Below are 487,587 nucleotides of genomic sequence, written 5' to 3'. Positions count from 1 at the left end.
CTAACTGAAGTTGTGCTTCCCTGTGTGGTCAGTGCTTAGGACATTGATCTTATCGCTAAGCATATTTTTTGACAAAGCATCTCTGAATATAGGTTGCCATTTCAGTCGCAATCCCTAAAAATGATTCTGTATCTTTATTATTTGGTTACACATTTTTATATAGTCTTAATTACAATTTCTAAGGGTTCAAACAAGGAACTGCAAACCTATGATCGGTGTTTGTGATAGTTAAGTCTTTATCAATAAGAAATTAACAATTTCGAGCTGACGAGAATTGTACTATATCGGAAATCTATTCACGTATACGCATTCACTTAATTTCGAATTAATTTTCCCTTTTTCTTAATGTACAAGTTAGTATAAATGCTAATATCTGCCGTCAAAAAATTACAAAAATTGTAGAGCCTTTAGTTTTCTGGCTACTATTCTTATGAAAGCGGCATCGTTTTTGAAAAATAAAGACTTAAAAGGCCGTCGAGTTGGTCGAATGTCACTATCGATAGGTCGCAGGTGGGGCGCGCCCCCGCGTCGACGCAGTGGACCCGTCCGCGCTTCCTGTTTGTGTTGGGCGAATATCGAACGGCAGGGGCAGTCGGTGTGTGCTCGCACGTGCAGTAGGCTTTTTAGCCGCTGTGCCTCCATCCAAGCTTCACGCCCCGGCACCAACGGCGAAGATATTCTTTCGCGCCGACTACGCACATACCAGGTAAATATACCGTCCCGCTCGCTGTAAATTCGTTGGCAAGTTAGCATGCAGAAGCGCGTTCATGTTAAAGACAACACACGACGTTGCTCGTCGAACAGTTTGAGAACGAATGCGTTTAACACCGTGACAACCACTAATTGTTTCCGCACATAACACAAAGTGTCGGCTTCTTTCCCTCTAAAATGATGCCAAAATCTACATCTCCTCCGAATCCCTGAGACTTTACGCGGCACTTCGTGGCTATGCAATTTTTCAAAGCAACTCTCTTGTACCGCAACCTTGCAAACACAGGTTACTGTATTTGAATGTGAAAATACGAAGACGCTTGCTGGGTGCTTTCCAGTCGAGCAGTGGTTACGCCCACTCGAAGCGTCAATGTGTGTATGTGTGTGTGTGTGTGTGTGTGTGTGTGTCTGTCTGTCTTCACTGACGTGTAAATGCGGTCTCCACCTGTTCACCATACTTCAGGTAATTTCACTCAGCTGTCAATGGTGAACACGATGCACTGCTGGATAGCACGGAATTTCAACCATATTTTATCATAAGAACTTATACTGTCATTAAAAAAAAAGAAAGAAAAAGAAAAACTTTCGCAACGTTTGGTCTTAGGACGCTTCAGTGCAAGATTTGGAATGAAATAATACATGATTCCCCGTATAGTTCTATGTTGTCATTATCGAGATCGAAATTACGATTTTGCCGTCCATTTGAGACATTAGAATATTCCGCAAATGTGCAGTACACTTCCTCGCGTAAACACCAAGTACAAACAATGATTTCTTCGAATCCTTGCAGAGATTTGCACACTGTCTATATTTTCCCCACTGTTTAGTATGCAGTAGCTACAGCGTTTCATTTTTCTATAAACTGTAAGGCCAAAACATTAATTGTTGTTCGCAGTATCAAATTTTCGTGTCAGGCTGGAGTTGTAAGTACTTTGTGTCACGCAAGAATCATAAATACTTATTTGAGCAATCTGATTTCGGGTTAACTTAATTTATGAAGTGTTATGAATGTTTTTTTTCTTTCAGTTACCAGCATGATGCTGCTCTTTTAATTGTATTTCGGACCAGACATTGTTGCTAAATCCTTTCGTTCAGACTGTCTGCTGAGCCTGAATGAATTTCGGGAAGCGCTTAATCTCAATGGCGGCATGTCAGATGGCAGCACCAATGACTGTCCAGTAAATTCTCTCAACGGATCAGCTGACCTACCACTGACACAGATTGTGTCTCTCAACCACCTATACGTCGAATATGATTAACTATACTTTATAATTCGCTCATCGATACTGAAAACGTCTGTGACGTTGCCTTGTTCCAAGATCGATTAAAATGAGTCGAGAAAATTACTGAACTTTAGCCGAAATCACGTGAGACAGTGCATATGGTATCTGCGACAGGTTTTTGGCTTTTTTTTTCGAGCGCCGTAAATATTGATTAGTACGCTGATACGTGAACAAGCATTGGGAGGAACGCTTGTGCCTCTTTCTAGCGAAGCAGTTGTGCGGTTTGTATTAAATTGGTGGTGGTAGGAATAAAAAAATCCAAATGTAATTAAGAATGACAGTATGTCTTTTTTATTAGGAAATATGGAACTGTAATTTAAGTATGTAACATATCATTCGGGGTGGTAGGAAGCCGAACAGACTAGCAGATGATATGACACAAACTGAAATTTAATGTTAGAAGAAACATTCTGATAAAAACATCTTTTAGAGCCATTATTGGTCATGTATAAGGTAATTTAATTTCGTGAATGAAGTACTTGCTATTCCCCTAACTGAATTTTATATTTATGTAAACAGCTTTATGTGTTTTCTTACACTGTATAGTGTTTGAGGATTATGTGAAAAATTTATTTTTAAATGTTTTCGGCGTGGATGGTTATTCTTGGTTATAAAGCTAAAGAATATAGTTCTTTTCTGTCAATTATAACTAACTGCTTAGTTGTTCTTTAATTGCGATTACTTTATGAAGCATTTTTAGACTGATAATGATATGCGTGTTTGGGCTCAAGTCAGCCCATCCAAATATTTTTGAGGCTATTGTATGTAAATTTGTAAAACGGAAAAGAGTGAGCAACAATTGAAACATAAAAATGCACCCTCTCCTCACACACACACACACACACACACACACACACACACACACACACACACACACACATATGCAAAAGTACTGATTCATAGTTGTCCGTTAGTGATACTGAATCTATAACAGTTTTATTAATTATTTGAGTTTCCAGATATCTCTCATAATATAGTAACACTGTAGAGATAGTTCATCTACATACAACCTTCAGCATGTTATAGATAAGTAATTGCAGCATTTTTTTAGTGTTCCAGTTGTGTCATGTAAACACTGTAACATTTAGTAACAGTTTCATTTTTTAAAGAAATTAGTTTACAGCTTCTATTACACATCCTAATGACGTATTTCTGATATTGTTACCTTCTTCTTAGTTTTTCATGATGCTCCAGAAATTCATGTGTCTCACCACTTTTCTTTTATTTCACTTTTATTGTTGCCACTGAATTGCTTCAGCTTGATACAGATGAAATAGTAGAATAAAAGATGGATACGCAAGGCTATCCTGGAGAATCTATGAAAGAAGACTGCTTATTCCAGAAAACAAAATTCTCAGATTTGAAGCTGAGGTAAATCTGTAGTATGATAACCGTAAAAAGCGCTTGCAGTGGAAACGGATCACGTAAGCCACGAGCATTGTGAGTTAATTGTGTCTGACAATGGGAGACTTCTTAAAGGCTTTAAGTAATAAGGATGCGTAGTCACTACATACATGACATTCCATATGGATTCTCTGAAGCAAAACCTTTGATTGGTAGAAGGTTGTAATAAAAATCCGCTTCCTAAATTTGGAAAATAATATTCTCAGAATAGAACTACAATATTAATTCATGTTAACTAAAATTTATCGAAGCACCTGGTTTCATGTGAGTGACTTCAACAGCCTCTAGAATCTTCGTAGGATATTCATAGCCGTAACTGATAATACACATCATTGACTGTTAGTCTTCCAAGACAACTGAAAGATAGTCAGATTCCTCGGAGCTAACAAAACGGATAAACTGAAAGAGTATGTTTAAGAAATTAAGTGAATAATTCCAGTCGCAAATCTTCTTCTTCTGATAGAGTTACAAAGCTGCAATGGCCTTAACCTCTTCAACAAGGTTCCTCCATTCTACCCTTTCCAGAAGGCTTCTTCAGCATTCTCTAACTCAGAGATCTTATATCTACTTCCAGATGGTCTCTCCACGGCTTTCGTGGCCTTCCTCTTTCTCTTCTCCCAGTTAGCCTCCACTCGAAAACCTTTCTAGTTGTTCGTCCAGCAGCCATCCTAAGAACGTGTCCAAGCCAGACTATTCTCCTAGCTTTTATTGTTCTGACAATGTCAGTTCCTTGTATGAGGCGACCCAGCTCAGTTCGTTCTAGATCTCCAGAAACCATTTTTATCCTAAATTGCCCCATAGATCTTGAGCAGCACTAGTTAATGTCCATGTTTCCCACGTCCGTATGTTACAAGTGGGCTGATCATGACCTTATAAATTTGAAGTTTCAATTGTGTATTTAATATCCTAGAGGCGAGTAATGTCTTAAACTTGTGGAAGTATCTATTACCACTTGGGATGCGCTGTTTTATTTCAGTTGACATGGAATTTGCCCTACTAATATTAGATCACAGATAATTCTGCGTGCTCAACATTGAAACCAGCTGCTGATAGTTTATCAAAGTTATTATTTCCCTTCCTGGTGAAATTCATGTATTTCGTCTTCTTTTCATTAATAGAAAGGCCTCCATGTAGTTTGGCTTCTTTCAGATCACTTATTGTTCTCTCTAGTGAAACTCTTCTTTTACTAATAATTGCTACATATTAGCGTACGAACATATCTGGGTTGACTTAGTGCTGACGGAACCAGATATTTGAAGCTTTGAAATGGCTGCTTCAAGAGTCATATTAAAAAGCATTGTACCTAGGGGATCCCCTTGTTTGTCTTCATTACTAACGCTAAACCATTTACTGAGTTCCAGTCGTGAATAGACTTCATTAATGCGTAAGAGCATTGATGCGCAAAGGACAGTGAATTATTAAATGGCCATACGAGATAGTATCACGGAGCGTAGTGAAGTAGTCTGCGCCTTAATGGAACTTCACAAGAAACGCTACTCAAAACTCGTGGCTGTCTCGAGTTGCTGAAGTGTGATCACGGGCTAGGCCTTTGAAAGGAAAGGAAATGACTAATTGAAAGAGTCTAAGTAATGAGTTATTTACTAGTCATTCAGCCATAACTCAGTATTCGTTCCCTTAGAATTTGCAAAACCATACAGAATGGGAAGCTTAATGCTTGCACCTTTACAACAATACCTTCGTGTTTCAACCTGTGTTGGCTTCATTGAAAGACGCCACACAAGTACGATGGAACTAACGCAAATTTTTTATTTCTGGAAACGAAATTTGTCGCACGGAAGATAATGAATGTGGAGAATCACTGTCATAGTCTGCCATATATCATACATATTTTCCAAGAAAAGATATTTCTATTGCTTACCATTGCTGTATAAATTCGTATATTTTGTTATATGATGTACTGAAGTGCTATGTACATGAGAAATTACACAAAACTCGTCCTGTATCTGGAATTAAGACTCTTTCTATTCACGATGCAGTACGCAGACTAGCGGTTCATTACAGGTACTTTATTTATATTATACATAATATAGTTGCGTGTGTGATTCGTTCTGCTAATTTCTATCATAATAAAATTCACTTTCAATTCGATACTTCGTAACTAGGAGCTTTAATGCTGCATATCAACCCGGTTTATGAACACCGTAAGCTCAAGGTTACAAACTATACAAGTGGTAATTCAGGTTACACTGGCGTAAACGTAGATCCACCACGTTATTGATATCAGTATGCTGTATTTTCTTTTGATCACCACGAGAGGCAATCGGAAATGCACGTAAATTCCATTTAAACGCTAAGTAAGCTGTACAGTTATTTGCGCTTATTTTTCTCGTGTTTCTGTCTTCAGTAGTATGTCGTATTCATTTGAAAGTCTTTCTTCCCTAAGAAACATAATTTTATCTCTACTTCGAGTTTTTCTCTTTTTCAGTGCACCGTGTTTCCTTTTGCGACATTCCATCACTGTCTATAAATTTAAGCATGCAGAATTTTCTTTTATCGTAAATGGATCATTTCGTCCTTCTTTTCTTTATATTTTTAAACTTCAAATTGCACCTGATCGTTATCTAATTACGACCTAAATCAATATCTACCAATACGTTTACCCTTCTAGCCAAACAGTAACTTCTGGATGTCAAAGAAGCACAGGTAGGCTGGGTTATTAAACTCTATCGATTTCTCCACAATCTATCAAAGTGGAAACACCATCTATTGTGCTCCTGTCAATTATTAATGCTCGCACTCGTGCCACTTATTTATTTCATAAATCTGGTGGAAGGTACACTACAGTTAAAATTTCCTCGTGGAAACACTCTTCTTTATCTGGTGACGAAACGAGTGCTGTGCGCTCTAATATTTTTTTGTGTTGGCTGAACTCCGGCCTGGACCGTTGGTGAAAAATATCATCGTGTTACAGGGTTTCTTACTCAGCTGTAATGGCACCTCATGCGTATGAAATTATATTTTAGCTGCTTGATTAAGATAAAAGCTTTTAAATAAAAAAATTGGATCGCATTAAGTTGTTAGAATTTAAATATTTTGTAACAACTTACATGCCATTCTAGACTCTTTTTATTTAAAAACTTGTATTCTAATTTCTGATCGCTGTTTCCCAGGAATGATGTTCCAAAAGATGTTTGATTAAGCATTTCTCTCTCCCTTAACTACGTATTTTAGAATGCAGCTGATAACTTGAAATAAAAATTACTTATTTTAAATTGCTCTCGTTTTCATTGCTTTATATGACCTGTGTGTCACGTGTCCCCAAATAGTTTCATCAGTATCATAATCTATGTAGCTGCCATTATCATTTTTTTCCCCTCAGCCCTTTACATTAATAGGAGAAGCTACTGTTTCTATGCCTTGATTTAGGCACAGATTTTAGTAACTTATGTGATGAATAAACTGATGAAAATACCGGGTGGGTACGAATAAAGTGCAGCTACTCACAGGTGTATAGTGTGGGCTGTGATTACCTTGTAGCAGCAAAACTTTGTAGATATTCTAATGCGTTAATGCGGAACCGATTAACTCTGGAAAAATTAGTTCCAATTTTGGCCACCAGGTGTAAATCTGGTGCTGTGAATTAAAGAAAGACGTACAGAAATACGTATTTCCCTGAGTAACAGATTAGGAGCGGGATGTGGGCAGGAAAGGTCAAACAAGAAACGAAAAATGTTGATGTTATTATTAATTGCTGCTTGCAAAGTTTGTTCAATATGAGCATCCGAGATGTCGACGAGATGCTGTACAGTGCGAGATTTGCACCTGGTGGACAAAATTGGAAATAATTTTTTTCGGGTGTAAATCGGTTCCGAATTAATGCGTTAGAATATCTAACAAGTTTAACTGCCTTACGATAATTACAGTCCACACTATGAGTAGCTGCAGTTTAATTATAACCACCCAGAACCTTCTCTGAAGTCTCCCTGAAGGCAGACTCTAGATTTTTAAATGCGGTTCCTTCAGCAACCTGTAGTATCTGTCGTCTAATGGGAGAAGGAAATAAGATTAAGGTTTAACGTCCGGTCGACAGATAGGTCATTAGGAACGAAGCGCAAGATCAGATTATTTTTAAGGATGTGGAAGAAAATCGGCCCTTCAAAGGAACCATCCCGGAGTTTTCCTGCAGCGATTAGGGGAAATCACGGAAAACCTAAATTTGGATGATCGGATTTTAACCGTCGTCCTCCTGAATGTTAGTCCAGTGTGCTCACCACTGTGCCATCTCGCTCTGTGCTCGACATTGGGATCATTAGGGGGAAAAAACTGCTGTAGAGTTACCAGAGAGAAGTTTTGTAATCGCCCTCTTTCGTAAATAAGGTTATCTCCCTAATGAAGATTTTAATGAATCTCAGCCTAGTATTTTGTCTAGAAACAGATGTGTATAGAGGCACTTGGAAGTCTATATAATTACAAGCAACCGTCCGTCGTCAACCTGTCTGGTACAGCGCGTCACGTGATAATCGAAGGAACATTACAATGGCGTCGCTGCGTAGCAGATGGACAAAGCACGAATTCAGTAGATAAGGAGTCACCTAAAGATGTTATACACAGCTATGTGAAGAAGTATACCATCGTGCAGATCGTGAATTCCATCCACAAACACATTTCATCCATTTTCTCATACGACCAAATGCGCAAATTTTCACATGGATGGATCAGTGAATGGTAGTGACATTGTCATAACAAATCTTAAGTGTATTCAGCCGACGATTACATGGGAAAGCTTGCAGACTAGTAAATCGGGTTCACAATTCGTGGAATATTTTAGACGAGGCTAATCGTGTAGCTACGGTTACCGTCGGCCTGCAAAAGAACAACTCACGGGGAATGGCGTGAAGTGGGCCCGCGGAACCTGGTTGTGTACTCTTTTCTTTCTCCGGACTAGCATGGTTCACGAGATGTAATTGTGAGTCTGGCAGGTGCCACCACAAACCTACAAAGGTAGCTTTGCTAAATGGGCACAAACTGCAGGAAACGATCGCTGAAAAGATAAGGAGCAGAAATAAAGTTCCTCAATTAACTGCACTTCATGAATTTTCTAGCGCTGAAATTATTCTCGGGACCCTAGGGCTGGTTGAAAACCGAAGTTGAAAGCTTTGAGAAATTTAGCGGTTCATGGAACGTATTTCTAGAAGGAAGATTTGACTACATAGGAGGGGGATTGTTCATTGCAGCTGAGAAAAATGTTGTATTTGTTGAGGTCGAATTTGAGTGACAGTGAAGTTATGTGGTCGCGTAGCTCTAGGCGAAATCAAGGTAATTGTTGGATGTTTTTATCGGCTACCCGATTCCGTTGTGACAGTTTTCGAGTCATTCAAACCTAGTATACTGTCAGCATCGTAGAAATGCCCAGATCATGTAATGTTAGTTGGAGACGACTCTAACCTGTCGAGTATAGCCTGGGAGGTCTATGGATTCATTGCAGGGGTACAGACAGATCTTGCGAAGAACTTCGAAGTACTTTTGAACACGTTTTCCGAAAACTGTCTGGAACAGCTAGTTCGACAGCCCGTACACGATGGAAGTATTTTAGACCTTGTAGCTACAAACAGGCCACGATTTATCGACAGTGTCAGTGTACAGACAGAGATTAGTGATCATGATGTCATCATAGCGGCTGTGGTTACTAAAGTTTATAATCCAATTAAGAAGGATAGGAGGGTGTTTCAGCTAAAAAGAACAGACAAGCAGTTGTTAGCATCTCACTTAGACAATGAAATGACATCATTTTCGTCCAGTATGATGAACATAGAGGAATTATGGGCAAAAGTTTAAACGGACTGTAAATCACATTAGGGACATCCATTACGGATGTTTAAGAACCCTTGCCTGTTTATTCAGTATAAATACAGCAACCAGTCACTTTTTTGAAATAGTTATTGGTTCCATAAACCGCTTTACGAACCTTTTCGGACTCGTCTTCATGTAGTGCACGGAATGTTACATGACTATTTTAAAGCATAATGCTGGGTGCTGGCTCTGTGACAAGAAGATGGAACATGCTTTAATGCAATGCCATGAGTATTGTTTATATGGTGATTTGGATCCAAAAATGTATTCTGTACCTAAAGCGACAGTGTGGGTGGCTTTGTTGTTAACACCCATCTAACAGCTTCCATTGTGATGGAAAGCTGCCAAGGTTTCCTAGTTACGGTGTATATACATACATATCCTGTAAAAAGTGAGTGACGTTTTACCTACTGTCCATCACAATGGAAGTTGATAGATGGTTATTAACAAACCCACCCATACTGTCGCAGTAAGTACAGAATTCAGTTTCGGATCCAAATCGCCCTATAAACAATACTCGTGTCGATGCATTAAATCATGTTCCATCTTCTTGTCAGGGAGCCAGCACCCAGCATTACGCTTCAAAATAGTCATGTAACCTGTACGCAACCTAAAGATAAGGCTCAAAAGGTTCGAAAATCGGTTAATGGAATAAATAACCATTTCAAAAAAGGATTGACTGCAGCTTTCTGTATTTATATAGGATTGTAAATCGTGCAATGGAGAAGTGAGTGCTGAGTAAGTGAATTAAGGATGAACAAGATCCACCACGTTTTAACAACGAAATTGGGAAAATTGGGAAGCAAATGCAGTTGCACTATCGGTTCAAAAGAGAACGCACAAATGACGACAGGCAGAGGTTATTAGAGATTCGTGCGTCTGTGAAAAGATGTATGCCCGAAACATACAAGAACTATCACCTACCTTAGCAAAATATCTGCCCGAGAATCCGAGGAAATTCTGGTCGTATGTGAAATCGATAAGCGGATCTAAGCCTTTCGTCCAGGCATTCGTTGACCAGGTAGGTGTGGCAGTAGAAGACAGCAAAAGGAAAGCCGTAGTTTTAAATTTCTCTTTTAAGAAATCGTTCACGCAGGAAGATCGTACATACCGTCATCTGGCCATTTCCGTATGGAAGACCTTGTAATAGACATCATGTCGTAAAGAAACAACTGAATTAGTTGAAGGGTGTTTTACCCTATTAAGTTTTACAGAGAATGCTCTTCTGCATTGACCGCTTACTTATCTTGCATTTACCTCGCACCTCTCGCCCAGCGCAAAGACCCAAGCGACTGAAGAAAAACTCAGGTGACTCCTGTGTATAAGTGGGGTAAAAGAACGGACCCAAAAAACTACAGACCAATATCCCTGACATCGGTTTTCTGCAGAATTCTTGAAAATATTCTCAGCTCGCTGCTGTGGCGTACGGGAAGGCGTCGGAGTTGAGTGATTGCGGGAGGATAAAAGATGACTTAGAAAAAAATTCTAGTTGATGTAATAAATGACAGCTGGCTCTAAAACGTTAATGCAGATGAATAGGAAAAACAAACCCGTAGAGCTCGACTACTGCATTAATAGTCATGTCGATTAGATATATCTATTCGTAAAGTTGCAAAGCGATACGAAATGGATCGAGCATGTAAGGATTGCAGATGGGAAGGTGAATGTTCCACTTTGGTTTATTGGGAGATTTTTAGGAAAGTGTGGTTCATTTGTAAACGAGACCTCATATAGGACACTATTAAGATCTATTCTTGAGTACTGCTCGAGTGTTTTGGATCCGCACCACGTCGATCTAAAAGAAGGCATCAAAACGAATCGGAGGCTACATTTGTTGCCGGTAGGTTCCAACAACAAACAAGTTTTATGGAGATGCTTCGGGATCACAAATGGAGGAAAGGCGATGTTTTTTTTTTTTTTTGCGAGGAACACTACTAAGAAAATTTAAAGATTAAAGAACCAGCGTTTGAGGCTGACTGCAGAACTATACTACTGCCGCTAACGTACATTTCGCGTAAGGACAACGAAGATGAGAGAAATTAAGGCTCATGTAGAGGCATATAGATATTTGTTTATCCCCTCGCTCTATTTACGAGTGGAACAGGAAAGGAAATGACTAAGAGTGGTGTAGTGTAGGCATCATACACATCATACGGTGGCATACGCAATACGTAGAGGTAAATATAGAAAAGGACATACAGAAGGAAATGAGTTCCAAGGGAGGTACACTCGCTTGAAGGTGGAGATAAAAGATCTTTAACGGTCACCGCGGTATCAATACCGGGCAGGTGATCTGCCAACATGGGATGAGCCAGACGACCGTCTGGAACATTTTCCACAATTGCCACTTCCTCCGTCACATACGCCTGCAGGCCTTATTACGTGTGGAATTGCTCATTAGCATCGTTTCAGCCTCAATGTGTGGGTGAGGATTATTGGCCACCGTCATCTGGTCATCCTACCACAGCACCTGTGCGAATCAGCCATTGAAACCCACAGTGTCGAAGATTTTTTATCTCCAACTTCAGCTAGGGGCACCTCCCTTGTTGCATTTCCCACCATATGTACGTCTACATATGTATTCCACCAGCCATCCTATAGTGCATGGCAGAGGGTACCTTATATCACTGTTAGTCATTCTCTTTCCTGTTCCACTAGCAAATAGAACGAGGGGGTAAAGGACTGTATGTGGCTCTGTATGATCCCTAATTTCTCATATCTTATCTTCGGGGTTTTTAGGCAAAATGTATGTTGGCGGCAGTACAGTCATTCGGCAGTCAGCTACAAATACCAGATCCCTAAATTTTCTCTATAGTGTTCTTCGAAAAGAACGTCACCTTTCCTCCTGGAATTCACGTTTGAGTTCCAGAAGCATATCCGAAACACTTGTGTGTTGTTCGAACCTACCGGTAACAAATCTAGAAAACTACCTCTGAATTGCTTTGATGTCTTCCTTTAATCCGACCTGGTACGGTTGCCAAATGCTCGAGCAGAACTCAAGTATAGGTTGCACTAGCGTTCTATATTCGGTCTCGTTTACAGATGAAGCAGACTTTCCCAAAATTCTCCCACTCATCCCAAGTCGACCATTCGCCTTTACTACCACAATCCTCACTTGCTCGTTTCATCTCATATCTCTTCGCAACGCTACGCCCAGATATTTAAACGACGTGACTGTTTCAAGCAGGACACGACTATTGCTGTATCCGAACATTACGGATTTGTTTTTCCTGCTTGTCTACATTAATTTATATTTTTCTACATTTGGAGCTAGCTTCCATTCATCACACCAACTAGAAATTTGTCTGGCCATCTCGTATTCTTCCACAGTCACTCTACGTCCCGTACACCACACCATCGTCAGCAAACAGCCGAGATTGCTGCCCATCCTATCCGCCAGGTCATTTATGTATATAGAAAATAATAGCGTTCTGTCACACTTCTCTGGGGCACTCCTCACGATACTCTTGTCTCTGATGAACACTCGCCGTCGAGGACAATACATTGAGTTTTGACACTTAAGAAGTCTTCGAGCCACTCACATATTTGGGAAACTATTCCGTACACTTGTACCTTTGTTTGTAGCGTACTGTGGAGCACCGTGTCAAATGCTTCCGGTAAATCTGGATACATGAAATTTGGTTGTTGCCCTTCATCCATAGTTCTGAATGCGTATAATGTGAAAAGGGAAAGCCGAATTTCGGAAGAGCGAAACTTTCTAAAACCGTGTGATTCGTGAAAATAAACTTGTTAGGCCTATATACGAAATGAGGATGCGTTCAAGGATTCTGCAGGAAATCGATGTTAGGAATTTTGGTCTTTAATTTTGCGAGTCCGTTCCTTTATCCTTCTTCTACGCAGGAGTCACGTTTGGTTTTTTCCAGTCACATGGGACTCTGCGCTGGGCCAGAGATCCGTGGTAAATGCAAGCTGAGTAAGTGGTTAGTGGCGAAGAGTACTCTTTGTAAAACCGAATTGGAATTCTATACAGACCTGGCGAATGTATGTTTTCAATTACTTTAGTTGTTCTCTACGCCAAGGATGTTTAGTACTATGTCATCCATACCGGAGTCTATTCGACGGTCAAACGACGGTATGTTTGTACGACTTTTCTGCGTTAACGATTTCTTAAATGAGAAATTTTAAACTTCGTCTTTCGGTTTACTATGTTCAGTTGCCACAACAGACTGGTCAGTGAGTGACTGGATGGAAGCCTAAGACTCTCTTAGCGGTTTTACATACTACCAGAATTTTATCGGGTTCTCGGCCAAATCTTTTGCTAAGGTGTGATGATGGAAGTTCTTTTGTGCTTGATGCATAGCTTTTTTTCACAGAGGCACGAACCTCTACTAACCTCTCCCTGTCATCATTTGCGCGTCCTCTTTTGGATCAGGAGTGCAACAGCCTTCGGTTGCTCGGCACTTTTCATATTTCATTGTTAAATCACGGTGGGACTTTTCCGTCCTTAATCCACTTACTCAGCACATACTTCTCCAGACTACGATGCCTTACGTTCACTGTCATCGGTCATACATCGTAAATTCTCGATATGACCCCAATTGTATTAAATCAGTTTCCAGAACTTAAAAGAAAACCTTGAGGACTTCACTTTGATAGTGATGATGCGGTGCAAGCAGAGGTGAGGTTGTGGCTCCATCAACAAAGTCAGACTGTCTACAGTGACGGTATCAATAAATTGGTCTCTCGTTGGGCCAGTGTGCCTACATTGAGAAATATGGTTATTAAGAACCATTTCCTTCCTTTTTGTAATGTCCAGGGGACCATCATGAATCGCGCTGACTTCAGTGTAATTATTTTCTTTTAATAAAAGTGTCATTTCTTTTCGTCTCATTATGTATTTGTTTCAATTATCTTCAGTACTATAATGTAGCAGGTCTTTCTACGTACCATCTAAGTTTCAAAGAGCTATGTTGCTTTGCAATGACATATCATGCGAAAGTTACTTCTGTCTTCGAAGTTATGCATACCTGTGTACATCTGACACTATGACACTCTGTCTAAACAAACCAGTTTCGAAATTTGCCGTTGTTCTTTGATCTTTCTCTGTCTTATCAGTGAAAACTGATTTAGAAATGTCTCAGATAGAGGAGCAGTACTATACTGTGCCTCCACGCGTCCTGCCTAAATTATTGTAGCTGACCTTGCATCTACGTTATTGGGAGCTGGCTTCTCGTCCTATATTTGGCTTTTAGTGCTCTCTGTAATGGCTCATCGCTGCTACTGTAATCAGGCAATAACAGTCCTGCCTGTTACATTTGCTGATATTTAGAATAAGTTGTAAATATATACATAAAACGTTCAAAAAGAAACGAGCCGGAGGCATAATTACAGAAACCAGTACCTGTATGTTAGAAGCACTGACTCTGGCTGTTGAGACACTTGTCCCGCTGTGACACAAGGCAGTGAATGGCTGTCTCCTAAAATTTCCGGGGCTGCGATGTTAACCATTTGCGCACCTACAGCTGGATGTCGTCGTTCGAGGTAAATCGTTTGCCCCTATGCTGACGTTTTTCTTTGATCAAGGTAGCCCCCTTGTGATTCACTTCTTGCAGCACGGGACAACAGTGAATTCCCAGCGTTACTCAAAAACCTTGACCACCCTTCGCCAAGCGATCAAATCGAAACGAACAGGTAATCTCACACGTGGGGTCATTCTGCTCCACGACAATGCAAAGCCTCAGACGGCCAACACAGTCGCGGCACTCTTGCAGAAATTAAAATGGGAGGTTCTCGGCCACCCTCTCTCCCTGTGATAAGGCCATTTTTGGTCCCCTTAAAGAGGCACTGAGGGGGCAAACGATTTGCCTCGGACGACGACGTCCAGCTATACGTGCGGAACTGGTTAACATCGCAGGCCCTCGAATTTTAGGAGACAGCCATTCTGCGCCTTGTGTCACAGTGGGACAAGTGTCGCAACACCCAGGATCAATACTCCTAACATACAGGTAATGGTTTCTGTAATTATGCCTCCGGATCGTTTCTTTTTCAACTCCCCTTATACAATTATTACTGCGTTCCTCAACAACAGCCTCGGGGGAGGGGGCTGTTATTAACTCAGTCATTTATGTTTAGGGCATTAACGGTCAAATGACTTTTTTTAAGTACGCCCGACACTTATTTCGCTTATGATGGTTTATAGTCATTGAGACCGACAAATTGGGTACTGTCGGTTAAGAGCTGCCCTCATATTTCATAAACATGTATTTAATTTGCCAAACTACGAAGTCTCGCTTCTTAAATGCACTGACTGATCAAACGTGATCGGACAACCTATTAATGCAGAATGAAATTTACACTCTGCAGCGGAGTGTGCGCTGATATGAAACTTCCTGGCAGATTCAAACTGTGTGCCGGACCGAGACTCGGGACCTTTGCCTTTTGTGGGCAAGTGCTCTACCGAGTGAGCTATCCAAGCTCGACTCACGATCCGTCCTCACAGCTATACTTCCTCCAGTACCTCGTCTCCTACCTTCCAAATTCACAGAAGCTCTCCTGCAAACGTTGCAGAACTAGCACTCCTGGAAGAAAGGATATTGCGGAGACATGCCTTAGCCACTGCCTGGGGGATGTTTCCTGAGTGAAATTTTCCCTCTGCCGGAGAGTGTGCGCTGGTATGAAACTGGATGGCAGATTAAAACTAAAGCTAGTCCATTTCAGGAATGTTGTTGTCCACAACTCATTGCCTCACAGATGCTGCATTATGACAGGGTGCATTGTTATGTTATGCTGATGTAAACAATAATCGTCTCCGAAATGTCCCCCCCCCCCCCCCCCCGCACGCAGTACATGTCCTTACGCACCATTGACAGAATACAGCTGATACAGGGTAATCTGCTGGCAACAGGGCCTGTACACGTTGCAAACTTACACAACTGTGCTCTAGCAACAGTCACCAGACAGTCGTACGAGGAATATTCACTTGCAGCGCTAGAGGGAGTTGGGAAGTTGTGTACGGAATCCAGACTCTCCTGCTGTACATATGGGATTGCAGACCTTGGTCGTTCCCTCTGCAATCCATGGGATGTAAACTTCCCATGAGAGCACAGACGGCCATGGAGACGTTCAAATGTCTTCCGATTTGGACATCTTCACTGTGGGTACCTCGCCTGGTAAAACGACGAGCCAGGTCATCATTACCGTCAGCCTTACCATATATCTTAATATACGGTAAGGTATCTGCTTTCACCTCATCTGAGTACTACATGTCGAACACCAAATACAACATTCACATACCCTTCGAATCGTAATTAACTGTTCTGTTCATATCTTCTATCAGTGCAAAGACCTGGTTGAAGAAACATGTTCCACTGTCCAGTCACCTCAATGTTACCATCTGTCAGAAACCTGAATAACCACCTTTTGCTTCGCGGATCGCTGCGAGGCGTGCAGGAAGGGAGTCGGCGAGATTCTGAAGGGTACCAACAGAGACGAGGAGCCATGCCGACTCCATTTCCATGGTCAGCTGCGCAAGGTTTCTCGGTTGAGGATCCATGCTGCGACAGCCCGATCGAGGTGGTCCCACATATTCTCGATTGGGTTTAAATGTGGGAAGTCCGATGGCCAAAGGAGTAATTTAAACTCATCCTGGTGCTCTTCGAACCACGCACGTACACTGCGAGCTGTGTGACGTGCCACATTTCCTGCTGCTAGATGCTATAATGCCGAGGAAAAATAAAATGCTTGTAGGGATGGACTGGTCCTCAAGGATAGATGTGTGATCCGTTGTGTCTTACACAAAGATAAGATCACCCAGGGAATGCCATGAGCTCAGAAGCCTTCCTATGCTTGTTCCAGGGCGTTTACTTTCAGACGTTTCACGCCGTATATCAACCTGCCAGGGTAGCCGAGAGAACTAAAGCTCTGCTTCCTGGACTCGGGAAGGCGCGCCGGCCCCAGACCGAATCCCCTCGGAGGACTAACGACGAGAGCCTGGATGTGGTTTTTAGGCGGTTTTCCACATCCCACTAGGTGAATACCTGGATGGTCCCCACGTTCCGCCTCAGTTGCACGACTCGCAGACATTTGAACTATTCCATGGCTTGCACAGCATTCTATCCTGGGGGGTATGGGGTGGTGACAGGAAGGGCATCCGGCCACCCCTTAAAATTAACATGTCACGCCCGTTTAACCATAACAGCAGAACCCACAACGTCGGGATTACTACTTGGAAAGAGCGAGGTTCATGCCGTAGACGCCCACGATCGTGTGTCCCATGGAGCATAAAACGTGATTCATCTAAAAAGGCCACCTTTCGCCACTCAGTGGACGTCCAGCTGCGTTATTGGCGTGTGAATTCTAGTCTTCGTCGCCGATGAACACCAGTCAACATGGGTGCGTGAACCAGGCGCCTGCTGCAGAGGCTCATACGCAGCAGTGTTCGCAGAACGGTGGTTGAGAAGACAGTGTTGATAGAACCCTTGGTTCAACTGGGTAATGAGTTGCTCAAAAATTATACGTCTATTCTCCATATACACTACTGGCCATTAAAATTGCTAGACCATGAAGTTGACGTGCTACAGGCGCGAAATTTAACCGACAGCAAGAAGATGCTGTGATATGCAAGTGATTAGCTTTTCAGAGTATTCACACAAGCTTGGCGCCGGTGGCGACACCTACAACGTGCTGACATGAGGAAAGTTTCCAACCGATTTCTCGTACACAAACAGCAGTTGACCCGCGATGCCTGATGAAACATTGTTGTGATGCCTTGTGTGAGGAGGAGAAATGCGTACCATCACGTTTCCGACTTTGATAAAGGTCGGATTGTGGCCTATCGCGATTGCGGTTTATCGTATCGTGACATTGCTGCTCGCTCTGTCAACAGAATTCGGAATTGGTGGGTTCAGGATGGTAATACGGAACGCCGTGCTGGATCCCAACGGCCTCGTATCACTAGCAGTCGAGATGACAAGCATCTTATCCGCATGGCTGTAACGGATCGTGCAGACACGTCTCGATCCCTGAGTCAACAGATGGGAACGTTTGCAAGACAACAACCATCTGCACGAATATTTCGACGACGTTCGCAGCAGCATGAATTATCAGCTCGGAGACCATGGCTGCGGTTACCCTTGACACTGCATCACAGACAGGAGCGCCTGCGATGGTGTGCTCGGTGCACGAATGGCAAAACCTTATTTTTTCGGATGGTTCCAGGTTCTGTTGACAGCATCATGATGATCGCATCCGTGTTTGTCGACATAGCGGGGAACGCACATTGGAAGCGTGTATTCGTCATCGCCATACTGGCGTATCACCCGGCGTGATGGTATGGGGTGCCTTTGGTTACACGTGTCGATCACCTCTTGTTCGCATTGACGACACTTTGAACAGTGGACGTTACATTTCAGATGTGTTACGACCTGTGGCTCTACCCTTCATCCAATCCTTGAGAAACTCTACATTTCAGCAGGATAATGCACGACCGCATGTTGCAGGTCCTGTACGGGCCGTTCTGGATATAGAGAATAGTCGACTGCTGCCCTGGCCAGCTCATTCTCCAGATCTCTCACCAATTGAAAACGTCTGGTCAGTGGTGGCCAAGCAAGTGGCTCGTCACAATACGCCAGTCACTACTCTTGATGAACTGTGGTATCGTGTTGAAGCTGCATGAGCAGCTGTACCTGTACACGCCATCCAACCTCTGACTCAATGCCCAGGCGTATCAAGGCAGTTATTGCGGCCAGAGGTGGTTGTTCTTGGTACTGATTTCTCAGGATCTATGCACCCAAATTGCGTGAAAATGTAATCAAATGTCAGTTCTAGTATAATATATTTGTCCAATAAATGCTCGTTTATCATGTGCATTTCTTCTTTGTGTAGCAATTTTAATGGCCAGTACATGTCCGCAGCCGTCGTTCAACTCTGTCATATGTGGCCCTCGGAGCATAACAGTTGCCTCGGCGCAGGGTTTGGATAGCGCCATTTTGCCAGGCACTTTGTACTTTAACCAAGGTGGCACGTGAACACCTGAACAGTTTACAAACTTAGCCGTTTGGGAAATGCCTCGTCTTGACGTGAAGGCCAATGACCATATTCTTTTGGTCGTCAAACAAATCACTCCATTTCCGCATTGTGACAAAGATGCACTATTTACCTCGTTCCCCCGACACGCTTTAGATACCATCCACTACTAGTCCTGCCACATGCCGCCCCTGAGTGCTTTTGCACGTCGCCGTCGAACATAGGCCATGGTCACATTAATGTGATTTGACCATATGTAACTGTTTTGTAGACCGTAAATCGAAACCGAGCACTTCCGGACACATGATCTAATAAACTTTTTGTCTGCCTTGTGATGGGGAATACGAACCTGACATTATGTCCGCTATTGATGAAACTAACCGAACAATGAAAAGACATGAATATTTTTTCTAAATCATAAATCGCTTTTGAATGTAAATTTGTTGGTGAGACGTGTAATACGTGTGAAACGTCTAGCAGCACGTGTCAGAATTTGACAGCAGTAGTATCGTGTTGCCTCATCGTTCCGCAATGCTGCCACGCTTTGACCGGAATCCCACGACTAAAGCGAATATGGAATAGATGTCCTCCATTGCCATACTCGAAGTCATGCATGGCTGTAATGGCTCCACGAAACTATGGAGCTAAAGGAGAAACATCATGTTCGCTGGGCCAGGCAGATCGTACAGGTACGCCACGTACCTTGAGCTAGGAAGGTGTTAAACTGTTGCACTAGATAACAAGCTCTCCTGGGCGCACACTCGCTAAAGCACAGTTATGTGTTGTCGAGACACTGGCACACCATCGCTCACGACCCATTACGACTGACGAAGTTTGGCGTAGAAATGAAGCAGCGTAAAATATTCTAGGCGTATCTGTCATCCAAACTCAGTTAAACTCTAGCCTGAGCCAGGCTAGAGACAGGCTGCCAGAGTTGGATGCACCATGGAACAATTTTCACCCTTTTGCCTGTAATAGAAGTTTAATAGATTTTCTTATTCAATTTTGAAATGATGGCATTCAGTGCAAAGTGAAACAAAGACTGCTATGTGCGCATTCGCACCAAAACGGTTACAAGTAAGTCAAAGATTATGCAAAACTTTTTTTGATGTGTGTGGTAAATATTCGCAGAATAAGGCGTATTTATCTAACTGGAACGGTAAGGTTAGTATCGTCGAATCAAGCGAATGTGAATGATGTATTCCTTCGAAGAACAAGTCGATATGCTTCTCATTTACGGAGAATGCCAACGAAATTCAGTAAGAGCTAGAGATTTACACGCTGCAAGATATCCTCAACATACCCAACCTACACGTCGTATATTTAAATATGTGTGATAAATTGAGAACAACTGGATCTTTAACGCATCGGAAATGTAAACGACAAAGGAAAGTCACTAACGATGAAACGGAAATTTTTACTCTTGCCACTGTGGTTCGAGATCCTTGTGTTAGTTCGTGTCAAATCGCAAGGGAATCTGGCATGAGCCAGCGTAGTGTTGTTCGTGTTCTGCATCGTCATAAATATCATTCTTACCATATCAGTCTCCACCAAGAATTAACTGGTACGGACTGTATGCGTCGCATTGATTCTATCGATGGGCTCAACTTCAGATTCAGAGGGATGATACATTTATTAATTTAATTTTATTTACTGACTAGGCTACATTCACGAACCATGGAAAAGTTAATTTGCAACACATGCATTATTGGCAGCTGAAACTCCTTGTTGGTTGCGGCAAGTTGCACACCAAAAACCGTGGTCGGTGAATGTATGGTGTGGGATTCTGGAGGACAGAATTGTAGGCCTCTATTTCATCGAAGGGAATCTTAATGGTAGGAAGTACACCACATTCCTGCAAGACATATTAGGTTTGTTATTGGAAAAAATATCTTTAGGAACATGGAACAGAAATATGGTATGAACACGATGGGTGTCCGGCACATTTTTCGCTGATGGCTAGAAATGCGTTGCAGAGGCAATTCCCAAATCGTGGGACGCGGAGGAGATGTGTCGTGGCCGGTTCGTTCGCCAGACTTGACGCCTCTGGATTTTATCTTGCGGGGATTCGTAAAAGACTTTGTTTGAAAAGACGTTCCAACCACACATATGCGAGAGAGAATTGTCAGAGCATGTGCATCGATAAGTGCCAGGTGATAAGGAATAACACTCAATCCATAATAAAAAGATTGCATCGCTGCATTGATACCAGTGGTCATCACTTCGAACACTTTCTCTAAATGGATGTTCATGCCACCTTTGTGACCGTTGACCTTCAAAGACCTTACTGTTACACATCATTGGATTTGTCTCGATAGCCGCTATCAGAAAATAAGTACCAAACTATAGCATCACAAGCCGGCCGCTGTGGCCGAGCGGTTGTAGCGGTTCAGTCCGAAACTGCGCTGCTGCTACGGTCAAAAGCTCGAATCCTGCCTCGGGCGTGGATGTGTGTACTGTGCTTAGATAAGTTAGATTTAAATAGTTCTAAGTCCAGGGTACTGATGACCTCAGATGTTAAGTCCCATAGTGCTTAGACCCATTTGACCCATTTTTTTTCCTTCAGTTTTCTGAGGGAAGTATAGCACACTTCAAAGTTGACCATTGCACCATGAGGGAGGACATCAAACGGAATAACTCCTAGAGGACCGTCGCCGTGACTTTACCTGCTGACGGCTGAGGGTGCGGCATTTAACTTTTCTTTCGGGGGAGACATGGTACGGTGCTACTCCATGGATTGCCTTTTTGATTCCGGTACGAAGTTATGCACCTATTTTTCAACGTCTATGACGATGTTCGTCAAAAAATCGTCACAATCAGCTTCGTAACGCTCAAGCAGTTCCGAGCAGATGGTCCTTCGTTTCTCTTTATGTTGCTCTGTTTGGTGGCGGGGAGCCCAGCGGGAACACATCACTGAGTAACCCAACTGGTGGACGAGTGTGTCAGCACTCTCAACAGAGACGTCACGTTGTTCAGCGAGGCCGGCCGTAGTGGCCGAGCGGTTCTAGGTGCTACAGTCTGGAACCGCCCGTCCGGTACGGTCGCAGGTTCGAATCCTGCCTCGGACATGGATGTGTGTGATGTCCTTAGGTTAGTAAGGTTTAAGTAGTTCTAGGGGACTGAGGACCCCAGAAGTTAAGTCCCATAGTGCTCAGAGCCATTTGAACCATTTGTTCAGCGAGGTGTTTGATTGTGATCCGTCGATCACCTCCAATGAGGGAGTCCGCACGTTCCAGCGTTGCAGGAGTCAGAGCTGTGCGCTGCCGTCCGACACGTGGGAGATCGCACAGCTTTCCGCTATCTTGAGGTGATGATGACAGACGCCTTACTTGGAAAGCACCTCCTTTACAGACGCCATTTTGAAGGCTACGTATAGCGAAGCCATCTATTGGTAATCCATGTCCAAAAACAAGTTCCACATTTTTTTGCAATTGAAATTGGCTGAGAAAAAAGATGCATTACTTATTGGATGCCCCTCGTAAAATTTTTATTATTTTCTATCCTTCCTTGTGTTTTAGTTTTAATGGCCAGCTGTGTATTAGGGATACTTTAGTCAGATGTAGTTTGTTGTTTCCTTCGTCCGTTCCTCTGTGAGTCAGTTAGTGTACACAGTTACGGGGAAACCATGGGGAGTCGTGTAGCTTAACGCGCGGTCTGAGACTGGGACTGTGAAACGTCTCCTTCGAGAGGCAGATTGTGCGATAACTGGGAAGCACCGTATCTACGCTGTAAGCAGGATCTGTATGCATTGCATATCTAAATCACAGAAACTGTTATACCACTGTTGTTGTTTCAGTGGAACCAGCTGATGCATTTAAAAACTGATCCTCATCGTCAACGACGAGTACCGTGTTTCCCTTATCCTTGCAGTAAAGCACAGCGGGTTTCATTGTTGATGTATTCACCAAAAGACTCGAACGCCTAGCTCTTTCTAAATTGCAAAGCAGCCATCACAGCAGTTCCTTCGGGAAACCTCTTGTCTGAATTTACCAGGACTAGGAAGTTATGTTTCATTAATTCGTCACTTGCCGTCCTCAAAGTACTTGTGCTTCTCCGTCTTTCACGATTCGTTCGAAAAAACTACGATCTTCGCTGCACCGGACTGACGGCTCCCAACTACACTCAGCATAAAACATAGGAAGACACTTCATTGTTTAAGCATGTGTGGAAAAGAATTATTTTGTTAAGAAATACTCAGTTTGGAATTTATAGTTAGTGTGATGTTTATCTACAAAACGTGGGGAAATAAAGTCACAACAAATATAGAATAAATTAAGGCAAGGTTTCATGAGAGGAAACAACACGCACAGCTTTTAGGGGTATTTTAAGATTGGCGTCTTTTGGCTTTAGCGGTTCTACCGGGAATAATCACTGAAGCAATCTGAGTGAAATATATTCGCATACTTTTCAGACTCCTCAGATGTGCAAGTTCTCTTGCTTTGTGCATTAGGTATAGACAAATGACTGTGCTACATTAAATGTAGAGGAAATATTAAAAACCTCAACTTCTGTACATTATTTCACAAAAATTAAAAGCAAAATATCCATTGTACCAATGAGTTCGATTATACGTACTCATCTTACAACATCGGTACTACTAATCTTGGGATAATATCGATGACGCTTCAACACACGATTGTTCGTTGTTCGCTGCCCGTGCCTCCATTCTTTTTTTTCCCCTTGTTCTACTGCAAAGTATGCCCTTATCGTCAGAAAGCGGGTGGTCTATTACCTTCCCGAAAAATCTTATAAGAGCTTCATGCAGCCTGTAAATAAACACACAGGACAACCAATTATTCACTTTCAGAACAATTTAAAGCCATATTTACTGTTAACCGACCGTAATCGAATATCAGACCAACTGGGTGGTTGGATTGGAGAGTTTCTAGGAAATACAACTCAGCATGTCATTCCGAACAGAAAGAAGCTTTCAGACGTGAAGTAACTTCCGTCGTGCCCCAGGAGAGCATTTTCACCATATACGAGGATTGGAACTTTAATAGTGGCAACTAATTATTTACAGCTCGTACAAAATAGATATGTGTTTTAAAGTTTTACTGACCTTCAAAGTAGTAACCAGCGTTGTATATAACCGATTGCCAGCGATGTGGAAGTCATAGGACACTCTTAGCAGTACCAGTGCTGTTGACAGTTCGAGCGGCGCGGTCTATTGCCCGACGAATTTGTAGCAGTTCTGAAGCGAATGCCTTGAAGTGTTTCCTTCAGTTTAGAAATCGAGTTGAACTCATGAGGGCTTAAGTTAGCGGAGTGCAGTAGGTGGTATAGCACTTAGCAGCCCCATCAGTCAGACAAATCAGTAACAGCGTGTACTGTACGTGCTTGAGCATTGTCCTGCAAAATGATGGTCAGGTCCTGCAGAAAGTGTCATCACTTCTGTCACTATGCTGTTCATTTTTAGAACACAACCCACGACCAGCTCAGAGACAGAAGTGATATCTAGGTCACACAAAACTACTTAATAAAGTTACTGGTTTGCTATCAGACGGTGAATTAACTTTCATGCACGAAATTGGAATCAAAAATTTGACTGAACATCCGAAAGCACACAATTGATCAATCACTCTAAGGAAACCTGAGAGACCAAATCACTCAACAAAAGCTTTGGAACATCTTCGTATTTGTGAACAAATATGGGCTTCGATTCAAGTAAAGCGACGAATGTAATAATAAGCCTTATGGAACACATAAACGCCAGCGGGTGTGGCCGAGCGGTTCTAGGCGCTTCAGTTTGGAACCGCGCGACCGCTACGGTCGCAGGTTCGAATCCTTCCTCGGGCATGGATGTGTGTGATGTCCTTAGGTTAGTTAGGTTTAAGTGGTTCTAAGTTCTAGGGGATTAATGACTTCAGATTTTGAGTCCCATAGTGCTCAGAGCCATTTCAACCATTTTTTTTTTGAACACATAAACAAAATGTCACTGTGAAATAATAATACAAAAATAAGCGAATTAAAGGTAATCTTCCAATATGCACATCTATGAACATTTTTGAACTAAAAATATTATGCTACATAGCATTAAATACAGCTTTTTAAAATATTTATTTCAACAGTCTCGGTTGCAATTAGTCATTAGTAACTACGTGCTAGTGACTAATTGCAACTGAGACTGTTACAGCAAATATTTTACAAAATTTGTACAGTTGAGGCTTGTCTCGTTCCGGCCGCAGTGGCCGAGCGGTTCTAGGCGCTTCAGTCTGGAACCGCGCGACCGCTACGGTCGCAGGTTAGAATCCTGCCTCGGGCATGGATGTGTGTGATGTCCTTAGGTTAGTTAGGCTTAAGTAGTTCTACGTTCTAGGGGACTGATAACCTCAGATGTTAAGTCCCATAGTGCTCAGAGCCATTTGAACCATTTGAACTTCTCTCATGAAAATATGTCATCCGTTATTAAATACCGTGTAGCTGTACATCGTCCATTTTAACATGCACGGATCCCCTTGGATATGGGGGTCCGCGAGGTGGTTGACAAGTCAGTGTTGAAAATTGCACAGCTCTTCGACAACAACTCTCCTGTGTTCATCCAATGTTTAAGGAGTGTTTCTACGACACGCTGCAGGTTTCAGCTGGTCCCAAGAATGCACAGTAGAGTTCATGTACGCACCGTTGGTCATTTGCGTCATTTTGTTTCTGCTTCCTTGGTAAAGCTATTCAAGTGGCGGGCGTGATGTGCGTGTGTATTACCATCTTGAAAAACGAACACATGTCCGAAATGTTGAGCATAGATCTGTAAGATGGATCGGAGGGTCCGGTTTTGATACTATACAATTCTCAAATTACCCTCGATAGCAACGAGATATAATAATCCGATATCTATACATGTTTGCAGCGGGAAACCACTACCTCCCTTCTGTATCCCAGGGACTGCAAGCCAGAAACCAGCATTTGTACTTCTCCATCTCCATGCTCTTCTTCGAAGATCGTTGGGCGTCAGCCAAATCCTGCACTCGTCGGTGAAGGGATCACGACGCCATTGATCTAATTCCCATTCTAGATCTTCCCTTGCCCACTTTCTCCGCGCAACCTGGTGTTGCGTGGTTTATACTGTTGTTAGTTATGGACGGCAGGCCAAAACGATCGTGTGGGGTTGGCTCCCTACTGTCTTGTTCGGCACAGTCCTCTTAGCTACCCCCAAAAGATCTACACTATCAGATCAAAAATTTCCGGAAACCTATTAGTTGGTATCAATATGGGTATGCCTGCCCTTCGCCTTTGTGGAGGCTTCAACTCTGGTGACGTCTCGTTCAGTGGAGTGTGTGAATATCTGTGTAGAAATGGCAGCCCTTCTTCGTCAAAAGACGCTCTAACTCATCCAGAAGGTCTTCCATTCGGTTAAGGTTGGGACTCTGGGCAGGCTACTCCATTTCAGGCTTGTCCTTGTCCACAAACTATTCCCTCACAGATGCTGCTGTATGACAGGGTGCAATGTCACACTGATACAAACAGTAATCGTTCCCGAACTATTACTCTACTGTTCACAGTACACAATACTGCAAAAATTGTTCATATCCTTCCGCATTTAGCGTATTTCTAAGCGCAATAAGGGGACCACACTCTTGCTACAAAAACACTTTCGTAACACCACCTCCTTCGTATATAGCTGTTGGCTCCACACATGATCACAAGTAATTTTCAGTCAGGTATTCGCTAACACAAACCCCTCCATCTGATTTCCACAGAGTACAGCGCGATTCATCACTAGAAATCACTTGTTACCAGTCATTCACTCTCCAGTGGCCTCGCTCTTTATGCCGCCTCAAGCGTCGCTTAGTACTGACTACAGAAACGCGTGGCTTGTGAGGATAATGATCAACCATTCCATCGCATTCTTTTTAACTCCCTACGCACAGTCGCTATGCTATTAGGACTTTGGAGCTCAAGAGTGATTGCTTAGGCTGATTTCATGCGATTTTTTTATAACTACCCTAAATATTGATCGACGGTCCCTGTCAGTCAGCACATGAGAGGACTGCCTGGTTATGGTTTGTTTGGTTGTGGTTACTCGTTCGCGTTTCTTCCTCACAGTCACATCATAGACAGTATAGCTGGGATGAAATGTACTGATTTGTTATTTACATGACGTACAGTGACTAATCCATGTTTTGTCCGCCCGGCTAGCCGAGCGGCCTAACACGCTGCTTCCCGAGCGGGAAGGCGTGCCCGGTCCCCGGCACGAATCTGCCCGGCGGATTGGTGTCAAGGTCCAGTGTGCCGGCCAGCCTGTGGATGGTTTTTAAGGCGGTTTTCCATCTGCCTCAGCGAATGCCGGCTGGTTCCCCTTATTCCGCCTCAGTTACACTATGTCGGCGATTGCTGCGCAAACACAGTCTCCACGTACGCGTACACCATAGCTACTCTACCACGCAAACATTGGGGTCGCACTCGTCTGGAGTGAGACGTTCCCTGGTGAGGGGGGGGGGGGGGGGGGGGTCCACTGGGGGCCGAACAGCACAAAAACCCTGGGTTCGGTGTGGGGCGGCGGTGGGGTGCGTGGAATGCTGTAGTCTACTGAGGGCTACGGTGGGGACGAAGCCTCTCCGTCGTTTCTAGGTCCCCAATTCAATACATACCTACATACAAACCGTGTTTGAAGTCAAAAATGGTTCAAATGGCTCTGAGCGCTATGGGACTTAACTTCTGAGGTCATCAGTCCCCTAGAACTTAGAACTACTTAAACGTAACTAACCGAAGGACATCACATACATCCAAGCCCGAGGCAGGATTCCAACCTTTTTGAAGTCAATGAGCTCTTCTGACCGATCCATTATGCTGTTACTGCTTCTCTACTGACAATACAATACTATACTTTCCACCTCCTTTTATACTGGCGAATCAACCTCTCGTGTCATTTAATGGTCAATTACGCATTATATGGGAGTGTCCGGATGCTTTTGATCACACAGTGCAGACGTGATTGGGCCGGAAACATGATTGACCAACTTCCCTTCTGTATCCGAGGGACGGCATTCCTGAGACGAGCAGTCGTACTTTTCCACCTCCTTGTTCTTCTACTGCAATCGTCAGGCCCCGGATAAGTCCTGCACTCTTTGGTGAATGGCAGGTCTTCCCCACCAATCTTCTTCGCGCACACTGGTGCTGGATGGCTTGAACTGTTGTTCATATTGGGCAAGAGGCCAAAATGATCGTCCTGTCTTCTCTGACACAAGTCTCCGAGTTATCTCCAAAAGATCCATATCGAATTGCTGGATAGTTGATTTTTGGGGCAGTGTGACTCGTTGAGCGTTAGCAGTCATTACAGTCTCACTTAAACTTCTAGAGCTACATAGACACTGAAGTATCGGCACATACGCATATTCCTCTGCTGCTGTACGTGCAAATTTGTAGTGTTTCCATCACATTTCTTAACTGCATCCTTTCTTATTTCTAATGAGTCGTTTATTTTGGCTGTAGTAACGTACGACGTTGAGTCGACCTTTCTACATAACCTGTTTTATCCAACAAAGGCAGACAAAGTTACGGCTAGAGAGCGAGAGCGCTATTGCACTTGTTTTCCAGAAACAGTGAGACCGAAGAAGGATACCGTTGGGTACAGAATTTCCAGCCGGCCGCTGTGGCCGAGCGGTTCTAGGCGCTTCAGTCCCTAACCACGCGGCTGCTACGGTCGCAGGTTCGAATCCTGCCTCGGGCATGGATGTGTGTGGTCCTTAGGTTAGTTTGGTTTACGTAGTTCTAAATCCAGGGGACTGATAACCTCAGATGTTAAGTCCCAAGTGCTTAGAGCCATTTGAACCATTTTGAACCATAGCTCCCAGGTTCGGATATTCTGCACATTTAAAGGGAAACAATGGACACATCAACTGGTAAAATCATAACAAGGAAAATGGTTGGTTTACGCTTGCACCTAGGGCATACCACGCCAAGGAAACCTTGAGACATCCAGACGAATGTTCCGAGAGGCCTCCCAACTTCAAACATTCGAATAACTTTGGGTCATGAGTGTATCTCGGTACTCTTCTACAGGGTAAACCAGAGCATTACTGACAGAATTTCTGAGGGCGTTCAGGGATATATTTTAGTATTTTCGTACGATGGATCCACGATCTCCTGTAGCTCATTATGAGTATATTGCATTTCGTTTGATTTCTTACCATCATTTGTCTTTGTATCCTTCTTGTACTGGAAATATCTGTAAAACAGTGCAAATATGGACGTCGTAGGCTGTATGTCTTGTTTGGAAACAAGCTAGTTCCACACATTCACGGTACTTGCTGTTGACAACAGTAACGCCTACTTAACTCTTTACCCTCAAGCTTGCATTCAATTGTGCCTGGTTCTGTCTCGGATTTGTGTTTTCGGCTGTGTTAATTGTACGTTAACAGTGATACACAGCTGTAGGAACAGATTTGCCGATGAAGACTTGGTCAATATTCACTTCGTGTGTTGGTTACCTGAATGCAATGGAAGAGCGGCACAACGACTTAATGCAGAGTTGGTCCCTCACAACACCATACTTTTGCATCTTCGAGTTGTTGAATTACTCTGTGTTTTATATTGTACGTTGAGATGCTTGCATTGTGAAGGTAATTTCAAACTCTAATAACTTGGAATTACATTCTTACTTTTAGTGAGTCAGTGGAGACCACGGGTCCCTTATACCAAAATACTATGAAAATATCCTTAAGCAACCTCCAAACGTTTGTCGGTTGGGCTAGAGTTTACCCTGTATAGAATCGAAATAAGACATTCTCAGACTCAGTGTACATCTAGCAGACGACGGAGATACGACTGTTGTCAAACTGGAATGCGCTAAATATTCTCTATACCAAAACATATCGTGGACAAACCTTGTGAAATAGCGGATACCTCTGTCAGTCAAAATGAAACCCTCATGCACCTAAGCAGTATTAAATTAATAATGCACCACACATTTTGTCTCCCAAGCTGTTACATCCAATGTTTTCAAACATAGGAGACAGTGGAATGTGAATGTCTGAACATTTGTTTTGATATTGCTGTAAGCTATTAAGTTAGTCGGTACGTTGGTACTTGAACCGACAACAGACACGCACAATTTCTTACCGAAGTGCTACTTGCTACTCTAGAGGCTGTACCACTTGAAAGACGAAGATGTATCTGGTTTCAACATGATGGGTACTACCTTACGGTTACGAACACGCTCACCCAGCTGTTTCTTGACCGCTGTATAAGACTGCTAAGACTTTAACACATGGCGCCAGACTTTAACGCGTGCAGCGTGTGCGAACCGCTGGAGTGACAGAGCCCGGCCTATCACTCGGGTTTGCTCGATCCTTCTTGGAAGTACGCGGAACGGCGTGACACTTCATTTAGCATTGCGGTGCGGCATTTTTCGGTCGGCGCAGCTCTCTGAATTCGACAGAATCGTTGCGTCATCGTTGTTTACCCTTCGCTATGTGTTCTTGGTATGAAGGACGTTCACAGGTCCAGTGGCTGTTTGCGCAAAAAGAGCCAGTCTATCAATCTATCGTTACAATCCTTTGAAATGAATGGGAGTGACAGAAGAGAGTGATGAGAATTCTCAATTTGCGTAAGCGAAGGGTACAGCTTATTTGCTGTGAAACTACATTACAGTATGATTCAGCGAGAATTTGAAAATTTAGATGCCAATGAAAGAGCAAAAAATTACAATCGGCAGATGGTATTAATTGTTCTGCATATCAAGAAGTACGTCGTGCAAAATTTTCAGGCATGAAGCACCCATTGTTCCATTGTCAGTTGCGAAAATTTTCAATGGAAATGAACAAAGAGTATAGAGACTACATACCGGCTGATCAAAAAGTCAGTATAAATTTGAAAACTTAATAAACCACGGAATAATATAGAGAGAGGTAAAAATTGACACACATGCTTGCAATGACATGGGGTTTTACTAGACCAAAAAAAAGCAATGTTCACAAAATGTCCTACAGATGGCGCTGGACAGCAAAACGTTAGTGACTGCATGACAATCGTGTATAAAAGGAGCTGTAATGAGAGAGAGAATCAGATGCGCCAGCAGTCGCAGAATGTTGACGTTACCTGAAAAGGCGCTTTTAGTGAAGCTGTATTATCAGAATGGGGAATGTACAAGTTGAGCGTTATGATCCTATAGCCATAGGAAGGGGATTCGAACGGGTAAAGGTTCGTTGACAAATGCAGCTGTGACGAGAATGATTTCGAAGTTCGAAGCCACGGGTTGTTTAGACGATAAACCCCGTAGTTGCTGACCGAGTACAAGGCGTAATACTGCTGAGACAGTTCAGGAAGAAATGGAGAGTGTAGCGAGTTCGTCTATGCACGGGGAAGTCAGCGCTCGTGCAGTCGCTCGTCGCACCGGCATTCCGTACACTACTGTTTGGTTGACACTGAGGCGTACCCTCCGATGCTATCTGTACAAAATCCATCGGCATCATGAACTGTTGTTACCTGTCGATTTAGTGAAGCGGAGGGCTGAGTAACGTGTTGTGGACCAACGAAGCTCATTTCACGTTCCGAGGGTCTGTCAACGCCCACAACTGCAGAATTTGGGCTACCGAAAATCCTAGAACTGTCGTGGAAACTCCATTACACGACGAGAAAGTCACGTTATGGGTTGGATTTACCGCATCTACCGTTATCGGGCCGTTTTTCTTCGAGGAAATGCGTGATTCTGGTTTTGTAACTGCTACCGTGACGGGTGAGAGGTACTCCGGTATGCTACAGAATCGCATCATCCCCAGCCTGGCTGATAAACACCTGCTGGAACGTACGATGTTTATGCAGGATGGCGCTCCACTCCATATTGCTAGACGCGTGAAAGATCTGTTGCGCGCGTCGTTTGGTGATGATCGTGTGCTCAGCCGCCACTTTCGTCATGCTTGGACTCCCAGGTCCCCAGACCTCACTCCGTGCGATTATTGGCTTTGGGGTTACCTGAAGTCGCAAGTGTATCGTGATCTACCGACATCTCTAGGAATGCTGAAAGACAACCTCCGACGCCAATGCCTCACCATAACTCCGGACATGCTTTACAGTGCTGTTCACAACATTATTTCTCCACTACAGCTATTGTTGAGGAATGATGGTGGACATATTGAGCATTTCCTGCAAAGAACATCATCTTTGCTTTGTCTTACTTTGTTATGCTAATTATTGCTATTCTGGTCAGATGAAGCGCCATCTGTCGGACATTTTTTGAACTTTTGTATTTTTTTTTTTGTTCTAATAAAACCCTACGTCATTCCAAGCATGTGTGTCAATTTGTACCTCTCTATCTACATTATTCCGTGATTTATTCAGTTTTCAAATTTATACTGACTTTTTGATCACCCGGTATATTACTACAAAGTAAGTAGTGTAAGTCAAGGGGCATACCTGGAACGATTTTTCGATTAATAGCGTGTTATTGTTGAATTTGTGAAGGAAAAAGGAGTGCGGGAACGAAAATTAGAACATCCAGAATGGATTGCAGACCACGCATTTTAAGTGGACTTGACTGCACACTGCCCACAGTAAAACACTGCATGGTGACTTCTTTTTGATTTGATTTGTTGGGAATGCATTTAAAAAGAGAATCGACTTGTAGAAAGGACACAGTCTGACAAAGACACTCAAGCTGCCTAGGCTCACTGGCGTTCAAGAAAGTGCGAGGTTTGAAGAACATAGTGTGGCCTTGCAAGAATTAAACATATAATATTATAAGGATTTAGACTACACTGTCAGTCTTACATCTCTTTTCGAGGTGTTTTCGAAACCGTTTGCCATTTCAGCGGAAAGCGCCCTGTGCATGTGCAGACATAACTAATTTACCTGCAAGGTAATTTCAGTTTCAATGACAAATCTTTTTACGTTAAAACTGTTCCAGAACATCTACATCAGTTACCTCAGGTATATTTACCAAATCTCCATAATGACGCTGCAAAACTGCTACAATATGTCGATCGACATATTTGCGTCGAAGAATTTTTTTTCCGTTATGAAACTACACTGAAGCGCCAAAGAAACTGGTATAGGCATGCGCAGTCAAATACAGAAAGCCGGCCGCTGTGACCGAGCGGTTCTGAGCGCTTCCGTCCGGAACCGCGCTGCTACCACGATCGCAGGTTCGAATCCTGCCTCGGGCATGGATGTGTGTGATGTCCTTAGGTTAGTTAGGTTTAAGTAGTTCTAGGTCTAGGGGACTGATGAACTCAGATGTTAAGTTCCATAGTGCTTAGAGCCATTTGAACCATTTTGAACCAAATACAGAAATACGTAAACAGGTAGAAAACGGCGCTGCGGTCGACAACGCCTATATAAGACAACAAGTGTTGGCGCAGTTCTTAGATCGGTTACTACTGCTACAATGGCAAGTTATCAAGATTTAAGTGAGCTTGAACGTGGTGGTATAGTCGGCGCACGGTGGGACACAGCATCTCCGAGGTAGCGATGAAGTGGGGATTTTCCCGTACGACCATTTCACGAGTGTACTGTGAATATCAGGAATGTGATAAAACATCAAATCTCCGACATCACTGCGGCCGAAAAAGATCCTGCAAGAACAGAATCAACGACGACGGAAGAGAATCGTTCAACGTGACAGAATTGCAACCCTTCGTCATCACGAACTTCCTTACGAGACAGCAATCTGATGTTCAAAACGGGGAAATCTTAAGTTCTAAATACTAAAATTTCTTCAGAACTACTTATCGGAATTAACAGAGCGATACTCTGTAGAAATCGTCTCTACGTCGTTATTAGCACAGATTACTGTAGTCCATTTAAATACGAGAAAAATCGAATATGATATTGGTATCCACCTAATTATTGTTTCTGTGACAAGAGACAATAGGGCACTTAGTGACGACTTTTATGTAATTCAACTGGGTGAGAACAGAATTACGATTTAAGCTCAAAAATGGCTCTGAGCACTATGGGACTTAACAGCTGAGGTCATCAGTCCCCTAGAACTCAGAACTACTTAAACCTAACTAACCTAAGGACAAGTTACACCGGCCTGCTGATGAAAATTGAAAAAAATGCAAAAAATCAGCCAGGCAAGAGGGAACACTGACTTTTAAAAATGAAACTGATGTTGTTGTTGTTATTGTGGTCTTCATATGTTGTGCAAGCCTCTTCATCTCCGAATAACTACTTCCACTTACATCCTTCTGAATCTGCTTACTGTATTCATCTTTTGGTCTCGCTCTACAAGTTTTGCTCTCCATATATCTCTTTGGTGATAAATTGCTGAACCCTTGATGTCTTGCAATATGTCCTATCAACCGATCCCTCCTTTTGGCCAGGTTGTGACACAATTTTTTTTCCCTTCAGTCCTATTTAGCACCTCGTCATTAGTGACGTGGTCTATCGACCTAACCTTCAGCATTCTTCTGTAGCACCACATTTCAAAAGCTTCTATTCTCCTATTGTCTAAACTGTTTATCGCCCATGTTTCACTTCCATACATGGCTATAATCCATAGATATACTTTCAGAAAAGACTTCCAAACACCTAAATATATATTCGATGTTTACAAATTTCTCTTCTTCAGCCGAGAGGAGTGGCCGCGTGGTTTGAGGCGCCATGTCACGGATTGCACTGCCGCTCCTGCATGAGGTTCGAGTCCTCCCTCGGGCATGGGTGTGTGTATTGTTCTTAGCATAAGTTAGTTTAAGTTAGGTTAAGTAGTGTGTAAAACTAGGGACCGAAGACCTCCTTAGGAATTCACACCCATTTTCTCTTCTTCAGAAACGCTTTCCTTGGCATTCCCAGTCTAAATTTTATATCCTCTCTACTACGGCCATCGTAGGTTATTTTTCTGTCCAAATAGAAAAACTCGACTACTACTTTAAATCTCGAGTCCCCTAATTTAATTCCCTCGGCATCACCAGATTTTATTCGACTACAGTCTGTTATCCTTGTTTCGCTTTTGTGCTTTTTTGATTTTCGTCGCTGGTGACCATGGACGGCGCCGTAACGGCTGTACGATACGTGAATGCCATCCTTCGACCGATAGTACAGCCATATCGGCAGCATACTGGCGAGGCATTCGTCTTCATGGACGAAAATTAGCGCCCTCATCATGCACATCTTGTGAATGACTTCCTTCACGAATACGACATCGCTCGACTAGAGTGGCCACCATGTTCTCCAGACATGAACCCTATCGAATATGCCCGGGATAGATTGAAAAGAGCTGTTTATGGATGATGACACACCAATCACTCTGAGAGATCTACACTGAATCGCCGTTGAGGTGTGGGACAATCTGGACCAACAGTGCCTTGATCAACTTGTGGATAGTATGCCACGACGAATACAGGCATGCATCAATGCAAGAGGACGTGCTACTGGGTATTAGAGGTACCGGTGTGTACAGCAATCTGGAAGACCACAACTGAAGGTCTCGGTGTATGGTGGTACAACATGCAATGTGTGGTTTTCATGAGCAATAAAAGGGCGGAAATGATGTTTATGTTGATCTCTATTCCAATTTTCTGTAAAGGTTCCGGAACTCTCGGAACCAATCCGATGAAAAACTTTTTCTGATTCGTGTACTTGCTCAATGTACAGATTGAATAATATTGGCGATAGACTACAACCCTGTCTCATTCCCCTGTCAACTTCTTCTTCCCTTTCATGCCTCTCGACTCTTATAACTGCCGTTTGGTTGCTGTACAAGTTTACATAGCCTTTCGCTTCCTGTATTTTACCCTTGCTACCTCAGAATTTCAAAGAGAGTATTCCAGACAACATTGCCAAAAGCTTTCTCTTAGTCTACAAATACTATAATCGTAGGTTTGCCTTTCCTTAGCCTGTCCGCTAAGATAAGGCACAGGGTCAGTATTCCCTCGCGTGTTCCTACGTTTATCCGGAATCCAAACTGATATTCCCCGGGGTGGGCTTCTACCACTTTTTCCATTCTTCTATAAAGAATTCGTGTAATTATTTTGTAATCATGACTTATTAAACAGATAGTTCGGCTTTCTTTGGAATTGGAGTTATTACAACAGCCTTGAAGTCTGAGGGCATTTCGCCTGTCTCATACATCTTGCTCACCAGATGGAAAAGTTTTGTCATGACTGGTTCTCGCAAGGCTGTCAATAGTTCTCACTGAATGTCATCGACTCCCGGAGCCTTGTATCGAATTGGGTCTTTCAGTGCTCTCTCCGATTCTTCTCGCAGTATCATGTCTGCCATCTCATCTTCATCTACGTCCTATTCCATTTCTACAACATTGTCTTCAAGTTCATCTTCCTTGTATAGACCCTCTATATATTCTTTCCACATTTCAGCTTTCTCTTCTTTGCTTAGGATCGGTTTTCCATCTGAAATCTTGATATTCATAATCCGCTTCCCTCTTCTCCAAAGGCCACTTTAATTTTCCTGTGGGCGGTATCTACCTTTATCCTAGTGAAATATGGTTCCGAATGCTTACATTTGTCTTATAGCCATTCCTGTCTAGCCGTTTTAGCCGTTTTGAACTTCTTGTCAATCTCACTGTTTAGACGTTTGTGTTACCTTTCGTCTGCTTATTCAATATCTCATGTGTTATCGAAGGATTTCTACTAGACCTTGTCTTTTTACCTTTTTGATCCTCTACAGCCTTTACTATTCCATCTCTCAAAGCTACCTATCCGGCTTTTAGTATACTCCTTTCCCCTATTCTAATCAATCGTTGCTTATTGCATGCACTGAAACTCTCAGCAACTTCTGATTCTTTCGGCTTATCCAGATCCTATCCCATTAATTTCCTACCTTTTTGCAATTTTTTATTTTTAATCTAAAGTTCATAAATAGTAAATTGTGGGCAGAGTCCACATCTTAATCTGGAAATATCTTACGATTTAAAATCTGTTTCCGATTTCTTTTTTGTGTTTCATAATCAATCTGCTACCTTTTGGTGTCTCAAAGTCACTTCCATGTATACATCCTTCTTTCACGATCCATAAAGCAAATGTAAGCTATGACTAAATTTTGCTCTGTGCAAAATTCTATTAGGCGGATTCCTCTTTCATTCCTTTTCCCTAGTCCATACGCACCTACAACTGTTCCCTTTCTTCCTTTTCGTACTATAGAATTTCAGTCCCGCATCACAATTAAATTTTCGTTTCCCTTAAATATCTGAATAATTCCTTCTGTCTCATTGTACACTTCTTCAGTGTCTTTATCGTCTACGGAGGTAGTTGGCAAGTAAACTTTTAGTACTGTGGAGGGTGTTTCCTTTGCGTCTATCTTGGCTGCAATAATGCATTCACTATGCATTTCATAGTAGCTCACTGGTATTCCTACCATATTATTCATTATTACACCACCTTCTGCATTACCCCTATTTTATTTTATATTTATAACCCTGTATTCACCTGACAAGAAGTCCTTTTCCTTCTGCCACCGAACTTCACCAATTCGCACTACGTGTAACTTCAACCTATCAATTTCTCTTTTTGAATTTTCTAACCTACCTAAGTGATTAAGAGATCTAATATTCCACATTCATAGAACACTAGTTTTTTCCCACCTGATGACGACATCCTCTTGACTAGTACCCCCCCCCCCCCCTCCTGAGATCCGAATGGGGGGCTATTTTACCTCCGGAATATCTTACCCAAGATGTTGCCATCATTATTTAACCATACAGTAGAGCTGCATGCCCTCGGGAAAAATTACGGCTGTAATTTCCCCTTGCTTTCTGTCGGTTGCAGTACCAGCTTAACAAGGCCGTTTTGACTGATGTTACAAGGCCAGATCGGACCACCGTCCAGACTGCTGCCCTTGCAACTGCTGAAAAGGCTGCTACCCCTCTTCAGGAAATACATGTTTGTCTGCCGTCTCAGCAGATACCCATCCGTTGTAGTTGCACATACCGTACGGGTACCTGTATCATTGAGGCTTGGAAGCCACCCTATCAACGGGAAGGTAGATGGTTCATAGAGTGTGGATGAAGTTGGTAAGGAGCACAAAATAACAGGACAAGAATGGCTAGAGGAGAAATTCAAAGATACAGAAGCATGCATGACTGTCGGGGCTATACAGAGAGATGCTTATTAAAGTTTAAAAACCCCCGAAGCGACGTAAATGACACTGAGACAAGTAATTTAATATAAGGAATATGGGACCGCAAATGACGGAAATGCCCCAAAAGTGGATGACAAGTGTTGAACACGTGACGTCACCAGATGCAGTCAAACAAAAGCTGTTCTTTTTTTGAGTTTCTTTCCTTTAGATCCTTCTATTTTTGTTCGCAGACTTTATTTTGTAAAGAAAACGTTGGCCATTGCCATTTACTGGTAATGACGCATTTCGGTGTTGTACGGTACTTTGCAATAAACCAGCAGAGACCGAGAGACCGGCAAATAAAATAATAAATCTTACTTCAATCAAAAAAGTAATTGTCTAACGCAACGCAAAAAAGCACTGCCTGCCGGACACAAGACTCGAATTCTGAGCCCCACGCACTGAAGGTGCGCACGTAGTCCCCCACCCACACCGTTACGGGTTGGGATGATCAGGTACGCAGATCGATAGGCTCAACAGGTGCACATGCGCAGAGGTACGACATCTGGTGACGTCACATCTTCAAACTTTGTTATCCACTTTTGGGGTATTTCCCGACATTTGCGACCTCATGCGGTTTAAATTAAATTACTTGTCTCGGCGCCATATACGTCGCTTCGGTGGTTTTGAAGCTTGGGACTCGAACCCGGATTTCTCGCTCATCGCGAGCGGTCGTCTTAACCACTTAGGGTATCCGAGCACACCTCGAGGACCGGCAAAAGTTTTCATGTGTCACAAACAACTGACGTCAATCCGCATTCGGAAAATGCGAATCCATTTCGCTAAGAAGGAAAGGTTGAAAGATGAAAATAAGACATAGGACTATTTAAACGTACGAAATATGAAGACAGTATTATACACTGAAGCGCCAAAGAAACTGGTATATTCATACAGAGATATGTACTAAGACAGATACGGCTCTCCGGCCTAAAAACGCCTATATTAGACAACAAGTGTCTGTCGCAGTTGTTAGATCGGTTGCTGCTGCTACAATAGCAGGTAGCGATGAAGTGGGGATTTTCCAGTACGACTATTTCACGAGTGTACCGTGAATGTCAGGAATCCGGTATAACACCAAACCTCCGACATCGCTGCGGCCGGAAAAAGATCCTGCCAGATCGGGACCAACGACGACTGAAGAGAATCGTTCGACGTGACAGAAGTGCAATCCTTACGCAAATTGCTGAAGATTTCAATGCTGGAACATCAAGAAGTGTCATCATCTTGCGAACCAGTCAACGAAACATCATAGAAATGGACTTTCGGAGCCGAAGGCTCACTCGTGTACCCTTATGACTGCACGGCATGAAGCTTTACGCCTCTCCTGGGCCCGTCAACACCGACATTGAACTGCTGATGACTGGACACATGTTGCCTGGTCGGACGAGCCTCTTTTCAGCTTGTATCGAACGGATGGACGTGTACGGGTACGGAGACAATGTCATGAATCCATGGACCATGCATGGCAGCATGGAACTTTTCCAGGTGGTGGGGCCTCCGTAATGGTGTGAGGCAAGTGGAGTTGGAGTGATACGTCTAGATACGACTCTGACAGGTGACACGTACGTGATCATCCTGTCTGATCACCTGCATCCATTCTTGTCCATTGTGCATTCCAGAAGGCCAATGCTACACCCCACAGGTCCAGAATTGCTACAGAGTAGCTCCAGGAACAATCCTCTGAGCTTAAACACTTCCGCTGGCCACCAAGCTTCCAAAACATGAACATTATTGAGTACATATGGGATTCCTTGCAGCGTGCTGTTCAGAAGAGATCTCCACCCCTCGTGCTCTTATTGATTTATGGACAGTCCTGGAGGATTCATGATGTCAGTTCCTTCCAGCGCTGCTTCAGACATTAGTCCAGTCCATACCATGCCATGTTGCGGCACTTCTGCGTGCTCACGGGGGACCTACAGAATATTAGGTAGGTGTACCAGTTTCTTTGGCTCTTTAATGAAGAAAGTAAAGCGGAAATGGCCGAAGATGAGATGGGGGATGCGTTTATCGGTGAAGAATATGACAGCACTGACATACCGAAGTCGAAACAGGGCACCTGAGGTTGACAGCATTCCCTCTGAGTTATTCAGATGCTTGGGATAGCCAAACGTGAAAAAACTGTTCTAGATGTTCTGTAAGATATGAGTGAGGCGAAATACCCTCATACTTCAAGAAGACTTAAGGACACTATTTCCAAAGAAGGCAAGTGCTGGCAGGTGTGAATGTTATCGAACCAAATGTTGACCCACATATTAATTTTTTACGCAGTGTCAACATTTGTAAAACTGTAATTCCTCTCTCTCAAACTCCACCCTATGGGGAGGGAGGGAGAGTTTTAGTTTTAGCGAATGAAAATTTACGAAGTAAATAAGTATTTTTTATTCATCCGTAACCACTTTCCACGCAAAAATGAGAACATAAATTTTCTTAAATTACAGCGCCAACCACCAAGAATGAAAAGAAATATTTTAGACAAAATGCACGTAGTTTTTTATGTAGAATCTGATTCTGCAATAAAAATGGGGGTTCCTATTTGAAATTTTAAGCAGATGTCCCCGTCGAAAATAATCAACTTTGGATTCTACACAGTTTTTCGTGTGAAGCTTATTTTTCGAGTTATCCTGGTTTGTCAACCTAAAATTTACACCATGTATATACTTCTGTACAGGGGAGATATTTTACTTGAAAGTCGCTTATCCGGTGTCGACTGATAAATACGGTATTTTAGTGGTTGTGTTATTCCGAATTACGATGCAATGTTCTTTGGGACATGCATGTATGTATACCGACACAGGGTAACCGACTTTCAAGTAAAATGTCTCTCCTTTACGGGAATATACATAATGGATGTACGAATACAGTTTTTAGACACATGGTTCACGACATATGAAAGTTTCGGTGGTGTTCGGATAGTCTAATGCTCAGGCGACGTCTCACGATAGGTAGGAAATGTGTGTTCGAGTTCCAGCCCGGCACAAATTTACATTGTCGTAAATCCATTATAAACGTGATGGTTGTTCACATTCACAACTGTGAATACATTTCTTGAACTTATCTTAGAAGACAAGCTCACTGGTCGAAATATTATTCACCCACTTGAAAGAGAAGACTGGCCGCTTTGGAGTGCTGCAGGTGGTGTGGATCTTTTACCAGGTGATCATGTGACCCTCCACCAGGGCCGTACCGTGACCACGGTACGACTGATCCAAACCAAGAGCGCAGGCGCAGAGGGAGCGCAAAAACTGACTGAAAAAAAGACCAAGGTAGGCGGTTTAAAAATTTAGCGGGAGCGGTACACGAGACAAGGCCCGGGACTGCAAAGGCACGCTGTTGTCGATGTCAGGTGTCCAAGCAGCATCGTAAATAAATGAGTACTGCCGAACAGGCGTCACATGGGTTGTGTGTCAACAGTGCACCAGGTTCACGCCGCTACCAACTACGCAGCTAACTCATGTTCAACAATGGAGTTTTGCAGAAACTTCGTTACGATATTGTAGAATCTCAAAGTTTAGTAGGTGTTTGCTGAGGCACAAATGCTATTTGACTGGAGGCTTATGATTTTTGTCGAATTCTGCCAGGTGAGGACTGGAGTGAATCTGTTTAAAATAGAACGCATAAAATTATTTGATAGAGTAATACATTAAATGGGGAACGGATTTTCTCTCACTTTAATTTCCTGTTAGCAACGTTTTAAATGAGGACTCCCCACCTTTTAAAAAAAATATATAGCAGTATTTGGTGTCAAATATAGCAGAAATATCTATACAACTAAGCAGGTTAACGAAATAGCGGCTTTCAAATTACAGCAGAAAAATCTGATGAAGAGCACCTGCACATCTTACCATTTGCATATTTTGAAGTTTTGTTTCAAAGTGTGGGTTATGAGATGCTTACCCAAACACTGCAATAACTCCGAAGATATTTGACAATTTTAGTGATCGCAGCACCTTTTCAACTTAGTGTGTGCAAATTAAAGATGATCAGAAACCATTTAAACTCGAGTATAGATTGAGCGAACTGTCACATTCAGTTGTTTTATTGATAGAACACGTCACAGTTTCTAAATTTGACTTCAGTGACATAACCAAGGAGTTAGATTCGCTCAAACAAAGCAAATAGAGACTAAAATTATAATAAAACATAAATTTTGGAAAGGAATATGTTCTCAACTGTTATTCATAAGCCATCTCGTTTATTTCCCATTAATAATTTATGTTCTATTAATAATTTGTGAGCAGCAAATAAGATCTGCTATTTTCGACGCCAACAACACGCCAAAAATACTTCGCCACAGTGGAATAATAAAAATTGAAAACAGACGATAATGTAAACTGTACCTTGAAAATCATGTGAACAGCCGTCTGATGATGAACTTGCCAGTTCGAAACCGGTAACGGCGCTATTTACCTAAATAAATAGCAGTATTAATAGTGGCTGGTTGCTGTTTTCCTCTTGGCAAGAATTAACCTACATTAATTGTACACAGCCACGGTCTCACCATGTCAGTTTTAGACAAAATAGCATAAGTAATTTATGTTACGACGTAACGAGAATGGTTTTATAGTTTCCCTGAAACGATACTGTGAATTCTTTTATAAACCTGATGATGGTCAGACGAATGAAACTGGTTGTGTAAATAAAGAATTTTACCAGCAGCTCAAGGCTGTAATATGAAGTTTTTCAAATGAAAAATAAAACAGATTTTTAACTTTCAATTTTTAGAAAGTTTAAATAATTTGTAACTTATTTACAACAATGATGCATTTAATTAATTGTGTGCAGTGTTTATCATTTATTATTGTGGTCTTCAGTCTGAAACTAGTTTGGTGCAGCTCGCCCTACTAGTCTATCCTATGCAAGCCTCTTCAACTCCGCATAACTACCACAACCTACATCCATTTGATCCTGCTTACTGTATTCAAGCCTTGGTCTCCTTCTACAGTTTTTACTCACCAACCCTTACTGCCAATGCGACCTACCAATCGATCCCTTCTTTTAGTCTAGTTGTCCTCGAATTTCTTTTTTTCTCCATTTCGATTTATTTGTTGTCCTATCTACTCATCACATCTTCAGCATTCTTCTACAGAACATTTCAAACGTTTCTACCTTATTCTGGTCTGAATCGCCTTTCTCCCACGTTTCATTTCCATTCAAGGCTACACTCCAGACAAATAACTTCAAAAAAGACTCCCTTAGGTTTATATTAGATGTCAAAAAATTCCACTTTTTCATGAGAGCTTTACATGCTATTACCCGTCTACACTTTATTTTTTCCATACTTCGGCCATCTTCAGTTATTTTTCTGCCCAAATAACAAAATTCATATACTATTTTAGTGTCTCATTTCATAATATAATTCCCTCTACATCGTCTGAGTTACATTCCATTCTCCTTGTACTTGCATGGGTGTTAATCTCGTATTTTATTTTCAAGACACTATTCAAGTCGTTAAAATGCACTTCCATTCTCAGATGATGCTTTCCTTTCGTTTCCTTTGAGTCGTATACTTGCAGACTGGTTTCTGTATAAGTTGTAGATAACCTTTCGGTCCCTGTATTTTATCACTGCTACCTTTAAAATTGAGAAGAGTGTAATCCAGTTCACATTGTCAAAAGCTTTCTCTAAATTTATATGTGTTGTAAATGGAGATTTACATTTTTTTCAGTCTCGGTTCTTGAATCTAGAATATGTCTTAGGCTCAGTATTGCCTTGAGCGTTTCTGTATTTCTCTGAATCCCTAACTGTTCCTCCCCAAAGTCAGCCTCTGCCAGTTTTTCATTCTCCTGAAAATATCTCCTATCAGTATTTTGTAACTATATCTTACGGTTCGGTAGTATTTTCACCTGTTAACACATGCCGTCTTTGAAATTGGAATTATTAGGTTCTTCCCGGGTGTGAGAGTTTCGTATGTGTCATACATGTTGCATACCAGGTAGAGTACTTGTGTCATTGTTGGTTCTCCCCAGAATCTCAAAAATTCTGAGAGAATGTCATCTGCTCCAGGGACTTTGTTCCCACGTAGGTCTTTCAGTGCTCTGTCAGATTCTTCACGCACTGTCATATCTCCCATTTCATCTCACCTACTTCCTCTTAACTTGCTATAATATTGTCTTCAAGTTCATTTGCTTCGTAGAGGTGTTATCTATATATACCTTCTTTGCATAGCACTGATTTTCTGACTGAGCTAGTGCTATTCATACAGTTGCTTCTTTTTTCACCAAAGATATCACTAATTCTCCTCTAGTCCCCTATGCTTCTACGGCCTTGCATTTGTGCTCTGCCCATTCATACTTAATACTTTTGTTCTTTCTCTCAAATGGTTCAAATGACTCTGAGCACTATGGGACTTAACATCCGAGGTCATCAGTGCCCTAGAACTTAGAACTACTTAAACCTAACTAACCGAAGGACACCACACACATCCATGCCCGAGGCAGGATTCGAACCTGCGACGTAGCAATCGCGCGGTTCCGGACTGAAGCGCCTAGAACCGCTCGGCCACCGCGGCCAGCTGCACTTTCTCTCAGTTTCATTTTTAGGCGACTGTATCTATTTCACCTGCTTCATTTGCTGCATTTTTATATTTTCTACTTTCGTCAGTTGAAGAAGTCGGTGGAAGAAAGTGCTAACTCGTAATTTAATTAGGGCTAATTTAACCATGTTTTTGTTATGTCTTCAGGTGCACCTCATTCTGGCATGAAGCAGATCCATATGTATCTCTACAAAGTGTTGTCTGTTATACGTATTGCTTTCTCTTATTGCATTTATAATCTCGTATTTGAATTTAGCCTAACATATAACACGCACTAAACAAATTACGCTCCTGTGGGTTAGTACCTTCTTCCGCCGACCCCTTCAATTACGCTTAATATCCAAGGATTTCTACTAGGTCTTGTCTTTTTATCTACTTTATTCTCCGCTGCCTTCACTATGTCATCTCTCAAAGCTACTCATTCGTTTACTATTGTATTCTTTTCCCCTGTCTGAATCAAACGTTGCCTAATGCTCCCCCTAAAACTCTCACAAATCTGTGGTTGCTATAGCTTTTATCCACGTCCCATATCCTTAATTTCCTACCATTTTGCAGTTCGTCCAGTTTTAATCCGTATTTTAAAACCAATAGATTGTGCTCAGAGTTCAAATCTTCTCCTGGAAATATTTCCAGTTAAAAATCTGTTTTCGAAATCTCTGTCTTGCATTATGTAATCGATCTGAAACCTTACAGTGTCCCTAGGTCTCTTCCACGTACACAACATCTCTTACATGATTCTTAAACAAAATACAGGCTATTATTCAATTAATCTCTATGCATAATTCTAACAAGGCGACTTCCTCTTTCATTCCTTTCCCACCGACCATGTTCTCCTACTATTTTCTTGTCTCTTCCTTTTCCTGCTACTGAATTATGGTTACTCATCACAATTAAAATTTCGCCATCTGTAACTATCTAAATTTTCCATTTATCACTTCATACATTCTGTCAACGTCTTCACTATCTGCGGAGCTAGTAGACATATAAACTTATACTCATTTCTTTTTTTCTTACTAATTATTAGACTTACTCCTGCATTACCCTTCTCTGATTTTGTGCTGATAATCTTGTAATGACTTAACTAAAAGTCAATACATCTGACTTGCTCATTCTAAATAATCTAACATACCTGCCCTAACATTCCACCCTCGGATCCGTAGAATGCCACTTTTGTTTTTCGATGAGATCTTCCTAAATAGGCTTCGTCGAGAGCTCCGGATGGGTGCTACTTCACGTGTAGAATATTTTACCCGAGAGGATACCATCATGATTAAACCATACAGCGTAGCTGTATGCTCTCGGGAGGGAAAAGGGACGGATGTAGTTTCCCCTTACTCTCAGCTGATAACAATACCGACGCAGCGAGGCCATATTGGCTAATATTACAAGGCTTGATTAGTCAATCATGCAGACTGTTGTCCCTTCAACTACTGAAAAGGCTGCTGCTCCTCTTCAGGAAACACTGGTTAGTCTGCCCTTCTCTCTCTCTCTCTCTCTCTCTCTCTCTCTCTCTCTCTCTCACACACACACACACACACACACACACACACACACACACACATTGCACCTACAGTACGGCTTCTCTATCATTTCATCTATATAGCTCATTTAAGCAATATTTTTTAATAACGCCTCATTTTTATTCCATCTACCTTATAAATTACAAAATTTTCTAACTCTATGTAGGAAAATTGCAGAAATATAGTTTTTTCTGAGGGGGAGGGTGTGCTGGTTTGGCAGTTCTGCAAAGGGGGTAGGATCACCGCGGCACAGTTCTGCCCTCCACCGCTGACGTATGTCGTGGCAGTGAAGCAGCGTGTGCGTGCCAGATGGTTGTATGGGATCAGCGTAGTAAGATGGTCTGACTTGGAGACGAGGCACAATGCCAGAAAGCAGCTATCTTGTTTGAACGTGCCCATAACCACACCGCGAACGAAGCTACCATTTTTTCTGGTGTATGAACGAGCACTGCCCAAAGTGTTTACAAGGAATGGTGCACCCTTCGCAGTAATGAAACATGGAGTAAGAACAGTGGTCGCGTACTGATAATGCGTCACATCTTTTTCGGATGCGCTTATAATATTCACGTGTGATTCAGATTCTGGAAAAATTTGAATTCTAGTAAAAAGCTCTATTTTCTTGAATGAAATTTTTCCCTTGCAGATGATTGTTCGCTGATATGAAACTTCCTGGCAGATTAAAACTGTGTGCCGGACTGAGACTCCAACTCGGAACCTATACTTTTTTTTTTTTTTTATACATACAACAGCCAGTTCTCTGATCAAACACGCTGAGCTACCGTGTCGGCTGCCAACTGAGCTACCCAAAGTACGAATCACGCCGCGTCCTCACAGCTTCAATACTGCCAGTTTCATACTATTTTATTCTTTCCTGTTGACTCATAAATTTCACACTATTTTCATTTCAAGTTTCTAACTAGAATCAGAGTATCGTAAAATTGTTATTACATCTCTGCACCGCGTAAAATCTTAAGAATGCCTCTGTAAGCGCTATAGGCTATAAAATAATGATCGCCTTAATACTACTGTATCAGGACATTACTTTTGGTTGTGGTACATAACAGAAGCGTAGAAGATCGTCATCTAAGCTATTTTATTCTCATGTCCTGTGTAAAAAACTGTTTTTCGCAGTCACCGACGAGCCAGTTGTGCAATCTCATTGCTGCACACTGGCGCTATGCCCTGCATCTGCAGTCTTCCTATAAATCACTACATTATCGCGAAACGGCCTGTCAGATTACAGACCATCTGCTTTATCATTTGTTTGCTAAGTCCAGAATGTTATAATCGTTAACAGAGATTACACTTTTTACCTCTCCAGCTGTCTGTCCGAAAGTCTATACGCGTTTTATCCATTATAATTACTGATTTCCTGACGACTTTAAATGCATTTCTGTACTTTTCTGCAAGCTATGATCCCGCACGAACTTGTAGTTAGATATGTGGTCTTTTTTTTACATAGATATATACACTGCCCTCCATAAGTTTGGAAATAGCATGCTGCGTATTACGACGAAGCAAGATGGAAGTGATCTGTGTGATTTATTGGCTAGAATATGGAATAGCAAGCTCAAATAACGGTTAATAATGACACGTACAGTATTGTACACTTAATTATTGTACATATACATACATATTGGAGCCTACTAGTATGGCTCCGTTTTATGCAAACCGACGTTACCTGTCCAAGTGGTTCTACTAAACACGCCAGGTGGCGCGAGTAGACAGCATGGCTATGTACTGTACGACGTTTACATTTCTGTTCACTTGTCGTTTAATTTGCGTAAAGGCATAACACGCCGCGAAAGTAATTGATAATGGCCCCAAAGTGCCAGATTCCTTATGAATCTCGGGCAATGATAATCACTTTGCACCAAGAAGGCAATAGTGTTCGACGAATAGCAAAGAAACTGATGATTTCCATCAGCGGAGTTGCCAAAACCATACACCGGCATCGAGAAAGAGGCTCCTATGGAGATCGTCCTCACTGAGAACGCCAGGAAAAGTATTTGGTAGTGACTAGTAAACGTAACAGATTAAAAACTTTCCGTGAATTGACTGCTGAAGTAAACGCAACGAAGGATACACCGGTGAGTGAGTCAACAATGAGACAACGCCTGGCAGCCAACAAACTCCGAGGTTTTGTAGCAACAAGGAAACCACTGTTGCGTTCTGTCGACAAGAAGAAAAGGCTTCAGTGGGCTAAGACACACCAACATCGGACAGCGGGGGATTGGAAAAGAGTCTTATTCACTGATTAATCTAAGTTCGAAATATTTGGAAGTAAACGCCGTCAATTTGTACGCCGTTTACCCCATGAACCTCAGTGCGTAATTCCAACTGTAAAGCATGGGTGGGGGGGGGGGGGGGTTCTGTGATGGTATGGGGATCCTTTGGAGGGAATAAAGTCGGTGATTTGGTGAAAATATATGGAAAACTGAACCAAAAGGATTATCATGCCATTCTCCAGCGACATGCTAAGACATTTGGTTTGCGTCTGATTGGGAAAGGGTTTGTCTTGCAGCAAGACAACGACCCGAAAAATACGTCTCGCTTGTGTAAGAACTATGTGAAGGCTCTAGAGGTTCGTAAAATACGGAATGACCGCCCCAATCAAAAATTCAAATGGCTCTGAGCACTATGGGACTTAACATCTATGGTCATCAAAAAAATGGTTCAAATGGCTCTGAGCACTATGGGACTCAACTGCTGTGGTCATCAGTCCCCTAGAACTTAGAAATACTTAAACGTAACTAACCTAAGGACACCACACACATCCATGCCCGAGGCAGGATTCGAACCTGGGGCCGTAGCAGTCGCACGGTTCCGGACTACGCGCCTGGAACCGCGAGACCACCGCGGCCGGCTATGGTCATCAGCCCCCTAGAATTTAGAACTACTTAAACCTAACTAATGTAAGGAGAGCACACAACACCCAGTCATCACGAGGCAGAGAAAATCCCTGACCCCGCCGGGAATCGAACCCGGGAACCCGGTCGTGGGAAGCTAGAATGCTACCGCACGACCACGAGCTGCGGACCCGCCCGAATCCCCTGATTGTAACCCAATCGAGCTGGTATGTGATGAATTGGATAGGAGAATCCGAAAACGGGAAATCATGACTGGGTCACAATAGAGGGAGGTCCTGCAGCAAGAATGGAGATTAATTCCAACTGAAACCTTTGCAGAACTGACGGAGCGCATGCCGTGAGTGTGCAAGGCAGTGATGAAAGCAAAGGGTGTCTATTTTAAGGAATCGAAAATTTAATTGTTGCATCTTCCTGTGTATTATTTGAGCTAAATAAACATTTGGAAAACAACAAAATGCATTTTTATACTGTATTTCCTTTCCATTGACTATAATTACTAGGTATGGACGGCAGTGTATAATCTCTATTTGTGGTTGAGATTCTACATGTATCTGTCATATTTGAACAAACTGGTCGATTAAAAACGAAACAGAATGAATCAAATTTTGATAATTATTATTCGAACAGCCAGTCATTCAAAACATTGGAAATCATCGTTGCTTTAGAATACCTAACATGAAAGGCGGTCTGCCGATTACCTTTGGAATACAACAAAACTTCACCGTTCACCGTTTAAAATATGCTCTCTTGTTTATGTGACAACTGTACAGGGAGATTAGGGGTTATCGTCCAGTCGGCGTAGAGTTCATTACAAGAGGAGCAGTAAAACGTCCACAAAATGGCCCTATATTTTCCGAATACGGCTGTAGCGTAGTAAACACGATATCACCTCGTTTGCTGAATAAAAGTTTCACCGCTGACATGTTAAAAAAATTCGAACATTTGACCTCATCCGACGGTAGTATCACTGTCAACGTATGGTCTCAGTTCATGAAAGACTGCAAAAAGTGTCAGAAGATGGATCCCGAATACCGACCCTATGGCCTCTTCTCGTCTTATTCACGAAACTCTGTTGATAAAAATTTCATCCATCCCCAAGACTCTAACCAGCTACCTTCTGGTCGGGCGGGACTGCAATACTGTTGCTACCACACACTTCCCTTTATTTTTAAGCTTTCCATCTCCCGTTATGGCCCATCCTTTCTTTCTAAAAAAATTCTTTCATCGGATAGCTTCTCACATTATATTCTTCCACATTTTTTTCGTTTACTCTCGTCTACTTTTCTTTTTCTTAACCGAATTCTCGAAGTTAAATTTATTTGTATTTAAAATGGAAAAAAGAAAGAATGTCAATTCGTCAGGATTAGCATACTCTTTCTTGTCCAGCAACTGCCATTAGCGGTCAAAGGTCGTCTTCTATCGTCGTTGAATTCCAGCTTGTACCCCCCGAACAAAGCAAACCAAGAGATGTTCTTAAAAATTTTGGAACCGCTCAAAGTATTTTCTGCCGCATACTTGTCGCACGATCCAATACTGCTGTTGCAGATAAGACCAAAAGTCCAGTATTTCTGGAGTGGCTGTGGTTACGGGATAGTGAGTGAAATGAGCCACACACCAAGTTGACGACCTCTGTTTGGTTTCTTGGAACATGTGGCAGTCCTTCTGGAGAATGGTATTCAAGTCTATGGTGGAATGGATAGTTCTGGTAATTAAAGCCGTTTTTTTCCCATATCCAAGTCCAAACTGCATTTTGGCCACAACAGTTGAGCCTATGTGCGAGCATGTCCGTAACTGACACTTTCTGCAGAAGGGGTCTTGTGTTAAATTGATGAGTATCTTCTCTCTGGTTTGAACGTTCCTATAGATTACGTTCGACCAAGTGGATTTGATATATGTTGATGACAAATTCGAGACCAACACCAGAGACGTCGCTGCGGACGTTACATTTAAAATTATGGCGTACACCTTCTTGTGGAACTGACTATATGTCCGAGTAATGTTAAGCATTCGACGTTGAAATGGAGAGCCGTCGCAAAGGTGCTTCCATGACTAGAGAACATAACGTCGCTGATAGTTGGCATTCCTGCCTCAGACCTCGATGGAAGTTTACGAGAGATGTGTGGGACTTAATTGACCCTAATTCTTTTTTTTTTTTTTTTTTTTTTTTGAACAAGCCCCCATTATAGCCTGCTAATATATCATGTCACTTGTTCACTTGTTTAATGTCTCCCCGACTAATCGCTATTTTGTATTTTTTTCTTTAATTTACGGAGAGCCAGCATAGTTACCAATCGTTTCAAGTTTTGGTAATCGGCTCCTACGAATCGCTTTTGCGTGTCATGCTTCCTCAGTCTTCAGTTGATGTCAAACATTTCTTACCGTTGCTGCTGACTTGAAAATATCTCCCTGCAGGGGAAGTGTTGAACGCACTTGGTGTGCACCCGTTCCCGCGTGTAGTGGAGATGGGCAAAGCTAGCAGCGTGGAGAAACCGTGCTAGCTCGACCGCCTGTTCGGAAGCCCGAGTCCGCCCTCTTGACGCCAGTGCTGCGTCAGCTAGGACGTCGCCCGGTAGCCACTTCCCCAATTACTTCAGCCGCCGGCAGGATTAAAATATACTCTCATCTTCGATCCCTAGCCCCTCGCGTCACAGTGCCGCAAGGTATTACTATAAGCGCTTAGCTGCATAGCTTAACAACAGAATTCTAAGAGCGTTAAGGTAAAGGAAGAGAAAATTAGTGTCTACATAAAGTATTTAAATTCCATCTTTGCACGTATAAGAAAATCCTTGTTTTTGTCACCAAACGCATTCCGTTTTATTGAAATAAAACTTCATCAGTGGTCTGTACTGAGAGATATCTACAAATTGTCTTTCTTTCTAGATCGAAAAATTGTTCGTTAAAAAACATGTTGATTTTACTTACGGTATTCCTTGGGCGGTTTTCTCTCACGTCAGGAAACCCCGTCTATTTTGCACGTTTTTGAGTTATTCCTTCTTTTGGAACTGTCGATTATGGTCTAATACCATACTTCTTCGCAGAAGTATTATCGTTTCTACATGTGAAACGCGTCACAAAATATAACAAAAAAAGAGTTTAAATTTCATACGTCCGCCATGTTTGAGGAAAATTTGGCTGCCATGTTTTCTGGAGTAAAAGTTATCAGCTATTATTCCACAGCGAAGGATCCTGACGCACATTGCTATTCAATAGTGAATCGTTATTTAACTCACATAACAGGTTTCAAAAGGCAAGTAGATAAAATTTTCTAGGGAATGTGACATACTAGATGACACCTTATACTTCAGAATTAATGGCAGTTAAATTTGCCTAAAATATGGCGGACGTATAGCGACTCCATAATATTTAAGGTATCTACTATGACTAGTATTGTCTGTTTCTCTCTTTCTATCCACATATGCCTCGTGTGCTTTGCGTAGTGTTACCTACTTTACTAATAGGTTTTTCTTGATCTAGAAATGTACTCATTTTCTTTTATTCTTCATATGTATTGTCATCTAATCATGTTTGTGTGTATTTATTTAATGTGTTAGAGAAATGAAGGTGTAGTGATGGAGTTGAAGTTTTAAATGGCGAGTAGTTGTCGGTAAGGGGCGGGGGGCGGGGGGGGGGGGGGGGGGGAGACAGGGACATGGGCAGAGAGGGGGGATGATTGGTCAGTGAATGCAAATTCGTGGAACGGATAGTAGTGTGTTGGAAGAAAAGGAGCTAAGAAGGAAGAGGTAAAATAAAAATAAAAAGGGGGAGAGACAGTGTGAGAGAAAATGAGGGATTGGAAAGGTAGGATTTTTATTGCATTATGTGACTTTTTCGATTAATTTATATAGTGACTGGTTTCCAAAATTTATCTGTTGAATGAGTAACTGTTTATTCTGTGTCAATTCTTTCTGTAAATAAAAGTTTTCTTGAAGAAGAAGGAGGTGCCTGTCCTTAGTGATTTTTATGATGTTAATATCTTTCTCTACTGTGCTTGGTCTTGGTATTTCTGGTTAAGACGATCTGAAAGTGTTGTGTATTTCCATGTCCTGAAGTGCTCTTTACGTATTATGTCAAATGTACTGCCAGTCATCCCGGTGTAGATTTTCTCACAGTCTCCGTTATAAGAGAAGGAGTATATTTCTAGATCAAAGAGACACTAGCGACAAAGTTCGTAATCCTACACCAAACGGACGAGGCTTATGTGGCCGTAAAGATACGCAGAGTGTGGTGAAACATTTTGGTGGCTTTAACATCGTGAAATGCATGGCTCTCCGAGGCAATATGGGATTAGACCAGAATCAACAATTACAAAAGATGGAATAACTCAAAAATGTGCTGACAGACGGCGTTTCCTTATGTGAGCACAAACCAGGCACGAAGTACCGTCAACGACAACATCATTTTTAACGAACAGTTTTTCTATTTAGAAAGAACACTAATTTGTAAATATCTCTCATTGCAGACCACTGATGATGTTTTATTTCAATACAAGGACTGCCCTGAGTGGCCGCGTGGTTTAAGGTGCTGTGTCACGGATTGCGCGGCCCCTGTCGCCGGAGGTTCGAGTCCTCCCTCGGCCATGGGTGTGCTTGATGTTCTTAGTATAAGTTCGTTTAAGTTAATTTAACTAGTGTTTAAGTCTAGGACCAATGACCTCAGCATTTTGGTCCCTCAGGAACTCACAAACATTTGAACTTTCAATACAAGGAAACACGTTTGGTTGACAAAACACGCAACTTCTTGTAGTTGCAAAGACGGAATTTAAGTACCATCAATGATTATAAACCAAATACTGGACAGCCGGCCGTGGTGGCCGAGCGTTTTTAGGCGCTACAGTCTGGAACCGCGCGACCGCTACGACCGCAGATTCGAATCCTGCCGGGCATGGGTGTGTGTGATGTCCTTAGGTTAGTTAGGTTTACGTAGTTCTAAGTTCTAGGGGACTGATGACCCCAGAAGTTAAGTCCCATAGTGCTCAGAGCCATTTGAACCATATTGAACTACTGGACAATATGTTCCTACAAACGAAGAATTAGTGTAGAGCGTACCGTTGACGTCGAAGTAATTAGAAAACTCGGACTGGACAAGAATTAGATAGGAAACCCTCCCCGCCCTTTCCTAAGGAAACATCAGAGCAGTTACTGCCAATAATTAAAGTAAACTCTCACCGTTGTCGCCCAGTCCGCTAGCACACGCCTCTGAGATAGCGCTCGACTGGGAGGTAAGCCGATTAGAATCCTGGCAGTGGAAAAAAAAAAAAAAAAAAAAAAAAAAAAAAAAAAAAAAAAAAAAAAAAAAAAATCTGCGTCGGTATCTGGCCAAATGGCTCTGAGCACCATGGGACTTAACTTCTGAGGTCATCAGTCCCCTAGAACTTAGAACTACGTAAATCTAACTAACCTAAGGACACCACACACATCCATGCCCGATACAGGATTCGAACCTGCGACAGTAGCGGTCGCGCGGTTCCAGACTGTAGCACCTAGATCCGCTCGGTCGCCGGCCGGAGTGGCTGTGCGGTTCTAGGCGCTATTAGTTAGGTTAAATTAGTTCTAAGTTCTAGGCGTGTGATGACCTCAGAAGTTAAGTCGCATAGTGCTCAGAGCCATTTGAACCATTTGAGCCGCTCGGTCACTCTGGCCGGCGGTATCTGGCCGACAAGGGGAAGGAGAGGTGGTGGTGGAAAGTTCTTGATCACCAGACTTTGCCCCAATATCCCGGACTAAATTTCAAATCTCCTCATAGTGTATTATGAAGTGAGGGCATGTGACATTGTGAACAGTGATCCGTCCGACGGATAGGTTTGTTAAACCTGACGGCCTCGGTGCTATTCGTGAGGATTAGACTGTGTGTCGTCACCGGGTTTTACCCTCTCACTTCTCTAATCATCATGCTACACTAACATGACGTCACTCTACACACACCCTTTACAGTCACCCATGCTCTACGCATACACTTAACACATTTCCCGAAGAAAGGTGTAAATTGAGATGGAAGCGATGAAAAATCTTTTTAATTAGATGGCTAAACCTACCCTTCACCGTCTCCCACCAAACCAAGTCATACAATAATCAATCATTTAAAATAAAGCATGGAAAACCAAAATTTGGATAGCGAAATGTCGATTTGAAACCAGTTCCTCCCGAATGCAAGTTAAGTGATTTGAAACCATAGCACCACCTTGGTCGGCCAGTTAGAGGTTCAGCTTCTGGTTCCATCACCATAATTTTGACTTAGGGTTTTAACTGAAACACTACTGCTTACTTTGTTATAGCTGCGGATCAAGTTATCAACCCCCACGTCTCTTCATTTACCCTTTCGTGCGCCAAAATAGTAAGAAAATTCGAGGGGAGTTATGTAAGTAATCCAATACTTCTTTTTCACGGACAATTTCTGTTGAAAAAATTAGGAATTTGTTGCTGGACGTCGTGGAATCTTCTTGCTTCAGCCCCAGTAGTTTTATTAAGTTCCGATGGGTGACGGCCTTCAAAATAGGATCCGTTCCAAGCAGAGAGCTGTCTTTTGGAGGAAAACCAGAGCATCGCAGATATTCATAGGCACTTGCAGAATGTGAACAGAGATCTGACAGTGAACAAAAGCACGGTGAGTCGTTGATCGAGGCGTGTGTCGCCATCGCAAGAATTTCGCGCAAACCTGTACTATCTCCCTCGTGCCAGCCGGGCGCACATAGTTGTGACGCCTGCAATATTGAAACATTAGGGCACTCTCATTCGAAGTGATCAATGGATGACAATGATACACCTCGCTGCTTAACTGGACGTCTCTGTTGATAGTGCTGACACACCCGTCCACCCGTTGGGGCTCTCAAAGGTGTGTGCTACTGGGTTCCTCGCCGGCTAATAGAAGACGGTATAGAGCAGCGAAGGATCCTCTGAGCCGAACTGCTTATTCATTACGATGCTGATCGTGATACTTTTTTGTCAAACATCGTCCCAGGCTATGAAAAATGTGTTCATCACTTCGAACCGGAAACAAAACAGCAAATCACCGAGCGAGGTGGCGCAGTTGTTAGAACACTGGCCTCGCACTAGGGTGGATGACGGTTCAAACCAGCGTCTGGTCACCCTAATGTAGGTTCTCCGCTATTTCCCTAAATTACATTAGGCATATGCTGGGATTGTTCCTTTGCAGGGGCACGGCTGATTTGCTTCCCCATCCGTACCTAATCCGAGCTCGTGAACCGTCTCCAGCAACCTCGAAGTCGACGGGACTTTAAACACTAATTTCTTCCTCCTTCTAAAACGGCAGTCCATTCAGTGGCGTCCGCCACTAGTAGCTGAGTGCTGCCGGCACGGTAGCTCAGCGTGTTCGGTCAGAGTGTTAACTGCCCTCTGCAATAATAATAATAAAAAAAACCGAATTAATGGATCAACGACGAACTGAAACGGGTGTCTTACAACGTCCGCCCCGAGCAGATGCAACGAACTAAAACGAACAAAATAAGATTTAAAAAAGTGGTCAGCGCGATGGAATGTCATGCCTAACGACCCGGGTTCGATTCCCTGCTGGGTCAGGGCACTTGGTGTTGTGTTGTCCTTATCATCATCATTTCATCCCCATCGACACGCAAGTCGCCGAAGTGGCGTCAGTTCGAAAGACTTGCACCAGGCGAACGGTCTACCCGACGGGTGGGCCTAGCCACACGGCATTTCCATTTCCATTGAGTGGCACCACACCACCTCTCCTCCGAAGAAAAAGTTCAAAGCCGCACACTCATCTGGTAAAGTCATGGTGACAATCTCTTGGGACTCTGAAGAGGTTATTCTGTTTGATGTCCTCCCTCATAGTGAAACTATCAACTCAAATGTATTGTCCTATCCTCAAGAAATTGAAGAAACGACCTAAGTATGTTTAAGGCAAAAAAAATCCAAACGAGCTTCTCATTCTCCATGACAACGCAAGGCCTCACATAAGTCTGCGCACCCGAGAAGAGCTCACTAAACTTCGCTGGCCTATTCTTCCTCATCCACCCTTCAGCCAGGATCGTGCACGTTCAGACTTCCCTATGTTTCGCCCAATAATGGATTCACTGTGCCTGAAGTAACATGGGGTGGTTATTGATGCAGCAAGACGTTGACTGCGATGTCGACCAGGAGAGTGGGACTATAAGGGCATTCAGGTCCTCCAACTAAGGTGGTGTAAGGCTAGGCTGCCGCGTGTTCGGAATTGTGTTGAAGAATAGGGTTTTGTAGCCAAAAGAATGGGCAATAATATGGTTTATGGGAATCCTGAATAAAACCAACCTGCTTTCAGAAAAAAATGATCTGTGGGTGCTACGAATGTTAACTCAAAATCATTTAGTATGTCATAGCTACCCGAGTAGCTCAAAATAATGGGATAGTGACATATCATTTTCGTCATGATGTGCAGTTAGTAACACTAAAAACTGTAGCAGAATATACACTTCATAAAAACATAAAAAACAGTAATACTGCTCGATGAATTAAGATTAGAGTAAGTTAGAGAAACCTTAAAGTGCTTTTCAATGAGCCCAATTACATCTCTGAATTTCACGAATTTCTTGATACGTTTGCACAGATTTTTGTATAAAGGCTTATAAAACAAAATTTAATGCAATACCAGGAAGTCAGCAAAGAAATTTGGGGTCACTAAAGGAATCAATCCGTCTTAAGAACGAAAACGGACATCTACAGAACCACAATCCATTTACAGTTTAAGTAGCAACCAGTCACAAGTGTCGTTTATAAAAGTTTATTTAACTCAAACCGTTATCGGTTTCGGATTTATTATAAGGGCAATCAAAAAGTTTCCTTTTGAGGGCGCTGCTGCAGCGTGCATGCAACGTAGCGCGACTCCGATATAGGAAAGGGATTAGTGTGGCAGATGTGTCTTTCCGACGTGCTTCAGATGTCGAAACGTGACCTGTAGCGACGTTATTTAAAAAGCTTCTAAACGTGCTGCTATTCTTTTCTTCGCTGCCGAACGACAAACAGCGGTAGACATCCACCACAGAATGAAAGTTATATACACTACTCGCCATTAACATTGCTACACCACGAAGATGATGTGCTGCAGACGCGAAATCTAACCGACAGGAAAAAGATGCTGTGATATGCAAATGATTAGGTTTTCAGGGCATTCACACAAGGTTGGCGCCGGTGGCGACACCTGTAACGTGCTGACATGAGCAAAGTTTCCAACCGATTTCTCATACATAAACATCAGTTGACCGGCGTTACCTGGTAAAACGTTGTTGTGGTGCCTCGTGTAAGGAGGAGAAATGCGTAACATCACGTTTCCGACTTTGATAAAGGTCGGATTGTAACCTATCTCGATTGCGGTTTATCGTATCGCGACATTGCTGCTCGCGTTGGTCGAGATACAATGACTGTTAGCAGAATATGGAATCGGTGGGTTCAGGAGGGTAATACGGAATGCCGTGCTGGACCCCAACAGCCTCGTATCACTAGCAGTCGAGATGACAGGCATGTTATCCGCATGACTGTAACGGATCGTGCAGCCACGTCTCGATCCCTGAGTCGACAGATGGGGACGTTTGCAAGACAACAACCATCTGCACGAACAGTTCGACGACGTTTGCAGCAGCATGGACTATCAGCTCGGAGACCACGGCTGCGGATACCCTTGACGGTGCAACACAGACAGGAGCGCCTGCGATGGTGTACTCAACGACGAACCTGGGTGCACGAATGGCAAAACGTCATTTTTTCGGATGAATCCAGGTTTTGTTTACAGCATCATGATGGTCGCATCCGTGTTTGGCGACATCGCAGTGAACGCACATTGGAATGGTGTATTCGTCATCGCCATACTGGAGTATCACCCGGAGTGTTGGTATGGGGTGCCATTGGTTACACGTCTCGGTCACCTCTTGTTCGCATTGACGGCGCTTTGAACAGTGGACGTTACATTTCAGATGTGTTACGAGCCGTGGCTCTACCCTTCATTCGATCCCTGCGAAACCCTACATTTCAGCAGGATAATGCACGACCGCATGTTGCAGGTCCTGTACGGACCGTTCTGGATATAGAAAATGTTCGACTTCTGCCCTGGCCAGCTCATTCTCCAGATCTCTCACCAATTGAAAACGTCTGGTCAATGGTGGCCGAGCAACTGGCTCGTCACAATACGCCAGTCACTACTCTTAATAAACTGTGGTATCGTGTTGAAGCTGCATGGGCAGCTGTACCTGTACGCGCCATCCACGCTCTGTTTGACTCAATGCCCAGGCGTATCAAGGCCGTTGTTACGGCCAGAGGTGGTTGTTCTGGGTACTGATTTCTCAGGATCTGTGCACCTATATTACGTGAAAATGTAATCACATCTCAGTTCTAGTGTAATATATTTGTCCAATGAAAATCCGTTTATCATCTGCGTTTCTTCTTGGTGTAGCAATTTTAATTTCCAGTAGTGTATATGTGAGGCAGCACGTCTGTGGAAAACCGTCGTTGTGGAATTGTGCGTTAAGGAGTGCTGCTGCTTCATGACAACCCACGTCCCCATATCGCAAATGTCGTAACACAGACGATACGCCAAGTGGGAGACGCTCGAGCACCCGCCCTATAGGCCTGATCTCTCCCCATGCGATTACCACGCCTTCGGTGCCTTAAAAAAGGTCGACGATTCCTGTCGGAAGAGAATGTGCAGCAGGCGATTGCGGACGTCTTCACGCACCAGCACACTGTGTATTACCAAACGTATATCTTCAGCATGGTAAGTCGGTGGGATGATTGCCTGATTAGCATACCGACTCTGAACTGTACGCCCTTCTAACGGAAACGTTTTGATCGCTCATTACACAAATTCATCTTCAGATGCCTCTTACTGCCCTTGTGCCTGCTGGAGCCTCGTTTTGTGTTCGTAACTGCTGCGGTATCCTAAGATAAACTCTTTATCTTTCATCCCCAGGAGACCTCACCCTAAAATCTACCCCTGCAAATGACCTCAGTTCGGCGAGGAACAGAGCAAGACTGTTTCTTCAGGCCTGGTATACTTAACTGGTCCGAGCCACTCATTACTGATTAGATCCCGTGGAGTTACGAAATTACGGAAATGTTGATCCTACGTTTCATCCGCTGTTCTAGATTTTCCACTCATTTTCTACGGGATTAAGAACGGGTGATTTAGCGGGCGAGTTGAGATGCGATACACTGCCTGATTGTTCGTCAAACCAAGAACATATTCTTACAGTCCTGTGTCATCTGGGAAAAATGTTCAAATTTGTGTGAAATCTGATGGGACTGCTAAGGTCATCAGTCCGTAAGCTTGCACACTACTTAACCTAAATTATCCTAAGGACAAACACACACACCCATGCCCGAGGGAGGACTCGAACCTCCGCCGGGACCAGCCGCATAGTCCATGATTGCAACGCCCTAGACCGCTCGGCTAATCCCGTGCGCCATATGGGAAAACAGGAGGGTCCACAGCATACATATTATGAGGATGTAGAAGAAAGAGCTACATCTGCTTACCAAGATGGTTTCGAACAGCATCCAGGTTCATGTTTACGCTCACATAACAGTCCAGTTTCTGTGTTGTTTGGCCAACTGAAAAGGTGTTTATGTTCCTTTGAGAAAATGGCCTTTTGCGATCACTGGGGCAACAAAAGATACCTGGCGATTGGAAAAAGCGCACATCATTCCCGTTTTCAAGAAGTATCGTGGAACAGAAGCACATAATTATAGATCTACTTCGTTGACGTCAACCTGTTGTAGAATAATGGAACATGGTTTATGTTAAATAATTATGTCATTTTTGGAGATCGTAAATCTCCTGAATAAAAATAAACATGCATTCCGTGAAAACAGAGATTATGAGAAACACAGCTCACTCTGTTCCTCCATGGCGCTGTAGACAACGCGTTCAGGCCGATGCCTGTTCCTTGATTTCAGGAAGGCTTTTGACTCCGTCTTGCACTAACTTTTAGTTTGAAAAGAAAAAATACGAACTTTCTGGGAATCGGACCAGATCTGCGACTGGATTCAAGACTTTCTTGCGGACAGAAGTCAAGAAGCCGGTCTTAACGGAACAGAATCGACAGGTGGAGAGGTGATTCCTGGAGTACTCCAAGGAAAAGTGATAGAAACGTTATTGTTAGCGATGCATATAAATGATCCAGTAAAAGCGTCGGAGCTCTTTAAGACTGTTCGCAGATGATGCGGTTGTCTATAAGAAAGTAGCAACGCCAGAAGACGGTATAAAATTGCAGAATAACATGCACAGGATTTGTGAATGATGCAGTCTCTGGGAGTTGACCATGAACGTAAATAAATGTAACATATTGCGTATATTCCACTGCTTTAAGACTACACTATAGATGACAAATTGCTGGGAACAGTATATAACGTAAAATATTTAGGAGTAACTATCCAGAGAGCCCTTAAGTGGATAGGAAAAGCAAATGCCAGACAGATTCATAGAAAGAATCATAAGAAGTGCAGCTCATCCACGAAGGAAGTGGCTTACAAGGAGCTTTTTTTATTCTTTGAGTATTGCTCATCGATCTGGAATCCTTACCAGATAAGACTGATAGAAGAGGCAGAGAAGATGAGAAATTTACTATTGAAATTTCGAGACAGTACTTTCAGGGAAGAGTCGGACAGCATATTACTTCCTCCCAAATACAGTTCACGAAATGACCACGACGAGAAAATTCAAGGGATTAGATCTAATACAGAGGCCTATCGAAAATCATTCTTCCTATGCGCCATTTGCGAGTAGAATAGTGAATGGAAGTGGGTGGTGGGTGGGAGAGGAGGGAGGGGGGGGGGGGGGGGAGGGAATCAGTGGTACCAAAAGTAGCTTACGCCACACACCGTTAGGTGACTTGCGGAATGCGATGTAGATTCAAATATACATGACTACAGATGCCCACTGCGAGTATTTCCCTGGTTGTGATAGATCTGCATCCATTGACGGCAGAAGTTCCTGCCGTTTCTGAAAACCATTGTCAGTGATAAGATGTGACACTCGCCTTCGCTTCTTATCTGTTACGATCCTTTTATGATTACTGTCTGGAACCGCGAGACCGCTACGATCGCAGGTTCGAATCCTGCCTCGGGCATGGCTGTGTGTGATGTCCATAGGTTAGTTAGGTTTAATTAGCTCTAAGTTCCAGGGGAATAATGACCTCAGAAGTTGAGTCCCATAGTGCTCAGAGCCATTTGAACCATCTGACTACTGTTCCTACATTGTTTTCCATGGTTTCGAACAGTACAACCTTCCATATAATTACGTTGGACAGTCCACGTTGTTACTTAAAAAACTGGGTAACTTCATTCACAGTTTTGTCGTGGGCACATCCAAACACTAAAGCTTCTTGCTGCCGCGCTGTGACGTTTCCATGTCGACCTGTCTGATTCCATACAGTAGATTGTCACACACACACCACTTCACTGCCATGACATACGTCAGCGGGTTAGCGTCATACGAGAGCATGATACCAGTTCTACACAACTAGCAGCATTCCAGAGCGACCAGTGGGCCCTTTCAAGGAGGTGATTAATATTTCGTCAACTGACCTTACTTGATCAACCAATACACTTCAGTAAAATTACTTTTCTAAAAGATTAATAGCCCATTTTGGAGACATGTAAATAACTTACAGAAACATATAATCGCCATTTGACTGTATAATATGCTTTATTACACGATGTAGATTGCAGTCTCAGGCAATTTTCAAGTGTTGCAAATGTCAAAAATCATCTGACTTGTGTGGAACACACGTAATCGTCAAAATATATATCTTCAATTATATAAACCTGAGGTTTCGTAAGTAAAAGTGAGAAATTTTTTGGTATTTTAATTGGCTGTCGACTTGCAAGTTCTCACTTTTACTTACGAAACATTAGGTTTATATAACCTAAGACACATATTTTAACGATGACCTATGTTCCACACAAATCAGATGATTTTTGATATTTGAAACACTTGAAAATGGCCTAAGGCTGAAATAGAAATCTTGTAAACATCATACAGTCAAATGTAGGTTATATTTTCCCGTAAGTTTCATATGACTGTGGCTCCACATGAAAGAAAAATTATCAACATATAAATAAGTAAGTGAAGTCCTACGGTATAATATCGGTTTTTAATCCTAGAAAATAATTAGAATTACGTTTGGGAGTCACACATGTTGATCGTCTAACCATGCGTTTAAATACCTGAGCCTATAGATTAAAGCGTGGCCATGCATTAACTCACTAATTAAATCGAGTGTAGATTTGTAACCCGCCAGGTTAGCCGAGAGCGCTAATGGGCTACTTCCTCGACTCGGGTAGGCGCGCTGGCCCTGGATCGAATCGCCTGGAGGTTTACCAACGAAGGCTGGTGTGCCGGCCAGCCTGCATGTGGTTTCTAGGCTGTTTTCCACATCCCACTAAGTGAATACCAGGGTGGTCCTTACGTCCCGCGCACTGGACTCGCATCCGGGAGACGACGGTTCAGTCCCGCGTCCGGAAATCCTGATTTAGGTTTTCCGTGATTTCCTTAAATCGATCCAGGCAAATGCTGGGATGGTTCCTTTGAAAGGGCACGGCCGACTTCCTTCCCTGTCCTTCCCTGATCCGATGAGACCGATCACCTCGCTGTTTGGTCTCTTCCCTCAAACAATCCAATCCTACATCCCGCCTCAAGTTACACGACTCGCCGACATCTGAACACGTTCGCACTATTCCATGGATTACACTAGGCGCAGGCAGCTGGGGTACAGTAATTCTGTCCTTGGGGGTGCAGGGTGGCGACAGGAAGAGCATCCAGCCACCCCTTAAATTAACCTTACCAGATCCGACCCTAACCATTGCGACCCTGTGAAACCGCGGGACGAAGGCGCAAGCGAAAGAAGAAGAAGACTTGAGTGTAGGTTTTTAGTAATAGTTATTTAATATACATTTAGAATGAAAAAGACACTCCGCTCTAAAAGGTCCAGCTTCAACAAAAAACAATAAAATACGCAACTATTAATCTTTCTGACAGTTTATCTGAAGAATTAAATCAACTGAAAGCCACCAGTGGCGTTTTAAAATATTGATGAAAGTTACACTCCTGGAAATGGAAAAAAGAACACATTGACACCGGTGTGTCAGACCCACCATACTTGCTCCGGACACTGCGAGAGGGCTGTACAAGCAATGATCACACGCACGGCACAGCGGACACACCAGGAACCGCGGTGTTGGCCGTCGAATGGCGCTAGCTGCGCAGCATTTGTGCACCGCCACCTCAGTGTCAGCCAGTTTGCCGTGGCATACGGAGCTCCATCGCAGTCTTTAACACTGGTAGCATGCCGCGACAGCGTGGACGTGAACCGTATGTGCAGTTGACGGACTTTGAGCGAGGGCGTATAGTGGGCATGCGGGAGGCCGAGTGGACGTACCGCCGAATTGCTCAACACGTGGGGCGTGAGGTCTCCACAGTACATCGATGTTGTCGCCAGTGGTCGGCGGAAGGTGCACGTGCCCGTCGACCTGGGACCGGACCGCAGTGACGCACGGATGCACGCCAAGACCGTAGGATCCTACGCAGTGCCGTAGGGGACCGCACCGCCACTTCCCAGCAAATTAGGGACACTGTTGCTCCTGAGGTATCGGCGAGGACCATTCGCAACCGTCTCCATGAAGCTGGGCTACGGTCCCGCACACCGTTAGGCCGTCTTCCGCTCACGCCCCAACATCGTGCAGCCCGCCTCCAGTGGTGTTCAAATGGTTCAAATGGCTCTGAGCACTATGGGACTTAACATCTATGGTCATCAGTCCCCTAGAACTTATAACTACTTAAACCTAACTAACCTAAGGACATCACACAACGCCCAGCCATCACGAGGCAGAGAAAATCCCTGACCCCGCCGGGAATCGAACCCGGGAACCCGGGCGTGGATCCAGTGGTGTCGCCACAGGCGTGAATGGAGGGACGAATGGAGACGTGTCGTATTCAGCGATGAGAGTCGCTTCTGCCTTGGTGCCAATGATGGTCGTATGCGTGTTTGGCGCCGTGCAGGTGAGCGCCACAATCAGGACTGCATACGACCTAGGCACACAGGGCCAACACCCGGCATCATGGTGTGGGGAGCGATCTCCTACACTGGCCGTACACCTCTGGTGATCGTCGAGCGGACACTGAATAGTGCACGGTACATCCAAACCGTCATCGAACCCATCGTTCTACCATTCCTAGACCGGCAAGGGAACTTGCTGTTCCAACAGGACAATGCACGTCCGCATGTATCCCGTGCCACCCAACGTGCTCTAGAAGGTGCAAGTCAACTACCCTGGCCAGCAAGATCTCCGGATCTGTCCCCCACTGAGCATGTTTGGGACTGGATGAAGCGTCGTCTCACGCGGTCTGCACGTCCAGCACGAACGCTGGTCCAACTGAGGCGCCAGGTGGAAATGGCATGGCAAGCCGTTCCACAGGACTATATCCAGCATCTCTACGATCGTCTCCATGGGAGAATAGCAACCTGCATTGCTGCGAAAGGTGGATAAACACTGTACTAGTGCCGACATTGTGCATGCTCTGTTGCCTGTGTCTATGTGCCTGTGGTTCTGTCAGTGTGATCGTGTGATGTATCTGACCCCAGGAATGTGTCAATAAAGTTTCCCCTTCCTGGGACAATGAATTCACGGTGTTCTTATTTCAATTTCCAGGAGTGTATTTTTTCTTTACAGTTCCTTGTATACCATAGGGGGAGTCTTGAGTAGTAATAATTAATTAATTACAAATCTGTAATAGGTCAATATTTTGTCACATCAATATATATTTATAACTTTGGTGTAAATTATGCTTTCCACACTACAACGTTTATCGTGAGTATAATTAGCAGAACACACAAGCAATCAAATTGATTTAGAACTGGAGTAGCTCCCGGCGTATCCAAAGACGGAAAAAAGAAGCCAAAGTTGCCCAAGAATGCAGTGGAGATGGGAAATGGTGCTTAATCAATAGCAGAAAGACAGAGACGATTACAGTAATTAAATCAAACGATTGGAAACTTTGTAACACAGTGTAGCCTTGCCCCACTTTTCGCCTCCTTCTAACAGCTGCCTCTTGAGGAGAGTCCACTCAAAACTTTAGAACAATCTGCAGCCACCTTGCACAACTAGCGCTCCGTTTTAATTAAGAATGTGCCTTGATGTGCTACTGTCAGCTTCGTGGGAGCTGAATGTCCAGTAATGAAAGAAAGGGGGAAGTTCGTGCGATGATTACTTTTTCTAGAACCCGTGACAAACATACCTGCCGCAATGGACAGATTGACAGATTTGGCCACAGGCCCCTAAAAGTGGGGCTTTAATCTATTTATTTTCTGCTAATGTAATTCACCAGGAGACATAGATTTTCGTGTATACCAATCCATATTAATGAAACACCCCATTGACGTTCCACTAAAGAATATGTTTCTAGGAAAGTGGCACTAGGCAGCTTCCGTTTAATTCAGTTGAGCAAACTACAAAATATTTAGAATTCTTCGTCGTTAAAACCTTTACCACAATTACGACATCCACAACTATTTTGATTAAATCTGTGGGATGTAAATTTGACCTGATCATTTGACGTAAGATGTAAAACGACGGCTGATGAGGCAGGGAGGCAATCCAGAGGTCGATCGAATCCGCGAGCCGGGCGACTATCCTTTGCTGTGGTATATCAGCCGCCTGGGAACGCGTAGGCGATTTCTACATCCTATTAACTGAATGCCAGCCTAGTTCATTATCTGTCTCAATGACACAATATACAAAGAATTAAGTGCTAAAATACACAGGCCTTTTCGAAGATGAAGCTGACGTTGTGATATCTAGAACTGCCACGGGACACTGTAATACGTCCCATATTAACGATGAGCAAATATTCATCAGGTGCAGATCCTGGAACGCGAATAAAAATAGAAAGAAGAAGCTAACAAATGCAGCATTTAAAGCACCACAGAAGACGAAACCCCAAATAACTGCTCTTATTTTCTTTTTTTTTTATGAATAAACTGTCAACATTCCTATGCGTCGCAATCTGTGGCACGAGGAAGTGATGCATGAGAATTTGATGAAAGTCGAAATTCGCTGTATAATTTATTGTGTAACATGACATTTAGGAAGTGGTTTTGGGCTATTTCGCGTTTCAGTGTCTGATGTTTCTCATCAGACACTGATATATGGTGAAATATCATCCAATAGTTTTCAGACCTTACTACTGTAGACAGTCTACTTGCTATGTATTAGAAATGTTTCTGCAAAAATAGGCATAATACTAGGAAAAAATGAGGTTAAAGTGATCTTTTGCTATCTATTAAAAATCTCGGGTTTTTCGCTTCTGTGATCCGTCAAATACAGCATAGAGTTGCCGAATGCAGGTGGTCATAAGATCCCATGCGAGTGTGGCAAATCATATGCAGGGTGTCCCACGTTCAAACGGTTCAAATGGTTCTAAGCACTGTGGGACTTAACATCTGAGGTCATCAGTCAACTAGACTTAGAACTATTTAAACCTAACTAACGTAAGGGCATCACACACATCCATTCCCGAGGCAGGATTCGAACCCGCGACTGTAGCAGCCGCGTGGTTCCCGACTGAAGCGCCTAGAACAGCTCGGTCACCTAGGCCCAGGATCAATGGTCAATATTCTGGTATATGAAAGGAACGCTCATTTGAAATAAAAACCTTCATATGGACATATGCCCTATTCCAAATGGTTTCAAAGATAGAACAGATTTAATGTACAATTTCCAGATGTATGAGGGAATATTTCAGCCGCACTTACCCTAATCGCCTAATTGGTCGTGGCAATACAATGAATTGGCCACCAAGATAGCTAGACCTTATATCACTCGATTTTTGTTTATGTACTTAGATAAAGTCTGAGGTGTACAGACGAGCGCCGGCCGGAGTGGCCGAGCGGTTCTAGGCGCTACAGTCTGGAACCGCGCTGCTGCTACGGTCGCAGGTTCGAATCCTGCCTCGGGCATGGATGTGTGTGATGTCCTTAGTTAGTTAGGTTTAAGTAGTTCTAAGTTATAGGGGACTGATGACCTCAGAAGTTATGTCCCATAGTGCTCAGAGCCATTTTTTTTGTACAGACGAAAGATGAACAAGCGATATGGACTGCTTGGTCGGTTCGTGGATGCTGTTGCCATAATTAGGGAACACGCAGAGGCACTCAGACACACGTTCTGCCAAGAGTGCGCAAATGCACTCAAGTTGAAGGTGGGTTATTCGAACCTTTATTATGAACTTTACGAGTACAACGGCTGGGATGTGACGTATACGATAATGCTTAAGTTGAATGTGTTTAAAATATGTATTTTTCAGCTGATATTTGGTAAAATGTATGTTGTAATGTTTACTAGCTATTGTACATGTGTAAACCTGACAGAGTATTGAATAATATAGAGTAGTACCATCTACTGCAGGTCATGGCACATCGCATTGTCCACGTCGACAACGACAACACCAAAGTTGCTGATCTCATTTAGTAGAGGATATCTACATGCGCCATGTGTTAGTGAACTGTGCTATATTCGTTGATATATACAGAGTCTTTCTAAATCCCCATTAAAATGAGTTGAATGTATAGAGGATGCTGTGTAGGTAATGATTCTTGAAGAGACCCAAACCCAGAGGTAAGCCTTTCGGTACACAGGAATAGTCACGTAAAACGATACGTTCCTCTCTACCTCGTGTTCACAATGAAGCAGTGATAACAGTTTACTTGACTATGGTAATTATTACGATGATTTGTAACCAGCTAGGCCACCTCTCTAATGAACCGTGGACCATGACGAAGTAGAGTGGGCTTGTGCCTCAACAATACAGTACCCGTAAATGTAATCACATCGAAGGGGTATCTGAACAGAGGCCAGAACAACAAATGTTAGCTGAAGAGTCGCAACATGGTTTTGAGTTCTTGCCGGGGCAACAATTTGAATGACTGACTGATATGGCCTTGTAACATTAGCCCACATGGCCCTGCCATGTTGATGCTGCGGAAAGATGAAAGCAAAGGGAAACTACAGCTGTATATTTCCTGAGGGCATTCAACTCTACTGTATGGTTTAATGGTGTCCTCTTGGGTAAGATACTTCAGAGGTGAAATAGTACCCTGTTCACATGTCCATGAGGTACTACTCAGGAGGCTATTGTCATCGGGCAAATGAAATGTAGTGTTCTGCTGCGCACCGCATAGAATGGTGCATCCTTTAACCCGATAGGTAGGGCAGAGAATTTAAATTAGAAATGCATACATTGAAATTATATATAACTGAAAGAGGCGAAGTGCTGTGGCAGAACGAAAAGGACTTCTGGTCAGGTGATTACAGGATTGTTGTTGTTGTGGTCTTCAGTCCAGAGACTGGTTTGATGCAGCTCTCCATGTTACCTTATCCTGTGCAAGCTGCTTCATCTCCCAGTACCTAATGCAACCTACATCCTTCTGAATCTGCTTAGTGTATTCATCTCTTGGTTTCCCTCTACGATTTTTACCCTCCACGCTGCCCTCCAATGCTAAATTTGTGATCCCTTGATGCCTCAGAACATGTCCTACTAACCGGTCCTTTCTTCTCCATGGATTTTAATACATACTCAGAAGTTTTCTTTTGTTTCCTTTACTGCTTGCTCAATATACAGATTGAATAACATCGGGGAGAGGCTACAACCCTGTCTCACTCCCTTCCCAACCACTGATTCCCTTTCATGCTCATCGACTCTTATTAATGCCACCTGGTTACTGTACAAATTGTAAATAGCCTTTCGCTCCCTGTATTTTACCCCTGCCATCTTTAGAATTTAAAAGAGAGTATTGCAATCAACATTGTCAAAAGCTTTCTCTAAGTCTAGAAATGCTAGAAACTTAGGTTTTCCTTTCCTTAATCTTTTTTCTAAGATAGGTCGTAAGGTCAGTATTGCCTCACGTGTTCCAATATTTCTACGGAATCCAAACTGATCTTCCCCGAGGTCGGCTTCTACCAGTTTTTCCATTCGTATGTAGAGAATTCGTGTTAGTATTTTGCAGCTGTGACTTATTAAACTGATAGTTCGGTAATTTTCACATCTGCCAACACCTGCTTTCTTTGGGATTGGAATTATTATATTCTTCTTGAAGTCTGAGGGTATTTCGCCTGTCTCATACATCTTGCTCACCAGATGGTAGAGTTTTGTCAGGACTGGCTCTCCCAAGGCCGTCGCCGTCAGTAGTTCTAATGGAATGTTGTCTACTCCCGGGGCCTTGTTTCGACTCAGGTCTTTCAGTGCTCTGTCAAATTCTTCACGCAGAATCGTATCTCCCATTTCATCTTCATCTACCTCCTCTTCCATTTCCATAACATTGTCCTCAAGAACACCGCCCCTGTATAGAACCTCTATATACTCCTTCCATGTTTCTGCTTTCCCTTCTTTGCTTAGAACTGGGTTTCCACCTGAGCTCTTGTTATTCATACAAGTGGTTCTCTTTTCTCCTAAGGTCTCTTTAATTTTTCTGTAGGCAGTATCTATCTTACCCCTAGTGAGATAAGCCTCTACATCCTTACATTTGTCCTCTAGCCATCCCTGCTTAGCCATTTTGCACCTCCTGTCGATCTCATTTTTGTGACGTTTGTATTCCTTTTTTCCTGCTTCATTTACTCCATTTTTATATTTTCTCCTTTCATCAATTAACTTCAATATTTCTTCTGTTACCCAAGGATTTCTACTAGCCCTCGTCTTTTTATCTACCTGATTCTCTGCTGCCTTCACTACTTCATCCCTCAGAGCTACCCATTCTCCTTCTACTGTACTTCTTTCCCCCATTCCTGTCAATTGTTCCCTTACACTCTCCCTGCAACACTCAACAACCTCTGCTTCCTTCAGTTTATCCAGTTCCCATCTACTTAAATTCCCACCTTTTTGCAGTTTCTTCAGTTTTAATCTACAGTTCATAACCAATAGATTGTGGTCAGAGTCCACATCTGCCCCTGGAAATGTCTTACAATTGAAAACCTGGTTCCTAAACCTCTGTCTCACCATTATATAATCTATCTGATACCTTCTAGTATCTCGAGGATTCTTCCATGTATACAACCTTCTTTCATGAGTTAGCTATGATTAAGTTATGCTCTGTGCAAAACTCTACCAGGCGGCTTCCTCTTTCATTTCTTACCCCCAATCCATATTCACCTACTACATTTCCTTCTCTTCCTTTTCCTACTCTCGAATTCCAGTCACCCATGACTATTAAATTTTCGTCTCTCTTCACTACCAGAATAATTTCTTTTATCTCATCATACATTTCATCAATTTCTTCATCATCTGCATAGCTAGTTGGCATGTAAACTTGTACTTCTGTAGTAGGCGTGGGCTTCGTGTCGATCTACATCTACACATCTACATCTACATGACTACTCTGCAATTCACATTTAAGTGCTTGGCAGAGGGTTCATCGAACCACAATCATACTATCTCTCTACTATTCCACTCCCGAACAGCGAGCGGGAAAAACGAACACCTAAACCTTTCTGTTCGAGCTCTGATTTCTCTTATTTTATTTTGATGATCATTCCTACCTATGTAGGTTGGGCTCAACAAAATATTTTCGCATTCGGAAGAGAAAGTTGGTGACTGAAATTTCGTAAAAAGGTCTCGCCGCGACGAAAAACGTCTATGCTGTAATGACTTCCATCCCAACTCGTGTATCATATCTGCCACACTCTCTCCCCTATAACGCGATAATACAAAACGAGCTGCCCTTCTTTGCACCCTCTCGATGTCCTCCGTCAATCCCACCTGGTAAGGATCCCACACCGCGCAGCAATATTCTAACAGAGGACGAACGAGTGTAGTGTAAGCTGTCTCTTTAGTGGACTTGTTGCATCTTCTAAGTGTCCTGCCAATGAAACGCAACCTTTGGCTCGCCTTCCCGACAATATTATCTATGTGGTCCTTCCAACTGAAGTTGTTTGTAATTTTAACACCCAGGTACTTAGTTGAATTGACAGCCTTGAGAATTGTACTATTTATCGAGTAATCGAATTCCAACGGATTTCTTTTGGAACTCATGTGGATCATCTCACACTTTTCGTTATTTAGCGTCAACTGCCACCTGACACACCATACAGCAATCTTTTCTAAATCGCTTTGCAGCTGATACTGGTCTTCGGATGACCTTACTAGACGGTAAATTACAGCATCATCTGCGAACAACCTAAGAGAACTGCTCAGATTGTCACCCAGGTCATTTATATAGATCAGGAACAGTAGAGGTCCCAGGACGCTTCCCTGGGGAACACCTGATATCACTTCAGTTTTACTCGATGATTTGCCGTCTATTACTACGAACTGCGACCTTCCTGACAGGAAATCACGAATCCAGTCGCACAACTGAGACGATACCCCATAGCTCCGCAGCTTGATTAGAAGTCGCTTGTGAGGAACGGTGTCAAAAGCTTTCCGGAAATCTAGAAATACGGAATCAACTTGAGATCCCTGTCGATAGCGGCCATTACTTCGTGCGAATAAAGAGCTAGCTGCGTTGCACAAGAGCGATGTTTTCTGAAGCCATGCTGATTACGTGTCAATAGATCGTTCCCTTCGAGGTGATTCATAATGTTTGAATACAGTATATGCTCCAAAACCCTACTGCAAACCGACGTCAATGATATAGGTCTGTAGTTAAATGGATTACTCCTACTACCCTTCTTGAACACTGGTGCGACCTGCGCAATTTTCCAATCTGTAGGTACAGATCTATCGGTGAGCGAGCGGTTGTATATGAGTGCTAAGTAGGGAGCTATAGTATCAGCGTAATCTGAAAGGAACCTAATCGGTATACAATCTGGACCTGAAGACTTGCCCGTATCAAGCGATTTGAGTTGCTTCGCAACCCCTAAGGTATCTACTTCTAAGAAACTCATGCTAGCAGATGTTCGTGTTTCAAACTCTGGAATATTCCATTCGTCTTCCCTGGTGAAGGAATTTCGGAAAACTGCGTTCAATAACTCCGCTTTAGCGGCACAGTCGTCGATAACAGTACCATCGGCACTGCGCAGCGAAGGTATTGACTGCGGCTTGCCGCTTGTGTACTTTACATACGACCAGAATTTCTTGGCCACAATAAAGCGTTCACTATGCTGTTTATAGTAGCTCACCCGCACTCCTATTTTTTATTCATTATTAAAGCTACTCCTGCATTACCCCTATTTGATTTTGTATTTATCACCCTGTATTCACCTGACCAAAAGTCTTGTTCCTCCTGCCACCGAACTTCACTAATTCCCACTATATCTAACTTTAACCTATCCATTTCCCTTTTTAAATTTTCTAACCTACCTGCCCGATTAAGGGATCTGACATTCCACGCTCCGATCCGTAGAACGCCAGTTTTCTTTTTCCTGATAATGACGTCCTCTTGAGTAGTCCCCGCCCGGAGATACGAATGGGGGACTATTTTACCTCCGGAATATTTTACCCAAGAGGACGCCATCATCATTTAACCATACAGTAAAGCTGCATGCCCTCGGGAAAAATTACGGCTGTAGTTTCCCCTTGCTTTCAGCCGTTCGCAGTACCATCACAGCAAGGCCGTTTTGGTTTGTGTTACAAGGCTAGATCAGTCAATCATCCAGACTGTTACCCCTGCAACTACTGAAAAGGCTACTGCCCCTCTTCAGGAACCACACGTTTGTCTGGCCTCTCAACAGATACCCCTACGTTGTGGTTGCACCTACGGTACGGCCATCTGTATCGCTGAGGCAGGCAAGCCTCCCCACCAACGGCAAGGTCCATGGTTCATGGGGGGGATTACAGGATTAGCAACATAAAATTAAGTATATGTAGCGCAGGGATATGTCTAATAAAGGTTAAAGATAGAATTTTGGGAGAGTTACTATTAACAGCAGAGTGAACATGTTGTCGTAGTCAAGAATGTTCCAAAGATCACAACTTAATCACTGCTGACACTTGGTTAAATAATATAGGTGGGAGAGATCTGGAGACAACGGATGGTTTAAGTTCAATTATGCAGTGGTAAGACAGAGATTTCAAAACCAGATTTTAAACTCCGTATCTTTTCTGCGTACAGATATGGACTGCGGCTAATATCTATTGGTTAAGAAATTCAGATTAAAACTGCGAAACATTCATGAAAGTAAGGAATTGAGGAGAGGAGACATTTATTATGTGACTGAAGCAGTGCCTATCGAGAGTTTCAAAGGGATCAGCAGGTACCTAAAGACTGAAACAAGACAAAGGAATAGGAGACGAACGGGTAGCTTTGGTAGACAGTATAGTGAAGGAAGCAGAGGGACAACTAGGCAAGAGGACAAGCAAAGCCCAGTAGATATCCTTGGCAACGCACGAGATAATTAATTTTGTTGACGAAGGATAAAATTATAAAAAAACAGAAAGTGGAAGGGACAAAAGAGAACAGATGTCTAAAAATGAGAGTGATAGAAAATGCAAAATGGCAAAGCAGCAAATGCTGAAGCGGAAATATAAAGCTGTAGATGGGCGCACGGCTAGGGGAAAGATAGATACCATTTACAAGAAAATTAAAGAAGCAACTGCAGAAAAGAAGAAGATTAGCGTTTAAAATCCCGTCGAAGACGAGATCATTGGAGAAGAAGCACAAGCTCAGATTGACGAATGATTGGGATGAGAATCGGCTGTGCCCTTTAAAAACAACAATCCCGGTATCTGATTTCAGGAAATCACGGAAAACTTAAATATGAGTGGCCGAAAGAGGATCTGAACCGCCGTCCTCCTCAATACTAGTCCAGTGCCTTACCACGACGTCAGCTCCCTCGGTTCGGAGAAAAAAGAGGCAACTGTGTAAACACCAAAAGCACATATAGCAAACCAGAACTAAGCAAAGAAGAGAATTGTGAAAGATGGAAAAAAACATATAGAAGGGATATACAAAGCAAAGAAACTAGGAGATAATATTATGGAAAAGGAAGTAGATGAAGATGGGATGAAAGATTGGATACTGCAACAGGAGTTTGACAGAGTTCTGAAAGGATACATCTTCAGGCATCAAGGAATAGTTAATTGGGTAACGGAAGAGTGTGTGTTGGATAGAGAGACGGGAAAAAGCACACTGCGCAACAGAATTAAACGGCAACTTTTTCGAAATTTCGTAATTATTTCCTGTTGCGGCTTATAAGTTTGAAATTTGGTTCAAAGGTGCCTGCAATGGTACAAAACCCTAGTGCCCTGCAACATCACCCTCGGGCTCGGCGCCACTCAAACAGTAAGGTGTCAACACATGTGAAAAAAAGCCACACCTCGGAAATTAATGTGAGATGTAAAGTGTGTTAATGATGTCACTTTTCTCACCAAATTCTGCTCAACGCCACAGTGGACATGTCACAAGGCGCCGATCAGAAACGTCACGAAAAGATCTCAGGATGTGGCGTAAAGGGCGTCAATGAAATATCCTATTCCGTCGAGGGGTTGATCTGCACACATTTTGCTGCCTAAAACTATAATTCGCAGTGCGTTGAGCAACAGAACGACATTCTTGACAATCCCTGACACTGCTGATACCCCAGTGACGCTTCAACACATCTTGGGCCAGCAACCCCGTGAATATGATCGCACACCTTTGGAGTGCCATGCGGCCGCAATATTTGCTCTGGCGTACAGTGTGGAAATGCAAGAGGCACTTCAAAACCATTAGAAGAAATTTGGATGCGATCCGAAGCAGGAAAGGGTGCTTATGCTTTTTCGGCCATACTGTTTTGCGCACTCGTGTAGTGTTATCACGGAGGGTGTGACATAATGACAGGCGTGAATCAAACGGCATAGGGTCCCCCTAAGACCACCCAGTTCGACAACACCTTCTGTGCCACCCACCCACGTTTGTTGAGCACTAAAGATTTAGCTGTACACAGAAAACCAACGACGAGAGTCCTGGGCGGCTGCAGGTAGGCAAACCACTTGACTCCTCTCCTTTCCAGCGTGCATACTACACCACTGGCCATTAAAATTGATACACCAAGAAGAAATGCAGATCAGAAACGGGTATTCATTGGACAAATATATTATATTAGAAATGACATGTGATTACATTTTTTCGCAATTTGGGTGCATAGTTACTGAGAAATAAGTACCCAGAACAACCACCTCTGGCCGTAATAACGGCCTCGATACGCCTAGGCATTGAGTCAAACAGAGCTTGGATGGCGCGTACAGGTACAGCTGCCCATGCAGCTTCAACACGATACCACAGTTCGTCAAGAGTAGTGACTGGCGTATTGTGACGAGTCACTTGCTCGGCCACCATTGACCAGACGTTTTCAGTTGGTGAGAGATCTGGAGAATGCTCTGGCCAGGGCAGCAGTCGAACATTTTCTGTATCCAGAAAGTCCCGTACAGGACCTGCAACATGCGGTCGTGGATTATCCTGCTGAAATGTATGGTTTCGCAGGGATCGAATGAAGGGTAGAGCCACGGCTCGTAACACATCTGAAATGTAACGTCCACTGTTCAAAGTGCTGTCAATGCGAACAAGAGGTGACCGAGACGTGTAACCAACGGCACCCCATACCATCACGCCGGGTGATACGCCAGTATGGCGATGACGAATATACGCTTCCAATGTGCGTTCACCGCGATGTCGCCAAACACGGATGCGACCATCATGATGCTGTAAACAAAACCTGGATTCATCCGAAAAAATGACGTTTTTCCATTTGTGCACCCAGGTTCGTCGTTGAGGACACCATCGCAGGCTCTCCTGTCTGTGATGCACCGTCAAGGGTAACCGTAGCCATGGTCTCCGAGCTGATAGTCCATGCTGCTGCAAACGTCGCCGAACTGTTCGTGCAGATGGTTGTTGTCTTGCAAACGTCCCCATCTGTTGACTTAGGGATTGAGATGTGGCTGCACGATCAGTTGCAGCCATGCGGATAAGATGCCTGTCATCTCGATTGTTAATGATATGAGGCCGTTGAGATCCAGCACGGCGTTCCATATTACCCTCCTGAACCCACCGATTCCATATTCTACTAACTGTCATTGGATCTCGACCAACGTGAGCAGCAATGTCGCGATACTATAAACCGCAATCCCGATAGGCTACAATCCGACCTTTATCGAAGTCGGAAACGTGATAGTACGCATTTCTCCTCCTTACACGAGGCATCACAACAACGTTTCACCAGGCAACGCTTGTCAACTGCTGTTTGTGTATGAGAAATCGGTTGGAAACTTTCCTCATGTCAGCACGTTGTAGATGTCGCCACCGGCGCCAACCTTGTGTGAATGGTCTGAAAAGCTAATCATTTGCATATCACAGCATCTTCTTCCTGTTGGTTAAATTTCGCGTCTGTAGCATGTCATTTTCGTGTTGTAGCAATTTTAATGGCCAGTAGAGTAGTAGGCAGCCAGGTCTCTCCAGGTTTTCTCCGCGCAGGTACATTTTTAAAGTACTCAACAAACGTTGGAACAAGGAATTGACAGTATTGCCGAAGTGAGAGGTCTTAAAGCGACCCTTTGCCGTTTTGTACACACATGTGTCGATGTCACACCCTTCTATGATCGCATCACAGGAGGGTGCGAAGCAGAAGGGCTGAAATGCATAAACACCCTTTCCTGCTTTAGATCGCGTTCAAATTTTGTCGAATGGTTCTGAACAGTCCCATGTTATTTCACGCTTTTAAGCAGAGCAAATATTGCAGTCGCACTATACGCCAAAGGGGTGCTGTTATGTTCAGAGTTGTTGCTAGCCCCTGGTGACTTTCTAGAAGGGTTGACGTGTTCGTGGGGTGTCAGCAGTGTCAAAGATTATCAAGAAGGAAGTCTTGTTGCTCATCGCACTGTGAACTGTCATTTTAGATTGCAAAATGTCTGGGAATCAACGCCCCTAAGGACGGGGTGGTTTCACTGACGCCCTTTACGCCACCCCTGAGCGCCGGTGTGTCTGAAACGTTTACCTCAGCCACACATAAGAAAATCACGTGATTTCAACGCTAGGAGTCTCTGTTCTAATCTCCATCACGGAGGCGTCAAATGAAGTGGAAAAATGTTGATAAGAGAGGGTGCGACGACCTTCCCTTCCTGTGCTACGTGCACGGCAGTGTTGCACAGAATTGTGGTGGAATTTGGTTCCAATGTGACATCATTAACCCACATTACACGTCTCATGAGCTTCTGAGATCTGGCCTTATTTTCGCAAATATCGACACCTTGCTGTTTGAAGCGTCGCCGAGCCCGAGATTGACGTTGCAGAGCGCCATTGTTTTTCAGCATTATAGAGGAAGGTTGTAGGCACCTTTGAACCAAATTTCAAACTTACATGTCGCAATGGGCAATAATTACGGGGTGTAGAACAAGTGATCCTAAAATTTTGTTGCATAGTGTATTACATAAGGAGGTCAAAATTTGACTGCAGTAAGTAGGTTTAAATGGGTGAGATTTACAGTAGCTCTGCAGAGAGGAAGAGACTTGCATGGGATAGACTAGCTTGTAGAGCTGCAACGAACCAATCTTCGGACGAAATAACGCAACAACAACAACAACCAAACATGTACTGTGGTAACTTTGTTCCGCGTCAACCCACGTGTGAAACATATACTCATGCTCATAAATTAAGGATAATTGTAGAATGTGATGCCACACAACGTGGCACTACACAAAACTGGCGCTAATAGCATAAGCACATAGGGAACACACACGACACATATCTTTAAGTCCACGGTATTGGCGTTAAGTTAATAAAACCTTCCCGAAACACATATGCTACAAAACGCCACTGTTTCCTGCGTGTGGACCCCGATATCAATATGGGATATGATCACCATGCACAGGCCTCACAACGGGTTGGCATACTCTGGATCAGTTGGTCGAGCAGCTGCTGGGGTATACCCTCCCATTCTTGCACCAGTGCCTGTCGAAGCTCCTGAATTGTCATAGAGGTTTGAAGACGTGCAGTGATACGCCGACAGAGAGCATCCCAAACGTGCTCGATGGGGTTTACGCCTGGAGAACAGGCAGGCCACTCCATTCGCCTGATATCTTCTGTTTCAAAGCACTACTACACGATGGCAGCTCGGTGGGGCCGTGAGTTATATCCATCAGGAGGAAGGTGGGACCCACGGCACCCCTGAAAAGGAGGACATACTGGTGCAAAATGTCGTCCCGATACACGTGACCTGTTACAGTTCCTCTGTCAAAGACATGCAGGGGTGTACATGCACCAATCATAATCCCACCCCACACCATCAAACCACGACTTCCATACAGGTCCCTTTCGAGGACATTAAGGGGTTGGTATCTGGTTCCTCGTTCACGCCAGATGAAAACCCGGCTAGAATCACTGTTCAGACTATACCTGTACTCGTCCGTGAACATAACCTGTGACCACTGTTCCAATGACAATGTACTGTGTTCTTCACACCAGGCTTTACGGGCTCTCCTGTGACCAGGGGTCAGTGGAATGCACCTTGCAGGTCTCCGGGCGAATAAACCATGTCTGTTCAGTCGTCTGTAGACTGTGTGTCGGGAGGCAACTGTTACAGTGGCTGCGGTAAGATCCGAGCAAAGCTACCTGCAGTACTCCGTGTCCGTCTGCGGGCACTGATGGTGAGATACCGATCTTTTTGTGGGGTTGTACACTGTGGACGTCCCATACTGTAGCGCCTGCACACGCTTCCTGCCTGCTGGAATCGTTGCCATGCTGTTGAGATCTCACTTTGTGGCACACGGAGGGCCCATGCTACGACCTGCTGTGTTTGACCAGCGTCCAGTCGCCCTAGTATTCTACCCCTCATAACGTCATCAACATTTGTTCTTTGAGCTATTTTCAACACAGTCACCATTAGCACGTCTGAAAACGTCTGCACACTTACTCGCTGCACCGTACCCTGACATGCACCAACACACCTCTGTATATGTGGACTGCTGCCAGCGCCACCGTGCGACGACCGAAGGTGAAATGCACTTCATGGTCATTCCCCGAGGTGATTTAAACCCGCAAACCGCCCACCGGAGCATTGTTTTACCATGTATCAGCATTACCCTTAATTTATGAGCATGGGTGTACATATGTGTCACACTACACTTTCATTATCTCTTCTTTCAATGACTATTTGTTTTCTGTTTTCTACTGAAACTGAGAATATCGTTGAACTAGGTGTACCTGTTTGTAAATCGTATCGGACGACACTAGAGAATGTCGAAAATATGAAGATCAACGCTTACTGATGAGCAAAACAAGCGATACTTGATGACGTCTTCGTTAGTGAACGTTGCAGAAAGTCAGTCAAAATCCATAAGTAACAATTCAGGTTTTATGAAATCAAAAGTTTTCTTTAATGTAAAGAAAAGAAATGACATACAAACATAAAATAAAAAGAAACCTGAACTATATACAGTGTTCGGCCAAATACACGAAACAAGTGGAAATAAATAGGCATTATACTTCAAGGTAATGCTGAAAGGAAACTAAAAAAATTATAGAAAGTGTTCTAAGTTGGAGGAACAAGACTCGTGCATAAGTTTTATCATCAACTTGCGCTCTCGGTTGCAGATGCCTGGTGTTCTAGGAACGTTTTCATGAGCCGACATATCATGTCAGCTAATCCCCCGCCTGATTCCTCCAGCATTTCACAAACTACGCTCTCCAAAAGCCTTCAGGGAAATAAGTCCAGGCGGCTTGGATCATTCGATTGATGTGATAATGAGCCACTATTTTCGATACTTTGTAGCGTCGTTGAATAAGATTTTGGACCCGATCTCCTATGTTCAGTTAGCTCTTTCAGGCACCCTCTACAATAACTCGATGTTTTTCAGCATAATTCTAAAACACCCTATTTATTAATAGCGGACGAAAGGTAGGGAGCATAATGAAAGGTTAATGGTGGAAAATGATCCTATAGCGGATATGAAACGCCTGTCTTTCACAGCGTTTTGGAGAGATAACTTATATGTCTATGCGACCTGTCGCACCCCTGAAGCCGCGTAATAAAAAAAAAAAGGCGTTATCTGTTAATTTTCTCCAGGAGGAGGATCAAATTTGGAAGGCGTCTTGTTACGTTAGTGACAGCTGCTCCACTGGCGCTTCTTTTGCTGGGAAATAAGGATAACACAGTATTGTCCAGAACAGCATTTATTCAGCTTGTAATAAGAGAGTGTGCGAGCTTCGTTCCCACTTCCTTAATTCTCACACTGGCAATTCTAATAGCCTAGCACGGGAATGTCAGCGGTTGTAAAGTGTTTCCTGTGATCACAGCCACCGTGTGATTACATTGTTTAACCACGGGTGTCAAATTCACAGCAACAAAGCCGGGTTAAATTAAAGTTAAAACACAAGTATTTCTACTTCATGGTGTGTTGGCACAGCAGCCACTTATGTAGAATGTGGTGAAAACAAGTCTTGGTTCCAGAATTCATTTTATTGCTTCATTTACGTATTTCAGGAAGCCTATATGGCTCCTGAAGGGCCTTCTCACACTCACATGTTTAGAAAAAACTCTGCAAACAAGGCCTATCCCAGTGTCACCCTCTACCGTTGGCGGTATTATACGTCAGTATGGAGGGGCACGAGGTCGTCACACCGTTCGCCCTATCATCAATGTCTGCCTTCCCACACCAGAGCCACTAAACCTCCTTCAATACTAATGGACTGATGGTTCCATGTTCCAATGCTACAGTCTTGCAGCAAAGGAAAAGTTCTTAGCAACACTGGAATTCATCACCTAGTAATCAGCGCGGAGGTTTGACGGAGGCAGACTGTGTGTGCAGAAGGATGAATTTTTCTTGTTATAGTTTCACTGCAGTAGTCACTGTAACACATGGTGTGACCCGAACAACTCTTCTTCACAGCAGGAGATTTCTCTGGAGAACGAGCCTGTTACTTTCATTTGAAGACTGGGTGACAGTACACGTTGTTACATTGCGTAGTTACATTACTGTGAGTTTACGAGTTTTACCTGTTTCATTGTGAGCAGTCATACTGGTGCCCACAGCAGTTATGGAAATGAGTTCCCTCAGGCGGAGCCCGCATACCTCGATAAGCCTAATACAGCTTTGTTGGACTAAGGTTACTCTAATGAGTCAATCGCCACAACACCCTTTCATCTTCTCGACACGTTCGTACGACAAGACCATACCATGATTTTTGTGCAGTTGCTATTTTTCGTGGTTTCGATAAGGAAATCAAATTACCATTCCCTGGATTAACAGGATCTGACCGCTATGCGCAACATTTGTCGATGAAGCACACCCCGATTCTAGAAAGGGGCACCGTGCTTTTCTCCTCAAAACGAAAAATAATTTGTTGACTCCCACGTAGACAGGAAGAAATTGCCATCGTAATAAAATAATAGAAATCGGAACTTGTAATGTTACGCGTATCTAGGCGAGCTAATCGGCAGCACCGGCCGATGTGACCGAGTGGTTCTAGGCGCTACAGTCTGGAACCGCGCGACCGCTACGGTCGCGGGTTCGAATCCTGCCTCAGGCATGGATGTCTGTGATATCCTTAGGTTAAATAGGTTTAAGTAGTTCTAAGTTCTAGGGGACTGGTGACCTTAGAAGTTAAGTCCCGTAATGCTCAAAGCCATTTGAACCATTAATCGGCAGCCTAGAATTGCTACGACGTAAGATGAATGTGATGCATAGCTGAAAGCTATGGAGCCCAGTTCTCAGGGAGCGCCGCAGCCAGCCCGGGCAGTTGAAGTTTCCAGCCAGCCAGGTGCAGAAAAAATGAGTGCGTCGCCGGAAACGGGTAAATCCCAGAACTGGAAATTTGAACGGATGATGCTGGCACTGCCTTTGCGCACAATATGCTGTAGGAAAGGGCGAAGTGGCAGACAATGTTAAGAATGGCCGCGTTACAGCTCTTAGAGATTCGACAGTAACCCACATCAAATATTAGTGCAAATCTGCATACATTTGCGATCTAAGAATAATGGAACGCATCCAATGACACAATAATACCTCAGTATCTTTAAAACTGCAGAAGTTAATGTCTCACAGTGAATAAACATTTTTACAGTGACACTCTGAATTAAAAACTTTTAATCGCTTCATGCGATTTCAACAAACTCCATGTCAGATGGTAGCATTGCACTATAGCTATTATCCCTGAAAGCTACGTACCTGTATCTATTTCATTTCTTGATTTACGACGTCTTTTACACTTTTTTCAGTATAAAAGTGTGTATCAGAACAATATATTCTCCACATTTACACAGCAAATGAATGCAACATGAATACCGCTATCTTGTCGTACTTGTATTTTCATATAATAAATAGTTTACAACTGTACCTGTAACTTTATTTAAATGTTGGTTGCAAGTGCTATTAATAAACTGTGCTAATTTAAAAGTGGTCAGCAGACACCGCAACTGTAAAGAGAACCAAAAGACGCCTCTGTCAATGAGGCATAAATAATTGTTTGAATAATATTTCGCGATAATCTGTAATTATATAACGTGATCGCACTTGCGCAAGAATACTGGTTTATTTATTTATAAACAACTATTACTAATATTTGTAAATGATCTGATTGTAACCGAATGTTTATAACGTTTCTTTTATTTAAATACTGTTTTAATATTAGTTTGGTGCGGGAAAGTCGCCAAGATGAGTTAAAACCTGTATGTAGAACCTGAGAACGATGTATTTTTTTATGTGGATGACCTTCAGCCAATGAGAGTTGCACACTGGCGGAACACTGCTGAGATCAAGTCGGCACTGGGACTATCCAAGTGAAGCTTTCAATGGAGCGATTCTCGACACTTCTACGCGACTTCTGGAAGGAGGTGGACATGCTGTAGTAACGAGTGGTTTTCAGTTGTGGAGGTGCTTGATTCTGGGTGGGGAACGGCCGTTACCATACTTTAACTTCTGAAGGGACTTTACATTTCGAGAGTTCTGAATGTGTTCCGGAGTAGGACTCTAACTTTGCCGCTTGATTTGCGGAACATAGAATACACAGAGTATGAGTTAATATTCTTCTTATTGAGTGTGTTAATGTGTGAATCATCATGTTGAACTCAACTACTTTGAGCTGGAGAATCTTTCGTGTATTGTGATCACGAAATGGACTTAGTTTTTGTAAGTCTTTGATCACTGTGTAGTTAGGGGATTTTGCTAACATACTCGTAATGCTCTCAACGAAAGTGTACTGCATTTGATAAGGATACTTTCTGTTTGTATTTTAACTGAATATCGGAGGACCACTTCCCGTTTATTTGAGACGTCCTTTCCTGAACAAACATCATTCATCATAATTCTTTACCGTCTACATCAATTACAGACATTATAACAGAACCCTTGTTGTTAAATTAATCATTTATTTCTGAGTGTTTTAGTAATTCACAATTCTAGCCAATGCAAATACTATTTGACTGCAGGATCACAGCTGCAGGTAATTATTTGCAGCGAATAAGATGCGGGGCATGAGAACAAACGTGCGCGGATCGACCCCGTTACAACACCAAGCTATTCTTTTTAAACAGAGCCGTGCATATCCCCAGAACATGAAGTATGAGTAACCGCAGGTGAAGACGCAACTGGTTTGCTCCTATGGACTAGAAGGGCTACACCAGCAGTAACCCTTAGGTACCGTCGCAGACTTCAGGAAAGACTTAAGTTTTAATTTTCCCCCCAAGTGCTATTTGAGAGTGAAACGGTCGAGAAGAAAGAGGTTCTGCGAACCCTCTGACTAGCACATAAGGGTGAACTGCAAATAGTTACATAGACAACAACACAACTATATCTAAATGTATCTCTTAACTTCGGAATTCTGGGTTCGGCAAACCTATACACACCGAAAACAATCCGAGGCCGCTGACTTAACGCTAGTTTTCTACTCTGTTGAGATAGCGTCGTCATCCTAAAGCGAATTATTTCTTGAATGCAGTAGAACAAATTTCTTTTGCGTAATGTATATGAGTCCCAATGTTAGTAGCATTCTTATCTTATGGCAGTGCTATCAGTGTCAGAGGTTTAATCAAACTAGCCAGTCGTGTTCCAATACGGCCAAATGTGTTACCTGTGGCAGGAATGCCCATGAGGGTGATTGTCCAACCCCATCCCCTCGTTGCATCAACTGTATGGGCGACCACACTGCTTCCTCTAGAGATGGCCCTATTTTTAAAGATGAACACATTATTCAGGAAATCCGAGTGAAGGAAAAGGTGTCTACCTTTGCTGCTCATAAGATATTCGCTAGTAGAAAGCCCACTGTGCTCCCAGAGGGTAAATATAGCACTGTCCTCGCCTACCCTCGACCTACTAACGAGGTAACCACGCAGACTTGCATCGTCACATTGGCCAGCCCAAAGTTCGCCTGTTCAACCTCCCCAATATCACCCATTCACTCTAAAGCTCAACCTTCATCAGCTCCAGCTAAATCACGGGCCCCAAAATCGGGTGCCCGGACTTCCATAAAAGAGCCTACTCGTGAAGATAGTTTACCTACCCAAACCTCACAGCGATCCATTCCTCCTCCATCTCAACGTCCTGCTTACAAGAAGGCTCATAAGAAAACCAGTTCCTCTCCTTCTACAGTGCCACCTAACAGTACCCGCCATCGGCCGTCTTCCATGTTGTCGAGACACATCACTGGCAGCCGATCAACCAGCCGATCATTACCGGCAGGAGCTGCCCCCAAACAACCTATGGATCAGAATCTTCTACCTCTGGCTGAGTGCCATTCCATGCCACTGGCCACTGGCTCTCAGTGGTTGCTGAGTTGATGGCAAGTGTGGTGAGACTTTTCCTTGTCTCTTCCACCCTATGTCAATTATCCATTGGAATATCGGTGGAATTAGCTCCGATCGGGATGAACTGTCGATCTTCTTACGATCATAATCCCTGGTCATCTTCTGTCTTCAGGAAGCAAAGCTATGTCCCTATGATTGCTTTTTCTTCCCTAATTTCCAATCAGTCCAGTTTAATTTCCCCTCTGCTGCTGGCTCCATGATACTATCCATTATCACCCAATCCACTTACACAGCTTCTTCCAAGCTGTTGCTGTACGTCTTTCCCTTTCTGGATTCACCTTCTCTCTTTGTACCATACACATTCCATTACACCAATGGAAAGAGCCGATCTCCTTCATCTTCTTGGTCAGTTCACACCCTCCCTATTTGCTGGTTGGAGATTTCCACGCCCACCACCTGCTTTGGGGATCTCCGCGTCCTTTCCCGAGAGGCTCCTTTACCACGAAGCGGATCTTGTTTGTCTCAACACTGGGGAACCTACATTATTGTCTGCCTCCACGTCAATCTACTCTCATCTGGACATTTTGGTCGGTGTTATTTGGCTATCGCGATGCTTTGAATGGTTCGCTCTTGTTGAAACACACTCAAGTGACCATTTTCCTTGTGTCCTTCGAGTACAGCCACAACTGCCATATATGTGCTCAAGACGCTGGAAGTTTTCTTAGGCCAACAGGATACTTTTCTCCTCTCTAGCAACATTTGATGACCGTCAGTTTCCTAGCATCGACGATCAGGTCACTCATGTTACGGAAGTTATTCTTACAGCTGCAGAACGTTTAGTACCTCGTATCTCCCCTTTGTCCCGGCACCAGCCAGCTCCTTGGCTGAACGAGGAATGCTATGACGCAATATGTGTGCGGAGATGCGCTCTTCACGTTTTCCGCCATCATCCTACGTTGGCCAACTGTATCTGCTATAAGCATTTACGTGCGCGATGCTGTCACATCATACATGATAGCAAGAAGGCAAGCTGGGATTTATTTACTGGCTCCTTTAAGACCTTCACACTTTGGAATCGAAGTCAATGGATATCCAGCACGTCCAGTTTTTCCCCGACCTCTGGGATAACTGTCGCGCAGGGTACCTTAGTGAACCCAGTCGCAATCTCTAACTCATTGAGTCGATACTTAGCTGAGATTTCGAGCTCTTCTAATTACCCACCAGCCTTTCTCCCAAAGAAACGGATAGCGGAAGAGCGACCTCTTGTTTTTTCCTCTCAAAAACGCGAAAGCTGTAATACCATTTTTTCTATGTGGGAACACAGACATGCATTCTCGTCCTCCCGCTCTTCTGCTTCGGGACCGAATGGTATCCACGTCCAAATGTTACTGCATCTATCATACCCTAGTCTGTACCACCTTCTTCGCCTTTATAATCGACTTTGGGTCGACAGTACCTTTCCCAGAAGATGGCGGGAAGCTATCGTCATTCCTGTTCCGAAACCTGGAAAGGACAAATATCTCCCCTCCAGCTATCGCCCAGTCTCTCTCACGAGTAGTGTTTGTAAGGTTTTGGAGCGTATGGTAAATTGCCATTTAGGCTGGTGGCGAAGTCCCGAAACCTTTTAACAACTGCCCAATGGGGTTTCCGAAAGCGTCGTTCCACAGCTGACCATCTTGTCGCTCTCTCCACTTACATCACGAACAATTTTCACGGGAAACGAAAAACGGTAACTATATTTTCTGATCTGTAGAGGACATGCGATACCTGTTGGGGGACAGGCACCTTCCACACACTGTTCTCTTGGGGCTTTCGATGTCAGCCACCCCTTTTCATCTGTGAATTTATGACAGAGCGCACATTTAAGGTGCGAGTGAACAATACTCTATCCCGTACTTTCTCCCAAGGAAAAGGGGTGCCCCAAGGCTCTGTACTAAGTTTTTTACTGTTTGCCATCGCCATAAATCCAATTATGAATTGTCTCCTTTTTTATGTATCGGGCTGCCTCTTTGTCGATGATTTTCCAATCTACTACAGCTCTCAACGGACCAGCCTTCTTGAACGACGTCTTCAAGGATGTCTCGCTCGCTTCCACTCATGGAGAATCGAAACCAACTTCCGATTTCCTACCAGTAAGACCGACTGTGTAAATTTTTGGCGTCGTACGGAGTTTTATCCACCTTCCTTAAAATGTTCAAATGTGTGTGAATTCCTGAGGGACTAAACTCCTGAGGTCATCGGTCCATAGACTTACACACTACATAAATTAACTTAAACTAACGTGTGCTGAGAACAATACACACACCCATGCCCGAGGGAGGACTCGAACCTGCGGCGGGAGGGACCACGCAATCCGTGCATGGCACCTCAAACCCCGCGGTCACTCCACGCGGCCCGCCTTCCCTACATCTACACCCTGTTGACCTTCCGTTCTCGGACGTCGCCAAATTCTTGGGACTTAAGTTTGACAGGAAACTGTGCTGGTCTTCCCACGTTTCATATCTTTTGGCTCGCTGTCTGCGATCCCTCAACGTCCTCCGTGTTCTGAATGGTACCTCCTGGGGAGCGGACCGAGTGGTCCTCCTCAGCCTATATCGTGCCTTAGTTCGCACGAAATTGAACTATGGAAGCATAGTTTACTCCTCTGCATTGACGTCTATTCTTTGGCTTCTAGATTCTGTCCACCACCATGGATTGCTTTTATTGTCTGGAGCTTTTTACACTAGCCCCGTGGATAGCCTTTATGCTGAGACTGCTGAACCTCCGCTGTCCAATCGGCGAGCTGTCCTTCTGAGTCGTTACGCTAGTCATCTGTCTTCCATGCTTGCTCATCTGACCCATGTCCTTTTTTTCGATGCCTCCTTAGATTTAGCGTATGCAGTCAGCCCTTCTTTTCGAATACCACTAGGAGTTTGCTTCCGTCAACTGCTGCATTCACTTTCCTTACAATTTCCTAAAACTTTCTTGACAAGTGGGGGTACGACGCCACCATGACTTCGGTCCCGGACCTGCCTTCTCGGTGACCTTTGTCAGCTTCCCAATGATAGTACCCTCCCTATAGTACACTCCTGGAAATGGAAAAAAGAACACATTGACACCGGTGTGTCAGACCCACCATACTTGCTCCGGACACTGCGAGAGGGCTGTACAAGCAATGATCACACGCACGGCACAGCGGACACACCAGGAACCGCGGTGTTGGCCGTCGAATGGCGCTAGCTGCGCAGCATTTGTGCACCGCCACCTCAGTGTCAGCCAGTTTGCCGTGGCATACGGAGCTCCATCGCAGTCTTTAACACTGGTAGCATGCCGCGACAGCGTGGACGTGAACCGTATGTGCAGTTGACGGACTTTGAGCGAGGGCGTATAGTGGGCATGCGGGAGGCCGAGTGGACGTACCGCCGAATTGCTCAACACGTGGGGCGTGAGGTCTCCACAGTACATCGATGTTGTCGCCAGTGGTCGGCGGAAGGTGCACGTGCCCGTCGACCTGGGACCGGACCGCAGCGACGCACGGATGCACGCCAAGACCGTAGGATCCTACGCAGTGCCGTAGGGGACCGCACAGCCACTTCCCAGCAAATTAGGGACACTGTTGCTCCTGGGGTATCGGCGAGGACCATTCGCAACCGTCTCCATGAAGCTGGGCTACGGTCCCGCACACCGTTAGGCTGTCTTCCGCTCACGCCCCAACATCGTGCAGCCCGCCTCCAGTGGTGTCGCGACAGGCGTGAATGGAGGGACGAATGGAGACGTGTCGTGTTCAGCGATGAGAGTCGCTTCTGCCTTGGTGCCAATGATGGTCGTATGCGTGTTTGGCGCCGTGCAGGTGAGCGCCACAATCAGGACTGCATACGACCGAGGCACACAGGGCCAACACCCGGCATCATGGTGTGGGGAGCGATCTCCTACACTGGCCGTACACCTCTGGTGATCGTCGAGGGGACACTGAATAGTGCGCGGTACATCCGAACCGTCATCGAACCCATCGTTCTACCATTCCTAGACCGGCAAGGGAACTTGCTGTTCCAACAGGACAATGCACGTCCGCATGTATCCCGTGCCACCCAACGTGCTCTAGAAGGTGTAAGTCAACTACCCTGGTCAGCAAGATCTCCGGATCTGTCCCCCATTGAGCATGTTTGGGACTGGATGAAGCGTCGTCTCACGCGGGCTGCACGTCCAGCACGGACCCTGGTCCAACTGGGGCGCCAGGTGGAAATGGCATGGCAAGCCGTTCCACAGGACTACATCCAGCATCTCTACGATCGTCTCCATGGGAGAATAGCAGCCTGCATTGCTGCGAAAGGTGGTATACACTGTACTAGTGCCGACATTGTGCATGCTCTGTTGCCTGTGTCTATGTGCCTGTGGTTCTGTCAGTGTGATCATGTGATGTATCTGACCCCAGGAATGTGTCAATAAAGTTTCCCCTTCCTGGGACAATGAATTCAGGGTGTTCTTATTTCAATTTCCAGGAGTGTATATTTTCAGGCATTTGCTGCTCTATACGCACAAATGAGGGATGTCACATTTATTTACACTGACGGCTCCAAGACCACCTTTGGTGTCGGCAGTGCCTATGTTATTGACGACACCCCTATTATTTCGGCTACCCAATTGGTGTTCGGTTTTTACTGCGGAGCTTTACGCTGTTCTCCATGCTATCCAATACATCCGTCGTCATCATCAGTATGTTATCTGCTCGGATTCGCTCAGCTCTCTTCTCAACCTCCAAGCTCTTTATCCCGTCCACCCTCTGGTCCACCGGATTCAGGAGTGCCTCCATATGCTCCACTTTGGGTGCATCTCTGTGGCATTCCTTTGGATCTCAGATTATATTGGTATACGCGGAAACGAGGCAGCCGATATAACGGCAAAGGCTGCTGTCTCTCTTCTTTTGCCCGCTGTTCGCATGGTTCCCTTTGCCGATCTACAGAGCGTTTTATGTCGTCGTGTCTTTTATGGCACACACATTGGTCCGCACTTCAGGATAATAAATTACGGCACATAAAAACCTCTTCCCTGTGCTTGGACCTCTTCCTCCCTGCCTCGTCGTCGAGAGGAGGCAGTTTTAACTAGACTCCGGATTGGGCCCTGCCTTTTCAGCCATCGACGTCTTTTAAGTGGCGATCCTCATCCGCTTTGCCCGCACTGCTCTAAATTATGGACGGCGAGACACGTTTTACGTCACTGCTCCCGTTTACAGCTGTCGACTGGTATATATTCCCTTTTAGCAGATGACGCGCTCTCAGCCGATCGCGTCCTTGAGTTTATAAATGTTAGTGAGATGACATCGGTCGTTTGAAGCTCTTTTTGGAGAAAACAACCGCACTTCAAAAGCACTTTTCTAAGATTTCCTTCCGTTTTTAGTCTCCCTCCTTCTTGAGCTTCGCTCCCATTGTTGCCGATTTACATTCCTGTTTTTACCCTTCACTAAGCCACAGACTGGGAGCTTATGATCATAGCTGATTTGCGCCCTAAAACCATAATCTAATAATAATAATAATAAACAGTAGTTCAGGTTTATATGCCAGCTAGCTCCACAGATGATGAAGAGATTGACAGAATCCATGATGAGATAAAAGAAATTATTCAGATAGTTAATGGAGAGGAAATGTGTAAATGGAATTCGGTACTAGGTAGAGGAAGAGAAGGAAAAATAGTAGAAGAATATGTACTGGGACCAAAGAAAGGAACAGCCGCATGGTAGAATTTTACACAGAGCATAATTTAATTTTTGCTAACACTTTGTTTAAAAATCACGAAATGAGGATGTATATGTGAAGAAGACATGAAGACAATGGGTGATTCCAGACTGATTATACAGGATCAGTAAGCTTAAACTTGTACCGCAAATATTGCGGAAATGGAAAGTGCTATTAATGAGCGGTGTTCACAGAATGGATTGGTAATCAGAGCTCGTCTTGTTAGCGAATCAACAGATTGTAATACTACTTAGAAAATGTATTTTTGTGCAAACATGCACTTTCAAATGGAACAATGTCTATTGTTATTAATAAATGAAAAGTTGAGTAAATTAGAATGTAAGTGGTATCTGCTGCAAGATTCTAGTGCGAGTCGCCCGCCGGTGTGGCCGAGCGGTTCTAGGCGCTTCAGTCTGGAACCGCGCGACCGCTACGTTCGCAGGCTCCAATCCTGCCTCCGGCATCGATGTGTGTGATGTCCTTAGGTTAGTTAGGTTTAAGTAGTTCTAAGTTCTAGGGGACTGATGACCTCAGATGTTAATACCCATAGTGCTCAGAGCCATTTGAACTATTTCTAGCCGGCCAGAGTGGCCGTGCGGTTCTAGGCGCTACAGTCTGGAGCCGAGCGGCCGCTATGGTCGCAGGTTCGAATCCTGCCTTGGGCATGGATGTGTGTGATGTCCTTAGGTTAGTTAGGTTTAATTAGTTCTAAGTTTTAGGTGACTGCTGACCTCAGAAGTTAAGTCGCATTGTGCTCAGAGCCATTTTGAACTATTTCTAGTGCGAGTCGTTTACGAGATAGCGTATTTTGAAAATCTTCCACGCCGCCACTTGTACAATACCTGTGGCAGCACACACTAGTTATGTAGATTCTGACCAGAAACGAGACAGTTTACCATTACAGTTTGCGTCCAAAATGACCACTGCCAACGGCAGAACACGCTTCCAGTCTGGTATGGAATTACTTCTGCACACATGCTAGCATTTCAGCAGATATGTCCGAGCATGCTGCAGTAATACGTCGTTGCCCTTGTAGACGCGTGTTCCAGCTTTCCCCACAGAAGAAAAGTCTACAGGCGTCAAATCCGGGGAACGAGCCTGTCAAGGTATAGATCCTCTGCGTCCTATCCAACGATTTGGAAACAATTCGTAATAACATTCTGTAGTACTTCGTACACTATGGGCTGGACAAACATCATGTTGGTTCCACAGGTTCCTCCTAGTCTGCAGAGGAACGTTCTTCTAGCTTCCGTGGAAGATGGCCAGTTAGAAGACTGCAGCACTTGTGCGCGTTCGGTGTTCCATCTATGAAAAACGGGCCTTTGAGCTGATGGTTCACTATCCCACGCCACATAATTACAGTCCATGGACGCTGACGTTCCAAATGACGACGCCAACGGGGATTGTCAACACGCCCATAATTGCATGTTTCGGCGGTTTACCTTGCCATGATTGGCAAACTTGGCTTCATCACTGAACAAGATAATGATACATCTGGAGTATCCTGTGTTAATGCCCATGTACAGCAGTTAACACGATTCTCATAATCGTTTTCATACAGCTCTTGATGGAGAGAGATGTGATAGGGTTAGGTTAGGTTAGGTTAGTGGTGTTTAACGTCCCGTCGACAACGAGGTCATTAGAGACGGAGCGCAAGCTCGGGTTAGGGAAGGATGGGGAAGGAAATCGGCCGTGCCCTTTCAAAGGAACCATCCCGGCATTTGCCTGAAACGATATAGGGAAATCACGGAAAACCTAAATCAGGATGGCCGGAGACGGGATTGAACCGTCGTCCTCCCGAATGCGAGTCCAGTGTGCTAACCACTGCGCCACCTCGCTCGGTGATGTGATAGGGATTGGACCTTTGTCGATGGAGAATGCGTGGGACACTTGCCTCATTCATGCCACTTAATGCAATTTCGCGGGAATTAACGTGCCGATAAACTGCAACAGCAGCAAGAACATTAATTTCCCCCTCTACTGCCGTCTTTGTGTCCTTCTGTTACGTTGTCTAGGTGCTATACTACCACTTTCACGTAACTGATTGACGAGGTTGGTAGGCAACTGCCGAGATGCTCGACGTCTATTGGGATATCTTGGTGTATACATCGCACATAAACGAACTGTATTCTTCCTGCACTCTCCATACACCGTGAGCATATCGTCTTTTCCTTCATTGGTAAATCCCATCGTTCACTCACCACCAACTGCTTGGACTGTCACACCAACAGACTAACAATTAGCAATGCACTCAAAGATCACACAAGTACACTGTAAGCAAACGTAACAACATCGTACCTAGCAACTACGCGGGTTAAATGGCACAAACAAGTGTCGATGTGGAAACTTTACAATATATGATATGTCGTTAACGACTCGCACTAGAATCCAGCAACAAACGCCACTGATATTCTAATTTACATTACTTTTAGTTTGTTAATGTCAATAGGCATTGCTCAATTTAAAAAAGTGTATGTTTGCACAAAAAATACACTTTTAAAGTATTATTACAGTCTGTTGATTGGCTAACAATACGAGCCCATACCTACCAATCCACTCGTTACAAAAAGGCACATCAATAGCAATTTCCCTTTCAGTAATATTGCCGATGCAAATTTTAGATGATCCCCCTGCATATCGGAAAGACAAAAATTTCGCAACCAGGTTTTAAACTGAGGGATATTTTCAGGGGCAGATGTCAACTCTCACCATAATTTATTGTTTATTAACTGTAGATTAAAACGGAAGGATCTGCTGAAAGATAGGAAATTGATGAGGTTGACTTGTTTAAATCGAAAGAACCAGAGGTCGTTGAGAATTTCAAAGCGAGCTTTAGGCGACGGTTGACTGAAAACACAGAAAAGAATACAGTACAAGACCAATGGATAGTTTTGTGAGATGAAATAATGAATGAATCAGGGGATCAAATACGTAAAAAGACAAGGTGTAGTAGAAATCCTTGAATTACGCAGGAGATATTGAATTTAATCGATGAAGGGAGAAAATATAAAAAAGCAGCAAATGAAGAAGGCGAAAGGAAACACAAACGTCTAAAAAATGAAATTATCAAGAAGTGCAAAATTGCTAAGCACGAGTGGCTAGAGGATGAATGTAAGCCCATGGAACGGTGTATAACTATGGGAAAATTAAAGAGTCTTTGGAGAATGGAGAGGCTGTCGTATGAATATCAAGAGCTCAGACAATAGAACGGGAAGAGTGCCAAAGAAAGCAGGCGGTGATAGGTATGAGTATTACCGAACTATGACTTTAATAGGTCGTAGTTACAAAGTGCTGATGCGTGTGTTTTACAGAAGATTGGAAAAACTGGTAGAAGCCCACCTCGGAATAGATCGGATTGGGTCTCGGTGAAATGTTGGAAAACGCGAGGCAATAATGAAACTACAGCTTATCTTAGAACGTGGGTTAAAGAAAAGTAAACCCACGTTTGTAGAATTTGTAGATTTGGAGAAAGCTTCTGACAATGTTGACTGGAAGACACCCTTTAAATTTCTGAAGGTAACAGAAGTAAATTACAGGGAGCGAAAAGTTATTTACAACTTGTACAGATACCCTTGTCTCTGATGAACACTCGCTGTCGAGGACAACGTACTATGTTCTTTTACTTAAGACGTCTTGGAGCCACTCGCATATCTGTGGACCTATTCTATATACTCGTACCTTCGTTAACAGTCTGCAGTGGAGTGCCGTATCAAATGGTTTTCGGAAATCCAGAAATATCGAATCCTGTCTTAGCTTGCAGCGATTTCCCCTTGTACCAATGGTCTAACGAACCGTGTCTAATGTTTTGGGAGGAGGAACGGTTATCCCGTGAATGGTCGACTTTCTGTGCATGGAATGTCCTTTGCAGGTGGTCAGGCAGCTAGCCCACCTACATAGGCTAGCTCTCAAGTTGCTAGCTCATTCATGTGGGGTGCCTCACGCAAGCAGCTGAAAAGTATCCTATGTTAAACATAGTTTACAATTCCTTAGAATTACTTGCATTTTGGAGATTCAGTTTTATGCTAATTTATTCTCTGAAAGTTAGTTGAGAAACCGGGAAATTAAGCTATGTAATAACATAAAACTTTAGCCACAAATTCTTTTAAGGGGCGGATTTGCGCCTGGATTTAAGAGCCAATGAAATAGTGGTTGAACGCTCAGGCGGAACACTTCTACGAAGTTAGAATAAAGGTTTTTCTATTAAATACATCAAATAAATGAACATGATGTCGGAAAAAACTAAAACTAGTTCATAAACCCACATGCGAATCTTAATTTCTTTCTGTATGTCGTATCTTTGCATTCTGGCCACACCCATCGTTACATGAATTTTATTGCAAGAGGTTTCTAGTGCTAAATTCTTATTGTCTACAACATTATTCTTAACCGTTATGCTCAATATGTGGTGGTATGCTATGCATTTTTACCCTAATGTAACTGGATTGTAGTCACTGTTGCATTTAACTGTTTTCTTCATTTTCAGAGTATCGCTTCGCTCCGGCAGCGGGATGAAAATTTTCATCAATTAATGAGAACGTCTCCAAGGAATTTCAGAAATGTCGAAACATCGGCCTGTCAAGGATAATAACAGTGAACATGTTGCATGTTTGCTGCAGACTGTCATCGAGTAGGAGCCCCACTTACAGGTAATGAACACACTAGACAAAATTTGTGCAAAATTACCTCACCAGTAAAAATTTAATGGCATGTGACAGCTATTTGACACCTTTTTATGTGAAAACGATCAAGGAGATTAATCAGAGAAGTTTCCATAACATTGACAGAAAAGCTGCCTATTGGCTTCTGTCTCGGGTTCTTCGGCCGACGTGCGTCTGATGATTTTACTGACGTTTCGCCAGCACGAGTGGCTGGCATTGTCAGAGCTTCACCCTCCATTGCTGGTGGTGAAGGGAGGGTGAAGCTTTGAAAATGCCAATCACTCGTACTGGCGAAACGTCAGTAAAATCATCAGACGAACTTCGGCCGAAGAAGCCGAGGCAGAAGCCAATTGGGAGTTTGTCAACAAGGGGACACGAAAGTCTTAACAGTTTTGTACTGACAGAAAACCAACAGACGTGCGCTCTGAAGCTTAATCTTTCTTCAAAAAGATCTGCTATGACAGTCGTTTGCTACCTCATATTAGTAGAAGGTGTACAACTTTGTTTCCGCCGTTTTCCCCCAACATTTGAGGCTTTAATGAAACAAATTGGTTACACATGTATCATTCAAAGTATTTTCCCATCGCTAGCCACTGCTTTCTCCTATCTTTCAGGCAGTGTACGAATCCCGCGTCGAAAAAATTGTTCATCTTTTGAAGTGACCCACGAATCGATCCAATTTGTAACTTCTTCATGAGATCGGAAGTGTTGGTCAGCCAGGCCATGCGTCATTGATCTAAACAGATGGTTGTCAGAGGGAGCAATGTCTGGAGAATACGGCGGGTGAGATAGGACTTCCCATTTTGACATTTCCAAGTACGTGTTGACCTCTTTTGCAACTTGAGGTCGAGCGTTGTCGTGCTGCAAAATCACTTTATCGTGCCTCTCACTACAATTGCGGCCATTTGTCTTTTAATGCTCTGCTAAAACGCATTAACTGCGTTAGATAACGGACACCTTTGATTGTTTCACTTGGTTTTAACACCTCATAGTACATGACTCCGAACTGGTCCCACCAAATGCACAGCATGATCTTGGAGCCGTGAATACTCGGTTCGGCCGTCGACGTGGAAGCATATCCGGGATATTCCCATGAATTTTAGCGTTTGTGGCTATCTTAATGAACCCATTTTTCGTTCCCAGTCACAATACGATGCAGAAATCTCTTCCGTTTTTATCTCTGAAGCAACTGTTCACAAATACATGAACGCCGTTCAACGTCTCTTGGTTTCAGCTCACAGGGGACCCACGTTCCATTTTTCTTAATCATGCCCATAGCCTTGAGACATTTGGAAATGGCTTGCTGTGTGAATCCCACCAATCGTGCCAATTCTTCTTGAGTTTGGCGCGAGTCTTCACTCAGCAATGTCTCCAATTCTGCATCTTCGAAAACATTCTCTCTTCCATTACGATGCCGGTGACGTTACAACCACTGTTCTTGAAGCGTTGAAACCACTCACGACACGTTATTTCACCAATAGCGACCTTACCATACATGCTTGAGAGCATTCGATGAGACTCAGGCGCTTTTCTTCATACTGGAAGAAAAACAGTAACACCTCCCGCAAATGACGAGAATTAGGCTCGTAAAATGATATTTTCAATCAAGAAAAGCTTCCAAATCGACTAATGTTTGAATGAGGTTATGTTGCCCAAGGTCCTAGCTAACTGCCTGACGTCTGTGATCCGTTTCTTTCGACCGCTACTTACCGTTGTCGCCACCTATCGGCAAACGGAGGAAGCAAAGTTATAACTAGTGCTAGATCCTGGCTATACAAAGCATGTCGGAGGGATATGGAAAATAGTGGAGTCACCAAAATGCAGAAACGGAGAAATTTATCTGATTTGCAAAAGGGTACAATCGTTAGCTTTCGGGCCAAGGGTGGAAGCATTTCTTAAACGATTAGGTTTCTAAACTGTTCACGTGCTACCGTGTGTGAAGTACGCTGAGCGCCTCAAAATGGCCCTATCCAAAACTGGCTCCAGCCGCTGTGGCCGAGCGGTTCTAGGCGCTTCGGTCCGGAACCACGCAGTTGCTACGGTCGCAGGTTCGAATCTTGCCTCGGACATGGATGTGTGTGTTGTCCTTAGGTTAGTTAGGTTCAAGTAGTTCTAAGTCTAGGGAGCTGATGACCTCAGATGTTAAGTCCCATAGTGCTCAGAGCCATTTGAGCCATTTTGAACCAAAACTGGCGCCGAAGCAGATGTTCTGCACAACGGGCTATAGGTGGCAGGGGTGAACGACGGCTGCGGACATGTATACGGGCGAACAGACGTGCAACTGTTGAGTAACTCACCCCCCGGATGAACCAAGGGACTAGTAACAGTGTCACAGCGAACGTAGCTGCGTATGGGCCTTTGCAGCATGCAACTTCTCCACGCAATCCATGCCGACTTCTGCTCATCGGCGACGAATGCTTGAATTTGTACGCCATTACCGTAACTGGATGTCCAATTTGTGCCAACAGGTGGCCTTTTCAGACGAATCACATTTTCTGCTCCATCGGACCGATGATCTTTGCATGTATACCCAAGCAACAATCATCGGAAGGGTCTAGGCCAGAGGAGGAAGCGTTATGGGCTGGGGAATGTTTTAGTAACATTCCCTCGTCATTCTGTAAGGCACAACAGATCAACACAAGGATGCATCTGTGCTTGGAGACCATGTCCACTTCTTATATAGTTTGTTTTTCCACAGCACTGTGGCATCTAGCAGCCGGATACTGCATCGAGTTACACAGCTCACAGTGTAGATACGTGGTTCGAAGATCTCCAGGATAAGTTTATCGTACTCCCCTGGCCACCAGACTCCCCAGTCTAAACCTAATCCAGAATCTGTTGTACCAGCTCGATCGGGCTTTACGCGCCATGGGCCTTCACCGATAAACCTAGCGCTGTAGGCGACGTGGCTCCAGATCCCCGTCGGTACCTTCCAGAGCCTCACTGATTTTCTTATTACACGTACCACAGCGATCTGCTTTGCATCTACATCAACATCCTTACTCCGCAAGCCACCTGACGGTGTGTGGCGGAGGGTACCTTGAGTACCTCTATCGGTTCTCCCTTCTATTCCAGTCTCGTATTGTTCGTGGAAAGAAAGATTGTCGGTATGCCTCTGTGTGTGCTCTAATCTCTCTGATTTTATCCTCATGGTCTCTTCGCCAGATATACGTAGGATGGAGCAATATACTGCTTGACTCCTCGGTGAAGGTATGTTCTCGAAACTTCAAAAAAAAAAAAAAAAAAAAAAAAAAAAAATGGTTCAAATGGCTCTAAGCACTATGGGACTTAACTGCTGTGGTCATCAGTCCCCTAGAACTTAGAACTGCTTAAACTTAACTAACCTAAGCACATCACACACGTCCATGCCCGGGGTAGGATTCGAGCCTGCGACCGTAGCGGTCGCGCGGTTCCAGACTGTAGCGCCTAGAACCGCTCGGCTACTCCCGCCGGCCGAAACTTCAACCAAGCTACTGAGCGTCTCTCCTGCAGAGTCTACCACTGGAGTTTATCTATCATCTCCGTAACGCTTTCACGATTACTAAATGATCCTGTAACGAAGCGCGCTGTTCCCTGTTGGATCTTCTATATCTCTTCTATCAATCGTATCTGGTACGGATCCCACGCCGGTGAGCAATATTCCAGCAGTGGGCAAACAAGTGTACTGTAACCTACTTCCGTTGTTTTCGGACTGCAAGGTGGTTTATTCGTGTTTTTTACAGGGGGTCTTATTACTGTGCTGGACAGTGTAGATGTAGTTGTAGATGTAGACTATACATTAGCTTGAAAGCTTGTAGTTGTTTATTTGCATTATCAACCTTAGAAAAAGAGAAATGCACTTAAAAATTTTGCATAGTACATGATGGCGTAAGAAATTCGTAGTAAAACGTGAGATTTGTATGCAACGAAGATACGTAATGACCGTTCTTTGAACGCAACTTCCTGAACCGTGATAAGCACAAATTATCTCTGAATATCTAATACGCATTGGCGGAGAAGAGACCAGGCTGTTATACACCGTTATTTCAATCTAATCGCATGTTTCTAATTGCATTCCAATTTTCAAGACGAAGTATTTACATTACCGATCTCTGAAAACCTCAGAATCGTAACATTAGAAAGTTTGTTCGATGTTATCATTTACAGCCATCATCTCAACAACGAAACAGTACAACTCGGCAAGAACGTTAGCTCTTGTTAATCTTGTTATGATGCCGTGAAACAAGTAAAGTAATTTTACGAAATCGAGAAGTATTTCGGAATACAACCGCATGGTCTATATAGTCACGCGTGACAGAAGTGATCAACATTTCATTTAAGTGCGACATTATCTTCTTGGAAGACGATGTTCTTCTCCACGAACAACATCTATACTAAAGGGAGTACTTCGTCATGCCCTCAATATCCTTGGTCGTAATCTGTTATTATAATAGATCAAGAGGAAAACTATGAAACTGAAACTCATACCATCACACATACACCCTCGCGTTTGACGCCAGTAAGTGTGTAATCCACCACTAAGTTCCTTGGATGCCTACCGCACTATAAACTCGATGTGTTGTTGAAAACAAACAAAAGAATGGTGCATTGGACCATACTGCTCTCTTTAAACCATTTTTAATTCACATTACATGATATCGACACTATTTGCTTCGTGCTAAAGCGTTCTCCTTGGTAAGCTAATCAAAGACGATGTCCTGCAACGCATCGCACACACTGCCCTGACTTTGAAACATGGTCGGTGTTAAGTCCCAGGCGATAAAAGCGACCGATTGGGGGCTGAGAGAGGCACCAGAGTGCAAATTTTGTACACAGTGTGTACCAAAAGTAGTAACGAAAACTGAGACGAGTGGAAGTATACATGGGAAAGAGGGAAGAGACGCCAAATGAAATGCAAAAACGTTCTTAAATCGGCCCTCTCTTGAAAACTGCTGCCGCCTTTGTTTCACGTCCTCTGAGTAACTTAATTTCTAGAAACCGCCATGGCTGTTAGTCAGAAATTTCTACCACTAAACCTCAATCACAACCATTTCGCCACACGGACATGTACAGGGTGATCCACACCACCCGCACAGGCATGTTTTCTTGCATAGCGGCGTCCTTTGTTTTTCGTGTAAAGTGCGTATTAGGCAAACTGATAAAAGCAGACAGTATATGGTGACTGTAATATTGCCTGCACGTTGCTATAAAATGGAGAAAACGAAACTAACTTCAGAATTTCAAGTGAGTACGTGTGAAAAATTCGTAGACCTTTGGAAATAGCTCTCAAAACTGTTGTCAAAAATGTTGTTTTATTATTTTGCGTCATTTCGGTGATATAAAAAAATTGTTCTTTGTGCTAACGATTCGAGAAACGATTAAGGACGGCAAAGAACAAAATTAGGGTAATAGATGTGCTTTTAAATTTGAATAAACCCTATTTACTGATTGAACACAACAAATTACTAGAAATTATCACGTTTTTCAGTTTAGGCTTACTGTAATAGGTGTTCAAAATGCTTATCGCCTAGTTCTAAGCTCAGCAGCGCCTGCCTTTATGCACACTGGCTACCCTTCTACCCTTAAGTATCTCGTCATCTAAGGGAGATATCATATGCTTCGCAGTTTCTGTCTTTAACGTCATCTCCTATTGTATGACGCTATTGACACTTAATATCTTCGAACTGTACCTAGGAGAAATAATGAACAGGATTTTAATCTGGCTACCATAGGTTTAAAGTTGCTGAATCTCCACTACCATGCCATCGACCTGATAAAATCTGATTTGAATTATGCCTGGCCATCAAGGAAAAATGTTCTGGTCACCGATCTTACTGTAACGACGTTGGCAACCATATTGCTGTTGGAACGTGTTCTGGCAACTGTGTCATAGTAAATTGTAGAAATTCAGAGTATCGCTCATCATGTTATTCTTCATAAGAAACAGGTCCTATAACTTTCCCATGGATGAATCCACAACAAGTAGTTACGCTCCGAATGTGCTGGTTGCCTTGCTGACGTAACCATTGATAGTTTTCTACTAATCAATAGAGAGCGCTGTGGATACTTACCTCGCAATTAGATCATAAAGTGGCTTCGTCAGTCCATCGTATGACAGTCACGAAGTCAAGATTTTATTTACAAGTCTGGAGCAGAAGGCGACACCTGAGTGATGAACATTGTTGTAGATGTGATAAGGACGTAAACAAGTATGTAGAATTCTCCAGGCGGTACTTCTGCTCAGCCTGTTAATGCCGTGTTATTATTCACGTAGGAAAAGGTCTGTTGAGATTAATTGCAGAAACAATATCTCTGCCCTCTCTGACACGCCTTCAGACACGCTTGTTACGATTCTGCACCTGACCATCATAGCGAATTATTTGCCTCCAATCGTCGAAAAAATGTCGTGGTAGGCATGGAAGACCTTAATACCTCTCTGCATAAACCGGATGTACTTATAGGTAATTCTGGTGATATTCCCCATGTACCATAAGCACACCAAATGATTCCTCGTTAGAATATGCCACTATTGAACGAATAACACACACTGCTGAAAACTCTGACAATGAATCACCAAAACACTTCTTGTTATACATGAGTGATGACAATAACAGCGAAGAAATGAAAGTTACGTTGCCTCGAGTCAACAGTTTCTGTTCGGTTCGGTTGACTGGTGTGGTGTGGTGAGGTGTGGCGCGTTACTACAAGAGTTTCTTGATGTTTTTGAGGAAAGGACTGAAAATATAAAATAAATTTTTAGTAACAAAATGTTCTGCTTTGAGAGCTATTTTCAATGACACTAATTTTTTGCCAGTATTCTTGTTTGAAATTCTGAAATTGCGTTCAGTTTCTCCATTTTTCAGCCTCTTCTAGGCAAGGGAAGGCACACCATTCTACTCATCCTTACCTGCAAGAAGCGGTCTGCAGTCGCTAGCCACACAGGTACACCATACACGGCGAACAGCTCATCGGTTTTATATTCCATATACACCGTCTGATAAGGAAACCAACCAGCGTAAATTAATATGACGTGTGTCCTTTATAATGGTTTGAACCCTGCTGGAAACGCTTTCAGTGAGGTGTCGAAATGTCTGTAGAGGAGTGGCAGCCCCCTCATCCCCAACAGCAGAAACCACAAAAGCTAGTGCGTTGGACGTTGTGATCAGGAGCGAAGTCGACGTTCTGGCTCATTACAAAGCAGTTCCATTGGCTTCAGATAGGGACTCTGGGTAGATCATTCCATTCCAGGAATGTTATTGTCCACAAACCATGGCTTCACAGATGTTGCATTGTAACATGGTGCATTGTATGTTGATTCACTCATCATTGACGAGCTGTACCTCTGTTGGACACAGTACACAAGGCTCTAAAATGTGTTCGTATGCTACCGCATTTAGCGTTTTCTTAATGGTAGTAATGGGACCACACCCGAACCACGAAAGACACTCCAATACCATAACACCACCTACTCTGTAGTTCTCTGTTGTCAATACAAATGATGGCAGGTAATGTTCTCTGAGCATTTGACAAACCCAAGCTCTTACATCGGACTGCCACAGGGTGTAATGTGATTTATCATTTCAAATCATTTCCAGTCATCCACTGACTAGTGGCATCACTCTTTAGACAATTTCTAGAGTCGCTTGGGATTGACTACGGAAATATATGGCTTATGAAGAACTGCTCGATCATTGTATCCCATTCTTTTCAAATCCATACACAAATTCAGTGTGCTAACTGGATTGTTTGTAGTACTTTCCAACTCACGAGTGCTTCCTTCCACCGATTTCATGCGATTTTTTACAACCATTCGCCACAATGCTCTACGGCCCCCATCGGTCTGTTCACGAGATTTGCATTGTCTTGTTTTACAGTGGTTCTTCCTTCACATTTCCACTTTAAAATCACATCATTAACAGTCGATTTGGACAGCTTTAGGACGGAAGAAACGCCCCTGCTGGATTTATTACTTCAAAATGGTTCAAATGGCTCAAAGCACTATGGGATTAACATCTGAGGTTAGCAGTCCCCTCGACTTGGAACTACTTAAACCTAACTAACCTAAGGACATCACACACATCCATGATCGAGGCAGGTTTTGAACCTGCGACCGTAGCAGCAGCGCGGCTCCGGACTGAAGGGCCTAGAACTGTTCGGTCACAGCGGCCGGCTGATTTATTACTCACGCGACGTGCAATGACTATCCCACGTTCTAATTCGCTCAGCTCTCATGACACATATTTTATACAACAGAAGGCGGGGGGGTCCCCTCTCGTGGCATCTAGTGGTTCAAATGGCTCTAAGCACTATGGGACTTAACTTCTGAGGTCATCAGTCTCCTAGAACTTAGAACTACTTAAACCTAACTAACCTAAGGACAGCACACACATCCATGCCCGAGGCAGGATTCGAACCTGCGACCGTAGCGGGCGCGCGGTTCCAGACTCTAGCGCCTAGATCCGCTCGGCCACTTCGGCCGGCGACATCTAGTGGTGAATTTGCGTTACGTAGAGGTGTCCACAGAACTACTTAAACCTAACTAACCTAAGGACAGCACACACATCCATGCCCGAGGCAGGATTCGAACCTGCGACCGTAGCGGGCGCGCGGTTCCAGACTGTAGCGCCTAGATCCGCTCGGCCACTTCGGCCGGCGACATGTAGTGGTGAATTTGCGTTACGTAGAGGTGTCCACCGGATGTTGTTGATCAGATAGTGTCTCATAAACAAATACACTTTCATGAAACTTCCTGGCAGATTAAAACTGTGTGCCCGACGGAGACTCGAACTCGGGATCTTTGCCTTTCCCGGGCAAGTGCTCTGCCAACCTAACCTAAGTCATGTCTCCGCAGTACCCTTTCTCCCAGGAGTGCTAGTTCTGCTAGGTTCGCAGAAGAGCTTCTGTGAAGTTTGGAAGGTAGGAGACGAGGTAATAGAGGAATTAAAGCTGTGAGGAGGGGTCGTGAGTCGTGCTTGAGTAACTGAGTTGGCAGAGCACTTGCCCGCGAAAGGCAAAGATCCCGAGTTCGAGTCAAGGTCCGGCACACAATTTTAATCTCCCAGGAAGTCCATATCAGCACACACTCCGCTGCAGAGCGAAAATCTCATTCTGAAATACACTTTTACATTAACCAGGCTTCCAGTTTTTGGTCTAGGACATATTGCCCCAGAATTACAATTGAAATGATTCCCAGCCCCCGGTTCTGACCAAGGTTTTCAGGAGGTTTCTCTTGGTTGTTAGGCAAATGCTGAAACTGAAAATGCCCTTCCAAATGATCTCAATGGGGACTCTCCGTGCCTCACTATAGGCTCGCCTGAAATTTGGCTGGAAGAAACCTGACTTTACCTAGCCTGCTCCACCTAGGAAAAGAAAAAAAGATAAAAAACAAACGAAACGGATAAAGTTTGGAAGTACCTATACAGCAAGTACCAGGAAATACATCGCCTAATGTTTTGCAAGCTAACTAAAAATGGTTCAAATGGCTCTGAGCACTATGGGACTTAACTTCTGAGGTCATCAGTCCACTAGAACTTAGAACTACTTTAACCTAACTGACCCAAGGACATCACACACATCCATGCCCGAGGCAGAATTCGAACCTGCGACCGTAGCGGTCCCGCGGTTCCAGTCTGTAGCGCGTAGAACCACTCGGCCACATTGGCCGGCCAAGCTAACTCCTTTTAGCGTAATAACAGACGACAATTTCGATGCGTAAATCATAAAATCGTAGCCATCAATGTTTTTTTGGTCTTCATTACTTTATTTTTAGCACTTTGCGGCGATGTATACTACACCGCCAGCTGCCATTTAACACTCCACTGCGTCCGCAGCTCGTGGTCGTGCGGTAGCGTTCTCGCTTCCCGCGCCCGGGTTCCCGGGTTCGATTCCCGGCGGAGTCAGGGATTTTCTCTGCCTCGTGATGACTGGGTGTTGTGTGATGTCCTTAGGTTAGTTAGGTTTAAGTAGTTCTAAGTTCTAAGTTCTAGGGGACTGATGACCATAGATGTTAAGTCCCATAGTGCTCAGAGCCATTAAACACTCCACTGCACCTGCTGTGTGACATCAGTCAATGCATTCGCGCTTACAGAAATGTAGACACAACACGTACATGTCTCAGGCGTTCTTTCTGCCATCATGAGTGACTGGGTACAGCTGACTGGACTCAAATTGATCATAGGGGCCCACAAGTTCGAGGATTTCGTCAGCTATTTCATAGAAGTAATGAAGGAAGGTCATTAACTTCCAGCTGCGGCATTAAACTTGACAATAGTGTTAGTAGCCTCCATAGTCATCCATCTGTGATACACATTGTTTACGCAGGAAAGTTGTAAAAGTCTGCATTTTATCTGTTTTGGCATTACACCTAGAAAATCACTCCGTCATCAACATACATCTGCATCTATATACATAGTCTGCAAGCCACCGGTTGGTGCATGACAGAGAGTACCTTTTACCACCACTAGTCATTTCCATTCCTGTCCAACTCGCAAGTACAGCGAGGGAAAATCGACTTTCTATATGCCTAGGTTCGAGCTGTAATTTCTCTTATCTTCGTGATCCTTACGCGAAATGTAAGTTGGAGGCAGCAGAATCGTTCTGCAGCCAACTTCAGATTCTGGTTCTCCAAATTTTATCAGTAGTGTTTCACGGGAAGGTCGTCCCTGGAGGGATTTCCATTTGAGTTCATCCACCATTTGAATTCATCTCCATAATAATTTTATGCTTATCGTACCTTCTGGTAACAAATCTAGAAGCACACATATGAATTTATTTGATGTCTTCTTTCAATATGACCTGGTGTTTCTGTGTCTTGCTTTAAGCTGACCTGGTGTGAATCCAGAACACTAGCACAGTAGTCATGAATGGGTCATGCTAGTTTTCTGTACATGGTCTCCTTCACAGATGAACCACACTTTCCTAAAATTATCTCAGTAAACTGAAGTCAATCATTCACTTTCCCTACTACTGTCATAATGTGCTGATTCCATTTAATATCATTTTGCAACATTTGCCTAGATATTGAATTGATGCGACTGTTTCAGGTAGCCCACTACAAAAGCTGTATTGAAATGTTATGTGATTGTTTTTCCTACTCATTCACATTAACTTAAATTTTTCTACATTTAGTGCAAGCTGCCATTCATCACATCAACTAGTAATTTTGTCTATTTTATTGTCACTCAACAACACCTTCCCTTACACCACAGCAAAACTTTCTTTTTGTAATTGGTGTAAAACTGTATCCTACACTGCATTTTACTCTATGCAAAAATAATAAAAAACCACAGGTTTTGGACTGACATGTTTTTTGGCTATTCAGTTTTTCTGAAATGATTGCAATCAGTTGGGTGTCAGTTAGATGGCTTGCATGTCCATAACCAGTTCTCTAACTGGGAAAAGGGGAGCCACAGTGTAACGCTGAATCTGAGCCACTATGTGGCAGTGAAACTGTTTTCACATGTTAACTTTAATTCATCATTATTCAGACAGTTCGTACAAAATATTTATAAGTTACATACAAAAACCTTCCTCGTGAATTACTACACACTGTAGTGAACACCAGATCAAAGTCTGCACATACAGAAAGACCTGCGAAGGCAACTTCATATATATATTAATGTGTTGTAACTGAGCAGTAAACAAACAACATGAGAATATTTTGGTATTTACTTTCAAAAAAGTATAAAATCTACAGCAAATTATCCATCTGTAAATGTGTACCTAATTGAGCATAATAACTGTATGTATATTCATTTTAGGTGGTGAACTCAAAGTACTATGGTAAAACTAAATAATCCACTATGGATTACATCCGTGAATTTGACATACGTTTGGACCGAGAAATGTACTATGCCGGTGAAAGCCTGGCAGGACATGTTGTACTTGATACAATTGAAAATTTCAAACTAAGGGGTAAGTTAATGTTATGCAAGTGGTAATATTTAGTACAACAGATAATGCATTGCATTTTATTTCCTTCTTAAAAAAAATTGAAACACCATTCTGTACATGCTACTGAATCCTAAAATGTTACACTCTGTTTCTTGCACTGTGGAAAAAATAGAGGTGTATATAAAGATTATAAAGTTATAAGCAATTTTTCTTCAAAATTGCAACATCATTTTTGTGTAAATACATACTTCCATTATTCTGGAAATGTATTAAACCAATAAACCATTTGAGTTTTTTGCATAATATATGCCTCTGCATTACTTAGGTGAATATGTTATCATTCAACCTCTATTTAAAAACAAAAATATATATTTTCTCTGTTTATTTCACAAAATGATACTTCAGTATCTATCACTTACCACTTTTCAATTACATTTCAACAGTCACTTACAGCAAAAAATTTATTTTTGTACTTTCATATGTTAAATGCAAAAAGAGGAGTGTGTCTATGTTGTGAGTAATCTGTAGTGCCACAATATCTACATTTTTCTTTTTTCAGCTGTTCGTGTTGTCCTAAGAGGAAAAGCACATGCTGAGTGGAAAGTAGTTGTCAGTGGTGACAGACGCACAGTTAAGGATGACCAGTATTTTCTTGATGATCGTGCAATTATATGGGGAAAAGGTATTAGAAGCTTACAGCATGAAGAGCATGTCACCTAAGTTTTCATTCTCACAGTTTTCAAATTATCATTCAGAATGGAGACACTTCTGGAGTGAGATACATATAATTTTTGTAGAGTAATGATACACATCTAAAATACAAATTCTGTAAGCTCTAAAACAAAGTAACTCATAGCTTGCTGTTTGAAATATTCACCATTTTTGTGTGGGAATTTATTGTAACAGAACTACAACACATCTTTTTATGTGTCTGACCTGCCTGTATAGCATAACGTGCAGTGCACTAGCTTATGTGACAGGAAAATGAGCCAGACCAAGATCAAATCTGCGCAGCAGACTGACAATTGGGGTTGGCACACCAGTCATCATGAGTGTGGTTTCTAGGTAGTTTCGCACACTCATTTAGGAAAATGCTAGGTTAGCCCTCACCTTCTATCCCAGACACATGATAAACAAACAGTTGAAATATGATCACACACTCAGAGGAAATGATGATTGTAGTATCACAGAAGCTTCCAGACACAAAGTTAAATAAAAATACATTTGTCAAACTTAATTACAGTGTGGCCTGTCCTAGATAGGTAAAACACAAATAATAATAAGAAGAAGATGTGGTATATGTGTCTCTTGACAAAGACTTTAATTAAGATTTGTATAGAATGCTAACAATGAGACCTATGTGAATTTAGAAATGAACATGATTAAACAGAGACAGTTCGCTACTAATGTCTCCATATGAAATTGGGATTGACTTTCTGCAAATTATCTGCCTCACTACCTGATCATTCTGTCATTCATGATAACAAGGCTATATGCTTTCAAAGATTTGATTGCCAGATTCCTTAATTTATATCCTAATTTAAGACATCTGGCATGTATGATGCCTGCAGTTTGCAGAAGATTATGTTCTAGTATCACTTCCTGACATGCCATTAATCCAGAACTAATACTTTTACAGTTGTGCAGCAAATATTTCTTTAAGAGTTATCTGTCTTCTGACTTCTCTGAGATCTCCATTGCAATTCCCTCCATTATAAAAATCTCTTTAGTTCAGAAAAACACCCACACCCAATGACCTAATTATTCACTATGTTTTTCCCCACAAGTTTTGCCCTCTATAACTCCCTCTAAAACCACGTAAGCTATTCCCTGATGTATTAGCACATATCCTACCATACCATTATTTCTTCTAAATTTTAGACCATTAAAATGGTAACATCATAAACGCATCATGGGACAAATGTCATCTTGGCAGGAATTCTACTACATGCTTGAATGTGTAAATGACTACCGTTTCTGGGAAACCACACAAAGTAGTTAGAAATGATGCCATACTCATTCTGTATATAAAGAAAGATAGTACAGTGGGTCTCTCTACATATTCATCTACATAGGTACTCCGCAAGCCACCATCAGGTGCATGGGAGAGGGTGCCCTGTACCACTACTTGTCATTTCCTTTCCTGTTCTGCCTACAAATAAAGCAAGGGAAAAATGACTGTCTGGAAGTCTCCGTATGAGCCCTAAGTTCTCGTATCTTATCTTTGTGGTCCTTACTTGAAATGTATGTTGGCAGCAGTAGTATCATTCAGCAGTCAGCTTTAAATGTTGATTCTCTAAATTTTGTCAATAGTGTTTCTTAAAAAGATCATCACCTTCCCTCCAGGGATTCCCATGTAAGCTCCCAAAGGATCTTCATAACACTTAGGTGTTTTTCGAACCTGCCAGTAACAAATCTAGCAACACACCTCTGAATTGTTTTGATGTACTCCTTCAATACCAGCTGGTGAGGATCCCAAGCCCCTGAGCAGTACTGAAGAATGGGTCACACCAGTATCCTATATGCAGTCTCCTTTACAGGTGAACCACTCTTTCCTAAAATTCTGCCAATAAACCGAAGTTGACCATTTGCCTTCCCTATCACTGTTCTCACAAGGTCATTCCACATCATTTCGCTTTGCAGTGTTATGCCTAGATATTTAAACAATTTGACTGTGTCAAGCAGGACACCAGTAATACTGTATCCAAACATAACATGTTTGGTCTTCCTACTTATCAACATTAACTTATATTTTAGCTCATTTAGGGCTAGCTGCCAATCATCAGACCAACTAGAAATTTTGTCTAAGTCATCTTGTATCTTCCTACAGTCACTCAACTTTGACATCTCACTGTACACCATGACATCATCAGCAAACCACCACAGATTGCTGCCCACCCTGTCAGGCAAGTCATTTATATATATAGAGAACAACAGTAGTCCTATCACACTTCCCCGGGGGAATCCTGATTATACGTTTGTCTGTGATGAATGGTTGCTGTCAAGGACAACACACTGGGTTCTATTATTTAAGAAGTCTTTGAGCCACTCACGTATCTGTGAACTTAGTCCACACGGATATTGGTCTGTAATTTTGCAGGTCCATTCTTCAATCTTTCTTATATATTGGAGTCACCTGCACTTTTTTCCAGTCACTTGAGACTTGGCACTGGGAGAGAGATTCCTGATAAATGTAAACTAGGTAAGGGACCAGTGCCATAGAGAACTCTTTGTAAAATTGAACTGGGATTCCATCCAGACCTGGTGATTCATTTGCTTTCAAATCCTTCATTTCTTTCTTTATGTCAGGTGTGCTTATTACTGTGTCATCCATATAGGAGTGTGCCCAATGGTCAAATGATGATATGTTTGTACAATTCTCCTCTGTGAACGGTTTCTTGAACATGAAATTTAAAACTTTAGCTTTCTTTTTTCTATCTTCAACTGCCACACCAGACTGGTCAACAAGGGACTGAATGGAAGCATAGTGATTTTACTTATGGCCAAAATTTCCTCAGGGTCTCTTCCATATCTTTTGCTAAGGTGTGATGGTGACAGTCATCATATATTTTACACATAGACACACGAATCTCTACTAACCTTTTCTTGTAATTGTTTATGCATTCTCTTTCCAACTGAAAATGCAACAGCCTTTGCTTCCTCAACATCCACCAGATTTTGTTATTAAACCATGGTGGACCTTTTCCATCCTTAATCCACTTACTAGGCATATAACTCTCCAGACCATGATTTATAATCTGCTTAAACTTTGCCCATAATTCCTCTACACCCATCTTACTGGAACTAAGTGATGTCAATTCACTGTCTAAGTGAGATGTTAATAACTGCTTATCCACTCTATCTAGCAGAAAGGCTCTCTTAGCCTTCTTGACTGATTTATTAACTTTTATAATCATAGTTGCTACAATGACATCGTGATTGCTAATCCCTTTTTGTATATTGACATTGTCAATAAGATCTGGCCTGTTTGTAGCTATAAAGTCTAAGATATTTCCATTGTGTGTTGGCTGACAAGCTAGCTGATCAAGACAGTTTTCAGAAAATGTGTTCAAAATTATTTTGCATGATTGTCTGTCTGTACCCCCAACAGTGAATCCATAGACACCCCAGTCTGTACATGGCAGGTTAAAGTTGCCTCCAACCAATATTGCATGATCTGGGTATTTACTCCTGATTAACTGTAGACTTTCATTGAAAGCTAAATTAGGTGGCCAGTAAAAACATCCAACAATTAACATGGTGTCACCTACACCTGTTATATGTGACCAAATGACTTCACTGTCACACTCATTAGAAATCACAATAGATCATTATTATTTTGTGAGGGGATTGTTATGCCTTATGTAAGGAACAGTCATCTTTAAGCAAATATTGGGATTTGACTGTGGCAGGATCAGGGATTATTGAAGGTGCAGTTTATTGTTCTTTGATACTGCCAATATGAGTTGGTTTAGGTCCCATGCCATGCATGCAAAAATGGAACTGATGGAGTTAGGACAGCCACAATGAATGCTGTGCAGGAATTCAATGATCCCATGCTACTAGTGCATGATAGGGCAGACTTATTGTTTGGTTGACTGTGCAGGTTCATACAACCCTATTACTTACAGGGATTGGACAAAAATATTGAAACACTGTGTGAAATGCAAGCTTGAATATGATGCTAGCTAGCTAAGTCTGAAAGTTACATTGTTGCATTTAGCTTCAAACAGCATCTGTGCCTTGTCCTCAATATGATGCAAGTGCCAGTTGTTAAAACTGTGTTCTGAATAGTTGTGAGTGCAGTATGTCAGAGCTAAGTGAATTAAAACATGGACAAATTGTTTGTGCTCATATTGGGAGTGCTTCTGATCAAAGGCCTGCTAAGTCACAATGCAGACAAAATTATATGCTGATTGATCATGACAGATGGTCATTGAAAGGGACTGTGACAAAAAATAATAGGACAACAGCTGCAAAAGCCACTCCAGAACTGAATGTCACACTTGCAGTCCCTTCAGCATGAAAAGAACACAAAAGAAGCACCTTAAGCTGGGAATTGCAGGGCAAGCTGGAATTCCAAAACAATATATCTGGGATGCAAATGCCCATAACATAAAAATGTGGTGCCAAAGCCATAAAACCACTGCTATGAAGCAATGGAAGAAAATCTTTTGGTTGGAAGAGTCTTGTCTCACACTATATTCGAGTTCTGGCCAAGTTTACATCCCAAAAGTGAAACATGGCAGGGGACTGGTGGTGATGTTGGCAACTAAATTGTGGTATTCCATGGGTCCCATGCTTACTCTGCAGGGCTGCATTACTGCCAAGGATTATGTGACAATTTTTGTTGCCACAGTGGTGATGCTGTGTTCCAAAATGACAGGTCCTTGTTCACATGACCCACATTGTCCAGGGCTGGTTTTGTGAGCACCTCTTCTGGCCACTGTAGTCACCAGCTGTCAATATTGTTGAGGCTTTGTTGTCTACTTTGGAGAGAATGATATGATTTCTATCCACCGCCACCTTTGTTACCTGAACTTGCCACTATTATGCAGGGAGAATGATTTAATATTCCTCTGAAAACAATATAGGACCTGTATTTATCCATTCCAAGATGAGAGGAAGTTGCTTTGAATTCCATTGGTTTTCCTACACCATGTTAGGCATTTTAATGTGTTCCTTTTTTATTTTGAGTAGTCTTGTCCACCCCCTGTATCCTAACTCAGTAAATGACATTGTTAGCAACAAGACAACTGTCCACATGGACACTAAAACAACATTTGGAGCGCCACAAACTGTCAGCATGGTGACCATTGTTGCTGCTTCCATTTGCACAACATCAGAAAGAGATGAGTGAACATTGGTGCACCAATGACAACAGTGGACACAGAAGTGGCACTATGCCATATTTTCAGAGAAGTCCCAGTTCTGTGTGAAGTATAACAACTGATATATCAATGTTTGGAGGCTCTGAGGAGAACCAACATTGTCAGATTACATTTGTTACCTTCACACAGACTGAGCAACTGATGAGGTCATATGGAATACTATCGCATACACAAGACTATCACCTTAGGTTTTGCACAGCCTTTAATCTGAACAGTAGACATTAAACTGCGCACATATTAAGGCTGGTGGTCATGTCCTATCTACTAGGTCTCCTTGACATTAACTTTCAAAAAGACAACGCAAGACAGCATGTGGTCTGTGCTGTCCTCACCTACCTCAATACAGGTGTGTTCAACTGTTTCCCTGCCTAGCATGTTCTCTTATCCACTTAAAACATCTGGTCAAGAGTCGGACAAAGATTGGCATGCCACCACTTACCAGCCAGTGTGATTGATAAATTATGGAATAGAGTTAAAGCAGCATGATATGAAGAATCCATATCTGTGATCCGAGCTCAAGTTCAACTCAGTCTAGATAAGAGCCATTGTTCCTACTAGATGGGTCAGCTCTGTTCACTACATTTTTCCTCCTGTCAACTTCCAAATCACCTACAAATTTAACCATGTGTTCTTCCTATTATATTGTATATATTCAATAAGTAAAAGTTCAAATATTTTGAACATAGCCGCTGTTCAGCAACAGCGAATATAAATGAATGATTTGAAAAAATCAGCCAATGAGTTGGAAATATAAAGATTCATTAACAGCCCTTGATATGATTTCAACAATTGTAAGATTGACTTCTTCACACATACATGAACCTATTGAGGAAATTTTTTGCATCATACATGGCATGAGCCACATACAGCCCATTTCACAGACTTTAAGTCCCATGTGCAGTTTAATATGAAGACTTTTACACTTAGCCCATCTCCAGTGGGAATGTCTTTTTATGGATTTTATTTGGTTTTATTGACGGTCACTCATACCACATCACTTGACATGTGCTTCTTTGCTCTGAAATTTGTCATCATCAGTACTTGATTTTATGTGTAAGTAATGTTTATTTATTATATTTTCATCCTGGGACTTTGTTCATGCTTTACACTTGATAATTCTTTTTAATTATGATGTAAAAAAATTCCTCAATAGGTCCATGAACTTCTGAAGTTTTACAAAAAAGCTGATCCCACCCCTGGAGACTTCTCCTTGTAAGTGAAACAGTTCCAGGAGGTGCAACAATGAATAACAGTGCTCAAACAAAATGACTATTTTAAAGTCGTAGGGGAAGACTGTTTCAAAGCACTATGGAACTTAAAAATTCGAAATGAAATTTACCTCATTTTGGCAGGAGTTTCTGGTCATTTCCCTAAATTATATTTGCAAAAACTTTGAATTCTTCTCACAGATCTGAAGCTTGCTTCTGTGCACATCACTGTTCATCTCACTGGCTCAGAGAAAGTGTAGAGATCTTCTTTGCTTTTGCTTTCCTGCTTGCAACATTCAGTGACATTATTAATTATTTTTTCAGCTCCAATTGATAAAGTGCTAAGCCATATGCTTCTCTGAGGAGTGAAAAGATTATCTGGTACTGTCCATTATGTGCAAAGAACCTCTTTTCACTTATCAGGAGATATTAATTTGTGACACAACACAGCACAACACAACACAACACAACAACCATTTCACAATGACTACATATAGAAAGTTCTGTATGAAACTGCTGACATTAGCAGTTGCAGGACAAAAAACATGAACTGCCGAAGACAACCGATGTTCACCGACCTCTGCCATGCTAGAACTAGAGAGCCATCATTCATCTCTTTGTGAACAGACCATACATCTGTCTTCATTTCCTTCACTGACTCCCACTACACCTTGTTTCCATGTTTGAATTTCTCTTTTCAGTCATTCTAGCTTCTCTACCACATTCAAACTTGTAACAATCCATGCTATGACTCATAGAAAATTGCAGTTTCCAAGGCTTTTCATTCTTTTCCTCATGTTCACCTCCTCACTGGCAGCTGTTTCCAAGAAAGCTGAATGACAGACTAATGCAGTGTCCTTGGCCAATGGGGAGATGATAATGATGCTTTTTCTATATATTTCATGTGTTTCTCAATTACAGGTCACTTTTACTGTGAATACACTTTCTGTGTGCTTAGTCCAGCAGTTTCCTCAATTGCTTAGGGCATCCTAATGCTGTTGATCATCACTGATTCTCCCTCTTTTAGGAAGAGTTTCCCACCCCAATGACAAGATGATGCGCTAAACCTCTACCATCTCTGCCACCCTTTTTGGACAAGGCTGTTGGCAGAAAAAATGTGATTCCCAAAATCAGAAGTCTTCCACCACCCTAGCTGATGAGTTTTATTCAAAACAAAGTAGTGACTATGATCAAACACAGGTCCCAGGACCTTTGAATTAGTAGTCAAAGGTGCTATCCACAAACCACTAAAAAATATTACAAGTTACTTTAAGATAGGAGTATGCAGCTATGAAAGGCATAATGGATATATGTGAAGCTTAACTTCTGAAGATCTTCTGAACTAGTATTAAGTATGTGTAAGCCTCAACAGTCTCAGCAACAGACAAACTAATATTAACAAAATATTTTAGTAACAGTACAACTATGCTAATAACATTTCAAACACTCTTCTTTTTTCTTCAGATAAACCAGAAGGAAATGTCCCAATATTGCCAAGGGGTGTACACCAGTTCCCCTTCAGATTCCAGCTTCCAGAGAGTTCTCTTCCATGTTCATTTGAAAGCAAACCTGGCTTTATTCGATACTACATAAAGGTAATATGGACAACTGCAAATTAAATTCTAGTGAATGATGATAATTATTATATAGAAATAAGAATAACTTTTTATAAATATTAATGATCACTCACATTAATGATCAATCACATTCAGTATAGTATAATCAAAAAATGTTACATCATTACTCCATTGTAATTACCATTGCTATTTTATCAGCAATAACACATTCATCAGCTATTATATGAAACTTTGTGATGACATATGCAACACAGAATATTAAAGATATTTACTGAAAAGAGCTAGTGAAATTATGGGCTAATTACTGAGAGACAACCAATAATTCTTAATTCCTTCTCAGTAAATGCAACATTCATTTTATTGATTCCATGTTATTTTCATCAGAGTTCATCATGAAATGAATCTTAAGAACTGCCAACATGCAAAAAATATGATGGGAGCACACATGCGCATTATAGACAACAGACTGAAGAAAACTGTACCTTAATGTAGAATCAATTATTAGCACACATCTGCACTTTAAAGGTTTATAACATTTTAGAATAGAGTTTACTACATTTAAAACTAAGTTACTAAAACTAAATGTAGAACTTGAGTCCAGTGAAATACTTGTCATGCTCAGTGTGAATCTAAAGTTGAATTGCCTCTGTTTCCAATAAAAGTTTATTAAATGGTATGTGAACAGAAAAATACTCCCAGTGAAGATAAGTAATGGACTAAGCTAATTACATAGGTTCAATAGACCTTGACTTTTAGAAAGTTTGATTGCATTCTGCTCTATGAATCATTCCCTTGATAAGGGAAAATGAATGGACTCAGATTTATTGGTTAGCAGAAAGCTAGAAAGTTTAGGCAATCAAAAAGTGAACAAAACCTCAAAAGAAAAAAAAATGAAGAAAATAGGATAGCCTTCTCATGGAAACTGGTGGACAGTATTGGTCAGCTCATCAACATAGGCAATAAACCCATTCATAGGCGAGAGTTGTCACTGAAATTCTGGCAAATGTTTCATGTCCAAATTTAGTGTCATGAATACGGGTTCAAGTTTTTCTAATAGTTTTCTTCACACAAAGAGCAAGTTATTTTCACTTTTTTCTGGATGTCACTGTATTCATACATTTTTCAATCAATATTTTACAAGTTTTCTTGGCAGTGTGTTCCTGGATGTTTTTTTAAGCTGTTCATCTCCTATTTCTTGTATGACTTGGAAATCAGTATTTCACTTTTTTTCATAGTTTTGGCATTAACTACATTTCTTTTCCTTTCTTCTTGTATCAGGAACTGGGCTCTCAGTTTCCTTTAATACATAGATGGCCAGACAAGGGGCATTAAGAATAGCGTGGCTTCAAGTAACAAGATGTGAACAATTTGCCTGGAGTATAGTTGTCAATACAGGTTGGTCTGACAAAGGTGACATTGGGCTGGGGGAGGAAGAGGGGTCATTCCATCCCTGGGACACCAACTACTGGAAGGGGCCTGAACATGATACAACAAGGTCATCTGACACATTTATTCAACTTTTCTTTTTAAATATGTGACTGAAGGAAAGGTGAATTTAATTTACAGAAGTTTCAATTTATTTTAGAAAGTAATGAGAAAGGCTACTCAAGACACTTGACTATGGAACATGGTTTTCCTTTTTTGCGAGTCATTTTTGTTGTTACTAGGCTTGCTGCATTATCATCTTCTTTGTCAGATTATGTGGAATTATGTGGAATATCCTCATGTTTGTGGGGTGGTAATCAAATTCTTCATTGCAGACTTTTCACAATCTCAACAATGGATAAACACAGCATTCATGAAGTATTGTTTGGCTTCACAGAACACTACATGTTTACCATTTGTACCACATTCTGACACAATGAATTTTTCCCAGTATATTTATTTATAAAACTGTTTAAATGAGAAATTATACACTGCTAAACTACACTGTGGAACATATTGCAGGTGCCACTTTTTACATACTTTCTGATGTGTGAGTTATTTGCTATGTAATTTTTATTATTCATCCAAATGATATGTTGTGTAACATAACTGAGTTTCTTTTGTCAAAACAGTTGTTTCAAAGCACACTTACAGGCCTATCAAAAAATCTGACAGAGATATGTAGTATTCTTTGTAGTCTAGTCAAAGAGCATAGTGAACCAAACTTAGGGCCTATTCTGTCTCTCAAAGGGCCTGACAAAGGAAATTCAACTGCTGCCTTGAATTCGGACAATCTGGTTTTATCTCTTCATAGGAGAATGAAAACATTTAGATTAAGGGACTGATCTCCTGTTCACCAAAAGCCCTTAAAAGGTGTCTTGTGAAACTCTTCTAAAAGCACCCCTTACAAGAAAGAACTGCTACATTATAAATAAGCATCTGTAACTGGTAAGGATGAAGCACTCAGGTTATATTTAGTGGATTGCTAATCATTTTAATGTGGTGACTTTGAGCATAGGTGATAGCCGCCAGGTCTTCATCTCATCAAAGATTGTTAATAGAACAAGGTGTTTAGAAGAGTGATATGCAAATTTTATAAGGTGCTGCATCTCTTTTAAGAACTAATCAGACTTCATTCACTCATTTTGTTAGGACTCTTCTACATTTTCTTTGGAAGCACCACATGCTGCCACAGAACTGTAAGAAATTGTGGAATAAACTGATGCCCAGAATTCATGCTGAAGATCATGGTCACACTACTTCACTGTTCAGCAGAAATGATTCACCAGCTTCCTTATTCTCTCTGTATTGTAGACCCCACATCTTACATACTTTTCTTGTTTCAGCACAGTACTGTCATAATCAAAAGTGTCTTTTCTCAACTAATGAGTAGAATCACAAACGTGAAAGCCCCTGTTCCAACTCGTACTAGTCAATAAACACAAACTATACATGATCATTACTTCCAGCAAGGAATTACCTCAAGTATCACATGCAAGTTCCACCAACAGCTATGTAAAGCCAAGGAAGCTAAAACTTAGTTAATTCTCCTCATCTTAGAAATTAATTGGATTTGGCTTTTTTGGTACTAAACAGAACAAAATATATCAGTTTACATCGAGAGAAAATAACTGCCCAAACCCTAACCAACAACATACTATAGGACAAATTGTGTGTCCTAGGATGTAGAAGCCAAACTGGGGTACAGGACTCAGTTGCAATGTGAACCTACCTGTTGGTACTGCAGCTTTGAAGCTCATCCACACATCCTCAGCCTGTTAAACTTACCTACCCTTACCTGCAGTGCAGTTGCTGGCATACTACACTCCAATGTGTGAACTCTGTTGATGAATTACTCAAACACAACAACACTCTTGGAGAGGTTGGTACACCCATAATTGAAAAGCAAACAAATCTGATAAAATCTTAATGTTTATTTGTCTGTATCTTCTGGTACCAGTCAGCTTTATTTGTTTTATGTTTAATTTAGCATACAGCATTGGGTTTTGAGCATGTTCTGTTCACCTTTGGGCATTTATATACATAGGAAACTGATACTTAAAAATAAATTATCTTAAACCAAATTTACACAGAACACTGCTGTGGTATTTGGTGGCGGGGGGGGGGGGGGGGGTAGTGGTTGGCCATTTTGGCATCCCAAAGCTTCATTTACATCTTTGGTACTCTAGCAGAGCTATTGTGTTACATAACACTATTGCACTATTTATTTTGACACTGATTTTTTGATGTAATTAACTATGAAAATTTTTCTGCACTATTTATTTAATACAATATGGCAGTCTTACAGGATGTGGATGAGTATTGACTATAGCATTTTAGTAATATTCCCAATATTGGCAGTATGGTAATCATTTCTTTCATACCGGCACAAATTAATTCAGCTGCGTTAGAATTGGCTGAAGACTACTGAACAATTCTGCATTTTTGAGTTTAGTTATCTCATAAGAATATCATCTCCATATTTTGTATTATGAATGAAAATTTCCATTTCTTCCATGATACCCATTCTTTTGCTTTTTCTAATTTTTTGAAAAATTTCAAGGTTGTCTTCACCTATCATAGGATGGCCTGTGTCTTCAATGTGTATTGCTACTGTTGAATTGTTACATTTATTCAATGTTTAGGATTCTATGTAGTCTTTTAACTGAGTTCTGAAATTTATGCGTGTTTGGCCTATATAATATTTGTTACACTGGCTGAAGGTAATTTTGTAAATGCCAAATGCATCAAGATCTGTATCTGGTGGTTTTATATTGTGTTTAAGCTAGCTACTTAGGTTGTTGGTGGCGCTGAAGCTGATTTTTACATCTGTGTTTTTTAATAGCTTTGCTAATTTGTCAGATTTTATATCAAGATAAGGCATTTTTACATATTTAACTGTTGAGGTACAGTCAGTTGTGAGTGTAGTTTGATTTTGTTTGTTTAATTTATATTTTATCCGTCATGACATTGTATTAATGAGTGAAGGATCAAATCTATTGTTTAATGTGATACGTTTTACGGTTTTTATTTCTTGATGGAGCACTGTATGTTGAACCAGGAATTTGTGGGCTCTGTATAGCATTTGCAGCTTTATGGGAGGTGAGATGTGTAGAGAAATTTTGTATAGTGGTGTGTGTACCAGTAGGTTTCCAGTAAACACTGAAAGACAGATTTTGGTTCCATTTTGGTAGTTTAATGTCAAGAAAAGGTATAGTTGTATTCTCTTTATGCTCAAGGATGAATTGAATATTTTTATGGAAGCTACTGAATTTATTAAGATGTTTGTTTCATCATCATCTGTGCCATCATACAGAATAACAGTGTCATCCACATACCTGTCACAGAATTTAACTTTGCTTGTAGCACTATCTTTAAGTGTCAATATTTTATTCTCTATATCCTTTATAGCTTTTTTTTACTATTAGGCCATGACGAGGCCTTCCCATTGTTAGCCCTACACCTTGCTTGTAAATTTTGTTGTTGAAAGAGAAGTAATTGCATGAGAGTACTAAAATAAGTACATCTATAAGATTTATTATTTCTGGTCTGCTCATAGTCTTGGTTTTCAATAGGCACTTTCTTATTACCTTAAATGTTTCATCTACAGGCATAGTGCTGTACAGGTTCACAATGTTTAAGGCTAAAAACTTAGCTTCAGGTAGTACAGTCAGGTAATATATATTTGTGATTCAGTGTCATTCAGTTTGGTAAATGTACATTTATTAGATCTATAGTGTGAAGTTAGAAGTGTGTTTATCAGAATTCATGGAGGTCATGTGACTGTAGCTAATTCTGATCAATATGATACAACTTCCACAAACAAAACTGTTATCTGCATATGAATTTACACTTCCAAGCTGCTGCAACACTGCTATACTGTGAAGCATAAGATTTTTGGTCTTTGCAAGTGAGACTTAAGATGACAATGTCAGGATAATTTAGCATTTTCTGTCATTAAATAACATGATATTCTTCAAGACACAAAAATAATCTAAATATACTTTCTTGAGTACAAGTATTTTTGTGACCTGTGCAACTTTCCAAACTTTAGATATAGATATGCAATCATCTGTAGCAGTAGTGTTTGATTGTTATGTATAGAGCTAATATATCACTATAGTCTGGAAGGAAACTAATTGATATACTACCTGAACTGGAGGACTTGCTTTTATTAAGTGATTTAGACTGCTTTGCTATACGGAGGATATTTACTTCAGACTTACTCATGCTGACACCAGTTCTGGATTTGAATTCTGTATGTTTACTTAATCTTCTTTGGTGAAGGAAGTTTGGGAAACCATATTTTGTAACTCCACTTCAGTGGCACTGTTGTTGGTATTAATATTTATACAGTACAGTGAAGGTATTGATTGGGTCTTGCTGCTTGTGCACTTTTCATATGACCTGATTCTCTTTGTATTGTGGAAGCTATTAAAAGCATCTTGCACTGAAGGCCATGCTAAGTTTAAAGCATCAGTAAAACACCACCATCTTTGGAGATTTTGTATTCTTTTAAATTTGTCATGCATTTTCTTTGCTTCTGCAACAATTTTCAGACTTGTTTTGTGTGCTATGTGGCATCAGTACTGTCTTGTAGTAATCTATTCAGTGTAAATGTCTCAGTTGCCACTGATACTGTTTCTTTGAATTTAAGCCACATTTGGTCTACTCTTACATAGTTGGTGGGGAAGGAGTAGACACTGTTCTTTAGGAATCTGTCAAGTGATTTTTTATTTGCCTTAGTAAATATATATATTTTGCAGCTACTTTCTGGTACATTTTCATGTTGCAGTGGCCAGTCTTGCTACAGTGAACTTGTGATTACTAATTCCTATAAGCATCATGATGCTACCTATTTACTGAGGATTATTTGTTGTTAAGAGGTTAAGTATGTTTTTGCAACCATTTACACTCTGAGTGGGCTCTTGAACTGATTGCTTGAAATAATTTTTGCAGAAAGTATTTAGTACAATGCCTGACAATTTTTTTACCCATCACTAGGTTTGAACATGTATTTTTGGCAACATGCCAAGCGTAAAATGAAGTCACCATCAACTATAATTGTATAAGTGGGATGTCTATTTGATATGATACTCAACTTTCCTTTGAACTGTTCAAGAGGTTAATCATTGAGTAGGAGGGGCAGGGGTAGGGATGTGAGGGATGGAGCGGGTTTCTGGCAAGGGGAACCAATTATTAATTTATAAACTCTACTCATATTAACTCTCAGGAAGTATCTACTTCAATTTCAGTAAAAGATTAACTATTTCTAACAGCACCAAACACACCACCATGAACTGCATTTAATCTAACCATTCTGAACACCAATAGGTCCTCTGTAAAAATTTTGAATGAACTTATCTCTGGCTTCATCAGCTTTTGATACCTATAACAATCTGAGCTGTTAGTGCTTCCAGCTCTGGTTCTTTCCCAACACAACTGCAACAGTCTACAGTTACACTACTGATTGTAGCTATGTTTATCAGCATCCTGTGTTTCTCCTGCACACTTTGACACTAAAGTTATTTATGCACTTTGCTAAGGCCCTCTAACCTAAATACTGCCCAGTTCATTCTGCACAGCCCCTACTGCTTGTGTAGATCTCTCCTGTATGTAGTAGACCCCTGACCTCTGATGTGGAATCCAAAAACCCACCACTCAATGACACAAGTCGGGAAATTTGTAACCTACACAGTACAGAACTGTCTGAGCCACTGATTCAGAGCCTCCATTCAGCTCTGTACCACAGGTCCATAATTGATCCTGTTGACAATGCCTATATCTTGCAAGCAATACTGGCAGTTTTTACCTCTTAAGCTAGCTACCAAAAATGAGACAAATCTCTTCTGATACAAAGCAACACACATCATTAGTACTGACATGGGCCAGCACCTGCAGTTTACTGCACCCTGTGCTCTTTATCCACATCTGGAATGACTCCTCCCAGTATGCACACATAGTGCACACTGGATTTCTTCACCTCTTTGGCAGCCTTATCGCTAAGGGACCATGTTATATACCTAACAATGAAACTCCCAACTACCAGTAATCCCACCCTCTGTGAATGCCCAGATCTTGTGAACTGAGAGGCTTCCTCTTGAGCAGGGCAAGCAACTGCATCTGAATCAGGATCTTTGTCAGCTGCAGGTAGCACCTGAAACCTGCTTTTCAGGCAAACTGGGGAGGCCTTTTGCTGGCTGCTACAGTTTGAAACAAACTCCTACTTACCCACAGATGAAGGTTCATCCTCAACACAGGCAGGAACCTTGGTGGTAACAGTAGTGAATTATGAGGGATGTGGTGGATGTACCCTGCATCCCCATGTGTGACCCCTCACAGTAATGCCCACTGGCAATAGCCTCAAGCTGTATGACTGAAGCCAGCACTACCTGGAGCTGTGAGCAAACTGTCACCAACTCAGTTGACATCTAAACACTGCAATCTAGTCTCTATCCATACTGAAGATGGCAGATCTATAGACTAGACAGATACTGAAGTGTGGAACTGTAAACTAATGAGTTCTATACCATAACTGGCTATTCACTCAGAAAAAGCAGCTGTTGTGGTAGAAACAGTAGAAATATACACTACACAGTTGTTAAAACACTGAACTGTGCTTATTAGATGTACACAGACATCAAGAAATGTAAGAATTTAGATTAAAATGCACACAATATGTAAAAATAAGTTTCTTCTAGTTATTAGAAGCTCACTACAACTCACAAACAAAACACTGTGCTTTGATGTGCCACTGCATAGATGGGAGTTTCTGCCCAACTAACTCACTACTTTCTGCACCACAGTAAGGCTGGATGATGGTTAGTGTAAATCATTTCTAATTCTAGTATTACTGAATGTTACTGTAGTTTTCAAACTATGATTGATTGTTGCCAACAACCTCAATAAGGGAGTAAATGAACCAAGCAGCTGCTATCAGTCTGCCCAACTATTTAAAGAGATGTCTATAAGAGGTTCTAGAGTGGACAGCTCATACATGTATTATCCTTACTAAATACTTCTGTTGGTAATGACTGTACAAGTGCCACAGTTACTGATATCACAATCAGTGATAAAAGAATACAAAATTAACTAAAATCACTCAACAAATTAGATGTGACTGGATCTGATAGGACATCTAAACAATTCTTTATAGACTATAAAACAGAATTTGCTTCTCTTCCTGTAGCTGTTTATCATAGGTTGCTGGAGCAATGACTGGAAAAGGTGCTGGTTATTCATACTATCAAGGAAAGTAATCAGATAGATGAGCTTAACTGGTGGTCTGCAGACTCATGTGTGCTATAGAAATATGGAATGCATCTTATACTCACATACTATGGCATTTTTGGTGAAGTCTTCTAAGTCTGAATCAACATGGATTCTCGAAAAACTGATCTCATGAAACTTGGCTCTCTCTACTTACCCATGACATCCAGAAAGCAATATATCATGGGGCACAGGTTAATGTTGTGTACACTGACTAACATAAGCCACTTACTACAGTCTTACATTGTCAGTAATGAATGAAGTATGAGTTTATTGAATATCGGACAAACTTTTTCATTGGATTGCAGATTTCCTTGTGATTAGAGCTCAGGATGTTATTCTTAATGGGGAGAATGTGGCAGACAGAAATCAGCATTGGGTGTAATCTAAGACATAATAGGACCATTACTGCTTCCAAGATACAGCATAAATCAGAATTCAACTGTCAAACCTTCAGAGGTTCTTCAGTGATACTTTCTGAGTATTTGGGTATAAGGGAATGATGGTCTCCTGTTCTTTATTGCAGAGTAATTGAATTTTATTTGGTTTGCAATGGATTGGTCATGATGGTCCTGTTCCATAGCCAGCCCACTCACCAGACATGACACAAGTGGACTTCTTATTCTGGGGGCATGTGAAGAGCCTGTAGTTTTTGAGACTCTGATTGATACTCACATGGACCTGAGTACTGGAATTATCACAGCTGTGGAAGCAGTATGTGAAACTACTGGAATTAGTGCACTTGTAAGACTGTCGATGGTGCATCACTGTAGACTCTGCCATGGGTATGGTGCTCAAAGTTTGAGCAATACCTGTAAGGAAACAATTCTGCATTTCTTATATGTTGTGCTGTACACTGAAAAAACAGACTGAACACACTGTAATAAAAGTGTACGTTTTTTGTCTGAGGGTTGTTCCATTATGATGTGTCGTGTGTTGTACATTTTGGTTATTTTGTGTCACAGACTTTTTCACTGTTGTGAACGTATTTTCATAGAAATGAGGGTGATTGTGGTGATGAACTAAATAAATCATAATTACAATATTACTTTTTAATGAGCCACCAGGGGCTATGGGTGATTTATATAAAGTAGCCGGAAGGTATACCTGAACAGCCTCTTAAAGTTTGCCAGTAGGCATCTGATTCACCCCATATATAAATAATATTGTGGGTAATATCAGAAGCTACATAAGGCTGGTCACAGAGGGTGCTTTTGCATAGAAATCATAGTCTGAGGAAATTGTAGCAAAACACAAGATGATCTGGAGAGGATCAGACTTAGAGACATGAGTTTACTCTCAAAAGAAACAAATGTTATGTAGTATACATAAATGGCCAGAAGGATCAATTATTATTTCATTACATGGCTGGTGGACCCATTATAAATAGTCTAAATCTTTAAAGATCTTGGAGTATGTGTTTCAAGAAGCGTAAAATGGAATAATCACATAAAACTAGTTGTAAGTAAAACAAATGCTACACTGAGATTCACAGCAAGAATTGAGAAGAAGTGTAATTGGCTCAGAAAGGAGGCAACTTACAAATCCCTCATTCAACTCGTTACTGAGTTTTCATGACCACTCCAAAGCTCTTGCCATCAATGACTAATAGAGTGGATCTGAAGAAGAACAGCACATTTTGTCAAATGTTCATTTACAAAGTGCAAGAGACTCACAGAGATACCTATCCCACTTTAATGGAAGATGCTACAAGAGAGATCTTATGCATTATGAAGAGACTTACTTGCAAAATTCCAAGAACAATAAGGGGGAAAGCTATTATAGTACACGGGATAGACTGCCAAATACTGAGGGATGATTTGCTGGGTGTATATACAGACATAGACATAGAATGGTAATAGGTTTCCTGACTTGAAATAATGTGTCACAGAAATATTGAAACAGCTGAAACAGAAAAGATTCAAAGTATGACCTATATCACCTTGTAAAGATTTATTAACAAAATTGTAACAGTGTTCAGGGAGGAACATATCACTTTCAGTGGAATGTGACTCTTAAGCTTAGGGTAGAAACTGCATGCACCAAAAAGGTACAAACAGTTCTTTCCCTCATACTCTTCCTCTGCTTCAAGTACACATAAACTTTAATACAGTGCTCTACTATCAGTCTTACCAACTGTTCTGGACATCAGTTTGCTGCACAAACTTCTCTTCAATCAATTACTGTCATACAATTTTTCTTCATATTTATTTTATTTATTTATTTATTTCATCCGTGTTCTGTAGACCCATTAGCGATAAATCACTTGGGTGCAGAACGTGTCATTTACATAGATTTGAGACATTTGTTTGTAATAATAGGTTGTACAATGAATAATATATTACATAGAAAAAATGTTTACAAGAATTGTTTTTTGTAAAAAGTTACAAATTACATTGAACAGACTTACAATAGATCAAAATCAATTCAGATATTCTTACATAAGTTCATCCAGTGAGTAAATGGTTTTACTTAGAAGATACTGTTTAAGTTGATCTTTAAAAGTAGGTGGATCAGTAACTGACATTTTTATTGCCTGAGGGAGAGCATTAAATATTTTTATGCAAGAGTAGTCTACTTCTTTTTCCACCAAACTTAGATTCTTTTGCTCGAGATGTAGATCATTTTTTACCCTAGTGTCATAGTTAAGATACATGCTGTTCATTTCAAAAAGGGAATGATTTTTACACCAGAAACACATGAGAGAGAAAATGTACTGAGATACTGCTGTGAGTATTCTCAGTCCTTGGAAGAGTTTCCTGCAGGAATGTCTGTAATTGACACCACACAGAATCCTAATGTCTCTTTTCTGGGCTATGAGGATTTTGTTTGCCTTTGGCTGGTTTTCCCAGAATATAATTCCATAGGCCATCAGGGCATGAAAATAACCAAAATAGGCAGCTTTCAAAGTATTTAAGTCACTGAAGGAAGCAATCCTGTGAATAATGTAAATTGCTGAGCTTAGTTTTGTATATAGGTAAGGAATGTGTAAGGATCAATTTAGGTTGCTATTTACAAGTAGACCCAGGAACTTTGTTGACTCCACTCTTGCTAAATTCCCATCATTGTATTTAACATTAATCTCCCCTTCGATATTTTGGCTTGTATGGAATTGAATCAATTGAGTTTTTTCAAAATTTAGTGATAATCCATTAGAGGTAAACCAGTGAAAGGTCTCTTGAAAAATTTCATTTACAGTGATTTCAAGATCAGTATTTGTTGAATTGTCTACCAGAATCGTTGTGTCATCAGCAAACAAAGTAAATTTTATCTTAGCCCTTGAACACATTGGAAGGTCATTTATGAAAATAAGGAAAAGTAGAGGACCCACAACAGAGCCCAGTGGGACTCAATAGTTTATTGTGCCCCAAGAAGAGGACACTGGTTCCCCATTAGTGTCGTTTACCATGATTTCCTGTTTCTGGTCCTTCAAATAGGCGGCAAGTCACATCCCTGCTTCTAAGTTAACCCATAAAATTCTGCCTTTCTCAGAAAAATCTCATGGTTCACGCAATCGAATGCCTTAGAAAGGTCACAAAAATTTCCAGTTCAGTCTCTGATTATATCAATCCGGTACCCTGTGATTCTTCCACTGTCTTTTGTTCAACAGCATGGTATTAAATCTTGAGGAATGTTAGTTTAATATTTACATGATTTCACTGATAATTGTCAGGGATTTACATATATTTATGATAAGTGTATTATTTACGCTTTAAACTGTTAACATGAATTTTACACTTTGATTCTAGATAATTTGCATAAGGAGACATTAGTACTTCTGGCACCATCAATTATTTGTTATTTTGTTGACAAACATTTTTGGACAATGATGTCTTGGAAAACTTACTCTACGAAAACAGGGGTGAATGTATACATAGTAATCCAAGTCTTCAGGTCAGCACAGTCAGAGGTACTTTTAAAAGAAAAATATTACAAATTAGGCTTCTTGATTAGTATATATAATTTTTGAGTCAATTTAGCTTACCATATAGCTGGAAATCTAAAATTTAAGATGGAGTTTGTTATTTTTGACATGATGTTACGTTCTATTTCCAGTACAGGTATTTTAAATTCCGTAACATGACTCTTTGTGAGGCTAAAGCTTAAACTATTTGCTGTAAATGAGTTAGAGGTGCATTCAGCTACAATGTGACTGTGTTTAGGGTGGTTGAGTTTGGGCCCTTCGCATTACTATGCTAATGTCATCAAAATATTAGAAAGTAACCATAAGCTGTACTGCATGTAATGTGGCATAGCAATTAGTACTTCTGGCACCATCAATTATTTGTTATTTTGTATTTATCATTTCTGGGAGGTTAACAAAATTTCTAATGCTTTTAATGTTTACGTATTCTTGAGTATTTGATGTTTGTGTAAATAACACCACTCTCTGTCCAGGAGTACATTTTTCTTCCATCTGTACACTGGTGTTCATAACAAATCTGTATTCAGTGCTAAGAGTTCTAGATAACCCTGCTTTTCGATTTTGGCAGTCTGGATCATTATATGCTCTTTGTGTCTCTGGAAAGATATTATTTCTAGGGCATTTACTGTTTCTTTGTTCAACATCTTGTTTCCTAAGCAGTGCATTCAGTGTCATTTTTCTCATTGTTATTGATAATCTGATGATATTCTGCTGTGAGAAGTAATTTCAGGTTCTCTCCTTACCTACTGTTTGTAATCTACCTCTCCCTCACATAATTTGTTGAATGTCACAGTCTTTATAGTTAACTCTTTTAATAAGCTTTGAGAGGAGTAAGATTTACAATGAGCCCTTTACTTATATTTTTTTCTCATAGTTGGTTCCAGTTCTTCACATCTAGGGGCTGATTCTTGAAGCTGAAATTTTGACATTACAGGTTCTCGTGGTTCCATTTGATGTAATAAAATTGAAGTGAGGAAGTGAGACAGTAAAGGTCTTTTTTTTCCATAATATATTTTTGGTGTCGATTACTTCTGTGTAGGAAAGAATTCCCATTTTCTCTGTCTTTGCTGTAGATTTTGGATGTTGTAATTACTGTCCATCACACAGTTTAAAGAAAGCACAGGTAGTAGAAACATCTACATATATATACAACTTACCTGAGGGTACTTCACAACAATGTTATCTACTTTGTTGCAATTACACTTGCACTCAGTCCATAGAGAGGGCAAAATTAATGTTTGTATGCATCTGTACATGTCCTAAAATCTCTCATTTTATTCTCATGATGCCTGCAAGAGATATACAATGATGGCTGCAAAATGGTCACACAATCTTCTTCAAAATAATATTCTCTAAATTTATGCAACTGTGTTTCATGAGAACTATATCATCTTTCTTTCAACAAGTCCCATTATCCTTCCTCAAGCATTTCTGTTACACTTTCATAAGGACCAACTTGCTATAATCCTAGGTTTTGAAGGTATGTGGAACCAGATGTCTATACACAGGTCATGCAATTCCCATAAATTACAGAGAGGTCATTTGTTGGCACAAAACTGGCACTTGGTAGTGTCCCAGATGTTCTACATCAGGTTCAGATCTAGTGCATTTGGTGGTCAAGACAATTTATGAACACTACCATGCTCTTCAAACCATTGTAATATGACTGTGGGCTTGTAACATAGACATCCTGCTGGAAGATGCCATTATCATTGGTGGGGGGGAGGGGGGGGGGGGAGATCAAGCAATAAGCCACCAGGATATCTGCAGTAGTATTCACATAGCCCCCAACTGTCATTGTGCTGTTAATTATTACCGCAAGTTCCATGGAAGTCCAGATGAATGGGTGAATGTTGCCCACAGTAAGCCATCAGGCTTCATTTTTGAAGCACCAGGAGACTAGCAAGTCACACATTTACCTTTTTTCATTTGTTTCATAGTTTAATTCTTAATTAGTGGGATGGATGGAGTGTGAGCATGTTGTATGCAGATGATGGGGAACTAGATGCAGTTCATGAGCAGCTGAAGGCACTTATGGTCACAGTCAGCCATCTGCAGGCTGCTGCCTTTGGGCGTAGTGGTGGAAGAGTGTATGGTGAACCACATGAGCACCTGAGCTGTTTTGCCCATGGGCTCTGCTCCTGAGGCACCTTGCAGTGTATACATAATGGGGAATCTGCACTCACCATGCATAGAATTGTAGGTTGTAACACATGGCTTGAGATGGAAAATCAATGTGGTGGCTGGATATCTGGCCCTGCCCATTCATCGTGTGAGTGGACAGGTGGCTGCCCCTTCAGCAGGTTCCAAGAAGGCACACATGGGGAGGTATTTACTATTTATCAAGAGTACCAACATTAGGGACTTTATACAGCTCCTTAGGGAAATAGTTTCCAGGTATGGAAAGAAAGCCAATATACATCAACGTCTACATCTGCATAGATACACTACAAGCTATGATACAGTGCATGATGGAGAGTACCCTGTACCACTACTAGTCATTTCCTTTCCTGTTGTACTCGCAAATAGAGTGAGGGAAAAATGACTATCTATACATCTCCTTATGAGCCTTAATTTCTTGTATCTTATCTTCATGGTCCTCATGTATAAAGTACATTGGTGGCAGTAGAATCATTTATCAGTCAGCTTCAGATGATGGCTCTCTAATTTTTTTCAGTTGTGTTGCATGAAAAGAAAGTTGCGTCCCCTCCATAGATTACCATTTGAGTTCCTGAAGCACCTCCATAACACATGTTGTTCAGACCTATCAGTGACATATCTAGCAGTCCATCTCTGAATTGCTTCGATGTCCTCTTTCAATTCAAGTGGATATGGATCTCAAACACTCAAGCAGTATTGAGAAATATGTCTTTACAGATGAACCCTACGTTCCCGAAATTCTTCCAAAAAATCAAAGTCGATCATTTGCCTTCCCTACCACAGTACTCACATGCTCATTCCATTTAATATCACTTTGCAATGTTATGCTCAGATATTTAAGTGAAGTTACTGAGTCAAGCAGTACACAACTAATGCTGTGTCTGAACATTACTGGTTTGGTTTTCCTACTCACCCACATTAACTTACATTTTCCCATGTTGGGAGCTAGCTGCCATTCATCACACCAAATAGAAATTTTGTCTAAGTCATATTGTATCTTCCTCTAGTCACTCAACTTCAGCACATCACCATACACCACAGTATCATCAACAAACAACTGCAGACTGCTGCCCACACTGTCTCCCAAATCAGTTTTGTATATAGAGACCAACAGCAGTCCCGTCACACTTCCCTATGGCAATCCTGACAATATCCTAGTCTCAGATGAATGCTCACTGTTGAGGACAATATACTGCGTTCTGTTACTTAAGAAGTCTTCAAGCCACTCTAGTATCTGTGACCTTATTCCATAAGCTCATACCTTTCTTAACAGCCTGCAGTGGGGTACCATGTCAAATACTGTCAGAAATCTATAAATATTGAATCTGTCTGTCTGCCATTCATCCATAATTTGCAGTGAGAAAAGGACAAGTTGAGTTGTGCATGAATGATGCTTTGCAAAACCATGTTTCATCAAAGACATAAGCTTCTCAGTTTCAAGAAAGTTTATTATATTCAATCTGAGAATATTTTTGAGGATTTGCAGCAAACTGAAGTTAAGGATATTGGCGTGCAACTTTGTGGGTCTATTCTTTTGCTCTTCTTATATACAGGTGTCACCAGTGCTTTTTTTCCAGTCCCTTGGGACTTTGTGCTGGGCGAAAGATTCATGATAAATGGAAGCTAGGTAAGAGTCCAATGCCATAGAGTACTCTTTGTAAAACCAACTTTTCATCCATATGGGAGTCTGTCCAATGGTCAAATGATGGTATCTTTGTATGATTCTCCTATGTGAATGATTTCTTGAATGTGAAATTCAAAACTTCAGCATTCAATTTACTATCTTCAACTGCCACACCAGACTGGTCAACAAGGGACTGAATGAAAGCATTAGACCTGTTTATTTATTTTATGTAGGACCAGAATTGTCTTGGGTTATCTGTTAAATCTTTTATTAATGTTTCACAGTGCTAGTTGTTGTATGCTTCATGCATAGATTTTTTCACAGGTGCACAAATCTGTACTAACCTTTGCTTATTGTCACTTGTGCATTCTGTATTGAACAGAGAGTGCGACAGCCTCTGCTTCCCTAGCATCTTCTGAATTTTGATATTAAACTATGGCATGTCTTTTCCATCCTTTGTCCACTTACATGGCAGATAACTCTCCAGATCACAATTTACAGTGTGCTTCAACTTTGACCATCCATCTTATTAGAATTAAGTGACATCAGTTCACTCTCTGAGTGAGATGCTAACAACTGCTTATCTGCTCTACCTGGGCCAAAACACTCTTCTAGTGTTCTTGACTGATTTATTAACTTTTGTAACTATACTTGCTACAATGACATCATGATCTCTAATCCCCATTTCTATACTGAAATTGTCAATAAGATCTGGCATATTTGTAGCCACAAGGTGTAAGATATTTCCATTGAATGTGGGCTGCCAAGGTAGTTGCTCATGACAGGTTTCAGAAATGTGTTCAAAAGTTTTTTGCATGGCTGTCTGTCTCTACCCCCCTGCAATGAATGCATAGACATCCCAATCTATACTTGGTATGTAAAAGTTGCCTCCAACTAGTATTGCATGATCTGGGTATTTACACACTGCTGACTGTAGACTTTCTCTTAATGACTCTAGAGCTGTCACAGTGAAATTGGGTGGCCAGTAAAAAACATCCAGCAATTAACTTTGTTTCACCTACACCTGTTATATGCGACCACATACCTTCACTGTTGCACTGGACTACAATCTAAATAGAGACAGTATTTTTGTCAACTGCAATGAACACTCTCCCTTCTACAGGCTCTTTCTGATACACATTCCATGACTCAATATGTCTGATGGGGGATCTCATCAGTAATGTGGAGGTGGCTCTGCCTGAGGCTATCAAGCATGGAGGGTGTAGTTGTCCACAAGTTGTGCCTCACATCAACATCAGTATTCTGTCACTAAGGCTCTGAGGCCATCCTCACAAGGGAATGGTCCAACATGTCAAAACGTGCCCTGAATTTATTTATACAGGAAGAATACCCCTGAAGAAAGACACTATCAATATTTTAGCTCCTAAGATGCACTGGAAGTAGTTTTTGAAAAATGTTGAAAATTGCAAATTTGTAGCTCTCCAGGTTGCTGGAGCAATGTACACCCTTACTGGAGCTGTAGCATGCTGCAAATGCACAACATGGCAGATGCATGTCATTGGTTGATGGAACATCGATACTTGTGTCCTGGTTGGACTGACCAGTAACAAATCTAACAGCATGTCTTTGAATTGCTTTGATGCATTCTTTTAATCTTTATCCAACCTGATGTGGATCTCAAACATTTGGGCATCTACAAGAATGGTTCACATCAGTGTTGTCTGTGCTGTCTCCTTTATAAATGAGCTACAGTTTCCCAAAATTCTCTCCATGAAATGAAGTCAAGCATTTGCCTTTCCAACTGCCAACTTGATATACTCACTCCATTTCATATCACTTTGCAACATCATGCCTAATTATTTAACCAATGTGTCTGTGCCAAGCAGCACTTTATTATGTTTTAGATGCTTCAAATCCACACATCACTCTGGAAATTTGTGCTATGTGGCACTATGTGGTGCTGCCTCTGATGAACATTCACCAATTTATACATTGAGGGTGAAATTAGATTGTGCACAAAGAAGAGATACCTTGACAGTCATAATTTTAACAGTAAATGGTTGAACTATTACTAATCAAGTTCCTGAACTTACTACCCTCCAGGAAAGTAGTCACATTATTCTCAGAACTGTGAGTTGTCTGAAACCCAAAGTAGAGAGAACTTAAATATTTATTAAGACATGGAACATGTATCAAACTGACAAATTAGATGAGATGGGAGGGGCAGTGTTCATTGCTGTCAATGCAAATATGGTTTCTATTGAGGTCAAATTTTAGTCTGACTGTGAAGTTATCTGTACATGAGTAGATGACGTAGGTGAACTGAAGTTAATTATTGGATGTTTTTACCAGGCATCTGTTCTGCTGTAACATTTTTAGAATCATTCACTCCTTTTCTGTTCCAAATTCTATGAACTTGAAACTATACACTTTAATCATATCAATAAATCCTGCTGATTCACAGGATTCATTTATGACATTTATTTTGGAATCAACAACTGATATAATATTTTTTTGTAAATATGGAAAATCTATTTGTCAGAAGGCCCATCTACTATTTCTCTTATTCCATTTTTGAAGGAAGCAGATAGTTTCATCCTTATTTTTGATTGGATATTTAGATGGTTCATAGCTTGTACTTTCCACTTATCATTTTAAAGATGTTACACAAAACAGTTTTGATGAACTCTGTTGGCAAAGCCTCTTGTAAATGTATTTGAAACTTTTTACAAGACAGACTAGAATGAAAAATGTTTGCTACTTTAAGTTGTTCAGCATTCAAAATATTTTCAATTGCAATGTATCACAGTTTATCCATAATCCTAATGACTGAAATGCCATTATATTATTCCCTACTTGAATTCAATGTGGTTTCAAAAATGTCTCAAATGAACACTGCAATGGGACATCCTCCTCTAACATTACTTTTCGTCAACAGTAGTTGTTGATATCAGTATTATTTTTTGAATTTTGGATGGGTCAATATTATCTGCTTTTCTGAAAACTGTCATATAATTTTCTGTACAATATATTATATTTCAAGCTAAACTTTATGAAAAGGAATTACTTTATTTTTGATTTTGCAATTGATGAGTGCTAGCTCTGAATGTAGAGTTAAGTTATTTTTTTAGCATCATTTGAAATTATAAATTATTTGGCACCCTTAAAATTTCTGTTATTAACTATGCAATGTAATACTGTTCACTATGTTTACTTCGATTCATTTAGGAAATAATAATTGAAATTGATAGATATTCATTTGTCAAGAAAAATTCAAAACCCTTTGGAATATGGTTATTACTGCAGAGTGAAGTAGTAGTGAGCATGTAACAGATGTGATAGGACGTATTTTTGTATTTTGGGCAAACAATGTAATTTTGACTTTGTTACAGTGAAAATTCTGAAGACTATATGATACACTAATTTGTGACAAAATACATTAACATAACACAAAAAATTCTGCAACAACAATCTTCAAATTTATTTAGATCAATTCAACCATGAGTACCTAAAATGTAAGAATTTCAGCTTCAAGAACCAAACCCCTAGGCAAGAAGAGCTGGACCCAACTCTACGAGAAAAGCTAAGTAAATTAGCAAGGTTATTGTAATCTTCACTCCTCTCAAATTTTTCAGAGAAGGCTTTGCTTATTGTGGACAGAAACTGGAGTTAGTAAGGAAGGGGGAGAGTACAACACTTCTTTGATTCTATATGCAAGGTCCTAACTCCCAATCCTTGTCTCTGTGAGTGTGTGCTCCATGAACTGAATTGGTTAACATAATTTTTTGATGTGCTTACTATATTCATTCAGAGATAATTGAAAATACTTTACAAAATATATATGGACTATGCTATGAGACATTTCTTTTGCTCTATCTTCCATAAGTTCATATAATATGTTGAAACTATGTTAAAATTAATTTTGATTGCTTTGAATTTATTAGTTATTAATTCAAAAACAAGTACAATAATTTGGGAAAAATTTCCTATTGGACTGAAGAGCATGAAGGGGTATTGTCTATAAATTATGTACCAAAACAGCAATAAACTTCTCTTTTCAGGTTACTGTTGACATTCCATATGCCTCTCCACCACAAGGAATGAAATATTTTACTGTAATAGGACCTCACATTGACTGCATGGATGAGCAATACCTGGTAAGGACTTTTTGAATATGTTTCATCAACAATTAACAATCTTAAATGCTGATTGTTGATTACATTGTTACTTTGGCAGAAATATCCAGTAACAATTTTACCATTTTTAAACTTAGTCCTAATTATATACAGTTTTTAAAACAATTGCAACCACTGAGTTCTTTTACATTCTTATATTATTTGTGAAATCCTAAAATCAGTTCTGAACTTCCAAAATTTTTCATCAACTGAATTTATGTATTTTAGTTTTTAAATTGATTTTTTGCCATATATTGCATCTGCAGCACACTGATATGAAGTTAGTCCATTAGGTATGTCACTTGAACCTGCTGATGTAGTCAGTAGATTAAATTTGATTAGATACACTTCTATTTCTATAAATTCATAATGAAAAGTGTCTCAAGGAAGTAGGACATGTTGTAACACTAGAATACATAATACAATTTACAAGAAAAAGGATATGCTTATGTCCTTTCCACTGATCTGGATATGCTTATGTCCTTTCCACTGATCCTAAGTGAAATATTTGCCATAGATGTGGGATGAGTAACATATATTCATTTAAGTGCCAATACCAAACTTTTTTGTGTTGTGGTGTCTCACATCATATTTCCACAAACATGGATGGATCAGAGCACTGACTCTATATATATATATATATATATATATATATATATATATATATATATATATATATATATATATATATATATATATATATAAAATAGAAAGAAACTTCCACATGGGAAAAATATATTAAAAACAAAGATTCCAAGACTTACCAAGCGGGAAAGCGCCGGCAGACAGGCACATGAACAAAACACACAAACACACACACAGAATTACTAGCTTTCGCAACCGATGGTTGCTTCTTCAGGAAGGAGAGGGAAAGACGAAAGGATGTGGGTTTTAAGGGAGAGGGTAAGGAGTCATTCCAATCCCGGGAGCGGAAAGACTTCCCTTAGGGGAAAAAAAAGGACAGGTGTACACTCGCACACACATACATATCCATCCGCACATACACAGACACAAGCAGACATATGTACTCTGCAAGCTACTGTATGGCACAAGGTGGAGGGTACCTTGTATCTCTACTAATCATTTCCTTTACTGTTCTGCTCACAAATAGAGTATGGGGAAAACAACTGACTAAATGCCTCTGTACAAGCCCTAATTTCTCTTATCTTATGTTTGTGGTCCTTAGGCAAAGTTTACATTGGTGGCAGTAGAATCAGTCTCCAGTCAATTTCAAATGATGATTCTTTAAATTTTCTTAATAATGTTCCTCAAAAAAGAACATCGCCTTCAGTCCAGGGTTTCCCATTTGAGTTCCAAAAGCATCTCCTCATAACTTGAATATTAAACAGACCTGCTGGTAGCAAATCTACCAGCCCAGCTCTGAACTGCTTCTATGTTATCCTTTAATCTGACTTGGTGGGGATCCCTAACACTCCAGCAGTAAAGAATGGCTCACACAGGAAATTCTATATGCAGTCTCCTTTATAGACAACCCACATTTTTCTAAAATTCTTCCAATAAACTGAAGCTGACAATTTGCCTTCCATACTACAGTCCTTACATGCTCATTCCATTTCACATTGATCATACAATGAAGGTTATCACAACTGGATGTTTCAGCTGCCAAGAATTGTTCCGGGTTGTATGGCTGTGGTCCATCCCTGATGTTTCATCCAAATCCACATTGGACATCTTCAAAGGTGCTCCTGGTTGTCCTGAGTCTTGCTGACTCAGTACAACCAGGAGCACCTCCGAAGATGTCCAACATAGCTTTGGATGAAAAGTCAGGGATAGAAGAGTTCCGTGGACAATGGCCGTACAACCCAGAATAGTTCTTGGCAGCATTTCATATTGCTTTGCAACATCACTCCTATATATTTAATCAATATGACAGTGTGAACTAGTGCATTATCAATGCTGTCTTTGAACATTATAGAATGGTTTCTCCTACTCATCTACATGAACTTACATTTTTCTACATTTAGAGTTAGCTGCCATTTATCACACCAACTAGAAATTTTGTCTAAATCATCATGTATCCTCCCAGAGTCACTCAATGATAACATTTTTCCATACACCATAGCATCATCAGCAAACAGCTGCAGATTGCTTCCCACACTATCCATCAGATCATTTACATACATAAAGAATAATAAAAGACCTATTAAACTTTCCCTGGTGCACTCCTGACAATACCCTTGTCTCTGATTAACACTCAATGTCAAGGATAAGGTACTGGCTTCTATGACTTAAGAAGTCTTTGAGCCACTCACCTGTCTGGGAACATACACTGTATGCTTATACCTTAATTAAAAACGTGCTATGGGCACCATGTTAGATACTTTTTGGACATATAGAAATATGGTATCTACCAGTTTCCCTTAATCTGTGGTTTGCAGGAGATCATGTGAGAAAAGGGCAAAGTGATTTTTACACAATCAATGCTTTCTAAATTCATACTGATTTGTGGACAAACTCTTTTCTGTCAAGGAAATTTGTTAAGAGATGCATTCAACTTGTAATGCAACACTTTTTTTCTGAAAGTTTATTTTTTCAGGATTCACATACATAATGTTATTCCCAACTATTTTGGATACAAAACTCTATTTTTCTACATAATCATTGTTCAATGTGATGAGCTTATGCCACCTTACTGGGAGGGCTTGTTTGCCTGAATTGTGGCACTCTATTGTTCGACGTCAGAGCCAAAGTCTTGCTGCATCAGTAACCTCCCTACCATCGTCATACTGTTTTTCACATGGTGCACGCTTCATTGGGCCACACAGATGAAAACTGGAAGGTGCAAGATCCAGGATGTAGGGTGGATGAGGAGGAGCAGACAAATAAAGTTTTATGATCTTTGGTCAGGTGTGAGGCCTTGCATTATCATGGAGAATGGGAAATTCATTTTCATTTTTATGGTGATGAAGGCACTGGATCCATTTCTTCAGTTACCTGAGGCTACCACTATATACTTCCAAGTTGGTCATTGCATCATGAGGAAGGACATCAAACAGATAACCCTTCAGAGTCCCAGAAGACCATCACCATTACTTTACCAGCTGAGGGTGTGGCTTTGAACTTTTTCTTTGGAGCAGAGGTGGTGTGGTGCCACTCCACAGATTGCTATTTTATTTCCAGTTCAAAGTGATGAATCCAGCTTTCATTGCCTGTGATGACGTTCAATAAAAAATTGTCACTATCAACCCAGTAAGGCACAAGCAATTCTTCACAGATAGCCTTTCATTGCTCTTTGTCAACTTCTGTTAGGTGGCAAGGAACCATGTGGGCACTGTGTCAGCACTGCCAACAGATATGTCTAGTTGTGCAGCAAGGTGTTTGTTTGTGATCCATAATTCACCTCAAATGAGAACATCCACATATTCAAACATTGCAGGAGTCACAGTTGTGTGCGGCCATTCGACATGCAGGAGATCGGACAGGTTTATGAGATCCTACTGCTGTGATGGCAGACAATTTGTCCAATGACTCACTGTGCTTTTGTTCACTGTCAGGTCTCTATAGACATTCTGCAAGTGCCTATGAAAAAATATTTATGATGCTCTGGTTTTCCACCAAAAGAAACTCAGTGACAGCTCTCTGCTTGGAACACACCTCCCTTACAGGCAACACTCTGAAGGCTACTGCTGGTCTATTCCTTTATCTTTCTTATATACAGGATTCACCTGCACTTTTTTCAAACCACTTGGGACTTTGAACAGATTGAGAGATTCATGATAAATTTAAGCTGAGTAAGGGGTCAATGCCAAAGAGTTCTCTTTATAAAACTGAACTGGGATTCCATCTGGACCCAGCAACTTATTTATTTTCAACTCTCAGTTGTTTCTCCATTTGAGGGATGCCAATTACTATGTTCTCCATAAAAGAGCCTGTGTGGTGATGGTATGTTTGTAGAATCCTCTTGCTTGAATGATTTCTTAAATGCAAAATTTACAACTTCAGATTTCCACTTGCTCTCTTCTATTGCTTAGCAGACTGACCAACAAATGGCTGTGTAGAAGCCTTTGAGCTATTTAGTGATTATACACAGGACAAGAATTTTCTCTGGGTCTTGTAAGATCTTTTGCTCAAGTATGACAGTGGTAGTTGTTGTATGCTTCATACAATGATTTTTTTACGGACATGCAAATCTCTACTAACTTTTGCCTGTCATCATTTGCACATTCTCATTTAAATGAGAGTGTGAGAGTCTTTGCTTCCTCAGCTTTTTCTGAATTTTGTTATTAAACCATGGCGCGTCTTTTCCATCTGTAATATATTTACTCAGCACATACTTCTTTAGAGTGTGATTTACAATCCATTTAAACTTTGCTCATAATTTTTCTACATCCATCATACCAAAACTAAATGATGTCCATTCATTCTCTAATTGGAGTGCTAACAATCACTCATCTGCTTTTCCTAGCATAAATACTCTCATAGCCTTCTTGATGGATTTGTTATCTTACAAACAATCATCACTATGATGGCATCTAGAACATTATTCCCTCTCTCTATACTGCCTCTGTTGATAAGGTCAGGCCTGTTAGTAGCTGCAAGGTCTAAAATATTTCCATTGCATGTGGGTTGCCTAAGTAGTTGTTCAATGCAATTTTTGGAAAACATGTTCAGAAGTACTTAGAAGACTGTCTGTCCGTACCACCTGTAGTGGATCCATAGACATCTCAGTCTGTGCTCAGTAGATTAAAGACACCTCCAACTAATACCATATGATCTGGGTATATCCTTGCTACTAAGCATAGACTTTTCTTGAATGATTCTACAACTTTTATGTCAGAATCAGGTGGCTGGTAAAACCATTCAGTAATTATCGTGAGTCCACCTAGGCCTGCTACTCGTCTCCAAGGTAACTTCACACTCAGACTCAAATTCAATCTCAATAGACACAATATTTTTGTAGGCAGCAGTGCATACTACCCTCCTGTATCATCTAATCTGTCTGTTTGATAAACATTCCAAGCCTTGATAAATATTTTGGAGCTTTCTACTTTGGGTTTCAGCCAGCTCTCAGTTTTGATAATTATTCAAGTGTGACAACTTTCCTGTAAGGCCATAAGTTCAGGAACTTTGTTATGAATACTTTGACAATTTACTGTCAAAGTTTGGAGCATTTCTCAGAAGACTTCAGACTACCAGCCAGAAAAAAAAAAACAAAAAAAAAATTGCACAGTCAAAAAGTACTCTGCTTCCCAAGTAGCTGCTTCTCTTGTGTAGTGCACACCTGACCTGACAAGGGATTTCTACAGCTCTCAACCGCATAATGCAGATTCATATCCATTCTTTAGGCAATGCTCAGATATGGCTGACTTCTCAAGCTCCCTCTGTGCAATATATCATTTGCACTCAGTACAATCTTCTGCAACAGTGTAAATAGTTTGAACCATATAGTTTCTGCGACATTTGCAGGAGGCACCATACACTCCTTTACCAAGGAAATGTCCACTCCATTAAAAATGGAGTGGTCATGAAAGCTTTCCTTGGTCCATTAAAATGGTGTCAGGAATCCTGAATAGTTTTACTAAGTGATACACAAAGGTTTTCACTATGGTCTCTGCCATCATATCTGCGATTGGTACTGATCAAAGTGATCAATAATTGTCAGACTGTATTTATTATCTTGTTGAATCTGATGAAAGGGTACCATAATATTCAATACAATGATTTCAAACGGCCCAGAATTTCCAGCACTCTGTGCACACAAGATACAAGCATGTATGTATCTCTCCATGTCATGTTGTCGACTTTGCCACCAGTAATGGCCAGCAGTTTGAGCATTAGAGGTGCATCTTCCACTATGTCAGGCATGAATGCTGTCATGAAATTGGCAATAATACAGTGCTGTAGCCAGTGCCTTAGGTATCACTAACCAATTCCTGAGGGTATTTTTCCAGTGCAGTATATTATCTTTCAATACAACACCCAAAAGAATAGTATACTGCTGACAACTGGTGTCCTCTCTTTGCGCCTCTTTCAGCTCCACAATAAGCACTTGCATGCCCAGCATGTTAAATTTCTGCTGGGGTCTTTCAAATTCAATATCCACAAAAGGGCACAAAATGGTCAGTTACCATTATGAACTTCCTGCTATATGAATGGCATTTAAAATAATTAGGTCAAAAGACCAAGGCCAACAGTTCCTTTGCCATTGCATTGTAATTGATTCAGTGTTACTGAATTGTTGAGATGAGTAACCATTTGGTTTCACTTTGCCATTCTGTCCTGACTTGGAATACATCCTACAGCTAAATCAGGTATACCACATGCCGGTATAAACTGCTTCTCAAAGTCAGGGTACATTAGCAAGTATGGAACTTGTCAATGCATCTTTGAGCTGTTGCATTGCAGTCTCAAATTCTGCAGTCTAGTCTAAAGTTATTCATTTTTTCAACAACCTGTCAAAGGTTTACTTAACAGCATAACTCTTTAAATGATGATAATATACCATCCAAGAAAACTGTGCAGTTCCTTCACATTAGTGGGTGCAGGGAAATTGCCATTCACTACCATTAATCATGGATCTCATTTTACCCCTTCTAAACCAATAAAATGTCCCAGGCACTGAACCTGTGACTCTGCAAAGAACATTTTTCTAACTTTAAACTCAAGAGTGTGTGTTGTACTCTTTGGCAATATTCTTCTTAGCTGTTCAGCATGTTCCTCAATTGTTCTGAAGAATACAGTAATATCATCTAAATAAACCAGGTACAGTGTTGGTTTCAGACCTCTTAACAAGAAGTCTACAAATCACTGAATTGTGCCAGGAATGTTCCTTAGACTGAAAAGACACTCTCAAGAACTCATATAACCTGTAGGACACTAGAAAAGCAGTTTTTCAGCCTACCTTATGGTGCAATAGGAATCTGATAATAGCCTGATTTCATATCAATAGTGGTCAAATACTAACCTATCGAAGGTTTCATTTATATTGGATGGGAAAGGGAGACTTATTTATCAGGTGTTGTGAATTTGTTGACTGCCATCATATCAACAAAAAGGCAACAGCAAGACTGAAAAAGATTTGACAGTGTTTCTCTACTATTGATCTGGCACTCCTGGTAAGAATATTGTGACATGTTAAGCCAGTAGCTGGAAAATATTGCCTCTCCTCAAACAACCACACAAATTGTTCTTACACAGGAGAAAAACAGACTGCAATCTGATTCTGAAAAATGTGAAAACTTTTCCTGGAAATGATTTTTGAGGGTGGCATGATTATATAAGCTTCTTTTTCTGTCAACGATTTCTGAATCTCACACTTCTGACATATCTTGCCTTACATCAGAGATAACTCATCATCCAGTATCTCCTGTATACTAACCAGTATAATTTCACATGGTTTTACATCTCTCACTCCCAAGTTTTCGAAGCAAACTGGGGTGTATACTTTCATATCCATGGTTTTGACCCAACAAAGGCATTTTGTGTATTTTATGTGAACCTGAAATCTATCGTGAATGTCATTGTGTGTTAACAGGCCAATCAGAAAGCCAGTTCCCTTAAGCCCTTGGATTCTGGCTGCATCCCAAAGGAACTTCTGAGAGCATTGAGAGATGGCTGTTCTTTCTCCACTGTCATTTCTATGGTTAGATCTTTCCTTGTTTTTAGATTTTGGTGTCCACTTTTTTCTTTTGGGGACATGGTGATGGTCATCAATGTGTGCAGGGATTGACATAAGTTGCCTCACTTCTTCATGCAACAGTGCTAAATAGACTGCTTTGTATAAAGAGGGTGGTTACTTTTCCAGCACTTTGTGGACTAATGCTGCAGGTAAATACATACACTTTGGCTTCCTCTAAAATGCATTACATATTGTATCTCTGGCTAATTAGTAACTTTGGCATGAAATTATTCTTATTCTGTCATCAAATGCCTCATTTTTGTAATAATTACTCACTTCCCTCTTATTGGGATACTGCTCTGTTAATATCTACACCAGAATTTAAAAATTTTCAATGTTCTTCAGTGCCTCTTATGACTCTACATATAAATGTTTGCCACCCAATAATTTCAGGTGCACCACATTTAATAGAAATTCCTCCAGTCACAAACACTTGTGAACAATGTCATGGATATTTTGAAAAAAAAAAAGAAAAAAAAAGAAAGAAAAAAAAAGGAAATTCCTTATTACCAACAACTGCGATTTTACCTTTGATAACTTCTCCACTAGGATGAGATTATTACTTGTCATCATGTCCACCAGCCCCTCAGAGCCCTAATATTCTCTTCATCACTTTCTTCCATTCTGATATCTGCTTTTATGCATGAGATGGGCAGTCTTTTATCGACTGAAGCCAAGGTTATTAATACCACTTTGTAAAACAGAAAAAAACAGGTACTCCATTCTAATGCATAACTTCACCAAAGAAAATATTTTGTTCATCTCTTGGTCATGATGCCCCTTCAGTTAGTATCTGGAAACATCCCCAGGCTGTGGCTAAGCCATGTCTCCACAATATCCTTTCTTCAAGGAGTGCTAGTTCTGCAAGGTTCGCAGAAGAGCTTCTGTGAAGTCTGGAAGGTAGGAGATGAGGTACTGCAGAATTGAAGCTCTGAAGACAGGTCGTGAGTCATGCTTGTGCAGCTCAGTTGGTAGAGCAGTTGCTCGCAAGGCAAAGGTCCAGAGTTTGTCTCGGTCCGGCACACAGTTTTAATCTGTCAGGAAGTTTCAGTATCTATAGTACTTGGAATACCAGCATTTATGATGAGGTATGGTGTGCTGTGACCTGACACAATATGTGAGGGGCAGTGGCAAGTGACAGTGGGGCAGTACACATTGTGCTAAGGTAGATGTGAGAAGCTAGACCCTGCAAGCATACTGCTGCCATGTGGTAATGGCATGGGTGGTGGAGAGAGTGACCTGTATGCAGTGAGGCCCAGTGTGGCCCTCAGTGCTGAATGTTGAACCCTCAGATGGAGCACACATCCACAGTAATTAGATATAATTATTGGTTGGCAGCTTGGAGGCCACAGCATGATCAATGCACACCATATAGCCTGCAGTGCCAGAAACTTAGTTATCCACAAGGCCACCTAGCAGTGGGGCAACAAGACAATGGGGCCAGCCATTCTGGCCATGCAGCAGCTGATGGGGCAGCACTGGCAGGTGATGTGCTTGCAAAATTCTCTTGGTGTGATCAGGCAGCAGCAAGGCTGCGGTAGGTGGCAAGTGCATCTACAGCAGGGCCATGTTAATGTGTACCTTGCAGGCAGGCCACATGGCAGCATGAGTCTAGCATGTGACAGTGCAGCCAGACTTTACTTGACATGACTCAGCATGTTATGGAGAATAGCAGTGGCTTGGTGACAGCACCTGGGCACAGCTGCTACAGTGTAATGATTGTACAATATCTCGCAGCTCCTCGCCCACTTGTTGATAGTGGGTGACAAGAGCAAAATGCATCCAACACAGCAAACAGGCTCACAACACCCCATAGTGTCAGTGGATGAATTTTGGGCGGCACCAATCTCTCACAAAAGTACTCTGTCTGCAACCATGGCAACATAACAACTAATCTTATTTTGTGGGTAACTGCAGCTTAAGTAATCCATATTTTATGAATAAACCACTTCCAGCTGTATATTAAGCTTTATTTACAGGAACGTGACCAGTCATGTGATATCAAATCACTTCCTCATATGTACATCTGTACAAGATACAAAATAATCAGTCAACATTATGATCCATGGACTTCTATCCTAATAATCTAAGCCTTATGCATCTGGTATATTTTGTTGTATCTATTTTTTATGGTGAAGTATTTTATAGTTTGCATGGTTGTGTTGTTAACATGGACCTCAGTCATTCTCATGATATTTGTACATGTGCAGAAATGTTTATAACTTTCCCCACTTTTCTGCATGATGGTGCTAGTGTCCTGTGCCATCACACATGAGTATGTTGATTAGGGTGTCACCCTGCATGGAGATGTAGTTGGAGGGATGCTGTACACCACTTCCTGGTATGAAGTAAGTTTTCTTAAGTGTCAGGCTTTGAATGTTACTTGCTGGGACTTTTTATTATGTTGGTCTTATCACTGCAGCTTAATGTAGTTTAAACATATCAGTTTTTCAGCTGGCAAATTTGAGCTCTGATGCCCTGCTTATTGTTGGTAAGAGCATTTTATTTTGAGAAGGTTGAGTGCACTTCCTTCCCATATTATGGGATAAATATTTTACTGACATGTAAGTGTTTCATATTGGTTGTCATATGGCTTAGATTATTATGAGAGGTGTCAGCTTTGGTTCATAATTTTGACTGATTTTCTTTTTGTATCTTGTTCAGATGTACACCTGAGTAAGCAATTTGATATCATAAAACCAGTCATGTTACTGTAAATAAAGGTTTATATACATCTATAAGTGGTTTGTTCATCACACATGTATTTTGGAATCCAGCTGCAAAAACCAAGACACCATAAGATGACTCAGATCCTGATTCTTATACTAGCTGTGCAGAATGTGAGGTGTCAGGACTTACAAGTGGGCATTCAAAAGGTCCTTTCAGATAAGAACAGCCAAATTTGCTAAGAAGAAGACATGCTCTAATTCATGATATGTGGTACTCAGTGCTCACTTAGAGAAGGTGTGCATGCTTTCATTGGCTTGGAAGAGCCTCATGACTCAATTAAGATGGAATGATAGGACCGAGGAAGGACTGCAGGTTACCAGGTCAGAGGCTCAAGGGAGATAGAGCCCATCATGTGGAACATTCTCTGCTTGCAACCTCTGAAGACAGATGCAACATCCTTCCCCATATCCAGCTGGTGGCTTACTGTAGGCAATGCATGCTAGTGTGCCTCACCAGCAGTATTCATCATAGAAACTATGATTTAGCCAGCTACATAGGCCATTTCTGGAGCTCGAGTCAGGAATCAATCCTGTTAAAGAGAATCCTATCAATCAGTGTCCCCAATAAACTCCTCCAAATGAGTGTCCACCCACAAATTTCAGTCTTTCAGTCACTGTCTGTCTGCAAAGGTAATTAAATTGGGAGGAGAGCCATTATCAAGTCAGCATTGTTGGCTGAAATACTATCATAAACAAACCAACTGGATGACAGGGTACAGTCAGCTGCATTGATGTTTGGTAAACAGAAACTAAACAAAATGTGACTGTCTGTTCAGCCTGTATTTAGCTATAATAAGAGGTTATTCTGTAGTTTGGCACCCCATGACAATTTGTAGAGTAATAGTAGACAGCTGTCCAGCATGATCTCTTTGTATAAAAGTAAAATATACTTCAACATACAGTGAGCACAATTGTTTCCTCATTAACATCCAGTATTGTCAATATTCATATACAATAAACAAAACAGCCCATGATTAACTAGTAAAATATAAAACTACTATGTTTTTTCAGTAGTACTCAAAGACAACTGTATCATAGAAACTGACTCAATTATTATTTCCCTATTATATGTGTGGCATTTGAGTAGCAAGTTCAGTATTGCAGTTCATGTTCTGAAAACCAAAAGACATATACAACACACATAAAACTATTAAATAAGTATTGTGGTAGTAGTGGGACAGTGCAAAAATGGTTTAATTCATATTTAACTGGAAGAATGAAGAAGGTTGAAATTAACGGTACAGATAGTCTGCAGGGGGAGGTATCAAGAATGGTGTCCCATAAGGCTTCAGTCTTAGGTCTCTTATTGTTCTTAATATATGTCAAGGACCTGCCACTCTAAATTCATGAAAATGCAAGGCTACTTCTTTTTACTGATGATACTAGTATAGTAATCACACCCAAAAAACAAGAATTAACTGAGTAAATTGTAAATATTGTCTCTCAGAAAATTATTAAGTGGTTGTGTGCAAGTGGACTCACTAAATTTTGAGAAAACACAGTATATAGATTTCTGTGCAGTAAATTGCATAACACCATTGATGGATACAGATTTTGAACAGAAGTCTGTTGCTAAGTCAGAATATTCAAAATTTATGGATGTGTGCACTGATGAGAAATTGAATTGGAAGGAACAGATTGATGATCTGCTGAAACGTTTAGGTTCAGCTACTTATGCTATTAAGGTTACTGAAAATTTTGGTGATAAACATATAAGCAAATTAGCCTACTATGCCTATTTTCATTCATGGCTTTCATATGGCTTTATATTTTGGGGCAATTCATGTATTCATTGCACAAAAGTGAATAATCAGATAATAGCTGGAGCCCACCTGAGATCACCTTGCAGTCATTTATTTAAGGAGCTCCAGATATTCACAGTACCTTCACAATAAATATATTCACTTATGAAATTTGCAAAAATAATAGCTACAACAATACGAGAAATGATGATCTCCACTATTCTGGCTTGAATCTGTTGTTGGCACAGAAAGGGTGAATTATGCTGCCAACAAAAATATTTGGTCAGTATCCAAATAGCATTAAAAGTCTGACAGATAGCCAAACAGAATTTAAAAACAAATTAAAAGAATTTTTGAATGTAATGTAATGTAATGCAAGAATCATGGGCATTATGTACCTCATACACTCTGGGATGTGCTTCAGAACAACTCAATCAGTATTTATAAATTATGGGAACTGTGACCTCTTGCTTTAGCTTGATACTTACAAAATTTGTGAGTTTCTCTTATTCATTTATGATGAAAAGCAGAACTGTAACATTGTAAAACTTTTATTAGTTTTTATGGTCTTTTGCTTTTTGAAAAATTTTTCCAGGCGTACTACTTTCTTTTTTATAGAAATTACACACTGAAAATAATATGGACCAATGCTAATTTTTGTGTTATTTTCAAATACAACTTCATGTCAAAATAAAATTGCAAATCAATAAACTATAGGGGTGGAATTCAATTGAATGAATGAAACTAGTTTTTGGTTTACCATAATTTATTTACATAACTGGAAAAATACAGGTACCTTAATTTTTATTTCCTTAAACATTATTATACAAAAGACTCTTAAATAACACCAATATGGTACTTTGTTACATACAGCTTCTTAGGTACAAAATAAAAGATACGATATACAGATTTACAAATAATTTTATGATATATATATATATATATATATATATATATATATATATATATATATATATATATATATATTTTGATCAATGGCTGTTCATTAAGAAGAACTTCTCCGCTCTGTAGAAAAGATATAGCATAATGTTAAACCTTGGCACTTAAGTATTCTGTGTATTGCTGGGAGAAAGAAATATCTCCATTTAGATTAGCAATATTTTTTCATACTTTCCAGAACATTAATATTTGTTTCCTGTCTACACTATGCTGTTTTACTAAGTTCAGTCAAGGTCTTTGAGTGTGATATTACCTCTTCTTAAAATGTATCTGCCAGTATGTTTACATATATTTAAGTTTAAATATTGTATAAGTAAGAGCATCTGTATGAATGCACACATATATTGCAGATATTACATTTTAGTGAGCATTTCTGTCCACACATCAGTTCTAACTTTTGGCTGACAATATAGACTTTGAAACCATGGGAAGAAAGCACTTTCCTCAACTCTGCACCACTGATCCAGTCAACTTACTTGTGACTTCCTAACTATTCACATGTTTTGTTCTTAATTTTGAAGCCCTAACTATGCCATGTACAAGGGCAAGCTAAAAACTAATGTTTCTAAACTTTTATGTGAAAACTCTTAAAACTTTCTAAATAAAACAAACATTATACATCTTTATTCTTCATGACTACATTACTATTTCTCAAATATAAGCAACCTGGTGACAAACACATTTCTCTCAACAAGAGACTAGTTGATATTGCCAATGTACAACATTTGATTTTGTTGACAGAATAATGTCACCTCTGCTTGCACTGCTTCATCACTATGAAAGTGAAGTCTTCAAAGGTGTTCTTTAAAGTTTCAAAACAGATGAAAATTGGATGGGGCCAAGTTGGAACTATGTGTAGGATGAACGATGGTGTTGAGCCCAAGGTGTTGGTTTGTGTCAGTGCTCGTATGTGAGCTGGCATTGCCATACTGAAGGAGAGGAGCTCCATGTGTGGACGAACACTTAATATGTAAAACTCAATTGCAGCATGTTGTTTATCACACACCAACATAGTAACATTAAATCCTACCATATTACACACTACAATTTGGAACCCTCTAGTGCCAGAGGGCTGAAAATAGGTATAGATGAAGAATAAAGATGTAGAATGTTAATAGAATTTGTTCTACTTTCATTGTGCGTTTTCATTTCTTCAACTATCAATTTCATACTCACAGCATTTTATGCCTTCCTTTATTGCATGTCCAGTTTCAAAATCTCTTTTGATGATATGCAACTTATCTTTATCTTCATACCAGGTGCAATTAGTATACTTCATATATCTTGGAGAATTTATGTAACAGAAATGTCTTTTGATAAAATCAATAATAAGTATCTGTTCAGAAAAAATAATTTCTTAATTTTGTGTTCTTATCACATGATGAGTCACATTATTTGTTTACCTGTCAACTTTGAAATGGCCTTCCAACATGTGTACCATGTGGTTTTGATAAAATTTTGCTAAGCATTTACTATTTGTTTTTGTCACTAGGCAGGTAATGCTTACTTTGTAGCTACCGTAGCTTTAAGAGATTGAGTCATTGAGTCATGACAGTGGTATTACTGGACATTTTTTGAAAGACATCATCATTGACTTAACTGTTGGAACTACCTATCCAAAATGTTTTGTATGTCTGTGAACCCTAGCAATAGAAAATTAATATTGGGGTGCTGCTTCTCAGAAAATCTATTACATAATGACCCTGACTCATTTTCCTATAAAAATGGTATATAGAACTGATAAAAATATCTGTGTAAATGTAATTCCTATTTTCTGCAACAGATTAGCCAATCAGTCACAAGAATAATGTTATAGGACATAGATGTATGATATTCACTATTATATGAAGAAGAAAAACTTTCACTACGTCTCGTACACTATGTGATCAAAAGTATCCGAACACCTGGCTGAAAATGACTTAAAAGTTCATGGCGCCCTCCATCAGTAATGCTGGAATTCTATATGGTGTTCACCCATACTTAGTCTAAGTTATAGCTTTCACTCTCACAGGCATACGTTGAATCAGGTGCTGGAAGGTTTACTGGGGAATGGCAGCCCATTCTTCATGGAGGGCTGCACTGAGGAGAGGTATCAATGTCAGTCAGTGAGGCCTGTCACAGAGTTGGTGTTCCAAAACATCACAAAAGTGTTCTATAAGATTCAGTTCAGGACTCTGTGCAAGCCAGTACAGTACATGGATGTTATTGTTGTGTAACTACTCTGACACAGACCGTGCATTATGAACAGGGGCTCTTCAACAGGAGGAAGCAAGAAGATGCTTAAAACATCAATATAGACCTGTGCTGTGATAGTGCCATGCAAGCCTCTAAAAAAAAAAAAAAAAAACACTACACACACAGGCAGATGATGTTCATGAGGTAATCGCCATCGGATTGTCACATAGTGTACCGTGATTTGTCACTCCACACAATGTTTTTCCACTGTTCAGTTGTCCAATGTTTACACTCATTACACCAAGCAAGGCGTTGATGGCATTTACTGGCATGCTGTGTGCCTTATGAGCAGCTGCTCGACCATAAAATGCAAGTTTTCTCACCTCCTGCTTAACTGTCATAGTACTTCCAGTGGATCCTGATGCAGTTTGGGATACCTGTGTGATGGTCTGGACAGATGTCTGCCTATTACGCATTACAACCCTCTTAAACTGTTGTCGGTCTCTGTCAGTCTGTCAGTCAACAGATGAGGTTGGCCTGTACGCTTTTGTGCTGTACGTGTTCCTTCATGTTTCCACTTCACTATCACATTGGAAACAGTGGACCTAGGGATGTTTAGGAGTGTGTAAATCTCATGTACAGACATGTGAAATGAGTCACACCCAATCACCTGACCACATTCAAAGTCTGTGAGTCCTGTGGAGTGCCCCATTCTGCTCTCTCACAATATCTAATGACTGCTGAGGTTGCTGATATGGAGTACCTGGCACTAGGTGGGAGCACAATGCACCTAATATGCAAAATGTATGTTTTTGGGGGTTTGATCACATATTGTATACAAGGTGTCGCATTTATCTTGACCACCCTAAATAACTGTTGGTCCAGATGAAAATTACAAAATGTTTCAAGCAAATGTTCTTTAGCTGTCAGGGGGTCATCAATCAGCATGATTGCCTTCATTACAGCTTTGTTTTTTTTCAAAGATATGAACAGTCGCATGACTTTTTTAAAGGCACCCTGTATTTGTTATGCAGTAATTCATTGCCTCTCCTAAAGACCTATTCAAAAATGTTTGACAGCATACCATTCACTGAAACACATCATTATTAATTACATTACACAACATAGACGTTGACGTTGACAGCACTTAGTGCAGGTACTCGGAGTAATGGAACAAGTCCATGTGCTGACTTTGACAGAGGACGAATGTAAACATAAGTAGAATGCACACCCGTCATTCCGTCAGCCATCATCAGTTGAAGAGTTGTGTGAGTGGAATATACACCAATGAAGAGAAGGTATAAATGCTACTCATCTATGGGGAATATAAGTTAGCAGAACAGTAATTGCAATACTGTTTTCTTTTGTATGGATACATTTAGTACAGTAGTTTAGTCCTTTTAAATAGTGTTGTGTAGAGTAGGCATACAGTGAAGGCTATCCTTCCTACAAACTGCATCAGCATAACATTTCTTTTATTGTTGTTGTTGAAGGTATGCAAAATGCTACACAGGCAGCGGAACTGCACAGAGAGCAATATCCTGTAAAGAACCCACCTTCCTGATGGATGTTTTCTCATCTTGCTGTGACACTTCAGGAAACGGGAAGTTTCAACCCACAACAATGCAATCATCACAGCACTCACACAGACAAATATGCCAAAGTTACTGTTCTCACTTCTGTTGCTATGAATCCACATGTGAGCACGCGACAGATTGAACATGAGGTTGGCATTCCTAAAACCATAAAACCAGTGTACATCATCTTCTTACACGTCACCAGTTCCATCCTTACCATGTACACCTACATCAAGAATTGCATGGGAATGATTTCCAGTATCATGTACAGTTCTCTCAGTGGACACAGCAGCAAATCCTCATCAACCCAAACTTCTTCTCCAGTGTTCTGCTTACCAATGAATGTTCTTCTCAAACAGAGGACAGGTAAACACAAGGAACATACATTATTGGTCCAGCAACAACCCATGATGGCTTAGACAGGTGGAACATCAGCGTCAATGGAGAGTTAGCGTCTGGTGTGGGATGTTTGGTTCTACAATCATTTGCCCTTATTTCATCAATGACAGTCTAAATGGCACAGTGTATGCCAACTTCCTCAGATTAATTTTTCCTTCTCTTCTGGATGAAGTGCCGCTAAGAACCAGAATGCTTATGTGGTATCAACACAATGGCTGTCCAGCTCATAATACCTTGTGTGCATGTCATGTCCTGCCAGCTGGATTGGTCGAGGAGGAACAGTTTCTTGGTCTGCTAGGTCTCCTGATTTCAATCCTGTTGACTTTTTTCTTTTGGAATGCATTGAAGACTTGTCTATCATAGTATTCCAGCAACTCCAGAGGACATGCAGGAACTTATTGCACTTGCTTGTAATTCTCTTCAGCAGGCAACAGTGAAAGCAGTAAATAATTCTTTCATTCAACGAGTGCACCAGTGTATCAGCGTCCATGCTCACCACTTTGAGTGCCTATGAATGTTCTACTCCTGGTCAATGGTACAGGAGAGTCAAAGTCAATTTTGTGTTATGTCTCTACTTGGTTTTCAGTTGTCTTCTGACAGTTCCAACAAGTGGGCAAGTTTGTGATCCCGTGCTCAAAGTCACTGTTGTGTTATGTAAGTAATAACGTTGTGTTTCACTGGATAGTACACTGTGATACATTTTTGAATAGGTCATTAGGAGAGGAAATAAATTACCAAATAAAAAATACAGGGTGCCATTTAAAAAAGTCATACTGCTGTTTATATCTTTGTAAAAAACAAAGCTACAATGAAGGCCATCATGCTGATTGCTGTCGCCCTGACAGGTAAAGAACATTTGCTTGAAACAGTTTGCAATTTTCGTCTGGACAAACAGTTAGTTAGGATGGTCAAGATAAATGGGATACCCTGTATATGCTCATAATAAAGGGGCAGTAACAAATAAACAGCAATTATGTTGTAGACAAAATGGAAGATACTCAACAATAAAATGAGTGGTGCTGCAGATGGGGGTCATCTTTCTTATTCACTGCTTCGCTTCACTACTTTTTAATGCAACATAAAATTTACATTCTGGTATTTTTTCAGCATTATTAGTATTTATTGTGAGTTTTATGATGTATAGTAGCCACCAATCTACAATAATTAAATGTAAATGTTAACAGAAACCAATGATAGGACAAGACAAACGGACCAAATGCTGCCTGTGCTGTGAAAAGGGACCAGTTGTATTAAGGACTCAGCTTGAGCGTTCAGCATATGTGTGTGGTGAATCAATTAAACTGAGAGCAAACATTGACAACCAAGGAGAAGAAATTGTCCGACTTAAAGTGAAAGTCATACAAGTAAGTGTTACATTGTCCATTGTGACTAACTATTTAGTATAGCTCTTTGTAGGAAATCAGATACTTAGTGGTACCTGAGTTACCTAGTGTTTGGGATCAAACCTATAATGGCATAAGTCATGTGCACACTAGTTCCACATAATAATAACTCTTGATAAGGGTGCTGTAAGTGCCAAAAATAGGAAGTCTGGGAAATTGCTTCTAATTATTTGGAACAAATAAGATACTTTTTAACTAGAAATAATCCCAATAGAATCATTATCAAACAAGATACAGATTTGTGGCGGAGAAAAAGAATAAGAGAGAGATATGAAGATAAGAAAAAAATTCTAAATCTTACAAGAGCCTCTCAAAAATTCAGTTGGTCTGTAAATAAAAACAGAAAGTCTAGAGACAACAGTCAACTAAAATTCTATGTTCAACATAATATTTCAAGCACAGTTCATCAGTAAGATTCATGACAATGTAAAACTGTGTGATAGACAGGTCTAATGTTTTCCATACTGATGTATTAATTCACATCAGGATGCTACAAAAAGCTCATATTATAAAACTCTCTCTATGGATGTGAAATATCTAATTCTAAGTTCCATTCTGGCACTCACTTCTAATGTCATAAAATTTTGTTTAAAAGCATACTTTTGCACAGTTACATGTTTCATTCAAAATTAAAAACTCTGCATATGTACTGCCAGAAATTTCTGGGCTTACAAGGAATTGTAAAGCAGACTAAAAAAAAAAAAAAAAAAAAAAAAAAAAAAAAAAAAAAAAAAAAAAGAGACAGAGAGAGAGAGAGAAAGGTTCAAATGGCTCTGAGCACTATGAGACTTAACATCTATGGTCATCAGTCCCCTAGAACTTAGAACTACTTAAACCTAACTAACCTAAGGACATCATGTAACACCCAGCCAGCACAAGGCAGAGAAAATTCCTGACCCCGCCGGGAATTGAACTCGGGAACCCGGGCGTGGGAAGCGAGAACGCTACCGCACGACCACGAGGTGAGGGCTAAAGCAGGCTCAGACTCAAACACAGACACTTGCAGGTATCAGTAATGGGAAATGCTCTTATAGGTGAGCTGCCTGGTCATGACTTATAACTTATCTTAAAACTTCAACCCACTAGTATATCTCTCTTGGTTTCAAAGCTTTTGAGATACACAAATACATTTCTCACCGTGAAAAAGAATAATCTGGGAAAATGTCTTAGTCCCAACACTTTTTACTGGAAAGGACATTTTGGTCTGCTGTACAATGTGAATGCATACTACAACAGGTATTTACAAAACTGAATACTAACAATATCCATGATGAAAGAGTTGAATCTGCCAAGAGGCTGAGGCAAGTCTAATCATAAAAGAAATTTTTGAAATGCACTTTAATCTTTGAAACACTTCATTAAGGCTGTGGATGAGAATGGAGATACTTAGGAGGATGAGTTCAAATCAGTTCTGGCTGAATGACAAAACTTGAGTATATGATGGACTGTCACTTCTCCTCTCTGGTGTTCAGATACACTGAAGCTTAGAGGGAATTTCATATGAGTTCTATAGTGAAACAATGACTCATATCCCAACTGTTATGTTCCTTTGCCTGTTCAGTGACAAGATATTGAATGATGCTGCTGTATACATCTTATAAAAAAACATTAATTCTGCTTGACAGAGGCCATGCCAGAATAAGAAGCTGATGGTATATACTTCTTTAGCACCATTATGTTATACTTAAAATAATGATAAAATGACAGTTTCATAATGGTGCAGAAGTAGAGATTCTATGGTGAAACTTTGCACATACATACCATGCCAACAAATGAAAGTGTGTTATTGACTGAAAATGATTAAAAGAAGGGAAACAAATCACTATTTCATTATGAGCAAGCACAAGAGAACTGTACAAACATGTTATTCTCCTGATGATTACATTTCATAACCAGTGTTTCATAAGTTCATACAGATCCTCAACAGAAATAGTTTTAGTGATAAAAGGAGCTGAATAATTATGAAAGACTGCTTCATGAAGGGAGACTCATAAAACAAATTTACAGTTCCAGGTTGTTAATGCCAGATGAGAAGTCCCTTTTATATTCTCATACTGCCATCTGTGTACAAATATTGTTGTGAGCCAACACTATTAATTCATGAACACACACTGCCTTCATTTCGTAGGTGCTGTATTTCATTTTCCAGAGTGAAGTATACTGTAAACTGTTGCAGTGAATTTTTAGACACAGAAAAGGGTTTAAAAATATATTTTCAGTAGCATTCAAGAAGAGGCAGTACTCTGGCAGATTCAACAGGGATAAGTGAAAATTTTGAGAAAAGTAAAATAAAATAATTAGAAATGGAGTGTCAGCTTTTGGACTCCATCATGTTTTGTGAATAGCTTTGTGAGTTGAACAGATAGGGAACTGTTGAGGATGTAGCCCAGATTGTGTAGCACCAGTAATCCCGAAACAGTGCAGTGGTGGTCACTGTTCATATCATGATGTAGGAAAATTTAAAGTTTTTTTTTTTTTTTTTTTTTTTTTTTTTTTTTTTTTTTTTTTAAGGGGCGATGTAAGAACATGACTATGACGGAAAGTGAAAATAGAGAACTGAAGAAAACTGGAAGGATTAAAAACCTGTGGTGTAGAATTTAGCATCCCTTTTGATTGACACCCATCCCATAAACATAATTGTGATAATCCGTAGAGCCACTTCCTGAATCTGAGCATAACATGGCAGTACTGTCACAGGTATCAGATAGTCTATTTCAAAACTAATATATTTTTTTTTTGTAATAGAACTGGATGAAACCATTTCCCCTTGCAGAATATCCTCATATCATAAACATCAGCAAGTATAGCTGCAAACTGCTCATGAAAACATATAATATGTGTAGTTCTTGCAAGAGTCCTTACTTATCATGTTCTACATTGTTGCCTTGTTATAGATATTGTGATGTTATGGTAAATGGCAAGTTTGATATTCATGTTGTTCTACCACAGAGGTGAAACAGGCTCGGTTGAAGTCTGCTTCATTTCCAAATCTGAAAACAGCACATGAAGTATTACAGGTATTGTTGGTGAACTCAGCTGTTAAGAACTGTGAGTATTGTCACTAAAGCCAGTATGCTAAGGAACCCTTAGAAACTGGAGCCCAGTCCCATCTTTCACAGAGCTATGATTTATTGTATTTCAACATGATAATGTCTGATTACTTGTAATAAAATTGTTAAAGCTTTCTGCATATCATTTCTTCATTGAATCACTCATCCACTGCCAATTTTGTTATGATGGATTGAAAGTTCAATAAATCAATTTCACCCCAATTAGTCATATGTACATCAAATTGCCTCATAACAACACATTTCTGGTAGCCCACATTCTATAAGTTCTGCAGATGACAGTATTTATAAAATAATTTTTCTGCGTCAGCAACTTTTTACCAGTATTTATTAGCATAACATAATTTGGCAGCATGTTGCCTTCCTCAGATGCTTCACAGATAGATATACCTCAATTTTTAGTAATAGATTCTTTTGGTGTGTGAAGAGTTTAATTTGTTGGATGTACAAGTGAGGTTATGAACTGAAATTTGTCCATTTATGCTGAATATGTGTTTATCTGGCACACAGAGCAGTAGAATAAACATAACACAATCACTTAACACTTTCACTTCCAGCTTTTTACATGGAAAGAGAATGTAAATAACTCAATGTGAAAATATTGCATGATGGTATTGTGTTTGTTCTTGTGCTCCGTGTGCCAGAGAAATACATATTCAGCAAAAATGGATTAATTTTGATTCATCACATCACTGGCACACCCAGCAAATAGAGCTCATCACACTCCAAAAGAATCTACACACATAAAAAAAGTTTTGCATCCGAGAGTTCTGGAACCTGTACAGAAAATGGGAATAGAGATGACATAAACATCATTTCCGCTCTTTTTATTGCTGCAGGTTGTACCACCGTACAGCGAGACCTTCAGAGGTGGTGTTAGAGATTGTTGTACACACCAGTACCTCTAATACCCAGTAGCATGTCCTCTTGCATTGATGTGTGCCTGTATTTCTTGTGGTATATTATCCACAAGTTCATCAAGGCACTGTTGGTCCAGACTGTCCAACTCCTCAACGGTGATTTGGTGTAGATCCCTCAGAGTGGTTGGTGGGTCATGTTGTCCATAAACAGTCCTTTTCAGTCCATCCCAAGCGTGTTCGGTAAGGTTCATTTCTGGATAACATGCTGGCCTCTCTAGTTAAGTGATGTCATTATCCTGAAGGAAGTCATTCACAAGATGTGCACAATGGGGGCACATATTGTCATCCATGAAGACAAATGCCTTGCCAATATGCTGCTGATATGGTTGCACTATCAGACTGAGGATGGCATTCATGAATCGTACAGCCATTATGGCACCTTCTATGACCACCAGTGATGTATGTCGTTGCCACATAATGCCACCCCAAAACAGCAGGGAACATCCACCTTGCTGCACTTGCTGGACAGTGTGTCTAAGGTGTTCAACCTGACCAGGTTGCCTCCAAACACATCTTAGATGATTGTCTGCTTGAAGGCATGCACGACACTCATTGGTAAAGAGAAAGTGATGCTAACCCTGAGCTGTCCATTCAGCATGTTTTTGGGCCCATCTGTACTATGCTGCATGGCTGCAAAGATGGACCTCACCATGGACATTGGGAGTGACATTGCACATCATGCAGCCTATTGTACAAAGTTTGAGTCATAATATGAGGTCCTGTGGCTGCACAAAAAGCATTATTCAACATGGTGGCACTGCTGTCAGGGTTCTTCCGAGCCATAATGTATAGGTAGTGGTCATCCTCTGCAGTAGTTGCCCTTGGGCGGCCTGAGCAAGGCATGTCATTGACAGTCCCTGTCTCTCCGTATCTCCTCCATGTCCAAACAATATCGCTTTGGTTCACTCCAAGATGCCTGGACACTTCCCTTGTTGAGAGCCCTTCGTGGCACAAAGTAACAATGCAGACGCGATTATACAGTGGTATTGACCATCTAGGCATGACTGAACTACAGACAAAATGAGCCCTGTACCTCCTTCCTGTTGGAATGATTGGAACTGTGAGACTGTGTCTGTGATACAATATCCACAGGTAATGTCTATCTTCAGGAGTTCTGGGAACCAGGGTGATGCAAAACTTTTTTGGATGTGTGTATTACTAAACATTAATGTACATGTAACTCTAAAGCACATGAGGATACCAGTGTGCTGTAAAAACATGTTATGCTCACAGACTTGTGAAAGCTTACTGAAGCAGAAAGACTGTGGAATAAATTTAGTAATACAATCACTGACCTTACCAAGTTTCATACAAAATGGATAAATTAAGTTCAAAACATGACAGTATGGTATAAAGTTTGATAAGCCACCTTCAGATGGTAGAACTATTTACATATCTTTTTTAATGGTAGCTATTCTTCCACATTTTGAAAATTAGTGTATAAAATGTATAACAAAAGTATGATAAATAGTCTGTTGAGTGCTGTTGCAGCTAATTTGGTCATACCTCCCATCAAAGGTGCCCCTCATTGGTTTGTAGCCTAAAAGCTATCATACGGACAGGGAAAATTCACTGCACATTATCAAAATAATGGGATATTTCCCATGCAGTATGTGTCTCCTGTGACAGAAACTGTTGCAACTTACAGGTTGGCCATTCAGCTACAGTAATGACCAGCAAAAATTTCTTGTAAACGATCAACATAGCATACCTACAGCTTCTTGGAATAGGTGTAGAATACAGACAGAACCATTTTTGTGTAATACATCAAGTAACAGTCCCTCTTCTGCATATTTTCAAGGTAATACGGAAAAATTGCACGTTGCATTTCATTTGCATCAGTGCTCTATCAGACTTTGGATCTGACAGGCACTTTCTGCCAACAGTTTGCATTTTGTCAACTGTACTTGCCATGTTGGTTGTGACACATATTTCTTGCTCACAGTTTGATGTTGCAGTTTGAGAGTTTGAAACCTCTTTCAGATAATGACCAAATAATAATTTGTCTACAAAACCCAAATTACTAAAGATTGAAAGTGTTAGCTAGGGAACAGGTATTAATGTCAGAATTTGTCATTAGTCTATTTGATTTTATTGAGCGTACTGAGTTCATCTATCCACTATTGTATATTTCCATTATTTTCTTTTTTTCAGTATGTGGAGTATTTCATAGACCGTGGAGTGTTAGGTGTCAATAAGGAAGTTCAGCATCTAGTTCTGGAGTACAGAGGTGACCCAGTCCATCCAAACACTCGATCCAAGTGGGATTCCGCACAAAGCCTTGTAGTTCCTGTTATGCCTCCCTCATTAGTTGGTGTATGCAGACTGCTTCAGATATACTATGTCCTGAAGGTACTATCAAAAAACTTAAGTACAGAATAATTATGTTTGTTTTATCTTATGTTTGTTTATATTTTCAACATTCTCACACACTTTTTTATGTTCTGTAGTCAGTACATGCATTCATACTGTTGTATACATAAATTAGTTTGCACAAAAATGCACCATAATAGTAAAAATCTCAGATTTCCCACTTATGAATCAGATAAATTTATTTATTTTGATGCCTAACTTTTTAAGATACGTCTTATGTAAAATTTCCTTTATTTATCTCAAATGATACTGAAGCGCAGAAACTTATATTTTTTTGTTATATACATCACTTAACTTATTTCAAACAATGGAAAATCCAGGATGAAATGTAACAATGTTATGAAAAGGATACTTGCTACTCACCATATAGTGGAGATGCCGAGTCTCAGAAAGCCACAACAAAAGGACTGTTAGCTTTAGGCCAACATGGTCTTTGTCAAAAATAGACAACACTCACACACACAAACACACACACACAAACGTAACTCACACACACATGACGACAGTCTCAGCCTCCAACTGCCAGAGATTATGTCGTGTGTGTGTGTGTGTGTGTGTGTGTGTGTGTGTGTGTGTGTGTGAGAGAGAGAGAGAGAGAGAGAGAGAGAGAGAGAGAGAGAGTTTGTGTGTGTGAGTGTGTTTGTGTTGTCTAGACCTTGTTGGCTGAAAGCTAACTTTCCAACAGTCTTTTTGTTGTGCTTCTCTGCAACTCATCATGTCTGCTGTAGGATGGGTAGCACCTAACCTTTTCATAGTATTGCCACTTAACTTATATCTGTATTGAAGGGTAGCATCTGATAAAACAATAACTTATTGAGAACACAGATGAATGTTACAGCATGTAAGCAGTCTTGGTTCTTCATACATATACTTATATCGGAATAAAATAAGCATGGTACTTCATTCTTACTCATTTTTCGTTAAACCATGAAAGTTATCTTGAGAAAGTTTTCTGTATTGAGTTATTTTATTATATGTTTTATATCTATACAGTAATGCCAGTAAGCTTGTCCTGGATGTGTAGCATGCCACATTATATGTAATTATATGTAACAAGTAGTGAAATGTATATCATGTTTCATTTAGATACTAAAAAATTCTTTTGAAGATGCCTTTATAATGCAAAAAAGTAAAAGTGAGTAATATATTCACACTTAAAAGGTGATATATTCAGGTGAGGTTGACAGTTCAGCCCAGCTGTTGTCATACTAATGGGAAACTGAGTCACATGTTGCTCAATCTGCTTGTGCTTCATTTCTATGATGGTAATGGGAAAACTCCACAGATATCACTCTCTGTGTTATGACAGATGCTTGCAGGATCACTGTCGCAGTCATTGTAATTATTTAATGAAATAAGCATTTCCTCCATTGATTTTCCAAAACAGCTCCATTCTGTCATGCCACATTCTGTTGTATGTCTTCTCATTAGGTGTTTGTTGATGCTGGAATGGTGTCCTTAACCATGGTGCAGTGCCATACCTTGATCTCCTAAAATTAAAGCATTACACTGGTTCTTTCTTAATGTCTGGCAAACATGAGAGTTTCTCCATATCCAAGCATTGACACCAGTAAAAATTTTACTATAAGTACATGTTGCCTGCACATTGACACTAGGAAAGACCTTTTGGTCAATGTATTCATTTACATGTGCAGAAGGTTTCATAACTGATATGTATGTGCAATTGAGGGTCCCCAATGCACAAGGAAACTGATACTATTACTGTTTCTAGTTCTCCTTCATTCTGGGAAATTGAATTCAAAAAGGTGCTTTTTGTCTAACATGATGGAGAACATTTGAAAATGTCAGTGACACAGTTATCTAGAGTAGTCTTCACCTAGACAAGTTCTAAAACCTGGATGCACTAAATAATGTAAGACTGTTTTAATTTTCACTTGATTTGACAGGATGCCACCTCTTCTTTTATGATTTTTCAGGAAGGAAGAGATTTGCCAGCCAAATAAAGTTTTCGTTGTTAAACCTGTATAGTCTCTCTTTACAGTAATTATTTAGGCTAAGTGTATCTTTTTTGTCTTCTTAGCAACATAAATTCTGCCATTTTTACTAAAAGAAAACCTCAGTAAAATTGAATTTCAACAGAATGTACTCAACTTAAAATAAGCTTCAGAGCTCACTTCAAAAGATGGAAAATGTTCTCAGCTTGCAAGAATTCATATGAAAGTGGGGAATGTTCTTCACACTGAACAATTCCCATCTCACACGCTACTCAAGAGAACATTCTCTGACTTGGTTTATTCATGAGAAACTGAGAATCTGCTCTGAAAGTCTAAGAATAATGTACATTCTCCATTTTATTCATACAACCCATGGAATAGCATTCCTTGTGTCAGAAGCTTCTAAGAATTAAAACTTTGAGAGCACCATACTAAACATCCCTTTGCACTAATGACAGGTGTTTTTAAATACACAGTGGATGCCATTTTTGATGTGGTGTCATGCATATGGAGATATTGTTTTCATATGTTCCTTTATAATGAAGTAAATGAAGGAAAATATGTATTTTTATGCTACAGTAAGTAATTTGAGCTGCCTTAACAGTTTACAGCAGAAGCTTTCCTGGCTTACCTTACAAATAATTCTACTTATGATACTCTTCTCTGTGTAGCAGAGGCTGTACAGTAAGAAACAACAAAGTCTGTAGGAAAGTAATTTCATAAGACATTATTACTTGCACATATTTGTATAGGTAGTTTATGCTTATTGTACTTTACTAAAAATTCCTCTCAGGCATTGTGGATGAAACTGAACAGAATGACATTGGTCATCGTTGGGTTGTCTGAGGCTGCAAACAATTTCAGGACCAGTGCTAGGATGTTATTAGTGTTGGAGATTGATAAAAAAATTAATCATAGTGCTGGGATCATCTGCAAACATACTCTAATTTATTTAAATTTTATTCAACCGGGCCTCTCTGTTAGTGGCACAGTCTCACAGAATATGTTATAACTTACTGAGAGAAAACAAAACAGGATAATAAAAGCATGTAATTCCAAAAAGATAATAACAGGAAACACAAGAATAATAAAATTATTAATCATGCTGGACAATAATGTACTTAATATAGCAATTTTTAATGATGGGCAAAGATAGGGAAAGGCATTGACCATGACATCTTAGTACTTGTCTTCCCAGCATTCACCAGTAAAAATACTGGAAAACCATAGAATACCAAAATGGTTGTATCAGGTAAACAAGTCAGTATCCTCTGTACATGAACAGTGTTCACACTTGCCAGTGCATGTCAGTGAGTTTCAGTTGCAATAAGGCAGATTAAGCGAACACTGAGGACTCATATTTAACCAAAATGTGTTAAATGCAAACCCTCTTCAAGTTACAGAAATTGTACGGTGGTCATAACTTTATATCAGAGCCTTCCACTGTCCTGTGCAAGAAAGAATACCTTACCTGGTCATCTCTGAAGCTATTTCAAAATCAAAATGATTCTTCTCAATAAATTCTTCTCAAATAAACAGGTGTGTTTGTCTAAATGGCCTCTATATTGACTGGTATTTTTTGATATTCAAAAACACAAATAATAATATATTTTACCTTATCTTAGGTGGAGGCCTCATTACTAAAATTTAAGGGTCTTTTGTAATAAACCTTGTTGAAAAGATCACTTACACAATAAAACGGATATGGTGTTAATGTAATATTACAGGTCTTCAATATCCTAATAGATAACTGGTTGTAACATTGTGAATCATTATACATAACTGACTTGATTTTTGCATTAATTTCATCTCTCTTAGTTTCCAGAAGTACAATTATCTTCCATTCCTTTAAAAAAGCATTCTGTAAAAATATTGTGTGAAAGAAATTTAGATTTAATTTATCCACAACAGTTAATAAGTGATATGTAAAGATCCTACATCTATATTTACATCTAGCTGACTACTCTGCAATTCACAGTAAGTGCCTGGTAGAGGGTTCATTGAATTAACTTCAAGCTATTTCTCTACCATTACATTCAACACTTAAATCTTTCCACACAAGCTCTGTTCTCTTTAATTTTGTTACAGTGGTCATTTTTCCCTGTGTAGGTAGACATCAACAAAATATTTTTGTATTTGGAGGAGAAAATTGGTGATTGAAATTTCATGAAAAGATCCTGCTGCAACAAAAAATGCCATTGTTTCAGTGGTTGCCATCCTAACTTGAATATCACATCCACAATACTTTCTCCTCTATATCACAATAATATAAAATGAGCTGCCATTCTTTGAACTTTTCCGATGTACTCCATCAATGCTATCTGATGTGGATTCCACATCATGCAACAGTTCTCCAGAAGAGGAAAGACTAGTCTCATACAGACAATGTCTTTGGTATATTTGTTGCATCTTCTAAGTGTTCTGTGTATAAGAAACTGTCTTTGGTTTCAAATCACTACAATAATTTCTATGTGATGGTTCTGATTTAAGTTGTTATAATTATCATCCCCAGGTACTTAGTTGAAATGAAAATCTTTATATTTGTGTGATTTTTTGTGAATCCAAATTTAATGGATTCTTTTTGGTACTTATGTAAAGGACCTCACACTTTTTATTGTTTAAGGCCAATTGCCACATTACACTACATACATAAATGCTGTCTAACTTATTGTGCAAATTGGTTTTGGTCATCTGATTACTTTATGAGTAGTTAAATGACAGCATCATCTGCAAACAATCTATGGCAGCTGCTCAGATCATCTTCTAAATCATTTATATTGACCAGGAAGATTTAGAGGGCCTATAACATATCCTTGTGGCATACCAGATATCACTTCCATTTTACTCAATGACTCTCTCAATTACCATGAACTGTGGCCTTTCTGACAGGAAATCAGGAATCCACTTGTGAAACTAAGGTGATACTAAATAGTTACATAATTTGATTAAAAGTTGCTTGCAATGAACAGTGTCAAAAGCTTTCTGGAAAGCTAGAAATATGGAATCAATTTGAGATCTCCTTCCAATAGCACTCATTACTTCATGTGAATAAAGAGCTAGTTGTTTTTCACAATAATTATATTTTCTGAACCCACCCTGACTGTGTGTCAACCTACCGTTAAATTCAAGGTAATACATTCGATTTGCCAGTGTCCCAAGTACAAGTCCATGGCTGAGAAAACCTTAGCCCCCTTCAGATAATTTAGTGTATCATTAATTCATGGAAGAGGGTAAATGTCCATTTTAGTTCTCCTATTAAGCTTCCTGTAACCAACACAAAAGCAGCAACTGCCATCCTTCTTCCTGACAAGAACCACTGGTGACGACCACGGGCTCTGAGAAGGCTGAATGATGTCATTCTTCAGCATTTTCTCTACTTCATCACGAATTTTTCGATGTTCCATTGCTGACACTTGGTATGCTCTCTGGCTTATTGGTTGATGGTCTCCGGCGCTAATCTTGTGCTCCACTGTTGATTTGTCTAATTTGCCCTTCACCTGTGGATTGGAGCATTCGGAGAACTCTTGAAGAATGGCAGTTAGCTTCTTCTGCTGTTCCTTTGTGAGATCTGGTGATAGTCAGGCTAGAAGATCTTGTCTCATAGTGGTAGCACCAATTTTGCCCACAGACTTAACATGGGAGCTCTGTATGATGCTCAGCTGTCCAGAAATTAACAGCTCAGCATTTGCTATGTGCGTGCATCTTGGAAGGATCTGCGGTTGTCGGCGACAGTTAACTACCCACAATTCACCAAATCCGTTCTTAAACAAGATGGCAGAGGCTGGGATGACCAAGTTATTCTTCAGTGGTATGCTTCTCTTACATTCCACTAAGAGATCCATGGGTTGATGCATGGCATGACACGTGACAGTTATCTTTCTAGTGCTGAATGTAGGAATGATCACTTCATCCAGCACACATAGTCTCCACACACTTGGACGTGCATCTTCCTGTCCACAGTGTCTCATCTCATCTAGTATAATCTTCGAGTGACCACAATGTATAATTGCCTGAGAAGCTTTCAAAAAGTTCCATCTGAGAATGATGTCATGACTACAGTCTTGTAAGATGATGAACTCTAAGGGCTGTGTATGGCCACTTATACCCACGCGAATGTCACATCTTCCTTTAGGTTTTACATATTTCCCATTAGCCACTTTCAGCAGAGATGTTTTGCTGTCGGCAAATACTGTTTTCTGCAACTCGTGACAGTACTTTTCCGAAATGACTGAATATGATTCTCCAAAGTCCACAAGAGCTTGGGCTGGTCAGCCATCCATGAGGATATCGACGTAGTTTCCTATCATTTTTGTAGTGATCGATGGTGGAGGATTTTTCTCTACGGCGGCCTCACATCCAAGAAAGGTCACACCCTTTAGTTTTTCAGGCAGCTAGGTAATCAGCTGGAGCTTCTAAACTGTGATGGAGACCTTGATTGGCGTTTTTGGGAGCGTTCTATCCAGTGGCTCGCTTCAGGCAATGTTGACCTACATCGTCCTGCACTCACATCTTCTTGTTCATCTTCCTCATCCCGGAGTTGGCGTCATCTAAGATTGGTCTGCTGTCTTCTGGCACAGGTCTCATCAAATATCTGCCACCTTTCTTGACAATAACACACCACATGTCCCAGGCATCTGCAGTGGAAACATACTGGTTGGTCATCGTGGGTCCTCCAGACCTCAGTCTTCCTCGGTGCCCTAACAGGTTTCTCATGTGGCATTTTAGGAATGTAACTTCACCTGGGTTTTGACTTTTTCACCGTTTTAAAGGGAAATGAAGGAAAAGAGATTGGGTTCAATGTTTGTTCCACTTGCTTCCTTATGACCTCTTGAAACGTCTTGGTTTTCAGCTCGCCGTGCTATCCAAGTGACTTCTGAACTTCCTCTCTTACTATCTGACAAGGAACACTTGTGAAATCAGTTCCTTACCCCATCACAGACATCAATACAATGTTTGGAAGCCACTCAAAGTTCTTGCTTGTAATTCTTTTCTGATGCATTGTCTCGATATACTGGCACCATTTTATGAAGTTGTCTGCTGTCGAAGCCTCCTTCAGGAGTAGGGCTTGATACATATCCTCTGCAACACCCTTCATGAGATGTGCAACCTTATCTTCCTCCTTCATTCTAGGATCCACTATTTTACACAGCTCGAAGATGCCTTGAATGTAGGATGCTGTTGTTTCTCCTAGACACTGTGCCCTGTACTTTAATTTATCTTCAGCCTTACAATTCCGTCATTGTGTGTCGCCGAAATACCTGCACAGTTCCACCTGGAATACATCCCAGATTGAGAAATTCTTCTCTTTGTTCTTATACCATTGCTTGGTAGTGCCCTCCAAGTAGAAAAATGCATTAGCCAAACACATGGTGTCATCCCATTTGTTAAATTTGGCTGTACGCTCATATACCTTCAGGCACTTTTTTGGATCTTGGTCATCATCACCAGAGAACCCAGGAGAATGTCTCATGTGGTGGCACACAGTTGCTATCATCATAACATCCTCTTCTTCTTCTGTCTCTGATAGACTAAAATCTGTTGAATATAATTTCAGTACCCAGTGTCTCTACCAGAATAATGCCATGTAGAAGAAGGTGTAATTAGATGAATGACAAACACTAACTTCACTTAATAAAGGTTTATTTGGCACAGAGCGCGGAGTGAACTGTCTCCAGCCAGAACACATACGATATATATACAGTAACAGAACATTTCAGTAGAATGATTCTTGGTATTTGTGGATACTTCTAGAATGTCCTTGCACCAAATATACAAATTAAAATTTTGCATTTCAGGTGAGTTTTGAACTCAAGGACCCGCCCTGCAACAGTCTAATATCATAACTGCTACACCACAGTGATGTGACAATATGTATATTACCCATTTTATAGTAGTGTGAGAATTAAACTCAGGCAAAGTTTCTGTATCTTCCTCTGTAAAGGAACATTTGAAAACAGAGTTTTCAGCTCTTCTGCTTTGGTTTTGCTACCCGCAGTTTGAGTTTGAAGCACTTGCACTTTCCCATTAAGTATCCAAGATATAAAAACCCAGATGAGCAAACCAGTTGATACACTACTTTCCCTTAATTAGCCCTGCTTTCAAAGCATTTCAAACATGCAAAAAAATTTCACAGTAATTTTTATGAGTCACAAATTTTAATAATACCTTTCTAGTACATTCTACACTAATTTTGCTTATGACACTGTCATTTCAAATATACAGGGTGAACATCAATAAGACTGACAAACTATAGGAGCAGATTCCTAACTGGAAATGGAGGAGAAAAGGTCCTATGAATGTGTGTCTGGAAATGGACGGTGTACATGCAATGACAACAAATCATCCCAGAACACAGCAAGAGCAGCATCACATCAATGTAGATATAGATGTTCAAAGTGCCCTCTGTGGGATAGAATTCACCTGTTACCATTCCATGTCATGGATTTCCATGCTCCTTTGGATGTTTGGGCCTCTCTTCGAATAGCGTCACAGGCATAGTGAACATGTCACGTCATGGATTGCCGCTCTCTTTTGGATGTTCGAACCTCTCTTCAAATAGCGTCACAAGCATTGTGAACATGCTGCTGAAGGGTCTGCATGTCAGGAACTGGTTCAGCATACATAATGCTTTTCAGATGCCCCAGAGGTAACTGTCCAGGAGATTTAAGTCTGGTGATCTATCAGGCCATGCTACAGGGCTCTCCACATCCTATGCAATGCCCGGGAAAGATGGTGTTGAACTGTCAATGAACTGTAATGCAGAAGTTGGGTAGTGCTGCATCATGTAGAAACCATATAACCTGTCATACTGTGAAAGGCACATTCTCAAGCGGTCCAGGTAGAGCATTCCACAGGAAGTCCACATATGTTCCTCTGTCAAGGCATTGTGGAATAATAACTGGTCCAAGTATGAGGTCACCAAGAATTCCTGGCCTCGCATTGATGCTGAACCAGTGCTGATGAGATGCTTCAACCATTCCTTGAGGATTATCTGTAGCCCATAGATGATGGTTATGCAGATTGATGATGCCAGTTTTGATACAGGTTGCTTCATCAGTGAAGAGGAACAATGACTGAGATCCCATAATTTTGATGGACTGGTGCAAAATCCATCAACAAAATCCTTCCTGTAGAGGGAAATCTGCTGCTGATAATTGTTGCATTCATTGCAGGTGATAAGGATAGCAGTGCTTATTATACAGGATACACATAATTGTACTTTGGTTAATACCATGTTTCCGCACCCTTTAGCTGAGTGGTCAGCATGACAGAATGTCAATCCTTAGGGCCCGGGTTCGATTCCCAGCTGGGTCGGAGATTTCCTCCACTCAGGGACTGGGTGTTGTGTTGTCCTAACCATCATCATTTCATCTCTCCCCATTGACATGCAAGTCACCAAAGTGGTGTCAAATCGAAAGGCTTGCATCTGGCGAACGGTCTACCCGACGGGAGGCCCTAGTCGCTCGACATTTAAATTTAATACCATGTTGGTGGCCACTTGTCTGGAGCTTGTACTAGGGTTTGTCTCAATATACTGTAGAACCTGGTCCTCCAAATCTTGAGTGCACACAGACCTCTGCTTCCCTGTATGTTCATCTATATGAAAGGACCCACAATCACTCAAACACCCAAAAAGGGCTTAAAATATTGTGTGACGTGTTTGGTATCTGTGAGGGTGCTTATTTTGGTATAGATGTGCTGCCCCGTGACCATTTCCATATGGTTGACTGTACACAAACACCATTTTGGCTTGTTCTTGACAAGAATACTAAACCATTTTGTTGCTTACAATATGCTGTGTCAATGCCACAGCCTGCAACACACAAGGAACACACAGGACACGGACAGAGGGACTTTTATTCATCAGCGCCATCTACCATGGCAATGATGTATTTCTAGACACATGTTCATAGGACCTTAATTCCTCAGTTTCCAGTTAGGGGTCTATCCCTGCAGTTTGTCAGTTTTATCAATATTCTTGCTGTATATATTAGCTAATACTCATCTTTACTTGATGACAGCAGTAGAGTGGCATCATCATCTAGAAGGTCATAGGTTGCTACCTAGTATGAATGATAAAATAGTTGTCTTATTCTTGTAATCCTTCAAAACTTTTGATAATACCTTGAAACAGCTGCATAAAATTGTTTCTATTACAATGCAGATGTCAGAAAATGACAAAAAAAAACAATTCTGATGAAATTTCAAATGTTTACATACACATTTGCTGAAATAATATCATCATTCAAAGATCTTGCAAGAGATCAAGTTGGAAAAACTCACTTATATGTTGCACATTTGAAATCTAAATAACAACTGTAAATACTACCATATAATTAGTGCATCATTTGGACTTACATACACTGTCTGACAAAAAAAGGTGAAGCACGCAGAAGACATGGTTGGATGCCACTGTGACTTCATACACATACACACCATTGACAGGTACATAAATATTAGAGTTACAATTCTCATAACAGGTAAAATGACCACCTGAGTTCCTTAGTGCTGTTCATGTTTAGTGTCACTGCCAAACCTGGTAGGTTATATAAGGGGCATTAAAAGTGTCAGATGTTGATTGAGGTTATCAGTGGCTAACCCATGACTGGTAGAAATGCTAACTGTAGTTATTGACAGTTTAAAGTTGTACTGACACTGTATAAGTCTGAAAGTAGCACTTGATTCAACAGTAGAACCATATCAGGAATTAAAAGTCTGTGATTGTATTCAACAGCATGAAATAAAGATAATTTTAGTCTTTTCATACTACCAATTTGGACTATATTTTGGTACTTCACAATTTGCTATCATTTGTGTTTGTTAATTTTGTTGCCTCTGACAGATTTTACGTATGACAAGAATTTCTTTGTGTTTTGTGAGGTCTTTCAAAAAGACTGTGGTGCAGTAGTCACTGAATACTTCGTGTATTGTCCTCTTGACAGCCAAATGCATTTAATTCAGCATCTATAGCCCTGTCTACACCTAAAACTACATACACACTCCTCAAGCCTACGTAGAGTGCATGGTGGAGGGTACCTTGTACAACTGCTAGTCATTCTCTTTCCTGTTCCACTCACAAACTGTGTTAGAGAAAAATGACTCTTGTCTTTGTGGTTGTTACATGAGATAGACATTGGTAGTAGTAGAGTCATTCTGCAGTCCATAAAAAATGCTGGTTCTCTAAGAGTTGTAAATAATTTTTCATGAAAAAAACATTGCTTTCCCTCCAGGGATTCCCATATGAGTTTTCACAGCATTTCCATTATACTCACATGGTAATCAAACTTACCAGTAACAAAACTAACAGCAGACCTCATGCAGATCTCAAAACATTTCAGCAGCTCTCAGGAATTGGTTATACAAATATTCTATATGTGGTCTCCTTTAGAAATAAACTAAAGTTGACCATTTACTTGCCATATAACAAACTTTATATGCTCATTTCACGTCATTGCTCTTTGTAACAATATGTCTAAATATTTAATTGAAAGGCGACTCATGAACTCAGAAGTTAAGTCGTATAGTGCTCAGAGCCATTTAATTTAAATGAATGTGTCAAGCAGCACATCATTTATACTGTATCCAGAAATTACAAGACTGTTTTTCCTATTATTTTCATTAGCTTACATCTTTCTACAATTAAAGCAAGTTGCCATTCATCACACTGAAGCAAAGTCATCCTCTGTCATCCTACAGTCATTCAATGATTGCACTTTCCCACACACTGCAGTGTCATCAGCATACAGTTACAGACCACTATTCATCCATTCCATTAGCTGATTTATGTATATAGGGAACTATGGTGGTCATATCGCACTTCCCTGTACCACTCCAAAGATACCCTTGTCTCTGATGAACCCTCATCATTTTGGACAATGTACTTGGTTCTACTACTTAAAAGGTCATTGAGCCACTTGCATATCTGAGAACCTATTCCACATGATCAGACATTTATTAACAATCTGCAGGGGGCACTTTGTCAAACACTTCCTGGGTGGCTAAAACCAGTGAACCTGTCTGTTGCCCTTCATTCGTGGTTCTTAGAATATCCTGCAAGAAAAGAGCAACATCCATGTACACTTCACAAGTACTCTGCTACCCAAGTAACCTCCTCTGTGTAGTGCATCCCTGATCTATCAAGGGGAATCATTCAGTTATCCACCCAATAACAAAGGTCCATTAATGTGCAGCACAGATGGTCACGGACCTAACAGAACAGTCAATTGAAACCCTCCACTTGCTCCAAGCCAAAGGACCCTGATAATTTTTGGGTACAATACTGCAAATTGTAAGCCCTACTCGCATCCTGCAAGCAAGCCCAGCAGTCTTCACTGCTTCCCTTAGCTGCCTGTACAAAGTGAGGATAGCCTCAGAACCCAACCAAAGTGGCATCATTGGTGCTGACATGATCCACAGCTTGCAGATGACTGTACTCTGGACCTTTGGTAGTAGCAGGCTAACAAATAGCAAACTTCTGGCCCCAATTAACCTGTTTGTATCCTGTCAAAAGTGCAGCCACTTGTCCATACATAAGATGAATTGGTGAGGGCAGGCAATTAGCCCCTGATTCACTCTCCACTCACTCTGCTGTAAGTGTGGTTCGCCCAGTCGGGTATGTTGGAGGTGCGTCAGCTTTACAGCCCATGAGAAAAATAATCAACACCTAATGTGTTCCATACCATTCCTACACCCCAGGGTAGCAGCCTCCAGACAGATGACCATGGCAACAGCATATTCAGCTGTTTACAAACTGTGGACAATTCCTCCCGTAAGTACACACAGAAGGCACATTCCCTATTGATTCTACCATAAAATTTGAATGGAAACAGTATATAGGGCCCCAATTAGTTCTTGGAACAAAGCTGGTCTTCTCAACCCTATTTCTTCAATGGCTGTTAAAACAGCCTCAAGCATGTTGAACATCGCCATTGAGCATACACACTGAGCTGCTGAGACAATCCTTTCCATCCCTTGCTGTCATTTCTTTAAGCAGTACCATTATTTGCCATACATTTGATATATCAATAATTAATAAACTCCTCTTCTGTGTTTATATCCCCTTGAAATAGGACACACCAGGTTTTTCAACAGATGAAGTGAATCACACTGGCACAGTTTCAGTTTTAGTGGACGACAGTCTCTCCTATGTGTTGGTTAGGGATATGGTGCTGTAATACCCTGAGTTTCTCTTAGCACCTATGTGCTTTTGACATGCCATACACAGACAATGGGACAAGAGGTGACAGAGACTGTATTTCTTGTAGAGGAGACAGTATCCATGATGGGAAACTATTTGAGGTACCTTTGGCAGTTCACCCAGCACACCTATTTAAGTCAGTTTCTAATTACTTTGCAGTAGTCAGGGCGTTTTATGGCTGCTTACAAACAGCATCTAACTCGGTGTCTGCCTGACAACAGCATACAGAGTGAGGGGACATTCTGACTGGTACAATATTTATATTACTATTAAACAAAAAAAACTTTAAATTATGCTTACTGAGTTTATTTTAATTTCAAAATCTGTTATGTTACAAGGATTGTAAGTTCATTCTAAGATGTGAAACTATAACACCCAAGAAAGTGGTTGTGTTATATATAGAAAGAAAAAAAAAAAAAACAGGATAAAATTTGCAGATTCTTTGAAGAAACCTTTGTGGCTTGAACTTTTGTTGAGTTTAACCACACTAAAAGACTCATTTATCAGTTTCAAAAACAGTGATAATCTGATAATCTGTGACAAATATTGACTCTATACACTACTGTTGCTTGGAAAAACTAAATGGAACACAATAGGACAGTTACAATATGCCCAAAATACATTACACCATACCAATTGATTTCGTAAGAGCTATATTTATATCTCAGTCATAAAATTTCAAACACTGACATATAATAAGCAGATTAGTGAGCAGAAACCAGTGGAAATATTTCACTAATCACATAATTGCATTTTTAGCTATGCCTGAAACACATACTGTGTCAGATCATTAATATATCCTGTTAGAAGATGATATGAAAGTAGGTGTCTTCCATCGCATCTCAGACATTCTCTGTGGGTAAAAAATACAGGGACCAGAAAGGCCAGCCAAGTATCCATACTTTCCTAAAAGTATTTCTGGTGTGAAGTGCAGTGTGTGATACTAGATTGTCATGCAAGAATATGTCATTTGGTACCTTGGTTATGAAGGGTATGATAACAGGATTTACAGTTCTTGTCACATACTGATGTGTTTCAGACTCCCTTTAATGATTTAAAATCAGTCCTAGTATTGTGTTGAATAGCTCTTCACACTATGATCAAGGAGCTGGGGAGGTGTGGATCTTGAGAATCACAGTTTCCTGTGATCTCTCACCAGATCATCTACAGAAGTTTTGGCACCAGTGTGACTGCTACAAACAAAAATTAGACTCATTTCCAAACACTACAGAAAACCACTCAATGCCCCAGTTGACTTTGTTGGTTTAATATGCTAGTCTCTGCTGTCTATAAAATAGCATAATGGTAAAAGTACAAATGGCAGCTTGAGATACAACCCAAATTCTACTGATCTGTTGGTGAGAGTCTGTCTAGCACAATGATCATAACCTCAACCTGGATTTCAGCTGCTGTAGTCCATCTATCTGTCACAGCTGAACAATACTACAATCTTCTCATGAGTTTTAGTCCTCCTCAAAGGATCAAAGCCTACTGTTCTTGTCACACTTTTGCCCAAATTCAGTCTCATTACCACTCATTCTATAGACAGTTCTCTCTGCAGTCTGTTGCTATGATGGTATCCATAAACACCACTCCAATGTTTCAAACTTTCTACAAATCTGAAAGTTGTAACTTCACATGGTGTGTAGTGGTCTCCACCTGAGAATTTCCAGTAATGTTAGACACACTCAATAGCCATTATTTTCTCTTACAACTCTGCATGTGTAAGAGAGATTTCTTATGTAATGAAAATACTGAATATAAGCTAACACTTGGATGAAATTTTAATCAACAAATTACACAGGCTTTGAAATTAATTTGGAAGCTTTTGTTCAAAATGTTCATCATGAAGATTTTTCTGTTTGCATCAGTGTGAGAGAAGCATAGGAAAGCTGACCCTCTGATACTAGAAATATAATAGACACTTATCTCTTTTGGAATCATATGATGTATTATTAATTCAATTATTATGGCTTATCTTCAACAGACCAGTGTTTGTCTGAAAACATAGATCTTCAAAATGCCAGATTATACTCTTCATATATGATACCCTAAAATCAATAGATAGCTACAATTAGGTCGATTGAGTGCTTTTTTTAAATTTAAATACATTTTCATGACAGTCGTGCAATGATGATTTCTGAAAAGAAAGATATATTCATATGATGTATCTATCCATTATTATTGTCTGTATACAGAATGCATTACTTGAACAAATAATGAAAATGAACACAGTGATTATCACTTCAGCAATGTTATGATCAGTTTTTCTTTTTTAATTTCGAGAAAACTACTGGTGTCTAATTTATAATGCTCAGGGTGTAGAGGGTATATTAAAAGTCAACAAATCATAAAAACAATGAATCTCAAGCAATGATACAACAGACTGATAGACTATTTACAAAAATGTTCAAATGTGTGTGAAATCTTATGGGACTTAACTGCTAAGGTCATCAGTCGCTAAGCTTACACAGTACTTAACCTAAATTATCCTAAGGGCAAACACACACACCCATGCCCAAGGGAGGACTTGAATCTGCGCTGGGACCAGCTGCACAGTCCATGTCTGCAGCGCCTTAGACAGCTCGGCTAATCCCACACGGCTCATATTTACAGCTGTAGATATATTTTAAAAAATCATTGTGCATTTCATGTGGAGGGAGCACAATATCATTATTAGGTGCTCACAGTCCAGTGCATTAGCAAGTAGAGTGGGGTAAAATTTAAAAGTTTATATCTCCATGTGCTCCATAATGTACAAGGGGCATTTGAAAAGTCTACACAAAAATAAAAACTACTTACGTGTTTGGGGTAAACCTTTTTTATTTTTTGACATAGCCTCATTTTAGAATTGTGCACTTCATCCAATGCTGTTCTAATTTGTTGATCCCTTCCAAATAATAGGAAATGTTCAAGTCTGCAAAATAACTATTAGTTCCTGAATCACCTCCTTGTTTGAATAAAATCTTTGTCCCACAAGCCATTTCTTCAAATTGGGGAGCAAATACTAGTCTGAGGAAGCCAAGTATCGAGAATAGGAGGGATGTGAAATGAGTTTGAATCTTATTTCCATTAATTTTGCCGCCACAACTGCTGAGGTTTGTGCTGGTGCATGTCGTAATAGAAAAGGACTTTTTGCGGTCCAATTCCTGGCGTTTTTCTTGCTGCTTGGTTTTCAGATGGTCCAATAATGATGAATAATGTGCACCTGTAATATTTTTACCCTTTTCCAGATGGTTGGTGAGGATTATCCCTAGAGAATCCCAAAAGACAGTCACCATAACTTTTCCAGCCAAAGGGCTGGTCTTCACCTATTATGGTGCAATTTCTCCCTTGGTAACGCATTGTTTAGATTGTTGTTTGGTCTCAGGAGTATAATAATGTATCCATGTTTCATTCACAGTGATGAAACAATGCTTAAAGTCCTGCAGATTCTTCCTGAACAGCTGCAAACCACACGAAATTTTTCTTCATCCATTTTAAAACAATCACTCGACTTCCTTGATTCACACAAAAGCTGAAAACAAAGAACTAGACCAGTATGGCCGAAACTTAGTGTGTGTTGTTTCCAAAGATGCTACTAACTAAACATGACCTCGATATGTGCCAGTGGTGCCATCTCTTGGACTTTGCATAGACTTTACGAATGCCCCTCATATGTTACAATGCCATTTGGATCCATATGAAGAACATATAATGGTAGAAGCAGAATCCTTGTACAGTTTCTCTTGAACATTGGGTAGTTGTAATGTGGACATATTTTATCTTTCTATGGTTATCTTACAGTTTTTTTTAAATCAAGAAGCAAACATCTTAACTGAATCTTCTACTTGAAAACTAAATTTGTTTTCTCAGAAGTCCTTTGCTATGTCACTTCACACAAACTTTGCAGGAATACTAATGAGAACAAAATACTGAATTACAGTTTGTAAAACTTTCCTTCAAAAATGTTCTAAATTTTCCCAGACTCTTACAATAATGTAAGATTGTTGTTCAAATGTCTTTCAAAACACTGTTCCTTACTTAATAAACTAAAACTTCTGGGCTGAATTGCCATGGTCCATATATAAAACTGCTTCTCCTCCCTTATATTTTAATTAATGAAGATGCTGGCCATGAAAGCTTACATGTTATGACTGTTTCTTACTGTTTATTAGGTAATAGAAACTTGTCGTTATGGTTGTATGTCATATTTCAGCTGAGTTCAAGAAAGCTTTTGTTTACATTATATTGTCATGGGTGTCATGTTACAAAATGAAAATAAATTAACATTTGTTTGCTGTTATAACAAAGTGTAAATACTGTGTGTCATGTAAAATTATTCAGAGATGCTGATGATGATCAGAAGTAGCTAATACCCCAGACTGACTAAAATGCATAATATGATAATCAGGAAATTACATATTTTATAACTAAACTCCACCCCAACAGGCCATGAAGGCCCAACAGTACCAACCAGGCACTGTGTTATCCTCAGCCCTCAGGTATCGTTGGACGCAGATATGGAGAGGCATGCGGTCAGCACACTGCTCTCCCAGCCGTTGTCAGTTTATGAGACTGGAGCCACTACTTCTCAATCAAGTAGCTCCTCAGTTTGCCTCACAAGGGCAGAGTGCACCCCACTTGCCAACAGTGCTTGGCAGGCCAGACAGTCACCCATCCAAGTTCTAGTCCAGGGGAAGCAGTGTTACCACTGGGGCAAGACTGTTGGCAATTACATATATTTCTACCATTTATTACCAAGCCTATGTCATTCATCAGCCCTGGCTGCATACACTGAATCAAAAATTACAAAAATGATATATTACAGTACAAATAATATGTAACATTACAAAAAATTTGAACAATTTAAGTATTTTGCAACAGATACATTTCATGTACCATTGACAGCTTAGTTTTCTGACAAATTTACTAGTTTTAGAGAAAGTTCAGTAAATCCATTCACTTTCCTCACAGTCATAAAATTCCTGGTGGATTATAGTGCATGTAGTTTAAAGTCTGAAATTTTTTTTCTTGAACCTCTCCAGTGGCAGAACCTGCACATCCATGGTTGATGATATGATGATTATGATGTTTGGTTTGTGGGGCACTCAACTGCTTGGTCATCAGTGCCTATACAAAGTTCCAATTTTTTACACAGTCCAATTTTTTTTGTTTACACAGTCCGTTCTTGGGCAGAGATAATAATATGAACATATTTGGTTATCCTGGTGTTGGATGCCAAGGAGTTGGGTTCTAAGATAGGGAGCAAAATAATGAAATGCAGACTTAGTGTTTGACTACTTTTACTTAATTTTAGTAACAGCAAGCCATATCAGTATCCACAATAATAACAGGGGCTAACTGACAGTGTGCTTTGACTAGACAGTCAGAACTGAACTAACATGTAGACTAGAATTGAAGCCAGTGTGACAAATTTTTAAGTCAGCCCCATGGTGACACTAGCTGTGTGGCCTTAAGAGAGTGTGTCTCAGAGCCAGTTGCAGATTGTCAGTGCAGTAATGGGGTTTACTGCTAACTTCCGGATGTGGACTGGCCAGGTGTGGTATGAATAGCACATAATACCACTTTCCTCCCACTCATAACTCCAAACCAATATCATGTACTGGTGCTGTAGGAAACAATGGTGAGGGGAGGTCTGACACACATGTCACTGAGGTGGCAGGAGCTGGAACTTCAGCCAGTGAGAAGCTCCTGCCAACACCCTGCCATTTGTCTTGCAAATAGCAGGAAACATTGGCTACATAACCAGCCATAGGGTGCATACCCTCGCCCACGGTCAGAATATAATCTTCCAATGGTGGAGGTAAATTGGCACTTGAGGGAATGACAGTGCACAGGAAAGAGATATGATAAAGGGGGTCCTCCTCCTGGGGTTGTGGCTCCTGGTCCTGATGATGATGGTGACAGCACTGCTTTTACATCCATTGGGTCCCCATCTAGTGGCAGTGAGTAAGGCAGAGGCAGCTGAGCCTGCAAGGCCCTCCTGGGCACCAAATCTGCAAACAAAAAACCCACATCAGGATCAAGCAGCCCACACATATTAAGCTGATTGTGATGGCAGTTCTGCAGCCTGAAGGAACCTGTACAGGACTACGATGATAGTTCCCAGTGCCTGTGCCTGCCAAAAACTCTCTAAAAGACTAAATCATAAACGTTAAACTTATAGTGCTGTGGAGGATGGGATGTCCATGCAGGGGATGCAGCAGCTGAAGCTGTGTGTTGTATGGGTGTCCACACAAAAGCTCTATGGGTGATCTTCCATTTTTTGGCTGAGAATGGTAGGCTGAGAGAGCGAGTACTAAAGCTTGTTGGGAAGAGCATAACTTGTTCATCTTGTAAGTCATGACAAAGCATTTAACAAAGGTCAAACATTGCTGTCCTCACATACTTGATTCCACTGGCACCACAAAACTGCTGAAATTCTGTTGATGTGAACTGGGGTCCACTGTCTGAAACCAACACTCTAGGTAAACCTTTGATGCAAAAGATTGGTTTCAAAGTATTGGTTGTGCTAGCTGTAGAGGTGAACTGAATAGGCACCATGAACAGTGACTTTCTAAAAGCACATGAACAGTAACTTCCTAAAAGCATCTACCACAATAAACCAACAGAGACCTGCATAGTCAAAATGCAAATTTTCCCAAGGGGCACTGGGCTTTGCCTAATCAAAAAATTTCTGAGGCAGAGCAGCCTGGTGTTCCATACGTGCTAGACATTGTGGAGCCAATTATTCTATTTGAGCATCTATGCCAAACCACATGCAATGGTGTCAGGCGAGCTGCGTAGTGTGTACAATGCCCCAATGGCCTTGATTGAAAAGATGAAGAACTTTCTTCTGTAACAAACTGGGCACAACTACATGGGACTGATCATTATCCATGTATAGGAGGATGATAACCTGCTGGACTAATAAGCTGTGCCAAAGTGCAAAATAATGGCATATGACTGGATAGCAAATCTGCTTAATTGTATATGGCCAACTGCTGTATTGGTACTTCAACAGAATCTTGAGATTGGGGTCTGCAACCATTGCCTGAGTAGTTGCCTGGTTGACAGGAAACCAGTTCCAACTGGTAGGTGAGAAAAAGTGTCTCCATTCAAATGCTTAGTCACTGCCATTGCCTGTATGCAATTTCATACTGATACTCTGGGAGGAGGAGAGACCAACAGGAGGACTGGTTTAGAGAGCTGATAAATGAGATGAGAGGCTTGTAGTCTGTGACTAAGTAGAATTCTCTACCACACAAGTGTTGGTGTGATTTAGTCATCCCATATATGACAGCAAGAGCTTACTTCTCAAACTGTGAATAACTGCACTGCACTTTGTTGAGGAATTTGGATGTGAAGTCGAAGTGATCCAACTCTACAAGAGAAAACTACAAATCCCACCAGCATGAATGGCTTAGTGGAATCGAAATGTACCAAACAAAGATTGCTCAGTAAAGAAAGCATCTTTCAGTTTCTGAAATGTGACTTGACACTCCCTAATCCAATCAAATGAACATTCTTTTGTTGAAGATGATGCAGTGGAGCTGCAATCTGTACACCATTTGGAATGAACAGAATGTAATAAATTATTTTACCCAACACAGCTTGGAGTTCACTGGGAGGTTCTACATTGTGGCTAAATGCAGTTGGATAGGATGGATACCCTGACTGTTGATTAAGTGTCCCCAAAATTCAACCTCAGTCTCAAAGAAGGAGCATACGGCTTTATTACACTTTAACCCAGCATCTGAGAGCACTTAAAACAACTGCCTGAGCCTGGAAAGATGTTCATTAGGAGTATGACCCAAAACTACCATGTCATTCAAGTAGTTTGAACAAGAAGGAGCTGCAGCAGTGAAACATGGTAAGTATCATTTAAAAATTACAGGCACACATGTGCTGCCAAAGAGAAACCACAAAAACTTAAATAACCCCATGTGGGTGTTTATCACAAAAACATGTTGCAACTATTCACCTAAGGGAAGCAGCAAATAAGCATTGCAAAGAAGAATCTTGGAAAAGAAGGGATCTGCACCAAGCTTGTCCATGAGTTTCTCAGACTGTGACAAAGGGAAAGAAATTTACTGTTGCCCTGAAATCTGGACATAAGCATAACTTGCCTGAAGCCTTCTTTATAATCACCAAAAGGGGATGCCCATTGACTGGTTTCTACAGGAGAAATCACAGACTGCACTTGCAAAAATCATAGTTGTACATTGTCTTCTTTTATGATGATGTGAGCCTCCAAATTAACAGTTTTGCATATGCTATTTTGAAAAAGTCACTAAATTCATCACAATTTTCAGCTACCTTGTCCTTATACATGGAGGAGTTGAGAGAGAATGTTGTCTTGAAGGTACAAACCAAACAAATCATATATTCACTTTCACATTATCTCAAAACTGTTTTAGTAATGTTATGAAATGTGGCAGGTAGCCAGCAAATACCTAGCACAGGAATGTCATGTCCACCATAATCAGAAAGAGTTGCCTGTGACTTTTATAGCTTGGGCTTGCCTATCAATTCAGTTCTTCTGTTCAAAAGAGTCACTGATGCACCAGTGTATAACTGCATGCATACTTTATATTTGGGAATCTGTGAAGTAACAAACAATGTATTGGCCTGATGCTGAATGGAACGATTGTGTCACTTCTTCACTGTTGCACTTGATTTGCATTGTGTTGCACTGGGATCACTACTGGGCTTCTAAAAATTGCATTTACATTCATTGACTGAGATGTTGGAGAACATGCAGAGTGCCTGTTTGACTTGAATTTCTGCAGGCAGACTGAATATGACTATGCTTGCCACAATGATGACACTTAACTTCATAATAGGAGCACACCAGCTGCTTGCAGGCAGTGAAACACCAAATGCAGGATATAACAGTGCTAGCTTGCCATCTAGTACACTGGTTTTGTTTATGTTACTGTCCTGACTGAGTCTTTACATGCCACAGTGCATGACCTATAGCTGAATCCTGTTTACCATTAATCTGAACAGCATGAATAGGAGCAGAAAGAAAGTCTACTGCTGTACTATCACACGAGTCTTGGATGCTCATCTAATTCCAAAACCTCTTGTAAACTAGGATCAGGACATGTAATAATCAGTTCATTTATGCAAGGATCTGACACATCTTGAGAAATGACATACCTAATCATGGCATCACTTCAATAATTTCCACGTTCACATTTGAATTTGTAATGGCGTGTAATGCTTGTGATTCTCACTGGGTTGCCTACACAAATGAAATAATTTGCTATATGCAGCTGCCACATTAATTTGTTCAACATAGTATTTATATAGAGCAGCATTCAGTTCTTCATAAGGCATATATTCAGGATGGGTGGTGGGTAAAAATTTCAGGCTAAATGGTAAATGGAGACTCTGACTGTTACAAGAAAATATGGTTGCATATCACTTCCTTCAATATGCTGCACCGTCAAGTGTGAGTCAAGCTGTGCATGGAACTCAAACCATTCCTCTTGTGTAGAATCAAATGCACAGAATGGTAGCACAGAAACATGCACTGCTTGTTGTGGCAGTGCTGCAGGTGCTGATGGCAGTTCTGTGGTGTTTGCTTCTGCAGAAAACACTATGCTCATAATTTCCATGAGCTGCTGCACCTGCTACAGCTGAAACTGAACAATCTGAGTTACTGAAAGATTTCTTGGGGGCTGGCCACAATGGAACACACAAAAAATTACAAGAAATATAGCACAACTACTAAAGAAAGTATGGGTTGGTATCAGTTGGAAGAACAGCCCCTGTAAAGCACAATGTTCTGAAACACACTCAGAAACAGAGATGCAAAGTAGCAGGCAAGCACGATGAATGGACACCATTCTGCAAGAAAGACACACAGTTAATATTGTCACCAGTTGTTTGTATGTCAAGAAGTAAGTGGAAACCAAACATAGTTTTCCTTCATTGCCAGATGTTTGGTCATCCTGGTGGTGGATGCCAAGAAGCTGCTGGGTTATAAGACAGAGAACAACACAATGAGATGCACCCTTAGTATTTAATGAGATTTTTTTACTTAACTTGAATAACTGCAAGTCCAGAGCACTACTGAAAGTGAGCCCTTGAGATAGGCCAGTTCATTATCCACAATAACAACATAGGATAACTGACAATGCTCCAACTACACAGGCAGAACTGAACTAACAGACAGATTAGACACAAGGTCTGTGTGCCATCCTTTTAAGTCATATCTATGGCAACACTCACAGAGCAGACTGAAGAGGGTATGCCTTGGAGTCAGCTACAGATTGGCAGTGCAGTTGTATGGGTTAGTGCCAACTTCTGGTCATGAACTGGTGTGGCATAATATCGGTAGTGCATGATAAGGCCACCATTAGAAAGATGTCTCTTCTTTTGGGCAATAGACATGTTGGCAAATTTATATTCTTTTTGGTGTGGTCATGCACCTCATGCCTCTTGCTGAAGAAATCTAGGTTTTCCTTAACACGAAGGAGGCATAAAAATACATAATGGCTGCAAACAGTCATTATTCCAAATTTTGTGAACAATGGCCTTCAGTGCTCCTGTCTCCTACTTGTGGTACACAATATTCTAACTTTTGTTTAAATGGTTCAAATGGCTCTGAGTACTATGGGACTTAACACCTGAGGTCAACAGTCTCCTAGAACTTAGAACTACTTAAACCTAACTAACCTAAGGACATCACACACATCCTTGCCCGAGGCAGGATTCGAACCTGTGACTGTAGCAGCCGCTTGGCCACTGCGGCTGGCCTTTCTAACTTTTGTCCCTGTGATGATGTTCCTTGGACTGAAACAATCTGCCATCTGTTTTCTAAGTAGCAGTTAGAACAGTGCCTTCCACACTGTAGCATTTTAATTTATAGGGGAATGCAGTCAAATATTTTGCTAAAATCAAACAATGTGATTGCCACAGACTCTCTCTTTCTATTTTTGTAATAAGTATAAAATAGCAGTAGTTGTGAATTTTCTCTTTCAGAAACCACATTGTCCTTCAGGAAAATAATTGTATTCCTCAAAGTAATCCAGAAGCTGGTTTTCCTAATAGATTCAATCACTTTAACTAAGATTGGAATGATTTAATTTGGCCTATAGCTTGGTACTTGCTCTGGGTCTATCTTTTTGTAAATTGGAACTGCCCCTTCCAGTTTCAAGAAGTCTGGGAAGGCTCCTGTTGATAAGTAACTGTTTAGTGCTATGGTTAATGACTGAGCTATTTCAGTGCTACTTTTCACCAGGACTGTACAGGACATCCCATAAATGTTTACACTCTCCAAACGTTTGTAGTCTTTCACTATTTTCACTATGTCATTCGGTTGTACTTTTTTCCACTTTTCCATTTTGCAGTGAGTTATAGTTTTTAAGGAAGCAACAGGATCCACACACAAGTCTGGAATTTCAGCTACAGTATTTTCAACAATTTTAATAATGCAGTCATTATAATGATCAACAGTGCAAGTATTTAAGGAGGAAGTAGGCTTTTTTCTGTGTTCATTCACTAGATTCCACGTTTCTTTAATGGATTATAGATTTCACTTATGAATCTATCATTGTGTTTCATATTGGATTTGTCTACTTCTTTTCTGTATAGTTTCTTGGCCTTTAAGTATTTACAATGAAGCATGTGTTTAGTTTCGAGGTCTGTGGCTGGCTTGAAATAGTCATTCAATATTTGGATAATACTTTTCAGACTAACTAGTACAACTGTGTATGACACCTTTCTTTGACTATTTTTTGTTTTTCTTGTGATTTTAACCTCTGTTTCATGTAGTTAATAGACATATGAACAAGAAGTGGAACATGTTAAATCTGCAAAGAAAATTGCATTTTTCTTCAAAGCTCATATACAAGGACAACTGTTTAGTCTTGGTACTGTGGAGCAACTGTAGAGAATAACTGCTTTGATTTGTTGTAGGTGGAGTGGATGAAATTAATAAGAGAGGTATTAGAAGAGGAGGGCCTAAGGGAAACAAGAAACAAGGGAAAAAGCAGGAAGGATTAGTAGGCCAAATGAATTTGAATATTGTTGCAGAGAGAGTTCACATTGCTGTAGGATGGTTAAGTTTTTTTGGAGAGGGCAGAATAGGGTAGAAAGACCCCCTACATAAAAAACCATAGCTAATGAACTTCCATGGCCATGGATTCAACAACTGATTTATTTAAGCTTTTAAAAGAGCCACCGTGGTACAACAACCGAGTTAGAAAACTGCTGCGGAAGCAAAGGGAACTTCACAGCAAACATAAACATAGCCAAAGCCTTACAGACAAACAAAAATTACGCGAAGCGAAATGTAGTGTGAGGAGGGCTATGCGAGAGGCTTTCAATGAATTCGAAAGTAAAGTTCTATGTACTGACTTGGCAGAAAATCCTAAGAAATTTTGGTCCTATGTCAAAGCGGTAGGTGAATCAAAACAAAATGTCCAGACACTCTGTGACCAAAATGGTACTGAAACAGAGGATGACAGACTAAAGGCCGAAATACTAAATGTCTTCTTCCAAAGCTGTTTCACAGAGGAAGACTGCACTGTGTTTTCTTCTCTAGATTGTCGCACAGTTGACAAAATTGTAGATATCGAAATAGACGACAGAGGGATAGAGAAACAATTAAAATCGCTCAAAAGAGGAAAGGCCGCTGGTCCTGATGGGATACCAGTTCGATTTCACACAGAGTACGCGAAGGAACTTGCCGCCCTTCTTGCAGCGGTGTACCGTAGGTCTCTAGAAGAGCGAAGCGTTCCAAAGGATTTCCCCGTTTTCAAGAAGGGACGTCAAACAGATGTGCAGAACTATAGACCTATATCTCTAACGTCGATCAGTTGTAGAATTTTGGAACACGTATTATGTTCGAGTATAATGACTTTTCTGGAGACTAGAAATCTACTCTGTAGGAATCAGCATGGGTTTCGAAAAAGACGGTCGTGTGAAACCCAGCTCGTGCTATTCGTCCACGAGACTCAGAGGGCCATAGACACAGATGCCGTGTTTCTTGACTTCCGCAAGGCGTTTGACACAGTTCCCCACAGTGGTTTAATGAACAAAGTAAGAGCATACGGACTATCAGATCAATTGTGTGATTGGATTGAGCAGTTCCTAGATAACAGAACGCACCATGTCATTCTCAATGGAGAGAAATCTTCCGAAGTAAGAGTGATTTCAGGTGTGCCGCAGGGGAGTGTCATAGGACCGTTGCTATTCACCTGGTGGATGACATCGGAAGTTCACTGAGGCTTTTTGCAGATGATGCTGTGGTGTATTTAGAGGTTGCAACAATGGAAAATTGTACTGAAATGCAGGAGGATCTGCAGTGAATTGACGCATGGTGCACGGAATGGCAATTGAATCTCAATGTAGACAAGTGTAATGTGATGCCAATACATAGAAAGATAGGTCCCTTATCATTTAGCTACAAAATAGCAGGTCAGCAACTGGAAGCAGTTAATTCCATAAATTATCTGGGAGCACACATTAGGAGTGATTTAAAATGGAATGATCATATAAAGTTGATCGTCGGTAAAGCAGATGCCAGACTGAGATTCATTGGAAGAATCCTAAGGAAATGCAATCCGACAACAAAGGAAGTAGGTTACAGTACGCTTGTTCGCCCACTGCTTGAATACTGCTCAGCAGTGTGGGATCCGCACCAGATAGGGTTGATAGAAGAGATAGAGAAGATCCAACGGAGAGCAGTGCGCTTCGTTACAGGATCATTTTGTAATCGTGAAAGTGTTACAGAGATGATAGATAAACTCCAGTGGAAGACTCTGCAGGAGAGACGCTCAGTAGCTCGGTACGGGCTTTTGTTAAAGTTTTGAGAACATACCTTCACTGAAGAGTCAAGCAGTATATTGCTCCCTCCTACGTATACCTCGCGAAGAGACCATGAGGATAAAATCAGAGAGATTAGAGCCCACACAGAAGCATACTGACAATCCTTCTGTCCACGTACAATACAAGACTGGAATAGAAGGGAGAACCGATAGAGGTACTCAGGGTACCCTCTGCCTCACACCGTCAGGTGGCTTGCGTAGTATGGATGTAGATGTAGATGTAGATGTAGATTTCATTTACGATTATCACTTCCACACTTCTTTTCCCACCTGACACCCACCTATCATTATAGAGACATTTCATATAATTTTTCTATATGATGGGATAACAAAAAGCAACTCGAATTCTTCCTCTGCTGGCAAACATTCACATTATTTTGAATCAATCATCCATCATCCATGGAGTAGCATCAGATTGCTTGTTTTCATTAAGTTGGATTCATATCTTCCATTATTTTTGTTTAATCTCCTATCTGTAAGATTTCTGTACAGAACATATCACTGTTAGTACCAGCTGTGCTTGCCACTCACTAAGATACCCCTTTCCAATATTCCATAGAACCATTGATTCAAAAAAATCTGAAAGAATCTTAAATCTGCACATTTTTCAGTCCTATCCAAATGTCTCATCTTCAGTTTGATGTCCAAATTCAACCATGGTATACAAATCAAAAATCTGTTCTCCTTTTTGTCACCTGCCTTTTTTGGCAATTCAATGGTAAGCCTGAATTGGGCGTTGACTCTCCCAGTTTGTACCTCAGTCAAACTGTGATCCTCTCTCATCCCAACCACCGCACACCCCTGGCAATCTTTCAGGAATTCCTGTATCTCCCCCACTTTTTCCTTGACCTGTTTCTGAGAACACAAGGGAAGAGCAGCATTCTGCTGTCTTAAAACAGATCATGATCTGACCAGTCTCTCTTTAGTGATGGGATCCATCACTGATGTGATGAACTGTGGAGATTTTCTGGCAGAATGTCTCTGACGTGTCCATCTACAATCCTTATTATAATGATTAAAAGAGTACTGCAAGACATTAATTGCCAACTAAAATCTTGAGGACTACCTCAGAATCTCTCACGTGAATGCATTACCCTGCTCAGTTTCCACATGTACAAAGCTTTTAGATGCTTCTTAAACAACACAAGCCCAACTTCTGGAGAAATCATGTTGCCTCTAATTACTTTGTTTCAATGGAGAAGATTTCTGGCATAATTGACTAACACCCTCAACCAGTTTCCACAACTTAACTTCCTACGTAAATAACACCAACCACAATACTGTGCTACTACTGAACACTACTTTTCCCACTCTCGTGCCTACTCTATACCCATCACTTCATTCCTTATACTGGTTATGAATTACATCCGCCATACCATTAAAACTAACTATTCTGTCCATTGTGATGATGAATTATATCCACCACACCATTAAACCTATCTATTCTGCCCATTTCATCTATTTCTAATCAGTTCAACAAATCACATTCCTTGATGTACACTTCCAACTCTCTTATTCCTCCACAAACAACCTTTGTCCATATAAATCTACAATATTATCATCAGACTCATTTCTATATATGCTGTCCATCCAACACTAACTAATCTCTCCCACACAGTCTTGTCACCAAAAGAGAGCACATCTGCAGTGAAATGGAGTATCTTTACCATGCTGAAGGCTTTACTGAAACCTAAACATATAGAGTTATAGGGACACTCTGCCAAATGAGGCTAATTAACATATCTCCTGTGCCATACATATGTCTAAAACTCCGAACAGACTCACTAACCAGCTAGCCATCCAGTTAAAAAAATATTACACCATACCACACTAAGCTCAACCACAACCTATGATGAAGCTTTGACTACTTTTCATCTTGACTTTAAATGAAGCACAACCCCTCTCACTAAGCCTAAAAATATCCCACTCCATTACTATGCAACTCACACTGCCAAATCCTTGTCATATGGATTCTGTGTGTATTAAAAATCCAGATACAAGATATGTAACATGCACTCATATTGTTTATCTTTTTCCACTCCTGTGTAACTCATTCCACTACAGTCAGTGCCACCTGTGAAAGTAGCTATGTCAAGTTTCAACTCTGCTGGAATGAAAACATATACTTATTTTGGTGTGACCATTAACCATCTGTTCAACAATATGAATGTCCTCTTTGTGCCCTTCCCCCCCCCCCCCCCCCCCACACACACACACACACACACATCAACATATCTTTGACACATCTACTTTCCATCCCTGTTCTCTTTTTTCTTCCTAGGCCCATCTATCCTCATTACATTTCTTCAGCCCTCTCATTTTACATTACTGAATAGATCTGTCAGTCCATGAAACTATGTCTACACAGTTTTTTAGTTGTCTCCCTCTTTCTTTATTATATAATCATGTTCCTAAATTCCCCACCACTACATCACCCGGTGCAACATGCTCCTATCTCTGATTTCATAAAGCAAGCTCTGTTTGAACCCATATTACTATCTCTTTTCTTATTTTTCCTACCCCCTCTGGTCAGGGAATGTATGGTTCAATCCATGTTAATGTGACTATCTACTGCTCAATGTCTTCACTGTACAGTGAGTTATCTCTTTACTCATTACATTGTTTCACTGTGTCTAATATTGAATTAATATTTACCTTCTTTGCATTTAGATCACATGATATTTAGTTATTGTGCATGTGATCAGGGGTACCTGTTTTGTTTTATTTTGAGGGAATGTGCTGCTGTGTTTGTAAATTTCTAATGGTTTGAATCTTGAACTTAAGATGTGAATTTAAATTTTCATGGGACTTCAGAAACATAGATTGAAGATTTTCTTGAGATGGTATTTCAAATATTTACTATTCAGGTTTTGTAAAACAATAAATAAGGTTGAAATCAACTCAGGTAACAGTATCTAGTACCCATGAAAAAGGCTGAAAGTTACACAGTTGGAACACCAATTCAAGAAATGCTGAATATCCTTTGAAGCCCTAAAACCTCACTCAATTAATTTTGATTATTTCTACATACACTTCAATGTTCCTTGACTGACAATTTTTATAAATTTTTACTAAGCTGACGAACATTTTCACTCTCAAAATTATCATATAAGCCTTTGATTAGTACTTTGGTGACCCTTCACTCCATATTGACAAGTGATTATCATTGTTTAGTTTTATCCTGGTGTTATTCATAGATACTGCAATGACAGATGCATTTAATTTTCCTTATCAGATTAAGTAACTCTAAAGATAGACCCATATTTACATATCATTCTCATATAGTTCAAATGTCAGTCATCTGTTTTGTGCTTGGCACCATTAAATCCAAGAATTCCTTTAATGCTATCCTTCAAGGCAACAAAGAAATAGGACTACTGGCTCCTTTTACTGACCTCCCGACTCAGAAGCATTAGTGGCACAACAGCTGTGAGAAAATTTGGAATACATTTCACATAAATTTTCTCAGCATATTATAGTCTTAGGTGGAGATTTCAATTTACCAGATATAGACTGGGATACTCAGATGATTAGGAAGGGTGGTAGTGACAGAGCATCGAGTGACATTATACTAAGTGTACTATCTGAAAATTACCTCGAGCAATTAAACAGAGAACCGACTTGTGGAGATAACATCTTGGAACTACTCATAACAAACAGACCCAAACTTTTCAACTCTGTAAGTGCAGAACAGGGAATCAGTGATCATAAGGCCGTTGCAGCATCCCTGAGTATGGAAGTTAATAGGAATATAAAAAAAGGGAGGAAGGTTTATCTGTTTAGCAAGAGTAATAGAAGGCAGATTTCAGACTACCTAACAGATCAAAACAAAAATTTCCCTTCCGACACTGACATTGATGAGTGTTTATGGAAAAAGTTTAAGGCAATTGTAAAATGTGTTTTAGACAGGTACGTGCTGAGTAAAACTGTGAGGGATGGGAAAAACCCACTGTGGTTCAACAACAAATTTAGGAAACTACTGCGGAAGCAAAGAGAGCTTCACTCCAAGTTTAAACACAACCAAAACCTCTCAGACAAACAGAACCTAAATGATGTCAAAGTTAGCATAAGGAGGGCTATGCATGAAGCGTTCAGTGAATTCGAAAGTAAAATTCTATGTACCGACTTGACAGAAAATCCTAGGAAGTTCTGGTCTTACGTTAAATCAGTAAGTGGCTCGAAACAGCATATCCAGAAACTCCGGGATGATGATGGCTTTGAAACAGAGGATGACACACATAAATCTGAAATACTAAACGCCTTTTTCCAAAGCTGTTTCACAGAGGAAGACCGCACTGCAGTTCCTTCTCTAAATCGTCACACAAATGGAAAAATGGCTGACATCGAAATAAGTGTCCAAGGAATAGAAAAGCAACTGAAATCACTCAACAGAGGAAAGTCCACTAGACCTGATGGAATACCAATTCGATTCTACACAGAGTACGCGAAAGAACTTGCCCCCCTTCTAACAGCTGTGTACCGCAAGTCTCTATGGGAACGGAAGGTTCCAAATGATTGGAAAAGAGCACAGGTAGTCCCAGTCTTCAAAAAGGGTCGTCGAGCAGATGCGCAAAACTGTAGACCTATATCTCTGACGTCAACCTGTTGTAGAATTTTAGAACATGTTTTTTGCTCGAGTATCATGTCGTTTTTGGAAACCCAGAATCTACTCTGTAGGAATCAGCATGGATTCCGGAAACAGCGATCGTGTAAGACCCAACTCGCTTTATTTGTTCATGAGACCCAGAAATTATTAGATACAGGCTCCCAGGTAGATGCTATTTTCCTAGACTTCTGGAAGGCATTAGATACAGTTCTGCACTGTCGCCTGATAAACAAAGTAAGAGCCTATGGAATATCAGACCAGCTGTGTGGCTGGATTGAAGAATTTTTAGCAAACAGAACACAGCATGTTGTTATCAATGGAGAGACGTCTACAGACGTTAAAGTAACCTCTGGCATGCCACAGGGGAGTGTTATGGGACCATTGCTTTTCACAATATATATAAATGACCTAGTAGATAGTGTCAGAAGTTCCATGTGGCTTTTCGCGGATGATGCTGTAGTATACAGAGAAGTTGCAGCATTAGAAAATTGTAGCGAAATGCAGGAAGATCTGCAGTGGATAGGCACTTGGTGTAGGGAGTGGCGACTGACCCTTAACATAGACAAATGTAATGTATTGCAAATACATGGAAAGAAGGATCCTTTATTGTATGATTATATGATAGCGAAACAAACACTGGTAGCAGTTACTTCTGTTAAATATCTGGGAGTATGAGTGCGGAACAATTTGAAATGAAATGATCATATAAAATTAATTGTTGGTAAGGCGGGTACCAGGTTGAGATTCATTGGGAGAGTCCTTTGAAAATGTAGTCCATCAACAAAGGAGGGAGCTTACAAAACACTCGTTTGACCTATACTTGATTATTGTTCATCAGTGTGGGATCCGTACCAGATCGGGTTGACGGAGGAGATAGAGAAGATCCAAAGAAGAGCGGCCCATTTTGTCACAGGGTTATTTGGTAACCATGATAGCGTTACGGAGATGTTTAGCAAACTCAAGTGGCAGACTCTGCAAGGGAGGCGCTCTTCATCGCGGTGTAGCTTGCTCACCAGGTTTCGAGAGGGTGCGTTTCTGGATGAGGTATCGAATATACTGCTTCCCCCTACTTATACCTCCCATGGAGACCACGAATGTAAAATTAGAGAGATTCGAGTGCGCACGGAGTCTTTCAGACAGTCGTTCTTCCCGCGAACCATACGCGACTGGAACAGAAAAGGGAGGTAATGACAGTGGCACGTAAAGTGCCCTCCGCCACACACCATTGGGTGGCTTGCGGAGTATGAATGTAGATGTAGATGTAGAAAAAGTTGTTAAGGCATCACAAAAGCTCTTCTTACAATTCCCCTGCCTTAATTCTTTCAGATTTTGTTGCAGTCTCTGTGACTACATTATCCTTAACTCCTATAAATGGGAGATAAAGCTATGGTTTAGTCACTTAACACAAGGTAGCATCTACTTTAGTAATATGACATATAAGGGGTGATTAAAAAGGATCTGTTCAAAGGCTGTAAAGTCCAGAATAGGTATGCCAATTAGGCAACATCACCATGAGCAGTGAGACAATCATACCACTGGAGCACCAAGTTGAAGGTACCCATTTGGTAAACACTGTGTTCTGCTGCATGAAGAAATCTGTAACTGCCTGCTTCACATCCTCATCTGACAGCAAACGTTAACACTTTAAGGCATTTTTAAGGTGTCAATGGCAAGATAATCATATGGAAAAAGATGAGGACTATAGGATGATTGCTTATATATCTCCCGCTTGGCATAACTTCTGCATTACAAAATTTGCAATATGAGGATATGTGTTATCATGAAGCAGCAGCACCCCTTGGTGAAGTTGGTGTTTTTTGACAGACATGCTGCTCCATACCTATTCTTCGTTCCCCAATGGCTGTCTATCAGAGATTGTCCATCAGCAGCTCAGAAAATAATAAAAGCCATTTGGTCTTCTTTGAAAGCATTTGGTAATAAAGTTGCCATAGTTCACATTCTCACATTTACCGCACGCAACTTGAAAAGACATGAAGAATTGTGCTACATTACATATACACTCCAGCAATGCCCTCAAATGGAAAATTTTGATCACTCCTTATAAATACTTCAAAGCATGTTGGTGGCATGCTGTGCTCACATTTTCTGTTCAGAAATGAAAAACTGTGCATTTCACAAAAAGAAGGAAAAACAGTGTCCTATGACTATGATAGTAATGACTCACAACTGGAATCAATCAACTCATTTAAATACCTAAAAACTAAACTCTGCCCAAACAGGGCATGAAGGCCCAATGGTACTGACCAGCTGCCATGTCATCCTCAGCCCAAAGGCATCGCCAGATGCAGATATGGAGGGGCATGTGGTCAGCATATTGCTATCCCGGCCAAATGTTATTTTCCAAGACTGGAGCCACTACTTCTCAGTCAAGTAGCTCCTCAATTTTCGCCTCAAGGGCTGAGTCCATGCCGCTTGCCAACAGTGCTCGGCAGACTGCATGGTTTTCCATCTAAGTGCTAGCCCAACCTGACAGTGCTTAACTTCGGTGATCTGATGTGAACCAGTGTTACCACTGCAGCAAGGCTGGTGGCCATTTAAATACCTGAATGTAATAATTTGTTGGAATATGGACTGGAATGATTGTGCAGAATCATTCATAGCTAAAGGAGGTGGCGGTCTTTGGTCCATTGGTAGGATACTGGGAAAATACAGTGTTTATAAAACACTCATGCTATGTATCCTAAAATGTTTATGTTATATGTGAGAACAATGTCACATAGGAATAACATGAGATAATGAACATATACAAAGAAGGACAGCAAGAATGATCACAGATTTGTTTGATTTCTGGGTGAGGATTACAGTGATACTGAAAAGCCTGAACTAGCAGATGCTTGAAGATAGATGCAAATTATGCCATGGAAGCCTGCTCACAAAATTTCAAGGAACAAGTGAGGAATCTAGGAATATACTATGAGCCCATACATATCCACTAAGGTGTTAGGAAATCATGCTCCATATGCAAATGGAGAAGGAAGAGGCCCTAATAAGTGATACAATGAGGAGTACCTCTGCTGTAAACTTAACAATTGTTTCCCCCAGGGGGCTCAGCATTCATTTGCTGAGTACGGGCTTGGCGAACCCAGGGTCCTCGAGCTGTGGACTGGTGTGCACCGCCAGTCTGCTGATACTGTAAGCTCTGGGCATGCTTCAGCGACCACCGTGTGGTGCAACGGTGGAACGTTGTGTGTCTTAGGGACCGGGGATCTTGGCTTGACTGCCTCTATAAAAAACCCTTCAATCTTAAGGTGTGCTGCGCGCCGATAAGATGCATGGCTGTTGAGGTGGAACAGTCGCTAGTGGGCAACCTCTGGGGAACCTGCCGCACCTCAGTTGTACAAGGCTTATCCAGGCATGCGGGGCTCTGTCTGGATGGATGTAAGTTTCCCTAGCTGCTCGTGGGATGACCATGGATACCACGAATCCTTCCTCTTTTCCTCATTCTAATTTTTCGCTCGCCAGTGGGATGGATGGACTGCTGGTAGGCACTACCACCCAATCCAACAAGAGGGCTAGGTAAGCCAGTCCTCCTTACTCCGGCGTCAGCAAATGTACAGTGATTCAGAGTAACAGAGCACATACTGACAACCAGAATGTGTTTTTAATAATAAAAAGGAAAGAGGGTTCCTTTGAAAAGTTTTCGCCATTCTATATTCAAAAGAATCTAGAAGGAATAGCTGGAACTTTAAAATCAGTGAAGCGTTTGCGGAATGGGACACTGCTTGTTGAAACGTCAACTGCTCAGCAAGCAGTTAACCTTCAAACAGCTAAAAGCGTGCCTGTTCCAAAGCCCAGCATGGTCATAAACACCCCAGCTCCGGTTCCAGCAAAGCCCTCTAAACAAAGGAAAGCACATGTGAAGCAGCACCAACAGATTAAATCGGCTGGTAATCCCTCGGATCATGTTAATGTGGTCCCGCTAGATGCTTCATCAGACTCTTCCCCAGAGCTGATGGAGTCTGAGAATATGGGGCAATCATCTAGCCCCAAGACTGAGCCTCCACCCACTGCAGTCTCCCCACCTCGGCGGAAAGAGAGGCAGAAAATACAACCACCGTGATGGCTCCCATACTGCAATGGAACCTGCAAGGGTTCAGGACACATGTGGAGGAACTACGTCTATTGATTCAGGATAGACCTATGTGTGTATGTCTGCAAGAGACAAATTTCAGTGAAACATACACCCCTCAGCTATGTGGTTATGTCCTCCACAAAAAGGACGACCTGAGTGGACAGAGAGCTCAAGGAGGAGGAGGTATCTTCGTCAACACAGACTACCACTCCTCGCCTCTGACCACGGATTTACAGGCAGTTGCAATATTAGTACATGTGCGTCATATGCGAACAGTATGTTCGCTTTACCTGCCCCCACATGATGTGCTTGACGAAGAGGCTCTCAGTGATCTTCTTACACAGCTCCCCCACCCCTTCATCCTCTGTGGTGATCTTAATGCACACAATATGCTTTGGGGCTCTGTGAGTACTTGCCTCAGGGGTAGAGCAATTGAGAGGCTTCTTCTGTCTACCAGTGCCTATTTGCTAAATACAGGTCAAAGCATGCATTTTTGCATTGCAACTGGGTCATTCTCTGCCATTGATCTATCGCTTTGCTCTCCAGCCATCGCCCACACTGCTGCATGGGAAGTAGTTGATGACTTACACGGCAGCGATCACTTCCCCATCCGGATTCACTTGCCACATGCAGTGGAACTGGAAAGGAAACCGCCTCGATGGGTGCTCGGTAGAGCCAATTGGGCACTGTAGAGTCAACTCGACCATCTACATGTCTACATCTACATGACTACTCTGCAATTCACATTTAAGTGCTTGGCAGAGGGTTCATCGAACCACAATCATACTATCTCTCTACTATTCCACTCCCGAACAGCGAGCGGGAAAAACGAACACCTAAACCTTTCTGTTCGAGCTCTGATTTCTCTTATTTTATTTTGATGATCATTCCTACCTATGTAGGTTGGGCTCAACAAAATATTTTCGCATTCGGAAGAGAAAGTTGGTGACTGAAATTTCGTAAAAAGGTCTCGCCGCGACGAAAAACGTCTATGCTGTAATGACTTCCATCCCAACTCGTGTATCATATCTGCCACACTCTCTCCCCTATAACGCGATAATACAAAACGAGCTGCCCTTCTTTGCACCCTCTCGATGTCCTCCGTCAATCCCACCTGGTAAGGATCCCACACCGCGCAGCAATATTCTAACAGAGGACGAACGAGTGTTAAAATGCCAGTTTGAACATCGGGTCAGTGTCCAGGAATGGGTGGATCATATTACTGAAGTGATCCACCATGCCAGTGATGCGTCCATCCCACAGTCCACGGGACAACCGAAGCGGCAGCCTGTCCCTTGGTGGAGCGACGAATGCCGCTGTGCAATCAGGGCTAGGCGTGCAGCTCTGTGTAAGTTCAAATCCCGGCCAACTTTAGAGAACCTTGCAGCTTTTCGGGTGGCGAGGGCAAAGTGTCGTCAGATTATACGAGAGAGCAAGAAGAGGTTGTGGCAGCAATTCCTTAACACCATTAATCGTTCTACACGAAGTTCCATTGTATGGGAGACTATCAGGAGGATTTCTGGGAGAGGTGGGAGGTGCCCTAGGGCTGCTATAATGTGGAATGGTACTCTCCAAACAACCCCAAAAGATATTACCCAGTCTATGGCAGCTCATTTTGCAGCTATTGCTGCAACCACCAGTCAGAATCCAGCTTTCCAGCCCCACAGAGTGGCTGCTGAGAGGTGCAGTTTTGACTTCTGCTCACCCAATACAGAAGAGTACAACTGCCCATTTTCCATGTGGGAACTGGATTCTGCATTGTGTGGGGCTCGTGATACATCCCCTGGTCAGGATAGAATCCACTATAGCATGCTGCGGCACCTCACAGGGAGAAATAAAGAAATCCTCCTCCGACTTTTTAATCTAGTTTGGACGTCCTGTCACTTCCCTGGCTCATGGCGTGAAGCAATTTTAATTCCTCTTTTAAAACCTGGGAAAGACCGCACGTGCCTGGGTAGTTACTGTAGTGTTGCCCTCACTAGCTGCGTGGGAAAGACCTTGGAGCGGATGGTCAACCGCCACCTTGTCTGGATGTTAGAATCCAGACAACTCCTTAGTCGCTTTCAGTGTGGGTTCAGGAGGTATCGCTCCACCTTTGATAACCTGGCCCTCCTGGAGGCGGCCATACAACAGGCTTTCCTGCGCCAGCATCACCTGTTGGGAATATTTTTTGACATTGAAAAGGCACACGACACTACTTGGAGGCATCTTATCATCAGGCAGCTCCACGAATGGAGTTTTCGTGGATGTCTTCCCAATTTTATTCAGTCCTTCCTGTCGCCACGTTATTTTCGGCACCGAGTCGGATACGTACTGTCTAGTTGCTTTGAACAAGAGAACGGTGTCCCTCAAGGTAGTGCTTTAAGTGTGATGGTCTTTGCTATTGCTATTAATAGTATTACGTCTGTTGTGAAAAGTCCTGTGCAGTGTTCCTTGTTTGTGGATGATTTCTCTGTATTTTGCTCTTCTTCAAGCCTTGCAACGACATCTCGTCAGTTGCAACTCACTCTGTGACGTTTGGATGAATGGGCACAGAAGAGTGGTTTTAAGTTTTCAACTGATAAGTCGGTGTGTGTTCTTTTTAACCGTCCTCGTTCCATTTTTGACTTGCCTGAGTTGCGGATGAGGGACACCGTTCTGAATTTTAAAGACACGGTGAAGTTTCTGGGCCTCACTTTTGATTCTAAGCTTACGTGGCTGCGACACATTAAGGAACTGAAAAAACGGTCTCTTAAGGCGCTGTCTATTTTAAAATGTCTTAGTCACCTCAGATGGGGAGCAGACAGGACTTGTCTGCTCCAGTTTTACAGAGCCTTCGTGCGGTCCCAGCTTGATTGTGGATGCATGGTGTATGGGTCTGCATGACCCACTTATTTGAAGCTGTTGGATGTGGTGCACCATGAGGGGATTCGGTTGGCCACTGGGGCGTTCAGAATGAGCCCCATACCGAGCCTGTTTGCAGAGGCAGGTGAACCGCCACTTCACCTCCGGCGGCGTCTACTAATGGTGCGCCAGGCCTATTAAACATTATCCACACCATACACGCCTGCATACCACACTGTTGCTCAGCCTCCACTGGAAAGGCTTTTTCGCATCCAGCAACAAGCAACAAGGCCCTATGGGATTCGTGCAAAGGATTGCGTTTTAGAGATGGGTGTGGTCGGTTTTAATGTGTCACGTCGAGGTTGGAGCAGATATCCACCTTGGCTCCTCCAGAGGCCCAGACTGATCTTAGATTTGGCAAATTTTGAGAAAGACAGTACATCAGATTTTACTTTCAAATCTTTATTCTTTAACGTTTTAGATAGGCATCATTATTTTACAGTAGTATATACTGATGGATCCCAACAAGGGGATTTTCTTGGCTGCTCAGTAGTGTTCCCCGAATGTGTCATCAGGATTCGCCTTCCCCAGGAATACACTGTTTTTTCCGCAGAACTTCACGCGATCCTGAAGGCATTGGAGCAGATACGGTGTACTCAGGGCAAAAACTTCCTAATTTGCTCTGACTCACTGAGCACATTGCAGTTACTGCAGAACCTGTACCCAGTGGAGAAGTTGGAACAGCTGATTTACGACCAGCTGTACATCCTCCAATGACAGTGCAAGCAAGTGTCCTTTTGCTGGGTGCCAGGGCATGTGGGCATATGGGGAAATGAACAAGCTGATAGAGCTGCCAAGGACGCCTGCAGATTACCGGAGGTGACACAATGTTCTATTCCTTTACAAGGTGTTGTTTCTGTACTGCGGCGGAAGTATATGCAATTGTGGGAGGAGGAATGGCTTGCGGTGAGGGAAAATAAGCTGCGGTTGGTGAAACCCACCATCCAGCCGTGGTGTTCCTCCTGCCGGTCACATGACGAAGTGACCCTTACACGTCTTCACATAGGGCACTGTCCTCTTACGCATGCCTTCTTACTATGGCGAGAGGAACCCCCACTGTGTGATGCCTGTGGTGTACAAATCACTGTACACCACATTTTAGTTGAGTGTGATTTATATCGTTCTGTCAGGGCGGAAGTTAATATTAGTGGGGATCTGCCCTCGATTTTAGCCAATGACGAGACGAGTGTCAAGAAAGTTTTAAGGTACTGTGATGTTTCTCGGTTTCAGCCTAAAATTTTAGGTTGGAATTTTTAGTGTGTTGCCGAGTGGCTTACCATTCCTTTTTATTCTTGCAATAGGCCAGTTCCAAAGATGTGGCGTGTTTCATTTTAACCCTTTCCCCTACGTTCTCTTGCAGATATCCTCTTTATGTGCTGCTTTCCACTTTGCAACTGTTGACGTACAAACTGCCTATGTAGCCTTTCACCTTTAATTTTAGTCCTATTTTTGCACTTGCTGCATTTTAGTGACACTCATCCGTTGTTGTTTCCGTTCGGGCACTAAAGACTACACTGTTGAGTGCCCATAACACCATATCCACCACCACCACAACTAACAATTGTTGGCACAAAATATATGTGGATGTACATGTAGAAATTTGAGAGGAGTAAAATTTAAATTCCGAACAGGCCATACAAACTTAGATTTTATGTGGGTTTCCTAATCTCATCCAGGCAACTGCAAGAACAGTTAACTTAACCAGGCTATGGGAGATATGTTTCCCACTATCTTGCTACTTATAAGCTCAACCAGTGCCACACACTAGTGCATGCATGATTGAGTCTGTAGAATGAAATAACAGGACATATAAATGTTCTCATTGTTTGTTTATTGGAACCAGACACAAATACCTATAACATACAGTACAATTACATATGATTGTCCCAAAAGTGAAAATAAATGCTAGCTTGAAGGTGTCCATATCATTTAACATAGTACTCATTGGTGTATGCATGAGTACAGGGGATTTGTGTGTATTTGGCTTAGTCAGGGCAGACATCAAACCATGAATAAGTCTTGGTGGGTGACACACAGTTGGTGTTCACACTTTGAGATGTGGACAACATTTATTACACATGACCTTATCAACAATGCACTAAATAATCTATAACATGATCATGGCAGTCTACACAACTTGGCACACAGAATGTTACTGTGACAACAAAAAACTATCGTGCACTCACAATACAAGATGAAGTGGACAAAGTGAATTTACTCTAAACATGCAACAGAAATGATACAATTAAATATTCTTGTTAAAGTGGCAAGTGGAATGGTGCACTATCTATGAGGATCAGTTACATGCTAATAGCATAGCATACATGACACACAAAGGAAATAGGCAGGTGAAAGGGCAAGGCATGTGTGAATTTATTGTATAATAATTACAATGCAAGCAAAGCAATATGATAAAATCATCTGTTTGGTGGCACAGCTTGGTCTGCATCAAGAATAAATGAAGCACTCTGCCACCAGCTGTTGATAAGGCTTGCAGCTGCCAGCAATTACAGTCAGCCAAAGTGTGCAGTAATGACTCACCAGCATTTTCTTCACTTTACTCATACCTATGTGGAGCAGTATGGAAAGTAATTATCAGGGAGTACTTCCTAGCACACACCTTTCTGGGAAAAACCCTCAAGCTCCAGCAAGGCAGTGCATGGCAGATAGATACAGCAACTCTTAGGTCGACTTTTACTTGTAGTCCAATCTGCTGCTGTGCAGTGTGTCATCTGCTGGTGATGTCTGTTGAAGAAGTTGGGTGGAGGGTGTATACATGATGTAGTGCATTGCACAAGGCCATTGTTGATTCCCTTACTCAGTCTTACAAGGCTAGGCTAGCTCTTTGTCCTTGATTATCTTGATTGTCATGGGACATGAAATCCTTATTCTTTCTTCCTTTTTTCCTACCAAAATCTGTAGAATTTTTGTACTCTTCCTTTTAAGAGGCTAGTGTTGGACATTTTAACCGGTACTTGATTCAATGTACCATGAAAAACACAAACACTGCAAACACTTCAAACCTGAAATAGGATATTTGTGATATGTATTTATGTGTTTTAATATATTTTTATTAACACTGTATGAATTTATGACATTGCATGTCTATACATTTCCATCATAAACTATAAGACAATAACGTTGTTTCATCTTTAATTCTTTATGGATATCATTCATTTCTACAAGTATATTATGCTGAAGAAAGGAGTATTCTCCATTAAGATTATTAGTGTACTGAACTGTCTTTGTATCACTATTTTAAGTAGTGGAATATGAAGAGAACTTAAGAAGTCTTTATATTTACTAAGTCTATGTCATTACTGCGGAGGCAATTTTTTCCTTTTGGTCCTTCAGCTAATTTACATTTTCAATGTAGCTTAATAATCATATAATTAAGTCCATTTCATTATGTCCCTGTTCTTGTAGTTCTTTTTAAATTGTGCACGCTACTTGATAAAACAATTTCATATGCACTGGATAATAATGACTTTTTTCTGCATGGTTTTAGAACTCACTGTATATTGCTACATGCACAGAAACTAGCAGCTCACATAATCACTTTGTAAAAATTAAATAAAGTAAATACCACACTTTACTGTGTGTAAATAAAACTGTGGTATAACAACTGTTTGTTGAACAACTGATCTTCACATGTATTGTGTTTATTACTAGTTGTTTAACACAGTTATAATTTTCTTTTTATTGCTTATGGCATGAATTTTCCATTTTGTATGCATTATGCCAACAGGTCAGCCTAGAATTTGAAAAATCTGGAGATGATTTGCAAATGCACTTTCCAATTACTATTGCGACTGTGCCATTTCGTATTCCGAACTCAAACCAGCAGCCTAAAATTCAATATGGTAATGTATTGCCACCAGAAAAATTATTAGTTATAATAATTGTATGTTCTCAGATAAGAAACTGGCCAATATAAGAAACAAAAATCAGAGAGATTTGCTTCTAATGACTCTTTAGAAGAAGGAAATATAAAACATGAAAAGAGATGTGAATAACTGAAACTGACTAGAATGAAAGCTTAATCCAATAATGCTGGCTAGTGATGAATATAATTACTAACACATATATACATGTTCTATCAACCCAACTTCAAGACAACATAACAATAACCATACCATTATGTAAAGTGTGAATTCCATATCTTCTTTATGAAGTTAACTAGAAAAATGTATATGATTATTTCGTAAAACTCTTATTGTTTCCTTACATAAAGTAGTAATTTTATCTCTCTCTTTCACTGTATTTTATCGACTGATATACCTGTACTTGAAAATTTGTTTCATGACAACATATAATTCCTCTCACTGCCACCTTCCCCTTTGCAAATTCTAAAATTTTGTCCTTTCCATTTGCCTACACTATTACTATACAGTAGTCTCAGTGGCTAACACATTAATAACCTGCGTTTCCCTCCATGGCAACATCTACACAGTAACACATGTCCCTGCCTCGATATGTGTATATGGCAATACACTGCATGCTGCATCTATTTAACCTGAAACAAAGAATGCTGCACAGTTTGGCAATGCTTATCTAATAACTTTATATGGAAAAAACCACTTTATATGCATACAAAACATGAGGTGATAGTTAAATGAAAAGTATCAAGTAATGGTAAAATGTTAAAATAAACCAGACTATCAGTTACATCAGAATTATCTGCTTTTGTGAGTTTAATTTGAAGTTTGCTAAAGTAATAAGTCACTGTCTGTCATATCTGTAATTTATATCAGACTTTCAGAATATGAGACAAATGTTATATGTCACACTATTTTGTGAATTCAAATGAACTGTTGTTATCACTGGTCCAGCACATCATAGGACACAAACATAGAGACTTATCTGTGGGATTTAGTTATTTGAAATAATCACAATATTTGAACAGATTATAAATAAGATGTACTTTTCCCTCCTTTTGGTGTATCCATGTCTGGTGAACGATTTTTTTATTTCTTTAATTATTGTCAGTGGTTGATAGGAAAGGAATGGAAAAATAATAAGTTTACACTCTTTGTTGCATGTTTTTCAGTGACTGTCACAATTGTTATTTGTTGTTTGTAAACAAGACTGGCTCATTTTATGTTCATTCAATACATTCCACAACAGTAAGTAATGATACGGACTAATAATTTGAATGGTGCTATCTATGACATTTCTCAAAGGAACCCCTCACTGTTATGGTTACAATCAAGAATATTTGTACTAAAATATGTTATGACTCTCCAGATGTCAGTTTAAATTACTTATAACCCTTGGTCAGTCTGCTTGATCACTCATTCTTGAGCTACAAATCTAAAGGTTTGTACTTCAACTCTCAAATTATGATGCACTTAAGAATATAACATTGGCAATTTACTTTGGGTGTGAAAATTGTCAAATAACACTTGACTTGTATTGGATGTTGAACCAATGAGCCCCTCTAATGGGCTCATTAATCTATTTATCAAATCAAAGGAAGGTAGGATATATGACATCCATTAGAATTGCACCTAGTGAATCACTCCAGTTTTCAAATCTGCATTCAAACTGAAAGTAGCTTTACATTTACACAATATGCCTTCACAGTAAAATAAGGGGACTTAGGGCTTAATGCCTCATTGATTGTGAAGCTATTAGAGATGGAACTCTAGCTCAGACAAGGGAAAGATGGGGAAGGAAACCAGCCGTGTACTTTCCACAGGAAGTACCCATCATTGGCTTAAGTAATTTTAGGACAACTATGGAAAACTCAAATATGGATGGCTGAATGAAGATTTGAACTGCCACCTTCCTCAATGTGAGTCAGATGTTCTAACTGCTGTGTCACTTCACTCAGCTTAACAGATGTGTCTACAATTGCTACCTGTATCATTTTGAGCTTTTTCTAGGCTACAAATATGTTACCAGCTTTCTGCTACATCTCTTCACTATATTACTCAGAAAACTGTAATCTTGTTTCCTGTCCTTTTGATTAATTTGTATTACTACAATTTCCAGAGTATAAATACTTGCAGAAGCTGCAAGTTTGAGTTTTTAGATATTATCTTCTGTTTGTTGTTATTTCCTTGTTATTTTCGGGCTGTTTAACTTATTTATGTAATTATATATCCTTTCACAATTTGGCATAATGATGTAGGACATATTATATAAATTACAAAAATGTTTGTGTTGTATCAGACAATTATTATTAAAATGTGTCTAAACATTAACAATTTCATTTACACCTTCATTTAGTTAGTTACATACACTTTCCATAGATCATTTTGCACAATGGATATGGAACAAATTATTTTAAAAAGAAAAAAAGATATGCAGATGTGAGTGACTAATTCCTAACCCCCCCCCCCCCCAGCCTTTACACATAACAGTAATAGAAATTCCTCTGTGGAGTAGTAAGAGTTGTCAAGGAGAAACTTTCTGTTTGTTATCAAATTATGCTTTGCTACTTCTGAAAGTAGCAAAGCATTTATACCACTCGGTAAGTGATCAAGACTTTTTGTTGCAGCATTGTGCACCCCCTTTTTGTGCTAAAGACAACCTTAATGTAGTGTAATTAATGTAATTTTTCCTTCAGATACTGTTATTGTGTACCTCATTGTTCCTTTTGAACTGTTGTAGACTATTTACAACAAACTTCATGAGGGAATAAATATACTGTGATCAATAGTCAAAAAGCCCAATATCTCATCTTACTGATTTGTGTCTTCCCAAGATTTATAGTGATTCTAAGGGCTAAAGTAGCTGAACTAAGTTGTTTTAGGAGTTTCAAAATGTGTTTTCTCCAATTTTAATTCTCATCAATATCAATTCCAAAGAATTTTGAAGCTTCCCCCATACTTATTATTTCCTCACCCTGAGTTACAATTATCATTGGTGTAGTACATCTGGGTGTGCAGAGGTGAATATGTAGTGTCTTTTTAACATTAAGGGTGAAACCATTCAATGGTATTTTTATGAACTCTGTTTACAATTTCTTTTGTTTCTGTATGTTTGCTTGGATTGATTACGGTACTAGTGCCATATGCAAAAACAACTAAGTCTGCTTGTTCTGCTTGTTGTATATGAGGTGGAAGATTGTTTATATATATTAGGAACGGTAGTGGACCTAAGAATGAGCCTTTGTGAGCCCCATATGTGATTTCTCTCCATCATAATTATGTCCCTGGACTATATTGCTTGAATTACTAAGTACAGCTTTCTGTGTTCTTTTGGTTAGATATGACATTGTCTGTTGGTTGGCTTTACCACCAATCCACTAAAATGTCAATTTATCTAGAAGAATACTATGATTCACAGAGTCAAATGTTTTAGATCATTACCACAAAATACAGACTGGCACTATTTTATTATTTAATGCTTGTAAAATCTGATGAGTGAATGTGTAAATGGCATTCTCAGTGGAGCAACCTTTCTCACACTTCAACTGTGATTTGCTAAGGATATCACAGCTGCTAAGTTGAAATACTATTATAGACTATATCACATTCACAAAAGTTTTGGAAAATGGTGTTAGCAGTAAAACAGGCTTGTAGTACTTGACATCTCTCTTATCATCTTTCTTAAAGAGGGGTTTAACAATGGCATATTTCAATCTCTCTGCAGTAATTCCTTGAGTCATTGATGTGTTCAATACATCAGATGAGACTGGGTTTATTACATGGGAACAAATTTTTAGTACTCTATTGAAAACACCATCAAAACCAATTGAGGTTTTCATTTATGAGAGAATGTATAATTCATAAGACTGGATTTGTAAAAGTTACATTTTCAACATAGTGCTGTGATTTTGCTCTTGAATTGTTTGCCCCTGTGCTTTCTACTATGTTTAAGAAGTGACTATTAAATGCATTAGTTATCTTGACTAATCATTTATAGCCCTTCCTTTCATTTCCATAGTCAGATTGTCTTCTGTGGCTGGTTGTCCTGTCTCCCATTTCACTACACTCCATGAGACCTTAAGTCTGTTGTCAGAAGTACTGATTTCTGCCATTATATCCACATTCCTTGATTTTTTAACAACTGTCTTAATAATTTTAAGTAGTTTTTGTAGTGTGCAACTATTGCAGGATCCATACTTGTTCTTGCCAAAAGATACAATTTCCTCTTCATTTCCAAAGGTACTGTGATCCCTCTGGTGATCCATGGTGTTTTTACATGGCTTTTTCAGTTTTGTTTTTGATTAGCTTATGCTAATAACAACAACTAAAAACAGTGTCCTTTTTTTAACTTTAACCCACAATCACACATACTAATTATTATTATTATTATTATTATTGTGTATTAAAAATATATTTGAAAAGTTTTAGGACAGATTTCCCACACTAAAACAAAGAGAATAGTCAAATTACTGTGTTAATGAAAGAGTGTTTCACAAAGTTGATTAGTCAGAAACTCATAATAAATTTTTAGATTGTCTGATCTAATCTTCTCCTTACTTATGTACATTCATAAACTCACAAAATCATGGATTAAGGCGGCCTTTCAAATACCCACATTTGGTACTGAATAGTTGCATAAATTTCTGTAACTTTTGAAGAAATGTCTACATTATGAATTTTTCTTCTATAAATCAATTGTCTTAGATAGGCCTTGTGATAATTATCCAAATGACTGAGATTGAGGGGTCATGAAATTTTTTGTCTTCTACCTATTTGTCTTCCATAATAAATGTCTTCCTGTGCATTTTTAACAATATGACAATGGATGTTTTTAGTTTTATAGTAAAAATTGTGTACTACTTATTATCTAGATATAAACATAGTCACCAAACTCTCTAAGCTATTAGATCAGGAGGATCTAAAATATTCAAGTAAACTGTTTTAGAACATTTTATAAACATTCTGTATCTTGGTTTACATCCTACACCTGACCCCTTTCCTTTCAGAGTGAACTATAAGAGGTGGTGTCAGTGTGACTTATATGTCTGAGTGTTGATTATTTTTACCCATTATAAATTAAGTAGTTTAAAGATGACAGTTCCTCTCTTCAGTTGGCTTTAAACCCAAAATTGCATTCCATACATGACAAGGGACTGATAACACCCAAATGATTTCATTCTGGCAACTTGTGTTGGACACAGTTCAAAACTAATTTTCATAAAAGAAAGAAAGAAAGATTGAATTGAGCCTGTGATAAAGTCTCTTAACAGGATCTTTATATTACAGGTAGTGGTTCACATACATCCTCACCACTTTTGTAGATTATGCAGTTTCTATGTCTTTATGAACCAACACAAAATATAAATCATCATTTTGAATCTTTTTTTAAAGTTATGTTATCACCACCACCATCATTGTCATCATCAGCCACTTGACATCCACTAATTGGTACCTCATAGATTTACATCTATTTTCTGCATCGTGAAGTGCATGGCACACATTCTACCCCCTATTATGGTTTCTTCTCATTCCATTCATATATAGAGCAAGGGAATGCTCTGTGCACATTGTAATTAATCTGATCTTGTCTTTGTCGTCTCTGTGGTAGTAATATGTAGGAGGTGGAGGTATAACTCTCATGATTCCTCACCAAATACAGGCTTTTGAAGGACAGTTGATATCTATGCTCAAGCATTTTCCACTTCACATTTTGTGCCTTTTGTGTGTTGTTCTTCCATGAGTCAAATAAATCTGTTACCATTCTTATTGCCCTTCTTTGTATATATTCAATACCCCTTGTTAGTCCTATTTAGTATGGACCCAGCACACTTCAGGAATATTCTAGAAAAGATCATGTGAGAGGTACATAAGCACTCTCATTTCAAGACTGGCTAAATTTTTCCCAATGTCCTACCAATAAACAGGAGTCTGCCACCTGCTTTACCTATGACTGAGCCTACATGGTCATTCAGTTTCATATCCCTGCAAACAGATCTATGTATCTGTATGAGCTGACTCACTGCAATTGTTATTGATTGATATTTTAGTTATATGGTACTATATTTTTGCATTTTGTGAAGTGCACAAATGTACATTACAGAACATGTAAAGCATGCTGCGAGTCTTCACGCCACTTTGAAATCTTATCAAGATTTGACAATGAATGTGCAGGCTGGTTTCAAATTGTACTATCAGAGTTATTGGTCACATCATCAACATAAAACACACCACTTCACATTTTTCATCACCTGAATGATGCTCTTTCACAAGTCAAATAAATCTGTTACCATTCTTGCTGCTCTTCTTTGTGCATATTCAATACCCCTGTGCCAGTTATTTCTAATGTCTGTCAATGACTCTCAGTTCAAGACAAAATTCTGTACCCTCCTTATCTTGATACCCCCTATGATTTTTCCTTCATTAACAAGCATTGTTATGGCAAATGTTATTTGGAAATAAAGAAATACTGCATCTGCCTGTTTGCCTTGATCCATGGATTTCACAATATCACATGAAAGACCCCAAGTTGAATTTTCTATGACAAATGTTTACAGAAACCATTCTTGTTGGCATGAAAGAGATAATTCTGTTTGAAATATCTCATTGTTTTTGAGATCATAATATCTTGTAAGATTCTACAACAGATGGATGTCAATAGTAATGGATGGTAGTTCTGTGGATCATATTACCACCCTGCTTATAGATGGACATGACCTGTGTTTTCTTCCAACCACTGGGCACAGTTTTTGTTCATGGGCTCTGTGATGTATTATAGTTAAGACTGGGGCTAACATAGCTGTAAATTATATATAGAATGACTGGGATTCCAGCAGGCTTTGATGTCATTTTAAATTTTAGTGACCTCAGCTATTTCTCAGAAACACTGACACTAATATTTATGTCTCTGATTTTTGAAATGATGGGAGAATTAAACTGGATCTTCCACTGTAAAAGAAGGTTTAAAAACAGAGTTCAAAATTTTTGATTTTCCTGTGCTACTCTCTTTTATTAATTCCTGTGACATCTAGTGAAGGCTTCATGCAGTACCGATTTGCTCTTCATTTAGCATTTCTCTCTCTATAGGCTTATGCTTTGTTTGATAACTATTATGCAATAGCTGCTGGTTCTTTAGAATTTTCACTGCAGGGACTGTATACCATAGTGTGTATTCTGGCCATTTCAAGTGAACTACATGAAAAACAAAATGTCCTTACAAATGATAGAGAACAAGGAATATTACTGACACCATTTAAGAAATAAGGGAGTATAAAAGTATCAATATAAAACTAGATTTCAAAAGACGATTTGTAAAAATGTAATAATGTTTTACTGTGTTTGTACAACCATACCATTTTCGGCATGTTTTAAATTAAAAAACCCCACTGATGATGGTGATATTTGTTGCCAAAACTAGTTTGGGATAATAAAGAAATAAACAAATAACACGGTGTTTTGCATCATGGCAGGCTCAATTTGTGAAATTACTGTTGGACTTAAAAAATTTGCTGCTGATAAGCAGTTTTCCTGAGACACTATCAGACTCCTTTAATAAAAAGGAAAGAGAAAACAGTGCAAAACAAGACCTCATGTACTGAAAAGGACACTTGATAATCGGTAATCTTAGAACTGTTGGTACAAGTAAAATTGAACTCTATGCAGACAGCAAAGGGTGATGTATAGACACAGAATTTAGGAGTAGAAGCACTCATAAGTTAACTTACATATTAAAACCGGGAGTAAAATTTAGTGCAGCCACAGCAATGAATCCAGAAAATATTTCATTATTCACTAACAAAGATTTTTCCGTCTTCCTGGTGGGATCGAATGATATTGTACGGAACAAAGAGAGAGAGAGAGAGAGAGAGAGAGAGAGAGAGAGAGAGAGAGAGAGAGAGAGAGATGAGAGGGACAAATTTCATTGCTTTTTAAGTGCCACATTGACACAACTTGGCATAGTGGTCATGTGTCAACAGAAAAACTGGAAGTGCTAATACAGAGATTCGGAATTCTGCAGCCATTTTTAAAATGCAACATTTGTTGACAATAGCAATTTGGAGGAAAGATTCCACACTACACATGATTTTCACCTAAATAGTGTAGGAAAAAATGTTATAATAACAAAGATTTTATAAATGTAAATAAGAACTCAAATGTGTAGGTTGATGCTACAGTCATGCATCTCATGGACAGAAAGTGTATGTTATCAGGAGAATCAAATGTAATTTCTGCTGCCAGTGAGGCTACATCACTCCAAGGTAACTGTAAGATGTTGTTAAAGTAAGGAAACATCCAAAATGACACCAGTTCAAAGAGAAGATTTGGAAGAACAAAGTCAGCTAGTGTGCTTGATACAACATATGATGGGTTACCAAGTATGAAGATTTCTCAGCCTCCAGAAACATCTCAAAGAAATACCAGAAACTAACAGGAGAGCACAGTAGCAGTGACAGAGCAGGCACCCAAATCCTCTATAACAGCAGCACCATCATCACTGAAAACAAAGTTGGAAAAAATGGCAGTGGTGGCAAGTTACTCACTGCAACCCAGTGAATGATTCATGAGGTGCAGGAAACCTGTGCTTCTCAAGGATTTTTTGAACCTCACCATGACATAGGACAGAACATGACACTGAATACTGTAAATATGACTGATAAACATTCTCATATTAATAAAACACTAACTGTGATGCAAGTGAATTTCTGTAGCATTAGGAATAAATTGTTGAAATTGGAGCTCTTCTGCAGTAATGAGGAAGCAGATCCTGTATGTGTATCAGAGCATTGGATGAGGAATGATGAGGTAGAGTTCTTTATTCCTTTAAGATATGTTGTTGCAGATGTGATACGTCAGGAAGTGAAAAAAAAATGGTGGGTCAGGCATAATTTTTAAAGAGGGTATGAGATTCACAAAAATTGGTATTACCTCATACTGTTTCAAAACAGATGGGGAGTTCAGTGGTGTAAATCTTGTAGAGTATAATCTAACCATTATAAAGGATATCAAATTGAACACCTTTTAGCCATCAATTTTCAACCTTATTTTATTGGGCAACCAGTTTCAGCATTTTGCTATGCTATATTCAGGCTCCTGACAAATGGGTGGGAATAATCTACATCGCTTGTGATCAAAACAGGGGCCAGCAATACTGGTATTAGTACTTATAGTGACCACTTCAACCATCACCTGGCGACCATGGAAAATGGTGTAGTAAAATGCTGAAACTGATTGCCCAATAAAATAAGGTTGAAAATTGACTGCTGAAAGGTATTTAATTTGATATCCTCTATCGAACAGCCAAGTCCCACAACTATTGCTAAAAAGATGGACATACAGTAACCATTATAAGTCTCTACAGGTCTCCATGTGGAAAGACAGACATTTTCTTTGAGAATTTTGAATTGATAATGAAAAAGTTGTTAAAATCTAAAAGAAAAATTGCTATCTACAGGACTTCCATATAGAAATGGGAAATGAGAGTGAGCAAGTCAATATGTCATTTTTCAACCTCCTCAGAGTATTCAATCTACATTACAGCAACAGAAAAGTCACGTGTGATGGAGCATTTATAGATAACATCATTTTTAACTCTGAAAGTGTTGTGTACATTATCAGTATTGTTGGTGGGGGATTTGCACTGCATGATCCAATACTCCTTAGGCTTAACCAAAACAAAACTGGTGAATTCCTCTTTAAAAAAAAGTGCCAACACTAAGGGAAAGGTGACATGGGGTAGAGGACCAAAGGAAGAAGTAGTAAAGAAGTTCATTTAGAAATATTAAGTGGAACTGTATATACTAGTGTCAAATGGGTATAAATGAAACTGAAACTGCTTTTGAGAGGTTCATTAAAATTTATTTAGACATGTGGTATATTTGTTCTCCTCTTATTATCAGGGAAATATTTTATCTTTGTACCATGTGTATAAAACTTCTCCTAAATATGAAACAGAGCAGAATGATGAATTGTAAGAAACTTATAAGGTTGAAAATTGACTGCTGAAAGGTATTTATTTTGATATCCTCTATCGAACAGCCAAGTCCCACAACTATTGCTAAAAAGATGGGCATACAGTAACCATTATAAGTCTCTACAGGTCTCCATGTGGAAAGACAGACATTTTCTTTGAGAATTTTGAATTGATAATGAAAAAGTTGTTAAAATCTAAAAGAAAAATTGCTATCTGCAGGACTTCCATATAGAAATGGGAAATGAGAGTGAGCAAGTCAATATGTCATTTTTCAACCTCCTCAGAGTATTCAATCTACATTACAGCAACAGAAAAGTCACATGTGATGGAGCATTTATAGATAACATCATTTTTAACTCTGAAAGTGTTGTGTACATTATCAGTATTGTTGGTGGGGGATTTGCACTGCATGATCCAATACTCCTTAGGCTTTACCAAAACAAAACTGGTGGATTCCTCTTTAAAAAAAGTGCCAACACTAAGGGAAAGGTGACATGGGGTAGAGGACCAAAGGAAGAAGTAGTAAAGAAGTTCATTTAGAAATATTAAGTGGAACTGTATATACTAGTGTCAAATGGGTATAAATGAAACTGAAACTGCTTTTGAGAGGTTCATTAAAATTTATTTAGACATGTGGTATATTTGTTCTCCTCTTATTATCAGGGAAATATTTTATCTTTGTACCATGTGTATAAATCTTCTCCTAAATATGAAACAGAGCAGAATGATGAATTGTAAGAAACTTATCTTGACTGTTTGAGCACCTACAGAACTAAGCTTAGAATGGCAAAAAGAACATCATATGAAAGGTACATTGAAGGTGCTCCTGATAAGTGCAAAGCTGCATGTACTGTTGATGCACAAGAGCATCACATGTAGCATGAACATGATACAGTTCATGATCTGGACAAAGTTAATCTTTTTGTCATGGATTCTGTAACTGATATTAGGAACAAAATTAAAACTACACATATGATCTAACTGATCTACTTAAGCATCAAAACTGTAGAAACTACAGCTTTAAATGTAGGACAATCACACCCACTGAGATTTAAAAAAAGTAGTAGCAAAGTTCTCAAACTCAAAGAGCATGGACTACTCTTGGTTGTCCAGTTATATGATTAGAACAACAGCACATATAATTAGTGAAACATTGGCCTTTCTTTTTAATGGGTGTCTAGAGTTAGGAGTACTTCCTAAAATACTAAAAATATTCAAAGTTATTCTAGTGTACAAAAAAGGCAGCAAACATGGTCTCAAAAATCACCAAACACTTTCAATAGTTCCTGTTTCCTCCAAAATATTTGAAACTTATTTATAATCAACCGAACAACTACTTTGGCTTGCATAGTCTATTTTCCAATAGTCAATTTCGCTTCTACATGGGAAGAAACACTACCACTGCTGTCCTCTCAATTGTGAACAAAGTAATAACAGCCTTTGAGAATAAAAATAAAGCTTCACTCCTTTTTTGTGATTTAAGTAAGGTATTTGACTGTATTTCTCATGATATCTTACTTGATGAACTCAACTTCTATGGTGTACAAGGATCTGCATTGGCAGCAATTGTATCATACATGTACAATAGGAAACAGTTTGTCTCTGTCAGGAACAGGCACTCACAGCTGAAAGAAGTTAAAACAGTGGTCCCACAAGGTTCTGTCCTTGTGAACTTTTTTTTCGTAATTGCAGTCAATGATTTACCCCACTGTGTTCCCAAGCCCATTATCTGTTATGCTGATGACATAACATTGCTAACTAAGCATTAGAATACATTAGATCTGCAAGATATGATGCATCATGACATGGAAGCAGCACTAAACTGGTTCTCATCAAATACACTGCTTTGCAACCATGATACAAACCAGCAGATTATATTTGGATTGTCCAAAGTTTAGAAGTAAAAGCAGTTAAAATTCTAGGAATTCATGTAGACTCTATGTTAACTTGGGAAACATGCAGAATTATCTTGAAAGATGACATAAATGTCTCTCTACCTGGTTCATCATATATCTAAATCTTTCTACTTGGTTTAGTTGACCTTTGTACTTTCTTAAGTACTGTTGCTACAACTGCTTAAAGATCAGTGATATCAGTTTAAGAGTGATGATCCTCAAATATATCAGATCTATTTGTTCCGTAAGATGTACTATACTATATTTCTGTTACCAATGTTCAACATGCTAAATGAGACTGTACAGGCATACACACAGAATGTACAACATAATCCTTCACATCGTTTGGTGTCATTTCTGTCTCTACTTTCCCACACATTATATTGTCTTCAGTTAGATACATGCATTAGTTCCTGCATGTTTTATGATGTCATCTACTCACCTTCTTTTAGATTGTTGTTTCAGTCATGTCTCTACCAGCTATCCATATGGCTAAATGTACTCACATCCATTTTGTTTTCATTACAGTTATAATTTTGAACGCAACTCCAGTCTGTTTCCTGGTACATTTGTTCATTTTACTTTTTCTCCTAGTAATTTTCAATAAGTACCTTCCCTTTGATTGATGATTAATCCTCAGCTATTGAATAGTTTTCATGTTAAAACTCCATATCTCACTACTGTAAGTCAAAACCTTCCTTTTCAGATACATTGTAAGTTAGGTTTTGTAAACCCCATTTAATTTACCATAAGCACTCCAGACCATTTTACTATTGTTTTATTTCTTTTGCTGTACATTTAGTCACTGTCTTCAACTGCTGAAACTATACGACTTCATCAACTGGTTACATGACTTTATTTTTTATCTGTACTGTTTTCATTTTGATATGTTGGTTGTACATTATTATTGTTTGATCATAACTGAATTTAAGGCCCCCTTTCAGTCTTGTTCTATTACATTCTTACATTTTATGTTGAAGATTTTATGCACCAACTCAAAAAAATGGTCTAAAATTGGCAATACAAATGTACAATGAAGATGTGGAACTTTCTGTGACAGAGTCACTCCCCAGAGAAATAAGGGATGCAAAAAATTATGTCAAGATGCTTGAAGATGCATTAAGGTACCTTGCAGAGCTTTCTGTGGAGTCAACAAGTGATAGGCCTTCACAGTGCACTGAGTGTAAAAGCACTTACTGTTTTAGGCCTAAACTAACAAACCACCATGTACTGCTTAATAATATGTGCGAAATACTGATACCAAGTTTGCACACTCCAAATGTTACTAAAGATGGAATCACAGTAGTGGAGGTAAATAACAAATGTAAGAAGTCTCTCACATCATGAAATATAGCCACTAAACCTGAAACTATTCCACCTACAGTAAACCAGACAAATGTAATTAAAGAACAGAAGAATAACAGTGATATCTCTATATATTCCAGTAGTCGTGGGAGAGCAACTGCCAACATTTTACAATATGAACAGTGCGTAAATGCCACCAATTTCATCAAACCAAGTGCATCCATGTGTGAAATCATAAAGAACTGCTCCAATACCAGTAACAAATCGTGCATGGACTTAATTGCAGGCTACAACAACATGTATAAAAATGAACTCAAACAAGCCTGAAAGGTGTAAATAAAAACACTGATGCTACGAGAGGAACAAAAAACAATTGTTTTGGGAATAGCACACAGATTTGAGCTCCCACATTTCTACTGTGTAAACAAAGAGATTGAGAAAGCCAACAAGCAGTATTATAAAATCTGCCAAGCCTTTCAATACCACATTCTTTCCTGACACTGGCGATATTGACCGAGAATTCTATACCAGACTTGGTTTGCACCTTAATGGGAAGGGAAAAAGTTTCATTTGTAAACAAATTGTAGGAATCCTGAGGAATGTTCATGGAACATCTAGCTCATTGGCCATTCCTTTATTCCAGTCAATCCAAATAGTTTCACAAAGTACAAATTATAATCATAAAAAGTGCAGTGAAGTGTCCCAAACCATAGGAACAACAGCAATATCAACAGTGACATCTGGACCAGAATCAGAAGATAAAATATCCCTACCAACAGAATAAGAGGAAACAGCTGCAAGTGAACAGTGTAGTGAAACAGGCAGGCCAAAAATAGTGCCTCCATCCCACCTGAAAATTTTTTTAACATCAGACACAAGGAGGAGGAAACCACAATGTTAAGTAGAACCAAATTTTAACTGTACATATACACTCTAGCATAAATAAAAAACCAGAAAAGAGCCAGTGTGGAAATCTTACAAAGAATGCAAATTTTGAGACATTGGAGAGAAGGACCAGCACTTTCTTAATGCACTTTAACATAAATGGATTAGGTACAACCAATCATAATGGTAGAGTGAATAAAATTGACAAACTGCAGATTTTACTCTCAGAATGCAGAAGTATTAAAACTATTTGCTTAAATGAATATTGGCTTACAAAAAAATTGTGTCACAATTTTAAATATGCTAAACAATTTCAGTATAGCTTCAAGTTTCTGTAGAACAAATAGTACCCACGGAGGCTCATGCATACTTGCACACAACTCTTTGGAATACAAAGTGAAAGATGATTTCAGTATTCTAAATGAAGAAAGTGTATTTGAAAGCTACTCAGTTGAATTAGGAAAACAAAATATTGTCATTGTATCAGAATACAGAATTCCAGGTGTAGCAGTAACAAAATTATTTTTATGGAAGTTAATTGGTCTTTTACAAAAAGTCAATAATGACAAAAAGAAAAAGCACTTTATTTTTACAAGTCTGTCTTGATCACATCAAGATGAACTTGTAAAAATAAAGTGCCAAAAAAATGATTGATGGACCTAATCCAAAAATTTGGGTTCAAGGCAAAGTTCACAGAATTCACAAGAAAAAATGACAGTACAGAAACCTGTATCAGTAATATTCTAACAAATTATAAATTTGAGGAAGCTGTGTGTTGATTTAGGAATTTCTGACCATTCTGCTTTGTTTATTGAAATGACTAATACAAATGAGCAAAGTACCAGAAAAACTTAAAGCAAAAGACATTTTACTGTAGAAAACTTTAAAATGTTCTGCTCTAAAATAGAAGAGGTGGAGTAGGAAGCCCAAGATGAGATTCCAATCTCAGTACATTTTAACACATTTTTTGAAAAAAAATTTCACATCTTTAATGAAATACTTTCACTTAGAGGGTGCCAGACAAAAGTGTCAAATAAGCTAAATCAGATCACTGCTTTTCATTAACTATGTTAAACAGTATAAAAGCATATTTAAAAGGGTAGTGTAAGCAGCAAAATAAATGATTAATACTAAACACATCTCGGCTCATGGAAACAAATCAAAGGTATTATGGTCCATCATAAAATCAGAACTGGGGATTAGAATTGACAACAAAGATTGTCCATAATTAAGGTGGGGCGTGAAATTGTAACAAACCTGGCTCAGATTTCAGTCATTCAACACTTTCTTTATACATATCTAAATCAGATGTAAATGTACATGCTTAGGCAGAAGAATACTTTAACAATTTTGAGAAAATCTCAGTTGAAGATGTAGAAAAAGACTATTTTAAAGCTAAAAAACAAAAATCCTGCTGTATGGGATGGCATATCTACCAAAGAAGTTAAAGCAGCTGCCAGGATAATAGCTCACCTTCTTTGCTCAATAATTAATAAATCACTCAAGGCTACTTTCCAGATGTCCTAAAGCATGTGGACATAAAATCTTTGTTTGAAAAAGGCTCAAGCAAAGATATGGGGAACTGACACCCTATTTCTATTCTCCCAATTTTTTCAGAAATATGTGAAGAAGAGGTCCAACACAAATTAAAAAATTTATAGAGAAATCAAACATAATTTCAGATAATCAATATGGATTTCAAAAAGGAAAGAGTACAATAGAGGCCATTAATGAAGTTGTGAAAAAAATCAGTTCCACCTTAAACAAGTCGAGGAAAGTTGCAGGAGTACTGTGTAACCTCACAAAAGCATTTCATTCTTTAAACAATCACTTGCTTCTGTATAAAATGGAAAGATATGGAATTGAGGGTTGTGTTTTAGAGTGGTTTAGGTCATACCTCATGAACAGAAAACAAAGGGCAGTTATATCATCAAGTCAGGGAAATTCCTTCTCTGAATGGATGCTTATTTTACAAGACATTCTCCAAGCTCAATTATGGGTCCAATTTTGTTTTTACTTTATATAAATGATCTACCCCTGAACACAAATTCACACTCTGTTTTAGTCACTGATATTACTTCTGTCCTTGTTCAAAACAATGACCCTGAACAAATTCCTTCAACTGTTACAAAACTATCAGACAGTACGGAAAACTGGTTCCAACTAAATGGGCTAAAACTGAATACTGGGGAAACACAATTTCTACAGTTTAAAACTAAAAACTCTCAGTTAAATGATTTCCACATTAGTCATAGAAACCAAGAACTGAAAGAAGCAAACTGTTTTAAATTTTTAGGCATGATTTGGATCAAAATCTATCCTAGTCTTCACACATAAAGTACTTAGCAAGTAAATTAAACAGCCTGACATTTGCAATGGATATCTGTCATATTCAACAAGCATAGAGACAAGAAAAGTAGTTTACCACAGCTACTTTGAATCAGTTATAAGGTGCGGCATTATTTTTTGGGGAGGCACAACCAAAATGACTATAATTTTAAAATTACAAAAATCAATTGTTAGAAATATATGAAAATGGTATCTGTTCTTTCAGACATGTCCGAAAGAACAGATACCATTGGTGACCATGCAGCTCTCTTAGAATGAAACTATAATTAAATCAAGACCTTAAGGATACATCAATGTGGACAGTTGAAAATGTGTGCCCTGACCACTCGAACCTGGGATCTCCTGCTTACATGGTACATGCTCTATCTATGTGAGCCACTGAGGGCACAGAGGATAGTGCAACTACAGGGATTTATCCCTTGCACGCTCGCTATGAGACCCACACTCCCAACTTAATGTCCACATACTACATTCATAGTGCCCCTGCTCATTACACTCATTACTCATGGCAGACAATCTTACTGCGTCCCATAAGACTTCGGGCAATGCATGTGCATCCAGAACAGAAGAAGAAGGTCAATGGCTGGTTAACCTTAACTATATGAAGATGGTATCTGTTCTTTTGGACATTTTCAGCTGTCCCCGTTGATGTATATCAATGCCTGTTGACAGCTTAAGGTCTTGATTTAATTATCATTTCATCCTAAGAGAGTTGCATTGTCACCAATGGTATCTGTTCTTTCAGACTGTTGCTAGGCTACATACAGATTATAAATTAATAGATTAGATTATAAATTAATAATTATTGTTTCTGTAATACACATAAATTGTAATTGCAGTACTGATGAGTCCCCTGTACATTAAATCTTGTGATTTAACTCTGTATGTTATAGGATAGAAAAAACAATATTGTGATTCTGAGTACAATATCATTAGCAAAGTGAAGGTATTGCATATATGTTCCAACAGTTTATATTCCTCTGTTGTATTAAATAGCTTCTGAGAATAAATTTGATGGTATGGGATGTTGTTCTTTTATCTCTCTTTCAGTTCAATATTTCTCACTATTGTGATCTATCTCTCCAAATGTTTATTACATTGTACGTAGTCTGCTGTTTTCCATGACTTGGTGAATTTATTTTATTTTTGCTTCATTGGTTGGTTCCCCTCTTGCTGCCCCCAGTAATCAGTTACCTAAGGGAGAGAAGGGTTGTGAATTATCTGTCTGTGAGGCATGTAAACTTTGTTCCATGTATAACAAAAATTTAACTGTTTGTATTTATATTTTCTGCTTGAATGCCAATTGTTTTATTTTACTTTGAATTCCTGTTATTTGTGTCAGTTTTATTTATTTTGTATGAAGCTGAGTAGCAATTCATATAGCAGAACTACAATAAGTAACATCTCTGTGGTTGACAGATGATCGTGATGGTACAAGAGACTACAGCCAATAAATTTAAGTGCCATCGACTAGGATGTGGAGGTCTCCACTCAGCATTTTCTGAGAAGTTTTACTGTCATTTGTGTGGAGTATGATGCACTGTATGGATGTTGATCATTACTGGAAGCAAGAGGAGAAGTTGAATGTTCAGCTGATAAATTCAGCACTATTCTCATCTGATTTTATACTTTAGGCTAATTGCAGAAAATCATGAGGAATCATTTCAATATACACTCAACTCTGTGTCACAGATATGACTGGATAAACATGCACTAAACTATACTTCCACATTTTATTGCATCAAAAATATTTTTCTGGCCATTTCTTTGAGTACATAGATCATGCCTCTATTCTGAAAAAAAGTAATAAAAAAAGGCAGCTCATTCTAAGATATGTATGAGAATGTCCTCTCAAAATATATTTTTGTTTTCTTTCTTCTGGCACATAAAACTTGAAGCCTGATTCAAAGTTCTCTTAGGAGGTAGTAATTTGAGGCAACCGATTTGAAGTAAACATGCGTACAATTTGTCGTGGTATTAATTAAGAGTTGTGGTACTGTTAGGCATTGAAGGACCACAGCCTCATTACTGACTTACTGATGTGTTTATTTAGTGACAGATGTGATAACTTCTAAAATATTAAACCATGAAAGTGACTATCAAACCTTGTGCATTTCTCAGATCTCTTCAAAATGCACTGACAGTGTTTGATGAGCATAATAATACTCAAAGTGCTAGTAAGCAGTCCATCCTTTGTATCTACTCAATATTCTTCTTATCTGCCACTCTTATGCATGGAAACAGAATGAACTAAGATCCATTGATCTTAGTGGATGATGAGAATGTCTAAGATTGCTGGTTCATCATTGATGTAATGCTAAATGTAGCTAATGCAGCACTTCACGGTCAGGTTGTGCAGCTGTGTCGTATAGAAAGAACCTGGCAAGTCTTAATGCCATAGGAAGGCCCTATAATATCAACAGAAGTTTATTTTCTGACATACTTTTACATTTTTTGGCATTATTCAGTAAGAAAATGGCCACAGTTAACTGATTTTAAGAATCAGAATTTGGAGAACTGATGAAAATATAGTGTCATTCCTTTTCAAATCAACAAATGAAAGTGTGATTTTTGATCTGGCCATTCTGGATTTGTTTGAAATTAAGAATGCATGTAGTTTTCATAATGAGGAACATAAAGCAATGTTTTTCACATTTTTGTGGTGAAACGTTCCTGAGTAACGGGGGCTAAAAAGTTTTTAAAAAATAAAAAAAATGGCTTGTGGAAAAATTTTGATCTGTTCACAACTTGTGTTCTAATTAAGACAGAATGAAGAAATAGAGTGTATTAGAAACCTCTTTCAAAGAGCTTTCATATGATATAAGATATAGTTAGCTAAAATATTATAAAAATATGATTATTGGATAAACTGAATGCTGAAACAACGCGTTTTATGATTCTAAAAAACTCTGTGTGAAAGATGCTGTTTCCCTCTATGTATTCTGAAAATTTCAACTTAGAATGAGCATGGGATTGCTATGGAGAGTAATTTTGTGTTTAAGATGGTGCGTTAAATCGCATAAAAATTAATTTATTTTAAATATTAGGTCTACTTGTCATCAACTATGTCTTATTGTACAACTAAATGTTGACATCAAAATAAGATATCTTACAATAAATGGAAGACAAAAACAATATGCTCCTTATCAGTATTGAATTAACAAATACAACAAGTTGAAAACCTTCAAAAAAATCAAAACAACTGAAAACCAGAGACAGACAAAGTTTAGTTTGACTCCTTACTGAGAGGTATCATATCAGTCTAATGCATGACACTTCTAACAAATCAGTTTGTTGAACATTATCATTTCTGCATACATCTTATTCTGTGATCCATCAACTCTTATAATAACAAGGTTTTTCTTCCATCATCCACTCGGCAGCAGGACACAAGTTTTTCTTATGCTTGTTATGGTCATTTTCATTAAAGGAGTGACTGAGCTCACAAAGTTGGTATTTTATGTATTTTATGTCATGTACAGTATAATTTTAATGAAATGTTTTCAAACTTCACTGCATCAGTTTTCTGTATTTAAGAATACACATTACTTTTCCATTATTCGTGTCCTGGAATGTAATGTTATGTTAACAGTTGGAAGTTTAACTGGGTGTAGATGTATAAACTTTTACACTCTTGTGAGAATTGTACAAAAGTACCTTTAAACTAATTTTGAAATACAACATTTCAGAATTAATCGCATTATTTCACTTTGTAGGCTGTATACACACCAAAAGAAAATGTACAGGGCACTTTAAAAAACTACTGATAACAGCTGACTGACTAGTATTCAATGACAAAATATTAAACAGATGGCAGATAGTCACAGCAACCAGTCACCTTGCATTTAGTCTTTAAAATAAGTTTTTCCATTGTATTAAGATATTTTAGAATTTAGGTCAGTTTATTAAGTTTGAGTTATTGATTTACCTTGTACTAAGCTTTAAAACCCAGTTATTTGTATGAAAAGTACAATTTAGTAGTCTACGTGATAAATCCAACTATGATTCTCAAATGTGTCACAGGTAGCAAAATAAAAATAACAATTCACAACCTGAATGACATTTAACAGGATTGTGATAAACATAAGATTACATTTATTAGTGATCCCATGCTCATTCCAAGTTGAAGCTTTCAGAATACATAGAGAAAAATAGTATCTTTTGCATAATTTTTTTTGTGAATTTTAAAGGAATTTTTTCAAAATTCAGTAAATTCAATAATGATATTTTTATAAAAAAATGTGTGTATATTTTTAACCAATTATGTTTTATATCATATAAAAGCCCCTGAAAGGAGCTTTCAAACAAACTCAGTTTCATCGTTCAATCTTAATTAAAACACAAGTTGTGAACAAATCAGTGTTGTTGCACAAGTATTTTTTTTTTTTTTTTTGTCTTTTCATTTTTTCTAGCACCCATCAGTCCTACTCAGAAACATTTTGACAAAAAAATATTTGAAAAAGTTATTATATGTTACTGTTTATGAATACTACAAGCACACTTATCATCAAATAAGTCAAAGAGGGTAAGGTTGTAGCACTTGTTGATTTGACGCAGAATAACCCATTCTCTAAGCAATGAGAAGTGGAATTTGTTGAACCACTGCTGTGTGATTCATGGTTATTATCTATCTCATCATGAGTAAATGTTACTCCAACAGTGAACAGGTGTTGCTGATAAAAGGCTACATCACATGCTGATGCAATGTTCAGCCCAATTTGCTTTGCTGAAGTGATCAGAATTTACAGCATTCAGAAACATCCAACATAGCCTACCAGACGTCTTTACCTTAAAATAATGTGGTACTGCAGCCTGTACTGTCAGTGGTTGTATTGTATTCATATTCATAAATATGGAGAAAGTGAATCATGTAAGCTGTTTTGGCTTTTCTGTTCTCAAGCTGTAAGATCTTTGTCACATGTACAGTACCATGCTAATAATTCAACCTGTAAATTGCGTAGGTGTTGGGTGGTGATATATTGCCCTATGTCTTGCACCCTAAAAATCAGTCTATTGATTATAACAGAGTTTGTGTTCCTGGGTTTCTATTCATGTAGATGATTCAGTTTTTCTACACAAAATTTTGATCACTGACATAGGTAGCTGTCTTTGATAGGTGGTTAACACATCTAAGACCATCATTGGCACCATCAGATCATGGCAGCTAAGTCTGTTGTTGAACTGGAATTATGAGACTGAAAGAATGCCTCAAAATATATTTTCCAAGAATAATAATTTTCCAGACATCATCATTATGGAAGTAAATAGTGGATTTTACTGTCCTGGATCAGCTTCTTTGCAGTCTTGAATATGAATGCTGCCAGTAAAAATTAAAGTCAGCCACAATTTTCTCAGCTCAACATGACACTCAAATGGATATTACAGGGACTACATAGTTTGGATATTCAACATAATGTATTGTGTTGAGTTATCTAATGTGGATATCTCAATAGTTATGTAGCAATGTTGAAATATTATAACTATGAGAATGAATATAGATGGCAATTGTAATGAATATTTTCTTGGGACTTCCGTTTTAGTCTCTTCTACATAACCTAATTTACAATCAAGACCAGCTGTTTCTCATAGCTTACTATTTATATTTTTCATCTATATTAAACAATTATATACTCCTGTAAATAACTTATTTATCTCAAATTTTTATGTCAGTGCTACCTGATCTAAATGTGTATGAATGTATAATACAAATCATGCTGTTTGTTGCCACCACTTATTCTTCTTTGTCTATGATTCATTACTCTTCTAATCATACAGCTTCCATTTCATCCTTCAGAGAATCAGTCAACCAGTAGTTATTATGACACATTCATTAATTTTGACTTTGCTGTTTGAGCATTACATGAAAGACTTGATGATAGCGAACTTCAGAAATTAAATCACAAAGATTAACTGAATATGGTATGCACAAGAAAGTTAGGGATTTCTGTAGAACAAATCAGTTTTTTGCTTCATTCTATTCATCATGAATCTAAGTGAATTCCATTACAATCATTCTGACATCCTTAAACAATTTTAAAACTTTCACTTTTGTTGTGGAATATGTGGGTGTTAAGAATACTCTACAGTTAATGGGTGTAAAAGTCAGTAGTATAGATAAATACGTTTCTGACTATAACAAAACAGTTTCTAAAAAAACATGAACTCACTAATGATAAAAATAACTTAACAACATAACAGAGGGGTAGTGATTGCAGCAAAATATGAATATATATTTGTAAAAGTAAGGGGTTGAAAATCATTTAAGGAGCCTTTATATTTACTGTCAGTTACTGGAAACTACAGGTAGATGTCACTCATGATAACATAATTAGGCTGTAACTATGAAATGTCTGAAACATAATTAAACCAACAAGTAAACTGAAGTAATAAGACCACTGAGGAAAATGTGTGAGACTCAGTGCAGTTCTAAATGTGAACATAAGATTCATTTTATAATGTGAGATTTATGTTGTATTGTTGCAGAAGTGGCATGTGAACATGTTGAGGGTGGTCTGTATATTGGCCCAGAGTTCCTGCTGGGGCAGGTCTACGACGGCAGCAATGCACATGAAGCTCGTGAAACAGTTGTCCTGTACAGGCCTGTGTATGTGACTGTTGTCAGAAATGATGGCATTAAACCTAATGCCACAACTACTTAAAGAAGCTGTAAACCATTACTCTGCAGTGTGTGTCACACCCTGTGTATTTGTTACCTGATTAAAATAAAAAAAATCTTTTAGTATGTGACATAATAGTAATTTGTCTCATGCTGTCATACAAACTGTTAATTAATTTAAAAACAAAGTTTCATGTGTCTATGATCACTAAACATTTATTCCTGAAAACTGAGGTGAGTGCTCAGTTATGAGATTATTTTTATTGTACAAAATATTTTTACAATGAATCTTGACAGTTCACAATTAAGGTTTTTCAGAACTGATGACTATTTATAGTTGCATGAAAATTACTATCATATATGAATCAGTCATGTATTTTTCATTGAAATAGTCTCAAATTAAACACTTCTGCAGTTTACAGAACTTCTTGACTATGGGAGTAGCATATATCTAGCAACTGAAAGTTGACAGTTTCCTGTTTGTCTTGCTGTGAATATGGGGAACTTATCATTTCAAACTGTAGATTTTTCTGAATCACGCACAAGTTGTCTGCAGTTACCTCAATGTAGTTAAGGAACACTACTTATACAGAGAGAATAAACATGTTTCATCGATTGGCGACTCAATGGAGTGTTGTGTGCGCAATGACCATGTATGTTAAATTAAAAGAAAGGTCAGTGTTGGTCATAATATTGATGTTTAATTAATAGCAGAATCGATTTTTGACCACATAGTGATCATCTTCAGTGCTGTACACATTAAACTCAGACACTTTTTTCAGTTTTGGTTATTGATTACTTGATACCAGTGTTTGAGTTTAATGTGTACAGCACCGAAGATGATCACTATGTGAACAAAAATCGATCCTGCTATTAATAAAACATCAATATTATGACCAATGCTGACCTTCCTTTTAATTAAACATGTTTCACTCAGTGGCATTTAAAATCAAAATTCAGATAGTTAACTGAGATCAGAATTCTGAAGATAGCAATAGTTAGAAAGTGCTATTGATATGATTAATGAAAATAAAGAAGTACTCTTCCCCCCTCCCTCCCCAATTGTTTGGTTGAAATTAAACATACTAAATTTGGTCTGTCTGTATTTGTAGATACAGACATATCAATCTTAAATACATTTGACTATTTCACTACAAACAAAAATATTACCTGAATAAGTTTCAAAAATATAACCTGCTCATGAATTCTAACAGCTTATAAAAACTCCGTTCTAATGCTCAAATACAAATTTGCATTGATACTTTTGTCAGGTCACTAATATATCTGTGAAAGAAAACCCCTAATCACTAAAGCAAGCTATATTTGAACCTCTATTCTTGCTGTACACACAGTTCGAACATCTTAATTGTAAAACTGCAGATTAAACTAGATTCATTGTTAAAAATGAGTTATTTAAATGATCATTCTTTGTACATCTATTTTTCTTTCTTCTTCCTTGTGTCAAAAATTTTCTTGTAACTGAGACCATCATTGTATGACAAAAAAATACCTAATATGGGAGAAATGCTTGGTGAGGCATAGACATCTCAAGTGTTTTTAAATTAGTTAACTTTGTTTCACCAAGCTACAGATAAGTCAATCAGAATGCTACATTTGGGATTGAAATGTGTCTTAGATAATATATTTCCATGATGAAAGAATATGCAAAATAGCTTTAAATGTTGTTTCTATATTGGATAAATTTTATCATGTAAGTTTTATAATTGAGCAGAGGCATTATTAATGTTTTGTGCGAAGACAGTGTTATATGTGTGTTATGTACTGAAATAAAATATGTAGATTTGGTGTTAAATATTGTTTCCATGTGGTTAGAGTCTGGTTAGTGGGAAGCCCTATTCAATTTCTTCTGTACAAATATTTAACAACCTTAAAATGAAGAATGAGAAGAGAACTGTTCAGTCAACAGTCTGTTGAGACACAATGCCCTAATCAGATGTTATGTGTGTGCCTGCATAGCCCAAAAATACCCCTTCAAAGTACCTCTAAAACAAGAGGCATAAATTTGTTTACAATCATTTTGAAAGCATTTTCCCATATATATATATACAACATTTTATAACACTACATAAATTATCAAAAGTGATTTTGATAGAGCACAGTGGAGTACACTTGTCCTCTCATTGCGGTGTTTATGAAAGTTATTGTTATTTTTAAATGTGGGATATAACGTTAATAAAATTGTTGTTGAATGTTAATGATTGTGAAGCTGTTTGTTATTGTGTACTTAAATATATGCATAAAAGAAGTTTATGTGTGAATCTAATGTTTTATTCTTCTCACCAACTTTTGTTCAAGTTCAGGTTTATTGCAAAATATAATGCAATAAGACAAGATGAATATACATTGGCAAAACAGGCCAATATATATGCTGGTTCAAAGTCTTTGCATCAAGTGTGTAGGGGCAATAAATCGTGTCTTGGAGAAGAACTTTTGTTAGAGACAAAATATTCACTGATGCATCCATTTCACTGGCTATGCCCCTGAAAGTGGAAGGGCATAGGCACTCTGCTGCTTGTGTATGCAGTGTGTGTTACACATGATCCAGTCATCTGCTCCATATGAAAAGGATGAAAAAGTAAATTAAAGTTCTTGATTTGTTTCTAAAATATCTTTCCCACTTAGAGACATTCACTCTTATGGTTTTCTTTTTGAAAATTACTCTAGCAGGTTATTGGTGTAGGTAACGTGCAGCACATCTCATTAACAGACTCTGCTGCTTCATTGAAATCTCATTGCGCCAGTGCGGTGAATACTAAATGACACTTAGCATCAATAGGAAGCTTCAGCAAACATTTTGTCTCCAACAAGAGATGTTAGCCATGATTGCTTTGAAAGATCCTGTGTGACATAGGGCCTATATATGAATCCTTTTTTAATTTATTTATTTATTAGGATCTGACCTTTTGAAAAACTCTCAGCACACAGCACAAGGTTTCATATAACAAGGTTTCATCTAAGATTATGTATGCTAGATATTTTCATCCCACTTTCTGCTTTTTGACTCTGGCTCCAATTCTTTTAGAAGCACTATCCTATCTCCTTTTATTCCTTCTTGATCATTACCATACTTATCATTTACTAGCCATGTCAATGTGTGCTCCATTCAGTATTAACCAGTAGAAACATGAAGAGACTATTTTAATTTAGCTGAAAGTTATGTAGACCCTGTTTTGGAGTTCACAAAGCTTATAATGAAGCTGAAACTGGCAGCAGTTAAAAACTTTACAAATCGCTCTGGATGTTTGTTACTGTTTTAAGCATTTCTGACTTGAATATTTCCAACACTTTATACAAATTTCTGTATATTCACCTTAAGTGCTGGAGATAAAAGTCTATCATAACAACTATCTATTGTAATAGGGCCTATAGCAAATACAAGGTGAAGAAACCAAGCTGACAATAACATCAGAAATGGCAGGGGACTTCAAATTGAGCAATACTTATGAAATTAAACATAGGCTACAAATCATTCATTTTCAAGCTACAGCCAATGAGAAATGACCACATGGAAGTTAATGCACAGTACAGTAAGAAAACATGTTTTTAAGTTTGTCTAATAATGTGGCATAAGTGCTGCCATGTTCTGTACAATGTTTGAGTCACCACCAACAAGTGCACAAACAACAGACTAACCCAGTGCTGGATCTGTGATATTTCTGAACCGGGGCAAAACCTTGATAGTGGTGTTTGAGATATGATGTCAAAAATTAAAAAAAATGTTTTTCAGAAAATGTTCACTTTGTAGTGGACATCTTTCTGAAGAGTTTGATGTATAAAACGTAAATGTTCAAGGATATGTGAGACATGCCATTTGGTCTTAAGTGTGCCAAAGTACAGTGTCACACCTCTTCACACAGTGTTCTTCTATCACACATTACTGTATTTCACTCTGTGGAATTCAAACATGTATATTTTGTCATGAAAGCCATCAAACCTGTATTCAGGATGTTGGAAATTAAAATGTCATAGATGCCTCTCCTGTTCCCAATTGGCTGGTTTGACATCCCACCCCTCTTATTTTTTCTTTTTCTTTTTTTTTTTTAACTCACTATTAATACTGGGTGGGATTATTTATGGCCCAGAGAAAGTGTAGCAATCTGGCAAAAATTTTCTGTCAAAATTTCATGTTCTTGGACACCGAGAAGATGATATGTAATCTTTCTTACCTGTTAGTCACTTATTTCCATTCTGGTAGTTTGAATCTATGAATTTTGCTAATAATTATAACAACATTTATCACTTGCTCACCAATCTACCACATAAATAAACAACATTTGGCGTTCACCTGTTCAGGTTTATTCAGCTCAACTCAAATAGCCTGATACACTTATGTCTCCAGGAAAGCTTTTTTTTTATTTCCATATGTGCTGGGGATTCCGCTGGCAGAGACATCACATACACTATGCACACATTCCGAAATCAGCTTACAATTTGTTCAGAAATGAACTTAGAATATGATTAAAAAGATCCAAAAACCAACAGGGATGCATTGCAAAATCATATGAATAACCAATAGGCCAACGTACACTGGATGCTAGGTGCTTTGTGAAACTAAGATTTTTTTCTTCAAGAATATAATTTTGACTACCCCTGAAGGAAGTTTTAATATATCCCTAGATTTATCAGTTAAACTTGGTTCTAGAAACTTTCTGTGTAGGTTTTCATGAGACAGTTTGCATCTATCTTCAGGCATCTGCCAGTTTTGTGTTTTCAGCATCTTTGTGAGACACTCCCATAGGCTGGCTGATTGGCTCTATGACCTTCACACTGGCCATCTTTGTATCCATTCAGTATCTGCTGTTAGTCATATTTGAAACAGGTCCCACACACTTTAGAATATTCTTGGATGAGTCTAACGAGTGTTTTGTATGCAGTTCCCTCTGAATACTGATTGCACATCCCTAATATTCTACCAATGAGTTGCAGTCTATCAACTGCTTTATGTATGACTGAGCCTATGTAATAGTTCCATTTGATATCTTTGAAAATTGTTGCATACAGGTATTTGTGTGAGGTTGTCTATTCCAACTGTGATACTTTGATATTATAGTGAAAGAAATTCATGTTGTTTGTGTTTTGTGAAGTGCATAATTTTCCATTTCTGAACATTTAAAGTAAGTTGCCAACCTTTCATCACTTTGAAATCTTATCAATATCTGAGTAAGTATTTGTCTACATCTACATCTACATCCATACTCCGCAAGCCACCTGATGGTGTGTGGTGGAGGGTACCCTGAGTACCTCTATCGGTTCTCCCTTCTATTCCAGTCTCGTATTGTTTGTGGAAAGAAGGATTGTCGGTATGCTTCTGTGTGGGCTATAATCTCTCTGATTTTATCCTCATGGTCTCTTCACGAGATATACGCAGGAGGGAGCAATATACTGCTTGACTCTTCGGTGAAGGTATGTTCTCGAAACTTTAACAAAAGCCCGTACCGAGCTACTGAGCGTCTCTCCTGCAGAGTTTTCCACTGGAGTTTATCTATCATCTCTGTAACGCTTTCGCGATTACTAAATGATCCTCTAACTAAGCGCGCTGCTCTCCGTTGGATCTTCTCTATCTCTTCTGTCAACCCAATCTGGTACGGATCCCACACTGTTGAGCAGTATTCAAGCAGTGGGCGAACAAGCGTACTGTAATCTACTTCCTTTGTTTTCGGATTGCATTTCCTTAGGATTCTTCCAATGAATCTCAGTCTGGCATCTGCTTTACCGACGATCAACTTAATATGATCATTCCATTTGAATCACTCCGAATGCATACTCCCAGATAATTTATGGAATTAACTGCTTCCAGTTGCTGACCTGCTATTTTGTAACTAAATGATAAGGGATGTATCTTTCTATGTATTCACAGCACATTACACTTGTCTACATTCAGATTCAATTACCATTCCCTGCACTATGCGTCAATTCGCTGCAGATCCTCCTGCATTTCAGTACAATTTTTCATTGTTGCAACCTCTCGATACACCACAGCATCATCTGCAAAAAGCCTCAGTGAACTTCCTTAATTATAGATAACTGCACAATCTGTGAAAAGTGTGAGGTTACTATTAATATTGTCTTCAAAATCACTGATACACAACATGAACAGCAAGGCTCTCAAAATACTTCCCTGGGAGAGACGCAAAGTTACTCCCACATCTGTTGATGACTCTTCATCTAAGATAACTTTCTGCATTCTCCCTAACAAAAAACTCTCAAACTAGTCACAAATTTCACTTCATAATCATACAATCGTACTTTTAATAATAAGCATAAATGTAGTACTGAGTTAATTGCTTTCCAGAAATTGAGAAATAAATGCATCTACCTGCCTGTCGTTATCCATGGCTTTCAGTATGTCATATTAGAAAAGTGTGAGTTGTGCTTCACATGATCTATGTTTTCGAAATCTATGTTACTTGTCATGGACAAAGTCGCTCTGTATGAGATACCTCATTGTATTTGAGTTCAGAATATATCCTAATATTCCAGGATGAATGAATATCAAGGATATTGCATGGTTATTCTGTGGATCACGTCTACTACCCTTGATGGATGTGGACATGTGCTTTTGTCCAACTACTGAGCATGGTGTTTTGTTCATAGGATCTACAGCAGGTTATAGCAAAGTGAGAAGAAAACTCAGTCATAAATTCGGTACAGAATCTGATAGGGGTTCCAACAAGCAATAGAGCTTTGTTCAGTTTTAGTGATTTCAGCTGTTTAAGAATGCCAATGACTCTAATATCTATTTCATTCATGTTTTCAGTGGTATAAGAATTAAATTGGGGTCATACTCATGGGTTTTCCTTTGTAAAAGAACATTTGAAAATGAAGTTAAGCATTTCTACATTTGCTTTGCCACCCTCAGTTTCAGTTCCTGTCTTATCCTTGAGTGGCTAGACACTAACTTTAGTGCCACTAACAATCTTTACATGCAACCAGAATTTCTTAGGGCTTTATGAAATGTCTTTGGACAATATTCTGACATGGTAGTCAATGAATGCTTCATGCATTGTTCTCTTGACAGCGAAATGTGTTTTGTTCAGCATCTCTCTATCTATTAGCCTATGCTTTGTTTTACATCTGTTATGCAGTAGTCTCTATTTTGTTAGGAGTTCTTTTATAGTGACTGTATACCATGGAGGATCTCTCACATCACAAACTGTTCTGTTGGGTGCATCACCCTGGTTCCCAGAACTCCTGAAGATAGACGTTGACAGTGGATATTATAACACAGACACAGTCCCTTTGACTGTTTATAGATGTCACTAAACCCGCCCAAAGATGTAAAAAACCATGCATGAGCAGTGCCTTTCAGATGGAGGGGTCTGACAGCTAATCAGTTCCAGTCATTCCACCAGGAAGGAGGTACACGGCTCATGTTGTCTGTAGTTCAATCATGCTTAGGTGGTCAATACTGCAGATTGATCGATCCGCATTGTTACTTAGTGCCAGGATGGGCTCTCAACAAGGGAAGGGTCCAGGTGTGTTGGAGTGAACCAAAGCGATGTTGTTTGGAGATGTAGGAGATACAAAGAGACAAGAACTGTCGATGACATGCATCACTCAGGCCACCCAAGGCCTAATACTGGAGTGGATGACCACTACCTACAGATTATGGTTCGGAGGAACCCTGACAGCAACGCCACCATGTGGAATAATGCTTTTTGTGCAGCCCACAGGATGTTGTGTTATGACTCAAACTGTGTGCATAAGGCTGCATGATGTGCAATTTCATACCCGATGTCCATGGCGAGGTCCATCTTTGCAACCACGACACCATGCGATGCAATACAGATGGGCCCAACAGCATGCCGAATGGACTGCTCGGGATTGGCATCACGTTCTCTTCACCGATGAGTGTCACATATGCCTTCAACCAGACAGTCGTCGAAGACGTGTTTGGAGGCAACCCAGTCAGGCTGAACGCCTTAGACACACTGTCTAGTGAGTGCAGCAAGGTGGAGGTTCCCTGCTGTTTTGGCATGGCATTATGTGGGGCCAATGTACACTGCTGACGGTAATGGAAGGTGCAGTAATGGCTATATGATACGTGGATGCCATTCTCTGACCATTAGTGCAACGATATCGGCAGCATATTGGCAAGGAATTCGTCATCATGGACGACAATTCACGCCCTCATCATGCACGTCTTGTGAATGACTTTTTTCAGGATAATGACATCATTCGACTAGAGTGGCAAGCATGTTCTCCAGACATAAACCCTATTGAACATGCCTGGGATAGACTGAAAAGGGCTTTTTATGGATGACATCACCCACCAACCACTCTGAGGGATTTACACCGAATCGCCATTGAGGAGTGAGACAATCTTGACCAATAGTGCCTTGATGAACTTGTGGACAGTATGCCATGACGAATACATGCATGCATCAATGCAAGAGGACATGCTACTGATCATTAGAGGTACCAGTGTGTGCAGCAATCTGGACCACCACTTCTGAAGGTCTCACTGTATGGTGGTACAACATGACATGTGTGGTTTTCATGAGCAATAGAAAGGGCGGAAATGATGTTTATGTTGATCACTATTCCCATTTTCTGTACAGGTTTCGGAACTCTCAGAACCGAGGTGACGCAAAACTTTTTTTATGTGTGTACATCCAGTGCATGGTCAACTGTTCTTTTAAACTTGAGCTATAGCTCCTCTGCATGTTCCTAACCTGAGCTAAAAGTTTCAAATTCCTTACTCAGATGTGACACTACTGCTTCATTATGTAATTTACTGAACACAGAGCTTTCTACTTTTTTCATTTGCCCCTTGTACATTGCTAATAATTGTTGCTACAGCTGCCTCATGGTCTAGTACTGGTTTCAATGTGGACATCCTCAAAGAGGTCAGGTCTATTTGTTGCCATTTGATCTAACATATTTTCATCATGAGTGGGATTCTGAACCATTTGTCCTAGTTTGTTTTCAGAGAAGACATTTAGTAATGTTCACAGGGTGTCTTGTTACACCCACTACTAGCAAAACTGTAATTATCCCAATTCATTGTTGAATGATTAAAATCTCCTCCGACAATTACAGTATTTACATTCTAGTGAACTAAGGTTTCTCTAAAATTTTCAGTTACACCAGGAGCCGAGTCTGTTGGTTAATAGAAGCGTCAAATTATAATTTTGTGCCCACTCCTTGTACTGAGTCTTGCCCAGACAATCTTACACCCAGCTTCAGTTTCTGTCTCTGTAGGTTTGAGTTTACTGTCTACTGTGACAAATACCTCACCTCCATTTCCCCATTAGCCCATCCTTTTAATGAATGCTTAAATTTCCCCAAAACTCTCACTGCTGTCAACTTCTGGTATTAACCAGCTTTCGGTACTTATTACTATGCGTACTTCACTGCTATTTAAAAACACTTTAAACTCTGGTACTTTGTTGTAAATGCCACTAGGATTTTAATACTCTCACCTGTGGGGGAGAGGAGTGGGGCATTTTTTGGACCTGACAATAATACTTCTGGCTCTCCTGTATGTATCATTAAGTGCACTGAATTGAGAGTCAAGTGATTATGCATTTTAAAAAAACCTTGTGTTCACACCCATACACAGACAGCCTCTAACTCTACTGTTAGTGCACACCTGACCAATTTAGGGGAACCTTACAGTTCTCAACCTTACGACACAAGTCTAGGAAGTCACAGCTTAGCTTGTCACAGAACCTTCACAGCGTGTAGTTCAAGCCTTCCTTTCGACTCAGAATGTGGGGCCATAATCTGTTCTCAGGACAATGCTGTTGATTGCCAGCTTTGTTGAAACTCTGTGAGCAAGGCTGGCATTGAGAAGCTTCTCTGACGGTGACCAGAATGATACCAGTGGCAAGAATGATACAAGTACAACCTCAGAGCCCAGATTACAGACATTGTTCATCGCAACATGTGCCATAATCTGCAATTGGTTACACTCCATTGCCTCAATAACTGCTGAATAGCCTCTCAACATGTTGAACAAGGCCCCTGGCATAGTCTGATTCTACAGTTTTCCTTCCCATCACTTTCTGTGATTTCTCTAAGGGGTACCATTATTCTCCATACAGTTGGACTGCCAATGATTAATAGACCCCTGTTCTTTTGTGTTTACCTCCAATTGACTGGGACTCAGCACTTTTTCTAACAGTGAGTCACATTGGCTTGATTTCGGTTTTAGTGAAAGGCAGTACCTTGAATTTTTTGGCTAGGGTGACAGATGTACCATCCAGAGTTCTTCCTGATCACTGTCTCCATTGTGCAGGACAGCTAGACCTACCATTGACACGTCACCCAGTCAAGTGGATGAGTAGTGACAGAACCAGTATTTCCTGAAGAGGAGACAGTATCCACAGGAGAGGATAGTACGTGAGGTATCTCTGGTACATGGCTCTTGTGTGCCTCCCACCACACACATTTGCAGCGGTTTCCAATTACTTCGCCAAGGTCAGGGTGATTTCCAGTTCTTATAAACAGGAACTAGCTCATCCCATGCCTGACAATGGTATACAATGTAATTGTACCTGTAACAATATTTCATTGAATAGTAAATAACCATCTGATTACCTATTAATTTATGGCCCTGATCGGCTACAAGTGTGACCAGTAATCTATTAGAGCTGAAGCAATAAACAACCAGAGCGAGATATCTACTACCAAGGGCGCCTGTGCCCGGGGCTTTTGTCCCCCGTTCCCCTCAGATCTCAGGAAATGGAAAAATATAGTGTAGTCAGGTGGTTTAAAAGTCGGTATTAAGCAGGTTTTCAACTGGGTTGTAACTACAACTTTTATTCTTCCGAAATATTAAAATACTCCATACCTACAAGTCTAGTGGGAAGCCCCACCTCAAGTAAACTATCGTATGGGAGCCCATGTCTGTTACAAAAGAAAAAAGTGGTACAAAATTTCCTGTTTCTTTGAAACTTTTTTCAGGTTATGAACTTTAACAAAGTAGTTTAATATAAATGCAGAGAATGTACACCCCTGTCAAAAAAATGTGACATGGTATGTTAGTTATTTACAGTAGGCCTAGCACAACTGTAAAATACAAATGCAAGTTAAGAAAATTCTCGAAAATGTACTATAGTAAGAGTCCATAAATTTCCAAAAAATTACCTTCTTCACGTAAATATCAGTGTAATAGAGTTAGGAAAGAAAAAACGGAGGAAGATTAGGTATACCGTCCCGTCGACATCGATGTCATTAGAGACGTCGGATCGTGTCAAGTATGTGGAAGGAACTCGGTCGTGCTATTAAAAAAAAAAATGGTTCAAATGGCTCTGGGCACTATGGGACTTAACATCTATGGTCATCAGTCCCCTAGAACTACTTAAACCTAATTAACCTAGGGACATCACACAACACCCAGCCATCACGAGGGAGAGAAAATCCCTGACCCCGTCGGGAATCGAAGCCGGGAACCCGGGCGTAGGAAGCGAAAACGCTACTGCACGACCACGAGATGCGTGCTTCAAAGGAAATATTCCGGCATTTGATAGGAGCGATTTGGGGAAATAACGGAAAACGTAAATCTGGATGGCCGGACGCGGATTTGAACCGCCGTCCTCACGAATGAAATTAAGGAACGATTGGCTTTGAACGAGGATACTGTGTCCAACATAAAAAGAACAACTTACTGTGAACGATAAAGTTCAGTGCCAGTTATTCACAGCATTCTCAAATGTTCGAAAAAACACTGTGTGTCACGAGACATGCGAGTACGGTCGCCGTTAATGAAAGATTACGCTAAAACGTCACGAGCCGTAGAATATTATGCTAGAATCCAGATTTTCAAATCGGACATATCTGACACGCGGTGTAACACAAAAGAAAATCCGAAAGTCGGCTTACATATTTAAATAATTGAGCTAATTTCACACATTTCTTACCTAGCTGAATTTAAGACATCCCCTACTCTAGCGGGCAAGAGATTGGACAATGCAGCTTCAGTTTATCACAGAAATTGTGGAGGAGCAACAAAGCACGGCTTCCGCATACGGCGGGTAACAGTCCAGTACTGCAGCATTTGGAAGCAATTTCTTCAACCAGCATCTGAGCTACTCATTAGCTTGTTTGGAATGTCGCGACAAAAAAATTTTTGCATCGCTACCACGCACAAAAAAACGGACGATTGGAATTAAATTATATAAGGTGGGCAACTTTTTTGTCTGGGCATTAAGGCAGTGTCAGAGTCCCAACAATGCGAGTTTTTCCTAATCCATCCAGTTTACGTATGAGGTTAGATTTACTAGGGAGACAGTATTTAACGTTCACACATGTCACCAGTGAGTATACGAAAACGACCATTATGTTCTAGAACTTGGTCACCAGGAAATATTTTCGGTGACTGTCTAAGCAGGAACAGTTGGTGACAACTTGACAGGATCTTTTGTTCTACCTCATCGATTTTGGGCACAATTACGAGGGTTGCGACTTAAATAGTGGCAACTATTTATTTATAACAGATACAAAAGAACTGCATGTTTGCACCCGTTACTGTCCTTCAAAGTAGTCACAAGCGTTGTACAGAACCCGTTGCTAGCGCTGTGGAAGGCGTAGTAAACAGTTAGCAGAGCCTGTTCTGTTGATGGTGCGTATGGAGCTGCCTAAAGTTATGATGATTCTCGTGTACGACTGTGATGGTGTTATCTTAACGCATTACGTTCCTCCACGGCAGACCGTCAATGTATTACTGTTCGTTTCTGGAGCATCACCTGCGACCAGCTGTGTGAAAGAAACGGCGACACTTTCTGCGCGACCCACCCACCATTTGCACAACAATGCGCGGGCACATACAGCGCAAACTGTGGCTGCTCTGTTCGGTCGTGGAACTGGAAAGTACTGTACCATCCACCATACTCCCCGGACTTAAGTCCTTGTGACTTTGATTTGATTCCGAAGATGAAGGAAGCACTTCATGACATTCCCTTCAGAACTGTTCCAGAGATTCGGCAGGCAGTAACCGCTCCATTCGCACCATCAACACAACAGGCTCTGCTAATAGTTTACAACGCCTTCCACATCGCTGGCAACGGGTTCTACACAACGCTGGTAACTACTTTGAAGCACAGTAACAGGTGCAAAAATATAACTCTTTTCTATCGGTTGTGAATAAATACACCACTGGCCATTAAAATTGCTCCACCACGAAGATGATGTGCTACAGACGTGAAATTTAACCGACTGGAAGAAGATGCTGTGATATGCAAATGATTAGCTTTTCAGAGCGTTCACACGAGGTCGGCGCCGGTGGCGACACCTACAACGTGCTGACATGAGGAAAGTTTCCAACCGATTTCTCATACACAAACAGCAGTTGACCGTCGTTGCCTGGTGAAACGTGGTTGTGATGCCTCGTGTAAGGAGGAGAAATGCGTACCATCACGTTTCCGACTTTAATAAAGGTCGGATTGTAGCCTATCGCGATTGCGGTTTATAGTATCGCGACATTGCTGCTCGAGTTGGTCGAGATCCAATGACTATTAGCAGAATATGGAATCGGTGGGTTCAGGAGGGTAATACGGAACGCCGTGCAGGATCCCAACGGCCTCGTACCACTAGCAGTCCAGATGACAGGAATCTTATCCACATGGCTGTTACGGACGTGCAGCCACGTCTCGATCCCTGAGTCAACAGATGGGGACGTTTGCAAAACAACAACCATCTCAACGAACAGTTCGACCACGTTTGCAGCAGCATGGACTATCAGCTTGGAGACCATGGCTGCGGTTACACTTGACGCTCCATCACAGACAAGAGCGCCTGCGATTGTGTACTCAACGACGAACCTGTGTGCACAAATGGTAAAACGTCATTTTTTTTGGATGAATCCAGGTTCTGTTTACAGCATCATGATGGTCGTATCCGTGTTTGGCGATATCGCGGTGGACGCACATTGGAAGCGTGTATTCGTCATCGCCATACTGGCGTATCACCCAACGTGATGGTACGGGGTGCCATTGGTCACACGTCTCGGTCACCTGTTGTTCGCATTGACGGCACTTTGAACAGTGGATGTTACATTTCAGATGTGTTACGACCCGTGGCTCTACCCTTCATTCGATCCCTGCGAAACCCTACATTTCAGCAAGATAATGCACGACCGCATGTTGCAGGTCCTGTACGGGCCTTTCCGTATCCAGAAAATGTTCGACTGTTGCCCTGGCCAGCACATTCTCCAGATCTCTCACCAATTGAAAACTTCTGGTCAATGGTGGCCGAGCAACTGGCTCGTCACAATACGCCAGTCACTACGCTTGAAAAACTGTGTTATCGTGTTGAAGTTGCGTGGGCAGCTGTACCTGTACACGCCATCCAGGCTCTGTTTGACTCAATGCCCAGGCGTATCAAGGCCGTTATTGCGGCCAGAGGTAGTTGTTCTGGGTACTGGTTTCTCAGGATCTATGCACCGAAATTGCGTGAAAATGTAATCACATGTAAGTTTTAGTATAATATATTTGTCCAATGAATACTCGTTTATCATCTGCCTTTCTTCTTGGTTTAGCAATTTTAATGGCCAGTAGTGTAGTTGCCACTATTTAACTTCCAGCCCTCGTATTTACAATTTTGCAGATGGAATCGCTTATATCGTTAGAAGACGTTCCTTTCCACATACGCCGAAGATTGTTGTTCGCTGCATTCCACTACGGCAGTCAGGTATTTGAAAACAATATTCGGGAACAGGTGGGTTGGGCGCAGTGAACAGAGAGAGTGGCGTCCCATGTCGCCTGATTTAGCGCCTCATAACTTTTTATGTGGAGTAACTCATTATGAAAGAGTGTATCTAAAATAGGTCGTCTAACAAGGGTGAAGAGGTAATCACAATAGTTTTCGAAGTCACTACTACCATTCGTAAGGTGTCAGAAATTTTCAAGATAGTGCACCATTCATTCCTTCGACAATGTGAAATTTGTAGGGATGTTGGGGACAAGGAGTACGTGCATTTTCTGTAAATAAATGCGATTTGAGAAAAAAATTACGTTTTAAATTTAATTCCTGTTTTCTTTCTCGTCATTATCTTACAACGGGCGACCTTCAGGTTTCATTATTAATAACTTATAAGGTTTAATAACAATATCAGATTACAACTTCTGACATTTAAGATCTCAAGACCGACTGAAAGTTGTTCAGTATAAATTATATCTCTAACTCTGTATCACTGTTAACAAAACTAGGTACAGCAAGAACTTGACGCTCTTCGCATCTTCTACATCACTCTGGCCGCCGATTTGTTCTCTTGGGTGTGAAGACTGCCGTCGCTGCCAGTTTCTTGCTGCGTCGTTCATGGAACAAAATTAAGCAACCTCTTTTTGTGGTTACATGCGAACAATACAAATTAAATAAGATTAAATCGTAAGTCAGAATTTCGTTAAACATGTTTTCGGCTTATCATACACTCCTGGAAATTGAAATAAGAACACCGTGAATTCATTGTCCCAGGAAGGGGAAACATTATTGACACATTCCTGGGGTAAGATACATCACATGATCTCACTGACAGAACCACAGGCACATAGACACAGGCAACAGAGCATGCACAATGTCGGCACTAGTACAGTCTTTATCCATCTTTCGCAGCAATGCAGGCTGCTATTCTCCCATGGAGACGATCGTAGAGATGCTGGATGTAGTCCTGTGGAACGGCTTGCCATGCCATTTCCACCTGGCGCCTCAGTTGGAACAGCGTTCGTGCTGGACATGCAGACCGCGTGAGACGACGCTTCATCCAGTCCCAAACATGCTCAGTGGGGGACAGATCCGGAGATCTTGCTGGCCAGGGTAGTTGACTTACACATTCTAGAGCACGTTGGGTGGCACGGGATACATGCGGACGTGCATTGTCCTGTTGGAACAGCAAGTTCCCTTGCCGGTCTAGGAATGGTAGAACGATGGGTTCGATGACGGTTTCGATGTACCATGCACTATTCAGTGTCCCCTCGACGATCACCAGAGGTGTACGGCCAGTGTAGGAGATCGCTCCCCACACCATGATGCCGGGTGTTGGCCCTGTGTGCCTCGGTCGTATGCAGTCCTGATTGTGGCGCTCACCTGCACGGCGCCAAACACGCATACGACCATCATTGGCACCAAGGCAGAAGAGACTCTCATCGCTGAAGACGACACGTCTCCATTCGTCCCTCCATTCACGCCTGTCGCGACACCACTGGAGGCGGGCTGCACGATGTTGGGGCGTGAGCGGAATACGGCCTAACGGTGTGCGGAACCGTAGCCCAGCTTCATGGAGACGGTTGCGAATGGTCCTCGCCGATACCCCAGGAGCAACAGTGTCCCTAATTTGCTGGGAAGTGGCGGTGCGGTCCCCTACGGCACTGCGTAGGATCCTACGGTCTTGGCGTGCATCCGTGCGTCGCTGCGGTCCGGTCCCAGGTCGACGGGCACGTGCACCTTCCGCCGACCACTGGCGACAACATCGATGTACTGTGGAGACCTCACGCCCCACGTGTTGAGCAATTCGGCGGTACGTCCACCCGGCCTCCCGCATGCCCACTATACGCCCTCGCTCAAAGTCCGTCAACTGCACATACGGTTTCTTCCACGCTGTCGCGGCATGCTACCAGTGTTAAAGACTGCGATGGAGCTCCGTATGCCACGGCAAACTGGCTGACACTGACGGCGGCGGTGCACAAATGCTGCGCAGCTAGCGCCATTCGACGGCCAACACCGCGGTTCCTGGTGTGTCCGGTGTGCCGTGCGTGTGATCATTGCTTGTACAGCCCTCTCGCAGTGTCCGGAGCAAGTATGGTGGGTCTGACACACCGGTGTCAATGTGTTCTTTTTTCTATTTCCAGGAGTGTATATCGTTGCCACTGGGAAGACGGTAATAATATGACTGAATACTTTGTATCACAACAAAACAATTCCATTTTAAGAAATTTAAACTATTTTCGGAATTCAACGGCATTTTACCACTTCGGGCCTGTAGCGTCTCATCCTGAACGAAGTTTCAAGTCGCACGTAACGAAACTGGTTGAACAGTACTATAAAGACAATGATTTATTTATCTTCCTCTCTCAGTCCAGAGAAACTCCACACGATACACAGTCACCAGAGGAGAAACTCCATGGAAGGCCTCGCCGAACATTAATGTCAATTTTAAAGGCACTTACGTGTTCACAACCTGAGCTTCGACAACAGTCCAAGCAGAAAGTTTTTTAAAGTTAATGATTCAATACTCATTTCAATGTACAAGTGTAGGAAAAAGACATGGGTGCCAGGTAGAATTGCGCTCTGCCAAAACTACAGTTCTGGAGTTTTAGTACAGTGCAAAAAATAACGAGTGAGTGGAAAAAGGGAAATTAGGTTGTATTTGCTATCCAGGCAATGAAAAATGGGGACTGTTACAATGGAACTTCACTGATATAACTGAGACTGAGAATTTGGTTGAGAGATATTATTCCACTCAAAGGTGCTTAATTATTTTAGATGTTTAGAAATGGCAGGAGAATGGGTTGGCAGTGAGAGCTAGATTTGTTGACAGCTCTGTAACAATGCAAACTGCAGCTGTTTGCTGCATGTTTGTTTATATTCAATGGGTAGTAAATACAGTAGATATCTCTCAGTGAGTGAAGCATTCTTTTGTGATCTGTGACAAATGTCTGAGTCAGATGAGGATGTGACTGAGCCTTGAAGAAAGCGAGGTAAGATGAACAAAGATAAGCATTCAATGGAAATGGAGAAACTGGCTAGAGAAAGGGGTGAAGAATTTGTCACAAGCAAGGGTTATTTGGTGAGTGTCAAAAGATTCCGGATATAGTTAGAAGTGCATGGCTGGTTCCAGTACTGTACAGAAACGGAGTGTGATCGAAAATCTGTAAAGTGGACGTCGGAAAAATGAGAGAGATACACATCTCCTGTTATTGATACAAAGACACAATGTTGCTAGACATCGACCAACCACTGAAAATTCTGAGCAAGACACTTCATCCTTCAAATACTTTGCCATGAATTGATTCAATCGGGTTGAAGTTAGCAGTATGGCCTATGTTAGTTTGCATGTTGTATCAAATAAAGTGGTGCAACGTTTAAACAAGTTTTAGAGAGTAATCAGTAGCCTATTAGCACGAGAGGTAAAGCATTTAAACCGTGGAAATTTGAAACAACGCCCATAGCTAAAATTTATGAGCATATCTCCTCATTTCCCAACCACGTGTTGCGCTACACTTCCATTCCCGTAACATATTTGGGATCCTCTATAACAGTCCGAGAAATGCACGAACTTTTCATTGAGAATCATCCTGAGCTCAGAAGGATAACTAAATACGAGTTTCATTTAAGACATTTTAAATGAGAACTGTTACTACAAGTGTGGCAGGTCACAAGTTGATGTTTACTGCGAAAATCTGAATGTAAAAATAAAATCTTCAAGTATTAATTAGGTAACAAAGAGAGCGGCTATCGCTGAGATGATTGTCTACAAAACAAGCGCCAAGAAATTTTACAATAAGATGCAAAAACGTCACTGGAATCTGCAAGACTAGAACTGACGTCAAGGCCATTGCTTTCGATTTGATGCAGAATCTATCTTTGCAATTTATGCCAGTTTCGTTTTATGTTCTCAAAATTCATGATATAGGAAACGAGACATCACTATTCTATATATTCATAGAAAGGAGAGCTAAGAAAGGCCGTAATGAGGTGTGCAGCTGTTTCCTTGACTTCATTAACAGGATTCCCGTAGAAGTGGAAGAACTGCATATATTTAATGATACATGTGCTGGACAGACTCGCAACCATACATAAGCAAGGCTATTTTTGACATTCACCACAAATGACAGATTCTCTGTCATCAACCACTAAATGGCTCTGAGCACTATGGGACTTAACTGCTGAGGTCATCAGTCCGCTAGAACTTGGAACTACTTAAACCTAACTAACCTAAGGACATCACACACATCCATGCCCGAGGCAGGATTCATACCTGCGACTGTAGCGGTCGCGCGGTTCCAGACTGTAGCGCCTTGAACCGCTCGGCCACTCCGGCCGGCCAGCAACCACTATTTTCCGATTCGAGGACGTAATGTTTTGGCCTGTGACAGATACTTCTCAGCCGTCAGGAGACTCTCTCGAAGACTCGATTGGATTCATTTGCCTGAAGAGTACGAGCAAATCATTCGATCTGCAAGGAAACGCAAACTCCCTTTTGTCGTTCAGAGCTTCCAAACCAACCAAGTGCTGAACTTCAAGGACTGCTGGCTCGCTACTTCAAGAAGACTTCCAAGGACATTAGGAGGAGTCGCTGTTCGTTCAACATTACTACACACAGACATTTGGAGTACAGTAATAAACTGAAAGGGTATGAGAAGGCTTTTAAGTTCATCGATAGCCTAGTTGAGAGAACGTTCAAACTGAAGAAAGAAGAGGATATGGTGCTCCCGAAAGACAAAGCGTATGTTGGAAAAGGCCTTGTCATTTCTAAAAAGCTGCAAGCATCTGTGAGGTCAAATACTATTTCCTTAAAAACACAGGATATGTTATAATGAGATTCTTCAATGGTCTACTTCTGACACAGTGAAGAGTGACGCTGATGTGTGAAGTAACTCGAAATGATTATGTAAATTTTAATGGGTCTACTTTTTGTTCTTCAAGTAAATAAAGTGTTCATTAACAGCTGTAAATAATAGCTATTGTCCTCAGTATTTTGTTTCGGACTATTTTCTGTCCCAATAGCCTTTCTCATCACTATTTATCGAGGTGTTTGAACAGCGAGGGGGAAAAGCATAATATTCCAGCACGTTTAAACGTTAATTAGTCGTTAACTAATGACACTCCTGTTGCAGCAAAGAGCTTTTTTCGATTTCCCAGAAACATGGCAAATGGTATGTTATTCTTTTTCCACTCAGTTGCTATTGACGTAGTAAATGGTAGGACCACCCATAGTACTGCTTCTCTTTGTTTTTTGTTTGTTTGTTTGTTTGTTTGCTTGCTTTTTACATAATTAGAACTGAACATCGCTCAGTGTTAGTCCAACGTGTATTATATTCTAAAAAGGTAAACTGCATTTTGTAAGTAATAAAAATTAGTTGATCGTGTAACTTCTGACCTTTTATTTAACTAAAGCAATTATTTTTTATGCAAGTACAGTTTACATGTACAAACATAAAATATTAAATAATTGTTGTTCTTATTTTCGACTCAATGAAACGTTAGTCATCGTAATGAAACGCAAGAATCTGCTGTTTTTATTGATAAGTGTGAAAATTGTTTATGAATAACACAAACATGTTTTATACAAGCTCGACGAAGTATTGAAGCGAAGTCTGGCATGTTTTGTTTTGCACTTTTTAAAATTTTACCTTTGTTTGAGGATACTGCGTTTTCCATCTCTATATTATAAATCTGTAGCTCTTTTTTAATTTTAGTGCAAGATCTCTCTGTTTCACATTGCAATTAATAATTTTTGAATATAACATGAATTAAAGATTGATAGTTTCAATTTTGCTATAAATATCGTTTACTTTTAAGTAACAGACAGAAGGATAGCTACGTATAACAAAAATTTTCCGTATATTACACGTCCCATTCATACACTACTGGCCATTAAAATTGCTACACCACGAAGATGACCTGCTACGGACGCGAAATTTAACCGACAGGAAGAAGATGCTGTGATATATAAATGATTAGCTTTTCAGAGCAGTCACACACTGTTGGCGCCGGTGGCGACACCTACAACGTGCTGACATGAGGAAAGCTTCCAACCGATTTCTCATACACAAACAGCAGTTGACCGGCGTTGCCTGGTGAAACGTTGTTGTGATGCCTCGTGTAAGGAGGAGAAATGCGTACCATCACGTTTACGACTTTGATAAAGGTCGGATTGTAGCCTATCGGGATTGCGGTTTATAGTATCACGACATTGCTGCTCGCGTTGGTCGAGATCCAATGACTGTTAGCAAAATATGGAATCGGTGGGTTCAGGAGGGTAATACGGAACGCCGTGCTGGATCCCAACGGCCTCGTATCGCTAGCAGTCGAGATGACAGGAATCTTATCCGCATGGCTGTAACGGATCATGCAGCCACGTCTCGATCCCTGAGTCAACAGATGGGGACGTTTGCAAGACAACAACCATCTCAACGAACAGTTCGACCACGTTTGCAGCAGCATGGACTATCAGCTCGGAAACCATGGCTGCGGGTACCCTTGACGCTGCATCACAGACAGAAGCGCCTGCGATGGTGTACTCAACGACGAACCTGTGTGCACAAATGGCAAAACGTCATTTTTTCCGATGAATCCAGGTTCTGCTTACAGCATCATGATGGTCGTATCCGTGTTTGGCGACATAGCGGTGAACGCATATTGGAAGCGCGTATTCGTCATCGCCATACTGGCGTATCACCGGGCGTGATGGTATGGATTGCCATTGGTTACACGTATCGGTCACCTCTTGTTCGCATTGCCGGCACTTTGAACAGTGGATGTTACATTTCAGATTTGTTATGACCGGCGACTCTACCCTTAATTAGATCCCTGCGAAACCCTACATTTCAGCAAGATAATGCACGACCGCATGTTGCAGTTCCTGTACGGGCCTTTCTGGATCCAGAAAATGTTCGACTGCTGCCCTGGCCAGCACATTCTCCAGATCTCTCACCAATTGAAAACTTCTGGTCAATGGTGGCCGAGCAACTGGCTCGTCACAATACGCTAGTCACTACTCTTGAAAAACGGTGTTATTGTGTTGAAGTTGCGTGGGCAGCTGTACCTGTACACGCCATCCAAGCTCAGTTTGACTCAATGCCCAAGCGTATTCAAGACCGTTATTACGGCCAGTGGTGGTTGTTCCGGGTACTGATTTCTCAGAAGCTATGCACCCAAATTTCGAGAAAATGTAATCACATGACAGTTCTTGTATAATATATTTGTCCAATGAATATCCGTTTATCATCTGCATTTCTTCTTGGTTTAGCAATTTTAATGGCCAGTTGTGTATATCGTTAGGGGCCCACGCGTTCGATAGGCAGTCATTCTTGGAAGTAACCAAAAGTTTAGTATATGATGAAGCGAGTTCGATCTAGTGACCTGAATCCCAGAGAGTTTGTTGGGGATATTCTTGTAAGTGTGTTCTCGTCCCCAATCCTCCCTAGGCAACTGCCACATCGAGAGTAACTTTTCTCCTCATTCTGCGGAATCCGTAGATACCATTGTAGTAAATTCACAATACGTGTGGAAATTATCTGTTGTGTCCGAGACTAACACATAAGTTTCATACATTTTAAACATGTTCCTGATACGAATATAATTGCTTTGCTTGAAATTGTACTTTAATGTTTATTCATACTGTGGCAAATGTAAGCTTTGCTAAGTCTCATAAAAATTCTCTTACAATGTTTGTGCTCTTGCTATTGATTTTCTCTGATATATGGGAACCAGTCAGTTATTGTACTATACGATGTTGCAGTGCCTGTGTTATTCAGTATGATCATGTAATTTCCTGCCGGCTTTAGTGGCCGAGCGGTTCTAGACGCTGCAGTCTGGAAACCCGCTACGTTCGCAGGTTCGAATCCTGCCTCGGGCATGGATGTGTGTGATATCCTTAGGTTAGTTCGGTTTAAGTAGTTCTAAGTTCTAGGGGACTGATGACCTCAGAAGTTAAGTCTCATAGTGCTCAGAGCCATTTGAACCATTTTTTTGTAATTTACTTCGTACATGTACGCAGGTCCGAAGGAACAGGCCCAGCGGTGACTGTAGCCCTTATGAAATATATTAAATGTATTCGCAGTTGCGAATATGGTTAACTATCAGCTGTTAAGTGGAATAGCGACAATGAAAATTTGTGCCGGACTGGGACTCGAACCCGAATTTCCCGCTTATCTCGACGGCCGTCTTACAATTTGGCTATTCAAGCATGCCTGAATGTCCGAAGGATGTCCGTTACTGGTTCTCGGATGGCAGGCGCAGATGTGAAGGGGCTACAGTGTGCTACGTCACATTCGAATGCCCCACAAAACTTTCTGTGGCACGATTCGACCAGCCGGCTAAATGGGGATCAACAACAACGCCTCTTTCAAATTTTGCCCGGTGCTGATAACTCTGTATCTTACGAGTACACGTATTTCATTCAACATCTGACGCTGTTCGCGCCCCTTGTATACCCTAACAGCCCTCGTAACAACATTAAGCATGAACAACACTAATCCTCTCTAATGGTTATTTTACGTGTCACAGAGAATTGCAACTCTAGTCATTTACATACTTGCTGATGTTGTGTACTTGTACGCAGTTACATTGACATCCGACCATGTCTTCTGGGTACCTCACTTTATTTGTCGGGCATTGTATTCCCGTCAGACTTCTTGGATCACGCTTCAGAGAAAAATTATGCTGTCTAATGTTATGCACTGGGGAACCAAATTCCACAGATCAGGTAATGATGAAAGAGATGCGGACAAAGCTCTGAAAGAGCGGTGGGACGTTGTAGTGTCACTTACCGCAATAAACACATATATGTGCAGCAGTACGAATACGAACAAGGCAGCATGCGAGATTAGAAATACAACTGGGCACTGTCGATTGAAGAGGTCTGAACAGAATTTTTTGTTTTGGTAAAAATACGAAGGATGACTGTCTCTGATTTTGTTATGAAGTGGAAACCAGACGAAATGTTTACAATCTAAGTGTGACCAAACGAAGTGTGTGCTTAGAAATTTTGGAAATTTGTGGTAAGGTCTTATGGGACCACACTGCACAGATCATCGGTCCCTAAGCTTACACACTACTTAATCTAACTTAAACGAACTTACGCTAAGGACAACACACACACCCATGCCCGAGGGAGGACTCGAACCTCCGACAGGGGGAGCCGCGCGTATCGTGACAAGACGTCAGACCGCGCGGCTACCACGGAGAGAATTTTCGCACGTCGCCTACGTGTCTGCTCGGTAGCCACAGAGAATTTGATGGCTCCAATTGTCACGGAGCAGACCTATTTCCCATAAAGAGAGCTTGGGGCTGCTATTTCTTTGTGTGAAAATACGACGCCTAACGGATACGAGGTTATACTAACTATTTACTCTTACTCTAGCAGCAAAACAATAAGTGTAATCAGAAAAATAGGAAAATCAGAGATGAAAAGATGAGAAATCACTGTAAATGACTCTGATTATTTCGTCCAAAAATGGAGTTGTGCAACACAGCGAGGTGGAGCATTGTGTATCACGCTAGACTCGTAGCCGGGAGGGCAGCGTTTAAATCTCCATACACAAATTCCGATTTACGTTTTCCATGATTTCACTAAGTCAACTAATTGCGGTATGGTTTCTATGAAAGAACACGATCGATTTCCTTCCCCATCCTTCCTCCATCCGAACTTATGCTCCTTCTGTAATGATATTGCACTCAAAGGGACGTTAAATCCTAAATCTTCCTCGGAATTGTGCTAACTTTATGAGAAATAGAGGCTATCGGGTTCGAATAAAAACGTGATTCAAAGATGAAAAGCAGGCCAGTGACATGACAACCGTGTTTTTACTTTCCTTGTGATGCCACAACTGTGTCCTATGTAGCCGCCACACCTTTTTTTCTGCAACGTATTGTCCCCGGACGCCTTGAGGCACGCCTGACACAGTCCTCAACTTCAGCAGCTTTGAAGACGTCATACACTATTATTTCGAGGCTTTGGCGAGAGTTCTGAAACACGAGAAATGTTCACCGTATGCCTGTACAAAGTCGGCCAAAAATAACAACTACACAACAATACTCGATATATTGACGGAAGTTACAACGAAATTCCACGTTGTCCAGATGACAATCGTTTTTATAGCTTGCAGGTGCCTCAGGAGCTGTAGTTTGCTGACAAGAAATACACTGAAGGTTCACAGCAGTTTGCGAACGTTCGCCAACGTAGAGGACACCAACAGCCCCGTGATAGGACCATGATTGAATGATGCAGTATGCTCTTCATAGGTGAACCCCGCTTTACTGCTCAGAGTAAAAGAGGAGCTGGTGACTTGTACAATCCCACCCCGCAATCAGTGCGTCAAGGAAATCTGGTAGGTAGAAATGGAAATGGCTTGCGACTAGGACCTCCCGTCGGGTAGACCGTTCGCAGGGTGCAAGTCTTTCGATTTGACGCCACTTCGGCGACTTGCGCGTCGAATCTGGTAGATGCAATATTTATTGATTTCGAGAAAGCATTTGACTCAGTACCACACTAACACTTATTAAGGAAAGTATCATACAGGACATAATACGAAATTTGAGACTGTCAGAGGTGACTCGGTTAAGAGGACGCGTCATTGTATCTTGGATGCGTAGTTATCATCAGATGTGGAGGTAAATTCAAGAGTGCTCCAGGGAAGTGGGTTGCGACCTTTGCTGTTCACGTTGTATAATAACGACCTGTGAATCAGTACTAATAGTAGCTTCAGAAATTTTGTAGATGACGCAGTTATCTATAATGAGGTAGTAGCTGAAAGAAAACTTCACAGATATTCGGGCAGATATTGATAAAATTTCGAAGTTATGAAACTTGCTTTAAATGGACAGAAATGTAAAATTTTGCACTAAACGCAAAACCACAGCATCCTATGACTATAATATCAGTAAACCACAAATACAAATACGTGGATGTAAAAATTAGTGGGATATGACATGGAATGTTCACGTACTCAGTGGCAGGTAAAGCAGGTAGTAGACGTTAGTTCATTGGTAGGATACAGGAAAAATGCAGTCAGTATACGGAGGAGACTGCATACGAAATACTCGTGCCACCCATCACGCTCATTGCTCAGGTGTGTACGACCCATAACAAATAAGTTCAACAGAGGTTATTGAATGTATACAAAGAAGCACAAATGGTCATATTGTGTTGGCAGAAGAGCCAACACGGTGTTACTAATGCCGAAATGCACGCGTTTTAGCTCACGCAGGCTGGCGTGAGGAGGGAAGAACTATACTGACATGAGGTCTGGAACATAACAAGGAATGAGAACTCAGAAAGCGGACGTAATTAGTTTGATACTTAACTTTAATCCATTAATGATGAACGTCGCTCTTGACGGTACATGATTCACAATATTATCTGTTCAGCATACGATCGTAGTAACTGAATATGGCGCCTTGCGACGTCGTAGCAAATGACGTAGCTGAAGGCTATGCTAAACTGTCGTCTCTGTAAATGAGAGTGTATGTAGTCAGTGAACCATCGCTAGCAAAGTGGGCTGTACAACTGATAGTGGCGACACGCGGGTCCGACGTATACTAACGGACCGCGGCCGATTTAAAGGTTACCACCTAGCAAGTATGGCGTCTGGCGGTGACACCACAGGTCACATGTTTGTTTTACCCATGGGAGATACTAAAAACCCTCAACTGGCAGACGCTTGAAGACAAGTATGAAATATTCCAAGAAAACCTTCACCATCTGATCAGTAGCATCCAGACATCTCAAAGAAAAGTGGTATATGACGAGAGGTGAAGCTGCCAGTATAAAAAGAGGTGGAGTGTACCGTGTTGTCATTAGCGAAGCAGCAACAGCAGAATGGGTCCGTCAGGAGAGCTCAGTGACGTCGGACGTTGACTAGTCATTGGATGTTACTTGAGTAACGAATCCATCAAGGACATTTCAGCCTTTGTAAAACTGCCCAAGTCGACTGTTGGTGACGTGACTGTGAAGTGGAAACGCGGTAGGAACAGCCACAGCTAAACCAAGACGGTCAGACCCCATGTGTATTGACAGATGGGCGCCGTGACGCATTGCTAAAGTAAACTGCCCTCCATAAGTTTCTCTGCCTCGTGATGACTGGGTGTTGTGTGATGTCCTTATGTTAGTTAGGTTTAAGTAGTTCTAAGTTCTAGGGGACTGATGACCATAGATGTTAAGTCCCATAGTGCTCAGAGCCATTTGAACCATTTGAGCCTTCATAAGTTTGGAAACACGGTGCTGCGTATTACAAGGGAGCAAGATGGAAGTGATGTACGTGAGTTATTGGTTAGAATACAGAATAGCAAGCTCAAATAACGGTTAATAATGACACGTACAGTATTGTACACTTAATTATTGTACATATACATACATATTAGAACATACTAATATTGCTCCGTTTTATGTAAACTGACGTTACCTGTCCAAGCAGTTCTACTAAATATGCTAGGTGGCGCGAGTAGACCGCATGGCTATGTAGAGGTACGTTGTTTACATTTCTGTTCACTTGTAGTTGCGTTTGCATAAAGGTATAACACGCCGCGAAAGTAATTGAAAATGGCCCCAAAGTGCCAGATTCCTCACGAATCACGGGTAATGATAATCACTTTGCACCAAGAAGGCAATCGTGACCGACAAATAGCAAAGAAACTGATGATTTCCATCAGCGAAGTTGTCAAAACCATACGCTGGCATCGAGAAACAGGCTCCTATGGAGATCGTCCTCGCTCAGGAGCACCTAGGAAAATATCAAAACGCCAGAAAAAGTGTTTGGTAGTGATCAGTAAACGTGACAGGTTAAAAACAGTCCGTGAACTGACTGCTAAACTAAACGCAGCGAAGGATACACCGATGAGTGAGTCAACAGTGAGACGATGTCTGGCAGACAACAACCTCCGAGTTTGTGTAGCAACAAGGAAACCACTGTTGCGCCCTGTTAACAAGAAAAAAGGCTTCAGTGGGCTAAGACACACCAACAACGGACAGCCAGGGATTGGGAAAGAGTATTATTCACTGATGAATCGAAGTTCGAAATATTTGGAAGTAAACGCCGTCAATTTGTACGCCATTTACCCCACGAACGCTTGAATCCTCAGTGCGTAATTCCAACTGTAAAGCATGGAGGAGGTTCTGTGATGGTATGAGGACCCTTTGGACGGAATAGAGCCGGAAATTTGGTGAAAATAGATGAAAAAATAAAGCAAAAGGACTATCATGCCATTCTACAGCGACATGCTAAGACATCTGGTTTGCGTCTGATTGGGAAAGGGTTTGTCTTGCAGCAAGACAACGACCCGAAACATACGTCTCGTTTGTGCCAGAACTATGTCAAGCCTCTAGAGGTTCGTAAAATATTGAAAAACATGGAATGGCCTCCCCAATCCCCTGATTGTAACCCAATCGAGCTGCTATGGGATGAATTGGACAGGAGGATCCGAAATCGGGAAATCATGAGTGGGTCATAACAGTGGGAGGTCCTGCATTAAGAATGGAGATTAATTCCAAGTGAAACCTTGACAAAACTGACGCAGAGCATTCCGAGAGTGAGAAAGGCAGTGATGAAAGCATAGGATGGCTATTTTGAGGATTCGAAAATTTAATTGTTGCATCTTCCTGTGTATTTTTTAAGCTTAATAAACATTTGGAAAACAACAAAACGCATTTTTATACTGTATTTCATTTTTGTTGTCTAAAATTACTAGGTGTTTCCAAACTTTTCGAGGATAGTGTAGCTATAAAAATTCGAATGCAATTAGCGGAAAGGAATCACTCGAGAGTTTCAAAGTACTATCAGCAGTCCAGCTAACACCCTGACAGTGAGTAGGGAGTTAAAAAGAACGAGGGACAATGGTAGAGAGCTCCTCAAAAACCATGCATTTCTGCAGCCACTTACAAGCGACGCTTGAGATGGTGTAGAGACGAAGCCACAGGACAGTGGATAACTGGGAAGAACGATTTCGAGTGATGAATCACGCTGTAGCAATCCGATGGAAGAGTTTGGATTTGGCGATTGCCTGGCGAACGTTACCCACCATCATGTGCAGTGCCAACAGAGAATTACGGAGGAAGCGATATTATGGTATGGGTATGTGTTTCGTTGTTAGCGTGTCCTCTTATTGCACTTACGGAACGATTAACGATGGAGTATGAACTCATTTTACAGCTTTGTGTACTGCGTGCAGTAGAGAAACAGTTCGCAGATGATAATTGTTTGCATCACCGTGACAGTGCACCCTGTGGTAAGGCAGCGCCTGTCAGACACTGTTTTGTGAAATGGAAATGGAATGACCTGACCAGTCCTGATCTGAGCCCAATGGAACACCTTCGCTCCAGACCCCAGCGTCCACCAAAACTACCTTCTCTGGTCTCGGCTCTTTAAGAAGAATGACTGCTATTCGTCCACAGAAATACAGACACCTCATTCAAAGCGTCCTCTGTAAGGTTCAAGCCATCAAAAAGGTGAACGCTGGAAACATCACATACTAATGTCCATTACTAAGTGTCTGCGTACTTTGGATCAGGTAATGTACATAACCGCTCCTCTCCTTCTCATTTTCGTAATGGTCATTCTTACGTCTTCGCCTCCAGCCTGTGGCCTAATAAATGTGATTTTATTCTTGTCGGTGCCAATAATTTCCAACATGCTCCTCTCTATTTCTCGCTCAGGAGTCCTCAGAGACTGAATGGTTTTGGTACTGGAAGTCCAGGTCCAACTGCCATAAGTTAAAACTGTTGATTCAAATTGGTTAGAAACCTTCATTTTCAGCAGGTTGGAAACTTGGCTTTTAAAACACAACTTAGCTCACCAAAAGCATTCCACATCATTTTTCCTCTTCTGGTTATTGCTTTTGCCTTCCATATAGTCGTATTAATTTACCGGTTATAGGTCTTCGTTGTTAATATGTACTTTTTATTTTCTAACTGCTTGTTGTATATTATTTTAATCTTATTGTAAATGATTTTCAGGGGCCGTTAGGATCCAGCACGGTGTTCCGTATATACCTCCTGAACCCACCGATTCCATATTTTGCTAACAGTCATTGGATATCGACCAACGCGAGCAGCAATGTCGCGATACTATAAACCGCAATCGCGATAGGCTACAATCCGACCTTTATCAAAGCCGGAAACCTGATGGTACGCATTTCTTCTCCTTACACGAGGCATCACAACAACGTTTCACCAAGCAACGCCGGTCAACTGCTCTTTGTGTATGAGAAATCGGTTGGAAGCTGTCCTCATATCAGCACGTTCTAGGTGTCGCCACTGGCGCCAACCTTGTGTGAATGCTCTGAAAAGCTAATCATTTGCGTATCACAGCATCTTCTTCCTGTCGGTTAAATTCCACGTCTGTAGCACGTCATCTTCGTGGCGTAGCAGTTTTAATGGCCAGTAATGTAAAACGGCAAAGAGTCCATCTAAGACCCTCAGTTCGGCAAAATCCTTGGTGACACCCACCATCCCCAACATTTATTGAGGATTTTAAAAATGTAACTGGACAGACAGAACTTTTGACGAAGTCCTAGGCGGTTGCTGTCTGGCGGCGAAAGAGCAGCAGCAAAACTTGCCTGCAGGCCCCCGGGACTCACGTTACAGGTTCCGTCCGTACTGGTACATTTTTAAAATTTCAAATAACTATCCTTTTCGACCGTCAAATGTGTGGGAATCAGCACATTAGGGAAAGGCGTGGTTTCATTGACTCCCTTTATCCAACCCCCTGCGGCCTTATCCTGCCGATTCTGAGCGGCGGTATATCTAGAATAATTTCCCAGGCCACTCTTAAGAAAACAAGGTGATTTCAAAGCTGGGCGTTGCATTCCTGACCTTTAAAGAAGAAGAAGGAGTGAAATGTGGGTAATACGGAATGTGACGACGTTCCCATCGTGTGACACGTCCGTGGTGCCATTGAGCAGAATATTCGTGAAATTTGGTGACAATGTGATTTCATTAAGCCACTTTACAAACGACATGAACTTCTGAGCTGTTACCTTCTTCTAGCATGTGTCGTCACCTTGCTGTTTGAAGCGTAGAGAGTGACGCCGCAGGGCGCCACGCTTTCACACCATTACAGTGGAAAGTTGTTTGAGCCAAATTTCGACTTAAGCGTCGCAATGAGTGGCAATTAACGGGTTTCGAAAAAGGATCCTTAAATTCTGTTGCCGAATGTATTTTCCGGGTAATTTTTATTTTTTCCATCCTGCATATTTGTTCTCACACGGCGACCTATCAAGTCTGTTGCATAATGGGTTCAAAATAGTGGGATATAACCTGGGTGGTTTTGTTAATCTCACTGAGGTGTAATTAAGGTCTCCCCCTCAATTTATTGGTAGAGGCTATTTTGTTACCACATGATAAATTGTTAATCCCGATTTCTATTCAGACTTTGACAATATTTCGACCCGGTCATTTCTGAAAACCCAGAATATACTATGTAGGAATCAACATGGATTCCGGAAACAGCGATCATGTGAGACCAAACTCGCTTTATTTGTTCATGAGACCAAGAAAATATTAGATACAGGCTCCCAGGTAGATGCCATTTTCCTTGACTTCCGGAAAGCGTTCGATACAGTTCCGAACTGTCGCCTGATAAACAAAGTAAGAGCCTACGGAATATCAGACCAGCTGTGTGGCTGGATTGAAAAATTTTTAACAAACAGAACACAGCATGTTGTTCTCAATGGAGAGACGTCTACAGACGTTAAAGTAACCTCTGGTGTGCAACAGGGGAGTGTTATGAGGCCATTGCTTTTCACAATATATATAAATGGCCTAGTAGATGGTAACGTAAGTTCCATGCGGCTTTTCGTGGATGATGCTGTAGTATACAGAGAAGTTGCAGCAATAGAAAATTGCAGCGAAATGCAGGAAGATCTGCAGCGGGTAGGCACTTGGTGTAGGGAGTGGTTCAAATGGCTCTCAGCACTATGGGACTTAACATCTGAGGTCATCAGTTCCCTAGACTTAGAGCTACTTAAACCTAACTAACCCAAGGACATCACACATATCCATGCCCGAGGCAGGATTCGAACCTGCGACCGTAGCAGCAGCGCGGTTCCGGACTGAAGCAGGGAGTGGCAACTGACCCTTAACATAGACAAATGTAATGTATTGCGAATACAGAGAAAGAAGGATCCTTTATTGTATGATTATATGATAGCGGAAGAAACAATGGTAGCAGTTACTTCTGTAAAATATCTCGGAGTTTGCGTGGAATGGTCATATAAAGTGAAGTGGAATGGTCATATAAAATTAATTGTTGGTAAGGCGGGTGCTGGGTTGAGATTCATTGGGAGAGTCCTTAGAAAATGTAGGCTATCAACAAAGGAGGTGGCTTACAAAACACTGGTTCGACCTATAATTGAGTACTGCTCATCAGTGTGGGATCCGTACCAGGTCGGGTTGACAGAGGAGATAGAAAAGATCCAAAGAAGAGCGGCGCGTTTCTTCACAGGGTTATTTGGTAAGCGCGATAGCGTTACGGAGATGTTTAGGAAACTCAAGTGGCAGACTGCAACAGAGGCGCTCTGCATCGCGGTGTAGCTTGCTATCCAGGTTTCGAGAGGTGCGTTTGTGAATGAGGTATCGAATATATTGCTTCACCCTACTTATACCTCCAGAGGAGATCACGAATGTAAAATTAGAGAGATTCGAGCGCGCACGGAGGATTTCCGGCAGTCTTTCCTCCCGCGAACCAGACGCGACTAGAACAGGAAAGGGAGGTAATGACAGTGGCACGTAAAGTGCCCTCCGCCACACACCGTTGGGTGGCTTGCGGAGTATAAATGTAGATGTAGATGTAAAAAGATTGGCACAAGGCTGTCTACAAATAAAATGTACTAGATTTTGATTCCATGATTACTGAGTTACGATAGGATTCAATCTGTCTCATTTCCAGCGTTTATCCTGTCGTACCGAATCCGCCGTTTTCGTGATTTGGAAAATTTGATCTATTTCTACTTTGTGAACGGATGTCCTTCCTGTCGCCACATTTTTCATTTAAGCTCAGGGAGGGAAGTCCTCTGCGTCGGTCTCTGTTATAGTATTTTTTGAGCCAGTGACTGGGCACTAGCCCAGCATTTGCCTAAACGAACCTGGAAAAACGCCGAAGATCACGCTCAGTCTGGCCAGTGAACCAAGCCAACTGTCGTTAATCCACTGCGTGGATTCGATTCGAATGTGCCTTATCTTCGTGTCTCGCAAGCATGCGCATTGCGCCTTACTCTATACGTGCGTGTGTCACAGCTAGTCTTATAACACAGATACCTGGCAGAAACATCTGGAGTGGAACACTGCCATAGGGTCAGTAGTGGGGATGTCAAGTGACACTCTTAAGAAAACCACTTGATTTTAACGCTGGGCGTTGCGGATCTGACCTCCATCGTTGAGGGCTTTAAAGAAGGGATGAAGCGGGGGTGATACGGAGTGGACGACCTTCCCATCGTGTGACACGTTCAAGGTGGCTTTGGGCAGAATATTGGTTTACTGATAAAAAATCTGGAATCTTCGCTTTTTACATGAATGATATGAACATGTACAGAGAAATGAAGCACGATATTCAGTTTACTGGAAAGTGTCTCAGAACTGTTGAGCAATATGGTGCCACAGTGCTCGAGAAAAGAGACTTTTACCTCAAGGGAATATGGTGAAAATGTTTGAGAGAGAGGATATCGGTAGGGACGCTAAGAATATCCTGTAATACACTACTGGCCATTAAAATTGCTACACCGCGAAGATGATGTGCTACAGACGCGAAATTTAACAGACAGCAAGAAGATGCTGTGATATGCAAGTGATTAGCTTTTCAGAGTATTCACACAAGGTTGGCGCCGGTGGCGACACCTCCAACCTGCTGACATGAGCAAAGCTTACAACCGATTTCTGATACACAAACAGCAGTTGACCGGCGTTGCCTGGTGAAACGTTGTTGTGGTGCCTCGTGTATGGAGGAGAAATACGTACCATCACGTTTCCGACTTTGATAAAGGTCGGATTGTAGCCTGTTGCGATTGCGGTTTATCGTATCGCGACATTGCTGCTCGCGTTGGTCGAGATCCAATGACTGTTAGCAGAATATGGAATCGGTGGGTTCAGGAGGGTAATACGGAACGCCGTGCTGAATCTCAAAGGCCTCGTATGATTATCAATAGAGATGACAGGCATCTTACCCGCATGGCTGTAACGGATCGTGCAGCCACGTGTCGATCCCCGGGTCAACAGATGGGAACGTTTGAAAGACAACAACCATCTGCACAAACAGTTGGATGGCGTTTGCAGCAGCATGGACTATCAGCTCGGAGACCATGGCTGCGGTTACCCTTGACGCTGCATCACAGATAGGAGCGCCTGCGATGGTGTACTCAACGACGAACCTGGGTGCACGAATGGCAAAACGTCATTTTTTCGGATGAATCCAGGTTCTGTTTACAGCATCATGATGGTCGCATCCGTGTTTGGCGACATCGCGGTGAACGCACATTGGAAGCGCGTATTCGTCATCGCCATACTGGAGTATCACCCGGAGTGTTGGTATGGGGTGCCATTGGTTACACGTCTCGGTCACCTCTTGTTCGCATTGCCGGCACTTTGAACAGTGGATGTTACATTTCAGATTTGTTATGACCGGCGACTCTACCCTTAATTCGATCCCTGCGAAACCCTACATTTCAGCAGGATAATGCACGACCATATGTTGCAGGTCCTGTACTGGCCTTTCTGGATACAGAAAATGTTCGACTGCTGCCCTGACCAGCAAATTCTCCAGATCGCTCACCAAATGAAAACGTCTGGTCAATGGTGGCCGATCAACTGGCTCGCCACATACGCCAGTCACTACTCTTGAGGAACTGTGATATCGTGCTGAAGCTGCATGGGCAGCTGTACCGGTACACGCCAACCAAGCTCTGTTTGACTCGATGCCCAGGCGTATCAAGGCCGTTATTACGGCCAAAGGTGGTTGTTCTGGGTACTGATTTCTCAGGATCTATGCACCCAAATTGCGTGAAAATGTAATCACATGTCAGTTCTAGTATAATACATTTGTCCAAACCACTTTTATCATCTGCATTTCTTCTTGGTGTAGCAATTTTAATGGCCAATAGTGTACTTTACATATTGCTGAGACTGTTAATGTAAGGATTGACTTTATTGTAACATGTAAAGAAAAATCTATTTAATCATTTTCTCCACGTTTCAGGTGTGACGGACGGTGAGAAAACTTCAAATATTGTGCAATGGAAATTGTCTACGGGCATCCAAATTTTATTAAGTTTTACGCTTAGTTGCAAAATTTACATAATGTCTGATCTGATAGGAAAATGTACAATTACTGAAACTATCCGCTCTGTCATTACTATGCACTGCAGCTCGTTTGAAAGACGAGTGGGAAATGCTATCCATAGTATTAACAACTTCGGTAAATGCTACGCTACCACATTAGGAATATGGGCCATCACTGTTTTACTTATTTCCTTTTCCACATGCCGTGAGACTCCCTCACGCATGCTACCGCCATTCTGAAAGCCACTGCTCGCAACAAGAACGACATGACAGTAAACCATAAGAAACGCGACCTTGTCACCCAACGCTCGTAAAAACTACTCCGTCTCGTTTGGCGAAGGCGGCAAAACATAGAGTTGAATTCGTGCCCAGCATGCGTCTACTTGAGCCGCAGTATCACGTGTCCTGCTACTGCTTGTCTGCTTTCTCATATGAGCCTTGTCGTTGACTATAAGCCTTCTCCCACAGAGGATAATATCCAGTAAAACTTTTGTTTCCCATTTTTCAACAGTGCCTGTCAGGCACAATGTTAAAATTCGTAGCACTTACTTTCTGCTCTCTAGTAATTAAAACGGTAAGGAAATTACTGCGTGGTTATAACTAAACTTTCACTACTCGAGAGGACCCACATGAGAAACGAGTGAGCGAAGGACAATGAAACTTTGTGGAAACGTTTGTAAGGACATGTGGAAGACAAATAACTAATAAACCATTGAATTACGTTCCAAGTTACAAACGTTGTTCATTGTGACGACCATGACAGCCTGGAACCGCACTAGAGATATCATTTCACAACTGTTCGAAGCACTTTCCAAACCGAGGACTATGGAATGTTCAGCAGCCGTCACACAGCTCGTGCACTGGTTGAAGATTGCACATTGTATCCATCATTCTCACCTATGACAACAGTAACTTCTTCAATAATCTGTGGTGCAATTGGCCATCTGCCACTCCTAGGAGCAGTTCCCAAATCGCCAGTTAATTCGAACTTACTAATCATGTCCTTCAACCCCAGTGCCAAAAGAGGCCCTCTCCATTTTCCTTTAATGCATCGATAGTAAGGTAAGTAGTTTCCCGTCCACACTGGCTCAAGTAGCAAACGTTTAATTACAATCTCCCTGTATGTATGACGTGATGGCCTTAAGCCACTTTAGAATTTCAAGAGATCGTACACTAGCACGATCCGGAGTAAAAATTGGAGCGAAGCTAGAATGAAACAAACAAATGAATTAGAAACTAGAAATATACGTTATGAGAACTTACTTCAGAGGAGCGACGTATACGAGATTCAATGAAGTAACAAGCTCAGCATAACTGAAAATGAAAATTATACCAGCATATTAATTATTTAACAAAGTTATTTGGGAAAACAACACAATATGTTGCAAGTATGAAGAAAGCAAAATAAAATATTACTGTATCTCAAATGGAATAAAGCAACTGTTAAAGATACGGCAAGAGTTTGGAATAATGAATGATAGAAACATGACAGGATATTTCAAACGAAACATAGAAGAATATCTTAAACAAAGCTGCTCGGATAGGCTTCAGTGTAGATTGGTTAGCAAAACAAATGAAAACAATAAAATTCTGAAGGAAAAATTTACATCGTGAACGAAATTATAGAACGTGGAAATACACGGCCCCAGAATATGTAGGCTGCAGATTAGGATCGGTATAACAAAGGGGCCGGCACCACAAAAACAAAAATTGTTGCTTTTAAATACTGTGGTACTGGAGCTCTTATAGCCGTAAAAGTGGTGAACGTAATTATTTTGTATGGGTATATGTGGCAGAATTTTCCATTGGACAGCTGACATGAATCAAGGCAGCATTCAATTATCAAACGCGTCGCTCGCTGGCACTAAATTCCCAGTGTTTCCTAGTCCACTTCTGTTCGCAAAATCGCTAAGACTTAAAGGAATGGTTAAGGTAATTTTGGCTATTTGAAGTGTATTCAATTTCCCCTCATTTCATCCAAACCAGGACCAATATTTTTTTGATTTCTGTGAAACTATAAAACATTCATGGGCCTGCTTTTTTGCTAGTAGCGGACCTGTCTATTGCTTTCAAGAATAGGAGGCGAAACCTAAAGAGTTAATTGATCGCACTGCCAGTGAGTACGAAAGTGAAATACAACGATAGTGGAGATCAGTTTTAAGAGGAAATTGGTTATGTCTTCGTATTGCAATTTGAGAACAGCAAAAATAACACAATTATCATATTTATAGGTCTAGCTTGACAAGGATGGGGGAGGTAGACGGTCGTGAACTTACAGTAGAAACCATTGCGGCGTTTGCCTGAAGCGGTTTTGGGAAACCACGGGAATCATAAATCAAGATGACCGGTTGAAGAACGGACTCTCCATCCCCCAGAATACAAGCCCACGCTGTTTAAAATAATGCTACCCGATTCGGGTTGTCCGTAGTGTACAATGCTGTTTTATAAAGAAGTTATTTACTTACAATAACGTAAAAGGCTAGCGCTACACAGTTCATTCATTTCTCACTCTAGTCACCGCACACACTACACAAATTGTTTCATAACGCAACACTACACTCCGCATCAGCTGATGTCAGGACCATAGCAACAATGCCTAGCTTCCATTTTGTGTGCTGCAACTTCCCGTTTGTTATTATGAAAAGCTGAGGCAGCATCACCCTATAATGTGTGTGATATTGAGCTTAGAAAGAGGATAAGGTGTCAGTATTATACATTGCATAGCTTTGGGAGTCCGTTTTTCCAGGAAAGAGAAAAAGGAGAAAAAACATAGTGCCTCACGTATTACGTGAAATGATATGTCCTGTATTACGATTATTATTATTTATATGTATTACATTTTTTTAACAAACCTCTATTCTGTATTACCTAAGTAATCCTTACATGTATAGAATATATTATTCACCTGGTACTCATTAACTGCCCTTTTAAATAAGTTTATCATCTCCTAAATGTATCGAAGCACCAGAAGTTGAGCTGATCCCCGTAGAATATGAAAATCTTGTTTACTTTGTGTTCCGCAGCTTGCTGGTACTTGTTGAAAGTCTTCTGCTGTACACCATGAGTTTCATGTAAAATATTTCATTGCCAGATTCGTATTCGGGCTTAGGACCCATCGTCAGTAGCGTCTGTATAGTATACACTGTGACCAGGAAGTGTGCCCGTCCGTCGTTCGACAGCTGTAACACGTGCGCACAACATCCTGTGAACAGCAGAGATGGGCTGGCGATTGATCTTGTCATGATCACATAGACATGCTTATAATTAGATTTTAAATATCCATGCTATGTTTTCTAGATCCACATCAGTTTTGATATCATAGATATTTTATGACTGATAATTGATGTCAATTTTATAATTGATAACTGATGTCATTTGAAACGGAAGTACACAATAAGTACAGTACGTTTCTACTTTTAGGAGTACATATTACACTCGTGTTCAGAAAAAAAACACCTTGAACTACAAGAGATAGGATGTTCATACTCACAGGACGTTAACATTAGCATTTCTTTTATTAAAATGAAATTCCACCAGCTGTACTTAAGACTTTTTATTTACTTCGCTACTAGTTTCGGCGTTGCTTCAAAGCCACCTTCAGGCACTATATAACAACACCATACATAAAATAAACAATGCGAGACATCAGTAGTCTGTGAGCTAGTGTACAAAATAAATATGTTATAAACATATTATGTATAGGAAGAATTCATTAAAAGTAGTCACATTTCGTTCATTTTCACTAAGATGCAATTTATCTTGACATTGACAATTTTTATGGTACAAACAAGTACAAATGATGTTAAATATGCACGGTTATTTCCGTTATAGATCAATACTAGTCATAAGAATAAAAATGGGGTATATACAGGGTGTTACAAAAAGGTACGGCCAAACTTTCAGGAAACATTCCTCACACACGCATATAGAAAAAACGCTTAATTTCCATGTTAGAGCTCATTTTAGTTTGATAGAGGCGGACCAATTCCATGGTCTCCACGTTCTCCTGACCTCAACCCTCTTGACTTTCATTTATGGGGGCATTTGAAAGCTCTTGTCTAGGCAACCCCGGTACCAAATGTAGAGACTCGTCGTGCTCGTATTGTGGACGGCTGTGATACAACACGCCATTCTCCTGGGCTGCATCAGCGCATCAGGGATTCCATGCGACGGAGGGTGGATGCATGTATCCTCACTAACGGAGGACATTTTGAACATTTCCTGTAACAAAGTGTTTGAAGTCACGCTGGTACGTTCTGTTGCTGTGTGTTTCCATTCCATGATTAATGTGATTTGAAGAGAAGTAATAAAATGAGCTCTAACATGGAAAGTAAGCGTTTCAGGACACATGACCACATAACATATTTTCTTTCTTTGTGTGTGAAGAATGTTTCCTGAAAGTTTGACCGTACCTTTTTGTAACACCCTGTATAAGTCTATGTGACATGCCATTACTCTTAAAGATAATAATGTAGGAATAAAACAGTACTAAAATTGTTTTAAAAACGGATAATAATTCCCTAAAAACTCTTCTTTGTGTGTACAGTTTACTAACAGGAAGGAAAATACGCATTGCCAATCAGACATATGTATATGTTTATAAAAAGTGAACGGTGGGAAAGGTGGAAAGGATTTACGTTTGCATAACACTGTATCGTCATCACTATAAGGTAACAAAGCGAAACAGTTTACTGAAACAACATCATTCATAATGATACGAAACACAAGTGAGAAGGAATTGGAAGAATGGTGTGCAACCCAGTTAATATATTAAAAGGCAGTCAATGGTGTAAAATAAATGCATATGAGTCAATTCATTAATCTACTCATTCCCGCAAGAGAAATGTAAGCTAACATGCCACCAAAATGTATAATTTCAAAGTCGGTATCTCATTTAAGGCCGTGACCCAGGTCTGAGGTAATCTAAATCTAACATGCCCGCAAAAATAAAATTTCATTTTAATAAAAAGTATACCAGCTGTGTCCCACCTTCATTCAGTTTAAGTATGGATGTACAAGGATTAATATTAGTACGTTCTGCAAAAATGATTAGCATTTCAGTCGCCTCGGTCAGCATGTGTCCTGTTGCCTAGTAGGCACAGGTTCCGTCACAGGCCCTGGTTGGCATTACGTCACAGCGCTCCACCTGTCGTTTCACCATATCCCACACATGTTCGATAGGCGACATGAATGGTGATCAGGCGGAGCAGGGCAAAAGGCTGACGTCCTGTGACACCAAAAAGACACGCGTTCGTGCAGCAACATGTGGTCGTGCATTGTCTTGCTGAAAAATGACGTATGGGGTGCTGTACAGAGAAGGTATGGCATAAGACCGCAGGATGTAATTCACATAGGTCACGGTGCCCTATACACGCATGAACTGTGATTTTTGGTTGTATCCAATAGCACCCCACACCATAAAGCTTTGAGCTGGCTCTGTATATCTTGTGCGAATGCATTAACTGTGATGTTGCTCCCTCTACCTGCAGAGAACCAAAATGCGGCCATCAATTTCAAACAAACAGAACCTGGATTGGTCCGAAAACGCTATCTGATACCATGTCCGTCCTCAGTCACATCGTTCCATACATCATTGCCGTCTAGCATGTTTCTGCATATTCGTCAAAAGTAGGCGGAGGAGTTGATGACGTGCGGGTAACCCATGCCGTAATAAAGGGCGACAGACTGTCAGCTCTGATACTGTACGATGTGCTAAACTGTTCCACTATTGAGCCAGAGCATAATTGTAACAGTGTATAGGTCCCCCTCAGGGAATTTCCAGCTATTTCTGGAAAACTTGGATGCTTTGTTGTGCTATCTGTCAGACAGGGGGAAGCAAATTATCATTTGTGGGGATTTCAATGTTGATTCCCTGAAAGAGTGTAATAGGAAGAATGACCTTTTAGTATTACTCAGTTCTTTCAATTTGAGCTCCGTCATTGATTTTCCTACTCGGATAACAAAGAACAGCAGTACATTGATAGATAACTTTTTTATAGACCAAGATAAGTTTAAGGACATAAATGCTTATCCTGTTGAGAATGGTCTTTCAGATCATAGTGCACAGCTTGTTACAGTACATGACATAGCTCCATGCAGTATAATAAATCAGACTTTCAAAGCAGTGCGTTCAATTAACAATATAAATATTGCAAACTTTAGGGAAAGCCTACAGCAGCTAGACTGGGATGAAGTGTATAAGGAACCCGATGCAAACTTGAAATATAACTTATTTCACAATACATTTTTAAGGGTATTTGAAAATTGTTTTCCCAAGAAAATAGTTAAACATAATTCCAAGAAAACATATAAAAAACCTTGGCTAACTAAAGGAATAAGAATATCTTGCAACCGCAAAAGAGAACTGTATCTAACAGCAAGATGGAGTACTGACCCCAAAATTGTTCAATATTATAAAAACTATTGTGCAGTACTAAGAAAAGTTATTAAAAAGTCCAGAAGCATGTGTATCACGTCTGAGATCAGTAACTCTGATAATAAAATTAAAGCAATTTGGAATATTATTGAAAGGGAAACAGGGCAACCAAGAGCACAGGAAGACTTTAGTGCAATAAAATTGAATGACAAGTGCACTAACAAACAATCAGAAATTGAAAATATTTTGAATAATCATTTTTTAAATGTTGTGGAGAAAATAGGATCTAGATCTTCACTAGAAGAGGCAAGGCTATTAATAGAAGAGGCCATACCTGCACAGTTTGAAACAGCTGTAATTCCACCAACCTCTCCCTCTGAAATCAGTAAAATAATAAACTCACTGAAAAGTAAAAGCTCTTACGGAATTGATGGCATTTCCAGCAAAGTACTTAAAGCTTGTTCCCCACAGATAAGTAGAATTCTCAGCCACGTATGTAATAGCTCTTTGGAGCAGGGTGTTTTCCCTGATAGACTGAAATATGCCATTGTAAAACCATTGCATAAAAAGGGGGATATATCGGATGTCAACAACTACCGCCCAATCTCTCTTCTGACAGCTCTATCAAAAATTTTTGAGAAAGTAATGTATTCAAGAGTAGCCTCCCATATTTGTAAAAATAAAGTACTAACAAAATGTCAGTTTGGTTTTCAGAAAGGCTTTTCAACAGAAAATGCTATATATGCTTTCACTGATCAAATATTAAATGCTCTGAATAACCGGACATCACCCATTGGTATTTTTTGTGATCTCTCAAAGGCCTTTGATTGTGTAAATCATGGAATTCTTTTAGATAAGCTAAATCATTATGGTTTGAGTGGGGCAGTGCACAAATGGTTTAATTCATACTTAACTGGAAGAATGCAGAAAGTTGAAATAAGTGGTTCGTGTAATGTTAAAACAGCTGATTCCTCAAACTGGGGTGCTATCAAGCACGGGGTCCCACAGGGTTCGGTCTTAGGTCCTTTACTGTTCTTGATATACATTAATGACTTACCATTCCACATTGATGAAGATGCAAAGTTAGTTCTTTTTGCTGATGATACAAGTATAGTAATAACATCCAAAAACCAAGAACTAAGTGATGTAATTGTAAATGATGTTTTTCACAAAATTATTAAGTGGTTCTCAGCAAACGGACTCTCTTTAAATTTTGATAAAACACAGTATATACAGTTCCGTACAGTAAATGGCAAAACTCCAGTAATAAATATAGAATTTGAACAGAAGTCTGTAGCTAAGGTAGAATTTTCAAAATTTTTAGGTGTGTCCATTGATGAGAGGTTAAACTGGAAGCAACACATTGATGGTCTGCTGAAACGTCTGAGTTCAGCTACGTATGCTATTAGGGTTATTGCAAATTTTGGTGATAAGAATCTCAGTAAATTAGCTTACTATGCCTACTTTCATTCACTGCTTTCGTATGGCATCATATTCTGGGGTAATTCATCGTTGAGTAGAAAAGTATTCATTGCACAAAAACGTGTAATCAGAATAATTGCTGGAGCCCACCCACGGTCATCCTGCAGACATCTATTTAAGGATCTAGGGATCCTCACAGTAACCTCACAGTATATATATTCCCTTATGAAATTTGTTGATAATAATCCAACCCAATTCAAAAGTAATAGCAGTGTGCATACCTATAACACCAGGAGAAAGGATGATCTTCACTATGCAGGGTTAAATCTGACTTTGGCACAGAAAGGGGTAAATTATGCTGCCACAAAAGTCTTTGGGCACCTACCAAACAGCATCAAAAGCCTGACAGATAGCCAACTAACATTTAAAAATAAATTAAAAGAATTTCTAGCTGACAACTCCTTCTACTCATTGGCTGAATTTTTAGATATAAAGTAAGTAAAAAAAAACAAAAAAAAAACACTTAATCATTAGTGTCATGCAATATTTTGTGTAATGTAATTTCTTGTACAGACATCTTTTATTAACCTGACACGTTCCACATCATTACGAAGTGTCGTATTCATGATCTATGGAACAAGTATTAATCTAATCTAATCTAATCAGAGGAGGACACAGATCTACCTTGCAGCGCTATTCGGATGAGCGTCGATCTTCTCGGAGAGCGGTATGGGTGGTGCGACCTGACCCATCTCGTCGTTTTCTACGGCCTTCAATGAACCATTCTGCACACACCCTTTGCACTGCCGAAACACTTCGTCCCTCACGAGCAGCAATTTTCCGGATGGATTAATCACTTTCTCTCGAGCCAATAATGCGCCCTCTTTCAAACCCAATGATTTGATGGTAGTGTTCGCGCACAAATCTGCGAGTCATCCTGCACGTCTGCTCATATCACACTGATCTGTTACATTCGGCTTATAGCCACAACGAGGGCCGCAGGAAAATTTTACCGGTAGGTGGTGTTGAGAAACGGTATCGATGATGACCTTGAACTCGTGGGCCGACGTGGTTCAAATGCTAATCATTTCTGCAGAACATACCAGTGTACATGCCTTGTGAATATGAACGTCCTGTCTCCAGTCATTCTAGGCATTCTATTTTTTCTGGTCGTGAGTCTACTATGCTGTAGATACTGAAATGCATATATTTGGTTCTTTGTCCTTTGTATCAGATGGTACAAACGATGAGTTCGGTGCCCGAATACTGTTCTAGCAGTTATATATTTTGCATGGTGTACAACAAGACTTTTTTTAACGAAGATGTCTTTTAACCTATCAGAATAACTACGAATTAATAGTCTGTACTTATTACAGACTGTGCATGGTGCTTCAGTAAACATTTTGTAACTTCTCAGTAACAGATAAATAGATTGTGATGACTGACATAGATAGTTATTGAGCCATGTATGTATGTAGTAAACCTAGAAACGACGGAGAAGCTTCGTCCCGCCGTAGTTCTCTGTGGTTCACAACCTCACAACAGGCCACAGCAGTCCACCCACCCCTCCACCGCCCCACACCGAACCTAGGCTTATTGAGCGGTTCGGCCCCCAGTGGACTGCCCCAACCCCCCCCCCCCCCCCCCCTTCCGGGAGCGTCTCATACCAGACGAGTGTAACACAAATGTTTGCGTGGTAGAATAATTATGGTGCGCGTGCATGGAAACGGTGCTTGTGCAGCAATCGCCTACACAGTGTAACTGAAGCGGAATAAGAGGAACCAGCTCGCATTCGCCGAGGGAGATGGAACGCCGCCTGAAAAACCATCCACAGGATGGTCGGCACACCGCACCTCGACGCTAATCGACCGGGCAGATTCGTGCCGGGGACCGACACGCCTTCCCGATCGGGAAGTAGCGCTGACCCGTTTTGCTGTGTGTAATGGAGCGTTACCATGGAGCAATATGACTTGGTGTTACCTTTTTTCCATATTACGATTGTTTCTCACGTAATGCTCAATTTAAATCGATCCACTTTTCTTGGTAGCGATCAGTTTTAACGGTTTCACCAGGTTTTAGCAGTTCATAATAGAAGACACCCTTCTGATCCCACCAAACACAGAGCAATGTCTTCTTTCTAAAGCGATTTGGTTCAAAATGGTTCTGAGCACTATGGGACTTAACTGCTGTGGTCATCAGTCCCATAGAACTTAGAACTACTTAAACCTAACTAACCTAAGGACATCACACACATCCATGCCCGAGGCAGGATTCGAACCTGCGACCGTAGCAGTCGGGCGGTTCCGGACTGAGCGCCTTAACCGCTAGACCACCGCGGCCGGCAAAGCGATTTGGTCTCGCAGTGGATGTCGATTGTTTGCCTGGAGTCACCCGTGACTTACAACGCTCAGGATTCTCAAAATATATCCATTTTTCATCATCTGTCACTATTCGATGGGGAAACAACTTTTTTTTGTATATGGAGAGCAGCATTTCACAAGTGGTTTTTCGATTTGTTTTCTGTCTTTCATTCAGTTTCTGCGCCTTTCCCATAGCTTTCAACCGAATAGAAACGACTTTCTGCCTCACCTTCAACTGTTGAGTTGTATCACCTTTATCCAATAAGGCCTGCAATTCGTTGTCTTCAAACGTTTACGGTGGTTTCCCGCGATCGTCGTTTCTCATGTCAAAATCATCACTTTTGAATTTTTTGAACCATACGAAACACTTTGTTTGGCCAAGAGCATATTTGCCGAAAGCTTCAGCATGCATTCGATGCGATTCTGCAGCAGTTTTCTTCTAATGATAACGGAAAACCAATGCTGTCAGCAAATCGTAGTTTGTAGGCGCAAAACTCGACATGTTTACGGGTCTGAAACAGATACCAGTGTATGGAACTTGGGTTACTGTGTGTTGACACTCGCCGTCAGCCGCTACAGGAAACAGATGACGGTGCAGACTCGGTCTCACGGGCGCTACACTGAGGGCTAGCAGCACCCATAGGAAAATTTCGGTTTCATACTTCTACACCGGGTAACGCATTCTTGGCTAACATCAACTCAGGACGTCTACTTTCAAAGGTAGCTAACGCTCACAACCGTTAAAGCGTGTATTTAAAGCAAACCTGATTTGCATCCTCTTAGTGGCGCCACTAGTTTCACTCTTACGCGACTGGCGCGAAATTTGAATAGACATCATCTTTAAGACGTAGAAACACGCGTACCGACTCTCATTTATATCGCACAACTCCTTCTTGGTGCTGAGATTTTTTTCCGTCAGTGTAGAGAAGTCTGAATTCTCTGTTTGTGATGTTTATAAATATATTCATATTGGTTCAAATGGCTCTGAGTACTATGGGACTTAACATCTATGGTCATCAGTCCCCTATAACTTAGAACTACTTAAACCTAACTAACCTAAGGACAGCACACAACACCCAGTCATCACGAGGCAGAGAAAATCCCTGACCCCGCCGGGAATCGAACCCGGGAACTATTCATATTGGTTCTATCTTTTATGACTGCCTCCTATATACGCTGCATGAAATTGCAATGGTCTCCCGAGTATACTCTTAGATATATCGATAATTATTTTAATTATATTTTAAGATTTCTTCCTAGGTTCCATTTCAGTAGAAGGATACCACAGGAAACCTAAGCCCGGGTGGTCGGACGCAGATTTACTCCTGCTCCTCTCCCATTTAAGTTTAGAGCCTTACAAGAAAACACCACCTCGATCTCTGCGTATACTGAGTAAATATTTGCCACATAGATTTAGACTGTGTGAGGATTAAAAGACAGATGAAGTACCTCATTAACAAATGGTTCAAATGGCTCTGAGCACTATGGGACTCAACTGCTGAGGTCATAAGTCCCCTAGAACTTAGAACTACTTAAACCTAACTAACCTAAGGACAACACACACATCCATGCCCGAGGCAGGATTCGAACCTGCGACCGTAGCGGTCGCGCGGTTCCAGACTGTAGCGCCAGAACCACTCGGCCACCAGCGGCCGGCACCTCATTAACAGTTTTGTCATGAAAGGATAAATTGTTTCGGTGAAGACAAAGAATTTAGTGGAAATATAATATTCAGTGTTGAATCGATTTTCCCCTTGAGTGACAAACTGTCAAATTTGTGGCAATTATAAAACTTAGAATACATTTACAGCAGCCCACAATTCAATACGTTTTGCCTTTAAATAACTGCAGAAAATATAGCTCATTAGTTTTCCAGCACAGGACGATAAACTGATTAGAATATCTTGGCACAGGAAAACTTCAAAAACATAGTTCGATTTGGCTGATCGAGAAATCCGCATACGTAACAAGATGAAGCACCGCCGAAATTTCGTTAGTGACTGACTTACAGCTCGGTGGATAGCTCGACTTCGACGTATTGTGCGGCCATCTAATCTGCCGGACCTGACACATCTTGATCTTTCCCTGAGGGGATTTGTCATTTCAGCGTCCTTCGACATCTTACACTCGCTAATTCCAGAAAAAGGTCCTCAGCTCAGATCAAGAAGCTGCCTGTGATTTGCTGCCAAAGTTTGTATAAAAAGCCCACTTCAGGTAACATGTCTGCCGAATAATCAACACAAGAATGGCCTCAGAACAAGTTCTGTGAATTGTGGCAATACATTTTCAGACAACTGCAAAGGGGTGAAGTCTTCGTTGAAACACCTTGTGTTTCATATATTTTGAAAAGTTTCATCTAGTAGTTAAACGTTAGTTAAGTGTACTTGATGTCATAAACAAATTTATCGATTTTCAGATTTCCATGTAGTTCGAAGATGGTGTATTATTTGCAGATGATCGCTTTCCCATCCCCAGCTATTGAGAATTTTTACGCCGTACTTGTAGAGTTGCAATTCTGATTAGTGGTGAAGTATTTTTTCCTGCTTCGACGAACGGTTTACTAGATAAGACGAGCAAACACCTTACAACCATCGCTGAGATAACCTAAGTTCGTAACGGCATCGTCATCATCTGGGAACTGTTGACGTGGCCTTCTCGACGAGTATTCGTAATGTGGAAAGCATTCTCGATCGGGGTGCTCACGAATTCATCGTTCCAGACAAACTACTTCGAAAGAAGTTAATTATTTTCCCAATGGCGAACGTGGTCATTCAGTATAACGATGTTGTATGCAGGAGGTTCGAAGGGAGTTTGGAAAGAATGCTCTTATCTTCATTGTCATTAAGTACAGAGCACTCGATTAATTGAATCAGCATGGAGTAGGAGAAGTGGAGTGTTATAATTCTCATAAAACTGCTGTTGTGAAGATTCAAAAATCGATAACAAACACTACAGCGATATATGATCGATTGCTTCTGATTAAATATTCTTTGGTTCTCTAACCCAAATTTTTACGTATTAAAAGTTGATTGTGATACAACATAACAAAAGCTTTTGAGTACAGCCTAAAATTACTTGAAAATTCGTGTTTTTTTTTTCATACCAATAATTTTGCATTTTCTTACTCAATCAGTTTTCATCGTTTGATTCCAGTTTCCGCTTTTGTTTTTTTTTGTTTGTTTTAGAGCTTGCACTCAACGTTGCTAACATTTGAAGATGCTAGAACCACCAGTAAGATAATGAGTTTAGTGAACGACAGCTTACCTCAGATAATCACACCAAACTGCTATGAGAGCGCCGGCCGAGGTGGCCGAGCGGTTCTAGGCGCTACAGTCTGGAACCGCGTGACAGCTGCGGTCGCAGGTTCGAATCCTGCCTCGGGCGTGGCTGTGTGTGATTTCGTTAGGTTAGTTAGGTTTAAGCCATTTGCTATGAGAACACTGCACCATTTACTTTTTAACGCTTTTTAGAAGTAACCTGTGGAAGTAGTTGAACCATTTCATTGGAAGCAAGAGATCAAAACACCTCGATTCTGACAGATAATTTATCACAGAAGACTGTATTTTTAGTAACACAAATTAATTAAAGCATCAATAAGTAAACATCGATTTCTTTTCAGACATAATGAGTGAACAAAGCTGCTTACTGACTTACGTTCCACAGGTAAAACGCTATCTTTTGCTTAGCATAACAATTAAATTTCGGTCAATTTTCATTTTGCTAAAACAAGGATAATTTGTTAAAGTACGTTTAGGACATCTGTTCCCATATCAACTCAGTCAATATCTAATAAACTTAATTTCCATACATGCAAAACAATTGCTTCAGATGTTACGTGTGTGGTTGTCAGTGTGTTCACGTGACACGCGACAGATTCTGCGCTGAAGAGCCAAAGAAACTAGTATAGGCATGCGTATTCCAATACAGAGATATGTAAACAGGCAGAATACGGCGCTGTGGTCGGCAACGCCTATATAAGACAAGTGTCTGGCGCAGTTGTTAGATCGGTTACTGCTGCTACAATGGCAGGTTATCAAGATTTAAGTAAGTTTGAATGAGGTGTTATAGTCGGTGCATGAGCGACGGAACACAGCATCTCCGAGGTAGCGATGAAGTGGGGATTTTTCCGTACGCCCATTTCACGAGTATGCTATGAATATCAGGAATCTGGTAAAATATCAAATCTCCGACATTGCTGCTGCCAGAAAAAGATTCTGGAAGAGCGGGACCAACGAAGAGCATCGTTCAGCGTGACAGAAGTGCAACTCTTCCACAAATTGCTGCAGATTTCAGTACTGGGCCATCAACAAGTGTCAACGTGCGAACCATTCAACGAAACATCATCGATATGGGTTTTCGGAGCCGAAGGCCCACGCGTGTACCCTCGATGACTACATGACACAAAGCTTTACTCCTCGCCTGGGTCCGTCAACGCCGACATTGTATTGTTGATGACTGGAAACATGTTGCCTGGTCGGATGAGTTTTGTTTCAAATTTTATTGAGCGGATGGATGTGTATGAGTATGGAGACAACCTCATGCATCCATGGACGCTGTATCTCAGCAGGGACTGTTCAAGTTGGTGGAGGCTCTGTAATGATGTGGGGCGTGTGCAGTTGGAGTGATACGGGACCGCTGTTACAAATGGTTCAAATGGCTCTGAGTACTATGCGACTTAACTTCTTTGGTCATCAGTCGCCTAGAACTTAGAACTAATTAAACTTAACTAACCTAAGGACATCACACACATCCATGCCCGAGGAAGGATTCGAACCTGCGACCGTAGCGGGCGCTCGGCTCCAGACTGTAGCGCCTAGAACCGGACGGCCACTCCGGTCGGCACCTCTGATACGTCTAGATACGACTCTGACGGGTGACAGTTACATAAGCATCCTGTCTGATCACCTGCACCCATTCGTGTCCATTGTGTATCCCGACGGACTTGGGCAATTCCAGCAGAACAATTCGACACCCCACACATCCAGAATTGCTACAGAGTGACTCCAGGAACGGTCCTCTGAGTTTAAACGCTTCCACTGGCCACCAGACTCTCCAGACATGAACAATATTGAGCATATCTAGGATGCCTTGCAACTTGCTGTTCAGAAGTGATCACGACCCCTTCGTACTCGTACGGATTTATGGACAGCCCTACAAGATTCATGGTGTCATTTCCCTCCAGGACTACTTTAGGCATTAGTCGAGTCCATGCTACGTCGTATTGCGGCACTTCTGCGTGCTCACGGGGGTCTACACCGCATTAGGCGGGTGTACCAGTTTTTTTTTTCTCTTCAGTGTATGTTGACAGAACTCATATCAGCCATGTCTAATTTTACACACTTTTCAGTGTTATCGACTGGTTATTTTTGGAAGTGTGACTTAAATGAACATATTATATTGAATTTATTCATTGCAACATGAGAAAGAGACAACCTTAAAGCCTGATAAGTATCGGTGGATATTCGCCTCCAGAAGAAACAATGGGTGGAAAGGCTGTTTTAAAAACGTTTTTAAGTTGTTGTTTTGCTGGATTACATATTTACACACATGAAGCTTCAAAATATTTGAGAATAAATGTTATTTTTGTCAGACCTTGTCGAAGGAACCATCCCAGCATTCACGTTCATTGGCTTAAGGAGACTATGAAACATGGAACTCACAAAAGTTGCACGGGGTTTTCAATCTCATCTTAAATACTGTGGTATAAATTTCCGCTAGTGGCTGAGTAACCAGAACTTGTTCACTGTACAGTGGTTCTGGCTATAAATTGTACGTGTATGGGGAGGAGTCGAGTTCAAATTGTGGTCCACACATGAACATTTGTTTTTCGCTAAGTCACTATGGGTGAATACTGAGAACTCCTCAAAAACAGCTACACGCAATTTATTTCTTCATACTTGTGCAGTCCGAGTTTCTGATCCGCCTGTGGTTACTTCGACACTGACGGGACGTTAAATTTTAATCCCGCTTCCTTCGTTGCAGTTGCTTTGGTATGTATTGGAAATAGTGCGGTTTTAAATATCGGCGCCAAGCTGGCTGTAGGGGCCCTTATTGCGTATGGTGACATAAAAAATTTAGAATTAACGAACAAAACGAGGAAAAAAGCCAATATTCAAATACAGAGTTACATATTGCTCTCTATCTGGTGTAGCTATGAATTCCTGCAGGATAACCGAGATCGATGGTCTAAAAAAGGGCGAACAGAATATTAATGCACACACTTCACAGGCAAAAAGACTTATAAATTCAATTTACATTCATAAAGATACACGTAATGTTCTGCATGCCTCTTTGAGCGATTTTCATAAGCTGTGATGAATCGCACATCCGATTGTAATGAAGCTGAGATATCTTCTGCATCAAGGCAGTTGTGTAAACGTCCATAATAAAGTGAAGTCGTGAAACTAGGTTGGGTAAGATCCATCAAACTGCAAATGCTAACACACTGCAGGACATCTCTTCAATCGTACATGCATTCTCGATATTTGACAATCCTCGATAGGATCGCCTCCGATTCTTAATTGTGGCAGTAGCGATAAATGCCGGGCAACCAGTGAATGTATATATGGGTTCTGACCCAGTGCTGATGTGTAACCGTACAACCAGTGTTATAAAAAATGTTACCTTGTCCAAATGGGACGAATGATTTGTACATCATCGCGTCGTTAAATTTGATAACAAATTTGTTAGTCTACACCCTCAAAACTTTTTGTTGTTGTTGTAATGAATATTGATTCATAGCATTTCCATTGTTACTTAGTGGCATTTTTCGTACTATTACTATTTCTTATATATTTGACTCCTCAGTTTTACGTAATATTTTACGTAAATCAAGAACGATATACTTCTGACTTCCCACGCCAAATTGTGGGTGCTATGTTTTACATTAAGCAACCGTGTAGGTTTGATGTCATGTATGTATGGGTTCTGACCCAGTTATGCGGAAGCGTATAACCATTGTTATAATAATGTTAGCTTGTCCAAAGGGAAAACGAGATGTACATCTTCATGTCAGTTAAATATGATTACAAATTTGTTTGTCTACACCTTCAAAACTTTTTATAATGAATATTGTGTTTCACGGCATTTTAATTATTACGTAATGGCATTTTCGTACTATTACTATTTTTATGTATTCGACTCCTTAGTCGTCACGTAACTGTTTACGTAAATCACGAACGTTATACACTCCTGGAAATTGAAATAAGAACACCGTGAATTCATTGTCCCAGGAAGGGGAAACTTTATTGACACATTCCTGAGGTCAGAAACACCACATGATCACACTGACAGAACCACAGGCACATAGACACAGGCAACACAGCATGCACAATGTCGGCACTAGTACAGTGTATATCCACCTTTCGCGGCAATGCAGGCTGCTATTCTCCCATGGAGACGATCGTAGAGATGCTGGATGTAGTCCTGTGGAACGGCTTGCCATGCCATTTCCACCTGGCGCCTCAGTTGGACCAGCGTTCGTGCTGGACGTGCAGACCGCGTGAGACGACGCTTCACCCAGTCCCAAACATGCTCAATGGGGGACAGATACGGAGATCTTGCTGGCCAGGGTAGTTGAGTTACACGTTCTAGAGCACGTTGGGTGGCACGGGATACATGCGGACGTGCATTGTCCTGTTGGAACAGCAAGTTCCCCTTGCCGGTCTAGGAATGGTAGAACGATGGGTTCGATGACGGTTTGGATGTACCGTGCACTATTGAGTGTCCCCTCGACGATCACCAGAGGTGTACGGCCAGTGTAGGAGATCGCTCCCCACACCATGATGCCGGGTGTTGGCCCTGTGTGCCTCGGTCGTATGCAGTCCTGATTGTGGCGCTCACCTGCACGGCGCCAAACACGCATACGACCAGCATTGGCACCAAGGCAGAAGCGACTCTCATCGCTGAAGACGACACGTCTCCATTCGTCCCTCCATTCACGCCTGTCGCGACACCACTGGAGGCGGGCTGCACGATGTTGGGGCGTGAGCGGAGGACGGCCTAACGGTGTGCGGGACCGTAGCCCAGCTTCATGGAGACGGTTGCGAATGGTCCTCGCCGATACCCCAGGAGCAACAGTGTCCCTAATTTGCTGGGAAGTGGCGGTGCGGTCCCCTACGGCACTGCGTAGGATCCTACGGTCTTGGCGTGCATCCGTGCGGCGCTGCGGTCCGGTCCCAGGTCGATGGGCACGTGCACCTTCCGCCGACCACTGGCGACAACATCGATGTACTGTGGAGACCTCATGCCACACGTGTTGAGCAATTCGGCGGTACGTCCACCGGGCCTCGCGCATGCCCACTATACGCCCTCGCTCAAAGTCCGTCAACTGCACATACGGTTCACGTCCACGCTGTCGCGGCGTGCTACCAGTGTTAAAGACTGCGATGGAGCTCCGTATGCCACGGCAAACTGGCTGACATTGACGGCGGCGGTGCACAAATGCTGCGCAGCTAGCGCCATTCGACGGCCAACACTGCGGTTCCTGGTGTGTCCGCTGTGCCGTGCGTGTGATCATTGCTTGTACAGCCCTCTCGCAGTGTCCGGAGCAAGTATGGTGGGTCTGACACACCGGTGTCAATGTGTTCTTTTTTCCATTTCCAGGAGTGTACTTCTAACTTCCCACGCCAGATGGTGGGTACTATGTTTTTTTTAAAAAACTGTGTTATACCTCATTTCATGTTATTCATATATTATTCTTTTTCCTTTTCTTTTGCTCTTTTACTTGTCCTGCACTCTCACAATTTATTATCGATCTGTTTTAAGTTTTGTAAGTATATTTTAGATGTTTCCTTCCCCCTTCGTCTGCTATGTTTTTTACGTACATTTTAAATTTGAATTACTTCATGACTCACAAATGCACAACAGGTATTTTGTGTCAATATCTTGCAAAACCAGTTATATTAAGTTCCAAGCCCTGTCAAACCGAGGTCTGCTGTACAGGTGCATGTAAACAGCGGCCTCAGTTTATGTGATCGCTCTAAGCTTGTGGTTACAGCTTGATACCAGTGCCTACCAATTCTAATTGTATATTACAGATATGTTCCTAGAAACTGTTATGTTCATACGCAGGTGTAGTTGTGATTTTCGGTTTTATACTCTTTGATCGTTATGTGAAAATTTTTAACTTCTAGCACTGAGGATGGTCACTAAGTGACGGAAAATCGATTTTGCTGACAATAAAACAACAAAATACGGCCAATGCCGATTTTCCTTCCAACTTAGTTGATGTTAGATCTAGCACTACATTCAGACAAATAAATATGCATGCGAAACTGGTTCACATGATGTTGATAACCCGGTGGGTAAGGAACTCATACATGAGATGTACGTTTAGCCGTATTGAAGGCGATCCCACAAGACTTGACACCTAGAGAATTGCTGCGAAAATTCAGGGAACTGGGAATCTAATGAGCAAATAACGCCGAGTCGTCTGTTATGGAGACAATGTACACTGTCAGAGAAAATAATACATCTCTTTAGAGGTTTCCATTTCACTCAAGATTTAATGTTGCAACAGTGCATATGGAGTACCTGACATGATTACAAATACACATCAGTAGCATAAGCGGTTCTGAGGTACCAGGTATCGACCCATGCTGAAACTCCCATATTAAAAGGTGGTGTAGCCTTCACAAGTAGCATTGCAGGCGCTCACTTTGGGATCCAGTCGATCGTACAGATGGCGAACACTGTCCTCGGATATTTTATGATACGCCTGCTCTCAAGCTGTTCTCGTATCTCTGTAAGAGAGTCGCACGAGTCACTTCTCGTCCCATCATATCCCACACGTGCTAGATTAGAGACAAGTCCGGAGTTCGCGTTAGCCAGCGAAATACCTACACGCCTTGCAGAGTACGTTGACTTTCACGGGCAGTGTGTGGTCGAGCGTTATCCTGTTGTAACAAAGCATCACCTTCCTCTGGCAAAAATGACAAAAGAACGATTCTAACAACATTCTGCACTTCCCGATCGCTGGTTAGTGTCCCCTCCAGACCCACCACTCCGCAACTCGTGGCCTCGCGGTCGCGTTCTCGCTTCCCAAGTACGGTGTCTCGGGTTCGATTCCCGGCGGGGCCAGGAATACTTTACCAGCCTCGAGATGACTGGGTGTTTGTGCTGTCCATCAACATTTCATCATCACTTATGAAAGTGGAGAGACTGGACTGAGCAATGGTTGGGAATTTGTACGGGTGCTGATAACCGTGCAGTTGAGTGCCCCACAAACCAGGCATCATCACCATCCAGAAACACCAAAGCTGAGCGAGAGTTGTAGCTTATAACACCGCAGACCATAAGGCCTAGGGTGTTGCCAGTGTGTTTTGGGCGAATGCACTCTACGAGACAGTGCTCACCATGTCAACATCGTGTGTGCAAACGAGCGTTATTTGCGTACAGATAGAATCTGCTTTCATCGCTGTTGACAACGGCGTGCCATTACATCTTCCAAGTGATCCTCTGACGTCACCCGTCAGGCTGTGTACGTCAATGCTGTGGCGTGAGTGGAAGAGGCGCAAGAAATGTGCGTGCCCAAAGTCCTGTTGCTATTAACAGGTTCGCCACAGTTCGTGCTGACACGTCTGGGTTCACTAGCTATCTTACGTGTGCTGTGGTAGCTGTAGCATCTGCCACGCGTGATCCCGGCGAGCGTATGTGCTGCGGGGACGTTCAGAACCTCATCTACCGGTGTAAAATGTTCACGTGACTCCTATTGATACCAGCATAGTAGCACAACTGACGCGGCACCCACGGCTTGTGTGGCAGTTCGCCGAAAACACCATACCGCCGTTCGGAAGGTCACAATTTGACCCGTTTCAAACCCACTCTGTTGTTGGCTGTAGCCGGCCGGAGTGGCCGAGCGTTCTAGGCGCTTCAGTCTGGAACCGCGCGACCGCTACGGTCGCAGGTTCGAATCCTGCCTTGGGCATGGATGTGTGTGATGTCCTTAGGTTAGTTAGGTTTAAGTAGTTCTAAGTTCTAGAGGACTGATGACCTCAGATGTTAAGTCCCATAGTGCTCAGAGCCATTTGAACCATTTTTTGTTGACTGTAGAAAGCACCAGTGCGTCTCGCTGGCATCGCTACCTGCTTGCTTTACACATTTGTGCCACACTGAGCCATCTGGCTGTGAGCAGTCCCTATCAAAGGGTAGACACAGATGACGCTCTGGTATTTATGCCACTACGCTATCTCTAGGAGGACGACGTTGAAACCATTATCAGTAAATGTACAGTCCCCTAGGCTGCAGATGCCGTCATTGGCTCAAAATCGACGTCGTCTTTCCAGGTGTACCGGTTTTTGTTTACCAACAGTGTATATGTCTCTGCAGACAATTTACCAAGAAACTGGTGCTCCTAATGCCACTGCGAACTCTAATGCGATTTAATGTCAGTAATACACTGGTTATATCTTGTCTTAAATAGAAGATGACAGTCCTGAGATGAGGGAGACCCATAGTCACACTGTTATGGATCAACACTGTACGTCTTCGATACCTGTGCCACAGTCTGGAAACAACTGATGTCATGTTGCTTGTAGCTGTTGTTGTTTTTATTTTACTATTGCAATTTCAGCATGTCATACATTTTCAAGCATCTACAAAACACAATACAACGTACTGAGGAAAATGCAATATGGGATTAAGAATATGACAACCAATTTTGTGGTTTGTTGATGTTCATATACTTACATGACTTTTGAATTGCACGCTGACGTGTAGAGATATCAACGTAATATGCATGCACATCAAAGAACAACCAGTCAGCAATACGAGTCAGTTATCGATCTTGACATTCCATTTTATGTACAGTAATTCTGAGTAGATTATGTATTTCACGACAGGCTGGCACATCTAAAAGTGTACACATACAATACGTTAGACTAAATGTATAAAACAATTTACAAAATTTTTGTTTCCGAGGTCCAGTTTTTCACTGAGTATATATTGTGGTTGCTTCTTGAAGGTGGATTCAATCTAATTTTCTTCCAGAGTATCAGTTAACCTGATTTTATCTAGACAATGTAACACCTTTAAAGATTCCTCGATACATCTGGTGTTGCCACGCAGGGTAGCCGCGCGATGTAAGACCGCGTCCGGGCAGCTCCCCCCCCCCCACCCCCCCCCCCCGCCCCCGTCGGAGGTTTCAGTCCTCCCTCGGGCATGTGTGTGTGTGTTGTTCATAGCGTAAACTAGCTTAAGTTAGATTAAGTAGTGTGTAAGCCTAGGGACCGATGACCTAAGCAGTTTGGTCCCATAATATCTTACCACAAATTTAAAAATTTTTACATCTGGTGTTATGACTGCAGTTTCGCAGATGTGCGCTAAATGAGGATGTACTGTTCTTGCTTATATTTGTGTTCTCTCTGAGTCTGTTGAAGAAACGTCTGCATGTTTAGCCCATGTAGAAACTTGAACATTCACCATACCTGAGTTTATAAATTCCTTATTGTGTTAATGGTTCTCTTTTGTGGGTGGTGTGTCTGACTGCAGTCCCTTCTTTGTTGTTTGTGCGGAACCTTAGTCGTACGTTAGTTTCACGAAAATTATTGGCTATTCTATCTCATATGGTACCATAAAACGGTAAAGCAATCTATTTCGTTTTTTCTGTTTTTGATTCTAGTGATACTGGTTTTTCTTTACCTGTGTTGTCGTTTTTGTTCTGTAATTTTGTAGTATACATTTTATTTGCCATATCTGGACTGCAGCCGTTATTTGTTGTCATCCATTTTATTATGCATTATCCTTCAGTAATTCTGTTCTAAAAAGAGGTTAATGAATCTGTTGGTCAGGGAGAGAAAAGAGGTTTTATTATGTATTTATAGACAGCACGAACTGTTGTGGATTATGCTATCAGTGCAGGTTGATTTCCAAAATATTCTGAATTTATGAGTGTCATTGTAATTGTAATAATGAAATGTTGTTTTTCAAGTTCCATAGTGAAACAGTATTTGAAAATACGCTTTTAATTTGTGAAAGCATACTCTCGTTGTCAGCAATCGTGCCACTTTCTTAAGCAACTGTCCGGTATTACTTAATACACTGTACTTCTGGACATTAGTCTATAGGAAGAAAAATCTAAGAAAGGAGGAGGAGGAGATAGTGTTTAGCGTCCGTCGACAACCAGGCCATTAGAGACGGAGGACAAGCTCGGATTAGGGAAGGATATGGTACCATTTGTCAAAGAAACGATTCCGACATTTGCTTGAAACGATTTAGGGAAATCACTGAAAACCCTGGTCAGCATGACAGGACGCGGGTTTGAACCGTTGTCCTCACGAATGCGAATCCAGTGGTTCAAATGGCTCTAAGCACTATGGGACTTAACATCTGAGGTCATCAGTCCCCTAGACTTAAAATTACTTAAACCTAATTAACCTAAGGACATCATACACATACATGCCCGAGGGAGGATTCGAACCTGCTACCGTAGCAGCAGAGCGGTTCCGGACTGAAGCGCCTAGAACCGCTCGGCCACAGCGGCCGGCGAATGCTAGTCCAGTGTGCTAACTACTGCGCCAACACGCTCGGTCGAAGGAAGGTAAAATGACATAAAAGTTTAATATAAATACAGATACCTGTGACCAGTTAATTAGGAAATATTTATTTGCTTTTGTAAACTGCATTGAAGACCCAAAGGAACTGGTACATCTATCTAATATTCTGTAGGGCCCCCGAGACCAAGCAGAAGTGCACGACGTGGCATGGACTCGACTAATGTCTGAAGTAGTGCTGGAGGGAATTGACACCATGAATCCTGCAGAGCTGTCCATAAATCCGTAAGAGTACGAGGGGATCGACATCTCTTCTGAACAGCACGTTGCAAGGCATCCCAGATATGCTAAATAATGTTCATTTCTGGGGAGTCTGGTGGCCAGCAGAAGTGTTTAAACTCAGAAGAGTGTTCCTGGAGCACTCTTGAGCACTTCTGAACAAGTGGGGTGTCGCATTGTCCTGCCGGAATTGACCAAGTCCGTCGGGATGCACAATGGACACGAATGGATGTGGGTGATCAGACAGGGAGTCATGTCTAGACGTATTTAGACTCCAACTGCACACACCTCACACCATTACAGAGCCTCCACCAGCTTTAACCGTCCCCTGCTGACATACAGGGTCTATGTATTCATGAGCTTCTCTCCATACCTGTACACGTCCATCCTCTCAATATAATTTGAAACAAAACTCGTCCGACCAGGCAACATGTTTCCAGTCATTAAAAGGTGACGGGCCTAGGCAAGGCGTAAAGCTTTGTGTCGTGCAGCCATCAAGGATACATGAGTGGGCCTTCAGCTCCGAAACCCCATATCGATGATGTTTCGTTGAATGGTTCACACGCTGACGCTTGTTGATTGCCCAGCATTGAAATCTGCAGCAATTTGCGGAAGGGTTGCACTTCTATCACGCTGGACGTTTCTCTTCAGTCGTCGTTGGTCCCGTTCTTGCGGGCTCTTCTTCCAGCCGCGACGATGTCGGAGATTTGATGTTTTACCGGTTTCGTGATACTCACGGTACACTCGTGAAATGATCGTGCGGGAAAATCCTCAATTCATCTCTACCTCGGAGATGCTGTGTCCCATCGCTCGTAGACTGTAACACCACGTTCAGTCTCATTTAAATTTTGATAACCTTCCATTGTAGGAGCAGTAACCGATCTGATAACTGCGCCAGACACTTGTTATCTTATATAGGTGTTGCCGACCGCAACGCCGTATTCTGTCTGTTTGCATATTTCTTTATTTTAATACTCATGCCTATAACAGTTTCTTCGGCGCCTCAATGTAGTTTTCGAGCCTTTTCGGTCTCCTCTTCAGAGGGAGCATGGAGACGTTACTCCCATTTGAAGATAAGCCTGAAAAGTCTCTAAAACTAGTTTATGTAAGTAAATATTCCAAAAGTGACTAGTTATTGTTATTTACATTTGTGTTTAATTATTACACATTCACATATTCGAAAATTTCCGTGGTGGATAAGATTGAGCTTACAATGTTCGGACTTTTATGGTCTTCCAAAACGGACTAATTGTTTCCTGAATTGGGAGTGGTCTATTCCTTCGTAACACCAACGGTTAGAGGATCAGTAATGTCACGTGCCACCTTTTTTAAAACCCATAGTGCTCCATGAAACCACTATCGCAGCAGGACATAACGAATATTACGCACGTTTTCAATGGCGGTAGGTTACTGGAGAGATATTCTCTTAGCATTCCAGCACGTATAGTTAAGGACATATAGTATTTTCAGCCGTGCTACAAATAAGAAATGTATTCTTTATGAAGTTGATATATCAGAAACCTCGTTTACGTACCTACTGATCAGAAATTTCTGAGTTGTAGCTGGTGCAAAACGCTTAAAATTGTAACAGAAAGGCTGGGGTTTAAGAGTTGTCATTGATGGTATGGCTGACGACTTACACGAAGCTAACGACTGAAAAATGTGATTTCCGCCCGAAGGTTGCCTCAGAGCATTAGGAAGACTAAAGCATTCCAATTGCAGAACCACAGCTAAAATGTTACACTAGTTACACTAATCCATTTTTTAATCGCTGTGATATCTGACATAGTATAGGTTGACTGCAAACTCTGACGATTATGGTACGAAACACATACCATTCCCATCTTGTTTGTAAAAAGAAATTTTAATAATGTGTAATTCACTGATCTTCTTCAGTTTCATTCAGTTCTGCTGCCTATTTTTCCGATTGGTTTACCTTAGGATCCTCTCACGACCACTGTTCTTACGCGGTATTACTTTGATGCGAGAGGTAAACCATGTTTTGTAGACATCTTAGTTCGCATTGATACATCAAAAACTCGGCAAATTTCGTTCCAAACACAATAGTCCCCTTTTGTCATTCTGTTGACTTACTGAGCTGATACGGTTCAACCGACTGCCACATACTAATACACACACACAGACACACACATACACACACGCAACATTGCACTGGCACAAATTACGTCAATAATAGTTGTGTCCAAAATTTTTTTAGGTGAAGTTATCTGTCCAAGGAAAGCCATACGTTCGACGCAGAGTGATTGACTTTCATGGTTACATTGGTCGCTGGTTATTTCTACTGACAGAAGTGATTATTTTGTGGGTGTGAAAGGTTAATCCATTAACAAAGGTTTTCTATTAGTAACAAAATTTACTGTTCTTTGACACCTTACACTCACTGTGGTGCTGGTAATCTTACATAACTATTAAATTCTTGTTTTAGATTTTGATCTTTACTGTGGCGCAGCCTGTAGAGATAGTTAGTGACAGGCCATAGTACGCCTTCGAATACTGTACATATACATACACATAGATACTGCGCAAGCCACCGTATTGTGCATGGCTGAGGATTTCCTTTCCTGATCTCATTCGGCTGCCCATGATCGTCGATAGTTCAATCTTTTGTTTAAAATGCAGAACATTTTGCTGCATATGAAAAGTTTATCAAATGAAAGTGAATTTATTCAGAGATTGTCCATTTGTTCCTTATTTTTGACCAGTACGAACTTTCCTTAAGATTTATCTGCAGCCATTTGTAGCTTCGGATCCTAATAGTGCTTTAAGGAACTATGTCCCAACATGCCGGCTACTGCGACAGATGTCATGCTCTATATAAGTCACAGTGCCTACATCATGGAAACGGTTATTGCTCTAGCTATACTGTTCCTCACAATCGACTTGTACTTGAAATGAGTGCCTATGGAGTGTCGTCTCAGTTATGTGACTGGATTCGTGATTTCCTGTCAGCAGGGCCCATGTTCGTAATAACTGACGAAAGGTCATCGAGTAAAACAGAAATAGTATCTGGCGTTGTTCCCAAGGAAGTGTTATAGGACCTCTGTTGTTCTTGATGTAGATAAAGGATTAAAATAACAACCTAAGCAGTCCTGTTAGATTGTTTACAGATGATGATGTCAATTACCGTCATGTAAAGTTATTAGATGATCAAAACTAGATGCAAAATGATTTAGACAAGCTATCTGTACGGCGCAAAAAGTGGCAATTGACTCTAAATCATGAGAAGTGTGCAGTCATCCACTTGAGCACTATAAAGAATCCACTAAATTTCAGTTACACTGTAAACCACAAAAATATAAAGGCTGTAAACTCAACGAAATACTTAGAGACTACTATTACGAATATCTTAAATTGGAACTTTCACACAGATAATGTTGTGGGGATAACAAACCAAAGACTGCGATTTATTAGCAGAACACTTAGAAAATGTAACAGGTCTACTAAAGAAACTGCTTCTACTACGCTTGTCCTCCCTCTTCTGGAGTATTGCTGTGTGATGTGGGATCCACATCAGATAGGATTCACGGAGGCCATCGAAAAAGTTCAGTGGAAAGGCATCTCGTTTTGTACTATCGCGAAGTAGAGGAGAGAATGTCACCATATGATACACAGATTGGGATGACGGTCATTCAAAAAAGGCGTTTTTAGCTGTGGTGGGACGTTCTCATGAAATTTCAATCACCAACTTTCTCCTCAGAGTGTGAAAATAATTTGCTAGCGCCCACCTACATAGGAAGAAATGATCGTCATTATAAAATGAGAGCAATCAGCGTTCGCAAGGAAAGATTTAAGTGTCCGTTTCTCCCACGCGCTGCTCGACAGTGGAGTAGTAGAGAAGTAGCTTAAAGGTGGTTCGATGAACCATGTTGTAAGTAGGCTGTTTAGGTTTTCTTATTGGTAACGCCACATAGCGCTCTGTATGAAAAATCACTGGCTGTGCTGTGCGCAGTCTGTGGCTAGTTTGCAGTGTTGTCTGCCATTGTAGTGTCGGGCAGCGGCAGCTGGATGCTAACAGCGCATAGCTTTGGGCAGTTGGAGGTGAGCCGCCAGCGGTGGTGGATGTGGGGAGAGAGATGGCGGAGTTTTGAAATTTGTAAGAATTGGTGTCATGAACAGATATATATATTATGACTATAAAGGTAAATACATTGTTTGTTCTCTATTAAAATCTTTCATTTGCTAACTGTGCCTATCAGTAGTTAGTGACTTCCGTAGTTTGAATCTTTTAGTTAGCTGGCAGTAGTGGCGTTCGCTGAATTGCAGTAGTTCGAGTAACGAAGATTTTTCTAAGGTAAGTGATTTGTGAAAGGTATAGGTTATTGTTAGTCAGGGCCATTCTTTTGTAGAGATTTTTGAAAGTCAGATTGCGTTGCGCTAAAAATATTGTGTGTCAGTTTAAGCACACTCATGTATAAATTGTTCAAAGGGGACGTTTCACTGTGCCATGTAGGTTGTTTTTCTGTAAATGCGCATCACATCTATCAATTTCCGTCCCATTCGGATAATTCCCTCGTGCTGTGTCTTTTTCCTCTTTGTGTTAGTGTGTATGTCACTTGCAGTCAGTTGTTGTGCCTGGACCTTCACATACCCACGCCCAGCAACCCTACTTGAGGTCTTGTCGGCAGGATGACAACTTACCATACGTCACAAACAAGCTTATCCCGTGAGGGTGACTTGAGATGGTATCAGGGTGGCCACACACCTACAGGAAGGTTACCTCAAATTATATGTTTCTCACAGATGTACAGGTATAGCGAAACAGTCTATTTTCCTTGCACAGAAAGCTAGCTGCCGACGAGTCTCCTATGTAAATCATAACTCTTTCTCAGTAAGGTCTCTAAAGTGGAAAACAGTGTGCTTCTCGGCACAGTCCACAGTCGCATTGTCCATCTCTCATGTTTTGACGAAGGATTTCCACAAACATCCAATAAGCATTTAGCTGTTATTTTAGTGTGTAAAGCCGGTGCGTACTAGTCACAAACTCTGTGTTATACTTTGGCATTCACTTCTACATCTACATTTACATGATTACCCGCAATTCAAGAGAAAGGCTTTCATAAATTGAGCAAGTCATTATCGCATTGGTCCACACCTGGCCAGTATGCAAACAGTTGTTCGGCTCGGCATTGATTGATAGACTTTTTGGATGTTCTCCTACGGAATATCGTGCCAAATTCTGTTCAATTGACGTCTTAGATCGTGAAAATCCCTAGCATTCGGAAGACCCTGCCCATAATGTTTCAAACGTTCTAAATTTAGGAGAGATCGAGCGACCTTTCTGGCCAAGGTAGGGTTTGGCAAGCACAAACACTAGCAGTAAAAACTCTCTCCGTGAGCGTGCGGGCATTTTCTTGTTGAAATATAAGCCCAGGATGGCTTGCCAAGAAGGGCAACAAAACTGGGCGTGGAACATCGTCCACAAACCACTGTGCTGTAAGGGTACTGCGGATGACAACAAAAGGGCTTCTGCTAGGAAAAGGAATGGCACTCCAGACCATTCTTGTGTTTGTCAGGCCGTATGGCCAACGACAATAAGGCTGGTATCCCACCACTCTCCAGGGAGTCTCCAGACACTGCTTCGCTGGTCATCAGCGCCGAGTTGGAAGCGGAACTCATCACTGAAGATAATTCTGTTCCAGTCAATGTGATTCCAGGCCGAAGACGTGGCTGGAGACGACGTGGACTGCGTTGGGATACCAACCTGACAACCACCCGCCATATGGCCCGACAGCCAGGTGATGATCTGAGATGCCATTCTTTCCATAGAAGGACCCCTTTTATTTTTGATGGGTTTCGGAGTTACGGTATTCAGTCTCGCTGTTACAACCTTGGGTTCACTAATCCCTGCACCCATTTTCATGCTCGTTATTTGCTCAGGATTATTTGTTGGTAAGAGTTCAAGTGTATTTTCACAACCGTTTACTATTCACATGGGCTCATGAACCAATTGCTCGAAATAATTGTCAGAGAATACATTTAGCACAGTTTCGGATGATGTTTAACGCGTACCTCCGGACATGTCTTTTCGCCAACGTATCGAGGGTAAATTGAAGTCACCACCAACTATACAAGTAACTGTATGAGTCGGGCATGTGTTTGAAATTAGACTCAAGTTTTCTTTGAACCTTTCAGCAAATGTATCATCTGAGGTGGGGGGTAGGTAAAAGGATCCAATTATTATTTTATTCCGGTTGCCGAGAGTGACCACTACCAATACTAGCTGACAGGAACTACCCACTTCAATTTCGCTACAAGGTAAACGATTTATAACAGCAATAAGCACGCCACCGTTACTGTATTTAGCCTAGCCTCTCTGAACACCGTTGGGTCTTTCGCAAAAATATTGACAGGACCTACCTCCGGCGTAAGCCAACTTTCAGTGCCTTTAACGAGTTGAGCATGAGTGCTTTCTATTAGCGCTTGGAGCTGTGGTACTTTCCCAACACAACTAAGACAATTTACAACTGTTATACCGATGGTGCATAGATCTACGTTCTTTCTATATTGGATCTGCACCCTTCGAGACCAAAGCCCTTTTTGTTTCCCTAAGAACCTCTAACCTAAGAAACCGCCCAGTCCACGTCACACAGTCCCCACTACCCATGTAGCCGCCTCCTGACCTATTTAGCAGATCCTGAAACCCTACCACCCTATGGCGCAAGGCGAGGAATCTGCAGCCTGCACAGTTAGAGAACCGTCTGATCCTCTAATTCAGACCCTCCACTCAGCTCTGTACCAGAGGTCCACAGGGGTCCTGTTGACTATGCTGCAAATGGTGAGCTGTGCTTTCATCTCGCAAGCAAGACTGGCAACCTTTACCACTTCGAATAGCTGCTCAAAACCAGAGAAAATCTATTCTGATACAAAGTGACACAAATCATTGGTTCTGACATGAGCCACCACCTGCAGTTCATTGCATCCAAAAGGATTCGTTCCACATTTGGAATGACTACACCAAGTATGCACACGGAGTGCACATTGGGTTTCTTCCCCTCTTTGGCAACTGTGTCTCTAAGGGGCCCCATAATGCACCTGGAGTTGCAGCTCCCAGCTGTTAGCAATCCCATCCTCTATGACTGTCTGGATCTTGCAGGCTGAGAGATTTCCTCTCAAACAGAACAAGTAAACTCCATCTGGCTGAGGGACATTGACAGCCACAGATACCAACTGGAACCTGTTTGTCAGAATAACCAAGGAGCCCTACGTTCGGCCTCATGCGAAGTCTTTCGCATCCCTCCACGTCCCGAGGCGACCTCCCACTCGACTACGAGTGAGGGGTCAACCTCAATGCGAGCAGTAAGTGAGCTGGGGCCATATTCTGTATCTTTCCGCCATTTTGCCGATCGGTTCGGTACGCTAGCGCACCGAACGGTCTTGTTTTCGAAACAGAGCCCCAACATTATTCAGCAAGCATTTAGAAAGCGATGCCGAACGGTCCTAGCGAACCGAAACGCTGTTGTTAGTTCTCTTCGCGCCAACCAATGAAAAACAATCTGCCTCAGATCCGCGCATGCGCACTGCAGCACCACAGCAGCATGAACTCGAAGTGGCTAGCAGCCGTCACAGTCATGCCATTCTTCACAGTACCGAAAAGTACGCAATACTGTTCAAATTTCGCTAAGCACGGGCTTCCATTAATGCATGATAACAATACAATATTGACTGTGTTCTGGAAACTGTCGTAAATGTCACATATCATTTTATTCTCATTCACATCGACGTCTTGTTTTGGATTTTACGTTTCGGAATACGAGTTAGGAATGGAGTGTAGTACTGCATCATACAAATATATCTATAGAAACACCCAACAAATTCGTCATTTTTTTCTATTTTCTGTTGTTCCTTAGTTGCTTCAAAATTCATGGAGGTACGTTCCGTCCATGTAACTAATGGAAGGCAGTTTGTTTATTGCCATACGCATTTCGCTTCCTTTATTCGTCATGATGCTTCAGAAATAAAGATGCGAAACACTCGTGGGAATAAACTGCCTTCAGTTGGTTGCATAGACGGAACACATCTCGACGAACCCGAAAAATTGTTTAAGAGAGTGTCAAAGAATAAGAAGATGCATGAGAATGTGGTTGTAGCTCGCTCTTAGAGATCCAAATGATGAAGCAGCCTATTTCCTTATATGATGCATCAACGATCTGGTTCATAAAAACAAAATTTTAAAAAATCGCCTTTTAGAGAGCGTGTGGCGACTGCAGCTATAGAAGTTGGTTACAGTTGATAACATGCATCTGATGAATCAAACTGTTTCATATATGGTGGTATAGTCTGAAAATATTATGGCAGAAACCATTCATCTCTGTCTACTGTTCTTAGGGATTCGATCGCAGGTAAATAAATGTGACAAGCTAGAGTATAAAGATAATTGCTGCTAGTTTCATTCGCAGTAATTTACGTTGTGCTTTTAGATTCCTTTCTGATCACACTCTGGGAAATCGTTACGAAGAAAGTGGTGAATTATTTGTGAAAAGAAGTAATATATATGTCACTGTCAGTTGTTTCATGCACAGTAATTTCATCTTTCATTTCTTAAACATACGGAAGTCACGAAATCGGAGATACTCATTACTGAGAAAGCGCGCTCTTACGTGTAAATTACAACGAATATTTCATAAGAATGCTTAACTTTGACGATTAACGAAGTCTCGGAATGTGCAAACACAAAGAGGAAAAAAAAAGAAAGAAAACGTTTTTGCATCCAGCGGTTCACACTTCTGCCACAGCAGTTCATCACCTTAGCAGCTCTGCAACTGCAACTTACGCACTGTTGGCGCTTTATTTAGTGTAATTCCATTCGAGAGAGACGCAGGCTGACTTCGTTGTCGAATGATGCGGGTGTAAGTCGTAAATGTTTGAAATTTTGGAAGGTTTCCTCTCTCAGACTTAACAAAACTCCTTTGCATTGTTACCTAAAAGTTTTAAACGCGTTTCGATAGTTAATAAGTAAGCCATTTGCGGAAAAGAGTACGCGACGTCACTAGAAATTTCAGCTAACACTCATATAATATACATAAGCAGAGCCGACGTCTTTATGTTTATTGATCTTTAAACTCTTAATTACATAAAAATAAAAAGTATTTTGAGAGAATATTGACCGAAAACTTTTTTTTATGTTGTAATCATTCAATGTGACAACCTAACCTAATCATATTTCTAACAAAGGAAAATAGTATATGATTAACTCACTTTCCAACCGGACACGTGCTGAGGCGATTGTTTATTGACACAATCACTAAATCCAAAGCTAAAACCGCTGAATATGTTTAAAATAACAAATTATAGGTGTAAATAAACCACAGCTAACCGAACGAAAGGGCCATACCGAAATCCAAAACCTCTCGGTACAGTTGTCGAAAAATCGGCAGGAGGATCATTCGGTAAAGGTCTCAGACGCTTACTAATAGGAAATTCGGATAAAGAACCGAAAATGACGTCACTACTGAGACTAACCTACTGCACCGATCGGTGTGAAGGATATAGAATAGGGCCTCCGGCCACCGGTGCAGACCGATTGGCGGACTCGTGGGTTGTACTGGATGTCTTTTGGTTCCCTGCAGCCGGTCCACAACAGTGATGCCCATCCACTGCAGCCTCAATCTCTGTAACCGAAGCTTGGAGCTGAGAGCAAAGTGTCGCCAACTCAACTCCTATCAGCGCACAGCAGCCACAGTCCCTGTCCACACTAAAAATCGATGAAAACTACGCTACAAAGACAAACAAACGATTATCGACAGACGGTATGAAACTCTACTGTAGACACGAAGATGCAAGAACTGTGTCTATTAAATTAGATTTTCAAACAGAGATTAAAAAACTAAATACCGAATCACACAGGTGAGACTAAATAATTCTCTCCTGGATAGAAACTTGTAAAATGTCACAAAATCGGTTACTTTATTATTCAAACGAAAACGTGAGGCCGGCCGCGGTGGTCTCGCGGTTCTAGGCGCGCAGTCCGGAACCGTGCGACTGCTACGGTAGCAGGTTCGAATCCTGCCTCGGGCATGGATGTGTGTGATGTCCTTAGGTTAGTTAGGTTTAGGTAGTTCTAAGTTCTAGGGGACTGATGACCACAGCAGTTGAGTCCCATAGTGCTCAGAGCCATTTTTGAAAACGTGAGGATTGTGTCTAGTAAATATTCAATTAACACGCAAAAATACAAAAACTAAACTACCTAACTCCTGGTTAGGAACTGCTAAAATGTTACAAATCGGTTACTTCTCCGTTACTGCTTTGTCTTGGACGGTATCTGATGTCTGACTTCGTGATGACTTTCGAGACACGTCGTGCTGGGACTTCAGATGAAGACTTGGTAGTCAGGACTTAGCCTGCACTCGCCCATAGTGCTGATGTGATGTCATGATAACCTCAGTCTTCTCCAAATTGTTCACATTGCCACTCCAATCTTCTCTGGTTTTATTCAGATTCGATGCTCATTGTTACTAGAATTCGCCTTTGTATTCTTTTCTGAATTCTGTTTTCCATCTCTCAGCTGATGCTGTCTTCGCAGTCTGATTCCAGTACTGATCTCTGCTGCCAAAGAGTCATTCTCATGACCACGGTCATTTGATTCAAATTCGTATCATTGGGTGACACCTCTGTAATTAGGTCCCATGCAAAATGTCACCCCGGTCACAGAGGTGAGCCTTTGTGATGCAGCAGCCTGAACAGCGAATGCGCCGGCCGTGTAGCCCTTGCCAGTGTAGGAACGCAGCGCTAATCCCTCTCGGCCTGCACAAAGGGAACAGGTAATTCGGTCTGCAACAGCTGTCAATCATCTGCCACGCACTGCTTGGGCGCAGAGAGGAATGACAAAACAACAGCCCAAGAAACGCGCTGCAGCAAATCGACGCCCGCCAATATTCAGCTCTGCACAACCAACGGCCGATTTAGAACTCCGGTAAGATATAACCAACAAGTGAGCTTCTTAGAGAAACCTTGTACGCTCATCCTAAACGCCTTTATGATATTTCTTGTTTTTTTGTGTTGTTTTAATAAACTGTTTTGGTATTACTGTCTGTGCTCACCTGACAGACATTCCAATGTTTTGCGCTTATGTAGTGAGGAGGTGACTTTTGGTCTGATTAATGATGATCAAGCCTGGCGCCCATCACACAAGAAATCAATTATTTTTCCCTACATCCCCACTAAAAATTTCTATTCATCGTATTTTAGCTTCCAACGTGGGTGCGATGTTACGTGATTTACCACAATATACACCCCTGTTTAAGACGAGCATAGCTGTGAAGAATAATTAATTTCCCATCTGATTTTTTCAAGAGATTTGGAGAGTTGTGTTCGACGATGGTCTAAATGAATTGCATTTTGTTGAGACTGTGGTGAGTAGCAACTCTGTATACAGGATGCGACACTCCAACTGCATGTACATCGTGAGCGAACTTCATTAATTAACAAGCTTTTTTATGGCACAGCTCTCGCATATCACTGCCGTATAACTGTTGGCACTTTATTGTACTATATCTGGCAACCAGTGTGGAACACATATCAATAATCGCAGTATATAAGGACGGAGAGTAGGCAGTCTGTAAAATCAGTCATTTAGCGAAGATACCTAAGAATATACTAGCAAATATCGCTCCTTCGTTATATGCTCAACTCCGAATCGCAATTTCTCAATTAATTACTTCAGCAGTATCTCATAATTTGATCACAATAATCCTCCTATGGGTAAAAACAGACGTCTATATAATTAGTTTGTGAATTTAGGAAGAAATTTCATATTTTGTTTCTCTCTAAACCATTTTAGTATTCTCATACGGTCGTGTGGAAATTTTGGAACAGTGATTAAAATTTAAAATGTGGCAATCGTAACTGACAATCGCAACAGGCCACAGCTATTTTGCTCAGTTCAGCCTTTCAGCTGCGGAGAACGTGAGATGAGTTCACATTCCTTGAAAATCGGAGCCACAACGCACAAAATTTAATCCAGGGAGATATATGATGTGTGTCAGAAGAATAAGGGCTACTATCAATATTTTATACTAAAGCTCGAGTACTAATTAATACTGCATAAGGGTCTCTGTATTTTCAAGTCAACATTAATAGACATATGATTGTTTCACTCCATTTCACATAGACTGGTGAAGATCAGATGTCATAAATTGTTGAGATACCGTTAGAGAAATGAAATGCACGGTTGTTCGTCAAGGGGAATCAGTTAAGTTCTACGGGGTAACACTCCAGGTAGATAGGCCGTATCCTTCCTCTGTGGAGTTTATATCTATACAAGAGATATAAGAGATTAAAGGTCCCCTCTAACAGTTCTGCCTTAGATGATGATCATATACAAGAAATATCTCTATAGATGCAGGACCAATGGCAAGTCGTTTAAACGCAATTGTCAGAGAGATAACTTCAACCGGGAGGACATTCCGCACTCATATTGACCTTCTTAACCGGCTAGCGGGGACTATATTGCTATTACACTAGCTCTTGTGGAGAAATACTTGGACCTATCGACGAAGTGATCTATGTTAGAAATGAGTATCAATGTATAAGACATAAGAGATATTTAACAATAGTTACGAGTTAGTGACATTACTGTAAAGGTAGAAACATCATGGAGCTCTAACATAATCATCGTTCAAACCTAAGAAGTACAACCGATAAGCATCACTAAATTCTAAACTTGTTTATATACAGTAGACATTTATCCTTGGCACTTACTGCTTGAGATACGCGACTTAAAGGTATTAATACGTTGGTGGCTACATTAGGCATGACATTCGTTTGATGAGAGGCTTTCTTTAAGTCACCCACATGATGCGTGTTTGTATGGTTTGTCTGTGAAGGTCACACTTAAAAGCTGAAGAACAGGTGGTGGCGCAGAGAACCTGATCACCAGGCGTGTCCTGGATAAAATTCCAAGCCTCACCGCAGTGTCTCAATGATAATGGTGATGAGTCAGTCCGATGGGGATGTTTATATCGGCTGCCACCTTGATGGAGTTCGAGAGCACTGGGCTATGTTCCAGCAACTGGTTTCACTCATTTCTCTCTCTCATCATCGCCATCACAGTCATCAACAATACAAACACGGGACTACGCTATACACATTCAGATTACAGCCACCTACGCAAGACAATTACTTTCAAGATACCTGAAATGTGATTCGTCAAAATACTATCAATTACACTGTCTGACCAAAGAAAAGTAAGCGCTCAGAAGAGGAGAAGAGAACGAAACGAGATTTCCACTCTGCAGCGCAGTGTGCGCTGATATGAAACTTTCTGGCAGATTAAAACTGTGTGCCTGACCGAGACTCGAACTCGGGACCTTTGCCTTGCGTGGGCAAGTGCTCTACCATCTGAGCTACCCAACGGCGACTTACGTCCCCTCTCCCCCCCCCCCCCCCCCCACACACACACACACAGGTTTTCTTTTCTTCTGCCAGTATCTTGTCTCCTACCTTCTAAACTTCACAGAAGCCCTCATGCGAACCTTGCACAACTAGCACTCCTGGAAGAAAGGATATTGCGGAGACATGGCTTAGCCACAGCCTGGGGGATGTTTCCAGAATGAGATTTTCACTCTGAAGCGGAGTGCGCGCTGATATGAAACTTCCTGGCAGAGCTTCTGTGAAGTTTGGAAGGTAGGAAACGATGCACTGTCAGAAGGAAAGCTGTGAGGACGAGGCGTGAGTCGTGCTTGGGTACCTAAGGTGGTAGAGCACTTGCCCGAGAAAGGCAAAGGTCCTGAATTCGAGTCTCGGTCCGGCACACAGTTTTAGTCTGCCAGGAAGTTTTAGTTGTGTCTTCTCCTGAGGCAAGCTTGTCCACAAATGTTGTTCATAATGGTTCAAATGGCTCTAAGCACTATGGGACTTAACATATGAGGTCATCAGTCCCCTACACTTAGAACTACTTAAACCTAACTTACCTAAGGACATCATACACGTCCATGCCCGAGGCAGGATTCGAACCTGCGACCGTAGCAGCAGCACGGTTCCGGACTGAAGCGCCTAGAACCGCTCGGCCACAGCGGCCGGCCACAAATGTTGTGAATGATCCTTGATATCCTTAATAGTGGCACTGGAATGGAGCTGACGTCCAAACTAGCCCCACACATCTTCTATGGTGGACAGATCTAGGGATGTTGCTGGGCACAGGAGTACCTCTGCAACATGCAGACATTTTACAGTGGCATGCGCCATGTGTGGACGAGCACTGTTCTGTCAAAAAGTGGCACCACGATATTGTTGCATGAAAATTGACACTTGATGACTCAGGATGTCCGTTAGGTACAGTTGTGCCGTCAGAACTCCCTTAGTCGCTACCAGTCGTAACCTAACGTCACACCGGATGGCTCCCCTCACCATGACACCAGGAATAATACTAAAGTACCTCTTAAAAATATTGGAAGAATGGCATATCCCCTCTGGATACCACCATAGTCGCTGGCGATGGTCATCCGGGTTCGATAAGAATCGCGATTCATCCCACTGAACACAGTGCACTGCCATTTATCAGCAGTCCACGGTTCCCAGTCATGGTACCACTCCAAATGCAGACGTTTGTGCTGTGCCCTTACTGGCAGCTAACGCGTGGAATTGAAATTCCCAAGTCCACCTGCTGATAGTCTCCGACCAATGGTGCTGAATGACACGGAATGCTGCGGTGAGTCAATTACCTGTTCTTGGATAGTAGGCGCACTGAAACGTCCCCTTAGAACAATTAAAGAATTACTTTGCTTAAACTGACACACAATATTTTTTAGCGCAACGCAATCTGACTTTAAAAAATCCCTACAAAAGAATGGCCCTGACTAACATTAACCTATACGTTTCAAAAATCAATTACCTCACAAAAATCTTGGTTACTCGAACTACTGCAACACAGCGAGCACCACTACTGCCAGCTAAATAAAAGATTCAAACTACGGAAGGCACTAACTACTGATAGGGATTAGTTAGGAAATGAAAGATTTTAATAGAGAACAAACAATGTATTTACCTTAATAGACATAATATATATAGCAGTTCATGACATTCATTCTTACAAATTTCAAAACTCCGCCATCTCTCTCCCCACATCCACCACTGCTGGCGGCTCACCTCCAACTGCAACGCTACGCTCTGTTAACATCCAGCTGCCCAACACTACAATGGCGAGTATTACAACAAAGCCAACCAGCCACTGACTGCACACAGCACAGCAAGTGATTTTTCATACAGAGCGCTATGTGGCGTTACCAATAAAACAACCTAAACAGCCTACTTACAGTACACACGAATGGGTTACGTTGTGCTTGGTGCACAAAACAGCGATGCTCCCTTGTGGTGGGCAGACGTGTTCTACCGGAACGTTGGTGGCGAGTATACCTGCACTCACGTATCCATCAGCTGTTACATCCAAATGTCCCACAGGTATAGGTGCTGCAAGATTCGTCCAACTGGCTAAATAGAACGAAGCTCCTTTCTAACTATGCCATAAGATGATAACGCGGTCTCATAAAAGACGCTGCGTTTCCGAGTTCTTCACAGTGACCACTCGACACCTCACGCTGCTCACGTGGTTTATTTAACTTGTCAGGCCAGGTAACAACACCAAACACGAACAACACTAACGTGTTCTACCTGTCACAAAGAATTGCATCTCCTATCATTTACGATGGTGTGTACTTGTACGCAGTAACATTCATATTCGACAACGTCTTCTGGGTACTCCATTTTTTTGTCAGACAGTATAGGAAAGGTTTGCAGTAGGCAGCGACCAACATTATTTCGTTCATTCATTTAGGCACACCGTCGCTATTAAGCATTAATAGACTGACGAAAAACAAATCCCAACACCTAAATAGAATTGTGCGACATAAACGAAAGTTCGTACATCTGAAAGATGACGTCTACTCAAATTTCGAGTCAGTTGCATAAGAGTGCTGGTAGCGCCACTATGAAGATGTAAATCAGTTCGCTTTAAATACACTCTGTAACGGTAGTGAGCGTTACTTGCCTTTCGCGTTGGACATGTTGAACCAGTGTTAGTTAAGAATGCCCTTAAGACCACAGAGACGCTATTATCAACACCTCATTGAGTTTGAACGAGGTCGTGTAGTGGGGCTATGAGCAGCTGGATATTACTTTCACCACACTGCAGAAAGACTTGTCAGAAATGTAGCCACTGTACATGATTGCTGGTAGCGGTGGTCACGAGAAGGTACGGTTGGTTGTACGAAGAGCCAGACGCTATGTAACGTGCACTCCACTGACCCCAAACCACCGCCGTTTGTGTTTAGTGGTGTCAAGAGAGAGCTCATTGGAGGGTTGAGTGGAGGTCTGTTGTGTTTTCTGGTGAAATCCAGTTCTGCATCGCTGGCAGTGATGCCCAAGTGTTGATTAGGAGCAAGGCAGGTGAGCGCCTGCAACAAACCTGTAAGTGGCTTAGACACACTCGACCTACACCTGGGGATTTAATCTGAGATGAAATTTGGTATTACAGCAGCAGGACTCTTGTGGTTATACCAAGCACCCTGTCTGGAAGTTTTTACGTCAGTCTGCTGATTCGATCTGCTATGCCGCCATTCATGAACAGCATTTCAGGGGATGCTTTCCATGATGATAACGCTCACTCACATATCGCTGTCGTAACCCAACATGCTCTACAGAGTGTCGACATTTTGTCTTCTACATCTACATCCATACTCCGCAAGCCACCTGACGGTGTGTGGCGGAGGGTACTTTGAGTACCTCTATCGGTTCTCCCTTCTATTCCAGTCTCGTATTGTTAGTGGAAAGAAAAATTGTCGGTATGCTTCTGTGTGGGCTCCAATCTCTCTGATTTTATCCTCATGCTCTCTTCGCGAGATATACGTAGGAGGGAGCAATATACTGCTTGACTCCTTGGTGAAGGTATGTTCTTGAAACTTCAACAAAAGCCCGTACCGAGCTACTGAGCGTCTCCCTTGCAGAGTCTTCCACTGGAGTTTATCTATCATTTCCGTAACGCTTTCGCGATTACTAAATGATCCTGTAATGAAGCGCGCTGCCCTCCGTTGGATCTTCTGTATCTCTTCAATCAACCCTATCTGGTACGTACCCACCTCCCCCCCCCCACACACACACACACCGGTGAGCAGTATTCAAGCAGTGGGCGAACAAGTGTACTGTAACCTACTTCCTTTGTTTTCGGGTTGGATTTCTTTAGGATTCTTCCAATGAATCTTAGTCTGGCATCTTCTTTACCGACAATTAATTTATATGGTCCTTCCATTTTAAATCACTTCTAATGCCTACTCCCAGATAATTTATGGAATTAACTGCTTCCAGTGGCTGACCTGCTATATTGTAGCTAAATGATAAGGGATCATTCTTTCTATGTATTCGCAGCACATTACACTTGTCTACATTGAGATTCAATTGCCATTCCCTGCACCATACCTTGGTCTGCTCATCACCAGATCTCTCTACAATCTAGCACATATGGGACGTCATTAGACGACAATTCCAGCGTCATCCACAAGCAGCATTAACCGTTCCTGTACTGACCAACCACGTGCAACAAGCAGGGAACTCCATCCCACAAACCGACACCCAGCCCCTTCCGACATATTGCATGTTTGTTTGCAAGCTTGTATTCAACATTCTGGCTGTCACACAGGTTATTAATGTACCAGCATTTCACATTTGCAACGAATTATCTCGTACACACATTAACCTACGATTTTGCAGTGTTAATCGCTAAAATATATTATCTGCACACATGAGTTCCTGACATTTCATTTCTCTACTTTTATTTTTGTTGCTATTTTTCCTGTAAAAGTAATTCGAATACAACTCGAAGCGGCTGTATTTTCGCCAACACTTCATGTAAATTCTTGATCATATCAATAACACTAAGAGGAATGTTTGAATTTTCGAGGCTGGCAACTGAGTGCCAATGCTATCGATAAACAGGCACGTTGTTGTTGCAGAACATGGCAGCGTTGCCGACATGTGTCCACCGCCTTGGATGACTTCCCTTGTAGTGTTTCGTCTCACTTGGTTGACGTTCCTACACTTCCAGCGAAGCTAAGAAATACGAGTTGTACCAGAGATATTGAGAACACAACACAAGAACAACTTGAGAGAGCATAGTGAGAATGACACTACCGCCTAGATGTTTGGTTCAAATGACTCTGAGCACTATGGGACTTAACATCTGAAGTCATCAGTCCCCTAGACTTAGAACTACTAAAACATAACTAACCTAAGGACATCACACACATCCATACCCGAGGTAGAACTCGAACCTGCAACAGTAGCAGCAGCGCGGTTCCGGACTGAAGCGCCTAGAACCGCTCGGTCACAACGGCCGGTCCTGGATGTTTATATGGGCACAATGGATGCGTCTGAAATTGGTGTAGAAATGTCAAGCCTCCTCCATGAAATGATCTACATCTACATCTACATACATACTCCGCAATCCAACATACGGTGCGTGGTGGAGGGTACCTCGTACCGCAACTAGCATCTTCTCTCCCTGTTCCACTCCCAAACAGAGCGAGGGAAAAATGACTGCCTATATGCCTCTGTACGAGCCTTAATCTCTCTTATCTTACCTTTGTGGCCTTTCCGCGAAATGTAAGTTGGCGGCAGTAAAATTGTACTTCAGTCAGCCTCAAATGCTGGTTCTCTTAATTTCCTCAGTAGCGATTCACGAAAAGAACGCCTCATTTCCTCTACAGACTCCCACCCGCGTTCCTGATTTATTTCCGTAACAGTAACAAATCTAGCAGCCCGCCTCTGAATTTCTTCTATGTCCTCGCTCAATCAGACCTGATACGGATCCCAAACACTCCAGCAATACTCAATAATAGGTCGTATTAGTGTTTTATAAGCGGTCTCCTTTACAGATGAACCACATCTTATTAAAATTCTACCAGTGAACCGAAGACGACTATCCGCCTTCCCCACAACTGCCATTACATGCTTGTCCCATCGCTCTGCAATGTTACGCCCAAATATTTAATCGACGTGACTGTGTCAAGAGCTACACTACTAATGGAGTATTCAAACATTGCGGGATTCTTTTTCCTATTTATCCGCATTAATTTACATTTATCTATATTGAGAGTTAGCTGCCATTCTTTACGCCAATCACAAATCCTGTCCAAGTCATCTTGTATCCTCCTACAGTCACTCAACGACGACACCTTCCCGTACACCACAGCATAATCAGCAAACAGCCGCACATTGCTATCCACCCTATCCAAAAGATCATTTATGTAGATAGGAAACGACAGCGGACCCACCACACTTCTCTGGGGCATTCCAGATGACACCCTCACCTCCGATGAACACTCACCATCGAGGACAACGTACTGGGATCTATTACTTAAGAAGTCTTCGAGCCACTCACATACTCGGGAACCAATCCCACATGCTCGTACCTTAGTTAGGAGGCTGCAGTGGGGCCCCGAGTCACACGCTTTCCGGAAGTCAAGGAATATGGCATCGTTGGGCAAGAGATTCGCGATAAATGCAAGTTAAGTTAGGAGCCAATGCAGTAGAGTACTCTCTGTAAAGCCGAATTGGAATGTAATGAATGATAGTAATGTCATATTTTTATATTCAGTGTCGGTGCAGATACGGCGATACGACAACGTGGAATAACGTCTAACTTCTTTGTACAGCAGTTCTGTGGTTTGGTGACCGTCTGACTTTTTGCTGGTGCAGCCCTCGCGGCGGAGACGTCGCAGAGGGCACACAACGGAGGCAGACGCTTATCGGGCAGTTCAGCGGGTCGCCAGATAAGCCGACGTCTGGCGCGCCTGACGCCCGCTGACCGGGCCCCTTCCATTGAGTCGCGCCGCGCTTCCAACCTGTCTCAGCTACAACGCTTCACAGACTGCACTTCGGACCGCTAAACACTTTCAACACTGCCCTCTTTACACTCGGCTCTTGGCTGTGAACTGGCATATTTAATGAATGTTTGAAATTAGATTGCAAAGAACAGGAAAATGATAGGAATATGGTTCTTGCAGCATTTAAAAGGAAAAAGTAAGAGCTTTACATGATAGTGAGTTTATTTTACAATATACAATACAAATTGGTGTTTTAATTAAAAAAAGAAAACACAAAAATATCGTGGATAAAAAAGTTTCACATGATCTCTCTCTTGAGTAATGCCATTATTACTGTATTTAAATTTAAAACAAAGTATCACTTGTCTGTCTAACTGCCGGTACCTGTAAACTAGAGTATTTTAATAGTTCAGATGTAGTTAGCCTTCGTGTGAAAATCCTGTAAACACTGTGGGACGCGAAGGCCAACGCCACAGCCCTTGTACCATCATCTACTTCCTTCCTGATGCTCTTACCCGTCTCTTTCTTCCCCCTGTCTGAACATAGTTTGCAGTACCTAGTAGTATTCACCTTGTTTGCAGTGGGTGGGGACCTTCTCTGGAAAGTGCCTTGCAAATGTCCTCTCAATTTGTGAGGATGAAGCGACTTGTTGCTGAAAAATATTTCCGCCCTTCTCAGCCAATTTCTTCCCTACTCTGTGAATAAAGTCTACGAGGAATACATTCTAGCTAGTGTTCTCTTTATATAAAATAAAACTGTTGACAGTTGACACTATAAACAAGTGGAAAAACAGCTTTTACCACCACTCAAAGTTTTTCGGGCAAACGGGCTCTTCACTGTATGAACAATTGAGACATATACATGCCTGAATCGTCACTTGTACTTTCGTCTGGAAAGTACGAATCCTCTTTGTCAGAATCATCAACTTCAGATCCTACATCTCCATAAAGAATATCTAAGATCTCTGCCTCCGTCAACTCGCTGCGCGATGTTTTCACGATCGTAAACAACTGTGAATGAACTGCAGGTAACTTCGACTTTGCAGTGCTCACAGCCGCTCCCAGGATGAGATAGCCAATAAGTGCTTGCCTCTTGCGGAAGAAGAATGAAATACGTCCACATTAGTTGACGAAACTGCTTCGGAGACGCGCTAAACGCGCTTACGTAGCCAAGTAAAGGCTCGCCCGTACGGTATACGGGCGCCGTCGCCAACGTCAGGGCGGCCGCGCCCGTATGGCGTACGGGCACCATGCTGTGTTAACGTATCGCCTTCAGAGTTAGAGACGCAAGTCTTGCGAGCGTTCGCATGTTTTATTGGACGGATTGTTTGATTTTAGTGTTGTATGATTTAAGTAATTACGGTTGCCGACTACAGATTATTTAGTGCTTTGAAGTCGAAGTACTTCTACATTTTTCTTTGTTTCTCGTCCGAAATAGTTGATATTAGGATGAATGTTTTCGTTTTAAAGAACCTGAAATGCCCTGACAAAATTTCGGGGATAGTTCAGGGATATTTTCTGGGCATTCAGGTATAATGGACTTGCAGTTCCCGACGATTCGCAATACATTAAGAGTACCTCAATCTTAAGGGGGGGGGGGGACGTTGATGAAAAACACACACTATTTCAAAAATTCACCAAACCCACAGTTTTGGAGATATGGCAATGAAATTTTGTACCACGCCTTACATGAAAGTAACACATTTACATATAAAAAGCTTTGATTTTATACCGGGTGATCAAAAAGTCAGTATAAATTTGAAAACTGAGTAATTCACGGAATAATGTAGATAGAGAGGTACAAATTGACACACATGCTTGGAATGACATGGGGTTTTATTAGAACCAAAGAAATACAAACGTTCAAAAAATGTCCGATAGATGGCGCTTCATCTGATCAAAATAGCAATAATTAGCATAACAAAGTGAGATAAAGCAAAGATGATGTTCTTTACAGGAAATGCTCAATATGTCCACCATCATTCCTCAACAATAGCTGTAGTCGAGGAATAATGTTGTGAACGGCACTGTAAAGCATGTCCGGAGTTAAGGTGAGGCATTGGCGCCGGATGTTGTCTTTCAGCATCCCTAGAGATGTTGGTCGATCACGATATACTTGCGACTTCAGGTAATCCCAAAGCCAATAATCACACGGACTGAGATCTGGGGACCTGGAAGGCCAAGCATGACGAAAGTGGCCGCCGGGCACACGATCATCACCAAACGACGCGCGCAAGAGATCTTTCACTAGTCTAGCAATACTTTGTTTTTTATTTTGGTTATAATGAAACCCCATGCCATCCAAGCATGTGTGTCAATTTTTACCTCTCTATCTACATTATTCCGTGGTTTATTAAGTTTTCAAATTTATACTGCCTTTTTGATCATCCGGTATATTCAACTTTTTTTGAATGAAATTTTAAGTTTTATTTTCAAAAAATAATGTGTGTTCCTTTTCTCAGAAAGTATTCAAGAGATTTCTACAAAAATTTCTCTGTCTCATCTCTTTATATGTTGTAAGCTTCTCTCATGAGGCTTTTGGAATAGGTCAAATAGGAGAATTTTCATAATTTTTTAATTATAATTCCACAAATACAATTTTAAATTCACGCAAAATTCCAAGCGCTTTGTCCCATATCTCAGCTTGCAATCATAATTTCAAAATTTTCTCTTGAGACAACGTTTATTAGGTTTACAGAAATGTGTGTACAAAATTTCATAATTATAGCATTCACAGAATCTGAGGAAAAGGTACATAAACTTTAAAAAACAAACTTTTCAGGAAACGCAATTTATAGTTCAACCTAACTTTTTTCCTTATGTCACTTCTCCAGAAGGCACCAAATTTGTACTCTGGATCGTCTTTCCCTTCAAGGCTTCTCTTCTGTTTTCTTGTTGTCTGTCTTCTTTCCTTTACCAGGTCTTCAACTGACTTCTCAGCTGCAGAGACGTGCTGTAAATTTATTTTTCGCAGGATGTCTTGAGCAAAATTTCCTATCTTGAAGACCATTCTTTCTAATAACTTCATCCTCTCAACGTTCCCATAATTAAATACAATAAACGCATCATAAGTTGCAATTCTGACAACTGTAGCAGATGCAAATTTGTTTTTAGGGCATCGTTTCCATATGAGTGAATTTAGAGACTCACTTGGATTTTGATTTTTGCCTGAACACACTTTTTGAGAAGTGCAGGGACAGCTAAAGATGATCTATAAAACCAAAGAGTATGTACCACGACCTTCTAGGCATATCCCGCACACGTTTGGTTGAAAGTAATCCACAGAGTCGTTGTTCACTGAGCTGGTATTAAAGTGCCGCTTCAAAACACCGGCGTGGCAGGGAGGCCGCGTCACACTGTTAATTAAATTTCAGGCACTTCGGATGCGATTTCAACATTGAAAGTTTGTGAACTTATTATCCATGAGTTGTACTAACAAATAAAAAATAATTCGAAACTTGACATTTTTGGTCAATTTCATCAACGTCCGCCTCTTAAGTCAGATACCTCTACCACACCTGCGAAGGCAACAAGCATTTCTTAGAGAATTTAAGAAAATTATGAACTCACAGCAATTTCCTGTTCACTCGTTCTCTGACAACATGAATATTGAACGACTTCGCTCTAGAAAACCATCATTTGCGGGAACTATATGCTTTGAAAATAACGACTTTGATATTATGCAAAACTGGGATGATAATGTAAATACGGATGTTAAGAAATTCAGATGTATCTATGAGAAACTGTTGGCTTTGGCTTCCAAAGAAAATACTGCGTAATGCGAAACCGAAATAGAGCCAACCATGGTAAATAAGCGAAGTCATTGTATAAGTAGAAGTTAAACACATCTCCGTAATGCGACTGTGGAGCATAAAGGCACACAATTTAGCATATAGCGCAGAAATGTCCACTAAGAACCTATGCGGGATGATTTGAAGATTTTCTGAATGCGATTGATAGTTCAATTAACTACACCTATAATCTGGCTGTTTCTATATGATTTTCATTCTTAGTTTATGTTCATTAATGCGATTTGTAATAACGTCAGACGATAAATAAATAACTAAAATTTGTTCAGTTTGCTACCCTAGTCACCTTTTTTCTGCGAAAATACTTTCGCAGAAATGAAAAAGACTGTGATACTCGTATACAATCCATAATACGTATAGCACAAAGCTCGCAACAGCCCTCGGACGGAACACGTACACATTTATCACAATCTGTTTACTCTATTCTGCCAGTATATAGTATAGTACGCAAGAAATAAAGAACTGTTCCCTTACAGTAGCCGGAGTGGCCGAGCGGTTCTAGGAGCTACAGTCTGGAACCGCGCTACCGTTACGGTCGCAGGTTCGAATCCTGTCTCGGGCATGGATGTGTGTGATGTTCTTAGGTTAGTTAGGTTTAAGTAGTTCTAAGTTCTAGGGGACTGACGACCTCAGACGTTAAGTCCTATAGTGCTCAGAGCCATTTTTGAACCTTACAGGTATTATTCAAAATGTCAACAACCACGAACGTGTCATGTTATACACATCACTAATAGTCTTACACGATCAAGAATCCCAGATGTGTGGCATATTGTTTCTACGGCTGTGGCAATCCTAGAAACTAGGCCCATATGAGTATCGATCAGAGTCTCGTAAACTATACTCTTCACATGCCCCAGAAGAAGTCCTTTGATATAACATTTGGTGATCGATTTGGCTACTGAACACTACCATCGCGTTCAGTCCATTGTTGACCAACGAAATTCTGTTCCTATGTAAAGAGCTACCGGAAACCACGGGTCCCTTCAACCAATATACTCAGAAAATATCCCTGAACAATATCCGAAATTAGGCAGGTAGATTTCCGGTTTCCCTAAAGACAACGAGTCTTTCTTTTAGCCGCTAACACAGAGTTAGTATTTGTGCACAGTGCCTTATGTACACGTGTCAGGCTCCATTAAGGAAGTAACATAGATTGTGCTATGTGTTCTGAGGTGACTTTCGCTTGACTTAAAACAGTGAATCTCATTTGATTACGCTGCAATAAAACAAAAAACAAAATTCGTTCTCCGTGGTTCTGGAAGAGTTTGAGCAGCAAATGTTGCCTTGGGAAGCAGGCGGCATTATGTTGACTATCATTAGCTTAATAACATACTAGGAGTGGCCTTCGGACGAATCCTGAGTTAACCACTGCTATGAAGAAATTTAATTAACAAGAACCAAAGTTTAATGATTATTTAGCACAATACGTTTAACGTATTAACCAAGAAGTTTATAAAACGTAAGTAATTCAGAGTGTTTTCTTATTGCCTGGAAGACCCTAAAAAGTAAGTTCAAACTTCTAACTGATTTCCTGCTTGTACTGTTTGGCAGAGTGAGTAGTTAGTGTTGTCTCAAGTGTAAGTACTTAGCGTGACTGTGATCAGTGCGGGTTCAATATAGTGTTGTGTTTTGTGTTATTAATGACGATGAGATAGATAGATAGATAGAGAGAGAGAGAAATACAGGCTATGTCTCTCCGTTAGTAGAAAGAGTTTAAATTCCCCCTGCGAACGGATCCTCATCACGCCGTCACTGCCCTCATTCGATAACTCTTAACCCAAAACAGCTGTGTCCATTTCGGTGCGCAATAACTTCGATGAAAATTTCTTCTCGTACAGCGATCCAAATGATATACTGTACATCTAGGTTGTGCGCCAACACGTTATCCAACGTTAGTGACCTTATCTATGACAGAGGGTTTATTTGGACCACTATAATGTTTAATACAGGTATTTTAAAGAACGTAACATTCATTTCACTGCTAATTGTTTTAGTATAGACAGAATATATTTGAAACTATGCTGAGGTCCACTGTTCTAGCTATCCATGTAACAAATATGTCCTTCCAACATCTTCTTACTTCACTCTTGATAGTTTTACCGTACATGTATATTGGTTTGCGCTGAGCAGAGCGGAGCAATGTTAAAGGCAATGGATTCGTATCCGGGAGATACAGATTCCAAATGCCCGTACGACGATCCACATTAGGTTTTCCATTTTTTTAATCGTTTAAGACGAATGGGTTCCCAGACTATAGGTTAAATATCAAACTGCTTTCTCATCTTAATCAATAATATAAGTAAAATAATACGTTGAATGATTATTTATTACAGTAATCTACACCGAGCAGCTAGGCTTAGGACACAGCGCACACACTTCGCAAAGGAAAGGAACGTAATGGATGTGACTAAAGAAAAGATTTGGGATTTGCGGGACTTCAAGTCCGAAGGGGCATCCTAGCAAACAGTATCATGTGCAATGTATATTTTTCAACTGCCAGTAGGTTCCCTGCTGCTGGGCTTCAGTATCTGACTTCAAAATTGGCTCAGAATTGGCACATGACACACGTTGAATGATCTTGCTGACATGGGCGTATTTCAGATTAATGTGGGCTGTACAAATATGTGCGCATCGCGTGAAGGTGTAGTGTCTAAGGTGAACAGAGCTCACATAAGACTGTTACCCAAGCTATGACAACACATATCAGAGAAGTTTTACAATTAAGCCAAGAACATCTGCAGCCAAAAATTGACCAGTAAATATAAAATATCGACATTACATCCCTGACAGGTTGAATTCTGTTACAGAAAATTTATACCGCCAACGGGATTCAATACAGCAATTCCCAGGGCGAGCAGTACTGCGTCGCAGCGATTTGGTGGCAGTGTCTACTGAAATATTATTCTCATTCTAAAACTCTTCCTACCGAGCGAGATGGTGCAATGGACAGACACTAGACTCGTATTCGGAAGGATAGTGTTCCAGATTAAGATGTTTCGTTGTTTCACAAAATCATTTTAAGATGATTCCTTCGAAAAGGGTACGGTAAACTTCCTTCCTTATTTTTCCCAAATCAAAGCACGAGCTCTGCCCCTAATTTTCTTGTCGTCGATCGGACGTTGAAAACAAATCTTCCTCTCTAGATTCCTTAAAACTCTACTTTGAAAATCTTAAACATGGCTGCGAAACAGCAACTGTGTAAATCTGAAGAGGTTGAAAAATCAGCCAACCAATTGCAAACAGAGCTTTATTAGCTCATTGACCTAGGTTTCGTTATTTGTAAACATATCTTCTTCAGAAAGTGTGGGTCTTGTTGCATCACATGATGGTATATTAGATGAAGCCCAGCGGCTTTTGACATATATTGGCCTTAGTCTCTGGCATTATGTACACGTAACGTATGCAGATATATCCTGTGACCCCTATTACAATTTTACGTTGACAAGAGCCTCTACCTGTGGGCATTTACTAGTGAGCAATTATGCCATGGCTTGGCATAATTCTTGTTTTATCAATTTTGTATATGACAAGAGTCGCTCGGCTTCATCTAATCTAATGTACCATAATGTGATGTGAGAAGGCCCATTCATTCTGAAGAAGATATTTTTACAAATATCGAAACCTTGGTCAATGGGCTAATAAAGCTTTGTTTGCAACTGGTTGGCTGATTTTTCAGCCTCTTCACTCTACTTTGAAATTCTGCTAAGGTCTCTGTTATAAATTTATCTATTACTTTGGAGTGATGGGTTTTCAGTGTTTCTATTCGTTTTCCTTCTCTTCACTGAATTTAGCATGTGCTTTTCTCATTTCCATGCCTGAGTATTTGCACTTTATATCTCCTTCAGATATTTTTCTACTCTTTTATTTGGTATCAACTACATTTTTCACCAACAGACAGGCCAATGTGATACAGATAAACTTTTAAAAATCTTTCAAAAATCCACCTCAGTGAACAAGCAGAAAAGTGCATATAGGAAAGAAAATAACGAGTATTCTAAACGTATGACTAGCCACTTATAAAGAAAACAAGGTAAAGAAAGATCATTTCTTGTCTAAAAAGAAAATAAACCAATTAGGTTTTCAGTGTTCAAGCAACCATTAAATTTCTTGAGGCCCACCAAGTTATCGGAACTGGAACACAAGGGATGTTATGTACTTGTAAACCCATTTCAAATGAACGGATGAAAGATTCTGTTTAGGAGAGTAGTAAATTAAAAGAATAGCTCACATCTCTTCCATTACAGTGCAAAAGCGTTAACTAAACTCTGTAGAACGGTACCTACACTGCTATGAATCTGTGCGGCAAAGTTATAAAGACCTATAAGGTGGTTCTCGGCTTAAGACTTCTTGACTCCTGGGTACGTCGATATATGAATTACGAGAGAGGACTGAAAAGTAATGCCTCCGAATCCCTTATGTGAAAACTCTCAATGCTTTTTAAATAAAACAAACGCTATTAACAGTCCAAAACTTTATTCTTTATGTCTACGTGTTTGCAGCCCTCTGTCGCTAGAAGGCTCCGGATTGTAGCGTGTAACACGATAGTGTGTAACGTAACTATGTCGGTGCGTGAGAAGCAGCGCGCTGCAGTCGAGTTTCTAATTCGAAGTGTTCGTCCACACATGGCGCATCCTCTCTTTCAGCATAACAACGACAGACCACACTCGAGCGATGCCACATCTACAACAATCCGACGGCTCGGGTTCACTGTCCTCGATCACCCTACAAACAGTCCCTGCTTGGTAACATCCGATTTTTATCTACAGTCATGCTCATAAATTAAGGACAATTGCAGAATGTGGAGCCACACAACGTGGCACTACACAAAACTGGCGGTAATAGCATAGGCACATAGAGAACACACGTGACACAGATCTGTAAGTCCACGGTATTGGTGATAAGTTGAGAAAACCGTCCCGAAACACATGTGCTTCAAAACGCCACTGTTTCCTGCGCATATACCACGACATCAATATGGGACATCAATATGGGATATGATCATCATGCACACGTACACCAACCGCACAATGGGTTGGCAAACTCTGGATCAGGTGGTCGAGCAGCTGCTGGGGTATAGCCTCCCATTCTTGCACTAGTGCCTGTCGGAGCTCCTGAAGTGTCCTAGGGGTTTGAAGACGTGCAGCGATACGTCGACCGAGAGTATCCCAGACGTGCTTCATGATATTTAGGTCTGGAGAACAGGCAGGCCATTCTATTCGCCTGATATCTTCTGTTTCAAGGTACTCCTCCACGATGGCAGCTCGGTGGGGCCGTGCATTATTATCCATCAGGAGGAAGGTGGGACCCACTGAAACCCTGAAAAGGCGGGCATACTGGTGCAAAATGACGTTCTGATACACCTGACCTGTTACAGTTCCTCTGTCAAAGAGATGCAAGGGTGTACGTGCACCAATCATAATCCCACCCCACACCATCAAACCACGACCTCCATCCAGGTCACTTTCAAGGACATGAATGGGTTGGTATCTGGTTCCTGGTTCACGCCAAAATCTCTGTTCAGATTATACCTGGACTCGTCCGTGAACATAACCTGGACCACTGTTCCAATGACCATGTACTGTGTTCTTGACACCAGGCTTTACGGGCTCTCCTGTGACCAGGGGTCAGCGGAATGCACCTTTCAGGTCTCCGGGAGAATAAATCATGTCTGTTCAGTCGTCTGTAGACTGTGTGCGGAGACTACTATTCCAGTGGCTGCGGTAAGGTCCCGAGCAAGGCTACCTGCAGTACTCCGTGGCCGTCTGCGGGCACTGATGGTGAGATATCGGTCTTCTTGTGGTGTTTACATTGTGGACGTCCCATACTGTAGCGCCTGGATACGTTTCCTGTCTGCTGGAATGGTTGCCATAACCTTGAGATCACACTTTATGGCACACAGTGGGCCTGCTGTGTTTGACCAGCCTCCAGTGCCCCTAGTATTCTACGCCTCATAACGTCATCAATATGTGTTATTTGAGCCATTTTCAACACACAGTCACCATTAGCACATCTGAAAACGTCTGCACACTTTCTCGCTGCACCGTACTCTGACATGCACCAACACACCTCTGCGTATGTGGACTGCTGCCAGCGCCACCAGGCGACGACCACAGGTCAGATGCACCGCATGGTCATACCCCGAGTTGATTGAAACCCGCAAACCGCCCACCACATTGTTGTTTCACCATGTATAAGCATTATCGTTAATTTATGAGCATGAGTGTATTTCCAAAACTTAAAGAACACCTTCGAGGACTTCACTTTGCTACTGATGAAGTGGTGCAAACAGAGGTAAAATTGTGTCTCTGTCAATAATGCCGATCACTCTACAGTGATTATATCAACAAACTGGTCTCTCGTTGGGAGAAATATGTACGTTGCCAGGGTGACTATGTTGAGAAAAAAATGCAGACGTGAAGAATAAAGATGTAAAATGTTAAAAATATTTGTTTTATTTAAAAAGCCTTAAGATTTTTCAGATAAAATATGCGGAGACATTACTTTTCAGTACGCCCTCGAACATGAGCAGAGTCAGGAACGGCGAAGGAAACATTACTCGAGGAGAGCGGCGCGTCTGCATGAAGTGAAATTGCGTTTCGGTAAGAAATAGAAAAAGTTGAAAGAATGTAGGCAACACATCAAGGAAAACACAAGATGGAATAGAACACAAGCTACTCTTAACTGTCGCACTCCATCGATTTAAAAACGAGCATCTGCGTGGGATTAGCCGAGCGGTCTGAATGCGCTGCAGTCATGGACTGTGCAGCTGGTCCCGGCGGAGGTTCGAGTCCTCCCTCGGGCATGGGTGTGTGTGTCTGTCCTTAGGATAATTTGGGTTAAGTAGTGTGTAAGCTTAGGGACTGATGACCTTAGCAGTTAAGTCCCATAAGATTTCACACACATTTGAACATTTTGAAAACAAGCAGAATGCGGTTTAGAATTGAAAAAATGTACAAGTACTGATCAGGACCTCTGTTGCATCTATCCATAGCAACCTAATAGTGAGAATACTTCGAGATATGTAGAACTGGCATGTTTTTCTACACTGATGTGACGAAAGTCATGAGACAGCAATTATACACAAACAGAGGGCGGTAGTATCGCCTACACAGCATATAAAAGGGCAGTGTATTGGTGGAGCAGTCATTTGTACTCAGGTGATTCGCGTGAAAAGTTTCAGATTTGATTATGGCCGCACGACGCGAATTAACAGACTTTGGTAGTTGAAGCTACACGCATGAGACATACCGTTTCAAAAATCGTTAGGGAATTCAATTTTCCGGGGTACACAGTGTTAAGGGATTTCCGAGAATACAAAATTTCTGGCATTACCGACCTCGAGGAAGATCAGTTTGGATTCCGTACAAATGTTGGAACATGTGAGGCAATACTGAGCCTACGGCTTATCTTAGAAGCTAGATTAAGAAAAGGCAAACCTACGTTTCTAGCATTTGTAGACTTAGAGACAGCTTTTGACAATGTTGACTGGAATACTCTCTTTCAAATTCTGAAGGTGGCAGAGGTAAAATACAGGGAGCGAAAGGCTATTTACAATTTGTACAGAAACCAGATGGCAGTTATAAGAGTCGAGGGACATGAAAGGGAAGCAGTGGTTGGGAAGGGAGTGAGACAGGGTTGTAGCCTCTCCCCGATGTTACTCAATCTGTATACTGAGCAAGCAGTAAAGGAAACAAAAGAAAAATTCGGAGTAGGTATTAAAACTTTAAGGTTTGCCGATGACATTGTAATTCTGTCAGAGACAGCAAAGGACTTGGATGAGCAGTTGAACGGAATGGACAGTGTCTTGAAAGGAGGATATAAGATGAACAGCAACGAAAGCAAAACGAGGATAATGGAATGTAGTCGAGTTAACTCGGGTGATGTTGAGGGAATTAGATTAGGAAATGAGACACTTAAAGTAGTAAAAGGAGTTTTGCTATTTGGGGAACAAAATAACTGATGATGGTCGAAGTATAGAGGATATAAAATGTAGACAGGCAATGGCAAGGAAAGCGTTTCTGAAGAAGAGAAATTTGTTAACATCGAGTATAGATTTAAGGGTCAGGAAGTCGTTTCTGAAAGTATTTGTATTGAGTGTAGCCATGTAAGAGGGAGACCAAGAGATGAATACACTAAGCAGATTCAGAAGGATGTAGGCTGCAGTACGTACTGGGAGATGAAGAAGCTTGCACAGGATAGAGTAGCATGGAGAGCTGCATCAAACCAGTCTCAGGACTGAAGGCCACAACAACAACAACCTCTCACCACTGACGATGCCGTGGCCGACGGCCTGCAGTTAACGACAGGGAGCAGCAGCGTTTGCGTAGAGTCGTCAGTACTAACAGACCAGCAACACTGAGCGAAAGAACCTCAAAAAGCAGTGTGGGACGTACGACGAACGTTAGTACAGTACTGCAAAGTGAGGCGATAGTGGTCTACGGCAGCAGACGACCGACGCGAGTGCCTTTGCTAACAGCACGAGATCGTCTGCAGCGGGTCTCCTGGGATCGTGGACTCTAGACGACTGTAAAACGGTGGCCCGGTCAGTTGAGACCTGATTTCAGTTGGTAAGAGCTGATTGTAGGCTTCGAGTGTGGCCCAGAATCAACGAAAACCATGGTCCCTAATTGTGAACAAGGCACTGTACAAGCTGGTGGTGACTCCATAATGGTGTGGGCTGTGTTTACATGGAATAGACTGGGTTCTCTGGGCCAACTGAGCCCATCATTGACCAGAAATGGTTATTTTCGCCTACTTGGAGATCATTTGCAGCCGTTCAAGGCTGTCATGTTACCAAACAAAGACGGAATTTTTATGGATGACAATACGCCATGCCCCCGGTCCACAATTGTTCGTGATTGGTTTGAAGAACATTCTGGACAGTTAGAGCCAATGATATGGCCACCCAGATCGCCCTACAGGAATCCCATCGAACATTTATGGAACATAAGAGAGAGATCAGTTCGTGCACAATATCCTGCACCGGAGACGCTTTTGTAGTTAGGGACGGCTGGAGCGGAAGCATGAATCAATATTTCTTCAGGGGACGTCCAACGACTCGGTATGTTCATGTCTCGTCGAGTTGTTGCACTACGCCGGGCGAAAGGAGGTCCGACACGATAGTACCACGTATCCTATGACTTTTATCTCAGTGCTGATAACCTTGGCGTTGAGTGCCCTTAAGCTCCAAACACACACACACACACACACGCACACTCACACATACACACACGCACACACTTTGTCACTTCAGTGTAAAGAGTATTGAGAGTAGTGTGTGTGTGTGTGTGTGTGTGTGTGTGTGTGTGTGTGTGTGTGTGTGTGTGTGTGTGTGTGTGTCTAAAAGAGAGAGCGAGAGCGAGAGAGAGAGAGAGAGAGAGAGAGAGAGAGAGAGAGAGAGAGAGAGAGAGAGAATGTGTCAAGGTAGGAAGGACCGTCAGAATTTAGCGTCCCCTGGATAACCTAGGTCGTTAAAGACGGAATGCTGGCTCAGATGAAATAGTGATGAAAGAAATATATCGGCATTTGTGATTAGCGATTTTCGCGAATCACGAAAACTTAATATGTGCACATAATGGAAATTGAGTACACATCGGTGTCTTATGGTAGGGTGGTCGAATCTAGTATAAGATCTCAGAAACATAGTCTTTGGAATGTACTTCTCTCTGGCAATGATTGTTCATGTTATGCAAATATCTTATTTGTTGATTTTTGTGTTGCAGTTTTCTGAGTTACAAATATAAAGTAAAATAGATAGGTAAATAGTAAAACAGGAAATTTGAGTTGTGGGACTGCTACAAATTTCTGATTAATTCGGAAGATTTATATAAGTTTTTTTTTGTGTCTCTGAAAGTGTGAACTGAATACAATACAATTCTGATATGGGAGAATGTTGTTTTTATTTGTTATTCTAGACGACCGTACATCAAGCATTAATTTTATTTTCAATTTAATGTTGTTACTTAGATTCGTGCTTTACTTTGGAAATGGATTTACGCAGAAGCTTAAATTACAGGCGGTGCAGCCAGGTAACGTAATAAGTTGTCGTCTCGTGCTGGTGTTTATTTTCAAAAACAGCACCACCAAATATGATGTGAACTTAAATGAAAATAGCTACGCTACAAGACTCTCACAGGAAATTATTACTTGAGTGAGGACAGTTGGAGTAATATGTACTAAGAGAATGTCTGCAGATACCCTAGACGAAAATAACATACAATACAGATGTTTGTGTAGAAACAGCCAAACGAAGAAAGGTAATTGTTACTATTATATATGTGGAGGCCGTTCTATTGGTCATATCATGATTCCACAGCCGCGTATATATATATATATATATATATATATATATATATATATATATATATATATATATATATATATATATGCTGAAAGGTAAATAACCACATCAGGACATTAGGACATTGAAATAATTCAGTGCCGACATGTGGAAATTAGTGCCGGATCCGGACTCGAACCGGGATTTTCTCCTTTACGCAGTTTCGGGTATTCGACCACGCTTCTCGTCCGATCCAAAGTTCCATGTCGTGGCAAACTACTGCTGTAGTGCTCCCTTGACTATTTTCTTCATTGCTCACAGCATCTCACTTGATGCCTGCAGGAGGTCGGACCTAGACTGCATCCACGCTTGAGATATTATGAAACGCCGTCGAGACTGAGGTATTACTATTATATCTGTGATGCCGATATCTGTTCTTTCGTACATGCCCGAAAGAACAGACACCACACGTGTAGTACTTGACGGCATTTAATGATATCTTCCGTGTGGATGCAAACTAGGTCCGACCTCTTGCAAGAATCATGCGAGATGCTGCGAGCAATGGGGAACATGGGCAAGATGACGCTACGGCAGTAATGTGCGACGAACTGGGAATTTCGGTCGGGCATGCAGCGTTCGCGGATAGCCGAAGCGTTTAAGACGATCGCTCACGTAAAGCGGGAAATCCAATTTTGAGTCCCGGTCTGGCACAAATTTTCACTTGTCACCACTGAACTATTTCAGCGCCCTCTGTTCTACACCATGATATCTCTCTTTCAACAAAGTTAATTCTGACTGACATCAGCCTCGTACCACAGCTGAAGTGCATGAAAATACACAGTTAGTTATAATTATTTAAATACACGCGATCTCTAACGCCGAGAATTCCGTATGGAGTTAGGCCAACATATGATGCTTCAGGACCTCTGTACGCCACGCCGTCGAATCAGTGACAACTGTGTAGCAATCTCAGGTGTCTGCCTAGATCACAGAGTGAGTTCTCCACGATATTTCGACCAACAGACTCTTCGTCATCTTCAGGTGGTTGCTGATGGCTCAGCAACCACTTGAAGGTGGCAAGGAGTCTGTTCGACGAACAATAAGGAGAACTTATGATGTGACCCAAGCAGACACCAGAAAATTTCACCAGTTAGAAACATTCCGGGAAAACATCAGATCGCAAATGAAAACCATTCTGAGGAATCTTCCCGCAGGTGTTGGATAAGTGTCCGCAAAGCATCACAGGTGGGGAGAACCGTGTATCCAGCCAGCCGCATACCAGACCTGTTAGTGTCATGATACGTTAGGTAACCGTGTAGCTCGAGGGCAAAATGCTACCTGAAGCACTTTGAGGAACACTTGCTAATTCCACACTACATGTAACTTAGCATTGTCATGCTGAATGTTGCGACTGGGATTGATTGAACCTGGGACAGTACCAAGAGCTCTAAAACCTCCATAACGTTTCGCTTATTGCTCAGATTGCATTCACTACGTAGGAAACGGCATTGCTCACTGTAGCCAATGACGTCCCACACAATCTTTCACTACGCCACTTGAAAATCCAAGCTGCCAGTCTGTGGTTACTGTTGTCACAGGCAGGCTCTCATTGTTTACTGTTCTCCAGTGTCAAGTCGACAGTGTGTACTTAGTTGTAATATCCATTACTGCTATACCGACAAGACAGCTGTCGTCCTGCGCAGTTATCACATTGCGTACTCAAGTAGCCACTGGCTGTAGCGTACGATCCTCGTCAATCCGATGGCTACACATTCTTCTCTGTGGTAGCAGGATGCCCTGTAGTAACAGAAATGGCATGGTTTGACAAACTCATTTCCGGGAGACATATGTTTCTGTCCTGCTTGAACTTTGTACTGTATTGTATTATATTGTATTGAACTGGGGACTTAGAAACGACAGAGAGGCTTTGTCCCCGCCGTAGCCCTCAGTGGTTCACAACCCCACAACAGGCTACAGCAGTCCACTCACCCCACCGCCGTCCCACACCGAATCCAAGGTTATTGTGCGGTTCGGCCCCAGGTGGACTCCCCCTCCCTGGAACGTCTCACACCAGAAGAGTGTAACCCCAAATGTTTGCGTAGTAGGATAATGGTAGTGTGTGTGTGTGTACGTGGAGACAGTGTTTGCTCAGTAATCGCCGACACAGTGTAACTGAGGCAGATGGAAAACCGCCTTAAAAACCATCCACAGACTGGCCGACACACCAGACCTCGACACTAATCCGTCGGGCGGATTCGTGTCGGGGACCGGCACGCCTTCCCTCCTGGAAAGCAATGCGTTAGACTGAACTGCTACCCGTGAGGGCTGCTTGAACTTACTCATATGCTGATTTGGTGCCCTTTGGTAACTACTAGGTATACTGACACTTGTTTTCACGTTTTCAGGTCTTAACTTGGTGCAACTCCAGTATTTTATGGCACTTAAGATTTATCACTGCTGGAAGCAAGTGCGCGCCATCTCTCTGCACTGAAGATCACATATTGATGTTGAGGTACAACAGTGAACAAACCGAAGGTTACCCATTGGAGTTGGTATGCCTTTGCTTTCGTGTGCCCTTTGAATCGACGCACCTACGCAGTTATAGGGGGACCTATAATTAACGTTGACTCTGAAGGATGAAAGGAAGAGTTTAACGTCCCGGCCATTACAGGCGAAGCTACTAACGGACGACGAAGGTAATCGGCCGTGCCCTTTTCGGAGGAGCCATACCCCAATTTGACTGCAGACTGCAGCGATTTAGAGGTATCACGAAGAATCTGGATGGCGGGACGCGGATTTGAACTGTCGTTGTCGACAATGTGAGTCCAGAGCACTAAACACTGAGCCACCTCGCTTGTTGTGGACCTCCGAACCTCGATCCAAGTCTGAATTCTTCACGTTAACAAAAACTTCCATAGGTAAGATAAGTGTGTTAGACAGAAGACCACGGTGAGCGTACTTTCTTAAAAGACTCAACCAGCATATTACTTCGTCCTAAAAACACCACGTGGAGAGACAATAAAGGTAAAATTACAGAGATTAGAGTTCACACGAAGATAATCAACAATCATTCTTCCCCATAACATTCGTGCCTGGAACAGGAAAATGGATGATGTTACAGTGGCGCAAGCAGTACCCCCAAACACTCACCATAAGGTGGTTTGTGAAGAGTAGATGTAATTTTAGATGTAGATAAGTGACAGATATCAATCCTAGTAGAAATTTAGGGAGATGAGGCCTCGATGAATTGAAAGACCAGAGGTTGTTGAAAGTTTCAGAGGAAGCATTAGGCAACGTTGGACTGATACGTTGGAAAAGAATGCAACAGAAGACGAATGGGTAGCTTTCAGGGATGAAGTAATGAAGGCAGGAGACGACCACATGTGTAAAAAGACATGGTCTAGTACAAATCCTTGAGTGCCAAAGGAGATTTGAATTTCATTCGAAAAAGGAAAAAAAAATATAAAAATGCAACAAATGGAGCAGACGAAAGGGTATACAGACGCCTAAAAATGGTATTGATAAAAAGTTCAAGATGGCTTATAAGGAATGGCTAGAGGACAAATGCATGGTTGTAGAAACATGCATGACTATGGGAAAGTTAGATGCCACCTATAGGAAAGTTAAAGAGACTTTCGGAGATACAAGAAACAGATATACAAATATCAAGAGCGCAGATGGGAAGCCATTACTAAACAAAAAGGGGGACACTGAGTGGTGGAAGAAATATGTAGACAGTCTATATAGGAGAAACAAACTTGAGAACAATATTATAGAAACAGAATAGCAACTAGATAAAGATGAGATGGGAGATACGATACTGTGGGAAGAATTTGACAGATCGCTGAAAGACCTCATTGGAATCAAAGCCCCTGGAGTGAACGACATTACCTCAGAATTATTGAGATGCTTGGAAGAGCCAGCCATGACAAAACGATTCGGCCTGATGTGCAATACGTATGAGACAGGGGAAACACCTTCAGACTTCAGGAACAATGTAATAATTCCAATTCCAGAGAAGGAAAGTGGTAATGGATGTAGATACTATCAAACTATCAGTTTTATACGTCATGGTTGAGGCGATTTTTTAAGAGAATAACAGAAAAGCTGGTAGAAGTCGACCACGCGAGAGATCAGTTTGGTTTCTGAAGAAATTTAGGTTGGTTTCCAGAGAAATTTAGGAACACTCGAGGCAATTCTGACCCTGCAACTTATTCTAGAAGATAGGTTGAAGAAAGGCAAACTTACATTTATAGCATTTGTAGACTTAGGGAAAGCTTTTGACATTGTTGATTTGGATACACTCTTTGAAGTTTGGAAGGTAGCCGGGATAAAATACAAGGAGGGAAAGGTCATCTACAACAATGACAGAAACCACACTGTACTTACAGGAGTCGAAGGGCATGATGGCAAGGCAGTAGCCAAGAAGGAAGTGAGACAGGGTTGTAGTCTGTCCCCCATGGGCCTTGCTCCGACTTAAGTATTTCAGTGCTCTGTCAAACTCTTCACACAGTATCATATCTACCTTCTCATCGTAATCTACGTCCCCTTCCATTTCCGTAACACTGACGTCTTCTACATCTCCCTAGTATAGACCATTTATGTACTCCTTCCAATAGGATGCAGTCGAATTAAATCAGGCAATGGTTCAAATGGCTCTGAGCACTATGGGACTCAACTGCTGTGGTCATCAGTCCCCTAGAACTTAGAACTACTTAAACCTAACTAACCTAAGGACATCACACACGTCCATGCCCGAGGCAGGATTCGAACCTGCGACCGTAGCAGTCGCACGGTTCCGGACTGCGCGCCTAGAACCGCGAGACCACCGCGGTCGGCAAATCAGGCAATGCTGAGGGAATCAGATTAGGAAACGAGACACTAAAAGTAGTGCATGAGGTTTGCTATTTGGGCGGCAAAATAACTGACGATGACAGAAATGTATACTGGCAGTAGCTAGAAAAGCATTTCCGATAAAGAGAAATTTGATAACATGAGATACGATTTTAAGTGTTACATAATATTTCCTGAAGCTGTTTGTATGGAGTGTAATCTTACACGGAAACGAAACGTGGACGATAAGCATTTCAGGCAAGAATACGATAGAAGCTTTTGAAATGTTGTGTTATAGAGGAATGTCGAAGATTACATGGGTAGATCGAATAATTAATGGGGAGGTACAGAATCTAATTGGAGAAAAAAAAATTCAGGGCACAAGTTGACTAAAAGAAGGGATAGGTTGATGAGACACATTTTGAGGCATCAAAGGATACTCAGTTTGGTACTGGAGGAGAGTGTGGAGACTAAAAATTGTAGAAAGAGATCTAGACATGAAGACCGTAATCAGTTTCAAACAGATATAGGCTGCAGTAATTATTCAGTGATGAAGAGGCTTGCGCAGGATACACTGGCGTATAGAGTAGCATCAGGCCAGTCCTCGGACTAAAAGACCACAACAACAAACAAATCCTAGAACTCACTGCGGACATAATCTCAGACGTTCTCATTCGTAGGCTGGCAAACAGCCACTAAGCAGCCGACGCACACACGTATTAACGGTAAACTCTTCTGCAAAGCCTTCCAGCTTGAACACGACCGGGCAGTCACAGTGGTTAAGATTCCGTGCTCGCACTTGGGAGGGCGACGTGTGAAATCGCGGTCCGCTCATCGACATTTAGGGTTCCAAGGTTTTCCTAAATTGCTTAAGGTAACTACCGTAACAACCGGGATAGTTCCTTTGCAAAGATGCGGCCAATTTCCTTCCCCATTTTTAGCTAATCCGTGTTCGTAGCGCGTTCTAATAAAATCGTTATCGAGCGGCCACTAGTCTCAATTTGAACTTATTGGGGGCATTCATTCTAGTTCTCGCAGTTTTTACGAACGTAAAAGTTCGTATCTAGGGACCAGACGACAGAGAAAAATAATGTTGGATGAAAATATGAAAACAAAGAAAATAATATGGGACAGTAGATGTGGGACTGGGAAAACTGAATGAAACGAGATCAGTTCATATGCAGCCGAGGAGTGTGCTTAGGAGCACAACGTAAGACGGGCACTCAATAAGTTCAAATGTTCAAATGTGTGTGAATTCCTAAGGGACCAAACTGCTGCCGTCATCGGTTCCCTGACTTACACACTACTTAAATTAACTTATGCTAAGAACAACACACACACACCCATGCCCGAGGGAGGACTCGAAGCTCCGGCGGGAGGGGCCGCGCAATCCGTGACATGGAGCCTCAAACCATGCGGACACTCCGGGCAGCACTCAATAAGTAATGCAACATCTTTTGGTTTTATTCAGGAATCAAATGCATCATATTAGTTCCCAATCTTTTGGATACAGAACCCTATTTTTCAACGTAATGTCACGGCCTTACACTACTGTACTTGGGGGAGTGAGGGGGGGGGGGGGGGGGGGGGGAGCATAGCCCTCGTGGTACCACTCTATTGGCCGACATCGGAACCAACGTATTGCTGCATCAATAACCTCCCCGTCATGTACTGCTCCCTGCTGATGGCATTCTGCATTGGGCCAGACAAATGGAAGTCGGATGGTGAGAGATCCGTGCTGTAGGGTGGATGAGTAAGAACAGTCCAATGAAGTTTTGTGAGTTACTTTCGTGTGCGCAGACTTGTGTGAGACCTTGCGTTGTCGTAGAAAAGAAGAAATTCGTTGTGTTTTTGTAGCGATGAACACGCTGAAGTCACTTCTTCTGTTTCCTGAGGGCAGCACAACACACTTCAGACGATATCAAACAGAATAGCCCGTTCAGAGACCCAGAAGAACGTTGTCATGACTGTACCGCTTGAGGGAGGGGCTTTGAAATTTTTTTTCGGAGGAGAGGTCGTGTGACCTCTCTCCATGGTGGTGGTAGGTTCCTATGGGACCAAACTGCTGCGGTCATCGGTCCCTAGCCTTACGCACTACTTGATGTAACTTAAACTTACGCTAAGGACAACACACTCACCCGCGCCAGAGGGTGGCCGCGAACATCCAACGGGGGGAGTCGCGCGAACCGTGGCGAGGAGCATTTGACCGCGCGTCTTCCCTGCGCGGCGTCACTCCATGGATTGCCATTTTGTAATGAGCTCATGTTTCATCGTCTGTGACGATGCCCGCCAGAATATTGACACGCTCAGCCTCGTAAAGCGCAAGCAGTTCCGCACAGATATTCCTTCGCTGTTCTGTACGGTCTTGCGTTAGGCGACGAGCAACCTGGTGGGCACAAACTTTTGAGTACGGTACTCCAACTGGTGAACAAGTGTGTCAGCAAACCAACAAAGACATCGATTTGAGCAGCAGAGCGTTTGACTGTGACCCGTCGATCATATCGAATGAGAGTGTCCGCACGTTCCAACACTGCAGGAGCCACAGCTATGTGCGGCCGGTCGGCATGCGGAAGATCGGACAGGTTTACGCGACGCCTCACAGAACGACTCACCGTGCTTTTGTTCACTGCCAGGTCTCCTTAGACATTATACAAGCACATATGAATATCTGTGATGCTCTGGTGCCCGCCGCTGTGATTGAGCGGTTCTAGGCGCTTCAGTCTGGAACCACGCGGCTGCTACCGTCGCAGGTTCGAATCCTTCCTCGGGAATGGAAGTGTGTGATGTCCTTAGGTTAGTTAGATTTACGTAGTTCTAAGTCTAGGAGATTGACGACCTCAGATGTTAAGTACCTTAGTGCTTAGAGCCATTTGAATCGTTTTGTGATGCGCTGGTTTTCCGTCAAAGGAAACTCAATGACAGCTCTCTGCTTGAACGCGCCTCCGATACAGACGCCATTTTGAAGGTTACGTATAGCGCCACTACCTACTGGAACTTCAAGAAACTATAGTGGTTTCATCGGAAACTGGCGGTGAAAAAAAATTGTGTAGCATTGCTTACTGAAATCGCCTCGTACTTTAAATGAAAATCCGCAGTTATTGAGCTAGGGGATCGTTTTGAAGACACTCATCCTGATAGGGAAAATGTTCATTATAATGGCCAGGATCGTAAATGTATACTCTAAGGCCTCGGAGCAACTAACTGCTAAATATCACTTGAAGTTGAAGTAAGAAGCAGTAAATAATTATAAGAAACTGGGAGCCACTGTAGTTTGTGATGTATCCGGTAGCAGATAACAGTGGTCTGTGTGGCTAATGTGCTTCTGTCTCGTGCTGTGGGCTGTGAATTCTTATACGCGAGAGACGAAGGCTATCTTACGTAAGCAGCCGGCTAGCCGGCAAATGTTTAATGGAACGGCCGATGCGGGGAAAGACACGCAGCAGAGCGGCTATCACTGACTGTGTTAACAGAGGGGGCAAAAAAAGCGGGGGAGCCGCTAAGCCAGCATTTCGCTTCCTAAAAGCTGTACATAGACGTTAGTCGTAGAGCTGACTTTTGGTACGCCATATACTTGCCGTATTATGCTCTACGACATCTGTGTAGCTTGACGAACGTATGACACACCAGAACAGAACACTGCTAATGTTATAAAGAAACGTTCTTTTTAAGTTTTATGTTCCTTTTTTCACATGAACTCCATTTATATCAGGCAGACCGTGTTCTGAGGTAGAAGGATTTTCGTCAGTTCATTTTAAAACGAGACGAGTAGATTTCTATTTCAGGATGAAGTGCCGTGGCTTTTATTACGAGCCATACAACTAGGTTATTGTATGAAATTAGCAACTGTGGGTTGGGAACTGCTGTACAGTAATCTCTCTCGTCTCAAGGATTGATGGTAATTCTCGTGTTAGTTCTTTGTACTTTTGGATCAAAGTTTGTTGTGCATATCCATGTCTGTGTAAATATAACTACCTGCTTGAACCGACAGCTATGCTCGCCGCCGAATGGCAAACGAAAAATTGCCATCTAATGTTGCGTCTACTCTAGTAGACAGCAAAGGAGTCCGCATCTGGTAACTTAAAATCTGAAAGAAGTCACAAGCAAGGCACTCCAGAAGGAGCAGGACGAATAATGCCGTCGTACATAACGGGACGCAGAACAGAAAGTACACACACGCAAAAGAACCACATCCCCATTTCGCACAGAGACATAAATAATGAACAGAAGTCGTCGTAATTCGCGCTACAGTTTTTCATAGCCACATGCGATAGGCCTCTCGCGACACACGCGAACAGCAAGATAGCGTAATATTCTGGATCAGAAACAAAGTGCAAAATTTTTGTTTTTCTGTGTATAAAAGCAGCCCCATACCATCATACGAACGTGAGTACACGAATAGCTAAGCAACAGCTCAGTACAAACCAAATAACTGGTTTCCACAACACTATCACAACCCCAAGTAAATACTGCTCACATATGAAGTTCACCTTTTAGTATTTGTTTACTAACAGTCTCTCACATGGTTGCAGAGGACATGATGTTCGCTAAGTAAAAAGACAGCAACAAAAAAGAGCACAGAAAATATGTCGCAAGCAGCGTCAATAATTGCTTAAAACTTGCTGTAACATACAATAAATAAGGTAGTATGAATGTATCAATAGAATACTATATTTCAAAAGACGAATTGTAAAAATGTAATAATGGTTTACTGCGTTTGTACAACCATGTCATTTTCTGCATGTTTTAGATTAAAAACCCCACTGATGATGGTGATATCTGTCGCCGAAACTAGTTTGGGATAATAAAGAAATAAACGAATAACATGGTGTTTTGCATCAAGGCGGACTCAATTTCTGATATTACTGTTATATTACTTTTTTTTCCATTTTCGCAACGTTGACGTCCTCACATTCTTTTAACAACCAGTCTTGTAACGTCCAGTCTTTAAAGTGCAGTCTTTGAAATATCGCGATAGCTAACTAACTTGAGAAAGTTGTAACTGTACCTGGCAAGGATGAAAAGGATGGCAGAAGTAATTGGCCACGTCCTTATTGCAAGATCCATATCGGAATTTTCGATAAGCTATTTCGACAAATACCCCATTTCTTTACCATTGCATAACGCTGTTCGGAAGGTTCAAGAAACTGCATTGGAGTTCTGATCTGATGTAGTGTACATATTTAACATATCTTACAATTATGAACATGTAGTGTATGCGATTTATGAATCATGTTTCTAACAAGAGTCTGGAAAATTTATGAAAGCAAATGAGGGAAAAGTAAGATTTCCTGATTCGAGTTAGGGAAATAAACTGCCTGACACAAAAAGTGAAGCATATATAAGGCGAGGAGGAAATGAAATTAAACTTCAAGGGTTGAGAGAGGCCGGCCGCTGTGGCCGAGCGGTTCGAGGTGCTCCAGTCTGGAACCGCGCGACCACTACGGTCTCAGGTTCGAATCCTGCCTGGGGCATGGATGTGTGTGATGTCCTTAGGTTAGTTAGGTTTAAGTAGTTCTACGTTCTAGGGGACTGATGACCTCAGATGTTAAGTCCCATAGTGCTCAGAGCCATTTGAACCATTTTTTGGTTGAGAGGGTGATGGCATTACTTCAATGATTATCAAGTCAAATTTACAAAGAACTTGGCAGTATGCTCCCACGTATCAGTTTGACATTTCTTATCTTTTGGTCAGAATGCATGCACTGATTCGTTTGGGAAGGATGTCATAAAGCCTCTATATCCTGTCCTGGGGGAATCCGACCCTTAACTGTTGTACCTGATGTTTGATATTATGGGTACTGGCACTGGGATAGAGATGAAGTCCGAGGTGGCCCCACACATGTTCTATGGGGAACAGATCTAGACATATGAACATTACGGAAACACTTCAGACAGACACATTCCATTGTCATGTTGAAAGATGACACCGAGACACTGTCAGGGACATGAACCCATGACCGATGGCTCATTACATCAAGACGCCACCGCTGCGACTGTCCAAAATGTTGGTAGAATGGGACCTCTCCCCAGGCTGCCTCCTTACTCAGCGATGATGGTCCTTCAGGGTAGTGGGGAACCGTGATTCATCGCTGAACTTATTGGGACACCAGCCATTAACAGTTTGCAATTCCCAGCTACTGCAGCACTTCAAACGCAGACGTTTGTGTTGTGGTGTTAAAGGCAGACTACGCATTGTTGACCAGTCTGGCAACTGTTATAGCTGGAAACATTTAGGTTTGTTCAGCGCACCTGACGTACGCATAATCCGACAGCCAACGACCCATTCTGCATAATCTGAGATCTCTGCTGATACTGTTGTAGGCAGTGCGTGCAAAAACGTTATTGCGACGCGCTATTCAGTGAATTCTTGCTCAATTTGTTGCCAATTGTCATTGCTGATAATCGTGGTGAGTGACAAATTCTACATAATCAAGGAGGTGTAAATTGCTGGTTCAAACTTTCTTTAAGCCCCTCTACGCACGTACGGCAACTGTCGCTTGGAACCGGCAACACAGCAGCCTCCATCTATGCCTCGAGCTGCACGGAGCGCCATCGTTCGTGAATCGGACTATAGTCTCCGACCAACGGTGCGAGGTGACAGAAATGTTGAAGGGCACCTGTTACTTGTCCTCGGATAAAAGGTGCAGATGTGAAGCGGCTATGACGTGCTTGGTTACCAATACAGCGATCTTACCTTGTGGTGGTCCGACGTGGTCGACCGGAAACTTCACAACGAGTACGCCTGTTCTCACGTTCCCATTCAGTGCAACATCGGACCACACTCACATCCGGACGCCCCACAAAACTGCCTATTGCGCAATTCGACCAGACGGTCTAATGGAAATCCACACTGAGTCCTGTTACAGACTAAGTTACGTACTCACCACACTGTCTCACACCTGTACACGGCATTGTGTCATCCACAGGGATCACTCACATCTGACGCTATTCACATCTCTCAAATATCGTAAGTGGCCTCGTAACGATACGAAACCCGAACAGAGCTAATACACTCTGGGTACCGTTCTACATGGCACAGAGAATTCCAACTCTAATTATTTACATATTCGCCGATATTGTGTATGTGTACTGTAATAATGTTGGCGAACGGGCCGTCGCCATTGTTGAACGGTGGCCAATGCTAAATAGAATCATATAAATCACAGCAGGTTTGTCAGTAATGTCGATAAGGTGCTGGCTGCATGGTCTGGATCTGCAACGACTAAAATAATTAGAAGTCGTTGGTAAATAATTTTATATATATATATATATATATATATATATATATATATATATATATATATATATATATATATATAACTGGTTGTACAGGATTTTTCTTGACTGCATACATATAATTATAAACAGAGAGCTATTGAGGCCTCACTTAGGCCATACGTTAGTAAGTGCCTTGATAGAGGTTGCTTCCTATCAGCTGAAGGCTGACGTCCAGAGCAAGAGTGGACGAGAGCTCGCTAGAAACTTGATACGAGCCGCGGAGCGGCGCTGGTCGCGACTCGCGGGTTCAACGATACTAATACGCACCGCGGTCGATAACTGCAACCCCTAACATGTGTGGTATCGAACGTTGATACCACATGTACAACGCTACTTTGACATCCAACCAGTATACATCTACATCCATATACATACATCGCAAACCACCGCATAGTGCATAGTGGAGGGTATCTCGTACCACTACTAGCAATTTTCTTTCCTAATGCATCCGCAAATGGAACGAAGGAAGAACCACCATCTATATGTCTACGTAGGAGTCTTCATTTCTCTTATATTATCTTCAAGGTCCTTGCGCTAAAAGTTCATTCACGGCAGTAGAATCTTTCTGCAGTTTGCCTCAAAAGCTGGTTATCTGAATTTTCTCAATAGTGCCTCCAGAAAAGAACTTCACCTTCCGTCCAAGGATTCCCGTTTGAGTTCACAAACCATTTACGTAATGCTTGCGTGCTGATCGAACCAAGCGGTAACACATGTAAGCAGCGCGCCTTTGAATTGCTTCGATGTTTTCCTTTAGTTGTTTTGCTGATTTCGGAGTGCGGGGGGGGGGGGGGGCACCGAGGTCATCGCCCCATCGGATTACGGAAGGATGTGGAAGGATGTCGCCGTGCCCTTGCAAAGGAACCATCCCGGAATTTGCCTGAAGCGGTGTAGGGAAATCACGGAAAACCTAAATCAGAATAGCTGGACGCGTGTTTGAACCGTCCTCCTCCCGAATACGAGTCCAATGTGCTAACCACTGCGCCACCGCGCTCAGTGATATTTTCATTTAATCAGACCTGGTGGGTAATCCACGCACTCGAGAAGTACTCATGAATGTGTCGTACTAACGTTCTATACGCTTTGTACATGAGGTACACTTTCCTAGAATTCTCCCAATAAACCGACTTGGACCACTCGCCTTCCTTACTATCGTCCTTACATGCTCGTTCTGTTTCATATCGCTCTACAGTATTACGCCTATGTGGTTAAACTGTGTCAAGCAGCATAATACTGATCCTGTATTCGAACGTCACGTGATTCTTTCTCTTAATCATCTGCATTAACATAGATTTTTCTACATTTAGAGCCGGCCGGAGTAGCCAAGCGGTTCTAGGCGCTACAGTCTGGAACCGCGCGACCGCTACGGTCGCAGGTTCGAATCATGTCTCGGGCATGGATGTGTGTGATGTCCTTAGGTTAGTTAGGTTTAAGTAGTTCTAAGTTCTAGGGGACTGATGACCTGAGAAATTAAGTCCCATAGTGCTCAGAGCCATTTCTGCATTTAGAGCAAGCTGACACTCATCTCATAATCTAGAAATTTTGTCTAAGTCAACTTGTACCCTCCTACATCACTAAACGACAATACCTTCTGGTATACCACAGTACCATCAGCAAACAGCCGCAAATTGCTGCTCACCCTATTCGTCAGATCGTATCTGTATATAGAGAATAAAAGCGGTCATACCACAAGCCGGTGAGCAGTCGCTGTCGAGGACAATGTACTGGGTTCTATTACTTAAGATGTCTTCGAGCCTCTCACATATCTGGGAACCTATTCTGCTGTTCCTACCTTCGTTAAAAGTCTGTAGTGGAACACCATGTCAAATGTTTTCTGGAAATCTAGGAATATAGAACATACCTGTAGACCATCATCCAGGGTTCGCAGGATGTCATGCGACAAAAGGGAAAACTGAGTTTCGCATGAGCGATGCTTTCTCAATCCGTGCTGATTTGTGGCCAGAAGCTTTTCTGTCTTAAGGAAGTTTATTATATTCGATCTCAGAATATGTTCTAAAATTCTGTATCAAACTGATGTTAAGGATATCCATCTGTAATTATACTGGTCCTTTCTCTTACACTTCTTATATATGAGTCACCTGTGCTTTTTCCAGTCGCTTGGGACTCTGCGCTGTGCGAGGGTTTCACTATAAATGCAACCTAAGTAAGCGACCAATGTTATAGCGTACTCTCTCTATAACCGAAGTGGTACTACGTAGGAACCTCGTGACTTATTTGTTTTCATCTCTTTCAGTTGCATCTCTAAGCCAGGGTCGCGTACTACTATGACCCCATACCCGGGTCTGTACTACAGTCAAATGCCTGTATGTTTGCTTGATCATCCTGCCTGAATGCCTTTCGGGTGCTTCACATATTTTTATCAAGCAATGTATGTACAATGAGCAAAAGAACTAAGTGATCACTTTTTAAAACGTCGTCATTCCCTCCCCCCGTGATACACGGAAGTATGAAATTCTGCTCAAAGATGCCTACAACCTTCCTCTGCAATGGCGCAAAAAGCACAAACGTGGAGCTCGTGACGTCACCCTCGGGCTCAGTGACGCTTGAAACACCAAGGTGCCGACACATGCAAATAAATACACTCCTGGAAATGGAAAAAAGAACACATTGACACCGGTGTGTCAGACCCAACATACTTGCTCCGGACACTGCGAGAGGGCTGTACAAGCAATGATCACACGCACCGCACAGCGGACACACCAGGAACCGCGGTGTTGGCCGTCGAATGGCGCTAGCTGCGCAGCATTTGTGCACCGCCGCCGTCAGTGTCAGCCAGTTTGCAGTGGCATACGGAGCTCCATCGCAGTCTTTAACACTGGTAGCATGCCGCAACAGCGTGGACGTGAACCGTATGTGCAGTTGACGGACTTTGAGAGAGGGCGTATAGTGGGCATGCGGGAGGCCGGCTGGACGTACCGCCGAATTGCTCAACACGTGGGGCGTGAGGTCTCCATAGTACATCGATGTTGTCGCCAGTGGTCAGCGGAAGGTGCACGTGCCTGTCGACCTGGCACCGACCGCAGCGACGCACGGATGCACGCCAAGACCGTAGGATGCTACGCAGTGCCGTAGGGGACCGCACCGCCACTTCCCAGCAAATTAGGGACACTGTTGCTCCTGGGGTATCGGCGAGGACCATTCGCAACCGTCTCCATGAAGCTGGGCTACGGTCCCGCACACCGTTAGGCCGTCTTCCGCTCACGCCCCAACATCGTGCAGCCCGCCTCCAGTGGTGTCGCGACAGGCGTGAATGGAGGGACGAATGGAGACGTGTCGTCTTCAGCGATGAGAGTCGCTTCTGCCTTGGTGCCAATGATGGTCGTATGCGTGTTTTGCGCCGTGCAGGTGAGCGCCACAATCAGGACTGCATACGACCAAGGCACACAGGGCCAACACCCGGCATCATGGTGTGGGGAGCGATCTCCTACACTGGCCGTACACCTCTGGTGATCGTCGAGGGGACACTGAATAGTGGACGGTACATCCAAACCGTCATCGAACCCATCGTTCTACCATTCCTAGACCGGCAAGCGAACTTGCTGTTCCAACAGGACAATGCACGTCCGCATGTATCCCGTGCCACCCAACGTGCTCTAGAAGGTGTAAGTCAACTACCCGGGCCAGCAAGATCTCCGGATCTGTCCCCCATTGAGCATGTTTGGGACTGGATGAAGCGTCGTCTCACGCGGTCTGCAAGTCCAGCACGAACGCTGGTCCAACTGAGGCGCCAGGTGGAAATGGCATGGCAAGCCGTTCCACAGGACTACATCCAGCATCTCTACGATCGTCTCCATGGGAGAATAGCAGCCTGCATTGCTACGACAGGTGGATATACACTTTACTAGTGCCGACATTGTGCATGCTCTGTTGCCTGTGTCTATGTGCCTGTGGTTCTGTCAGTGTGATCATGTGGTGTATCTGACCCCAGGAATGTGTCAATAAAGTTTCCCCTTCCTGGGACAATGAATTCACGGTGTTCTTTTTTCAATTTCCAGGAGTGTATAAAAAAAAGAGCCAGTTCTCAAAAGTTCAAGTGGGAACATGCAAGCACGGGCTCCCAAACGCAAGATTTGAATACTGTCCGTATCGCAATTGGTTGCGAAATCCGACCCAGGTGAAAGTGTAATAGGGAAATGGGGGGAGGGTTTCCCCAAATGATAAGTCTCTTACGTGGAAAAGTGTTTTTGAATCGGCCCAGGGTGTAAGGTGGGTTAACCACATCACGTTGGACCAAATTTCACCACAATCTGCCCAATGCCACCATGGACGCGTCGTGCAATTTAAAGGTCGTCCCTGCTCTTCCCCACATTTCACCCCTTCTCTTTACTTCTCTGCGACGGAGGTCAGAAACGAGACGCCCAGCGTTGAAATCAAGGATTTATTATGGATAGCAAAGGAAAATATTTCAGACACACTGCGCTGACAATCGACACGATAAGGCCTCAGGAGGTGGCATAGATGACGTCAATAAAACTAACGCTTCGTTAACATGAATTTCCGGTTGAAAACCTGAGTTTACAGTGTGTTGTGCAATAGAACGGCGCTCTTGACAACATTTTACACTGTTGACACTCTCTGGGCGATTCAGTTCACGTCTGACATTGTGGGTTTCCAACTCCACTGAACGTGACATGATTATTTTGAAGTGTACATGACTACAATGGTTGCTCTTGTATATAAAGTGAAACCTCTAGAGAGTGATAAAAAGTATTCGACGACGTTTGAACTGCATCCGCAGCAGCAAAGGGTCTTTATGCTTTTTCAGCACTCATCTTTCGCGCCCTCCTATGGCGTGATCATGGGGGAAAGCGACATGGACATGTGCAAGAATGAAATGGCAAAGGATCCCACTAAGAACTCACCCGTGCACCTTTGTTGAGAACTTTAAAAATGTATTTGTACAGAAATAACCTTTGACCGATTCCTAGATGCCTGCGGGCAGGCAACCTATTGGTCAGCCTGCAGTTGAGTGGTGCTGCTGTGCTCCTCTAGCGCCTGCTTGTGGGCATGTGGAATTTGATAGGTGTTGAAGGGATTGTTTGTCCACAGGCGTTTAGGAATCTATCAAGGGTTGTATTTGTGCAGATACATTTCTGAAGTACTCAATAAAGGTGTGCAGGTGGCACCGAGGGTGTTGCCGTGTGGCCGTATTGGAGGCCTTAGAGGAACCCTTTGTCATTTTATTTAGACATGTGTCGATTTCATCCCCCCCCCCCCCCCCCTCCATCAACAATCATGCCACTGGAGTGCGTGAAACAGGAGAGTTAAAAAAAACGCATGAACACCTGTAGCTCGCAGTTCTTACCTCCAGCTCACAGGCGTCAAGAGAAGCAGCCAGAAGTGGTTAAAGGAGGGGGGGGGGGGGGGGCAGAGGTGGCGAAGTTGTCACCGTGGGACACGTCCAATTGGGCAGCGGGAGACATTAGCTGCTAGTGGGCATTGATTTGTATCATTGGGGCAAGTTGAAATTTTGTGTTAGGTTGAGATTCGAATCCAGGTCTCCTGCTTACACTAGACAAATGCGCTGACCACTACGGCATCCAGACACAACTACGTCCACAACTGCACAGACTACCCTAGCACGCCTTCCGTCAGAGCTAAATTCTCTACTTATACCACACACTACTGATGCAGTACCCCTGCTCAGTAGCCTCATTACTCACGGCTTCTCCCTGAGTCCTGTAAAAGTTCGAACTTGGTGTGCATCTGCACAGAAGGGATCATCGCCTTAATTATGTATGTCGTGTGTGTTCTTTCGGACATGTTCGAAAGAACAGACACCACTTACATAAATAATGAAAACCAAGACTACGTTTTTCGTTGACAATCGATGTCGCATGGAACACTTCGTGAATGTTTGCTGCAGGGCCGACAACGGCGTGCCAAACTTAAGAAGGTCGTATGTGCGGGCCTACGGGCGGACCAAGGCTCCGCCTGTATCGCCTTTGCTCGTTCTTTCCCGGAAATGCTCCGTGTTTAGTACTGCGGTGTGGCCGTATTCGGTATGCACAACTCTCTTCAGTTGGGCAAAATCGTGGTGTCAGCGCTGTTTACCTTTCACTATTTGTTCGTGCTATGAAGGACGTTCACTGGTACAGTGGATGTTTGCACAAAAAGTTACACTCTAGCGATCTATCGTCACAAGCCTTTAAAAATGAATTAGAATGACATAAGAGAGGTATCATAATTCTCAGTATATATTATGCAGTCTCATAAGTGGCGGGTACTGCAAATTTTCTAGGATACGATATTACAATACCACGCAGAAAGAATTTAAACATTTAGTTGACAATGAAAGAAGAAAGAACTACAACGATCGACATATGGGATTCATTGTTCAATATATCAAGAAGCATTTTGCCCTAAATATGCAGGTATGAAGCACGTGAAGATATTGGTGGTATGAATAGTAAAATTTCTGAACTTACATGCATTATTACACTGTCAGTTACAACTGTTTTCGATGGAATTAATGGAAGAGTATGGTGACTTTGTATATTACTCCAAAGTACATTAGTTCAGCCAAAGGACAAGCATGGAACGATTTTTCGATTTAATTGTCGGATTTATGAAGGAAAAAGGGAAGCAGAATCGAAAATTAGAATCTTCGGAATGGATTGCTGACCTCACATATTAAGTAGACTTGGCGGCACACTGCCCACTGTAAGACATTGCAAGATGAGGAACAACTTCTTTCAGATTTGAACGGGGTGCATTTAAACAGAAAATCCCTAATTTTACTGCCCTTAAAAAGAACACAAGGTCTGACAATCCATTGTGGCCATGAAAACTTACAAAGAAACTTTCCTACACGTTTTGAGAACACTGTCAATCTTACATCTGTTTTTCGAGCTGTTTTCGAGACCGTTTGCCGTTTCAGTTGAAAGCGCCCTGTGCAACTGCAAGGCTATTCCCATTTTAATGCCGGCCGCGGTGGTCTCGCGGTTCTAGGCGCGCAGTCCGGAACAGTGCGACTGCAACGGTCGCAGGTTCCAATCCTGCCTCGGGCATGGATGTGTGTGATGTCCTTAGGTTAGTTAGGTTTAAGTAGTTCAAAGTTCTAGGGGACTAATGACCACAGCAGTTGAGTCCCATAGTGCTCAGAGCCATCCCATTTTAATGTCAAATCCTTCTACGTTAAAGCTGCGCAGGACGTCTACATTGCTCCCCTCAGGTAGAGTTTTTACATCTTTGTAATGAGGTCGCAAAAGTACTACAATATTTCGATTGACATAGTTGTGTGGAAGACCATTTACGATTATGAACCTAAATAAGTCATGATTATGTGGCAACCTGAGTGAAAAAAATCTGTGAAATTGTATGCGTCTGTCCGTAAGCCGACAGTTTGTATCAGATAAAAATTATATCTACAGCACGCCAAAAATAATTAAATAACTCTGAAAGTTTGTTTTATTTGTGATCTACGTTTTTGAGAAATGTGAAATATAAAACCAAATCGTATGCAATTCTATTATAAATGCGGTACGTTCTGTTTTCCACTCTCCTCCCTACCCCTACCCCCCCCCCCCCTTTCTACCCTTCAGACAGCCTGGACAGCGTGGTGGGAGAAACGTGCAGTCCAACTTTGCGTTGTGGCCCACGTGCCAGGACACCGCCTGCTAGCCGAAATCTTGGCCACCCCTGGTTTATTGTGTGTGCTGACCCCTTCTACACAGTGCAGCAACGAAACAGATGGAACCAGAGGAAAGTCACGTACTGGCTGTCAGGAGAGACTTCCAATATACACTGGCCGGCCTTACTGAGAGCGAATTTGATAGTGTGTCGCCAGCCGTTGTGGCCGAACGGTTCTAGGCGCTTCAGTCCGAAATCGTGCTGCTGCTACGGTCGCAGGTTCGAATCCTGCCTCGGGCATGGATGTGTGTGATGTCCTTAGGTTGGTCAGGTTTGAGTAGTTCTAAGTCTAGGGGACTGATGACCTCAGATGTTAAGCCCCATAGTGCTCAGAGCCATTTGAACCATTCGATTGTGTGTCCCGAGACATGTACGCATACGATCGAATCCAGAAAAAGAGTAAAGTTCTGTGCTGTGGATTCAATCTGTTGTCTTTAGAGTTGATACGCTTCTGCGATTAACACTTGTCGTATCTTTTAATGTGTGACATATTGACAAATTTCAGTGAAATGTAATGAGTTGTAAAGGTATTTTGTGTTCCCAGTCCCTTCCGTCTTGTATTATGTGATCAACCTTGCTTCTCCGTAGTTTAGTGGCTTCTTAGAACATATCATTCTACGATGTGAACGTTCTTACAATTTTTTTCACACTTTTTAATTTCTGGAGAAATTTGATGGAATATTTTACCTAGCTCTACTGATATCATGACTAGTCTCTGGGTGGCATAAATAATGCAGACAGGGCTATATAATTGTTTCTGTTCCCATCTAAATGTATTTTATATTAATTTATGAGAACGTTCAAAACTAAGTATTTCTCTTGGTATGGAAAGCAATTTATGAAAATGTTTAGCAAAAAACTTCAAAATTTACGAAGACAGCATCAATGAGGAGCGTGTACAAATATCCGCTAATCGTTTGTGACCCCATTAGTTGACTAATACTTTCAAAATTTTCTTCTCTTTATTTTTCTCCGGATTTTGTACGTCATCGCGTTTTCTGTGCGATATGTTGCCCGATACAAATTTTTGTAAAGATGTGTTATTACTTATAAAAAATTGTCTTAACGTATTTTAATGTCCACAGGGTATTGTTGTACTTTATTTATGAATGTCACTTCATGGTCTCATCATAAAGCCCGCAAAGTGTGGTTTGGCTTCTCGACATTACTTCTTTTTATCGGAATGCCGTTGGTTGATACATGTAGATTCCTAATTCCAACGTTTCACATCATGTACTCTTCCCTTTATGTTTATACGACGGTTAGTTATAAAGTCTTAACTATCACAGTGAGATGATCTAGCTGATAACTGGTGATGATGTTAGCCCATCACTATACATGTTAGACAGAAACCGTCTGAAAAGCTTGTAAGGGTGTTGCAGCGAAGGCTATGCTGAGAAATAATCGTTTAGAAAAAACGCGGTACGTTACTTCGTTTCCTAGTTATTTAGCATTGAATTTAGCCAATCAGGTCGCAGAGCTCGCAAATTCAAGTAGCCTACCAGATACACTGCGTGTCAGATGTTCGCATAGCGTAGACGATAGCGCACTAGACTGCCCAGTAGTTGGCTCGGGTTCGATCTTCACAACCGTCCCACGTCCAATTTTTGTATCGTTCCCTCGTTCAGTTTTACAACCAAACGAAGAACACGTTTTGCGACACCGTCACTGGCAGGCCACTGGAATTTCTGCATACGGTGACCTGATTGACTAACGTCAATGCTGAATAACCCGGATTTTTGTCTTAACAATTATTTCTTAGCACAACCACCCTTTTATCTCTATTACAAGCTTTTCAGACTGTTTCTGGTTCAAATGGCTCTGAACACTATGAGACTTAACATCTGAGGTCATCAGTCCACTAGAACTTAGAACTACTTAAACCTAACTAACCTAAGGACATCACACACATCCATGCCCGAGGCAGGATTCGAACCTGCGACCGTAGCGGTCGCGCGGTTCCAGACTGAAGCGCCTAGAACCGCTCGGCCACACCGGCCGGCGACTGTTTTTGGACATTTTGGATATTTACTCTTCAATGCGACACATTGTTCTCATCGATGAGTGACTTGTCGGACAGCTGTGTGGTAGGAGTCTGTATTTTGGCTGTTCAGGAAGCGTTCTGCCTCCGAAATCTGCCCTTCCTCTGTCTCGAAACGTCTGTCAATCAGCGTTTTCTTCGTACCTTGGATCGATTGCGGTCCTATGGTTTACAATAGAGTGGAAGGTTTAAACCAGAGACGATTCTGCAACGGATGCGAATTTATCGACTTCCATCCGCCTTCTTAGCTGAGTGGTAACGTGTTTGCCTATCATGTATCGGGCTCGGGTACGTTTCCCGACCGGGTTGGAGATTTTGTCCGCTTGTGGACTGGGTGTTGTGTTGTCCTCACCATCATTTCATCATCACCGACGCGCAAGTCGCCCAATGTCGCATCATCTGACCTAAGACTTGTACCGGGCAGCCGAACTTCCTCCATTCCCCTCAATAGGTCAGGCGTGCACTACACATATGAAGCGGTTACTAGAGTAGTGGAGTATGTGTGGCGTGAACATAGAGGTTTTTTAGGTTAAAGAAGTGTGGTGTGCGTACTGTAAGACCTTCGGTACACACACCATCAGATTATTTGACTTGTCGCTCTAACGAAGTAGGCGAGTGTCAGCAATGTCTCGTGGTCTTATCGTGGCGTGTTTATCTTCTGCCGTTAGGTCAGACGATAGAAGTGCCACTTGCACGCTTAGAGTAGCAGATTGACGGTGACCAACTTTAAGCAGAACTTGATTAATTTTCACACACATTTATTAAAATAATAACCAGCATAAACATTACGTAACTTGATTCTGGATGCTATTTACAATTGATAATCTCATGTTCTTTTAGTCTTGGTACGTTAATCTAATTCTCACATATCTCTGATACTTGACAAAGTGTCTATACATTTATCTTCATGGCTATGTACAGGAATATGATAATCTTCTTAGGTGCAGACTGCCGGCCGCGGTGGTCTCGCGGTTCTAGGCGCGCAGTCCGGAACCGTGCGACTGCTACGGTCGCAGGTTCGAATCCTGCCTCGGGCATGGATGTGTGTGGTGTCCTTAGGTTAGTTAGGTTTAAGTAGTTCTAAGTTCTAGGGGACTGATGACCACAGCAGTTGAGTCCCATAGTACTCAGAGCCATTTGAACCATTTTTTAGGTGCAGACTGAAACTTGACTATAGACTGGTACAGACTAATGCAGACTGGTACAGACTGGTGCAGACAAATGCAGACTGACTAATCAGAGTCTGCAGCTCGTGGTCGTGTGGTAGCGCTATCACTTCCCGCGCCCGAGTTCCAGGATTCGATTCCTGGTGGGGCTAGGGGTTTTCTCTGCCCCATGATGACTGGGTATTGTGTGATGTCCTTAGGTTAGTTAGGTTTAAGTAGTTCTAAATTCTAGGGGACTGATGACCATAGATGTTAAGTCCCATAGTGCTCAGAGCCATTTGAACCATTTTTGAACTAATCGGAGGTCTGTACACTCATTATAATACCTCGCGCGTTCAGGTATCACTGCGCGAGTGTGATTCGCAAGGAGAAAAGGTTCTACGTTAGCAGCAATCTCATTGGCTGCGTTACATATTAATACGCGGATCGGCGGAAGCAGAATTTGGTCCGTCTCTAAGGCAGCGTCATCTCGTAGTGCGGAGACGGACGAGCGCTGCGCCTGCGCTGTTGTGCTTAGCGGGGCGCGCTCTAGTGGGAAACTTGTGTACGCGCTGACTACGTGGAACTATGTACACAACAACAAGTCTCTCCATGGGGGTCAGAGATGAACTGTCTCCCGAAATCGTAGATTCGTCAGCCACAATGTTCTCAGAGAATATTCGTCCTCGCAGATTGGGTACAGAATATGTTAATATGATATTAGTAAACTGCATGAGCATCCCAGGAAAGGTCTCATAGTACTATCGCTTGCTGAATGTTATAGTGCTCATATAGTATTAGGAACAGAAAGGTAGCTGAAACTGGATGTGAGTAGCAACGAAAACCTAAGTTCAAATTGGAATTTGCATCGTAAGGATAGGTTACTCGCCAATGGTTGCGGCGTATTTATTGCAGCAACGAATTCGATAATATCTAGCAAGGTTGTCACGGATTCCGAATGTGAATTAATGTCGGTGAAGTTAAGGATCAAAGATCAAAGATAGGTCAAAAATGGCAATTGGATACTTTTATAGACCGCCTTGGTCGGGAGCAGTAGTGGTAGAGCGCTTCGGAGATAACTTGCAGAATATCGTTAACAACTTTTCTGATCATGCCGTTGTAATAGGGGGTGGCTTCAACTTGCCATGTAAAGCTGGTAGAGTCATCCAGAGATAGGTATGCGTATCACGTTATTCTGTATGTTTTGTTCGAAAATTACATCGAGCAGATAATTAAAAGATGTCCGCCCCCAGTAGCTGAGTGGTCAGCGAGACAGTATGTCAATCCTAAGGGCTCGGGTTCGGAGATTTTCTCTGCTCAGGGACTGGGTGTTGTGTTGTCCTAATCATCATCAATTCATTCCCATCGACGCGCAAGTCGCCGAAGTGACGTCAAATCGAAAGACTTGCACCCGGTGAACATTCTAGCACACGGAAGGCCCTGGTCACACGACATTTACATTAAAAGATCAACTCGTGAAGGTAATGTCTTAGGCTTCCTATCAACAAGCAGACCTGAAGTTACAGAATAAGTTAACGTAGAGGAAGATATCTGTCGTGTCGTCTGAAGAACGACCTCCCATGTCAACGTTGGTACCTCAAGGCGGACCCACAATTAAGGACAGTCACTCCATACGCCGCCGCTCCCGGAAGATTACTTACGTTAGAACATAGCGCCCCTCATCCCTACTCAATAATCATCCCCTACGACGACGGAATCGTCTTACCTCATCAGATCCGGCTGCAAATTAACAGAACTATTAGTCATAACTGCGAATGAAAGTTTATAGTTAATTGTACCTTGAGATGTGACCATTATTCTGTATTGTATCAAGCGATAAGAGTCACAGTGTTCAGCTACAGTAACAAGTACAGATTGTCATTCATGTGGACACGAATTGTTTCCAAGTTAAATTTTCTTTCTTGTTCAAGTTTCAATAAAGAGATCTATTATCTCGTATGTGTTGCACCATCCGCTCGACCTCCTCCCTAGGCAAGTTACAACACTGTACAGTATTAGTGATAATAAGGCTATGATAGCAACTATGATTACGTGTGTTACAAGGAATGTTAAGGAAGGTATGAAAATATTTTTTCTTAGAAAGAGTAACAGCATACAAATCGCAGAGTATTTGAGTAGTCAGCATCAAATATTCAGCGCTGAGGACGAAGATGTGGAGCATAAACGAAAAGAATTCAAAAGAATCTCTCAATATGCCTTTCACAAGTATGTTCCGAGCATGTTCTTAAGGGACGAGAAAGATCCACCGTGGTTTAATAGCCGTGTTAGAAAACTACGACGTAAACAAAGAGAGCTTCATTAAAGATTCAACAGAAGTCAAAACCTAGCTGACAAACTAAAGCTGAGCGAAGAAAAAATGAGCGTAAGGAGCGCAGTGAGAGAAACGTTCAGTGACTTTGAAAGTGAAGTTTTGTCAACCGGTCTGCCAAAAACCCTAAGAAGCTCTGGTCTTACGTAAAATCAGTTAATGGTTCGAAATCACCTATTCGCTCAGTCGTCATACTGGCATCGAAATGGAAGACAACAGAGAGAAGAACGAAATACTGAATTCGGGCTTCCGAAATAGACACAACGCGGAAGATAATAATACGGTCCCTTCTTTCAATCATAGTACGAACGCCGAAATGGCAGATACTGAGATAACAGAGTGCGGAATAGATAAGCAACTACAATTGCTTAGCAGTGGAAAGACATCAGGACCAGTGGAGATGCTTATAAGTTTCTACAAAGACTATATGATAGAACTTGTTACCCTTCTAGCAGCAGTTTACAGTACAGTGACGAAAAAAATCGCTACTACAAGAAGGAGTTGTACGAGGTAAACGAAAGTTGACATCTGAAAGAAGATTTCCACTCAAAGTTCCTTCAATGGTTTATGTCAAGATTACATTAGCCTGTGATCTTGCAATGTTAATCACTTAAATATGTTACCTACACAAATATATTTCCAAAATTTTATTATTCTACATTAATTATGTGTAGGTGTTGAGATTTTTCTCCATTAGTGCACATCCCCGCAGCAAAGAAGAGTATCAAACGACAGGAAAAAAACGCAGGTCATTCCGGTTTTCAAAAAATTGGGTCAAATGGCTCTGAGCACTATGGGACTTAACATCTGTGGTCATCAGTCCCCTAGAACTGAACTACTTAAACCTAACTAACCTAAGGACATCACACACATCCAAGCCCGAGGTAGGATTCGAACCTGCGACCCTAGCGGTCACGCGGTTCCAGACTGAAACGCACAGAACCGCACGGCCACACCGGCCGGCATGCCGGTTTTCAAGAACGTTCCTAGGTCAGATGCACTTAATTATGGGCCTTTATCGCTGACGTCAATCTTTCGTAGAATTATGGAGCATATTTTATACTCTAGATTTATGACGATTTTGGAGAACGAAAAACTCCTTCATAATCAATATGGATTCTGCAAAGAGAGATCTTGAAGAACTTATGAGATTTATGGCGCTATAAACAATGAGGCTCACGTTGAAGCCGTGTTTCTTGACGTTGACTTCAGCAAGGCATTTTACACCGTCCGGCATTGCCATTTAACTAAAAAAATAATAGTTTAGCGAGTATCGGAATAGATTTGCGACTGGATACAACACTTCCTAGGAGATAGAACTCAACACGTCACTCTTAAGGGTATAAAAATCAGCTTATCTGAAGGTAATTTCGAGAGTACTCCAAGGAAGTGTGGTAGGACCTTTACTGTTTAAAATGTACGTAAATGATTTGTAAAACACGCCTGAAGCTCTTTAGGACAAGTTGCAGATGATGTGGATAAGAAAGTAACAACAAGAGAATGCAGAATCCATTTACAGTATTGATTTACATGAAGACCTACAGAGGATTTATGAATGGCTTAAGCCACGGTAGTTGACCCTTAATGTAAATAAATGTGACATACTGCGTATATATCAGAGAAGACATCCAATACTGTACAGCTACACTACTAAGGACAAATTGTTGGAAACAGTATCTACCGTAAAATATCTACTAGTAAAACTGTGTGCCGGACCAAGACTCGAACTCGGGACCTTTGCCTTTCGCCTTGCAGGTTTCGCAAGAGAACTTCTGTGAAGTTTGGAAGGTAAGAGACGAGGTATTGGCTCTAGTAAGATTGTGAGGACGGGTCGTGAGTCGTGCTTGGGTAGCTCAGTTGGTAGAACACTTGCCCGCGAAAGGCAAAGGTCTCGAGTTCGAGTCTCGGTCCGGCACACAGTTTTAATCTGCCAGGAAGTTTCAAAATCAGCGCACACTCCGCTGCAGAGTGAAAATTTCATACTAGAAACATCCCCCAGGCTGTGGCTACGCCATGTCTCCGCAATATCCTTTCTTTCAAGAGTGCTAGTCCTGCAAGTTTCGCAGGAGAACTCCTGTGAAGTTTGGAAGGTAGAAGACGAGGTACTAGCGGAAGTAAGATTATGAGGAAGGGTCGTGAGTCGTGCTTGGGTAGATCAGTTGGTAGAGCACTTGCCCGCGAAAGGGAGGAGATCCAACAAAGAGGGACGCGTTTCGTCGCAGGATCGATTAGCCGGCGCGAGAGCGTCGCAGAGATGCTCAACACACTCCAGTGGCAGAATTACAAGAGAGGAGCCAATACAGAGGCTTACGGACAGTTATTCTTCCCGCGAGCCACTCGCAAGGAACAGGGAAGTGGTACCAGGACACTCCACCGAACACCGCTACGTGACTTGAAAAGTATAATGTAGACATAGAGACGAAGAAAGAGGAAGACGTCGCTGTGTATCATGTCAGGAAAATATGGAGGAAGCTGCGGAGGAAGGGGGGGTGGGAGGGGAGCGTTAGGCAAAGTTTGGCTATCCAAAGAATCGTCATCTGTCACCACTGCATATTGTGCAGAATGAGCTTGGGTGTTATCGTGAAAACACCCCCCCCCCCTTCCCCCGATGCTTCGTGCTGACAACCCCCCGTTACCTCGTGAGAAGGTGTCGGTAATGCGTGTGCTCCTGTGCCAGTTAGCCCTTAGGAGCATCTATATGAGTACTAATTGACTATACTGAAACCTGGAATCCGGAATCCAGTTTCAGTTGAAGAATGCCTATTCAAAGGCTTCCAGGGGCAACAAAAATTTCGTTTTCAATATTTCGCGTAATTACTGACCGAATTTAAAATTTTAAAATATTGTCGTCATCTGCTCATTAAGAGGTATAATCTTATGATAAAAGCTTAACACAATAAAACAAGTGTTAGTGTTAGAAACTGTATGTTTCTCTTGAGGTTGCGTGACTGGCGGCAGGCAAATACCTGGACTTCATTAATCCAGTATTTGAGAATGTGACCACCTAGTGAACTCCATCAAACTTTAACCATAATTTCAAACCTTTTCTAAACTTTTCATAGCTGACACCTCTTAGAGCATGGTAGAAGGAAAAAAAGTTTATTGCTTAATAATTTTCGCTGCTCGTGCACTAAAACGACAGCATCAGATATGACGTTTTAAATAATTATTTCTTTATCAGGAACTCTATACCTGCAAAACCATATCATTGTGCGACACATAGTTCAGGAGACAAGATGAAATAGACATTTAGATGAGCGAAAAACAAGCTTCTGCCTAAAAAGAAGCGCAATAAAACAGCAACATCAGGCATGACGTTTTAATTTATTACTTGTTTACTACCGACTCTATATTCACAACAGTTTGCAGACAGTATCCACATATACCTCTGAGTGTTCCTTCAAAAATATGTCATTATATGGCACACTGTCCAGGAGGTAAGATGTCATAAACACTGAGGTGAGTGAAAAGCTTGCGTTCGTTTAACATGGAGTGCATATTACCCAGACTATAGTCAACCAGCACATCATAATGAGAGCACTTAGTGACTTCACTTTAAGCATAACTTCAGACCTTTCCTAAATTTTTACGCTTTCATGCTTAACGTCAAATACACTGTCCTGTTCCGTTAATATGGCCGCCTGTCAAAAGCCCGAATAACCGCATTTTGAAAGGACGGAGAGCTGCGAGATGTACAGGAAGAGTGTCAGCTTTTCGGGGTATGCTGATGCGTTAGCTCCATACTTAACAATCATATACAACCGTTCGCTCGACGAAAGATCCGTAACCAAAGACTGGAAAGTTGCACAGGTCACACCAATATTGAAGAAAAGTAGCAGGAGTATTCCACTAAATTATAGGCCCATATTGTTAACATCGATATGCAGCAGGATTTTGGAACACATATTGTGTTCAAACATCATGAATTGCCTCGAAGAAAACTGTCTATTGACACACAGTCAACATGGGTGAAACACATCCAGCTCTTTATTCACATAAAGTGTTGAGTGTTATTAACAAGGGATTTCAGATCGATTCCGTATTTCTGGATTTCCGGAAGGTATTTGACACTGTACTACACAAGCGGCTTGTAGTGAAATTGCGTTCTTATGGAATATCGTGTCAGTTATGTGACTGGATTTGTGGTTTCCTGTCTTAGAGGTCACAGTTCGTAGTAACTGACGGAAAGTCATCGAGTAAAACAGAAGTGATTTCTGGCCTTTTGGGAGACTATCTGAGTAGCCGTCGTAGGTTGTTTACAGATGACGCTGTCGTTTATCGACTAATAAAGACACCAGAAGATCAAAACAAATTGCAAAACGATTTATAAAAAAAACTGGCAGTTGACCCTAAATAAAGAAAAGTGTAAGGTCATCTACACGAGTGCTAAAAGGAATTCGTTAAACTTCGGTTACACGATAAATCAGTCCAATCTAAGAGCCGTAAATTCAACTAAATACCTAGGTATTACAATTACGAACAATTTAAATTGGAAGGGACACATAGAAAATGTTGTGGGGAAGGGTAACTAAAGACTGCGTTTTATTGGGAGGGCGCTTAGAAAATGTAACATGATCTACTAAGGAGACTGCCTACACTACGCTTTTCCGTCTTCTTTTAGAATACTGCTGCGCGGTGAGAGATCCTTACCAGATAGGACTGACGCAGTATATCGAAAAAGTTAAAAAAAAGGGCAACACATTTTGTATTGTCGCGAAATATGGGAGAGAGTGTCACAGAAGTGATACAAGACTTGGGCTGGACATCATTGAAAGAAAGGGGTTTTCGTTGAGACGAAAGCTTCTCACGAAATTCCAGTCACCAACTTCCTCCTCCGAATGCGAAAATATTTTGTTGACACCTACATAGGGAGAAACGGTCACGACAATAAAATAAGAGAAATCAGAGCTCGTTCGGAAAGATATAGGTGTTCGTTCTTTCCGCGCACTGTACGAGATTGGAATAATAGAGAATTGTGAAGGTTGTTCGACGAACGCTCTGACAGCATTTAAATGTGATTTGCAGAGTATCCGTGTAGATGTAGATGTAGATGTTTGGCAGGTACCGAAAGGGAGTGAAGCCACGCCAACTGCAGCGCTGTGACCAGCTGCGCTAGGTTTCTCAGTTGAGGGTCCATGTTGCGGACAGCTCGATCGAGGCAGTCTCGCAGATCCTCGATTGCGTCTAAATTCTGGGAGAATGGTGAGCAGGTGAATTTGGTAAACTCATCCTGGTGCTCATCGAAGCACACACGTACACTGCGAGCTCTGTGACACGTTGCATTGTCCTGCTCTTAGATTCCATCATGCCGAGGAAAAACACGCATGTAATGGTAGACGAGGTTCCCAAGGATAAACGCATACAAGTGATGATCCATTGTGCCTTCCAGAATGACGAAATCACACAGGCAATGCCATGAAAACATTCCCCAGGTCATAATACTCCCTCTTCCGGCTTGGATCCTTCCGACGATTATTGCAGGGTGTTTGCTTTCAGCTGTTTCACGGCATGAAACGTTGATTAATCCGAAAAGGAGACCTGTCGCCACTCAGTGCACGTCCAGTTGTGGTATTGGTGTGCAACTCTGCCTTTGTCGCCGATGAATAGCTACCAGCATGGGTGCATGAATCAGACTCATGATGCAGAAAGACAGTGTTGGTAGCTTTTTAGTTCATCTGTGAGGTAAGTTGCACGTCTATTCGTTCGTACACATCTCTACCGTCATTCACCTCTCTCATTTGTGGATCGTGGTGCACCACATTTCCATCGGCACCGGATTTGAACAGCGCCATTTTGCCATGCACGGTATACTTTAGCCGCAGCGGCACGAGAATTTTTTACATACTTAGCCGTTACGGAAATGGTCCCCCCTCCTTGGTCCGAAAGCAAATGATCATGCCCTTTTGGACTTTAGATAAATCGCTCCGTTTCCGTATAACAACAACGACTGCACAGTTTACCGCGTCTCCCGGACACGCTTTATATGCCTGCACTGCTGGTGCTGCCACCTGCCGTCTGTGAGTGGTAATAGCACCTGACGTTGAACATAAGCGGTGGTCACATTAATGTGACTGGATAGCGTATTTAACAGATATTAACTCATTTCTAAAGTAAACAGACGTTTGGAGATCAATTATTTAAATAACTGCAGTTTTAGCGGTAGTCTGTGAACACCAAACTATGCTCCCAGAAAGCGCTCGGCATCACCTAGCCCAATGATGGTTTGATCATCGCCAGTTTCGCCTGTGGGTTATCCACGTGCTTCAGTTGCTCGCTTTGCTCCTTTGTGTAACATACAAAGCGCTCGTTCGTGTTGATTAGGTGGCTAAATACATCATCTATATTGGTCAGGCACAGCTGCAATATTTCATCTTCTGTCTCGTTATGGAAGGTCTTTTTGAATGAGTGTGAGCATGTGACATGTTCAAAATCTCGTACAATACATTGAAAACTGATCCATGACTGATTTTTACGTTTTCACTCTCTCCTCATTTGTAATTTGTTCTGAGCACTATCGGACTTAGCATCGGAGGTCATCAGTCCCCTAGAACTTAGAACTACTTAAACCTAACTAACCTAAGGACATCATACACATCCATGCCCGAGACAGGATTCGAACCTGCGACCGTGGCGCATTTGTGATTCTCCGGTTTTCCATCACGAGGTCCTTTGCTTGTCTAGCGATTACCAGTTCTTTCGTTATTCTGTCTTATTTGATCACAATGGAAACGACTGTGCCATCTAACCAATGTGTCATATGATTGTGCGTTGTTGCTGTACATGGTCACCAACGTAGCATGGATTGCTGTAGACTTGCCACGTTTCAATTTCAGAAAGTTAATTATTTCATGATATTCCACTTTATCAATTGACTATGCCATATTATTTTGAGTCTCTAGTGATGTGCTAGGGTACTGTGGTGCGGGGATTTCAACGTATACCAGGACTACAGATATATATACCTATAAACATACATACATATCCAGCAATCACAGGGCCAGTCGACGACGCTCTGTTTCCATAAACTGCCTCCATTCCTTTCTGTTTTGCACTCGGTTCCGCCAGGTGTCTTCAGACCCAAGGCTTCCAGGTCGTCCATCCAGCTCTGCTTTGCAGTGCTATGGGGCGTCTGGTGTTTGGTTTTCCTCAAATGGTTCAAATGGCTCTATGGGACTTAACATCTGAGGTCATCAGTGCCCTATAACTGAGAACTACTTAAACCTAACTAACCTAAGGACATCACACACATCCATGCCCGAGGCAGGATTCGAACCTGGGACCGTAGCGGTCGCGGGGTTCCAGACTGAAGCGCCTAAAACCGCTCGGCCACTCCAGCCGGCTTGGTTTTCCTCTCAAGTGCTTTCCTCGCCTGTCTTTCTTCTGGCATACGCGCCATTTGGCGGGCCACTGGATTCTTCTGCTCTTCAGCATCTGTAGAATTGTTGGTTGCTGCATCAAGAGGCAGATTCCTGCGTTCTTTCTCCCCCTCCGTTGTCCTATATCTAAGAATCGGTTCCCATGTCTTCCTCATCACTCTTCTTTCAGCTACTGTTAGCTTTTTCTTTTCTCGTTCAGTCATGCTTCAGATTTCTGAACCATACATTACTGCTGAGCATATCACTGTGTTATAGATTCTCGTCTTAGTGTTCGCTGATACTGATTTTGAGCTGAGCGTCTGTCACTGCTTTTCTTTCCTTGATGTCCACTCCTATGCTATTCTCTTTGGTAAACGGAGATCCCAAGTATCTGAAATAGTGAACAGTCTTGAACTACATGACATCTATCTCAAGAAATTCTTCCTGCTATTGTCTTGTTCCTAAATGCATGAACTCTGTTTTGTATTGATTCAGCTTTAGCCCAACCATCTGCAAAAAAAAAAAAAAAAAAAAAAAAAAAAAAAAAACATGGAATTAAATTCGTAAAACTTTTCACTACCGGTCGTAGTTACGATTTCGACTAAGATTCATGCGGCCCTCCGCTTTTTCCTGTCGTTGAGTCTGTTTAGTTCCTAGTTTATGGAATATAAGTGTGATTATTTTCTACATTTAACTCGAGCTATCCTATAGTGCTGTAGGAATTATGGCCGAGATACCGAAATGCTGTTAACACTTTTTCATCTGAAATTAATGGAGTGGGTTCTCCCCCTCAGTGCTTTTTTGTCATTTTGTACTTTATTTACTTATTTACGAAATACACGAGTTGTATTATATTGTACCTTTGGTACAGAGCCGAGTGGAGGGTCTCAATCTGAGGCTCAGACGGTTCTGCGACCGTGTGGGCTGCAGATTCCTCGACTTGCGCCTAGAGTGGTTGATTTTCGGGTTCCGCTAAATAGGTCAGGTATCCACTACACACAGGAGGTGGCTACGCGGATAGCAGGGGCTGTGTGGCGTAGAATGGACTGATTTTTAGGTTAGACATTCTTGGGAAAGAAGAAAAGGGCTCCAGTCTCAAAGGGTACAGGGCAAAGAAACGACGAGAATCGACCAAGTAACAGTCGGTATTGTAGTTGTAAGTTGTAGTAGCTGTGTTGGAAAAGTACCAGATCTTCAAGCGCAGGTAGGAAGCAATGAAGGTGAAATCGTTATAGGAACAGAAAGCTGGCTAAAAGCCGGAGATAAATTCTGCCGAAATTTTTACAGAGGCGCAAACCGTATTCAGAAAGGATAGATTAAATAAAGTAGGTGGTGGTGTGGTTCAAAAATGGTTCAAATGGCTCTGAGTACTATGGGACTCAACTGCTGTGGTCATTAGTCCCCTAGAACTTAGAACTACTTAAACCTAACTAACCTAAGGACATCACACACATCCATGCCCGAGGCAGGATTCGAACCTGCGACCGCAGCAGTCGCACGGTTCCAGACTGCGCGCCTAGAACCGCGAGACCACCGCGGCCGGCATGGTGGTGTGTTTGTGTCTGTTGGTAGTAGTTTATCTTGTAGTGAAGGTGAAATACATAGTTACTGCGAATTACTATGGGTAGAGGCTATACTCAACAGTCGTACGAAAATAATAATTGGCTCCTTCTACCGACCCCCCGATTCAGATAATATAATAGCTGAACGCTTCAAAGAAAACTTGAATCTCATTGCAGATACGTACCCCACTCATACAGTTATAATTGGTGGAGCCTTCAATATACTCTCGATCTGTTGGCGAAAATACATGTTCAAAGCCGGTGGTAAACAGAAAACATCTTCTGAAATTGTACTAATTCTTTCTCTGAGAATTACTTTGAACAATTAGCTCATGAGCCCACACGAATTGTAAATGGTTGCCAAAACACACTTGACCTCTTAGCCACAAATAATGCTGATCTAAGAGAGGGTCATGACGGATACAGGGATTAGTGAACACAATGATATAGTAGCGAGGCTCAAAACCATCTCAACCAAAAAATAAGCGCAAAATACATCTACGTAAAACAGCAGATAAAAATTCTATTGATGCCTTCCTAAGATAGAATATCAATTCCTTCCAAGCTAACTATGTAGACCAGATATGGCTCAAATTGAAAGATACATTATGGACAGCAATAGATAGATTCATACCGCATAAGTTAATAAGAGACGGGACTGATCAACCATGGTACACAAAACACGTCAGAACACTGTTGCAGAAGCAACGAAAAAAGCATGCCAAATTCAGAAGAACGCCAAATCCCTAAAAGTGGCTAAGTTTCACGGAGGCTCCAAATTTAGTGCGGACGTCAATGCGAGATGCTTTTAATAGTTTCCACAATGAAATATTATCTCAAAATATGGTAGAAAATCCAAAGAGATTCTGGTCGTATGTAAAGTACACCAGTGGCAAAAAACAGTCAATACAGTCACTGCTAGATAGTGATGGAAACGTTACAGATGATGGTGCCACTAATGCGGAGTTATTAAATACAGTTTTCCGTAATTCCTTCCCGAAAGAAGACGAAGAAAATATTCCAGAATTCGAAACCAGAACAGCTGTTAGCATGAGTGACATAAAATTAGATATCTTAGGTGTTGCGAAACAACTCGTATCACTTAAGAATGGCAAGTTTTCCGGTCCAGATGGTATACCAGTCAGGTTCCTCTCAGAGTATGCAGACACAATAGCACCTTTCTTAGCAGTTATACATAACCGGTCACTTGACGAAAGGTCTGTTCCTAAAGACTTGAAAGTAGCACGGGTCACACCAATATCCAAGAAGGGAAATAGGACTAACCCACTGAATTACAGACCCATATCACTGACTTCAATTTGCAGTAGGATTTTGGAGCATATACTGTACTCGAACATTATGAATCATCTTGAAGAAAATGACTTATTGATACATACCCAACACGGATTCAGAAAATATCGTTCTTGTGCAACGCAGCTAGTTCTTTATTCCCATGAAGTAATGAATGCTGTCAACAAGGGATCTCTAATCGATTCCATATTCCTAGATTTCCAGAAGGCTTTTGATACCGTTCCTCACAAGCGATTATTACTCAAATTGCGTGCATATAGAGTATCGTCTCGGTTGTGTGACTGAATTCGTGATTTCCTCTCAGAGAGGTCACACTTCGTAGTGATAGAAGGTAAATTATCGAGTAGTACAGCTTTCCGCTAGGTAGTGTCATAAGCCCTCTGCTCTTCCTGATTTATACAAATGATCTAGGTGATAATCTGAGCAGCCCCCTTAGATTGTTTGCAGATGACGGTGTAATTTGCCGTCTAGTAAAATCATCAGGCGATCAATTCCAATTACAAAATGATCTAGGGAGAATTTCTGTATGGTGTGAAAAGTGGCAATTAGCACTAAACAAAGAAAAGTGCGAGGTCATCCACATGGGTACTAAAGGAAATCCGATGAATTTTGGGTATACGATAAATCGCACATATCCAACGGCTGTCAGTTCGACTAAATGCTTAGGAATTACAATTACGAGCAACTTAAATTGGAAAGACCACATAGAGAATATTGTGGGTAAGGCGAAGCAAAGACTGCGCTTTGTTGGCAGAACACTTAGAAGATGCGACAAACCCACTAAAAGAGACAGCCTACATTACACTTGTCCGTTCTCTGCTGGAATATTGCTGCGCTGTATGGGATCCTTACCAGGTATGATTGACGGAGGCCATCGAAAAAGTGCAAAGAAGGGCAGCTCATTTTGTGTTATCGCGCAATAGGAGTGAAAGTGTCACTGATATGATGCGCGAGTTGGGGTGGCAATCACTGAAACAAAGGCGGTTTTCTTTGCGGCGAGATCTACTTACGAAATTTCAATCACCAACTTTCTCTTTCGAATACGTAAATATTTTGTTGATACCCACCTACGTATGGAGAAATGATCATCATAATAAAATAAGAGAAATCAGAGCTCGATCGGAAACATTTAGGTGTTCCTTTTTCGCACGCACCATTCGAGAGTGGAATGGTAGAGAAGTAGTATGAAAATCGTTCGATGAACCCTCTGCCTGACACTTAAGTGTGAATGGCAGAGTAACCGTATGGATGTAGATGAAATATGATTCGTGTAATTTGCATATAATAACTAACCAATATAATTACAGATTTTTCACAGTACAAATTCTGTACGATACGTGCCGTTTCCGCCACGCCTACTTACCATCGTTTTGTTTTCATTTAATTTTTTAACTCACTTCTTGCTGCAAATTGTTCATTCTCTTCTCCTTTGTCCAATGAACTCGATAATAATAAAAACATTGCTGAGCCTTGGTTCCGAAAATTCAGGAAAAAGTGTGTACAGCAAATTTACTTAGCTTAGAGCACCCTTCCTGTAACTTTTTAGACACTGTATCTTATCACGGTTTTTTTTTCAAAAAAACGATTCGATAATTTCAGCGTTGTGCCTTTTTCGATAGTACGAACATAAATTCTGTTTCAGAGTTTTATTTTATTAGCGTTCGCTAGAAATAGAGTTACGAATTTTCGAAAACAGATTGTGCAAAAAAAAAAAAAAAAAAAACAAGAGTATGCAACCTTGCAAACATCAGTCTATATTAGAAGATGAAGGAATTGCCTATAAGTACTGCGTCTTTCTCTTATTACATTTATTTCGTGCATATACACTGTTAACGTGGAATTCCGAAGTAACGCCTGTACATAGCGCTATTTCTTTGTGGCTCCTCATAGCTCTTCAAAATTCGTTTCCTGTTTCATTATGACCTTTCTGACTGAATCTTTTGCTTCCGAACGACAGCTAGTTTCTGTAGAATGTCGGCCTAAAGGTCACAGCAAAGGTCACGCTAAGCAAACAGCTCCCGTCTGCTGATCACCAGCTGGCAGTCGTACCAAAGACGTACGCTATCCTAAATACGTGAGAAATATCTCTTCTGTATTTCATCTCTAAGTAAGTTCAGTTTTTTTAAGTTCCTAGAATTCTTACGCTTAGATTTCCAAGAAAGAAACATTCAACTCACAAGGGGAGTGTAACAGTATTTCTGTGTCTTGTTACTTGCACAGTATGAGCCTCATTAATCTGAGACCGTGATAGCGTCAGTGCTGTTATTTAATGTCCATCACGCTAGGCACAGATGTACCAATTTAGTGAACGTGGTTATGCCTTAAGACTTCTTGTAAACATGTGACGAAATCTTCCATATCGCACATAGTGCCCTTGAAGCTTCTGCATTACTCAAAAGTTCTCTGGTAACCGAAAGCCAAGGCAGTTAAAACTAAATTTAGTTTATGTCTGCGTTGCGTTAACGAGGACAATACATTATATTACATTACATTGCATATGATGAAATGATTCGTAGCATCGATGTTTGCGTAGGAATGGAGCGGCCCTAGCCACAATGAATGGTATTCAGTGCACAAATCAGTAAATGTTGAAAATCATTTTACGCACATTCTTTATCCTGCACTGACATGATGCCTCTGAAACGTGGCTTTCATCATTTGCAGGTCTCCTTTGTGGCCATTTGTAGTCTTGAACTAATTGCTGGCAAGTTGTTACTGATGCATGCACTGATTTCCTTGGCTGTATTACAGGAGAATAACCTGTCTCGATCACAAGGACGACTAGTATCCTGTAAAAAAGTCCGGTACGATCACGGTTTTCCAGAGGCTTCATGTGATGATTTAAAAATAAAAAAAATTGTGTGTTTGGTTGTGTTGTTCGAAGAGAGGGAACAGTCACAAAAGTTTCGCTGTTAGGAAAACGAACACCCAATTAAGCTTTTCCAGAAAAATACTGACAAAATGTAACTTTTTTAAGAATGAGCTTATCTATAAAATTTTCCTCGAACTATTTTTGATACTCGTATATAATGTTAAGGAAAGAAGTTGCTACTAGTCACAATTCCGACAGACTAACTATTTATTCTAGAGCTAGCGGCTGCGAATCTGAGCTCATGTTCAGGTGGCTGCATAAATTTCCTATGCTAATAACATAATATTTCTGGAAGAAATTTATTCACAATTTTGTATCTCATATGCACAAAAGATTAATGACGTATGGAGATTTGTGCTAGACCAGGACTAGAACCCAAATTTCTCGCTTATCGCGAGTGCTCGCCTTAACCACTTTGGCTATCCAGGCATGCCTCCTCGACCGACCCAAACGTTATGTTATAGTGTCTATGTTCAACGCTTGTATCACTTTCATGTGATTCCCACACAGGGACAGAGAGTTGCATGAAAGGTGTGTAATTATTGGACTTGGACACTGTGACATATGGAGGTTTTGGTCAGCTTGGAAAGCGTGCCTGGATAGCAGAAGTGGCAAAGTCTGCCTTCGGCAGTGTAGCGGTATGGACGTCTCTGTTTACATCCTTGCCATACAGCTCGCGTTTAGGTTACTTCGTGTGCTTCAGCTGTCTTTGCAAACTATATTTCCTTTTGAAGGAGAATGGCCTACTTGTATCGTAAATCGACACTGGAGATCAGTTTTTCGAATGAATATGCACTTCTGAAAGCACATGAAATTGAACAGTTTCTCTGGGATGTTGATAAGATTGACTATAACGATACTGCTGACACACACCTATCCATAGTGACCAGTGTGTTATATGTCACGTTAATGTGACAAGATTTCAAATAACACAAGGACCTGTCGCAAATTCCGTCATTCAGATTTCAATATTGGAGATGTGTGTATAAACTATGCAGGGCTTGGACTGCCAGTGACACGTGTTTTTGAACTCCTGTATCAAATACATTCAGAGATGATGATTTCTGTGCTCTGCGCATGTGGCGAGGTGATTAGCGTCTGGCTGAAAAGTTGGCTCACTTCACCACGTACCAAGTCCTCAATGGAGTGAAGTAGACCTGTATTGAACTGAGCAAACGCGTGCCATCCTATTTATATATTGGTGGGCGCCACGCTATTGTAATCTATGATAGAAAGCTGAAGACATTCTTGGGCGTTGGCCGAGCAGAATGCTTGCAGCAAAGGATCATGCAGTTGCCACCTGGTGATGCACTGGTTTCGACTACACTGACAACGCTTTCAGAGACTTATGTTGAAGTTCTCTGAAATGACTCTAGACCACTGTCTGCACTGCCTCCCGTTCCCGAACCTTTGCCGACTGTGACTGGACAAATGGTAGGTACAGAAGGATTTTCGTCTATGCCGATGCCCTCTCCTGCTCCACCTGTGCTGACAGATGGTGAGTAGGTTCTCAGGGAGGGATGGGCGTCGACTTCATGGTCATACCTACTGAAACCTTCGTGCTTGCCCATCAGAATCCGCTGGCATCCTCAGATACTGAAGCAAACATGCGTAAACGGTCGCTGAAGAGCCATAAGAAGCATCAGTTTACTCTGTCAGACACCTGCCGGCCACAGCCGATGGACGATACTGATCATCTCTACCAAGGCCTCCTGTTGGATGATCCTATAGTGGAACATCATGCCCATATCCCGTCTGATACAGAACAATCACCGCCACCTAGCCGGCCGCGGTGGTCTAGCGGTTCTAGGCGCTCAGTCCGGAACCGCGCGACTGCTACGATCGCAGGTTCGAATCCTGCCTCGGGCATGGATGTGTGTCATGTCCTTAGGTTAGTTAGGTTTAGGTAGTTCTAAGTTCTAGGGGACTGATGACCACAGATGTTAAGTCCCATAGTACTCAGAGCCATTTGAACCCTTTTTTGAACCGCCACCTAGCAAGATGCCTCACCTCGATGGACAGTAACTGGAACATCGCCGTTCTTTCTCTAACGCCACACTGTCGCCCTCGGGTGCTAAAGAGGTTCTGCTGGACGCTCTGGCCCAGGCACTAATGCGTGGTCTCATGATGCTGAAGATGGCTCGACGAACGTTGAAGTAGCTGCGTTCATTGCAGCAACAGCCAATGACTTAATCGACTGGGGATTTGGATGGAATCGCACTGTCTGTTGGAAGGGCCTTCTCCGACGCTGCTGGTCTTCTTGCTTCAATGAGTGTACCTTTGAGTATGGTTCCGCCACAGTATTATAGGGTTGACTCCATAATTTTTTTTAAGTGCTTTGTCTGAAAACTGCCTTGAGCAGTTAAACAGAGAACCGACTCGTGGCGATAACATATTAGACCTTCTGGTGACAAACAGACCCGAACTATTTGAAACAGTTAACGCAGAACAGGGAATAATAATGCGGTTACTGCATCGATGATTTCAGCCGTAAATATAAATATTAAAAAAAGTAGGAAGATTTTTCTGTTTAGCAAAAGTGACAAAAAGCAGATTACAGAGTACCTGACGGCTCAGCACAAAAGTTTTGTCTCAAGTACAGATACTATTCAGGATCAGTGGACAAAGTTCAAAACCATCGTACAATATGCGTTAGATGAGTATGTGCCAAGAAAGATCGTAAGAGATGGAAAAGAGCCACCGTGGTACAACAACCGAGTTAGAAAACTGCTGCGGAAGCAAAGGGAACTTCACAGCAAACATAAACAGCCAAAGCCTTGCAGACAAACAAAAATTACGCGAAGCGAAATATAGTGTGAGGAGGGTTATGCGAGAGGCGTTCAGTGAATTCGAAAGTAAAGTTCTATTTACTGACTTGGCAGAAAATCCTAAGAAATTTTGGTCTTATGTCAAAGTGGTAGGTGGATCACCACAAAATGTCCAGACACTCTGTGACCAAAATGGTACTGAAACAGAGGATGACAGACTAAAGGCCGAAATACTAAATGTCTTCTTCCAAAGCTGTTTCACAGAGTTTCTTCTCTAGATTGTCGCACAGATGACAAAATGGTAGATATCGAAATAGACGACAGAGGGATAGAGAAACAATTAAAATCGCTCAAAAGAGGAAAGGCTGCTGGACCTGATGGGATACTAGTTCGATTTTACACAGAGTGCGCGAAGGAACTTTCCCCCCTTCTTGCAGCGGCCTACCGTAGGTCTCTAGAAGAGCGTAGCGTTCCAAAGGATTGGAAAAGTGCACAGGTCATCCCCGTTTTCAAGATGGGACGTCGAACAGATGTGCATAACTATAGACCTATATCTCTAACGTCGATCAGTTATAAAATTTTGGAACAAGTATTATGTTCGAGTTTAATGACTTTTCTGGAGACTAGAAATCTACTCTGTAGGAATCAGCGTAGGTGTCGAAAAAGACGATCGTGTGAAACCCAGCTCGCGCTATTAGTCCACGAGACTTAGAGGGCCACAGACACGGGTTCCCAGGTAGATTCGATGTTTCTTGACTTCCGCAAGGCGTTCGATACAGTTCCTCACAGTCGTTTAATGAACAAAGTAAGAGCATATGGACTATCAGACCAATTGTGTGATTGGATTGAAGAGTTCCTAGATAACAGAACGCACCATGTCATTCTCAAATGGAGAGAAGTCTTCCGAAGTAAGAGTGATTTCAGGTGTGCCGCAGGGGAGTGTCGTAGGACCGTTGGAGTTCACAATATACATAAATGAGCTTGTGGATGACATCGGAAGTTCACTGAGGCTTTTTGCGGATGATGCTGTGGTATATCGAGAGGTTGTAACAATGGAAAATTGTACTGAAATGCAGGAGGATCTGCAGCAAATTGATGCATGGTGCAGGGAACGGCAATTGAATCTCAATGTAGACAAGTGCAATGTGCTGCGAATACATAGAAAGATAGATCCCTTATCATTTAGCTACAATATAGCAGGTCAGCAACTGGAAGCAGTTAATTCCATAAATTATCTGGGAGTAAGCATTAGGAGTGATTTAAAATGGAATGATCATATAAAGTTGATCGTCGTTAAAGCAGATACCAGACTGAGATTCATTGGAAAATCCTAAGGAAATGCAATTCGAAAACAAGGGAAGTAGGTTACAGTACGCTTGTTCGCCCACTGCTTGAATACTGCTCAACAGTGTGGGATCCGTACCAGATAGGGTTGATAGAAGAGATAGAGAAGATCCAACGGAGAGCAGCGCGCTTCGTTACAGGATCATTTAGTAATCACGATAGCGTTACGGAGATGATAGATAAACTCCGGTGGAAGACTCTGCAGGAGAGACGCTCAGTAGCTCGGTACGGGCTTTTGTTGAAGTTTCGAGAACATACCTTCACCGAAGAGTCAAGCAGTATATTGCTCCCTCCTACGTATATCTCGCGAAGAGACCATGAGGATAAAATCAGAGAGATTAGAGCCCACACAGAAGCATACCGACAATCCTTCTTTCCACGAACAATACGAGACTCGAATAGAAGGGAGAACCGATAAAGGTACTCAAGGTAGCCTCCGCCACACACCGTCAGGTGGCTTGCGGAGTATGGATGTAGATGCAGATGTAAGTGTCAACTTAGCTGGGACACAGGTCAAACTACACTTGCTCCACAAAATGTTCCGGGAATGGGACATTGATATTGCCCTCGTGCAAGGAGTTCCCCATGACAAGTTTCTGGCTTTTTATGCATAGAATATCTGTGTTATGCCATGTGCTGAAGGCAGTAGAGGAATGGTGATACTCCTCTGGGAAGGGGTCGTGGTTGAAGATGTGATCTTCTGCTGTTGGCCAGGGAGCTCGCAGTGACTTTCCTTGGTGTTCGGGTCATTAATGTTCATGCTCTCTCTGGCTCTTGGAAAAGCGATGGGTTCAGTCTCAGTTTCATTTGGAACAAGTCACCCGTTTGTTTGCTGGCCACTGTGAACATTTTATTCTTGGTGGAAACTTCAAGTATGTGTTATCCCAGAAGGATCAGTTACCCCATCATACCTCATGCCTTGCACTACATCTGTTGGTGCGTGATTTGACTCTTGCTGACACATAGAAAAGAGTTCATGAAGATCCAAGTGGGTACACATATGTTAAGAACCATTTATCGAGTCGTCTTCATAGTGTCTGTATTTCCCAAGGTCTCACTGTCGGTGCTCAGTTGTAGCCTAAGCACTTCTATGACGATACTGCACATATGTGCACTGTTTCCCTCCAACAGCAGAGAGTGTGGCGCGGTCGAGGCACTTGAAAGTTGGCCGGCCGCCCGTGGCAAAGCGGTTCTAGGCGCTTCAGTCTGGAACCGCGCGACCGCTAGGTCGCAGGTTCGAATCCTGCCTCGGCCATGGATGTGTGTGATGTCCTTAGGTTAGTTAGGTTTCAGTAGTTCTAGGGGACTGAAGACCTCATATGTTAAGTCCCATACTGCTGAGAGCCATTTAAACCATTTTGAAGTTGGAAGTTGAATGTCACACATTCCAGAATCTGGAGTCCAAGCAGTTAATAGAAGAAGCATGGGCCACATGCAAAACATTCCTTCCGACACACCCTTCAGTGCTTTGGTATTGGGTTGAATATACTAAGTCTGCTTTGCGTCGCACAATGGTACAATATGGCCGTGGCGAAATGTTTTGGCATCGAAATAAACTGGAATTTTATTTCATGCTACTCTGGGAGCTCTCTGGCTGAGCACCGTACCTTGATTGACAGGTAGACATTCATAGGGCAAGGGCGCAGATTATCTGACTTACACGTTGCTGCCTTGAGGGCGCAATAATAAGTGCGATATGTCAAGATTAGGTGCTGGGGCCACTCCCATCAATGCACCATGTTGCTACAGAGAAGCGTAGGTGCTGAGAGGACTGGTGCATGCCCTTGGTAAGCTGGATGGTCGCCACCTGACGTCCCAGAAAAATCTTGAGTGCCTTTGTGGACCACTATCGACAGTTTTTTGCACAAGTGGACCAGGATGCTACAACTACAGGTGAAGTCCTCCGTCTTGTCCTGGTGTTCTTGATGGGGCAGCTATGGAGATCTCCTTATGGCTGCAGTCTTGGCTGATGATGTCGACGACACTTTCAATATGGGAGCCCGCAACAAGACCCTGGACCCAGATGGTTTCCTGCAGGAAAATGATTGGGAATCAGTGATGACAAACAGCGTTTGGCTATTTCCAGAGCTCGAATCTTATCTTCAAAGTTCATTATGATACACTTGATCCTTCCCCTCGAGAATGAAGCTTGGTCTGATAAACGTCCATGATAGAGTGACTGCCCTCTATGTCTGCATCAGGGTTAAGTTGTAAGGCCGCCATCAAACTGGTTTTTCGGGAGCCCTGATTTATGAACTTGTTCCTTCTCCCAGAGTGCTGCCCGGTGCAATAGTACATAAACTGTTATGCCCATCAGACTTACCTCGTACCAGAATTCCTACAGCATGAGACGTTTATCACCTAATGATGAGAATTCACGCCAAGAACATGGTGGAGGCCGGCATCTTGAGATAGCAGGGCTCCATGCACCACATCGATCTCGACATCGAGGCTCGTGTGCCATGGTAACTGGTTGTCAATGATAAACCCGTGAAGTGACTCCATCTACATGTCATTAACGTGGCCGATTCTCTGCTTTGCCCTTACAGTCAAATGCTTGACACACATGAATATCGATTTTTCTGTGGATCCCCTGCAGACGTGTGGCTGCTGATACGGAAGATACTTGCTTTACTTCTTCGTGCTGCTGTTGTACCGCAATCACCTCTGTTCCCTTATGACACCTTTTTCCACAGCACGAGCACAAACGCAATGAACTGGATCAAAGGAATGTCAGTTCATTATTTGTTTCAAGATGGTAGCAAGAGCGAACTTGAATTTTGGGTGTTTCCCCAACCTCGTCAAATTGCTTCAATGCACCTCTCGACATTTCAGTAATATTATGCCGATTTTAGGATAGTGTTTTCATGGATCAACCCTGCAGATGGGGTGTGCTGAGTATTAGTAGGTGAATTCTTGTTCGGTGTTGTTCCGAAATTTGAACCATGAAATATTGATTGAGACGACGTGCCTGAATCAAACCCCCTGGGAAATGGAGATCAACGTGAACCAACTCATCTCTTGTTGGCATGTGGTCATTGTTTTGATTTGTTTCGACAGTTCCATGATTTTCTTAAAAAAATCTGTTAATGGCATTATAATAAATTCAGCAGTATGTTATACACTGAAACGCCAAAGAAACTGATACAGGCATACGGCCGCGCGGAATGGCCGCGTGGTTTGAGGCGTCTTGTCACAGACTGCGCGGCCCCTCCCGTCGGAGGCTAGAGTCCTCCCTCGGTCATGGATGTGTGTGTTGTTCTTAGCATACGTTCGTTTAAGTCAGTGTAAGTCTAGGGACCGTTGACCTAAGCAGTTTGGTCCCTTAGGAATTCACACAGATTTGAACACTTTTGAACAAGCATGCGTATTCAAATACAAAGAAATCTAAACGAGCAGAATACGGCGCTGCGGTCGGCAATGCCTATATAAGACAACAAGTGTCCAGCGCAGTTGTTAGATCGGTTACTGCTGCCACAATGACAGATTATCAAGATTTAAAATGGCTCTGAGCATTATGCGACTCAACTTCTGAGGTCATCAGTCGCCTAGAACTTAGAACTAATTAAACCTAACAAATCTAAGGACTTCACACACATCCATGCCCGAGGCAGGATTCGAACCTGCGACCGTAGCGGTCACTCGGCTCCAGACTGTAGCGCCTAGAACCGCAAGGCCACTCCGGCCGGCTTATCAAGATTTAAGTGAGTTTGAACTTGGTGTTATAGTCGGCGCACTGGCAATAGGACACAGCATCACGAGTGTACCGTGTGCAGTTGGAGTCATATGGGACTCCTGATACGTCTAGATACGACTGTGATAGATGACACGTACGTAAGCATCCTGTCTGATCACCGGCATCCACTCGTGTCCATTGTGCATTCCGACGGACGTGGGGAATTCCAGCAGGACAATGTGACACCCCACACGTCCTGAGCTGCTACAGAGTGGCTCCAGGAATAATCTTCCAAGTTTAAACACTTCCGTTGGCCACCAAACCCCACACACAAGACATGAAGATTATTGAAAATATCTGTAATGGTTCAAATGGCTCTGAGCCCTATGGGACTCAACTGCTGTGGTCATCAGTCCCCTAGAACTTAGAACTACTTAAACCTAACTAACCAAAGGACATCACACACATCCATGCCCGAGGCAGGATTCGAACCTGCGACCGTAGCAGTCACACGGTTCCGGACTGCGCGCCTAGAACCGCGAGACCACCGCGGCCGGCTATCTGTAATGCCTTGGAAGAGAGAAGAGATATCCACCCCTTCGCACTCTTACAGATTTATGGATAACCGTGCAGGATTAATTGTGTCAAATTCCTCCAGCACTACTTCAGACATTAGAAATTAGTTACTGCAAAAAAACGTGGCCCCCGTCTGGCAGAAGAATTCATATGACACTAATCATTTGTACCGCTGTGTAACACCATATTCGAAATTTGCGAATAAATGTTTTCCATTTAATACGGCTCTTGATGGTCGACAGTGTTTGTTCCTTCAGACATGCATGCTTGCCCGAAGGACAATGTATAGTACTATTCAGACACTGTGAAATGCAGACATTTCAAAACCTGCATAACATTTCTGTTGCATCATGTAAGTAGTAAAGAGTTCAATAATATGCTAAAAGGTAACGGTATAGCCATGCACAGAAAAGTGGTCTGTCTGAAACACTACAAATGCGCCCAGTGAACCGGTTTACTTCACCAAAAAGATTGAAGAAAATATGAGGAATACAGTGGCTTTTGAATAGAGTTTACCACTGGAGTCGGTTTAGGTCACTTACGCTTAGCAAAATATAATTGAGAAGTCTTTAGCGAAGGTTTAAAAATCATTATTGGATTTTGTAGTTAATCTCTTGAGTGACAGACTTCGTTTTGTGAACGTTTGCGTTTCGTGCGGCAATATCAGTTGCCTACTTTAGTAATTATGTGATGGAAAACAGTTATGATATAAAAATATTTCTAATCTTCTTGTCATACATGTTACATACAAGCGTCTTGTGCGTGAGGTACCCACAAATTTTGGGGCCGACGTCACTGAGCGTGTAGGCGCTGAACAATCCGTTTACTATGCATTCGAGGATTTCTACCATTAAACGTAACACCCCTTCAATGTTAACGCGCTTACTTCTGCAAGCATGAACACAAATAATAGTCGTGTCTTTGTGGTTGTTTGTAGTAGAATTTATGGTGAGAGAGTGCAGGTATCGATGTATGAAAAGCTGACGACAAGGAAATTGTTGAACTAGCAAGCACCCTTTGTTTGAGATTCGTGAAGGTATTTTGATTTCACTGCATGTAATTCATGTGTTAAATGAAAACTGGGTTTGACCACTGTTGTTTCTGTTGTAATTTTATATATGTGACAGTAGATTTTACGTTTTGGAGACCTCTTTCAATAAGATAAGCCTGTTTTTATTTGATGGACATAGAAATGCAAGTTACCTTACTTCTTTTACTCTGGTATATGCTGTCCCCATTTTTCAAGCATGTCAGTTACACGTTAAAATTATTTGTTCAAAAATGGTTCAAATGGCTGTGAGCACAAAGCGACTTAACTTCTGAAGTCATCAGTCGCCTAGAACTTAGAACTGATTAAACCTAACTAACCTAAGGACATCACACACATCCATGCCCGAGGCAGGATTCGAACCTGCGACCGTAGCGATCGCTCGGCTCCAGACTGTAGCGCCTAGAACCGTACGGCCACTCCGGCCGTATAAGATTATATGTGTGTCTCCTTTCATACCTAGTTATGTCCCCTGTCCATATCTTTTTAATACAGGGCTGTTTCCTTCTTGTTTATTTACGATTTGGGGACCTTATCGTGTAATAGTCTGTAGTGTCGTTCGAGAGACTTATTCCAACTTAACGTGAACATTTAATTTGCTTTATCTTTTGGCTTATTCTTCTACTTCACTTAGCTACTTTCAAATGTGCATAGTCTAAGAGGATTCACTACGTCTTTGAGTCATGCGTTCGTATGCGTTATAGGAAGTTCTACCGTTTAAACGACAACTGATGTACAGTTATTTTTGTTGTATGCTACTTAGATTGTCTCCCTTTTCACTCTGTTGACTTAAAGGTTGACTTAAGGACTTGAGCGCCAAAATTAAAGCACTGAAACAAGGGTCCTGACGTGTGCAGTAGCTTGGTCGCGTCTCAACATTCACTGATCAGTCAGAACATTATAACCACCGACCTATTACCGATATAAACCCGATCAGGCGATAGCAGTGTCGCCTGCCGAGAATTGACTGCTCGTCAGACACAAGCATGGCACGTGTAGGATCAGTGAGCATGCTGTCAGTGTGTAGAATGGGGAAGGCACGCGATCTATCTGAGTTTGACCGATGGTTGATTGTGATTATCCGGAGGCTCGGCACGGCATTTCGAAAACTGCACGACTTTTCGGGTGTTCGGGGAGTGCTGCGGTGAGTGTCTGCGAAACCAAGGTGAAACCACGTCCAGATGTCGTGTGGTTGGGGGGTCACCCCTCATTAAAGATTTCTAACGTTGTAGGCTGGGCAGGCTGGTAAAACAGAATAGGCAGCGAACTGTGGCGGACCTAACACCAGACTTCAATGCTTGGCAGAGTACAAGTGTGTCTGAACACACAGTGCACCGAACACTCCTAACGACGGGCCTTCGTAGCCGAGGACCCATGCATGTGTCAACCTTCAGATCACGACATCGGCAACTACATGGGCACGCCCCATCGGCATTGGACGTTGGCACAGTGGCAGAGCGTTGCATGGTCTGATGAATCTTGATAGATTCTTATCATGTGGATGGGAGAGCGCAATTTCGTCGTCCATTATATTCTGGAGGACTCTCAAGTGCATTCCATAGGTCCAGTGGAGCTCGTGCAAGGCACCATTACGGCTAAGGAGTATCATACATTGGTTGCAGGGCATGTACACCCTTCATGACGATCATGTTTCCCGACGGCAGGGGCATTTTTCAACAAGATAATGCGCCATTCACAAGGCCAAGAGTGTGATGGTAGTAGTTTGGTGAACGCAGTAGCGAGTTCCAATTGATGTGTCTGCCCCCAGCTCGCCAGATCTGAACTCGATCGAACAGGTCTGGGATGTGACTGAATGATTGGACGTGACGTCAGAGCTCAATGCACCCCCATCCACGTCCGGAATTTACAGGAATTGGGTTACTTGTGTGTACAGATGTAGTGCCAACTCCCCCCAGTGACCTACCATGGCCTCATTGCTTCCATGTCATGACGAGTCTCTACTGTTGGCCGCGCCAAAGGTGGACGTGCCGACTATTAGGTAGGTGGTCATGATGTTCTGGCTGATAAGTGTACATTGCTCTGGCCGTGAATGATCCTCGTACAAACATTTCACGAAATGACCATGACGAGAAAATAAGGAAAATCCGAACTCGTATGCAGACTTCGCGACAGTTGTTCTTGTCACGCGCTAATCGCAAGTGGAACAAAAAAGGCTTGAAATGATAATGCTAGCCAAAGTATCATCCACTATACCCCATACTGGCTTGAGAAGTGTAGATTTGGACATAAACTTGCATTAGCTTTTATACACACTTAAATACCATGGCAATCACAGTGCGATTCGTGGGCTTTATCATCATCGCTGCTGTATTCTTAACATTCGTCACTCACTCTGCTTTCCTCCCCATGAGCGATATAGCTCTCCTTTGACCTTGTGGAAGAATGAGTATTATTTCTGAAATTACTTTTACACGGGAATTGTGACGGAATTCTTCCCTTCCGCAATGAAATATTATATCCAGATTCGTAACTTCCGCTCTAACGTACTGCAGATGCTGTCAGTGGTGAGGCATGAAATCCTGTGGGTATAGTGCTCCCCCGCTCGGCCCCCCCCCCCCTCCCCACCCCACCCCTCACCCTCTCGCCCCGCATTGCAGTGATGGAATCTTATCTGGGTCATACGGGAGTTTCATTTCATTCAAAGTCCATTCTCACTGTGCGAAGTTTTTATGTTGTCATTAGAATATTCAACTATTTTTTTTTCTAAACAGAGAGCGACCCTGATTATTTGGATTGGGCAGGGTTTACGGTAACGGCAGAATATTTCGCTTCTGTAGCCGAGTGTTGTTATCAAGAAGCTCGATGTTTGTCATATTCATCTGCTCAAGAAAATCCGCAGTTCTTTTGGGACCGAGAAAGCAGCGCAGTTGGCAGTATGAATCTCTTAGCGGAGACGGCGCGGAAAAGAATGAGCCGACTGTGAATTCCTGCCGGCACTGGTATTATTCGTAGCCGCGTATTGTCTGTCTGGACAACGGAACTCGCACAGCTTGTATTCTCCCACGTTTCGTCAAACTGCCTGGAACTGCTTTCAAAACATCCTGGACGAACATTATCACTCCGCAATAGCCCTTCCTTTCAATATCAAACATTTCTCGCAGTATCTTCTGAGTGAATTTTTCAATAAAATATATGTAGGCCTATATTCTCAACATAAATAAATTAATCTTATTGTGTCGTTCCCAGATTTTTCACTTTCTAAATGTTATTGTTGCTGATAAATCACCCACGTATTGGACTTCTCTTCTTTCGAAACCTGTTACAATCCGAGCGAGGTGCTGCAGTGCTTATCGCACTGGACTCGCTTTCGGGAAGACTACCGTCCACAGCCCCCTTCAGTCGCACAGATGTAAGTTTTCCGTGAGTGCAAGTTTTCCGTGATTTTCTAAACAACTTGATGCCATCGCCAGGATGGCTCGTTTGAAAAAGCTTGGCTGACTTCCCCATCCTTTCCTAATCGGAGTTTCTGATTCGATTTTAATGTAGTCGCTGCCGACGAGACGTATTTCGTTAAACAGCCACCGTATGATTCAGTTATTGTGTGTTATGGAAAATTACATAATCGTTATCAAGTTTAACACTCTGGCAACATACTTGATTCTCATTCCCTCTTCTGTCCATTGTAGCCAGTTCGCCATTATCATGTCTGTGTCCACATTTGTCGAATCGGGTATAGGAGAGAAGGGGGAAGCACCGATCACTTAAAGAAGCTGATCGCTCATATAGAATTTGTATACCTGAATATGTAAAATTTTGCATAAAGTAACAGATAAATATGTCCTACTACCTGTGGTTAAGAAGTAGAAGTCGCACAAGTTCTACTCTGTAGCATAGAATTTGGAAAAAAAAACAGTTTTTATCGGCATTCCCCAACCCGTTGAGTAATACTGTTCATATGTTTCTATCATGTATTTTATATGGGAAATGCTAAAATTTAATTATTATATACATATACTTCATCCACTATGTTAAGAATTCTCACAAATAATACAAACTGCAATAATTTTAACCAAAATGCTGAAATAATTGACTAACCTGTGACTCTTATAGTAAAAATATTAAATTTATGGCTTACAAAAAAAATTATTAACCGACACAAACACGTTACAAACTAAGAACATAATGTTTTAATGTAAATATTAATAAGCAAATAGGCCTTGCAGAAAATAAACTAAATGTTTAACAACATATTCATCTTCATTGCCCGTCAAATCAAGTTATCATCGTCACACGACTCATCTTCATTTATGTTAATATCGTTGTCTTCAACAGCTGAAGCAAACTTTGAAATGTTCAAATGTGTGTGAAATCTTATGGGGCTTAACTAAAAATGGTTCAAATGGCTGTGAGCACTATGGGACTTAACATCTTACGTCATCAGTCCCCTAGAACTTAGAACTACTTAAACCTAACTAACCTAAGGACATCACACACATCCATACCCGAGGCAGGATTCGAACCTGCGACCGTAGCAGTCGCGCGGTTCCAGACTGCGCGCCTAGAACCGCGAGACCACCGCAGCCGGCGGGGCTTAACTGCTAAGGTCATCAGTTCCTAAGCTTACACAGTACTTAACCTAAATTACCCTAAGGACAAACACACACACCCATGCCCGAGAGAGGACTCGAACCTCTGCCGGGACCAGCTGCACAGTCCATGACTGCAGCGCCTAAGACCGCTCGGCTAACCCGCGCGGCCCAAACTTTGAATTGCGATTGCATTTCTTAGCTTTCATCGTCTTAATTGTTTTCTTTCGCTTTGTCTCTTTCGCCCTACGTTTGTTAGGGGAGTTCTTGTTTAGTAGTTTATTCTCCTGTTTTTTTTTAAAGAATTCCAGTCAAAATTTCTGAGGGTTGTTTGCTTTTCCCCCCTTTTTTTTTGCTTTTTTTCGGCGTTATGAAGATGGTACTGGGATTTGCTCTTCAAAATTTGAATTAGACACATTTTTGGACTGAGAAGTGATGTGAAGAGTTTCCATAGGCTGAGTCACTGGAGCCAAATGACCACTGGACGATGATGATTGTGGTTTGCTTGACAAACAGAATGCTGAATGCGCCGAGTCATTCGGCTTCGTTTTGCTCGTAGGTGATGTGATCATTGACTCATCACTCTCTACAGCTATTTCTGGAATTTAATCATGTTGCAATATGATTTTAGCACGTAAGTAAACTTCATCTCTGAATGTATCTGAGTTCATAGGAAAAATACCTATTTGTTTCAACCCAAAAGCAGTATTTCCAGCAGTGGCTACATTGGAATTCGTAGTCTTAAACAATCCTGAAGTATCATACGGGGCTACTTTCCGTAGGCAGGTGGATATGATTTTGATTGGATTTGATTTTTATGTTACATTCACGTCGAAAGGCAGATTCCAAAACGAAAACCATGAGATGCTCAGCGGCTGTAACCGTTGACACGTGTGTGGTGGGATGGGGAGCATAACTATGCCATTATCATGACACAAATGGTACGACTGTAAGATCGCATGGCTACCATGGCTGTCCAATACCTGAAGCACTTTATTATTTACACTAGCCTTTGAGTGGTAAATGAAATATTTAAGCCAAGTAACGAATGAAGCTTCATTTGGCCTAACATTATGGGAACAAGTGTACAACGCAAATGGAGGTCCATCCTTTTGCAAATGTGGGACCAATCTTTTCCGAGGGAAGTGCAACAAATCACGGGTATTATTATTCCCCACTCCCAACTAACTCCAGAGCCAACGTTTCTCCTGTTGCGCTAACCATTTTACACGGACTTGTCAGTTGTCACTCCCGTCTCCTCCATGTTAAAAATACGATCCAGTGTGAAAGCAAATTTTGTCATCACAGCTCCCAAATCATAAAAAAATTTCTTACTTCCTATCGCTTAAAGTCTGTAAGGCTGGTTTTCGAACACTTAAGGGATTCCTTTTGAGAAGACAGTAAAGCGAGTCTTTACGAGCTAAGCAGGCAACTTTGGAAAATTTTTATGGACATTGTTTGCCTCGGCATATGCAAAAGCTACTCTGCGGACTTGCAGTGGAGTGAGTCTCTAAAAAATACTGTCCATAAACTTTATTCGTTCAGGCAAAGCTGTCTCCTGCTCTTGAGTAAAAACTGCTTTTCGGTCTAGAAGTGGACCCCCTGCAACTCCCTTAAATTTTCTGCCATGCAGTGTTGTGAATGGAATATTGAACTGTTTACTTACTGCTCTTATGGAATGCCTTTCATTGATAACTAAAATCGCCTGTTTCGGCTTTTGATCAGTTCGCTCTCCCCTGATAGTGGCCCTTTTCGACGTCCTGGGCGTCTGAAAGAGAATAAACTTTTATGCATTCTACTATAGTTACAAGCAATAGAGGTATTTGGCAAGCACGGAGACAGACAGTAGATGCTCGCCATGTTGGACGGGCATTATCTTGCTGAAATGTAAGCTAACTAAAGTCTGCCATGAAGGGCAACAAAATGGGGGGTAGAATATCGTTGACGTACCGCTGTGCTTCAAGAATGCCGTGGATGCCAACCAGAGGTGTCCTGCTCTGAAGTGAAATGGCACCCCAGATCATTACTCGTGGCTGTCGGTCGTATGGCGAGCGACAGTTAGATAGGTTGGTATTCCATCGCAGTTCGGGACGTCTCGAGACACGTCTTCGCTAGACATCAGTGCTCAATTCGAAGGGGGACTCATCACGGAAGACATTTCCACTCCATTCAATGAGGTTGCAGATCTAAGACGTGACCGAAGGCAGCCCGGACAGCGTCTTTTACGTCTTAGGGTGTATAAAACAAACTATTGTATCGAGTAAACATTCAGTTCGACTAAGACTAATTTAGCTTAACTATTATGGTGTCAGTTAAGATTATCGGTAGTGCCTTTCACTTTAACGCTGCGCGGTTGTTTTTTTATATCCCTATGTGTATAAATTTGATGATTAGGCAGACTTTAACAATTAATGACTGCATCAACTGATAACATTCTTTCATAAAGTCCATTTCTGTATAAGATAATTAGCCAGCCACATTTTGGTTTTCAAAGAACCTACTGAGAAATAAGTTTCTTACAAATTAAACAATGTACGAGTGTTATAAATATTTATGTGCCGAAACTTGACAAAGTGGAACAGGCCCTTTTACCGTTTCTCGTTGGGGACTTCTTACAACCTTGCAGCATATAGAGGGTGGTCCATTGATAGTGACCGGGCCAAATATCTCACGAAATAAGCATCAAACGAAAAAACTACAAAGAACGAAACTCGCCTAGCTTGAAGGGGGAAAACAGATGGCACTATGGTTGGCCAGCTAGATGGCGCTGCCATAGGTCAAACAGATATCAACTGCGTTTTTTTTAAATAGGAACCCCCATTTTTATTACATATTCCTGTAGTACGTAAAGAAATATGAATGTTTTAGTTGGACCACTTTTTTTGCTTTGTGGTAGATGGCATTATAAAGTCACAAACGTAAAAGTATGTGGTATCACGTAACATTCCGCCTGTGCGGACGGTATTTGCTTCGTGATACATTACCCGCGTTAAAATGGACTGTTTACCAATTGCGGAAAAGGTCGATATCGTGTTGATGTATGGCTATTGTGATCAAAATGTCCAACGGGCGTGTGCTATGTGTGCTGCTCGGTATCCTGAACGACATCATCCAAGTGTAAGACCGTCAGCCGGATAGTTACGTAATTTAAGGAAACAGGAAGTGCTCAGTCACATGTGAAACGTCAACCACTTCCTGCAACAAATGATGATGCCCAGGTAGGTGTTTTAGCTGCTATCGCGGCTAATCCTAAAATCAGTAGCAGAAAAACTGCGCGAGAATCGGGAATCTCAGAAACGTCGGTGTTGAGAATCTACATCAACATCGATTGCACCCGTACCATATTTCTGTGCACCAGTAATTGCTTGGTGACGACATTGAACGTCGTGTACAGTTCTGCCAATGGGCACAAGAGAAATTACGAAATAATGACAGAGTTTCTGCACGCCTTGTATTTAGCGACGAAGCGTCATTCACCAACAGCGGTAACGTAAACTGGCGTAATATGCACTACTGGGCAACGGAATCCACGATGGCTGCGACAAGTGGAACACCAGCGACCTTGCCGGGTTAATGTGTTTTGCAGCATTATGGGGGAAGGATAATTGGCCCCCATTTCATCGATGGCAATCTAAATGGTGCAATATATGCTGATTTCCTACGTAATGTTCTACCGATGTTACTACAAGATGTTTCACTGCATGACAGAATGGCGATGTACTTCCAACATGATGGATGTCCGGCACATAGCTCGCGTGCGGTTGAAGCGTGTTTGAATAGCATATTTCATGACAGGTTGATTGGTCGTCGAAGCAAAATACCACAGCCCGCACGTTCGCCCGATCTGAAGTCCCCGGATTTCTTTCTGTGGGGAAAGGTGAAGGATATTTGCTATCGTGATCCACCGACAGTGCCTGACAACATGGGTCAGCGCATTGTCAATGCATGTGCGAACATTAAGGAAGGCGAACTACTCGCTGTTGAGAGGAATGTCGTTACACGTATTGCCAAATGCATTGAGGGTGACGGACATCATTTTGAACATTTATTGCATTAATGTGGTATTTACAGGTAATCACGCTGTAAGAGAATGCGTTCTCAGAAATGATAAGTTCACAAAGGTACATGTTCAAAAGTACTTGCATTCTGTATTTTAATTTAAAAAACCTACCTGTTACCAACTGTGCGTCTACAATTGTGAATCGTATGATTGTGACTATTACAGCGCCATCTATCACAAAGCGAAAAAAGTGGTCCAAAACAAACATTCATATTTCTTTATGTACTACACGAATATGTAATAGAAATGGGGGTTCATATTTAAAAAACGCAGTTGATGTCCGTTAGACCTATGGCAGCGCCATCTAGCGGGCCAACCATAGCGCCATCTGGTCTCCCCCTTCAAGCTAGACAAGTTTCGTTCTTTGTAGTTTTTTCGTTTGACGCTTATTTCGTGAGATATTTGGCCCGGTCACGATCAATGGACCACCCTGTATTTTTGTAAATATCACTTTTACTAGTTATACTAGTATCTTAGACCTCGTCATAAGCTGTATCACGTGCTAAGTATTGTAAATGAAATAACTGTTCCCAAGCTATTCATTCGATGACAATTTGGGGTCGTTCTAAGACCGTCATTAGTTTAGTTTCAATATTATAATATTTAAGTTGTTCATGGAGTTCAGGAGAGTACATTGTATTGTAAAATGTCATAGACGATGACATGGTAATTAGCACTGAGCGAGTTATTCAGGTATCTTTGGTTTACATTTTAATGCGCAAAGGAGCCCCATACTCCGTCCTTGTTTGTAAATGGTCAGATTCTTCTTCCTTTTACTTATGTGCTTACTTAATAGGTCTAGGCTGGAACAGGCAGGTTTCAATCGTCCCATAGACCTTCTTGAATGGTTATGATGTTGGATTTCCTTCGTAATGAAAATCCGTGATACGATTAATCAATTTTATAGGAACTAGAGCAGAGTGGCGCAGCTCGTAACGTAAGTTTGTGAGAAATACATTCGTGTGAAATATGGACTACAGCGAAGTCTTTATCGATGTACTTGGTATAACGTTAGGGCACGTACCCACAGAAAAATCAACCTAACGGTAAACGGTCGTTCACACACTCAAATGTATCAAAGGAAGGTGTTGTTTTCATTCAATATTGTTCTGTGTTAGTTTTCTGTTATTGGTAGCACTCCTGTTACTTCTCTTATGGAGTAATTTCTGATCTTCTGCAGTAAACTTCACCTTCTGTCGAGATGTATATACCTTTAATTCTTTCTTCCTTGAAACACTTTTTTATGTTTAATTCGATTATATGCTATTTGTAATCATCCATGTATCTTATTCTGTATTACGTTTCTAAATGTGTCCAAGGGTAAATGTTGTGCTCTTCTTTGTACTTACTTTTCTCTGTTCCTTGCTATATGACTCTACTGCTTTGTGTCTTCTGAATTTTACAGTAAATAATTTTTGCGTGACCTACTTCTCTCAATTTATATCATCGTTCCAAACTTTTAGGCCTTTTTGGCTGTCCTTCAGAGACCTCAGCGAATGATTTTGCTACAGCGTCTCTGAGGTTCTCCCACTTCATTTAATATGTATGTTTTCCGCTCGATATTTGAATCAGATTTTAAGACAGTCTGCACTGATGGAGAGAGCGGTTCCTGTAAATTTCATAATGGATATTCCTACAGGAAACTTGTGGACAAAACCACTTCCTTCAGTACTTGTTATCTTACTTCCTCATTCTAGATACATAAGTGTAGTATGGTACGCTCATACTACAAACCAATTATTTTCGTTTATTTTTATGTACGGCCACTACAAGTAATAGTTATCTCGCACCATGTGCGTCATTAATCATTGGCTGGACTCTTAATTCAGTGGCAAACAGAGATTAGGTTTCCTCCCGCCATACCTTGGTGATAATACTTTATTCTCTATGAGTAACGGCTTTTGCTAACAAGCCACCTAGAGTCTGTGTAATCAGCTAATTCTCCGTTCGCTAGTTACAGTTATTCTCTGTTTGTGATATTACCATGCACGAATTTCTGCATAAATTAATCAACCTGAAAGGGAATCGTGTAGCTCGTTCATACTATCTCACATTATCGGATGCTATTCATAAATTTCCTCGCTGGCGTGTTTTGCATAAGCAGCCGATTCGTAAGTGGTCTTTGAAAATGATTTTCAATACAGAAAGAGGTAAGGGTTGCAGAAAGAGTTAATGTTTTACGCTGTGGATGACAACTCAGTAAATTTAACACAACTTCATCTTTCTCTGTTCTGTTTAGGTGTTTAATTAGCCTACACGATATTTTTTGTCTTCCATATGATGCTTTCTGTGTTGTACACTAGTGCGCAAAACTTAAGGGCGAAAGTCACTTTCACATGATGAGTTATTGCGATATAATATAATGAAATTTGGATCATATACAGACAGAACTGTTACGCATAGAACAGAAAGCATCTGAAATAAATTCACAATAAGACGAATAGAAATGGCACCTTCATTCAGAGTCAATAATTACATTGAAGGCACCACGAATTATGGAGGTCTCCTGAACATTACGAAAGGCCGGACATGGTTCTTAGCAGGATGTATGATCATCAGGAGCGGCAATGCATGCTTTGCAAAGTGCTCCCATGCTGTCCACAAGGTCTTGTGATAGGGCGTTCCACTCATCCATCAGCGCGGTTAATAATTGCTGGATGATCGTCAGGGTCGAACGCATCCCTGGGATATAGTACAGCTTCATAATAATTTTGACCGGTGAGAGTACCGTGTTCAAGGATTTGGAGGTCAGTACGCCCACACAGCATTATGCCTCCCCAATAGTAACACCTTGACAATCTACGCGATCGTGTTCGACAGTGTTTCTGGGTACATTACATGTTCCCACCTTTCGCCATATGAGGAAAAAATGGCTCTGAGTACTATGGGACTTAACATCTGAGGTCATCAGTCCCCTAGAACTTAGCACTACTTAAATCGAACTAACCTATGGACATCACACACATCCATGCCCGCGGCAGGATTCGAACATACGAACGTAGCGGTAGCGCGGTTCCAGACTGAAGCTCCTAGAACCCCTCGGCCACAGGGACCGACGCAATATGAGGACCAGACGACTCATACCACATGCGTTGAGTGCGGCAGCTGTGCACAGATGAGGGCATTAGCACCAAACAGTAATACCTAGCAGGGAGAATCGAGCTAGTAGCTGCCTTAAAAGATCGCCGTGTGGAGACCACGATGCTAACAATGTCTATAATAACGTATAGATCGTGGCCATTTAAGACTATAATGGAGTAGCTAGGACAATGACTCATTCAACTAACAGACTATCTTAAATATGAAAACACTACCTACGTACAGGATCGTAATGTGCCAACAATTGTGTGTCAGGAGCGACATGGCTATGATTCTACAGGTCCAAATTCATACACTATCCGATCAAAAGTATCCCGACAACCGCTATGTAATGTGTGATTGACCACTATATGTCACGAGAGGCAGTATTAAAGGAGGCCGGGAGAATGGCGCTGTCAGTAGACACGCAGTAACAGCAGAATGGGTAGGTCAGGAGATTCAGTGACTCTGAACGTAGACTAGTCGTTGGACGCTAGCTGAGTAACAGATCCATCAGGGGTATTTGATCTATTCTAAAGCCGTCCAGGTCGACTGGTAGTGATGTGATTGTGACGTGGAAACGTGAAGGAACAACCACAGCTAAACCAAGACCAGGCAGACCTCATGTATTGGATAACCAAGAAAATTAAAACCGAATAACGAGGGAGGAGGAAATTTATATAAGGACCAGATTACGTCAAGATACGACGTTACCTGCATACTACAAAAATAGTGTAGCTTTTTAAGGAAAGTTATTAAAATGCCCAAAAGTACGCACATCATGATGGAAATAAATAATGCAGATAATAAGATCTCCAGGAAAATGTAATTATACAAGATATAAAGATTAGAACTGTATGGGAATTGTCAAACGGAATACGGGACGGGCAGTCAGTGCACAAGAAAGCACAACAAACTGAGGAACAATGTGATGGCTAATAATTCACAAGTTGCGAGTACTTTTAACAGTCACTCTCTAAATGTATCAAAAAAAAAAAAATGATTAAGTGGTACAGTTGAAGAAGCAAGAGAATATAGTAAAAATTTCATTCTACTAAACTTTGACCAACTAGAAGTTGCACCAGTATCCTTCACTGAAATTAATAGAATTTTAAATACTCTAAAAAAGGAAACCTCATATGTTGTTGATGGAATTTCAAACAGAATTCTAAAAACTTTCACTAACTTAATACGTAGTGTCCGGAGTGATACATGTAATGCATCACCGGTAGAGGGAATTTTTCCAAGCAGATTAAAATATGCTTTTTTAACACGGCTTTGTAAGGAGGATGACAAGAAAGACTTAAATAACTATCGTCCAGTTTCCTTACTGACAATTTTTTTTCCAAAATATTCGAAAAAGTAATGTACTGAAGAGTAGTTCCACATTTAAGCAGAAAAAATGTACTCAGCGTATTACAGTTTGCATTCCAGAAGGTTTGAGAGACTAACAATGTTTTTTATACATTTACCCACTAAATATTACAAGACTTAAATAGTAAAATGTGGCAATTTGATATTTTAGTGATCTTTCCGGGAAATTTGCTTGTGTAGATCATGTTATACTCTCAGAAAAACGTTAGTTATGTGTAGTTGATGGCTTTACACACAACTTGTTTCTATTGTACTTAATAAATGTAATGTAAAAGTTGTGCTACATAAGTCAAACAATGATGTAGGGGTAGAAAATTTTAGTGAGTAGGAAGAAACAACAAAGGAAGCCCCACACGATTCAATTTTGGATCCACTCCAATTTCTTATGTAAGTGAATGTTCTTACACTTTTCATTCAACAAGCAGAAGTGGTCCTTTCGGCTGATTATAGTAGCGTTTAATAAATCCCATTATTGAGAAAGCTACAGAAGACATTAGAATGAAATTTTCACTCCACAGCGGTGTGTGCGCTGATATGAAACTTCCTGGCAAATTAAAACTGTGTGCCGCACCGAGACTCGAATTCGGCACCTTTGCCTTTCGCGGGCGTGTGCTCTCCCCGCGAAAGGCAAAGGTCCCGAGTTCGAGTCTCGGTGCGGCACACAGTTTTAATTTGCCAGGAAGTTCCAACAGAAGCATTGTTAATTAAGTTTTTCAAAGAATTATTAAGGGGTTCTCTGAAAATGGGCTCTTCCTTAATTTTGGGAAAGAAACACTGTATTCAATTGCGTACAAAAATAGTCATGCCCAGTGACGGCTAGTACAAAATTTTAACAATGTGCTGCAATATCACAAAAATAAGCAGATTGTGTTTCACTGTGTCGTCATGGCGCAACTTAATATTGTTGCAATTTTAGCGTTACCTAATGCACTAAGATCAAATATGTTGTTTATATCTTCATGAGTTCCGCTATATTTTTTTAATGTTTTAATGTGTCCTATTTCTTTCACTCCCCCTGTTCTCCACTCATCACTGTTCCTGAACAGAAAACAAGGATAGTAAAAAAGTGCATTGGAAACCACACACTCGCAGTTTCATATATTTTCATACACTTTCACACTAAATTTCATGGTATACTCCCTTTTTTTTACGACGAGCGATAACTTTTTGACTTATGAGCGTAGTAATCGTAACTAAATTCAGTATATTAATTTTACATGTATAGATTGAACTGTTTAAATATATTTTAAATTTTATAATTAATAGTTTAACATTGTGGAATAAAATAAAATGAAAAAAGGATGGTAGCAATGAGAATCGAGGCCGAGCTGACAATTGTGTGCCTAAACACTGCGCCACAGAACCAGTACGTTGAACTCTGCTCAATAATACCTCATACACTACTCGTAAAATTTAGAGAGCGTCTTACACTTTTCCTATTGCCCACTCAGGCGAAATATTTTATGAACCTGAAAGAGACATCTACCTGCTTCTGCCCATAAAAGTTTAAGCCAAATTGGTTTTCCCCTCTCCCGCACCCTCCTATAGTTAGATTTAGATTTGCAGTAGGTCTACCTAACTCTTTAACTCTCACTTTCTCCTTCAAAAACTTTCTGGAGAAGGACATCTTTGGCAGATTATCTACAGAATTCGCCATGTTGCTTGCAGAATACTTTACACGAGCTTACACAGAGAAATACTGATGTGATGGTGTGACTAACGTAGCGCGCTTAGTGCCGGCGTGGATAACGTCACATCTGAGCATACGCAGTCGAAAACAGACAACGGCATCCTCTCTCTGAGTTGATCATAGCGTGGCTGACCATCATTTGACCTTCCTATTGTGAATGGGTTTAACTGACCAAGTTCGTTTACTAAAATTAACAGAAAACCGCGATTAATGTTTGTATTACAAAAGAACCTTAGGTAATCGTCAAAAATGTAATTCATGTTGTCATCAATTTTTATTTAAAAAACTAAAATAATTTTGAAGACACACAGCTTAGACACACTTATTGTGAATGGGTCGTATAGAGTTGGTCAGAAACTGTCATTTGAATTCTAACAAAATTTTATTTGAAATATATGCGATTGTTGTCGCACCGTCTACAATGGTCCAGAGGCAATTCACATTGTTGTAAGAATAGGTAGAAGTAAGTCAACTACTACATTAGCATGATTTTGTGTGTCAACATGGCTAAACGTTTTCTAAGTGATGAATGCTTTTAAATTAGTCAGATTATGAAGTAGTAGATGATCCTGTTAATGATCCTGATTTTCAAGATTTTCTCGATGGCTCAACTGGCGATGACAAAGTATCGGCTGGAAATGAGGAGAGTGATGTGACTGAAGGAGATGGGAAGACGGAGTATCGTTGTCTAAAGAAACTAAAGTCGTTTGGGATGTATATACGTCGCGTAATGGTACAGAGTGGTCTACAAATCCTCCAGCAGCAAAGTGAGCATAATAAATACATTATACGTACCTGTATTTCATGGTATACTATTATTATTACTAAACCACGTCATAGTCGAGTAACTAGCGTGCTGGGTTGTCACTGATGTGGTCCCGAATTCGAAACTCAGTCCAGCCCTAGGTAAGTCTTCTGGTTGGGTATGCAGCGCTGGGATAGGCTTTCTCATGGCCATCCCTTTACCACCTCATTGTGCCGATTGCCCAGAGAAATGGAAACCTCTATCATCCATCACTCCTTGAGGCTTGTATGCAGTATATTTATACTTTTTGCTAATTGTCAGGTTTATTTTTTATTTCTTTGGAGTTTATTTTATTACTTTCTATTTAATTCTAGTTTAGTTTATTCTTATTTATTTTACATTTTTGATTTAGGGCTGCAAACGTTATCCGTCCTGTTCCAGGACCTACGCGGTTTGCTCTCCAGCGGATTGTTGAAAGAAATGTGTCGTCATTTTCATTGTTCATCACTGGAGAGGTGTTGATGGTGATTTTGAATGAAACCAACAGAGAAATAACACGGGTATCACAAATGAAAGTAACTACTTCCACTCCTATTACGCGTCAGGAGCGGACGGCTTGTTTGGGACTTCTTATATTAGCTAGTGTGTACAGATTCACTGGATAACTCTTGAAGAGCAATGGGACAACATGAATGGTCGGCCAGTTTTTCGTGCAACGATGTTACTTCAGCGTTTCCATACACCCAGCAGATTTCTCAGATTTCACAACAAAGAAGACCACACCACTAGGCGATATAGTGATAAACTGGATACTATCAGGACTATCTATTCCTTGAAATGTTTATGAAACAGTTGCCTAAAATGTTCGTTCCTCAGGAACATGTCATAAGTGAATGACCAACTGGTTCCATTCGCAATAAGGTGTCCCTTCCGGCAGTATATATCTTCAACACCTAGAGGGAAGTATGGAATAAAATTATGGCTGTTATCTGACATATGTTCGTGCGGTGGAAATGTATACAGGAAAGCCGGAAAATGGACCACGAGAAACAATCAAGGCAGAAATGTTTTGAGACTTGTTGAAAGTATTGAGAAAATTGGGCGAAACATTACCACCGTAATTTCTTTACGGTCTATACCTTGGTCATAGAACTTCTCAAAAAATCTAACATTAGTAGGAATTATCAGAAAGAACAAAGCTGAGATTCTGAAGGAAATGCCGCCAAACAATAGCAGATCAATACTTTCAACCATCTTTGTGTTCAGGACGGACGTAACGTTGGTTTCAAAATTGCAAAAAAAAAAGTATTTTCTATTATTCTCTACAAAGCACCGTGAATGTAGCCTGTTTTCGTAAGAGCATAATTAGCCTGATACAGATAAACTCGCCTGCACTTATTCCTGCAAAAGATGTACCAAACGATGGCTTGTTTGTTCTATAACCTGCTAGATATTGCTGCAATAAATACCTATGTGTGGTATCTACCCATCAATCCAAAGTGCAATCAAAATGAATTGTACAGAAGGCGGCTTTTTCTAAGAGAACTTGGATATGAGCTAACAAAACCAATGCAAGAGGAAGTAATGCCCAAAAATATTTCTAACAAGGTTGAAGTTAGTATGGAGGATATTGCAGGAACGAGCTCAGAAGCAGAACAGAAAAGGGACCGCTGCAAAGAGTGTGGACCGAAGGAAGACCGAAAGACAAACAAAAAGTGTAATCGATGTCAATCATTCCTCTGTCAAGCTCATGCAAACATTTACTGCAAGAATTGGTAAGTTAATACGATAGGCATAGAAATTAAGTTCAATATAGTTCCTCAAAGTCAAACTCTGTAATTTAATTTAAATTTTATAATAATTATTGTCTGCGATAAATGTTGAAATTTAAGCTCTAATGTGTGCTTTTCTGCAAAAAATGTTTTGAAGTGTCATGTAAGAATAATTTATTTTTCAATTAAAATTTTGTAAATAATTTTTCATTTTGTAGTAATCACGTCCAATAAATGTTGATGAATTTCAGTGTATGTTTTTTTCTTTCTTTTTTTATTTTTGGTAAAGAGTCTAACTGACCTATTCACAATATGTGTGTTGAAAGACAATAGGATTCTAGTTAGCCCCGAGAGAGTGCTATCAAACATTTTTAGTACATTTTATTTGCATATCAGCATGTATTCGAACAGTAAAGGGGATATTTTAATCCGATTTCCGACTCGAATCTGAAGAGAAAAGGCGTAATGTTAATGCTATGTTTACAGTGTGCTGCAGCACATTAGTACATGATCACCGGTCGCCACTCGTCATATCAGAAATTGATGTAGCACATGAACAGCAGTCAGTAAATAGCGTACAACGTTCCAGATTTTTGGTCTGCATGCTCACGAAAGCTTGAACTGGAAGAAGCATATTAGTGAGCTGCTCAATCAATTAAGGTCAGCTACTTTTGCTCTTCGTCTAATAGCTAGTTTTGGAAACAAACGAATCAACCTCCAGACATTTTGCATATTTGTACTCAATTATGGCTTGTGGGATAATTTTCTGGGGATACATCATCACTTAGAAAGAAAATACTGATTGCAACAAAAAGACAGCAATAAGATTTAAATTTGATTTTCCACTGCGGTATCTCTTTAAGAGATTATAAGTTTAAACAGCACCATCACAATACACATATTTTCTAACGAAATTCGTCATAAATAGTACATTGTGATTTGAGAAGAATAATGATTTCCGCTGCTACAACAAGTGAGGCAAAAACTACCTTCACTAGCCATTATTTAAGATGGTAGCCTGCGATAAAAATATCGTTCAAATTGTCTATTGAACATGGAACTATATAATGAACAAACTAATGTACAGTAAAGGAAGAGTCAGAGACGATGATTGCATCAGCATGAGACTGCATCTCGTCATCAAGTAGCATCTTTGAGGCAATGGTTTGTGGACAATAAAATACCTGAAATGAACTGGTCTGCGCAGTTTCCCGACCTGAACCCATGGAACACCTTTGGGATGATTTTTTTGTTTTCTTTTTTGTTGAGTTAGAACGTCACTTTTACTCAGACCTTAGCGTCCAGCATCACTATCTTCTCTTGTTTCGACGCTGGATGAAGAATGGACTGCCATTCCTCCATAGACATCCAGAAACCTCATTGAACGTGTCCTCAGCAGAATTCTAACCGTCATAAAGGCGAAAGGTGGCCAACCGGCCACCTAATTCCGCTGTGATAGTTCTAGGGTCATTCAAAATAACTCTACGGACTGCGTCGTATACAGATTCATTGCAGGGGGACAGACGGACAGTACTTTATAAATGTTCCCGGAAACCGTCTTGAGCAGCTCGTTCGGCAGCCCACTCGCAACGGAAATATCTTAGACTTTGTAGCTACATACGGGCTGGACTTGATTCACGGCGTCAGTATAGAGACGGGGATTGGTGATCGTATTGTCATCACAGCGACTATGGTTACGGAAGTTAATAAATCAGTCAAGAAGGCTAGGAGAGTGTTCCTGCTAGAAAGAGCAGATAATCTGATGCTAGCATCTCTCTTAGACAATGAATTCATATCATTTAGTTCCAGTAAGATGGATATAGAGGAATTGTGGGCGAAGTTTAGACAAATCGTAAATCATAGTCTAGAAAACTATGTGCCTAGTAAGTCGATTAAACACGGAAAAGGTCGTTTCACAACGAAATTCGAAGATGCTGAGGAAGCAAATACTGTTGTATTCTCGATTCAAAAGAGAAGGCGTAAATTACGACAGACAAAGGTTACTAGAGGTTCGTGCGTCTGTGGAATGATCTATGCGGGAAGCATACAACAACTACCACCGTCGTACCTTAACAAAAGATCCGACCGAGGACTCGGGAAATTTTTGGACCTATGCAAAATTAGTAAGTCGGTATGGCGTATCCATCCAGTCAGGCGTTGACCAGTCTGCTGTGGCAGTTGAGGATAGGAAAACGAAGGCCGAAGTTTTAAATTTCGCATTTAAAAAATCATTCACGCAGTAGAGTCGTACAAGCATACAGTCGTTAGACCATCGAACAGACTCCCGTATAGAGGATGTAGTAATAAGCATCCCTGGCATAGAGAAGCAAGTGAAAGAGGTGAAAACAAATCAGTCGCAGGTTCGGGTGGAAGTCCAGTTCGGTTTTACAAAGAGTACTCTACGGTATTTGCCCCCTACTTAGCTTGCATTTATCGCGAATCTCTCGTCCACCGCAAAGTCTCAAGCTACTGCAAAGAAGTACAGGTGACTCCTATATATATGAGTAGGTTAAAAGAGCGAACCCGCAAAATTACAGATAAATTTGCTGCGGAATTCTTGAGAATATGCTGAGTTCACGAACCAGCACCGTTTTAGAAATCATCGCCTGTGCGAAACTCAGCTTGCTCTTCTGTCACATGATGCACTGCAAACTGTGCATGAAGCCAACAGGCAGATCCCACATTCCAGAATGAGATTTTCACTCTGCAGCGGAGTGTGCGCTGATATGAAACTTCCTGGCAGATTAAAACTGTGTGCCCGACCGAGACTCGAACTCGGGACCTTTGCCTTTCGCGGGCAAGTGCTCTACCACATTGCTTGATTCCCAAAAGTCATTTAACACGACGCCCCATTGCAGCCCGTTAACCAAGATACAAGTATATGGAATGGTTTCCCAGATATGTGAGTGGCTCGAAGACTACTTAAATAATAGGACCTAGTATTTTGTCCTTGATGGCGAGTGTCCATCAGTGACAGGGGTGTAGTCGTGAGTGTCCCCGGGAAGTGTGATAGAACTGCTAATACTTTATATATATGTAAATGATCTGGCGGACAGGGTGGGCAGCAATCTGCAGTTGTTTGCAGAAGATGCAGTCGTATACGGGAAGGTGTTGAAATTGAATGACTGTAGGAGAATTCCAGTTGACTTACACAAAATTTCTTATTTGTGGCCGGCCGCGGTGGTCTCGCGGTTCTAGGCGTGCAGTCCGGAGCCGTGCGACTGTTACGGTCGCAGGTTCGAATCCTGCCTCGGGCATGGATGTGTGTGATGTCCTTAGGTTAGTTAGGTTTAAGTAGTTCTAAGTTCTAGGGGACTGATGACCACAGCAGTTGAGTCCCATAGTCCTCAGAGCCATTTGAACCATTTTTCTTATTTGTGTGATCAATGACAGATAGTTCTAAATGTAGAAAAATATGAGTTAATACGGAAATGCAGGAAAACCGTAATGTTCGAATACTGCATTAGTAATGTCCTGATTGGCTCAGTCACGTCGTCTATATTGTTGGTGTAACTTTACAAAACGATATAAAATGTAACGAGGATGTGAGGACTGTGGTATGGAAGGTGAATAGTCGACTTCTGTTTATTGGGAGAATTTTGAGAAAGTGTGATTGATCTGTACAGGAGACCGCATATAGGACTCCAGTGCGAACTGTTCTTGAGTACTGCTCCAGTGTTTGGGATCCGCACCTGGCCGGATTATAGGAAGACATCGAAGCAATACGGCTGCTAGATTTGTTAACGATAGGTTCGAACAACACGCAAGTATTACGGAGATCGGAATTCAAATGGGAATCCCTGGAGCTAGGGCAACGCTCTTTTTGAGGAACGCTGTTGACAAAAGTTAGAGAGCCGCCGTTTGAGGCTGACTGCATAACGATTATACTATCACCAGCGTACGTTTTACGTAAGGATCACGAAGATAATATGCGAGAAACTACGGCTCATATGGAAGTATATCGACAATCATTTTCCCTCGCTCTATTTGCGAGTGGTTCAAAATGGTTCAAATGGCTCTGAGTGCTATGGGACTTAACATCTGAGGTCACCAGTCCCGTATAACTTAGAACTACTTAAGCCTAACTAACCTAAGGACATCACACACATCCATGCCCGAGGCAGGATTCGAACCTGCGACCGGAGCGGTCGCGTGGTTCCAGACCGCTCGGCCACACTGGCCGGCTATTTGCGAGTGGAACATGAAAGGAAATGACTAGTATTATGTCCCGCAATAGGTATCCGGGTAGTTTTGATTAGAGAGTGTATGCGTATTTTCGACGATTTGTTTATTGTTTTTCGATCTGCTTTGTTGCGAAGAGTACTGTATATGTAGAAACAGTAAAAAATTTGTGTTAAAACAAATACCGTACTTTCATAGCGGTCACCAGTCAACACACTTCTTGAATTGACACAAGAAGTATTTCAGGCATAGCAAGAAATTTCTCAAGATGACTTTCGGATGGGATTTGCTTTCACGCCACAAAGAATATGCGAATGCATTTGTGTCCGTGTAGGCCACATCTCATGCTAATGTCGGTGATGGACATCAGTTCTGAGCGGAATAAAGTTTAATCATTTAATATCGTTTATGAGACAAACGTCACCACTAAGTTTGATAAACATGGGATTAGTGCTTCATTGTGCAACACTTCCCACATTTGCCAGTCTAATAGCGCGACAACATCCAGCCAAGCTGGCGGACGCAGCTGTCATCTCGCACACTTGAGCACCAACTGACGTCCTCATTTCAAATATGCAATTGTCTATTGTGCACAGATAATTACTTTACCGCTGCATTACTTGTGGTACTTTTGTGCAGCATTACTGCGGTGAAAAATTTTGCTCAAATTTCGTAAAGATTTCTTTACTTTCAAGAAATTGTTTTAGTTTGTGATTTCCCCCTAATTTTTCGAAAACAGCAAACGTTAGTCTGCGATACAGCCCGGATAAATGCTCTGACCTGTGCCACAACATTACTGTGCATGAAATCCGAAAAACTATGTCCAAAGCAACAATAAAATACGAAAATTATTTACACACGTGGCTTGTGGTAATAAACCGTTTTGAATGCAGAGATAAATAAATTAATTTTAAATTCCCAAACAGTCCGGAACCGCGCGACTGCTACGGTCGCAGATTTGAACCCTGCCTCGGTAATGGATGTGTGTGATGTCCTTAGGTTAGTTAGGTTTAATTAGTTCTAAGTTCTAGGCGACTGATGACCTCAGAAGTTAAGTCGCATAGTGCTCAGACCCAAATTCCCAAAATCAGAATCTGGTGATGTAGCCAAGCGATGTGATGGGAGCCTCAACAAGTCGTGGTCTCGAAACAAATCTCAGCTAGGATCAATTATCACCTACTGAATGTACTGGTGAAGCCGGAGGAAAGTGATGTTAAGTATAATGTCTTCTATAACAAATCTGTGTTCTTTTGCGTTATCCTTGATTAACAATACCTACATAATTTTCTGAAATATTTTACCTACCGGAGGAAGGAAGGAAGGAAGATAAGAATTTGACGTCCCGTCGACAGTGCGATCATTAGAAACGGAGCACAAGTTCAGATTATGAAAGGATGGGGAAGAAAATCGTCTGTGTAATTTTCTAAGGAACCGTCCCAGAATTTGGTTGCAACGGATTAGGAAAATCAAGAGAAACCTACATTTGGCTGTCGAATATTTTGTCTGGAGACCTTACATCTCTTATCATAAAATTACACCAGTAACAAGACACAATCGATACCTTCACTGCACCATACCAATGGTATTATTACCGATGACAACGCCCCTGAATCGGAGTTATTAAAAATAGTTTTCCGAAATTCCTTCATCAAAGAAGACAAAGTAAATATTTCAGAATTCGTATCAATAACATCTGTCAACATGAGTAACTTAGAAGTACAGGGTGATCAAAAAGTCAATATAAATTTGAAAACTGAATAAATCAGAGAATAATGTAGATAGAGAGGTACAAATTGACACACATGCTGGGAATGACATGGGGTTTTATTAGAACAAAAAAAAAGTTCAAAAAATGTCCGACAGATGGCGCTTCATCTGATCAGAATAGAAATAATTAGCATAACACAGTAAGACAAAGCAAAGATGATGTTCTTTACAGGAAATACTCAATGTGTCCGCCATCATTCCTCAACAATAGCTGTAGTCCGGGAATAATGTTGTGAACAGCACTGTAAAGCATGTCCGGAGTTATGGTGAGGCATTGGCGTCGGATGCTGTCTTTCAGCATCCCTAGAGATGTCTGTCGATCACGATACACTTGCGACTTCAGGTAACCCCAAAGCCAATAATCGCACGGACTAAGGGCTGGGGACCTGGGAGGCCAAGCATGACGAAAGTGGCGCCTGGCACGAAACAGTGGTCGCTTGGTACGCTTAGTACCAATCAATGTATAGTAGCAACTGGAACCAAATCCTATACCTCCACGTGGCAGCCATATTCATTTATCACTAGCCACAGAAGCAGAATACTGTTTGCACGTGTTGATTCAGATTTAATTCCTTGCGCTAAAATCGAAATGTCTTTGAATCTTAACGTGACACTTCGGTGATAGTCCCACTGTCTTTATTCGAGGAAGCGGAATCATACATGTATTGCAAATTGGCACTGTTTGTTACGGCGATGAATCAGGTAATGTTTGAAGCTGAACTGATTACCACAACCTTTACTCAGAAAAGTGAATCATCTTTCCGATAGCTAAACAGATTCCACACTCATCCTCATACAGTTTCAATGCAGGAATGGAGAGGGAGATAAGATTTTAACACTAAGCCGGCTATGAGGTCATTAGATAAGCAATGCAAGCTCGAATTAAAGAAAGATTGGCCAGGAAATAATAATATCGTCATCAAAGAAACCATCCCGGTATTCGCTTTAATCGATTTAGGAAAATCACTGTATCTTTACACTTCAGAACAACTTCGAACGAAAAGTAGTATGTTACACGGACTTAAGACACCATTGTGCTATAATACCTCAGAAAACTACGAATAGAAAGAAAACAGACTTTTGTTTCTCCTTCTTAGAATTAGTGTACCAGTCTTAAAAACAAGATGTATATACATAATTTTAGTTTGCAGTTACCATTACGTCTGTGTACTGATTGCAGGTTGTTTTGGTAGATGGGTATCATATTACTAATTCGAAGAATTAAAAGTCGATCCCAAGTTGTTCTCTGGAGTTTCTTGTAGTAGTTATAACACTACCGAATTTGCACTACTCGAAAATGTTACTCTTGTGAGAGGAAACTAGAATGACCGTGATCGTGCGCAGATAAGATATCGGACTAATCTCCGTTTCTCGAAAGATTTCTATACGAAGAAAACAGTAGCAAAACAAACAGTAATCGAACTAAGGTTCTATTAATAATAAAGTAAACTGCAATTACGTAAAAGGCAAATTGTCGCCAGCCTAATTAGGCAAAGTTGTGCCAAGTAATAGCACTGTTCATAAAGAAAATTAACTATTAGTATTCACTTTACTCGATACTGAAATTCTACTTTTATCTTATACGACACGAGACAGTTGCACAGTTCAGAAAGCAATGCACCAGTCGTTTGTCATGAACGATATAGGAGTGATATTAAAACGTTTTGGATACTTACTATCTGTATATTAAAGCAGTAGGCTAACGATCATTACAGGTAAATGATTACTAATAATGGAACAATTCTAACTTGAACAGGTGGGCGTTTTATCAGTTTAATTACCGAAAGAAACTGTCATTAAAATGGTTTTCAAATAATTGTATTTTATTTTGTTATTACTATATTTTTCTCAAGGAGAACTCTCTTCTTTATGCTATATAGCTCAAATTAAACATGTGGTTCCTAGACCTGTTACAATCCGAACAGTAATAGCCACTTATTTATTATAGCGCACACAAGTTATAAGAATAAAAATGGCGCTTCTTTAGCTCTGTTATTGTGATGTACACCGCAAAAAAGACTCAACAATTAGCAAGGGGACCCAGAAACTAATCTATCAGTAGACTCAGATCAAGGCTCACAAACCTGTTCAGTAATTACTCCTAATGCCTGTCTTTCAGGCTTACTAGTCAGTAACTATTCTGAATAATCTGAGTTTTATTCACGTAAAAAATACTGTACTGGTATTTAAATAAGAACAACATTTAAGCAAAGCAATATAGATCTTTCTTTGGCAATTATACTTTAGTGAAACTGTATTTTTCTATGAAAAACGAGAGGAATACTTCAGGAACAAGATTCATTGAATGAAGAAATCTACTGCTCCACAAATGTTATTACACAGATCAATTACTTTTCAGTTCATTAAATAGGATACTCAGAAACATTGCGTCATGTGGAACAGTACCCTGCTAAGGTATATGACTCAGGATAAAATATGTGTGCTCAACACAGTGTGTAAAGAACACAACTTATTATTATTGGATAAGATGCCAAATAACAGGTCCATGCATTTCTACAGTACTCAAATGATGATTTGGATGATTTGAGACGAAGGTTGTGGCGATTTGCTGTAGGTTCTCAAAAAAGACGGCAGAAGTATCCATTGCTCTTGCTGTATGATAAGCTCTGGAAATTCTCTTCTTAACGTCAGATTTTCATAGTACATAGCTGACCAATGTATGCCATGAATAATGAGTCAAATTTCTGTCACATCCGAGGCTATATTAAATAAAGTTGCTGCTTTCCTTGTCACATTCCGCAACACAAGATACGAACACTTCGCACGTGTTAGTAGTTAACAATGTCTTGTAACATAATTAGCTCTTGCCACGAAAAAGCCTTACAGTTCGACCTCCAAATCCACCTTTTATATTCCCGCCAAGCCAGTTTCATTGCAGACAGTGCTCATTTCATGTTTTAATTATTATAAACCTAAGTCCCTTATGAATCAACCAGTATTACAAGTAAAATTTTAACATTTCCATTCTTTTACAGAAGATTACTTTTAAAATTACGTCCATAGATTAGTTATATTGACATAAATGGACATCAACGATGGATAAAACATTTACATAGGTGTTACATCAAAGATCATTGTAATACAGAAGTCACATTAAACGTAAGCAGACAAAGAATTGCGATGAGATAAGTTTAGATAACATAGATATTAGTGTTCCATATAGTGGAGGTCGATTTTGCCTCTTCGAACACTTGACCCTTTTAACTATGTGGAACTGTCCTACCACAGGTAATTTTCTCTCCGAGCATCTCGATATCATACCATCCCAAAAGAACCAGGCATACATGGTATAGTACGGTAACGGTCAAACCAAATCTCGGGTGGAGAACTGCTTTGCACAATTTCTACATCTGGATCTATACTCTGCAGATCGCTATAACGTTCACAACAGCTATAAAATATAATCTTTCCTCACTTTTTCATCAGGGAGCGAGTGGGAAAAGAATGATTGTTTATATGCCCCTGTGATAGTTGTGTTAATGCTCACGTTATCTATGGCACTGAAGAATATTTTAAGATATGTCCTAAAAATTGGTAACTGGAATTTTCTAGGTTGGTTTTATTGGGCATTAGGCATCTTTCTTTGAGTGTCTGTGAAATGTGTTTGCATTCGTCTGCGAGGCAACCAAGCCTGTGACCGTTCACGGTGCACATACTTCTATAGGATGTTTAAAAATAAGTGCGAGACTGAAAGTTCCTAGTCTGGTGCTTAATCTGTGAATTATTACCAGCTCACGACCAGCTTATACTTCTAGGGGAAGTGGACTCAGCTCTCCCTAGTTAATAAAACCAAATCTTAGTAATACAAGACGTGCGGGTTCAGTTCTCGTTGCTCTCATAGAATAAAGGGTAAAACTTGATCGTAGTGATACCTTACCAGATGAGCGAGTCCTATGCTCGTTGTTTGCACAAAATAATAAGTAATTTATCCTTGTACTTGGCTACTGCGCACAAGGACGACGCCAAAGCAGTGAAGTTACCCAGCTGGTATACAACAGGTTATATTTATTTTTAATGGGTACCTAAACAGCAAAATTTGTAAGCAAGATAAAAGGTCTTGAAATTTAAGCCACGTATGCGCACAACAGGAATTTATTTGTTATGAATGTTCAGTGAAATTAACAACAAATTGACAAAGAGCGGGCGCGCGGGATTAGCCGAGCGGTCTCAGGCGCTGCAGTCATGGACTGTGCGGCTCGTCCCGGCGGCGATTCGAGTCCTCCCTCGGGCATGGGTGTGTGTGTTTGTCCTTAGGATAATTTAGGTTAAGTAGTGTGTAACCTTAGGGACTGATGACCTTAGCAGTTAAGTCCCATAAGATTTCACACACATTTGAACATTTTTTGACAAAGCGCGAAGTTCGGTTAAATTGACCAATAATGAGGCAAACACTATGTGAAGTACAAAAATTGACATGGAAGACTGCACGAAGAATAAAACACGAAGACCCTCTATGCAGCTCGCGAATTCTGAGATAAAGAATCTGAAAGTACAGTTTACAGTAAGTCAGATCGGAAACACAAGTTGCGTTTGAGTCACACAGAAGGAAGCGAGTTGCTCAGAATAAGGTCCGCACTACCATAGACTGCCAACGTACATTTACTCAAGAATAGCAAAGTGTGCCGAACAGCACTAGACAGCCGCTAAGACGCGATCCCCCGGATTATCTATTCAGACGGTAGCCCTCCGCCGAATCCCCTTACTTACTTGGTCTGAGTAACAGCGTAGGCTTGCTACAATGGATATCTTCATGATTGGCGTAAGATTAAACAAATTTTTTTTGTCTTAGGTAAAGCAAAATTTGCGTATGAAAAATGAAAAATATTTCAAAAGAATTGCGATAACATCCACTTTTCTTCGTCAGAATCCGAAATATTGTTTCCCGACATTCTGATCAGAAAAACAATTGTTTGTTAAGGTAGCAAAAGTTTGGCAAATTAATTCTTTCTTTCTTTGCTTGTGCCTTGTTCCCACAATGACGCAGGGTCGGTATGGTTAATCGAATTTGGCAAGGTCTTCCTGCCACCACCCTGTACCCCCTCGGACAGAATTAGTGTACCACAACTGTCTGCGTCTAGTGTAATCGATGGATTAGTGCGATTATGTTCAGATGCCTGCGAGCCGTGTCACTGAGGCGGGACGTGGGGACCAGCCCGGTATTTACGTAGTGGGATGTGGAAAACCGCCTAAAAACCACATCCAGGCTGGTCGGCACACCGGCCTCCGCTGTTACGCCGCCGGGCGGATTCGATCCGTGATCGGAGCGCCTACCCGAGTCCAGGAAACAGCACATTAGCGCTCTCGGCTAACCTGGCGTGTCGAAAGTTTGGCATATTAATTTAACTGAAAAAGACATAAAGTAAATTAATCTAGTGACTGAAAATTACTGTGTGGTTAGTTACACGATTAACTGGTGGCGACTACCACTCTTTTATGTACAAAACTGTGTGTGAAATATAATTTACATTCCTTGTGGTTACTGAAATCAAATTAATATTAAGTAAAATGGTTCAAATGGCTCTGAGCACTATGCGACTTAACTCCTGAGGTCATCAGTCGCCTACAAATTAGAACTACTTAAACCTAACTAACCTAAGGACATCACACACATCCATGCCCGAGGCAGGATTCGAACCTGCGACCGTAGCGGTCGCTCGCTTCCAGACTGTGAACCGAACGGCCACTCCTATTGAGTAAAATCTTGTGATTATTTACAAGAATGAATTGTCTTTGCTTGTGCTCACTGCGTCCATATACACTGAAAAAATATAATTTATCGTGAACAGTGTTCCTTCTAGTGAGTGGACTCCCAGTCCAGTGGCTACGGGTTCACTGACCCCGGCGCCTGTCGACCCCATTATTTGCGGCGCCGTACGCCAAGCAGAGCGGCACGTGGCAGCTCCTGTGCCCCCCAGTGCGTGCTGGACCCCTGGGCCGAGCATTCACTTGCAAGTGACAGCCTACCTCTGCTGTACCTGCTACCTGCATCTCTTCTTGCACATCCTCGCAACACATTCATCAGCTTCAATGAGCAAAGGTTGGCCACTTATACAACCTTAGCACAGCGTGATAACCCTGTCATTACATTTCACAAGAATGTAAATGTGCAGCCTTGAATAATTTAACAAACAATATTAACTCTTTTTATTCCACCACATTTTAATGCAAATTAATTCGCAGTTCTGTACCAAATCCAAATGTTTGTTTCAAATCCTGACTGAAAAATCTTCCTTACTAAAAAAAAAGAAAAACTGTTAAAACATCAGCTGTATAACAGAATGACGACAGTTAAAATTTGTGCCACACTGGGACTCGAACCTGAATTTCCTGCTTATCGAAATTACTGTTGGCTCTCAGCTATAGGTCTTCCTGTATGGTGATCAAATTGAGATGTCTGTTGTGCATCGATTTCAGAGAGAGTGGCGTAAATACAAATTAGTTACATTTTCTACCTGAGCAGGCCAATGAACAAACAAAATCACATAGCGGAATGCAAAACACCTAACAACACGGTCGCGATTTCTCAGTGCTCTACGGGTAAAAACTGGCATCCTAAAAATCCTAAAAATCAACCCGGCAAGTACCGTAAGGCTTCCTTAATGGATGTTGGTAGGCCGAAAAACTCATAACATATCCAGTGCATTCTGTGACAACGCAAAACAGTCTGGAACCCCGCGACCGCTACGGTCGCAGATTCGAATCCTGCCTCGGGCATGGGTGTGTGTGATCTCCTTAGAACTACTTAAACCTTCCTAATCTAAGTTCTAGGGGACTGATGACCTCAGAAGTTAAGTCCCATAGTGCTCACAGACATTTGAACCATTTGAACCACGCAAAACACGATATCCATTAAACTTCCTCTTACCACACACAAAAAGTCACCTTTTACGATGCAGTATGATTCGCTGCGCCCTTTGAAACTCTATAACAAGGGGTTGAAACTAACGGTTTGACCCCAAAGATAATTTGCAATCTCACCAGAAAACATCCATCGTGAAACAGGTGCACAAGACTTTAAGGAAAAAGAGAACGAGGTGAAGCACGACAAGGAAACAAATTTTGGAGAAACAATACCGTACTTTGTTACCTTCTAACTTCTCCGTAGTTCTAAAACAAAACTACAACAATGTTGTCTGGATCCGCTGATAATTCTCGCTGACGGTGACTCCACTTCAATCTAAAACATTTGCAAAACAGACATTATGCTTGTGCATTAAGGAATTATTACACCATGCGCCTTTCCGACCAGCAGGCGTGGGCCTGAACACAAATTTTAAAATAAATATAGTCTTACGAAGTGCGTCTAACTCTGACGCCCAATGCATCTCTTTACCCATTATATTCCTATAAAGACAGCACGCATATGTACAAAATACAGTAACCATAAGTCAAATCAGGATACAAAATTACACAGAAAACTTACTACTAATCACTAGCGAGAACTTATGGGTAAGGAGTATCTCTAAATAACTTACATAACAAACAAAAATTACGTAATATGAACTAAAACAAAGCTAACCCCATTGTACGCTTGTTCACCCACTGCTTGAATACTGCTCAGCAGTGTGGGATCTGTACCAGATACGGTTGATAGAAGAGATAGAGAAGATCCAACGGAGAGCAGCGCGCTTCGTTACAGGATCATTTAGTAATCGCGAAAGCGTTACGAAAATGATAAATAAGCTCCAGTGGGAGACTCTGCAGGAGATACGCTCAGTAGCTCGATACGGGCTTTTGTTGAAGTTTCGAGAACATACCTTCACCGAAGTGTCAAGCAGTATATAGCTCCCTCCTACGTATATCTCGCGAAGAGACCATGAGGATAATATCAGAGAGATTAGACCGACAATCCTTCTTTCCACGAACAATACGAGACTGGAATAGAAGGGAGAACCGATAGAGGTACTCTAGTTACCCTCCGCCACACACCGTCAGGTGCCTTGCGGAGTATGGATGTAGATGTAGATGTACAAAAACTTTGAAATTCGAGAACTGGTGGATCCCAATTATTCTCCTCATGCGTAACATCTTCCGATCGGTCGCATCTGCAAACACGAGGCATTTTATTTTGAATGGCGCAACGTACAAAGAGAATAGCTGACATGGCTTAATCTTCAGCTTACAGGAGAGGTGGTGGTCAGCACCTTCTAACCTGTATAGAAGAAACGCTGCTATACGTTTTTGGCACTCCTCTTGTGCTACTGTAGTGCCACTTTCTTTATGTTAGCAGTTGTATTGCTGAAGAGTTGAATCAGCTGGCCATTACTGTATGGATGGTCGAGAAGCTGACTCCATTTTGAAATCTCCTCAAGATAGCCGGTCGGTGTGGCCGAGCGGTTCTAGGCGCTTCAGTCTGGAACCGCGCGGCCGCTACGGTCGCGGGTTCAAATCCTGCCTCGAGCATGGATATGTGTGATGTCCTTAGGTTAGTTAGGTTTAAGTAGTTCTGAGTTCTAGGGGACTGATGTTTAGTCCCATAGTGCTCAGAACCATTTGTACCATCTCCTCAAGATAGTGCAGATAAGACTGGAAGTGTCTTGTTGCAAGTGGAGTGGGTCTCATGATACTTAATCATACTCTATTTTGTTCTGCAGCTGATCAGTGCAGTTTCCTGATCTCAGCTTCGAATTCCGCAAAAGGATATAACACGTCTATGACTAGCAAAATTTTCACGATAACCTCTCCACTCGTTTGACTACTCTTGAATTCTTTCTTTGGATTAGTTACGCCGTAAAGTCAAATGCCGGCACTCCATTCGGAAATGAGAAAGTAGAGAGGGCTGTGCAGACGTCAGCCAATCGCACGCTGACCGACCCCTCTCCAGGACGACAACGCGACGGCAGCGACCTCTAAGCGAAGAGGACGTAAGCGCCCCGCCGACTGGCTGCGTCCCACTTCTACAACAGTATCGAGATTAAGCGCTTCAAGACCAGCATCTTAGGAATTGTATATACTGAAGAACATTGTTTATTTTGTCTGTCGCCCTTTGCTTCCAACACTTCTTTTTACACAAAGTTAAGTTTTGTAATCATTTCCTTTTGTAACAAAATTCATTGAAACGATTTGGTTGAATGTTATCTGGCGATCCGAGAAAGCAAGTTTCCTAGGCACCCCATATTTGACGAGTAGGCAGGATGCAACAGGATTGGCCAGGAGTTTGGCAGCCTGTCCTTACATTGCCCTATCCAAGTGTTAATACGCGGGTCTCCACCTGCAGTGTAGGTGAAAAATGTGCTTAGTGAAAAGTCATCAGCCGGCCGAAGTGGCCGTGCGGTTCTAGGCGCTACAGTCTGGAACTGCGTGACCGCTACGGTCACAGGTTCGAATCCTTCCTCGGGCATGGATGTGTGTGATGTCCTTAGGTTAGTTAGGTTTAAGTAGTTCTAAGTTCTAGGGCACTGATGACCTCAGATGTTAAGTCCTATAGTGCTCAGAGCCATTTTAACTATTTTTTGAAAAGTCATCAACCTCCTGTCTATTGAAAGACGATGGACACGTTTCCCATACAATGCTCCTATCTCGCATTGGTGGCGGCCCGCCACTAGACATAGAGTTATGACAAATATACCACTCACTATGAAATTACAATGAAATGAATACCCTTAGCTACATACAGGCGTTGAAATAAGTCAACGGGGACAGTTGAAAGTGTGTGCCCCGACCGGGACTCGAACCCGGGAACTCCTGCTTACATGTCAGACGCTCTATCCACCTTTTTTTAATTTTTAATTTTGAAACTTCCGGGCAGATTAAAACTGTGTGGCGGACCGAGACTCGAACTCAAGACCTTTGCCTTTCGCGGGCAAGTGCACTACACAGTTTTAATCTGCCAGGAAATTTCATATCAGCGCACACTCCGCTGCGGAGTGAAAATCTCATTCTGGATTTTTTATTTTGTTCGTTGCTTTTATTGGGTGCGGATGTCCCATGACACCCGTTCAAGTTCAGTGTTGAGCCGTTGACTCAGTTTTTTATTACAGAGATCAGCTAACCCTCTGACCGAACACGCTGAGCTACCGTGCCGGCATCCATCTGAGCCACCGAGGACACAGAGGATAGTGCAACTGCAGGGACTTATCTCTGGCACGCCTCCCGTGAGACCCACATTCGCAACTTATTATCCCGCACTATCTTCATAGTACCCCTGCCCTTCATACTCATTACTCGCAGCTTTACCGCCGATCCCCGTAAGAGCTCGGGCACTGTTTGTGCATCCGCACAGAAGATGATCAAATGGGCGGTGCGCCTTAACTATATATGTATGAAGATGGTATCTGTTCTTCGGGAGATGTCCGAAAGGAAAGATACCTTCTTCATTTATATATACCACTCACTGTTTGCTCTTATCCTGCTCTCTGCCGGTGGCAGGGACTCCACAAGTTGCGGCTGCTCAGTCTTTTTTCTTCGGTTCTCTAGATCTCATTTAAGTGAGACAAACTTCTCAGTTTCCAAGAATCGCACGGGTTCTGTGAGTTCAGATTCTGTACACTCCTCCAGAGCCTGCACTCCCTGAAAAAACTAGCTGTTCCTCTCCTCCCTCCACTTCCTTCAGATGCCTCTCAGCCTGGGCCAGCCTGGTCACATTGCTATCAACTCTCTTAGAACCCTCAATCACTTTTTTTTCTACCGATTTAATACGATCATCGGATTCCCGTCGCAACACTTCCATCTCCTCCCTAATTTTTTTTCTGTCTGCTTCCACTTTTTCTCTATCTGCCTCTGCTCGTTTCCCCTCTTCCTAGGCTTTTCTGTCTCATTCCTTTCCTTGTTTCCTATCTGATTCATCTTTCCCGTCTCTTTTCTCTGCCTTTTCTTGCCTGCTTCTGCTTTTTCTCCGTCTGGCTTAACTTTTTCTGGTATCTGCTTTGCCCACAATGGGATATCCCCTCAGTCTCCAGAGTTCGAAGTGCTCTATACTGCTGTCGATTTCCTTCTGTATTCTCAATAGTTTAGCTCTGTTGTCACTACAGTTTCTTGGGTTTCTGCAGTGCAACTGCTGCTGACACCTCTTTCACAGAAACTCCTGGCTAAAAACTTTCCTTGCTCCTGTAGATCTCACTCTACAAAATTTAACATAAAAAATAGTCATACACACAATAATACCTTCAGACAAAAAAAGGCACTTCCTCTTCAGGCCACGAGTGGCCTACCGAGACCATCCGACCGCCGTGTCATCCTCAGTTGAGGATGCCGATAAGAGGGACGTGGGGTCAGCACACCGCTGTCCCGGTCGTTATGATGGTTTTCTTTGAGCGGAGCCGCTACTATTCGGTCGAGTAGCTCCTCAATTGGCATCACGAGGCTGAGTGCACCTCGAAAAATGGCAACAGCGCATGGCGACCTGGATGGTCACCCATCCAAGTGCCGACCACGCCCGCCAGCGCTTAACTTCGATGATCTCACGGGAACCTGTATATCCACTGCGGCAAGGCCGTTGCCTCCTTCAGACAAGAATATAAAATTAAAACCTTCACGCGCAATACAAAATCTTCACATACAATACAAAAGTCTCAATAAAATCATACAGAATACAGGTACATACATACCATCAACATTAAAAAATGTTTGCAGACGCAGCGCTTTCATATGGTGCAGCCACTGATTCAACTGTACATGAATGTAAAATGGGACAAAATCGACATTAAAACTTCTTGTACTGCACGACGTATTTGACTGTGCCGTCCTAACTGCAGAAAACTCAAAGATAGTTCATAGCCTAGCGGTTAAATGGTGAATTAATGCCTGCTCACGACCAACTTATACTTTTAGGGGAGTGCAGTCAAAGCTCCATGGTTAATAAACTCAAATCTTAGTAACACAAGATGACCAAGTACACTGCTCGTTGCTGTCACACAATAACAAGTAAAACTAAATCATATTGATACCAGATGATTGACTGCAATGCTCTTAGCTTTCACAGACTAAAAAGTAAACTTTCCTTGTACTTAGCCATTGTGCATTAGGACAACACCAACATAATGAAGTTAACCAGTTGGGAATACAACAGGTTACATTTATTTTTAATGGGTGGCCTAACCAGTAAAAGTCGTAGGACAAGTTAGCGGATGTTGAAATTTAAGTCAAGTCTGCGTATAACAGGAGATTATTTGCTGTGTATGTTTCACAAAATTAACAACAAACTGACAGAGAGCGATGTTATCTGAATCTGGATTCAATTGGCCAAGGATAACACTAACACTGTGCAGCTTGTTAATGCATATTTAAAGAACCCAGAAGTACAGTTTACTATAAATCAAATCGGCAACAAAAGTTGCTTATTAGGAACACGTAAGTAAGTGAGATAGAATATGGATCGCACTACAGCAGACTACGAACTTACATTTCTCGTGGAGCAGGTCTCTACCCAGACGCTTGCGGAAACTGCCCGTATCCCCAAAGGAGGTGCTCTTCATCTAATGAGATTCACACACTGCCTTCTGCCAACAAAGGAGGCCATAAAGACGTTCCGCCTACACACCACCCCAGTGTGACGGGCGCAAGGCAGACTTTCCAACCACACAGCTCCAACACTGTCACTAAAATAACATCAGGGTCACTTCAGTATCATTGTATGGACAGGAATTATTGGCGACGGACTCATAGGGCGTGAAACATTACCAAACAGTGCTACTTATCATCAGTCTCTGCGCTATGAATTAGCAGTGCTATTGGAGAACATTATCATTGCAGAAAGACAACATCTGTGGTATATGCACGACGGAACACCACACTATTTTCTACGGATCGTGCGACAGTGCGTCACCGCAACGTTTCGTGGCCGCTAGATTGGTCGTGGAGATCTGATACCATGGCCTCCCCGTTCACCGGACCTGAATCTGTTGGATTTCTGTTAAAGGAGACACTCAAAGGCAGTGGTGTATGCCTAATTCATCGTCAATGTGCAGACGTTACGAGAGTGTGTAACCAATGCATGTGACGCAATCCGATTGTCTCTAGGTGTATTTGAAAGAGTGCGTGGCTCACTGCGAAGGAGGCTGAAAGATATCCCACGATGCGTGTTTAATCACATGCAGCACTGTCTATAGCGTTTACTACTACGTAACTGGCAAATGGGAATGATTCAGTAGATTGGCCCATATCACACCAGGTATTGATTTGCGGACATATCATTTTTTTCTAGTTTTGATCAGTACTACCTCCTGTATGAATGTGTGATACTTTTCTTCAACACATTGTATAGGTTTGCTGCCGTTTGTTAGTCACATCTATCAAAGAGCCCACAAACGAAGGCAGTCTTCATTATAACTTTTGCAAGCAACCTCTCTTGTAGACTAAAAGCGGTTTCCGAGCAGCCTGCCTATCAATAGTACCTGACGTTTACTTACAACTGATTTTATGTTATATTTATACCCAACGGCACATCCAGGTTACTGTATAACATGACTGGCTCATTTATAGTATAATCAAACGGTACATAAATTTTTACATTTCCTGAAGTGCACAATTTTACAGGTCTCTAGACCTATGTAAAAAGCTAGTTGTTAATCTTTGCGTAAGTTCCATGTTCCGTAAGGATCGGACTTCATACTACTGCGGTTTTTTTTCTGGTAACGGTTGCCCGCAGATGGAATCGTAACTAATGCTATCCATTAATTTATGAATACTTAACAAGAACAAAAATGGCCGTACTATCCTGGGACAAATTCGACTTTACTTGAGGTTTTGTAGATGACTCTCCTCTTATGTAGCAGCGTTCTGCCCAGCAGTAATTTCTCAGTTAAGTCCCTAACTTGGCTACATACCCGATACAAACACATTTTGTTTTGTATACTTTGATTGGTACTGAATACATTCTGAATATCTAGAAAGATTGGGTCTACCTGGTTGCTTGTATCCACACCACTTAGCAATCTTAACACCCGCAAAAAAGCTGTGTAGTTTTCTTTTCAATTGCTGTTGTAATTTGGTCTACAGTTTTCCAATTGTACCGTCTGGATGTATCTGACTTCCGAACGGACTCAATAATTTTTACTGCCTGATAGTTAATGAGGAGCATTTACCATTTGCAGGAGATATTTTCGATGACTTTTACTCGACGAAAACATATCCCTGCTCCTAAATAAATCGAGATTCATTATTCGAGCTTCATTTCTGAACCTCCAGCACACGTGCTGCCATTCCCATATCCACTGCTACTGCCTATGGTTGCTCGTTCCACTGAAGACATATATTTGCCTTTACATTTACACGTACATCTACGTCTGCATTTGTACTTCGCACGCCACCTTACGGTGTGTGGCAGCGGCTACTATGTGTTCCCCTGTCACCTCATCCCACCTGATCTCTCCCAGTCGCGAACAAAATCAAATGGCTCCAAGCACTATGGGACTTAACATCTGAAGCCATCAGTCCCCTAGACTTAGAACTACTTAAACCTAACCAACCCAAGGGCATCACACATATCCATGCCCGAGGCAGGGTTCAAACCTGCAACGTAGCAGCACCGCGGTTGCGGACTGAAGCGCCTAGAACCGCTCGGCCACAGCGGCCGGAAGGAGCTAACAGTCCGCGGGAAGAACGATTGTTGGTAATCGGTTGTGAGGTCGAATCTCTCAAATTTTATATTCACCGTCTTTCTCGAGATATACCCAGGAGAACGCAATATATTGGTTGACTTTTCTAGGTACGTTCGCTCTCGGAATTTTAACAGGAAACCTTACTGTGATGCTGAACGCCTCTCTTGCAGTGTCTGCCACTGGAGTTAGCTGAGCATCTGTGTGACGCTTTTACTTAATGAACCTGTAACGAAAAGCGCTGCTCTTCTTTGGATCTTCTGTACTTCTCTATCAATCCTGTGTGATACAGAAGCCGACTGACCATCAGTATTCACGTATTGGTGGAACGAGGGTTTTGTGAGCTACCTCGGTCGTGGACTGCGCTTCCTTAAAAGTATTCCAACGAATCCCAGTCTTGTGTCTGGCTTACCAGCGATTAGTTTTATATCGTCATTCCACTTTAAATCGCTCCAGATGCATATTTCTGCCACAGCTAGTAGTTTGGTACAATACATAAACGACATGGTAAATGATAAGATTACCGTTGGTACTGGTAGCATTAGTAGGGAAAGAAACACAAATGAAAATGTAAGAGGGAAACTGGGAGCTGACGACTTCTCTCGGCTTTTTAGCTTGTCTGGTTACCTGTTTTGCATATAAATGGAACCGTGCATCATTCAGCATTAGTCCATTGTGTATGTTATATTCTTACAGAATATAAACTGCATTTTGTAAGTCATAAAAATTAGTTAAGTGTCTAACTTTTGGGCTTTTATGTAACCAAAGCAATTAGCTTTGATGCAAGTACAGTTTACATGCAGAAACATAAAAGGATATTTAATGGTTATTGTTATTTTGTTCTCGGTGGAACGTTATTCATCATGATCAATGGCAAGAGTTTCCTGTTATTACTGATAAATATGAAAGTTATTTATGAATAACAGAAACATGTATCTCTATTGTTTTCTTTATTTTTACTACATAATCCCTCTGTTCCACGTTACAAATCAACAATTTTCGCATAAGAGCAGAATTAAACATTGAAATTTTCAGTTTTGCTATAAATACGGTTTACCTTTAAGTACCAGACAGAAGGCTAACTGTGTAGAACCAAAATGGTCCGTAGGTCACATGGCCCAAAAACTCTGATCGTATGTGCAAGGAAAGCGATCGTTATGAGGTAACGCCCAGTACGTATGCAACGCACCCAAGTTACAGGTTATGTGGGTATGGTCTGAACTGACCAAAGCTACTAGGAAAACTACTATACCCCATGTTTACTTACGATTGTCTGCGGTAGTTTTACAACTTTAGATGTGACTGCTTCCAGTTACTGTTTCTGCATTCGAGTAATCAAAGAATAATGGATGTTTCTGCCCATTTAAGCGCGATTAATTGCATTTGTTTACGTTGTGGGTCAACTGCCAATCCCTACACCAGCAGTCGATGCTCTTCAGGTCTTCCTGCATTTCGGTACAATTTCCTGACGTTGTACAATCTAAGGAAACAATGTATATTTTTATTTGCAATACTGGGATATCACTTTTGATAAGAGATACTTACCGAAGCTGCTGTGACCGTTTACTTACGGTAATGCATAGCTTGTGCAAACTCCGCGTAAAAAAAAAAAAAAAATGCTCGTCAAGTGGAATGCTAGACCCTCTGACCTTACGTTGAACACGAATTTTAAGGCGTCTTATGAATATACGCAAAGATTTGACCTCCAGATTTAACGTTCTGATCTGGCAGATGGAGCACATTTACAATTGTTTTAAAGCTTGACATCACATGAAACTGTGAAAGAGATCGGAATGTAGCACAAAGAATAGAAGCACAGCCTGATTATCAAGAACTGGAGGTCACCACGGGATCGGCATAATTCTAGAATGGAAAATTCTTTCCACCCCAAAAATCTGAATAGAATAACAAATCAAGGCAGTCTGTAAGTTTGAGAGAGTCAGTCACACGTAACTTGTAGCAATGAGGCATTTTCAGTCTGTCTCAGAATCGTTTCTTTAGTGATTTGAACTGGCTCACAAAACTATGGGTGCTTAGCTGCGCTCAGAGCTGAGGTGGTTAAACCACAGAGAGCTGTGTCGGTCAAGCAGAGGACAAGAAGAACCGCCACCATCGATTGCCCGCAGTCCTCGACAAAGCAGGGACGACTAACTGCTGATACCAGCGACTTCGCCTCGCCACGGCCCCGGGCGCCTCAAGCGATATCTCTTCTTCACAATCACCCTCCTTATGGATGGCGTATCTCCAAGTCCCACGTCCTCTACTGAGGCACGGCGATATTTTTCGTGTTGTACTCGTATCGTCTGTCTCTGCTTTCACTGTCATCTGTTCTTGACAGAATGTGAAACTTCTTAATAAAATATTTGCTTAAGCTGCTTAGTGAAACTGAATGCAAGTGCCACTTTGCTAATCTTTATCCTTTCAACACTGACTTACGGTATTGGCCCTGGCAAACATAACTCAAACTTTTCGTATTCATTAATTACTCTCAATGTTCAACGGTAACGCGATCTGACTGCTACCAAATTAAGTCAAAAGAATGGTCCTGACTAAAAAGAAGTAGTGACAATAACCTACACATTTCATTAAGCACTTACCTCACAAAAATCTTCATTACGCGAACTACTGCAATACAGTGAGCGTCAATACTGGCAGCTAAATAAAAGATTCTAACTACTAAAGCCACTAACTACTAATAGGCATGTGGTCTGCAACGAAAAGATTTTGTTGCAAACCAAATAATGTATTTTTTTACCTTAATAATGTGACATCCAGTTCAGACACGAATATAAATCGTCACTGACATCTAGTACAAAGGTATATAATCATGAATAATATTCAATCTCCAAGTCGAACACGTACAGATCGTTAGCCTACGCTAACACTTCAGACCTCTACCGTCCATCAATGCTAACTTCTCACATCTAACATCCATCACTGTTGGCTGTTCACCTCCAACTGTACAACAGTACTTACATCACTGCTGGCGACTAACTTCCAACAGCCCAACAGTACTGGCGATTAACCTCCAACAACGAGTCCAATGATCCACAGAGTCTTTTACCAAGAAAGCGCAGAGATCCAATGCAAAGCGCTACCAACACAGAAGCAGCCCACTTACAAATGCACAGGGCGTCACATAGTATGAAAATGAATCCGAATGACGTATGTTAGGACATATTGTCAATTAAAACAGCCAAACCTGAAAAAAAGTGTTTACAACTCGTTTCCAAATATATCAAGCCGATTTATCATAGATGCATGTTAAAATATACACACTAACAACTAATTGAGGATTCATGTAAAATAAATACTACACGCCCTCTACCGTCATGCAGTGTAAGCCCGTTGCTAATTACAGGGACATCCTCTCGTCAGAAAATAAAATACAGTTAGCTAAATGATAGGATTTCCAAGCAAATGTCCATGATGCAAACACCCGTGTTGACTGTAGAACGTGACGTCACCCTTTTATTTACAGTATTTCAACGTACCACTGTTCAATTCACTATTAAAAATGAGTACATACTACGTAGAACCCAATCAGCATGTGCTGTCAAGTATGGTGCTGCTCTAAGTTATCATATGCAAAGCAATATGACTGTAATACTCTGTTTTAGCAGGATGCCTTTTAGATGTATATGGAAAATCGAACGTCATACAGACATTCATGAAAAGAATCGAAAAATTTTCTACCATTCTTATGGAAACCCAGCTATGTGTACAGATCACAGGAACTAGTCGGAATAACACAAAACTAAGTAATCTGTATATAAAATGATCACACCATACAGAATTCATAGCCCTACTTCGTCTAAACAGTGTATATTGGTCGCAAAATGCACGAAAAGCGTCATGGAACGCACTGGGAATAATTTCATTTGTATTCATCGCCCGCGTATTGTCAGTACGAACAAAGAGGGGATCGGGCGGCTGTTTGTTGCGACACGCGCGTGGCTGCCTGTTTCGGCCACCGGAATTCATCACTGACTAAACCGATGGGCAACCTAAACAAAGAAAATATGGAAGAGGAATTTTCGCCTGCAAACTATCTCTAAATTCTATTGACGACGTTTCGATATGACCCGAAAAGTCACGCTGCTTGCGAGGGAGTGTCAGAAATGATCACATCAACATATAAGCTGGACTGCGGATCGATTGAAGAAGAAATATAGCTACAATTTAAAGTTCCATAGACGGGAAAGTCAGAACAATATTTCTCTTAACTGGTGTGTCCCCCTTTAGGGGGTGTAACTGTAGTGTAAAAGTTTTACTAAGTCAGACCCTTCCAGGGTAGTCGAGAGCGCTAATTCGCGGCTTCCTGGACTCGGGTAGGCGCTCCAGAGCCGGATCGAATGCGCCCGGTATACCAGCCAGATTGGATGTGATTTTTAGGTGGTTTTCCACATCCTGCTAGTTGAATACCGCGCTAGTCCCCACGTTCCGCCACGGTTACACGACTCACAGGCATTTGAAAACGTTCGAACTCTTTCATGATTTAAACTAGACACAGACAGCTGGGGTACACTTATTCCGTCTTGGGGGGTTCGGGGTGGCGGCAGGAAGGGCATCAGGCCACCCTCTGCCACTACCATTGCCAAATCCGTCATAACACGGCCGACCCTGAGTTCCTGCGGGATAAAGGCCTACAGGAAAAGAAAAAGAAAAGAAAGAAAGGTTTTACTAAGTCAGATACATTTTCTGCCTAGGATTGAAAAAATCTCTCATGAACTGCTTGTTGACCACAAAAAATATTACGAAGGGGCCCTGAAAAGTAACTCCTCCGGATTTCTTATGTAAAAACTCTTAAAGCTTTTTGAATAAAGCAAACATTATTAACATTCTACATCTTTATTCTTCATGTTGATATACCTTCTATATTCATCGATATGATGGTCAAATGTGGTCCTGAAAAGGACCAAGATGATGTTTCTGGTGTGAAAGGATCAGCCGCCAGAGAAACCTGACGCCCAGGGTACGCCCGATTGCAAGTCTTATCTTGGTCGGAAATCATTGTAATCTTCGTGGAGACTCTCTTCATGTACGCCATGTACTAAGTCAGACCCGCCAAGGTAGCCAAGAGCGCTAATGTGCTGCTTCCTGGACTCGGGTAGGCGCGCCAGCCCCGGATCGAATGCACGACGAGGGCCGGTATGCCAGCCAGATTGGATGTGGTTTTTAGGCGGTTTTCCACATCCTGCTGGGTGAATACCCTTCGAAGACACAAGTGTGTGCCTTTCATTTAAGGAACAGGGAAGCTAATCGTGAGCTACATACTGCATGGTCAGGCATCCAACTCCAGCATCATCACGCACCTAAATACCTGGGAGTCACTCTCGACAGAACTCTGCCATTCAAAACTCACTGCAAGAACACCAAAATGAAAATCCCCGCCCGAAACAACCTAATTCGCAAACTATCGGGGACACAATGGGGATCACATCCACAAACTATTCGCAGTTCTGCAATGGCACTGTGCTTTTCTACTGCTGAATATACTTCTCCAGTCTGGTACGGACATCTCATGCCAGGCAAGTAGATATTGCTCTCAACGAAACCTGCAGGTTGATCACAGGTTGCTTAAGACCTATCCCAACTGGTAAGCTCTACTGCCTGGCTGGAATAGCGCCACCATGGATATGCAGGACAGTGGCTGCCAACAAGGAGAGACTGAAAGTGGAACAGGACAGTGCCCATCCACTGCATGGACATAATCCACCACAGCAACGGCTGAGATCGCGAAAGAGCTTCCTGAGAACATCCGAGAAGCTCACCATTTCACCAGAGAAGGCAAGGCTGGAGTTATGGAAGAAGTCGACGCCTCACCTGCAGACGCCAGAAGCTGAAGAACTACCACCTGGACACGACGAGAGCTGGCTGGTGTGGAAATCTTTAAACAGATTACGATCAGGAGTTGGACGATCCAGAGACAACCTGAAGAGATGGGGCTTCATAACAGAAGATACGTCCTGTGATTGTGGACAAGAACAAACCACAAGCCACATGCTCCAGTGCCTTTTGTGCCCTACATCCTGCACGAAGATTGATCTCCTGCAAGCCACTCCAAGCGCCTTGGAGGTTGCAAAGTACTGGGCACATTTAATATAAATACAATTTGTGTGTATATATTTATTGATGTGTATGGCAACTGTAAATTTGTATGCTTCTGATTCGAGAATAATAAAATTCTTCATGTTTACATATTTGCAGTCCTGTGTCGCTATAGGGCTCCGAACTGTAGCGTGTAAGATGGCGGTGTCTAACGTAACTACCACGGTGTTTGTGAAACAGCGTGCTGTAATCGAGTTTCGAATTCGAAAAGTTCGTCTACACATGGAGCATCCTTTCTTGTAGAATGAGAATGCCAGACCACACACGAGCGCTGCGAAGTCTGCAACAATCCGACACCTTAGGTTCACTGTCATCGATCACCTTCCTTTTAGTCCCGACTTAACCCCATCCGATTTTAGTCAATTTCCAAAACCTTTCGAGGACTTCACTTTGATAATGATGAAGCCGTGCAAGGTGAGTTGAGATTCTGCCTCCGTCAACAAAGTCAAACGTTCTACAGTTACGGTATCAATTAGTCTCTCGTTAAGGGAAAAGTGCTCGTCGCCAGGGTGACTATGTTGATAAATAAATATGTAACCATGAAAAATAAAGATATAGAACGTTAGTTACGTTTGTTTGGTTTAAAAAGCTTGAAGAGTTTTCAAATAAAAATTCACAGGCATTACTTTTTAGGACGCTCTCGTATTTCCACCATTACATATCAAACTGAATTTGATGAAGCAGTTTGTACTGACTCTCTCACACGATAGATCCTATTTCAGGTACCTTTCTATAAAATTTTCTTTCATAAGTTAATAAGGACTAGGAGCTGAAATTTTTTTGTCTTCAATTGCGAAAGTAATGAAGAAGCATGAATCTGAGAGGAAACATGCATATACTGGCGTAAGTTCTGTTATTGAAAGTTTCGTAAAGCAAACAAAACAAACATCGTCCGAACAGGCTTTTAAGGCCCAGCGGTACCGACTGGCAGCCGTGACATCTTCAGTCCTTCGGCGTCACCGGATGCGGATACGGATACGGAGCGGCATGTGGTCAGCACACCGCACTCCAGACCGTTATCAATTTTCGTGGCCGGACTGAAAATTTTCTAGGAAGTAAAAAATACCCAAATTAGAAGAACATTTTAAAAACCGTGCTGGTAAATTTTAAAAAAAAACTGGTTGTATCATAGGTGTTACATTTCATCTGTATCTACATCATACTCCTGACAAGATATCCAGAATAATGAGACACGAATCCCTGTCTCTGGCACCAGTTTTGACAGCATGACATTCCCAGTCTAAACTTGGGAAGTTAAAGTCACCTTCTACTACAATGACATGATCAGGAAAATTATGAACGATATTCAGCAAGTTCTATCTGAAGACCTCTACCACTAGAGCTATTGACCCAGGCGATCTACAAAAGCACTCGATTACCAGTTTTGATCGATCTTTGATACTTAATTTCACCTAGATTAATGCACAATCGTAATCCGTGATAACCTCACAAGATGTCATCGAATTTTTTACTGCAAAAATGTGCCACAAGCATTTGCAACTAACCCATTCTTTTGTATATATTCCAGTCTGAACTTAGGATTCCGTTGTCATTAACGTCCGCTTTCAACCAACTTTTTGTTCCTAATACTATCTGTGCATTATAGCCTTGAGTAACCGATACTAATTCTGGGACCTTTCCTTAGATGCTCCTGCAGCTGACTGAAGTCACATTAACCTTTTGTAGCTCAGGTGTGCGACGACGAACATTCTCTGTGGACATTGCGGCTAATTTATCAGGCAAATTGTCTTTGATTCCAATGGAAGTTCCCCTAACCTATAAAAGCCCCAGTGTACGCCCCACGTACTCTGCTACCATAGTAGACGCTTTCTACGTGTAGTTCACGCCTGACTTATTAAGTGGAACCCTACAATTCTACACCCGATAGCGGAGTCGAGAAATTCACATCCGATACCGTCGTAGAATCGTCTGAGACTTTGGTTTGGACCTTCCACTCTGCTCCGACCAGAGGACCGATGCTACAAATAGACAGCTTAGGCTGCACCCCGCGTGCGATGCTAGTTGCCTTCACCAAATCAGCCATCCGTTGGAGGGAGCCTAGGATGACCTCAGAACCCAAGCGGCAGGCGTCATTCGTGCCGACATGTGCCACTATAGGTAGTCGGTTGCACCCACTGCACTCTATACCCGCTGGCAGGCCCTCCTCGACATCACGGACGAGACCCCCTCAAACATATCGAGGGCACACCGGCATTCTTTCCCACCTTGCCTGCTATTTCCCTGAGGGACTCCCATCAAAAAAATGGTTGAAATGGCTCTGAGCACTATGGGACTCAAATGCTGTGGTCATCAGTCCCCTAGAACTTAAAACTACTTAAACCTAACTAACCTAAGGACATCACACACATCCATGCCCGAGGCAGGATTCGAACCTGCGACCGTAGCAGTCGCACGGCTCCGGACTGCGCGCCTAGAACCGGGAGACCACCGCGGCCGGCAGGGACTCCCATCACCCGCTTAATATTGGAGCTCTCAATGAAAACCATAACCATCCTCTACACTTGTTTAGGCTGGGCAGGAAAATCGGCAGTAGGCACGACAGGAGAGGTACCCCGTGCTGGCTCACAGTTATCATCAACACTGGGTAGCACTTCTTACTGTTGCTAAGACTATGGAGCCAGCCGCGCGACCTCCTCCCTATTTCGTCTTCCGCCCAGTGACACGTGAACCCACCGCTGTATGCCACTCGCTCTCGAGTGAGATGGGCCGGCACCAAAGGCACAGCATACCTATGTCGCCGGACTTCGAGCATTAGCCAGAAGTATGTCGGCGGTAGCCAACACAGCTTCCAGCTGATGCTAATGGACAACAGCCAATTCTCCTTGTGTCCGCTCGCAACAAGTACAGTTCCTAGCCATATCGTTAAAAAGAAATAAAAAGGAGGTACCAGGAGAGATGGAGTGAAAGTGTATTGCCGACTATTTTTGGATATTGAAGAGGTACACTGAAGATGAAAGATCTGCGAGGAAATCAAAAAATGGAAAATTTGAAAATTAAATGTAAGAAAATATCCAGTGGTGCTAAGAAAACTTTTAAGAGCATTTTTATTATGCGTCTAAAATTGAAACAACAGTTACAAAAATATGGACCTTGATTCAAAATTTATTTAGTCTCTAAAATATGACATCTTATTTTGTGAAAAATCATGACGAGATAGAGCAAAATGTAAGTAATTGAACGCATCCGCGTTACAAATTGAATTTGGAACACAAATTTTTGAGAAATCATCTGAAAAATGTTTTTTAAAAACCAAGGATTGTGTTATCATCCAACAAACCGTTGTGAAAGGACTGTCTTCGGACGAGGTATATTCTGTGTATTGGGTGATATATCTCTAGGTAAACGTACGAGCCTACAAACTGCTGTTCGTCTGACGTATGAGATGGTTACACAAGTTGGTAGTTTCACGTATTTGGGTAACGAGAGTATTCTTATTGCGGTTCATTAACACTGTAGTCGAAGGTAACGTGCATTTGTACTGCGCTGTGGTAAAGAAACTGGACTCACATTCGGCGTTCATATTCCACTACAGTCATTCATATTTCAGTTTTTTCCGTGTGTCCGAAATAGATGTAGCCGAAAGTTGGGATGGTGTCTCAAAAATTCCGGCCACTGTGCACGAGCGGTTCTAGGCTCTTCAGTCCGGGACCGCGCTGATGCTACGGTCGCAGGTTCGAATCCTGCCTCTGGCATGGATGTGTGTCATGTCCTTAGGTTAGTTAGGTTTAAGTAGTTCTAAGTGCTTAGAACCATTTGATATGTCTCAAAAATGGGCACGACCAATTTACTTGTGATGCTTGTCCTATTTGCGGCTGCGCTAGGCTTCTAAGGACATTGTCATCGACGGGTCGTTGAACCCTAGTCTTTCTTTCTGTACTACTTCCCACTAACTGTTGAAGAACGTAGCTATGGCCGCTATGGTTGGATACAGAATATTAGTCAGTTGCATAAATTTTAGAAATAATTTTGTTAGGAGGTTTTCTGTAAACAGTCCCCTAGTCGAACTACTGCTGTTAGAGACTTGGCATCCTCAGACTTTGATGTTGCCCTGGTGAGGCGGGCGACAGCTCCTGCAACATTCCATAAACGTAATGAAGCACATGAATTATGAGACTTGTAAGCAAACAATACATTCATTGGAGCACCTCGAATCAGTTTTACTGTCACATCATCATTTGCTTCGTCGTACAGTAAGAAAAAACTAACTTGCTTGAGAAATATGTTCGCGGAGACGAAGAAATCTACACTCGCTCAAATGGCTTTTCAAGAGTATAATATTCGGGGTTCTTCTACTTCTAGAATCATAGCACCATTCATAGCAGGGGGCTATTAAAATATTGCTCTGGGTAGTAACGGAGCTGATTCTCTGCGAGAGGTTGTCAGCAAAGCAGCTAAGCGGCCGCTGCTCTGCGGCCTACCCTAGTATGTCAGTTTCAGTCCGCTGGTACCTGTATCCTACTTTTACAGGCGACAAAGCAACCTTGAAAGGAGCACTTGCGGGAAAATAAAATGGGGTTGATTGTCTATCCTCAAGCGAACAATTGTTTCTGGAATGAGTGAGTAAACATCGCTCATACATTAAAATATCATGCTAGACTTTATACTAATACGTTTTACGGATTCTTACATTATGTTCAGTGCGATATGGACAATGGCCGCCACGTAATGAAAGGAATGGAACAACTTTCAGAAAAAATAAAAGCCATTCTGCGTATTTTTGAGTTAGGTGGATAGAAAGAATATGTTTCTGTTCCCAATGCTGCTGGGCCAAAGAACACGCATTTCAGCTGCATACTAAGGTTTACAATTCGTATGTCGTAGAAGATATCGATATCAGACAAAATGGTCAGTTTTCCTGGAGGTATTATGCAACACTTTTTAAGAATATTTATGTATGTGTGATATTTATTATTACTAGAAGCAGGTGTAAAACTGATATGTGCACATGTTGATTTAATTTGCATATCAGTACCTCGATAGATCAAAAGTTAGGATTTCCATAGTTTCTCTCCCGGTTTGTTTGCTTGTGTTATATTTTAGAGAATAGAGAATCATTTTATGTGGAGCTGCAGATGATTGCACATTTACGTTTTGTGACAGAAAATGTAACACACCTCGAAACATTGATTGATATGGACAGATGCTAATATGAAATTTCCAGGCAAATTGAAACTGTGTGGCGGACCGAGACTCGAAATCGGGACCTTTGCCTTTCGCGGGCAAGTGCTCTACCAACTGAGCTACCCACGCACGACTCACGCCCCGTCCTCACAGCTTTACTTCTGCCATTACCTCGCCTCCTACCCTCCAAACTTAACAGAAGCTCTCCTGCGAACCTAGCAGAACTAGCACTCCTGAAAGAAAGGATATTGCGGAGACATGGCTTAGCCACAGCCTGGGGGATGTTTCCAGAATGACATTTTCATTCTGCAGCGGAGGCAAAGGTTCCGAGTTCGAGCCTCGCTCCGGCACAGTGTTTTAATCTGCCAGGAAGTTTCATATCAGCGCACACTCCGCTGCGGAGTGAAAATCTCATTCTGGAGATACTAACATAATGAATCTATCTTATATTTATCTACCTCTCTTCTTCTGTCCTTTTTTTTTTTTTTTCTTTATTGAGATTCGATTCCCCCCGAAGGGGGCAGGCTGGCAGCAGCTTAGTATGCCGCTCTTGATCCCAAATAATTTGTTTTAAAAGATGAAGATAATAAATAATAAAAACAGGCGATAAAATAGGAGACTTAAATGGTAACATGGCGGAAAAATCGTGGGACTTAAAACATAGAAGAAAAGGATGATGATGCTAATAAAATACGTATGAAGCAGTATGTCTGTCTTCTTCTTCTTTCTTTCTGTATGTCTGTCTCTTCTACCATTACATACATAAACTGAGTTCTACATTTTAGTTCTATCTGTATGTTCGGGCTATTATAACCAACTACTCTAGAGATTCTGTTAAGGTTTTCACAAATAGACTGATCTGCGGTGAAGGTTGTGTGTGTATGATTTATAACTACTATCTCGTGCAAATCGGCTGAAATTGTAATGAATTAAGGTAGCTCGCCACTGTGAAAATGATGCCATTTCCATCTAGTGGTGTTTGTTAGAACTCTTTGGAATCGTGTCAGACGGTGCTTTGTAACAATGTTACATGTCAGACTTTGCTTTGTATCACTGTTATAGGGCAAAGGATGCTTCGTATAGATGTCGCGTGGCTTAGGGTGCTCCGTACCAATGTTGTGTGAGGGAGGGAGCTCTGTTTCAATGTTGAGAGGCAGGGGGTGCTTCTTACCAGTTTTGTGTGGCGCAGGGTGTTTCATACCGACGTCGAACGGCAGAATTTGCCTCGTACCAATGTTGTGTTGTGGAATGTGTTCCTTACCAGCATAGCGTGGCAGAGGACGTTTTGTAAAGATGTTGCATGGCAGAGGCTACTTTGTGCCAATGTCGTCTGGCAGAGGGTGCTTCGTTCTGGTGTTGCGTGGTAGAGAGTGTTTCATACCAATGTTGTGTGGCAGAGGTTCCATTCTACCACACCTGAGCAGCAGAGGTTGATTTGTGGCAATGATGCGTGGTGGAGGGTGCTTGGTAACCGTTCTTGTGTGGTAATGATAGCTTCACGCCTATGTTTCATGGTAGGTGTGAATTTACCAATGTCAAGTGGCAGAGAGTGTTTCGTAGCGATGTTATATAGGGAAATGAGGGAAAAACTATCACAGAACATGTAGCTCGAGCTGGATTAGCGCTGGAGTAGGCGGATGGCAAGAGGCATAGTTCATACTGAACTTCATTGCTGTTGGGCAGACCACGGCCTACTGTCACTGCCGTCAGGTGCTTGGCAAGTGGCCGAACTGGCCCTGCAGTTAGGCAGACAAGGCACAGCAGTAACTCGCATCGCCCACCGTTACTGTGAGGTGTCACTCCAAACACCAATTAAATATTAAACAGATAACATCCGTGCTTCCTGAGAATCTTCCTGGCGATCACTGCTTAACACGGTTAAATTATATACTGACGTGACAAAAGTCGTAGGATAGCGAAATGCACGTATACAGATGGCCGTAGTAACACGTACACAACAGGACAGTGCATTGGAGGAGCCGTCATTTGTATTCAGCTGATTCATTTTGAAAGGTTTCCGACGTGGTTATGGCCACACGACGGGGATTAACAGCCTTTGTTGAGCAATGGTAGTCAGAGCTAGACGCGTGAGACATTATATTTCGGAAATCGTTAGGGAATTCAGTATTCCGAGATCCACAGTGTTAAGAGCGTGCCGAGAATATCACATTTCATGCATTACCTCTCACCACCGACAACGTAGTAGCCGACGGCCATCAATTAACGACCGGCGGTAGCGATTTTTCCGTAGAGTTGTCAGTGCTAACATACAAGCAACACTGCCTGAAATAACCGCTGAAATCAATGTGGCACCTACGACGAACGCATCCGTTAGGACAACGGGGCGAAACCTGATGTCAGTGGGTTAAAGCTGGGAAAACTAGATAAGGTTCCGCTGCTGCAGTAATGCCAAGAAGTGTGAATAATAACAGAGGGTCCACAACGAGTACTGGGGAAAGGCCGGAGTGGCGCAGGAGTATAACCATCAATTTAAGCTGTTGAAAAACGTCAGTGATGGTTCCCTTGCGCCGGCCGCGGTGGCCGAGCGGTCGGGTCTAGGCGCTTCAGTCCGGAACCGCGCTACTGCTAAGGTCGCAGGTTCGAATCCTGCCTCGGGCATGGATGTGTGTGATATCCTTAGGTTAGTTAGGTTTAAGTAGTTCTACGTTCCAAGAGACTGATGACCTCAAATGTTAAGTCCCATAATGCTCTGAGCCATTTGAACCATTTGGTTCCCTTGTGAAAAACGCGCCCAACACAGAATTACTACAGAAAACTGTCCAATGTCCTGTATGTATGTGAACGGAGGTTGGGCAAAGGTTAGTGAATTCCGTCGAGGCAGGAATGATGACAACCTATCGACATAGGAAGAATTAGCAGAAATGAACGTCTGGTCTTGAGTGGTAGGCATCTACAGGTCAAAGCCGAGAGATCCGCTGACAGCCGCTGATGGCCGAAGCTAAAGGCTGTTTGTAACTACCAAGGCTCTGAACAGAACGAACACTCCAATGGCTTAAAATGAGACAAAGAGTATTGATACAGTTGGCTTAAGAATTGTATGTGAATCCAAGATATGCATCGTATGTACGCAGCAAGAATAAATAGAATCTACACCATAAAATTTTACACACATAAATAACAAACAAGGCTGTCTTACATGGTAGACGAAACATCGGATAATGGCATTGCATAATAGCCATTGTCAAGAGTAGCAATGTAGATTACATTATTAAATATGCTATGGTGATAAGAGTCTACATTAAATGTGTCATACCAGAAAGTACTGATCTTGTCGACAGTATTTAATTAAAAGTGCGATAAATGCACGCCCATGTCTATGTAAATCATACATCTATTCTTAAAGGGATAATAATTAGTGTTAGTAGACACGGTATCAAATGACGTTTCATTTAACATATGTAAATTAATTGTGGAATTATTAGTGTAGGAATGATGGCGCACTTCATTTCTATTTCCAGTTCATTTTCACTCCATTTCAAATGCAGACAATGTGTCGAAGTGTTGTAAGAAGTGCGTTATGTGGTAGGAAGCTACCTGAGATCCAGTTGGCTAAAGTTTGGTGACGTCGGTGAACGTTGTAGTGGGAGATGTCCTGTTGGGAGCTGCTGAAGTAGGGAGAGGGTATGTCACGGCCATCGGAGAGAGGGGGCAGCTTTTTTTTCTTTTTAGATGTGAGAGTGGTGTTCTGTTATGACCTACAACCATTGGAGACTTATTTTTTTCACGATCAGGAGTGCAGCCAAGTTGTGGATACTAAATAGAGACTTTCGACTGTGACTTCGGCTGTCGGAGCATGAAAATTTGTTTCGTTATATGCGGACATTAGCTTACGCATCTGAATGCGGCATTAGAAGAACTGGTGTATAAATTGACGCAAAAATTTGAGCATGTTAAGTGGAAATTACCATCGCTCGTGTGCTGCTAGCTAAGTTGCAACTGGGGCATTCTTACCAGATGAACTCATATCTTATTTAGTTAAGGACCACCATTCAGTAGGGCGCATGTCCTGCTGGGTAAACCAGTTACTTAAACTATTAAGCTGGAGTGTAACGTATGCTATTAGTGTGGCTTCCCATTACGTGTCTGCTCTCAACCATTTGACTGCAGGATCAACAGTCTAGTGTACATCTAGACTGTGAGTCATCTACGAGCCAAGTTTTTAAAGAACAGAGTCATACATTGGCCCAAGGCAAGTAAGTCGCAAAGTACACTTTGTAACATAAATGAAAGTGTCTTGTTACCAAATATTGTTTACTCGTATTGTCTTTCAATTGTTTCCTCTATTTCTCAGCCTTCGTTGGACAACTTGATGTCACATGTTTGACTACTATTACAGCATACAACAGTCACTGCAGGTGGTGGTAGGTAGATGTGGTGGTACGAGACCAGACCACAATGGTGCCAGATCACACCCTCCCCGCATAAATGATGAAACTTCAGAATCATAGATGTGTTGTTATCCCATTGTCTAAGGGTAGTCAGTCAGGCTGCATTGTTGCCAGATTTTCTGTGTTTATTTAGGACCCTTATCGCTACAATTTGCGACGGCTACCATATAGGTAGCCAGCATTGTTTCCGGATTTCTTATGTTTATTTAGGACGCTTATCGCTATAATTTATGATGGCTACCTATATATTTACCTATATATTTGTTATCATTGATTTTATTACTATAATTTATGACCAAGTATGGCTTCTGGATGATTTGCCAATACAGTTTTACCTTAATTAACAAAATTATGACTCAATAGAGCAACCACAATGAAAACGTGATCGCCCAAAGTAATTTTGACACTAATACATGACAGTGGTCATATTCCAGTGTAAAAATAGTGGGAAATTAAAAAAAAAATACAAGTGAAATGGCAAGGGCTATTTATTTCAAACGTTTTAGAATGTTTTGGTTCTAAAATGAGGCCAAGACAGAAACCTCTTAAGGACATGTGTGTAACCGGTTTTTTATTGTTTTTAACAAAGTACAGTCTTGCAACGTAACAACGAAATTGTGGAGGTGTTGAGGTTCACTTTTTAAACAAAGCACGCTATAGCTATATGTCAGTTAACAAATAATACTTGTTTCATCTGCTTTCTTGTTTAACAATTACCGCAGACTATTTTTACACTGTACACTGTAACACCCAGTGTAGTATCAAGGAAGGAAACACATCTTTATTTAAAACAAAGAAACATTTCGATCTGCGAGAAGTCCACTTCGGCGATGTATACGTAAGTGCGGCTGTCTCGCCGCTGGCACAGCGCGCAAGCACAAACTCCTTGTAGGCCATTCTCCACTCACTAAAAGCACTGCAATGCGACTTCAGTACTAGGAATGGCACGCCAAGGGCTGCTGCTGGCAGAACACCTGCATAAACAACTATTGATCATCCCATTCCACACCAGAAGCAGGTACGTTTCTTCGAGCCACTTACTGCCGACACTCGAAAGATCTGCCCTGCAGTCAAGCCTTGAGTTCCTTCGGTCCACATTACTAAGATAAAACAATGAGCGAGTATTTTTGGCTCTGTCAATGATATCTAGGTCATGCACTGCATACAGACAGTGACGTTCTGGCTTCGATCACTGGCATGTGTGATTATCTTAAAATCCATCCCTTCTCAATAGATCTAATGAGCAGTACATATTAAACAATTAGATATTACAGAGCGCCATATCACCAAGCCATCATGAGATGCAGAGAATGTCTTCCAATTTATTATTTATGGAACACGGCCACCCTGTCACTAATTCCATTGCTTATAAAAGCATTAATAACTCTTTTTTTAAAGAAAGAGGGTGATGAGGGCTAATTTTTTGTTGTCTATTAGATATAAAGCTGTCTACTCCAACTCTTTTATAAATCCAACCTGGTAAAGGTCCAAACTGAAGAGCATAACTCAAGAATCAGTCCTATAATTTTTTTCTCGGCCATTTCTTTCATGGACGAATTACATTTCCTTAACACTTCCAGTGAACCTCAGCACGATATCTTACAGTATTTTCCTATAAGTGGTGGTATGTGGACGTTCGACTTTAGTTCGGTCAGGATCGTAACTCCTATTTGTTATATAGTAGTTGATGTTTCCAATGGCTTATTGTCAATAGTATAATCAAGCAGGAATCGAACTCTTCGCCTATTTGTGTGCAATCATTACATTTATTTACGTTCAAGGTCGCCTGGCAATTTCTGCGCAAATTATCGATCCTCTGCACTACTTTGTGGATTTCCCTACAACTTACTGGTGGTGCAGCCCTATTACAAACAAAAGCATCATTTACGAACAGCCTACGTCTACATCTAAACATATACTCCGCAAGTACGGTACATGGAACAGGGTATATCTTGACAGTATTATCGATTTTCTTTCCTTTTCAATTCACGTGTCAACGGCCTTGCCGCAGTGGTAACACCGGTTCCCGTCAGAACACCGAAGTTAAGCGCTGTCGGGCTGGGCTAGCACTTGGATGGGTGACCATCCGGTCTGCCGAGCGCTGTTGACAAGCGAGTTGCACTCAGCCTTTGTGAGGCAAACTGAGGAGCTATTTGATTGAGAAGTAGCGGATCCGGTCTCGGAAACTGACCTACGGCTGGGAGAGCAGTGTGCTGACCACATGCCCCTACATATCCGCATCCAGTGATGCCTTTGGGCTGAGGATGACACGGCGGCCAGTCGGTACCTTTGGGCCTTCATGGCCTGTGCGGGAGTAGTTTATTCAATTGAAGTATTGATTGAGGGGAAAAGATTTTCTACAAGCTTCTGTACGTGCCCTATCTCTCTTATCGTATTTGTATGATTGCTATGGCAGATATACGATGGTGCGGGCATAATGGCCTTATAGTCTGCATTGACTACAGTTTCTAAAAATTTACCCACTAGTATTTTGCAAGAAATACGCCTTCTTTTTACCCTTATAAAAAGCAGCGTACAGTGGACGTAACTGCACTTTGCAAATCAAGTTGTGGTGCTTTAATGTAGTCCGCAGCTCGTGGTCATGCGTTCTCGCTTCCCGCGCCCGGGATCCCGGGTTCGATTCCCGGGGGGTCAGGGATTTTCTCTGCCTCGTGATGACTGGGTGTTGTGTGATGTCCTTAGGTTAGTTAGGTTTAAGTAGTTCTGAGTTCTAGGGGACTGATGACCATAGCTGTTAAGTCCCATAGTGCTCAGAGCCATTTGAACCTTTTTTTTTTTTTTTGCTTTAATGTAAACGCTAGATATTAGAGGACAGTGAAATCAGAAACGTATACTGTAACAGAAGAGTGTAACCTCCCCCTCACTTATCGACCTTAATGACAGTGAAAAATTAAACCGCGTGTACCTAATGGAAATTTGGGAAAAGCAATCGTCACCCAAGTTATTCTGTCGGTAAAGAGGGAGGAAAGGGTTACATCTAAATGAAAGGAAAAATGCAAATGAAACTGGTGGAAATTAATTTAGAAAAGGGGTAAAGTTAATAAAGAAAGTAAATGTGCGGCAGTTACGTTAACAATTAACTAGCGGTAATTAGGTATTTGAGATTTGGGGGAAATTACGGTCGCCAGTCCTATGGACAATTACTATAGTAACTGAAAAAGAAAGGTTATTACACATATAATTAGCACTAGAAGCGTGGCAACTGAAGGTTGACACGAGTAGTGTGAAAACTGAAAGTTTGTCAGAAGTAATAAATTTCGCTACACTCTGACTTAATTTAGCAAAAGAATTAATAAAAGCGGAATACTGAAAGTTAATTTAATGACTGAAATTAATAGTGAGCTTTGTTTCTGAAGCACATCGAAATTCAGTCAAATACGGTTAGTCTTGGGCTACCTTAACAATCATTTCAAAAGCTACTTGAATCTACGCAATTTAGAAATAAGAGATTTAACTTTGAACTTGAATTAAATGATTCTGAACAATTGACAATAGTAAAATTTAGTACGTACCAAGCTGAGCTGTAGTCATAGGTAAGTTAAAATATGGTAACAAAACTCGCACTCATAATTTGTGCTTGCGTAATCTAAATATTGTAGCCAGCTATGAATACTTTAAATGAACTTTGAAATTAAAGCAGTGAAAAGGAATAATATTACTTTAATGCTGGAGTTTGAATTTCAACGACACTCGGGTTCATTCCAGAAAAGGAAGGGACCCTGCTTGGTAATGCAATTGGGACAATGAGCAACAAATGTTCATGCTAAGTTGCTGTAATTATAGTTACCAAGATGTAACAGTTTGAAAAGCTGAGGTCTGCCATACAGTTCTAAAACTTTACGTGCTTCCGGTCTTCCTTGTTGGTTGATTGAAGGTTTGAAGCCATCGATCGAGGAAGTGGCGACAGTCACTCATTGTCGGCCGTCGCTGTTGCAGAACCTGGATGTTGGCGCGCCTTCTTCTCGACACGGTCACCAGGCGAAACGGGCTCTATATGTGCGCCAGCTAAGGCTTCGCCTCCGCGACACCGTGTCAAAACTATCATAGCAATTCGAGCGCAATTGCATGCTGCCAAACCCCGAAAGCGCGACAACTCGCGGTAGCGTCACGCAACACACCTGCTCAACTCCACTACTCCAGCCAGACTCTCCTCTACCCGCGCTCCACGAGACCGAGTTCACACTACCAAAGATCCTAAACACTTTGGTTCTCCACACGACCTATCGATGTATTCGTTCGATAGCATAGTTTTCCCTAGGCCAGACCCAACGTATAAATACAAATAATATTCACAAAACAAACCAATTATACATCGATATATATATAGTAAAACAATTACAATATACAAAGACACAGAAATGTTATATCTTCAGGTAACAAAATAACGAAAAAAATTTGCAGTGCAATAGATGGAAATAGGAGGATATGCATTTCCGACGTTACTAGAGAGACGAAACATTTTAAGTTATACATAAAATGATGTATTGCATGGGTCGAGTGAGCAATGTAAGCACATGCTGTCGTAAAAGATTATACTATAGTACATGAGCGAGCTGACCATGTATATCTATACAGTAATAGAGATATTACGAAACATTCTACGTTATACACCAAATTATGTATTGCAAGGATTGAGTAAATGGTTAAACAACAGTTAGTTGTCTTATAACATTACACTGCAATATAGGAGGGGATGACATCACGTATTTATACTTAAGTTAATATACACCACAAAAAATATCCTCCTTTAGAAGAAAAAACAAAGAGAAGTAAGACGAACACCTCAGTCTCTCCCTGTGAGCTCCGATTTGTCTTATACTGTTACCGATAGTTGATCGTGAAACAAAATTCATTTGATCTTTGTGCCAAAGTAAACAATGTTATTTCCACGTCTATTTTGTCAAAAAACTTGTCTTACATCTGCTAATGCCGATATGAGTCATCCATACACTAGTGTCCCCCATGCTAGGGTAACTTCTGATGTTAAAAGTGGTTAGCATTATCACTTTTTTTACCAAGTTTTTCTATACCTGCCTGCGTGGAACATAATGTTCGCTTGGGAGTGACATCTCGCATTAAACAGACATTGATGATGATTTCGTAATAAAATATACACCACTACATTTCATTCTTAAATAGGTGTTATTGTGTTATTGGTGTGTGGAGTACACTATGCATACAAAACACACACACACACACACACACACACACACACACACACACACACAAACACAAACACACACATGCACTCGTTCACACACACACAAAACATACGCACAGCTTGTCTTACCGATCTTATAATATGCCCTGATATACATTTTCCAGGCTGAATTACGTGCTATGAAATTGTTATTTAAGCATACGCGTTAGTGCTGGGCATTTATCACACAAAGAAACCTTTTGTTCGAATCCTGCCTCGGGCATGGATGTGTGTGATGTCCTTAGGTTAGTTAGGTTTAAGTAGTTGTAAGTTCTAGGGTCTGATGACCTCAGAAGTTAAGTCCCACAGTGCTCAGAGCCATTTGAACCATTTCAGCCAAACCTTTTGTTTTTAGAGGGTACCCCATGAGAGATGCTTCTGTTATGGTGTAAATTGCTGAACAATGTTCTATAATTATTACATTTAATATTCGTTCGTTTGTAAAAGTGGTAAAAAGTTTAGTTTCATATGAAGAAAGTATTGGGGAAGCAATACTACTGCGCTCCCAAGAATAATCGTGTGTGGTCTGCCTATAGTTTTAATTGCTTTCCTATAAACTACGGGAAAACTTCAACACTACTTACGATTCGATATCCAGTACATCCTCTGACACGTTAAGCTACGTCTGTATTGTGTCATAATTATAATGTTCTATTGATGTCCTATGATTAGTTCCCAGTTTCCTTCATTACAGATGTTGACTGAAATGAATCTTTATGCTTAAACGAGAATGTGATGGTAGTTCAGGACAGAGTGAATAAAAGGAACAGTTTAATAATTAATATGTCACGGATTGAAGCTTATATTTTACCTTGATCGATCCTTTACAACTTTTAGGAAGAGACAACGAAATTGTGATTGAAATAACTATTTGGAAAAATCCTAGACCTCTTTCTGTAAGATTTGTCATTCAATTAAAGTACAACGATATGCCTCCTGAAAGTGTTGGAACGACTTTACATGACGTCATATATACTGAAGGGCAAATAATTAACTTGTAAAACCCAGGTTTTTTCTTTGGATGGCAATATTTTTATTGTACATTAAAGAACTGAATTAACAACGATCGCTGGAAAGCATGTAATATGTTACACTCACTAAATCTGTGCAACGATGCTTATCACTGTAATGATACGTCTAAAAAAATTTAACAATAAACCAAAAATGGTTGCTTTGGCACGTAACGAAGAACCGGTCGTTGTAGCCGAGCGGTTCTAGGCGCTTCAGTCCGGAACCGCGCTGCTGCTACTGTCGCAGGTTCGAATCTTGCCTCGGGCATGGATGTGTGTGATGTCCTTAGGTTAGTTAGGTTTAAGTAGTTCTAAGTTCTAGAGGACTGATGACCTCCGATGTTGAGTTCCATAGTACTCAGAGCCACTTTTTTTAAGTTGCTCTCCTTATGCTCATTTTCACTTCGTTCAGCTTTTTTTGTCACCTAGGTTTTCACTTCTATTGAATCTGAGGTGAAGTTCACTCTTCACTCTAGTAACATGACAGTTTTCTAACACGCTTCTTAAACCATGGTAGGTCTTTCCCATCCCTTAAGACCTTACTCGGAACATACTTGTCTAGCGAATACTGCATAATGTCTTTGAATATTCTTCCATTTGTTCTCCAAATCTTCGTATTCATCACCGTTTTGATGTAACGAAGAATATTTGAAAGGCAATTTGTCAACGTTGCATAGTTGTATTCTCTGTTTATTACTTTTTGATTGGCAAACTAGATACAAAAAAGTGCAAATACTCGCTGATCCTGTCTGAGCTTTGGCAGTAACAATTTGGGGAATGAAAATAATCATGCGTTAGAAGTAAACCTGGGTATTACAGTTTACCTTCCAAAACTAGATTTTAGTTGCTCAAATGATGGTAGCATTGCCGGGCGCCTTTTCCGACGAGGAAATACAAACACATGTAATTTTTGGCGTGGAAATGAATATTATAAAAGAATACTAAATCATTTCAGTGGGAGTGACTTTAGAATTTCAGCTTTCGAAGTGTATTGTATAAACGCTACAAAAAATATGTGTCTTTCTATCCCGTGCCAACATCTGTCCATAAACTATTCATTCATGGATCTAAGATTATAAGGTTAGCTTTGCTGTCTGTTGGTCAGTCAAGAAGAGAGGCTCAAGAAGCACGCAACAAACATTTCAACTGTGGCAGTTACTAAAGAAAGGGTCCAGAATCAAGACGATGGGAGATGTTTCCAGCTGACTACTAGTGTCGTCTGATCCATTTATCACCAACTACAGAAAATTTTCGAAGAAACATGCAAGCACGCTTTCACCTTCTGTCATTGATCTTCTGCAACACAGGCAATTAAGCATTCAACTTGTTATTTACACCCCTACGATTTGCAGTTACCGTTTTGGTTTCTTTATGTTCATGACATAGTACTTTTGAAATCATCAATTACGAAAATTTTCAAATCGTTCAATCTACTACGATTGATATTTCGAGTTTTTTTAAAAAAAATTACTTTCTGAAACAAATCACGGACCCACTTTCGAAGCTGATATTATGATTTTTATAAAACAATTTTATAAGCTTACTCCTCAACAATAGCAACATATTTGTACCAATTTTCGTATAAACTACACAACATTTAGATTTTTGACAATTTTTTCTAGCATTCCATCCACAATACCCATAGGTGATCCACACCTTAGTGTTCAATTTGAGAGAGTAAAAGTATTTTTCACTGACTGAGAAAAAAGTGAAGCACGCAAGAGGGGAGGAGGAAATTTAATGAAACTAAGGCTTGAGAGGTTATGTGATGTTACTTCAGTGATTTCAGAATCGAGTCAAATTTACAAAAAAACTTGGTAGTTTGAGCCCATTTATCAGCATGATGCAGCATCCTCTCTGGCCTCGATGCACACACTGATTCAGTTGAGAAGGATGTTATAAAGCAAGCTTGACCACAGCTATTGTAACATGTCTTTGATACCTTGGATACTGGCACTAGGGCGGAGTTAAACTCCGCACTGATAAATCACATATTCTATTCGGACAAAAATGGTTCAAATGGTTCTAAGTACTATAGGATTTAACATCTGAGGTCATCAGTCCCCTAGACTTAGAACTACTTAAAACTAACTAACCTAAGGACATCACATACATCCATGCCCGAGGCAGGATTCGAACCTGGGACCGTAGCAGCAGTGCGGTTCCCGACTGAAGCACCTAGAACCGCTCGGCCACAGCTACCGGCTATTAGGACAGATCTGGGGATTTTGGTGGTCATACAAGTACCTCAAAATCACGCAAAGAGTTCATCGAATCATGTGCCACGTGTGGACGAGCACTGTCCTGCTGAAAATCGGCGCGCCGTATGTCTCATGTGAGGTAACACATGAAGAAGCAGGATGTGCCGTCAGAGTTCATTCAGTCTCCACCAGCCGTGACCTGAAGTTATACTCGATGGGTGCCACACCAGGGCACCAGGAGTAACATCACTGTGCCTCTCCAAAACACTGGAAGAATGGAATCTCTTCCCGGGTCGCCACCATACTCGTCGACGATGGTCTTCTAGGATTGTGCAAAACCGCAGTTCATCGCTCAGCGCAGTGTGACGCCAGTCATCGGAATTATATGATTTTCAGTCGCGGCACCGCTCTAAATGCACCCGTTCTTGTTGTGGTGATAACAGCAACCTATGCGTGGGACGATAATTTCGTAGCGCGGTTGCTGTAGTCTCCGACCAATGGTATGGGATGACAGAATGTTGCTAGGAGGCCATTACTTGCTCTCGGGCAGAGGGCGCAGATGTGAAGGGGCTACAATGTGGTTGATGCACAATACTGGAATCCTCCCTTGTGGTCGTTAGACGTGGTCGACCGAAACCCTGACGACAAGTATGCCCTCACGCTTCCATGCAGTGCAACACTAGCCACTGCCACATCCGACTGCCTCACAATTCTGGGTACTGCACGATTGACGAGCAGAACGAATGGAGACCCACAATGAGGCCCTTTTCGAACTCTGTCAGATGGTGATGATTGCTTACACGAGTAGGCGGGATCTCCCTGTCCTTCACAGTTATCACTCAATATATAACTCTGTTCACGTCCCTTATACACCCTACTAGGCCTATTAACAATACCAAACATGAACAACACTAATGCACTCTCATGGCCGTTCTTCCTGTCACAGAGAGTTGCATCTCTAATAAACCTGTTGGTGGTGTGTACGTCTACTAAGTCACATTGACAACTGTTCTTGTCATCTGGGTGCTTCGCTTTTTTATCAGACAGTGGAATAGTATCTAATTAAATGAAAATTTTATATCCTTAGGTTGTCATTAATAGTTATGCCCAAACATTTTGAAACAGTGTGCAATTTAAGACGGTGGTTTGATCGTCTGATAGTTTTAGTTTGTATTTTACAAAACGTCGATTCTATAGTCTTAATAAGTCATGTTAGCTCCCCACGTTTCAAAATCAACTTTCCTTGCAGCTACATTCACCGAACTTTATAACTTTGAGCGTTTATGGTCGATATTAGAGTATTAGGGGCAGTCAAATGAAAACGAGACACGCTGATACTTTTGCGCCTTTGCCGTTGAGCGCCCGTAAACTCCTTCCTTCGGAAAACGAGACAGATGGAAAAAAGTAAGCAAAGTGTTCATTATTTCAAAAGTAATCACCATAACGGTTAATACATCAATCCAACTCTGGGACTAAACACTGCCTACGAAACAATGATTTTCCCCAGGAGTAAACGTCTTCGTCAGAAACAAATCGACGAACACGAATGTCTTTCTTCGGGGCTCCAAAAATATGGCAATAGCATCGAGAGACATCAGGACTGTCTGGAGAATGTGTAAGGGCTTCCTAACAAAACTTCTGTAGCGTAGTCGAAACAACCTTGCCAACAGGGAGGGTATTATCCTGCAACAGGACGATGCCGTCTGTCAACACTCCTGGGTGTTTGGAATTTGTGGCGCCCTTTAGTTTTTGCAAAGTGTCCTCGTACCGCTGTGTGTTGACTGTGGTGTCGTTTTCCAGAAAATGAAACAGCGGTGGGCTCTTACAGTCAAAGAAAAAGATCATCATGACTTTCCTGCAGCTGGCGTCGTTGTTGTTTCGACAACGCTGCAGAAGTTTCGCTGGGAAGTATTTACACATCCTCCATGCAGTCCCGATCTCTCTCAGTGCGATATACCTATTTTTAGAGTACTCAACAAAGACATTCGTGTCTGTCGATTTGATTCGGACGAAGAGGTGCACCCCTGGGTGCAATCATGGTTTCTTGGGCAGCCGCAAATATTTTCCCGTATAGGTATTGAGCATCTTGTATTACAGTTGTATAAATGTATTAACTGTTATGGCGTTTACGTTTGAAATCATAACCAGTTAACTTAATTTTTTCCCATCTATCTCGTTTCCATTTGACTGTCCCTTATATACACTGCCGGCAAAAAATCGCAACACCAGCAAATAATAAAACTAATGGAGTACAACGAAATTTTGGAAATACATTAGTCGAGGTAACATGTATAAGTGATTAACATTGAAAGATCATAGGTTAATGTAAGCGCGAGAAATGCGAAATGGTTCAAATTCCTCTAAGGACTATGGGACTTAACATCTGAGGTCATTAGTCCACTAGAACTTAGAACTACTTAAACCTAACTAACCTAAGGACATCACACACATCCGTGCCCGAGGCAGGATTCGAACCTGCGACCGTAGCATCCGCGTGGTTCCGGACTGAAGCGCCTAGAACCGCTCGACCACAGCGGCCGGCAGAGAAATGCGAAATGCTGGTACATCAATAACCGGTGTAACGCCAGAATATTGAATGTAAGCATGCAAACGTGCATGGATTGTATTGTACAGGTGCCGTATGTCAGTTTGTGGGATGGACTTCCATGCCACTTGGTAGGTCAATACAGGGACGACGAATGCCGGTTGTAGATGACACTGGAATTGTCGTCTGACGATGCCCCGTGTGTGCTCGGTTGGAGGAGGAGGACGAGGAGATTAGTGTTTAACGTCCCGTCGACAACGAGGTCATTAGAGACGGAGCACAAGCTCGGATTAGGGAAGGATGGGGAAGGAAATCGGCCGTGCCCTTTGCAAGGAACCATCCCGGCATTTGCCTGAAATGATATAGGGAAATCACGGAAAACCTAAATCAGGATGGCCTGACGCGGGATTGAACCGTCGTCCTCCCGAATGCGAGTCCAGTGTGCTAACCACTGCGCCACCTCGCTCGGTCTGCTCGGTTGGAGACAGATCTGGTGATCTAGCAGACCAAGGCAACATGTCGATACTCTGTAGAATATGTTGGCTTAAACAGCGGTATGTGAACGAGCGTTATCCTGTTAGAAAACATGTCCTGGAGTGCTGTTCATGAATGTCAGCAAAACAGGTCGAATCACAAGACTGACGTTCAAATTTGTAGTCAGGGTGCGTGGGATAACCACGAGAGTGTTCTTGCACCCCAGGCCGTAGCTCCAGGTGCAGGTCCCGTGTGTCTAGCATGCAGAGAGGCTGGCTGCAGGCCCACTAGACTCCTTCTAAGCGAAACACGGACGTCACTGACACCAAGGCAGAACCAGCTTTCATCAGAAAACACAACAGACCTCCGACCTGGCCTGTAATAAGCTATCGCTTGATACCACTGGAGGGCGTCTGGTTCGGAGCTGTCTTGGAAGTAACCGATTTGTAACAGTTTGTTGTGTCACTGTGGTGCCAACTGCTGCTGAAATTGCTGCTGCAGATGCAGTACGATGCTCCAGAGTCATACGCCGAACACAGCACCCTTCCCTCTCGGTAGTGCCACGTGGTCGCCGGAGCCTGGTCTTTAGACCGTACATTCTCGTGACTGCCACTGGCATCAATCATGTGCAGTGGTAACATTCTTGCCAAATCATTCTGCAGTACCGCAGAAGGAACATCCAGCTTTTCGTAGCCCTATTACACGACCTCGTGTTGATAATGGCGTCTTCGTCGTCTTAAAGGCATTCTTGACTAATATCAACTCCCCACGTCCAGTCTCGAAGGTAACTAACACTCACGACTGTTACAGCGTGTATTTAAAGCAAACCTGATTTTCATATTGGTGCTACTAGAGCCACTCTTACGTGACTAGCGTGAAATCTGAATAGATATCATCGTTGAGATGTAGAAACATGCCTACCAACTTCCTCTTTTGTCGTACAACTCTTTCTTGGTGTTGAGATTTTTTGCGTCAATGTACTTCCGTCTCAACTCTGATTCGCTTATTTCATTACGATGGTCATTTCTCCCCATGTTGGGGGGGGGGGGGGGTATCATTTTGGAATTCGAAGGAAAAGCGGCTGTTTGAAATTTCGTGAAACGATATTTGTTTCAGTTGGTGCCACCCCAACTGGCTTACCATGTCCATGACGTTCTCTTCCCTATTTCACAATAACACAAAGCGAGCTAACACTTCCCATTACAGAAGAGAATGTCTTTCTCGCTGTTTCTGACCGTGAATAATAGCAGCGCTCCCTACGAACTTGTGCCCGAATGAGGTGTCGAAGAAAATTCCAAGACACGCCACGAGCGTCTAGCACAGTTTTCGGATTTTATGAGGCGTCGACAGTTCTCCGACAATAAGCAAAAGAAGATAGATTTGATAAATATTAAGCATTTTCTAGCCTTTATGTTTGATCTGAGGCTTTGCGCCACGAGATGTCTACCTCTACATCTACATTTATACTCCGCAAGCCACCCAACGGTGTGTGGCGGAGGGCACTTTACGTGCCATTGTCATTACCTCCCTTTCCTTTTCCAGTCGCGTATGGTTATCGGGAAGAACGACTGCCGGAAAGCCTCCGTACGCCCTCTAATCTCTCTAATTTTATATGAGTGATCTCATCTGGAGGTATAAGTAGGGGGAAGCGATATATTCGATAACTCATCCAGAAACGCACCCTCTCAAACCTGGACAGCAAGCTACACCGCAATGCGGAGCGCCTCTCTTGCAGAGTCTGCCAGTTGAGTTTACTAAACATCTCCGTAACGCTATCACGCTTACCAAATAACCCTGTGACGAAACGCGCCACTCTTCTTTGGATCTTCTATATCTCCTCTGTCAACCCGACCTGGTACGGATCCAACATTGATGAGCAATACTTAAGTATAGGTCGAACGAGTATTTTTTAAGCCACCTTTGTTCAAAATGGTTCAAGTGGCTCTGAGCACTATGGGACTTAACATATGAGGACATCAGTCCCCTAGAACTTAGAACTACTTAAACCTAATTAACCTAAGGGCATCACACACATCCATGGCCGAGGCAGGATTCGAACCTGCGACCGTAGCGGGCGCGCGGTTCCAGACTGAAACGCCTAGAACCGCTCGGTTACTCCGGCCGGCACCTCCTTTGTTGATGGACTACATTTTCTAAGGACTCTTCCAATGAATCTCAACCTAGCACCCGCCTTACCAACAGTTAATTTCATGTGATCATTCCACTTCAAATCGTTCCGTGCGCATATTCCCAGAGATTTTACAGAAGTAACTGCTACCAGTGTTTGTTCCGCTATCATATAATCGTACAATAAAGGATCTTTCTTTCTATGTATTCGCAATACATTACACTTGTCTATATTAAGGGTCAGTTGCCACTCCCTGCACCAAGTGCCTATCCGCTACAGATCTTCCTGCATTTCGCTGCAATTTTCTAATGCTGCAACTTCTCTGTATACTACAGCATCATCCGCGAAAAGCTGCATGGAACTTCCGACACTATCTACTAGGTCATTTATATATATTGTGAAAAGCAATGGTCCCATAACACTCCCCTGTGGCACGCCAGAGGTTACTTTAACGTCTGTAGACGTCTCTCCATTGAGAACAACATGCTGTGTTCTGTTTGCTAAAAACTCTTCAATCCAGCCACACAGCTGATCTGATATTCCGTAGGCTCTTATTTTGTTTATCAGGCGACAGTGCTGAACTGTATCGAACGCCTTCCGGAAGTCAAGGAAAATGGCATCTACCTTTGAGCCTGTATCTAATATTTTCTGGGTCTCATGAACAAATAAATCGAGTTGGGTCTTACACGATCGCTGTTTCCGGAATCCATGTTGATTCGTACAGAGTAGACTCTGGGTTTCCAGAAATGACAGGATACGCGAACAAAAAACGTGTTTATTATTATTATTGTTGTTCATATACACTGTGGAATCTGTGTGTGCTTACAAGTACCTCGAAGTAGACAGGCCCAGAGAAATTCAACAACACACAAAGATTAATGTACAGCAGGGAGAACGGGAGGCGGGAGTAGACTCGTTTGCTATGGAGATAGTATTCAGAGAATGCAGTAGGCCCGCAGCTGCGTCGTCAGAAGTTTTTGTAAAACATAAAAAAGAGAAAAGTGAAGCCGGTAGTCTCTTTTGTGTATCGTATACCTCTTGCATCAGTTTCTCATCGAATGTTCTCGAGTAGGCCACATGAAATTCATGAGGTTCGCGGTAGGCTCCCAGATGCACAATTAAATGCCAGACTTTCTTTTTGGGTTACAAAATACAGTATCCAAGCTCTTTACATATAGACGAGTAATAGCATAGAGAACAAGGTGAAACACTAATGCAGATACACGTAGCTGACTGACTACCAAACTAAAAAACAAAAGAATAAGTCGCTCTGTACCACACAAAGAATTCCAGCCTCAAAACTTGGGCTGAAGTCCAGACAATAGAAAGCATTGTTACACTTCTGTTATAGTCGCCTTTCCTTCTGTTAAAATTAGGGTACTCCTCATTTAAATTCACTATTTCCTTCGAGTCAGAATATAAAATGGGTATCGTTAAAATGTAACATGTAAATAAATACACTGAGGTGACAAAAGTCGTAGGATACCTCCTAATATCATGTCGGACCTCCTTTTCCCCAGCGTAGTGCAGCAATTCGACGTGGCACTAATTCAAGGCACTGGAAGTCCCATACAGAAATACTGAGCACTTGCTAGTCTCTCATTCATTTTTCCGTCAGTGGATACGATAGCGATTTCCTGATCGGTACGCGCTGCCTCGCTATAGGATGCGGAACTGTATGGGAATTTTAGCGCAACTTTGTTTCTTTAGCCCTTTCAGATGCTTGCTGTTTCCATGACATCTTTCATTAAAGCCAACATAGCGGCAATCGGTCCAGAATGACTAATACAATAAAATCATTATTATCGACCTTTTTAATACAAAAGTAGATGTAAATTGTAATATTGACGTAGTCATTGAACTTTAAACCAAAGTACGCTACTGGCCATTAAAATTGCTACACCACGGAGATGACGTGCTACAGACGCGAAATTTAACCGACAGGAAGAAGATGCTGTGATATGCAAATGATAAGCTTTACAGAGCATTCACACAAGGTTGGCGCCGGTAACGACACCTACAATGTGCTGACATGAGGAAAGTTTCCAACCGATTTCTCGTACACAAGCAGCAGTTGACCGGCGTTGCCTGGTGAAACGGTTTTGTGATGCCTCGTGTAAGTAGAAGAAATGCGTACCATCACGTTTCCGACTTTGATAAAGGTTGGATTGTAGCCTATCGCGATTGCGTTTATCGTATCGCGACATTGTTGCTTGCGTTGGTCGAGATCCAGTGACTGTTAGCGATTATGGAATCGGTGGGTTCAGGAGGGAAATACGGAACGTCGTGCTGGATCCCAACGGCCTCGTATCAGTAACAGTCGAGATGACAGGCATCTTATCCGAATAGCTGTAACGGATCGTGCAGCCACGTCTCGATCCCTGAGTCAACAAATGGGGACGTTTGCAAGACAACAACCATCTGCACAAACAGTTCGACGACGTTTGCAGCAGCATGGACTATCAGCTCGGAGACCATGGCTGCATCACAGACAGGAGCGCCTGCGATGGTGTACTCAACGACGAACCTTGATGCACGAATGGCAAAACGTCATTTTATCGGATGAATCCAGATTCTGTTTACAGCATCATGATGGCCTCATCCGTGTTTGGCGACATCGCGGTGAACGCAAATTGGAAGCGTGTATTCGTCATTGCCATACTGGCGTATCACCAGGTGTGATGGTATGGGGTGCCACTGGTTACGTATCTCGGTCACCTGTTGTTCGCATTGACGGCACTTTGAAAAGTGGACGTTACATTTCAGATGTGTTACGAGCCGTGGCTCTACCCTTCATTCGATCCCTGCAATACCCTACATTTCAGCAGGAAAACGCACGATCGCATGTTGCAGGTCCTGTACGGGCCTTTCTGGATACAGAAAATGTTCGACTGCTGCCCTGGCCAGCACATTCTCCAGATTTCTCACCAATTGGAAACGTCTGGTCAATGGTTGCCGAACAACTGGCTCGTCACAATACGCCAGTCACTACTCTTGAACTGTGGTATCGTGCTCAAGCTGCATGGGCAGCTGTCTATACATACCATCCAAGCTCTGTTTGACTCAATGCCCAGGCGTATCAAGGCCATTATTACAGCCAGAGGTGGTTGTTCTGGGCACTGAATTATCACGATCTATGCACACAAATTGCGTGAAAATGTAGTCACATGTCAGTTCTAGTATAATATATTTGTCCAATAAATACCCGTTTATCATCTGCATTTCATCGTGGTGTAGCAATTGTAACGGCCAGTAGAGTATCATATAATACAACTACAACTACGAGGGCTATTCGGGAAGTAAGGTCCGATCGGTCAAGAAATGGAAACCACCGCGAAATTCAAAAATATTTTATTTACAATAGTTAGCTATAACTTCCAGCTACTTCTCTTCATAGTCACCGCTCCGACTTAGACATTTGCCCTAACGGTTTTCAAGTTTTCCAATATCCTCGTCATACAGGACAGCCGCCTGTACTTGCTGCCTATTATCTTTGCTCGTCTGCTGCTCGTTGCCTGTGCCAAAATCTTTTCTTCATAGCTAGCGGTTTATGTGAGCAGAGATCAAACTCAGGAGAAGCAAATTATGGGCTGTATTATCGGTGATCAAACACTTCCCAATCGATATCGGTGCATTGTTCCTGCAGAATACGGCCAAGAACAGTCATCAAGAAGAAAACGCAACATAGTTGTGTTATGTGGGTTGCATGATATCAGGCGAACTCCTTCGCCAGGTCCTGATACTTGGCGCGAGACATTGTTTTCTAGGCATCTAGGTCACTGTGCTCTCAGAACTGAAAACAGCGACATGACGCAATCGAAGGAAATACTAGTGACACTGCTCAACACATCTGTGCAAAGCTTCATCAGATGTTCACAGTGGTTTCATGCCCGAACAGACCTTACTTTCCGAATAGGCCTTGTACTACTCCTACAAGTGCATACATACTACGCAAGCCACCGTATGGTACCTGGCAGACGGTATCGTTAACCACACACAATTAGTCGTTTCCTTTCCTATTCCACTCGCAGATAGAGGTTTGGGAAAAACGACTATCTACAAACCTCCATATGAGCCTTAATTTCTATTATCTTATCTTCGTTGTCCCTACGCGAAATGTATGTTGGCGGCAGTAGGATCGTTCTGCAGGCAGCTTCAAATGTCGGATCTCTAAACTTTCTCAGTAGTGTTCTTCGAAATGAATGTCTTCTTCTCTCCAGGGATTCGCACTAGAGCTCCTGAAGCATGTCTGTAACCCTTGTATGCTGACTGCACCTACGGGTAGCAAATCCAGTACCTCGCCCCTGAATTGCTTCGATGTCTTCTTTCAATACGATCTGGTGTGGATCTCAAACACTCGAACAGTACTCAAGAGTAGGTCGCACTAGTGTGCTATATGCGGTCTCCTTTACAGGGGCACCCGCACTTTCCTAAAATTCTCACAATACATGGAAGTCGACCATTCGGCTTCTCAGCCACAAATCTCACATGCTCGTTCCATTTCATATAATTTCTCAACGCTACGTCCCGATATTTAAACGACATGACAGTGTCAAGCAGGGAACTACTGATGCTGTAACCAAACATTACGGTTTTGCTTTCCTACTCATCTGCATTAACTTACATTTTTCTACATTAAGAGCCAGCTGCCACTTATCACACGAATTATAAATTTTGTCTAGGTCATCTTTTACCAACCTACAGTCACTTATCTTTATTATTGATCTATGAGTAGTGGCCCGTTTGAAAGCGACGCTGACGGTTCTTATTAAAAATGTAGCACAAAATTGTTAATACAGGAAATATATTTCAAATATGAGTCGGAAACAATGTAACACTTTCATCTAATTCGTATAACATGAAGCTTCTCTCACAGATTTACCATTCTGTGTATTCGCCACGGCAGTAGCCTACACACTGGGTGTAATGAATATAAGTATGGATATTTTTATATGTGGAACCGTAGTATTTACATATATCAGTGCGTTGGTTGTTTTTTCTCTGTGTCTAGCATTCTCTCCACTAACAGGTCATAAATTTACTACCAGATATTTATTGCATGCTCCTAATTGCACCACTATGTGCACTACGTATGTCAGGATAGGCTAACTGTTTTGTGACCAAGCACCTACACTTCAAATAGGTATCAGTGCCTTGCTCTTGCTACATGTTCTTGAATGTACTAACCAACCTAAACACATACTACTCACAGTAGCTATAACTATTAGTCTGAAAACGACGTAAATACTGATGTATGTTGTGCAGTACACCATCCTCAGTCACCAATAGAAATATCTACACTTATACCCATTACACCCTGTATAGTGTATATAATATGAAGTAAATATACGGGATGATTCCATGATGATGTTACAAACTTACGGGAATAATGTAAAAGGGGAAATATATCAATCTGAAAACGACCGAATCGAAAGTCATAAGCGAAAATAGTTCTGATACTTCTGACAGAGGATCTCTTTCACTGTAAGCTCTTTGCCTTCCAGATTTTGGGAAGAGGCAATAAGAAAAAAAGTCCAGGTATAAATTTTAGAGTTCATGTTTACTAGACAATTTTTTCCTATATTTTTCCATACTAAATCCTCCCAAAATATGGAAATCAAAGAGCTTGCAGAGTTCCACAGCGAGAGGTATCAGAACGATTTTCGCTTTTAATTTTCGACTCGGTCGTTTCCAAGCCAAGGTCCCTTACCTGAAATGGACACATTTACTCTCCTTCATCAACCATGAAAATTTGTAACATCATAACGAAATCACCCCGTATACTGGGTGAGGCAGCTGAGACAGGTCACCTCAAATACACTCCTGGAAATGGAAAAAAGAACACATTGACACCGGTGTGTCAGACCCACCATACTTGCTCCGGACACTGCGAGAGGGCTGTACAAGCAATGATCACACGCACGGCACAGCGGACACACCAGGAACCGCGGTGTTGGCCGTCGAATGGCGCTAGCTGCGCAGCATTTGTGCACCGCCGCCGTCAGTGTCAGCCAGTTTGCCGTGGCATACGGAGCTCCATCGCAGTCTTTAACACTGGTAGCATGCCGCGACAGCGTGGACGTGAACCGTATGTGCAGTTGACGGACTTTGAGTGAGGGCGTATAGTGGGCATGCGGGAGACCGGATGGACGTACCGCGGAATTGCTCAACACGTGGGGCGTGAGGTCTCTACAGTACATCGATGTTGTCGCCAGTGGTCGGCGGAAGGTACACGTGCCCGTCGACCTGGGACCGGACCGCAGCGACGCACGGATACACGCCAAGACCGTAGGGTCCTACGCAGTGCCGTAGGGGACCGCACCGCCACTTCCCAGCAAATTAGGGACACTGTTGCTCCTGGGGTATCGGCGAGGACCATTCGCAACCGTCTCCATGAAGCTGAGCTACGGTCCCGCACACCGTTAGGCCGTCTTCCGCTCACGCCCCAACATCGTGCAGCCCGCCTCCAGTGGTGTCGCGACAGGCGTGAATGGAGGGACGAATGGAGACGTGTCGTCATCAGCGATGAGAGTCGCTTCTGCCTTGGTGCCAATGGTGGTCGTATGCGTGTTTGGCGCCGTGCAGGTGAGCGCCACAATCAGGACTGCATACGACCGAGGCACACAGGGCCAACACCCGGCATCATGGTGTGGGGAGCGATCTGCTACACTGGCCGTACACCTCTGGTGATCGTCGAGGGGACACTGAATAGTGCACGGTACATCCAAACCGTCATCGAACCCATCGTTCTACCATTCCTAGACCGGCAAGGGAACTTGCTGTTCCAACAGGACAATGCACGTCCGCATGTATCCCGTGCCACCCAACGTGCTCTAGAAGGTGTAAGTCAACTACCGTGGCCAGCAAGATCTCCGGATCTGGCCCCCATTGAGCATGTTTGGGACTGGATGAAGCGTCGTCTCACGCGGTCTGCACGTCCAGCACGAACGCTGGTCCAACTGAGGCGGCAGGTGGAAATGGCATGGCAAGCCGTTCCACAGGACTACATCCAGCATCTCTACGATCGTCTCCATGGGAGAATAGCAGCCTGCATGGCTGCGAAAGGTGGATATACACTGTACTAGTGCCGACATTGTGCATGCTCTGTTGCCTGTGTCTATGTGCCTGTGGTTCTGTCAGTGTGATCATGTGATGTATCTGACCGCAGGAATGTATCAATAAAGTTTCCCCTTCCTGGGACAATGAATTCACGGTGTTCTTATTTCAATTTCCTGGAGTGTATATCCAGAATGAAGAAATATATCGAGGTGTGGCTTTCGCCTAGTTACAGCGGACAATATGGAAAATTTTTGTAACGTTCACCTGTAATTTTTGTTGTTTACAGTTGCCGAATTAGGATATCGATTTGCATTTTTTCCTAACGGAACTATGTAGCTTTTTATGTGGCATATGAAAGAAACTTCTAGAGAAATTTAGCGACATAACATGTTGGGACGAGATCAGACAATATCTAGATCACAGCACCGCTCACCACTGTCCCGCCATCACGAGAAGAGGTGCCACAAACATCTGCCCTACTGCAACAAATGTGAGCAACCACGTAACCCATATACGGTTCGTGTGTTTATTGTCACGGCTGTCATATCAAGTGCTCAAAATATTGATTTTGAGCACTGACACACACTATAAAGTGATTCTAGAGAAACAATATTGCACGTGGAATTTCATATGGAGTTAACGGCAGCACAGTCCCGTCATATGAGGCATCTCATGCCTTCGAAAGTCGTCGATGTTTCTTAAGAGTCGTCTTCTTCTAATTCTCGCTGCAGATAAAAGTACAGAGGCGTTAAATTTGGCGAGTGTGCAGACGATTTTGCGTCACCTGAACAGCCGCTCCAATGCTCTCCAAATGTTCTCCTAAGAGAGTCTGTCATTGCATGTGCGGAATGGGGAGGGAGGGGGACATCCGCCATGTTGGTACCACACTGATTGTCTTATGTCCAGTGGGATATCTTCGAATAACAGCAGCACCAGCATATCTTAGGAACTCCAGATTTTTGACTGTACTTAGATTCCCATTAATAAAAAAGGCACCAGTGAAGTGGGTCTTGAAAACCACGCACCAGATGGTGATAGGTGAAGAGTGTTGTGTTTATCCATTTCTTTGAGTCAGCGTGGATTTTCAACAGACGATTAACGCATAATGTGAAGACTGCCTTGCCCATGGTTTGTAAACGATGCTTCTTCCATAAACAAAATTTTGCACAGATACGTCACATCACTTTGCACTTTTTGTAGGTAATATTCGGAGAACTGTAACCAGTTTTCGGTGTCACTGCCATGACACTGTAGGTACAGCGAAATTTGAAGAGGATGAAATGCCATTGAATTTAGTGCTCCCAGAACACTTGTTTGGTTGATCCGCCTCGTACTTCCGAGTTGCCTCTCAGTGACATTTGCATTGTATGTTACTACTTCTAGTATGTTTAGTTTTATTTCTCTCATCATTTACTCTTCTCTCTCCTTTTTTACATACTTGCAGTTTCTAGAATTTCTTTATAATGTTTGCAAAAACATATCGTGAGTGCTTGGAACGACCTGGATACTCTTCAGCATGTAACCGCATCCCTGCTCTAAAAGTTAGGCGACATTTTCCATAAAAGGTATTAACTTTTTCGACTGTCGTGTATGTTGTTAATCTCTCAACAGCTTTACGAACAAGCTATCTGATTGCTATAACAGCAGAACACAGAAAGATGTTCTTCAAGCACACAGATAAACACAAGTTTGCTTACATTTGATGTAATAGGTCAGACGTTTGTGGAACCTCTTCTTCTGACGGCAGGACAGTGGCTGGGGCGCTGTTATCTTGACACTGATCCAGTCCCATACATGTTATGTCGTTGAGGTTTTCTTAGAAGCTTCTTTAAAATACCACAAAAAGTATATAGTTCCATTAGAAGAAAGCCATGTAAGCATCGTAGTTTGACGATTATAAACGATAAAAATTATTTCGCCATATTGTCCACTGTATCTTGGAGAAAACCGTACGTCGAAGTATTTATTGATGCTGGATATACACTCCTGGAAATGGCAAAAGAACACATTGACACCGGTGTGTCAGACCCACCATACTTGCTCCGGACACTGCGAGAGGGCTGTACAAGCAATGATCACACGCACGGCACAGCGGACACACCAGGAATCGTGGCGTTGGCCGTCGAATGGCGCTAGTTGCGCAGCATTTGTGCACCGCCGCCGTCAGTGTCAGCCAATTTGCCGTGGCATATGGAGCTCCATCGCAGTCTTTAACACTGGTAGCATGCCGCGACAGCGTGGACGTGAACCGTATGTGCAGTTGACGGACTTTGAGCGAGGGCGTATAGTGGGCATGCGGGAGGCTGGGTGGACGTATCGCCGAATTGCTCAACACGTGGGGCGTGAGGTCTCCACAGTACATCGATGTTGTCGCCAGTGGTCGGCGGAAGGTGCACGTGCCCGTCGACCTGGGACCGGACCGCAGCGACGCACGGATACACGCCAAGACCGTAGGATCCTACGCAGTGCCGTAGGGGACCGCACCGCCACTTCCCAGCAAATTAGGGACACTGTTGCTCCTGGGGTATCCGCGAGGACCATTCGCAACCGTCTCCATGAAGCTGGGCTACGGTCCCGCAGACCGTTAGGCCGTCTTCCGCTCACGCCCCAACATCGTGCAGCCCGCCTCCAGTGGTGTCGCGACAGGCGTGAATGGAGGGACGAATGGAGACGTGTCGTCATCAGCGATGAGAGTCGCTTCTGCCTTGGTGCCAATGATGGTCGTATGCGTGTTTGGCGCCGTGCAGGTGAGCGCCACAATCAGGACTGCATACGACCGAGGCACACAGGGCCAACACCCGGCATCATGGTGTGGGGAGCGATCTGCTACACTGGCCGTACACCTCTGGTGATTGTCGAGGGGACACTGAATAGTGCACGGTACATCCAAACCGTCATCGAACCCATCGTTCTACCATTCCTAGACCGGCAAGGGAACTTGCTGTTCCAACAGGACAATGCACGTCCGCATGTATCCCGTGCCACCCAACGTGCTCTAGAAGGTGTAAGTCAACTACCGTGGCCAGCAAGATCTCCGGATCTGGCCCCCATTGAGCATGTTTGGGACTGGATGAAGCGTCGTCTCACGCGGTCTGCACGTCCAGCACGAACGCTGGTCCAACTGAGGCGGCAGGTGGAAATGGCATGGCAAGCCGTTCCACAGGACTACATCCAGCATCTCTACGATCGTCTCCATGGGAGAATAGCAGCCTGCATTGCTGCGAAAGGTGGATATACACTGTACTAGTGCCGACATGGTGAATGCTCTGTTGTCTGTGTCTATGTGCCTGTGGTTCTGTCAGTGTGATCATGTGATGTATCTGACCGCAGGAATGTGTCAATAAAGTTTCCCCTTCCTGGGACAATGAATTCACGGTGTTCTTATTTCAATTTCCAGGAGTGTATTTCGGTGGCATCTCTCATCTGCCTCACCCTGTATGAAATAGACACAAATTATTAGTTATCCATCCGGTTAGACGTGCGTGTTAAAGCGCTGCCTCCATGATGTGGAGGTGAGCTGGCACCGAACAGAAACCGCCAGACCGATTAACGCCCATGGTCGTAGTGCGGGCCAGCCTGGGTGTGGTTTTTAGGCAGTTTTCCGTATCCTACTATGTGGATACCGGCTTGGTACCCGAGTACCGCCTCAGTTACACGATTCGCAAACATTTGGAAAACATTCGATCACTTTCACATGAATAATACTTCACGCAGACAGTTGGAAAACACATATCCCGTCCCGAGGGGTAACGTGGTGGCGACAGGAAGAGCACTTGGCCACAGCTCAAACTGACAATGCCATATCCATTATTTAACCATGCCGACCCTGCGCCGATGTGGGACAAAGGCGTAAGAAAAAGAAGGAGACAGAAACTATTAGTTAAAAGTGTCCTAAATATGAGGGTCATTAAATAATTAAAGAGACAAATTGGTCTGGGGAAAAAACTGTTCGCAGGGCACCTTTGGTACTTTTATGGCTTTAAGTTGGCATCACTGGGATGAGCCCTGATCAGCTGATGTATCAACATTGTTTTGTATATACCCTCTAAAATACATTTCAAGATGGCGAGTCCGCTTGAAACGTCCACGTTAGTTGAAAAACTTTCTGTTATTCGTTGTTTACTTGCTGAAGGCGACAAACCAGTGAATATACACTATAGAATGTTTAAAGTTTATGGTGAAGGTTGTATGAATCGTGCAAATTTTTACAAGTGGGTAGAGCAGTTCAAAAAGGGTCGCGACTCAGTGACTGACGAACACCGTTCTGGCCGACCAGTTGCAGTTTCAACTCCCTCACTTGAAAGTCGGACTGATGACATTATTCGTGCCGACCGCCGTGTGACTGTGGATAAGATTTAAATTAGTTCAAAAATGGTTCAAATGGCTCTGAGCACTACGGGACTCAACATCTGAGGTCATCAGTTGCCTAGAACTTAGAACTACTTAAACCTAACTAACCTAAGGACATTACTCACATCCATGCCCGCGGCAGGATTCGAACCTGCGACCGTAGCAGTCGCGCGGTTCCTAACTGAAGCGCCTAGAACCGCTCGGCCACCGCGGCCGGCTTGAAATTAGTACTGGTACAGTTCATAGCATTATCTGTAACAAGCTGAAGTACCGCAAAACATGTGCAATATGTGTCCCAAAGGAGATGACGCGGCTTCACAAGGAAATAAGGTTGAGAATGTGCACAGAGCTAAAGGAGCGCTATGAAAGAGAAAGTGAGAACTTCCTCAACAAAATTTTGGCTTGTAATGAAACTTGGGTTTACTATTATGAGCCAGAATCAAAAAGACAAAGTATGGAGTGGAAGCGCACTAACTTACCTATCAAGAAAAAATTCAAAACCCAAGCATCAGCTGGAAAAGTCACGTCGACGGTGTTTTGGGATGCTGAAGGACCAGTTTCTTGTGATTATCTCGAAGAGCAGGGTACAGTGAACAGCCAATACTAATCGGATTTGCTTTTAAACGAGATGAAGCGAGGCATGAGAGAGAGAGAGAGAGATGTCGTGGATCTCAGAGGAGAGTTGCGATTCTCCAGCAAGATAAGCCCGTCCTCATATTGCTCAACTAACCCCGTGAAACCATCGACAAAATGGGCTGGGAAGTACTGCCTCATGCCCTGTACAGTCCTGATTTCCATTTGTTTGGTGCACTGAAGGAGGCATTACATGGGAAGAGTTCCAGGACAACAAGGACGTGAAAAAGTTTGTGGGAAATTGGTTCAAACATCAAGATTAAGAGTTCTTTGCAGTCGGAATAAAAAAGCTTCTAGCCCGTTGGAACAAGTGCACAAATATTCAAAGGCATTATGTTGAAAAAGCAGAAAAAGTATTGTTTTGTAAAAGTAAACGCTTTTTCCACAAGACGAATTTGTCTTTTTAATTATTGAATGATCCTCGTGCCGTTCGGTGTGGCAGAGCGGTTCTACGTGGTACAGTCGGGAACCACGCGACCACTACGGTCGGAGGTTCGAATCCTGCCTCGGGCATGGATACGTGTGATGTCCTTAGATTAGTTAGGTTTAAGTAGTTCTAAGTTCTAGGGGACTGGTGACCTCAGAAGTTAAGTCTCATGGTGCTCAGAGCCATTTGAACCAATGATCCTCGTGTATTTCATTTACAGTGCGTCAGGGTGTAAAATGAACTCACTTGTGAGTAAAGGCAGTTTCGTATCGTTCTGATAGAGACTGCAAAGGTAAAATTAGCTTCTTATCAGCTCGCACATAGGCACACAAATAATCACTTTTTGGAACGCATGTCCGTTAACACAACGTGAATAAGACTTCATGTACGAATGAGTAAATCTCTTCCGCGTGCTTTTACATATAAGGGCGGCCAGAAAATTCGGTTAGAAAACCACATGAACCCCTTCCCGAATGTCCGTGCTTATATACCCTCATCTAAATCTCACTTGGTTGCATGTGTCATGCAGCAACGCCCGCAAACGGAAACTTTTTATAATTCTCGCAGTATACATACATATGGTTCAGTTATGATGTTCATATGTGAAGGGGGTCAGCAGATGGACATGCGAACCCTCAATTTAGTAAGTACTGGTCGAATAACGTACTATTCTATATTCGAACGCCTCAGAAGCTAGTAACAAGTAATTCCGCAAGTACCGCTAGAAACAACTGTCATCTATGTAAACTGATTTATATTACTGTACTTAAGTTCATGTCTTTGAATTTAACCATGTATAACTCAATGCAATAACTCAAAATACGTTATTGTACGTTAGCACTTTCTTCCGTCGATCCCCCCCGCCCGGTATCAGTTGTAAGTGCACTTGCAGTGCGCATCGACCACGGCAGTATTGTCGACAAATTGTAATGTTGTGTCGACCGTTGTCGATACCCGCTAATCTGTCGTCCATGGGATGTAGAAAACAGCTCCCGACACGCAGTATTGTCTGGGCGACACGCTCTGTTTGATGTTGACTCCAGTGGCAGAGATAATTCTTGATAAGATTGATATATAGCCCTGGGATGTTGTTATCATCAAGTTTGTCTAACAGGCCATTGTGCCGCAAGTTATCAAAGCTTACATTCTTCGACGACGACCACTCCACACTATCCCTTGTTATGGAACATTGCCGTCGCCTCCACTGATACTCCTAGGAACTGGTAGAGTAAAGTATTATTATTTCAAGAACTGTATTTCATGCTTAAAATTTTTCTTATCTTCACTTTCACACTGACTGTTCTGTAACTTTTAGGGGGATGACTGTCCTTCACTGGGTTTAGTACATCTATAGTAAGTGTTCGTTTCCATACTTAAGTGAAGTTTTTTTTCCACCTGAGAGACCAATATAATATTATATAAGGTGTTCCATTTGTCTCAACATCTCAAATTACTTTTTCTCCAGACGAAAGATAAATGTATGAAGCTACTGTTTTTTAGCTACCATGGGGACATTAATCAGGATGAACTCCTTTCTTTAACTTTGTTTCTTAAGAAGATATGAACAGCAATAAGTCTTTTTTAAACAACACCCTGTATATTTTTCGGTAATCTACCTTCTCCCGTCGAGACCTGTTCAAACACGTATCACAGTGTAGCACTTACATACATATAAAGTTATTAAATACCAAACAAACAATTGACTTTGATTTGTTTAACGTCAAGTTGATGTCGAGGTCATTAGATAATAGAATCTGACTTCCTGTACTAGCACACAGTGCACCTACCCTCACAAGTCACAGTGACTTGCAGAAAATAGATGTAGATGCAGATGTCTGAGAGTCACAAATTCATGCTACAGAATTCCATTCCATTGTCAACGGGATTATCTGAACATTGGTCCGTTGCTGGTGTTCGGCAGCTGGTCAAACATGGTGTCAGAATCGTTGGAATGTATGCCATTGTGCAACCTACGCTAAAGATTGAAGCACTCTCTCTGGCTCGTTTGAGATACATCTTTTATGACTATCAACGTAGCTAATATTTGTCATACTGAAGACGGACAAGCAACGTAGCGAGTGAGCTGGTACAGTGGGAACATCTGGACTGAACCTCATGAAGATTGCAGTTCAAATCCATATCCATCCTTCCCAGACTGATGACTTCAGCAGTTAAGTCTCATAGTGCTCAGAGCCATTTGAGCCATCCTTCCTAATTTAGATTGCTGTTCTTTGTTATTAAATGAAATTTCGTTCTGCTAGGCGTAGGCTTTCACCAAACGTTTGCAATGGATAAAGTAAAGCTGATTAAGGTTTCTGTCACTTCCAATAATAATAACGGTTAAAGCCGGGATGGTTAAACGCTATTCTTCTTCCTCAAACAACGTAAACTATGACATTCAGTTACTTATTATAGATCTTTGTCTCTGGCCCCAACGAAGTTTGTCAAAACGATAGCAAAGAACAAAAATAAACTAAGTTTACCCACGTTTGCAGCCGATAGCGATGTATAACAAGAGAGTTTTTAACGCCAGATATGTTGTACACCTCCGTTTCGACAAGGTTCCTAATTGGTACGAAATTACTGGAGTAACTCAGAAACTCACGGCATTAGGAACTGGAAGTAGATTTTACTATGGACATAGTCAGTAACTCTATAAATTTTTTTATGTCGATGCTTTGTTTGTACAGAAGTAGATTCGTGAAAACATTCTGGCAGATTTGTAGAAGGCAGCGGACCTCTCGATATTATGACGACAGCTCACTTTTACTTCAGGCAATTGCAAAGAAGTGCACCTGACTGGACAAAAGTCACTTTTGTTATTTGGTTATAGCGTTAACGATACATCATCATAGTGAGTGATGCTATTTGAATGCCTCAAATAACAGTATGGAGTTTTACAGAATATGGGGGTAGGAGCCTCTGAATCTTACAGCGAGAAAGCTAAATGCCAGGCGGCAATTCATTTCAAGTGTAGTAGGAAGGGACAACTCCTGTGTGAAGAAAGTAGCTCAAGAGACATTAACTGAAGTTTGCGTCGGTGCTTGGCAGAAAACAACACTAAATAACGCTAAATAGGTTATACTTCCCTAATATTCCGTTATTTGACCGCTGACATGTTTTCAACCAACTTTGATTATATAAGGTTCAAATGGATCTGAGCACTATGGGACTTAACTACTGAGGTCATCAGTCCCCTAGAACTTAGACCTACTTAAACCTAACTAACCTAAGGACATCACACACATCCAGCCACGAGGCAGGATTCGAACCTGCGACCGTAGCAGTCGCGCGGTTGCAGACTGTAGTGCCTAGAACCGCTTGGCCACCCCCGCCGGCGATTACATAAGGAACCGTTGTGCACAGCGATCGAGGATCACTTAAGGAAGGATAGGACCACAGCAATTAGTCGCACTACTGGTTTTCTGTTATTCTTGCATATCCAGATTTAAGCTATAAACAGCCATCTTTTGTGCATTTGAGTGAGTCAACATCCAACAAACTTGCAGCAGTTGATGTCATCATATGACTTTACTGTTGTGTAGGCAGAAGGCTCAGTTTCCTTCTGCTTATGCAACAGTAAAGTCATATGGTGACATGTACTACTGCGTGTTTGTTGAGTACTAAATCACTGAAATGCACTTAATATAGCTACTTGTAGCTGAAATCCGCGTATGCAAGAATACTAATAAAAAAACCACTGGGACTTCGACTGATTGCTGTATTCCTATCCTTCCTGAACAAGCTTCCGGCTTCTTAGGCCACCCTCAATCCTGAATGCTGAAAATACAGATAAAATGATGTGCGAGTTAAACAGACATTGCTTATAAGGAAGATACCTTTCATCAGCAACATTATCAAATGCCAAGTGTAGTCTTAGAAAGATCGGGTAATAAAATATTTGTGGACATTAATCACTGGTTCCTAGCCAATTCTTTGTCACTAAACATTGAAAAAACACACTACATGCATTTCAGAACTTGTAAGGGGTGTCCCGCGAGTATATGGCTAACATACGATGACAAGCAGATAGAAGAAGTGGACAGTATTAAATTCTTGGGATTACATCTTGATGATAAATTCAACAGGAAGGAGCACACCACATACCTGCTGAAGCGTCTTAACAAATCTCTATTTGCAATGCGAATTGTGTCAGACATAGGGGATATAAAAATGAAAAAGCTGGCATAATGTGCTTACTTTCATTCCATAATGCCACATGGGATTATTTTTTGGGGCAGTTTATCAAGCCAAGCAAAAGTTTTCCAGGCACAAAAATGTGCAGTAGGAGTTATATGTGGTGCGAACTCAAGAACATCATGCAGAAGCCTGTTTAGGGAACTAGGGATACTAGCTACTGCTTCCCAATATATTTATTCCTCCATGAAATTTGTCATTAAAAACATATCACTTTTTCAAACCAACAGCTCAATTCATGGAATCAATTCTAGAAATAAGAATAACCTTCACAAGGATTTAAAGTCACTCTTGTACAAAACCGTGTGCATTATTCAGAAGCACACATTTTCAATAACTTGCCAGCAGCCATAAAAAGCTTAACAACCAATTAAATTCAGTTTAAGAGAAGCCTAAAGATTTTATTGGTGGGCATCTACTTCTACTTCATTGATGAATTCCTTAGTAGGACCAACTGATATATAACTTCTGCACCATTTCAGTGCAGTAATGTGTTCATTGTAAATAGGTATTGTGGTAGTTCTATTCCATGTTTATTACCTCATAAATAAAAAAAACCTTTTTTTTAAATTCAGTGCATTAGTATCGTAAAATGATTCTTTCATATAGTGCTCATTAAAAAAATGACGATCATTCCACTGGGACCTGTGGAAGGTACATTAGCTTATTTGTTTCAGTTGCAAATAGTTGTCATGTATTATTGTTTTTCTGACATGTTCCACATCCTGGAGTACCTCCTCACTATGGATCAATTGGAATGAAAGTAAATCTAATCTAATCTACAAAAAATTATGGAGTGTTTACAAAGGAAAGAATTACTTCTTGCGCCACGTGGAAATATTTATATTTAACAAAAATGAAAAATAAGTTGAATTTAAATTGTAATCTAATCCCTGTATAATTGAAACTTGATTTAACGGAGGGGGGAAAAGGAAACTGGGTTTGGTCTTTAAATTCATTCCCCCCACCCCCACCCCCTCTGTTAAATTAAATTTCAGTTATACAAATATTAAATTACAATTGTAATTTCAGTTTTATTTTTCATCTGTTTTTAGATGTAATGATATTAAACAGTAAAACTTTATTGTTCATTTTTAGTTCAAACAAGAAGAAAATAGATCCTTTTGAGATGACTAAAGGAAGGATTAGGTTTAAAGGACTCGGCATGAGGAGTTAAGGAATTGTCAGTTTGATAAAGCAAGAAAGTGGTGGTGGGGGGGGGGGGAGGGGGGTAGGTTGCTAGGTTGCAGTAAGTATGGAGAAATAAAGATGCTTTCATGGGGTAGACTAGCGTGGAGAAATCAATCAAACCAGTCTGCTGACTGGAGACCAACACAGCAATACTTCGGTCGAAAAATGAGGTACTTGCTTAGTGGACTTCAAAATTAGTTTATCAAAGTTGGCTCTCTTGGTGTAAACTAGATGACTAGCGAAGAAATACCAGACTAAAGATGATATACAAGTCAAGAGGTTGAAGACGGAAAAAAAATCTGTTAGATATGGGATTCACTGTTCAGTCGACAATACTCTTCATATAGCACGAAGTATTAATGTAACGAATCAGGTTTCATGGTTGTTTCATTAAATTATGGGACAATAACCTCTGGATGGCGGCACCGAGAAATGGGTCCAAATGTTTGTGTAAGAAGCGGGGTTTCACTTCGACTTTCTCCCGGGTCGGTTGGAGCGTGTCCGGACAGTAGCCGCGTGGGCAATCGAATGCAAGTGTTTCCGAGCAGTGCGTTGCTCCGTCAAGCTATGCCTAACCACAGAGAGAGCGTCAGCGCGCGCGGCTCCGGCCGCTGTACAAACAGCGATACCGCGCTATGGCTTTTAAGCGAACGGCGCGGACTTAATTTGTAATTTGCATTCATAGCCGAGAATCCCATAACCGGCTCCCGAATCGTAAATTAAATATTGTGCCCGGTGCGCTGGCCTGTGTTGCCGCTTCCCGCTGCCGCCGTGGCAGATATCGCAACGCAATGCTAAGTTCGCAACTCCTCAGCGACCGCCAACGACGACTCATCGCGTCAAGTGACCGTCAGGGGAAAGAAGCCAAACATACTTACTTCTTATATTGGTCGCTACTGATGACTAATCAAGCAACCCCAGGGTGATTATTAACTGCTTTGAACGATATGTGCTACAATTATTACGTACATTTTATCTCTGACTTGTATGGTAAACTATTTACCTCTTATCAGGATACGAAACTCAATCGTTATTTTCACAACGACGGTACGCAAACTGAAGACCGCGAGCAGGACATAAAACACCCTGAACTTAAAAAATAAAAAAGAATACTTGGTGTGCAACGTTAATACTTTATATCTTTAACGATGTTTGCTGGCGAATTGGCTATGTTATAGTCTGTTTTGAAATTACATTTTTGGGCTTCCGTTTTGGGCAATGCGTCAGCGCGCTATGCGTAGAGAACACAATGTGTCCACGTGTACTGTAACGGGGACGTAAGACCGACAGATTGAAAGATTATGTAATCCTATACAATTATCATCTAGATATTTACAGACTCAAATGCTCACTCATTCCTGAGATATATCAAGTATATGAAGTATGACCCAAAATATGTGGCAGTTCTCGGATTCCGTTATTCCTACTGGAAGTTCTAACAAACCTACCACAACAAAGGTCAAAAATTAATTATGATTTTAGTGTTGCTCACGCAGCTAAATACTGCATTGTCGGGCAGCAACAAAGTTATTTTATGTGTCAGGTGTCATTAGAGCACAGTTAATAAAGTCATTTCTTGAAATAATGGATAGACTATGCACTCATCTTTTCGTGTTTCCCACGCTGGTCTCGTTGTGAACTCATGGCTCAATCGTCGAAAATCTAGGTAGTGATGATTCCAAGCTCGGCTGCAAAGAGCCCTAGGTGTTATTCTGCGATATTCGAAAGTTTTATAGATGTGTTTCATAAACCATTCTTGAAGATTAAACTTTTGCAGGTTAGGACAATGGCGATGTAAAAAAAAGTAATCAGCAGACCGAATTTAAGTTACACTTATTTTTATTACTTTTGTTGCAATATCACGTAATTCGTTGCAAAACATCACTTCACAACATAAAACATACTTGAAAATATCTTCCTCACTGTTAAAGTTCATAAACTGACTACAATTTGCGTCTTTTTAACATGACGACCAAAGCTTGACTCTCTAATAACCGCCTACGCGCCCAAAAAATCAGAGTTACAAGTACGTCAATGATCATAGTGACAAAAGAAAGAATACACATAAGAATAATATCATTGCAATATATGCATATCGATGTATCGAAGTACCTCTACATTAATGAAATCAAACCTGAATGTTGTGACAGAAATATGTTAACTATTTTAGAGAAACACAGTAGAATATTGCTGGTATCGAGAGGTTGAGGTGAGGTGCCGTAATGGTTAAGTAATTCAAGTGCCATTACAAAGTGTAGTTCTCCCAAAGAGGCCCCAATTATTTCCCTGCATTCCCGGATGCAGTTTCCAAGCCACATCTTAGTGTGACTAGTTTTTCTTATACATTCACTGTGAACATTTACTTCAGTGTCATTGCTTTTCGCCGGCCGTTGTGACCGAGCGGTTCTAGGCGCCTCATTCTGAAACCGCGCGACCGCTACGGTTGCAGGTTCGAATCATGCATCTGGCATGGATGCGTGTGATGTCCTTATGTTAGTTAGGTTTAAGTAGTTCTAAGTTCTAGGAGAATGATGACCTCAGACGTTAAGTCCTATAGTGCTCAGAGCCATTTGAGCCAATCATTCCTCTTCACTTACAAGAAGTTCTAATAGCAAAATAAAAAGTGTAAAATCAATCACCAGAATAATGCAAGTAACGTCTAATGAATCTAGGCGTTATATTTTCAAGTTGTTATTAAATGCATACTTTTAAAGGGTATTTCTGGCAACAGTCTGAGTCGTAGGACGGTACCATAATTACAACATCTAACTGCACGTGACCTAAGAAATAAAGTTTGTGATTATTCATGATCGGATAATGAGCCTGTAGAGAGTCTAAAGCCACTTAATAGAAGCTATTACTCATTTTAAAAGATTTTAAATATCTGTTCATAGTTTCTCCACAAACGAATCGCTATTATACTACAATCACAGTGCTCTATGCCAAAGAAGAAAAAAATCTTAATTAACTACTGTTTCGCATGAAGACGGTTTCCAACGATTTCGAATTTGATTGTCCAGACGTATCTAAATCAGCACGACAGATCGATGGATTGGTCAGTCATTGTCCGAAGACAATACCATTTCCACCTGACGATGCCTGTCGTATGATGTATCAATGTGTGATTCCTTCCGGTGGTTTATCATATACGACAAACTTTACATCCAGCCGTTTTCACATTCTTTGCCTCTTGTGAAAAGGTATTTCGCTTCACAGAAACCGCTTTATGAATAGCACTGAGAACATTCTCGCAACACAACTCCGTTTCATATCGTGAAAACTAATTACCATCTTATTCTCCTGTGAACCAAAAACAGAATTAAAAGTGTTTCTGATTAACACTTACGAGTATTTTGCTTAATCCACTGAAGATATTCTATCTAACTGACAGTCCTCAATGAGATGATTGTGTAGGTCTTGCGTAGGAGTGTACCAACGAAATATTTCCTCCCATGGAAAAGCAGAGTAATACTGTGTCAACAGTTCAATAACATTTTCAGTGTCAAGCGGGAAATACACTGATCAGCCAGAACATTATAACCACCATTATAACCCCATTATAGCCACCTACCTAAGAGCCGGTATGTCCACCTCTGGGACGGATAGCAGCGGCGACGCGTCCTGCCATGGAAGCAATAGGGCCTTGGTAGGTCTCTGGAGGAAGTTGGCACCACATCTGCACACAGAAGACACCTAATTCCCGTAAATTCCGGGAAGGGGTGCGATGAACTCTGACGCCACGTACAATCACACCGAGATGTGTTCGATCGGCTTCAGATATGGCCAGTTGGCGGGCCAGCACGTCAATTGGAATTCATTCCTCGAACCAGTCCATCACACTCGTAGCCTATTATCTTGTTGAAAAATGCCACTACCGTCGGGAAACATGATCATCGTGAAGGCGTGTAAGTGGTCTGCAACCAGTGTACGATACTCCTTGGCCGTCACTTTACCTTTCACGAGCTCCACTGGACCCATGGATCCCCACGTGAATGTTCCCCAGAGCGTAATGGAGCCGCCCGCAGCTAGTCTCCGTCCTTCAGTGCAGGTGTCAAGGAGTCGTGCCCTTGGAAGACGACGGATTCACACCGTCCCATCGGCATGATGAAGAAGGTATCGGGATTCATTACACCATGCAACTCTCTGCCACTGCGCCAGCGGCCAGTACTGATGGTCAAGTGCCCATTTCAGCAGCAGTTGCCGATGTCGTGATATTAATAATGGCACATTTATGGGTCATCGGCTTCGGAGGCCCATCGTTAGGAGTGTTCGGTGTACTGTATGTTGACACACTTGGGCTCTTCTCAGCATTAACGTTTGATGTTAGTTCCGCCACACAGTTTGCCACCTGTCCTGTTTTACTTGTGGCCAGTCTATGACGTCCGACATCTATAAAGAGGAGTGGCCGCCCAGCCCCACGATTTCTGGATGTGGTTTCACGTTGGTTTCGCCGTGTTTTGAAGAAACTACAGAACCCTTCGAACTACCGACAAGTCATGCAGTTTCCGAAATGCTCGTGCCGAGCCTCCGGGCCATCACAATCTGCCCTCTATCAAACTCAGATACATCGTGCGCCTTCCCCATTCTACACACGTACAGAAGTCTCACTGATACTACATGCACCGTGCATGTGTCTGACTAGCAGACATTCCTCGCCAGGCGAAGATACTATCGCCTGGACGGATTTATATCGATAGTAGGACGGTGGTCATTATGTTCTGGCTGACCAGTATGCAGGGTGGTCCATTGATAGTGAGCGGGCCAAATATCTCACGAAATAAGCATCAAACGCAAAAACTACAAAGAACGAAACTCGTCTATCTTGAAGGAGGAAACCAGATGGCGCTATGGTTGGCCCGCTAGATGGCGCTGCCATAGGTCAAACGGATATCAACTGCCTTTTTTCGAATAGGAGCCCCCATTTTTATTACATATTCGTGTAGTACGTAAAGGAATATCAATGTTTTAGTTGCAGCACTTTTTTCGCTTTGTGATAGATGGCGCTGTAATAGTCACAAACGTATAAATACGTGGTATCACGTAACATTCCGCCAGTGCGGAAGGTATTTGCTTTGTCATACATTACCCGTGTTAAAATGGAACGTTTACCAATTGCGGAATAGGTCGAGATCGTGCTGATGTTTGGCTATTGTGATCAAAATGCCCAACGGACGTGTGCTATGTATGCTCCTCGGTATCCTGGACGACATCATCCAAGTGTTCAGCCACATGTGAAACGTCAACCACGACCTGCAACAAATGATGATGCCCAAGTAGGTCTTTTAGCTGCTGTCGCGGCTAATCCGCACATCATTAGCAGACAATTTGCGCGAGAATCGGGAATCTCAAAAACGTCGGTGTTGAGAACGCTACATCAACATCGATTGCACCCGTACCATATTTCTATGCACCAGGAATTGCATGGCGACGACTTTGAACGTCGTGTACAGTTTTGCCACTGGGCACGAGAGAAATTACGGAACGATTACAGATTTTTTGCACGCGTTCTATTTAGCGGTGACTTAAACCGGCATAAAAATATGCTCTATTGGGCAACGGAAAATCCAAGATGGCTGCGACAAGTGGAACATGAGAGACCTTGGTGGGTTAATGTATGATGCGGCATTATGGGAGGAAGGATAATTGGCCCCCATTTTATCGATGGCAATCTAAATGGTGCAATGTATGCTGATTTCCTACGTAATATTCTACCGATGTTACTACAAGATCTTTCCATGCATGACAGAATGGTGATGTACTTCCAGCATGATGGATGTCCGCTACACAGGACGCGTGCGGTTGAAGCGGTATTGAATAGCATATTTCATGAGAGGTGGATTGGTCGTCGAAGCACCATAGCATGGCCCGTACGTTCACCGGATCTGACGTCCCCGGATTTCTTTCTGTGAGGAAAGTTGAAGGGTACTTGGTTCAAATGGCTCTGAGCACTATGGGACTTATCATCTTAGGTCATCAGTCCCCTAGAACGTAGAACTACTTAAATCTAACTAACCTAAGGACATCACACAACACCCAGCCATCACGATGCAGATAAAATCGCTGACCCCTCCGGGAATCGAACCCGGGAACCCGGGCGTGGGAAGCGAGAACGCTACCGCACGACCACGGGATGCGGGCGAAGGGTATTTGCTATAGTGATCCACCGACAACGCCTGACAACATGCGTCAGCGCATTGTCAATGCATGTGTGAACATTACGGAAGGCGAACTACTCGCTGTTTAGAGGAATGTCGTTACACGTATTGACAAATGCATTGAGTTTGGCGGACATCATTTTGAGCATTTATTGCATTAATGTGGTATTTACAGGTAATCACGCTGTAACAGGATGCGTTTTCAGAAATGATAAGTTCACAAAGGTACATGTATCATATTGGAACACCTGAAATAAAATGTTCAAACGTACCTACGTTCTGTATTTTAATTTAAAATACCTACATGTTACCAACTGTTCGTCTAAAATTGTGTGCCATATGTTTGTGACTATTACAGCGCCATCTACCACAAAGCGAAAAATGTGGTCCAACTGAAACATTCTTATTTCTTTATGTACTACGCAAATATGTAATAAAAATGCGGGTTACTATAAAAAAAAACACAGTTGATATCCATTTGACCTATAGCAGCGCCATCTAGCGGGCCACCTATAGCGCCATTTGGTTTCCCCCTTCAAGCTAGACAAGGTTCGTTCGCTGTAGTTTTTTCGTTTGACACTTATTTCTTGAGATATTTGGCCCGGCCACGATCAATGGACCACCCTGTAGATAAACAGATATAGTGTGAGAACGAGAGAGACGTCTTTCTGTCAGTCTTTGTTTAGGGAGAAATTAAGATTAAGGTTATAAATCATGTCAAAGACAGCGTCATTAAAGCTGAAGTATACTCGGATTGCCGGGTGGTGTGGCCGATCGGTTTTAGGCACTTCAGTCTGGAACCGCGCGACCGTGTGAATTATAATATCTCATGAGAATGAGTAACAAAAAACCTTAAAAAGTTCTGTTATGTATTTGGAAAGGTGTTCACTAATAATTTAAATAATATAAAATTCTGTTCATGTATGTAGAACTAAGTTGTGGTATATAGTTGGTTTTGATTTGGTAGATGGTCTCAGAATTTTGCAATCGAAGCTTGGAGTTCGTCTGTATTACTTTTCGTGCTTCAATAATTGTGTGTAGCACAACTCACAGGAAAATTTGAAATTCGGAACATTTCAATTTTACAGAAAAACTCAGAAATTTTGAAAACTAAGCTGAAATCATTGCTCTACCTGTTGAAACATCAGTTGTAAGTAATTAGTTTCTTGCAAATTCGACCATTGTAGTTGTCTGACCTTTATTACTGATGTGTCTCTCTGCAGTCCAAAAATATATTATCTTTTGAGTAAAGTAGAAATATTTTGGAATACTTGTGTCAATTACTTGATACGTAACGTTGGCGACGTCATGATCTGTTTGCTCCGTGGCGTAACTTAGCCGCAGTTGACCAGCTGGCGGTAAAGCCTTGGCTAAGCCCCATGCAGTACAACGCATCACATGTATGTAATCAGTACATTAGATTGGTGAGTTGGTAAACAGGCAGTCGGACAGAAGCCGATGCAAAACTGTGACTCTCTGCGAAGAATAAGTCTAAAGGACGCTTGGTCAACAAATAAGTGCCAGGTTTACCACAGCAACTGATAGCTTGTTTCCAAAATGATCGTTGCTCACGGAGTTCTCCAAGTGATTGTATGGTGACCCGTATGATCATTGGAACAGCGAAAAGTTCCACGGGACTGGAAGAAAGCCCAGGTCATAGCAATCTATAAAAAGGGTAGGAATTCGGATGCACATAATTACCGGCCAATTTCACTGACATCGATTCGTTGTAGAATCATGGAACATATTTTGTGTTCAGACATAATGACCTTTCTAGACTCTGAGGAGCTCATCTGCAGAAACCAGGACGGTTTTAGAAAACAGCGGTCATGCGAGACACAGCTGGCCCTCTTCGTGCATGATATACGTCAGGCTCTAGATACCGGCTCCGAGGTTGATGCCATATTTCTCGACTTTCGAAAGGCGTTCGACACAGTTCCACACTGTCGCTTGCTACAAAAAGTGCACGCTTACGGTCTATCCGATGACATATGCGGTTGGATAGAAAGTTTTTTAACAGACAGGGAGCAGTATGTCGTCCTGAACGGGGAGACTTCAACAGAAATTAGCGTAACTTCAGTTGTGTCCCAGGGCAGCGTAATGGGTCCGCTGCTTTTTACGATTTACATACACGATCTGGTTGATGGTATTGACAGCGGCATTAGACTGTTACCGATGATGTTGTAGTCTACAGGAAAGTAGTATCACATGAAAGATGTGAACAAATCAATGAGGATTTGCAGAAAGTAAAAGCGTGGACTAATGACTGGCAGTCATCTCTCAATATTAGTAAGTGTAACCTACTGCGTATAACAAGGCGAAAATCCCTATTAATGTACGAGTACAAAATAAATGCCCTGTCTTTGAAGCGGCAACATCCGTAACGTATCTGGGTGTGACTGTTCGAAATGATCTCAAATGGAATGATCAGATTACACAAGTAACGGGCAAGGCGAACTCTAGATTGCGGTTTATTGGTAGAATCCTGAAGCGATGCAGTCCTTCAACAAAGGAAATAGCTTACAATACGTTAGTTCGTCCAGCCTTAGAGTATTGTTCGTCTGTATGGGACCCTTACCAGTTGGGTCTGATTCAAGAGACTGAGAAGGTCCAAAGAAGAGCGACAACATTCGTCATGGGTACATTTAGCCATCGCGAGAGAGTTACAAATCTCATAGAAACTTTGAAGTGGGACACACTTGCAGGTAGACGGCGCGCTAAACGGAAGGGGCTGCTCACTAAATTCCGAAATCCGATCTTCGCCGAGGATGTAGAGCATATATTATTACCACCAACTTTCAAATCGCGCAGAGATTACCATTCAAAGATAAGGGAAATTAGAGCTCGTACTGAGGCGTTCAGACAGTCGTTTTTCCCTCGCGCAATCCGCGAGTGGAACAGAGGGGAGGAAATATGACTTTGGCGCGAATTGTGCCGTCCGCCACACACCGCTTGGTGGCCAGCGGTGTAGATATGTAGATGTAGATACAAGTAACCAACTAAATGCAGTACTGCGATCATTTAAAGTTGTGCGGAAATCGTGGAGGCTCGCGTATATTCGGGCGGGATTAGGCTAAAGACGTATGTAGTTAGATTGTGTGTCAGTCCCAAAGTTCGAATTAATCACAATAGAGGTTAAATCTGCACGGGTTAGTCTGTTGTAGCAATGGCTTGTAGAACGAAATAAAATATAGAAAAAACGGAAGGGGAAGGCTACTTCAGAGGACGTAGAAGCGTAGTAGGAAATTTTGTCTCGTCCTCTTTCTCGTTACTCTCTCTACAGCCATGTTTTCCAATTAAATTTTATATATGGCCACGCTTATTTTGCGAGTACGTAAAACAAATTTTTTGGGACTTAAGTTTTTTTGTTTTCTTATCTAACATTTTTTGTCATGATGTATGTCACTGTATTAGTTGCTAAAAAGTGCTTGAAGAAGTAGGTAGTTGCAAAATTATACACTGAGCAAGAACTACGTTTCACTTGTTGTACATATTCAGGATGATTCAGTTGCTAGTACCGATGTCGTTTTTACGCAGCCCGTAGTGTTGTATCTGACTATCAAAAAGCATGCGCGAGATTCGTATTTTGCTCGCTACGCGCAAGCTGTTACTCCTATAAACAAAGGGACCGATGACCGTAGCAGTGTGGTCGCTTTAATCCCACAAACCAACCAACCAACCTATAAAAAAAATAAACAGGATCTTTTTGTAGCAAATATAGTGCAGTGAAATTTTGTTCTTAGGCATGTTTTCGCTGGAGGCCAAGGTTTTCCAGTTATTCAAGGAAAACGTACAAATGTTACCTCCAGACGCACATACACCCCCACATTCATCCTTAACCAGTCAGGATTTCTAGTATGTTGTTCGTGGCACTCCCTCATACCAATGTACAAAAGTTTCAGCTTACGCGAACTGTTCCCGATATTCCACCTTTTTTGGTCTCTATTGATTGGGCTATTACGCCAGCAGCGTAGGCGGCTATTCTGTTAACATTATTAAAGTAAACGTGTCCGTGAGGGTAATGAAAGAAAAACGACTTTTGTGAACGTTACGCTAAAACTAATTACGCTGACGATTCGATCAAACCTTAACCCTTACGAGCACGGTAGTTTCGTAGTCAGAATGCCTGACAAATACAACGATGCAGTTGTTTGTTTCATGCTGTTAAAATTCACAAAAATGTTAGTTAATATTGACACAAACGTCAGTTTTGCAGTTTGTAAGTGCTGGACTAGGACGGGGGCGTAATAAGGCTAGTCAATGAGTACCATAGAAGGTCCAATGAGGGAAACACAACTAGCTCTTCATTCACATGAAATGCTGAGTGCTATTGACAAGGGATTTCAGATTGATTCCGTATTCCTGGATTTCCGGAAGGCTTTTGACACTGTACCACACAAGCGGCTCGTAGTGAACTTGCGTGCTTATGGAGTGTCGTCTCAGATATGTGACTGGATTTACGATTTCCTGTCAGAGAGGTCACAGTTCGTAATAATTGACGGAAAGTAATCGAGTAAAACAGAAGTGATTTCAGGCGTTCCCCAAGGTAGTATTATAGGCACTTTGCTGTTCCTTATCTATATAAACGATTTGGGAGACAATCTGAGCAGCCGTCGTCGGTTGTTTGCAGATGACGCTGTCGTTTATCGACTAATAAAGTCATCAGAAGATCAAAACAAACAGCGAAACGATGTAGAAAAAATATCTGAATGGTGCAAAAAGTGGCAGTTGACCCTAAATAACTAAAAGTGTGAGGTCATCCACATGAGTGCGAAAAGGAACTCGTTAAACTTCGGTTACACGATAAATCAGTCTCATCTAAAACCCGTAAATTCAACTAAATACCTAGGCATTACAATTACGAACAACTTAAATTGGAAGGAACGCATAGAAAATGTAGTGGGGAAGGCTAACCAAAGACACTTGGAGAATGTAACAGACCTACTAAGGAGACACTACGGTTGTTCGTCCTCTTTTAGAATACTGCTGCGCATTGTGGTATCCTTACCAGATAGGACTGATGGAGTGCATCGAAAAAGTTCAAAGAAAGGTAGCACGTTTTGTATTATCGCGAAATATGGGAGAGACTGTCACAGAAATGATGCAGGATTTGGGCTGGAAACCATTAATAGAAAGACGTTTTTCGTTGCGATGGAATCTTGTCACGAACTTCCAATCACCAACTTTCTCCTCCTATATTTTGTTGACATCGACCTACATAGGGAGAAACGATCACCACGATAAAATAAGGGAAATCAGAGCTGGTACGGAAAGATATGGGTGTTCATTCTTTCCGTGCGCTATACGAGATTGGAATAATAGAGAATTGTGAAGGTGGTTCGATGCACCCTCTGCCAGGCACTTAAATGTGATTTGCAGAGTATCTATGTAGATGTAGAAATAATTCGTGCATTCACAAATTGCTGTGCAGTGACTACGAGCTAGTTATTGCAAGAAGAATTAACACATTCCAGGTAACAAGCTTTTCCAAACCATGTCGTAGTAAGGTATTACATGACATAGGGAATTTAGGCGATGGTTTTAGAAAGGTGGAGTATATTATTATAGTAGGTGATGGAGGTACATTGTTGACAGGCAACAGGACTGAGGGTGACCTCTTAAAAATGTTTCAGCAAGTAATTATAAAAATGTCGGATTTGTTCCACAGGTTCTGCGACTATGAGCAATTCGAAGAAAGAAATGAATTTGGTGTGAACACAAACTTGATATTAGATCTACAACTTTGCTTCCGCCGTTTTGTAATAGACGGCAGCAGCGGCAAGTGGGGTTCAAGTGGTTGGTCATAGGTGTAATGCAATAAGCTGTAAACATAATGCCATAAAAATATTAGTCGATTTGTGATTGCATCATAAGGTTATTCTCGGTTAAGTACGTCAACTTACGTACCTATTTCTCGCCATTTGCGGGAAGTTTTAATTTTCTAATTTAACATGAAGAAATCTGCGGATGTGACTCTTAAAATGCTGGGTAAGACCAATAGTGAGGTAACTATTAGTAGACGAAAGTGCAGAGAATGTTTACAACGCCTTAAGAACGGTGATTTTGATGTAGAATACCGGCATGGCTGTGGAAGACGGAACGTTTTCCTAACTACTGAAACAGATGAAGACAGTCACAGGACATCATTATCGAAAGCAATTGATTCGTTCGAGCCCAGCGCTGAAACATAAACGGCCATAAGACAGCGATAGACACGTAAAGGTAATTTTGCAGCAGGTCAGTGCTCAAACCCATGTCGCAAAACCCGTCAAAATATACATGGAAACGTTGAAATAAGAAGTCCTATCCCTCCCGCCGTATTCTCCATACGTTGTTCTCTTTGACTACGACCTTTTTCGATCAGTGGCATACAGTCTGGCTGACCGGCACTTCCGATCATATGAACAAGTGCAAAATTGAATTGATTCATGGATCCCTACAGAAGACGCCCTGTTCTTCCGCCACGGGATTCATATGCATTCCGAAGGATGGGAGAATGTAGTGGCCAGCGATGGGCAATACTATGTATCATAATTTTTTTGTAAGTTTTCACAATAAAGCCCCGAACTTCGAAAAAAAACGGCGGCGTCGTAGACTTAGTGTCTATCCTACCGCTTGAGATTCATTTGAAATCGAAGGTTACATCATTTAACCTTTTTTACTTTTTGGAGGAAGGAAGAATAAGGTTACTGTCCCGTCGATTGAGAAATCATTAGAGACTGATCACAGTCTCGGATTAGACAAGGGATGCGGATGGAAGTGCCGTGTCCTTTCGAAATGAACCATCCTGTTAGCATTTTTCTTAAATGATTTACGGAATCCACGGATAACCTAAATCTGGATAGCGAGACGCGGGTTTGAACCACCATCCCTCCACATGCGAATTCAGTATAGTAACAACTGTGCCACTTCACTTCATTTGAGGCATTATTATCGACTTCAACATCTCTTCGTGGCGTGTTGGATGGAGTAAGATCTATTGTTCTTCATATAGCTTTTGTATCACTTGTCAAGAGAATGGTAAATACACTATGTTTAAAGGGGGATACTGAAACTCATGAGAGTATCCCCGTAGTCGTTGGAGTCACCTATCAACTGTACTTTAGTATAGAACAGGGGTTCTCAACAAAATGTTCTCGAGGACCCCCTCATCGAGCATGGTTGGTACCGTGTCATATCACAGTATCAAGTACCTAAAAAGCCACATTAAGAGTCTTTTTATACGTTTTCTATTTTTGGTACTTAGAAAAAACATTGACATTCATTATTGAAAAAATATTGAGCTTAAAACTTTTTCATTTTTGCCATGATTGTTATCGTTAAATTTTTGATTATTGCTCAAAATCTTTGTCTTCAAATCTGGGTGTTTAGTATAACAAACTCCTTAAAAAAATAGTGGCCGATTGTCGTCTGAAATGCGAGTTTCTGTGTAAAGTTACTGTCAGTTGTCAGCTGCAAAGAGGCAGCGCGCGCAGTCTAAGGCATACAGCAGAACTATTTGCCTCTATCTAATTCTAGTTTTGCGCTAGTGTCAGTTGGCTCTAGGAAGACGCTAGACGCAGAAGACAGCGTTCTCTAAAGCTCTGCTCATGCAGGAAGCGGCCAAAACAAAAAAATCTGTTATCATACGAAATATATTTAATATATTTTTTATTCTAATAGCATCTTGCGGACCCCTCTGGCAAGCTCGCGGAGCCCTAGGGGTCCGCGGACCACCTGTTGGGAACCACTGATAGAAAGAATAAACAAAGAGAATCTGGACGTATTTACACGGATTTGAACGGTATTCCCCTTGAAAAACGTTTTCTTGACGACTGGGCCCAACTCTTCTTTCATTCAGCTACAATCGTAACGCAAAGCAGCTTCTCCATACTTGCGAGCTCGCATCGTTGAGACAGTCGCTGTGACAGCAGGCGGCAGCTGAGCTTTTGCACAAGCGTGCAACTCCGGTGTCAGTTGAATCGTCACGTCTCGGTATGAATCAGCACACAGCGTCATCTTGTTAGGTGCGTATAGTTCCTGGTGGCTCATAACAGTTTCCTGGTCAGCTGTGAAAGAGCCGCACAAGATTTGTCTTCTAGTTTATGTAGTATAACCTCCTCAGACGACATTAATTCTGTGTAATTCAGCTTATCGATAGAGATCAATTTTCTCTCGTGCAGTATTGTTAAAGACAAATTTCGTTGACTAAATGCGCGAGTATGATGCAATTTTAAGTTAGCAGAAAGGCATTGATGGAAGTGTCAACATGCTTTTCCCTAGATAAGCACCGGAAAATGTTTGTAGTCCGCAAGCGGTTCTGTACAACATGAACACCTGATGGCTTCCGTTTTCAGCTACATTGTGACACCTGATTTCTGGTCAGCTGTTTCCGTTTACACTGCTTGCCAACATTAGAAGTCTATAACAGGATGTAAGATGCTTTACGTCAGAAGTTATCTCAAATACTAAAATACTTAAGTTATCTCAAATACTAAAATTCTTAAATAAGACTGCTGCCACAAACGTCATCTTCCCAAAGATGAGCCGCATGTTCACACGTAGACGTGCTCTCCAGAGACATACATTCTGTTCACGTGGGACAATATCTCAAAAGGTTAAGACTTCGTATGAGTCGTGACGATTATGCAAATTTTGTGAAGAGAAGTACACGAACACTTGAAAGGTTTACACATTAAGTGAAATGGTAGTGAATCAAAGTTTATTTGGTATGTTAGCTCTTGCTGCATCTTTGAATGCAAATAAATGAAAATTATCTGCTTATTTGGAATACTGGTCCTTTAAACATCTTTGCATGCGGAACACATAAGCGAGACCTAGTGTCTTGTTTCCAGAGTTTGCCTTATTGAGTAGAGCGCAGGCAAGCAAGTATGTAACAGTCGAGTAGAGTTGCAGCCTTTTGCAGCCTTGTGCAGGAGTAATTGTTGAGTCGTGGAGAGAGGGTGTTGTATCATTTCAGAATGAGCAGTCTGGATAGTAGATGTGCTGCATAGAGATATCTATTTGAGATGTTCCATGACGTGGACGCTGAGGATGAAGGATGATTTTTAAGATGATTGTATAAGGAAATAGCACTTCAGAAAAACGTAATTTGTTTTGAGTTTGTTAGCTGCAAGTACTAGTTGAATAATTATCGCTGTGCAAAGCTTTCAGTCTGTCTAATAATACCTACGTGTGCTTAATGAGGGAGAAATGTTAATCATGTGTTCAGTATTGTAACGAAGTTAGCCTCCCTTCGTTTAGATTAGCTACACAGTACCACATTAGAAAACCAAGAAACCAATTTTGGTAATAAAAATATTTTGTAGAAGCATAAATTATTATCTATGAACATGCGGAGAAAGAAAATGTCGATTGTTCGTATCAGTTTGAATTAGTGTCATTAAACGCAGTAAGCCTTGTATAATCCGTGCAACTTCGTCAAAAGCTCTCTCTCTCTCCCTCACACACACACACACACACACACACACACACACACACACAAGCACACATCCACATTTTGGTCTCCCAATCACATCTCAGTACTTGAATAACCACTGAAGTGAAACAGCCAATCACGACCAAGTATTTTACTGCACAGCCAATCACTTCATTTGCTATGTACACCAGAGTCAGCCACGTTGTTCTCACTTGGCGGCAGCGACTAAAGATCACCTTTTTAGCCCACCTGGTGCAAGGTACAATGGACCGTCCAATTAAATAACACAATATTGTTTCCATGTCTAAACTGTATGGCAGAGTTGAAGCTGTGAGGACGGGTCGTGAGTCGTGCATGGTAGAGCACTTGCCCGCGAAAGGCAAAGGTCCCGACTTCGAGTCTCGGTCCGGCACACCGTTTTAATCTGCCAGGAAGTTTCATATCAGCGCACACACCGCTGCAGAGAGAAAATCTCATTCTGGTGTCTGTTTTATTGTTTCACTACAGCACAAAACTCATGTGTCTCACTTACTGGCACTAATGATTTAACTTAGAGGTTGCGGTGTAAGCACTACAATGATATTTCCACTTTTAAATTGGCCAATATTTATCAAAATACGTGAAGATGTTGGCATTCCGATCTTAGACCTATTTGAGTTTATGTTCCACTGTTGGTACAAAAACTAATTCTTACCGACAGGAACTACGTTGCTAAGGCTCCCTAAAAAGTTTACAGACTGTATCTCCTTTTCTTTCCATGGACAGTTACTAAATAATACCACGATGTATAGCATTTTTAGCAACCAACGTCACATTTTCCGACTCTTAAGCACAACAAACCATACTAAAAATGTCATTTTTTAGGAAATCTCTAATTCAGTGCATCGCTTACGCTATACATATTGATAATACGCAAGTATAGCTACGAAGCTACGAAGTACAACATGTTGTATTCATAAACACTTATATTAACATGGTGACTGCTCGGTTTGTTTTGCTTGAAAGCATGAACTCTCCACAGGATTAGAAATTTCTTTGCATAAGGTTACACACAGAAGAAAGTTCGTTGTCCTATAATGGACGAAACGTCGATCTTTGCACCACATTAAAATAGCAGTAAATCAAAATTGTATCTCTTATATTTCAAAATACATTAAGATTAATTCTATAACAGTCACAACACATGTGGGTCACTTATTTAGCACTGTAAATCTAACGTATAGGTAAAGTTCATTTGGCGAAATATCGTTGTGATACTCAGTTTGAGAGCCCACAGTCGTGTTTTAGATGTCAATTGTACCCTAACCTGTATCAGTGGTGCCAGTAAGTGAGGCACATGTGTTTTGTACTGTTAGTGAAAAATAATACAGTCACTTTACAGACACAGAAACAACATTGTGATATTTGAGAATCCACTATGCCTTGTACCGAGTGGGCTACAATGTTCAAACTTTAGTGGCTGCCAAGTGGTATACAGAGAGGGAGATTCTTACAAAATTAATAGGACTGAGAGCACAAATGTACACTCTCGAAACTGAAACGTAACTGATAAAAGGTAGAGCGGAAGGTGTGAAACGCTCACCAGCGTAGGAAACGGAACTAAGCATGTATGTTTACAGGAAACTCTATTAATTAGCGTTGAGATATCGACTGTAGAGTATATAATTCGATTCTAGCTGCATACAGTTTCGATTATAAATCAATGTAAATTATCACAGTTGGCAAGACATGATACATGTTACATACTGCATCATAAAGAAAGCAGTGTTGTGCGGGATCACAGTTGTGCATGGTATTTTTGATTTAGTGGTAACTTGCTGCCTGCAAACGTAAAGTACTGCAGTTGTAACCTACTTGTTGTACACGCAGTAATGACATTTTAACCTATATGTTATAGACACAGAAAAGATGCCAACTAGGAATGTAAGCTAAATGTTTTACACATAGAAAAAAATGTAAACTGAGAATGCAAGCTATATGTTATAGATGTATTATGACTTGGAAACTGAACTTACATATTGTAGCTGTATTAAGAAATTGAAACTATAATCTGTATGTTGTAGATATAAAATAGATGAGATTTAAAAGACAGAGAAGACGTAAACTGAGAAAAGAAGCTATATATTTCATATGAATTATGAACTGAAATTATAATCTGTATGTTGTGAATGTATTATGAAACTGAAATTGTAATGATCTGATTTGATCCATTATAAATGTTTCTGAAATGTGTATATTGTAGATGTATCATGTCCATATTATAATATACTGAGCTACATATCTAAGGGTTTTTCTTGTGATCTGCACCTGTAATGTCTGTTAGAACTTCCATAACAGGCAGAATATTTGTTGGGTTAGAATCACTCTGACTGATCTATTCAAAAAAAAAGAGGCCTGGCTTAGGAAGGAGTTGCTTGATTTTAATGTGCAGTAAAATACTGTGCTGTAACAGGGAGATCTAATCATCCGTGTGTTGTCTTAGAACCTCTCTGATTAGCTGATTTCCAAAACAGAGGTGGGGGTTGGAGAGGGGGTCGCGGTGGTGTCATCTCGCCTTTGCTACCGAGCGAGGTGGCGCAGTGTTAAGCGCACTGGACACGCCTTTGGGAGGACGATGGTTCAAACCATGTATGGCCATCCAGATTTAGGTTTTCCGTAATTTCCCTAAATCGCTCCAGGCAAATTACGGGACGGTTCTTTTGAAATTGCACGGCCGATTTCCTTCCCCATCCTTGAAACAATCCGAGATTGTGCTCTATCTCTAGCGACCTCGACGTCGACGGGATGTTAAATTTTAATCTTCCTTTCGCCTCTGCTGTCCCTGCCACATCCCAGCCCCTGCATGTAGGCAGTTTTGTGAGGGTTCTCTCTTGTGCTTGTCGTGTGCATTTGATCCAGATCACCACTTCATTTGGACCAGTTGCTGCAAAGTCTCTGCAAGACTCAATTCCTATAGGACTTCAGTTATTCACAATTATCGTTGTTAGGAGTCCAATCTCCTGTTGAAATCACACACTTCAAAATTCTTCCTAACGTTATTTCCGCATGTACCGGGTGAGCAAAAAGTCAGTATAAATTTGAAAACTTAATAGCCCACGGAATAATGTAGATAGAGAGGTAAAAATTGACACACATGCTTGGAATGGCATGGGGTTTTATTAGAACCACCCCATATTGCCAGACGCGTGAAAGATCTCTTGCGCGCGTCGTTTGGTGATGATAGTGTGCTCAGCCGCCACTTTCGTCATGCTTGGCCTCTCAGGTCTCCAGACCTCAGTGCGTGCGATTATTGACTTTGGGGTTACCTGAAGTCGGAAGTGTATCGTGATCGACCGACGTCTTTAGGGATCCTGAAAGACAACATCCGAGACCAATGCCTCACCATAACTCCGGACATGCTTTACAGTGCTGTTCACAACATTATTCCTCGACTACAGCTATTGTTGAGGAATGATGGTGGACATATTGAGCATTTCCTGTAAAAAACATCATCTTTGCTTTGTCTTACTTTGTTATGCTAATTATTGCTATTCTGATCAGATGAAGAGCCATCTGTCGGACATTTTTTGAACTTTTGTATTTTTTGGTTCTAATAAAACCCCATGTCATTTCAAACATGTGTGTCAATTTGTATCTCTCTATCTACATTATTCCACGATTTATTCAGTTTTCAAATTTATACTGACTTTCTGATCACCCTGTATTTTAGTGAATAAGTCTGACACGTTGCCTTGCTAAACGTCACAGCTGAAAACCTGTGGGTGCATAGATACTGATGAGTAACAAATTCTGTAACTGTTCTGCAATACCCCCACCCTGCCAGAAGAATCACCTGCGTAAAGGGTGGAGTAACCTGCTAATACAAGGTGAATCACTTAAAATTTGCACCCCTCTTATTATGTGAACCGTTCGAGAAATCGAAACGTGGTTTTCGGCCTATAATAATACGTAGTGGGACATGTAATTTAGATGAATGATTAACATACTTAACTCTTGTGTCAACCGAGCAGAGACATTCAAGATTGGTATATTATTTTTAAATGTTATGTTTATTATTAAGTCCTTTAACTCCTTTTGTGGACATAGTGCTACGACAAAAGATCGCCATCTTGTTCTTTCTTCTGTTAGTATTATATTCCTCACTGTTGACCTTCTGCTTCCACGTCATTCTGGGCCTGCCTCGGCTCCGCCGTCCCTGCGGAATCCAATAAAGTGCTTCCTTCGCAATATGTTCATTTGGTCTCCTAAGTGTATGTCCCAACCATCTCCACTTTCTGCTTGTTATCTGTAGCTCAATTGGCTTCTGGCTGGTTCTCTCCCAGAGTGTTTCGTTAGAGATGACATTTGGCCACCGTATCCTCAGGATGTTCCTCAGACATCTGTTGTTGAATGTCTGCAGCTTATGGATTAGCTGTTTTGTCACTCTCTCCGTTTCACATCCATACAGAAGCACAGATTTTACATTACTTTCTAATACCCTCTGTTTGTTCCTCAATGTTGCCTATAACTTTATGTCAAAGTTCCATTTATAGCATAACTGGTGAAAAGTGGAAGTCTGCATTAGTTAACATACCCTACATGATGTTATTGTCCATTTATTTTGGTAGCTATTCTGCTACACAATATACAACTTCTCATCATCAAACAGCAAAACGTAATTTCTTTTTCTGTTTGTTATGCATTTACGAACGTAAATGAGTCTGCACCACGTTTTTTGTGTGTAACGTATAGTTTTGAAGTTGTGGTACGTTCTCCTGTGTTGTTGGTGAAGTAAATAGGCTTACTTCGTGACCTATGATCGCTTGGCACTTCACCTTTTCGATTTCTCAAGCATACAGTTTTCATTGCCATTACGTGTTGTTCTGGCTGTATGGTGTTAATTTGTTTTTAAAGTGTTTGGCTAGGCGAGGCGAGCGAGTTAGAATTATATTTGGCGTCAGTCATGTGTGGTTTGTGTGGGTTTGCGTGCGTGTGTTGAGTACTGGGGTAGAGAGAGAGACAGATAGATAGAGAGAGAGATAGAGAGTGCGACTGCTACGGTCGCAGGTTCGAATCCTGCCTCGGGCATGGATGTGTGTGATGTCCTTAGGTTAGTTAGGTTTAAGTAGTTCAAGTTCTAGGGGACTAATGACCACAGCAGTTGAGTCCCATAGTGCTCAGAGCCATTTGAACCATTTTGAGATAGCGAGAGAGTGAAAGAGAGATCTATCTCTCTTTCACGCCTAAATAGAGGCAACTATTTATTCACGACCGATAAAAAAGAGTTACATGTTTGCACGTGTTACTGTCCTTCAAAGTAGTCACCAGCGTTGTGTAGAACCCGTTGCCAGTGATGTGGAAGGTGTACTATACCGTTAGCAGAGCCTGTTCAGTTGATAGTACGAATGGAGAGGTCTTCCTGCCTGTCGAATCTCTGAAACGAATGCGAGGAAGTGGTTCCTTCATCTTCGGAATCAAATCAAAGTCACAAGGACTTAAGTCGTATTACTGTTCGTTTTTGGAGCATCAGCTGCGAGCAGCTTTCTGCGCAACTCCCATCATTTTGCACGACAATGCGCGGGTGCAAACAGCGCAAGCTGTGACTGCTCTGTTCGGTCGCTGTGACTGGGAAGTACTGTACCATCCACCATACTCCTCGGACTTAAGTCCTTGTGACTTTGATTTGATTCCGAAGATGAAGGAACCACTTCATGACATTCGCTTCAGAACTGTTCCAGAGATTCGACAGGCAGTGGACCGCTCCATTCGCACCATCAACAAACAGGCTCTGCTAACGGTACAGTACTCCTTCCACATCGCTGGCAACGGGTTCTGCACAACACTGGTGACTACTTTGAAGGACAGTAACAGATCCAAACATGTAACTCTTCTTTATCGGTCGTGAATAAATAGTTGTCACTATTTAAGTTCCAACCCTTGTATTAGATTGGAATAGCGACGTACACATGTCTGAACAGGTCACGGGTGGTGGGGCAGGTCTGGGGATCATCTTCAGGACCCGGATCAAATTTTCTGCTTTCATTCTTGGATCTGAGAACATAAAATAATTTTCGTTGTCTTTCCTGCATACCAATTTCCGTTTGAACTTTTAAGAGTGTTTGGTGTGTCTGACTACATCTCCAGGATCCCACAAAAGTTATAGAGAAAAAATTTATTGAAAGTCCTGTTTTGTCATCGCGGTGACTTTGCGCATGTGATGAAAAGGACTCATGTTCGTTACAAGTGGAATTTCGGCTCGTGCGAGATAGAGATATTTTCGTGGTGGCCTCGTTTGCCTGCAGCCATGGGTGAGACCTATTGATTATCCGGTGGGTTAGATCCAGGGTCCGTCAATGGGTCAGTGTCCCACCAGTTGATAAGCGCGCCGTTAGTTGCGGGTTCTGATCAAGTCTACCCTCATGGACCCTGAAGATAAGAAACGGAGCTCGAACGCAAAAGCCTAATGCTCAGGCCCACATTACAATGTTAAAGTTCTTTCGCAAATATTTCATAAAAGCTAAGATTACGTTTTAACTTTCATAAAATATATAATAAAATTACCCCAGTACATCGTTAAAGGCCTTATAAAACGTCCTTTATAAAACATTTGAGACAAAGATATTTTACGGAGTAATAATGGCTTTAGTGGTTACCGCCGAGAAAAGCTGAATAGTGAAGGCAAGCGTCTCCGCATAGCTCAGCACAGCCTCCAGATGTGTACAGAGCGCGTTGTTTGAAAGTTCGCTCATGCTTCGAGGGGAGCTTAATTGTGGCACTGCACCACATGTCGTACACGTGCGTGGCAGACCGGCGTATACATGGCCAGCTATTAAAATGGCAACAGTATGAAGGCAGCATGCTTGGATATTTATTCATTTATTTGCTGCATTAGGTTTATGGCCCGCCGTCTAGATACAATAACGTATCCTACATTCCAGCAACTACACTGATAATAATCACAATTACAACAATGAAATGATTTAAAATTCTCAAATTCCTTCACAATTTCTGTGAAAAATGTTGCTTCATGCAACACGAATAATTGAACAAATGACCGTTCTGTTAGTGTTTTACGCAGTTTATCGCTGCTTAATGAAAAATAACTGCTGCCAACATAAGTAACTTAGAAGTAGATAACCCTGACGTGGAGAAACAGCTTAAATCACTTAATAAAAGCAATTAAATCACTTAATAAAAGCAATTAATAAAAGCAATTAATTAAAAGCAATTTTGTCGTTTAGGTAACGTTAATGTGTGAGTGTCGCTTACGATGTTGTCACCTGACCACACGCGTAATACCATCTCTGATTATTTCTTTTTCGCTACCTGACACTCCAACTTCACTCGCATTACTTGTGGGGTTCAACCCCCAGTTTTACACACGCAGCAGCCTGGGAAGTCCACGGCGACACCTTTCCTTATGTTCTATTAAGTCCTGAGCTGTGCAGCCAGGAATCATTGCTTTTTGCCGTAGTTGTACCAGTTTCACGCTAGGGATTCCTCGTAGAAATGTAGCATTTCGGGGCGTTAGTTAGTTACTTGTGCCATAGATGATTTGAACGATTCTTTTATCGAAATGATGTGAAACGAATCAGATTGCAGGATATGTCTACATGATGACTGTCAACACTAATGAACACATTTTTCTAGTCCTACTCATGCTACTACCCTTTTAAAAAAATTATTTTTGTTTCGCTTTACAGGATTCGAGTTTTTAAAGAGAAATTCGTCCGTAGTATAGAAGGAGTTGTCAAGGAGACATTACTTTAATTCATGTTTGACATTTGCTATACTACCTGTCAGACATTTTATTTTATTGAGAATGAGAACAAAGAGTTTTGTTGCTGCATATTGAACTCCTTTCTTAGCCACTGAAACCTTAAATAACGTGTAATTAAGGTCTTTTCTACCTCTAGTGTTGTAGGTATGGACCTTACTGTTCTTCTCCAATTTCATGACGAAATTTATAGACTATATGTATTGTGATAGCTCGGTTAAAATGCATAGATCCTTGAAGAGGTATCTGCATGATGTCCGTAGGTGAACACCACATATTGTTCTTAATGCTCGCTACTGTGTGATCAATATTTTCTTCCTACTTCATGAGTTATCCCAGAAAAGTATTCCATAACACATTCTTGAGGGAAATATGCATAACACGTCAGAAGGTTCCAAGATTAGCAATTATACGAAGAGCAAAAGTAGCTTAACTCAATCGTTTGTAAAGCACAATAATATGCTTCTTTCAGTTCAAGTTTTCAGCAGTACATATTCCCAAAGATTTGGTGCATTCTACCATGTTTACTGTCTCCTATTCATGTTAATAAAAAATGCTATACGATTCCGAGTTAATTTGCACTGAAGTTATCCAATCAGACCTGTTCCCGCCAGCTACAGTCAGTGTCAATTGTTCTCATAGCGTAGAACGTAGATGATAGCGTTCGAGCATGCTCAGCTTTTGGCTCGGGTTCCATCGTTACTACCGTCCTGCGTCCAATTTTTGTGTAGCTCTGTTTCATTTTAGGAAAGCAAATGAAGAACATTGTAACGTAGCAGATTATTAGGAGTTGTCACCTTCCGCTGAAAGCGTAGCTTGCCTTGGAGCAGGGTGGAGAGCAGATGTTGGTTCTCACGCTGACACATATACTCTCTATGAATCTGAAGAAGTAATGTTAAATATTAACCGATATTTATCATTCTTAGTGTACCAAATACTATGGATAACTAAACCATACTGCTAAAATTTCTAATCAATAACTTCAATCGTTTGGAGATACAGTTTTTTACCTGAAATACACAATAACCGTGCTGCCTTTTTGAAACTAAGTAGGGACTGTAATGTATTAATCTATAGTATTAATTGAAAGTACAACCAAGACGATAGGAAGACGATAGGTTTATAATCTAATTCCGTCTCTAATGACCTCGTTGTCGACGGGACGTTAAACACTAACCACCACTATAATCTAATTTTCTGTATTTTTCTTTACTTTCACGTCCACAGATTTCTGACTTAATTAACAGTACATTGGAAAATTATTATTTCTTAGTGTTTTGATTGTGTGGTTTGGAGAGACTGAAAGAATGACTGAAGGACATACGTAAAGTGAGAATCTGATCTTTTATTAAAACTACGTAAATGGAAGCGTGAGAAAGTTGTTGTGTGTTAGGGAAATTTGTGACGTATGTTCGAATGAGCTTGGTTTTGTAAAGGGCAGCCAGAGGGGGCGTTGAGTATTAAATTTATTAGTATTTTTTTTTTGTAGAAAGGAATCGCAATTTGTTTTCATTAAATTATATTTAGTTTCGGAATTACAAAACTTATAATCGAAATTAACTGTGGTAATCTGGTTAGCTGACATTAGAAATACCGCGAGTATAGAAGTGCTCGAAGTGATTTGATTGGTTCTTTAATACACCTGCCGATAGCAATTCAGCATTTCCCACGCGTTTGAGTAGGGCCCAGATCTATGAGTCTAGGTATGGTCGTTCGGGAGCCGTCTTCTATGTGAAACTGCGCTGATCAAATTTGTACCAAAATGAAGTAGTTCGCGCGTTTGATCGATTCTCACGACAACAGTATTGAGTATTTTATGAAATTTGAGCCTTGTGAGTGGTTTATTTTACGGGATATTCGCGTGTGGACCGGACCTTGTTCACAAGAAGCCTACTGAACAACCGAATGTGTAGCTTGCAAGTTGTCTTGGGTGAGTGACTGTTCAGGACGTTTAAAATACCGAGTGGGACTAAATATCTTCTAGCTGCTTGTCGGTGTGAACCTGTTGCACAGACAGTCAGTAACATTGCATAACTGATGTCGGGATGTTAAATACGGACTTGATACCCATTTTCCTTGTTTGAAAGACATCAAACCAACTAAAAGGAAATTTTTTATTTTTTTTCCCGCATGACTCATGCAAGAATCCCGAACGCTCGATAGTTTAAGTAAATTCCAGCTTTCAAATAAATTCCGGGAATTCAGCCAGGTAACACATTCAGCGACAGCCAATACTTCGGCGGGAGAACACCCCGCAATTTTCAAGGCAAACTGCAACATGCAAATTTAAAACCTCGGTTCTCGGACTGATGCAGGAAAGATAACACACACACTGAACACTAGTGCCACCAAAGATGACCAAAGTCAGAGCTATCAATAGTGAGACTGCGAACTTGCCACCTGCCCCGCCTCACCATGTTTGGCGTCACCGTCTCTAGAAGGCCACTTGAATTTGTACACACAACGGCCTCATTGGATAACTTCAATGCTAATTATCTCTGAAACAGCGCAGCGTTTCGAATTTTTGTCTTAACAATTATTTCTCATCACAGTCTACTCTTTACAAGCTATTCAGACCGTTTCTGCCCACCTTTTATGAAGATGGGAGAGGAGCCGAAAACTGAACTCTGTGGGACTCCCTTTGTGATTTCTCCGCCACCACTAAAATTTTCTATTCTTCCAGTATTGTTTGAATTATTTAGCACACTTTTTTTGCGTTCTGGATGTACCGCAGCAACCAGGTTAAGAGTCAATTTTGTGAGAAGGTGTAGTGGAACATAGCATTACCCACCGATGGCTAGTGAACCGTGAGCACGGCTTATCGACATTTGGGTTGAGACAACAAACCTGTGAAATTATTACCAGATAGCCGGCCGATGTGGCCGTGCGATTCTAGGCGTATCAGTCTGGAACCGCGTGACCGCTACGGTAGCAAGTTTGAATCCTGCCTCGGGCATGGATGTGTGTGATGTCCTTAGGTTAGTTAGGTTTAAGTAATTCTAAGTTCTAGGGGACTGATGACCACAGATGTTAAGTCCCATAGTGCTCAGAGCCATTTGAACCATTTTTTTGCAACATCCCAGTGTGCACAAGGCCCACGAGAAAGACAGGCCGCGGTGCGTACGTCACGAAGGTAGTACTGAACTCGCTCGCTCGCTCAGCTCAGCAGACAAAATGCGTTTCCATACCTGTTAACTTGCAACTGGGCCTGTAAATACTAACGAGAATTGCATCTTCCAGTGGAATCTGCTAGTATGAAGTCTTACTGATTAACAGTACCACAGCAAAATTTAATTTTAGATCAATACTCGATATAAATAGTATAATGGCTTGTTCATAGCATTTAGTCTCTTGTGCTTAACAATAGTCATTACATGCTGGAAGTGGTGCCTTATGCAAGTGATAATCATTTTAATATGATATTATTTTATTGTACGCCAGTGCAGCCGTAGCAAATTATAAGTAGGCCCATGGACTTCCCATCATTATTGGACTAATAACAGTAAGATTCCATAATGGCGGATTCCAGTAGAAGATTCAGTTTTCGCTATTACGGACACGCCTAGTAACGAGTTAACGTTTGTAGAAACGTAGTTTGTCAGCTGATTTGAGCGAGCGAGCGAGCGCAGGACTACATTCGTGACGTAAGCGCCGCGGCCTGTCTTTCTCGTAGGCCTCGAGTGTGCACTGCTGACGTCAGTGCTGTCGCGCGTGCAGCATAGCTGCATGCACAGCGCCGAGTGCAGACGCCAGGAAAGCAGGACACCAGCCAGCCTGACATATGCTTGCCACCAGCTGACCGACTACTGGCCCACTCCTGTGGAGCAGGGACATGACCGCCTGCTCACCACACTTCAGAACCAATGTATAAGTGGGAAATAAAGGGTTAATTTCGACAGGCACTCTTTCCTCAGCCTTACATTCCTGCCATCCTGTCTAACGCCTTGGCCACCGAGCCTCCTGACAACGTAGGTGCCCCACGCCACCCTGGAGGTTGGCTGCAAAGTGGGTCAGAATTACTGATGCCTCCTACAGTGGGCAGCAGAGGGTGTGTCATCCACGCATGGTTTCATCTGGACCACAATCTGTAGTATCAACTCTGTGTGATGAGTGAGGAAACTGTTATTTTTCTTTTTATATGTGAGACTGGCACGATATCTCAGAAGGAATGTTATTATAACTTGAGGGTTACCATGTCTAAACAAGAAGAATTGCCTGACAGGTCTGAATTTCGTAAGGAGCAGTATCTAGAGACTGTGAAGTGTTCGCAGCGTAATCTCCTAGGGAATTCCGCACCATGTGCTGTATCTGTACTTGTAACTTGTTTGTGGTAATCATTTTAGTCATGTTGTGAAACCGTAGAGAGAAGTGAGATCATGATGATAAGGCGCATGTTGAAACTGTTTGCTTTTTGTCGACTGGTAATCAGTATGTATGAATTAAGGATAACAGTGTTGCAATAGAGGCAGAGATGCAGAGTGTCACAGGACTGGAGGCATTTCAGGCATTCGTTAATGGCGTAGCATGATGGAGAGCAGAAAATACGGTTTTGCTGTGTAAGTTTGCAGCTAGAGATGACGAGTCGGCTTTGGTAAAGACACTGACCAGTGCAATAGAACCAGCTGCCGCTAACATAGTCAGTCCTATTTGTGGACTGTCGTTTGAGGGTGTTGCGTCATTCGTGGAGGACCTGACAACGTCGATGATGATTAAGGCTTGGTCTAAAAGCAGGTAGTTAAGTTACATTTAACGGGATTAGCAAAGACTCTTGTGAGGTTCACGGGAGCGCTGCAGAGTTGATGAAACAAGGGTTTCTGCAGAGGTATAAGAAGTAGAATAACGCAAGGTTCTTTCGGGAGCAGTTGACCGCTATTACGCAGAGGCAAGTGAAAGCTGTGGAAGATATTGCCGAAAGAGTTGGGAAGTTGAATGTATGAACTGGCTCATAGTGAAGAATGATGATGTATCAACGGCTGTGAGGGATAGGCGTGGTGTATTCTCTGCTAAAGTGAATTGTTACAATTGTGAGAGTACAGGTGATGTGCAGAAGCAGTGCCGCCTGCCTCCAAAAAACACGGGTGGTATGGGTCGCGAACAGCATTATGATAATGGTAATAGGGATGGACATAGAGGAAGCAAGCAGCCATTGAAAGCAACAGGGAACCCTAAATCCGCCGCAAGGCATTCCTGTTAAAATTACATGCAGCAATTATGTATGCAGCAGTACTCTAAAAGAGGACGGACAAGCGTAGTGTAGGCAGTCTCCTTAGCAGATATGTTGCATTTTATAAGTGTCGTGCCAATGAAACGAAGTCCTTGGTTAGCTTTCCCCAGAACATTTTCTGTGTGTTCCTTCCAACTTAAATTGTTCGCAATTGTAATTACTAGGTATTTAGATATATTATAGACTTGACTGATTTATCGTGTAACCGAAGTTTAACGGATTCCTTTTAGCACTCGTGTGGATGACCTCACACTTTTCGTTATTTAGGGTCAACTTTCAATTTCGCACCATTCAGATATCTTTTCTAAATCGTTTTGCAATTTGTTTTGATCTTCTGATGACTTTATTAGTCGATAAACGACAGCGTCATCTGCAAACAACCTAATATGCCTGCTCAGGTTGTCTCTGAATTCGTTATTTAGACAAGGAACAGCAAGGGGCTATAACACTACCTTGGGGAACGCCAGAAATCACTTCTGTTTTACTTGATGGCTTTCCGTCAATTACTACGAAATGTGACCTCTCTGACAAGAAATCACAAATCCAGTCACATAACTGAGACTATATTCCATAAGCAGGCAATTTCAATACAAGCCACTTGTGTGGTACTGTGTCAAAAACCTTCCGGAAATCCAGAAATACGGAAACGATCCGAAAACCCTTATCAACAGCACACAACTCTTCATGTGAATAAAGAGGTAATTGTGTTTCACAAGAACGATGTTTTCTAAATCCATGTTGACTGTGTGTCAATAGACCGTTTTCTTCGAAGTAGTTCATAATGTTCAAAAATGGTTCAAATAGCTCTGAGTACTATGGGACTTAACTTCTGAGGTCAACAGTCCCCTAGAACTTAGAACTACTTAAACCTAACTAACCTAAGGACATTACACACATCCATGCCCGAGGCAGGATTCGAACCTGCGACCATAGCGGTCGCGCGGTTCCAGACTGTAGCGCCTAGAACCGCTCGGACACAACGGCCGGCTCATAATGTTCGAACGCAATATATGTTCTAAAATCCTGCTGCATATCGACGTTAATGATATAGGTCTGTAATTAAGTGGATTACTCCTACTACCTTTCTTGAATATTGGTGTGACCTGTGCAACTTTCCAGTCTTTGGGTATTGATCATTCGTCGAGAGAATGGTTGTATATGATTGTTAAGTATGGAGCGAATGCATCAGCATACTCGGAAAGGAACCTAATTGGTATACAGTCTGGACCAGATGACTTGCTCTTATTAAGTGATTTAAGTTGCTTCCCTACTCCGAGGATATTTACTTCTACGTTACTCATGTTGGCAGCTGTTCTCGATTCGAATTCTGGAATATTTACTTCGTATCCTTTTGTGAAGGCATTTCGGAAGACTATGTTTAGTATCTTAGCTTTGGCAGCGCTGTTTTCGTCAGTATCTCCATTGCTATCGCGCAGAGAAGGCATTGATTGTTGCATGCCGCTAACACACTTCACATACTACCAGGATCACTTTGGATTTTCTGCCAGGTTTCGACACAAAGTTTCGTTGTGGCAACAGATATAAGCATCTCTCATTGAAGTCCGATTTAAATTTCGAGCTTCTCTAAAAGATCGCCAATGTTGAGGCTTTTGCGTCTGTTTAAATCTGGCATGTTTGTTTCGTTGTTTCTGCAACACTGTTCTGACCCGTTTTGTGTATCAAGGAGGATCAGCTCCATCGTTTGTTAATTTATTTGGTATAAATCTCCCAATTGCTGCCGATACTATTTCTTTGAGTTGAAGCCACACATGGTCTACACCTTTATTATTAATTTGGAAGGAGTGGAGATTGTCTCTCAGGAAGGCGTCAAGTGAATTTTTATATGCTTTATTGAATAGGTATATATTTCGTTTATTTTTGGAGGATTTGGGGTTTACAGTATTCAATCTCGCTACGACAAACTTGTGTCCACTAATCCCTGTATCCGTTCCGATGCTCGTTATTACTTGTTGCTAAGAGGTCAAGTGTGTTTTCATAACCGTCTACTATTCGCGTGGGCTCATGAACTAACAACTCGAAATAATTTTCAGAGGATGCGTTTAGCACAATTTCGGATGATATTTTATGTGTACCACCGGAGTTTAACATGTATTTTCGCCAACATATCGAGCGTAATTTAAAGCCACCACCAACTATAATCGTATGAGTTGGGTACGTGTTTGAAATCAGACTCAAGTTTTCTTTGAACCTTTCAACGACTGTATCATCTGAACTGGGAGGTCGGTAAAAGTATCCAGTTATTATTTTATTCCGGTTGCCAATATTGATCACTGCCCATACTAACTCACAGGAATTATCTACTGCAATTTCGCGACAAGATAAACTACTTCTAAAAGCAACAAACACGCCACCGCCAACCACGTTTAGCCTGTACTTTCGGAACACCGTTAAGTTCTTCACAAAAATTTTGGCTGAGCTTATCTCTAGCTTTAGCCAGCTTTCAGTGCCTATAACGATTTGAGCATCAGTGCTTTCTATTAGCGCTTGAAGCTACGGTACTTTCCCAACACAGCTACGACAATGTACAACTATTAGATCGATGGTTGCAGTATCTACGTTCTTCCTGTGTTCGGCCTGCACCCTTTGTGACTGAAACCCTTCTTCTGTTTTCCCGATACCGTCTAACCTAAAAAAAACCTTTAGTCCACGCCACACAGCCCCTGCTACCCGTGTAGCCGCCTCCTGCGTATAGTGAACACCTGATCCATTCAGCGAAACAGAAACCCAACCAGCCTTTGGTGCAAGTCGAGGAATCTGCAGCCTACACGTTCTCAAAAAATGGTACAAATGGCTCCGAGCACTATGGGACTTAACATCTGAGGTCATCAGTCCCCGAAAACTTAGAACTACTTAAACCTAACTAACCTGAAGACATCAGACATATCCATGCCCGAGGCAGGATTCGAACCTGCGAGCGTAGCAGTCGCGCGGTTCCGGACTGAAGCGGCTAGAACCGCTTGGCCACCGCGGCTGGCTCCAGGTTCTCAGAACCGTTTGACCCTCTGATTCAGACACTCCTCTCGGCTCTGTACCAGAGGTCTGCAATCTGTCCTGTAGACTATGCTGCAAATGGTCAGCTCTGCTTTCATCTTTCAAGCAAGACTGGCAGCCTTTACCACTTCTCGAAACCAGAGAGAATCCCCAAAGTGACACATATCATTGGAACCAACGTGGGCAACCACCTGCAGTTGGCTGCACTCTGTGCTCTTCATGGTATCCAGGAGGACCCTTTCCACATCTGGAATGATTCCACCCGGTATGCACACGGAGTGCACATTAGCTTTCTTACCCTTCTTGTCAGCCAAGTCCCTAAGGGGCCCCATAACGCGCCTAACGTTGGAGCTCCCAACTACCAATAATCCCACCCTCTGCGATTGCCCGGATCTTGCAGCTGAGTAGTTTCGTCTGAAACAGTACAGGCGACAGCATCTGGCTCAGCGACAGTGTCAGCCACAGACAGCACCTGGAACCTGTTTATCAGACAAACTGGGGAGGCCTTACGTGCGGTAACTGGGCTGGCCACCGGTGAGGACCGATCGGAGGACTCGGACGTGCTGGACGTCCGTTGGATCCCCACGGCCGACCCACAACAATGGTGCCCATCCACTGCAGTCTCAAGCTGTGTAACCGAAGCCATCACAGCCTGAACCTGAGAGCGAAGTGTCACCAACTCTGCTCGTATCCGCGCATAACAATCACAGTCCCTATTCATACCAAAAACCGTGGAAAACTAAACTATGCGGATAAACGGATTATTGGCACGGGCTGCGCCACTCTACTGTAGACCCTGACGAAAACACAGGAACTGTGTCTAATAAATTAGATTAATAATCAGAGATTCAAAAACCTAACTACCGAAGCACTCAGGTATTTACTTATTTATTCTTGTCAGAAGCATTAGCACTCAGATGAAACTAAATAATTCGTCCCGGATTAATAACTTGTAATGTGTCACAAAATCGGTTAACTTTCCGACACAAATGAAAACCCGAGAACTGTGGCTATTAGATATTAAATTAACACACAGAAACTCAAGAAACTAAACTATTAAAACACACAGATGATATTATGAAACTGGCTCCTGGTTAGGAACTCATAAAAGTCACAATATCGGTCACTTTCCTGTTGCTGCTTGCGTATCGGCCGGCTACTGCCCTATCTGTAACTTAGGGCAGTGCCCGTATATTTTTACCGAAGATTGAGGATATGAGTTCCATCAGTTGGAGGTGGTTCCAGTGGACCAGGTGAAGAAAGCTTTTACGTAACCCTAGGGCTTCTTCAGTTTTTCAGAATTTGTTGCACAGTATATTGAAGGAGTTGAGATCCTCTTAGTGTCTAGTTTACCTGGACGACATAATAGTGTATGGGAGAACATAGACAATGTCCGAGAGGAGTATTTAAGAGGCTTGCAAGCTGAATATCTTATGCTGAATGTGGCGAAGTGTCATTTTGCATTGCAGGAAGTAAGTTACTTAGAGCATGTAATTAGCAAAGATGGGGTGAGAATAGATCCAAGACTAGTACAGACAGTGCGAGATTTTCCAGCGCCAAAGGTGAGTGAAGAACTAGATTCTTGGGACTCTCGGACTATCATAGGAAGTCTGTATGGGGGCTTGCTGATATAGTGGGACCACACTCACAACTATTGAAGAAGGGAGCGAAGGTTGTGTGGACAGATGAATGTCAGGTGACATTCGAAGAGCTGAAGAGAATTTAGTTTGTATTTTCCTGCAATACATCTAATCATGCTCTTGAATTTATTGTGAGTCGGGATATCAGAGGCGAGAAAAACACTATTGCTTTTCATCTAGATAACTTAATAGGCACTGAGAAGATACTATTGAACCGTGGACAGAGAAATGACTTGCCTCATATAAGTGGTAACATATTTGCGACGTTACCTTTACAGAAAGAAGTTTAAAGTGGTGACTGCTCATTATGCTCCGAAATGGTTAGTAAGGATGAAGGACCTACCCAACAGACTAACGAGATGGGCATTAAAACTCAATGAATTTGAATATGAAGTAGTTCACATGCCAGGCAATAGACATGGAAATACGGAGGCATTAAGCACGAAAGTAGTGGTAGTACAAGTACTGGATCAAGGTCTTGTAGAATGGCAAGCAGCGCCGAGCACAGGACACAGATGGTTCAGATGGCTCTGAGCACTATGCGACTTAACTTCTGAGGTCATCAGCCGCCTAGAACTTAGAACTAATTAAACCGAATTAACCTAAGGACATCACACACATCCATGCCCGAGGCAGGATTCGAACCTGCGACCGTAGCGGTCGCTCGGCTCCAGACTATAGCGGCTAGAACCGCACGGCCACTCCAGCCGGCACAGGACACAACCACAGTTTAGAATGTGTCGTGCAAGGTAACAAGGTTAGGGCCATGAGTGGTGGTACTGGCTAAGTTGAAGGAAGAAGTTCTAAAGGAAGTACATGGTCATGTGCTGTCTAATCATGGAGGATGTAGAGCAGTCAGCTGAAGGGTAGCAGAGAAGTACTCATGGAAAGGAGCAAATGCAGATGTGGATCAGTATGTGAAGAACTGTGTGCACTGTGCATAGCGTGTGGACTTGAGTCGTAAGAAAGAACCATTGCAGAGACTGTCAGAAGCTTCAAAAGCATTCGAGATTATTAGGGTGGATATGTTAGACCCAATTAACTGGACCCCAGTGCAGATTAGTTTTGCACTGACAATGATTGATCATTTATCTCAGTTTGTCGTGATGGTACCTATGCCGAATCAGTACGCTATTACAGTCACACCGGTTATGGTCAGTAGGTAGATACTGAATTTTGGAGTACTAGAAACGATGATTTGTGATTGGGGGATACATTTCTTCTTCTATTTGATGAAGGAATTATGTTGGTTGTTACATGTAAAGATATTAAGAACTAGTCCATTTCACCC

General features: G+C 41.6%; 1 protein-coding gene and 1 pseudogene across 1 annotated transcript; both read left to right on the top strand.

Annotated features, from left to right (window-relative positions):
* The first annotated feature begins 555 nt into the window (after positions 1-555).
* On the top strand, positions 556-229,926 carry LOC126298831 (arrestin domain-containing protein 2-like). The gene is made up of 10 exons (XM_049990307.1): positions 556-706; positions 95,947-96,109; positions 107,860-108,013; positions 108,552-108,674; positions 116,556-116,686; positions 137,094-137,189; positions 155,613-155,792; positions 161,974-162,171; positions 204,501-204,615; positions 227,515-229,926. Exons 3-10 carry the CDS (start codon positions 107,902-107,904, stop codon positions 227,688-227,690), a joined length of 1,131 nt encoding a protein of 376 aa, XP_049846264.1. The 5' UTR covers positions 556-706; positions 95,947-96,109; positions 107,860-107,901; the 3' UTR covers positions 227,691-229,926.
* Positions 229,927-423,647: 193,721 nt separating this feature from the next.
* On the top strand, positions 423,648-423,765 carry LOC126299644 (5S ribosomal RNA; annotated as a pseudogene).
* Positions 423,766-487,587: the final 63,822 nt, after the last annotated feature.

The sequence above is a fragment of the Schistocerca gregaria genome, chromosome X (genome assembly GCF_023897955.1).
Source record: "Schistocerca gregaria isolate iqSchGreg1 chromosome X, iqSchGreg1.2, whole genome shotgun sequence".
In the NCBI taxonomy this organism is placed as follows: Eukaryota; Metazoa; Arthropoda; class Insecta; order Orthoptera; family Acrididae; genus Schistocerca; species Schistocerca gregaria.
This window is presented reverse-complemented; position numbering and strand designations above follow the sequence as displayed.

Excerpts from the sequence above, each read along its gene's own strand:
- LOC126298831 (XM_049990307.1), top strand. The coding sequence starts at position 107,902 with ATGGATTACATCCGTGAATTTGACATACGTTTGGACCGAGAAATGTAC. Across the intron at positions 116,687-137,093 it reads TTATTCGATACTACATAAAG|GTTACTGTTGACATTCCATA; the intron begins GTAATATGGACA and ends TTCTCTTTTCAG. Across the intron at positions 155,793-161,973 it reads TTAAAGTGAAAGTCATACAA|TATGTGGAGTATTTCATAGA; the intron begins GTAAGTGTTACA and ends TCTTTTTTTCAG.